This window comes from Pogona vitticeps, chromosome 6, assembly GCF_051106095.1.
Source record: "Pogona vitticeps strain Pit_001003342236 chromosome 6, PviZW2.1, whole genome shotgun sequence".
NCBI lineage: Eukaryota > Metazoa > Chordata > Lepidosauria > Squamata > Agamidae > Pogona > Pogona vitticeps.
Genome location: NC_135788.1, coordinates 106,977,184 through 107,545,724, shown reverse-complemented (window position 1 = coordinate 107,545,724; position 568,541 = coordinate 106,977,184). Strand labels below are relative to the sequence as shown.

Sequence of the window (568,541 nt, the reverse complement as noted above, 5' to 3'; positions counted from 1 at the left end):
CTAGGTAAATTGGCTCAGAACCAAACGTGTGCAGCCACTGTAGCATTTCCCTGTTTCCACTATGGATCACTTCGCATGCAACCTTTCCTAAAGCATGCAGGACATGTGGAGAGTTTTTCAAAGCCCTAAACTGCTGCTGGTGCCCTGACATTACTTAGAAATGGGTGGAAATTGATACGGAGCCTTCAAAGCCACATCTCTCTCACATACAGCATTGAAGAGTTATCCTCCAGTGCTGCTAGCTCTGAGATGCATCCCTCTGCCTTGAGATACAGAGAAACACAACATTTCCTTGAGAGTTTAACTGTTGGCCTGGCAACTGTAGGAGTAAGGTACAGTGGTGCCTCGCTAGACAGTTACCCCGCATGACAGTTTTTTCGCTAGACATTGACTTTTTGCGATCGCTATAGCGATTCGCAAAACAGTGATTCCTATGGGGGAATTTCGCTGGACAGTGTTTGGTCCCTGCTTCGCAAACTGATTTTCGCTAGACGACAATTTTGACAGCTCCCTCCGCGCTCGCAAACAGGTGTTTTCGGGACCTAAGCTTCGCAAGACAGCGATTTAAACAGCTGATCAGCGGTTCGCAAAGCAGCTTTCCTATGGCCAATCTTCGCTAGACAATGACGATTCTTCCCCATTGGAATGCATTAAACGGGTTTCAATGCATTCCAATGGAGAAATGCTTTTCTCTAGACAATGATTTCGCTAAACAGCGATTTCAGTGGAACGGATTATCATCGTCTAGTGAGGCATCACTTTAATTCGGTCTTGAGACCTATATGGAAGTGAATGGGCCGTGATGTGTTGGGTTGATGGGACATGTAGTCTAAAACATATGGACTACCAAAGATTCTTTACGCTAGACTTCATACATCATGCCCCTGACAGCTGTTCTTCCGGCATTCTGTGAGTCATTACAAATTATCCAATATCTCTAAATAGTAAACCACACTTCTGATCTTGAATCTACCATCCAGAGATTCTAAAGTCGATCTTATCAAGAGATGAGAAATGCTACTTTGTTGTTGTTGTTCTACAAGAAATAAATTCAGCATGACTGCTGGACACGTTGGGTGAGAGTTTCTGGAAGCTGCAGTCCAAAAAAGAAACTTTCACTATCTCTAATCTTATCAATATCTATATACATTGAAAGGTGATCCCTTCCACTTTACTTTGATAGTGTTAAGATAAACTACAATTTTATACGAGGGGTTGTATCTAGTTTCAGAACTGCTGCGAGCAGAACTCTTTATATTCATAGAACTTGATATAGTAATTTGTGTAGCTCAACGCCTAGTGGTTTCCATGAGTCTTCTATTTTAAGGATGGCAGAGGGTGCAATCAGATGGCGAGAAAGGCTTGCATCTATTTGCACCAGAAAAGGTTGTTTCCTTGGGAGTGGATCTCCCTTAAAGTAACTTTTCCGTCCATGCAGGAATTGCTCCAGCCTAGCCCAAAAAAGGGAGTTGCCCACCTGCTGGATCAAAAAAAATTCAGCTTGGGAACAGATCAGGGCTGCAATCCTCCATGCATTGTGTGATCAACTGAGAAATAGCTCACACTGGACTGTGCCACAAGCAGTCCAAAATGCAAACTATTCTCCATCTAATTGCAAACTAAATCTGGAGCCTAGGGCCATTCTTAGACTGGGATAACCTGGCTACAGTAGTTCATGCTCTGGTAACCTCCTGGTTAGACTGCTGTAATTCACTTCATTCAGTCCTGAGTGCTCACTGGAAAGACAGATCCTGAAGCTGAAGCTCCAATACTTTGGCCATCTCAGGAGAAGAGAAGACTCCCTGGAAGAGACCCTGATGTTGGGAAAGTGTGAAGGCAAGAGGAGAAGGGGACGACAGAGGACGAGATGGTTGGACAGTGTCATTGAAGTGACCAAAATTAATTTGACCCAACTCTGGGAGGCAGTGGGAGACAGGAGGGCCTGGCGTGCTCCGGTCCATGGGGTCACGAAGAGTCAGTCGGACATGACTTAACAACTAAAGAACAACAACAATGCACTTCATGTAGGGCTACCCTTGAAGATGATACATATGCTGCAGTAAGTGTAATATGCAGCAGTTACACACCTAGAACAGCTTTCAGAGCCCACCTAGAACAGCTTTTCATACACTGGTATGGAAAGAACTGCATTGGCTGCCAATATGCTTCTAATTTGAGTTCAAGGTGGAGGTGATAACCTATAAAACCCTAAATGGCTTGGCAGCAGGATACTTGAGGGAACAGTTCTCCCTATAGATACCTGCCAAATCATTAAGTATTGCTGGAGAATGATCCACTATTCAGAGATACAGAGGAGGTTTTTGTTTGTTTGTTTGTTTTGCTGTAGCACCACATTTGTGGAAAGTTCCCCTTTAGAATCTCAATGGCTACCAACACTAACCTCATTTTGGAAACAGGTTGAAACACAGATTGAGGGTCTTGGCTTTAATCCATTGTGGACACTTTACTGTTGTTGGTTTTAATGTGGTATGTGATTTTTAACTGTTTTCAAATATTGAATTGCTTTGTATAGTTTTTACTCACTGTACTCTGCCCTGAGATATAGGGATGGAGGGTGGAATATAAATGTCAACAACAACAACAACAACAACAACAATAATGATACAAATAATAATACAAAAAATAATAATAATACAAATAATACTAATACTAATACTAATACTAATACTAATACTAATACTAACACTAACAACAACAACAACAACAACAACAACAACAACAATAATAATAATAATAATAATGCAATTAAGCCATTAAGATGTGCACAGAAACTCAAGGGTTTCTCTGTCAGATTGGCCAAGATATGACAGGAAAATGTAGCAAGAATGAACAGCCAGGTCCTGCCAAAAGTCTTTCCAAGCTGGCCATCTACAAGTTTAGACAAGAGTTAGACGCAGCGGACTTTCAGTGCTCTGGCGGAACACCTCTCTATTAGGTTAGACTTGCCCGGCAGAAGCTGGGCTGCTGTGCTAGAAAAGCCCACCATTATTTCAACAGCTCATCTCCAAGTTAATTGCAACTAGCTTAGATCAGCTTGGCACATGGCCAGCCCCCCTCGTGTCACTTAAGAGGGAACCTAACAAACAGTAAGAGACAAATGAAGCCATCGGATTGACTGTTAGCCATCCACAGATGGCAATATGGCATGTTAATGGTTTTGCTTCTCTCCCCCCCCCCTTTCTTTCTTGAAATGGTGTCTTTAGGAATGTGGCCTGCTAATATTAAAATGCCCTCACTGGTTTTATTGGCTTGACTCTCAGGTTGAATGAAATGGGTTGGGAGAGATATAAGGACCTTAAATGGGGCACAGGAAAGAAATCACTCACACCACACATGCTTATAACAGACAGTGAAATAATCAGGATAGACTCCAGCAGGGTACAGCTAATAAATGCTGAGGCCATGGAGAGACAATAGTTTACAGATCAGTTATGGGAGTCAGGCCTGGCCCCAATAATTTCTCTGTCTGAGGCAAAAACATGTTCCTCCCAGTTTCATGTACAATAAAATAAACTTGTAGTTGAATTTTATTATAATACCATTATCAGGATGGTGTTCTCTACAGCAGTTAAGGCTGCTAGCTGGTTTTAGGCATGAAGGATGGCACACACAGCTCAGGAGGAGGAACTAAGCTTGCTGCCCTTCAGCTTCTGTTATCTGAGGCAAGTCCCACATGCTACCTGAAGACAGAGGTAGCCCTAATGGTATTGCTTCCTCCTTCTGATGGCACTGGCCTGCTCCATCAAAGCCTTACAACTAAGGCTGAGACTATACTGGCTATACTGTGATATGACTCGCAATCTGTATTATGGCTAAATTTGCGGTCAGTAATCACACAGGTGCCTGTGGACTGATTTGCGTGTTCAGTGTTCACACATGATGTGATGTGATTTGTATTTCAGTCCACAGCCCCCCCCCCCTTTCTCACCTTCCTTCCTTCCTTCCTCTGGTCCGACCTCTGCCGATCCTTTTATGGTTCACCGTCAAGCCACTTGGCTTTGAAAGGGTTATAAAGTGTTCCGGAAAAGGTGGCAGCTTTTCAAAGTTCATTATAAGCTGTACAGAAATACCACATACCACCAAAACATCTTTTATTTCAACTGGTTGGTTTCTGTTTTGTTCATAATTATATATTTTTTTCTCATCCAGAGGTGATCCAGCACTAAACTAGTATATCACTTCTAGTGATAAGATGAGCTAGCACTAATCTCATATATGTAAGAATTTATTTTAAAAAATGGAGGATCATCGGGGGGAGAGGAAAGAATGTGTGTGTCTGTGTGTGTGTGTGTGTGTGTGTGTGTGTGTGTGTCTCCAGTCTTGAACATCATGCCCCAACTGCCTACATCACTGAAACACCACACACAGACACGCACCCCATCTTTACAAGAACAAATCAACTGATCACATGGGGGAAATTCTGTTCAAAGCAAAGTGAAAAGCGTGCTGCTTGCTTATACCACTCTGATGGCAGAAAGTGAGGAGGAATTAAAGAACCTCTTAAGGAGGGTGAAAGAGCAGAGTGCAAGAAATGATCTGAAGCTCAACATCAAAAAAAAACGAAGATCATGGCCACTGGTCCCATCACCTCCTGGCAAACAGAAGGGGAAGATATGGAGACAGTGACAGATTTTACTTTCTTGGGCTCCATGATCACTGCAGATGGTGACAGAAGCCACGAAATTAAAAGACGCCTACTTCTTGGGAGGAAAGTGATGACAAACCTCTACAGCATCTTAAAAAGCAGAGACATCACCTTTCCGACAAAGGTCCGCATAGTCAAAGCTATGGTTTTTCCAGTAGCAATGCATGGAAGTGAGAGCTGGACCATAAAGAAGGCTGACCACCAAAGAATTGATGCTTTTAAATTGTGGTGCTGGAGGAGGCTCTTGAGAGTCCCCTGGACTGCAAAGAGAACAAACCTATCCATTTTGAAGGAAATCAACCCTGAATGCTCACTGGAAATACAGATCCTGAAGCTGAGGCTCCAAGACTTTGGCCATCTGATGAGAAGAGAAGACTCCCTGGAAAAGACCCTGATGCTGGGAAAGTGTGAAGGGAGAGGAGAAGGGGATGACAGAGGATGAGATGGATGGACAGTGTCATTGATGTGACCAACATGAATTTGACCCAACTCTGGGAGGCAGTGGAAGATAGGAGGGCCTGGCGTGCTCTGGTCCATGGGGTCACGAAGAGTCGGACATGATTTAACGACTAAACAACAACAAACAGAGATGTGAAGAAGTTTTCCTGCTGTTGAGATTCTAGTTGGGACTAGCCACCTCAGCACAGTAAAAGCCAAACTATAAATTATAGATAACCCATAATTAGCGCTGAAATGATGTCAGATTTATGAGAGGCTGATTCTGTATCTAGAAACAGTGTACCCTTAAGAGGAAAAAACAGTCTGTTCTAATGCAAGGTTGTTTCATACTGTTATGTAGCAAATTAGTTTGCTCCTTTTTTGTAATAGGTCAGTTGGAAGGTAGTACAGCTAACGATTTTTGTTACCTGGAGGGATAATATTCTGGAGCAAGGAGTTTTGCCTTAAAGTGTGGCCTGACCCTGAGTAATTAAATTTGCATACAAAGCCCTTGTAAACATCTCCAAGGCCCATCATAAAACAAAATGATCTGACTTGCAGGTGTCAAAAGCTTCTAGTGTGACGATCATAGATCTTTCAATGCATGAGGAATTCTCTCTTCCAATAGTGGTTATCTGTAAAGTGTAGTTCAGCCTTGAAACAGCACCTTGAGAATTCACCCAGCAGTAGTTTTTAGGGATTATGCTTTTCCAAATGTGCACAAAATGCAATTTATATAAACCCCCCGCTTTGCACAAAACTAGTATTATTTCTCTTTGTGAAGATAAGTGCGCGTGTGGATGCGCACAGAGAGAGGGGGAGAGTGCAAGCACGACAGCTCATGCTGATGACACACAAAGAGACAAACCGATCATCCTTCTACTTGCAGCTCAACGGTATCACTTTTAATGGTTCAACCAGGAGGCCTTGTGTGATTGCAAAGTCTGGTATTGTGCAACTGGTAGAAATGGGCATTAAAAACAAACCAGCACACACATAAACTCTTGAAAATGGATAAGTTGTCCCTGAGACCCCCATCTGAGGATGGGGGGGGGGGTGTCTCAGAGTAGCTTGGCTTGGGGAGACGGGTTTTTTTTCATGGTTTCTCATTTACTCTGAAAGGACAAATCAGGCCAGGATTTACATCCCTATCCATATGTGTGATTAAATACATATTTAATCCCAATTGCTGCATTCATCATGTTTATAAACCATCAGCAAGAGGTAGAAATCCAGTGCAACAACTGATTTTGAAGTGGGATCCAATTTCTGCAAAATTGTTTCTTCTCTGCTGCTCAAAGAGTGCCTGTAGGACTCTTCCTTAGAAGAGCTGCATAATGGTATAGGGGTAAAAATGGCTACATTATATGGGTGTCCTATGTGGTGTCGTGGAGAGACCAATGCCCAAGGACTTAGGAGACCTGGGTTCGATACCCCAGCTGCCATAGAAACTCACTGGAGGTGCGGGACTGATAAAACTGCTCCGTAAATACCTCACTTACCTTGAAAGCCCTATTAGGGTTGCTCTAAGTCAGTTCTGAACAACAATAGGCAACTGTACATGTATATCAAAATCGTAGAATTCTAGAATAACTGAGTTAGAAGGGGCCTATAAATTCATTGAATCCAACTTCCGGTTCAGTGGAGAAAATAATAGAGGCATTTAGGATTCTGAAGGGAGGAACCGGTCCCCCTCTTCCCTGCCTTCTTCCTCATGGATATTTATGATACTGCAACTTTACCTAAAACAGGTGCAGGGAAACTTTCGCCCTCCAGATATTTTAGAGGCTTTTCCCCAAGCCCCAGTCAGCATAGCCAGTGGTCAGGGATTATGGGGAATGTAGTCTAAAAACTAAATTTGGAAAGGTTACTTTCTGACTAAAACTAATACTCTCAGATATCTTTAATTCATTGCTATGTCCTCTTTTCTTTAAGGCTGCTTAATTGCTATATTATGTCTAGCTGTCTAAATAGCTCAGTGGCTCAGAGAGGCGCCAAAAGGTGGGAGTTCAATTCTTCCCTCATGCCTCCTGTGAACAGAGCCAGCCTGTGTAGCCTTGGGCAAGCTGCACAGTCTCAGGATGTCCACAGAAGAAGGGAATGGTAAACCACTTTTGAGTATTCTCTACCTGGAAAAATCCTGAAAAAGGGACACTATAAGTCAGAATTGACTTGACGACAGAATATTATTAGTAATTATCATTTCTCACTATAATTATATTATGTCTGACCTGCCCAGCTTTGTTGTTTCTAGTCATAACCTTGCTTATTTTCATAAGTCAAATCAGTTAAAAGCAAGTATTTACTTGATTTCAATAGTTTTACGGTTGGATTGGTTTACATGATTTTATGTGGGTTTTTTTGGATGAATGTGGTTTTCATCTGTTTTTATCCTTTAAAGACATTTCTAATAAAGCCCTGAGTTTTATTCCTGAGGGGAGGGGAGGGGAGGGGAGGGGAGGGGAGGGAAGGAAGGAAGGAAGGAAGGAAGGAAGGAAGGAAGGAAGGAAGGAAGGAAGGAAGGAAGGAAGGAAGGAAGGAAGGAAGGAAGGAAGGAAGGAAGGAAGGAAGGAAGGAAGGAAGGAAGGAAGGAAGGAAGGAAGGAAGGAAGGAAGGAGTTCAATCAAGGAATCTGTCACTTTGTTACAGCCCAGCCTAGCAACTGTCTCTTTCCAGAGCTTTAAAAAATCCCTTTTCTGGACTATATTTCCCAAAAGAGTGCATAGATTATGACTATGGGAATGCTGGAAATTATAGTCCAAAAACATTATTCTCTCCCCCCGTTCCCCAAGCTCTGCTTCTCCCTTTTCCCTTTGACAAATAACCAAGGAGCACAGAATAGATGAATCCAGATTGTGTGCAGAAAAACATATTTCGTACCACTGCCAAGATATCTCACATTTCATGCCAAGAAAAATCTGGACTATACAAGCTGTTAAAAGTTAAGCGAATTCAGCAAAGGGGCATAATGTGTTCTGTTTCTGCAGATCATGATAAGCCCCGGTCGGAAAGGTTGTGGTGCAACAACTTTGTTATAACTAAGCAAGCCAGGCCTGGTCAATATAAGATATGACCAGGAACACCCATATATTTATTTATTTATTGAATTTATATCCCACCCATCTAGTAAATAGACTACTCTACAGTACACCAACTGCTAAACACCATCATGACAATTCTGTATTTATTTATTTATATTTATTTATTCCATTTATACCCTGCCTATCTGGTCATTGCGACCACTCTAGGCGGCTGTAGCTACTAACAGTAGGTTTAATTGGCCAGTGCAGTAGTTTGCCGGGCTGGGTGAGTGTAGATTCAAGACAGGACAGAGATCTGCTGGCTATTGTACTTCTGTAGGAGAAGGAAGTCCATCAGCTGTAACCTAAAATGTTGCAACTCCGTCTTCTACACAATGATCAAAGGGGCAGGAGAGCCCTGCCTTGTCTTCCACCCACTCACCCTGATGTCTCCACAGAAGTAAGTCTCGCACATTTGGTCCTTACTCTCAAATACTGTATAGGCTTCCTTAAATCATTTGGACTACAGCTCCCATCTGCCTGAGCAAACGGGGGGGGGGGAACATTGCCCTTGTAAGCATATTTAAGATTGCACCCAACCCGGTTGGATATGGGGAAGGTTTCTCATTCCATCCTAAAGCAAGAAATTGTGTTCTTTTTCATATGCTCTTCTTCTCTAATAGACAGTCATCCTCCTTGGAATGCCCTGGTAGCAAGAGCTACTGTTTTCAATCCATCTAGTGAAGATGTACATTGTATGGGACTAGATTTCCAGGAAGGGCTGTTGCCTTCCCACAGGCTAAATTTCTCGTCGATAAGAACAGTGGTTCTTAACCTTTTTGAAAGAAACGCCCCCTTGAGCCATTGAGGAAGTTATCATCAACCCCCTCCCCGCGGTGATGATATCTTATTTATTTATTTATTTATTTATTTATTTATTTATTTATTTATTTATTTATTTATTTATTTATTTATTTATTACACTTAAATCCAATGACCCCTGAAAACAAAATTAAATTCCAAGAAAATGAAATGCCCCCCAAAAAGTAACATTTAATGATTTAGTTGCAAGTGAATTTTAAGACGCAAAAAGAAATATAAAAAGGGCATAAAAACAAATGCAGGAACTAAAAATTTCAAGACAAAAAGTCTGAAACTAAATTAAAATTGGAGGAAAATATATATATTCATGCACACTGTAAAAAGGCTGCAGCCATCTTCACAGGTTTGGCTTGCTCCAGCGCCCCCCTACCGCCCCCCTTCTGCTCCAGTGCCCCCACGCCGCCCCATTTCGTTCTACCGCCCCCCTGAAAAATGAAATCGCGCCCTGGGGGGCATTATCGCCCACGTTAAGAACCACTAGATAAGAACTTGATAGGATGAGTTTCCACACATTCCCTCCATTCCTGTCTCCACAATTTTTTTAAAAAAATCTAGGTTTTTGTCTCCAGGTGAAGCTGAACTTCTACTTGCTGTACACACAATCTGTCGGTCTCTCTCTCTGTCTCTCTCTCTCTCTCTCTCTCTCACTCTCTCTCTCTCTCTCTCTCTCTCTCTCTCTCTCTCTCTCTCTCACACACACACACACACACACACACACACACACACACACACACTCTTTGCCTCACACAGACACACACACATCCAGAGACAGTCTCATTATATAAGGGTTAGGATATTGGGGGCGGGCAAGCCAAACAACATCTATGAAAAGATTTTATGCCGGATGCTAGGCAGAGGATTAGCTCTGGGGCCAGCTGTCTTATTCTCAGCAACTGCGCACAAAATGTTATAAATGCCGGCCGGCAAGAGATGGAGAGAGAGAGAGAGATGGCAGATCCTAGTTACTGACAGATGAGGATATACAGTATATTCAAACCTTTTGTTACACCTACTATAGATGCTGAAACACACATTTGCTTGATGGTGGGAGATGGACTACTTTGAAGCACTGCTTAATCATAATTGAATTGTGGGTTGAATGAGTGGAGAGCAAGAAAGGAAAGCAATATGAATGGACAGATGAATCAATGGGTGGATGGACAATTGCAGAATTCTATCTCCTTACAAAACTACATTTCCCAGAGTTCCTTGTGGTCAGGTAATGAATGCTAGATGTAAAAGAGTTGTGGGAAGTCTTCCAGCATGGATGCAAGACATATTGCTGGCTGAGATAGGTCAAAACAGAGTCTAGGGAATTCAGCAGAGATGGACAAAGATCCTTTTCTGAATTACAAATCCCAGAATCTGACAGCCAGCCTGTTGGCTAGGGAATTGGGGAACTTGAGTTCAAAAAGGCAACTTTTCTTATTCCTGTTTCAGGACACAGGTTAAGGAACTGTCCTTGCTGATCCCCAGGATCTTCCACCCAAAGAAGCAGCTTCACTTTGCCTAATGGTAGGACTGGCCCTGTTGTGTTTCGAACAGAACTGGGAAAGATGATAACCAGTGGCAACTGAGTTGGGTGAAAAGGTTTGGGGAAAAGGGCTAGTCTGCAGCCGAGCATGCATTCTGTCTTGGTTGAAAGGCATATGGAGTAACATGGATACCAGTGAATGGGAAAGGGAGTGAGTCAATGGGTATTGGGACTGATACAAACAAACAAACAAAAAGCCCCAAAACTTTCGTGCAAATACAGAGAAAGTTAGTCAGACATCTAAGTGCTCTTGAAATCAGTGACAGGATCAGATTTTGATTTCACAACCTGCTTCCTTGGTTGCCATTAAACCATAGTTTAGTGTGTCAGATGTCACAGGAAACTGCAATGTCACAAATTCCAGTGTTGGTCCTAAAGCTGGCTACACTAAGGAAGGGGCAGGAAAGGAGCATAATGATACACAATTCATTCCTAGCCCAGTAAACCCTATTTGTCTTTGCATCAAAACCAGTACATCTGATGTGGCCCAATGCATTATTGGTTGATTGATCGATTACATTTGTCTCCCACTTTTACTCCATAAGCTCAAGGCAGCAGGTATGGCTGTCTTCCTTCTCAATTTATCCTCAACAAAACCCTGTGAGGTAGGTCAGGCCAGAGATGAACATGTTACATTCTGGATATGCCTCCCACAATTCCTCAGCTAACACAGCCCAAAAAATATCACCTTGAACTCTGGATCAAAGCAAGGGAGATTGACTAGTTCAAGGCCATCCAATGAGTTTCATGACTCAGCAACGAGGGCAGAGCACCTTCAGGGTTAGGCTGGTAGTGAATAACATGTTAAAATAGTTGCACAGTGTTTTCCATTGATGTGAATGTGAATTGCATTTGAACTGAAGATGAATTGAATCCAGTTCTCTCTTGCCTGCCTTCAGTCAGGTTTTCAAATGCTGCAGTTGAGTGAGACTGTCTAGGGACATCCATTTTACATGCAAGATTTATTTTGCTGCCTTGTTAGCTTTGGTTAATAGTCCCCTCGGTCAGGACATGGCTGGCACAGGATGACAGTATACAGACATGTTGTTTAGGTAATTTTATACTCATAACTTAATGCTCTTGCACAGCTTACCATTTTTAGACAGGAATGTATAGTATTCAAATACGAAAAGATAAAACAGGCACCCTCTGCTGCATTTTGGGACCCTGCCTGTTCATTTGGCTATGAAGAACCTGGAGCTTCTGCCCCAAAGTCCTTCTTTGACCGTACCCTTGCTGGGTCACACAGCTAAAGATCCATCTCTCAAACCCAGCAGATTCCAAATGTTTCAGAAGCACCCCTCTCCTTGGGATCTGAGAAGCTCTCGTGCCTCCTTTCCTCTCCTTGGCCATCATCCCAACCACTTTTTAACAAAAATTAAATAGAGTGCAAAACATTGATTTAAAAGTAAAAAATAAAATAAAATTCAGTAAAAATTATTTTAAAAATTAAATATAAGCCCAAATAGGGTTTTAAAAGAAATTCTAGCAACAATGTCTAACAGAGAAATTGGTTTAAGCTGTTAAATATCATAGAATCATAGAATAACGGAGTTGGAAGGGGCCTATAAAGCCATCAAATCCAACCCCATGCTCATTGCAGGAATCCAAAACAAACTACTGTATATCTGACAGATAATAATAATTATTTGCCATCAAGTCAATTCTGAGTTAGAGCAACCCTTTCCAGGGTTTTCCAGGTAGACAATACTCAGAAGTGATTTACCGTTCCCTTTTTCTGAGGGCATCCTAGGACTGTGCAGGTTACCCAAGGTGACACAAGGAGGCACAGTGGGGAATCGAACTCCCAGCTTCTAGCTCTGTAGGCAGATACCTACATCACTGACATATCCAGCCAGTCACAAATTAAATCACTTACAACTGATTTAATATTAATCCCATCTTCTCTCAGAGAATTATGGGAACTGTAGTCTTGCGAAGAGCAGGGAACAGGGAATTTTTTAAAGTCAATTCCCAGCACCAGACAACAATTCCTAGAATACTTGTTGTGAGGAAGAACTCTGACAGCTCAGTTGGTATAAAACCACTGTCTACACTTGTCAATAAATGTCTGTAATAAATTACAATGGTGGCAGAAAGGAAACAGGTGTCATTTACTGCCAATAGGAGAAAACCGATCTGAATCATCTTCTCTCTCAAACAATTGCAACACCTCTCTGTTGACAGTCCTTTGGGACGGACCAGTTTCTTTATTGTTAGGAGTTGTTCTGTCCATGAAACATGGGTTGAGTCAGTTTGGTTCTTTTGTACCTGGTGTGCTCAACAGTAAAGTTGTGATCACTTAGGAGTATTTTTTTAAAAAATTCTAGTTATTTCATGGAAACAGAATAACTGAGTATGACGGGGCCTATAATGCCATCGAGTCCAAACCCCTGCTCAGTACAGGAATCCAAATCAAAGCAGATCTGACAGGATGGGAGGATGGAGAACAGATCCTGCCTCTTCTCTGTATGATTAGTTTTCAAATATTTGAAAAGTTCTATTATATCAGTCTTCTTTGCTAGAGGCTAAAACATGCCCAGTTCTTTCAATCTTTCCTCATAGGGCTTGGTTTTTCTAAATATTTCTGTTTTCCTGGCTTTTCCGTTTCTACAGATGCTTTAGGCAGCTTAAAAATTAATTTTTATTGTTACTACTTATTGACATCCCATAACATCCCACTTTTTCTCCAGTAAGATCAAGGCAGCACACATGAATGTTTGTTTGTTTGTTTGTTTGTTTGTTTGTTTATTTATTTATTTATTTATTTGATTTATACCCCGCATATCTGGGCTACCAGTCCACTCTAGGCGGCTGTTGTTGTACTCTATCTACACAACGGCCCTGTGAAGTTGGCCAGACTGAGTAATTGACTCACAGTCCCTCAGAGAGTTTTATGGTTTGATTAGAACCTAGATCCTGTAGTTTCCATTCAGACATTATCACCTCTTCTTCACACTGCAATTTACAACATTTTCCTTTTTCATTTCTCAAGAGTACAGTAAATTAAATCGCCATTGCTTCTTTGGAGTGGGGGATTAGAATCCATAGTACAATGAACAATGCAACACTAAAACAATGTGATGTCCGTCTTCTGACATTGAATGAGACCACACTTACGTAACGTTAAAAATAATCCTTAAAGTAATTTTAAAAGTTACATTTACCATGTGAAAAGTGTGAGCTTGTCCCTTGTTAAATAACAGTTATAATATAATCCGTTTATTTTCATTATTAGAAAAAGGAGCTAGTTACAAGTAACTCCATAGTTGTTGCAAATTACCTCAGGGCTCTGAAGGTAACCCAGGAGAGAGAAAGCATTTGGACCCAACAGACGCACCATTGTTCGTCAAAACTCTCAGCTTTCTTTTCTTTTTTCCCTTTCTTTTCTATCTCAGCTAGTCATGACTCGTTGTAACCACTGATTTCAATAGGTCTCCTCAAAGTACAACTATATCCAGATCTAGTTCATTGTGCTTTTATTTTTTCATTTCAAGCCAAATGGATGTGCTAACTACCTCGTGACTATGATGTGTGAAGACCACCAAAGGTAGGAGGGAAATCAGGTGCTCTTCCAGTTCACCAATTGAAAGGGTTGGAAATGTTGCTGGCTGGGAGACTCTGGAACCTGTAGCACCTAGAAGTCATGAATCCCAGCTCAGGCCAGCTGAGCACCTCTGATCAAGCCACTGGTGGCTGATGACTCCAGTTTCAGCAGTGATATGAATCTGCTCCAGGTTTTAGTCTTCACTTTAAAGACATTATCAGAGGTTCTGAGCCTATCCCCAAAATAGGTTCAACATCTTGTAGAGTGCAGACTAAAATCTGGATTGGAGTTATCGCACCACAGAAATTGGAGTCAACAATTGTGATTGGATCCAGTCAGTCTTCCCACCTCATGAATCAAACCCACTCAAATTAATCCAGTCAAAACATTAGACTAGCACAGCCTTCTCTTGAAAAACTTCCAGATATAAGATGCTGCGTCTTCCTACTCTAACCATCTTTTCCAGCATGTCACCTCTTTTGTGGTATGATTGTTCATCTGACCCCCATCATCCCTTTTACAAAGGTGTCCATTCCATGATAGCCTTCCAATATCCACTGCCCTCCAGAGATGGTGGTCTACAGCACTCATAATCCCCCAGGCAAGTGAAAGAAGAATGATCTATGGCTATGAACCCCATTGCAAAAATTCCAGAGTGGGAAGAAAGTGCAGCCGTGTTAATCTGTTGCAGCCAAAAGCAATAACCTTGTGCCACTCTGAAAGTCTAACAAAGATTAGCTGGCATAAGCTTTTATGGATTCCAGCCCACTTTAAAGTGCCATAAGAGTCTTTCATTAATTATATGGAGATACATGGATAGAAGGTAAGATGATCAACGGATGTACATTAGTTTCAGTTATGGAAGGCAGGAACAGTGACTTAGGTCTCTGGCTGCATAGCCAGAGGTTGGGAGTTTGATTCCCCACTGTGCTTCCTTAAAAGGTGCTGGACTCAGCAATCCATAGGGTCTCTTCCTGCTCTGCAGTTCGAAGGTTAATATTATCCCCATTCCAGTTATGGGGACATGAACAGAGATGGATCTTCTGCTCATGTCCTGCAATTGGCTTCCCGAAGGCATCTGGTTGGTCATTGCGGAAAGGGAATCCTTGGCCAGACAGGCCTTTGGTCTGACTCTGTTTCAGCCAGACTCTTTTAATGTTTTTATACCTTAACTGTGCACCAAACAAATTCACACAGATACTTGGGAATGAACCCTAAGAGAGCCGGGAAAACTTGTTACAACAAGGAAACAGTTGTCACGCTGGAAGACTCTTAAGATCTTGGCCAAAGTTAGGGCTGCCTCCTCATTTGCAGGAGACGGATATTTAAGAAAAGGGGGGGCATGAAGCCAGAACCCTCTGCCACTGCTGAACTGTCTCATGACAGCTAGTGTCAGCTGCTGTTCCTCCAACATGAACCTCCAACCCCACCCCCTCCAAGGGATCCTCTGTTATGACCCAATCTCCTTCTTTAAAAGCTTTCTGGAAGCAGACTGTCATGATCATCACCAACAGAAAGAGTCACTATTCTCCATCTCCCAAAAACTCTCCTTTGGGCAGCCTTTGAGTTGGACTTCAGGTAGATGAGAGATCAAGAGCAGTGTCCATGCTGTCTAAGGACTCCGAACTTGATTCTTAACCCCACTGAACCATGACACTGACTGGGCCAAGCCATTACCTCAGAAGCTGGCCTACCTCACAGGGTTGTTGTGCAGATGATTTGGGGGCAGGGAGGAATGCCATAAACATTGCTGTGAGCTCATTAAGGCAGGAGACACATGGAACAGATAAATGAAGGAACCAGTTCTGGAGACTCTGTGAAAGGAAGTGCTACACTGAACTCGGTGGTTTAGGTCTCTGGCTCTGGAGCCAGAGGTTGGGAGTTCGATTCCTCACTGGGCCTCCTTGACAGGGGCTGGACTTGATGATCCATGGAGTCCCTTCCAGCTCCGTAATTCTAAGATGATGATGATGACATCAGGAAGAAGTCTGGTTAGAACTGAGACTTTATCTTACCCATGTATTGTAAGCCATCCTTCCAAACTCATTGCTCTTGAAAGCCGACTGGCCGTTCTGTGTCTCTCCTTCCCTCTATATCTCCCAGTTCTCTAAGAGAAACTATGGCTCAACCCTATGCAGTCAGTTTCATCAAGGTGCCCTGAGCTGTGCATTTTAGCTTTGGTAGCAATAAGGGCCATCACAAGTATGTGCCAACTCACACTAGTACACATCCTGTGGTAACTCAGGTCTTTATCCTATGCACTCGCTTATGTACATTGCGTTTCACAGATCAGCCCGTAAAGGACTAGGTGTAAATGGATTCTCTGCAGGGATATATGTAGCATCTAAGATTTAAAAGCATCTGACAGAGGCAAATTAAATTCCACTGGAGGAAAAATAAGGTTCTGGAGCTTTAATATATTAGCACACAAAACAAGCATGCTTCCATATCTTTTGCACAATTATGTCAGCTGCCGCCAGTATGAGACATGCCCCAGTCTTTGAAAATTCTGCTTAGCTAGTTTCTAACATCCAAGATTTTCATTCTGTGTTTTTCAGGCCTACTTTTCTCAGCCATGAGGTCTAGAAACTTGGCCTCCATGTTTTGTTTTGTTTTAATGAAACATTTAAACAGTGCTGCATTCCGCATATAAGATGAGAATCTGCCCTTGCACAGGGCGAGCGTGCAATTCGCCGCATAGACATGGCTGCATATCTCCATTTCACTCAGCTGGGACCTCTCTAATCCTTAGACATCCTTAGAGACATGCCTTCTGTTTTCTGCAGGCGTCCATGTTGCTGGGGCGGAAAGTCTGTTTCTCCTATCTGTGCAGCTAGCCATCTCAGCCAAATACATAAAGAATAACAGAATATATATAAACCCATGTGGTTTAGAGAGAGAGAGAGAGAGAAAGTGGAGGGGGGAAGAGAAGAATGCGAGTGAGAGAAAGATGTCAGCAGAGCCACTTATAACTCTGGTGAATATTTTATGAAGTTCTTCCATGACGGTGCACATTTCAAACCGAAATAAATGCCAGTTATGTAAAGCAATTTTGCATGGCCACCAACCCCAACCCCATTTGGCAGGTGGGCTGTGATTTGGTTTCTAGTTTTATTTTTGCTTGCTTTGCTTGTTGTCTTTTGTTTTGCTTTTCGTTTTTCAGGACAGCCACCATCTTCTGTCTGCAGCAACCAGAGTCTTGTGTGACCTGCTGGACCCTTGGAGAGCCTAAATTTGACAAGGTTTGGGGTGTGGAAAAGTGGCAAGCCCCATCCAAAGGGGAGGGGAAGATGCACCAGGCTTTATTGTCCCCCACAAGTGCCGTGTCTTCCTTGCTTGGATCTTGTCCCCTTTGATTGTGCCTATGGAGCCTATATAGACCTAAGTGACTACCCTTTAGGGTTTTGTCACAGCACTAAGAATCTGGTCACCAAATCCTTCAATGTTCACAGGCCCCCCCACCTACTCTCCTTCCCACCTGCTCTATCTCCCACTCAGGGGCTTGGCAACCACTCTGAATCCTGCCCCTTGGCCTACAGGCTTAAAGAGATAATATGGGTTTGATATAATCGCCTGCATTGCTCTACCCACACCCACCCTGATCTCATTGGTTGGTCTTTCTTTCTTTCTTTCTTTCTTTCTTTCTTTCTTTCTTTCTTTCTTTCTTTCTTTCTTTCTTTCTTTCTTTCTTTCTTTCTCTTTAAAAAAAACCTCATTCAGGGATCTGACTTCCCAGGAACACTTTTATTTTTGCTGTGCTTGTGGAGGAAATTTAATCAAGGGAAAGAACATTTAGTATTCAGGCTAGCAAAACATTTAAGGGGAGTTTTTTGTGTGTGTGTGTGTGTGTGTGTGTGTGTGTGTGTGTGTGTTGTGGAGAGGAAAGATTACTGTCTGGGCAGAGGGGAGGATGAATGGATGAAGGTTAAAAATAGAAATATTCTCTCCTCTTGTTTTGATAGCATTCACCTCTCCACCCCCCATCCGCCTGCCACCCCACTGATTTCCTGATGACCTAACATGCAATGGGTGGTAGCTGCTGACAAGGTAAATCCAAAAGCATAGGGGTGGTAGGTTGTAGAATACATGGAATATATTAAATACAATTTGTAAAGATAATAGAGAATAAACAAAAATGTTCCCCACGTGTATCTCAAGCAAGCAAATGGAACATAGTGATACGAAAATACACTGAAGTCCAGGTTCGTGGCTAAGAAACTATTCGAAGAACAAGAGAGAGAGAGAGAGAGAGAGAGAGAGATAAAAATAAACTGGATGGAAGGCAGAGAGTAGACAGGACAGTCCTGAAGATGATAGGTACACAAAATAAGAAATAAGGAAAGTGTTTCTCATAATTTTGAATTGCATGGTGGAAAATTGTTTAAGATGTCTAAAAAAACTCAGACTGTGACCATGTGTACAGCCCTTGGCATCTGAGTGCACAAGTTTTTGGAGGGTGGGGGAAGTTATACAACATTTTTATCCTACGCTTCCTCCAGAGAGCTCAAGATAGTATAAGCATGATTTCCCCATCTTCTATTCAAACCCTACACAACAAACCTGTGAAGTAGGTTAAAGGGAGAGAGAGTGGCTGCATCTGATAAACCTTGTGGCTGCCTATGGGTTTTGAACTGATATTTCTCCCTGTTCTTAAGGCAACCCTTCAACCCTCGTTATCACACTATTTCTCATGGCTGCATGAACAAGACAATTAGCAGGCTATTTTGAGACCAGACACCTTAGGCTGAGGTGGTGATTTGGGAGCAGGCGCACAAATCTGAGTGAGTGAAGACGTGAAGGTACACTTCTGAGTGTGCTGCTGTGCGTGTGTCAGGTCACAGCAGCCAAACAAGGATATGTGCCCTTGTGTGTTTTACAGAGTGAGAACATAACTGTGTATGGAATTCACAGAATAGACAAACCACACACTAAAATATGGATACCAATCCATCTCAAGGAAATTTGACCTCCCATCTAGGGGCAATTCACATGGTGGCCCAAATGAAGCAGGGTCCCGAAGTCTTCCTGACCCATTAGCTTTTCACATACACGGAGGGGGGGGGGAGAGGAAGAGTCCAGTTCTTACCTGTTTAGTTGCCCCAGGGTCCTGGCAGTCAACTTCTTGAACTCCTCTTTTCGAAACTCCATGGCGCGCCTGGCTTCTTTTGCTCAAAGAAAGAAGAGGCAGGGTCCTCCTGGGCTATGTCCCAGGATCACCTTTAGAGATACAGAGAGGTGGGAAATTAAAGGCTCCGCCAGTACATCCCGAAGGCTGCTTTGGGCCACGACTGTGTAGGGAGGGAGGTGCTCTGATCACGGCTGCTGGAGCTGATAGATGGTACAATATTCCGCTGGTCGTCTGTTGCCTTCTTTCACCTTTCCTTTTCCTCTCTCCTTTTGTTTTTCCTTCTTTCCTTCCTTCCTTCCTTCCTCTCTCGCTTTCTTTTCTTTTCGTTTCTTTACTTTACTTTTTTTCTTTTCGTTTCGTTTCGTTTCCTTTCTTTTCCTCTTCTGCCCCCCCCCCTCCTGTTCCCTCCTCTCGCGGCTCAGCCACCAGATCCTCGCGGCGCCCACCAGATCCTTCAACTTGAGGAAGAAGCGCGTGAGGATCCAACCCTCACCGGCTCAGCTCGCCTGGCCCCGTTCCCGTTCCCACCAACACGAGCGGAAGCGTCATCGGGCCAGCTTTGCCGACATGCACTGATGCCCGTGCCCTGCGTGGGACGCTGCGGAGACATCCGAGCCTCTTTCTTCTCCCCCCCTCTCCCGCCCGCCGCCCTCCGGCCCACACACGCTTCTCCCTGTCCCACCCCTCTTCTCCGCAGACACCTGGCCACCAGGGGCTCCCTCGGACGCCGGGGTCCCAGGAAGAAGAAGAAGAGGATGAGGTGGTGGTGGTGAGGAAAGACGCGAGTTCCCTCCCGGGCCACGGGGGCGAACTTTCCGCGTCCCAAAGAGATGGGCGCCGCCGCGGGCTGGAATTCAGCACCACGGAGAGCGACACGGAGGGCGCGCCGCTGGCAGGCGCCCGGCGTGAGATTAAGGGGAAGCCACGTGTGTGAGAGCGCAGGAGGAGAGCAGTTGAGAGCCATCGAGCGAGCGATGTGCGTGTGGAGGTTAGAGGAGAGATTACAGAGGCGTGGGGGGTGGATGGGTGGATGGATGGATGGATAGATGGATGGATGGAGAAGGTAAAGAGTTGCCGGCATAGGTGCAATCCGAAGGCAAGCACGAGTAATAGCTTTCTTTAGACGCCTAAAAGTGTCACCCCTCGTTTCACATTATGGACAAGGTTCGCGCAGCTCCCCCCTCGCACTTTTTCGGGGATGGACTGTCGATTAGCTATAGAGAGAGGTTTGTTGACAGGAAACTTGAGGGAAGGGGGGTAGGGGGAGAATTTGGTGAAGGGAATGGAGAGAGAGAGTGAAGAAAGGAAAGACACAGATCGGGATCAAGAAAAGACGAGGGAAGGAGAGTGAAAGAGCGATCTAGAGGGAAGAAAAGAAAGTCAGAGAGTGAAGGAAAGAGGATAAAAGGAAAGAGGGGGAAAGGATGGAAAGAGAGGGGAGAGAAAGAGATACATGGAACAAGGGAGAAAAACTGAAATTAGCTTGATCAGAAATGATCAGCCTTTATTTAGCGGAGAAAAAATAATAATAAAAGTGCACCAGAGTATGGCGAGGTAGATGGATCGGTGTCCTGGGATCAGGGAGAGGAGAAATACACGAAACGCGGCTTCTCTCTAGAGAAAGAGCCGCGACGTAAGTGTGGGAGGCCAGGGGCCGTGAGGAAGCAGCGAGTTCCCTGCAAGTCCCGGCTGCGTCCCAAGAGGAGAGCAGGCAAACCGCTCCGTCATTAATCTTTCAAAAGTACTTAACTAAGCAGAGACAGGAGGAGGAAGCAGCGAGGGGCTTAGGGAGCGAAGCCGCGGCTTGGCCCAGCAGGTCAGCGGACGCGCAGCGGGGAGCGCGCACACGTATGCGGGGAGCGAGCAGTTCTCCAGTCTTCTGGCGTTCCTCGGACCCCTCACTCCCCAGCCTCTTTCCCTCAGGGCTGTATCATTCAACAAAACTCAGGCAGCCGTCTGAGGCAGCAGGTCTGGGTGTCACGAAAGGACCGTAGCAAAATCTTTAGTGTCATTATTGTATTTTTACTGCCAGGTGTATGTGTGTTGGTTTTGAGTTTCAAGGTGAAGTGCCATTTGCTGCTCTGCTTTAGGCAACAAAATGCTTGGGGCTGGTTCTCCTTCTCTCTCTCTCTCTCTCTCTCTGCCGCCCCCCACAGCCCAACACCTCCTCACAAGACACCTCCAGAACCAGGAGTATCAGAACTACGTATAAAAGAATGGGCTCAGCTTCTCACAAAATACAGTACCAGATGCCAGATTTCAACAGGGAAGGGGTGTTGGTGGTTTGAGGTGATGGGACACTTGTCTCTATGAATCTTGTCCATAGAGAAGATCCCATGAATGTTGGAAGAATGCTAGAAATATCAAGGATCCCATTCACAAGATCTTCCCAAGAAAAATCCCTGGCTCGCCCATTCTGACACACCTTTCCGCATTCACTGGGTAGAAAGGGAGGGGGAAGCAGTAGATTGTCCTATACGTTGCTGGTACAAATGTATGCATTGAGCAATAGGGTCCCAGTGTAGGACATACCATGGACTAATGGCATAAACCTTGTTCTTACTCCCAACTAGAGTAGACCTATGAAATGAACAGGACTTGTAAATGCCAATTTATGATAAGACCCATTGGTTGAAATCCTGTTGCTTAGTATAGTAAATTACAACTATCGAATCAGTGGGATTATGGAGGAGCTGACTCACCAAATCCCCACTGATCCTCTGTAGCCCATTCAGCCTCTGGCCTCCCACACTTTCTTGGGCCTACTCTTGTGTGCCTTTTACTGCACTAAGCAACAGGATTTCAGCCACTGATTCAACAGCTGTACTCTAGGTGGAGTGAATAAGTGCCCAATATGTCCGACCTGACCAGCCTTCCCCAACCTGATGCTCACCAGATATGTTGGATCACACAAGCCATTATCCCTATGCAACATGGAACTAATGGGATTTGTAATGCAACAGCACTGCCAGGAGGTGAGTAAGGCTGGTGAGAACAGTGTTTGGTAGATACTTCTTGCCTTTAGAGAAGTCAACAAAGAATGGTGGGAGGGGAGTCTTTTTGTGTCTTTGTAGAGTGGGCAAGAACTGGAAACAAATGTGCATGTTAATGACTGGTCAACTCTATGACCTTTCTGCGCCCGCCAACATTCACTGGATTGACCCATTTCATTCTGCCAGCAGCTGAATGGAAACAGCAAATGGCCCAAGATCTATTTTGGCCGAGTGGAGATTTGAACCACCTCTGTTTGTTACACCACAAGGATTTCCTAGTCATGGCATTTCTGTCCCACCTTTCTTACAATGAGCTGAGAGCAGGGCATCACACAGGGCTCTCCTCACCATTTAATCTTCATAACACCCCTGAGGTGTAGATAAGACTGAGAGGAAATGGTTGGCACAAGGTCCCCCCTCAGATCTCATATGTGAACATCCCAAGTTTTCAAATGTTCAGGGGGGTTTTTCTTCTCTCTGTTACATTGCCTGGAAGGCTCATTTGGTGGGAGCCTTTCCCATGAACTGCTCAATTGTTTAGGTATCTGGCTGTGGAGCTAGAGGCTGGGAGTTTGACTCCCCATTGTGCCTCCTTAGTAGGGGTTGAACTTGATGATCTTCCAGCTCTGCAGCTCTATGAGGATGAGGATGACTGCCCTCTCCTTGTTGTCTTTCCAGTGGCAGCAAAGAACTTTTTCTTCAGGCAGTCTTTTGGCAGCTGAAGAAGCCACAGAGAACAAGGGGTTTAAAACAACAACAACACGGGGTGCTTAAGAACCCCATGGTGCAGTGATTAAACTGCAGTACTGCAGTTAAGCCTCTGCTCATGATTTGAATTCAATCTCAACAGGTTCAGGTAGCTGGCTGAAGGCTGATTCAGCCTTCCATCCTTCTGAGATCAGCAAAATGAGTAGCAGCTCACTGGAGGACAAAGTTTTGTTTGTATAATTATGGTGTAAACTATCAAGAGAGTGCTTTAGCACTATGGGACAGTATATAAGTTGAAACAACAATGTTCCCTTTTTTCCTTCTAAAAAACTTTTCTTAACACAGGGAGTATAATACATGTGTGTTTTTTTGTATTTTAATGTGTCAGTATTAAAAAAATTTCAAATAATAAAATCAATATGTGAAAGGAAAAATGATTTTTTTAAAACAGTGGCATGTTTCTCGGGGGGGGGAACCCCAACCGTCATTATCAGAGTTCATCAGAATTATATTTCTTGATATAGCCACACTTGCTGTAAATCACTGATACATTCTGTTGACAATGTTTGTCAATTACAAACTCCCTCTCTCTCACACTCACAATATGCAGAGACACACCCTTTCAAAACAAAGCAAAAACACAGAATAATATAGTATTCTAATCTCAAAACAATATTACCTAGAGTGAAAAAAGCATGGTAAAATAATGTGCTTGATATTTTTCAGTGTGTTCTGAGTACATAAAGGTTCTATCAGAATCCACACGTTTTTGGTGCTAAAATGTCTCCTGTTAACACATCCCACACATCATTCTACCCAAGAGAAACATTCTCTCTCCAACACTTGGGCACCTTGATTTTCCAGTGGCAAATGTCAAGGGGACTCACATCTCCTCTGAGGGTTTGTTCTTCCCTTATGTCCCTCTTAGCCAGAGGGAACTAGAGGTTTAGAGCAAAGGGGCTGAAACCCAGGAGCCATGCTATGAAATAAAAGTGAAAGAAAGCCTCTGAGAGGTGATAGTGTCTTTGAATTATTACTGGTGGGATTAATCGGGGGAGGAGCTGGACTACAGGAGACTTCTCATCGCTTCGACTGGAAATGCTTCTCTGCACACACAAAGCAGCTAAATACTCTGTGTTGTCTAGATCTCTATAATGAGATCAGCCCATAATTCCAACAGTGGTCATGGTGGATTTAGCCCACATCCAGGAAGCAGCAGGGGGAGAAGAAGGCCTGCCACGGCAAAATGCCAGGAATCCAACCCGTCTAAGCTGTTTTTGTCTCTCTAGTCAGCTCTCCAGCTCACTGGAATGTTTGTCCACCAAACCCACAAGAGATCTGGTGGCCAGAAACCAACTGTGCTTGACCATTCACAGGTTCAGGTCAACCGTGCTTTTGCTTGCTTGCTTTTGCTGACTGATTTATCTGCCTGGAGACAAATGGCTTGACTTGACCAGTTGGGCAGACTTCCTCCTGCTGTGTGATAAGGATCCATGTGAAATGGCAATGCACTGGCACTCATGGCCTGACACACAACGGTGTGGTGAACCACAGGAGCCCCTGGGAGTGGTAAACACAAGGAGGTGTTGAGCAACTCTCTTGTATTCCTGCTGCCTCCCATACTCCTGCTGCCTCCCCATCACCCACGAAACACACTGAGCCCCACTACCTAGACACTGACTCATTTCTTCCCTCTCAGATCACAAAGACATCCTTCCCATAATACCTTGGGCCTAAAGAATTGACACTTGTATGTTGTTGTTTAGTTGTTAAGTCGTCTTCAACTCTTCGTGACCCCATGGACCAGAGCACTCCAGGCCCTCCTATCTTCCACTGCCTCCCGGAGTTGGGTCAAATTCATGTTGATAGCTTAGATGACACTGTCCAACCATCTCATCCTCTGTCGTCCCCTTCCCCTCTTGCCTTCACACTTTCCCAACATCAGGGGCTTTTCCAGGGAGATTTCTCCTCTCATGAGATGGCCAAAGTATTGGAGCCTCAGCTTCAGGATCTGTCCTTCCAGTGAGCACTCAGGGTTGATTTTTTTCAAAATGGATAAGTTTGTTCTCCTTGCAGTCTAGGGGACTCTCAAGAGTCTCCTCCAGCTCCACAAATCAGAAGCATCAATTCTTCTGTTGTCAGCCTTCTTTAAGGTCCAGCTTTCACTTCCATACATCGCTACTAGAAAAACCATAGCTTTGACTATGCGGACCCTTGTTGACAAGGTGATGTCTCTGCTTTTTAAGATGCTGTCTAGGTTTGTCATTGCTTTCCTCCCAAGAAGCAGGCATCTTTTAATTTCATGGCTGTTGGCACCATCTGCAGTGATCATGGAGCCCAAGAAAGTAAAATCTGTCACTGCCTCCATATCCTCACCTTCTATTTGCCAGGAGGTGATGGGACCAGTGGCCTTGATCTTAAGTTTTTATTGATGTTGAGCTTCGGACCATTTTCACCCTCATTAAGAGCTTCTTTCATTCCTCCTCACTTTCTGCCATCAGAGTGGCATCATCTGCATATCTGAGGTTGTTGAGATTTTTTCTGGCAATCTTAATTCCGGTTTGCGATTCATCCAGTTCAGCCTTTTGCATGATGTATTCTGCATATAAGTTAAATAAGCAGGGAGACAATATACAGCCTTGTCATGCTCTTTTCCCCATTTTGAACCAATCAGTTGTTCCATATCCAGTTCTAACTGTTGCTTCCTGTCCCACGTATAGATTTCTCTGGAGGTAGATAAGGTGGTCAGGCACTCCCGTTTCTTTAAGGACTTGCCATTGTTTGCTGTGGTCCACACAATCAAAGGCTTTTGACACTTGTACACTTGGTTTAGTCATCAATCCAAATGGAGACTGGAGCCAAGAAATCAGAAGAAGTCTGAGACTAGGAAGGAAAGCAATGAAGGAGTGAGAAAAGCTCATCATTTGGAAGGATATGTCATTATAGACTAAGACCAAGATCACCCATGCAATTGTATTTCTGTTCACCATGAATGTGTGTGAAAGCTGGGCAGTTAAGAAAGCTGACAGGGGGGAAATTGATTCGTTTGAAATGTGGTGCTGAAGGAAAGTTTTGTGAATACCCTGGACTGCCAGAAAGACAAAGAAGTGGGTCCTAGAGCAAATCAAGCCGAACTATCTCTGCATGCAACAGTGCTGAAACTGAGGCTGTCCTACTTTGGGCATATCATGGGAAAGCAAGATTCTTTTTGAAAAGGACATTAAAGTTGGGAAAGGTGGAAGGCAGCAGGAAGAGAGGAAAACCACATAGGAGATGGACTGAATCCTTAAAGGAAATAACAGACTTGAGTTTGCAATTGCTGAACAGGGCAGTTGAGGACAGGGCATTTGGAGATCTTTCATTCATAGGGTTGCCATACGTCAGAGGCAACTTGACAGCGCATAACATTGCAAGTGATACCAAGGTGGTGAAGCCTGCATATGGTACATGCAGCCACCCAAGTCAAAATTTTCTGAATCATCTCAACAGAATCACCAGTGACCATCTTGGCTGGGAGCTTCTGGGTGTCTTGGTTCAAATACTAACATTCCCAAACTGTGACCGTGCTTTATAACTCCTTTTGTATTCCAGAATATAGACAGAACAACTCTTACTCTTTTGCCTATCCAAATAAAACAGTCTTACCATGTCCAGGCTTAGATTTTGAAGTCGCTTAAATCAAGGCACACTCCCAGGGTCCCCCCAGAAGAAGGGAAAGGTAAACCACTTTTGAGTATTCTCTACCTAAAAAAAATCCCTGCAAAAAATGTCACAATAAGTGAGAGTTGACCTGACAGCACACAATTATTTATTCTTCACACACAACCCAAAAGATATCTGTATAGTTCAGAATTCAAGAGATGCAGAATCAGTTTCGTAAATAAGTGGCTGATAGAAATGTAAACAGTATAAAAATAAAACAAAAAAATGATTCCATTCTAATGTACTTCTTTGTTCTTCTGTGTATTTGTCCACTTCTTAAATCATAAAAAATAACCATAATTAAAGGGAGGGAGGGAGAGAAAGAGGGAAGGAAAAATGAAGGATCTCTCCCGACACAGCAATCCCATGCTCCAAATAAACTTTTCTTGGAGTTTGTGATGCCTCTCGTGTTCTACTTGACAGCTGTCACATTCTGGTTCTTCCTCCTGGTGTTTGTAAGCTTTTAAATGTCACTGAATGTGATATTAATGCTCAAAGCCCATGTGTAGACCGAAAAGGGAAATGCACAGGTGTGTTGCAGTTGCTTGCATTGAGTCGCAAAGCAGTGAGAGAAAGTATGCTAAAGTAGATAAAGAGAGATACAAGGACTCAAGACACATGAGGTTCAAATCCTTGCTCAGCCATGGACCCTCATTGGGGAGTGACAGTGATAAAACCAGCTCTTCAATATTTCACATACCTTTAAAATGCTATTTGAGTGACTATAAGTGGGAATGTGACTCGATGACCCATAACAACAGTGCTACAAATCACTGCTATTTATTTTCCTTCCTTGAAAAAAAATATATTGTCAGTCCCTTTTATTACTGATACTTCTTTCAAGAGAAACAACTCAGCAAAGGCTGGCAGTTGTTCAGGTCCGAAAATGCACAGTTGAAGGGAAGAGAAAATGGATTAGGCAGGGCTATTGTTCAGAGTGCAGCCACAGAGATGCACTTGAGGCATCAGAGCAGCAAAACAAGAGTTATAAGCAACACAGTGCCAGGTAGGTGGGGCTCGTCAGCCATGGAAGGCAGCCCATCTAGGAGAAGGAGAACTCTGATTTCAAACCTCCACTGCCTTGTGGCTATATCCACTCATGGAAACGGCTTCAGGAGTTAACCTCGAGGCAAAATCCGGAGCTGGGGTCCCAAAGGCAGTTCCTGTCGTTCTGCCAACTCCTGCGATGTTGCTGGAACCAGTTGTATTGGCTCTTGCCTTTCCATTGGACCATTTCAGCAACGTGGAGAGGGGGGATCTGCTGCTTGGGTAACAGCCTATCCTCCATATTACTTTACCCAGGATTCATGCTCTGGAGAGGACACTCCTCGATTCAGAGCATGTTACCATAGTCTCTCAAGACTGAAGGATGCCTATCCAAGCAACACAATTATCTGTAACTAGGGTTTGGGTTTTTTTTTGTGGCAAGGCATGTGTAAAGAAATTACATTTCAAAAGTAACGCAACAAGCATTAATGACACTTTAAAAATGTATCAAGTAATGGTTTCTCTCTCTTTTTTAAAAAATGTGTTGTCAAGCCAATGCTGACTTATGGAGACACTTTTTCAGGGTTTTCTGTGTAGCGAATACTCAGAAGTGGTTTGTTGTTGTTGTTTAGTGGGTTACCATCCCCTTTTTTCTGGGGGCGCCCTGGGACTATGCAGCTTGCCCAAGGCCACACAGGTTGGCTTCTTGCAAGAGGTACAATTGAACTCCCAACCTCTGGCTTACCTAAACCACTGAGCTATCCAAAAGCAACTTTTAAGGACATTTGAGTGCATTTTCTAGAGGCATTTTGATAGAAAATTCTCAAGTTCCTTCTCATTTTCTTATCAGTCCTAAGGCTTTTTTTATATTAAAAAAACAGCTGCAGAAAGTAACACAAACACAATGCACTATAGATCAAGCAATGTAGCAGTTATTAATGGGAGACAGTGATGAGTTACTTTTGAGACATTGTAACAAATAATTGAGATTAGTTACTTTAAAAAAACAGGTTTTCAAGTTCTGAGAACCAGCCCCAGAAGGAGCATTTAAAAGAAGAAGAAGTACAAACAGACCATTTAAAACAAGAACAAGTCAGATTTCAAAAAGATCACTGAAAATGAGGCCAACAAAGTGATCAGAATTTACCAACATACATGAAATTGAATATGGGAAAAAGAAACCATTTAATGACAGCCCATATTTTTGATATGACGTCTGTGAGTGTATTTATCTATATGTACCGGTATACATATGTCCAACTGTGTGTGTGCATATGTATACATATACTGTACATATATAGAGTTGTATGCCCTACTCAAAAGCCAGATAAATCAAATACAGTACTTTTGGAAATGAAAATAAATAAAAACCAGCCAGCAACTTTACACTATAGTAATCTACCAAGTGTCTCCTTGTCTGTCTGCTGTCACATATCCATTCATCTAGAGTCTCAGTGGGAGTACTTGGAATTCTTTGGCACAGGGGGAAGCTGTGTAGTGTTATGTGATATAATATGTGCACATTGGCTGCTTCACTACTACCCTATTCATCTCTCCTGGTACATGGAAATAATTTTGTGTGAGGGATGCTCGTGGTAGTAACCCAATTGGCCCTCCAGACTATGTAACTATAACTTTGTGCTGCATCATAACAACCCTTTTCAAGGTTTTATAGGTATCATGCAGTCAAAAATGAACTACCATTCCCTTCTTCTGGGGTGAATTTTGCCCAAGGCTACACAGGCTGGCTCCTCCCCTAGAGCAGTGGTCCCCAACCTTGGGCCTCCAGATGTTCTTGGACTTCAACTCCCAGAAATCCTGGCCAGCAGAGGTGGTGGTGAAGGCTTTTGGGAGTTGTAGTCCAAGAACATCTAGAGGCCCAAGGTTGGGGACCACTGCCCTAGAGGGCACGGTGAGGAATTGAACTTCCGACGTAGTTCCCAGCCAGATGCTCAAAGACACCCGTGTACCTGAGACACTTGACAGGAACATGGCAGGACCTCTAGATATAGAATACTCCCCTGTACTGTACAGTCAAACTGGGTGGTGCTGGAGGAGACTCTTGAGAGTCCCCAGGATTGCAAGGGGAACAAACCTATCCATTCTGAAGGAAATCAACCCCGAGTGCTCACTGGAAGGACAGATCCTGAAGTTGAGGCTCCAATACTTTAGCCATCTCATGAGAAGACTCCCTGGAAAAGACCCTGATGTTGGGAAAGTGTGAAGGCAAGAGGAGAAGGGGATGACAGAGGAAGAGATGGTTGCACAGCGTCATCGAAGCAACCAACATGAATTTGACCCAACTCTGGGAGGCAGTGGAAGACAGCAGGGCCTGGCATGCTCTGGTCCATAGGGTCACAAAGAGTTGGACATGACTTTACAACTAAACAACAACAGCCAAACCAGCCAAACATTTATTTGAAAACCTTTCATCGGCTGACAAGAGTCATTCTGAGGTGAACCCACTGGTCTTCTGCCTAGTTTACTTATGCACAGGTTATATCCCACTGGATTTAAGAGGGTTTACTCCTGTGTTCCACCCACTACTTGTGTGAAACTGGGCTCAGTATGGGCCCTGTCAGCCTTGCTGGATTCCAGAGGCGGTTCTACACCAGACCTGTGAGCCAGTGATAACAAGACAGGCTGAGGTACCACAGAGTGAGAGAAAGAAAAAAAAAGAAGAAGCAGGAACAACGTGGTTGAGGCTTGTCCCTGGTTCTCTTTCTGCCTTCCGTACTTGACTCTGGGGAGAGGCCAGCTGCCAGCTGAGTCGCAGCCGGTCAGGGAGTTGGCTGTGCTGTGTGAGGAGTGTGACTTTGGAAGCGGAGGGAGAACCCAGTGGGACACAGATGGTGCTGCACAGTGACAAAGGAAGGAGTGATGTACGGGAAGGGGAGAGCAGCACTGAGTCCAGTGTGGAAGAGAGTTGAACACAGGGAGCTGTTGTGCGTGATTCATCCATCGAAGCCAGTATTCTATGCTCCGGATCTCATAGGCTGTTCACTTTTTCTAAAGGACCGCAGAATTCTTCATATAATGTCTGAAGGACTGCAGAATTCTGCATAGAAAATTTAAAAAAAGACTTTTACCATTAATATGTCCAGACTGGCAAAAAAAATTTTCAGTTTGACAAGCTCCAAAGTTTGGAAATGTTATTTTTTTAAAAAAGAAAACAGTTTCCACAATCCTCTAACAGCTTCACCATGGGGTGGAGCCTTCTGGGATTTGTAGTTTAGAAAAAAAATACACTTTCCCAGGGTCTATCTATAATGACCAGCCAAGGACTGATGACAAAACTGTGCTTAGAAACACTGGAAGCTGATTTACAGGAAATCAAGCTGTCAGAACTTAGATGCAAGCAGATTGGCAGGCAAAGATCCTTCCTGCCATCATCCAAATCATAAAGTGAGAAACTACAGACTACAGTCTCATGGCACTGTGGTTAAACTGCAGTACTGCAGTCAAAACTCTGCTCACTGCCTAGGTTCAATCCCAGGTAGCTGGCTCAAGGTTCACTCACCCGTCCATCTTTTTGAAGTCAATAAATTGAGTACCCAGCTCATTGAGGTGGGGGGGGCAATGTGTAGCCTGAATAATTAATTTGTAAACCTCCCAGAGAGTGCTTTAAGTACCATAGGGTGGTATAAGCAGTATGCTTTTACAGTTGGTGGAGAATGGACTCTTTCACCCTGAAGGAAGCCAAGACTCTTAGTTTCTCCATAAGAATAACAAGAGTTTGGGGAAATTTCTTCCTTGGATTACCATTCCCAGAACCCTCCACTAGCATGGTAGTCCAAAAATTGAACATTACCAAATTCTGGGAATAATGACACCCAAACCAAACTTCTGATTCCCAGGTGCTTAAAAAAGAGTGCACTTTGTAACCAGAGCTTCAAGAAGTGGGGTGTTTGTTTTTTTTACAACGATTCCCAGAATCCATCAGTCAGCGGCCATGCTAACTGGGGGATTTGGTGAGGCCTAGTTTGTTTTGTTTTGTTTTGAAGTCCTGCTCATGAGCTGCACATTAAAGAACTTGAAGCAGAACTCATTAGCCTCCTAACTTGCTAAACCTCATTCTTATTGTAAGGAGGAACCAAAGAATCCAGATTATGACGCAACAATGGAGCAAACACCCAGGAATATTGGACCAGTGAAGATTTAAGGGTCTGCTAAAGCCAAGGCCAGCCCAGCAGGGTCTTTATTCCACTCTCCCTCTTGCTCACCTCGTGTTTCAGAAACCAGCAGGAAGGGGAAGTGAAGGGCCGTGGAAGTGGCTGGAGCAACACACTCTCCTTGGGAGACATAAGACCAGGTATCAGCCCCTGACTGAATAAAGTGCAGACACTGATGCACTTGAGAAAATTGGTAAATACCCTGCTGCCTTTCGGGGTGGGAGCTTGATGGAGAGAGACGGAGGAGACTCTATGAGTTAAGAATATTTAACAGCCTGGTTTCGCAACACTAAAATTAGCCCAACAATCGCTCACCTTCCCAGATAGGCTTCATCTGTGGTGTAATGACACATTACACCATTTGTTTTAAAATGTGTGCATAATTCATACATGTTTCAGCTCAGGCTAGAAATATCTTTCACCAGTTGTTGCTGTTGTTGTTGTCCACCTCCTCCAGAGATAAATCATATTGCTCGTTTCCTCCTCTCTTTCAAATCCTCGCCACTTAGGAGACTTCCTGGGAAATCCATAGTTTAAAGAATGCTCTCACTTGTCCTCCTTCACCAGAACCTTCATTGGCCCGCAGTGATATCGTTTGGATTCCATGGACTTGCGTTACATTGGTGGGGAAGAACCTCTCTGACACAGCATTGAACTGCTAGTCCATTCATTAGGAGGAGGACAACGACGCAAGAACGATGCATGTAGCAAAATGATGACATGTTGAGATCAGGCCAAAGTAAAAATGGTGGGGGACATGCCTGATGAACAGAGCAATGGCTTTGCGTGTGGAGGAACGGCATTCATTATTAAAAGAATCAAGTCCCAGAAGATGGGAAAGATGTTGCTGAACAGTCACTGCCAGCTATTGTAGACCAGCTATAGGGAGCTTTTGGCCCTCTAGGGAAACTAATCATCATCATCATCATCATCATCAATCATCATCATCATCATCATCATCATCATCATCATCATCATCTGTTGTCAAGTCAATTCTGACTTATGGCAACTGTTTTTCAGCTTCTTCTAGGTAGAGAATGCTCAGAAGTGATTTACCATTCCCTTCTTCTGGGGGTTGTGCAGCTTACCCAAGGCCACACAGGCTGGTTCAACTGCCAGGACACACAGTAGGGGATTGAACTTCCAACCTCTGACTCCGCAGCCGAGTACCTAAGCCACGAAGCTAGCCAGCCAGCACAACTCTGTGCCACACTGTCTGAGAATTGAAACCTAAAAATATGGGAACCCAAAGGTTGCCCAACTCCAGAGGGGACAAGACCTTTCTAGATGAAAAATGCGACCTGGAACAAACAGTATCAGAGATTGGGAATGTTATTTTTTCATAGTACCCTTCAGATGACACTTCTCCACTCCAATATTCCAGAGACTATAAGAATGATCCTGGCTGGAAGACAAATTGTTAATGTGGATGAATTTCTGCTGTAGTGGTTGTTCCTCACACAGACAACATGATGATCCATGCAAAACACCAAATGGGATATGTGTGTGTGTGATGATCTAAGACTGGAATAAAATCACAGAACCTGCACGCTTCTCTCTTTGCTGTCCTCTGCTGACACTACATCCACTGTGAATATATTTGCATCTTATTCACACAAGTATACACGCACACATGCACAAGCACACACAGAGAGAGACATTCTGTGGGCAATGTTTCCTTTTCCCTGCTGTGTAAGATTTGTTAATTGTAACTTGGCAATGCATCCCAGGATCTTTAGAAAGACCAAAGTATCGCTGTGCAAGGTTGGGTAAAGGAAATTGGATTGGATGCTTTATTCCACTTCTCTCTCTCTCTCTCTCTCTCTCTCTCTCTCTCTAAGAAGAGATTTAGTCAAAATGTGCAAAGGAGGAGAAAGAGCATCTGGTGTGTTGGTTCCTAAGTAAAAGGTGGGACGGAGAGGGATGGAAATTCCGTTTCTTCCCCTGATATTCTGACTGGCCCCTCCTTTGATGGAGAGGAGAGGTAGAAGAGCAACTCTTAATGGCCCAATTCCAGTGCTTTTAGTTCCACACTGCAGCACTAGGTAGAAAGTTGATCTGGGTTTCCTGGTAGATCAGTGAGTGATCTGCTATCTGAAAGGAAGGGTGTCTGCCTTTCAGCTGTTTAATGGCAGTGTCAAGAGATCCAGAAAAGCTCACTAAGGGTTGTTTTTTGGGACTACAACTCCAAGAATCCTCTAGACAGCACGGTCAATTAGAAAAGAGATGGTTAGAAGCACGGATCAAAGCCACACCATCTCCATGTTTCCGGTCTGCATATAGTATGAGGACATCTTGTAGTCTTCTTCTGGAGCTTTGAGGGGAATACCAAGGAAAATGTTTACTCCTATTGGTGTGGATTAATATTGCTTAACGCAGTAGTTCCTAAACTGGCCCCCGGGGGGGGGATGATACTGTGAGACCATTATGCAGGAGATGGGGGAAGGAGAGTTCAAACAAATTGCAGTGATGGATACCATTATTAGAGTTTAAGATGCTCAAAGAGCAACTTTTTGCAGCTTTTAAAAATTAAAATAAAACTTCGTTAAGTTTTTGTGTTTATCTGTAATTTCAATTCAATATTATTATTTTGCTGTTAACAGGATTTTCTGGAAAATTGCACAGTGCACAAAAAGAAAATAAAGCAAACCCACACCCCTTAAAAAAAAAGAAAAGAATGAAACACGAAGAGGCTGAAAGACCAGCTTTGAAATATGGGTATTTCTTGGTGTTCAGTAGAGCATAGGGGCCACAGGATTACCACTTCCATTTGGCAGGGAGAAGAGCTGTTAAAAAAAAGGCATGGAGGGGCACACATAACCCCAGGAGCATATGTTCTCCATTCTCTTGCCCTAAGCTTAGGAAAGAGGTTCAGTCACACCCAGTGTGTGGCGCACCTTAGGGCCCCAAAGCCTTCAATCCACAAAGCATCTTGCAGTCATTTCTACATAGTCTTCAGGGATATGAGAGGGTGTGTGTCTGTATGAGAGAGAGAGAGACAGAGAACAGGTTGTATGAAGAAAAAAACCCGAGGGAGACAGAAGGAGCGAGAGGGGAGCTGACGGGGGTGGCAATGATGGACATGTGCTGGTGGAACAGGCTGTACAGTAGGGGGAAGGGAGCATTTGGTGAAGCCTGGGAACAGAGGAAGGAGAGCTAACGCCTCTGTGCACGCATGCTACATGCAGACAAGTGGGGGGTGGGGAGAAAGCAGCAAAGGCACATTTAAAAGAACTGAAGGGAAGATCGGCTGGAAGGTTCCATTGCTGCAACTGAGGACATGCTTTGCAGGCTGAAGGTCATCCGTTCAAGATGCCGCCTGTCCCGCAGACCATTAGAAGGATCTTCAGCAGCAGGACAGAAAACGTCAGGTCTGAGACTGTCACCCAGCAAAGATGATGGGACCGGATGAAGCAGACAAGTATTCGGACGTGATGGAGCTCAGAAAAGTTACTTTTTTGGTCTGGAACACTCAATAGTCCTGCCAGTGGCAATGTTGACAGGGAATTCGGGGAGTTGTAGGTGATAAAGATAACAGTGAGAGTACAGAGATAACAGTACAGAGAGAAAGAAAATCGGGTGGGTAAGCTCCAAAAGCTGGTGGTTTTGCTTTTTTTTAACCACCCTAGGAGTCACACTGTTGTTGTTTAGTCGTTAAATCATGTCCGACTCTTCATGACCCCATGGACCAGAGCACGCCAGGCCCTCCTGTCTCCCACTGCCTCCTGGAGCTGGGTCAAATTCATGTTGGTAGCTTCAGTGACACTGTCCAGCCATCTCATCCTCTGTCGTCCCCTTCTCCTCTTGCCTTCACACTTCCCCAACATCAGGGTCTTTTCCAGGGAGTCTTCTCTTCTCATCAGATGACCAAAGTATTGGAGCCTCAGCTTCAGGATCTGTCCTTCCAGTGAGTCACAATAGCCCCCCTCAAATTTGTGAAAATATAAAAAAAAGAAACAAAAAACAGAAGGGAACAGAAGTCCATTTTGGTTTAATTCTGTTTTAAATTGTTTGGGGGAATGAGAAATTACCATTCCTGGGGACATTCAGCACATGCATGCACGCACACACAAAATGGCTTTGATGGACACATTTTTCCCATCCTCATTGCAAGTGGAAATGAAGTCAACGACACAAATTGTTCCACATGCTTTACTGTGAGAATTTGGGTACAAAACCTTCATGGTGCCAAGGCTGCTAGTCTTGAACAAGTAAGTCCAGTACCATTCCTTCAGGGCTGGATTTTCCATCTCCCGCCCCTTGCTGGATTTCCATTCCTCATCCTGGGGTCTCCTTGAGGAGTGAGGGATCCCTAGGGCGATGTCACGGTTGGGTCCCCCTCAACCAAAGAGGCAAACATGCTTCCAAACTTTCTCCTTGGACCTCATGGCAACAGAGATGGCCGTTGAACAGGCATCATGATCGTGAGGATCTGGAAAGGGGGAAAGAAGGAAACAAGTAGGGCAGGTTAACTCTAGAGAGCTACTTTGCTGGACAGGAATTTTTTGATCAATGTTGCCAAAGCTGATCAAACCCTACCACACAATGCCAAGCAGATAAGACTAGCTTCATAATCTGTCTCTGGCTATAATTATGTTGCACACTGACAAGACAGATCAAAGAATTTGGAACGCTTGGGGACAGAATTCCACCCTTGCCAAGAGTTTTTAGTGCCCAAAGCAGATTTTCCTATTTATTTTTAGGGGAAATGTGAGAGAAGTGGCGTAGTTTAATGGTTAGATCAATAATGAGATTAGGACTGGGAGAATTTATTTGTTTATTTATTTGACCTTTGTACCACCCAATTAGTGCAAAGCACTATTCCTGGTGATTAACGATCAAATGAGATCAAAGCAAAAGTATAACAATAAATTAAACAGTAACAACAATAATAAACAATACAGGAATAAAATCAGATCCAAACCAGGTTCAAATCATTTTTCAATCATGAACCAAAATAAGTTCTTTGGCGCAAAATTAGGGCAAATTAATAATTATCCAGAAAAATCCAAATGCCACTCAAATGTATTCTATATAATGCAAGGTCCTTAAGACCAGTAGAAAGAGTATTCACCTCTCCCTCTCTTTCTTGCACGGACACATCCACACACTCATTTTCTTTCCCTTTTTCAGGGCTCTAAGAGCCGTCATTTTAAAAAATCCAAACAATTCTCAGAGTAGATTTTTTTTTTAGAGGAACAAGCTCACCTCTGGAGAATTGCTCAAATGCTACAGTGTCCTCGGAAGAGTTTAGCTACTGTTGAACTGATGGCACCACATTTGAAACAAGACCGATGGCAAATAAATCTTGTATTTTCTGATGCTACTGGATACCACATGAGATGGAGGAGGTACCCAAAGCAAGACCCCCCCTTTTTTGGGAGGGAATCTCTAGGGGTCGGGAGTCTATACATCAACTCTCCAAGACCTCAGAGAGCTGCAATCATCCTGAGCCCTCTATTTATAGAGCCCCAAACCCCACTTCTAGCCACCAAGTGGCCTAAGACTGACTAATCAAACTTTCAATAAGCTTGTAGGGGTACAATTGTCTATTTTGGACCACTTGAGGGGCAAGAGGGGCATGTTACAGCTCAACAATCTGTTTCACCTGAGGGAGCACTTTTCCCCCAAAAAAACTGAAAGTGACTTGAGGGACCACATGTGGACTGTGGGAAAAGATATGCCCACCGTTACAGTGTGATTACATGGTCTGCATTTATTACATTGCCTCTTCACCTTTCAAAGGTAATAGGGATGAGCCCCTGCTAGTCTGGGGGAACCAGGCATCACTGTGGCACGCAGGCAATTTAAACTGCACAAAGATACTGGAAAGAAGTTGAGCAGATCTGAATCCTTATCCTGGGTCAGCAATGCCAGCGGGTGTGGTTTGACTCTCCAGCCCTCCTCAACCTGGTGCCCTAAAATGCGCCGGAAGGAAAACTCCAATTTCAAACCTCCACTGCCTTGTGGCTATATCCACTGATGGAAAAGGGTTCAGGAGTTAACCTTGAGGCAAAATCCGGAGCTGGAGCCCCGGATGCAGTTCGTGTCGTTCTGGCAACTCCTGCGACGTTGCTGGAACCAGTTGTATTGGCTCTTGCCTTTCCATTGGACCATTTCAGCAACGTGGAGAGGGGGGATCTGCTGCTTGGGTAACAGCCTATCCTCCATATTACTTTACACAGGCTTCATGCTCTGGAGAGGATACTCCTCGATTCAGAGCATGTTACCATAGTCTCTCGAGACTGAAGGATGCCTATGGACAACTCACCTAGGCTGGAGGTGGTGGGAGACGTAGCCCCTACATTCCCACCCAGTTGAGGCAGACCTGTCTTCCTCACTCACCTTGGTCCTCCTGTGGAACTGAGCTCTGCTTTCCTCTGGGATGATGCTGTAGGGAATGAAAATGTCCAAATGGTAGACTCCGGGCTTCCCTCGTAACACAATCCGGTCCTCCCCCAGGTCCAGCTCGAGGGATTTCACCGAGTTCTATGGAAGGGGCGGGAAACAAACACTGAAGAAAAAAATTGCAATTTTCCACAACATCCGCTGATAGGAATGCAATGTATAGGATTTCTCCCAATTAACCCTGTTGTCAAGTTACCATTTTAGGGAGGGACATTTTCGCAACGAGTCGGTCAGGATGACTGACAGATGGCTCAGCCACTAAGGTGAATTCAGGAACTGTGGCAGTGCTGAGGAACAAGCAAAAGAGGTCAAACCAAAGTGGACAACAATGCAACGCTTCTTTTGGATTTATTTTAATTTTGTCATAATTTTTAAGCCCTCCATAGTGATAGTTTAAACTTAAAACATTTTACAGCTGAACGATCTAACTGTGGAAATGAGACTGTAAACTTTAATTCTGTATTATAGGACAATGTATTTGTATAACTTTTCAGCAAAACCAATGAAGTGCCTTATTGGCTATAAGCTTTTGTGGACTTCAGGATACTTTGAAGTGGGCTGGAGTCCATGGCTCAGTGGTTTAGGTCTTTGGATGTGTTTGGGAACTTGATTCCCTACTGTGCCAGAAATTCCACATGTCCAGAGAACCCACCTGCTGTCCATCTCCTGGATGATGGGTTTGGATTTAGTGCGGATGGTCTGCTCTGAAATGGAACCCATAAATTTCCTATTTTTCAGAATCCGCCTTTCTGAGAAAAGATACAAGCAGAATAATTAGTTTAGCTACAGAGATAATGAGTTGTGACAAGACCCAAAATGATAGAAGCAAGTGCTGCCAGAGCTATGTTGGGGGACATTTTTGTCAAAAAGTGATCATTTTGTACCCAGACAGGATTGATCCCTCAGACAGAAAAGGGGGGGACAGCACTTTCCAATAATGTTATTTTTCCATACCTTCATTGCTAAGCTGCATCTTATATTTCTCTGACAAGCCTTCCAAGGCAATTGTGATGAAGAATTCTTTGAGAAATGGGTTACCCTGGACGTGGGGAGAGAAAACAGGGAGACAGCAGGGTCAGTATTGACACCTGTCACAAAGCAAATGTTGTTAAACCTCAGTCTTCAAAACTTCGGGATTCTTCAGTCATTCGCCCTTTAAACTTCGATAGAAATCTTGACATAACAACACAGACTTCCAACTATGGGAGGGGGAGGAAGAGAATAGATGCCCAGAGTCAGCAGCTGAGGGGCAATGAGCACCGTCTTCTCTTCACTTGCCCAACTTTCACTGGCCTTAGAAGAAATCTTTCTGCTTCCAATAACTCCCTTCCCTTCTGGGCAGCAAAAACACAACAGGATAAACCTTGGAAGGCGAGCAGATCCTGCCAGCCCTGGGGCACAAGGGCTCCCTTCGAAAAAGCACTCACCTCCATCTTGTTGAAGAAGCTGGTGCTGATGGTGACATCATAGGCAGTGCACCCATTACCACCTGAAATTAAGGCAGATGGGTTAGGTTGATCCCAAAGAGGATTAATTTCCTAAAGGCTAGAAGGAAATTGATTTTGACTTTACAATTCTTCTTGGACTAGGAAATCCACAAACGATCATCAGTCACTAATATGACCAAAATCCCACTGCTTTGATATAACAGTATAGGTGCAAGGGTATAAATCTCAATGGCAAAAGGCTATTAGATACAGATGGGAGCTTCGTATTCATATCCCTGGGGCTACAAATACAAAGCGCGGCACCACAGGTGTCACAGAGATCCATTCCCTCCCCCAGAACCAGAACAGTCTACTCACCAGGCTCTGCACCAGGCACGTGTCCATCAGCAGCGACATCACGCCAATTGTGGACGTAGCCCGACCAGCTTTGCCCTGCCTCGCAGATGACCAGTCCGGTGAGGAGGTGGGATGACAAGCCTCCCTGCTCAGCTGTTCAGCAGTCAGCAGTGTGGGAAGGCAAGGCAGAGCTGGTCGGGCGGCTTCTGTGATTGGCACAATGTTATTGCCGAGGGATGGATGTACGGAGCCTGGTGAGTGGACCGGACTGGTCCCGGGGTGGGGAGGAAATTGTGGTGCCACACTTCACATTTGGATCTCCAGGGATACAAATATGAATCTCTCATCTATACACTACAAGTTAAGAAGCCACTACTTGTATTCCTCATTATGTAAGTCAAACGATCAGTGCATGACAAGAAATACAGACAAAGACTCCTTTATTAGAAGGTACTATTTATGCTACTGCACATATGCCTATGTACATAAGCAATATTCCAGCATCATATCTTTTAGCCTTTTGTTTCTCTCCATGGAGTTTTCTTGGCAAAGATACTGGAGTGGCTTGCCAGTTCCTGCTCCAGGTGGATCATGTTTGGTCAGAACTCTCCACTATGACCTGTCCATCTTGGATGTCCTTGCACAGCATAGCCCACAGCTTCTCTGAATTACTCAAGCCCCGTCTCCCTAACAAGACAGCAATCTGTGAAGGGCTTATATTACAATTCTACAGGAAATCAACCCTGAATGCTCACTGGAAGGACAGATCCTGAAGCTGAGGCTCCACACTTTGGCCATCTCATGAGAAGAGAAGACTCCCTGGAAAAGACCCTGATGTTGGGAAAGCATGAAGGCAAGAGGAGAAGGGGATGACAGAGGACGAGATGGATGGACAGTGTCACCAAAGTGACCAACATGAATTTGACCCAACTCCAGGAGGCAGTGGAAGACAGGAGGGCCTGGCATGCTCTGGTCCATGGGGTCATGAAGAGTCGGACACGACTTGACAACTAAACAACAACAACATAAGCAATGGGATTCTGGCTTACATGTTTTCATGAAAAATCACAGACCTCATCATAATATTTGTGTATTTTCCTTCTCCTTGAACTATGATGGCTAGAAACCATGTATGTTTATGGTTTTAATGAAGGTATTTCACAAGGCTGCATTCACCTGCAGATTTTTGTTTCCTTATAGCAGTGCTTCCCAAACTTGGCTCCTGAGATGTTCTTGGACTAAATCTGCAAGAAGCCTTCACCACTAGCTGTGCTGGCCACGATTTCTGGGAGTCTACAAACGTGTGGAATTCAGGGTTTGGAACCACTGCTTTACAGGCTAGAATATGCAAAAAAAATCTGCCTGTGTAAATTTACAAATCAGGCAAGTGGGCTGCTAGGGTCTGTAAAAGCCAGCCACATTCCACTTGAATCAAGGATACTAGCCACGGGACTAAAGTATGGGGCCACCGAAGCAGCTCTCAAATGGGGAATATCTTTGCTGTGCTGCAGCGCCATCCCTACAGTGCCAAACAGCAGTACTGCAGCTCTTAAGCCATAACCCAAACACCTGACTTTTGGAATCAATAGAGGCCAAGGTGGTTCTATATAACTTCTGCCTCTGTTTAGTTCCTCCCGCAACACCTCTCATCACAGACTCATCATGTTCTCCCCACTCGGAGCACAAACACTCACTTTTGTCCACTTCTGCATGAGGCTCTCCCAGACTCATGGGAATCCGGAAGTCAGAGGCATTCTCTGACTCAATAAGGCATGCCAGTTCTTCATTGGACAAGTCAGGAGGTGGAGGGATGTGCGGGGACCTGCAGACGTTGACAAAGACCTTCTCGCCAGAAATGGTATGAGTTTTAAGGCAGAATCCTAGAGAGAAAAAGAGAAATGGTATATATTGGTCAGAGCCTTATTGCCAATTCATAAAGGAAATCATGGAGGTTTTGGTGGCAAATTGCTACTCATTAATGAGGTGCTGAGTGGAGTCTGCCTGCCCACTAAGAATGATGTCATCAGATGGGCACTGATTAAAGGCTTCCTTTCGCACTTTCAGGGTGCACGTGACTTTGTACCCTGTTTCCCCAAAAATAAGTCAGGGTCTTATATTAATTTTTGCTCCTAAAATGCATTAGGGCTTATTTTCAAGGGATGCTTTATTTTTTCACGTACAACAATCTATATTTATTCAAACACAGTCCTGTCATCTTCTTCTGGTTGCTGCACAATGGTGGAGAGTGGGGTTTCACTTAACTAGGGCTTATTTTTGGGGTACGGCTTATATTACGAGCATCCTGGAAAATCCTACTAGGGCTTATTTTCAGGTTAGGTCCTATTTTCGGGGAAACAGGGTATGAGCTGTCAGCAAAGGAAGCCTTTAATCAGTGGCAATCTGCAGCTCTTGATGATGTCATTCCCATTCCACTGGCACAGCTGCGCAAGAGGATTTCAACCATTGTCTCTTTCCCATCCCATTGCTTTCTATATCATGCCATACCCTCCCCTCAGTATCATCGTTTCCTCATCCATCCCCAATACACATTAAAAAAAAGGAGTGAGGAAGAAAACTGGGAGACGGATCAATCTCAAGCAACATTGTAAAGTGTGGAAAAGATAAAGTGCTAGTTCCCAAACAAATTTCACATAGCTTTCTCCATCCTGGGTGCTTTACAGATATGTCCAGCTACAAGTCCCATAATTCGGTGGCTGACTATCATATGGGGATGGTGGGCAATATAGTTTGAGAAACACAAAGCACCCCAAGACAGAGAAGACTGGTTTGAGATATTGCCCCAGATGACTTGAAACATTTCCATGTTTCCTTGTATTCTAGTCACTACAGTTACGTATAAATTTTTACCTGGGAGCGGACGGATGGGTTTGGACTCCACCGGAGAAGGCATGGAACCCTGGATTTTTTCAGTTGCCTATGGACAGAGGTATTTGATACGTTTAGGACTCAAGGAATATATGTACACTATACAGTTTGTATCAGTATGGTATCACTTTAACTGTTCTGGCTGAATCCTATGAAATTCTGGAATATGTAGTCTGGTGAGGTACTTGGAATTCTGTATTTGAGTTCAGAGGATTTCAGAAACTTCTCAGTCCCTCACTAAACTACAAAATCTAGGAATCCACGGGATTTAACCAGGGCAATTAAAGCAATATTAAATTAATGCAATTGTATAACTGTCTGAGTTATCCAAAGTCAGTTCCATTTCTTTCAATGAGCCTCTTTCTCTATGGATCATAGCTTTATCATGGCTGGAACTAGACACTCTAGAAGCCCAAACATCCTTTCCTCCCCACACCCAACCATGGCTAGCAACATTTAAATTCTAAATACTAATTCCTGACGGCTATGAGTTTCAGAGCACCACATGGAACTCCCGTCACTTGTATAAAATATAGAGAAAAATCACAGTACGCTACTGTTGCTTCATGCGCAGAGCATCCCTCGGTGATCTATGCGGCGTGGCGCTTAATGGTACACTACGATTCAGGAGATCCTGGATCTAGTCGCCACCAAGTCATGAAACTTAATGGCTGGTCTCAGACTCATTGTTTTCCTTTAGAGTCTGATCTACCTCATAGGATTGTTGTAAAGATAAAAAGATCCATGTACCCCACTTTGAACTTACCGAAAGAAATGTGTGATATAAATGTGACAAATAAATGATCATTATAGGGAACAGGGAAGGACTAAGAAAATAATATTATTCTTATATGCCATCAAGTCTATTCTGACTTATGGTCACCTTCCAAAGTTTTTTAGTATATAATAATCAGAAGTGGTTTACCATCCCCCCCCCCTTTTTGAGTTGTTCTGTGACTATGCAACTTGCCCAGGATTACATAGGCTGGCACAATGAGGAATCGAACTCCCAACCAGATACCTAACTCGCTGAATTATCCAGCCAGGAGGAATAAGATAGAACCCTGAAATTTTTAGCAGCAGCCTTATTTCTCCTGCAATCCCTATTTCCAACATCATCATATAATCAACTTGGCTTTCTGGAGATCAACATAAACACCCACGGATGCACTTTCATTTTAAACAGGTAATACCAGGCATTTCAACTGTCAGAATGAATGAGATGGGTCTACAATACCACAACCACAAGAAGGTTTGCGTTTGACATACTTGAAGCAAAAGACGCCGGAACTCCTCCTCTTCCTCTTCCTCCTGCAGCTCAGCAGATAACAAGGACTTGTCCATTCCAGATGCCATGATAGCGCTGGCAGAATTCCACCGAGACTACAAGATGAATAGGATAGGTAAGAACTAGGCTCTAAAATAACATGCAGTCTCTGAAGCTTTACACCACAAAATAAGAGGTTGGAAGAAACCAACACCAGTTGTCTCACAGATGACAATTCCTACATAAGCAGCTCCCTTTCTTGCTAAAACGAAAAGTGCAAGCATTACAAGTTTCACAGAGATAAAGGAAGATAAGTAACACTACACTTTAAAAATATATGTGTATTATATATAATTTATTAAATTAGTGGCTTCTGAAATATCTTGTCATTAACAGCCTTGGGTATGTCTTGCAAACTAAAGTCAATAGCTTCCTACTGAATTAATCTAACATTTGATCCTCCTCTTTTCCTGTTGCCTTCCGTTCTTCCCAGTATTATTGACAATGAATTTTTGTCTTCACATTACATGCCCAAAATACAATAGTTTCAGTTTAATCAAATTTGGTTCTAGAGAGGATTCAGGCTTGATTTGATCTAGAATCCACTTATTTGTCTTTCTGGTGATCAAGTGTATGTTGCAATAAACATCTTTTTAAGATTGTTGTTACTGTTAACCCAGCAAGTTGTCTCGGTAGCCACAAGAAAAACAGCCACCTCCTTCAAACTGAAATCACCAAAAAAAATCACAATCCACAAGAGACTCTCTGAAACAGGTACGGGCCCTAACAGGTGAGCCAAGCACTAGCATCACCTTTATCAGACTGCTGCAAGGGCCCACAGCAGATTTTGGTTGTGATGAATAGGTAGTAAAGGATCCATTACTTGATTTGTTGTCTTGTTTTTGCCACCTGGTTTGGGGAGAAGACGGGACGTGGTGGTGCTGCGGGCTAAACCGCAGAAGCCTGTGCTGCAGGGTCAGAAGACCAACAGTCGTAAGATCGAATCCACGCGACAGAGTGAGCTCCCGTTGCTTGTCCCAGCTCCAACCTAGCGGTTCGAAAGCATGCAAATGCGAGTAGATAAATAGGGACCACCTCGGTGGGAAGGTAACAGCGTTCCGTGTCTAAGTCGCACTGGCCATGTGACCACGGAAGATTGTCTTCGGACAAAATGCTGGCTCTATGGCTTGGAAATGGGGATGAACACCACCCCCTAGAGTCAAACATGACTGGACAAAAATTGTCAAGGGGAACCTTTACCTTTGGGAGAAGAATTTGTAGGATTTTCTGCCTCATTGGCTGAAACAATTTGCTGCTGCCCCCTTTAGATATTATGCACCTTGACTTGGGTAGATGGGTGAGAGGTCACTCCCTAAACCATCACAGGTAGCAAAATGCCTTGGGCTAAGCCTGCACGACAACACTCTCCACCGCCATAAAACAACAATCCTCCAGATTCTCCTCCTCTCACCCCATTGGCCTCCTTCATTTCTTCTAACTCAGATATTTATTAATTTTATCCCACCACCCCTTCAAAGAGATTGGAACTACACACACACCTTTCTTTGCTCTCAGTTTTTAAACTCACAACCTGGTGCAGTAGACCAGGATCTTCAGAAAGAATCTGAACCCATAATAACCCAGCCATAACCCAATGGTTTCTTTACCCACAATATGTAAGAGCCCTTTAAAGATTTCTTCCTGTTCCTTCGGCCAGTCGCGAATACAGTAGACGAAGCTTTCACACGTACCCTGAATGATTCCTCTCTACGAGCCGGGACTTCCTTTCTCAGTGGAGTCAAACTGCCGTTGCTGCTATGGCAGCGAATCCTATCGAAAGCACGTGCAAAAAAAGAAAGAAAAAGCCTTGATGGTTTTATAATGTTTTTAGTTTTCCTATTGTTTTGACTTTTGTCGTCTCGAGCACCGATTTGGAGCCTGTCTTAAAAAAAAAAACAGCAAATAAATCCTGATCAATGCTGTCAGCAGCGCTGCAGGTCCCGGGCACAGAAACCAGAAAACCCACCAAAGCTTGTAAACGTTACTGTCTTAGACTACAGTTCCCAGAATTCCCCCAACCAGCGCGATTATGGCTGCTTTCCTTAACTGCCGTCCCTTCCCTTCTTATGTTTTTAATACTACCATCCCTCGACACTGAATACCATCGTGGTGATTCAGTATTGTTGCAGTTTGGCTTTCAATTGTTACCTTTTCCTTCTCGATCTTGGTGGTAGTTGGAGCAACAACAGATATTATTATTCCGTCCTATTAGATGGGGGAAAGGGGGGACGAGACCGGAAGTTTCAATCTCTTCCCCTCCGCTTTATAGACTTCCCCTCTATACCCTCCCTCCGTTTAGAACCCAGAGACCCTATAGAGTTAGGGCCAGCTGTCCGAATGGTACTTTACACTTCCGATTCTATTTGGAGCGGAGTGGGGCACGTGAGGGCCCTTCAGATTATGTTGATTGTAAACTCCCTGGCCAGTGATGAGGGATAAGAAAAGCAGTCGTTCGCCAACATCTGGAACACCCTGCGTCCCTCGCCTCCAAATTATGCGCGCCTTATTCAAACTGCCCCTCCAGATGTGTTTCACTACAGCCCCTGCAGTTTGCTCACTAGGGAGGGGGCGGGAAACCAATTGTCTAGATTTAACCTGGTTGCAACCCAAGATATAAAGAACACACTGGAGACACCTTTTCGGTTTGGATTAAGCTTTTCTGCCTTATCTCTGTGATAATGGTGTGTCCTCTCTTTCTAGTTCCCTAGTCTCTATGGTAGTCCGGAGGCCGGAAGTAACCCTCTAGCAAGGAACGGGGTAGTAGAGTTTTAAGGGACGAGCTGCTGCATTCGAGTTGTCAAAGGAAGACCAGCCCGTCCCGGGTTTATGGCTGGCTCCGCAGCAGTCACGGCAAGCAGCCTTGGGCCCCCACCAGTGTTCGCTATCTACAACTCCATGGACTATGGGCCTGTCCCAGAGGGGACTGGGACAGCCCAGGTAAGAGAAAACAGGCGGAAAGCCCCGGACCTTGGCTTCTTTCCTTGGCCCCGGACGCCTGGGTCCGCCAGGAGAAGAATTTGGGGGGTCCAGGGGGTTAAAATATTGGGAGATAAAGACCTGGTGAAATTGGGGCGTGGATGGAGTTATAAAGCAAAAGATCTAGACACCGAGGAGGGATGGGGTGCGAACAGGGGACAGAGGCAGGTCTTTATTTTATTTATTTCATTTATTTCATTTATACCCCACCTATCTGGTCGTTTCGACCACTCTAGGCGGCTTACAACATAAAAACATAAGAAAAATAAGAAAATTGTAACAAGTAAATAATTCTGCAAGATGGGAAAATACAAAAATAAATCAAATAGAGAAAGAAGGGAAGAGGGTCAGGGATTAACTGACCCTCTTCCCTCCTTTGGGCATAAAAGCCACAACTGTTTGTTTCTTATTTAGTTTTTTTTAGACACTCCCACTGCCACATCTGGCTGCCTCTCTTGGTCCCCGGCCTTTGCTCAGGCATCATGTTTTTCTGGATATTTTTTTTTTATAGCGTCGCCAGGAGGTGGCCCTGGCCTTACTCTGACCATCCCAATTCAGCAAAAAGCAAGCTACAGTATTTTATTTGTGAGCAAAGGGCTCTCTGGTGATGTTTTAACTCGGTTGCGTTAACCATGTTTAAAGAAAAAAAGCACTTTTGCATTTAGGAATGGGATAAAGAAAGGGGTGTTGAAGGAGCCTGCGTGGTGATTTACTAATGTTTAGACAGTTCAAGAGTCCTCCCAGCTGTTAATTCTCTTTTATGCTTTAATATAATATATCCCTTGGTAGAGAAACCTAGAGTCAAGACTCCCCAGCCTGTTTATGGGACAGAGGTAGAGATGTTTGAGGTCTCTGCTTGTGAGCCTTGTTGTTGCCCCTGGAAGGACCAGTGTATGTTTCTGAAACACTCAAGGTGATGCCTTCCAAGGGAAAACGCGGTTGCTTAACATAAATTTTCCTGGATGGTAGGCCACCTTTTTGGGACATTTGAAGACACAGGCTTGAAGCCCACAAAAGCCTATGCAGAATAATAAGGTTTGATACATTTTGGAATCGGGTGAGCAGTGTGTGACACTGAGAGCTTGGAAATGTTACTTTTTTCGACTACAACTCTGAGAATCCCCCAGCCAGCATGGCCATAATATTAATGGGGGGGGGGAGACATCTTTTTGAATTCTGGTTATATCAGGGCTCTTATCTCAATTTCCAAATCTTTTCGCCTGGTCTCAGGCCTCTTATCTCTATAGACTGAGTATTGGTTTCTGTCTGCACCCTGGCATCATCAGGGATGGGTGGGTATTGGATCTACTTCATTATCCCCCCCCCCAAAAAATGGAAAATGTTAGAGGACTACCACTTCCATCCTTGGATTGGTAGTTTTGTAAAAAAGGTTTCCTAGCTTTTCCCCACCCCCACTCTTCCAGATCTCCCACCCAATGCCAGATGCAACAAATATTCACCTCTGAACATATTTTGGTCTAGAAATTTCTTTGCAACCCTGGCACAGAACTGAGCTTGCTGCCTTTTTCACCCAAAAGTCCCTTCCTGATTCCTCCAAGCAGCCAGATTTAGGCGGGAGCTGCTTCCGTTGACATCACTACAAGGGGTTGCTGATAAGTATTGAGCCTTTCCCAGAAAAAAAAATCGAGCTAGGAAGCTGTAACTGCCACACTATTCTACATATTCCCCCAGGAAGTCAATGCAGTTGTGACATCTGTCCTGCAGCTTCTTAAGTCCCTGCAAATAAAATTCATCCGACTGCTGGTGTAACCACTCATTTGCAGCATTAGTTGCCTCCAGAACACTCCCACTTCACATGTACAGGCACAGAGACAGAAGCAGGCCTTCCACTGGGTTTCTCGCTTTCAACACCGAAATGGCCAGTTTAAAAATTGGCAACCCAACATTTAACTGTTGCATATGTTTGTGACATATCATGGATCTCCTTTGCACCTTTCCCTTGGAGAAACAGGAACTTGATTATGGTCCTATGCTCTTCCACATTGAACTTTTCTGGAGGTGCCGCCATGTTCACTTTGGACCTGAACATGAAAGATAAGTTAAAATCATCGGTAGTTGATCTTTGCACCATTGAATACAGACAAATTGGCCAATACACCCTGCAATTTATAGTTTCCTAGTTCTTTTTGTTTCTGGGAAAGACTCAATACTTATATGCACCCCCTTGTCTTACAAAAATTATCCTTCATTTTGTTACACCACCACCACCTGCTCAAATAGTTGCTTGGTGTAGTGCAAACTCCACAAAAGCTAAAATCCCATGGCTGGTTGTGTCTTGCTGGGATACGGTAACCGTGGTTTCTTTCTCTGAAAGAGCAAGGCTAGATGAGAGGGAGGAGAGCTACAGGAACAGGCAAAGACGGCCAGGAGTGTTGGGGAAGGGAGGACAGGGGAGGACAAGGAGCGCTCGGACTCCTGGGTCCTCTGAGAGGTAAGAGATTTGCAAGGACAGCGCGAGGGTAAAGAGCACTGTGCCCCACTAGGCAGGCGTGATCGGGAGAGAGAGAGATGAAATTCCGATTTAATTCAGGGTCACATGCATACCACGGAGCCGCTGGCCAATGGTTGCGCAGTAAGTCGTCCCACCTCGGGTTACGTGTTACCGCGGATGTACCCGCCCCTCTTACTCCGCCTCGCTCAGTCTTCTGGGTTAAGGAGGGGGGTGTATCCCAGTGTGCACCGGGGTGAGGCTTTTAATTAACAGAGGTGGGGACCCCCCTCTCCCTTTTATTATTCTTAGAGGTTTAGCCTCTTTCCTCCCCCCACGACCCTCCCCCATTTTCCCCCACCCCACGATGTCTTCTCCTTCCCCTTCTCCTTTCCTGGGCCCCAAGTCGGCAGATCGCCCCAAACTGCCCCGGACTCGGGCGGCCACTTGGAGTCACCGGGAGACCTTGGATTTCCTCGCCTTGTGGGGGGAAGAAGGCATCCAGGCGCAGCTCAACCGGTGCCACCGGAACGCCGACGTCTACCAATGGATCTCGGAGCGGATGGCGGAGAAAGGCTATTTCCGCGACGAGGACCAATGCCGGACCAAAGGCAAGGACCTCAAGAAGAGTTACAAGCAAGCCAAGCTCCAGGACGGGATCGCCCGCCAGCGCTGCCGGTTCTTCCACGAACTCGACGCCATCCTGGGCAACGGGCGCGCCGGCGGCCCCGATCCGGCGCGTGGCCGCGGGAGCGGCTGCAGTAAGAGCAGCCACGCCGCCACCGCCGCCGCCGCTGCTCCTCCTTGGTGCCAGGTGGTGATCAAAGAGGAGAGCGATCCGGAGTTGGATCCGGATCAAGACCTGCAGGAAGAGGAGTACGCCTGGACCCAGGTGTCCGTCACCGACGGCAGCGACCTGGATCCCCAAGGCGAGCCTTCCTCCTCCTCGGCCACCGCCAACGTGGCTGCCGCCGCCGCCGCCGCCGCCTCTTCCTCCTCGTCCTCTTCCTCCTCCTCTTCTCAAGCGGCCGGGGGCTTGCTCCTCCGCGAGGACCCCCTCCTGCCCCACCACCCACAGCATCCCCGCCCGGTGGCGGGGGGGATCGTCAAGGAGGAGAAGAGCCCCGCCCGAGAAGAGGCCGGCCTCCAAGGAGCCGGAGGTGGAGGATCGGGACCTTACCTCTACGCCCGGGAAGACGCCTGCGGGGAGAGCCCCGCTGGAGACCCCCTCGGGCCGGCGGGGGTGGAGGAGCCCCTCCTTCGCCGGGAGCCTCGGAGGCATCTGGAAACGTCCTGGAGGGCCGGGCTGAGCCGGAGAGGTGAGTGAAGGGGATTGGGGTCGTTTTCGGGGGGGGGAAAGAGTTATTGCACCCTCCAAATCCAGAAACCCATCCCTTTCCACCCACGCCTCTCTCCCCATCCCATTGCATGCAAGTGGCATTTAAGATCTAGCCCTAAATCTTCTCTCCTTGCTCTGGATCTCTGCTATCCTGGCTGTCAAAATTCACTCCACGTGTTTCATCTGTTTCCTCCTTTCTGGCGCCGAACCCAGGAGTCCTGATTTCCAACCGCCTTCCTGCCTTCTCTTTCTGGCGTCTCCCAGATCTCCTCCCCCCGATTCCCACTTTTCCACAAGAGACGTCAGGAGTCCTAACTCTCAGATCCTTATTTTTTTTTTCTAAATCCTCTTCTAGTCCAGCTTTGGCACCTCTGTTCCCATCTTCTCCCAGCCCTCCTCCCCAAAAAGAGAAGCCCAGAATCTCTGTTCTCACTTTCATATGCTGTTAGCAACTGCTGAACTAGACTTATCCTTAAGACTCCTGTTCTTATCTTTTCCATATTCCAATCAAGACCCATTGAAATAGAACTTAAGAATCCAGATAGTCTCTTCTTTTTTTTCTTTTGGTGATACAACTAAATTTTCCTCGGTGGGAAAGTTTGATATGTTCCTTAAGGATTCCCTTTGTTCCCTCAAGCACCAAGAGGTTTTAGTGACCAAGTCACCTGGCGGAAATTACTTGGCACCATGGCTTTTCTAGAGAGCTCTGAAGGCTGGATGGGTAGCTGAAGAGTCAGAGGTTGGAAGTTCGATTCCTCACTATGCCTCTTGCAAGTACGAGAGCCAGCCTATGTAGCCCTGGGCGAGTTGCGGAGTCCCAGGGCATGCCCAGAAGAAGGGAAGGGTAAACCACTCCTGAATATTCTCTAACTGGAAAACACTGAAAAAGCATCACCATAAGTCAGAATTGACTTGACAGCACATGATGATGATGGTGGTGATGATAATCTTCCTCCATACACATCTATATTACTTTCCTTAAGTTTCTGACTTCTAATCATTTCCTTCCTCACCTTCCTGTTGTAAACTTGGGGTTGTCACTATTTTTCAGAATATCCAGGAATCGTATCGAGATTTCGTACCAAGTGAGATGCATGGCAGTTAGCAGCAATTTAATGCCGTTGCAGTTACACTAGCATAAACAACCCATAGGACTGTGGCCAATTAAGTAAATGCTAACTTTAGAATACAGCTCAATTTAAAGAGCAGTTTAAAAATATTGATAAAAGAATGCACATGCATAGATTTGAACTGTGTTTCGTAGGCTTGCTGGAGAAATGTGTACGAGTTTTAAGCCCATAGGAATGCATTAAACGGGTTTTAATGCATTCCTATGGGCTTTTTCTTTTCGCATAGTGACGAATCTGGATAGCGACAATTTTTCCGGAACGGATTATCGTCGCTATGCGGGGCACCACTGTACTTTGCTTTAGCCTGTACCCTTGGCTTAGAGCGCTGTTGGAATATGGGACCAAAGACTCTTCCCATGTTGGAATCTTGTGCCAGGTCCATACTGAGAAGCCTATTCTTTGTCTTCCTCTCCAGCTTTTTCCAGGAGCCGGACTTTGTTGAGCACACGGGAGAAGTTGGCACAGCTCCGAAACAGAAGGAAGAGGCCCCGAGATGACAGATTTGACGAGCTGATCCGGGACATTCGCATGCATTTCCGGGAGAGAGAGAAGCTCTTCCAGGGACTGTGGGAGGAGGAGAAAGCCCAGCGAGAGAAGGACAGGAGGCTTTGGACGGCCGAAATGGAATGGATCCGGGAAATGTGGACTAAAAGCCAGAAGGAGAAGGAGGCAGCGGTGGGAGAAGACCCAGAGACAAATGGGCCTCTGCATGTAAAGGAAGAGAGCTGGAACAAGGACCTCAGCAAAGATGTTGAAGGGGAGCCTCTGAAAGATACCTGCGCTCAAGAGCCCCTTCTGCTAAAGGTTGCCTATGCGAAGGGCAACCCTTTAGGCCCTACCAGTTTTCCAGCAAGGGTTCTTCCCAATGTGTTGGCCTACAACTCCCATCAGCCCCAAACAGCATGGTGAATGTTTGGAGAAGATAGGAGGTGTAGGGCACGGGGGTGGGGGGAATCTTGTGGACCTCAGATTGCAGAAGGCTAGCTTCCTTGTCAAAGATCTTCTCTAAAGCCTGGGTTCTCAGCTGCCACCTCCAACCCATTTAAAGGTTGTTCCTCTTGGAAGTCCTTCACTCCCCGTTCTCAGGTCCCCTGTTACCATTAGCTTAAAATAAACTCTTCTTCAAAACACTGCAGCCTTGAAAGCCTTGAAGATTTAGATCGTCCTTTCCCAAACAGGCAACCTGCTAGATTGCAGTTCTAGCCCAAATCAATCTTACTTCTGGTGCCTGGGGATGATGGAATATGGTGCCCAACACATTCGTTTATAACAATAGATAGCTTAAGGTTGATGGAATGTTGTTATCATTTTATTAAAAAGGGGGAAGTGGAAATCAATTGTAGGTGGAAGCAGAGCTCAAGAAAGTTGCTTTTTTTGAACTGTAACTTCCAGAAACCCCAGCCGTCACGGACAATAATTTATTTCTGTCTGAAATGTTAACTTATCTAAAATCTTGGCAGTGGATTTTTGTTGATGTCTGTACATGTTTGCCTTGAAGTGGCCTGCAGATTCTTAGTATGGCTAGTCCATGGAATGAAGGATAGGGGATGCTGAAAAGTCCCAGCAAACACAATGCACAGTGACCTGAGAATGACGAAGATAGAAAAGGTGTTGCATGTATGTGTGTGTTTGCATAGAACTTAAAATTTCTTAGCTGGCTGAATAGCTCTGCGGTTTAGGTATCATAGAGCCAGAGGTTGGGTGTTTGATTCTTCGCTGTGCCTCTAGGGAGAAGAGCCAGCCTGTGTGGCCTTGGGCAAGATGCACCATTTGTGCAGAGCACTCCCCCAAAAAAGGGAACGGTAAACCACCTCTGAGTATTCTCTACTTGGAAAACCCACCATAAGTCAGAGTTGACGGCACATAATTATTATTTCTATTAGAATTCCTTGGCTGGATAAACAAAAGGTGTTGGTTCAGAACAACACCCTTATACAGTGGTGCCTCACTAGACGATCGCCTCGCAGGACAAGGAAATCGCTAGATGATGGTTTTTGCGAGCACTATAGCGCTTTGCAAACCAGCTTTCCTTATGGGTGATTTTTGCTGGGCGATCATTCAGTCCGCGCTTCGCAAGACAGTTTTTCCCCCGGGACCAATGCCTCGCTAGACGACTATTTTGACAGCTCAGTCCACACTCTTGCTAAATGGATGTTTTCGGGACCGTTTTTCACTAGATACTGATTTTGATAGCTGATTGGTGGTTCGCAAAACAGTTTCCCTATGGGCGATCTTTGCTGAATGACAACGATTCGCCCCATTGGAATGCATTAAATGGATTTTAATGCATTCCAATGGGGAACCGTGCTTCGCTAAACGTTTTCACAAGACAACGATTTTGACGGAACGGATTAACATTGTTTAGCAAGGCACCACTGTATTTGTGACCTCTCGGATCTCTAGGCAAGTCCTGCTGCATTGCAACCAGCTTTCACCTCCAGAAGTCCAGAGGGCAGTTTTTGGCAGGAATCGGCTGTAATATTTTGTGACAGTGAAATCATGAGAACCAAAAGTTGAAAGAGTTGTTGTTGCTATCATGACTACTATTATCATTACTATTATTATTTGGACTGTAACTTTACAGTCCCAGGAGTTGCAATTTTGGAGCTCTGACTGGAAAACAGGGAGCTGCTTTATATCTGGCCAGACTTTCTGTCCCTCCAGCCAGGGCTTAGTAAAAGCTTACCTCAGTCCTTCCAATTTCTGCCACCTTTCAACCAGAAGTGCAGGGGTTTGCACCTTAAGGCTCTGGTCGTGCAAAGTAGGTGCTGTAAAACTAAGTAGGTGCCTGCCACCAAGTTTGAGTTTAATAAAATTAGGATTTTCCTCTGTCTCAACAGAACAAACAAAAAGCACTGATTCTGCTAAAGTTCATACATAATCTCACGTTGGGAGTTGTGAGTTCTGATCTTGCCTTTTAGGATGGGGTCTGCTTCAGGGGCTCCCAAACTTGGGAGTGGGAAGTGGCTCAGATCTTCTTAAACAAAATCCTGATCATTGACTTTTGCTTAGGGCTTCTGGGAGTTGCAAGAGAAAAAACATTTGGGGGTCTGAAGCTTGGGAACAATTGGTCTGCCATTTAATATTTAGGTTGTATGGTTTCTAAATGCAAGGTAGTAGATTCAGCCGGTGGTAGATCTTGTTAAGAGATTTAATTCTTGTGGAAATACCTTCTCTGTAAGAGCCATCTGTTTCCTCAATTTTTAGACATATTTAGCAGTGATGGTCTGATTTGCCACTGACAGGGAAGCCTGCAGTATGGAAAGTAGAGAAATCTATTTAGATTCCCCCCCCCCAATTCCAGTTATTTTAATCCCAAATTCTCACCATCCTATTTATGAATAAATTTGCAAGTCTTGGTAAGGTTTTTTTTTAAAATGGACTGCATGAAATTTCAGCCATTTCCTAAATGCAGTGTTGCTGTTACGTGCTGTCACAAGAACATTGCATTTAGCAGATGGATGACATTTCATGCAATTCATTTTTAAAAAAAATCTTACCAAGATTTCAAAATTTATTCATAGATAGGGTAGAGAGAATTTAGGATTAAAATAACTGGAACGGGGGAAAAGCTAAATGCAATAGGTACAACTATTCTCAAACTAAAAGGATTTCTATATTTTTTTCTGTTAGATAGATGGTCAACAGGAGAATTCTGGGTGATGAAAGATGTGCCATCTTAATTTAGCACCGCAAACATGACTGAATGCCAAAGAACTAAAAAAACCTTCTGCTTTTGATGGGTGTCTGTTTCATCATCACCCACGTTTAAATTATTTTAAATTTCAAATTATTCTTGCCCTGTTTGTGAAGAAAGTTGGAAATTTTGGAAACCAAATGAAATTCTCAGCCTCATCACTCTTGATGTGTCATGTGTAGGCTGCTTAATGACTCAGACCAGCTGTTACTGAAAAAAAAAAGAGGCTGATACACAAAATAAATCTGATAAATATGCTCTGTAGTGATTCAAGCTACTAATTGGTCTGTGTAGAACTTAAGATTGGGAGGGGACTTGAGAGTGGCAAGTCCCATACCATGAAAGATTCCCATACCATGAATGTCAGTGTTATCTGGGAGCAGTTCCTCGATATTTCAGGGTATGAAATCTCTTTCCCTTGTCATCTAAGAACTTTCCAGCTGGTTATTCCAGAAATTTATTTATGCATTCATGGGTATTTATAAGTTGGTTAGATCAAAAGAATTGAAAGCTATGTTCAGTAATAGAGAAACTTTTAATGTACACAATACAGTGGTGCCTCACATAACAACGTTAATTTGTTCTGCAAAAATCGCTGCAGAACGAAAACGTCGCTATGCAATATTAAAAAGCCCAAAGAAACGCATTGAAACCCGTTCAATGCATTCCTATGGGCTTAAAAACCACCGTTCAGCGAAGATCCTCCATAGCGCAGCCATTTTCGCTGCCTGGTAAGCGAGGAATCCGTCCCTAAACACAGCGGGCGGCCATTTTGAAACCGCCGATCAGCTGGCCGAAAATGGAGGTTTTGTGATGATCGCTTCCCTGTGATCATCGCAAAGCGAAATTCCCCCATAGGGAACATCGCAAAGCGATCTCTTTTGGGTCGCAAAAAATGCGTCGCAAAGCGATTTTGTCATAAAACGAAGCGATTGCTATGCGAGGCAGCACTGTACTTTTTGTGTACAGTGGATTTTGAATTATGTTCATTTCAGTTTGGACTTCTCTCTAATCATTTACCATCTCCACCCAGTATATATCCTTCATTTTCCTCTTTATCTTTTCAGTCCTGGCTGGAATCTCATGGCCGGAGCTTTGGGCATTTTGTCGATGGCAAGTGGCTGAAGCCGGAGGGCAGGGAGACGTACGCCACCAAGAATCCCACCACAGGTAGAGAGATTGGGGATGAATTATGTGAATTTGCACATCACATAGATCTGTGATTTCACAGTGTAGACTCAGGCAGAATACAGAAAATCAATGTTCTTGCGTACCCTGGACTTACCTATTTTTAGGCAAGTTCATAGCCTTTGCGATTGTGAAAATAGCTTGAAAACATTTGAACAGCATATCATAGTCACCAAAATCAGGGCTGCATAGTTGGGAAGTTATATGTGTGTGGAGTCAGATAAGGCTGGCCCTAACATTAGACAAAGTGAGGCGGTCACCACAAGAGTAGCTTCAGCACAAAGCACTGGCAGAATGCTAGAGATAGGGCTCTGTTTGCTATGCTTTGTTAATTTCATGCTGTCTCATAATACAATGAAGAAGGATATCCTATGATCAGTCTGCAAGAAAGATTTCAGTCACCATTTAAACCATTAAATTCAGTTTGCAGTATTTGGGGGGGATGCTGGTTTTTTGTTGTTGTTGTTGTTGTTGTTTTGAGGGAGAAGCTCTTTTCTTTCTTTCCTCCCTTCATCCCACCCACTACTCTAGGCAGTTTACACATAAAAGCAGTAACCTAAAACATTAAGAAACACAAATAAAATAACCAAATAAAGCCCAAGTGATGACAGTCTATGGGAACATGTGTAAAAATAATTTGTTGGAGGATGCCCTTAGACGTTTCTTGGAACAATAGTCAAGCATCCTCTTAAAGGATGGGAGAGAAGAGGCCTGAGGAACTTCCACTGGGAACCAGTTCTATAAGGTGGGAGCCACAGCCGAGAAGGCATGTTTCCTGGTGACGTCTTTGCCTCTCTCGCCATAGCAACCCAGAGAAGCAAGGCCTGCAGGTGGCATGAGCGGATGTTCTGAGGGAGAGATGCTCTGACAGGTACTGAGGCCCCAAACAATTAAGGGCTGTATATACTAGTACAAGCACCTTGAATTTGGTGCTGATAACAACCGGCAGCCAGTGCAGACAAGCCAGCACTGATGAGATGTGATCAGACTTGCTAGCAACTGACACCTGTCTGGCCACTGCATTCTGGACCTCTAGCAGTTTCAGTGCCAGCTTCAAGGGCAACCCCATGTCTAGAGAGTACAGTGGTGCCTCGCTTAACGAGCGCACCGTTTAATGACGAATCCGCATAGCGATCTGTTTTTTCAGATCGCTAATGCAATCGCATTGCAATGTTTTCAATGGCAAAACATTGCATTGCGATGATCGGTAAACGTTTCGCTTACCGATCTCTGCATTGCGATGTTTTTTTAAACAGCTGATTGGCGGTTCCAAAATGGCCGCTGGACGCCAAAAATGGTCGCCGCAACAATTTTCGCGCCCTGCCCTCACTTACCGAGGGCACGAAAATGGCAGCGCTATGGAGGAACTTCACTGAACGGTGAGTTTGGGGCCCCATAGGAACACATTAAACGAAGTTTAATGCGTTCCTATGGGGTTTTTTGACCCGTTTAGCGATGTTTTTGCATAGCGACGATTAATCCGGAACGGATTAACGTCGCTATGTGGGGCACCACTGTATTACAGTAATTCATCTTAGGATCTCAGGCAGCATCACTGTCCTTGGTCAACCCTGATGTGTGTTTCCTCTGTGTTTTGGTTAATTCTTTCCTCTTTCCTGACTTACTGAAATATAATAGAATATAGATCGGCCTTGTGACATCCACATTGTCGTTTTGGCTCGCATTCCCTAAGCGTGGAGACAAATTCTGCTCATGTTTTCTCTCTCTTGAAAGAAGAAACCTCAGGTTATTAAGAATACTGGTGCAATTTTCATTTAGAAGCTTTTGTAGCATTTGCTCTTGATTGTTGTTGTGGTCATGGTTTCACAGGTCTTTCAATTTGTTCTGAAATGGCCCCTCTTTGCTTTCTCCCCCAAAACCCCTCAGGGGAGCTTCTGGCCACCACCCTTCAGGGCAGCAGAGAAGATGTTGACGTAGCGGTTGAAGTTGCCACCAAAGCCTTTGAAAGTTGGAGCCAGCTGCCTGGCCATGTCCGAGCCCGGCACCTATACAAGTACGTGGCAGTTGCAAGGGGTCAGTCCTCCGGGCAAACCCTTACCGTGAGGCAAAGGGAGGTAGCAGATGGTGGTGGTGGGAAACTGGTAGATTGTTGACATATCTAGCTTTACGCCTGCCCTGCTGTTCTCTGGTTTGGCGGCGGGTCCTTTCCTGTCAGCTAAATTGAAATGACTGGTCTAGGCCTCTTCAGGAACGTAGAGGAAGCAGGATACCAACTTGTCCTCTATCTCAGGCAGCAAAATGCTTTGAGGAGGTACCTGACCAATATCTGAAGAACAAACGTCCTTCAGGCCCGAGCCACACTGTCCCTAATCCTTGGATCAATTTAAAAGTCATACAGCTGAATTTTTATGGGAACAAGCTTAGGCAGAATCCACCCCTGTCTCTTTCAGGTTAACACCCATTCCTGACTGATACGTTTCAGCTGTCAGTGAGGCTGTACCAGGGCTGTATCGAGACATTTAATAACCTGAAGTTGCGCCTCTTTCCATTCCTGCTACAGAAACTGCCATTCCTGCTGATTCGTGAAATTATTTCCTGGTTCTTCGAGAATTATCATGGCACCTCTTTCATTGGGTTTATTCTTCTTCTTGACAGAATTTGGCTTGACAGAATTTCCTTCCTCCTAAGAGATCTGTAGAAACAGTAGTTCAAGGCTCAGGTGCCTGAGGGATCTCTGACAGAATTTTCAGCTGCCTTCTCAACCTGCATTTCCAAGAGTAGTTTGTGTGAAATTTGGGCATCCGGAGAAGCTGATCAATATTTATAACGCTGATGTATTCATCGGGGCTGTTTATTATTGAAGATATTACAGCTCACCTTGAAAATGGAATGGGCAGCCTCCAGATGCTATACACCTTCTTTCCTGGATCTTGGAGGAACATACCAACTCCCCCCAATATTTTTTATTACAAAATATTGTTTTATAAAACTGAAAAAAAATCTACTTGTGCTCTCAAAACATTTATTAAAACTGTTTTGAAGTGAAGAGGGACCCATGAGTGTGTGGGTCGCATAAAATATGACACAAATCATCTCCATGCCCTTTCGAAGGTATAAAGGAATATTTTAAGCCTTTTTAGTTAAAAAAACGTGAGGGTGTAGACAGCTCCCAGAGTGATAACATTTAGGTCTGTGGGGGCACATACAAACTGAGAAGCAGCATGTTGTCCTCTCCTACTTCAGACAAACACGGTGCTGAAATATGGAACCACACACTTGGTACTTTGATCTTTTCTCTGTGTAGCCATGTAGCCATCATGACATGGTACATCTCTTCCCTCAGTGTGGCCCGGACCATCCAGAAGCACCAACGGCTATTCACCCTTCTGGAGAGCTTAGACAGCGGGAAATTAATCCGGGAAGCTCGAGACACAGACCTGCCTTTGGTTATCCGACACTTCTACCATCATGCAGGCTGGGCCCAGCTGATGGAAGTAGAGATGAAGAACTGGAAGCCCCTTGGTGAGTTGGATTTTGGGCTGCAGCCCTAGTCTAGAGAGAACCTCTTCACCATCATTCTGAGCCACATTTTTTTTGCCAGTGTTGTGTGCTTTTATCCCCATAAGCGCTGAGTAAAATGTTACCACGGTGCTAGATGTGAGATGTTTATTGTCCTCATCGGAAGCAAACAACCTGGGATTCAAGTACATGGATGTGTCTCTTAAATTTGGGCTGCAAGGTATGATTGCAGTCTCCCCTGACATGTTCCTGTTATTTGAAAAACTAGTAACTCCAAGCCACCCCTTGTCTCCTGTTCCATAGTCAACTGGAAATTGGATCCATATATGTGCTCTCTTAAACCTTGGTTCTTCATGGCAGAAATGTGAAGACCTAGCAAAGAGCTCTAAAAATTACAGAAAAAAAAGAATTTTGTTTTTTTTAATGAGGTCATTCCCCCCACCCCAATGCCTTCACATCTCTACTTTGTAGGATATTAGCTCTCCAGAGTTGAGAGTTGATTCTTATTTCTCTTTGGGTTTTTGTCACTGTTGACTAAATTGGAACCATAAACTTACATTACTTTCAATAAAGTCTCCAGAAGTGACGATTTATTCAAATAATGCTTTTAGAAAGGAGGAACACCTTGTCCCCATACACTTTATTTAATGATATATTTCTGTATCATATTTCTAATCTGCTTTTTTTTTTTTGAAGAAAACATGGCCAGGGCAACTAAAATAATAAAATAAACATTGCATCCAAGATCCTCCAACTGTACCAAAGGTAAAGAAGGTGCAGCCTATAAAGCCCTTGAGTCGTGGTGGGTTTGTAGCTCATTTGACCCTGGTGGGTCCTACAGTCTGAAATCTTGTCTCTGGACTTCTGGTGCTACCTTATTTAAACAAATAAAGTTAAAGACATAACAGCAAACATCCTATCGCACTAGCCCTCCTTGTTTCTTTATATACTCAGGTGTCTTGGTTTGCCTTCTTTCTTTTTACTGCTTTAGGTCAGGTTCTCTCATCTTGTCTGGGAAATGCTGGGAGTTGTAGTTGAATGCATTTGTGAAGCATCAGGCTATAGAAGGCTACCTAGATTCTACCTTCACATGATGAAAAACCTGAGTCTTTTCCCAACAGGAGTTGTGGCTGCTCTTGTCCCTCAGAATTTTCCTTTGCTGACCCTGGCATGGAAGGTGTGTCCGGCGCTGGCCATGGGTACGTAAAAGCAAAGAAATCTCTCTGTTGATCCAAGCAGGTAGTGAAAAACTTTCTAGTATAGCGCTTAGGCTTTTGGTCTAAGACTGGTGAGACCCGGGTTCAGATCCCACTTGGCCCAAAAGTTCAGCAAGGGATCCTTGGACTGCCAGGACTAGCTGCACTGTTAGGCAGAAAGAATGGCAGGGTGTCATGAAAGGGCAATAAATTATTTTTCTTTTTGTTCTCTCTCTTACTGAAGTTTAGATATTAATCATGCCCCTATTGATTTTGGAATTAATTTGTTTTTATAATTAGTCTAAATCCAGTTTGAAAACAGGTCTCCATTTGTGCCTGAGATTTCTTTGCTTGTGGCGCAGTGGTTAAACCGCTGTACTGCAGCCAAAACTGTGCTCACGACCTGGGGTTCAATCCCAGGTAGCCGGCTCAAGGTTGACTCAGCCTTCTATCCTTCCGAGGTCGGTAAAATGAGTGCCCAGCTTGCTGGGGAGGCAATGTGTAGCCTGTATAATTAAAATTGTAAACTGCCCAGAGAGTGCTTGAAGTGCTATGGGGCGGTATATAAGCAGCACGCTTTGCTTTTTTTTAGCCGCCTAGAGTGGTCTTTTAGACCAGATGGGCGGGGTATAATTCAAATAAATAAATAAATATTTAGCTTTCACTGTTACTGCCTGCTTATAGACCTCTTCTCCCAAGGAATTCTTTAATCTCTTTCAGCAGCTGGCTCTTCCCTCCACACCCTGTGGGGATGAATTCCACATGTAAATCATGTGTTATGAGCAGAATAATGTTCTTTTGTTTATTCTGCCTTGCAGCGCCTTAGTTTCATTATATCCAGATGGAGGGTTTTTTTAGCCCCCTTCTCCATACAATTCACCTTTTTGTAAACGTTCTAGCAAGATCTTTCTCAAGTCATCTTTGCCCCCCAACCATCTAATGGCATTTTGTTACAGTTTCCTCTTTGGCTTCTATATTATTGAGTGATAGACGGGGAGCTATAAAAAGTTTGTGAAACTAGAAATTAGTCCCGCTGTACAAAGGAGCCTCCCCTCAAACTAGTGGCCGCCTTCTGTGCTAGGCAGTTATGCCCCCCCTTTTTTTCTGTCTTTGACTGAGGATGATGGTATTTTATTCCACCACACCTGGAGCGCTCTCTTTGGGAGATAGTTTCACCACATATGGGCGGGAAGAGTGTGGGAATGGATATGACTGGCATTTTTTTTCAACACGCATCCCACTCTGCCTGCCTTCCGCCTTGCCAAATAGGAAACACCGTGGTCGTAAAACCAGCCAGCTCTACCCGGCTTACAGCTCTGCTCCTGGCCGAGATCTGTGCCCAGGTGGGGCTACCTCCTGGGGTTCTCAATGTTGTCACGGGCGATGAAGGACTGGGAGAGGCCTTGGCTGCCCATCCAGACATTGACAAAGTGGCTTTTGCTGGTTGTGTTGAGGTAAGTGGTGTTCTTATTTCAAAGATGCTAGAGAGAGGCTTAAAGCGTAACTAGGTTGTTGTTGTTGTTTGGACCTCATAGGCCCTCAAACTGCTACATATGTATGGCTCTAGACCCCTTTCAGCACCTTGTATGGCAAAAAGATACTGTCCTAGGAGTGTCATCTTATTTTTCCTTATGGAGAGGTTGGGAATCTTTGGCTATCCAGGAATTTCAGGCCACAGCTCCTACAATCCCTTAGTATTGGTTGTTGTGATGCAGGTTTCTATACTAGCTGAAGCCTGAAACACCTGGAGGGCCAAAGCTTGCCGACCACCACTATTTGGCACATGTGGTTGTTCTGAGGCAGTGAAGGATTCCATATGATTACCTCAGTATCCATGGAGGTGTGGGAATAATGCAAGGAATTTGGTTGTGAGAGAGGTCAGAGAATGCCTGCTGTGGTCTGGCCTGAACATAAATCGGCTCTTTCAGCAAGAGCTTAGAATGCTACTTTTCAAAAGTAACTTCTCACATTTCTCATTTATTACCTTGACAAGCACCTCGTTACCGTTCCCTGGATTCTCGAAGCAAGTTCTTGCGTGGTTGTTTGTTTTGTTAAGTCTTACGTTATTGTTATTCCCTTCTCCTTGTTTATTTAAAACAGGCAAGGTGTGTGTTTTCTGTTCCATTTTTACGTGAAAATAAGAGTCTCGCCCCACTTGGAACAGTGTGAGACCTCGATTCCAACAACTGAACAGTCTAGGAAGAGTGTGAGGAGCCACACAAAACTTCCTGAAATGTTTAGAGCACCCCATTAACAGAACAAAAGTGTGCTCTAGACTTTTGTGGGGGAGATGGTCAACTGTGATGGATCCAGGTTCCAATTTTCTGGCCTCTTAGACACTCTGGAAGCCACAAATGAAAGTGGAAGGAGCTAGAAGTACACCTCAGAATGATATTTGGAGGTTTCAAATAATGCAAGAGAGAGAGCGGCCCTCTTGCCTAGTTTAAAGGTCAGTCTCCTCTTTTAGAGGCTGACAGAGAGTGTGGAAGGGAGGACTGGGGGCTGCCAAGGTAACCTTCGGGACCACTCTTTGCCTGTTCTTGCTCTGAGCATCCCAAAAGGTGTGGGCAGCTGCCTCCTGGACTGTGTATTTCTGAGAAAACAAAGGGTTATTCAGTCCTCTGTAAAGTTAAGCGTCCATTAATGCTTCCATTGCTGTTTTAAAATATGTTATTAGCCCTTGGTCTGCACCAAAGTGGCAAGAGATGAACAGCTAAAGAAGTTTTAATAGCGCTGGCCCCAAGCTCTGGTTTCAGCTGAGAATGGAGCTTCTTCTGTGGAAGGCAGTTTTTTTTCCCCCAGGTGAAGTAATCTGAACTGTGTTTAAGCCTCCATGGCTTTCCGTCTTTGCTTTCTTAGGGCCTAGTATTTGGAAACAAGGTGGCTGGAGAATTGGGACTTCAGCTTCTTTCAGCCGCTTTAACCGAAGGTTTGTTGGCATGCCATCATCTCTCTGTGTGGGACTGGAGTAGCCTCTGTAGCTGGCTGTTGTTGGTGAGGGTCTGGGGTGAACACATCAGAAAGGGTGCTCATTTTGAGGAAAGCTGGCAGAACCCAAGTTTGCCTTGTGGCCCAGCCAGAAGCAATGATTGTGGCTGAGAGGTTTTATGCCATTTTTGTAGGGGGTCTTATACATTTGGGAAAGCAGAATGAGAGAGGAACAGCTCTCTAAATGTGTCCCTTCCTGATGCCCACGGAACGATGTCATCACTACAGGTGGGCCGCAGCCTGCGCCGCGCCACCGCTGGGACCGGCAAGAAGCTTTCTCTCCAACTTGGAGGAAAGTCACCCTTCATTGTCTTTGACTCGGCAGACTTGGATAGTGCTGTGGATGGGTTGGCAGATGCCGTCTGGCTGAACCGGGGGCCGGTATGTTATTTTGAGGCATGGGTCTCGTGGAAGTCGCTGGGTTGAGGGTTTATTCTGACTACATCTCTACTGACAAGATACTCAGCACTGGCACTCCACAAGGCTGTGTCCTTAGTCCACTACTGTTCTCCATTTATTCATCAGATTGCACCAATAACCATCCCAGTAATAGGATTATCAAATTTGCAGATGATACTACACTAGTAGGACTTATCTCTGGGGATGATGAGTCTGCGTATCGGGACGAGGTATTACAGCTATCCCGCTGGTGCAAAAAAAATAATCTTTTATTTAACATCCAAAAAACCAAGGAATTCATAGTGGACTATAGGAAAAAAAGAGCAGACATTCAGCCACTGTATATAGATGGAGTTTGTGTGGAACAGGTGGTTGAATGTAAGTTTCTTGGGACTATCATAACAAATGACCTGACTTGGAGTGCAAACACCGCTGCGTTAATCAGGAAGGCACAACAACGGTTGTATTTTCTAAGGATTCTTAGAAAGCAACAATTGACTGAGAGTTTGTTAATCACCTTCTATCGGAGTTCAATTGAGAGTATATTATCCTACTGTCTCTGTGTATGGTTCACGAGCTGCACAGTGGCAGAGAAAAAGGCAATTCAAGGGGCGATCAAGACGGCCCAAAACATCATTGGCTGTTCACTCCCCTCTTTGGAAGAATTGTATAAGAACAGATGTAAGAGGAAGATATCTAACATACTGAAAGACTCCTCTCATCCGGGATATCAGCTCTTTAAACTATTACCATCAGGAAGGAGATTCAGGGTATTGAAAGCAAGGACAAGCAGATTCAAGAACAGTTTTTACCCAAGTGCAGTATTGAGTTTAAATGCGGGGCCATAAGTTTTTGGTGGACTTTTTAATTGCTGAGAGAAAACGGGGTATCTATATTTGGATGGTGAAAGTTGTGTATATTTTAACTTTTTTTTTGTAGTGTTGTCCAGTTTTACCTTGGGGAAGAGCACCTCATTTCGTTGCACCCACTTGTGAGCGCAATGACAAATAAATTTCTTATGTCTTATGTCTTATGTCTTATTCACCCAAAAGGGATATGTGGAGGGATACCTTCCCATTGCTTTCCTTTTTTCATGGTGAAGTTAGCAACTGGAAGCCTGTTAGTAAGATACAGCCCCTAAATTTTACCTAGCCCAGTCAGTTCCCAAACCACTTTTTTTCTGAATCACTTCTGGTTGCGTTGGAAGCCAAAAGTGCCGTTTTCAAGAGAGTCAGAAGGTGGGGACTGGAAAAACAGGTGGCCCTTTGTAGCTGTCTGTCCCAGGCATAGCAAAACGGCCATCTAGTTTTCTCAGTTCCAGAAAAGAAAGGAAACATATTAAAAACCTGTAAAGGCAGAGGGAGACTGCACATGATCAAGGCTATGTAAGTGTATAAAAATGTAGAAGCACTCGTACACATATATTCACTGTAATGAATGGGGCATATTTTTAAACCAAGCCAAATAATAGTTTTAGACAGCGCTTCCTAATTTATTTGATTTTTCTAAAGCATTTTACTCTACTATGTAGCTCTCACCAAAGGTTCACAGAGGAGGTCACAAAGATGAAAGGTGTGATATTCCTTGCCCTCAGGCTTGCATGATAGCAGAAGGAAAAAGGGATGGGAACAGACCAAGGATGCAGGCAAGCAAACAAGCAGGCAGGCAGTCACCAGCCAGGAGAGAAACAATTCTAGTAGCTTGGTGGAATTGCTGCCCTAGTTAACAGCTGTGGAAAGGCTGAAAACAAGTACAGTGGTGCCCTGCATAGCGATGATCATCCGTGCAGCAAAAATCACTGCAAAGTGATTTCATCGCTATGCAGGTTTAAAAAGCCCATAGGAATGCATTGAAACCCCTTCAATGCGTTCCTATGGGCTTCAAACTCACCTTTAAGCGAAAATCCTCCATACGGTGGCCATTTTCGCTGCCCGGTAAGCGAGGAATCCAGGCGAAAACACAGCGGGCGGCCATTTTTTTTACCCGGTGGCCATTTTGGAACCGCCGATCAGCTGTTGGGAAATCATCGCAGGGTACCGATCATCGCAAAGCGATTTTTCCCTACTTAAATCATCGCAATGCGATCGCAAAATGATTGCAAAAAAATCGTCGCTATGCGGATTTGTCGTTAAACGGGACGCCCGTTAAGCGAGGCACCACTGTAGTTTCTTAGCAGAAATGATAGAACAGCTTCTCTTCTCTTTTCCTCTGCTGTTCTACAGCCCCAATGAAATTGCTTCTGACAACTAGGTTACTTACTATCTTTAGGGTAGATTCCCACCACCCCAACAACTGAAGCACTACCTGCTCCTGGATTACAAGGCATTCATTAACACTTGTCCGTCTGTATGTTCAGATCCCCAATGCTGGGTCTCAGCTGCTCCTGCAGGAATCCATTGCCAAAGACTTCATTCAACGCCTGAAGTGCCGAATGGGACAGCTCCGCATAGGGGACTCTCTGGACAAAGCCGTGGACTTGGGTGCCTTGGCTAGCGAGAAGCAGCGAGATGCTATCGAGAGCCTGGTGGAAGATGCTCGGGTTGAAGGGGCTGAGGTAAAGAGAGGTGGTGCTGGCGCTCCTGACCTTTCTGTTGGCAGATTCTGGGAGTTGTAGCAGAAAAAAGGAACTGGATGAAGATGGGGATTCTAGTCTGATGAAGGGGCTCTTTGAGATTCTGTTTTTCCTTGCAGGACTTCAATCCCCTGGATGAAGATTGATGCCTATAGGGGCTGTATGGGGCTTCATGAGACCCAGTTTGGGGTTGGAATTTTGGGCAACAAGTAGAATCCTAGGTACTGGAGAAAGAGATGCTTGAGATTTTTTCTTTAATTATTTATTCATTTATTTATTAATACTAATCTAACTTTTAGGGAGGAGAAAGGTTTTAACTGCTCTAAAAAATATAGACCCAGGTGCCTTCTCTCCATATTGTGTTAACACAATCTTAAATTGGCATCTGATTTTCAAAGTGCCCCGTTAGCACCCCTTCCCTGCTGCCAGCTTATAAAATACATGTCCTTCCCTGTGTTCCTTCTTTCACTGTTGTTATATTATTACCATTAGCTGCCTTGCAGGGCTGGCCCTATCGTTAGGTAGAGTGGAGGAAGCTGCTTTGTGCAGAATCTGCAGGAGCAGCAAATTGTGCTGCTCCCCAACAAGGCTGGCCCTGAAGCTACTGCCACACTGTCCCTTCACTCACTGGGGGCACCACCTCCTCCTTTACTCTGTTGCTGTCGATTCACCCACCCCCACTGTTTCTCCCCCCCCCCCATGCTCTTATGCAAATAAGTTCCAAAGGCGAGGATGTCTGAGGAAGAAGAGGAGTCCATGTACAAGCTGGCAGGGGTGGCGCACACTTAGTAGCAACCATCTCACAGATGGAAGGGGCAGCTGTAGTAGTTCCTTTTTTTGAAAATAAATATTTGAAAATAAATAACTTCCTTTTCTCTTCTCTTCAGGTCTACCAGGCCTGGGCATCTCTTCCATCAAGTGGGCTGTTCTACCCTCCAACCTTAATCACTGGCGTGCACACTACTTCCCGTTGTGTGAAAGAAGAGGTAGGAGGATGCCAGGGCTGGTGTGGGCCACTGTTTAACTACTCAAGAGTAGGCAGATTGGCAATAAAGCAGTTCTGAGCATTGGCAGAGCACATTTTCCTTTGCACTGAGGAACTGCAGGCCCGTCTGCATTACGAAGGCTGTGAAGCAGGGGAATGGGAGACTTTGACAAATGGGAAAAAAAGCAGATAGAAATAATTAGAAACTCTTTTTTTAAAAAATGAATATTTGAGGTGTTAAACAGTATTGGAGAGACAGCTGTTATATATTTAAGAAGTGGATGATCACTCCTAGGGACTCCCAAGAGCTGCAATTCCAATTTTTTTGGTCATTTAAAAAAAGGGGGGGGACTAGGGGAGGACTGGTCTCTGCAAAAAGTGGGGGGGGCAGGAGAACAATGTCATCTAAAAGTTGGATGGCATGGTTTTCAAGATGAAATTAGTTCTTTTCTTTCTTTCTAGATATGCAGTGGGAGGACGGGGGGGGGCAATACGTGATTGTTGTCCATGTTCAGAGCTGAAAATTTTTACTTTAGAGTTACAAATCCCAGAATTTTTTTTTAAACTTTTCTAAGCTCGCTCCCTGTGTGTCAACCTGTGAGTTTTGTCTAGGAAATAAATGTGCTGCTAATGAGGAAAGGGCTCCCGCCTGTGGTAGAAAAAAGAACTGAGATATAAACATTTTAATAAGGGAGCGGTATTGGTTCTGAATAAAAGCTCAGTGAGGAGATCTTTTAGTTAACACAATAAACAGCAACACCGTTCCTATGAGCTTTTAAATGTTACTGATTTTCCCCCCTCTGGAGCAATAAACCAGGCAGGTTAAGCTTAAGCAAAAGCTGTTAGGTTTCTTTTAAAAAATATTTGACAGAAAAGCTTGTCCTGAACCACATCTCAAGGCCATGAGCACTTGGCCCAGAGAGGAAGCGTTTAGCTCACTCTCAAGAAAGAGCCATGAACAGGTTCAGGATTAGAACAGACTGAGAGGAGGAGACAGGAAGTGGTGGATCCTCAGCTCTATAAGAGAAGCACTAGGACTGAGAGCGATGACCAGTGCCATCTGGAATACAGTGGTGCCTCACTTGACGATGTTAATTCGTTCCAGCGAAATCACTGTAGAGTGAAAACGTCGTCAAACAAAACAAAAAAGCCCATTGAAAAGCACTGAAAACCCTTCAATGCATTCCAATGGGCTGAATACCTGCTTGTTTTGCGAAGATCCTCCATACAGCGGTGATTTTTGGTGCCTGTAAAGTGAGGAATCCGTCCCTAGAAAACAGCGCGGGGGGGCATTTTGAAAGCCGGCGGCCATTTTGAAGCCGCTGATCAACTGTTCAAAAAACATCATTTTGCGAAGAATCGGATCCTGAAACAGGGAACCGATCATCGCAAAGCGAAAAAACCCCATTTAAAACATTGTTTTGCAATCGCTTTTGCGATCGCAAAAACCTCATCGTAAAGCTATTTCCTCGTTAAGCGAGGCAATTGTTAAGTGGGGCACAACTGTAGTTGCACCCAACTCTTACTTCCAGAAGGCCTCTATGGGATATCCTTAGAGAGAGGTGCGAAACAGGTGATGTTCTGGAGGACTTTTCCAGCATTCTTCCATTTTAGAGTGGTGAGAGTGGGAGCAGAAGGACTAGAAACTTTGTCCATTCTTTAATGGAAAACCCTTTTTTGCACCCAGTTTTCGCACTAGATTCTACATTTGCAATATGGTTCTTGGGCAGTACTTGAACCCAGTAAATAGATTTCTTTGACTCTCTTGTGCATGCCTTTTTCATTATGCATAATGTGTTCAATGCATTCTGTTCCAGATCTTTGGACCTGTGCTGGTCTCGTTGACTTTCCGGACCGCAAAGGAAGCAATTGCTTTGGGAAATAACACCCCATCTGGGCTGGTGGCCAGTGTGTGGACAGAAACCCTTTCCTTGGCTCTCGAAGTTGCTCGCAGGTGGGTTCCCCCCTCCCCATTCCGGACTATACCTCTTTCCTACAGCATAAAGATCTGACCTACAGTGTCTTTCCTGCTGGGGTTCCCCGTTTCTGCCACTCCAGATCTCTCCTTCAGAAATTTAATCAAGGCATCCCCCTCCGATAGGCCAAGAGATTCAGGGTTCAGTGAAACTGAACAATTTCATTCCTAGGTAGTAGCCGCATAGACATTTGCAGGTCTCGCCCGGGAAACACACTCTCAGATCACAACTAAATATGCAGTACAGCAGGGATGGGAAAGTGAAATCTTCCTCATTTTCTGTTGGATACGCCAATCGTCCCAGCGACTGGGGGGGGGGGCTAAAGTTACCCACCTCTGCCGCTAAGCAAAGTGGCAGAACACACTGTATTGCTGCAGACTTACAGCTGAAGGGTGACAGTCTTTGAAAACTCCCCTGTTGTTTTTTAAATAACATCTTGTTGCAAGTTAAAACTGTGTAGTGTGGTGGTTAGAGAGATGGACTGAATCTCAGGAGATTTGGGCTCAAGTCTCCTCGGGTGTGAAACTCAGCAGCTGACCATGGTCCAATTGTAATCTTTTAGCCTGACACTACCTCACAGGGTTGTTGTGAGGACAGAGTGGAGAGGAAGAACGTCATAGACACTGCTTTGAGCTTGCTAGAGGAAATAAGGTGTGCAGGCAGCAAATAAATAATACATAATAAACAGAACAACAACAATCAATAGTAAATGGAAATAAACTAGCACGTTAGCTGTTGTGCTCCCTCTCAAAAGAAGTTATTTACGGGTGATAATTTCTGTGGGAGAGATTTATATAAATATGGCCATCTGGTGGGACTTTACAAACTTTCAAGTTTTATTTGGTTTAAGCTTTCACAGACTGCCACCCATCTCTATATGCATCAGAAGCAGGCTGTAGTTCATGAAACAACTAAGCCAGATAAAACACAGTAATCTTTAAGGTGCCACGGAACTCTTGGTTGGTGTTTCTGCAACAGACTTAACACAGGTACCTTCTGGAAATGACATAAATCTGCATTTATTCCCCTCACCCATATCCCCCCCCCGTCTCAAGTCATACAAGACACCTTACAATATCAGGAATCTCCACTCCATTTCTAGCTCTTTTTGCTGTAGAACCACAGTTGGAAATCAAAGAGATTGCACTGAACAGATGAAATATTTCCCCAGACATCCCAAGAATGTGAATCTGAGAGTCCTCCAAGATGCCCTAGACTAGAACCTCTACTAAATGTCCTCCAATGATTGAGCAGGGGGTTGGACTTCATGGCCTTGTAGGCCCCTTCCCACTTCACTTTTATATGATTCTATGAATGATCCTTTCCTCCATAATATTCCCAAAGCTCCATGCTGATGCTTGTTCCTATTGTGGTCAGTACATAGGATTATGTTATATTCTGCACCACACACAGGATTCTCAGCATCAAAACAGAGCCGGCCTCTCCATTAGGCGAAGTGAGTCTGCTGCCTCAGGGGGTTCATGCTGGGCCACAAAAGGGACAGTCTCCTAGCCATTTTCTTATGAGTAGCCTGGCTGTTCCTTTCTCTCAGAAGATGGAGCTCTGCTGCATAGCTTGGTCATCACCTCCTAAACTTGCTTGCTGCTTTCAGGTGTGGTGGAGGTCTGTATAGTTCGGCTTCAAGCGAAGACTCGGTTGGCCTGAATTGCCTTAGGCAATAATTGCATTTATTCCCCTCACCCATTCACAAAGAATGTTTTAAAAGTCTTTTCTGTTTCAGCAGCTCTACTGATGACATTTTGCACACTTACCTCCCCCGCCCTTTTTGTCTCCTCAGTTTGCAGGTTGGGACGGTGTGGATCAATGGCCACAACATGTTAGATGCGGCATCGGCTTTTGGGGGAGACAAGGAAAGCGGCTACGGTCGGGATGGTGGCAAAGAGGTTTGTGACAACCTGACTTGTGTAGGAGACTGAGGGAGAAGTCTTGGCCTTTTGAACTACATCTCCCAGCGTCCCGCAGCCAGTGGTCATAGTAGCAGTGGACTTCTATAAATTGCAGTCCAAAAAAACAGGTCTTTCTCATCTCATCCTCCTCGGCCCAGATGGACGAGGCATGGGCAGGTTCAGGATACAGTTAAGTGTGCCTCTTCAGCATCAAGTGCGAATCCTGATGATCCATTCACACATGTTACTGCATGGTTCACCACTTAATTGAAACCAGGGACTTACATTTTGTTTGCTTGGCCCTTAAATTTGTTAAGAATCAATGTGGTATGAAGTGGTCAGTGTGCATGATTAGTTCCTAGGAAATTCAGTCCCTAGTCTCTAGGGGATGGTGAAACTGATAAGGGCCAATCTCTGTCCTTTTAGATCTACCTCATCAGGCTGTTGTAAAGTTAAAGTGGGAGGAGGCAAGTTACGTCTGTCAACTTGCACTCATTGAAGGAACAGTTGGATTGATAGGTAATTAATAAATAAAAACAAATCTTGAACTTGTTTTTTGTTGTTGTTTCTGATCCAGGGCCTGTATGAATATGTGAGACCCAACTGGGAGATCCGCCCACGGCCCGGCATTGTGGACCTCAACTATAAAACCTTTGCTACCTCACAGGGGCCCGGCCTCCCTCTCATCTGTGCAGAAAATAAAACCTCACACTTGATTGGGTCTGAAGCGGAAAGAAAGATCTCAAGGTAAGAACAGGATTAAATATACTCGATGGCTCTCATGACCCTCCCCCAATAACAAAAGTAGTAGTAGACTTTATGTCAGGGGTTGGATACATTAATGGGACAAGGAACACATTTTCTTGTCCACAAATCAAAAATGCAGAAACGGTGAAACCAGGGGTTATCGTAAAATCTGCTTCTGGTTTTGAAAAACTTATAATTTGGGGCATTGAAATATGTTTGGGGCCCTGTGAAAGGATAAATTCCTGTTCGGGAAGGCTTCTGAAAGCATTAGTCCACCTGTGAGGGTTTTTAAACTGGGGGAAATGGGGGGTTGGGGAGCAGAGGAGAGCTGGGGACTACAAAATTATCCTGAGGAGGCTGCAACCAGCCCCTGGCCCACAGGTTTGCCTGATTTATACAGAGGAGGCTTTTACTTTTTAAGAAGAAGAATCTGCTTTGGTGAAGATACAAAACAGCAGGACAGAATACTATCTCACAGTTCGTTGTTTTAGATCCTGAACCACTTCCAAACAAGCTTGTTCTAATTTAATGGGGGGAGGTGCTAGAGATCTCATCACCATGATATCTCTCAGCCCCCTTGTTATTATGCATTATCAGGTTGCTTCTGTGAGATGTTCATGAGGTGATTTGCTATTGTCACCTTCTAGGGAGCTACCATGGTTAAATGGGAATTTGAATCTAGGTCTCCTCTGTCCTAGTGTAACACACTAACTGCTAGATCAGGTCCTCAACCTTTTTTCACCCTGCAGACCGGCTGGTGAAGGCGGGGCACCCCCTGCGCTCGTGCACATGTGCGAACGAGCATGCATGTGCACAAGTGGTGGTGAGGCTCTCACACAGGTGTGCTGGAGTGCACACATGCGCAAATTAGCTGTGCTGGAGTGAGTGCGTGCGGGAGAGGGCAGGGGGACTGTCTCCGCAGCCCAGTTCAGCTCAGGCCACGGACCAGCTACGGTCCGGGGGTTGGGGATCTCTGTGCTAGACCACACTGGCTGCTTTCATCACCCTTGCGGAAGTGCAATGCCCAGAGTTCTTTCCAGGAACTCTTTGAAGCATTTTGTGTTTCTTCTTGAAAATGGTTTAAAAAATTTATTGCACAATAAACTAAGGGTCAAGAATGCATCTACTCATCTTTTTTTATTTTCCTTGACTGCCAGCAGCGTGGACCAAACTTACAAGTTGTACTACGGCGGTGCTCAGAAGAGACCAGATTCCATGAGTTCCTGCCCTATCCTTAACCACACTGGCCAAATCGCATCTTATGTGGCAGACGGGAGCATCAAAGACATCCGGAATGCGGTGGAGGCCGCCCATAAGGCTGCTGCAGGGTGAGTCTGGGCAGGGAGAGCCAACATCTTGATGGGAGAGGAGGGCAGGATCTAGTAAATCTGCTTTTGGTTATGGAAATAAATAGTTAAGAACACAAGGCAGCCATGAGACCCTCAAGATATTGCTGGACTATAAGTAGTTCACAAGCCTCTGGAAGCCCAGGTGTTCTTCAGTCATGATCTAAGACAGTGGTTGCTAACTTTGAGTCCTCAGATGTTCTTGGACTAAAACTCCCAGAAGCCTTTACCACTAGCTGTGCTGGTCCGGATTGTTGGGAGTTGTAGTCCAGGAACAGCTAGGGACCCAAGGTTGGGAACCCTTAAACCTTCCTGGGGAATCATGAGGTGCAGGGAGAGCTGGGGAATGTTTTTTTCTTCCTCCTGCAATTTGCAGAACATCCCTTTCCCAGTCATCATGCATTGGCCAGGGAATTCTGGGAAGTTTTAGTCCAAAAAGTAATTTTTACTTAGCTCTGGAAGGTTTATACATAAAGCCTGGGCAGAAGTTTTATAAGTCTTCTAGTCTAGCCTTCTACTGTATGCTTCCAGAAGTGAGGGGATTTGAATCCAGGGTTCATTAAAAAAATCATAGCAATTCAGAGTGGATCATCACAAACTCCTGGATATCATCCTGGCACAGCTGTGCCCTCTGCTGCAATACAGTGATATATATTTACAGTAAGTTAGACTCATTTTCAAATGCATCCAACCTAAAATAAAAAAGTAATCATTAATCTGATTAAGGAACTGTTTTTCACAAGGCATTAGAATGCTGACGTCATTAAATGACAGAAGAATGATTTGATTGAGTAATGTTCATTTAAATACTGGGAGTATTTAAATACCTTGTTAATTTTAATAAGAAAACCCCCCAAAAAAACTCTTTCCCCAAACTTGGCAAGTAAGACATCTATTAAATTGCTGCTTCCAGTAAATGCAGGCCAGGACAGAGCTATGCAAACCCCTCTGGTGATTTAGTTGTGAGTGCGTCAGCAGAGATACTGCTTTTGATTCTTGTTTAACCAGATGTTTGTAACTGGTGCTGATTTTTTAAAATAAAGGTTCCCCTTGACAATTTTTGTCCAGTCATGTCTGACTCTAGGGGGCGGTGCTCCTCCCTGTTTCCAAGCCATAGAGCCAGCGTTTTGTCCGAAGACAATCTTCCGTGGTCACATGGCCAGTGCGACTTAGACACGGAATGCTGTTACCTTCCCACCGAGGTGGTCCCTATTTATCTACTTGCATTTGCATGCTTTCGAATCGCTAGGTTGGCAGGAGCAGGGGCAAGCGATGGGTGCTCACTCCGTCACGTGGATTCGATCTTACGACTGCTTGGTCTTCTGACCCTGCAGCACAGGCTTTTGCGGTTTAGCCCACAGCGCCACCACATCCCTATAACTGATTTTTTTAAAAAGTATTTTTAATTCCTCAATTTTTGACACATCGAAACAGCACCAGCTTCTGTCCTCAGTGTTTCCTAGTCTTACTTCCCCTCCCATCTCATGAACCCTGCTATAAGTGTTGTAGAGTCCACCAGGTGAAATCCTATCACCTGTGGGGACAAAGACAGATCAATATGCAATCCTTTTTTGGCACCTCCTCTGGCTAGAAGCCGAAATACACAGGAAGATGACAATCTCTTTATCAGAAAAGATTTAAATGTATCTCAACCTCTAGCCAGGATAACTGTTTTACACAAGCTGTTCCAGTTCCCCCTAAGCTCTGTATTGACCAGACAGTATCCTGCTTTTATTTTAAGTTATATTTTAGCAAAATCATTTTCCCCCCCCTCCCCATTTTCCTATGGAGAAGGTCAGGCCAGGAGAGAGACTGGCCTGTAATCATCCAGTGGATTTCATGACTCTGTGAGAATTTGAACCTGCAGCTTCTAAGCCTCATTCAGCATTCTGCTTAAATGCTGCATGCATTTGTCTTATTTGTTTTATTTATAGGCCACCTTTCTCTCAATAAGGGGATCCAGTATTTAAAAGAATAGATTTAAAAACACAATAAAATATACCTTAAAAACAATTAAACTATAAAACTGATTAAAATGCAATTGAATGATTAAAACTGGTAAAACATTAAAAACTCTTAACTGAAAGTTAAGTCTTTTACATTAGTCTTCACAGATGAAGCCCCCAAGTCAGATCATGGGTTTTAGGTACAAATGTATACCTTTGTTATTTATTCTGGACTTTGGATAGATATCGGCATATTATTTGTTGTTATCTTATTGTTGACATTTATGGCCCACTTCCTCCTACTGATCTCAAGTCAGTGAAGCTGCTCTCTTCTTTCCTCCCCACTTGATGCTCACAATCCTGTGAAGTAGTTCAATCTGCATGAAGGGGCTTGGCTTGATCAAGGCACCCCATGAGCTGCAGGGCTCTGTGCAGCTTGAACCTGGATCCACAATTGTCCGAACTCAATCTCTCTCTCCAACCACCATTTCACACATGAAGTGAATACATTTCAGAATTAGATCTGCAACGTCTTTCATTTTTTTCAGTTCACAACCATAGGCCTTGTGGTTTAATTCATCAGATTTGTGGCAGTTTCTCCTTTTTCGCTGTAAATTAAAATGTGTGTATAAAACACATCACAGCAGCCAGAAACCAACTCATGACTTACGCGTGCGTTAAGTGAAATGGTGTAGGTTATGGCAGCAAATTGCCACTAATTCATGAGGTGCCAGTTAAATTCCTGGGGTCACGCAAATTCTTAAAGCGCCGGTTCCTACTTGATGCATACAAAGCACGTGGACTGCTGCTAAAGGTCTGTCCCATCCCACAACATCGTTTTGCTCTTCTCCTCAAGTATAAATGGGAGACAGAAGTAGTAGTAAAACAGCCCTAAAGGGACAGGAGAGGAATCACATTACATGCAGAAGATTAGTCCCTGGTACTTACACTCCAGATTGGAAGGACACCAGTCTGAAACCTTGGGGTAAAAGGTAAAAGTAAAGGTTCCCCTTGACAATTTGTCCAGTTGTGTCTGACTCTAGGGAGCGGTGCTCATCTCCGTTTCCAACCCATAAAGCTGGCATTTTGTCCACAGACAATCCTCCGTGGTCACGTGGCCAGCGTGATTAGACACGGAATGCTGTTACCTTCCCACCGAGGTGGTACCTATTAATCTACTTGCATTTGCATGCTTTCGAACCGCTAGGTTGGCAGGAGTTGGGACAAGCAATAGGGGCTCACTCCGTCGCGTGGATTCGATCTTACGACTGCAGGTCTTCTGACCTTGCAGCACAGAGGCTTCAGTGGTTTAACCCGCAGCCAAGTTTGATCACCAAGTTTGAGGCCTTCTGATTCTTTGGGCATTTCCTTGATACCTGACCATCACCACCACCATGGTGTGCGGGGAACTGCTGATCTCGAAAGACGCCAGAAGAGGGTGTTCTCTCAGAAATAGCCTCATCTGTAAGGCATGCTGTCCTGACTTGGTGCAAAATAGTACAGCGTTTTCAAGTTTGTTGTTCTTAACTTTAGAAAAGGAAGTAAACTGACAAGGTGTTCCTGTGGGGAAGTGAGACTGGCCCTTGGAGCTGCCGAAGTTACGCAACTCTGATTCAGAAGGGATTCAGCTGTCTGATTCTGTATAATATGTCTTCCCCCATTCCAGATGTCTTGTTTGACAGAAGTAGTTTGTTGAGCCTTTGTTGACAGGGTTGGTGATCACACTGGGAATAAAGATGTGGGACTGCGATGGGAGTAGGGAGTGTTGGATCCGGAAGGAACAGCTCAAAAGTTCAGTGATAATCCTTACTGGCAAAGGGCCAAGAATTGTTATGGCTTTATATAAGTCAAGTGTCCAATCATCTGTTGAAACAACCGGAGTACCAGGAGGAAAATGAAACAGAAATGTCGGAGATGTTAGGGCTGATAAATACTCTTCCTTGATGGCCGGCAGTACATAGTTCTAATCCCCTGTGCCTCATTTTAGTTGGAAGCCTGGACTATGAACAGCAGTTTACAACAAGATGGGAAAGTTTTCAGACTTCTGAGATAGATTTTTGTCATCTTACTACATCCCAAGATCCAGCAGCCAGGTCATTTATCACACATGTCCATGCACACTTGAAAGGTGTGTCTAAAAGAAAGTCCACTTTTCCAACACGAGCAGACACGTGGCTCAAGCTTGCTTTATTCAGTGGGGAAGATGAGCACATGCAACACATAATGGCTTGGAATGCATGCATTTTTTAAAAACGGTGCAAAAACAGGACAGATTTTGGACCATCAAGAAAATTATATCAAAAGCAGCTCATTTGCTGCATTGTGAGAGTTTGAACGTTTTCTGTGGCTCCAAAAATAAAATAAACTTAGACTTGGTCCATCAATAGAAAATTTTAAAATATATTTTAAAAGAAGCTGCAAGCATTGTGACCCGCCTGGGAAACAAAAGATCCAAGTACATAGCTGAATGTTAAGTAATAGACTGATTGGCTGAAAACTGAAACTGAAAGCACAAAAAGTGATTTGCTTCCAGAATTAGCGGGTGGAAAATGGAGACTGTAGTCAAGAAAATTAGAAGGAGACTTCCAAGAGCAGTTATGAAAGGACTAGAAAAAAAATCCTTAAGTGTAAGGACGTGGCTATAGATCAAGGCCACGATCATTCGTATCATGGTATTATTATATTTGGATGTGAAAGCTAGAGAGTGAAGAAAGCTGACAGGGCAAAAAAAATCATTCAAAGTTTGGTGTTAGACGAAAGCTTACCTGCTATCATGCACTGCCAGACAGGTAAATAAGTGGGTTCTAGATCAAACCAAGGCTAAATTCTCACTAAAATGGCTAATCCAAGGCTATCATATTTGGGACAACATGAGAAGACAAAATTCACTGGAAAATACAATAATGCCGGGGAAAGTGGAAAGCGGTAAGGAAAAAGACCTAACACAAGATGGATTGACTCAATAAAGGAAGCCATAGTCTTCAGTCTGCAGATCTCGTTCCTCACAGGATTTTCTAGAGGTCATTAATTCATATTTTATTCATTCATTATGATCAACATAACTCAGAAGTGATTCAAGAGCACAGAGCAACAACAGTTCAATTCCCCCAAGTATATTCTCTGCAGCCAAAGATGGAGAAGCTCTATACAGTTAGCAAAAACAAGACCTGGAGCTGATTGTGGCTCTGATCATCAGCTTCTTATAGCAAAACTCAAGCTTAAACTGAAGAAAGTAGGAAAAACCACTGGGCTAGTCAGGTATAATCTAAACCAAATCCCTTATGAATACACAGTGGGAAGTGAAGAACAGATTTAAGGAACTGACAGAGTGCCTGAAGAACTATGGATGGAGGCTCCTAACATTGTACAGGAGGCAGCAACAAAAACCATCCCAAAGAAAAGGTAATGCAAGAAAGCAAAGTGGCTGTCCAACAAGGCCTTACAAATAGCAGAGAAGAGAAGGGAAACAAAAGGCAAGGGATATAGGGAAAGTTACAGAAAATTGAATGCAGACTTCCAAAGAATAGCAAGGAGAGGCAAGAGGGCCTTCTTAAATGAACAATGCAAAGAAATATAGAAAATAATAGAAAAGGAAAAAAACGGAGATCTGTTCAGGAAAATTGGAGATATTAGAGGAACATTTTGTGCAAAGATGGACATGATAAAAGACAAAAATGGGAGGGACCTCACAAAGCTGAAGACATCAAGAAGAGGTGGCAAGAATACACAGAGGAATTATACTAGAAAGATCTTGATGTCCCGGACAACCCAGATAGTGAGGCTGCTGACCTTGAGCCAGACATCCTGGAGACATCAAGTGGGCCTTAGAAAGCATGGGTAACAACAGGGACAGTGGAAGAGATGGCATTCCAGTGGAACTATTTAAAATCTTAAAAGATGAAGCTGTTAAGGTGCTACACTCAATATGGCAGCAAGTTTGGAAAACTCAGCACTGGGCAGAGGACTGGAAAAGATCAGTCTACGTCCCAATCCCAAAGAAGGGCAGCGCCAAAGAATGCTCCAACTACCATGCAATGGCACTCATTTCACATGCTAGCAAGGTTATGCTCAAAATCCTACAAGGTAGGCTTCAGCAGTATGTGGACCGAGAACTCCCAGAAGTACAAGCTGGATTTCAAAGGGGCAGAGGAATTAGAGACAAAATTGCTAACATGTGGTGGATTATGGAAAAAACTAGAGAGTTCCAGAAAAACATCTACTTCTGCTTCTTTGACTAGGCAAAAGCCTTTGACTGTGTGGACCACAACAAACTATGGCAAGTCCTTAAAGAAATGGGACTGCCTGACCACCTTATCTATCTCCTGAGAAATCTATATGTTGTAAGACGCCTAGAGTGGTCGTGGTGACCAGATAGGCGGGGTATAAACAAACAAACAAACAAACAGTTAGAACAGAATATGGAACAACTGATTAGTTCAAAATTGGGAAAGAAGAACGACAAGTATATTGTATATTGTTTCCCTGTATATTGTTTCCCTGTATATTGTTTCCCTGCTTATTTAACTTCTTTGCAGAATATATGATGCAAAAGGCTGGACTGGATGAATCCCAAGCCAGAATCAGGATTGCTGGGAGGAATATCAACTGCCTCAGATATGCAGATGATACCATTCTGATGGCAGAAAGTGAGGAGGACTTAAAGAACCTCTTAATGACTGTGAAAGAGGAGAACGCAAAAAATGGTCTGAAGCTCAACGTCAAAAAAAAACTTAAGAACATGGCCACTGGTCCAATCACCTCCTGGCAAATAGAAGGGGAAGGTATGGAAGCAGTGACAGATTTTGCTTTCTTGAGTTCCATGATCACTGCAGAAGGTTTCAGCAGCCACGAAATTAAAAGACGCTTGCTTCTTGGGAGAAAAGCGATGACAAACCTAGACAGCATCTTAAAAAGCAGAGACATCACCTTGCCGACAAAGGTCTGCATAGTCAAAGCTATGGTTTTCCCAATAGCGATGTATGGAAGTGAGAGCTGGACCATAAAGAAGGCTGACCGCTGAAGAATTGATGCTTTTGAATTACGGTGCTGGAGGAGACCCTTGAGAGTCCCCTGGACTGCAAGGAGAACAAATGTATCCATTCTAAAGGAAATCAACCTTGAGTGCTTGCAGGAAGGACCGATCCTGAAGCTGAGGCTCCAATACTTTGGTCATCTGATGAGAAGAGAAGACTCCCTGAAAAAGCCCCTGATGTTGGGAAAGTGTGAAGGCAAGAGGAGAAGGGGACGACAGAGGACGAGATGGTCGGACAGTGTCATTGAAGCTATCAACATGAATTTGACCCAAATCTGGGAGGCAGTGGAAGACAGGAAGGCCTGGTGTGCTCTGGTCCATGGGGTTACGAAGAGTCGGACACAACGACTAAACAACAACATTTTGTTAGCATTATATTGCATTTCTAATATGCAACATTTTGCTTTTTTTATTATTATTTGATAATAACTAAAATAGTTCATTGCTACAAGCCACTTTTAGAGCCTTTGTGGATTTTTATCATTCATTTGCTTTTCTTCTTCTTGTCCGAGGTGCCAAGTAAACATACAGTTGTGCTGTACTGATTGATGGCCAAATTAAGTGACAGTTTATTGATTTATCCCTTGCTTTCTTAAAAAGCAAACACAGTATCTCAGATTATTCGCCAGTCCCTGTGCGACCTTAGTACACACCAGTTAGAACAGCTGGCCTTTGTCCAAGCACTCTAGGGAAGGAAGTTGACATGTATCTTAGAAACACAGAGCTTACAATTCTCCTAAAAGCCTAAGCTTAAATGTCTGTCTTTTATTTTTATACCACCATCCCAGGTGGAGCCTCCCTAAAGCAGATCACAAAGCTTTAAAACTGTAAACATGTAAAATATAGGTAATTTGAACCTATGAAAGCACATTAAGCCTGTAATAAATGCATCCATATGAACAATGGCTGGATAGCTCAGGAAGTTAATTGTGCGGCTGCAGAGCCAGACTTTGAGAGTTCAATTCCCCCACTGGGCCTCAAAAGAGAAGAGCTGGCTAGTGTAGACTTGGGCATGTTGCTCAGATCCAGGATGGCCCCAGGAGAAGGAAATAAGTATTCTATACCTAGAAGACCCTAGGAAGGCTTGCCAAAAGTCAGAATTGACTTGACAACATGCAATTACGGTTATGAAAGATGGTCTCCATTCTGTTAAAAGCAGCCTGGAAAATAAATACAGCCAAAGAGAGAAATGTGAGCTTATGAAGTGAGTGAAGACACTTTGCCTGGGTGTCTTTCAAAATTCTTTGTGAGTTGTCACTGCATATACCATATTAAGAAATCATGCTGGTTTGAGAGATGCTGTTAGATATCTACTGACTTGGAGATAAAGAGAAACCCCAAAAGAATTGCTTGGGCTGGAAAATAGGCAGGTTCAACCCCTCCCGTTAGATGATGGTAGTGATGTCTCTGTCTCGGGCACCAGGCTGTCCAGGATGGGCAAATCATGTACTTACTGTCTCTGGCTACCTGGAAGGCTTCTCCCTCCCTAGAACAAGACACGTGCATTGTTCTCAGGAAGGACCCTTTAAAACCAGGTAGGCATCTGGATCTGTGCAAGCAGATGCCAGGTGGTTTATGGAGGCAGTACTGCTCTCTGCAGGAAGAAGGTGACCGGGCAAGGGGGTTGAAGGGAGCAACAGGTGAAGCAGGGCTGCTGCTGAAAACAGGTAAAGACTGAACCCAGCGTAAGTGAGACTTGTGGCTTTGTTTGCAGAATCAGATTTCATGTATTGTCTCTAACTCGGGCTTTCTTTATCGATGGACTCTCAGGGCAGTAAAAAGGCAGGGTAAATAAACTGAAGGGAGTTCCTGCAAAATCCAAGAACAAAATCTGACGTGCTGTTACACATGAGTCACATTGAATGGAAAATATTCCCCAGGTTGTTTGTTTTTGTTTTTAATTTTACATTTGACAGTCGGGTGATACGATGGAAGGAAAAATAAATAAACCTGAGAAGGCACCTACCGGCAGCTCAACCACCAAGTGGGCAGGAAACTGTTCTAATGTTGATGCAATTTCGATATAGGGGTCTTTTTCCCACATCTGCACCTGTGCCTGTTGGGATACATGCTTTGTAAGGGGGGCAGGTTGCCACTGTTCTTACTTCCTTTTTAATTTCCATATATTTATCTGTTAGAGGTTTGTAAATTTGAGAGTTTTTTGGACTATAACTCCCATAGCTGGCTGAGAAATTCTGCGAGTTGTAGTCCAAATTGCAAATCTACATACCCCCCATGTCTATGTTAGTTTGCAGCATTTAGTAGATTTGTTATAGCACGAAGTTTCAGGGGCGCACAGCTCATTTCTTTAGAAGGACCTTGTTCCTCAGCTGGCACTCGAGAGAAGTGGCCCATGCATCCATGCAATCTCTTCTTTTTTAAGTGTCAGAAAGCACATTTTTAGAACTTTGTGCCTTTGGGAAGAGAAAGACCAAGAGAACAGTTGTCTAATGGAACGGACTGGTTGGTGGGTGGCAGAGAGTAGGTGTTTTGCATTCGAAAGGTCTCTGGTGCAATCTCCGGCATCTTGAGAGAGTGCTAGGTGAGAACACTGTGTACACTGGAGAGCCACTGTCAGTCTTTGCAGACCATTGTGTGGGAAAACTATTTCCGCCTGAAGGCCAGACTGGTTCTTAGTAAAGAGTGTGGGTAGCAGATGCCATTGATGGACGTGCACACCAGTGTTGTTAATTGTTTGTTTGCTTGATAGGCTGCCTTTCTCCCAATAAGGGGACCCAAGGCGGCTCACAATATTGAAAAGAATAGACTTGCAAACATAACAAGTTAAACATGAAAAAATAATTAAACTATATGCTAATTAAAATGCAATTGGATAATTAAAAGCAAGTAAACGTTAAAAACTATCTTAACTTTAATAAGGCAGGCATTCAGGGACTCAGTCATGATTGTTAAAATCAGCTCTGATATGCCTGCCTTGAGCTTGCTCTCACTCCTGTATGTATACTTTCATGTGTACATATTCCCCCTTCCTCCACTGCAATTATGCTTCTTATAAGCTTCTGTTTAGGCTGATGGAGGCTTCTAAAAAAGCCAAAGCCACCCCATTGTTTCAGGAAGAGATTTCATCCCCCCCCCCCCATAAGTCTGAGTGTGGAGGCAGCGTAAACAAAGCATCACTCAAGATGGAGAAAAGAAGGGGAGAAACTCTTCTCTCCAGTCACTGAAGGCAGGAAGAAGCCAACGGGTTCAATGCAGGCCATGTGTTGGCTGAGGGTCCCTTCTGAGGTCACTGAACTAGATTGTGCTAGTGATCTGACTTGGTTTAAAAGCAGCTTCCTGCTGTGACCTGTGTTTCTCAAACACCAACCTATCTTTTAATGCAGCAAACTTCTCTCTCAATCGGGAGAAACTTCAAAAAGCAGTTTTTAATATTTCAGGGGTTCTCTTGCAAAAGAAAGTATCAAAAGTCCAAGCAGACTTGTTTTAAATAAGATTTTTTAAAAAGAAAAACCCAGCCCTTAATCACGTCATCTTCATTTGCTTAAACACCTGTTGGCTAATTTTGCATTATTTATGGCTTCAGGTTAACAAGGCTCAGGGAGTTAAAGTAAATGGTTATGGCTGATGAAAAAGGAAAAGTTAAGGGAACAGCTGCTAAAATGTCCGTTTCAAGAAAAAAATGTTCCAGATGCACAATGTGCTACTTGACCATCAGCTCGCTTTCTGGTGATTTTTTCTTTTTCTTTCATCTTTTAGTAGTGAGTTAGTTTGATATTATTTAAAGCCGGTTACTTGCAGTGATAATTCAGTTCCAAACTTCCTGTTGTTACACTTTCCTCCTGCTTTTTTCCCTTCTGTGTTTCCTAAATAAAATTGGCATTTGCTTCTCCAGTATGCTTGTATTTTTAAAAAACTAGAAAACATCTGGATTTCCCCTAAGGCTGAATATCTTTATTTTTCTTTGCGTTCTCCCCCCCCCCCTTTTAACTCTGGAGGCTGCAGGAAAGGTCATGCAGTTGTTTCTAAACTTCTCTTTGCCAGTTGTCGTCCTTATTGTCATCATTTTGATGGGGGGGGGATTAATGACATATTTAATGAAAAGCATTCTGTTCTCTGTGACGATGTTGCCAACGCCAGGGCAAATGCAGGACTGTTTGCTGTCTGAAGCCAAGACTAAGAATCCTTCCCTTTGCAAAAGTTATCCAAACTGATAATGGAATCTCTACATAGACCATAGGGCCACATCCTTCCACTCACCACCATGAAATTGACTTAGCTTAAAAGGCACAGAGCAGATACAGAGCACAGTTGCACACCATTCTCTGCCTACCAGCTAGAGATGGGCACTAGCCTGGGTTCACAGGTGCTGCACATCCTTTCCCCCACCTCCCAGGCCCATGACCACTCACCAGTTGGAGTGCATTCCTGTCCTCATCAGCTGTTCAACCAGTCCCCGGCAGGAGCATGGGGTTGCCTGTCCTGCCTCCTTGTCTGAATAGGCAGTCAGCCAAGGCGCTGGGGCAAAGAAGCCCGTGCTCCTGCCAGAGACTGGTTGAACTGTCAAAGAGGAGGAGCAGAGGAGTGTACGCTGGCAGGTGAGTGGGTGACGGGAGCTGAGAATGTGCAGCACCTGCGGTGCCAAGTGTACAAACTGGCATGAACCTCCAAACTGAGGTTCGTGCCCATCTCTGTTCCTAGCATATACAACTGAGGGCTCCGATGTCAATGGGATGGTGAATCCTTTCCAGGTTTTAATATGAAATATAAAGATTTCCAGGGTGCTGAACATATTTTGAGCGTAGCATCCAGCAACTGGGATAGCTTCTAAATAAAACCTGGAGCAGATTCACTACTTTACTGATATTGACCAATATCTGCTGAGCATTTGTTGGTGCCATAGTCTGCTAAACAAGAGGCCAGCCTGCAAAAGCAGAGATGTACCTTCCGAGTGCTGCTTCCCTTGTGCCTGGTTTCCAAGCTACACCATCAACGTTTTCATTCACATCCATTCCCTCCTAGAGAATTCTGGGAGTTATAGTCACAAAAACATAAGCCTGCACACTTCCCTTTTTTCCTTTCTTCTGACTCCCCCCCCCCACCCCTGAAAAAAAACAACACAGCGATAAGGCTAGGAGTTCAGCAGGAGGAGAACACAAGCAGGGTCCCAACTTCTGGTTGGGTGTTAGGAAGAAGTGGAATAGCCAGAGGTAGAACACCTGCCCTTCGGGACCAGCCGCAACTACCGTGTTTCCCCGAAAATAAGACAGGGTCTTATATTAAATTTTGCTCCAAAAATGCGTTCAGGGGACATTTTTTCCCCCATGTACAACAATCTACATTTATTCAAATACAGTCATGTCATTTTCTTCTGGTTGTTGCACAGTGGTGGAGGGTGGGCTTTCACTTAACTAGGGCTTAATTTGGGGCAGAGCTTATATTACGAGCATCCTGAAAAATCCTACTAGGGCTTATTTTTAGGTTAGGCAAACAAGGTACCTACATTCTTCTCCCCTGATTTCCTTTCTTTTATTGTAGTTGTTTTCAAAGAGGAAGTTGTATTCATCTGTTTCAGCATTTATAACAGAAGTAGAAATATCTGTAATAGTTGTATTTCAGTGTGACCTTTTGTGGATTCCAACCCACATCCTCAGACACATGGACCAAAATATTTAGGCCATAGTGAACATGATTGCAGGATGGGGACAGGGACTAAAAGGAGAGGAACACAGACATAAGACAATGAACTGCTGGATAGCTCAGTGGTTTAGGTCTCTGGCTGTGGAACCACAAGTTGAGAGTTCAGTTCCCCCACTATGCTTCCTTGACAGGGGCTGGACTCAATGAGTTCCTTCTAGCTGTGCAGTTCCCAGATGATGATGATGCTTTGTTATGTTCAAAGTGTTGATTATATAAACATTCTGATAATAGACAGATGTTACTAATGTAAATTGTCCTGTGGACTGCTGCTTGATGGTTTTCTTTGAAGTGAAACTATTCCATGTACTAAATACTAAATGGTGTAATACAGGAATAATAGATAAATAATAGCAGGATTCTGCTGAGATTTTTATTCTGGAATAAGTGAAATGTCATAAATCATGGTGGCAAACCACAACTAGTTAATGAAGTGCTGCTTGTGGTCATGTGTCAGCTGAACAACCACAAACACAACCAGCATCTTGTTAATTGATTGTAGTTTGCTGATACCACCTACACTGTTTCACTTATTCTGAAACAGTATAGAATCCGAATGGAATTTTAGCTTCTTTTTATAAACAAATAAATACTAGTGAAAAATTATAAATAAATAGTATTTATTAATAATAGTATACCTAAACTCACATTGAAAAAAATCTAGTAGTCTTAAATATGCCACATTGCTTTTGTTGTTCTACAGTGATGCCTTGCAAGACGAAAATAATTCGTTCCACAAGTCGTTTCGTATTGCAAAAATTTCATCTTGTGAAGCGCGGTTTCCCATAGGAATGCATTGAAATTTAATTCATGTGTTCCTATTCATCTTGTGAAGCACGGCCACAGAAAAATTTGTCTTGTGAGTCACCAAAAAAATCACAAAACACTTTCGTCTTGCGAGTTTTTCATTGCGCGAGGCATTCGTCTTGTAAGGCATCACTGTATTTTGGTTATACATCTCCACTGCTTCCACTATAATGCTTCTGGAGTCTTTTTCTTTGCTTGCTTGTCTGTTGTTTTTCAGTGCCCCTTTTACAGAGCTGTGTTTTTTCTCATACCCATTTTAAGGCAGACACTATAATTACATTTGTTGTCTTGCCCCTTTTCCTATTTTTTCTGAGTTGCATTCTAATTATTAATAGTACAGTACTAAGTTTGCACAGAAGCTGCACAAAGTAGGAGCCGGGCCCTCTGGGGCAAACTCTAAAACAGGAGTAAGAACTGCATGTTCTCTGTGACTCTCCAGAATTGGTTTTCCAGCCACAGAGGGTCTAATTGGAATGGGGGAGGGGAGGGAGACTTGTGAAGGCAGAAGCCTCCAGGGGGCACAATTCACCCCTTAAAAAGAGGGATTCTGCCTCTTTTTTAAAACAAAAAAATTAAGATGGTTCTGACTGGAAGTAACCTTCTGTTAATTTCCTGGTTTTCTGGGAGGGATGATATAAGTCAGTTGAAAATACCTTGTAGACTAAAATTACTCACCTCAGAAGACTGAATACTGTATAATGGTGCCCAGAGAGGTGGGCAGAGTGAAGAAATTCCACAAAGAGCGTGATACAGAAAGTCTTCAATTTAAAAAAAAGAACATTTAGGAATTTAAATAATTCTGTGATATAGTTTTTACCAGAATTTAGGTTTCTCAAGAAGCAACATTTGCACTTATTTTCAATTTAAAATAAGTTTTTGTTTTAGATGCTGTTCCTGTTTTTAATTTTTAAATTGGCAGATTTTATTTTCTGTTAAATGGGTGAAAGTAAGAGGAGGGAAGCAGGAGGGTTTCCCAAAAATGAAAAACGAGGTTCTGATGACGAGGGAACTGCAGTTGCAAGCGGATTACTAGTGCTTCTTGCTTGGCAAATATTTGGAAAAATCCCTCTGGGACACAAGTTTGTCTGGATTTGCAAAGAGCAGGCACACCCTTTATGGTTAAAATGTCTACAAAATGGGAAGCAGCCATTTTTGCCCTTCCAACTGTGGTTATGCTGCAGTTCTTCCTTGCTCCCAAAAAGAGGTACATGATGAGCATATTGGAAACGAGAAAGAGCTATTAATAGCAGCCCTGATGCTGTGGCTGTATTTGTCATTTGGCATCAGCTGCCAAGGATGAGTTGTTATCTTAGCAGCAGCTAAGTTTGTTTTGTTTTGCTTTTTTAAAAAATCCATGAACTGGAACCTGCCTTGGTTGTATAAACATCTTTGTTATCTCCCACTTTGTGGTCTCTTAACATCATGTGCGTTTCTAAAAAGCGATAATAACCATTCGCTTGTAGGCTGGAGGCTGGGCTTTGTGAAATCAGGCACACACAAATACCTTTCTTCCCCATGGAGGTAGAAATCGTGTAGTAGTATATTGAGTAACTCAACATTGCTGCACTTTTCGATATCTCCAGATCCGCTGCCTGAGGTGACCACCTTACTCTGCACAATGATATAGCTGGCCTTGAAAACTGTTATAGGGAGTTTATAAAGTCTGCAATCAAGAGATGGACCTTGAGAGATGCTGAATAGCCTTTTAAGATCTTCCTCTGGCCATGATGGATTCATTTTCAGATCTTGGCCAGGACAGTGCAACCTAGTGGGCAGAGAGGCAGAAAAAGAGTCACCCATACAACTGAAGCTCCTACTGTGTCTGATAGAAACATAAACAGCATTGTATTTACAAGAGTGGGATACAAATTAAGGATTCACACATCATCCTTAGGTAACAGGTGAGCTGATACTCTGTGGCACAGCCCAGCAGCACTAATAGCTGCCTTGGATTTCTGGCAGGTAACAGCGACAAAGTTCCATTTCAAATTTCCCACAGTGCCTTGGGTTGCCTATCTTAATGCCATTCCGGGGCATTATGGGAAATTGAAAATGGCAGTCACTGGACTGCAACTGAAGAAGCAAAAGCAAAGCAAAGTGTGCTGCTTATATACCGCCCCATAGCGCTTCAAGCACTCTCTGGGCGGTTTACAACTTAATTATGCAGGCTACACATCCCCCCGCCCAGCGAGCTGGGTACTCATTTTACTGACCTCGGAAGGATAGAAGGCTGAGTCAACCTTGAGCCGCTACCTGGGATTGAACCCCAGGTCGTGAGCACAGTTTTAATTGTAGTATAGTAGTTTAACCACTGTGCCACGAGGCTCTTCAAGAAATACTCTTGTGAGGCCTAGAGGGTCATTAGCCCTTTTTTTCAGGAAGCCAATCCTCTCTTGAAAGACTCTCAGAACTCAGTCCTCTATTTGATGACCTACATTATTGTTTGAAGGGGTGTCCTGTTGAAATCAGATTTCAAGATAACAAAATACAGTATATAAAGGACCAAGGGGGTGCCTGGGATCTACCCACAAGCCATGAGCATCTGGACAGCCCCTGAGCAGGGAAGTTCACAGGTCTCAGCACCACATTCTGTATTTCTCTTGAAATAAAAAAAAAATTTTTTTGGACTTATATACCACCCCATAGCGCTGCAAGCACTCTCCGGGCGGTTTACAATTTAATTATACAGGCTACACATTGCCCCCCCCCAGCAAGCTGGGTACTCATTTTACCGACCTCAGAAGGATAGAAGGCTGAGTCAACCTTGAGCCGGCTACCTGGGATTTGAACCCCAGGTCGTGAGCACAGTTTTATTATAATTTTGCATCTGTCCATATGAATTGGCACATGTTCTGAGTATTTGTTTCTCAAAACTGTATCCTCTTTGGTGATGTATAAACAGCCATTCTAGCATGGCTAGAGTCACCAGAAAGAGGGAGGGAGGGGTGAGCATTGAGAGGGGGCTTACGGACAGATTTAAGAAGTTACTTCTGGACTATGGTACCCAAACATCATGCTGGTAGAGGGATTATGGGAGGTTTTTTTTTTCCAGAAAGTAACTTGTCCAAGCGTTGAACAGATGTACCTTTGTTGTGATCCAGCAGGTGAGGTCTTATGTTCCAGAGAAGATGGAAGAAAAAACTCTGGATTATTGGAAAGCACCTTGCTTGGTGGAACAGTTGTGACCACAATCTTGGCTTCCTTTTCCTGATCTTATCTATTGTTGATCTTTTTAGATGGGCGAAGCAAACAGCTCATGCCCGGGCACAGATCCTGTACTACCTGGCTGAAAATCTGGAACTCCGTCGAGCTGGGTTTGCGTCACAGCTGCAGGAATTGACAGGCGCACAGAAAGAAGCGGCTCTACAGGAGGTGGACCTCAGTGTGCAGCGTCTTTTCTACTGGGCAGCGTACTCTGATAAATATGGTGGAGCAGTGCAGGTCAGAACTAACAGGGCTCTGCTACTTGGGTACACACGGTAGAGTTCTCCATCCTGTAATTTTTGTCAGGGACTGAATGCAAGCCTCGAAAGGTTTGGGGAGGGACTATAGGTTGGGGCAGAGCAGAGCCTTTGTATAGGCAAAAAAAGGAAGCTATCATATCCTCTCAGATTGTTGATCCATCTAGCCCAGTATTGGCTGCCAGGAGGACTCAAGCAGGATAGTTTCCCTGTCTTACCTGGATATCTCTAGTACCTTCTGGTGGTCTCCCATCCATGATCGTCCTAGGCCTGGCCCTGCTTAGGTTCATGAAAATCAGAAGAGAATGGGATCTTTTTGTGGTGGACTCTGGTTCCTCGGCATCTCCAGATAAAGAGAGGAGGAGATGGGCAAAACTTTAGCCAGAGATGCTGGAAAGGTATTTCATAGAATCATGGAAGAATGAAATTGGAAGAGTCCTATAAGGCCATTGAGTCCAACCCTCTGCTCAATGCAGGAATACCAATCAACGGATGTCTGCTAGGTAGTTGTCTACATTTCTCTTGAATGCCTCTGGTGTTGGGGTACGGAAGTAGGGGACAGAGCTGTAAAAAAGCAATTTTTCCAAATTCCAGCACATGGACACTCTGAAAATGTACAATAGCTGCCTATACAGTATATTACAGTTTGGAAAAGTTACATTTTGGACTGCGATTCCCCGAATCCTCCAGCCACTGGCTATGCTGGCTGGGAGTCTCTAGGACCAGCTTTCAACAATTGTGACTCTCCCAAGCTGTTATTTGTACCAGTGACACAACCCGCAGTGTAGGTATATCTTTGGAAAGTAAAACTAATTTGAAAGGACATTTTTTGCCCTCTTTTGACTTGACCTGTAATATAGTCTTGTGCCATGATTAGCACAGCAGAGGGTCTGCTTTTAGAGGAGGTTGGTTTGGGGTCCAGAGAAAGTAAGAAGGTTCAGCAAGTAGATACAGGGTTCAGCAGAGCTTGCTTTCGAGGGTGGGTCTGCACGGTTTCAGAGACTGCTCATTCATGCCTCCCGGTTGGCTGTTGTTCTTTGCTACAGGAAACATCTTTGTATGGTGCCTCCCTCCTCTTCAGAGAACCTCTTGGCGTAGTGGGAATTGCCTGCCCTGATGAACACCCTCTTCTTGCTTTTGTCAGCCTGCTGGCTCCAGCTGTTAGCCGGGGCAACTGTGTGGTGATGGTGCCCAGTGAGCGGTACCCAGTGCTTGCTCTGGATCTTTACCAGGTATCATTTATTTTGTTGATGGTGCAGTGTCTTTAGCTCTCCGGATGTTTTGACTGCCCGGCCTGCAAGGAAGAGCTTTTCCTGGAAACCAAAGTTATTATAGTTCCGACATTCACTTGGGATGAAACAGAATCTGACTGAGCTCATAGCTGGCCTTGAAACAAAGCCAGGTGGGCATGTGCTACTTTGCAGATGTGGTTGGACTGCAGTTCACAGCAGCTGGAGTCAGCATGGCGGATTAGGAGGAATCGTGGGAATTCTAGTTGCGCAACATCTGGAGGACCAAGTGTTACCCATTCTTGGTTGAAGAAAGCTAATGAAGAGGGTTCTCCAGCTATAATCCTATAAATCAGTGATTCCCAACCTTGGGTAGCCCAGGTGTTCTTAGACTACAATCCCAAAGCCTTCACCACCAGCTATTCTGGCTAGAGTTTCTGAGAGTTGCAATACAAGAGTACCTGGAAACACGGCTATAAATCATTTTGGATTTAATTCACTTTTATTTTTCTTAAAAGGGAAGTGCCAGAGACAGATTGTGGGAATAGGGCTGCAGCCTTTCCCAATTCAGATGGATTGCATGTGGACGCCACATGTTATGGGACTGCCCTTCTGGCCACCTCTAGCCAGCACAGTCAATGATGAGGAATTTGGGGGAGTTATAGTCCAACATCTTGGACCTTTCCTGTCCGTGTTATAAATCAAGATACTGAGAAAAATGTCCTGTTTATTGAGCCCAATGGGGCTAAATAGCTTCCTTTTCATTTCCTGCTTTCCTTTTCTCTCAGCTGTCGGTGGCAACTAAGCCAAAGGGGATTTTGCATGCTTTGTGGCTTCTGTGGTACACATGAAAAATGCAAATTTCCTCCCTCGTGGGAAAACCCAGACTCCGTGTTTAGTCAGTTGCATAACAGAATGTGGTTGTATGTACACACTTCACCCTGTGGCGAGGTTAATCGGGTTTTCTAATCTTAATTTTATGGATATGTTCCGTGCCTGTACAAGTGTAAGGAATGAGTTAAAGCATGGAAATAGACATTTCTAAGTAAGAAGTGTATGGACATCCACACGCCTCATTTAAGGGAAAGACAAACAAATTTTCAAATTTCTTCTTTGTATCTCATTAATTTTATAGATTTTTGTTGATACTTTAAGGATGAGCAACAGATATGGGGGAATTTTGGAAGGGGAAAACCTTCCTTTTCTCCCTACATTTCGTCACTAGAATAAGCATAACTGTTTAAGATAGAGAATGTCAGCTCCCAATTTTTCTTTCTTTCTGCCTGCCTGCTTGCCTGCTTGACTGACTGACTGACTTACTTACTTATTCCTCACCCATCTAGTGGCAATTACTCTTGGTGGCTGCAAAAAGTAACATAAATGTAGACAAAAATTAAAATAATGAACAAAAAAAGCAGGAATCCACCTTAAAATCCCCCTCATCACCATCATCTTCATGTTCCATTACTATTTAAGCTGTTTCTGTGTTCTGTCTTTCTCTTCCTTGGTTTTGCATGTGCCATAAAGGTACATGTGTGTGTTGGTTGGTTTGTAATTATAGGTCAGCGAGCAGGATTCTTTGTGCCTTAACCGTGCTTTTTATTATACTGCCCACTGACTGTACCTGTGTATTAAGGTTTGTCATTTGATCTGAAGAAAGGTCAATCAAATCATCATGGCAGTGTCTCTTGAAGGAACATAACAAAAGTTTATAATGGCAAAACTTGGGCTGAAACTGTTGGGCAGTATGTTGTTGCTCCATTGTGGAACTGATCTGGGAAGTGGACATGCTGTCAGCTACTGGCTTAAAAGAGGGTTAAACACATTCATGGCTGACAGAAAGTGAGGAGGAATTAAAGAACCTCTTAATGAAGGTGAAAGAGGAGAGCGCAAAAAATGGCCTGAAACTCATCATCAAAAAAACTAAGATATTGGCCACTGGTCCCATCACCTCCTGGCACATAGAAGGGGAAGATATGGAGGCAGTGACATATTTCACTTTCTTGGGCTCCATGATCACTGCAGATGGTGACACCAGCCACAAAATTAAAAGACGCCTGCTTCTTGGGAGGAAAGCGATGACAAACCTTGACAGCAATTTAAAAAGCAGAGACATCACCACCTTGCTGACAACAGTCTGCATAGTCAAAGCTATGGTTTTTCCAGTAGCTATGTATGGAAGTGAGAGCTGGACCATAAAGAGGGCTGACCACCAAAGAATTCATGCTTTTGAATTCTGGTGCTGGAGGAGATTCATGAGAGTCCCCTGGACTGCAAAGAGAACAAACTGATCCATTCTGAAGGAAATCAACCCTGAGTGCTCACTGGAAGGACAGATCCTGAAGCTGAGGCTCCAATACTTTGGCCATCTCATGAGAAGAGAAGACTCCCTGGAAAAGACCCTGATGTTGGGGAAGTGTGAAGGCAAGAGAAGGGGACGACAGAGGACGAGATGGTTGGAAAGTATCATTGAAGCTATCAACAAATTTAATCAAACTCCGGGAGGCAGTGGAAGACAAGAGGGCCTGGCATGCTCTGCTCCATGGGGTCATGAAGAGTCAGACATGACGTAACAACTAAACAACAACAACATGTCTGATAGATCTATGCAGAGCTTGGAAACATTATAGCTTTCAGCCTTCCTAGTAGGGGATTCTAGGAAATATAGTTACAAAAAGTAACTCTGTCAGGGTTCTGAGTATATCAGCAGCTGCTCCTAATGAAGGCTGTGCGGAACCCCAAAGTTTAGAGACAGTGGGCCACAGATATACCACTTCATGGAAAGCAACAGCAGGGATGGATCAGGCCCTTGTTGTCAAACTGTCTGCTGTGAGAAAGCAAGATGCTCGGCTAGGCAAAAATATGTACTTTGGCTTGGATTCCTGCACTGAGCAGGGGGTTGGACTAGATGCCCTTATAGGCCCCCTCTAACTCCCTTATTCTATCATTCTGTGACTTTTCACGTGATCCAGTAGGTCTGTTCAAGGGTTGGCCCAACAAGAAATAGAAAAGAGTTTTGTGTAAACAGCTCACAGGGCTTCCAGTGAAGGCAAGATATGAACTCAAATATAGCAAACCTTAAATTTTTCTGGGTACAATCAAAATGAGCTGGGTCCGTGTCCACAACAAACTCAGACAGATTAACATTAACTTTTTCAGTCTGCCATGTTGGCCAGCATTATAGAAGGGCAACCTGCCAAGTCTATCCAGTTTACAAAACAAAGGCTTCCAGCAAGCACTAAAAGTTACACCACTATCTCCGTTGATGAGTCTGAGTTGACTATTTTAACTATAAACATGAATTGACACAACTGGAAATCTGTGAGCTATTTACAGAAAGTGTGAAAGATTGAGATCTTTAGAAAAGTGTTTTTTTTGTCCATAACTCTCAGAATTTCATAGCCAGTACGTTGGCTGTGGTATCCTGCTACCTGTAGTCCAAAACACACGCATAGCCCTAACCCCACATGTTCCCCATCTTTATGCCCTACAGAAGGCCAGAAGGAGGGTAGCTCCCTCAAGTAGCTGATTTTGTGTGGCATGAAATGGCCCGTTTGTTAGTTGTTTAAAGTGTTGTCTTTGCTCTTCTGAGGGATGTGAAGTAATTGTTGGATTTTCTGCCTCATGTGCCAAAATAATTTGCCTGGCTTTGGATACTATGCCCCTTAACCCAAGTGGGCAAGGGATGCCATTAACTGCCGTGCTTCAAACAGCAAAATGTTATCTGTGGGCTTGTGGATTATCCTAAAATGACTTTTGATAGTCCTGGCAAGTTTATTATCTGAGATGACTCTGATTTTTTTTTTCATATTTTCCATCTATGACTTTATCTTCAAGTGCTTGTAAAATACTGATGTTATCACAAAGATATATCTGCTTGACAATTACTCAAATATTGCTGGTATCAAATACAAACTTACTGGAATCATACGACAAGTTGGAACAGACAAAAGAGGAGAAGAAAACCAGTGAAGCTAGTTCAGTATGTAACAATTGCCAGATACCAGCAGTTTCAGTTTACTTTCTGTGCCGTGGGTCCCTTCACTGGGATAAAGGTGGTATATAAATGATACAAAATACATAGGTAACGGCAAATCCAGATGGGGGAATTTGGAAGGACTGATTCCCAGTCCATCATCATCTTAGAACTTAGTGCAGTCTATTTTGAGCAATCCTTCCATTCACATGGGAGATTGTTATTCTCCTTGTGAGAAGGGTCCGCACATGTCTTTGGATCGCTGATTTACTCATGAGCAAGGTTTATGAAAATGGCACATCTCTCATTTTCTGACTTTATGGATCGCACAGGTGAACAATATGGTAGAGGCTTGATAGGGGACTCCCTTGACCCTGAAAGGAAAATGCGGGTGCTCGCTCCGTTGGTTAGGAAGGTGGAATGTTTGGGCCTCTAGCTGTTGCCAGATTGCAGCACTATTGACTGTGCGGCTGAGACTTGTACTACGGCTGGGGGCTGTTCAAAACATGGACTTTCTGAGTTGATGATGATGCTTTGGAGGAGTATAGGTGTGAACTGGAAGGGAGCGGAGGCAGCCAAAGGCCTGGGCAGACAAACCGTTTGGTACATTCTTGTGTCCTGTCACCTGAGACGATCACCTTGTGCAGCCTACGGGTAGTGCCAGCCTCATCAGTAAGGATCAATAATGTCCAGGAGGTTCATGTTTGCATTTGTGGTTCAAGGGGGCAGAGGCAAAAGGGATACAATTGGGATTATTCATTAACCTACAAACAATCTAGTCCAATGTATTTTTAATCTTCTAGCAGGTGTACTTTGGAATTCCTGCTTGTCAACCAAGCATATCCTGCTCTAAATATCCCGTGTTAAGGACTTTCTCCCTAGCCAACCCACCTGTTTTCTGTTTTCTTTTTCTTTTTCTTTTCCAGCTTATGCTCACTGTTTTGTGATTTCAAAACATGCTTTTTTCATGACTAGATGGGATTTGTTTGGAGGGTGCTGAGGCTCCTTTTAGGATTTTGTTTTTGTTTTGGGGGAACGTCGTTGGTATTTTCTGTCATCTTCAGGGTCTTCTCCTCCTAGCCTGCTGATATTCTCTGACCTGTTGTTCCTCAAACCCTCCATTTTGCCTTCATATCTTTTGGCACTTGTACATCTGCCTTTGTTTGTAGAGAGAGTGATAAGTGTGGGGTAAGGATGGAGAGAGAGACACAGTATTGACGTGGGAGTTTAAGAGCAGTGCACCAGTAAGTAGTCCTCATTGGCAGCTTCACCAACACCCTGTCCCGACAGCTCTGTCAATATCTGGAGATCATTATGACAACAAAGGGCAGTGTATGAAACAGAGTAATTATCAGCTGTGCAACTGTCCAAACATTTTATTTGACATAGTTCTCATTCCATGATTAACTTGCAAGGCAGATCCTGGAACATCTTATATTGGCAGTATGCAGGTAGAGGTAAAACACTGTTAGAGAGCAAGCCATACATCTTTTTTTTTCAGTTAGATGGAGGGGTCCTGTTGTGCCAACTGTTCTGGATAGATGACAGGGCAGTACAGTGGTGACTCGCTTAACGATGTTAGTTCATTCCAGCGAGATTGCTGTAGAGCGAAAATGTCGTAAAGCGAAAATAAAAAACCCAATGAAATGCATTAAAACCCAGTTAATGCATTCCAATGGGCTAAAAACTCACAGACCAGCGAAGATTCTCCATATGGCAGCCATTTTTAGTGCCTGTATAGTGAGGAATCCGTCCCTAAGCACAGCTGGGAGCCATTTTGAGCACCCGGCGGCCATTTTGAAAACATTTTGATCAGCTGTTTTGATCGTTGTAATGTGAAGAATCGGTTCTAGAAGCAGGGAACCGGTCTTCGCAAAGCAAAAAAAAAACCCATCTAAAATATTGTAAACATCATCGTGAAGCAGATTCTTCATAATGCAGGGCAATCGTTAAGCGGGGCACGACTGTACTGGCTGATGAGGCAATCTCAGTTATGGTTCTTGGCAGTAGCTATGCAGAGATCATTGGCTGAGATCCTGTTGAGTAACCCATGCCCATGGAAAGATGATGACATCATCAGCAAGTGGTTATTTTCAGGAATAAAAAAACTTCCTAATTCAGATCTATGGCTTATCTAAGTCCCATGTAAGCGCTTTCTTCATGTTGAACCTGTGAGAGCCCCAGGACAGGAGACAGAGGTAATTCATTATTGATTACAAGATTACATTATCAGTAGGGACTTTCTATGATTAAAGATTTTCATTTCATCTCCCATGTGATAAATTGGATTGCACAGAGATCAGAAAAGCCATGGGTCAGAAATAGGAAGTTTTTGATTACTAAGAATTCCCCCTGCTGATGACATCATCAGTGTTTCGCGGGGGTAGCTACACCAACAAGATTTCAGCCATTCTTTCTCTGCTGATAATAACTTGGATAAAATAAACAATCCAGACAGAACAAAAACAGCACAGCCTCCCTTCCAAATCATACAGGCAAACAGTTTGCACTGAAGTTTGGAAAAGTTGCTTCTGTTGATTTTAACTTCCATGGCCGTAGTGCAAGTTGAAGTCGGTTCTAGGGTCCAGAAGCAGTTGGCTTTTAACTCATGCCATTCTAACATACAACGTTGCCTTCCACACTGTTTTCCATTGGTAGAATAAAGATCTGTGAAAGAATATGAAAAGTTGTAGTCTTCAAGCCTGCTGGGTTGTTACAAAAATCTTCAATTCTCCTCCTTTCATACAAGATGAAAGGAAGAAATTCAGACCAAGGGAAGGCACCTCTGAGAAAGATTGCTTGGTTCACAAAAAATAGCTCCATCATCCCCAACATACATGCTGGCCACAGTATCCTCCACCTTGTGTTTCTGGTGGTTGTGTGATGCAGTGCTACAAGTGGAGCAAGGAATGTAAGTAGGTCTTCTCTGGCAAAGCCAAATTCACTTTGACGCTGATTTAAAAGCTCAATTTATGGCCACACATCTTCCCAAAATCGTTAGCAGACTGTCAAAGATTAGTAGCTGCTTCTGTAACATGTTTGCATACTTCTAGAACAAATAACTTGGACCAGCTTTTAATGTGGCATAAATGTTGAAAATCAAACTAAAAGTTCCATATTTTTCTGGCATCACATCCAGCCAGCTGTAGTGTCTCGCAGAGGCACTCTTCTGCTTCTGGTCTTTCTAGACTTCAGGTATACTGCTCCAGAATTTGCAATAGCCAATACTGGGTAAATTATATGTTATGAGGCTGATGACATTATCAGTCTTATGTGACTCAGCTGCACGAACAGGATTTCATTGTTTGTTCGAGAATCTTGCTTTTAAAAACAAATCCAAATGAAGCCTCCTTTAAGGATCCAAATTCCAGAATATCTATTATTCTCTTTCTCTCTTCCCCCTCCTCCTTTTTAAATAAAAAAATAGACTGCACTTGGCAGAGTTTATACATGTACTGCTGAAAATAATCATTTCTAGATTGCAAAATATCTTGGAGCCGGGGCATCTTAAACATTTGTCCTAGTTTCATTGGGGGCCCTTCTGTGGGAATCTGGGAAAATACTGCAAGAAGAGAAGGACATAAAATACTGATGTCATTACTGGACAGTTGTTGCCACTCGAGTTTCCATACTGTAGGTTTCTATAGATGTCATGAGCTACAACTCCCATCAGTCCTTCATGAGGTTCCCCCTCTCCTCTAGTTTACACCATTCAGTAAGCCCCCTGCAAACATTTGTGCTTCAGGGAGCTACTGGGGTTTCCATAGAAGGGAAAGCCCCTTTCAACCAACCCAGTTATCCTTACCTTAATCTGCATCCAAAGCTAAAAGTGTGCATAATTCTGTACGTGCTACAAGGAAATGGAGCCAAAATGCATGGTGCCTGAACGAATTTCAGATTCTTCTCTTTAACCCCCGGCTTCTACTTCTTCTATTAACACATATCCTTGACCACTCTGCTGTTTTTCTCCATGAAGGATTTTGGGTTGTAAGCTTCTTGCGGCAGGGCCTATCATCATGTATTCGATAATATTATGCACACTTTATCCACTCCGCAAAGAAAGATATTAAAATAATTAAACCTCTTCAGGTATAATGCAAAAGGGCTAAGGATCGTCTCCTGTTGTTTTGATTATCTTGCATGTATGTATTCTTTCTATTATTTCTTCCCCAATTCTAGACATGGTTGCATTTTTTTGTTTAAGTCAGTAATAGTATCCTCTCTTCACATCTCTCCCATCAGGTACTAGATACCTCAGATGTTCCTGGCGGAGTCGTGAACATCATCTCTGGCAGCCGAGATTATCTGAGCCGGGCTTTAGCGGAGCACCAAGCTGTACAAGCCGTGTGGTATTTTGGCTCTAAAGAGGTGAGGTTGCCTTGCTGGTCTAGCAAAGAATTGCAGTGGGCAAAGGAACAGTAGTTAGGAAGATACTAGTTTTTCAAGAATCTTTGTTATCATTTAGAAATGTTTCATCATTTCTAAATTGAAGCCAGTGATTCTTCAAATCCAGATGTAATTATTTTTTTTTTTTGTACCTGACCTTCCCCCAATTTGTGGTGGTAGTTTTGTGTTTTTTGGTTTGGTTTGGTTTGCAGATTTCCCTTCTGTAATTTCAGGAACCAAAATTTCTGGACAATAGATATCAACTGTTCACATTTATTTTATCTGGGAAATGTAAATAGGGCTTTCTGGATCCCTAGCTCTTGGAACTACTCCATGTCTAGATCCATAAATATAAAAATCAGTCAGGAATGCTTCAAATCTAGAAGTCTGGAGTGCTTGTTTTGCTTTTCTGTAGCTATATTTACATTAGAAGGATTATCGCTACAGCTGGAAAACTTTGAAAATCCCAGTCCTCTAGAGAAAAAGTTAACTAGTTGACAACCCTTATGCAAAAATATCTCAACATATTAGGGTTGCTCGTCCCATCCTCTCCCACCCCTAGAAATATTATTTTATTTAAAAGACATTGACTTCTTTAATTAATTGGTTAAACGTTGTCAAGTCAATACTGAGTTCTGAGAATCCTTCCCAGGGTTTTCTAGGTAGAGTACTCAAAAGTGGTTCACCATTCCGTTCTTCTGGGGGCATCCTGAGATTGTGCACCTTGCCTAAAGCCACACAAGCTGGCTCTACTTACAGGAAGCACAGTGGGGAATCAAACTCCCAATCTTTGGCTCCACAACCAGCTTGGGAACATTTTTCTTTTTGAAATTACAACTTTGAGGATCATTGCTGGTTTTAAATTCTAGAATGGTAGAATTCTTCCATGAGAAAAACAATTAAGTTCTCAGAAAGGCCCCTAATAGTCCGTTATGGATAGGCTCACCATCAGCTCCAGAGCACATGCCTTAGGATCTGTTACTGTGGGAAAAGCTTTACAGCAGGGTCAGCTATTTAGGTAAAAAGCCTTTCCAAACCTCTGCACTTGATCAGTAAAGGTGCCCATTAAATCTAAAGAGTATCCATTTCTGCTCTTGAAAAGTCATTGTTGGTACTATTGTTAATTATTATTTCTCTCCCTCTAGGGTTCTGCACTTGTAGAATGGGCCTCTGCTGGGAACCTGAAGAGAACATGGGTGAACTATGGATCAGAGCAGCGTCGCTGGGCCGATCCACAGCAGGGGGCTGGGGAGGAATTTCTCTACCAGGCCACCCAATGCAAAAGTGTCTGGATGCCCATGGGTGACATATTTGCCAACTGAGGCCTTAGGCTGAACTGCAACGTTTGAATTTTAAAAAAGACCATTTGGTGGATATTTTTCTAATAAAAATGAAACAAATCACTGCCATGCAATTGTTTTCTCACTGAGGATTTCCTTCTGACTGTGGAGAGCATCAGTGGATGCTATCTGTTATCTGTTTTCCAAAGCTCAATTCCTTTCCAGAAAAGATAGCTGACCCTGTGGCATGCAGCAATGCACGGGGGAGAAAATGTCTGATATACACAATAGAGAAAAGAACAAGTTTACTGTATTTCTAAAATCCAGAACTTGGAGAATGTTACCTTTTTTTTTACCTAAAACTCCAGTGTCCTGAAGCCAGCAGTGGCTTTGGCCCAACTGGCTAGAGGATCCTCAAAGTTGCAATTTCAAAAGGAAAAATGTTCCCAAGCTGGGAACCTGATAGGTTGCCCATGGGGATGACTAAGAGGTCAGATCATGTATATAATAATTGTGTGCCACTCAATTTTGATTTATTGCAGTCCTTTTCAGTGTTGTCTAGGTACACAGTACTCAAATGTGGTTTACCATTTCCTTCTGCTGGGGGCACTCTGGAACCTTGCAGATTATCCAAGGCTACACAGAACTCTGTGATACAGAGTGAAATATTCAATTCCCGATCTCTGGTTCTGCAGCCAGATATCTAATTTACTGAGCTATCCAGCCAGCCCACTGCATGTTTATGCCTTATTTGATAGCCTTTGTGTGCTGCAATGCCAATTTTAGCTGAGATGTTCACTTTCCAGTCAGTCAACCCACTGCCACTTAAAACTCAGTAGATTTCAACTTGCCAGAAGAGGAAAGAGGTGGTAGCTCAGTGTCAAAACATATACACAAGGCAGAGAGGCAGTTCCATTTGGCATCCTTACGTGGAAAAAAACATGTGTCAGGTGGTGAGAAATGCTTAGGCTTAAGATTCTGGAGAGCCACTATCAAAGTAGATGGTGCTTGGCCTAGATTGACCAATAGTCTGACCAAGTTATAGAGCAGTTTCTATATTCCTCAATGGCAGGGAAAGGTGGCGGCTCAACGATAAAGCAGGTGGTTTGTATGCGGAAGATTGTTGTTGAAATCTTGATATTGACAGGCAGAGTCAGGAAAGGCTTTAGTGTGAATTGTCAGGAACCACTGCTAGTCAGTGTAGACAAAAGATCTAGCTGTACCAATGATCTTTCTTGGTTTATGGCCATATTCTATTCCTAAATTACAACTGTTTATCTGCTAAAGGATCCTTGTGCATTGCAGAGCCTTTCCTGTGAACAAACAAACAACCTTGTGTTTTTACATACACAGACAACCAATTTTGTTTTGGCTTTGCATCTTTAAGGTTTGCACGCCCATTCTACTCATTTATATATCAAGATGATAAATTTTGGAACACACTCGGAAAGCCCCTGCATGTAACATTTGCTCAAGGTTTCCCACTCCTTCTTCCCTCGTGTGGCCACTGGGGAGGCTAATGTGATAAAGGCGTTAAAGATTGTGGTCTTGGCAAGGGCTTTGCTACAAGATGGAAAGGTCAGAATGTAGATGGGCTCGAGCCATGTAGGAAAAACAATTCTGAGATCGAGTCTGGAGTTCTTTCTGACTCAAATAGCAAATTGTCATATTTGCAGCAGTAACCACATGGGGGACCTCAAAAATTATATTCAGAGTAGCTTGTGCTGAGGTTTCACACATGTGAACGTGGCAGGGGGCAATAGTTGGAGCAAGTGGGAGGAACTAAAGGTCAGACTGCACCTACACCTGATCCATTACTGTGCAGGATGGAAACTTGAGTTAAATAAATATCCTGGGCTAGAGTGCTGGATTTAAATCTCACTCAACCATAAAGTTCATGGGAGCTTCCCCCGCCTCTCTCAGCCTAACCCACCTCACTGCATGTTTAAAGTTCATTGGCCTGTAAGCTAATTTTCAAAGATAGCTCAGATATCTTCCTATTGTACTTTAGAAGCAAATAATTCTCTGATCAATTACCGTATTTTTCGCACCATAAGACGCACTTTTCCCCCACAAAACAGGGGGGTGGAAAGTCTGTGCGTCTTATGGAGCGAAGAAAACAGATTATATTTTCCTGTTTTCTTCTCCTAAAAAATTGGTGCGTCTTATGGAAAGGTGCGTCTTATGGAGCGAAAAATACGGTACTTTGCTGCTGTTAACCTTTTCCAGGGATGGATTTTGTTCATATACAAGCCCTGGCTAATACATGGCAAGGGCAAGTGAGGAGAATATGTGAGTTTGTTCATGTAGTTTTAAACAGAATGTAGCTTCACTTTAAATCTTTGACGCATAGCAAAGCACAAAACATAGAGCTTTGAACTATAATTACCAAAAGCTATCAGATGCTGGTGGATCATTTAGTACAATGCTCCCACCTTTTCTGATATGGGTTGGGATTTATGCTCGGGAAGTCTTCCTTGCTGTGTTTTGGATCTGAAAGTTGCCTTTGGAGCCACGCATTTTAATACAGTAGTACCTCGGTCTATGAATGCCTCGGTTAATGTAATTTTCATTTTACAAATGGAAATCATTGAAAATAATGCCTTGGTTTACATTTTTCCCTGCAGTATGAAGGAAGTTTCCCCAGGATGCATTTTACCTGGAAGTTTATAGCACCGCCACCGTTCCTCTGGCAATCCGCATTTCGGTTTACGAATTTTTTATATTACGTAACATCCCGTAGAATGCATTAATTTTGTAAACCGAGGTACTACTTGTAGTAACAGCAACCTGTTGCGCCACTTGTCTTCCATCTCCAGCAGGGGAGTCAGTAGCAATGTCTGTTCAAGGATGCAGAGACATCTTTATTTAAACGAAACTTCAGGATGGAGCAGTGTGGTAGTTTGCTGGGTGCATGTCACAGTAGTGGTGGTGTTGGGGAGCCCTGCAGCAACGGGGGTGGAGTGGGTTTGTAGCTATTTGCCTCAGACTTCAAGCAGCAAAAAACCTTTGTAAACCACGTTCTTTTGGTCAGTCTTTTAAGAAAAACACTGCCCCACCGTAGATCTTGTTCTGTTTTCCTGTGTTTCTCTTTGTTTTTAATTTTCTGCGAGTTTGCTTTTCTGTCTTTTTTCTTTCTTTCTGGAAAATTTGAGTTATCTTTTTAATCCAAGAACTGCATACATGTCTAACTGGAAACTTTTCCACTGAGGAATAGTTTCCTTTGGGAATAATCTGGCACTGTGTCCAGGCTAGTGATGGAAGGGGCCAAAGATAAACTGGGTGTGGCCATCCTTTTCTCTCAGTCCATTCTTTTTTTCATCCTGTTTCTCTCAACCTCTTTGTCTTTCTCGCTGCCAACCGTCCATCCTTTTTCTCTCTCCTTCTCAGTCCATTTTACTATCTGATCGCTCCTGCCACATGCCTGAGTTGAATGCTTGTAGACATCTTTTAAATTTAGCCCAAGGTTTGCTTGTCTTTAGAGACTACACAGATATTGGCCAAGAGATACAGCTCTCTGCCTGCCAGTAAAATCCGTTAGGCCAGCACAGAGGTAAGGACGTTATGTTTGAAAATTAATTCATCCATGCTAAATATTAAAAAGTAAGAAATTAATTTCTTTTCCGTGGAACAGTAGAAGATGAAATGTTTAATTCATTGAGACATTGAGTATTAAGTAGTTCGTCAACTGAATATTTGGTTGTAACGTTTACAGACAATTCCAAGTAGGTTGGAATCACCAGCCAAAATCCTGCTGCTTAGGGTAGTAAATCCCATTAAAATAGGACCATTGGATCAGTGGGAGGTTGGTGAGCCAATTCCTCTGTAAGTTCCATTGATTCAAATGGGCTTGCTCTAAGTGCAACTTAGTCTAGTACAATTTATTACACACTAAGGACCAGGGTTTTGGTCACCGAGTGCTCTTTTTGTTGTTTTAAAGCTGCCTTCCTCAAACTACAGTACATGGATTCTAAATCCCTTAATACACTTGTTGGCCGGGGATGGTAGAACCCAATATGTTTGGAAACAATACGGTAGAGGAAGAAAGGGTTATGAAAAAGGACCTTTCTGTAGATGTCACTTGCAGTAAAAGTACAGGTGGTGTTCCTTCTATTAGTATTTATTATATTCACAAGGTCAGTAACAGGGGTTTTCCAGCTTTCTGATATTGCAGGGGATTTTCCAATCTTTTTCATCAAAATGTAAACTAACTTCAGATTTCACCCACTCTTTTCGACTCCCATCTCCCAGCTTAATTATTATTAAATGTTAAAAGAGGCAGTCAGGAAAACAAGATTCCTGCTATTGAAGATCCATTTATTTGCATGGGAGAGTAGGAAGAGGACCTTCTTAGGTTTCCTAGAGTGTCCTTTATTGGCTCTGGCCTCTGCTGACTTCCCTTCAACCTCAGATGGCCATTTTCAAGGTTACCAATGCCCCTTCCTCTCTTCCGACACTTGTCTCTTGTAGGTTCCAGGACAAGACATCTTCCCTTTGTTCTCTAGAGATAAAATGGGCCGCCATGGCTTTGTACATCTTCAAATTATGTAGTCAGAAGCAGGATTTCTATCATCTTTCCTATCTCCAACCTGTTTTTCTATCAAACACAAACTATCTTACAAGAAAGGAGTATGAGCATGATTCCTTTATAAAGGAGAAAGTATGTTTAGTTATTCATTTGGGATTTCAAAAGCTGAATCCACAGGTTCATGTTGCTGCTTTCCCGCTGTTTTCGGGGTATTCTCCAACAACTACAAATTAATTATGTCCCGTCAACTCTATTCCAACATATGGTGAATCTTGCCAGGGTTTCCTATCTATAAAGTGCTTTAAAGTAGTTTAATATCCCCTCTTTGGTGATACTCTAGGACTATGTAGCTTGCCCAAGGCAACACAGGCTGGCTCTTCTCTTGGGAGGCACCCACAGCAGAAAACTGAACTTCCAACCTAATTATTTCAAAACATTTCAAAACGTTCATATATTTCATGTGACAAAGAGGGTCCAGCCATTGGGAAGCTTGCTTGTGGGCCAATTTGTACCACAGTTCCTTTCACGAAGGGCAACTTTTCCCCTCACGGAGACACAAGACAATGAGTGCTAGCAACGTTGAAGCCATTTGCTAATTGCCACCAAATAAACATGCCCATGCCTCTTTCTATTCTGGACAACAAGAGCATCAAGATAACGAACAAGACTTTAGATAAAACAAAATAAAAAGCAAAACAAAATGAGGCAAAAATTTTGTCACAACTTAAAGACTGTTATATTTTAATTTGTGTTTTAATGGATCACGTCCACTTCCTCAGACCTAAGATTAAGACTATATGACTGTCATATTTATACATGGCCCCATGACTAGGTGGAGGTATAGATAACGGACAAAGTGATGATGCTTCAGGTTATGGTTTACCTGGTCATGCAGCCATGTATAAATATGACAGTCATATAGTCTCAGTTTTCTGTCTGAGGAAGTGGCCTTGATCCACAAAAACGAACATCAAAATATACGTAAAAGGTAATCTTTAAGATGCCACAATGTTGTCTCTTGATGGGTTTGGGGGATTTTTTTTTCTTTTTTTGTTTGTTTTTTGTCTAATATGCTTAACGCAGATTAACAGGGCTACTTAAAAAACAACAGCTGACAACGCCTTTATTCCTTTTCCCCCTAAAATGACATTTAAATCCCAGCTGTTATTTATTTTATTTATTTATTTATTTATTTAATTTATATGCCGCCCACACTACCCGAAGGTATCCCTGTATCCATCTGTTGAGTGATGATTCCCTGCATCCCTTCTTAAAGGAGGCATCTGACCACCACATTTCTTACTATGGGTATCTATCACACAGACATGGTAATAACTTGAAAACCAGAGCCACAATCACAAATTCACACCCAAGCCTTTCCATTATGTGAACTGTGTTTCTTTTGTGGACCTTTCTGTCCCGATATGTAGATGGTTTTGTGGTTTGGCTTGGCTTCCCTTTAGAGCTATGAATTTCCGGCACTATAGTGGAGGAATCTTTTACCTCAGCTTCATATATGTTAGTATTTAATTAGCTTGCTATGTGTTGCCTCTGGTTGCTGACATGGAGTTAGAGCAAGAGAAAAACTAGCTGTTAATTGTGGTTAATTTCCAAGAAGGGATGTGGGTCTAGGCAGTACTATACCAAGAAAAGAAAGCGTGTCCCACAGTGACCTATAATCTCTATTCTGTAACTTTATTTGTATAAGCAGAAGCTGGGTTCTCAGTTACAAGCTGACTTGGCTTTAAAAAAGAATTATTTTAAGACTGACAATAAATTCTATCGGCTGATTAAGGAAATGGTCATGAGATATGCCATGGCACAGAAATAACAAAACTCTATATGGATTCCTTTGAAAGAATGATGACCTTCATACACAAACAATCCTTTTGTAAATCGCCTCATAAATTGGTTGAGATTTACAAACGATGTGTTGCCAATATGGAGGGGTAGCGAAGTGGACCTAAGAGGTTTTCTCAGGTGTTGTCTTTGTACAACCTGAAGAAAGCCATAAATTATTCGGGCCGCATTGCATTGGGCAGCTTTAACTTGTAATGAAGTGATATATTTTTTTACACCTCCTGAGACTTCAGTCTCTCCTTCATGATCAGCATTGTTGCACAAACTGTGGAAGAAATCCTGAGGAAAAAAATCTCCCTCTACCTGTCCTTGCTTGCCCCCCACCCCAGTGATATGACAAGAGCTCATTTTCTACTCAGGTTTTGGCTCTAAAACTGCAAAGAATGGGATGCTGCTGGCCTGGCACCCCTAATCTGAAATGTTTTTACTTTCTGAGAGTCATACACTTATCACAAGAGGAGCCAGATTCAACAGTGAGACTCAGAAACTTACGAAGGAATCAATGAAGGTTCATTCTGACAATAAAAACAAGTTTCAATTTGTATAGGAAAAAGAACGGGTCTTCATACAGATCATTAGCTTGGCATCTAATGATTTGTGCTAAGACCTATTGTTTTTAACCATACTTTCGTATTATGCTGGTTTTTAAATGTTTGCTACAGCAAATGACTGAAACCATTCTGGTTAACCAAAAGACAACAATGAGGAAACATGTCTCAACAAAGCAAGGTAATTGCATAACAAAAGCATTGTCTAGAAATATGTGCAGAACATTTTGCATTTGCAGAGTGTTGGACTAAGTCTCAAATCCCCATACAGTCAGGAGGCTCACTGGGTAACCTTTGCCCGATTACTACCTCTTAGCTCAACCCAGTTCACAGAGTTGTGTGGACAAAAATGAGAATAAAGATGGTGGGTGCTGCTTGAGTTATTTGCAGTTAATAAAGCACATACATATAGCAAACAAGCAACCTCATGGCAACTCAGGACTGTTCTCCATGGGGTGAAGATAGGTAGAGAGGGAGGTGGTGTTCTGACTAGTATAGCAATAATATTTGAAAAACTGCATTTGGCAAGAGCTTGGGAATATAAAAAACGAATTTGTTAACAAATCTGAGGTTTTAAAAAGGACGTTACTAGAGATGGGCACAGATCAGAAAAATGGTGATTCGTTTTCATTTGTGAGTCATCAAGGTTGACAAATTATGAAGTACAAATTTATTTTTTCTGGCAAATTGATGAATCCATTCATCAATTCAATTTTTTTTAACTTTAAAATCCTATAAAATGCCCCCCTCAGCACCTAGAGACACCGAATTTGGATGAAAGCTTTCCCTGACTCTCCCCTATACGCCCTGTAGATTTGGTGAAGTTTTGGTTTGTGGTGTCCAGGTTATACACCCACAAGGGGGGCCTCCCCAGGAAAGTCCCCCCAGGCACCTAGAGACACCACAATGACAGGTAAGTTTCTACTGACTCTCCTCTAGAATCCCTCCAAGTTCAGTTAGGATTGGGTTTCAGACATCCAAGAAATACATCCACAAAGTGAGTTCCACCACCCCAGGAAAGTGTCCTTTAGCAGCTAACTTGAGGAAACCCAATCTTCACCAAACTTGGAGATATTGTAGAGAAGAGTCAGTAAAACGTCTCTGTAATTTTGATGTCTCTAGGTGCCCGGAAGGAACTTACCTGGGGGGGATCCTGTTTGTGGGTGTACAACTGGGACATCTGAAACCCAGTCTTCACCAAACATGGAGGGATTTGATTTGTATTCATTAGGGGTGTTGATTCATATAAGTAAGAATGGACAAACTGGCTATTTTTGAATGAATTTGGTGATTTGTTTTTTAATTTGTGCCCATCTCTAGAAGTTACTGTTGCAAATGCATTTTTTTAAAATAGCACTTTATCTTCAAAAGTAACTAAAAGTTATTTTTTTCTAAATTTGAAACCTTTTAATGGTATCTATAGCTGGTCTATGGTACAAAACACATTCCCCTCCTGTCCACATCATAAGCATAACCAAAATGTCACAAAAGTACAAAAAAAGAGTGAAGATGCCCCTTGCTGAATAAAAATAGTAATATAACTTAGTTATTGCCCAAAAGGAACTGACTTCAAGTAACTTGTTCCTCTGGACTTAGCAGCACAAGAAAAAAAATTAGACTTTGTTTTGAGCTGGCACTGAAAGTTACCTCTTGAGGTAGACTGCAAGCCTTTTTATTCTCATGATATAGATGAGAAATTAAGGCAAAGAGCTGGTATCTGGAAGAGACCACACCATGGCCAAAATCCTATTGCTTAGAGTACAATTCCCAACCTTAGGTAATCCATGTGTTCTTGGACTGCAAATTCCAGATGCCTGCACCACTAGCAGTGCAGGCCAGGGTTTCTGGGAGTTGCTGTCCAAGAATACCTGGGTTTCCCAAGGTTGTGAGCCACTGGCTTAATGTATAAAATCACACTGGAGTAGGCCCATTGAATCACTGAAGATCTGGAGAGTAAACTCATCTGAAAGTTTCATCAATTCAAATGGGCTGGCTCTAATTGTGTAGCACTGTAAATTGCATTTAGTGTGATTTTGTACACTAAACAGCAGGATTTTGGCAAGTGGAGTTTTTGTAGAGACACCTCCTGCTGAAATCAAGCGTCCTAGATCCATACAACTCTGTTGCATCCATGTAACACCAGCTAATAAGCCCCATGACTGAAAGCTGTATGCATTTCCATGCCAGTGGACAACTGCTGGGAGATATGGTATTCAAATTGCCCTGTCTTTTATATTAGTTCACTCTGTGTTCCTGGATGAAGCCATTTTCTCACAATGCTAATGCCAATCTGCTGCCTGAGGGAGGAGGAGAAACAACCATACGTACCTGGTCACTTTTGCACTATGGATGCTGTCAGTGGCACACATCCATTTTTTGGATCCTGAAGCTTGAACTGTTATGGGAGGCCCTTCACAATCAGCAATGAGGTCCAGGCAACCACTGTTATCTTATTCATTGGGGCTGTTCCATGACAGATCGCCACCATTTTTTAAAATGTGGGCTAAAAATGCTTTTGGGGCTCCTCTGGGATTAGGAGCCCCCGAAGGTTAAGCTTCATTGTTGGTTTTATAATACATCCACCCCGGTTTTTGTGCAGCTGTCTGTTTCCCTGAGGCTGTCCAAGGCCATCTCTTCTACACCTTAGGCCAGAAGAACTAGACCTTACAAAGACAGCTGGCCATGCATCAGAGGCAATCAGGCTGTCAGCAGTGATTGAAAAGGGTGCAATTTTGGGTGTAAAGGCCTTTAATAGTAATTATCATGTGCTGTCAAGTCAATTTTGACATAAGGTGACCCTTTTCAGGGTTTTCTAGATAGGGATTACTCAGAAGTGGTTTATTTTTCCTTTCTTCTCAGGGTGTCCTGGGATTATGAAGCTTGCCCAAGGCTATGCAGGCTAGTTTTTCTCTCTGGAGGCACAATGGCAAATTAAACTAGCCCTGCAGCCAGATATATATTTTTATATATAAAATATATCTGGCTGCAGTTTAATTTGCCATTGTGCCTCCAGAGAGAAAAACTAGCCTGCATAGCCTTGGGCAAGCTTTCTTTCTTTCTTTCTTTCTTTCTTTCTTTCTTTCTTTCTTTCTTTCTTTCTTTATTTATTTATTTATTTATTTATTTATTTATTTATTTATTTATTTATTTATTTATTTAATTTATACCCCGCCTATCTGGCCCACCGGACCACTCTAGGTGGCTTCCAAATATAAAATCAAATAATAAAACATAGACAAATACATAATAATCAAACAAGAACAGCAGTAAAAATTAAAAGGAAAAGTAAGAAAAAGTCAAGAGTTGGCTGGAGGGAAGGCCTGAATAAACAGCCATGTTTTTAATTGGGTTTTAAAGGTGCCCAGCGTGGGGGCCGCGTGAATCGCCAGAGGGAGATTGTTCCAGAGGCGAGGAGCCACCTCCGAGAAGGCCCGGTTTCGTGTCTTCTCCTTCTGGGCCTTTCTCGGCGTCAGGCTCCTCAGCCTCCCCTCCTGACTCACGCGGGTGATCCGGGTAGACCTTGTTGGGAGGAGGCGTTCCGCCAAATATCGCGGTCCTAAACCGTTTAGGGCCTTATAAGTAAGCATTAAAACTTTGAAGTTGACACGGAAACAGATGGGCAGCCAATGCAATGCAGCCAGCGTTGGAGAGATGTGTTGATATTTTCTCACTCCTGTAAGGAGCCTGGCCGCCGCATTCTGCATCACTTGAAGTTTCCGTGTCAGCCTCAAAGGCAGCCCCACGTGGAGCGCGTTACAGTGATCTAATCTTGAGATTACGAGCGCATGCACCAAGGTAGTGAGCGCCCCCATGTCGATATCTCTCTCACTGAGTTTGTTGTTGTTATTTAGTTATGTCCGACTCTTCGTGACCCCATGGACCAGAGCACGGCAGGCCCTCCTGTCTCCCACTGCCTCCCGGAGTTGGGTCAAATTCATGTTGGTCGCTTCGATGACACTGTCCAACCATCTCATCCTCTGTCGTCCCCTTCTCCTCTTGCCAAGTTAATAACTGATTAATTTGAGATAAACAGCCACTTCCAACTTTCAGGGATTGTGGAGTAAGGAACAATCAACCTAATTCTACATCATTAGTAATCAGTACTGTCAGTGTGGGAGGGAGTTTACAAACATGGATATTCTCTTACCTGTTAAGTACCACACTTACTCTGCTGTCTATAAATAGGGGGTGGCGGGGGGAGAAAGATTGGCGTATGGGCTATCAGAAAGCACAAGGACCATTTCCAAATTTTGTATCCCTACATATGAATACAAAGTGCCCATATCTAGTTAAAACCAGCACTTTGAACTAGGTCTGGAAATGTCATTTTGAACCAAGATTTTCTGAGCACTTTCCAAAGGCAGACCCACATAGAACATGTTATAGATGGGGTATAACAAAGGCATATGTTACCATGGCCAGGGTAAGACTCTCCAGGAATGGGCGGAGCTGGCTCACTAGTTTTAAATGTGCAAACTTTGGACCCACACAGGTAGTGAAATGTGAGTCATAGGAAAAGGAACCCCCCCACACACCTGAACTTTCCCCTCCACCTACGCAAAATAAATATTCCTCTTATATATTGCGACAACCTAATCTTTATTCCATATATCCTCCTAAACTGGGCTAATAAGAACCTTCTGTTTTCTTGGGAATTCACTGAACCTTTACCGATTTGGGATAAACTACTTTTCAAAGAGCCCCACACTGGTCACATTGAGCGGGAATTCTGGGTGTTGTACTCCCCAAAAGAAACATGGGGTTTTTGCCTTAATTCTGAATATTGGACCCAAAGATACCAAAAGCTGATGCCAAGGAGAAAGTTTCTTGGACATCCACCAAAGTCCATGCAGTGGAACAGAACTCACCACTGACACTTTGGGCCCTGTGATGTTCCTGCAGGAGGTTGGGGCTGAGACCATCTTGCCCAAGGGCCTTCTAGATCATGGAATCAGTCCTGCTGGCTTTATGTGGGTGGCTTGGTTTGTAAGAAGAAAGAAGCCCAAGGCTTGGATAAGCTACTTTTTAGAACCATTTGTTTCAAAAGGCTATAGTGTTTTGTCTGTTTCAGTATGTATTACAAAAGCAAGATGAAAGAAAAACAAAAATATTGTGGCAGGATAGATTTATTAGGAGAAAATGCCCTTTTCCTTAACCCATCATCTTGTAGGGCCAGCATAAAACATTGTGTTACCTGAGGGAAGCCAGCAGAGGGCACCCCCTTGAGCTTGAAATTATAGCCAGTATAGTACTGTATGGCCAATGGAGAGATGAACTAGGACTCAGAAGACCTGGATCTATATCCCCACTTAGTCATGGCAAATCATGGCAGGGGTGTGTCAAACTGGTAAAACCACTCCTTCAATCTCCCACTTACGGTCAAATCCCTATTAGTGTTCCCATAAGTAGGTTTCAACTTGACAGGGTGTAACAAAATACATACAACACACCAGAGGTTGAGAAAATTAATCACAAAGAGTTCATCGGGAAAAAGTAACTTTTCCAAGCTCTGCTACCTCCAGTCACAAAGTCAGGGTAGAAAGGGTTTAGTATTAAATTAAACACTATAGTTCCTGTGATTGTTTATAAAAAGACATTGGAAAAATTGCTTTTTGGATTTTACAACTTCCAAGGGCCAATTTCATTTCATTCAATATAGTACTTTAAACAACATGACTATGTCATAGACATTTGCTCAACTCCGTAAATCCAGTCCTGACAAATCGCGCACCCATTTCCTCTGGATTTTCAGTGGCTTTATTGCAACTGCAATCAACACATGTCTCTGTGCTGAACGCTGGCACCAAGCCCGTGCTGTATCCACTACTCTCCTCCTGCGCCAGTATCTTTCCACATGGACTGTTCGGCCCCATATTTCTCCCAGATTCCACGAACCTCTGGATGCCTTTCTCAACCCTAGACTCCTGGGAAGGGGCCTGTGGTGAGACCGGAAAGAGTGGGGCAGCAACAGCTTTGCAACAGAGCTTGGCACCTTGAAGCTGGTTGCTTTTCACAGCACTTGGGAAAGAAGTGGAACCACATGGCAAAAGTATGTACGGGAGGCAGGAGGGAGACAAGGTTTTGGGAAGGCAATGAAAGATCTCCCAGCTCTTATAGAATTACAAGTCGCTCATGTTGAGTTCGTTGTGTCTTGCTGATTTTCTTGCAGGGAAGGCTGGATGGCCTGGCACCATTAGCAAGGAAAATTAATTTTGCACATGCTTGATGAGAGAAAGGAACTGGAAAGAAGAGGATTCAAGAGAGAATCTTTAGAGTGAAAAGAGAAAAAAAAGTTATTTTGAGGGGTTAAAACTATTAGGGTTGGACAGTTTAGAGATGTAGTCGTAGAAGACGTTGTCATGTTAGTCTGTGCAAACATTACAGGTGAAAATAAAATAAAAGAGGAAAAAAGACAAAAACATGGTATGTTAAAGACTGTTATATATATATTTTTAATGTGAGCTTTTGTGGACAAATCTGCTGAAGTGGACTCGTAACTGGTCTTTAAGGTGCCACCACGTTTTTGCCTTTCTTAAGTTTTTATTTTGTTTTCACCTATAAAAATTAGTGACTTAGACATCTTACTGCAAAGCCAGAGGTTGGGAGTTTAATTCCACATTGTGCCTTCTGTGAGTAAAGATAGCCTGTGTGGCCTTGGGCAAGCTGCACAGTCCCAGGGCACCCCAGAAGAAGGGAACGGTGAACCACTTCTGAGTACGGTCTACCTGGAAAACCCTGAGAAGGGTCAGCATAAGTCAGAATTGACTTGGCGGCACACAATCATTTATTATTTGAATTGCTAGAACTTTTCCAGGAGAAATTGTTAAGGTCAGAGGGCATGACTTAGAACAGCCAACATCAGACATGGGAAGGAGCCATCACACCTGTCTTCTAAGGGGGAGGCATAGATTAGAGAAGGCAAAAGCAAGGGCAGTAATGGAAGCCACTGATTTCTGGGATTCCTTGTGATTTGCTTTGGGTTGCATCTGTCTCTGTGCGCGTACATAGAGTTAGAAGCCTTGACCCCTGGATTCCTGGCTGGAATTAAGGGAAGTGGATGGAACTCAGGATTCCTTGATATTTTGATTGACAGTTAATTGAATTTTAATTGTTGTAAACTGCCCAGAGACCTTTGGGTAGAGTGAGCGGCATATAGATTAAATAAATAAATAAATAAATAAATAAATAGATAGATAGATAGATAGATAGATAGATAGATAGATAGATAGATAGATAGATAGATAGATAGATAGATAGATAGATAGATAGATAGATAGATAGATAGATGATAGATAGATTCCGAGTCAGCAGTAAGGGACCACGGAGGTCTGAGAAGACTTGGTGCCAACTGATTTCTCTCCTGCTTCTACTTGACTTTCAGCCCTGCCTGCAAACCAAGACACGCTGGGACTGGATGAGAAGCAGAACAGAGCGCTTACTCTCTGTACATGCTCAGCAGTACTCCTGTCAGCTTTCCAGCATCGTGTCATGCCATCACCCAACTGGAACAGGCATTTCCAGGCATCACCTCTGCCAAGAGTTGACGGTTCCCCCCCATCTTTTTCACATGCCATTCTTTACCTTTAAAATTGTTTTAAAGTGTATTTTGACCCCACTTCACATACTCCAAACAAGGAGGACTATGAAGTGGGCCGGGCCTCCTCCGTGTTCCCGGGAGGCCGGGCAACAGGTGCCGCAGAAGGTGAGCCGCTGCTCCCGCCAAGACGCTCTCACCCAACCCGGACGCCTGGGTCCTTTCCCTTACCTCGGGTTCCCTCTCGGGGCACGACGCTCCTCGTGGAGATCCCGGAAGAGGGGCGCGCGCAAAGAGGGGGGATCCTAATGTCCATAAATGGTAACGGGCGGATGAGGGGGACAGCAAAAGAAAAGGGCGTCACTCCGAATCGAGCCCAGAGACCCATTCCCCTGGCCCCTCCCTTTGCCACTCGAGACCAGTTTCGCTTTCACTCACCCCAACAAAACAGGCACACACGCCGGGACGGTCTTTCTTTGTGGATTCAGCATCTCTAAAAAAGCAGCGGCTACCCTAGAAAGAAAAGATCGAGGGGAAGCAGATTTCTTTTTTCCCCCTTCATTCCTCCACAGAGGCAGACCAGGATCGTTACAGGTAAGGGAAGTTCGCTCCCACTCGTTACTGAGGTCCTGCCTCGAGTGAGCGTTGCAAGGAACGGAGTGGGGGGTGGTGGCGGCAGCAGCTCCTTGTTTGGCTTCTTTGGGAACAGGAAGGATTGTTACTCATGGGCGGGGGTGGGGGAAGGGAGGGAATAGGTGGCTGGAAGACGCCGGCCCGACCGAGCATTCGCTGTAGCCGGCCTTGGGGGAGAGGGGCTGTCATAGTCCAACAAGGCTGAGCCACGTGGGTCTCCCCCTTCTTCCCATTGAGCCATCCTGCGCGCCCAGGTTAAAGCGATTCGGGCAGCTGAGTCTGAATCCAACGGAGGGGAGGGGAAAAGGCTGTCCCTCTCCCGCCTCGGAGGTGCCTCTGTACTGGATCCTCCTAGAATTCTAGACGGCCTTCCTCGCCCGGTGCCCCCACTATCATTCCTAGCCAGCAGCAGTAGCTGAGCGTGTTGGGAGATGTCGTTCGTTCGTTCGTTTAGTCGTGTCCGACTCTTCGTGACCCCATGAACCAGAGCATGCCAGGCCCTCCTGTCTTCCACTGCCTCCCGGAGTTCTGTCAATTTCATGTTGGTTGCTTCGCAGACACTGTCCAGCCATCTCATCGTCTGTCGTCCCCTTCTCCTCTTGCCGTCGCACTTTCCTAACATCAAGGTCTTTTCCAAGGAGTCTTCTCTTCTCATGAGATGGTCAAAGTACTGGAGCCTCGGCTTCAGGATCTATCCTTCCAGTGAGCACTCAGGGTTGATTTCCTTTAGAATGGATAGGTTTGTTCTCCTTGCAGTCCAGGGGACTCTCAAGAGCCTCCTCCAGCACCACAATTCAAAGGCATCAATTCTTCGGCGGTCTGCTTTCTTTATGGTCCAGCTCTCACTTCCATACATCACGACAGGAAAAACCATAGCTTTGACTATTCAGACTTCTGTTGGCAAGGTGATGTCTCTGCTTTTTAAGATGCTGTCAAGGTTTGTCATCGCTTTCCTCCCAAGAAGCAGGCGTCTTTTAATTCCTTGGATGCTGTCTCCATCTGCAGTGATCATGGAACCCAAGAAAATAAAATCTGTCACTGCCTCCATATCTTCCCCTTCTATTTCCCAGGAGGTGATGGGACCAGTGGCCATGATCTTAGTTTTTTTGATGTTGAGTTTCAGGCCGTTTTTTGCACTCTCCTCTTTCACCCTCATTACAAGGTTCTTTAATTCCTCCTCACTTTCTGCCATCAAAGTGGTATCCTCTGCATATCAGAGGTTGTTGATATTTCTTCCGGCAATCTTAATTCCGCCTTGGGATTCCTCCAGTCCAGCCTTCCGCATGATGTATTCTGCATATAAGTTAAATAAGCCGGGGGACAATATACAGCCTTGGGAGATGTCGTTTGGCTCAACTGGAAGGCGCGCCCAGATAGCCAAGGCATCTTTGTAGTGCAGTTCTAAAATCAGCCTTGTTCTAGTTCTGTGCTCTTAGAGTTGGCTGCATTTTGCTAAGGCTACAAGCAGAAGGGAAATTTCCAAAGTCTTCTGCAAGTGTCAGTAATCATCATCCAGAAAAAAAAAATTTTAGGACTTGACTCATATTTTTTGTAGGCTTGAACTTTTGGTTCACACCCATGCACTGGCAATGTTGAGAAATAAGAACTGCTAGTAGTAGTATAGTAGTAGTAGAGATGAGATACATCAGACTCATCCCTTTTTTAATACTACAACTCCCAGAATCCCCTAGCCAACATGAGATTGTAACTCAAAAAGTTATTTTCCTTAACTTTAAAACCAAGAAAAAAGCCTGTGATGTAACAGCTATCCTGACACCCCCCATGCCTCTTTCTTATTCCCAGCCCCTGTAATGTTATGCTCATCACCACAGACCACAGCCCGCCCCCCGACTGTTTGCTTTTTCTTCTCATCTAGAAGTAACTAAAGGGGCTTCATAGAGCAGAATTCATCTGTTTACTGTAATTATTTCAGACCATCATAATGCTGTACCGCTTTCGAGTGCTGTTGTTTGGAATGTAGGGTTAGTTCTCTAAATAGTCTGCAATGTAGCATTAGTTCTCTAAATATGGATTCTTGGCTGTGTTGAATTCTAATATTTCTTAAGGAACAGGCTGTTCGTGTCCTGCCATAGCCTCCCTGCATGGGTCCTGTCTCAAAATAGTGTACTCTTTCAAGGGCGCCTTGAGAAAAGTTTTCAGTAAGGGCACAGCAGCCCTGATAGTAAGGTAAAGGTTCCCCTTGACATTTAGTCCAGTTGTGTCCACCTCTATGGCGCGGTGCTCATCCCCGTTCCGAAGCCATAGAGCCAGCGTTTTTGTCTGAAGACAGTTTCCTTGGTCACGTGGCCAGCGCAACTAGACACAGAATGCCGTTACCTTCCCACCGAGGTGGTACCTATTTATCTACTCACATTTTTACATGTTTTGAACTGCTAGGTTGGCAGGAGCTGGGACAAGCATGGTACAGTGGACCCTCGACTTACAGACGGTTCGACTTACAGACTTTTCGAGTTACAGACTTCTCTGGCTGCAAAATTTAGATTCGACTTGCAGCCAGAGAATCGACTTACAGACCAGAAAAAAACCAAAATGGAATAAAAATAGAATAAAAACCACTGGTTATGGGATTAATCGGTTTTCAGTGCATTGTAGGTCAATGGAGATTCGACTTACAGACTTTTCGACTTGCAGCCACCATTCCAATACGGATTAATTCCTTAAGTAGAGGGTCCACTGTAGTAGCTGAGTACAATTGGCATGAATAGTGAACATTATTTGCATGGATGCAACACCGTGTCTGTTTCTGTTCTTGTTTGGCTTCTTTGGGAACAGGAAGATTTGTTAATCATGGACAGGGTGGAGGAGGGAGGAAATAGGTGGCTGGAAAAGAAGAAATAAATTAAATATATTTAGGACCCAGCTGCTTTGCCTACTCCTTCATAAACATGCATGTACTTCCGGACTGTTCTTTAAAGCAGAAACAGAGTTTACTCTAGGATAAAAATAAATGAGTGCAAGCAAGAAATGTGAAGACTGTTCACTGTAACATGAATAAGCAGTGCATCTGAGAAACTCTTGGTAAAAATATGCAGATTTTTAACTGAAACTTCTACATCATTGTTGTAGAGCATTTCTAAAGTGTTTATGGGGCAGGGTCATATTGTGGATTTACAGTGGTGTAAGTGCTTCTAAAGGGACATGGTGGCGCTGCGCAGAAGCCTCTGTGCTGCAAGGTCAGAGAGGACCAGCTGTCGTAAGATCGAATCCACACAGTGGAGTGAGCTCCTGTCGCTTGTCCCAGCTGCTGCCAACCTAGCCGTTCGAAAGCATGTAAATGCAAGTAGATAAATGGGTACCATCACAGTGGGAATGTAACAGTGCTCTGTGTCTAGTCGTGCTGGCCACATTACCACGGAAACTGCCTACGGACAAACGCTAGCTCTACGGCTTAGAGACAGGGATGAGCATCACACCCTAGAGTCAGACACGACTGGACTAAATGTCAAGGGGAACATTTACCTTTAAGTGCTTCTGAATAATAAGGTGCTGCTTGTATGCCTGGTCACAACCCAGTTGTTCAACTGGCACATGGCTACAAAAAGGAAGTAGCAACTTCTTACAGCAATTTGTCTGTGGAGTTTATGGTGTTACACTTGTATTGGCACATTTACAGTAGTAAATAACATAATAATATTCAGATCCTTATCTTTTGAAATTGTTCCATGTTCTATTTTATGCTGTAAAATACTTAGAGAAGTTATTATAAGAAGTAGTATACAGATATTACTATTCAAACATCACACTCAGCTTTCCAAAATCACCTTTTATTCCCCCCTCCCAATTCTTGCAACTTCATCCTTTCATTGCTAGTCTCTCTCTGGCATTCCTGCCCATCTCCATTGTAACCACATTCACTCCTATTCCACCCATTTGCACCTGGATATGGTCACATAGGAATACCCAGGGTGGTGTAATGGATAGAGTGATGGACTAGGACTATGGAGAACAGAGTTTGAGTCCCTACTTGGCCATGAAAACTCACTCGGACAGTGGAATTGGTAAAACCAATCCTTGAATATCTCACTTACCTTGAAAGCCCTGTTAAGGTTGCTTTAGGCCAGTTCCAACTTGAAGACACGTTAACATCACATGGTCACTTAAGGTTCAAGTTGGAATCTTGAGGAAAAGCCCTCCGTGCCAGAATATTTTTGTGAATACATTGGTGCCTCGCTTAATGACGATAATCTGTTCCAGGAAAATCGCCGTTAAGTGAAAACATTGTAAAACCAAAAAAAAAACTCCATTGAAATGCATTGAAACCCGTTCAATGCATTCCGATGGGGTAAAAACTCACCATCCAGCGAAGATCCTCCATACAGCGGCCATTTTCACTGCCTGTATAGCGAGGAATCCATCCCTGAACACAGCAGGGAGCTATTTTAATCACCCGGCGTACATTTTGAAACCGCTGATCAGCCATTCGAAAAACGTCATTTTGCGAAGAATCGGTTCCCAAAGCAGGGAACCAATCATCGCAAAGCGAAATTCCCCCATTCAGACAATTGTTTTGCAATCGCAATTGCGATCACAAAAAGATCATCGTTAAGCGGTTTTGTCCTAATGCGGGGCAATCGTAAAGCGAGGCACCACTGTATTGTGTCATCGAGACATTGTGGTGTGAAAAAATGATAAAATATTAGACTGGATGTTATGGCAGAGTGATACCTCACATCCCACACCACCTTGTGTTGTAGAATCCTCCTCCACAACAGTCCACTCTTCTCTCCTATTTGGTTTTCGGTACCCGCTGCCTACTCTCATACCTCTGCATCTGAAATAGAGGGTGCTGTGTCACATCTTCCATAGAGACAGGTGGGGGAATGACATCTTTTACTTTTCTACATTCAAGATTTTAAAACCTCAAGTCCTTTCCATCTCTCATATGAAGATACTTGTAATTCTGGCAGATACTTTTACAAAAATTGCGACAGACCTCTGACATCAGTGCTGGCTATTCTCAACAGCTGCAGCTATTCAAAACATGGAGAAGTCCATCTGAAAACCCTCATTCATTACTTCCATAGCTGAATTCTTGAGAATTAAACCCCAGAATGTTAAGCATTCGGTAGCCAAGACCTTGCGTCTTTGTTTGTCTCAAATTCAGAATTTTAAGATCTTAAGTTCTCTCCATTTCAAATACAAAGAAATTTGTGATTTTTCCTAAATCTTTGACAGAAACGAACTGTAATGAACACATTTCATTTTTCTTAATCGTTCTACCAAAGAGCTCAGAGCAATGACTATCGGTGTTATCATTTATTTTATTGTCATTGGGGTTTCTTTGTATTTTTATACCACCCCACTTAGTGAGAGTCCGCTACTCTGTGTGTCCATCCAACAGACAGTGAGTAAACTCACCCAACCCACCCAATAACTAACACAAAAGGAAAAGAGAAAAATTCAACATACCCAAACAGCAACTAAGAGATTATTATTTGTTAAAACAAAGACTGATCCATGGGTCAAACTGTACCAAAGGGGGAAATATCTCCTTGGAGGCTTCTCTGCACAATTCAATTTTAACTAGCTTCTTAAAAGACTGTAGGGAGGGGTCCTGTCAAATATCAAATGGGAGAACATTCCAAAGTGATGGGGCCACCTTTGAGAAGGCCTGTTTTCCAACAGAAATCCTTCTCACAACTCTTGGCATGGCAACTCCTAACAGCGAATACTGGGTGGGATGAGGAGCAGTTTTTTTTAGGAGAACTGCTCATCATGATCTCATCTCACAACAACCCTTTGAGGTAGGTCAGACTGAGAGGCGGTGAAAGGAACTCTGCAAAAGCAGGAGGAATTTAAAACCAATTTCTCTCATAAGCCCCTCATTCTGTTCCTTACACTACACAGACTCTATAGACATCTGGCTAGTTAAAGAATGGTTGCAGAATGAATTAGTTCACCCCAGTTTTTTCAAAGCATAGGATGGGCAAAGTATTAACGATAAACGGTATTAGTGGCTGGCCATGCAGTCGTAGACCAGCAGCTCCTGCAGGGCATAGTTAAACTGTGGAATTCATTGCCAGAAGAGTTAGTGATGGCTACAAACTTAGCTTTAAAAGGGAGTTGGATAAATTCTTTGAGAGTACAGTGGGGTCTCTACTTAAGAACGTACCTACTTAAGAACAATCCAACTTAAGAACAGTTCCATTTGCTAAATTTTGCTTCTACTTGAGAACAGAAATCCAAGATAAGAACAGGAAAAAAAATCTTTCCTGCTCTTTTTTTAACCTTAGGTCATCTTAGGTTAAAAAAAAAATTCTCCCCCTAGTGGTAGAGTACGTATTAACCAGCTTTGCATTAGTTCCTATGGGAACTAATGCTTCAATGTACGAACGCACCTCTACATAACAAAAAAACAGCCAGAACGGATTAATTGGTTTTCAGTCCATTCCTATGGGAAATTTTGCTTCAACTTAAGAACGTTTCAACTTAAGAACACCATTCCAAAACGGATTAAGTTCTGAAGTAGAGGTTCCACTGTAGTTTCTATGGACGGAAAAGAGCAGATACGGATTAAATGGTTTTCAATGCATTCCTATGGGAAATGCAGATTCAACATAAGAACTATTCAACTTGAGAACCACCTTCCAATACGGATTAAGTTCTTAAGTAGAGACCCCACTGTAAGTCATCCATGACTTGTATATGGCGTGATATACCATTTGAGGCAGTCTGACTGTGTAAGACGAGAGTCAATGCACCACTGTCCTCATATTCTGCTTCTGGGCTTCCCAGGAATGTCTATTTGATGCAGTGCAGAATGTAGGATGACCTCAGCCTTTGGTCTGGACCAACAGGGCTTTTTTTTTTTAAACTTCTGCTCTTACAAAGGTTGGCTTTTCAGGTAAATCCAGCTATTGTGCAAGGTATCTGGATCAGCTGTGATTCAGAAAAAAAGAATGTTAGGGTGCAGTTACACGATCGAACTAAAGTGGGAGCTGGACCAGAGTTTTAAATATCAATTTAAAATCACATGGTAGGCGCATGGCTTGTCGATCAGTGTATGCATCCTCTTAAGAAAATTTTTAATCCGGGTGTAAGATGTGTGGTATATCTGTTGAGGGGGCTACATGGGCTTTTAAGAATCATTTAAAAATTGGCACCATAGAGGCATCAGCTTCCTATGTTTCATCCTCCTAAGGTTATACATTCCTGGAATGAAAAGGCTGCACCAAAAATTTAAATAAAAACCCCACACTGCCATAGCTACTGGGAAGTGCTCTGGTTGCTGGCACATTATCCTGGAACCACTGTTGATGTTTTGGCGTGTACAGTCGTGCCCCGCTTTATGATTACCCTATTTAACGATGAATCAAACGATGGTTTGAATGGGGTTTTCCCGCTTTGCAATGATCGGTTGGTTCCCTGCTTTGGGAACCGATTTTCGCTTTAGGACGATCAGCAAACAGCTGATTGTTGGGTTTCAAAATGGCCGCTGAGTGTACAAAATGGCTCCCTGCTGTGTTTAGGAGCCATTTTTCGCTTTACAGGCGCCCGAAAATGGCCGCCCCTATGGAGGATCTTCGCTGGACGGTGAATTTTCAGCCCATTGGAACACATTGAGGGGTTTTCAATGTGTTTCAGTGGGTTTTTTAATTTCGTTTGACGATGTTTTCGCTCTACAGCGATTTCGCTGGAATGAATTAACATCATCAAGCGAGGCACCACTGTATTCGTGCTTTCAGTATCTCAATGCCACTGCTGCCACCACCAACTCAACTGAGGGGATGTGAGTGGCAGTGACAAAAGCTGTGTTTTTCTGCTGTGGTGTGATTTTTTAATATTTGCCTTTTCCCTAGGCTAGGATAGTGTTATATCAGTGTCACAGATTTAAAAAATATAACAGATTGGGTTGCAAGGTTACCCTATTACCCCCACTTCTTATAACCCTTTCATTCACCGGAAGCAGCTGTTACTACTCTAGAGGAAGAGAGAAAGAGCAGGCAGGCCAGAAGGGGCAAAAGTGATTTTTCCAGGTCCCCCGTAATGTTTTAATATTTGTTTTATTTGATTTGTTGTTGTTTTAAATGGGGATAGCACTAGATCAGTGTTACAGATAGAAAATATATACAGTGGACCCTCTACTTACGGAATTAATCCGTATTGGAACGGTGGCTGCAGGTCGAAAAGTCTGTAGGTCGAGTCTCCGTTGACCTACAATGCATTGAAAACCGATTAATCCCGTAACCGGCCGTTTTTGTTCCATTTTTGTTCCATTTTTGTTTTTTTCTGGTCTGCATGTTGATTCTCTGGCTGCAAGTCGAACCTACATTTTGCAGTCAGAGAAGTCTGTAACTCAAAAAGTCTGTAAGTCGAGCCGTCTGTAAGTCGAGGGTCCACTGTATGTATAACAGATTGGACAGCAATGTTGCCTTGAAGTCTGGAAACCCGTGATCCTGTCATCCAATCCAATACTTAACAAACCCTACAGACAACTCTGACAGAGATGGACACACATGCAAAAAGGATCCCAAATAAATTGTGTTCACTACCAAGTTAAAATAAACAAACCCCCAGCAGGTTTTTAAAAACATTCACTATCCAAATTGGGGGGAAAAACCACAGTTCCTGGCCAAAAAAGTTGCATGTTCAGCTGTACGTCGTGTGAAATTATATTTTTAAATAAATTTCAGGCATGCTAAACCCAGTGCAAACTCAGAAGTATTCTGATTTGTAAGCTCACCCTCAGACAGAACTTCAATTAATCCACTAAACCACAGTGGAAAGAGCTGTAATCTTGTAAAACAAACATTTCAATGGCAAGCAGGTGAGAGAAGATTATTGTTTGTTTGTTTTTCTGTAGGCCAAGTGTGATCCATTTCTGCAAAGACCCACATTGCTGTGGGGGTAAATTTGTGCAGGGGTGCATGCTTGAGGGTTGTGGAGCCACAGCTAAAACTGGGAGAGGCCACCGCTTCTGTAGATGGAGTCAGAGCTTAAAGTATGTGATACATTGATTTCTTTCACCTCCTTTTCCTCCCTTCCTTCCCTATCATCCAGTGGCTTGTCACCTGTCACGGGAGAGACAAAGTTTCCCTTTGTAGAGAATGCTTGCAAAGGACTTTTCAAATCAGGCTAAAGGGCAGATGCTACCCCACACTCTTACTAGAGGCTGTTTCTGCCTGCTTCATTGTGCATTGGTTTTGGATAGTTTCTCTCTGGAAAGAACTGCATAATCCCCAAGCTCTGATATCACACATAGGGAAGAAAAATGTATAGTATCACCGTTTCTACACCATTCACAATGCACGCCCCTCCCCATCTCACCATCGTGAGCTTTCCCATAAATTAGAGATGGGCTACCCATATGTATTCAGTGATGGGCAATGTGGCATGAATATTCATATGCCATCTGCAATAGACCCACGGGAGTGCTGGAGGGGCGGAGTCCCGAGATATAAGAGCGGGAGGAGGGAGAGTTTGGATTGGGAAATTGAGAGTTGAGATAAGAGTTTTGGAGTTTGGGCGGGAGAGTGATGGTTGGGAGTGGATAAAGGAAGATGTTTGTTTAAGAGTTAACAACATTGCTTGTCCTGTTAACATCTATAACAATAAACAATTTCTATTTGGTTCTTTTAAAAATGACATATGACCTCGATCATTAATAATAGTTCATGTAATCAACTAGTGGTAGCTGAAACAAGCAGGGGCCACATGGGATCGCGATAAATTGGTGGCACAGCAGTGGGATACAAAATAATCCAGTGAAAAATTGAGTGGGCTTGAGTTGGAAGGTATTCCTAGCTATAAGGGCTTAGGATCTGTGGTAAGAAGTGGTTACTCGTTAAGAGTCTTGGTGAAGACTTAGTTTTAGGGCTTCTGAACCCATATCTGGAGAACCCTAAAATATTTATTTATTCTATTTCTTCTATTTATACCCCGCCTATCTGGTCTAGGCAGCTAAAAGGGAAAATGCCTACTCAAGAGAAACCATTTACCTCAAGATTTACAAGACCTAGTGACTAGCTCAAAATCCGGAGCTCTGGAGATAAAGAGCAGTGGCAGATAGAGTGGAAGCCTAGATCAGAATAGATCTGAGGTGATAATAAAAGCTAAGCAGAAGTTGTTCTTGTGTCTGGAGACAAGAATCACCCAGACAGACAAATACTGTGACAAGGGTTGTGAGCTTGGGAGTGGCTGAGGCGAGCTGCTGGGAAAAGACCAGCCTAATTACAAGGAAAGTTACTGAAAGAGAGAAAAAGGCTTGTACTTTTGGCTTTTGTGACGGAAAAGAACCAGTCCAGGTTGATAAGGAATTGTATTGTTTATGCTGCCCAAAAGAAGTAAAAAGTCAGTTATGGAGGCACAAGTTGAGTCCCAGAGTGCTGAGGAAAATGCATTCAAATTCAAAGGGATGAAGAAGCTGAGGGCCCTGTATTGATTGCCTGACAGGCGCCATCACTGAATGTGATGCTCAAGACACTGTATGCCCAGATACCCTGTTGGAGAGTTTCCATCGCGGTTCTAGAGGAGTTTGTGGTGTACCCTCTCGATCACCAAGAGCTGTTGCATTTGCTGCTAACTGTAGCAGCATATTCACCTGCTGCTACCAAATCTGGGTGGAGGCTAAGCTGGTGCTGGTCATGCTGGTAACAGCAGAAAAACAAGTGGTGGTTCAGTCCTGGGGGGGTGGCTTTTCAGTGTCTAGTGTGCTCTCTCAGCCTCACAATACTGCTGGCTTATATATACTTCTGCTTTTGCACAGAATATATTCCTCTGATGCCTTGAGCTCCTATGTTGTTCTTTTCTGCACATGCCCACGCCCACATCCTGTTTAGATGCAGTGATTATTATCACTGTATTCACACCATGATGGTTCCACAGACTCCGGTTGCAGCAGATTTTTCTGCTGTGCTCTATCAGTTGGGTTTTCTTTCTTTTGTAGTTCTACTAATTTAACAATAAACACTTCTTGCCTCTGCTGTGTAATTAGCTTCTGACTTTGACTTTGTTCCTGAATATTTTGTATATCGTGTGCCTGATATTCCTCTTCCTCTTTTTTTTAATGTGTTATATCATGCTCTCCATTAACTAATCCAGAAATCCATATCCTACCTAGAAGGCAAGAATTACTGTATTTTCTTTATAAAAGGTTTACATCTGGAAAGGGAAACCTCTACTGATACCAGTAATGCTATCTCCTTAATCCATTTGTGATCTTTTTGTAATTCTTGCTTCAGCCAGTGTTTTAGAATGCTCTTCCATGTCCTCGTATCCTCCAAGTATATTGGTTGAGTGGTGTATTTACAGTCCGAAACAACTGGAGGGTATTGCACAGGGTTGCGGAATACTGACTTAGTCTTAATAGCTACAAAGGTCCCAGTCTATTCCTCTGTGAACTTACTCGCTGTCTTATTTTAAGTCTTTTGACTCATTATTCTAAAATAAACAATGATTTTTCATCCCATTCTCCATCCCTACCTCCCGCGGTATGACACAGTAAGATATCCAGTGTGGTGTTGTTGATAGAGTGACAGACTATATCTCTGGAGAACAGGGCTCAAACATCCAGTTTGACATGGAAGCTCACTGAACATAGGGAGTGGAGCTGTTCAAACCACTCCTTAAATATCTCACTTCCGTTGAGAAGGAGAGACAGATGTTTTACTTCCAAGGCTACAATGCAAAAACGAGGGCTCAAGTAAAACCGCAGAAGCCTCTGTGCTGCAAGGTCAGAAGACCCGCAGTCGTAAGATCAAATCCATGCGACGGAGTGAGCTCCCCTTGCTTGTCCCAGTTCCTGCCAATTAAATCTCCTGGAACGCCTGAGGCACAACAGCCGCTGGAAAAGCTTTGCTAAATAGTAAAACATCAGTCTTGTGCTTATGCAGGGCTTCCTCAGATTTAATGCAAGGGAAGGGAATTCCCCTGTCTTCTATTGGTTACTTACACTGCTAGTAACAAGATAAAGTTTTGTTAGCTTTCTAGGTTGGAACAATGAGTCAGAGAGAGGGAAAATTTCTCTTCACCGCTTGCCAAAGACTATCTCACTGAAATGTTCCTTTGCTTATAAGGTGAGAGAGACACAACCCAGGTCAATGTCATGTAACATTCCTATATACCCTTGGAGGCTAAGAGACAACAAGGAAGGCTCTTAGTTGCCCATTCAGTGCAATGGACTGCTTGCTGCTTTAGTAGGCTGCTGTGAATGTCAAGGTCTGCTTCTGTGTAGTAGTGTAGGTAAGATAGCATCTCCTCATGACTCACTGCTTTGAACTGGTGATGTTGTCATGAACATATGGGCCCAACCCAATCCTTAGGCACAGTGAGACAGTCACCTTAGGCAGCAGAGGCTGGGATGAGCAGCAGCAGCCCCCCCCACCCCACCCAATGGTTTCTCCTGAGCCTCTGGCCAATCCCGTCTCCTAGAGGTGAAGAGCTTTACTACATATGTAGTGCACAGACTGTCTTACATCCCTAAACTAACCTGCTTCCTTCAGGTTTGGTAGACCTTATCTCATGACTGGTATTCAGCAGCTACTCCACTCATCTTCAGGACATAGAAAGAAGGAGGATACTATTTTTCGAATTTCTGGTAAAATTTCCTCTAGCTGCACAACAGAGGTGCCAGGGATTCATAGAGCAGAGTAGCTTCAAGTTGCGTGGAGTAGTCCACCTCTTTCTCATTAACTGGTACTTACAGTCTCAATCGCTCACTCTGAAACTTTAATAGTAGAAAGAGTTTTAAAATGTTTCATTTACTTACAGATCAACAGCAATCTCACAAACATGACTGCTTTTAGCAAAAGACTTCAACAGACTCAAGAGAGAGAAAGAGCTCTCCATAGAGAGACAGGGCTCTCTTTAAAATTCAGAGGCAAGAGGAAACAATTGGGTAGTCCTGAATAGATTGACAACTCAGAAAATTCCCACCCAGCTGCTTCCTTTCTCCAGGCAGCATGCAAGATTGTTATAAAAAAAAAACCCAACAAACCCCAATTCCTTAATAAGAGTGCTTCCTAACACATCAGTTTAGAGTTTTCTCTTTTGACTCCCCACCCCCTTGTTTTCCTGCCACCAGTCCAGGCCTGATTTGTGGTGATTTAAAGTAAAAAACATGGTCACTGTGTGCTATGAAATCTCTGTTAAAGCTTTTCACTGGAGGGGCCATAACTTAGTGGGGAAAACCATCCTTTTGAACACAGAGGTACTCGGGTTCAATCCTGGCATATCCAGGTTAAAATGAGCCAGGTCACTGGAAAGAATCTGTTTATCGCCTTTGGAAAATAATTTTCCAATCATACACAGTACTGACTTACATGGACTTGGTATATGGCAGTTTTGTTTCCTGCCAAGTACTGTACTAAACAAACAGTTGTGTTTGCTATGGAGTATTCCCTGATTAAAAAGCTTCCTTTTTGAAATCCCTCATTTCCTTTTGAGGGCTTCCTGTTAATTTTTCAATAAGATAAAGCTCATAGTATCAAAAGACTTCAGAGTTCATTACGAAGTTCTTGATCATAACGCTAGCCAGTGGGGAGGTGTGGGGAGAGGAAATGGTAATCACTCGTATACTGTGGACACTACAGCAGCCAAAGCAGTTCTTACTAGTTGGATCTTAAAAGTGTACACATGGATGAATTCCATTCTAACATTGCAGAGAGGAAGAAAGACATTAAGCATACAGCAGTTTCTGGTATTCATCCCAAGTTACTGTATTTTTCCATGTATAAGACGCCCCCATGTATAAGACACCCCCCACTTTTCTAACCCAAAATTAAGAAATCTAAGTGGGGTCTAGCAAGTGGAGGGGAAATCAGGGATCAAAGCCCTGCAGGATCACTTTGATCCCTGCATTCCCCTCCACTTGTTTTTGTTCTCTCCTCAGCTTATTCCTGTGTATAAGACAACCCTCAATTTGTAGTCTAAAGATTTTAGACAAAAGTATAGTCTTATACATGAAAAATACGGTATTGTCTTCAGTGGCTCATAATGTCATTCATCTCTATATTAAACGTTAACGTATCTATGTGGATGTGTAGGTAAAGTACTGTTAGCGACACATGTGGGAAGCTATTGTTAACTCGATTTAGGTCTGGTATGCCTCAGTTTTCTCCATCTCATGCAGAACTCATTTTGCAGGGCAGACCTGATGCTTTCACTGTATTAATGTATCATTTCTCTGTTGCTTTTGTGATGAGACATAAATCATGAACCTGGTATAGGGTGTTTATCTAATCTATGCACCTGGTACAGAAAAAATAACACCAGTCTTTGATGGACTGCCTTTTGCTTATTGTATACCGGTTGGCCTTGGATTGATCATTCTTGTCAAAGGTTTTCTTCTTCTTCTTCTTCTTCTTCTTCTTCTTCTTCTTCTTCTTCCTCTTCTTCCTCTTCTTCTTCTTCTTCTTCTTCTTCTTCTTCTTTAGTTGTTAAGTCATGTCCGACTCTCCGTGACCCCATGGACCAGAGCACGCCAGGCCCTCCTGTCTTCCACTGCCTCCCGGAGTTGGGTCAAATTCATGTTGGCAGCTTCAATGACACTGTCCAACCATCTCATCCTCTGTTGTCCCCTTCTCCTCTTCCCTTCACACTTTCCCAACATCAGGGTCTTTTCCAGGGACTCTTCTCTTCTCATGAGATGGCCAAAGTACTGGAGCCTCAGCTTCAGGATCTGTCCTTCCGGTGAGCACTCAGGATTCATTTCCTTCAGAATGGATAAGGTTTGTTCTCCTTGCAGTCCAGGGTACTCTCAAGAGTCTCCTCCAGCATCACAATTCAAAAGCATAAATTCTTCAGCGGTCAGCCTTCTTTACAGTCTAGCTTTCACTACCATACATCAGTACTGGAAAAGCCATAGCTTTGACTATGCAGACCATTGTCGGAAAGGTGATGTCTCTGCTTTTTAAGATGCTATCAAGGTTTGTCATCGCTTTCCTCCCAAGAAGCAGGTGTCTTTTAATTTTGTGGCTGCTGTCTCCATCTGCAGTGATCATGGAGCCCAAGAAGGTAAAATCTGTCACTGCCTCCATATCTTCCCCTCCGATTTACCAAGAGGTGATGGGACCAGCAGCCATGATCTTAAGTTTTTTTTATGTTGAGCTTCATAACATTTTTGGCACTCTCCTCTTTCACCCTCATTACAAGGTTCTTTAATTCCTCCTCACTTTCTGCCACCAGAGTGGTATCATCTGCATATCTGAGGTTGTTGATATTTCTTCCGGGAATCCTAATTCCTGCTTGGGATTCATCCAGTCCTGCCTTTCGCGAGATGTATTCTGCATATAAGTTAAATAAGCAGGGAGAAAGTAGACAGCCTTGTCATACTCCTTTTCCAATTTGGAACCAATCAGTTGTTCCATATCCAGTTCTAACTGTTGCTTCTTGTCCCACATATAGATTTCTCAGAAGATAGAAAAGGTGGTCAGGTGGCCATTTCTTTGAGGACTTGCCACAGTTTGCTGTGGTCCACACAGTCAAAGGCTTTTGCATAGTCAATGAAGCAGAAGTAGATATTTTTCTGGAACTCTCTGGCTTTCTCCATAATCCAGCGCATGTTAGCAATTTGGTCTCTAGTTCCTCTGCCCCTTCGAAATTCAGCTTGTACTTCCGGGAGTTCTTGGTCCATATACTGCTGAAGCCTACCTTGTAGGATTTGGAATATAACCTTGCTAGTGTGTGAAATGAGTGCCATTGTACGGTAGTTGGAGCACAATCAGCTCCAGGTCTTGTTTTTGCTGACTCTTTGGCTGCAGAGAACATAATCAATCTGATTTTGGTATTGCCCATCTAGTGATCTCCATGTGTAGAGTTGCCTCTTGTTTTTTTGGAAAAGAGTGTTTGTGATGACCAGCTTGTTTTCTTGACAAAACTCTTATTAGCTTTTGCCCTGCTTCATTTTGAATTCCAAGGCCAAACTTACCTGTTGTTCCTTTTATCTCTTGACTCCCTACTTTAGCATTCCAGTCCCCTATAATGACAAGAACATCTTTCTTTGGTGTCAGTTCTAGAAGATGTTGTAAGTCTTCCTAAAATTGGTCAGTTTCAGCCTTTTCAGCATGGGTGGTTAGTGCATAAACTTGGATTACTGTGATGTTGAAAGGTCTGCCTTGGATTTGTATTGAAATCATCCTATCATTTTTGAGATTGTATCCCAGTATAGCTTTTCCCACTCTTTTGTTGACTATGAGGGCTACTCCATTTCGTCTACAGGATTCTTGCCCACAATAGTAGATATGATAATCATCTGAATTGAATTCACTCATTCCCATCCATTTTAGTTCACTGACACCCAGGATGTCAATATTAATTATTGCCATCTCCTGTTTGACCACATCCAGCTTACCAAGGTTCATAGATCTTACGTTCCAGGTTCCTATGCAGTATTTTTCTTTGCAGTATCAGACTTTCCTTTCACTTCCAGGCATGTCAGCAACTGAGCGTCCTTTCGTCTTTGGCCCAACCACTTCATTTGCTCTGGAGCTACTTGTACTTGTCCTCTGCTCTTCCTCAGTAGCATGTTGGATGCCTTCCAACCTGAGGGGCTCATCTTCCAGCGTCATATCTTTTAGCCTTTTGTTTCTGTTCATGGGGTTTTCTTGGCAAAGATACTGGAGTGGCTTGCCAGTTCCTGCTCCAAGTGGATTGCGTTTAGTCAGAACTCTCCACTATGACCTGTCCGTCTTGGGTGTCCCTGCACGGCATAGCCCATAGCTTCTCCGAATAACTCAAGCCCCTTCACCACGACAAGGCAGCAATCCGTGAAGGGGCTTGTCAAAGGTAGAAGGAGCTAAAACAACAAATCCATTTATCCTTTAAAAGGCCTAAAAGATTCACCTTGGACTGAACCTCGGTGTAGGCTGAACCACAGAGCAGCACCCGGGCAACCAGCCGGGTCCAAGGGTTCTGCCTTTTGTCGTTTGTGGATGTCCTGAGAGCAGTATTGGGGTATAAAAGTGAAGGTAAATTTTTGTCCAGTCGTGTTCGACTCTAGGGCGCGGTGCTCATCCCCATTTCCAAGCCATAGAGCCAGCGTTTGTCTGAAGACAATCTTCCATGGTCACATGGCCAGTGCGACTTAGACACGGAACACTGTTACCTTCCCACCGAGGTGGTCCCTATTTAACTACTTGCATTTGCATGCTTTCGAACCGCTGGGTTGGCGGGAGCTGGGACAAGCGACGGGCGCTCATTCCGTCACGTGGATTCGATCTTACGACTGCTTGGTCTTCTGACCCTGCAGCACAGGCTTCTGCGGTTTAGCCCGCAGCGCCACCACATCCCTAGTATAGGGGTATAAGCATTCCTTATTCTATGTTATTCCTTTCCCATCCCATTGGAGGGATTTAATAATTGTCCTTCATTTCCACATGTGTGTGTATGTGTTAATTGCCTCCAGATATAAAAGAACCTTTGCCCCTATAGTAAGTAAGACACTGTGTATGGTAGAATTCTGTGTATATAGATGAATCGTATTGTATGTCAAGGGTCGCCAGGCCACGGACCGGGACTGGTACATGGCCTTGGAAGAACTGGGCTGCTGGGACAGATGAGCGGCGAGCAGTAGGGGAATGGCGAGCAAAGCTCCGCCTTCTGTCAGCATGCTCCTATTAGGTTCTAATGCTGCTGCTGATTTGACAGGAGGCGGAGCTTTGCTCCCTGCTCCCCGCCTGCTGCTGCTAGATCAACTGTGCCTGTGGCATTAGAATCTAATGTAGGAGGCCTGCACTCCTATTAAGTTCTTTTTAAAAAAACCCATTTTATTGGTTTTTCATTCTATCTACATTCAGTTCGTGCTTATTAAACATCGTGTTACATGGGCTCCTTATAATTATTGGGGGGGGGTTTGCATCTTATTGTCTTGTTAGTTGTCCCTTCGAAATCTTTACATTTTTTAAGCATTTGAACCAATCATATATTTATTTTAGTGTATAATATTGGCCCTATCATAATATTGCTCTCTTCTTATACAATGTTTCTCAAAATCCTCTAATAAGATACCTCATAAAAGCAATTCTGTTTTCAAATCTATATAATTTCGAAGCAATTTAACTAACCAACTTTGTACACTATTTTTTATCAATTATAACTAAATAGATTCCTAATCTATACTAAATGATTTTAATCATTTCTATGATATTGATATAAACATGAAATTTTCTGTCATGTCTAGATCAATATTATATCTAATATATGTTAATTAAGTACTATTTATTTTACTTCTTATATCTAGCTTCAATTTACCTTAAAAACCACCATGTTATGTCTTGATCCTGATTAGTGATCCCTTATTTCAGTTTGTTTCCCTTTTCTAATATATAAGATATGTCTCCTTACAATTTCAGAAGTTAGGTGTATCTATATTTCAGCGTTGAAGACCACCTTAATTTTTTTCCCCTTTGCATCTTTCTAATTGGCTCCTTCGCTTATTTGTCTTTTCCCAATTCTTATTCCATTCTCTCTAAATATTTTGCCATCCCTAGTACCATCTGTGATCATTTTTTGCACTTGATCTATCTCCAATAGATCTTTCAGGTTATTTTTAATTAAATGTGCTGGTTCTCTCCCCTTATCTTCCCTTAGCACATTGAAAATTCTCCTCGGCTCCATGGTTGAAATTAGATCTCCTAAATGTTCTCTTCTACTTCCCTCCAGCCCCTCCTTTGATTGGCATACATCAGTGGTCGGGAAACAGGGGTAAATTACCCCAAATGGGGTAAAAATGAAAATCCTGGGGTTAATGAGCAGAGCCCTACTCCCCACCCCCACTCCCACCCCCTGCAGCCAAACCTCAAACTGGAAGCCACCTCTCCCTCCTTCCTGGGTTGCAGCACTTGTAAATCCTCCGTTCTTTTAGAGACTCGAGATATGGCTGCTTGATTGGTTACAGCTGTAGAACAGCCCTGGGCAGTCAATCCGGCTTGTGAATGACTACTTCCGCTGGAGGTGACTGCAAGCAGGAGGAGGGAAAACTCCAATTAGGAGGGAAAGCTCCAATTACGGCAGGAAGAAAGGTGCGAGAGAGGGACAGATGGTTTCATCAGCTTGTTTAAATGTAATGAGAGGAAATGGAAATACTGAACTGAAGCAACTAATTGTTGAAAATTGAGGGAGGAAGGATTTGTGTGTGCGTGAGAGAGAAACAGAGACAGTGAGACTTTCATAAAACCATGAAAAAATGAACCTTCTAAAATTTAATCTCCACTGCATTTAGCTCTGCAGTTTCTGCTGAGAACAGCAGAAGTCTGAAGTGTGTAGCAATCATGTTTCTCTATTTCTCATCCCCAAAGCAGACAAGAGTATCATAGTTTATTCCCAAGATCTGAATCCCAGTCTTTCTGCTCCTGGTCCTACTTTGACTGCAGCACCAAACAAAAGACTGTGGTTTCTTTATTGAGTCAATCCATCTCATTTGCAGTCTTCTTCTTTTCCTGCTGCCTTGCACCTTTTCCTGCATTGCTGCCTTTTCCAGTGAGCTTGTTTTCTTATGCTGCCACTGTAGTTCATTGTTCCCTGTCTCTTGTTGACTATAGTCCTTCTTTAGTTGCTGTTTGAATAATTTCACCTCTTCATCATGGGCTCAATGTTTCTAAGATTGCTTGAAGGGTGGATTTTGTTTCGTCCCAAAAATTCTCTTGTTGTAGCATTATATCCCAGATATCAAACAGTTATATTCCAAGTGAACATTATCCAGTTGCTTAGTAGCAATCAGTTCAGTTCCATTATACTTACTTCCATAGGTCCATTTCAGTAGTCATCTTTAGGGTTAAACTTAAAATCCAGTCTCAGACGTGAAGGCTAAAGGTCACTTGCTCACCACTTCTGGGCTTTTTGCCAAAGCTGTACATAGTGGTAGTCAAAACTTATCCGGTATAACTCCAGGGTTGTTAGCTAATAAGAGAAACATTTCTTAAGTTTCTAACACCAAAAAATGCCTATCTTCCTTCCTTGAAGTATAATTAAATGTCTAATTAGTGTCCAATTTATTTTCTTTGCATCTCTTTGCATCTCTTCCACTTTCCAGATCCACTGCTGCTCCTTGAGTGTTGAGGCTGAGCTACGCTATTTCTGTTATAGGGAATTGTTTCGTCCAGGGATAGTCGTAAAGCCATATAGTTATAAAATATTTCTCACCCAATTATAACAGACGATGTTAATTAAGCTGGCTTATCGCTTCTCCATTGCCAGCTGCCAACGACTTGCAAGCAAGCTTTCCAGCTGCTTGTTTCTGTCCGCTGGTTAATTGAGGACTTTCCCAGATCAAACGGAGGAGTTCCCCGGATCAAATCCACCCCCCAGTGATCAGCAGGCTTCTCCCCCATTTCACCATCTCTTCGGGGTGGTTTTAACCCCCTGGGGGATCCCAAACAGTTCAGAATTCAGCCCGGGGGACAGAGCTCTGTCCTCCTATTGCTGTCTCGTGGTAGCATCAAGCCGGAGGTCCACTCCTATTAGTTTCTAAGGCGCTGCTAGTTGTAACAGTCTAGTTGCTGGAAAACAAGCATAGAGTTCCCATTGATTCTGCATTATGGTGAGTTGTATTATTATTTCTGCATTATGGTGAGTTGTATTATTATTATTATTAGTTTTATTATTATGGGGTCACGAAGAGTCAGACACGACTTAACGACTAAACAACATTATTATTTCATTATATATTACAATGTAATGATAATGGAAATAAAGGGCATAATACATGTAATGAGCTTGATTCAAAGCTATCCTCCAACAACCTACAGTACTGCATAACAAGTACACCCTCCCCCGTCCTTGGGAGAATGGTCTTCAACTAAACCGGTCCTCTGTGTCAAAAAGGTTGAGGAGCACTGTTGTATGGGGAATGTTAAAGTATTCCAGAAAAAAAAGCAACTTAAAGACTGACATCTGTGATTTGTTTACTCCACCCCAGGAAATTTCCAGAGGTCTCAGGCCTCATACCCTCTTCCCCTCTACCCACATGCCCCTTGATTCCCCCCCCCCAATATTTGGCTTAGAAGTCCTGTTATATCCATAGTTTTCACTATATCTCCACAGACCTCTTGTTCCCTCAAAAACAAGAACTGACTAGAAGGTTTTCAAATACCCAGGCCTAAAACTGGTCAGGGGAGGGCATGGTAAAATCACAACCTGTGCCCCAGAGGAGGCAAAAGGTCTTTTAAAGTTAAAGTATTTAGGGAGCATTTTGAGGGAACAGCAATGCTGGCGGCCATTGACAGCTTGCAGTTCTCATTTTGGTCCTTCACTTTGCTGAAGTGGAACATTCAGAATGTGAGATGTCATATGATGGCACCTCCTTGGTAAACCATGATTTCTCTCTCCCTGGCTTCCTGTGATGGCCATAAGCACCTCCAGCCATAGCAGAGGAATAGATGGGACTCGATGGCTAATCTAAAGTGAATTATGTCCAACTGGATAGTGAGATGACCAGAGACTTAGGGACGAACAGCATGTCCTCTTAACATCTTGTATGCAATGGCAAATTTTTCCACCTTGAACTAATTGCAAGCCAGAGAGAAATTATTTGCAGTGTGTTGGGGAAAGCTTTTCTGCTCCTACCCCAGTGCAATGGAAGTAACACTCTTCCCTTGGTCCCCTAGCTAGGAAGTTTAGAAAAGAACATTCCCTATGAATGTCATGGACCTTGTGCTTCTTAATCTCTTAACTCTGCTTCATTTGACTCCCTTAGGCCTTGACCCTCTTGCCAATCTTCAGTATGCTGGCCATCCATCAAGCCATGTGGAAATGAGTTGGCACTATGGAATCCCAAATTTGTCTGTGGTAAGTTAAGAACCCATTAATGCAATCAAGCAAGGCACCAATTGCCCACTTCACCTCCATCCCAATTCAGCTGTCATAGGATGCAACTACACTGCGGAAAAATGCAAGAAATGTTACAGGTTTGAGGAAGGCTGATTCATGTATATTCATATATACAGTATATCACCAGCACCCTGATCTGTAGTTTTCCCCTCTGCCACTGGGGCTTCTGCTTTTTTAAATAATAGATCAGTTTGCATCAGTTCAGGTATTTAGTCTCTTGAACTGATATAGAAAAGCCACAGAAAAACCACCATGCAGAACAACTACTAAATAAATAATAATAACTCAAGACTAGTAAGCAAAGCAAAGGTGGTCCTTCTGTTGTTGCCGTTGTTCTTCCTCGTCTTCTTCATTCCTTCTTTTCTCCTTCTTCTTCTTACAGCTAAGGCAAAGCAGAGCCTTTCTCAGAAAGTTTCAACAAGACCTTCCTCTCTTTTTTCTTTTCTTTTTCTTTTTGTTAACTGCTAAGGAATAGCAGAACCTCTCTCAGCAAGATTTTGCTTACACCTTAGAAATGGCTTACAAAGCCAGAAAGAAAAGGGGGAAAAAAAGCTTGGTGCCAGCACTGTTACACTAGGACACCAAAAAAAATGTACAAAACAGCTAACAAGAGGAGGAAATGACAGTAAGAAGCCCTTGTTACAGCTTGTTTAGGTAGTTTCTTTAACTGTACCTCCTATGGAATTTCAATAGAATTGAAAACAAGGTGCGAACAAGACTTTTCTGTCTCCTTGTATAACCAATGAAATTGAGCAGACCCAAATTCCCCAGTGCAACTTCACAGTGAGTGTATGTGAGTGTTTTCTCATTTTCCTGAGTAGTTGCACCTTTTAGAAGGCAGAGATTGTTTAGATATTTCTATTTATAATACCATCACCACATCTCAGAGCTTCCCTTATGCATCTCACTTCACACTGCTTACATTCAACAAGGTTTGCCACTTTAATCCCCATTGCATTGTTTGAGAGAGATCCTTGTGGTGTCTGTGCAATCTTTCCTGTTTTCCAGCCCAAACAAATGCCATCTGGAAGATGAGGTGAGCATTACAAAGGCAAATTCTATTTCAGCTTGAATTAAAAATGTAAGCCAGAGAGTTCCTGACTTGCTTACCTAACGCCGAACCCTCTCAGCATTTTCTCTGTCCCTTTAAATCAGGGGCGCAGAATATGTGACACTCATTTGGCTGGGATGGCAGCGATACTGTGGGTGTAGAATTGAAAGAAGTTTGGTTATATGCCAGGGAGGAAAGCCCCAGTGGCCCAGTGTTGATTTCCCAAGGGCTACAGTAACCATAGAAGGGGAACTTCTAAAATCTGCTTTGCTTCACAAATAAAGCAAACGAACTGCCTCTGATGTTGGTTTATTTTCAAAATTATCTAACAGTAGAGAAAATATATATATTCTCTACTGTCAGATAATTTTGAAAATAAACCAACATCAGAGGCAGTTTGTTTGCTTTATTTTTGATAAAAAATATATTTATTTATATATATTTATATAATATATTTATATATATAAAGTATCTGCAGAGGAAAGGGACACAGGTGGTGCTGGAGATTAAACTGTTGAGCCAATAGGCTTGTCGAACGGAAGGTTGGCAGTTCAAATCAGTGCAACAGAGTGAGTTCTCGTTGCTTGTCCCAGCTCCTGCCAACGTAGCAATTCAGAGGCATGCAAATGCGAGCAGATGAGTAGGTGCCACCTTGGTGGGAAGGTAACAGCGTTCTATGTCTAGTCATGCCGGCCACATGACCATGGAAAGTGTCTGTGGACAAACGCTGACTCTTCGGCTTACAAATGGGAATGAGCACTGGCCCCTAGAGTCGGACACAACTGGACTTACCGTAATTGTCAAGGGGAACCTTTACCTTTACCTATCTGTAGATAGGAAGAAGCGGGGAACTTCTGCTTTCACCTGATGTGGCTGAACTACAGTTCCCATCATCCTTGCTCATTGGCCATGCTTATTAAGGCTGATGGGAATTTGAATCAACAACATTGGAGCATAACAGGTTCCCCCTCTTTGTTTAGTCCAAGGGTTGGAAGCCATGGCTGAAGGGCCACCTCCGTCCCACAAAGACAAAGTACCCCACCCACTTTCCCCACTGCCCACTTTCCCCACTTGCTATAGGTAGCAAGAATGAGAACTGCTGTTCTAGCAAGCTGCACCAGGGTAGCAACCTTAGTCAAGTGGGCTGGGGCAGAGGAGAAGTACTGTTACCTCCACCAAGTACAGACAACCTGGCTGTAGAGTATACTGTTTTTTAGGGTGACTAGTGATCCTTAGATCTTAGTGGGCGGATGGGTGTTTTGAACCTTTCGTGATCTGAAGTACAAGAGGCGGAGGAGTGAGTTATCTTAATGGAAGTTCTGCAAAATGCACAGCCCTCCCAGCAATTCTGTGTGAGACCCTCAAGGCTGAGGAGGTTGCCTTAAATCCCAAGTCTAATTCACATCTTGGAAGAAGTTAGCTTTTGGAGTAGAGCTCGCAGGTCTCTACAACCAGCATGGCTGTTCCTGGGAATTATAGTTCCAAAAATGTAAATTTCCCAAGTTTTTCTTAAAGATCAGTCAAATCAGACAGATTAATAAGAGTAAGTTTTGTCTGCAACTGCAAACTACTTGCGAACTTATGGAAATCAGGTCTTAGGGAGTTTTTGAGTCTTAGTTTGTAATTAATTTAATCATCTCCTCCTAGGTCTTCCTTCTGCTGGTGTCATTTTCCACCCCATCTGAGTCAAGTCAGGTCTGCAGCTTTGAGCATAATCCTCTCCACAGTGGAAACTTTTCACGTGAAGTCGGAAATCTGGTGAGTGTGCTGAACACCTACAAGCAGATTGTTGTGTGTGCTTTATGTTGGGAGCAAAGAAGATGGTGGACAGTAAACGCTGGTAGATCTTTGGATGGCTTGCAGCAGATTGGCAAAGGTTTCATAGGATCAAACTTTTGTTTTGAAAATCTGCCCCGCTTCATTTTGGGTGAATCATTAGAAGCAGGGCTCCTTCAAGAAGTAAAAGATGCCTGCTTCTCTAGCACAAGCTTGCTTTGCTTTGTAAATGAATCACCTTGTTTTTGTTTTGTGATTGGTCACTGAGACGTAAATATGGGCTTCATTTGCAAGTCTGATTAAGCACAAAACTCTGAAGAAACTGTGAAACTCTTTATGCATAACAGTAAGCAGTACACATTTCACTTTAATGTGTGCTTTGACTTTCCCTGTGTTTCACCTTGTGCAAAATAAATATTAACTAGTTACCCTTTGATCATGTCTTTAAGTAGCTGTGCTGGACAGTTCAGCAACTCTGTATTAAAGTCTTTAAACTGTAAGGTGTTAGGTGTCAATTTGTTTGTATACATGCAGTTCATCTCAGTGTATGGTTTGTGGGATATACAAGATCCCATAACTGCCTTTCTTCCACCAAAATAAACACTAGGGTGTTGTATATGTGTGGGTGTATTTTAATTCTACAGTTCTTCCTGTTACCGGTTGCTGGTTGTAAGTGACAAATTAATGTTTGAATGCGTGCATGCATGCGTGCATGCATTGAACCTAGGAACTAAGGCTGGCTATAGTAGTCAACAAAGTCAGGCGGCCACATCAGGCTTGGTGTTTTGAGTTTCGTTGAAAGATCAGCAACTTACTAGTTCTTTATCTTATTGTATTTTTCTTGCCAGAAAGGGAAGAAACTTTTTAGGGATTTTCCTACTCATTTTGCTAGAATAATTTGGTTTGGTTTATATATGAAATATTGTGGACAGGGTGAATAAAAATCAATGACTTTTTTAAAAAAAATCAAATTCATTTAAATCTTGATTTAAATTTTAAAAATTGATTTTTAAAAAATTGAAATAATAAAAAAAATTGGTTTTAAAATTTTTTATCATGATGTAAATCAGTTTGATTTAAATCCAGTCCACCCTGAATCCACTGAGCCATCATTTGGCACATGGATTTTATTGGTGAACCTCTGGGGTATATATATTTTTTAAAAAATCAAAAACCACAAAAGCAGACTCTACAAACTGAAAATCTGTTCTTTTGGACATTCTTATTCCCATCCACCCAGCAGTAAAGTACGATGTATTAGTAGTTCCCAACCTTGAGTTCCCCGATGTTCTTGGACTGCAAATCCCAGAAGCCTTCACCACTAGCTGTGCTGATAAGGGACTTCTGGGAGTTGTAGTTGAAGAACAGCTGGGGACCAAGATTGGGAACCCCTGACTTAGGTAAAATTCCAAAGGTAGCATTGACGTGTGTGAGCCAGTCTGGTTTAGGATCCAGCGTCAGACTAGAATTCAGGAAATCTGTGCAATTGTTAAATTGCAATATTGTAGTCAAGCTTTTGCTCATAAACTGAGTTTGATCCTTACAGATTCAGGTAGATGGCTGAGGTTGCCTTCCATTCTTCTGAGGTTGGTAAATTAAGTACCCAGCTCAAATGTGGGGGGGCAGTGTTTAGCCTGCATAATTAAATTATAAACTGCCCAGAGAGTGGTTTAAGCACTATGGGGCAGTGTATAAGCAGCATAGAAACTCACTAGATAGCAGAAACCTTGACACATTTCATATATCTTGAAAATTGTGTTAGGGTTCTTCTAAACTGGAAGAATTTGATGGAATGCAACAACAGAAGTTGGATAGCCTTTGGGACTTGGTAAATCAACACTAATGTAAATCCTATTGATTCAGTGGGTCTGTACCAAGTGGGATTAGCATTGGCAGTATGCCTATGATATGGATCAAGATTTTCACACCTTTAAAGCAGACTTACTGAGATCTGTAGCTATACTATAATTATACCTGAATCTAGCATATTCTGTAGTTACATTTTCTTGCTTGTTATAATCCTTAATGCCCTGTGTTCAACCTCTCACTCTGTCTTTTCAGAAACAGTACCTACTCTTCGATTACCCAGTATCAGTACCATCCAACCTGAAACTGGTAAAAATTTAATCTATTTATGAGATAACAGGGCATGTGTTACTCTTGGACTGTGGGGCGGGGGAACAAACGAACAAACAGTGTTACAGTGTTTGAAAAGGATGATAAGTAGCACTTGATCTTATTTAGAAATGAATTTTCCTGTGGCAACAAAAAGCCTCTATTGATTTATAAAAACCCAAGGGTCCACCAACAGATGGATTTTGCTGTCTTCTTCAGAGTGTTTCTTTGTCCAACACAAACTATTATTGTGGGGCTCTTCAAACTGCATTTCCTATTTCGGAAGGGTAAACCCTAGCAACTTCATAACTCTGTTATTACTATTGCTCAGAAATAACTAGTAATAAGTAACATAGATTCATTCCAATCATCCGTTGTTTTCCTTATAAGATACAGATTTTCTATTAATAATGACTCTCAACTCCTTTCCCCGACAACTCCAGTGTTGTGACCCCACATACAGGCATATTTACTCATTTCCAGCATCTGTGGAATGTTGCAAATGCTTTTATAATGGCATTCTTAAACACCAGACTATGCGGGGCTGAATTTGATACTCTGCTTTCTATGATTTTTGAGAGGCTTGCACTATTTTGTAACGGGCTTTGTTGCAGGAGGTGGAGTGCACAACTTTGTGCTGCAGTTGCTTCCTGTGCAGACTTCCTTTCTGTGCCAGAAGCTGTCCAGAGGCAAAGGTGCAACAATGAAAGAATTTATACAAATTTCTTTCCTGGAAAGAAATTTTTCTAGACTAGCAACTTTCAAGGCTTTTCAAGGACTTGGCTTTTTGCAGTGCAATGTAGACATCAATAACCGTGCCTAGCTATGCTCACTTCTTGCAGCATTTTTGCCCATCTGGACAAGCCCCCTAAGAAACAGGAAGGTGGAGAAGACAACCTCAACTCAGTAGGTGATCACATGCTTTGCATGGAGAAAATTCCTTACTGAACCTTGAGCTCTCCAAATATGTTGGGCTACAATTCCTATGGACCCCATCCAGGTTGAATTCCTTCACAGTTGAAGGATCTAAATTTTAGGAGTGCTGGTGCAGACAGTACAGATCTAGAAAGACTTCGTAGATGGAATCTTGTTCATGCAGAGCTCCACCTGAATAAGGCTGATTACATCAACAACCTTATGCAGACAGGTCTGCGTGAACAGGATTCTGGCCAAGATAAGGAAATGGTCTATGGTCTAAGTGATTTACAAGAACAACACAAACTACTTTCTTTGCTCCTCCATTTAATATTGTTTCCCTCCGCTCCCAGGATGCATTCTGCCTGGAATTATGGGAAGTTCATTTCATTAACAAGAATTTCAATAACATGCTCAGCGTATCTGGGAATGAACTGAAGAAATTGATTCAGAATGTAACACGTCACACAAATTTTGCTAAGGAATGTAACTTTACGGTAGGTCCCAGATAGATTTTCTTTATTCTTTAAAGGGGGGGGAGTGTCTTAAGATGTGGCCATATTTTAGTGTGCCTTTAAATGATTGAATTGTTTTCTTTAAGCATCCATCATTTATTGATGCATTTTGATGTGGTTTTATTAATGTTTTTTTCAAATTACTCTTTGTAAACTAGCTTTGCCTTCTGCCATTAAAATAGCATTCCCCAATACAATGCCTTGAGTACAACTCCTGTCATGCCCATCCCTGGTGAGGATGGGAATTGTAATCCAACAGACTAGGAATCCATCAAATTCTGGAAAGCTGCACTAAAAGGATTACAAAGGAAATAGACTGTGAGATGGAGCACAACAGAGCATCTGTACCCTCAAAGCCCAATTCTGTACACTATGGGTAAGCAGTCCAGTGTACATTTTGTATTACAACTTCTGTCATCTGTAGCTGCCATAGCCAATGGCTGTTCAGGGTTGATGAGAGTTGTAGTCCAAAATCTGCACTATATTCAAATCCTGCATGATATTCTTATAGGGTAGAGATCTTGTGCAAACACTTTCAACTCCTTCCCTTCCATCTCCCCAGCCTGCCATTCCCCACTGCAGTCCCTTTTTTAAAAGCATGCATACACCTCCCTGTTAGTTAATTTCCAGCATGTACTGTATCTATAGACCAAATTTCACACAATGTTATTCATGCGTTTACAATGAGATTATTGCTTCTTTTATTTGGAAGGAAAAAGTTGTGAATAAGGACAGAGATAAAAAGACCTTGGCTCACATCTTAATTTCAACCCAACCTAACACATACTACCTAAACTAATATGTGATCTGTTTTTCATTTTTAGTATGTGCCATTGGAAATTGATAAACCTTGATGCTTCACTATTAGAGCCATTCCTATTTCTCCTGAGTTGATCTTTGTGAGTTTCCAATGGCACAATTTTTTCTTATTGTGTGTATTTGTTCTAATGCCTCCTAAAGAAAAAAACACCCTTACGGAGTTTAGCCATTGACTTTCTGATCTCCAGTCAAAAGCTGCTGCCATTAGGAAAGGTTCCCTACAAGAAGACTTACATGGATGTAACATCTGTTAATGAAAATGTCTTGCCTCCAACCCTAATGATGTATTGGGGAAAATGTGAGCAAAAATGCAGACGAATATTCATGCATACAGAAATTGCAGCATACAGTTATGGCAGAGATAAACAGCAACTGGGGAGAAGAAATAGTTTTCAGCTGGAAGTGACTATACAGCTGCACTTAAGGTCCTGCAGATGCTTGAAAATGCACAATTTGAGCAGCCTATTGTAAAGGCATGAATAACACCGTAAGTGTGGGGTGGGTGGGTTACAGCAGGAATTGAGAGAATGTGGATCAAGACCCACTGATAAATCTCTGGATGATTTGCAATAGACTGGCAAGGATTTTCAGGGCTGAAGCCTGACATGCACCATCTTCTGGGCCTGGGTTACACAATCTGTGGTCAAAACTAATGGACCTTGTGGCACATTTCTCTCCTTGCCCCTTATCAGGACAGCTGTGTCACTTTTGAGAAGACAAACATCTCTCACTTCCTGGAGCCTATTCCGTCTTTGCTTGCAACATTGAGAGACAAGATGAATGAACAGATCGATGAAGAGCCTGTTGACTTCCATAACTGCACCATTATTCAGTGCCAACCAGGTAGCACTCAGTCTCATGGGACAGAACTCTGTGTGGATGTATAGGGCGTGGGAATATAGAGGATCTTCCTTTTGAATGGGAATTTGCCATAGTATGCATGAAATCATGTGGTTAGTTGATCCTATGATTTTAAAGCCAAATCAGAAATCCGGTACACAGAAATCTGGTGGGCTTATTGGTATTAGTAATAATATAGTGATTTGAAGGATCTAGATTTTGACAAAGGGTTAGGTATAGATTTTTTTTTCATAGTTAAAGCAGAAGCATTGAAACTGATGGAACTTAAGTGATCTTAAATCTGATCAGTTTCAATGGGGCCTTTCTAAATATGACTAAATAAAAATCCAGCCCAACCTATTTCACTGGCATTATCTCCGTAACTCTTACAAACAGATTCGGCATCAATACCCTTCTCTCAGCTCTAGGGCTTCTGACCAGTCTCAGCATCCCAGAAGGGCAATGAAAACTAGGTGATTCAGTCTGTGAGCTGCCCTTTTAAATGTTGCATAGTGCCTCTGATCAGCTGTCATAATTTTTCACAGTGTGCTGGAGCAACACTGCATTGGGGACATGGAGGAATAATTGTGACATATGGTGCCATCAGGTATACTCAAGGACAGGACTCTGCTGGAGGCCACTTTACAAAGGGCTTCCTCAGACCTAGAGCTGGTCTTTCTTGAAACAACAGTATTCTCATTTCCTTGTTGCTCACAGAATTTTCAGCAAATACACCAAACTACATATCCCATTTTTTCTGTTTTTATTTCATTCTACAGTGGTGCCCCGCAAGACTAATGTAATTTGTTATGCGAGAATCGCTGTCTTGCGAAAAAATCATCTTGTGAGGTTCCCTATGAGAACCTCGCAAGACGAATGAAATTTATTTGTCTTGCGAAGCACCGGTCTCAGAGAAAAAACCATCTTGCGAAGCATGGCCATAGAAGAAACCATCTTGCAAAGCAGCATAGCGATCGCAAAAACCAATCGTCTTGCAGGTTTTTGATCCCACGAGGCAATCATCTTGCGAGGCACCACTGTACTTTATTTTATATTAAAGTATTTTATATCATCTTCATATCCTTATTTTTACCCCTCACCAGGTCTTCAAAAGCAGTTTACATAAAATAAAATAAATCCTCTAAGAGCAAAAAATAAAATAAAACAGAAACCTTAAAAAAACCAAGAGGGAACAGAGTTTAAGCTGAAAACCATTGGAAGTCAGGGTGGAATATTAATTTTTTTTCCTGTGTCCTGAAATGCCAATATGAAATAGAACTTTCAAGGAGAAATTCACACCTGGAGTGCTGATAACCAACCAAACCTTTCAGTGGTATTGGGACTTACAACAGGACTTCCCTTGCATAGGAGAATCTATGTTAATATAAACTAGTAAAGAACTGCTGGATAGCTCAGTGGTTTAGGTAGACAGCTGTAGAGCCAGTGGTTGGGAATTTGATTTCCAAGTGTCCCTCCTCGACAAGGGCTAAACTCAGTGATCTATTGGGTCCCTTCCAGCTTTGCAGTTCTAAGATTCTAAGATAATTATTGTAAATCTGTAGTGGGGACATGCTTTCACTCTGCCTCCTCCTATTTCCCTCTGACTTCTCTCCTGGTCTTGTTTATGTTCGTCTTAAAAAGAAAATATTCTAGTGCTACTCATATTAGATGAAGTCACAATTAGAAATGGGGGTATTCGTATACGAATATCCCCGCACAGGTGGCGTTAACGAGGGTCCAGCCCCATGGAGCCGGATGGTCCACTCATCGCAGACGGTGCGATTCTACCAGTGGCTCAGCAGCGCGCTATCCATTCGCTACTCTTCAACCTTCCAGCGAGGCTTGTCCCCCCTCCTCCTGGCAGGAGCGGCGAGCGGATCGCGCACTGCAGAGCCATTGGTAGAATCGCACTGTCCGCGTCCAATTGGTGAGTGGACCATCCAACCCCATGGGGGTCTGACCCTCATTAACGCCATCTGTGCGGCGGTATTCATATACGAATATCCCCATCTCTAATCACAATCCACTATTTGGATCTTAAAGCATGATATCAGCGGTCATTTCAAAAATGGTATGTGTCCTACCTCTTCATAGGGTGTACTCTCTCTCTCTCTTCCTGCTCTTTGCTACCAGAAAGCATTCAATCTGTCCCTATAGGTCAATCTTTTTCTCTGTACTGCAGACCTTTTTACCACTCCAGCTGGCGAAAAACAAAGAAGGACCCAGCCCTCCGAGCAAAACTTCCTGGGAAGATCCTACTGGGGACTCCTTGTCATTCCAGTTTTTCCCTTTCTCATCATTTTGAGCCTTTTGTGCAGGAAAAGATCCCAGGTAAGCCACGGCAAGACGACTTTCCAAAGGACCTTACTCTCTATGGTGGATGACAGCTGAATGGTAAAGGATATGTTTTGTATCCAGAAGGTCCCAGATTCGAATCCCTACCATCTCCAGTCGAGGAATCTCATGTCAAAGGTCTGAGTAAGATACAGCCTTTGTCAATTACATAGCAGTAAAGGGCTAGCTCAGGGATGGGTAACCATGTATTTCTGTATATATATTTTTTTGCTTGCACACACTCTTTATTCACAGTCTGGATATTAAAGTAGGAATGGATGAGAAGGAATAGAAGAAATTAGTTTCAATTGATTTTTTTTACCAATTTGCAAATTTTGTACTTGGGATGGAAAGAACTTGAGATTTAGTTTTTGCTTAGCTCTTTTTTTTCTTTTTCTTTTAAAAATTCAAATAAGGCAGTGTGGCTGAGGAATTCCAGGCCTTGTGATCCACCACCACCTCTCGGGGCTTACCAGTGCTGAAACAGGAAAACACAGTTTCGGTTTATGCCCAAACGGAGAGAATTATTAGTACATTCTAGCTCAGCAGTTTCATGTCCCTTTTAAAGTTGTCTTTTTCTCTGGAAGAATATGGCAATGATCACATCAGCCAGCTTTTGCTATTCAGCATTTCAGCGATTGGTGTTACATTTTAAGTCCACTGCAAGATTTAGGCACCCTTGATTTCGTGTCATACCTGACTTAAAGTGACTCTACTAGGTTTTCTAGGTATATGAGAGTCGTTTGACCAGTGCCACACACGCCTCATGAATTTCCATGGCCAAGCAGGGATTTGTTTCTGAATCTTCTGAGTCCTAGTCTGTCACTCTATCCCCTACCTACACCATCGTGGATCTCGGTTTTAGCTGTAGAATATATAAAAATAAATACCAGCCAGTTACAGGCCTTATGTTAGTCATTGTTAGGCAATTAACAGCATGGTCTGACAGATCTCCTGTGACTTCCTCTCCCACGCCAGCTTCTAACACTTGAAAGCATTCTGAGAAACAGCACTGATTGTAGAATTGTCCCTTCGTCAGCACTGCAGCCGATTGTTATTGACCCTTCCCTCTTTTCCTGCTGTCTCCTTCAACCTTGCTAATAAATCAGAAAGAGTAATCCTGGCTCCATATTTCATCCCTCAGAGACTCCCAAGATTTGAGGAACCAAACTTTTGAGCCCACAGAGAACTGTTCAGAAAAGAAAGGATACTTGAAGGTAAGATGTTCATTTCTCTGAGAGGAGAAGCTTCATCAATGGACATCATCAGGTCACAAAGCTTATCTGCATGATTTCCAAAATGATTCATAACTCAGAGATAGAAAGACAAAGGAGAAGGCAATGCTACAGGTGGGACTGATGTGGGCTGAATGGTCCTTTGTTCAACCCCACCCTACTCCCACACATAACAAATAAGCATATCAGGGATTTGGTGAGAGTATCTATAAGGCCAACCAATGGGGAAAAAAATTTCCTAAAGACAGAAAACTAACATGTCAGTCAGAAGGCTGGAGTGCCTTCTGACTGAATGCTTCTCTGTACAAATTAATCATAATCTTCCTCCTCTCTGCACATTGAAACACAGTGCATTGGGCAGAAGGATAGACTGAAATTGAGGGAGAAGGCTACAACTTTCCCTGTTTTTGTAACCACCTGTGTAAGAATGAGACCTTAGCACAAATTCTAGGGTGTTGTTTGCCTAACGAGAAATATCGTAGAAATCCAAACTAACTTATTTGGTGAAACATTGTCATTTCCGCCCTCTCTGTGTCTCTCTCCACAACTAACACTTCCTGTCTCTCTTTCTCTCTCTCTCTCTCTCTTTCTCTAGCACTTCCTTTTCAGACATGAGTGATTTGAGATTGCCATCTTCGTTCAAATAAATGAGAAAATATCCTTTTGTACCACCACCGCAGCTGCAGCAATGGCAGCAGCAGCAACACATTCCTTGCTCCCAGTTCTCTCCCTCATAGACTGAAATACTGCAGAGCACAAAGGCCTCCTTTTGCAGAAGAGGGGAATGAGAGGGAGAAACTGCAGGATATATACAAAAGACTTGGTGGTGGGGACTTCAGTTCTGGATTTTGCCACTGGGTGTTGCTCTGCCATAATTTTTATACTGTATATATTTGTGTGTTTGTGTGTGTGTGTGTGTGTAAGAGAGAGAGAGAGAGAGAGGGAGAGAGAGAGAGAATAAAAGAGAGAGAGAGAGAGGAAGAGATGAGAGAGATGTTTTTAATATATATATATTATTTTGTATAAATAAAAAATCCAGTTGTTTAGTACCCATGCAAATGTGTCATTTAAGTGGCATTACACGAAAAGGGACTACCTAGCAGGTCTGTTGTGAGGACTTGGCTTCCTTTGTTAGTTCTCAGAGCCCAAACACCGTAGAGGGTTTGAGAGCCACCTGCCATCTTGAATTTCTTATTTTTGCGACAAGGTACCTGAGATACTGTTACTCTGAGGCACTGCGGAAAATTAAAGTGGTGGTCCTCTTCATTAGAAATACTAAATGACAGTCAGAGCCCTACTCATTTAAGGGTAGGTGCCTCCTTACATAAACCCCTCAAATCTATAGCCAGTCCAGATAATTTTAAGACTGCTGTGTTTATACAGCCTTGCCTCACATAGACAAAATGTCGTATTGCCCTTTCAAACAATCTGAGAAAAAAGAAATGGTTGCCCCTCCAGAATATCTCACTTGACTAGAACATTTGTTAGAACGAGCTCTTCACTCATATTCTAAAGCCCGTAATGGACAACATATTATCATGTATCTGCATCACATTGTGGTAAACCTTTTCTTTTACTTGCAGTCCAAGCGGGGGGGGGGGGTTGTGCCTCAGCTTGCCACTTTGGGGTGAGGTCCACTTGCTCAGGCCATCGCTTCCATTCACTTTTGGAGAGGATGGCACGGAGGTTGACCTTAACTTATGCGAGAGGGATCCAAAATTATTACTATATGTTGTTTAAAATAACAAGGGCCAGATCATGCATGTATGGGTCAACACCACAGGCAAGATCCTGACATGGGTTATCTGTGACATGAATCCATATTGGGTAATCTAGAAGCATCAGATGACACCATTGATACAATTCATATTCTTACTCGGCCATAAAGTTTGCTGGGCTGGTCACTCTTTTTGCCTACGTTGCTTATAGGATGAAGATAACAGATTGGAGAAAACCACATGAAGCTTTCTGAACCCTTGGAGAAGATGTTGGGTAAAAATGTCAGGTGCACTGCTTCCCAGAGCATCTTTACTTAAAATATCATGATCAGACTAGTATTTCATATATTCTTTCAGCTGGAAATTATTTACCTTTCCATTTAGCCTACAACTCTGTCACTCTATAAAGTCTATCTCTTTTTATGTCAATCACACTATCTTCTTTTCTTGTGGGTGGAACCCCCGCATGCTTATCATCGGCAGCTGTTTATTATTGGGGGGCAACCGCTCCACCTCCTTTGCTTGTTTTTTGTTTTCATTCTTTTTACACACGTGGCATTTAGAGGTGAGCAAGACGCCAAAGGTCAGTGATCTGGATGGTAATATGTCTCTCTGAACAGATGGCCTTCGCTAAAAGATTTCCCCCAAGAAACCTGCAGACAGGCCAGGCGAGTCTTTCTGCATGTCATAAAGAAATCCTTCATCATTGTGGATGCTGTCTCCAAACTGTCACTTTTGATGACTCCCTGAACTTTATTCCTCTCATTTCGTTCTCTCATCCTGTGCCCCCCTTTTTAAAAAAAAAAAAAAAAAAAGCCTGCTGATTAAACAGCTGTCTGCTCTGTCCCCAGTTAGGGCATTAGCTCCGTGTTCATTTGCCTATTGCATCTCTCTGCTCCTTTTTTCTGGTCTGTAATCTTTCTTTACCTCCTGCGTGCCCCCCCCCAACAACTGCACTTGTTCTTTGACGTCGTCGAGTGACGGGGATGCTAAGCTGCCGGAGTCTCCCCCGTGTCCACCCGGCATCTTCAGATCCCCCTTTGCCTCCTGTCGAGACGCACTGTCCCCCCCCTCCCTACTTGGGGTAAGGAGTGATGGATGGGATGGGGAACCATGGGGCAGGGGATAGGGAGTGTTGTGTGCATCAGGTGTGGAGGGTTGTGTTGGGCAGCACGCAGTTGCCCAGGCTTTATGAGGGCAGAGCTCTTTCAGAGATGGGGGAACGAGGTGGTGGTGGTGGTGGTGGGATTATGGGGAAAGTTCCCCTCTAGAGGGTGCTGCCTCCCTTATAGGACGAGAATGTTCCGGGGAGCACTGGAAAGCGGGTGGTTTGTGCAGGGCCGAGCGCCAGTAATTCTAGGAAGCTGGGGTGGAGTATAGAGGTATGGAGCTGTCATGTCATTCACCGTTTTGTACATTGTGCGTGTCCGTCTATCTCTTGTCTGTCTGCATCCATTAACCAGTTTCTAAAGAGCAATGACTCTCAGCAGCAAAGTTACTACTTTCTTGATTTGATTTTGTTTCAATGTGTCTGACGAAGCGGACTTGTCCAGGAAAGCTCACAGTAAAATATAATATTTAATCTTTAAGGTGCCCCATGTTTTTGTGGTTTGGTTTCTTTGGATTTTGCCTGATATACGTTCTTAAAGTATTTCTGCATCTGCATTTAAACACCGAAATTTAGTAATTTACCTCACACAGAGAGAACAGTTTTTCCTGCTTTGTTTCTTCATGTTAATGTCTGCAGTTACAGGTGAATGATTATGGAAAGGCTTCTGGTTTTCTTTTAGTTGGAAGACATAGTCCAGCTTAGAAACAGAGGAATTCTTGAGAAATTTCAGTTCCATAAAATGGAAGGGGTGTCTCTGTCTACTTCTCTCATTCACTACCTCTCTCCCTTCTTCCTTCAGGGGTATTGGCTATCATTTAGGACTGGAGGCTAAGAGAGAAATTAAATATGATATGTATTTCTGTGTATTCTGGATGAGAGTGGAGAACCATGACTCCTGTGTTTAGAGATTGCTGTGTTTATAAACTGCTGTGGTCCCAAAATCAGATTAAATGATGTCTTTTTTTAATTGGGCTAATATCACATGCTGTAAGGTTCCACAATCTTTAGTACTGTATTCTGTGAGATAATTCTGTCAAACAGCCTGATGATAATTCCTGTAACACAGAAAAACATGCACTAAACAAAGACAAGCCAAAGGCAAGATAATATTTCATACTTTTGTTTCCAAAGCCAAGTTTTCTAGAAAGGCAGGGGAATGGGATGGGGTTTCAGTTCTGGAAAGTACTGCCTCTCAACCTGAATTGGTTTGCTGGATGGGAACATTTAATATCTGGATTTTCCCTGATTTGATCCAAATCTGTTTTGATCCAAATCTGACTCATTCTTTAAAAAGAAACTGCTTTTAAAGGAATTCTCAGCTGTACCCTTGTCAAGAAAGAATCTGTGATTTAACTAAGAACCTAAGAGGTGGGGACAGGGTCTCTTTCCTATCTTTATTTTTATTTACAACCATCAAGAAATTCCACCTCCTGCCAGTCAATCTGGATTAGGAGATTCTATGGATGGAACCAGGTGCTGGTTGATAAAGAAAAAAATAAATGAGCAAAGTTATTTAAAAAAATAAAAAAGTTACTCAGAAAGTAACTTTTCTGAGCTCTCAAACAAATCAGGAGACTATTAAGCTCACTGAAAGAGGATAAATGTGTGTGGACCAACAATGTTCCTGTTCACTTAATCTCTGTGACAGGATCATTCTCGGCCATGTACATCTGCATTTCAGGGTTTTTTCAAGCCCCATTGAACAAGCTGGATTCATATTTTTTTACATTGGCATTATTTTGTACTGATATCTATCCCCAGCCCAGTCTTTTTGTTTCTGTGTGTAAGTAAAGCTGGATTAAGACATGTACATATTTTTTACACACACACACACACACACACACACACACACACACACACACACACACACACACACACACACACACACACACACACACACACACACACACACACACACACACACACACACACACACACACACACAGAGAGAGAGAGAGAGAGAGAGAGAGAGAGAGAGATGGCTCAGCTTGTTATTCAGGGTAGGGGAAATTAAGATTGCTTGAATTCTCCTTGCTACAAAAATGAATATATCTCCTTTTTGTATGTATGCAATTTTGTGTTTTATGGGTAAAATCCTATTGATATAACTTTGCATTGGCATAGCCCAGAAATATTTGATTTAAACTAATTAAAAGCTACCTAACTCTCTCCTTTTAGGTTCTGGCGCTCCATAGGGTTGCTTTTTGCCCTGGTGATCTGGCAGTGCTTTTATATTATTAAAGGCTCCCAATCCCAAGGCTCCCAAAGGCTTCCCCAGAGCAAAATGGAGCCCTAAGGAGCCCCAGAACCTAAAAAGATGGAGATAGAAAATGTAAATTACTTCAAATTAAATGCTTCCAGTGTCTCATCCAGGTTACATATGTTGTTATATGCTTTCAAGTTGGAACCAAGTTATAGCAACCTTAATAGGGTGTTCAAGGTAACTGAGATATTTAAGGAGCATACCACATACCAGTTCTACACTCCTAGTGAGCTTCCATGGCCGAGCAAGGATTTGACCTCATCTCTAGTCCACGTCCCGTATAGGGACGTGGTGGCGCTGCGGGCTAACCGCAGAAGCCTGTGCTGCAGGGTCAGAAGACCAAGCAGTCATAAGATCGAATCCACGCAACGGAGTGAGCTCCCGTCGCTTGTCTCAGCTCCCGCCAACCTAGCAGTTTGAAAGCATGCAAATGCAAGTAGATAAATAGGGACCACCTCGGTGGGAAGGTAACAGTGTTCCGTGTCTAAGTCGCAGTGGCCACGTGACCACGGAAGATTGTCTTCGGACAAAACGCTGGCTCTATGGCTTGGAAACGGGGATGAGCACCGCCCCCTAGAGTCGAACACGACTGGACAAAAATTGTTAAGGGGAACCTTTACCTTTACCTAGTCTATTATGCTATCCACTACATCACACTTGGTATCCAATGTGTGGATATACACACACATTTTGTATACATTTTCATTAGTTTATATGTTCTAAATGTGTGTATTCAACATACACATTTTGTGCATTTGTATACATAAATATACATTCACAAAGAGTCTCTTAGCACCTGAAAGTTTTATTTGGGGTAAGGTTGTGTGGGGTGCGGCTCACTTCATCAGTTGAAACAGGCCCACATCTGGTCCAGTCCATGAAAATTTATGCCAAATAAAACTTGGCAGCATTTTCAGGTGCCACAAAATTCAGATTTGTTTTTGTAGCCCCATACTCACATGTCTACCAACTTCTCTCAAAAATTAACACTTGTTTCATATGTGGTTAACTGACATTTTTCCCTTGGAAAAATTTGCACATTTTCACCGAAAGAGGCAGAGAGGGGGAAAAAAACCACAGGCCTTTCTCAGAACTATTTACAGACTGAGAAGAAATTCATTCAGCTGGTTTGGTATCATGAAAGGAAAAGGAAAAGGGAATTGGTTTTAAAGAATTTTACCCTGTTTCAGCATAGCTATAATAGCCTATATTTCGAAAGACAATTTTTGTTTTTTTGTTGTTGTTTTTATCATAACTAAAATACAAATACAATAATAACTACATACAATACACACTGGATTATTTCCACCCATGCCACCTTCACCATTGGGACTAGGAGACCAGTAATATCAATTTATATCCCTTTTCATCCCATACCTCTCCAAAAATACATTGATTCTTCTGCTGGCCTGTAACCTTTTCCTTTAGAAAAGACATGCTCCAAATATAAATTCTATACATTTTTGAAATCATTAAACTTTATCACTCCCCTTCTTATTTTCATTATCTTTGATTGCTAAGTTCCACATTTCTTTATACCAGTCTTCAAGATTAATTTGTTTGTCACTTTTCCCATTCTTTGCAAATATTACAAAAGACAATTTTTGGAGTGACATTTCTCTTCTTACCTTAGATTCTGTGTGAAGGAAGGTAATGGATGGCTGCGCACTTACATTAAATGCACCATGTGACACACACAAATGCAGCATTTCACACCCAGATAATTTAGAACAGTGGTTCTTAACCTTTGTTACTCAGGTGTTTTTGAACTGCAACTCCCAGAAACCTCAGCCAGCAGAGCTGATGGCGAAGGCTTCTGGGAGTTGCAGTCCAAAAACATCTGAGTTACAAAGGTTAAGAACCAGTGATTTAGAACAAAGTTTGCAAATATTAATTTTGGGATTAAAGTTCCCATAATCCCCTATCCCAGGACTACAGAGCAAAATATTTCCAAGCTCTGATACAAGCGGTAAGGTATACTTTGAACTGTGGCAAAACATCAGATGATCAAGGTTTCCAGGTACCTAAGTCAGAGGTGACTTGATGGCACATAGCAACAACAACAACAAAGTAAAAGTTGGGATACCCAGTGTGCTGTCCTGAATAGGGTGACACTCAAGAGCCCTGGGTTTGAATCTCCACTCAGTCCTGGAAACTGATTGCGGGTGTAGAACTGGTAAAATAACTCCTTAAATATCTCACTTACCATGAAAGCCCTCTTGATGTCACTATAAATAGGTTCTGACTTGATAGCACACATCAACAACAGAGAACAAATACGTACCTGAGGAGGGCAAGTTTTTCTCATGTATTGACCAAAAGCATATAATAGAGTACAACAGTGTCTCCTAACTGGGCATCTTCGGATACGTTATACAGTATTAAAAACCCTCTAGTCAGCAGCCATGAATACAGTAATTGTAGTCAAACCTCTCTGAAGGGCTGCCTTCAGATTAGGCAAAGTTGGGGTAGAGCTTGGTAGAAGATAGCTGGGGTGGAGCATGCTGTGATTGGTAAAAACGTATGGAAAGTGAATAGGGGACACAGGCATGTCTCTGTTTCAACCTGTGAAATATATTGCAGTGTATTCCTTCTCCAAAACACTGTCACTTTTGTTTTGTATAAAGGACACAAGAAGGAGAATGTTCTGTTTGCATTCTCCAGATCTTTGTTAAAGGTCCCCTGCCACCCACACCTCCAGGTTGTCTTGCTCTTGGGCAGCCATTCTCAATCATTTTTGGCTGTGATCAAAAACACAATATGAAAGAGATATAGGCTGAATCAGGATTGCATAAGTCACATAACAAACCTTATTCGTTGGTGTGTGAACTGTTTCCAATAGTTTCCAGTCTTGAGAATGGCTGCTATGGGTCTCCCAAGGTCTGAAGCTTGCACTGGGATTCCACGGAGTCGTGGCTCTTTCCTCTGACAGTAGTTTTTCAAGGGTCTCATGGCAGCTTGAAGACTAACAGGTTCGCTTTGGCATGGGTTTTCTCATAACCCACTCATAACATTCGAAATTCACTTTATGTGCATAATGTTTGTGTTGTGGATACAGGGCGGGGATCAGAGTGAAATGAGATGCAGAAATAATGTTATTAACAATATTGTAAATTACTTTGTGCATCGCATTTCATTTGGATCCCATCCTATAAACCTGACTACTATGTCTTATTACAATAAAAGAAAGTTCATGTCAGTCCTGAACATGCTGATAGAAACTCCCTCCTCCTGCTTTTCATTAGTCTATTGATTGTGACTTAAGTTCCATGCTAGGCACATCATGTTTATGCAGGTAATTTTGCTTTCGAGTCTGGAGGAAGACAGCATTCCAGATGTGGAATCCAGTAGGATGTTTTACAGAGAGAAAGTGGGGGAGTTGAGATTAAGAATACAGCTTGGGCAGAAGGTATGACTCCTGTGAGCATATCAATAACTTAATAACAACTGGAGGGGGGACGGTTAAATCAGTTTAAATCTGTAACAGTGGGCAAATAACACCCACTGGCTTAAAAGGACAAGGTTTTTTTTGTGAGCCGGTCAGATGTAGAGTTACCAAAATCCAATGCATTCATTTGATTATCCTTTAGCTGATTAACATGCTCCTCAGGAGAGTTCATCCAAGTTTCATCAGCCAGGGACTAGTTTGGAAACAACATCCCGTATTCTTGCTAGTTTTTTGCTTTAGTTCCTGGCCAGACAGGAACAACTATGCTTCCGCTGTGAACCTTTTGAACAGAAGAGCTCCATTATGAAAATCTCCATTATATTCCCAAAGATGGGTTTTCTCCCCATTCCGCCCATCTAGTATCTTGTAGTCTGTTCTGTGCATTTTGGAAATATACTAGGTGCATCAAGGGAAGGGGGTGGATCTTCAGAAAGCAGTGGAGAACAGATGATGGATGGAGCATTCTGGTTATAGTCTCCTTATACCAGATGTTTAGTGTACAGTATATTTAAAATTAAATTACAACAATTGTCTCTAAATGCATATACAGCAAATTTGCAAATGTTACACTAGTCTAGATCCTCTTTTGTCCTTTTTCATGACACATTTCTTCCTTTTTTGACAATGAGCAGCGCTGGTAATTGTTTTGTAAACTCAATAACAAGGTTTTCAACACATATATGAAGCAGGGCTTATTTTAGTCCTAAGAAAGAAATGCAGGGGAGAGAATCTGGAGGTTGGATGAATTATGTGGCATTGCAGTGCATAATTAATTCCCTATGATAAATCAGAGCTTTCTTTTGGACTGCAGCTCCATGTGTCCTTCAAATAGCATGACATCTGGGAATCAGTAGGTAACATTTTCAAGTGCTATACCCTAACTATCATGTCTCAGGCATCTGGCGGTGGCCCAGACACTAGCTCAAAGGCATTTAGAAATGCTGATCTAAGGAGTCAATATGGCAGGAGTTCCTGGTGACATAATGAAGTGTCATGCTGTGGACCAAGGAATTGCCCCTTCAAGGCTTCCCACCTGGAAGAAAGAAGGGTGGAACTAGGAAGCAGTCATCCAGCAGTATAAAATGCCTCAATGCAGTTCCAGCTATATCAGAGCAAGGTGTTCAGTGGCAGCTGCCGTGGTTGCTGCTGGACCATGTTGCTCTCCAAACCCACCTGATGATGTACTATGAATATCCTCAGTATCAAAGACCCCCAGCATTCGTCTGATCCGGTCCTGCTATGCATCTTTACTTTGTGTAAAATATCCAAAGTCCCTTTCTGGCAAAAGGTAGAACAAAAGTGGACCAGACAGAAGCCAGTATTTGGTTTACAGGCAGCAGCCAGAAGCCAGCCCCATTCATTTTCTGAAATAATGTATGCCTCAATTAAAAAAAAAAAAACTTGAAATACATAATATCAAAGCTCAGAATGTCATCATTAACTTTGCCCAATTAAATAAATTGTTAGTTAATCACATAAATACTTGATGATTTCTCGACAGTTAGATTTATATATGTTTTAGTTTTATATGGCAGACTTAATTGTAAGAGTCAATTTAGAAGAGTCATTCCTTCCTTCGTGAGGAAAACAAGATGTATCTTCACCTATGCTAATGTCTGAAGTTTGTATAAATAGTTGAAGTAAAAAATAGTTTGAAAAAATAACACTGTCAATTAAAGGTTTCTTACTGAGTTAACTGGTGAATCTCTCAAATTTTGTTTACAATTGTTATTGATTATCAGCATCACAATAGTTATTTTAAGAATAAAAAAGATCTAGATCAAAGAGACAGCTTGGGGGTACACTTTACCAGCTGTTCTACACATTGCCATCTCTCTGTTTTGAAATGGGGGGGGAATGACTTTGTTTCTACCTTAATAAACTCCTTTCCTCCCTTTTTTCTCCTCTCTCTCTCTTTGAGACAAAACAAGGGGCATTGGGTGTGGCCCTGGAGATGACTAACCATGTGGAGGTCCCCATGGCAGATGGCCCCCACATCAGCTTGGAAGACCTGCCGAAACCTTGCCTGGAGAAATACTGTGGTTGGCTTATGAGAAATGCGCTGCTTGCTCTCACAATAATTGGTAAGATGAAGTGCATTGGGCTTGGGCAAAGACACTTCCCTTGGTCTTCATTTGTTTCCTTCTGCCTCTCCACTTTTTCTGCTGTTCCCCTTGCCTAAAGTAGCCTTCTCTCTTCTTTAGCCTTCTCTCTTCTTAAAATCCATCAGCAAAAGTTTGATATCAGCCAGGACCACTGCCCAACACTGCTATAGGGGGTCTTGTGTCACAGAAATCTGTGTTATGTTTCCCACTCCCACTCTGGAGGGCCAAAATAAACTATATCTTTCACACATATATGGGAGAAGTGCTCTCTCAAATGATGGAAGGTATCTATTTGTGATAGCTCATGATTTTCCTCACCTTCAAGTTTTGCTTTTAGCATGCTTTGCTTCATGGCTGGTCATTGTTGTTGCCTTCTTTTCGGATTCACTTCTAGCATAGTCTGCTTGCTAACTGATCTGGTTTTGTTGTTGTTGTTGTTCTTAACTCCAGATTCAATTAGTGCCTTTGATGAGGCTGAGGAGAGGCCTTCCATTCATAGAACTAGAGACGGCAGGGCTAAACACAACCAGCCACTTTGATTCATTCTTGCAGTCTTTTCACAACTGCAGAGATTGGGGGTGGGGGTGGTATCCATGCCAAGTCACTCAGATGAACCTCCTGACCAGTGTCCTGTTGCATTCTGGATTGGTGCTGTTGCAGTATGGATTATTGCTGCTCAAGATCCCAGCTACTTCACTATATTCCAGTCTCCCTTCCTCACGCCTAGTTTTCTTTTCCTACTCCCAGTGCGCATTCTGCAGTATAACTGTCTTAAGAGTTTTTCGCACCCACACTTCCACATTGGAAACAGAGAGAGTGCTTCTGTACTTCTTTCATCTCATTCTCAGCTCATTGATGAGGATATTAAGACAGTGTTTCTCAGCGTTGTGACTCTAAATATTGCTCTACATTTCCCAGAATTCCTGAATGTTAGCCATGTTAGTTTAGGACTTCTCAGAGATGAAATCCACCAACATCTGAAGATCCATGTTTGAGGACTGTTCTATTAAACTATCTAAAACCTAGAATATCCTCGGAACTTTCTCTCCCAAAATGTTTTAGATAAAAAGGAGGGGGAATACTAAATCTGTAGTGAGAAAGAAGAAAGACAAGCACGTGCATTACAAATTAAACATAAAATTGGATCCCATTGTAGGGCAGGGTTAGAAATGGAGTCTCACATCTGAAAAGGATTGAAATCTGCTGTGTTCCCTTGGTCATTATTGCAGAAGAGAATGGGCTGATAAATCTTTTGTCAATGAGGCTAAGTTGCTGTTGTTGTTGTTTTAAAAAGGCAGGATTCCTGCCTTCTATAAACAGCAATAACTTCCCATGGCCCCTTATCTAATCTCCCATTTCTGGGCATCCAGCCATATCTTGAAACCTTGTATGCCCACCCGCACACTCACAGTTTTAGTGCCCTGAAATATAGCTGGATTCTTAGCATCTGACCTCTGGTGACCTCTTCAGGGTGAGGCTGACATTAAGTACCTAAAGAAGAAACTACATTTCTTATAAGCAGAGAAGGAGGCCAATGGGATTTAGGGCAAAACCAGCATGGCTTTGCGTATACATTATCTGAGGGGGAAAACAAGCACAGTTTTTGTATTACACGTATTGGCTGACAGAGATAGAGACAGTTACTCATAGGCACATTTTCACCTCATAAATCAATGGCTGAAACATCTTAACAAAGATCGGCTCTCTTTTCCTTTGCAATGTGAAGATATGTGGGAAATGACAGGGGGGTGTGAAACCAGCTTTGAATTGTTTGTATGCCCCAAAGTGACCTGAAAATACCTGGTTGATATCATATTACAGCACAAGGTGTACGACCTGTCTGGTTTCCCTCTAAGATATCCTTTCGTGTCCTAGCCATGCTTTTTCAATACAGCTGAAATGCTCTTGAACCCCTCTATTTTGACAGAAGCTGGGCTGGCTTTTTTAAAGTACAGAATTACATTCACTTCACTGTGCAGTCTCTCTCTCTCTCTCTGTTTCTTTCTCGATTTCATACGTAAATAATGCATTCTATTTATATTTTTATTGACAAACATAAGTGCATCCTTTTCCTAATGAGCTATGTAGATATAAGCCCATTCCTACCATAACAAGCTAGCCATTCAGTCTTGCAGGATCTGCCAGAACCACGGTTTGATAGGGGAAAGGGCCAGGATTTCATTAGTCTCTCATCGTTTCTCTTACGTCATTGCTTAGGAGAAAGAAAATTAAATATGGTCTAATCCCTGTAGCTCGCTTCTGTAGCACTGCCCCCCTTGCTGCTACCAGCTCCTAATCAGCTTCAACAAGACGACCAAAGGAAGGACATCAGCATTTCACATCACCCTCCCAAACCTTCAATGTATAAGTTGGTCAGAATAAACCATTAAAAGTTACCTGCTTTGTACGAATGCACAGAAGGAAGGAAGGAAGGAAGGAAGGAAGGAAGGAAGGAAGGAAGGAAGGAAGGAAGGAAGGAAGGAAGGAAGGAAGGAAGGAAGGAAGGAAGGAAGGAAGGAAGGAAAACTTTTCAGTAGGTTTATAAAAGGGTCTTTATGACACTAAGTAGAATAGGATTATTGCTTCTTGCCCTTCTATGTGCCACACTTTCCATTGACTATATACCCTGGCTTTGCAATTTGCCCTGAGCCCTGGCAATATTTATGCCTGGACATTTTCCCAGAAAGGATTCGGGGGCATGAACCCCAGTAGCCTGGCTTTTCTCCAAATAGGGCACTGTTTCCCAAACCGATCCCATGAAAAGATCCTTTTTCAACAAAATGGCTTAAGAAATCATTAATATCATGATCCTACCCTGAAAGATTGAATGTAGTCCTCCCACACAGTGTCTGGAGCAGCAGAGGGATTTTGCACAGGGCAAAAGATCTGTGCTTGAGTTAGCGAGCAGAGTGAAATAAGGAACCTCCTATATGGCTTCTGCACTTTGACTCACAGTGTTGACGGCTAAAACTCTTGAGGGATGGATGTAAATGTTTATTCCCTTCGGAGGAAAAAAGATCCTGCATTTTTCTCAGTATATAATAGGAATAAGCTCCAAAACTAAACACAGAAATTTGATTCCAGTGTTCCTCTAAATATCTGAGAGCAGAAGTTGGAGACAGGAACAAGACTATGCATATTCTTCCTGCCTCTGGCGTATCAGTGCATGCTGCTCCTATCCCTGCTCAGGTCCCAGACTCTCTCATATTGAATAGTTAACTAGTTGCTGTCAAATTGAAACCAATAGGGCTTTCAAAGTAAGCGAGATATTTAAAGAGTGATTTTACCAAGTGAGTGGCCAAGTGGGGATTCAAACCCTGCTCTCCAGAGTCCTAGTCCATCACTTTATCCACTATACCACACTGGGTACCTGCCATATACCCAACTACAATGTTCAACACAATTAGGCATTCTGAAAAGCAAACCAGCCCATTTATTTGCCTGCGAGGAATTCCACGAATTTCCCCTGCATGGGCATCCTAGTCAGCTATAGCTACCAGGTCCTCACCTGTTAGGTACATTGCATTACTAAGTTCTTAGTAAGACATTCATGTATCATCTAGGCCTGAGAGATAGAAGGTGGGATGCATCTGAGCCCAGGAGATTGTTGTGATATGATATCAACTTCTTTTGAAATAAACAAGGACCTTATGGTTTTCCCCCTCCCTTTTTCATTCCAGGTGTGATATTGGGATCTGTGTTTGGGGGGCTGCTGAGGCTGCTTCCACCCCTTGACAGTGACCTGATCATGCTGATTTCATTTCCTGGGGACATCCTGATGCGCATGTTGAAAATGTTGATCCTGCCTCTCGTGATATCTAGTCTCATTTCAGGTGAGAGGGCAGCAGTGGCAGTAGAAATGGCTTCTCTTCATTAGCTGAGGCCAAAATACATGAAGGAAAAGGGGAAAAAGCAGCGGGAGGTAATACCAGGCATGCACACACACAAAAAAGAAAGATGTTGTCTTCAAGAAATGCTTGGGAGGACCCATGGCAAATGGCCCCTCTGATAGCCCTTTGTTTACATATATGGCTTTCCCTGGCAATGGGCCTGACAAGTAGCAAACCGCCACCTGAATTCTTGATCCATAGACATCATTCCCCTACAGATTTGTACTTGGGTGCAGCTATGCAAGAGATAAAAGGCTCTGCACCCACCTGTCCCCCCTCAAATATGGTTTTCTACAGGACTCTAGTCATTGGTGGGCTCAGGATTACACCAAAAAACAAAGCTGCCTTATTGATACGAACAGCAGAAAGAAAGGATTTTGTCTACGTAGATTTGGGTGCTGTCGTCCAAAAACACCGATCTCCACACTTCTGCTTTCAACTCTGTGTTCCTGTAACATCTGTGATATGTTTTGTGGGCAGGTTTAGCTGGCCTAGATGCCAAATCCAGTGGGCGCATGGGCACTCGTGCCATGGTGTATTATTTGTCAACCACAGTGGCGGCGGCCATCTTGGGTGTCATACTGGTTCTATCCATCCATCCTGGCAACCCAAAACTGAAGAAAACTTCGTCAATGGCAACCAGAAATGAGGATGTCTCCAGCCTGGATGCTTTTTTGGACTTGGTCAGGAACCTGTTCCCTGAAAACCTGGTGCAAGCCTGTTTCCAGCAGGTAATGAAACCGGCAGACGCCACATTCACCAGGGAGAAGAAAGTCAGGGAGGGCTTAATATCAGGGGGTGCTCTTTTCCAAACTGGCCTGTCTTCCACCTAGCCTCCTGCCTCTTTCGCACACAGATCCAGACTGTTTCAACGAAGGTGCCTGTACCACCTGTGGTGGTTCGTAAAGAAAATGTCAGTCAGATAGTCCGCGTCAATGGGACGGTGCTCAATGCTACCATCACAGAAGTTAACGTGGGCCCCAGCACGATTACCCAGAAACGGCTGGAGTTCAAGGCCGGAATGAACGTTTTGGGTGAGCCTGAAACATTTTGATGGAAAACAAAGGGGAAGGGCTTGGCAGCAGTGGGGGAACATGGCCAGGTTTCATGGACACACAACTTGACATGCCGTGACAACCACCTCATGGGAAATCATTTTTAAGTTTAAAAAAAGTTTTCAAAAACAGTTTGTGTTATAATGCAATTTGGCCTGGTTGACTCCCTTCTTTATGCAGCAGAATGAATATGGTAGAATCCTGAGGTGGTAGAATTTACTTTATTGTTGTTAGGGAGTGTATATTTTAAAGTTTATGTTCGTCATCTGTATTTGTATTCTACTTTCTTTAGTGTTGTCTTCATTCAAACAAACGTTCCAAAGGATGGAATTCCCATCACAGTCTGAAATGGTGTATCTACCACCTCAAAACTCTTCTCCCTTATTCATATGTCATTCTCCTCAGAGCTTGGAATAAATCTGATAGGCCAGTATCCTGTTTCTTCTCACTGTGCATGGGAGGGAAGCCACAGCAGATATAGACACAGCTAATTGACGAGATGCTGATTAGGTGCCAGGCATGTGCTGGGCATGTAACTGGTTGCGCAAACAGGCGTGCAACCAACATGCAACTGGGACCTCGTGAATTAGCTGGAGCCATACCTGCAACTGTTTCTTCTGTGCAAAATGTAACAGGATATTGGCCTTAAAAATCATTTCATTACTTTTTAATTCATTACATAGTGAATGTAATTGTTGAAACAGTGGTCTTAAAAATTAATTATATTTCAGCATTAGAGAACCAAATAGAAATTAGCTGTTTAATAATTAACAGATGTCCAGCAGTCCAAGACTGTAAATCAGACACGGGCAAAGTGCGGCCTGAGGGCCACATACGGCCCGCAATCTGCTCCTGTCCGGCCCGCCGGTCGTCACTCCAATCCGGTGTTCAAGCACTTGTTCAAACCCAAGACAGACTGGATTTCTCTTACTGAACAAGTTGAACATCAAAACCATTTATAGTTTTCTTTTGTCTAAAGTTGATCAGTTGCTTATCTTTTATTTTTAAGTAAAGTTGGTTCGGCCCCCGAACACAGTTCAGATTTTTCATGTGGCCCCCTATAGAAATTAATTGCCCACCCTGCTGTAAATTAATGTTAGACTACTCTGTTTCATTGTGAATAGGCAAACGCCAAGAACAATGAGCATTACGTTTGGCCCAGTTTTTGGAGTGTTTGCCTATATTCAGTTTTACCATCTTTGTCAGATTATGAATTCTGGAAAACTAGAAAGTTCACTTTTTTGAATGCAGCTTTTTAGTTAATCCAATGAAGGCATTATCCAACCTAAAACTTGTGTTTATATGGCTAGATCACTCAGCTATTTTTAATGTGGAGAGTAATTTAAAGTTAGCAATTTTTTGTTACGTTTGCTGATTTTAATTGATTTTTCTAACACATTTTTAAAATTCTGGGCACATTATTAACTGTTAGCTAAAATAATGTCTATGACTTAATTTCTGAATTAATGCTAACACTTTAACACCAATGCTAATGTTTCCAAGCTCTGATTCTGCTGTGTGTGGACACCAAGTGTGAGATGAGGAAAAGGGAAGGCAGTAGAGAAGCAAAGAATCTAGTTTTGAATTTGACACATGTTCAGTATATTTAACATTCTTCTCATAGAAGCAATCAATATGGCTCAGGATGGGGTGTGGAAATTGGTGAGTGTATTTTCAAATACACAGCAAAATTGCATCAACATTTCAAATAAAAACTCTGGAAATTCCCCCATACATTACACTGCATATAAAAATAAATTTCCCCTCTATTCCTGTTTTCTTTCATGGGCAGAATAAAATACAGTATACTGGCAAATGCAATCCCCTCCACGTTTCCCCCCGCCCGATCCTGTAACGAGCAGGTAGGAGTTCCGCAAGGCTGAAGGTAGTGGATTTTTCTTTCTTTCTCTGAATTCTTTTTCCTGTTTCACCCCCAATGACAGGTTTGATTGGTTTCTTCATCGCCTTCGGCATTTCCATGGGGAAGATGGGGGAGCAAGCCAAGCCCATGGCTGATTTTTTCAACATTCTCAATGAGATCATCATGAAGCTGGTCTCTATGATCATGTGGTGAGAGGGACATGCAACCCAGAGATTCATTTCTAAAGCTACTTGGTAGACCAATTCATTTTTATGCAAAAATATGACTTATTGATTTGCATTTCTTTGGCATTTGCCATTATTGTAGTATTAGCAGAAAGAACCAGAAAATAATGGATTGAAAGATTTTCTCTTTGATTACCCTGTTGCCGCAATATGGGTGGGATGGCCTAATGTTTAAATGTTATCTGTTTGAAATGTTTCTCTTTATTTTGTCTTTTTTATTTTATAAAAAAGCATTTATTTTGCGTGTTTTTAGATACACACCCACACCCACATATGAACGGAAGTTAAAGGTGGGTAATACCTTTGTTAGGCCACAAAAATATCCCATGATATCGGCCAGTCTTGTCTCTAGCTTGTATCATAAGGGCCAAGTTTTTTTTTTCTGTACACACAAACGCAATATTTTAAAATAAAAAACAGCATGTTACTCATCACTCCTTGCCAGCCAACTACCATTATAATTATTGTTCTGATCACACAAGTAACTTGTTATATTGCAATTACCAACAGGCCAGAAAAATACATGGATATGCTCCCTGTTTCCTTTTAGTGATTAGATTTGATAATGCAGCTTGGAAATATTTATAAAAATAAAAAACTAAACCAAATAATACCACCTTTGCCACTTAGGGTTGGTAAGAAAATGACATAAAACCTTCAAAATTCCTCCCAAAATGCATATTACAATCTACTTTAAAAATAGTTTTTAACAATACCTAGGTATTAACTCATTATACCAAAGTAACATAGATGCAATTCATTAACGTGACTGGTTTATTGGTACCTGTGATAATTAGATGTTTGAAATTACTGACTCCAACCTTCCTTCTGCGATCAGGAACAGATTTGTCTATAACACTATTTCTGTGTATATATGGGTGGGTCCTGTTTGCTTCTGTCTGTCTCCTGTTATTTCAAGAAATATATTCTCTGTGGCTATTATACTATGTACTGTACATACTTCTAGTCTGTAAACCAAAATAGAAATGAGGAGGAGGAACCTTGGAATTCTGCGTGCAATCCTATGTTACAGGACGGGTGTCTGAGGGAGCCATAAGAAATTGCAGACATTATTTTTCTTGAGCAGAGCAAGAGATCTGCCTACATCTGCTCACTGCAATGGTGGGAGTTATAGTCCAGCACACCCAGAGGGCAATAGTTTAAGGAATACTGCCCTAAATAGTGAAAGATTCTCAGATATTTGAAGGGACTCCACCCATCCAAGGCAGCCACTTGCTCTTTTTCAACAGAAGGAGCTGCTAATACTTCCAAGGTGTGCAGGGACTTTGCTGGGTCTATAATAAAGTTCTGGCCCACTGATTCTTGGAACCTACTCAAACCTTTCAAACCAAAGGCTGCATGAGCATCTCCCCTCACCTTCACCACCTAAAGAAGGCAGCTAGCTTGCACCATCAGCAATGTTTTGGACTTGCGTCCTTTACCAGTGACATTTCAGCTTTAATTTCTTCCAGGGTTTCATGTAGCCATCAGCTATCAAAACTGCTGAGTGAGCATCTTCTGGCAATTCCTAGGACCCCTAGGAATGTCTTTCACTATCAACTCTGCAACTGGACTAGTGAAAACGTTATTTCCTCATTTCCTCTCATAAAAGTCTCAATGGCTTCATCTTGCTTTTCTGTAGGTACTCCCCATTTGGCATTGCTTCCCTCATCTGTGGCAAGATTGCAGCTATCAAAGACCTGGAGATGGTAGCCCGGCAGCTGGGCATGTACATGGTGACTGTCATTGTGGGCTTGGTTATCCATGGTGCCATGGTGCTGCCCCTTATCTTCTTTGTCATCACCCGCCAGAACCCCTTCATCTTCTACGCTGGTATATTCCAAGCATGGCTTACTGCCCTTGGTACTGCCTCCAGGTATAGGTTATTTTGTTTTATTTTATTTCTCTGTCATTATCCACAGGACGGTAACTTTTTTGAACATGGGAAGAATTGTTGCTGCCAGAAAAACATTGTTCCCTCATAAAGTGTCTTAAGTGTCATTACTCTTCTGTAAGAACTAGCGCCACCTCCTTATTAATTTAAAATAATTTTACCTCACCTTTATCCTTAAAAAGGACAAAAAGCAGCTAACATCACTGAAAGGCAATATTTAAAGCTGGAAAAAAAGAGTATACAATGATGGTTTACATCATTAAAAGACATTATTTAAAACTGAGAACAATAGGTATAAAGAGGCAGTTTACATCACTAAAACAATAAGTACAGTATACAAATATTTAAATATGTAAAAGGAACAAACAAATACCCTTTGAGAAATAAAAAACACCAGTAGTACTCAAAACCCAGTCAAAATAGTAACACAGAATAGCCCATCTAAGAATCTCATACAGGTAGCTGGTTACTGAGGGAAGGTTTGCCTGAAGAGAAAGGTCTTTGCCTGCTTGTGAAAGGACAGCAAAGTTGGGGGGCAGTCTAGCCTCCAGTGGGAGGGAGTCCCAAAGTCTGGACGCAGCAACCGAGAAAGCTCTCTCCTTTATCCGCATCAGATGCACCTGTGAAGGGGATGGGACCGAAAGGCAGGCCTCTCCTGATGACTTTAACATCCAAGCCGGCTCATAATGGGAGATACAGTCTTTGAGATAACTTGGACCCAGGCCATTTAAGGCTTTATAGGTTAAAAGCAGCACTCATGCAGGTTTAAATCAGCACAGTACAGAAAGGAAGGGAAAAATATCTTGTATAACAGTTAATTGTACCACATACTTGTATCTTTTTTTTTTTTTTGATACTATATGAATTGTCATGGCTGTCCCTTCCTCTAAGATTTTGGTTTGACCAAGGTGTTCAGAGAAAAATTCCTGTTCCCCTTCTCAGATTTTCTAGGATTTTTTTCTGAAAAGAGAGAATAAATCCAGTGTAGAACAGAATCCTTTACATACATGTTCAGAAGTAAGTTCATTGAGCTAAGTGGGACTTCTTTCAGATATGCATGTACAGGATTGAAACCTCGGTCTGTGAGGAAATTAGGAAACCCAGCTTAGACAAAACATAAGGAGTATCATAATATTTAATAAGTTGTTTGGCTTAAAAAGTGTGTTATTATCATTTAAATAACAACCATGGGGGGCAGGGAAGAGGTCTGATCAGGACTGAGGCAGGTCACAAAAGGACAGGAGTTTAACCCTTCATCCACCATGATCCCAACAAGACTCAGCTTTCTCCCCAAAACTGGTGGCTATTCTCCATGGGGAACAAGAATTTCCAGGAAGGATCATGTCAAGGACCAAACTGGCTGAAGCCAACACCCAGTCCCACACACAACAGTCCTCATCACTCAATTGTTCTATGCACTAAAGGCAGATAGTGTATTCTGCCTTTTTAACCCTGCAATCAGATGCAGTTACCTAAAGCAGTGGTTCTTAACCTTGGGTAACCCAGGTGTTCTTGGACTGCAGATCCCAGAAGCCCCAACCAGCATAGCTGGTGGTGAAGGCTTCTGGGAATTGCAGTCCAAGAACACCTGGATTACCCAAGGTTAAGAACCACTGACCTAAAGCAGCAAGTTGGTTGTTATTTAATTTGTTATTACAACAAGGAGCACGCTAGACCTCTCTGGCAGAGAATACTGAACTCCCTCTCCAAATCCCAGTACAGTATTTTCTTGGTTGGAACCATGACAGTTAAAGTGGAATCAAACTGGTGTAACTGGATAGTGTGATTACCCCCCCCCTTCTGCCTTCAGATTCACAGGATAAACCTGTGTGATTCACCATATCTCTGTCTGAATAACCTCACAAGCTTGCTGGGAGGATTCAATAGGGCGAGGAGACCACTCTGAACAATTTGGTGCACAAGAGAAGAAAATGCAGTAAATAAATGAATAGTTGTACAGCAGACATTTCACTCAGGCATGGTGTGACTTGAGCCTGTAGGCCTGTCAGAAGATTCTCAGCCATCCAAGTGAGGTTATCTGGAAGCTGAGTCATGGCAACTGGACTTCTTTCTTATTAGGCTGGAACATTTCGCTACTCACCCAGGTAACTTCTTCAGTCTGAGGAGAGTTGGTAGGAGACCTCTGAGATATCCTCCATGCTGGTTTCACTTCCCCTGGTCTGAATAGGCTCCTTAAGGACAAAGAACTGCGGGTGAGGGATAATCCCACTTCTGATTTTCTTCTCCACCCACTGTCATGAGTTGTTAACAGTGGTCTTTCTGGTGGGACCAGGGAGGGGTCAGGGAGGTCATACATTTGCATATAGAAAATCCTACACTCAGCAGGGGTGGAGGCCTTAGAATAGATACAATCTGTCTCCTATTTATCCTGCTGCCCTTTCATCCTTCCCCAGAAAGATTAGGATCACACACACCAGAAAGACCACTGTTAATGACCATTAACGGCCCATGACAATCAGTGGAGGACTGCAGAAGTGAGATTATCCCTCACCCCCCCACCCCGTTCTTTGTCCATCCAAGGAGCATATTCAGGCCAGGGGGAAGTGAAACCAATGTGGAAGATATCTCATGGGTCTCCTACCAACTCTCCTCAGACTGAAGAATCTACTTGGATGAGTAGCAAAACATTTCAACCTGATAAGAAAGAGGTCCAGCTGCCATAACTCATATGTGGTTCAACTTGTGTGCAGATATGAGTCAATGAAGGGGAAGGAGGACATGCCTTATTGGATGCTTTGCAGAAATTGAAAATGGCTGCCCAATTATTAAAATCTATTTTTCTCTTTTGTCCGACCACTGCCCCCACCCACGTCCATTTCATACCAGTGCTGGGACACTGCCTGTCACTTTCCGCTGCCTTGAAGAGAACCTTAAAATTGATAGACGGGTGACACGCTTCGTACTACCCATTGGGGCCACCATCAACATGGATGGCACCGCTCTTTACGAGGCCGTGGCAGCCATCTTCATTGCGCAGATGAACAGCATAAACTTGGATGGGGGACAGATTGCCACCGTCAGGTGAGAATGTGCGCTTCTGGGTCCGTCCATTTCTTCGGAAGCAGCTAGAATTGTGTCTGGATGCGGGTGTTTGGCAAGAGTGGGATTGGACAGATTCCATTTCATTTATGAGGCTGCTTTTTAAAGCAGAACCTTGGCTTTGTATTGTGCTGGCAGCAAAATTCCAGCTGGCACCAAGATATTTTATTGCACTGGGCCTTTAGCCTTGTTTGAAATATGTTGCCCTGATTCTCTGTCCTATTTTGGAAAAAAATTAATAAACAGAAAGAAAGAAAGAAAGAAAGAAAGAAAGAAAGAAAGAAAGAAAGAAAGAAAGAAAGAAAGAAAGAAAGAAAGAAAGAAAGAAAGAAAGAAAGAAAGAAAGAAAGAAAGAAAGAAAGAAAGAAAGAAAGAAAAACCAGACAAATGTCATGGAGTGGTCTTGTTTCAGTGCTTGTTCTTATCCATTCATATATTTTTGTACATTAATCTCATTTTTCCTTCTTTGTTTTGAACTTTTTGGATTGCTGTGACAGCCCACAGGCCTTTCTAGGATGCCGATATAAATATCAACAAACCAATAAGCAACACACTTCTTTCTCTTTCCATCTGTTCCCACAGCCTGACAGCCACATTGGCCAGTGTAGGGGCAGCCAGTATACCCAGTGCAGGGTTAGTCACCATGCTTCTAATTCTAACCGCTGTGGGGCTCCCCACCCAGGACATCAGCCTCCTCATTGCTGTGGATTGGCTACTGTGAGTATTGCCAAGAACAAGAATCAAGGGGTCTGGCTTGGGGATGGTGGGATGGAGGTGGGATGCAGGAGTAGGGTAGGCCGAAAGCCAGCACCGGGGTTTTTCTGTATTTTAATGTGTGTTTCCTTTTACCTCCATTCTTATAAATCTCAGTTTGTAATACCCTTCAAAGCCTGGACAAGGCATAAGGAGTGTTCTTTTAATGTGCTGGTTAATATGTTTACTATTTTAATGAAGTCTTTTTAAAGTGATGGGTTTCCCCCCCCCCCCCCAAGTTTTTCATTTTTTCCATATGCTGTTCATTAATGGCCTTTGGTTGATTTCCCAAGAAATGAAGTTGATTTCCAAAGCAACCTGCAGGAAGTACCTCTATCAAATAATAGTTTCACACACCCCCATAGATTTCTGTCAGCAGGCAAGATAGCAAAAAAGAAATAACAAGCACTAGTATAAGCAGATAAGTTGGAGAAGGTGAGCAGTGATGCAGTTACCACTCTAACTCCTGCCCCCTTTTTCACTCCCCTCCCTCTTGCAGAGATCGCATGAGAACTTCCATCAACGTGGTGGGTGACTCCTTTGGTGCTGGCATAGTCCATTACCTGTCGTTGAAAGAGCTGGAAGTCATTGATGCCAGGGCTGAGGGGCGTGAGCCAGACCCAGACCCAGATGCCCTGAAAATGCAGGCTCTGAGCAATCACCAGGGCCCACTTGAGGGCTCCATCGGCTCCGGGTACACAGTTTTGCCCACTCAGGAAGAGGATGAGGTGAGGAGAATCACATTTCTCAGAAAGGTCCAGAAAGCAAAAGAGAGCTCAGTGATGTCATCAGTTAAAGGAGTGTATGAATATACTGCCTTAAGAACAGCTGTGCTTTTTCCATTTCTTCCCTGTGAGGAGGGAAGTGAGGGTCTTAAATAACAACAAATGAAGCACATCCAGAAAGTTGAGCTTCTCTTTCTAGGATGAACAGGAAAAAAAAGAAAGGGGCTGCAGGAGGGAAAAGGAGTGATGGAAATCAGAGAGAGGGAGAGACATAGGACGTTGGGGAAGCAGAAGTGAAGTCGGTGGAGAAGATTGAGAGAGAGAAAGATAGCACAGAACACAGAGACCATACATCCCTACAAACACAGAGAAAGAGAAAAACTCCCAATATTTTTGTGACTGGTCACAGACCCATGCACCCTTCACAGCAGACAGTCTGCCATAAACCTATTAACTTGATCACAATATGTAATCCTAAAATTTTTCAATTTCCTGAGGATGAGGAAGTCATTTTTCTCTGATGTTGAAAATCTTTCTCATTTTTCTCTGTTCACTTGTGCAACACTGTACCAAACTTTCTAAATCTTCATTGTGTTACTCATTGTGTCACGTTTTCTTCTTTTGTCTCTAAACGAAGAGGCTGACAACATGGGCACTTAGTCTGCTATTTGCTCTGCTGCAGGGTGGGCTGTCACACTCCAAAAGATGGCGATCATACAATGTCTTTGCGATCACACAATGTCTACCCACACCTTTCTGGTTCCTATCAGGGGCATGAACTTTTTGGTTTCAATCCATTCCCAGCATGTCTGATCACTGGAAACAGACCAAAAGCAAGCCTCTTTAACTTGCCAATATTGTGAAGTAGCTTAATAAGATAGCCACTTCAAGATATTGGCAAATTAATCATTGCTTTGGCTCCATGTAGGTGCTGAGGAAGGGGGTGGGAATTTAAGTGTGTATTAGGCTGTGGGCAGGTTTTAAGAGAAAAGCAAACAAAAGCTTCAAAGAAGAAGCCTTCCATTTGTCTTTTATTGAGTTTGAATTTGGTACAGTTGAGTTCACTGTAGGATTGCTCTTGTTCTCTTCTTGCTAGAGAGTCCTGTCCCCCTTAACAAGCACTGGCATGGAGAGGGGAACACTCTTTTCTTGTTGCCAGACTTGTATTTATTAATTTCCTCCCTCTTGCACAGATGTCAAGAAGACATAGGAGCCTCTGCCAGGGAAAGCCTTCGGAATCCTTGTGTCCTGATCATAGGATTTAGAGAGATTTCGGCTCAGAAGTCTAGACACAAAACACATACGTGCTTAGGTAACGACAAATAATCCACACTGTGTTTGCATTCCAGCCTCCTCCAGAGAAAATAGATGCAGCGTCGCAATACAGTGAGAAGGATGAAGAGGAGCCTGACAGTGATGCTGAGGAAGGAGAAGAGAAGAAAGAGGAAGGAGAATAGATGCCCTTTCCCCCTCGCTCTCTCTCCCCACGCGCGCCCACACACACACACACACACACACAAACACGCACACACAAATGGTTGCTGCCAGCCTCAGCAATGCAGGTGGAGGAGAGATGGGAGGGGAAGTCGTGATTATATTGATGTAATTGTTGACTCTAGTACTGCATGAGAGATCCCTGCATAAAGTCCAATAGGCCTCCTCTCATGGCAGCTGCATCTACATGCTGTCTCTCTGTACATGTACAAAAAATATATGATTATGTGTGTATGTGTCTGTATATGTGTATACACACACACATACACACATAAATATATATATATATTAATACACTTTTACAGATTGCTGGGGTAAAGATGGGGGAAAGATGTCTTTGTGTTGGTTTTCAATTACACCTTGAAATTCTCAAAGGATCAAGTCAAACCATTTGCCTGTCTTACCCACTCAGCCATCTACTGTCACTGGCAGCCTCTGTCTAGGGTTTTAGGAAGGGATCTTTCCCATCAATGGCTACCCAAGATCCTAGTGGTCACAAGGACTGAACCGAGGACCATCTCCATGTAAAACAGGTGCTGTGCCACAACCGGCCGTATCATGAGGCAGAGCATTCTGATTGCCTTCCGCCTCAGATTCTCAGAAGGTGTGGAACTGCAACATGGCCTTTTTTTTATCCCCAGTGTGCTTGCTTCCTTCAGATGTGGTACAAGATACTTCTCCAGAGTTTGAAAAAGTTGCTTTTTTAGACTACAGATCCAAATATACTGGATTCTGGCCTCTGCAAAGCAGTAATTTTCTCCAAGCGTTCTACTTTCCCCATCAGCAGTGTTGGAATATAATTCATCTACAAACACAGACAACATCTGAACATGGAATGGGAGAGGGTCACCAGCTTGTATTTTGCCTCAGGCCACAAAATGCCTTGGGATGAACCTCTGCTCTGCAACATAATTATGGTCCATCTCCTGGTAAGGTCAACAGTCTATCTCCTGAAAGACCAATTCACCCTCGTTCTTGTTTGGGGGAAGAAAATGAGGAATTGTTATGTTATTATGCTAACTTCTTTCTTCTTACAGAACATAATAGCCCATTTGACAGGTTCATAACCCTGAGTCTCTACACCTGCCTATCAGTATTACTGTGTTCCCTTTGAGGAAATGTAAACAACATTGACAAGGAACTAATAGTTCACTAAGTACAAAAAATCTCATGATAAGCTGGCACACCGATTTTGCACCACGTCAGAAACCTGAACAAACAAGTGAGGTGGAAACAGTCTCCTTGCCTTTTGGCAAAGCCGACACAATGACTGCATATCAGGACCCGATAAAAGACAAAAATGTTGTGACACCTTAAAAACTAACAGCTCTATTTTAATGTGAGCTTTTGTGCAAAAGTCCACTTCCTCAGATATAATCATTGGACTACAAGGCAAATATTTATATATTTATACATGACCTCAAAACAAAGAGACTATTTCCTGGGCACAAATTACTGCATGCACCAGTCAGGAAGCAACTCCTTTGTATATTATTGTCTGTATTTACCTTCCCTCTTACTTTCTCTTTGTCTAGCTAGTCTGACTACTTACAGTTCTTCCTGCTCTGGGACTTAGGAAAAATGAATGCCACTGGAACAAATCTTGGAATGCACTGAGTGGGACCTTTGATGTAACCGAGTAGCTATTTGGAAAAAATAAGTTGGTGCCACTTTTTTCATGCATTTTCTTCTTGCCTCCATCTTTGGAATCAACAAACAGAATCATCTTCTTTTCCCTTCTTTTCCACATTCCACTCCCTTGAATTCTATCAAATCTAATCCATTCTGTTTAACTAAGTATCTCTTCGTCTCTCCAGCCACTCGGATTTCTCTTACACACTATGCCACTTTCAGAATTAGCGCAGATTATTTGAGCCTTTGGGCTCTGCCAAGAGGGGAACAAAGTCTCACTATTTTCCCTCTCCCATCTGTAATCTGGAAACAAGCATTCTGACTGATTTTCCAGGATCACACTGTAACAGAGCATGATAGTGAGAATGTCTTTGAGCCCTATGAAGGGGGAAATGTATAAACCTTATATAAGAATTATTCCTATTATTATTCTTTTTGCATTTCCATTTCTTCACTGACACAACTGTAGGTTTCATTTTTATTTTATTTTTAAATTCACTTACTTTTTTTAGCCTCCTAGAATGCAGCACTCCTACGGAATCACTTCATGTCCAGGTCTGGCCTGCCCCACAAAAAGAAATACGCCTTTTTCAACCCTCTTTTGAAAAATGCTGGGGAAAGATGCAGCATTCCTTCCATGGGTGGCATATATCATTAACAAAACTCCCCTTATAATGAAGAAATTGACTGTTGTTTTTTTTTCAAGGTTGGTTTTACAGTAAGAGTGAAGCAACTTTTTTCAGGCAGCTGATGATGAGGATTCGGGGGGGGGGGAACAGCACTGGCAGCTGGCAGCTGTTTACTCCTGGGCCCCTTTGGCCATTTCCTTCTTGTATACAGCTTGTCTTCTCTCTCTAAACCAGCCTGACACCCACTATTTGGGGTGCCAGTAATGAAAGACAAGTCCCATGACAACCCAGTTCCATTTCATTTTCGGTATCCAGAATGGACAGTGGATGTCATTTGGTCCTTTGCCACAGGCAGCAAAACATGTTGGGCTGCTCTGCCCTTTCTAATTCCTTCGAGTATTCAGAGCAAGTACAGTATTCGCGAAGGCTTTCACAGCCGGGATCTAATGGTTGTTGTGGGTTTTTTTGGGCTCTTTGGCCGTGTTCTGAAGGTTGTTCTTCCTAACATTTTGCCAGTCTCTGTGGCCGGCATCTTCAGAGGACTGCACTCTGTGCTCTGTGCTGTCCTCTGAAGATGCCAGTCACAGAGATCGGCAGAACGTTAGGAAGAACAACCTTCAGAACACGGCCAAAGAACCCGAAAAAACCACAACAAGCATTCAGAGCAAGGCTATGCTGGTTGGCTGAGAGCAGCCTCCAGAGAGCACAAAATTTCCTTTGGTCAAAAACCTGTTGCGTCATTCTACAGGTAAATTCTACCCAAGGTATCTTCTGCCTTATCTGTGCTATTTGGAAGCAAATTGAAAATTGAGGAATTTCCCGAATCCCAAGAACAGTTGGATTGTTCAGAACTAAATTATATTTAATTGACTGATCAGGGCAGAAATAGATAGGACGGCAGCTTCACAATTAGAAGCTACTTTATAATAAGCAAAAGTTCTTTTTTTAATCCTCCAAGCAAGCAGCTGCACAAGTTGTGAATTACCTTTCTCCTGTTTGGTAATTAAGCGTCAAGAGCTGAAACAACAGACTTTGCCCATTGATTGTGTAAATATGGCAGCTTTGAAGCAGGGGTGCAATTTATCATTTTCTAATTGCCAAAGCTGCCTTCTCCCGGCAGATTTCATCAAAAGTTAAAATTTAACTTTGTTTTCCCATGTTTTTGCTTTGAACTCAGCCCTCAAGGCATACAGTTGAATCGAACCATTTAGAAAATGATCAAAACAAAGGCAAAGCCAGCTTTTTGAATGAAAAAACTTTCTGCCTGTCATCTCAGCTCCATTCTCTGCCATTCCTATGATGACTCCTTAAGTATTTCTCTACAACTAAGCATCTAATCCTCCTTTTTTTTTTTACTGGTTTCTCCCTTTAAATTTCACTCTGAATAACCTTGCATATTTGTCTCATGACAGCAATATACAACGTTCCGAGATATATTCGCTACGGTCATTTCTGCTGACTATTTTAATATCCCCTGAAGAAGACCTGGGAATATATAATTGGATGAAACATGTTGGGCTTTTTATAAATAAACATTGTATATAGTTTTGAGCATCCTGAGATAAGGTCTCTCCTTTTGTTCTTTTCCAGTAGATGTGTCTTTGTCTAATTGGGAGTGGTGCCTCTCTGTTCCCACCACTATTCCGTAGCTTCTAGCTCTGCGTTTGGAGAGAACCCGGCCTAGCATTTACACATCTAACTATGGCAAGGTAGCCCACCGACAGGACGGTTGATCAGGAACAGCTTCAAGCACATAGGTTCCAATCCAGGGTATGGAGAGGAGGGCGCATCCGTTTCTGGAGAGGTGGAAGAGACAGACAGAACAGATTGACGGGAGATGGGGGGGGGAGAGGAGGGAAGCAAAGATGCTGTCTGTTGGGCTTAAGAAGCAGAAAGCCAGGAATTTAATCAATGTCTGGGGACAAGCAGGAGGCAATGACGCAAAGGAGAGCTTCACCAGTATGGATTCAACTAGTCAGTGTAATCCAACACAGTGGCTGGGGCTGAGCTGTCTCCCTGCTCACAGACTGATGCGGGGACTGTTCGTACTGTATGCATGCAAGCAGGCAGGGAGCCAGAAGCATGTTTCGTTGGCGGATTCTTTATAGATAACTGAAGTTATGCGAAGGAACGCTTTCCACTTTTGCCAAAAACAAAAGAGCCAAGGGACTTTTAAGCTGCTAAATTGTATTAGTGGGTAGAGGTGAGGAGTTTCCGCATTCCACATTCTTTCAATTGAACTCATGCACCCCTTTTTAAGGCTTTTCCGGGAAGCAGCCCTCAGATTAACCTAACAAGTTTATTTTGGATGGTATCTTTGACCATGTGTTGCCATCTGGTGTTCCTGCTGAGAATTACACACATTCCTACTATAGATGTAGTTTTTTTGCCTATTAAAATACAAATGCAAGAGTAGACAATAGTGATATCTTTATAGACCAACAAAAAAATAATTGTACAATACATCAGCTTTCGTGGATCAAGGCTGCCTTGTCAGGCATGTACGTACCAATGTGTAGAACTTAGAAGTTCATGGCAAGATGGATTTTGCCAGGAAAGTTGCTCTTAGATGTTACTATATTTTGTATTGTTGTATCCTGCAGACAGTTGCTATATAGAATATGTTTGGTCAGCTGACCCAAAAAAACCCTATGCCTGCTCTTCTGACTTTGTTCTGGAACTTATTTTATCTCATGTAGGAAAGCATTTGTCACCTAGACTATGGTCTACAAATCATGATACAGTAATTTGAAAAAGATAACTTTATCTACCAGTTGTGGTAAAGGCAACTTTAAAAAGTACAGTTAAGTGTTGATTGAAACAATGGCAGCCCCATTGTTTAAGATTGGGGTGCTCTTTCCCCTAAGTAATGCTTGAGAGCCAGAGGCAACCTTCTCTCTAAGCATTACACCCAAAAGCATAAAATCTTAAGAACCTGACTTTTAAATTTTTGGAAGTATTCTGCATTAGAAAGAGCAACTTCTCATTAGGTTTCTCATAACTTTTAATTCTGGCCTTTCAAATCAGGCATCTCCAGCTAGCTTAAAACATGACATTTACATCACTTATTATTTCACCTGTATAGTAGAGAAAGCACTGCTGCCTCATCTAGTAAGTGAAAAGAAAAGAACATTGTAATTTACAAGGAATTAGGAGTCTACTATATGGTTTTCGTCTGTATTTAAAATAATAAACATTGCTCAGGGGGGAAAATCACAATAGACATACATACACAAAAACTGCAACAACACGGCAATGAAGCATAGCCAGTAGTGTTAGAATTAGTTGTGGGGGGAAGAAATTAAAAATGTAAACAAAATTTGAAAATCTTAGGAAAGCATAAGAATTTTGACCTAGTGCATGACAACCATTACATGTAACAATAAAGGACTAGATAAAGCAAGAATGAGGAGTTGTCAGCCTCCGGATGGGTTCCAGCTACCATCATCCCCAATCATCACAGCCACTGTTCAAAGATGGTAAGAGGTATAGCATGCAAATATCTGGAAGATGACAAGTTGCCTTCCCAGAGGATGCATCAGGATCAAGAAGGCTCACCTTGAGATGGCATCTCACCTCCGCAGATGAAGATACCTGGAAGCAGGTGAGTGGTTAATATGCTCTAAACGGACACACTTCAGGACAGCAGAATCTACTTTACGCAGGTTACCAAGTTCAGGCAGGTGCAAAAGGGAAGGTCCAAAAGGCAGAGCCAATTACCTGTAGCATGCTATGAGCTGCGGTGGATCCGACCTGTATATACAAAGGCAAACTGACCTCTGTTTAATGGATTTTTTAATTGTGGTTTTAGTCAGTTTGCTTTGTAATAACCTGTGAGCTGTCTTGGGTCTCCCTTAATTGGGAGAAAGGCAGCGTACAAATGAAAATCAATATATCAATCAATCTGAGGGTGAAACAGACTTGAGAGAGAGGCTGTGACTGGAACTGCCTGTGGGCTTGTCTAAATCAGCGGCTGATACCCTGTGTGATGCAGTGGATACAGTGGTGGGCCAGGACTCGGGAGACCAGGGTTCAAATCCCCTCTTGGCCATGGAAACTCACTGGGGGAATGGAGCTGATGAAGCCATTCCTTAAATAGCTCGCTTACCTTGCAAGCCCTATTAGGATTGCTATAAATTGACTTGATGACACATAAAAAGTTTAGCTAGATAGCTCTATGAGTTAGGTATCTGGCTGAAGAGCCGGAGATTGCAAATTTGATTCCTCACTGTGCCTCCTGTGAGTAGAGCCAGCCTGTGTGGCTTTGGGCAAGCTGTACAGTCCTATGGTGTCCTCAAAAGAAGGGAATAGGAAACCTGGGAAACCCTGAAAAGGTTTGCCATAGGTCTGAATTGACGGCACACACTAATTATTTAAATTAGCTTTCTTTCTTTGTTGACCATGTTGTTGTTTAGTCGTGTCCGACTCTTCATGACCCCATGGACCAAAGCATGCCAGGCCCTCCTGTCTTCCACTGCCTCCCGGAGTTGGGTCAAACATAGGATCCCTCTAAAGTCCGATTTCACAAACACAGGCAGAATCCCTCAATCACCTCTCTCCAACACTACCTCAAATTCTGAACTGGGACTTCTGTAGGTCTGATTTTTGTGGTGGATGACATTCTCTGTAGTCGTTGGAAGGTAGCCACCCCAGCCATTCTACTGATGTTCGCACAGCTATCTATTGGTTGATTGAATTGATCTAATATCTTCCGGCTTCTGGCATGAAGATTCCAGACAGAGAGGAGGAGAGGGAATTACCTGTAGCCCAACATTTCTGGATTCTGTTGGAAAGCAACGGGGGATCAGATGAAATTATTCTCATTGTGCAGATTGTCTGGGGACAGGCACTCCAGCTTCATGGCATTCGGCTTAGTCTCCTGCGCTGCTTCAGGAGTCACAGTTTTCCCCAGTGAGGTTTCAAGAGCAGGAGGAGGTTGCTTGAGACTTGGGACTGACAGGGTCTGGATAGGCTTCGGTTGTGTTTGGGAGGGTGTCGGGTAGACATAAGCATCAGTCTCATAGAAGAACCAGTCGTAATCTTTTGGGTTGTCCAGGAAGAGGGCTGGCAAGAAAATCAACCCAAATGTTAACCAGCGATTCGTTACCGCTAAAAATTATTTTTTTTAAAAAAAATCAACCACTCTCGCACATTGCCAGACTTCTGGTCTACAGCAGGTGAAGTTGCTTTGCATTTAGTCAAGCCATCAAGCTACGTATTATCTGACTTGCAGTGCCCCTTCATGTAGTAGCAACTGTTGTTGGCCATGTGCCACCCAAAACTTTTTTCATAAATGGGCATGTTGTTATGTCCCATCAGTGTCATCTCTGACTTATGGCCACCCTGTGAACGCAGGATGTCCAAAATATCCTGTCCTCAGCAGTCCTGCTCGGCTCTTGTAGACTCAATCCTATGGCTTCCTTTAGGAAGTCAGTCTATCTCCTATTTGGTCTTCCTCTTTTCCTGCTGTCTTCCACCTTTCCAGCATAATTGTCTTTTCCAGAGAATCCTGTCTTCTTTGGACGTGTCCAAAGGAGGGAAATGGAGATGCGACCTTCTCATGGAAAGCATAGCTCTAGCACTCAGCCACCACCTCTTTGAGAGCCTAGAGGCCCTCAAATGCACAGTCTTAACATTATGAGCTCCAACCTGTGACCAACTGAGCACTCCCAGTTAAGAACCACTATGGACAGGTTGCGAAAAACATCTTGCCTGTGCTGAAATAACTCAACAAGACCCTGGTCCTGGTCAGAGCCCAAATCAAAGTCAGTGTTCAGTGTTTCTTTTCAAGCTCTGTTCTCCCTACCCAGGGAAGGCTCATACCACATCCCCAGGTCTTGTTTGGCAGATGGAGAAGTGTTTTTTTTTTTAATTTCCTCACCTTTAATTATTTAGACATTATTAAAAGCATTTCTAGAGCTCTTTCCTGCCTCCTGGACCGCCCAAAGCCATATGCAGTAACATCACCGTATATAAAAGCAAAACAGAAATGAAAGTTTTTAAAAAAGGAGTAAAGATAGTTTTAGAAGCTATGTAATCCTGAAGTGTTGCCCTGCCTGGAGGGCAAGGATAGAGGGTAAATTTGCTGTCCTCCGTGTCCAGCCACCTGAGGCAATTGCCTTACCACCCTTCTTGATAGAGCCAGCCCTTGGCTGGCCAAAACTCAACAAGAAGTAAAAAACACTCCTTTCTTTTCAGAGGAAGTTCTATAATCAAAATGCTGCTATAGAGAAAGCCGTGTCAGCCTTTTTTTTTTACTAAAGGAATTGGTTTCACCTCCAGTTTTGCTGCTGCTTTTATTTTTATGATTTCATTTTCATTTCTATGTACCCTTGCTTTCTTTTAATGACCGCACATTTTTATTACCAACTGCCTCAATAACCTTGCATTGAGAAGCAGTATATAAATCTGATCAGTAAGCAAACAGTTACTATAAGCTTGATTTCGCATTGGTTCAGATGAGCAGTTGGTAGAAAAGGACTGTTAAGTGAACTTTGTGTCCCTTCCCATGAGGTAGTAGCCCATTAAGTCACTCTCCTCTCCCCAAATGGTCACGGGGCCCAGACTTACCAGGGTCATCAAATCCATCTTCATATAGGCGATGATGGGAAAATGGCTCCTTCTTAGATCCCCGACTGTAGACACAATAGACCCCAATAAAGAGGCACAGAAGTAAACTACAGCCCCCTAGAAACAGTGCCATGGCATGGCTGGCTGCCTCATGAGGTTCTCCTGGTTGCCCTGTGTATGAGGGAGGAAATGGTGTCACACAATGAGTGCTGTGGTTTCTGGTTCCTGATTTCCACTTGCTAGAACCTTTAAGTCAAACCCATGTTCTGCTTCTTTTGAGAAACCAAGGAACTGATGAGTCAAGGCTGGCCTACTATATTTTGCTGACTGAAGTGAAAAGCAAGGTGGTTCCCCATCTCACACAAAGACCAACTGAATTGGCGGTTGAAATTTTACCTCAGCAGTAAAACAGATGACAAGAAAGCATTCTTCATTTATACCTAACGATATAAGGCTAGGCTTTAAGGCAAAGGATAAGCCACCACGTCCCAGCATTTGCCACCTAAGACAAACGCCTCACTCACTCCGTCTCATGGTGGGGTCAGCTCTGACCCAGGCATTTTGCCTAACAGACCAAAAAAGCAACCCTTTTCTATTCAGAGTATCCAATTCATCCTAGTCAATGCCTCCAGCCAATCCAAGTCCAATAGCTTATTTATTCAAGGATGCTTTCCGATTAGACTTTGTTTGTAATCAGCTAGGAGCTCACAACTAGCCAGCACCACTTTTCAGCCTACTAGATTAAGATGAAATAGATTTCCAACCTATTTTTTAAAATAGCCTTATTTACATTTAGATTTGCAAACGTTTAATACTTCTTTGATCTTTCAAATCTTTTTAAACTACTAAAAATTACTTTTGAAGCCTTGGGATTAATTATACCAATTAGTTAGTTCTAGCCTGTATTTCTAGTTATGACCTTGATCTTGCTCAGTACAATACAAACCCCAGCTTTCCCTCCAAGAGAACCGAAATGTCTTCACCTTTTGGTTTCATCATGACAAAGGCCACTCCTCCAGCTGCAGCCCCCGACTCTTGATGTCCACCAGCATCTTCCATGTCCACGACTGGAAATTTGAAATCAGCAGCATCCACCTTTTCCTGGGGTTGTTTGAGCCTTTGGGTCTGCCCGGCAGAAGCTGAAGGTTCTGTTTGGTTCTGCTGAGGTGAGGAAATGCTGGGCCTAGAGGTACCCTCAGACCCAGGATCCAGAAGAGGCAATGGCTCTTGTGTGGATTCAGGGAGCTCTTGAGGAGTGGAAGACCAGGTGGTGGCGGGAGATAAAGGAGAAGCAAGAAGCGATGTGCTAGGCTCTGGATCAGGCAAAGCGTAGCTTGCACCCAGGAGCAAGAGCGGACAAACCACATAGTGACGCAGCAGCATTGTCAGTCACCCCAGAAAATCTCTGCAGCAGAAGACAAAATATCTGCATATATAATGCAAAGTAAGTATCTGTATATGATGGCGATGATGACGATCTCCAGACTAAGCCCTGGATCATGTTAGGCTCTGCTGTCTACAAACCCCCCACCTGACCCATTGCTCCCCCTACAAAAGACTTCCACCCACTGAAATATCTGCCAAAAAAGGCACACCATAACCCTAACAACAAAACAGTGAGCAAAGTCTCCTGGGTGCCAACTGAGGCCGCAGAGGATTCCTGTTTACAGCCTCCATCAGCTGTCTCCTCCCTGCTTTCATCACAAGAAAGCATCTGTGTTTCTAAGGGCAATGTACTCAACAACAAAGCAAAGCAGCGTTCGAGGCCCAGTTTTAAGGGGCATAGATGTGAACAAGGAGAAGTGACACAACCTGGAGGGATCCATAAATGCCACTAGGTCATTTCTCTAGTTAAAATTCTCTTCACCTTTCCCTAACTTGGCACCTTCCAAAAGAGCTGGGCTGCATCTTCCATCATCTGCAGCAAACATATTTGGAAGGCACACAATTGGGGAAGGCTGTTGATTCCTCAATCGTGTGCTTTCCAGGTATGCTGGATCTGCTGTAATCAGCATCTGACTCCTTTCCCTATTCCCAAAGAAGTGAGGTTGGCAATCCTATATACCAGGGCAGCAAAGGGCAGCTCCCCAGACGCTGCTGGAATTTATTTATTTATTTATTTAATTTATATCCCGCCTATCTGGTCGGTTAAGACCGCTCTAGGCTGCTAATAACATAAAATAAGACAATAAATATATATAAAAACAATTTTTACATGATAGAAACATTAAACAAGAAGGGAGCTAATGGTAGGAAAGAGAGAGAAGAGGAATACAACTCCCAACATGTCTCACTCTTGGCTGTGCTGACTAGGACTGATGGGAATTGGGATCCAACATCTGGCAGGCTCCTCTCTACCCACCCCTGTTCTGTATACAGTCATTGAATTCTCTCACACTCACTGTGGGGTAGATAGTCACAAGACTGCGCTGTGACGCTGAATGGATGTTTCTTGTCTCTTACACGCGTGCAGATAAATGTAGACCCATGCACAGTAAGGTTCAGCCTGCTTCTCCATACTCTAGTGAAGCTCCTCTTAAACCCTTGTAAATTATTATTATCTGTTATCCACAGTCTGTTATTTATGTTGGCACATTTTAAATCTGGAAAATGAACACACTCTTCGGAAGGTTTAAAGTAGCAAGAGCTTCTGAAGCAGGTGGTCGGCAACTTGAGGCCTGTTCAGTGCTGTTGGGCTGCAGCCCCAGTCAGGCCCAGCCAGCACAGCTAATGGCAAGAGATGAAAGGCCATGAAATTCAACAATATCTGGAATACCCACCGCTTGCCCAGCACTGTACCGGAGAGTGGAATAAAATCAGCAGACAGGCAGGACGTTTCTACAGTGTAAAATTGCAAGACCAGATAGGGGGGAAATGAATGAATGAATGAATGAATGAATGAATGAATGAATGAATGAATGAATGAATGAATGAATGAATATAGTATGGAGGAAAGATCTTCCTTCTGATAAGCAGGGCATCCCCATCTGTTAAATGTTGGGAGGTTTTGGTGATAGTGGTGGTGACGGCAGTGTTTGCCAAGAGCAGACAGGAAAAGTCATAGCGAAGAGCACGTACACCAACAGACAGTGGCCATTTTGGCTAAATGGAACTACCCTATTTACAAGTGATCTTCATCTCTATACTCCATGGTTTTGGAAAGCACTGCCTTCACACTCTAGTTTCATAGCCTCAAAGATTTCTGGATGGACACTTTTAAAAATCATGCCACACAAAAATCAGCTTTTCCCAACTTGGCATCCACCAGATGTAACTTTGGGATTTCGACTCCTGTATCTCCTGTCGGTCTGGACAATGGTCAAGGATGCTGGGGACTGTGGTCCAAAAAACCCCGAAAGGCACTCTATTTAGAAAGACGGCACTAGATGAATGTCAGCCTCACACAGTTCTTGAACAAGGATCATGGTCATCCCACCATGAACAAGGACTGGGTTCCTCTCACATCTCTCGGTAAGACATTCATCTTCCCAATGCACAAGAAAGGCAAGCAGGCAGCTTAGGGGGCCCCACAACCCACCAAGCATCTTCTTGAGGTGGAATTTGAACTCTCCACCTTTTGCTCCAAGGCAAACAGAACCCAGCCACTCTCTTTCAAGAGCCAGCTGCATATTTTACCTTCAGTGAAGACTGGACTATATTTGGGTAGGAATTATTGCCATCAGAGGAGTTAGAAGAGTTAGGATTTATCCACAGGATTCACTGGCACCAGTGTGTGTGATATAGGCATGGGGACACGTTTAAGTGTGGAATAGAAAATGGTACTATGATCCAAAACTTGTCGGCTAGCATGGGCTGCTTAATAGCCTGGAAAGTCTCGCTTTGTAAGAACACTCCATAGAACTCCAGAATCTCCAGAAATGCCACACATGTTCAGTCTAGCTACTTTGCAAAGTGGGATGCTCAAGAATTGTTTAAGCATACATGGTTTGAGGGTTGGGGGTCACATGGGATGCTTGTTAATTTCATGTCCATTCTTTTTCAAGAATTTAGCTAGGATGCATATGGTCTTTATCAAATGGGTGGTATACGTACATGCATGCACATATGTACATATATAAGTAACTTTAATTAAAACATGAAAGGTTTACTCACTAAAAACTTAGGAAGCATGAACAGCAGCCCTGAAACTTACAGGGATTCTAACCACTACTAGAGAACTTCTAGATATTCTTTGCAAAAATGCTCCAGTATTGTGAAAGATATCAACAAGAAAGTCTAACAATTAGAAAATGTACATACCTTCCAGTACAGGGGGGATCAAGAACAGAATGATGCCAAAGGGCTATTGCAGCTCAGTGCAATAGCCTAGCAGAGCCCCACCTCAAGCATCCTGCCCAAGGGAGAAGCAGTAGCTATGAAAACATAGGCCCTGGGAGGAAACAGCTTAGTAACAGGCACAGTCATGCAGGAGCAGGGAGATACCACTTTAAAAACCACACAAATTACAAGCTTTCATGAGTAAAATCTCACTTCTTCAGGCAGTGCATCACCCCTTCATTGTTAGTGCATAAACTGACCTGCAATAAAAATTGCAGGTCAGAGTCTCAGAAATTTGTGGCAGATGTCCATGCTGAGTCTGCTTGTATGGGATGAGTTAAAGTTAGCTGGGAGGTGTAATTCCAAGCATCCTTCCTTGTAATATGGTTGGAAAATGAATTTTTGAGACTCTGACTTGCAGTTTTCATGCACTAGCTATTAAGAGGTGGTGCACAGTCTGAAGAAATGAGATTTTATCCACAAAAGCTTGGAATCTGTGTGGTTTTTTTTTAGTGGTTCAATTAAGATATCTATTATTGTTTTCTCAACCACAGAACCTTTCCCTATTTTTTTCTGGATATACAGTCATGTTTCTACACTACAGTATCCTGTATTCACCAAACTGTTAAGTATCAATTGCAAAGTTCAGTTTAGTTTTCAAATATGAGCAGCAGGTTTCCCTTATTCAGGAAGGAAAATGTAAATCTTTAAAAGTAGGTAGGCATGGCTTCATGGGGGAAAACAGAAGTTGTGCCAAAATGTGTAGGGTGTGGTTGTGTGAGCGAGCGAGCAGAAGATGCAGAATTCTTGGAAGTCAGTTCATGAATGTTCATCCCATCTCACCACAGATGTTTTTAATCTTACAAGGAAGGATTGTTTGAGGAAGTGGATTTGTCCACGAAAGGTCACATTAAACAGAACAATGGTTTTGTCTTTTATTATTATTTTATATATTTAGAGAAATATATGCTCTACTCCCCCACTTCCTAGCTATGGATACTGGTGGGGAGAGAAAGAGAGGCAGAAGAGGCACTTGTCCTAAGGTTACCCCTTTTCCAGGTGAATGAATGCACTATTCCCGAATAGAAGCCAAACAAATGAAGGGAAAATAGATAACTATAGAAATAATGCAATCAAGGGAATATGGGTGGAGGAATAAATACTGGCAAAGGTAGGAACTGTAGAAAGAATGACAGGATAGAGTTGGGGGGGGGGGCAGGCGGTGTCAACTTTCAAAATCCCTAGAGCCATCTCTGGTCATTTTGGTGCCTGAAGCTTTGTTGCAAATGCTACCTTGCCTGCATCCAAGCTGAAATACAGTGTATCCCAAATCAGCCAGGTTATTTTGGCACAAGAAGCAGAAATATACTTCCAGTACCTCTCTGTTACTATTGCATTATTTACTGTCAAAGGTGCAAATTAAATAACTAACCATTCACTGCCCCTCACATGATGTCCAAAGCCTGCTCCTGGAGGGCAGCAATGTTAATTTGTATAACGGTAGGGCCGGTCCTGAAAGTCTCTCTCAAATATTCAATCCAGTCCAGGTGCAAGACAAGTTTAACCGGTTACAGCCACGCCAAAATTTTCAGCATTAGAATTGCGGGAGGATCCTGGCTATTCAGGAAATCTGGAGCAGGAGTGAATCACAAGTGATGGTTGCGACTCCCCATGGCTGACCAAGCAGCCCCCAAAAGTACGAACACTGTAATGCTGAGTAGGACTATGATGATCACCAGTCCTCCAGAGGCACCTTTGAACTCAACATCTATGGACCGGAAGCTAAGGGGCGGATCTAAAAGGAAAGGAATGAAAAAAGAACAAAAATTAAAGTGCATGAAAGCTCTGTGTTTTGAGGACATGTCCTCCATTAGGAGGCCTGGAAAGTCAAAGGGAAGACTCACGCATCGAACTTCCGCCACCACCTCCAACCTCACCTCGGGTTTGGAAAGGTTGCGACCAATTTGTGGCAGCAAGGAGACTCTGGGCTTGATTGTAAAGAACGTAGCGGACACTGCCCAAATGGAGAGAGAAGAGGATCAGATTTTGCTTTGCAAAAAGTGACAATTTTAACTTTTCATAGTTGACACACAGACACATCCTGGATCTCACTCTTCTCCTGGAGATCTACCTACTCGATGGGCTGGAAACTCCTTTTTGAGTTTTATGGCCAGTGCCAATGACAGATATGCGAAGCAAAACAAGCTAATGTGCCAGCTGTGGAAAATCCCTGCTGTGACAACAAGATGTTTTCAGCACATAAAGAATGACCTCTTCTAACAACATGCTACTCATAATGTCAACTTTGACCCTATCTTGCTGTCTTTAGGAATGGGGAAGGACGTTGTCTCATTGCCAGCATGGAAGTCATATTCATTTTGCAAATCCACTTTGCATTATACCCCTTGCCTATGGTTGCAAAACATCTTGGAAATGTCTCAGAGTGAGTTATCAAAATGTCTTCTCCACTAATGCTAACCAGGTGTGTAGATGGCGAGCCAATTCCTCTTGAAACTCATTGGATGGCAAAGAGCAGAAGAAGAAAGCAGAAACATCTACAAATGGATAGAGGAAGGTAGGTAACAGCTATGCACAAGAGGAAAAGCTAGTTTCAGCCACATGAAGCGTACTGTGGTGGATTGGTCCCTGAATTAGTTTGAGACCTGAGACCATGAAACTGATTGATTGATTGATTGATTGATTGATTGATTGATTGATTGATTGATTGATTGATTGATTGATTGATTGATTGATTGATTGATTTTGATTTGGAGCCAGTCACTCCATCTGCATCCGCAGGACTCATCCTTGTGCAATGATCAATAAAACAAATCCCAGGCAACAAGGTGGGTAACTTTCAAATGAGGAGGGACCCATCCAGAATCACGTCAGGACTGAAGAGGCGTATCCCTCATGCCATTCCACCCCACCCCCCTTTAGAAACATTTACCCCGAAAGTCCCCCTCGCATCCTTGAGAGGACTCTGGGGCCAAATTTGCTGGTGTACTTACATTCCTTTAAGCTGTTTTAGGTCCAGGAGAGATGCCAACTAATTTCCTGTGAACCTTTATGTAATCAAAACCACTTAATAAGCAGAGGAAGTATCAGTGGTGTTAGGGGAATTCCAAAACTTTCAGAAGCACAAACACCATAAAACCCCCACAATATTCCAGGTAGAAACCCCTAAGAGGGGACTAAGGGACCCAGAAACACCACAATGGGGTGTGAGCATGCTCACAGGGCAGAGAACCATGACCGATGCTTTGGAGTAGGGATGAAGTGAAAGGGAAGTCCATTGAACGTAGGCATGGCCAGCACCTTAGAGTTGAACAGGAACACTCTACACTTTAATATCTCATTGCAGTCCCTACTTGCATTAAAAAATATAAAGCCATCCCAAGACTCCGATATAGTACCATCCATATGAAAGCAAATTCAGGCAGATGCTCCTCCAGGAATGCCTTCCCACTCAGAGTAAGGGGAAAAAATGTAAGGACAGTGGAACAGCTTCCTAATAAATTAGAAGAGTGTCTTTGGAGGCATAAGAGATCACCTGTATCCATGGCCAGGAAGGACAGCTTTTGTGCAGCTCTCGTTGAAGCAAATCAAAGTGGGTCCCATCTCATAAGCAAGGCCTTCCTCTAAGACAAAGGGATCCTCCATCATTGGACTGCAATGGGGTACAGGGAACCTCCGTCCAATTTTGTAAGTGCTGTTGCTTCCTAGAAGAGAAGAAGAATGACCTTCAAAATGGCCCGCTCTCCTCTACAGCAATGGTTCCCCACCATGGGTCCCCGGATGTTCTTGGACTAAAATTCCCAGAAGCCTTCATTAGTAGCTGGCCAGGATTTCTAGCAACTGCAATCCAAGAACATCTGGGGAGCCATCTGGGAACTCATGTTCTAGAGGATCAAGTGGTAGAAGATTCCTTTACACATGTCTTCCTCAACCTGACTCCTTCTTTTTTAGGTCTAAATGCTAGCTGTGATGGTCAGAGGCTTCTGATTTTTCCCTAGAGGTCTATAAAGTACTGTAGAACTCTTAAAGAGACTTCACATTATCGGCAGGATGGAAAAATACAGAGCAGTGCTCTCTGGTTCTCTCTATCGACCAATTTTGATATTGCAACTTGCAAATAGTTACTAAAATACAAAAGGGGGAAAAAATCAAGGAACATTTCCCTTGTGATTTAGGACTTGTAGTAGAATAGCATAAAACCTGAAAAATTCCTGCGTAAATGCTGCTGAGAAGGCCTTAAAATCCGCTTAAAAGCTATTTTTGAAAGTACCTGGAAAAATTCCTTATTGCACTTAAAAATATTACCATTACACCTAAAACGTAACTTTGCCACTACTTGTTACACTGATACGACTGTTACATTTATTAGCTACATTACTTTCAACTAGCTACTCTGCTTCCACCCACTGACCCATCCTTTCTCATACCCGCTGGTTTCACTTCCACTTCTATGGTTGCTGTCCAGCGGGTAGCCTGGCTAGGATCTATGGCTTTTCTGGTCCATTCCTCGTACAGGCAGTAGGCAGGTCGGAGCCAAAGGAGAGTCGAGAGCCTGGAGTCTTCATGATATAAGGACACTGGACAATCTGCTGGGCAGAGGAGAAAGATGGAAAGAGAGCTTTTGTTTCAGCTTGTTTCTTTTCAGTATTTATCAAAATGCACACAAATTTGAACATGAGAGAACGCAAACTTGGTAGATTTGTCATGCCTTACTTAAGGATGGGTGTAGATTTTTCAGTTTGTTTTGAACCAGATTTTACTAAAATATGAAAAATTTACAAGTGGGAGAAAGTGGAACAATTAAATTTGAAAGTTCATGATGTCTCTAGCTATGAGGGGAGATCACGAAGGAGGGGAAGGGAAGCTTAGGCCTTATAGTTCCCTTCCTGTTATTACTTTATCATTGCATTTGTTGCATTTATGTCTTATCTTTCTGTTGGAATTTTATTTGCAACCTCGTAGGTTGTCTGCAGTTAGTGTGGCTTGAGGTTATTGTCTCTCTGCCCAGCACTAACCAATTGTTCCCTCCAGCCTTTGGATTTGAAAAGAGCCCTGCCTCTCTGCTGAGTGTTCTCTTTCCCTCTCTTTAGTCTGTTGGAAGCAGTTGTTTGTTTGCTGTTGATCTGTTCAGTTGGTTGCTCAATATGTGTGCTGTAAAGAAAGCAGCCTACCCCAGTCTGTAATTTCAAGCAAATGTCTCAGAGTGAGTTATCAAAACATTATGTGCCAGTTCATGAGAAGGGGGGGGGACTGTCTGGGTTGCTTGTAGCTATTCTTCTCTGGATCTCTGCACCTACTGCATAGCAAACAGAAATTTTACCAGAAGTTCAAAACTCCAATACTTTCCTCCAGTGAACTCAAAGTGATGTGCACAGCTGTTATTCCCTTCTCTTTATGGCTACAATTACCCTGGGAGTTAATCAGGCAAAGTGACCATTACTGGCCCAAGATTATCCAGTGCGTTTTATGACTGCCTTGGAATTTGAACTCAGATCTTTTGCATTATAGTCCAAACTGTAACCACCATACCACACTATGTTATATGATTTTGTTCTCCACAGCTGGTATTCCCTCTCTACTTGGTTAACCACAGATGTGGTTATTATTCTACGCAGAGCCTGGCTCCACACACACGTTCTGCTAATGGGCCTACCACCTTCTGATAATCCAAGAATTTCTATGTGCATCATATAGGCTCATTCATCAGAAAGCCATGACTAGGTGAATTTTCTCACTTTGTACCCATACGAAGACAAACCAAAGCTTAGACATTAAAAAAGTTTTTAAAAAGTAACTTTCCAAGCTCTCTAACCAACTCTGGTTACTTTCCTTTAAAACCTTTCAAAAATACTCAGATATAATTGGTGCCTTCCCCACAGATTGAACATGAACCTAGCTATATAGGACTCTATGCAATAGTTACCTCTGATACATCTACATCCTTTTTTATTATTTTGAGGTGTGCACAGCTTGTGTGCAATGAGACAAAGTTGTGTGCACCCTGAAAATTGAAAAAGGGAGTCTTTAATCAGTAGCAGTCGGCCACTGATGATGATGTCATTCCCACTACACAGGCCAGATTCATCCAAGAGGGTTTGGGCCAGAGTCTCTTCTCAGTGTTATCCTCAAGACAGCTCTGTAGTCAGGCTGAGAGAGAGTGGCTGGTTCATAGTCATCAGCATGGGCTGGGTGATTCTGAACTTGGATCTTTCCAGTTGTAGCCCAGTTCTAATTAAAATACTAGGGTGGGAAACATTTGGTCCCCCTTGTAGTTGGACTACAACTCAGGTCTGCCTAACCAGTCGGCATAACGAGTAATGAGGTATGATTAGAGTTGTAGCTTAACAACCTCTGGAGGGCTATAAGTTCCCCCATCCCTGTTCACACCAGCTTGCACTGTGGGCAAGAATAGCTGCTCGGGGGGGGGGGGTCTCTTCCTCGTTGTCCCTTGGCAGAACTTTTCATGATACAAACACACCTGGTTCAAAAGCCAAGGACTAAGGAAGCCATGAGCACCTCTCACCACTTGGCAGGCCCTTCCCTGGCAGGTTACCAAGTGACTGCAACACGGGCTAGTCCGTTGTTAGGATACTTACCATTTGATCCATTCAACTTTGCACATTTCTCAGAACCCACTGTTTATATTACTTAAAACTTTTGTTGTGTTCCAACAGCCTCCCAGCAGGAAACATGCTCAAGCCTTTCACTGTAACCTGAGCGCTGCTCTTTGCCATACTAACCTCTTCACCCCAGGTTTTCCAGCCTCCTCTGCTAACCTTTCAGAGTTTATTTGAACACCCTCTACCCACTTTCCATTACCTTCCATCCAAATCCTGTGTTGCTTGTGATTTCAGATTCTCCTGGGCCGTGGCCAGAAAAGTCAATACGCACCCTCTGCGCCAGTCAGGAGGCGGCCAGTTTTAGCATCTGTTCCAACCCGTTTCCACGCACACCTCCATAAATGTCACACTCCACTTTCATGGCCATGCCCCTGCCCTTATTAAGAAGCTCAAATTGCATCCCACGATTAGACAGAAATCCATTTATCAATCCATCCCCACTCCAGCGTCCACCTTCATTTTCATTGACTTCTCTTGAAATCCGAAAAGGCTAACGGTGCAGAAGTGGCTGTGGAAAATATCCGTACATAGGCACGCAAACACAAGCCCTGGTCACATGAGAGAAATGTTCTCTAGTTGTGCCCCAGTTAGATGCTTAATTTTTTTTTCCAGTCACACAACGCAGTCAAGAGTGAAACATTTTCCCAGCCAGTGGTGTAACAGCAGTTTATTTTCTACTCCCTGAGAGGGTTGTTGTGTTGTTTTGTACCTCTGTTGTATCAATACCTTCCTTATCCGGATTGCCTATGTACATGATCTACCCCACTTCTTTTCAGAATCAAAGTCACGAAGGTGGCTACCATTATTGTGGCGTGCATATTATTATTATTATTATTATTATTATTATTATTATTATTATTATTATTATTATTATTATTATTATTATTATTATTATTATTATTATTATTTATTAGGTGAAATGCCTAATTCTAACCTTAGCCCTAATCCACCAAACGGAAATAAAAGAGCACTTTGCTAACATCTGCCTACTACTATAGTAACATTTACATCTTAAAGAATCCTACATATGCACCATAATTCACTTACCTAGTACCAACAAGGAAGCAGATCCTAAATAGATCAAGCAGGCTACACCAAACAAAAGGGTTACCCACTGCATCTTGGGCAAGTGGGAGAAGTAATAAGCAAATCCCTCACAGAAGGTGAGAATCTCCTTGCGATCCAAACCAAGGTCATAAAGGTTACAGACCAGCTGTAACCCGAAGAACTGCTTGGTTTGTTTGGACCACTTGGCGGGGAGCATTAAAGGAAAGGCCTGTGAGGGTTGCTTTCGGTTTAGATGAAGAGAAAGTTAGGAAAGATAAGGCTTGAAGTGTCACAGATGCCAAGAATTTAGCTCCTGATTATCTTGATTTAGGTAATGGAATTCAATTGATCTGTGCAAGGTTAAAAGTGAAGAACAAACTCTTTGCAGTAGGCATTATGTAATTATTTAAAATTTTATTTTCACTCGTTTCTGGTAGTGGGCTCCCTGTATGCTGAACATCACAAGAGAAAGTTTTGCAAAACTATAACAATCTGAATTCTGGACTTTGAGAATAAGGAGAGTTAGCATGACACATTCATTTCCAACTATCTCCCGCAGTGATGCCTTGCTGAGTGATGAAAGGATTACATTTGGGGAATGCTTAATTGTTGCTGTTGATTGATCTAGTAACAGGATGTTACCTGTTTTAAAGATGCAAATCCTCAAAAAGAGAGGTTACTTACCTGTAACTTTGGTTCTTCGAGTGGTCCTCTGTGAATTCACAGGGGTTTTTAAGGGGAAAGGAATTTACTGTGATCTCACATCAAAACCAACTACACTCGGTGTTTTCTAGAATTTCAAGGGGTCCTGTACATGTTACAGATAGTTGGAGGTGAGAAGACAGTGCAGTTAAGAGGAAATTTCAGAAAGCATGTAGTCCCATTGACAATATTGGAACTGGAAAATATTAGAACTGTAGTGAATAATCAAAACATCCTGTTACTAGATCAATCAACAGACATTGTCTGATATGAAACTCAATTCAAACCTCTCATGGTGTAATAAAGTAGTTATGTCTTTAAAGTAATACAAGGTTCTTCATTGTTTTTGTGTAAGGCTGGGGGAATCCAGTTTCAAACCTTCATAATTCTTCCTAGGTCACCTTGAAGCTGTCATCAACAATCGGCCTCACCTACCTTAAAAGGTCGCTGTGCAGATAAAATGGAGGGAACATTTGAATCATCCTCAGTTCCTTGGTGGAAAGGTGGGGTCTGAGGTGATGAAATAAACAAAACACTTGGAAGTTAGACAAAAGAGCATTAATGGATTCGTGGTGACTATTGCTAAAGACTGCCATAGCAGGCCTGGCCAAATTGCCAAGCAATTTTCTTTCACTCAGGGGATTGTCTGATGGTTTTCAATAGCTTATTTTCTGAATGGTTAGGGAATCTGTCTCTGTTCAGCCTCCCATCTAGGCTGGGAGTGCTGTAAAAACTAAGTGACTGTGGAGGAAACAAAAGACAAGTGAGGCTGAGTAAAAGTTAGGAAGACTAGGATGATTTAGGTATCCGGCTATGGAGCCAAAAGATGGGAGTTCGATTCCCCACAGTATCTTCAGGGAGAAGAGCCAGCCTGTGTTGCCTTGGGCAAGCTGCACAGTCCTGGGATGCCCTGATGACTTATGGGGACCCTTTTTCAGAGTTTTCCAGGTAGAGAATACTCAGAAGTGGTTTACGCTTCCCTTCTTCTGAAGGCATCCTGGGACTGTGCAGCTTGCCCAAGGCCACACAGGCTGGCTCTACTTGCAGAAAGCACAGTGGGGGACTGAGGTCTACAGGCAGATACCTAGTCCACTTAACTATGTAGCCATGCATTTCTTTACAAGATAATTCGCTGTTTTCTACTGTTATGTCAAATCATTTTCAAATTATGGCAACCTTTTCTGGAGTTTTCTAGGTATAGCATTATGGGTACAGTATAACAGTTCTTAAGGAGCTGTAAGTTTTTGCCTTTTTGCCTTTTTTTATTTTGAATTTTCTTCCCTTTCGGGTTTTGCCTGAGATCTACGAGAATATCTCAAGCCCTCCATGAGTGACATATTGTTATCTGATTTGCAAGGAAAATGGGGAGGGAAGTGATATAAACAGCAGGAATTGCAGGGAAAACCCAAGGCTTAAATAAAGACTACTGGATCCTATTGCTAGTCTAAACTAAGGCTAGACCCATTGCTAAATAGTTAAGTCAATACATGTATAAATCAGCACACAACAAATCATATCTAAAGTGATTTCTCAACCTGAAACAATTTGCCTCCAAAAATTATACCATCTGCATAAGTAGTCAACAAAGATTTTGGCCACTGTGTAGGAACCTGTGGCTAAATATTGCACTCCATGTGTCTGAGAAAACTGGTTATGATGATCCATGAAAGCTCAGTTTGGCATAAATCTGCTGTTCTTTAAGGTCCTGCAACAATTTTGCCTTTATTATATATATGGAAACATACTAATATGACTAACTTTCTGAAAAGCCTTCTCACTGTATATAGCAAACATGAGTAGACTAAATATAGTAGTCTCTATCCTCCCTACCAGGTGAAATGCATGCTAATTCTCTTTAAATGTTGTAAAACCATCTTTTGCCTCTCTACATAGGTAAAGGTAAAGGTTCCCCTTGACATTTAGTCCAATCGTGTCCAACTCTAGGGTGCAGTGCTCATCCCTGTTTCCAAGCCGTAGAGCCAGCGTTTGTCCGAATACAGTTTCCGTAGTCACGTGGCCAGCGCGACTAGACACGGAACGCCGTTACCTTCCCACCATGGTGGTACCTATTTATCTATTCACATTTTTACATGCTTTCGAACTGCTAGGTTGGCAGGAGCTGGGACAAGCGACAGGAGCTCATTCCGTCGTGTGGATTTGATCTTACGGCAGCTGGTCTTCTGACCTTGCAGCACAGAGGCTTCTGCGGTTTAACCCGCAGCGCCACCGCGTCCCTCTTGCCTCTCTGCATACCAGTGGGTATATTCAACAGCACCCTCCTTTATCTTCTTTTTGGGACAAGCGGTGCCCACATTTTGGTGCTATTGCCAGACCATGAACACAGAAGGCTGTTTCCTCCTCTGAGCCTCTTCCCGAACTTTGAGTTAAAGTCACATATCTTCTCTAAAGTTGGTGCAACCCAGGGTGTTCTTTTCCCCCACATACCCAGCTCCATACCCCAGCCTTGACGCCATCAGCTGAGCTTGTTAGTGTGTGGCTAACTAACAAACCTAATGCTAATGAGGCCCAGAGAGAACTGAGACCACCCAGCCGCCCACCCTCCATCGACAACCGAGCTGTGAGTCACACCAGGATGCGCCGGAGGTTTTCATTAGTGGCAGTGTCAGCCAAGACCTTTCAAGTGGGGTCAAGGGAAATCCAGTAAAGAGTGTTTAATAATGAGAAGGAAGACAAAAGGGAGCAATCTAATTTCCCTGCCTTGTTAAGATTCACGCCGTCTCCTTCCACGCATATACACAAACTTGTAAAGTCTTCTAACGTTCATGCCTGATTCTCATTGACTCTCATGTCATAGCCATATTCTTGTTTGTCTCTCAGCCCCTCCATTGGCCTTTTAACCTCCTAAGAATTTTCTCGGCCTGCTTCTTCTGTGCACACTCACAATTCCTTTCTATTTTAACCATTCCTGTCTGCTCTGCTCTTTATTTGCCTCTCCTTGTGGACACTAGCCAAGAAGGCCACACTGCATGATGCATTTGCCATGCTACTTAAAGGCAACATGACAGATCCTTTAAAGGTAGTCATACAGTGGAGGGACAAGATCGGTTCTTGATCATCGCAGAGTGCAGGGCACCAGATTTAGGCTGAGTATCAAGCAAAACCTCTTAACTGTTAGAGCAGTATGACAATGGGACCAATTATTTCAGGAAGTGCTGAGCACTCCAACACTGGAGATCTTCAAGAGAAAATTGGACAGTGTCAGATCTATGTACTTTGATTTGGATTCCTGCCTTGAGCAGGGGGGGGTCAACTTGATGGCCTTATAGGCCCCGTCCAACTCATTTATTCTATGATCATGGACATTTACTCCTCTTCCGAGTGGATGTCCCTCCCATATTTGGGAGTGAGAACGCTGATGAAGATTTTTGTTCTACCCCTAAGAAAATATATGGGCCCCACGAAGATAAGTAGTTTGACTGCACATTCTGTCACACACCTACATCTGATATGAAGTAAAACTACTTCTTTTACAAGATAACAGGATGAAAGCCTTTCCTGAGAAGTTGTTTCTCCATCTCGATGGGCTCTGTCATTCCCATGTTAATCTGCTGCAGTAAAAAGACCAAAGGTCTAACAGCATGTTAAAAGCTAAAAAGAAGAAGATGATATACAAAGGGGTATGATTCTCTGGGACATTATTATTTGATTGGTTTTTTAAGGAACACCTAAATCTATGACATCTATCTACTCATAAGCAAATTTCTAATATTCTAATACAGTATTTTTATATGTATATTTGTATTAGGGCAGTGGCTCCCAACCTTGGGTCCCACGATGTTCTTAGACTACAAGTCCCAGAAATCCTGGCCAGAACAGCTAGGGCATTTGCATCTACCTAATTTAAATGCTGCAGGTTAAACTGCAAAAGCCTCTGTGCTGCAAGGTCAGAAGACCTGCAGTCGCAAGATCAAATCCACGTGACGGAGTGAGCTCCCATCGCTTGTCCCAGCTCCTGCCAGTCTAGCAGTTCTAAAGTATGCAAATGCAAGTAGATAAATAGGTACCACCACAGTGGCACTGGCCAAATGACCATGGAAGATTGTCTTCGGACAAAACGCTAGCTCTATGGGTTGGAAACGGAGATGAGCACCGCCCCCTAGAGTTGGACACAACTGGACGAATTGTCAAGGGGAACCTTTACCTTTACCTAACTTAAAGCTTAGACAGCTTTATCTTGTTTTACAGAAATATCCCTTCCTCTCTACCTGCCTCTACTCCCTCTCTCCCTTTAATTTTACTTTAAATGGCTCTATCAATTTTTCTTTCTTTGGCTGTCTATCCATCAAACCATACTTACCCAGACATCTTTCCATTTGCTTCCATGCCTAATAATCTAAAATTTATTTATCTTATAGTTATACTTACATTTTAATGCTGTTTTTAACAATGACTGTAATACCACGCAGAGAGAGAAAGAGAGAGAGCTTGATCTGCCTCATTATTTTCTATATCCGTATGACCCGGGCCAATCCATTCTAATCTGATCTATTCCATTGTTTCCCTTTTCAAGATGTTGACTTCTATTTCAATTGATCTGAACCCCTACACCTCCGCTGCTGGTCCTGCTGCTTACATCACAAGCAGAAAAGGGGGATATAAATGCTCCTGAAGGAGGTAACTAAAAGAGGACACAGAGGATTTTGCAACAAGAAATTTGGCGTGTACCACCAACACATAGGTAAGAAGACAAACACATAGGTAAGAAGACAATGGCCAGAGCCAGAGGAAGGAATTTTAAGTACAGTACCCTTAAGACAAAGGAATGGTATAAGTAGGCATTTCCTGGAGGGGGCGACACTGTGTCTTTTTCAAGGACCAATGCCTTCTCTTGCTTTTCTTTTCAGTGCCAACAATGAAATCTGCAGCTGCAATGAAATCTGCAACTGGAACTCACAAAGGTCTCTTGACCATCATAGTAATTCTCAGCTCATGTCCATTGCTGACTTCAGGAGCCTTGTTGCCAAAGCTGCATCACTCTGACAGGTAAGTGAAAGTTTGTCTGTTTCTTGTCTGAAAGAAAGAGAGGGCAAGGGAGAGACGCAGGATAAATAACATGACCAAGGTATTGCAAAAAAGCATGTGGCAGAGGAGGAGATTTTTAAAAGCCGGGGGAAAGTTCGTAACTTGAGCAGCCTTTAATATAATTTAGGCAGCAAGACCTGCGGCAGACCGTATTAGCATCACTGTTTCACCATCCTATCTTCCACTTCCACTCTGTGTTGGTTTTTCTTTCCTCTTCCAAAAGATGTCATGCTTGAAAAATAAGACCACTCTTCTCTCAACAATTTTCCTGTTCTCCAGGAACGATAGTGTTCGTGCATGTCAAGGAAATTCACAGGCTGTGTTACAGCTTTTGCCAAATTCCACTCCCATTTATAAACTGAAACTCTTGGTGATGCCAACATAGATGGTTCTAAAAGGGGATGAAAGGAGAGCACAGAGGATAAGCCAGAGGCTGCTGGTTCTGATGATGGTTGTGCATTGCCTCAGGCCCCACAGGCGGTGTGCCTTTGAATACCAGCTGTTGAGGTATATGAACAAGAGGGTGCTGTTGCATTCCTCTCTTCCTTGTGTGTTTCCTCTCCTTATGTGTTTCCAGGGAGTCAACTGCATGGCCACTTTGGGGAAATCCCATTTTCCAGTTTGAATCACCCCTTGAAATGAAACACTGGCTATTTTTAGCTTTAGGGCTTTCTTATTCCTGCCACTGAGGTACTTTGTATTTTTTTTTCCTTCAGAGCTCAATTTGCATTTGACTGGCTTCCCTTCCACATGGGCAAAGACAAAAGCTACAGTTGCACCTGTAAAAGTTGTGCTTTTTCTGTTGTTAAGCCTTGACTGGAAGTCTTGTTTTAATTTCTGGGTCCCTGTGATGGAGGGAAAAATCCATAGTTTTTGGAAATGTGCCAAGGAAAGCTGCTACTTTTTGATTTTCATCCAAAACTTCTTTTTTTAATTTTAATTTTATTTTAGCTCTGCTCAAGTTAGAAATCAAGTTAAACAGAACGGGAACATTTCTCTTTCAGCTTCTTATTAAAGAAATAGCTGTGCAGCATTAGGATATAACTCAATCCTCCTCTCCTATAGGCTAACTTTTAACATTTCCTTAGCTTTTCGTTAAATGGAGCCCCTTTTTAATTGTTGCTCTGCTGGAGTTTTCCTTGCTTCAGCTGTGATTCTGAATGTCTTCCTTTTCTAACTGCCTTACCATCTTTCCCTTTGGAAAAGTGCTCAAAACTCCTGTCTGATTTCAGGCGCCCCTTTTAAGTCAATAACACTTGATAGCCAACCATCCATTAGCAGAGCAAGAAGAAGCAAAGTGAATTGGTGGTGTCAGTCACTAAATATTGTAATATTTAGCTGGGCTCAGTTCCCTTTTGGAAATAAATCACGCCCAGGCTTTTTATTCTAGGAAAATAAGGAAGCTATCATTTATTATAAAATTGTGCTGAAATAAGAAATATGATTGGAGGTGTATGCCTGTGTGTTGTTCTGTGCTTTCATGTTGGAACCTATTTATAGTGACCCTAATAGGGCTTTCAAGATATGTGATATATTTAAGGTGTGGTTTTACTAGCTCTATTTCTCCAGGCAGTTGCCCTGGCCAGGTAGGGATTTGAACCCTGTTCTCCAGAGTCCTAGCCCATTATTCTAACCACTACACTACACTGGGAATCCTCAATAAAAATCATGTGCCATTAAGCCAATTCTGACTTATAGTGACTCTTACCAGGTTTTTCCAGGTAGAAAATACTTACAAGTGGTTTACCCTTCCCTTCTTCTGGGGCTATTCCGGGGACTGTGCAGCTGGCCCAGGGCCACACAGGCTGGGTCTCTACTTGCAGGAGGTGTGGTGGGGAATAACCCTTGGCTCCACAGCCAGATACTCAACCCACTGAGCTATCCAGCCAGCATTAGGAGTTGTAGGTTTAGATGGGGGACAAGTTTCTGTCCCTCTCTTTCTCAGCTTGTCCCTGTTCTTCTCAAGGGGACTAGCCATGATTACTGTCCAGACTGTTCCATAAACATCTCAAAGGAAGCAAAGAAAAATGACCCCCCCCCCAAAAAAAGGAGGGAGATGGAGATGGGTCAGCAGCAGAAAACAAAGGACCAAGGCAAAAGGCCTGGGCAATGCCGGTAGGTGGTAGAAGGAGGACAACAGCAACTTTTTCAGCCAAGCCTCTCTTGCCAGCCAGCACGCCCGGCATGCCCTCCATCTGCACCATTCTCTTTTATGCTTTCACCCTTAAGAATAGATGTTTTTTAAAAGTCCCCTGCCATGCCATTCAACTCTGTCCCTTTAGAAAAGAGAAAGAAAAGGAGTTCTGAGCCCCCTGGCACAGTGTTTAACTGCAGTACTGCAGTCAAGCCTCTGCTCCTGACTTGCATTCCGTCCTGATGGTTTCAAGGTGCCTGCTTAAAGCTGATTCAGCCTCCCAAGTAAAATGAATACCCAGCTTGCTGGGGGTGGAGCATAATTATTGTTAGCATAATTATGTTGCAAACCACCACAGAGAACTTTAGCACTATGGGATGGTACAGTAGGACCCCCATATTCACGGGGATATAGAGAACATTATGCATAACATGGTAAAAGAAAACAAAATCCAGATTTTTTTTAAATCATATATTACTAGAACTGACTAATAGAGGGAGCCAAAGACCATGCTATTTATTCATCAACAACAAGAATACATAGCATGGCCTTTGGCTCCCTCTAGTGGCCAGTTCTGGTAAATAGATAATGAAAATATATATTTCTGTTTTTTCTTTGGATATTGTTAATATTTTCAGACTGTGGATACATGAAACCGTGGGTACCCATTCCACAGACATGGGGGCCCTACTGTGTATTAGTCAAAACGACCAACCAACAAGCAAGCAGTTTTAGGGAAGCTGAGGAAGTTATGGTCCAACTCAATCAGCTTCTGTAACTTCCATTCTTCACATGGAAAACCCAACAGGATATTGGCCGTTGTAACCATGCATTGGGTGGCCCAAACCCCCAGGGATTCTTTCTTGAGCAAAGTCTGAAAAACCTTGTGCTGCCTTCCCCTCCAAAAGGAACACTGCTCTTCACTTCCCTTCTAGAACATTGAAGCTTCATCTCTGTACTTCCTCTTTTTGCAGACTTTGGAAGCGTGAAGCACCCCAGTATCCTCCACCCGGGAGCAGTGATCACCTCAAAAAACCCCTCCTTCTCTGGAATATCGGCATCCCTTCCATTACTCTGCATGACTGGAGCCTCAAGTGGATGTCTTCAGATGTCACAGCACCCCAGGAGGAGGACAAAGAAGAGGAAGTGCAAAACAGAAAAGCCAGCCTGTGGAGCTCAATGGGAGAGGAATCCCCATCTTCTGGGGGCAAAAAGATGGCCCTGTACCCAACCAACTGGGTTCCTGGGTGGGATGGGAAGCGAAGCATAGTGGTAGCAGATGATGCAGCCTTCCGGGAGAAAAGCAAGATGTTGACAGCCATGGAAAGGCAGAAATGGCTCAACTCCTATATGCAGAAATTCTTGGTGGTTGACTCTGAGTAAGGTACAGCCATGAACTGGCAAAGGAGGAAGTTGATGGGGAGTGGTAAGGGAGGTCAAGCTAGCTGTATTATATGGTCCACAGAATCTCTCCAAGAATTACAGTAGGACCCCCATATCTGCTGGGAATTGGTTCCAAGCCTCCTGTGGATACTAAAAAACATGGACAAAAGCAAATACTATATACCCGTATTTTTCGCTCCATAAGACGCACCTTTCCATAAGACGCACCAATTTTTAGAAGAAAACAGGAAAATATAATCTGTTTTCTTCGCTCCATAAGACGCACAGACTTTCCACCCCCCCTGTTTTGTGGGAAAAAAGTGTGTCTTATGGTGCGAAAAATACGGTATATACCATGGTAAAAGGAAAAAGCAACAGGGAAAAAAATATATTTTCACATGCATTACCAGAACTGACCACTAGAGGGTACCAAAAATGTGCTATGTATTCTTCACTAACAAATATTCCTAGCATGGTCTCTCGCCCCTTCTAGTGACCAGTTCTGGTGATACATGTGAAAATAGTTTATTTCTGGATTTTTTCTTTTAATATTTTCATATAGTGATAAAGTGAAACCACAGATACTGATCCTGTGGATACGGGGGTCCTACTGTATATTAATTGCATCCGTCAAGAGCACAGAGGCAACAGAAGACCCATAAGCTGAATCTGTTCCTGGCCTTGCAAATATTTTCCCATCTATTCTTCATCTCATTCCTACATAGCCCCACCTGGATCCTACGGATCTCTGAGAAGGAATGGGCTAGTTTGCTCCATTGTCAAATGATCACATGCTGCACAGCCAATCACAAAACAGTCAAACCCTTATTCATGCCTTACCCACACCTTTGGGGTCCCTGGTAAGGGCGTATGTTTTTTTTAATCGCAGGTAGGGTTACTTTGATTTTGTTTGGTTCTGGCATGTGTATCAAATCAAAGGGGATCACTTAGCTGTCATTCTGCTTAAGCCACTGCAGGGTCTAACCTTCCCTGGGGTAGAAAGAGGGCCACCTATTAAAAAATTAACAGCAACATCAAGCCTTCTCCTCCCTTCTCCCTCAAGGAGGGAGAAACAGAAGATGATGCAGAACCTTTTTTAAAAAAACCCTATAATCCAGACTAAATCACTTGAGTGGCAAGCCAATTCAGTGAAATGCCAGATATGTATTATTATTTTTTTGAATTGCAGCTTTCCCCTATTCCTACATGGAGGGCGAGACAGGAGGGACAAATAATAAAATTTTGGCCAATGTCTCCCATCATGTTCTATCCCCCAGGGTTGATGGGGAGAAAAAATTAAGGTGGACTGGAAAGAACAATGTACTGTATGGGTTTTTTTGGAAGAAAAGGTTAGATCCAAAGCTCTTTAACCATTCCCTGAATCTTTTTCTTGAGGAGTGCTTTGATTTGCAGTTGTGTTTCACTGCATGCCCTGAAAACATTCATTTTCTAATTCCTGTACATCCAAGTTGAATTAAAGGGACATGAACATGCCAGGCTGTTGCTGCTTTCCAAAGCCAATCAATATCCTTTTCTGTGATAAACCCATCTTTGGTCCAAAGAAATTCTTGGTGCTGCTTCTAGTCTTACCCTATCCTGCTTTGAACTCAGATCTTCTTTCTAATAATGTTAAAACACATCAATGCCAGACACAACCAATTTAGAAGGAAAAGAGTTTATTCAATAAATGTCTTAGGTGTCTCCCACTTCTGCATCTCCGATGCACAAAATGCAAGCCAACATTTGTGTGTGTGTGTGTGTGAGAGAGAGGGGGGGGAGAGATTAATCAAATGGCTGTAAACTTCAGGATTATCAAGAAGCTGCCTTAAGTCAGGTTGGAATTTCTATCTGTCCAAGCCAGCCTAGCCTAACTCTTCTTTCTGTCCAGGCCATCTTAGCCTAGCCTAGCTCTTACTAGCAACAACTCTCCAAGATCTCAGGTAAAGGTCATTCCTGCCACCAGCTGCCCGACCCTTTTAATGGAGATGCTGGAGGGATTAAAATTGATGCTTTCTGCATGTAAAGCATGTGAATTACTGCTGAGGTATCACCGCTCCAGAAAGGTTCAGAGGCATGTTTAGTAAAGTGGCAAGTCTGTCAGGATTGGTGGCTTGTCTGCTATTCCCTTGTGGTACCCACAACATCCCTTTGTAGGCTGAGCTGCATTTTCCTAGTCCTATAGTAGGGCATGAGAGTGCTCATAGCTGAACACACCCATCCCCTCTTGTTCATGCTCACGTCCTCCTTTCCAGAAATCAGAACATGCAGCTATCTGTCCACAGGTCCATGGTGACATGAAAGTATGTAATAAGAACGGGGGATGATGAATAACATCATCAACTGCAGTGTAAATCCTCAAGCTGAAAGCAAGGGAAAAGATTGTTTCTAAGGATGCAGGTGAGAACGTGGAGCAGAGTTTGGAATTGTACTTTTTTGGACTATGCCTCCCAAAAATAATTTTTGCAGGCTGAGCCAGGGGTAGGAATGAAAGACTTTGTTCCAGCGAGAGACACATCTAGGGTTTCTTAGGGTGAGATGTTCTGCTAAGTGGAGAGGTGGACATTATCCACAGCATGTTCTTAAATGGTTGAATATAGTGCATGGCAGGAGAATATACTGTCTTGGTACAACAGGAATATCACTAAATTGAATGTGTGAGAAAGATAGGGAGGGTAACTATAATCCTAGCAAGCCGCTCGGAAGGGCCCAGGGTTGAAGACCCAACCCACTACTGTTGCAGAGACTCTTCCGGCTGGTGCAAAACAGCCCTTTGATCTGCAAAAGAAGGTGGAAAAGAGAGATGAGTTTTGGGGTTCCTGCCACTGCCAACCCCTCCTTCTTCTCCATGTAGCTCAAAGGTAAAGGTAAAGGTTCCCCTTGACATTTTTAGTCCAGTCGTGTCCGACTCTAGGGGGCGGTGCTCATCCCCGTTTTCAAGCCAGAGAGCCAGCGCTTGTCCGAAGACAGTTCCCGTTGTCACGTGGCCAGCGTGACTAAGGAACACAGTTTTACCTTCCCACTGAGGTGGTCCCTATTTATCTACTCGCATTTGCATGCTTTCGAACTGCTAGGTTGGCAAGGAGCTGGGACAAAGTGACGGGAGCTCACTCCGTCGCGTGGATTCGATCTTATGACTGCTGGTCTTCTGACTCTGCAGCACAGGCTTCTGTGGTTTAGCCCACAGCTCCACCACGTCCCCATGTAGCTCAGCTGCAGTCAAAAGCACTGGACTGAACAGGGATGTGGCGCCATGTCAAAGAGAACACCATCCTCAATGACTGATTGTGTGTCAACTTTATCATCAGTCTCCTGTTCAGTGTTTGTTTCTTTACAAGATTTTTTTTAGCCGTGCCATTAACAATGGTCTCTATGCCCATGGAGCTGTAGCTAGGAGAGCTTCCACACCAATCTGATGAGACTGCAGATTCTAATGAAAGATTATTGGTAATGTATAATTTGATCCCCCGCCCAGAGAACTGGCTCTTTGCCCTCACCTTGGAGGTTCAGATAAGAGAGAAAATCCATCAAAGTTTGGAAGTTGGCTTCATCTGAGGGGTGCATAGGTTGTGCTTGAAAGAACAGAAGAAATTGTGTTAGGGGGCAGTTAAGAGTGATGTACAGTACTGGAAAATGAAAAATGCAGAGAGAGAAAAAAGGGAAGCCATTGGGTGTATGGACTCACCAAAAGAATCCTGTCCTTGAGAATAGAAATTCTCCAAAGCATCCCGTTTACCCCCCAGGATTCCTTTGTCAGACAGTGTCTGGTGGGCATCTGCTTTGGGAAGAGGAGAGTAGAAGGGAAGAAGGGCTGCAGGTTACATAAAAAAGAAGAAGATGAATTACACCAAATTTATAAACTACTAGTTACTTGCCAGAGGCCCGATGGCACATTAAAATCACCCCCCTAAGGTAGCTGGCAGGAAGTGTTCCAAAAACTGGAAGATAATTATTTCTTTTCCCTTTGGCCATCAGCATACGTACCTCAAACAGATTTAAAAAATAAGTAGTAGTTATTCTTGTGGACTAGCACCTTGTGCAAATTTAACTCTCAGGTCTGGTTGGATTACACCAGAGAAGAGAACTGGATAAGGGGAGCCCTCCAGAGGTTGCTGAAGGCAAGTCTCAGCATCTCACTGTCATTGCTGTGTTGTCAAGAATTGATAGGTGTTGTTGTCCAAAGATATTTAGAAGACCACAATGTTGCTTGCTATAGAAAGATCTAATACATATCACTATCATTCAGCACAGTCCTCTGTAGTGTGCACCCAATTTTTAACATTCAGAGGGAGAATACTTTTAGCCAACACATTTGAGTAAACATGGTTTTGAAGCACCAGCAAAGACCTGTAAAGTATTATTTGAATACAGTGGATAACAGCACAAACAAAACGAGTGTGTATTTCACAAGCAATAAGGGCTGTTATACACCTTTTGCCTTTTGGGTGAGATTTTGCCCTTTTTTTGCCAGAGGGTTCTAAGCTGCCCACTCTCTCTTTGTGCTCAATGGAAGATACCTTACATCACAACACTATATATCCCACAATCCCATTCAGAATTCCCACTGAGTTCTTTGGGGCTCATTTCCAGTTAAGTGTCACCTTAATTTTCCCCCCTTCCCTTATAGGAGGTATGGAGAACATGTGGCCATCCAGAAGCTGTTAAACTGCAACATGCTTCTTTTCCTCCGCCTCATTCTCCTTCTATCATTTCTAGGCTGCCTTCTTCCACCGATCCCTCACCATTTGGCTCTGATACCTACCTAGATTTGATGGGAGTTGCAGTCTGACAACATCTGGAGGGATAAAAGTTGCCCACCCCTACCTTACACATTGACCACATTTTTCTACTATCAATCAAATCCTGAATCAACTTACGGTGTCCCAGCAGGTAGCCAGCGCTGTTCAGAGTCCAGCCACGCTTGTCCTTGGGCTACAGAAATAACAGTAAGAAAGCCACATTAAACTAGTTTCTCGCTATTGTCACATAGCACATCCTGTGCATATATGTACTCAAGAAAGAGAAACATGGCTGAGTGGAGTAGAACAGCTGTTTTAATCCCCTGAATTCCTGTGGCATTCTGTCACTCTGTGGCTTTCTGGAATACTAAAATGGCAGACCCCAGTTGGAGGTCTACAGAATTACCCGTTTAAGTTCCCACAATGCCACAAATTGCTGCTCCCAATCTTTGTGGCCATGGAGGTTTCTGTACATTCTATACAGATGTATCTTTCTATAGAAATGTATATCCAGCCTCTCCACTTCCCAAATACAGTACTGATAGGTCAACACTAGTAGACTGATTGTTGAAGCCAATTAAAGCAGGCTTTCTGCAGTTGCAGAGGACAAATTATGAGGGTGGTGGAAATTTATATACTATTCTATTCTATTCTATTCTATTGACTGAATGTTCTAACTAGAGTACTGTAGTTCTTAAGTGTTAGAGCAGTACAACAATGGAACCAACTCCCTCAGGAGGTGACGAGTGCTCCAATGCTCAAGGCCTTCAAGAGAAAATTGGACAATCATCTGTCAGATCTGCTTTGATTTGGATTCCTGCCTTGATCAGAGGGTTAGACTTGATGGCCTTATAGATCCCTTCCAATTCCATGGTTCTATGAATCAATCAAATTTAATGGATGAATTTATTAATCAAATTCCCATTGATTTAATGGGCCTACTCTAGTTGCAGCTTACTACTGGATTTCAATTTTATTCTCTTCTATTCACCCAAATCTTCTTGCTTAGTTATGCTGATTGAAGAGAAACTGCATAATTTACAGCAGCTAATTGCCACTGATTAACAAGGGACGTGGCGGCGCTGTAGGTTAAACTGCAGAAGCCTCTGTGCTGCAAGGTTGGAAGACCAGCAGTCGTAAGATCGAATCCACGCAACTGAGTGAGCTCCCGTCGCTTGTCCTGGCTCCCGCCAACCTAGCAGTTCAAAATCATGTAAAAATGCAAGTAAATAAATAGGTACTACCTCAGTGGGAAGGTAATGGCATTCCGTGTCTAGTCGCGCTGGCCACATGACCACAGAAATTGTCTATGGACAAACACTGGCTCTATGGCTTGGAAATGGGGATGAGTACTGCCCCTTAGAATTGGACATGGCTGGACTAAATGTCAAGGGGAACCTTTACCTTTACCTAACAAGTTCCAACTTGATTTCCTTAACTAAAAATAATAATAACAAAACACCTCCCTGAAAACTGGGAAGTGGACTGGTCCACAAAAACTCACATTTAAGGTGCCACAGTTTTTTAAATCTTGATTTTTTATTTTTGTTTTGTTTTTGCCTGATATCCGTGAACACAGAAAACCAGGCCATTTGGTAAAAGGGTGTGAGAGAATCTTTTCTCCTTGTGTATTTGTTTTCTGAATGCAGGAGATTTCCTTTTTTTAAACAAAAGAAACAGGGAAGGCTAATCAAAACTGGAATCCCCCCACCCATGGCCTGAAGTGGTACAATCCACACTACTCACTTTGCTTCTACAATACTGCATGGGTAGGTAGACCAGATAAGACCATTTGTGATGGGGATGGAGGTACCAAGGGATGGCTCACTTCCAAATATGTTTGACAAGATTAGTTGGGCAGAGTGTCTTGATAAAACTTACCAAAAGTGCCATTCCAAAGCATTCTCCAAAGAGCCCACAGAGGAGCAAAGAAAAACAGAAGATGTACCGAGAGCTGTTCCACATCTACACACAAGAAAGAATAGGAAAAAAGGAAACATTCTCTGTTCTGGTATCTAAACTCACTTTGTTCCTTTAGAAGAACACATTTCCTATCCAGGAAAACAGGATGAGAATAGAAAATTAGGGTGTGACCACACTGGCCCTTTTGGTGTGGGCTTGTGTGGTTGAAATAGGGTGGTCTGAGGTAGGGGAGAGGAGCGATATGCATTTGGTGCAATCCTCATGTCCAAACAGCATATCAACCGCAAGCAATCCTCTGGCTCCTCCTGCTGTCAGTTAAATTTCACTTCCCCTGCCCCCCCCCATTTGGAGGATCAGGGGAAGTGAATTCTTTTTTCCTGTAGTAGACTATTGCTGATGTACTGAATCACTTCAATTAAACTGGGATTTTTTTCTTTGCCTCGTTTGTAGTGCCAGATGAGAAACTGTGCACAGCTGTGATTTCAATTGGCATGCCACACAAAGGCAAAGAATTTTTTTATTAATAATCTAAATTATTCAGTGCAACCGCACAACCATTTTCAGTGGGGGGCCCTGGAACATTTGAAGGAGGCTTACAGTCTAGAAACAGTTCTTCACATGCCACTTTATAAGGTTTGTTATACAACTTATACAATCCTGATTCGGCCTGTACTGTATTTCTCTCATATTGTATTTATGACCTTAGCCAAAATATGGTTCAGAGTAGCTGGGATTCTAGTAGCGTTAAAAAACAAAAAACAAATTCACTTCCCCCTCCTCTCTGTAGAAGAGCATGGAGATTGTTCTATTTGTCGATATCCTGAGACGCTTGTTTATTAAACTACTTCATGAAAACAACAATTGAAACCAGAAAAAGCCTTATTTATTTATTTATTTATTTATTTATTTATTTATTTATTTATTTATTTATTTATTTATTTATTTATTTATTTATTTATGCATGCTCCCCCACAACACACCGAACAGCAGGCCAAATGCCTGTCTGAATGAGCCCTTATTTTCTGAGAAAGTCCTAAGTAATGTGCTAGAGCCATTGATGCCAATATATATATATATTTTCTCTCTCTTTTGTTTTCTTTCATTCATTTTTTTCTTTTTCTTCTTTTTTCTTCTCTTCTTTCTTTCTTTTCTTTTTTCTTTTTCTTTTTTTTCTGAGGTGGGGTTTTGGTATCATATATCATTAAACATTTTCTGGAGCACTAAAGAGGCTTGCAAAACCTGCTTAAACCACAGACAAGCACAGGATAAGTGCTTCTCCTGAGGGCAATCATGCTTGTTATCATACATCTTTTAACACTTTTTAAAAAATATGTGTCTGGCTTTCCACCAGAGACCAGTTGTCAGTGGCTTGAAAGGAAAACTTGGATAAATTCCCTTATTTAAATTTAAAAAAAAAGATATCCAGAATTTCCCAGCAGGAATGGCCGTTGGTTTGGCCCCTGGAAATTTTATGACATGTAATCCAAAAATGTAAATGGTCCAGAGTAGGCAATTTTGGGTTAGATCAGTGGTTCTTAACCTTTGTTACTCGGATGCTTTTGAACTGCAACTCCCAGAAACCCCAGTCAGGACAGCTGGTGGTGAAGGCTTCTGGGAGTTGCAGTCCAAAACTCCTGAGTAACCCAAGGTTAAGAACCAGTGGGTTAGATCAATGGTTAGGGACCTTGGGTCCCCTGACTTTCTTGGACTGCAGCTCCCAGAAGCCTTCACCACTAGTTGTGCTGGGAAGGGCTTCTGGGAGTTGCAGTCCAAGAACATCTGGGGATTCAAGTTTGGGAACCACTGGTAGATGAACAAATAAGGTGGGAGGTAAAAAGTCCAAATTTTGGAACATTTTAAAGATTAACAGTTTTGTTTCAGTGTGAGCTTCCGTGGACCACGGTTAGTCTTTAAAGTGCAGTGTTTTGACCCCCGCCCTTCTTTTGCCAACAGATTGAGATAAACTAATGTGGTTCCATCTTTGGAAACATGTCAGAGTTTGTTATAAGACAGCTTTCCACATTCTGCATAGACAGCACATACTCTACCACTATGGCAGTGCCATGAAAATTAAATTACCTGATGACTCAACAACTCATGGATCTTCATCATCACCCTCTTAGAACCCACGATCCACCTTGCAGGCTACTCGAACACTATTTATTTATTTATTAGACAGACTTCTGTTATCACCTTTGTTCCAAAGAACCTGAGGCTGTCCACCCGATTCTCCTCTCCACCCCCACTTTACCTTCCTAATAACTCTTGTGAATTGGGGCAGGCTTTGACTGGCTCAAAGTCACTCCATGATTGACACAGCTCTGTTGATACCTGAATGAGGAGTCCCTCATTCCAGCCCTGCACTCTAACAGCTATGCCACAATGATTCTCATCATCCTTCTGAAATATGTGGACACCTGAAATGTTTCAAGGTGTACCACATTCTGGCTAATAGGACTTGGGTGTCTTTTACCTACTACGCACGGGGCGGAAATCCAAGACTTGAAGCCTTTCCTATCACTGCTTTATGTCACAAAAGCTGTGTTCTTTGAATTTTTGCCTCCCTCACTTGGAAAACAAGGGGCAACTTTACCGTATTTTAGTTTATGAGCTAGTGTCACCATCAACAATCCCCAGACAAAGTCCTTCAAATCCCCAAACCCTCCATCATAGATGTGAGAGACACATACCTTGAAATCTGCCTCCAGCTGCTGGGTCTTTTGATCCCCAAAACAGCCAGGGATGCTAGATTTATAGATGGAAGAAGCTCGGATTTGGGTGCGTCATTACTCCACAAACAAAGCATGTGGGGATGTCAGCATAATTGACTATAATGGTCCCCTGAGGTCCAGCTAGATAAAGGGGGATAGAGATGTTCCAATCTCTTTTAATGTGTAATTTATTCTCATCCTTTGTCAGAAAATGATTGGAAATTGGAGGTAATTAGCCCTAATTGACTCCTCAAAGTGAACTGGAGGAAATGATATATAGATTCCATGTTACACTGCTGTTAATGAAGATGGGGAAATTTAAAGTCTTGAGGACTGCCTCTCCCTTTTCTAAATCCATTGCTCTTTCCAAGCACTTTAGCCCGCTTCACATGTTACACGATTAAATTTGCACTTCTGAATGCATGCATGCTCACGCTTTGCTGTATGTGCATGCACCCAGAAACCAAGAATGGCCATAACTTCCCAACACAATTCAAGTTATTGTGCCACTTTTATTTCTTCACGAACAACTGCAACTTCAGGTTCATATTCCCTAAATATGCTTTCTAATGTTAACTGGCTCTACTCATCTGTGTGTCCCATTGGTTTAGTGCTTTAGATATCTGGCTACAGAGCCAGAGGTCGGTACTTCCTGCAGCTTCCAACTGCACCTTCTACAAAAAGAGCCAGCCTGTGTAGCCTTGGGCAAGCTGCACAGTCCAAGGGTATTCCCAGAAGAAGGGAAGTGTAAACCACTTCTGACTGTACGTAGAAAATCCTGAAGAGAGTCACCATAAATGAGAATTAAGATGATGGCACATGATTATTATTTATTACTCATCTGTGTAGTTCTGTGTAGGACAGGAGACATCCTTCCCCACCAGAATACTTGTTGACTAGATTCTCACCCTACCAGTCCAAGAGCCACCCGTACTATGTACTATCAGGTTAACTGTACAGTGGTTCTTAACCTTGGGCAATCCAGGTGTTCTTGGACTGTAATCCGCAGAAACCTTCCCCACCAGCTGTGCTGGCTGGGATTTGTGGGAGTCACAGTCAAAAAAATACTTGGGTTATCCAAAGTTGGGAATCACTGATATAGAGGCGTCTGGACCCCTCCAGAAATGTTGCACCAATTTACAAAAACACATCGACAAGCTAGAAGCTGTTCAAAAAAGGGCAACCAACATGTTGAAAGCTTTAAGATGGTGAAAACTAAGTCCTAGGAGAAATGGCTAAGGGACATGAGAGAAGAAACAATCCAGAAATGAGATGCTATCCATCGTCACATCTTTAAAGGCCTGTTGCACAGAAAATGGAGCCAGCTTGGTTTATGCTGTTCCAGAGAGGAACTGAATCAATGGGTTAGTATTTCAAGAAAAGAGGTTTCAACTATGATTCAGCAGCCCTTCTTGATAGTAGCTACCATGTGGCAGTAGAACAGACTGCCATGGACGATGGTAGACTCTTCTTGTTGTGGGTGATTTAGGTGTGGATTTCCTGCATCAACAACCACAGAAACCAAAAATACTAGAGGGAGTCTTCTCTCTGTGGTACAGGATCTGGTCAAGGGAGATCTGGCTACCTCTATTAGTAATATCCTTTTGCAAGCATTTTCATTGCAATACATTTTTATACAGAAGAGCTTTGGGTTTTTAGTCTGATTTTGATGGATGTGATGCTTTCTTCTTCTTCTTTAGTTTATTTACTTTTATTACAAAATGTTTTTACGCTTTACTTTTCATTTCTGCAGTTATTCGCTGCCATGAGTGTTAGATGTACATAAAATAAAATAAGTCACTGTTGCTGTGTGCTGCAGGGTCAATGAAAGGATGCCTCTGAGTACAAGTTGCTTTGGAAGAAGCAAGAGGAGACTTTCGCCTTCCTCCTCTTCTGTTGTGGGCTTCCTGTGGGCATTGGATTGGCCCCTTGCATTACAGTATCTTGGCAAAGACAGGCCTCAGGCCTGATTGAGCACAGTTGAATCTCATATTCCTATTTTAGCACCCCGCCCATATAGTCTCCGCTCAGAGGAAAGAAAGATCATGGTACGTGTTTACTTTCTTGGTGCTGTTAAAGGCAGAGGAACATAGTCAGGACTCACCCTGTCACAAAGTGGAGTGAGATGGTGTTTACAGGCAACAGATGCTGGGCGAAGCCTGGTGATGGCAAACTGGCAGGGCAGGAAGAGGCATGGGCTTCAGTTTTGAGTCCAAACTTTAGAGGCGCTGTCCAAGGTACTAAACCGGCTTGGGGAGGGTAGTGTTCATCACTTTAGATATCTCCTGCAGAGGGAATTTACTGCCCCTAAGAAACTGGATTCACCAGCTTCTATCAGGCAAGAGAGCATTGGAGGGGAGAGCGATATACGCTAAGCCGTTTACCTGTCACCTCCTAAGCTAATCTGATGTTTTTGAAGCTCCAGTCCTATCAATCTAGAGTTTAAGATTCACCTGCCAATCCTGTTGACTTTTGTTCCATGTCTTTGCCTCAGGCGCACACACGCACACACACACGCACACACACACGCACACACACACGCACACACACGCACGCACACACACCTAGCGCCATCTTCATAGGGATCAGACCTCTTGGATCCAGAACACAACCCTGTGTCCAAGCCCTGGAATTATCTGTACTATTTCTCTTGTTATACACAATAATCATACAAGAGTGTCATCGATATATGCAACAGAGCCGACAGATAAAAATAGGTTCTTGCTTCCTGCTCTCTGTCCGCTTACGAAATGAAAAACGCAGAATTTGGAAGCATTATTTTTCTGAACCATTTCAGAGGATTCTGGGAACTGTAGACCAAAAAAGTAAATTTTTCAAGCTTTGGCAAAGGAAGGATGAGAGATAAGGAGAGTGGGGGTTTAATGAGAGTAAATGACAATCCTCTTATTTAAAGCTTTATTTTTTTTTTTATTCATTTGTTTAAAATATGTTTATTCCACCTTATGGATTCTTCCCCATAAAAGGATTCAAGGCAGCTTACCTCATTTTTTTAAAAAAAGCTAAAAACAATAAATTATTCAAATATTTTTTAAAAGAATTAAATAAACATTGTATTAAAAATGTTAAATAAAAGCATTATTAAAGCGGATTGAAAGCAGGAAAATACTAACCATCCCGATTTTAAAACCCCTCTTAGACAAGCCTGCCTGAAGAGAAAGGTGTTTGCCTGCTTGTGGAAAGATAGCAAAGATGGAGACAGCCATAATATTTTCCCGTATTATTGAATTCACACAACACTACATTCCTGCCAGGGGATGCTCTTGACAGTGCTTCGTTATGTCTCCCCAGAGCCTACACTGTGTGTCTAATTGGCATTCTGCTTGCTAGAGCACAAGGATTTTCGTCTTTCCCCACATCTGCTTTAACCTTAACAATGCCATTAGAGCTGTTGTGTGACCCCCAGCCCTAATCTCATGAAAGGTCCTCTCAAGAGCTTTGTGAAGAGCTTTCGGGATGAAGAGGTGGCTGGTAGTCAGGATTCCAGGCTGTTTGCAAGGGAGGGCAATGTCTAATATAGCAGAACTTTTCCGTCACAAGCTAATAGGCACTCAAGGAGATAAAGAGGCACTTGAGGCCTCTTCTCATAACATGTGAAAAGCATACTTGTGCTTCTACTTGTGTCACAGTCAGTTGTCCTGGGAAGGGACTAACAGTCGGTGGAAGCAGCGAGTCTACTGAGGCTTGTTGTTGAAAGCAGTTAGCCATGTTCTGTCAGTTTGCTGTTAGATCTGTTCAACTGTAAGTAAATAGCTTTTATTCTTTCTACTTCAAATGTCTCAGAGTGAGTTACCGAGACTGTACATGCCATATGATGAGAAAAAGGGGTAGACTATTCTGGGGAACTCAAAGCTAGTTTTGCTGTGTGGATCCCTGTACTTTTGCTACACAGCTAGAGGAATTTATTATGGTTGTTTTTGGTTTTTCAGGCTGTTTGGTTGTGTTCTGGAGGTTTTTCTTCTTAACGTTTCACCAGCCTCTGTAGCCAGCATCTTCAGAGGACAGATGCATTTATTACTTTTTATTTATTTCTTAGATTTGTATACCGCTCCATGAGTGCAAAGCACTATTCTACGCATTTTACAGTATAATAATAAAACACAACAAACAATGGGATTAAAAGTAAAACCGGTAAGAGAAAAACCAGAAACTACAAGAAGCGTGATCTCCAAATAAAAGGCAGCTCACGAGACATACAAATCAGGCAAGGTTGCATTGGAAGGCTTCTTTGTAAAGCAGTGTATTCAGAAGCTTTATATTTATTTATTTATTTATTTATTGGATTTATATACCGCCCCATAGCGCTACAAGCACTCTCCGGGCGGTTTACAATTTTAATTATAAAGGCTACACATTGCCCCCCCAGCAAGCTGGGTACTCATTTTACCGACCTCGGAAGGATGGAAGGCTGAGTCAACCTTGAGCCGGCTACCTGGGATTTGAACCCCAGGTCGTGAGCACAGTTTTAGCTGCAGTACAGCGTTTTAACCACTGCGCCACGAGGCTCTTTCTAAACATTAGGAAGGCACAGCTTCACAGGGAGCTTATTCCAAAGTGTGGGTGCCACAGTGAAGAAGGTCCAGCTTCTTGTGGTTGATTTCCTGGCCTCCTTTAGAGTGGCCACCAGGAGTAGCACAGCCTGGGAGGAACAGGTGACGTGGGTAGAAGACCTTGGGAAAAGCCACTCTGACAAGTCCTGTGATCCAGACTATGAAGGGGGTTTTATGCGAGCATCAAAACTTTGAACCTGACTGGGACACAATAGGTAACTAGTGCAGGCAAACCAGACCTGGGGATATGTGATCAAACTTGCTCCTACCAGCCCCCAGTAGGGCCATCTCATTCTGGACATGCTGTAGTCTCCTGGTCAGCCTCAAGGGAAGCCCCATGTAGAGTGCATTGCAGTAGCCAATTTGGGAGATGACCTTCCCTCCATCTGGCTGGCCAACTCACAAGACATAGTGGGCTGCCAGGGTCCTCCTTCTCTGGCAGTGCTCCAGTCCAGGCAGGAGTTCGGCCTGCTCTTCCTTGCCTCCTCCAGCAACTAGGAAAGTGCCAAAGCACCACTGCAGTTAAATGTTAAGACAAAAATCCTGACTTCTGTAGAATTACAGGATGTATACAATGAAGAAATTGAAATAGAGATTTTGCATACCTTGGTTCAGTCACCAGTCCGAAAGGAGACTGCAGCCAAGATATCAGAAAAAGACTGAAACTCAGAGGAACAGCAATGAAGGATCATCAAGTGTAAGTATGTCACACTGGAGACATTATGAAGATTATCAGAATAATCCACATTATCTTGGAGACATTAGCAAGATAATCCACACTATTGTATTCCCTATCACTATGAAAGCTGGACAGTAAAGAGAGCTGACAGTAAAAGACTTAATTTGCTAGAAATTTGGTGCTGTAGGAGACCTCTGGAGATACCTTGACTATCAGAAAGATGAACAAGTGGGTCCTACAACAAATCAAGCCTGAACTACCTCTGGAAGCAAAAATGACAAAACTGTGATTGTCATACTGTGAGCACATAATGGGAAAGAAAAATTTGCTGGAAAGACAATAATGCTGGCAAAAGTGGAAGGCAGCAGGAAAAGAGGAAGACCAAATACAAGAAGGTCTGACTCCTTAAAGGAAATCACAGGCTTGAGTTTACAAGAGCTGAGCAGGGCTGTTGAGGACAGGACGTTCATCCACAGTTACGCAGTAAATCCGGAGGCGGCTCCCTGGGACATAACAACAACGAAAGGCACAGCTAGCGAAAGAGACCCCTCCCAAAGAAAAGAGGCGCTGCCCCTTTAAACTCTGTCCCCTCCCCTTTCATAGGCCGTGCCACCTCCGGCTGACTCTCTTTCTCTCCGCTCGCAGGCTCCCCGCCCTGGTTTCTCCTACAATCCAGCAGCTTCTCTAGCCTCACCCATTCCCCTCGTCTCTATGACTCCAGCGACGCCGATTGGCCCATCCGGATTTGTGCCGAGTTCCGATTGGTTGGACCGCGGCGCCTGGCGGGGGTGCAAAGGGGAGCTGTCACGCTCTCGAGAGGGAGGGGGGTTTTCCGTTGCCGGCCCGGGGCCCTTGGCCTGGGAAGAAGGGGAGAGCGCTCGTGCGCGCGCGCGCTGCGGCTGCCAGCTTCTTTTCCTCCTCCCCCCCACCTCATGGGGGGTGTATGATAACCTGAGTCTTTCGGGGCCCCCCTCCCTTCCTCCTTTCCCCCCCTCCCTGGCGAGTGAGTACATCTCGGGGGTAGGGGGGTAGGGGCTGGTATGGGCCTGATTGACAGTCGCCTGTAAATTGAGGGGTGGGGCACTTGGAAGGTCTGCGCTTGGAGAGGGGCAGAGAGGGGTGGAAATAGCTATTCATGGGGGGGGGGAGAGAGAGAGAGGCTGGTGCACGGATTTGCCTTCGGTTGCAATCCTTCTGGAGGATGCACAGCCCTTCGGAAGATCGGTGCCGGGGTGGGGCACCTCTTGGGTGGGGGGAGACCGGGGCATAAACATTACAAAGGTGTGTGTTGGAGTGTATGCGCGCGCAACTGGAGTAGGGCTCCCAGAGAACTAGTGCGCGGATGATGAACATCGAAAGAAGGCTGGGATTTCCAGCATAGGTGTTGCAACCTAAAAACGAGGTGGTCCCGGAACTCCACCCAGCAGTTCATTTTTTTTAAAAATTACTTTTGGTTCTCAAGTATTTTCTTCCCCCATCCTGGTAAGGCCTTAAGTTTTGTCTATGAGCAGGTTTCCTTCCGGGCCAGTATTAATTCTGCCCCGATTCCAATTCCTTGCAAGCTTCTAGGCCCATTTATACCACTCTCCCTGTCACGCCATCCGCATTCCCTCAAAGGAGACTGGGGGAAACAAGTAAGATGCCTTCTGCTTGCACGGAGTGATGATCGTGTTTGCTGGTTCGGTTTGTTCTGCAGAAAAAACAGCAAAAGTTTCTAGATAATGAGTTTGGAAAATGTTGCTGCTTATGGGCGAGGGTTCTATTAAGGGCTGACTCTTAATATCTAAGCTTAGGATAGAATATTAGCTTCCTTTATGGGCAGCACTCACTAAAACAGGGAAGGAGAGGCTGCAGCGCAGGGTTTGAATGGCATGGTAGGAATGTGCTACCTTGTAGCCCCTGGAAGTAGTTTTATCTTGTGACAAGTATGGAACAGAGCTTTTGTACTTTGCCTTTGGTCTAAATGTGTAGCTTGTGCTCATCAGGTATTGATTTGCAGGCCTAAGCCTACTAGCAAATCTATTAAGTGGCCAAATCTAAACTCTGGATACCACTGGGATGTGAAAGCAGGAAATGAAGAAATCTGTTGGGGGGGGGGGAATGGATTTATAGTGTTGGAACAGAGCTTTACAGATACACAAGTGCATTTTGGGTTCTAAAATAAATCAAGGCCCAACTCTGAATAGGAGTCAGGATTCACTGGAAAAGACAATAATGCCAGGAAAAGTTGATGGTAATAGAAAAAGATGAAAATCTAATTAAATGGAGTCACTTAGCAAAACCTGATGCTATGTGCTGCAAAACTGCATCTTGATTCACGTTTTCTTTGGGAGGGTATCAAGATATGTGAGCTATTTAAGGAGTAGTTTTACCATGGTCACAGGCATCCCAGTGACTTCTTGTGGCTGAGTGGGGATTTGAACCCAGATCTCTTGAGCTCTAGTCTGCCACTCTAGGCACTGCACTGCAGGAGCTGAGCAGGACTGTTGATGGTAGAACCTTCTGAAAGTAATTAGGCCATACAGTGCCGTAAGTTGGAAGTAACTTGACAACACGTAACAGCACATGCCACCAGACATCACCTATATTCTGCTTTCCCCTAGAGGCAGAGCCTCCTTGTTCCAATACAAGCAAGTCTGAACGAATGTCACATAAAGAATTGCATCTTATTTCTCAGCCTCATTTTCTCTTCTGTTCCTGTTCCATGTGACATACATTGCTTTGTGACCTCCTTGAAGCAGACACCTATCTTGTTGTATTTTGCAAACTGTTAGTGGCATTTTGAATAATACTAGTTCCAGGTTATACCTTGGATTTCTCTAAGCTGGACTCCCAAGTCCTGTATAAGTAGGAGCTAATAAATATCAGTATTTATTTTGTGAAAAAGTCTTAGCAGTCTCACATGAGTCTTACATTTGGGTGTGTGGGGGACAATACTCTTAGTTAGATTTGTCTGTTACAATATGTAAACAGTTTGTACTTTGAAAGATGAGCATATTAATGTGTTAAGTTTGGTAGCAAGAAATATTTGGCAAAATTTGACAGAAAACACCAGATTTTATATAAATTCTTGGTAAGATGAAAAATATATTGCAATGCGTTGTGCTAGGTTGAACATACTTCCTTTTCCTTTGTTCAGCTTGCCTTGGAAACTAGCAGAGATGACAGAATACAAACTGGTGGTGGTGGGCGCTGGTGGTGTTGGGAAGAGTGCACTTACCATACAGTTGATCCAGAATCACTTTGTGGACGAGTATGACCCCACAATTGAGGTATGCAATCTTAACAATGGTGATGGGCTCATATGTTCACCAGCACTGAAGACTGAAGCATCTTCTGTGTTCCCATTAGCTTTATCTTACCTGCTATATTCAGGGCTTTAGATTGTATAGCTTTCTCAGATCTCTTCCTTGGGCTTCTAAAATATTGACGTTCTGTGCCTTTTGCCCATTGCTCCATCTCCACAGTGTGCTGTTTTTTGAGAGCTGCTGTTCATTGTTACAGCACTACCATCTTCTCGGTATATCTGAGTAGTTTCTGCTTCCCTCTAGCCATTGACAAAGCTCTCGTCTTCAGTCATGTTACTGAAACTTCCTGTTGTAATTTTCCTCCCCATGTAATTTTTGAGGTCACTGTTTCCATTTCCTTTACTTTCTGTCTCTTTCTCTCTCAATCTCTCTTAACGGTTCACCTGTTGTTGCTTCTGCACCTAGGATTCATATCGGAAGCAGGTCGTAATCGATGGAGAGACCTGTCTCTTAGATATTTTGGATACAGCTGGGCAAGAAGAATACAGTGCTATGCGTGATCAATATATGAGAACAGGAGAAGGCTTTCTGTGTGTCTTTGCAATCAACAACACAAAGTCTTTTGAAGATGTTCACCACTACAGGTTAGATGACAGCTAGGTATCTGTAGAATATCAGTTTAGCATCTGTTAATATCACTGTTCATTGGAGAGATAGTCTTAGGTTAGAAGAATTGCTACGATATTGTTGGTAGAGAGAGTTCTGTTCTATGCAAAAACTGAGATAAAGAAGCATTTGTTTCACAGTCTAGTAGTGTTCTAAAAGCTCACAAGAATTAAATATACAATCCAGCTGTAAACCAATTCCATTTCGAGTGGTACAATTATACAGTAACATAGCAGTTCTTGGACTGCAACGCCCAGGAGCACAGCTAGTGGTGAAGGCTTTGGGGAGTTGCAGTCTGCAACCTTACCCAAGGTTGGAAACCAGTGCAATAACATTGAAACCTGTGAGCTAATGTGGATATGCATCCTTTATTTTATTTATTCCATTTGTAGAATGGTATTTCCTTTATTTTAGAACTCAGTTAGATTGTTCTTCAAACATTTTAGTTTATTTCTGACACTTAACAGGGGAGCAGGCAAGCCAAAGGCAAATTTGGGACATTGAAAGGGAGAAGTAACTGGAGGGACAGGGGCTCTTCCATTACTTTAGTCCTTATCGTCTTCCCCTTAAAATTACCCAGCCCAACTGAATTTCTCCACTATTTTTATAGCAGAAAGTGGTTGGTGTCCTGAGATTTACAGCAGCAACAGAAGGACCAGAAGGAGGTGGTTAACCAGTTCCTTCATCCAAAATTACAGATTTCTTGAGGTTTGGGGGTGAAAATGCAAAAAAAGGGGGGGGAGAAGGGCAATTCATATATCTGTATGTCCCACCTAAGTTGGACATCAGTGGGAAGAAAATAGCCAGGGAAAGCTGGACAGCTGTTTCATATTCTATTAACAGCAGTGAACTGCAAATATCTTTTATTTGCACCTTGTTCTCCTTTTGTGTAATTCCAGGGAACAGATCAATCGTGTGAAGGACTCTGATGATGTTCCTATGGTGCTTGTTGGCAATAAGTGTGATTTACCCTCTCGGACGGTGGATACTAAACAGGCTCAGGAGCTTGCCAGAAGCTATGGAATCCCCTTTGTAGAGACCTCTGCCAAAACTAGACAGGTGTGTAACTGTACAAGTGGACAGGCGAATGTCCCCCAATTTGCTGGGATTCTAGTGTCAGACACTGGACTAAATTCTGGGTTTTGCTGATACAACCATTCTTCAAGCCCTGCCCAATTTCAAGCATAATACCTGAATAGGGCATATATCTCACTGTTCTGCCAGTAGAGCATCATCCCTGCGTCCTACTCAGTGCCTTTAATGGTGTTAGGAGCAAACTGAATCATATATATTTTACCAGATATATATATATCTTACCAGATATATATATATATCTTACCAGATATTTTCTGCCCCCAAAAGTAGGTGTTGGTGAATGGCTTATTAGCTATGATCCGGTTGTATCAATGGAAAGGGTCTGCAGTGGGAAATATTCTTGTAGGCAAGCATGCCATGATTCTCATCCCCACAAACAAGGATAGCAATGCTGTGGTTTCCCCCACCCCATAATGGCTCAGTACCCAAAAGTTTGTTCCTTAATTTGTAACATTCTGGCTGGCCCTAAGAATCGGATTGCTCCACTATAGATGTTGGAATCTGGTATACAAAAAACATCACCTGTATTTAGTATTTAAATAGGAGAACTAGCAACGGCTTCTGTTGATGTTTTTTTTCCTTCATTTTTATATGCTCTCCTTATTCATCTTAAAGGGAGTGGAAGATGCTTTCTATACCCTGGTGCGAGAAATCAGGAAACACAAGGAAAAGATCAGCAATGGGCGCAAGAAGAAATCTTCCAAAAGGAAGTGTATTATTCTCTGAAGGAGAGACGCTGCTGCACTGTTGGGAGTGTGAAAAACCCTTTGAGTTTGGGTATTACCCAAGCTGCTGAACAAATTCTAATGGCCATGCCCCTCAACCTTTTTGGCTGGAAGGCGAAGGTGGTGGAGTACTCAAAATGTCACTTATTTTCCTATTTTTAAAACTGGGACATTACATCTGATACAATGATGCTTTGTAACGATTACTTGATCCTATTGCATCTTACCCCTTAAAAAAAAACATCATGTTTCCTATCCTTAGAATTGTAGAGGTCACTTCTAAAGAGTGAGTCAACATAGGTTGATCCTGCAGGTGAGATGGAAGTCATAGCACGAAGGCAATGTCTGTCAGAACCTTAGGAGCCGTTCTCATTTTTGTAGCATTTTCCCTTTGGTTCTCTGCGGGACTGAACAGCAAACCACACAGACTTGGTGCTGTCTTTTGTGCTAGCAGGCACAGAGAAGATGATCTCTTTGAAGGTGGCAATGAGAAATGCCGCAAGAGAAAACAATGGAAAGCCAATTCGTCTCTGTAGCTGACTTTTCTCCCGCTGTATTAAAATAGATGGTGCTCGGTTGTTCTTCTGGGTTGCCGAATTTCTATATTTAGTCAGTTCTTCCCACCCCCGTTTTTCATAACTTATGAGCAAAGGCTCACTGCTTTCAAATGATAGGGGAAGTGGTCCTTCTGCTCATCATGTTTTATCATACATGTATGAAGATGGGACAGTATTGAAACCTGAGGGAGAGGTAGATTGGGTTAACTAATAGAAAGCAGTATCTGATGGATGTTAAAAATGTTACTGTTATCTGAACATTGTTTAATATTGACACCAAGTAAAGCATCCTAGTATAATCGGTCACTGCTGAAGAAACTATTAAATGGTTGCTCTTTGGGGAAGTATAGCTCACTGGAAGGACAGATCCTGAAGCTGAGGCTCCAGTACTTTGGCCATCTCATGAGAAGAGAAGACTCCCTGGAAAACACCCTTGGGTGTTGGGAAAGCGTGAGGACAAGAGAAGGAGACGACAGAGGACGAGATGGTTGGACAGTGTCATCGAAGCTACCAGAATGAATCTGACCCAACTCCGGGAGGCAGTGGAAGACATGGGGTCACAAAGAGTCAGACATGACTTAACGACTAAACAACAAAAGTAATGTTAAGTAGTTTAGCAACAGAAAGCTGAAATGTGGCTTTTCCTCTTTGGTTTCCCCTGATGTTGCCTGGTCCTTGAGGGAGCAGAATTATCAGGAAAAGAACAGAGGAAGTATGAACTGTAATAACTCCAGTATGCTTAACAGCATCATCTGTCCTATTGTGTATCTGACCATTCTCTCCTCTCCCTCTCCTAAAAAACCCTTAGAATTCTTTCTTACCTGATATTTTTCCATAGTCCTGAGGAACTGTACAATAAATGCCACCACTTGGAATAAACCTGTGAATAAGCTACCTGATTTATCAGATGCGGCCTCTTTTTCTAAATGGGAATGTGTATCCATTTCAGAAAACTAGAGGAATGCTTTCTTTCAAATGTGCAACCGCTAGTAGTCTTGGCTACTGTTCTTCCTGGAGCAGGCTGTTTGGAAATAGGGAATCTGTAAATGTTTTAGAGGAAATGACTTTTTAGAACGGTCCTTGGATCAGCAAACACTTCATACCGTGGCCTGTTTCAGCCTGGATGTTTTTCATATCAGATTTGGGTTTCTTCAGCTGAATTTTCAGCTGCTGTTGCTCCCACACAGTATTGTTTACTTCAGTACCCATACAATAACCTAAAATACTTTATTCCTGTTATAGCTAAATCGGTTGCATTGCCACATAATCCGCTTTGCTCCCACACTGCCAGCTTTCTTGAGCAAGCTGTCTTGCCTTAAATTGTTAATACACAAGAACTGGGCATCTTTCTAATTTTCCCAAGAATCACAATAGCCATGCATGTTTGAGTTGGACACATCCTGCTCCTTGAATTATTTGCATATCTCATTCTCTGCTTTTCTTCTAGTCATTTGATCTTTTTGATTCAACATGGGTCTCACTAGAGGTGGCTGACAAGGGAAAAGCAGACTGTTCCTTCTGTAAAAAAGGTGTTTTCTTTGGTGGAGGGTTTCAAGTGTATTTTTATGTAAATAGGTGGACATTTCTTGCTTAACTTTGGCAAATGGATTCTACTGCTTTTGAAGAAACATATCTAGTACTGGAGTCACTTCCTTTCTAATATTTGATTGTTCTGAAATCAGTAGTAGAAAAATCCAGAAATACACTGGAAGGTTAATTTCAGTCAGCCAAAGACACCAAATACAGAAATTTGATGATCTAGATCAGCCACTGCCAATCTTTTTTGCCGCAGTCTTAACTCCGTATGAAGGAAATACAGGCAAAATCAGGATTGTGTAAGTCCCACAGTGAACTTTATAATATGGTGTGTGAAGAATTATTTCCAGTCTGTGGCCCCCTTCAAATGTGCCGTGGCTTCCGGGGGGGCACCATTCTCTATGGCCCATCTTGAGAATGGTTGATCTAGATTTGTTCTGGCTTGGTTTGGTGAAAGGAACAGATAACTCAGCATTATTTTTGGGGGGTGAACATGGGCACACAGGTTCCTGTAATCCAGTGTTGCAGTCCTAATATTATGAGAAGGATCAGATAGTAGACGAGTCTCCTTTTTGAATGTATATAAAAGAAGTTTGAAGCATTGGCATCACAAATCTCCAGAGTAAAACAATTTTGTAGAAGAGGCGATGTGACTCAGGAAGTCTCTAAATGCTTTTATGTATGTTAACTCTTTGTCCTGTTGCAGATTTTTTAAAAATTCAACCAATTTAAGAAAAGTAAATATCCAGTCTTCTTATAAACACAACTAAAACAATATCCTGAGTGTGAGACTGTACTTTAGCTCTGCAAACACAGGATTCTGCTAATGTGACTGGAGAAGTTTTGTAGAAAGGGAGGGCAGTGCAGCCTTTTACTGAACTAACTCTGACCACTGCTGACTACAGAAAATAAATTTTGAGAAAAAGCTGTTGAAGGAGAAGATGGAGGAAGAATGAGACATCACCTCATCTTTAACAATACCTGGTAAATAACAATTTGGGAAATTTACATTTAATGTGTAATTATTAGTTCCAAGTCTAATAGTGACTGTAAATTCCTGTCAGGGTCAGAATAAAGGAGGTCTGGGTACTTGGCTGATTCTTGAGGGAACAAAGAACCAGAAAAAGGATAACAGTGCATAGTGGAGAATGGCTGGTGGCTTTGGGGGGGGGGAAGTTAAAAGGAATCAGAACAGTTATAATGAATATATGATGAGCTTTAAATGAGCATGTTCATTGTTGTTGACAGAACCTAGTCAGATGTATACCTAGAAAAACAATTATTAGGTAACACTAGGAGCCACCTGTATGGATATAGCCAAGGGTCCATGTGTAGACAAGACTTCTATAAACAATGCATAGTTATGAATCTTATTTCTGTAACTAGGAAAGTACACATACCCTTTCTCAGAAAGGTTTCAGTGACTCTACATAATACAGGACTTCTAAAATTGCAGTCTAAAAGGTATGAGTAGCATCCCATTAGCTACTGGTGATATGATAGCAGAAAATGTCTTTATTTTTGTGCCAACTTCAACATTTCAAAGATGTACTGTACTCTTCTTTAAGGGGGTCATATAAAACAAAATATTTTTAAAGTGTTGTCCCCACCTACAGACTGAACTTGGAAGTAATTCACTCAGTTTGTTTTCACAGATTTTTAATTTGCCTCCTAGATCTTCTCAGTCAACTTATTTTCCTTTACAAAAACTGAGAAGAGGAAGGGTTAGATAGGTGGTGGTCGTAGATACTGCAAATGCAGCTGAGGCCAAGGATTTCCTTTGGGTTCAATCCAGACAGGATGTTGGTTGAAAGGTAGAACCAAGTAGCCCATTATTAGCAGTGAAATACATGCAAGTAGGAGCCCAGGAAACACCCATTTCTGCATGATGTGCAGTAGCAAGAAGCCTAAGGGGACATCCAGCAACCTGTGTGGAGAGAAGACATTGTTCTTTATTATTTTGGGGAAAGATTTCATGCCACTAATTAAATAAAGCCACAGCAGTTACAGCTTTTGGATAGGCAGTTGAAGAGGGGGGAAAAACCTAGGAAAGATGGAAAAAATTAAGAGTCTCTAGAGCCAGTGGCAGTAGCTGTAGATTTCAGATAAGGCAGCAAATGAGATATTTCGGGTATCATGGGTTTTCACAAGATAGAGTTTGTGGTTACTCTTAGGTATAATGAGGCAACAAGGTATGACAATAAAAATTGCCTCATGATTTGTAGCATGGCACAGTTCAGATTCAATGTACTTATCATCTGCTTCAGGAAAAGAAAGCATGTGAGAATGTATAAGAGTAGAGAGAATCAGACTCCATTTGTATCCCTTTTTATGGGAAAGATGATTGCTTCTATACATAATACAGCCTTCAAAATGTATGTTCCTTGCTTTTTCTGTACTTTAGTGTCAAAGCTTGAAAACAAAAGTTACAATCCTGTTTCACTGGAATATTTTAGAGAAGGTTCTACCTTTTGAAGTCCAAAAAGCAATGCTTTACTGTACTAGAAAATTAGCAAATCTCACATAAATGGGGGCAGAAACAGCTAGTTACCCCTCACTCTTGATTATCTTTCCCATTAAGTTATGGTTCTTCAACATTAAAGACAAAAACACTCATTTGCTGGGTATATGCATTATTACTGGTCCAATTTTACTCAGCTGAAGGGAAAGGAGCTGAGACCATTTTGTGGCATCTATGTCAATGCTGCTCAATAGGGAATTACAGAGCTGACAGGACATCTTTTGTCCAGAAAGTCTGGTTACTAACCAGAAAGACAACTAATTTGTTTCCCCGTACTAAAATTAAATGAAAGTAGTACTTGCCTAGAAGCCACACTATCTGCCTTGGAGATGCTTAGTTCTAATTCCAAACATTTGAAGCTAGATATGGTTGCTGAGTAGTGAAGGAATGGCTCAGAAATTATTTTTAGAGTTCATGTGATCTAGGTCTTTGGCATATACTGTTGTCTCCTAGGCCTATTTCTATCTAGACAGTGGCTGCAAGTAACTTGCTGAACAAAAGGTAACAATACAGTGACACAAGAAGCAAGGGAAACTACATTAATTTCACATTATAGAAAGCTACAACCTGATAAACAGAAAATATATGTGTCTCATGTTATACAAAGAGTAACAACAATGCATGCCTAAATGTTCCTGTCAAAACTGTGTACGTAGCAAGTACAATGGTTCCTCACCTTCGAAGCAGGATTTCAAAAAAGCTGTCATTCAGTGTCTTCCCAGTAGCTGGAGTTAACTCACCATGAACTGGGACTAAAGCTTGTTCCAGCAAGGCAACTTCAGAGCTCCTGAAACAAAAGAGCCAAATACATCACAGCCAGTCAAGTGCTGAAAGATGTCATTTGGGACAATGAATATATTGCTACTTGACATGTGTAGGACCGAACTTTGGCACTATAAGCCACAGAGTAAATCATCTTATCCAGGACATACTGTTCTGTTTCCCTTCTGTTACTATGCATCCGGCATTGGATTGCAGGGAAGAACTGCTCACTGAGATTTGGAGTGATAAACCGTATTTTCCCATACAGTGAGGACTAATCCAGGAAAAAAAAACTTGTGAGCATATTCCTACTACAGGCAGTGCTCAAAGATTTGTAGAAAAACCATGGTTAACGCGCATATACTTTAATAGTTGTATCTGGTTTCACATTACTTGCCAAATAGATCTATTTGAAATGGGTACTTCAAGTTGTTTGTCTGTGAACATGTACTCATTCCACCAACTGAAGGCACTGCTAAGATACCAAGAGCCAGTCCATCCTCGGTTTTGAGAGTGCTTAGATGCTTTGGGGGCAGATGCAAGTTCTCCCCATGGTTTATCTGCAACTGGCTGCAGTGCTGGGGACCTCAACAGGGGTAGAACACTGATGGCAAGCCATAAAAACCGATGGCATCAAAACCAATGGGACTCCACTGTCTTCCTTGCCAGTGACTTAGTTGAGCAGGTAGATGTGTACTGCTGCTTCGTGGTTGATAACCAGAGATCTAGCGACTGACCAGGATGGAGAACACTCAGTATGGTGGGCTACCTGGAGAGGTTATTCTAGTTCCTGGGACCTCGCCATTGAAACCATGCTGGAGGGGTCAGTACAGGAGGAACAAAGGTGATGTCTCCTTCTCAGAGACAACTTTGATGCTGAGTGTGTCAGCATGGTGAGATCTGTTCAATTTAGGTGACTTTGGCAACCAAATTCTGAGCCTTGGTTCTGGCGATTTGGAAACTGAAGCTCTGCACAGATGTCCTGAAAATAAGTGCTAGTATGATTTTTCAGGATGCTCCTAATATCAGCCCTACCCAAAAATAAGCCCCAGTTAAGTGAAGCCCCACCCTCTTCCATTGTGCAGCAACCAGAAGAAGATGACAGGACTGTATTTGAATAAATGTAGATTGTTGTACATGAAAAAAAATAAAACATCCCCTGAAAATAAGCCTGTGAAGGTGGCCCAGAAGAGAGTGTGCCATCTCAAGAGGAAGAAGGAAAGGGGGGTAAAGAAAAACCTGAGAATGAAACAGAACAGGCGGACCAAAGGGAGAACGTAGCTTCAGAAGAGGGGAAAACGGAACGCGGCAGGAAATTTAAAGTGAGTCTGGTAGAAGAGCGCGGGAGCAAGAAAGGGGAGGAGAAGGAGCTGTCAGTCTGGGAGGAGGGCGTAAGTAATCAAGGAGAACGGCGGTTTGAGGTAGAATTGGAGTTGTGGAAACGGAAGAGAGAACTAGAGAGGTTAAGGGAAATATGAAAGGCCGAAGACACAGGAGTTGTTGAGAGACTTCCCCAACCTAAAGTTAGACGGGCTGTTACCAGATCCTATTTCGAAATAAGGAAGAGAGGTGAAATATGAAACGCTAGAATGGTCTGTTATCGTTTTTCCCTAGAATTATGGGGAGAGGTCGGCAGGTAATTAGATTGGACTCTCGATATAATACTCCTCCTCCCGAAGGAGACTAGGCTCAATACCCAAGCTGCGGCACCATATGTGCAGTGTGGAGCGCGCCTCTTCGGAAGCCAACCAATGCGGAGAAGTTTGGCCCAGCATCCCTGTGAGTTCAATGGATGATGTTCGGGACTTTGTGTTAGAGTTATGGCACATTGCCTGAGTTAAGCCTTTTCGACCCTATCATGAATAATGTTGATGTGCCTGTAACTAATAAAGAAGTTATAAAAGTTAAGACGACGTCTCTTGTGATTTTTCCCGCGCAAAATGAGGACTTGTCAAAACTTGAAGATGAACCCATTCACAAAGCCCTAATGTGTTTTTTTGGAGCAAAAATTAATATAAGACCTTGCCTTATTTTTGAGGAAACATGTTAGAAGAAATTAGGAAGATACATTGCCTCCTCCATTAGCAGGTGACAACATTTGGCATCTCTTCCCATGAGGGAACGTTTTCTCTTTACAGGTCGAACGTGAGGCAGAAGTGGATCACTCCTGAAAGGCAAGCAACTCCTCTGTTTGAACGGTCCTTGGACTCTCGCAAGGTGTTTGCTGGGTGACATCGCTCCATTCTGCCAAATGGCTAAGTGCAGAAGAGGGTGCCAATCGCAGGACATCTCTCCTTCAGATGCTGAGCCCAGGCAGACTATGTCATGACACTCTTTCTCACGCTCCTCCAAGACCTTGAGGCAAGTGGTGGCAAGATGACAGCTACATGTTGGCAGATCTTTAGAAGCAGGTGTCCAACTTTTTGCTTTCTTTGTTACAATTTTTGGTTGGAAATCTGAATCAGTATTCCTCTCTTTTTAAGTTGAGGGTGGTGGTTTTGACACTTGAGATTGAGGGCAATCCTTGGTATCGGGGCTGATGTTTGCTGTGCACATGGTACTTGAGTAGCTAGGTCTTCAAAGGTTTAAGCTGAGGTATCAGTTTGGAGTGGCTCCATGAGAAGTTGTTTTGAGGGCATTTTACAAACAGTAACCACTGGAGCCAAGGTGGCCTCCTTGGTGATGATGTGAACTCCCTGTAAGGACTTTTCTCAAAGGCAGAATTTCAAGCTGGACTAATGGTCTCTGGCTACTTTGGTGAATTTTCAACAGAACTCACAGGTTTGAATTTTATGCCCCTCACTGAGGCACTAAAGAGTGTCCTCGGTGAGGAGGATCTTATTGCTGCAGCTGACACACCTGCTGAATGGGCCCACTGGAGCCATAAAAAGGTGGCAATGGCCATTAATTAATGAACAACAACTATAACAATCTCTCTGTGTGTGTATTCTTGAAGGCTTTCACAGCCAGGATCTGATGGTTCTTTTTCAGGCTGTTTGGCCATGTTCTGAAGGTTTTTCTTCCTAATGTTTCGCCAGTCTCTGTGGCCGGCACCTTCAGAGGACAGGAGTCAGAACTCTTTCTGTATTCTGGTGTAATGTGTGGGATAGTTGAGTATTTGTAGCTGTGGGATCAGCTTTTTTGTTCTTTTCAGGAGATTGGGTGATTATGGTGATGAAGGTGTTTTTTGTTATGGTTGTATTGTGATGGGGGGAAGATGGTCTCTCACTGTGATTGATGGGTGTCATTAGCAGTGATCACCGGTCCGTGTGTGCAGTGCTTGAAATCCACAAACACCAGCAGAGCTTAAACAAAAAAAGCAGAAAGTCTAAAACTCAACAAAGCCTGGCTTCCAGCACTGAAAACTACAGCCTGCAAAAGATCAATGAAGTCTACCCAGCCACAAGGACCGGTGATCACTTCACACAAAAAAAATCAAACAACGCCCATTAATCAAAGTGATAGACCATCTCCCCCCTTATCACAACAATACACCCATAACAAAAAAACACCCTGGTCACCTTAATCACTTGATCTCCTGAAAAAGACAAAAAGCTGATCCCACAACTACAAATACTCAACTATCCCACACACTACACCAGAACACAGACAGGGTTCAAACTCCTATCCTCTGAAGGTGCCAGCCACAGAGACAGGCGAAATGTTACTAAGAAAAACCTTTGGAACACGGCCAAACAGCTTGAAAAACCTACAACTCTCTCTCTCTCTCTCTCTCTCTCTTCCACACACACAAACACAGAATGAAGAGATCAAAGGAGGAGAAGGCAGTCAAGCTAAATAATAACTACATACAACTTTTAAATAAGAATAGAAAGGCTGTAAGAAGCTCTTAAGGTGTTCTCTCAGCCTCTGCAAAAAGGGAACCGAGGACTATGGTGTGATTCACAGAGAGCATGAAGAATTGTTTGTAAATAGTTAAATTTTTCCCATTTCTCACAAAAAGCAGGATCCATTTAGACCAAAAAATCAATTCATCTTGGAACAAAATTCCTACTAAAACAGCACAGAGACAAAACCTGTAATGGGTCACATATTTCACAATAGTTTTCAACCACTACTGAATTCCACGCATCATTAAAAAAAAAAGAACTTTTAATGTGTTCATCACTATATATATAAAATAATGTACAGTATTTGCATCCCTTGCACATCCAGGGCTGTTTTGAGTATCACAATCTTTTGCACACTATCTTACAGTGAAGAGGCACCCATGGGGAACTACACAACGCTTTACAGCTACATGGGCACTAATCGAAATTCAACTGCCTAATCCCAAGAGCAGAACAACTCAATGCTGAAGGTTGCTCTCCAGACACGTACCTATTTCATTTCATATCCTGCTTCCAAAAAAAGATTCTAGAGGCAGCTAACACTAGTAACCCATTTATATGAAATTTTGATTAAAACTTAAGTTAAACACTACAATGGGAGATATAACCAACCCTAACCAATTAAACACTCTCCTATCATAGATCAGCTGAACATTTTAATTATCTCTCTGAATAAAAATGCTTTGCCTCCACTTATAAGCACTACTGTACATTTTTTAAAAAATCCCAGCTTTATGAAGTTTGGTTTGTCTTGTTCTGCATTTTACAGAAATGCATTTATAAGACCCACGAAATGTAAACTGGGTGACAGAAGTGCATGTATCTTCTCTTAGAACAAAGATTATATTATTTGCCTGAAATTTTGGAGTTCTTCCACACCATTCAGAAAAGGGAAATCTGCATGTGGTGTTTTTTTTTTAAATAAAAAAACCCAGGAGGAGACTCAAGCAAATGGTGAAATTATTGTCAGGTGGTGACTGTTACGGAAAGTAACCACCATTTGCAGTAAATAACCCTGTATGGTTAGTAATTGTGATTGCTACATAAATGGCACTAGGTATAGATAAGGATGATTCTTCTTCTTTGTTAGTCTATTTTTCCACTTCCTGTAAAACAAATTACCCTTCCAAAAGGTACAGAACTCTTTACCTACACTTATGCAAATGGAAAAACAACCCTTTTACCTAGAAAAGCAAGTAATTAGCAAATATAATAGTAGAGACAAGGTATTATCTCACTGTAAAAAAAAAGTTTTTCCATTAGTCTACAAAGAGTACGGAGGGGGAGGTTTAAAAAGTTGGTAGAACTAAATTAAATGTAAGGTCAGGATGTTCTTTTGTTTTCTTCTCACACATCTACTGTACCTGCTTTCCCTTGGGTTCAATTGTTCATATTCTTTCTACATCAAAGAACCCAAACTAGAAACTAAACCAGAAGTATCTAATGCAGATTTGTGTACTTGTGCATACATTTATTCACTGTACATGTTTATTTAGAATTTGGAATCTGCCAGAATTTGGTCCGCTCATCTGTGAAGAATCATGTGATGCACTTGTAAAAAAATACAATAAAAATTATAAGGAAACTGCAGAGTATCCTTGTGTACTCAAATATTTTACTAGCTGGATCACAGCAATTTCAGACAGATTTCCAAAAATATCATGGGTAGAACCTTTATATTTCAAATTAAAAAAGAGTGTCAGACTCACAGCAAGATGAATTACAAAGTATACTATCTGGCATTAAACAGGGAAGTCAGAAGAAGCAAGAAAATTTTGTACAGTAGCTAGGATTTGAAATAACTTTTTAAAAAATTAGAATGGGGAGATAACAATTGCCTAAAAGCTGTCTTTCTTGTTCTATCTTGAATTAAAACAATTATATACCACCAAGCATTGATGCCAGACTAATCTTGACTCAGCAATAGAAAGCCACTTGGTCTCTTGATAACCAGGATCAGACACAGAGCTTGGAAAAATTCTTCTCTGGATTACAACTCCCAAAATTCCAAATCCAGGATGGCCACAAAATTTCCCTTAATAAAAACTAAATGTCAGTTACAAGAAAACTGAAATGAGCATCTATTTCCTAAGTTTTAGAAATTCTCAGTACTATTGTTCTGCCCTACTCTGCCTTCTCCTATACAGACACAATCCTTATGAATCTTCCCAAACGAAAGCTGCACTCTTCCTCATTTTGCTATGTTAAGGGACTAAGCAGAAGACTTTATTCATACATGCTCCTCAACATGGGTATAATGTACTGTACAGAGTTGCCAATGTCATTTTTAATACTGAGGGTCCAAGTGTCCATAAACCTAGCAATCAACAGAACATTGACATCATACATTCTGTGGCCTCCTCTTTTGGCAGCACCTCCTATTTTTAGCATTTGCCTCTTAGTGGGAAATGATTCCTTTCCCACTCAGTCCCACCATGACTGGAATAGTCATCGTATGAACCAGTACCACTGAGTTCAGATCACCATACATTCCTAGCAGGTTCCATGATCTGCAGGCTTGCCATGGCCCTCATCCACCTGTCTATTTCAAGAAGTTCCCAAAAGGAAGGAAATCCAGCGTCAATACTATATAAGGAAGGCACTGGCTCAAAATGCAGAGTGGACCCTGAGGAGGGATGGAGTTACAAGGCTGCCAGAGAGGGTGGCACGATGCGAAAGGGGTAGCTAGGTAAAAACAGTGCTAAAATCAGAAAGAGAGACAGAGAATGAAAGGACATAAAGCTGCCACCCCCTTTTTACAGGATAAGAACAAATGTAAGGAATGTTCTTGGAACAATTTTTCTTTTCCACACGCTACAAGTGTGGGGTACATAGCATCCAATACAGATCGAAGAACTGCTCTTACTAGCTTCTGCACATGTGACTTCTGAAAGCATCTTATACTTTTAAAACACAAAGAAGCAACCTTAATTCCAGAATGCATCAGTCTATGTAAACAGTTATTAATTTTTATCTCACCTAGCAGGAGACTTTTTGTTCCTTTTCCCCTTTGCTGCTACAAAAGAGGAGAGAGCTCTTGCACTGTAGTGGTTTCAGCAGGTGAAGCTGGCTTACGAATTACTTTGGCCCAGTAATTTTATGAATTTTTAACTTCTGTGAAATCTCATTCCTAGGGGGAAACTACAACATGCTGCAAATACACAAAGTTTCAGGGCCCAGGACAAAACACTAATGCAAACAACGAAGCTCCCTATGCTAACTGAAGCTGGGAAGACTCAGATTGGTGTTAGTTAAGAGTTTGAGATCTAGTGCAATGCAGCTCAAAAGGCCACACATTGAGTTCAGTGACCATAACGGTCAGTACCTGTTGCCTCACAACTGTTTCTTCATCCGTTTCCCAATCAGTTCCAAAAACTGGCCAGCCTTGCCACTGAACCAAAAGGGTCCAGACTGTGTACGGAGCAAGGTTGGGCTGATTCATGATCTCCTGAACTTTGTCTGGTCACTGGAAAATAGACTGAACAAGACCATGCTCTAGGCACTCCAAAAAGTGACATAAATCATTATCTGATTGTACCCTTAATTTTACATGCTCTTCATATATCATCCTGTATTTACAACTCTTCCTTGTTTTTCCACTGCTTTTTCCATCTTTTTCTTAATGGGGAAAATCCATCAAAGAGGAAAAGACAGAATAACCACATGCTGCCTTCTTGTTCCTAGTGTGAAAAGTTATCCACCTGTACTGTAAACACTCCTAGAAATTATGCTCTGGGGTTTTAAAAAGCGATATTTTCCATGTCATTGAATGCAAACTCATTTATGAATATTTACCATCATCTTCCACCTCATTGCCTACTACAGTTGCTTTCTAACATATTTTTTAAAAAACAAAATCTTAGTTATTATTACATGTTTCAGCATGCATATATCTTGCTATAATAGTGGATTGAAATTCTTGAATATCAGCCCTTGGGTTGATTTTTTTTATTTTAAAAAATCTGATAATTCAAAGTGTTTCTAAATCATGATAACTTCTACTTTGACATATCCACTCATTCATTCATGCATGCCAATCTTACAAAAGCAATCAACACAACATATTAGACTCATCCCCAGACATGTATTCACTATGAATACCTGCAGAGAGAGATGTGAACAGCCATCCATAATTAGTGAACCAACCAATATGCAGAGTTGTAACAATATTATGAGACACCAACACAGAAGTGATTCAGAGACAGAATTGTATATAGAGGTGTGGCATACACTGTACTTATTGTACCTACAAAGCAATAAACATAAAATGACTTTTAAAAAAATGATTAATTCTACATCTGAGGATGATAATTTTAACATGAGACTCGTGTGTTATTCTAACATGAACCAACTCTTGTCTGTGGAATACTCAGCCAACTGGCAATCTGTTTCAATGGCAATGTTTTATGATCTAAATGTTTCACACTGTTTGTCAAAACTCGAGAAAAAAAATCCTGAAGGACAGCTAACTGCATTAGTCTGTTAAAGCAAACACAGAGAAAAATCTTGCAGCACCTGAAAGTCTAGCAAATTATGCATAGTTATTTTGTAGTTCTAGTCCCTGAAAGCTTATGAGACTATTTAAGGTACTATAAGACTAGTCTTTTCTATAAACTGAAGAGGGCAAAACAAAAGATATACAGCATCTGCAGGTATCTCAGCAAGGGCTCGGCTATGCATACCTTCCTCCCACCTCTGATGGAAGGTGCTGTTGCTGCTGGTTGCATTCCTGGCCCCTCAGTATTTGTTTAGCATCTGTTCTAAAAAGCAGGTGAGGTAGGCTATGTGTCCTTTGCAGTAATGCTCTGGGATACTCTGTCCCTGATCTGCCCATTTCCTAGAGAGAAAGAAAAAGGAATTGCTAGGACAATCTGCTTCATATTAGGTTTTGTACTGAAGTATATATTGAGAAGACTGAACAGGGGAACGAAATGTTAATTACATTAATGTTGTACCAGAGATCAGCAGGAGATAGTCTTTAGATAACAACTGTACTGCAAACATTTTAATATAGATTCAAAAAGAGAAACCTGCAAAATTTGTATATGTTGTTTAAAAGGATGGTTAGATTAAAGTTTGGGATCACTTCCCACCATGTTAAACAGAACTCAAAAGTTTGAAGTATTGCCTGGTATGAATTATGTCTACTAATTTGTTGCTATTTAGTCGTTAAGTTCTGTCCAACTCTTCGTGACCCCATGGACCAGACAATTGTAGAGACAAATGTCTACTAATAAACACTACTAAATTGTGTTTATATCCCTTCTCAATTTTTTGCACCCACCTGTTCTTCTGCCAAAGATCTGAGTTCCTTTGCAGTTACTGGGCGTGTCATCAAAGATGGCAACATCCCACACAATGGGCTAGGCAGATCAGCCCCTTCACTGAACTCCTGTCAAAGACAACAAGGACCTATCTATTTACAGCTGAGTAAGTGTTATTCAGATTCTAGATATCTTTACTTACAGCAGCAGTTCTCTTGCACAACATTTACTTTTCTCCAGCATTCAAACAATACTCATGCATTTTTCTGAATTGTTTTATAATTAAAATTAAAACTGATAGTGTCCTGACTGGCTGTTTACTAGCATGTTTACACAGCAAAAGAATGGCCACAAAGCTTCAGTTAAAAGACTTTCAAAAATATACTGTACTGTTGCAATCCCTTTGCCTGTACTGCTTTGCAATTTCAGAAAACTCTACTTGGCTTTATAAAACTGTTATTAGGTAGGGCACACTAAGCCCTATTTATAGAGAAATGAGAGTAAACAGCAAAAAACCCTTCATTTTACAGAAATGGGATATTATTCTGTACCAATGCTGGGCTTCCTTATAACCACAGGAACCCAAGGTTCAGGCTCTGGGTTAGTTACTTGGGAGCTTGACTAAGCAGCTAGGACTGCAGTTAGTATCACGTTCCTTATCATTTAATACCAACACTGGTTTATAAAATATATTACATTTATTAAAAATAAAGCTTTAGTTACATGTGATTAAAAGAAGGCAATAGGTATAAATGAAAAGAAACTCCAACAATTTAGAAGCAAATATAAAAACATAAAAGACAACAACAGCTGCATTCAGGATGTGCTATGGGTTTTTTAAATCACTTGATAGGGCTCCAATTTATGTACAAACCATAAACACAAATAATCATGTACAGGCAATACCTACTTGATAGTCACAGATATCTGCCTCCCCTTTATGGCAGACACAATGGTGTAAAACTCCAAGAGAATATAATAATATGCTATTACTTCTTACCTTCTGTGATTCTTCTATCTCTGTGCACAGTGACTGTACAGGAACTTGTAAACAAGCCTTCACACTTTGTAGGGAATCTCTTGATAGCCTACATAAAAATAGCTATCACAATGTTCATAACAGGGATATATACAGAGGATGAGAAAACTCGGTAACATCTGTTTAAGAATTGCTCAAAGTCTAGCTAGTATCAGAAAATTCTCAAAATATCACAAATAATTATTTGGCCTGATTCAAAGCTAGATGTGCTTCTTTAAAAGTTTAGACTCAAAGAAGGCAGTTTCTGCATAGCAGCCCTATGTCATCCTGTGCTTTTTATTTGCTTCTTCGTCTTTTTTTTTTTTTTTTTTTTTTTTTTTTGGGCTGGCTCAGAGGTGGCAGAATGCTTAGTTGCAGATTTATTTTGTTGTTTTTTAGAAACATGTATCCTCCATAAGACGACCAATATTCCACTGGAAGTTATTTAGGGGAAGAGTATCACATCATTGGTGTAGCATCAGGACTACCATAAATACAGTATGAAAAACATGTGATGTTCATTATAGAAGTTTGTATTTGTAACTCTAGTAGAAGCTAATGGATTGCATCCAAAGGTTACAGAAACTTTTGGATGCACTCTTGGATTAGGATGAAACAATTATTGGAAAAGAGTTACATATGGAATTTTTCAAATATTGTTTTCTAGACATTTTGAAAAAGATTCAGCGTTATGTCTGTCAGAGATGATTAGGTCCAGGGGAACCCTTTTTAGAAAGAAGGCTAGATTAGACAACTCTCATGGATTCTTTGCCAGCTCTGATTTTAAAAATCTAAAAAAACCTCCTCTCTGGGTTTGCCCCTTCTCACGAAAGCGCAAGGCATAATTATCTATCCTTCCTACACACCAAAATGTAGCCCCAGTCAGAAAGAATTATTTCAGATTTTAGTGAGTCTCACACGGAACTGGGTCACAGGGCAGGATGTGCGTGCGTAAGACAGATACAGACAGGTCTTGAAAAGGACAAAACTAATTTCTCTGGACACAGCAAATTAAGCTGCATCTGTTCTACTGCTTGAGCACTCCCAAGTATAGCTACCTAGAACAGAAGGAATGTTTTCCTAAATATTTCAGATGAGGACAAGCTTATGTGTCAATTCTGATTTCTCTTGGTTGCTCTCATTTTCTCACTCTCCTCCATTTCCATACTAGTTTATAATTTTGTAAAATCTACAGGAAAAACTTATATATATTTAGATGTACATTTATCCTAATAAACACATGCTTGTATAAGAGTTGCCATACCTCAGAGTAGACTTTTTGGCCCATGATGGTGATGATGATGATGATTATATGCCTTTTTGCAAGCTTTACTTAATAATGATATATTCTTCTGCTAATTTTTGCAGTTTTGTGGTTGCATTTTTATTTTTAAAATGGCACAACAAACTTTAGGGAAGCACGTAACTATGTTTCAGTTTTCATACTAGTTCAGAACAATGAAAGCTAGAGAGATTTGTATCAAAATAAATACTGAACAATCTGGATAGTGTATCCATTAACACTTTAGGAAGAACCACATGCTATTTTAGCTATTGCTGATCATGTGGTTCCTGAAGCACTTGCTTTTAAAAGGTCTACTATAGTTAAACAAATGTAAGAGTAGGTAATATCTTTTATAGAACCACTAAAAATCAAACAAATTGCAAGCTTTTGTGGAGAGAATTCCCCTCTTACAGGCTCAGCACAACCCTTTTAAGAAGAAAGGCCATCACATTTATTATACATGAACTTTACTATCAAGAATTAAATTATTTTAAAATTTATCTTCTAAACTTGGAAAACAAAAGAATGAAACTAATTCAAGAAAATTTCTTTTCTTTTAAAAACAAGGATAGGAATTATATAAGCCTGATGGTTTGTTTTTTGTGAGGCCCCTCTGCAATCCCACCTGGGAGCAGCAATACTCCTCTAAAGCAAAGTGTTGTCCCCACTGAACATCTCATTCTAGCAGAAAATCCAGAATAGTTTTTTTTTTTCAATATGGCTTCACATGAAATGGTGGATGGGGCTCCTAAAGACTCCTGGAATCAGTAAATAGGACACTGGCTTAAATTCATGGGGATGCGTTCAGGTCTGTGGAGGAGATATCCAGGAATGGATTAATTCCTTTCTCAGCCCACTCTAAACAGGAGGAGTGAACTTAGAAGAACAACAACAACCACATGCTCCTCCCAATTTTCCTACCCTAGTCTGAGAAGGGAGCAGACTGATAAAATAACAAAAGGTAGTAAAAGCCAGGGAATTAAGGCAGAGATGACGTTAGCCAGCGGTTGGGTGGATCTGGATGCTTCCTCCTTCTCCAACCATAATGGACCTTCACAGAGGTAAGCCAATGTTCTAATCTCGGTATGCAGGAAGCAGATATATCCAGGAATGGGACCTACCCAAACAAGTTCTAGGTCTATAGGGAGGGAGGTGGCTCACTCTTTAGTCAGAAATTACTTGTTAAAGGACACATCTCAAAGGCAGCAGCTGCTGAAATATGCTTGTCAATCTTATGAATGTGGAAGGGTCAATCTAAGTAACCACTCTGCAAATCTCTTCCAGAGCAAAATATACTTTGAAGGCTAGAGGAGTAGCTGCTGCTCTTGTAGAATGGGTGATGATATGACCACGCTTCAGGAGGTGAGAGACCTCATAAAGCTAGAAATATGCAAGCCTCAATCCATTTGGAGAAAACAGAAGGGACATCTTTTTACCCAGAGAGGTGGGAAGGAAGGAGAGAGAGCTACATTTCCTAAAGGATGCTTTCTTTTGAGATAAATTTTGATTTCCCTTTTAATGTCAAGCCTCTGCCACTCCTTTTCCAAGGGGTGACTGAGGCTGCGATAAAAGGAAGAATGTACAATCTCCTGAGACCTATGCAAGGCTGTATTAACTTTAGGGATGACGGAAGAGAAGTATAAATTCAGAAATGTTATGAGCTGAAGCAATAGCAAACTAGGAAAGCCACCTTGAGGGAAACAAGTTGAAGAAAGACAGAGTGTAAAGAATAAAGCTGTTCACACTTTCCCAACATCAGGGGCTTTTCCAGGGAGTCTTCTCTTCTCATGAGATGGCCAAAGTATTGAAGCCTTAGCTTCAGGATCTGTCCTTCCAGTGAGCACTCAGGGTTGATTTCCTTCAAAATGGATAGGTTTGTTCTCTGTGCAGTCCAGGGGACTCTCAAGAGTCTCCTCCAGCACCCCAGTTATAAAGCATCAATTCTTCAGTGGTCAGCCCTCTTTATGGTCCAGCTCTCACTTCCATACGCAACTACTGGAAAAACCATAGCTTTGACTATGCAGACCTTTGTCGGCAAGGTGATGTTTCTGCTTTTTAAGATGCTGTCTGGGTTTGTCATCACTTTCCTCCCAAGAAGCAGGTGTCTTTTAATTTCGTGGCTGCTGTCACCATCTGCAGTGATCATGGAGCCCAAGAAAGTAAAATCTGTCACTGCCTCCATATCTTCCCCCTTCTATTTGCCAGGAGGTGATGGGACCAGAGGCCATGATCTTAGTTTGTTGTTTTTTTAGAGTTAGTAGTCAAGAACAATTGGACAGCACCAAGTTGCCTACCCATGGGTTTATAAGTAGGCATTTAAAGAGTTAAACTGCTGTGTATTTCATGAATTCTAAATCATTTCCCTGTCCTGGAAAGATATTTCTTAATTCAAGATATGAGGATGATTTTAAGGACAATAGCAACACCAAGTTTCACTGGCTGACAGGGCATCACATTTTGTAATAAACTTACTCCCCCTGCTTATACTAGGTACCACAGAAGAAGAATCTTCTATATACTGCCAACACTTACATGTCTAGGTCTTGATAGTACTGGTCCTGGTGGTCTTGGTGCCTGCTGACTTCCAGTTTTAATTCCTGCATGGAGATCACAAGGAGAAGTTGGCATATATAAATCTCAGGTGCTAGATCAGTATCTGAGGTGAGCCCTAAAAGTCTTTATACTTCTAGCTTTCTAATGACACTATATTCAGTTCCATGAAAATTCCCCTGTTCTGTTTCTTAAAACACCAAAGGATTGCTTTAAATGTTTTCTCCCCCGGGGTGGGTCATCACTGGTGCTCCTGGTCAGCAATTGGACACCACCCCAGACACCCGAGCAGGATCTTCAGACCAAGCTAGTGCTGTGTCCAAGGTTGGTATGGAGTAGGGTTGATCAGCATGGGAGAGGGAGGAAGCCCCAGTGGTTGTAAAGCACAAAGTAAAGGGGGATGAGCTGTCTATCAGACAGGGGCCAAAAAGGAGATGCTAGGAGAGACCAGGAGGGGTCCTGGGGAAGATGAGAAACAGGTGGCACAATTGAGGAAAGCAACGGACACTTTAGAGAGGGAGAAGGAAGGGGCCTAGGGATGTTCTGAGAGGATCCCTGGCCAGGGAATCCTCACACAGCTCCAGGTACCTCGGAAACAAAGCACCAGGCAAAGGACGTCCAGCCTGTTCCCAAACCCCAAGTCCCAGCACTATAACCACCACTGACAACAACAACTTGTGAAGGTCCAGCTGGGTCCTACACCCCAATGAACATTACCAATTCAAATTTAGGGTTCTGTGCACATAGAATCCAAAGCAGAAATCTTTGAGAAATATATAATATATCTGTCTTTCTCAAGATACCTGAAGTCAAAATTATACAGTACATTTGCCAGTCCAGGTAGATTCCTCCAAGTTGCAAAAAAAGATTCCTTTTACCTCTATCACCATTCGGTATTCATCCAGGGTCATCCTCAGATCTTCAATTTCTTTCGTTTTCTATAAATAAACAAACAAACAAACAAACAAAATCAAAATCAGGCAAATAAAAAAGGAATCACGTTCAGATTAACTGTGGTCTTGTAGAACATTCTGTCACCAAACAAATTTTAAAATATAAATGTTTCTTTTTGCATCAAAATTCCACCCAGCCATGAGATGATAGTGACACCTAGTGATCCCTGAACACAAGCACAGGAGATTGAACATTCCCTGCACGTTTTGCAATTTCAGAATAATATATAAAATTATCAATAGATATAAATAGGGTTATAAGGTATAATTAGTGAATTGTTTGGATAAATAGATTTCAAAAATATTTTCACAGACTAAAACGTGCTCCTGATTTTAATCATTATTTTAATACAAGCAATTTTAGTTAATATTCTTAATTCAAGTACTTATAAAAAGTACTTTACAGATATGTACCATTTGAACATGTATTCCATTCCACAGTGACAGAATCATACTGTTTTCACCTGTATGTAAATGCATTACTTTAAAAAGATGAGAACTTAATATATAAGCTAGCAACAACAGTGACATACAAGTTATTCAGATAGTTGTATTTCTATATAGAAATAAGAGATCTTCTAAGACAGATCTGCATGATATTTTCACTTTTAGCACTTAAACACCTGGCTAACATTCTGATATTTTAACATTTGACAACATTTGTTTTTATTATTATTTTTTGTTTGTTTTTGCTTGTAGTTTTATATTTGGAAGTCACTCGGAAAGCATGGCCAGTGGGATGGTACATAAAGAATTTAAATAAACCAATAAATAAAATAACATGTGGAGAACGATAAATTGTCCTGCCTACAGAGATGGATGTTGCATGTAACTTACATCCTATGCGCACAACTGAATGTTATTATTCATTAAATCACCAACAAAAGTCATCAAAATAGAAAACGGTCCATACAGTGAATTATTATCAAACCTAATGTTCTAAAAGGCAGCAAGAATTTTTCATTTCTTTATTTTAAAAAATCTGTAAAACTTGAAACTTCATTACTTTATGAACAACAGTTGGCGCTGTTAACACTCAGATTCCACTGACTCACTCCCAAAATACATTCAGTTTTTTATTTTTACTTCCCTCCACCTAAAAGTTTTCAGTTTGTTGTTCAACTGAGTTGTACAGTTCATAGGTCTCATTAAAGGTGGAAAAAGTTCTGCAATGATTTATCTCATTTTTTTGCATCACAGACACTTGACATTTTAACAGGGGTGTGTAAACTTTTTATATCCACTATATCCTTAGACCTCTTCCTTTAATAATTTGCTAGCATGTGCTTGAAATAGGACCTTCTCAGCTGTTGCCCCCCCAACTTTGGAACACCCTCCCTATAGAGATCCGCCTGGCTCCAACACTTTGGGCTGTTCAGCACCAGGCAAAGACGTTTCTGTTTAGCCAGCAATTTAATTAAATAGTATCCTTTAGCTGGCCGGATGAGCAGCAGGTTCTATTAATGATATGTTCACTGTTTTAATATAGGGTATTATTACAATATTGGGTATTTTTAATATTTTTAATGTTTTTCTAAAACATTAAATTAATATTGTTGTATGCTGCTTAGAGACCATTGGTAATGGTGCAGCTAAAAATTCCTATAAACAAACAAACAGGTGTTTGGTGCCCTACCCACTCTGGCAGGCACTCACTTTGGAGCGGGCATCCCAGCTTCTGTGCCTCACCTCTTCCGGGCACTGGTGGTTTGTTCTCATTTCTACCTCTGAATCCTAGTCCTCATCTTTTACTCTATCCATCCAGCCATTCTCAAGCTTTTTTGTTTTTTTGGGCCATGGCCATAAAAACAATATGAAAGAAATATAGGCTGAATCAGATTGTGTAAGATGCATAATGAAGCTTATAAAGTGGTGTGTGAAGAATTGTTTCCAGTCTGTGGCCCCCTTCAAATGTGCCAGGGCCCCAAAGGGGCCATATGGCTGGCTTGCATCGAGAATGGTCACACAGCTTTTCATTTCTGCTACCTTTTAAATTACAAAAAATTCAGTGTTCATACTCCATATATGTGACTCACCTTATTAAGGGCAGCATCTTTGCAGGAGAGAAGGTTTTCATACTCAGAGAGCTGGAACTGCAAGAAAGCAATACAGTAAATGCCTTTACATTATACTGTAATAAAAAATGAAACTACAAGAACAACAGTTAAAGGCAAAATTACTGTATTTTTCCATTTATAAGATGCCCCTCATTTATAAGACAACCCCCACTTTTCTAACCCCCAAAATTAAAAACTTAGCTTTGAATATTCAGCCTCTGGGTTCAGAACGTTGGACATTACGAGTCCCTGTTGCATCTGAGCACTGCCTATAGGCTCCACCTCCAAGGAGGTGTGTTCCAATTGGTTTGTTCAGCGTCAGCTGACATCAGTTTCATAAGGCTCGTGATTGGAGGAAGCCAAGTTCCTGACACTAGGATGCTTGTTTACAGAGGCAAGGTAAGGGCTGTTTTGTTCTCTCCTCAGCTATCTCAGTTTACTTCCATGTAAAAGACACCCCTCAAATTTTAGTGTAATGATTTTAGGAAAAAGAAGTGTCTTATACATGTAAAAATACAGTAGTCCTATTTTAAGTACTATAAGGTTAAATAATCCTCAGTTTGTTAGTACCTTAATTTTGGCCTTCTTGGTAAACAGCTCTTTGATTTTATACTTAGTGCTTTCTTTTTCCTGAAGCAATTTCTTGTTCTGTAAGACAAATACAAAAACACCTTTATCCTTATTGCAGAAATAGGCAATTCTTTTGCACTAGCAATCCTCTAGGAGCACACAGATTGCCCAAAATGCTAAAAAATGCAAAAAGGAGGAAAAGAAACAACAAAGAAATACAATAAATGGAAGCAGGTAGAAGTCCACTTCTGGTTTTGAAGAGCTGGTATATTTAGTGGGTTACAGGGGAGTTGTTAACTTTTGAAAAGGTGAGTTATCACTCTATGAGCCATTTTTGAAAAAAAAAAGGCAAAATGGTTCACCTTTTTTGCCAGAAAAAGATGGCAGTGTGGAAGGACTAGAGAAGAAACTGCATGTTGTCCACTCTGCCTTACTGTCTTGCCTTGCCGAGACAGTTAGTTAACTATATCAGTGAGATTTTAGTTGTTTTCCAAAAGAACATAGAATGACATGCTATTTCTCATATTGATTTTCTTCCAGCTCCATCTTATATTCACAGTGGACATTTCTTCTGTACCTTAATGCCATAGATGCAAATGCTGCAGCCTCTACTAAGCCACAAAACTCAGCATCTTGCATTTGATTGTATTTTCCCATTGCTAACATGTCTGAGTGCAACTACACCGCAAAAAAATGCAAAGTGTCTGCTGTGAAGTTGCACCTGGGATGTCTGATTTCCCCCAGTAAATTCACTTCAGCAGATCACATGACAGTCAGAGAGAGAGAGCAGAGGAAATTACCTATCTTCATTTATGAGCATCTTGTTAAAGCAGCTCTACCACAGCTGTCCATATTTGCAGGAGACACAATTACAGCAGAGCAACCATAACAAGTTGCAAACAAGGGCAATTTCCTCCTCTCTGCTGATTTCCTCAGGAGTCATCTCTTTTACCCTGCCTTTTATGTGCTCCAGCACACCAGCCCTGGCATCAAGCCTTTAAAAAAATAAAAAGATGAAGAAGCTCAATTGAGGGGAGATGATACTCCTCTCTCCCCAACTTAGGGACACAAGCCTCTGGTTGCCAACTGTGACAGCTCAAACAATCACACTGCTTGAACTGATATGAAAACACTTCATCAGAAAAAGAGAGAGAGAAGCTGCGGCAGTAAAGGGGAACATTATGGACTGCAGGGGAAAATTCTAGGATTACAGTGGTGCCTCGCATAGTGATTGCTCCATATAGGGATGAAATCGCTCTGTGATGGACTTTTTGCCATCGCAAGAGCGATTGCTTTGCGATGGCCCCTATGGGGAAATTTTGCTTTGCGATGATCGCAGGGAAGCGATCATCGCAAAGCCCCCATTTTCACCCAGCTGATCAGTGGTTCCAAAATGGCCGCCGGGTAAACAAAATGGCCACCTGCTGTTTTGCCTCGATTTAGAGGCACCGAAAATGGCCGCCGCAATGGAGGATTTTCGCATAAGGTTAATTTTTAAGCCCATAGGAACGCATTAAACGCGTTTTAATGTGTTTCTACGGGGTTTTTAAAATCACTTAGCAATGAAATCTCTTAGCAGCGATTTTTGCTGCACCGATTAACATCGCTAAGCGAGGCACCACTGTATTCACGTTGTCTTGTATGTCATGCAGTGAAGCTGACTATCCAAACCCCTGAACATTTCCTCCATTGTGTGTCCAAGCAGTCACGTCCTAATTTTACTTTCTGAAAATCCCAGTTGTTCCTGCTCACCTCCTCCTGCAGATTATCCACTTGAACAGAAAGCAACTGCTGTTCTTTTTCCTAAAATATGGGGAGAAAGTACAGTTTGATTTACCTTTATAAAGAGGTTGAAAACACAGGATGCATCGATGATTCATAAATGTGTTACATTTACATTAATGTGTGAAGCTGCTGAACTGCCAAACTATACATGACAGATAACTTGTCACTACAACAGAAATCTCTTTAGTATTCAAGAGATTGGTAAACTGCACGGAAAAATCATTTACAAAAGAAGAAAGTGGTTATGACCTTACTGCAGGTGAGAAGAGCTACTGCTATGATAATTATGCACAATCAGAACCTGAGAAATTCCCTCTTGTGATAACATGTTATCTGTAACACAACTGGGCCCTTAAAGTCTTCCTACAAACTGACCATGACAATAAGTTATAACCTGAACTTACCAATCAAGCAATACAAATGTTATCATTTCATCAACTGAATGCAAGCTAAGACAAATCACAAATGTATATAAACTTATAAAAAGAGAATCCATTGTACTTATATCAAGTACTCAGAAGGCCGTACCATCTGTCGCACTTGCGTGTGCAGTTTATTAGTTTCTTCTTCCAGATTTTTTGAAAAAATCTTCAGATCTTCTAATTCATTTGCCATGACCTTAGCTTGCTCCAGGGCTTGCTGGGTGCTGTAATAAACACTGCAGATATTGAGTTAGGCTTTGGATTCTACATCCAAAGTTTAGCATTATCAAGCAATGTCAGAACAAACTGAATGGACAAGAAGAGGAGTTGGAAGACAGTCAAGATCCAATGTGGTAATCAAAATAAGGAGCAATTAACCATGGACAATTCTGGCAGGTCTAAACAACAATCTTCTGTCCCAGAATATACCAAAGATTTTAGACTACAAAAAATTCAAAAAAGGGGGAACTGGCTGGAAGTCCACTTCTAGTTTTGAAAAATTGAGCAGTAAATTCAAATAGGTCCCTGTGACCTAGTTAAAAACCTAATGGCTACTCCTGGAAAACTGAAGGAGTAGCCGTTTACCACTGTTCCCCCCCCCCCCAAAAGCGTGGGTTGGGATGGAGGGCTTTGGAGCATGAAAACAGCCTGGGAGGACCACATGCAGCCCAAACACTTATTTTTTACATTGAGGTTTCAGGAGTGAGTACTCCACGGTCCAGAGGTGAGCAAGCACAAACAACTGCAAGTTGCCCACCTTTGAGTTACACGGGGTCAGGCCTAAATGCTTCTTATTGTGTTATGTCTGTGTTGAATTTTCTTAACAATGCTGCAATACTGCAAACATAACTGAAGGTTTTCTACTGTTTCTTATAGCCTGCTTTTCACTACTAAACCAGCCTCCCTGAACCTGGTATGGTTTCTTCCAGATGTGTGAGACCATTGCTGCTTTTACACCTGGCCACACCGGCTGTAAGATAAGAGTTGTAGTCCAACATGTTTGGAGGGTGTCTGTTTGGGGAAGGATTGACTAAGCCTTCTACTGTTCACTTCCCTGTACTAATCCTAATCAATTGCCCTATATGTGTCAAACCCAATGCCTGTACTTACCTTCTCAGCTTCCCATTCAGCTCAGTCATCTCCTCAGAGAGTCTTGAATTGAGCTCCTCTGCAGCCTCAATAGTCTTTTGCAGCTTGATATTCTGCCTTGCCAGTTTCTTGTTTCCCTGCTGAAGGTCATGTATGCTATTTGTTAGCTCTGTAGCCTCTTCTCTTTGGCTTAAAAGAGTTAGAAAAAGCCAGTGAGCCAGAAATTAATCTTTGCCATATTGTTCCATGATAATACTAATTCTACCATGTGTATATGTTACTATATGCCCTCCCTACTGTGTGCAATGATGGTAAATTCAGTTTTGAATGCCAGTCTGTGCAGACACTATTAACTGGTACGTCTTGCTATTACAAATAAGCAGGCATTCAGTATATATTATGCCATTGCAATCACTTATTATTTTTATTTACATCTTTTCACAACACTAAAACATAGCCATTTATTTATTTACTTATCTATATCTCACCTTTCTACTTAAAAAGAACCCAAAGTGGATTACATCATTTAAAAGACAATGTTTAAAAGGTAAAAACAGTAAGTATACAAATATTTTAAAAATAATTAAACAAATATTATATTCATAGTGGTAAATAAAATAATACTAAAACACATTTAAAAACAGCGGAGCACAACAACCCATTTTAAAACCCCTCTCAGATCACCAGTTATTAAGGGAAAGCCCCCCTAAAGAAAAGTCTTTGTCTGTTTGAGAAAGGACAACAAAGATAGGGCCAGCCTAGTTTCCCATGGAAAGGAGTTCCTGGAAGCAGCAACAGACAAGACCCTCTCCTGTATCTCCAAGTATAGCTGTGAGGATGGTGGAACCGAGAGAACGGTCTCCCCTGAAGATCTTAAAGCTGGTGCAAGCTCATAGAGAGAGGAGATGCAGTCTTTTAGATGCCTTGGACATTTATAGTGCTGTGCTACTATAATAATAATATATGTGAAGGACTAGAGTTTCCATTAACTGGCTTTTACAATACAGTATTGTGACCAGAAATTTTTTTTAATGATTTGTATAAAAATAGCAGTTTGTGACTGTGGATTGCCCATAAAATGTGAGTGAAAGAGAGCCAAAGTGATTCTACAATACTTGTCTGGAAGGAGCCCCTCTCTTCAGTACAGCTGTATGCTGTTGGCTGAAAGATTCTAACTGATCGATCTGAGTATGGGATCTATGCCTGGATTATAACATGAAATTCCCCACTCCTTTCCCCTAATTATTTCAGCCAGACCTGCAAGTGAAGAGATAACATTCTCTTTAATTTGATTTAGAAGAGGTAGCCATGTTAGTCTGTGTTAGCATATCAAAACAAAATAAAAATAAAAACGACAAAAACATAGTGGCACTTTAAAGACTAACTCCTCAGATGTCTGAGGAAATGGACTTGTCCATGAAAGCTCAGATTAAAATATAGCAGTTAGCCTTTAATCACAGAATCACAGAATAAGCTAAGTTGGAAGGGCCATAGAGTCCAACCCTCAAGTCCAACCCCCTGCTCAAGGCAGGAATCTAGATCAAACCAAGTCTGACTAATGATTGTCCAGTTTTCTTTTGAATACCTCCGGCACTGGAGAATTCATCACATTCCAAGGTAAATGATTCCATTATCGTACTGCTCTAATAGTTGAGAAGTTTTTTTCCTGATATTCAGCCTGTTACCATGAACCCGTGAAAATGCAGCAGAGTTAAGGTTTTTTCAGGTCCACAAGGCAAAATAAATCACTCACCTTCAAAAGGTAACAAAATGAGTACCTTAAATAATTGTCCACTATCACCAGTACATATTTTGCTCCACCCAAAAGGTCCAATCAAGTCTGCATGCACCAGCTAAAAAGGCCTTGTTGTCTGACTAGTTCGTTCTTTACTTTTAGGAGACATCTTAGATTTCGCCAGTTTACAAATGTTGCAATCTAAATAGTTTTTAACACTCCTTCAATTGAACACCTTTTGCCATTGTTTGTATTTTCTGAAGTGTCCTGAAGTTCACATGACCTAATCTCCTGTGTAATAAATGTTTAAAAATATATTAATGAAAACACATAAGCAGCAGTAAAAGGGCCCAGAGTTTCCATGTGATTTATGAATCGTACATTTCTATTGTCTAGTTAGTAGTTAGAAGAAGGGGCTCCTTATGCAGCTAAGGAGATTCATCAGTCTCTGCAGACAGACATAGCAAACAAAATCTAACTTCATGAAATTCTGTGTATGTGAAAATAGAAAGCACCACATTTAGGCCTAATAATAAACTTCTGTAATATTAAGACCATATCTAACTAATATATTACTAACCCTTCATGTCGACAGTCTGCAATCCAATCTTTCATGACTGCATAGAAGGTAGAAAAATCAACAGTAACCCCTCTTTCTTCAGGGTCCAATCTCTTATACAAAGACCGAAACCTCCAGTCTTCGCAGCTCTCCCCCGTCATCTCCTGTAAGTATTCAATTATTCGGAAAACAGACACCTCTCCTACAACCAGAAAAGAAGTGGAGGTACAACATTTTAATATAAATATTTAATGGACATAGAAGAGAGAGAAAAACAGGGTTTACCTCCTTGTTCATATACTAGTATAGTCTACTGTAGCATGTTTTACAGTATATATCATTTCCCCTCTTATCTAAAACAAGAGTGAATTCTGTCTGTGGTGGGCAGGTTGTCTATGAAATCTGAGAATGCCCTGTGGTTCCTCCAGGAAGAATAGCCTTCAAGCCATGTATTTCCCTATCTTCCTCTGTATTGGATAATTACAAGTATTTGAACTTGTGACAAAAAGTTCATCACGGCATCTGTTTGCCACAAACTTTTACTTTCCAAGCCTGTATTTTCCAATAAAAAAACCTGCAAACTCCTTTCCATAAGTTAGTAGTAAAATATTGTATTATGAAAATGCAGTTGCTATTTCTTCATATGTTTTATAATAATTTTGGGTTAGTCGCACAATTTTTCTATGCTTTCTTCGCCTTTATCAACAGTTAGGAAACATGATTATACAATATTGAGGTTTGTGGGATTTGCTGTTAGCTGAAAAAGCATTACCTAATCTGGAATGCTCTATCTAGCTGGCTGGATAACTTAATAGCATGGAGCAGCAATGGAAAATTTGATTCCCCACTGTGCCTTATAGAAGAGCCAGCCTGATCTTGAGCAAGCTACACCAACCCAGAAGGAAACTGCAAACCACTTCTGAGTACAGTACTCTATACCTAGAACATCATGGAAAGGGCTGCCAATGAATAAAAAAGTGTGGTCAATGGGCTGCATGTGCCCCTTTGGCACCTCCCCAAACTTTTTTTAAACTTTTTTTTTGCTGAAAATGTCTTGTGTTATCTGCATTTTTTGCCCTCACTGTCCCCAACAACCCCTTCCAAACTGATTTTTTTTAAAAAAATAGAGTCCTAAAATACATGAAGGAGCTACAGTATTTCAATTTTTTAAAAGGCTTTTTAAAATAAAATTATTTTCCGGGTTGGAGCATAGGAGTGGGTGTTGCCCTCCATGCTCCAGGGGTAGGCATGGGTGACCCTTAGACGTCTGGAAGTTTCTTGCCCATGTTCTCTGAGAGCATAACTTGTTCTACACTTTACAGCATAATCTTACAGAGGTGTTAGCAGATTGAATAACAGGAACATCAAAAGCAGAAATAAAAATGTAAAGGACAGGGGAAAATAGAATAAATCAAGAGAATGAAAAAATAAAGATGACTTCAAATACAGAGAATTGTACTGTATAAGATCATCAGGAACAAATTTAGGGAAACCAAAGAATATTGGTTGCCTGAATTTCAAGAACAGAAATAAAAAACCTAGAGAAGGTATTTTAATGTTCATGAAAAAACAAAGTAGCAAATATATTAGCAAAAAAATGTTGACTACTAATGGACATCAACAATTCTCTGAAACTTGATGTCAAGGATAAAATCATTGTGCGGACTAACCACATTAAAATCTCTTATGAAATAAAAAACATGAAGTAGAGTTTGGGCATGACTACACTGCAATTTACTCTGTGGTTTCTGCCAGAGTTGGCACAGTTAAAATCAATGTATTTTCTGCCAACTACATAACATTCAGCTAGCATGGATAAAAATCAAGTCCTGGATAACTGACATCATGAAGGAGACGGCTGTACAACTTTTATATATCCTAATAAATTCAAACTAAAATGAGAGAAGTGGTCCTTCTATCTTTTTTGACTTATTACTGATAAAATTGCCGAGGACAGCTGCAGCTGATGGAAATCTGTTTTGGTGAAGGTTGGGGAGACAGAGGCGAGGTAAAAGCCAAGCATCGGCTTTTTCCTCAGCCGACGCTCGGCTGGGGTTACACTGCCTTGTGTGTGGTGGGGAGAGCCCACAGAGTCAACATAGCCATCTTCCCCGCCTTTTCTCACAGCCATCATTCAGCTAGTCACAGTGATGTTTCTTTTTTGTTGTTGTCGTTAATAAGTAGCATGGTATTAGAATTTTGCTGTGTCCATTAGGGGAATATTTAAAAAAGGAAGATGGAAATAGAGGAGGGGGTTTCTTTGCACCTCCTTTTAATGTCACAACCCACCTAATACGTCACAAGATTGTCTCCTCAGCTATCTCTGCCCATAGTTCCACTTGGATATGGGCTAACTGTCCACACAGGCTACACAATCAGTTAATTAGGATCAGGTTGAATAGTACCAAAAAGAATACATGTCCTACTCTTGTGCCAGAAAGATGCACAACAGCTCTTAAAGGGGGAGGGTGAACAAACATGGATGCCGTCATTTGGTTCGAACTAACTGTACCAACAGTGATCCATATACCCATCTATATGCCAGTCTGGACAGGCTCCATGACAGACATCTGCTGCTAAACTTTTGTAAAAGGTACCTGCACATTTTAACAAACAAATATCAGATCTCATAGTAGTTCTGAAAACTGGTGGTTTTCACTTAAATTAAAAAGAAAACTTTCTACCTGTTTGTTCAGGATCACAGGCCTTAAATGTGCATTTCAGAACGTGTTCTTCAGAACACTGGCTTGTATTTAGGATGATGTTCTTGCTACTGATGACACTGTTGTCCCAGGGTACTGCTAAGGAATGAGGAAGTAACATTTAAAATCAATTAGATTTTTCTTAAACCTGGATTATCTGTAGATCAAGTCATCCTTCTGGAACTGTTATGAAATACATTTACAATCTCATTACTGAAGTGAGGAAGTCTGAAATAAATCTGCTCGGAAAAAAACTTGGTATGAATTTATAGATACTTGTTATGTCCATATCTTGAAAGAGGGAAATCTGGTTATTGTAAAACTCTGCAGAACCTTTAACATCACAACGTTTTTATGACATGGAATCCATTCTAATTTTACAGAAAATCATACTGACCAGTTTCTGTATACAGTATATAATACATCAAGAAGGGTCCACAATAAATTCAGCTGAAAAGAAATTACGGAAAAAGATCTGCTACAGTATTTGTCTTAATGGAATCCTCTCTACCTTTCAGAGCCTAATAATATGCCTTTTCTCTCCATATATTCCATTCATAAATCTCCATCTATCTATTAATTTCAATCAAAGAGTACCTCTCATTTCTATCCAAAGCCCACTCATTTCATAGAACCTCATATCCTCAAACATATTCTCCTCACCAGAACAAAACTAGGTTAGTAGTTTTTGCAAAAGACTGAAAAGAGTCCATATAAAACTTCCTGTGGTTCTATTTGTTCATTCAACGTATTCTTCATTTGTTATAAAACCAATTGTGCTAGCATTCAAATGAAAAATAACAGGGTAGATTTACCTAATCTGTGTTACTCACACACTCCATGGTGCTGGATAAGTACTACATAAAGAGAACATTATGATTGCTAGTAATGGAAGTTAAAAGCCTAAATGGGATTCATGATAATCAGTGCTACCACCATTACAACTGTCACCCATATGCCAGATATAGCACAGCAATATTTGGTTGTTTGATGATACAAATGGGAAAGGAGAATGATGCAAATAGGATGGAAGAGATTCCACCTTTGCATACCAAATACATTTCATAAACCACAAAACCTTGTCAATGCGGCAAACTTGACCATGCGCTCACAGTCTCGAGATTAGACTACTGTAATGCACTCTACATGGGGCTTCCCTTGAGATTGATGCAGAAACGTCAAATGGTCCATAACATGTTGGCCAGATTACTAACTGGGGTGAACAAATATCATATTTCTCCCACTCTGGCCACCTTACACTGGTTACCCATTAGATTCCACATCAATTTCAATATGCTAATGATTGCATATAAAGCCCTAAACAGTTTAGGACCTTGATACCTGCCAGAGCGCCTTCTTCCACCTACTTGTGTCACTTGTTCCAGCCAGGCTGGGTGGCTGAGAGGCTTAACTCAGAGAGAGGTCTGGAAAGAAAAAACTAGAAACCGGGCCTTCTCCTTCCTCCTGAGATCTACCTAGGTCCCTCGCTGGGAATTTTTAAGAATAAACTTAAGACCTGGCTCTTCAGGCAGGCCTTCCCTCCTGACATTACTTAAGTTCTTTCTCTGGTTTTTCCATCTTGGATTATGTTTGCTTGTTTTAGATGATGATGATGATGATGATGATGATGATTGATGTTTTTAATTCTATTGCTTTTTGGACTGTAAACCACCCAGAATAGATTTATCTAGATGGCCGATATAAAAGCCAAATGAATGAATAAATAAATAAAATAAACCTGGTTTATTATAAACCAGAATCTCATGGATTAGAACCAGTAAACGTCCAATCCAAATCTCCTTCTTCCATGAAATTAACTTGGAGACGTTCATACATTTCAGCTTAACATATCTTGTAGGATTGTTTGGAGGATAACGTGGAAAGTAAATAACATCCATGTTGTCCCAAGTTCAATAAAATAATACTTGGATCGTATGTGAGACCACAGATCATTTCAGATTGCAAGATGATGCTATGATAGTTCTTTCACAACCAGTATTTCTGTACTGGAGCATTTCTCTCTCAAGTTAGGAGTCAGGTAAATTCATAATGTAAGAAAAAGAGCAAATTTTACATAAACTAAGTTTAATTTGATAAATATGTTATTTTTATAATAATTCAGCTTTACATCTATTTTTACAGGCACTTTGGATGAATCTTGTGCACAGTTTAGTAAACTGGTTTAAGGTTGCTAACAGTCTCTCAATTTTAGAGATTAGACTAGTCTCCGGGAGTAATTTTCAAGTAAATAGGTACTGGATCACAATCATTACCATGTGGTCTATTTTCTTAAATTAAAAGAGGAAGGGCGAAATGGTTTAAGGAACCAATATTTTTAATTAAATATAAAATACTGAACCACTGGAATTATCAGGAATGGCCAATACTTACTTTCTGTTGACAAAACTGCAGTTAGTTGTGCAAATACTGCATTTTCGGGAGACTTTTGATAAATATCCTCCATCATTACAAACAGATAAATTTGTCTACAATCAGAGCTGTGTTCCGCAGAAACATTTTTTTCAGGAAGAAATCACAAGATAACTTGTCTATTTACCTGCAGCAAATAAAGCAGGAACACAATTCTAGTATCTACAAAGTAAGATGCCTCTGCAGGGAATTAATTATTTGCCAGGTTTGTCAAAGTAATAAAACACCAGGTTGAATTAGTACTAATTAAGCTAATTTCTTAACTAGCCTGTACCAAAGGCATGACAATTGATCTATTCAAAGGGCATAGGGCAGATAAACCTTTGAAAGTTGGAAAAGTCGTTTAAATATTATATTCAACATCCAATGATGAAACAGAAGAGATTTGCTTTCATGCTTTTTTGTGTGGTTGTAGTAATAATACACTCCTGACCAGTTCTGAAGCTTTTCTTTGCTTCTATCAGAATTAGGAGTGAAAGCTGCAATATATTCTCATTACACTGTGGGCTTACAAATGGGAAATGTTTAACATAGATAAAATTTTACAGCAGAACCATTAATTTCTCTTCTGCATGTATGTAACGAATGTGCACACAATAGATATGCAGATATTCAACCATTACATAGAGCCAGAAATAGACTGTATTGTTTCCTGTCATACAATCTCTCAATAGCAAACACATCTAAACACATGTAATGAAGTAGCTCATAATTTCACATGTATTTATGTAAAAGGTATTAAGATAAGAACCATCCACACAAACGTCTACCTTTCATTTGACAAAATTGTTTGGATACACTACAAAAAGTATGTTCTGTAGGGGAGATTTTGAGGGTGGCTTCTCTGACCATTTAAATGGAATAATAATGTATTTAATAAGGGGTGGTATATTAAAGATAGTGGGAGACTGACTATACAGTTCTTTTGAACACCACTAATTATTTGTATTTTATTCATTTTGGACGATGAGAGGAATTTTATAGCAATCACAGAGTGGAAAGTCTAGGAGTATTGTCATGGAGGGCTGAAGAAAAGGAAATATCTGAGGTAAAAATTAACTGTGGCGATTCTGGAATAGGAATATCACATTTCTTAAGATACTGACAGACACAGGTAGCTGTGCTATTATCTGCAGCAACATGAACTGTTTGTAGGTTCCTCCATATTACATATTACTAGTGTTTTCCCTAGAACTCAGCTTATTATTAGTATATTATAGTTACTGTATTATAATTATAATTATCATTATCGTAGTGTGGGTTTTAACATTTAAAACAATTTTTTCTCCTCCACCGAATTGCATGAACAGTCAGTGCCTGGACCCCAAACATACTGGGAACGAGGGTGCCGAATGGTTTCTACTTCCATCTCTAGCTCCCCAGCTTCCAACGCCACAAAAAAAATTGTTCAAGAAGCTGCCATTACTTATGCGTAGCGGAAGAGGAACCGTCTCGAAGTATTTCAGGAATACCCTGGGAAAGGCGACCTCGAAACTGCGGCAGAGGAAGGAGATAAAACGCCAGAGAACCACCTCCGCAACAAAACTAGGGAAAAACCAAAACAAATCAGAGAAAACCCCTCGGTCGAGATGAGGGGCCCAGCAGCCCAGCTCCCTCCGTGAACAGGAGACCCAAGCTGAGGAGGGAGGAGGAGGAGGAAGGCGTCTATGAGCGTCGTCTAGGCAGGGCGTCTCTGGAGAAAGGCGGGAAAACTCAAAGGGGGAGTTAGGGCAAGGGCTGGGGATACACGATGTTGCTAAACAAAAAGGTTTTGCTAGGACGGCTAGACGGACTGTTCTGATACTGTACTCCTTAAAATGCGGTCTCTGCAGTCCCGTTTGCCAGCTGTTCCCTCCTCCTCGCCTCCCTACTGTTCTCTCCTAACGGAAGCCACCGGGTAGAGTTTGCAAGAGCTTGAGAAGGGCCGCTGAAGACATTTTGGAGATCGGTCATTCAGAGGGTACTCGACGAAACAGTGCTCCGTTTCTTTCTTCGGTCGTCTCATATCTTAACCCTTTCTCTCATCGGTCCTCACTCTGCATTTCTTTTGTGGTTTATTTATATCCTCACTTCCTTTTCTCGCCTCATAATCCTCCCCCTTTTCTCGCTAACGTGCAGGGATTTATACTCCCAACTCAGCCATTAACCCAGTAAGGAGGGCGGAGATGAGGTGGCAAGAAAATGTAAATAGAAGCCAACTCCCCTAATGCTTTTAGAAGCAAGTCTCCCCTGTTTCTCTCCCCTCCGCCCCCCATGGCTCACTTAAACGTCCCAGTGAAACAGCAACGGTAGGAGGTAATAACTGATGATGTGATGAAAGGCATTTTAGGAGTATCACTTGCTGTTTCCTGCATTTAAGGATGGCCTTTTAGAGCCTCTTGCAATATTCTGCATGGAAGAGTTTTGTTTCAGGAATGCATTGCCATCAGCTGTGGTGTTGTGGGGATAGGCTGTGGTATTGGGTGGCTGTGTGGGGTGGTGGCTGCCTTCCTGCCACCAATCTGCTGACTGGTGGCCAGTAGGCAGAATGGTGGGGGAGGATTTGTTTGTTTTATATGAAGGACGAATAAAAATGGGTAAATATTCATCCCTTTGTATCCATGGGGGTGTCTGGAACCCACAAATACAGATTGATGAATATTTAACGAATCAGCTATATTTTTATCGGAAAAACCAGTCCATTTTTATATTCGTCCCCATCTCTAGTTCAGACGCTCCCCGCTTATTTTCACACCCGACTGGGAAGAGATTCCTTCAAGCTTTGAATAACATTAGTCCACCTGTATGGCCTCCAATCTCTCAATGGTCTCCTCAGACTGTTTTGATGGCTCTTCCACGCTCAAAATTCTAACCTGTGGCTTCTACTCCTCTAAAACTTCTTTCTCTAAAGACTTCATTTCTGGTGGCTACTACATCTGCACAGACGGCAAGTGAGTTGGCTGCACTGCCAGCTGATGCACCTTATATACAATTTCACTTTGATAAGGTCATCTTATATCCTGATGTCTCATTCCTCCCTAAGGTGATTTCATTCCTCCCTAAGGTGATTTTGAGTTTTCATGTTAATCAGCCTTTGATCCTCCCAATGTTTTTCCTAACCCTTCTTCTGATGTTGAGCACATGCTCCATTCCCTTGATGTTCATTGGGCTTTGGCCTTTCATATTTCTAGAACTGAGGACTTCTGCAAATCTCCCAGACTGTTTGTTTGCTTCCACAGTCCTCAGAAAGGTCATCTGGTCTCTTCTCAGTTTCCAGATGTATAGTTTCTGCCATCACTTTAGCCTATGAGCTGGTTGTCAAGGACCCAACAAAAATACTGAAGGCATATTGCACTAGAGCTGTGGCTACCTCTACTGCCTGGCTACGTGGCAATGAAGTCTCTGACATTGTCAGTCAGCTACTTGGTCTACTACACCATCGGCCTTTGTTACACATTACAGACTGGATGTCAGAGCCAAAAAAAAGCAAGGGCTGTGCTGACTTCAGTTTTACTGTGACTGCCCTCCTTTCGATAAGTGAGCTTGCTAGTCACCCATTAGTAGTGCATTCACACAGATCACAAAGAAAAAAGAGAGGTTACTTACCACGGTTCTTTGAGTGGTACTTTGTGAATCCATGTGTCCCGCCCAACCTCCCCGCTGTCCATCACAGGTTATCTACAGTTTTCTAATTATCAGAGCTATGACAGCGGCGGATGTTCAGAACTGAAGTATCATAGGCGGGTGGGGCAGGTGCACCATTGGGAAAAGTTCTATTGGTCAGTTATTTAAGCTCTAGAATATTCCAAAGAGTCCTGCGCAGGCACAGTTTAACCCATTCGTGTGGATTCACAGAGTACCACTTGAAGAACCATTGTTATAGGTAAGTAACCTCTCTTTTTTACTTGTGTATTTATCCAACTGCAGGAAAATTTGTGTCCTGAAATAACCAAGAACATGCTCAGTTACTATAATTTTCTCTCTAAAGCTATTATTTCATCCTCTCAGCACTGAACCAACTTATTCAGAAATAGACACAAAAAGAAGGAAGTATATCTTAGCCAAGATTGTATAATTCACATAAATAATATCTTGTCATTTGTAATGTGTACTATAATATCGGGGGTGGGGGAATCAAATTTCTGATTTTCTACTACTTCGGTCTTAAATGGTAGTTTAGCTATTTCAGCTGAATTAATCTGTTAGCACTGGGCCATAAGTATACAATTTTCAAAACCAGTACAGAGATGTATTGGAATATACTTTGGGAAACATGATCCATACAATCCACATCTGTACAGAATAAGAGAGATGTTTCCAGTATAAACAGAATGTTTGTACAGCTGATTAATTAACAGGCTTAAGTTTTGTTGGCTGTGTAGCATCCAGAAATGGGTGGATTATAAGGAAGGAAAAGAGAAGACATGGTGATGGGCTTGCAGGTGAGGAAAACAAGGACAAAAAGCAAATGTAATTAGTAAAAGTCAGTTCCAAAGTACTGCCCCATCTCGGTGGCTAATTGTTTGAGTTCCTGGAAATCTGGTTGGATGGAATGTGCCATCTCTTTCTCCCCCGGGAACTGGCTGTTTTTGTCATATTTTTCACTCAGATCCTTAGATTTTTATTTTATTTTATTTATTGTATTTATACCACGCCTATCTAGTCATTTCGACCACTCTAGGCGGTCAATCTTGTCCATGGAATAAGGGTCTCTGGGCAGGTTCACTATTGCAAATTGATCATCTTGCGCAGAATCATCATAGTAAGCATCTTCTTTTTCCTGACGCATCAGGATTGGCTGGAACAAAGACCGCTGTTGACCTAGACTGCTAATATCAGCACTGTTGTCTGGCTTCTCACATGTTGATACCACTACATATCTAGGAGAGAAAAGAACATAATAACAACATTGAATGGGCATTATATACATAAATATAGGTAATCCCATCTCAATATAGACTGTCACATCCTGCTTGCGGACTATCCAAAGGCATCTAGTTGATCACTGTGGAAAGTAGGTTGCTAGACTAGACTTTTTATATGATCCAGTAGTATTTGTATTTTGGTTTACATTGAAATTATATTCCAAACATATCGTCTTTTTACTGGTTCGCCCATACACATGCACAGTTGCCACTAGAGATGGGATTTTTTTAAAACTACAACACCCAGAGGTCTAGTGGAATTGTCCCCTCCCCCAAAAGCCTTCCCAATTATTTGATATAACTTATATAAATGAGAAAATATCACTCTGTTTCTAAATTCTGAGCCAGAGGAACTGGTTGCGTGAGGCTTAACTCTTTGCCACTGTGAAACATTAGGGGTTTATTTCTATAGAGGAAATGTCACAGCATACATTAAAATTTTCCTTACCTTTCAGTTCTGCACATCAGCCCTTGGGCACATGGACAGTAATGTTTAGACTTGGCAAATGCTTCCAGGTTGTTCCAGCCCATCAAGCCAAGGAGGGTTTTTCGGGGAATCTGACATAGTTCCCCTTCTTTGGGATATGGAGTACAGAGTGGGAACAGGAGAGCTGTTTTGAAGACAGGGCAAAGTTTGAGAAATTCTATGTGTAAAACAAAGTAAAATTTAGGGTTTAGAAAATTAATTTGGGGGAAGGGGCAACAGATCCCAAAAGCTTCTCATTCATTCACATATTTCACTGAACAGGAAACAAAAGTAGGTGCAAATATAGGCTTAAGAATGTAGCTTTTAACTGGAGGTACAATAGTTCTGCAAAGCCTCAGTAGTGTTTTGTCATTCTACCCTGGGCAAGCTGATTTGGCAATTGCATTTTAACTTAAAAAAAGAGATTGTTTTAAAAGTCTAGAAAAAGACATAAGGGCAATCTAAAGCACACTGAATGCAACAATTTAGCAATCCCAATGCATGAAAGAAAGAAAATTCCATACTAAAAAGCAAGTGTGGAACCAATCCTAGCTGTCTGCTTCTACAGTGTTGGGCATCAGTCTCATGCATCAAGGTTATGATTTGATTTATTGAGTATTTATTAAAAAAAAATAAGCTCCTCCTGACCCATTCCCTTTATTGTACCTTTCTGTTTTTATGCTTTAGTTTGCACAAAGGTATTACAAAGAAACCAATGCCAGCAGAGGACTGAGCAAAAGACAATCAAATGGGTCTGTTTTAACTCGGAGGATTTAAAACAATTGCTTCTTGTACAGACATAGCCTTAGAATGCAGTGTGCATTTAGTGCCAGCTACTGGTGGATTTCTGAACAATAATAATGCTCACCTTCTTTTCCATTTTGCCACACCTAGGGTCAGAATATTCCATGTTAAATCCATTTTTTGATTTGCATGGCTCTTTTAGAAACTCAAAGCCACTAAACCTTAGTCAAGACTGGGTGTATCAGGAGTTAACTGTTCCTAGTCCCAATGATAGCCCAGTGGTTTAGGTGGTGGGAGTTCAATGCCCCACTGTGCCTTCTTTGACAAGGGCAGGACTCGATGATCCATAGAGTCCCTTCCAGTACTGCAATTTGGTGGTGGTGGTAATAAAACTGCTTTCCTTCCCTGAAGGTGCTATTTTGAGAAATTGTGAAGTTTCCTTGGGCAACCCCAGGAGGTTTTCTTTTTAACCAGACAGTAACTGTGTGTATATGTGTGTGTGATCTTTTTCAGGAGTAAGACACAAGAAGAAAATATTGAGTCCCCTTCTTGTGGCCCACATTATCAGTCTTGAGTTGCCTCCCCAACCAGTTTCTAAAAATTTTCACACAATTCCAAGTGACACATTTAACATAATGTGTCATTTGGGCCTGACTCTGCAAAGCAGAGAGAAAGGTCAATGTGCAAGAGGCACAAGTAGAGAGGAATCATCTCACAGTCACTGGTGGCACAACACAGCCCCTGAGCACATTCTTCTCGGTGTGGGTCACATCTTGTTCCACTTTCACCACGGCTCACCCCTTCTCTACACTGGCCCCACACACAAAGGTAACCCAGACAGCATTCCTTGTCATCTTGGCATGTCTAGGAAAGAAAAGCATATGAGACAATGCTGCATGAAGAAGCCCAGAACTAACCAATTCCTTCCCGGCACAGGCCGTGAAAAGACTGCATTCTTAGGGTGTTCCTTTGAAGGCCTGTTCCTATGTTACAGTTTGTGTTTCTGCTTTTCAAGACCTAATGACAGAATCAGGTTGTGTGGAGAAGGAGAGAGACCTGACTAGGGTGATAAATAGCTATTGATTCAGAAAACATGCAACAAAACTACTTTAGGTATACCATGAGACAGACTCAATAACTGAAGAAAATGGCTCCCCGCTGTGTTAGAGACGGATTCCTCGCATTACAGGCACCAAAAAATGGCCGCCGTATGGAGGATCTTCGCTGGACAAGCAGGTATTCAGCCCATTGGAATGCACTTAATGGTTTTCAGTACATTTCAGTGGGTTTTTTAATTTTGTTTGACGACAATTTCGCTCTACAGCGATTGCATTCCTTTAATCTAGGGGTACCCTGGAACTGTACAGCTTGCTCAAGGCTACATAGGCTGGCTCTACTCACAGAATAGTAAGGGATGTGGTGGCGCTGTGGGCTAAACCACAGAAGCCTGTGCTGCAGGGTCAGAAGACCAGCAGTCGTAAGATCGAATCCACGCAACGGAGTGAGCTCCCGTCGCTTTGTCCCAGCTCCTCGCCAACCTAGCAGTTCGAAAGCATGTAAATGCAAGTAGATAAATAGGTACCATCTCGGTGGGAAGGTAAAACGGCGTTCCCTAGTCACGCTGGCCACGTGACAACAGAAAACTGTCTTTGGACAGGCGCTGGCTCTATGGCTTAAAAAGCGGGACACGACTGGACTGAAAATGTCAAAGGGAACCTTTATTCATAGGAAGCAACATGGGAAATCAAACTCCCAACTTCTGGCTCCACAGGCAGAAACCTAAACCACTGAGTTATCCAGTCAGCTATGTGCTATACAGTGGTGCCTCGCATATCAATCACTTCGTTTAGCGACAAAGTCGCTTTGTGATGCATTTTTTGCGGTCGCTTTGCGATGTTCTCTGTGGGGTATTTTCGCTTTGCGATGACCGATCATCGCAAAGCGACCATTTTCGGCCACCTGATTGGTGGTTTCAAAATGGCCGCCAGGGAAAAAAACATGGCCACCCTGATTCCTCACTTAAGAGGCACCAGAAATGGCCGCGCTATGGAGGATCTTTGCTGAACTGTGAGTTTTAAGCCCATAGGAACGCATTAATCGTGTTTTAATGCATTTCTATGGGTTTTTTATTTCGCATTGCGACTTTTTCGTTCTGCAGCGATTTTTGAGGAACGAATTAACGTCGCAATGCGAGGCACCACTGTATTAGATTTTTGTTTTTCTAACTTAACTAAAAGAAAAGAAAATTATATACCACTCATTTTCAGAGTTTTGTTTGAAAGGGAATAACTTTTATTTCAAGATTTTGAGGAAAACAATATTTCTGCTTTCCTTAGGGTTGCACCCATCGCCCTGTGGACGTGATAAAGAAAATTGGGACACCCAAAAAAGTTGGGTTTCCTCCTGCCTTAGATCTTCCTCCAGAAAAAGAAGAAGTGACGCTTTCGTGGGATGATGGACCGTTTCGGGGTGACAAACAGAACCTTCTTCTTGATAGGACGAGGGGCTGCCAAAAGCCCATTCCGAATGGCCAACAGTCTGTGCCTCCTGTCACTGACTGGCTCTTCCTTTAACCAGTTGGGTTCTGGGTTCTGCTCCTCGCTCCCAGTGTGATGAGGGAGACGAATGATCAGAAAAGATAGCCTAGGTCTAGGCTGTGGAAGACCCAGCTTGAAGAACCTAAGCCCGGGGGTTGGTCTGTCTGCTTCAAGACTTTTTGCTTCCTGACTAGCCTCTTGCTTTTTCTCCTGAAAAGATACAGATAAAATGGAATGGAGGAGGGAATATTACCTCAGTATGATTTTTTAAATCTAAATACTTAGCATCAGAACTTATAAAATATTATTTTTTCTTTTTCTGGATTGCAACTCACAGAATACCCCAGCCATCATGGCCACTTCTGCCTTCCTCCTTACCTGAGATGGAAGATCAAAGTCCCACCTGTGTTCATAGAATAATGAAGTTGGAAGGGGGCCTATAAGGCCATCAAGTCCCACACCCTCCTCAATGTAGGAGTACAAGTCAAAGGATACCTGCCAGGTGGTTGTCTAAATTTCTTTTGAATGCCCCCAGTGTTGGAGCACTCACCATCTCTTGAGATAATTGATTCCATTGCCAGAATCCATTATTGTACTGCTCTAATAGTCAATAAGTTTTTCCTGATATTCTACTGAAATCTGGCTTACTCTAACCTGAGCCCACTGTTGCATGTCCTGCACTCTGGGATGATTAAGAAAAGATCCTGCCCCTCCTCTGTATGACAGCCTTTCAAATATTGGAAAAGTACTATCACATCTCCCCTCAGTCTTCTTTTCTCAAGGCTAAACATACCCAGTTCTTCCAGTCTTTCCTCACAGGGCTTGGTTTCCAGCCTCTGATCAGCCTTTCTTCCAAACTCTGTAACTCATCATACGCCAAGTGAGAATATGTGAAGCAAGAGGGGGAGGAGAAAACTGGGCAGAGAAGCAAGCAGCAGGGGGTAGCAGCAATATTTCTTCTTTGGAGGTAAGGTGTATTTTCCTGTTCCTCAGTTGAGTTGTGGAATGAGTGAATGGAATGGAGTCATGCCAGGATTTGAATGAATGCTGACTCTGTAAATGCCTGCCTCTGTGTGTGTGTGTGTGTGTGTGTGTGTGTGTGTTGTTTGTATCCCCCAAACTATACATTGCAGATAGCCCATCCTACAAATAGCTAAAATCAGGTACTGTTCTAGAGGTGTGGCTCAGAAGACTTTTATTTGCTGAATAATCATACCTGCAAATAAAGCCTGTGGTTTACCTCTGGAAGATCAATCACAAAACAATCTGCACATTACAATAAGATATTTTTAAGAAGACATGAAGTTCCCTCTTCTAATGACCAGCTACATGCAACATATAGTTTGGCCCTAAATATGTCCCTGAAACAAGAGGCGGAGTCTGTTGTTAATGTTGAATTGAGCAGGTTGTCAAAAAATAAAGGATTTTTGTTAGAAACTTCTGGTGTCCCTGAGTCATCCCTCCAGCACGATACGTATAAGGGAGAAAAGGGAATTACTCCAGATCACACCCTGACTGTGCCTGTAACCAGTAGCTCTCCCTTTCTTACCTGCTGTGCCTTCTGATCCACCCTTGCAACAGACACCACCTAGTGTTGTCTAGGGTTCAGATCTCTTAGTGCTATGGATGCGGAAAATGAATCAGAAGAGGTAAATAAAGAAACCATGGGGTAGAAGAAACTAGTGAAGCAGGAAGAGAACAGGTGGGACTTGCCGTCTTGTTGAAAAGAAAAAGTTATGTCTTTGCAGCAAGATGGGATGAACTACTAAACAATAAGAGAAATATATTATTTCTTATTGCTGGATGAAACATCCATATTCAGTGGCAGTATACCGCAGTATCAAATGCTGGGGATTTATAGGCAGCAAGTAGGGGATTGATGCCTTTGCTTATAAACTTTCTGTAGGCCTCTGGCTGCCACTCTTAGCAACACAATGCTCTGAGTGTGAAGTGGTTATGGCAACCTTCCCTGACTGGGCACCTTCCAGATGTTCTGGGTTTCAATTCCAACCAACCTAGCCACCAACAGAGAGCACTTGATTGGGGAAAACTTGGTTAGGGGAATAATGCTGTCATGGGGCAGGAAAAATCTGTGATCCATCCTTTAGGGAAGGAAATGTTGTCCAGTAAAAGTTGTCTGTGCTAGCTGTTTCCTCTTTGTAGCTCCCTGCCTGCCCCAGGCAAGACAGATCAGGAACAGCCAGACCAGTTGACTTCCCCTCACCATCCCAGCTCTTTTCAACTCTGTCTCCTATCATCTGAACAAAGGAACAAAGACTTTTTATCTCACTACAAAAGTAATCAGATCACCTATGAAACCATAATCACTGTTGATTTAGCAAGCACTGTTTAGGCATTTTCAAAATCTATAAGTTTTACATTTCCATTCCCCCTGGGCCTGTTGACTACTTCCCCCCTCCAACAAGAGTTCACCTAGAGGTTAAATTTTGTCCCCTTATACTTGGATTGGACAAAGACTTTTCACCACCATTCATGTGTGAATCTGTTTATTTGTGCTGATATGTCCTTGACATCTCCCAAAAAGTGTTAAATGACCGGCTGTTAAGATAAATCTTTGTCCTTTTTACATTTCTATCCCCACTTCTACCCAAGCTGGAGCATCTTTCAGCTCAGGTAACACTCTATAATTCCCCCACTAACAACCCCCATCCATCCTTGGCTACAAACAAGAGTAAATAGCAGTACAGCAGGGGAGCAAAGAGAACTTCAGAGCAATTTTTGGTAGATGGGATGCAAAGTTTAAGCCCTCTAATTCTAGATCAGGTCTTCCACTTTTCAAGCTAAACTAGAATCCTTATCATGGGATTCAAATAGAGACGGAAAAATCTGTCTTTTGAAGACAATTTTTCCCTACAGCTCCCAGGATTCTTCAGCCAGCATAGTCACTGGTTGATTAAGGAGACATTTAATATCATTTGATTTTAACTTCCCTGCACTATCTCTCCTTTAATATTTCTAGACAAGCATCACGGGGAATAATGTCCTCACAATTTTGTTGCCTGAGAGCAGATATTAGGAAGGTTTATTCATGAGCAGATTTGCTTACAAAGTCTTCAGGTCAGAATACAGAACAAATGCTAGAGTCTGATAAGCAGTATCTCTCTCCTGGCAGGGTTAGGGTTAACCCTAACCCCCAAACTCATGCTTTCTCTTTTCCCCTTGTATGTATCACCCACACATACTGACATAAATAAGAGCACATGCATAAGATGCCTAAACCTGGCTGTAAGAGACAAGCAGGTACATCAGCCTCTTGCATTCACGCTGACCTTCTCAGCTGGATGAGCATCTTCCTGTTCAATAGAGGTCACTGTCTTCTCTGAAAACATCATATCACCAGTATGATTATCAGTTACCTGAAAATATCAAGAGAACAGCAAGGTGGTTGAGTGATGGAACAAGAGATTGTGTATTTTGATTTTTATGCCTAGTTAAGTATTTTGGAGGGAGCAGCACTGTGGTTGGTAAAAGAAATTCTTCCTCATAGCCCAGACCTCATTAGGAATTGTTGACTTTGCTTCTCAGAGAGATTTTCCAAGTTGTGTAGGAAATACTCATACCACTACTTCAATTTTGTAGAATATGGTGTTGCCTAGGATACTTTCCAAACAACCCAACAGACCAATATAGAAAGTAGGTTTAAACTTGAAACATGCATATTCATATTTTTGAGTTACACCTCCCAGCATTCCGAAGACGGTGGGGGGGGGGGATAGGTAGTGTCTAGCACAAGCTACTAGTGGCCCAGTAGTTGCCCTAGGCGATAATATGTGGCCAGGGTTACACGTGCAGCCAGATGCAGGAGCAAACTTCCTGAGAGGACAGAATGGCCTACACTATTTCAGACTGCAGAGAATGAGCAATCATATGGTTGACTGTTCCAGAAGAACACACGCTGATAGGAACACCTATCCTCTTGGTTGTTATGATCGTCGTGGTTTTTGCATTGTGTCTGAAGAAGGAACAGTCTTGTTTGCATTGTACGCTTTACACAAAAGCAAGAATACAGGACAATATGGATTTGTGTCTGGATAAAAAGCCCCCTTAAGAGCGTGACTATCCCCTTCTTCAGACCTGCCACTGAAACCATGAATGAGGAAGAGCCAGCTTAACAACAGAGATTGTGGGGCTTGATGCTCTCTCCTAAGCATGTTCTCCTTGACAGCTTGTATAATGTCTAAATAGAGCTTCTCTACAACTAGAAAGCCAGCACAGAAGTGGAGTGACTCAAGTTTCCCAGTCACATCCACACTCCCGTGGCACACACCACCCTGAAAAGTGGAAGGGTTAGGCAACAGCTGCAGTGCCTGCATCTCCTCCAAATCTTTTTTTTTAAAAAAATAACACTTGATATAACATTAGGAATGTGGATTCTCTTCAATTGCAGCATTTTTTTTTGGGGGGGGTGATCATAAAAGTATTAGTTGTGCAGTTTGCAACTTAGGTCACACCATGTGAAGGGGAGTAAGTCCAGGGAAATAAATGCACTCTTGGATGGTAGGAAATAGAAAGACGGCTGAAGAGGAGGAAAAAATAGATAGCCTTGTAGCTCTATCAGTTCAGATTTATTAATGATCCTAAAAAAGTAATACTTCTAACCTCAGGTTTCGATCATATAAACTTAGGATGGACAAATTCCAGAGTTTCAAAGTCTACACCTCCCCACAACTGAAGCATTTCACCTGCTCCCCAGCATCCCCTAATTTTTTTTCTTATAAAAAGGCTATTTTTAGTATGCCTTCTAGTGCTCCCCGAAAGCTTTTGTTTCAAACTTTCCAAAAGGTTAGAGAATGGGAAGCCCAAAACATGCCCAGATCGCCTCCCATTCCCCAGAAAGGGCAGAAGGGAATTTTTTTTCAACAATTCTGCGCCTTTTTATTTCACATTTTACATTCTGAGGGAAGTGAGGAGAGCAGGACCTGGGAGAGGGGCTGCATTTGGGACTTGGGGGCTAAGAGCAGCAAACACTTTGCCCAACATAAATATCCACAATGTCTTAAGAATTATATCACAAATAACAAAATAACATTTTTCCAAATTAATTTAAAGAACTGCCCCAAAAGGTCTATACATGAAAATACCAACCCTTCAGTCTCCAGCTAACCCCCTAAATGAGAGGTCCGCAACCTCCGGTCTGCAGCCTGGTGCCGGTCCGTGGCTTGAGCTGGACCAGGCCGCTGAGATAGACCTCCCCCCCGCATGCACTCACCCCCGCGCAGCCGATTCGCGGCTACGCACATGCTCCAGCATGCCCGTGCGAGCAGCACGCTACCGTTTGCACATGCACAGAGGGTGCCCTGCCCTTCCCCAGCTGGTCCGCGGACCGGAAAACATTGGGGACAACTGCCCTAAATCACTCCAAGCCAGCTCTCCCCCTATTATTTTACACACCCACTCACTTTATGGATTTCACGATGGCTGTACACAGTGGCATTCCCAACTTTCCGGTGCTGCTTCTCCTCATTGTGGTAGTTTGCAGGCAGCTTGCTGATATCCATGGAGGTTTCGAATCTGTCTGTCCCTAGTGTTTCCTATAACAGACAAAGATGGATCCCGTTTTACTTGTTTATTTTTTTTTCAATATTTGTATACTTGCTGTTTTTAGGTTGTAAATATTATCCCTTTAATGATGTAAATTGACTTGGGTCCTTTTCAGAAGCGGAGTAAAAATATTTTTAATAAATAAATAGGGTGCAAAATAGAAAACAGATAGAGATCATTCCTTTCCCCTCCTTCTGGCCCAATCCCATAACCTCAGAACTCAGGGGCATCCAGTTAAAATGTGGCTGGCAGCCTCAGGGCAAACAAACACACCTTCACACAAAGGCTAGTCACATTATGTTTATCGTTTGTACTTGCTAAATCATGTGGGGAAGGTTTTCACATGTATGTGAAGAAAATTTATTATTTCTTTTTATTAATTACATTTTTATCCTACTTTTTGTCCCATGAGTTTAAGGTGGCATACAGAGCCATCACATATTCCATTCCAACAATTTATACTGCAGCATCATTTCTAGACAGCACTAGAAATAAATGGTGCATTTTAATACAAATAAACTCATTTGAGGAGTGGCCACCAAAATTTCATCAGAAGACAGTCCTACAACTTAATTTTGGAAAAGGCTGGTAGGGACTGAAAATCTGTCAAACTGATACTGCAAGACCAAGTGCCGCTCCTCAAAATTCCTCATAAGAACAAATTGGCCAGAATGAGGTGTAGTGTGTACATTTTACAGCTCTAGTTTAATTCCATGCACATTGTAGAGAGTGAAGCTGTGCCTCTGAAAATCTAGAGTTTGCACAGCAAATCAAAACAAGAAATTCATTTGTCATTAAGAAATCAACATTTCATATTGAGAAATGTTGGAATTTGGTGCTATTTTCATTGCCTAACAATCAGTGCTCAAATGATGGGTGGATGTATTTGTTACGAGCAGGAGGAAATAGAGAGAATATATAGATGTCAAAAAAGAGAGTAGAAATCAATGATGGGTAGATTCACCAAATCTAGAATCACTTTTTTACCTTTTCCTTGTCTCCCTCCACCCCCCAAAATGCTGTCTTGGGAATTCTGGGAGTTGTAATTCAAAAATACGAATATGCAAACCTTGATTATAAAGGTATATTGCCCCTGGTAAAAACTCCCTACTTCTACGGCTGATAAGGATGCTGCCTTCTCATAGAACGCTACAGCATCTTAGCACATATTTGTGGTCTGCACACTATCCAAAGCATCTCTTCTATATGGGGGGGGGAGGAATGTGCACAATTGACAACATCTCTGTCCTATTACTTACACGGCTTTCCTCAATGATATTTCTAAAGTCCTGGAAGAGTCTCTCCACACTGAGAGGGAGGAAGGCAGCAGATGCAGTGCCCCCCTGCTTCAGAGCTGTCAGGCACCATAAACCCCACCAGATCAGTGTCGGCAACAGCATCTTTGCTGCTCCCTTTTTCTGGGGCTGCCAGAGCCAGACCTGCAGAAAAGACAGCGTGCAAAAGGAAACACCATCAGATAAAGAGAGAAAGAGAAAGGCCTTTAAGCACTGCCTCTAGCGGCTATGTGCGCTTTTCCAGCTCAGACATCCCCAAACACTTTTCCCAATCCATGGTGCACTTGTGCAGGGAAATCATTTTAGACTCTGGATTTAATGTTTTTTCAGCAATGGGTTGGGCTTCAGTTGCAAAGCATATTTAATCACTTTGCTCCACCCCCATTCCCTTCTTTTACATCTGCTTCTGAAGTCCTAGTATTTTAGAGCAAACAATAACAAACAGGTCTGCCCAACCTGGCTGAAAATAAAATAAAATCTGAGGTTGTGCATTTTGTATTGATTTGTAAACTCATTTAAATCATAGCTCCACCCTAAAATTCAGATACACTACTTTTTCTAGACTACAGCTCCCATAACACCTCTGCGGGGGAATTCTAGCCCCAAAAATGATATTTCCCAGTTCTGATCATGACTACAGGAATAAAATGCAGTTTACTTCTGCTAGGCTCCGCTGAACACATTTAATAAATATACAGAATGCTGTCCAAATTGTATTCTTTTCAGTGGCAGTTCAAAACTTCCCATTTGAACAGACATTTTGAGGAGGATTTTGACATTTCAAAATTGAATTATATTGTCCATCGACATAGATTCTAAACTAGATGGTTTTTATTTGCCAGTTTTATAGCTGTTACATCTCTATTTAGTTTTTGTAGTTAACATTGTTATGATACTGAAATATTTGCTAGCGAACATATTTGGCAATAACACCGTACTAGAAAAGGCAGGGCATCAACATTTAAAAGTAACAAAAGATGAAAAGGGCATCTGTTGGTTATCCACTGAGCTTAAAACGTTTTCCCCAAACAAACAATCAAAAAGGGCCAGCATTGTTTATGCCCTCCAGTTTTAAGACCATCACTGCTGGTTAAGAAACCAGAATAGGCAGTCGGTACCACACACCAGTAGCACGACTGGGAACGCATCAGCAATTACCGGCAACTTCTTAATTAGAATCCATTTGCCACTGAAATTTATGCCAACAATCTTAATTGTGGTATACTCTTTCAACTTGGATTCAGTCGAAAAGAAGGAAATCTACCGTGGCAAATTGTGTGAGCTCCAGTGTTCCTTGCCAGTCTCACAGCAAACTAGGTTTATTTACCACTGCATCATCATCTGCAGGGTCCTATGTAGTCATGGGGGAGTGGGTTGGCTGCAGGGCCCTGGATCCAACCCCATTCTCAGTCCACATCTTAATCCTGCCCTACAGCAAACTGATACAGGCCTTTGCACCCAAGCCAAGCCAAACAATGTCGAATTAGAACCCTTGCTACAAAATAATCCTGTTCACAGTGCTCTGTGATCTGTCACCGCCTCTTCTCCATAAGCAGCTCCAGCTTGCTCTTTCTTACTTCCCCCTTCAATCCACTAACCTGCCTCAACAGCCTGTAACCTCACACAAGAATCCCAGTCTGTCCGTTTCTGCCCAGGTATTGATTCAAAAAGGTGTTCCGATTCCAGAATCTGCTGGCATCACTTGGTGTCCATCTCTACACAGATCTCCACAACTTAGACTGGCAGCAGAGTTTTTATTTTTTAACCAAGGTCTACAACTGCCCAGCTGGCCCAGCTCTGATGAGCTGGCTAGTGGAATTTTTTTTAAAAAAATTTCCAGGTTCTCATTTACACCTATAAATCTATAAAGAGCCAGTCTCCTTAAAGGGAAGGGAAGGGAAGGAGCCATTTTGGCATCTTTAAATCTAACAGGTTCATTTCGGTGTGAGCTTTTGTAGATTGCATGTATCCAGGGAAGTGGATTCTACTATAAAACCTCACACTGGAATACATCAGTAACTCTGAATAGTGACACAACACTCTTTGAACTCTCATAGGGATGTCCTAGATTGGTTGACTCATATCTGTATGATTATGTGTATTTATCCAACTTCCCACTTTCTACAGAGTTTTAACATGTAGTTTCTATGTATGACCTATTGGGAAGCTAATCCAAGCCAATTCCTTGAAGCTAATTTTGAAGTAAGCCAAAAATTAAGCATTCATAGAAGATGTGTTCTCACTACATTTAAGATTTTGCCTTTTTATTGTATTTTAAATGTTGTAAACCGCCCAGAGACCTTCAGGTAGTGTGGGTGGCATACAAGTTAAATAAATAAATAAATAAACATGTAAATTCCCACACAACACTGCAGTGCCATGTGCATAGTACAACACCCTACTTATTAGGATCACCTGACAATGACAGTACAGCAAGCTGGCAAAGGGCAGGGTCGGGGTTAAACTTTTAGAGTTTGGCTGAAGAGACCTGAGAGACCATCAGGAATAAGTCTTTTGTAAGGGTAATGGGTCTTTATTACCCATTCTAGAGCAGTACTCACAAAAATTACTTTGCATTGCAGCAGGGATCACTTGGAATAATAGAGTAATACTGTATCGGTAAATACCTATCCACCCACTTCTGCCTGCCTGCTGTGAGGATGGCAGCTAAGCTCCAAGGGAAAAGGGAAGCCTAACGGGCATGATATAATATTTCCTGTTAAGCAAGAAGTCCTTTGGCACAGTGCAAGCTTACCCCTGCTCAAGGGCCTCTTGAATCCTGCCAGCTATTAAAAACTATTAATCAAAATAACTGAAATAAGAAACAGGATTGGATTTTTAAAGCGTCTTTGAATGAAACCATTTTCAGTCTCCATGTAAAAGAAACCAGAGAGCTCCTCAGGGTTGCGGTGCCACTACCAAGAAGGCTGTGTTTCCCTCGGTTACTTGACTGACCCCCTTGTGATCAGGTAACACAGAACAGCCCTTTGAGGCAGATCGTAACGCAGAGATGACAGGAGAACGAACTGCTCACCAGAAAGGTTGATGGACTGCAACTTCCAGTAATGGTGAGGAGAGTTGGAAGTTGCATTACCAGAACATCTGGAAGGCCACAGTTTACCTACCACCACCATAAAGCCTTAGCCTGTTGTTATTAGGACAGATGGATCCCTGACATTTAGGGACAAGATCAGAGCTTTTCCCTGACTCCTATGGGTGATCTTCGCTGGATGAGGAGGTATTTCCCCATTGGAACGCATTAACCAGTTTTCAATGCATTCCAATGTGTGTGTTTTTCGCTTGACGACGATTTCGTTTAACAGCGATTTTCCTAGAATGGATTATCGTCATCAAGCGGGGCACCACTGCATAGTACTTAAGTTAAACATAGGATTGTGGCAAAATTATTCAAAATCATAACTATTTGATTTACTTTCTCCTCCAGCAACACCTTTCAAACAAATCTATTTTTTCCTGTCAGCTTTCTTTATTGTCTGGCTTTCACACCCATACATAGTGATTGCAAATACAAGAGCATGGATGAGCTGTGGATTCATTAGAAGTTAAATACCTGTGGCTTCATTAGAACTTGTTAAAATATCTAGAGATCAAGCTGAGCTGTTTTTAAAAGCACAGGAGTAGGGGCCAACAACCAAGTTGGCAACCCTTAACCTGAAAGGCAGCTAATCCACCATTAGCAATCTTTTGTAGCAACTAAACACAGCAGACAGTTGAACAGATTATAGAAAGCACTCTTTGTTGAAACAGGGCAACAGCTGCGCCCAAAAGGATCAGGCAGTGACCTGCGCAACTGGTAAGTGTGCCTAATACTCTGCTACAGAAAGACACAGCATGACAGCTGGAATGCAGGAGCTACTATCAGAAAAAGGAGCAGGAAAACAGTTTCCTCCAGTGAGAAAGTCTAAAATTCGTTGCAAGCACTCCTCTGATATGTTGTTTTACTGATTTTGCTGCTCTTATTTCTTGATTATTACTTCCCTTACTGTTTATGAGTGCATTTTATTGTTATCAGCTGCCCAGAATAATGCCATGCACTAATTGGGCAGTATAAATGTGGAATGAATGAATGAATAAGCAAACAAAAATTAAGATGTTTCTATGATCTCTCTCACTTTTAGCAAGCAAAAGGATGTAATTCTGCCATGTCCCCATTAGGTGGTGACCTCAGAGTTTAGAGAAACTGATCTCCACAGAGTGAACATTTCCTTATGTCCAAAATGCCAGGAAATGTTTGTTCCTGGGAAACATGTGTGTCTGCATGTACACACTAGAGGGCTTTGGAGAGAGCTTACATCATTTAAAACTCTTGCTGAATTCATATAGTAAATTGCAGGTCAAATACTCACACAGCCCTGGAAGCTGAATTTCTAATTGTTGTTTCAGTGACCACACTTCGTGTTGTCAGAATTTTGACAACATTCAACTCAGCAACTCTGAAGGTCTATAATCTCACATCCTACTAACCTACTGCATAAAAATGTAACAAGACTGCCCCTGAGTTTATGCAGTGTTAAATCTCTCATAAAGATATGCTTCTTTTTATTTTATGTGACGTTTATCTTAGGGAAATAGCAATGAAAACACAGTGACTTGTAACATTTGTAATGAGTTTATATCACCATGTTCAGGTAACTGTTCAGGTCCAGAGGATGATATTCTAAAATTTGACGTGAATGCATGGCCCTTGCTATTCCCCTCGTCTTTTTTCCCAGTTTAACAATATCCCCACACAGTGCAGTTAGTAGAAAACCAGCTCAACAAACCTTTTGCTTTACTTTATTTTTCTCTAAGGTTTAATTCCTAAGTGGCACACCCACTGTACTACAAAAAATCAATTCATCAGTTAGCTACTAAAAAGCAGCTGGTACTATGTAAACCGAATGCAACAAGATACAGCCCAAACAACAGGTTAAGCAGCTGAAACAAGATGAATAAAAACGGGGGGGGGGGGATTATAAGGCAGGAGGGGCTATAGAGGAACCCATTCAATGATGGTATGGGAGAAGGGGCCAAATGTCATATTGACACAGGAAGAACATTTTCTTGAGATCAAAAGGCTGTGGCTGACACTGTGGCATGCGCAGGGGCGCGCATGTGCGAAGGGGGCGTGGCAAACTCAGCACATGTGTGTGGGGCACTTGTGGGGATGGGGCACCTGGGGGGAGGGCCGTGAGTGCAGAGGGTGTGCGGGGGTGGGTGGGAGATCTGTCTCTGTGGCCCGGACCTGTCAAGGCCACGGACCGGCAGGGGCCGCGGACTGGAGGTTGGGGACCCCTCAGAACTGTCCCCTGCCCCACCAACGATAGCTCCTCATATAACAGGAAGAGATGGAAAACATAAGGAAAGGTTTTTTGCAGATACAACAGAGAGAGACGATACTCTTGTTTTTACCTTCTTCCCTACCGCTACTATCAATGGCAGGAAAATTTTATCTGCCAACCTATGTCCTGACATACGTAAATGCCCACTGCATTCTTGTGTGTGCAACAAGGGAGAGTTAGGAACATCACATAAGAACGTAAGAAGAGGCATGCAGATCAAAGCAAAGACCTATCTCATCCAGCTTTCTGTCCTCACAACAGCCAGCCAGATGGCCATAAGCAGCCCCCAAACTAAAGGTGAGTACATCAGCAGCCTTGTGCTCATGTTCTCCAGCAAACTGAAGAGACATACTTCCTTTGATAGTGGATATAATTTGCAGCCATCAGGACTAGTAGCCACTTATAATATTGGATTGGCTCTGGTGCACATCTTTTCTGTGTCACCTAAACTTTTCACCTGTTTCACAGGTAGGATAGGTTTGCAATTAAACCTAATAACAGCTATGATTTCTTAATTGGGGTTTCCAAACGATCAAGATGTTACAAATGTCAAATTTCAAATAATTTAACAAACCAAGACTCTAACAAGTGCTTTTAGTGCTTTAGTTCAGATAAAAAGAATGTGTTACAAATAAATCCTGAAGAATGCGTATTTTTAAAAAACCACAGGTCACATCTCACTACCTTCCTGGCACAGAAAATATAGACCATCCAGTTTTGGAAAGACTGCCTGATTTATATCAGTGTATAATGCACTCTTGTGAAAAGATTTAGCTGCCAGTTTAAATAAAATATAGATGAATCTCCAGTGTGGCATAGTGGATCAGATTGATGGACTAGGATTCAGGATACCTGGGTTTGAATGTCTGCTCTACCACAGAAACTCACTGAGGGTGTGAGACTACAGTAGTAAAAGCACAGTTTTAATGCATCAGTAAAACTGAAAGCCCTATAAGGGTCTCAATAAATCAGTTCCAAGTTGATGGGACATAACATTATTAAATATTCGTTACAGGGGTTGGGGACCTCAAAACATAAACACAGGCACAGAAACTGAAATTTCAAAATGCCAATAGCACTATTAACACAATCAATGAACTCCGAGAGTATGCACCACCCAACAGAGTACCCAACGAGAGTCAAATTGTTCAAGCAGATGAGTTAGAAATCTCCAATACCACCTTTCGCCATTCTCGCTAGGAAAAATACAAACACAAACAAGTAAAAATCACACGGGTTTTTCACAGCACACCCGAAATCTCTTGTCCAAAGAGTCCACTTCCCGCTATCCTACAGTAAGGCCCACAGCCAGTGATCAACACGTCTGTGCATTTGCCTCTTCCCCCTTCAATAAAGAGGGTCATCAGCGCAGCTTACAAACGTTACTTTTTGAAGTACAAATCCCAGATTTATGCGTGTTGCAGCAAAATAAAGGTTTCTAAGCCCTCGTCGCCGTCATATCTTTTGGAAACTAACCACACAAGGCGCACCCTTTGCTCCCGTGTAATCTTTTCAGCTCACGGGGGTCGGGAACCTGTGAATCTCCAGAAGTTGTTGAACAACTTCCACAAATTCCTGCCGTTCGGCCATCTCGGACCGGGGCTGCCCAAGAAGTTGGGAGACTAAAAACATCGAGAGCCACGCAGGTGCCCCGCCGCGCCTTCTTCCGATCAAGGTAGCTTTTAAATAAATAAATAAATCTCTTCCTCCTTCTCTTTTCCTGGTCAACATTTTCCTGCGGATGATGGTTAGGGCCTGTTTCTAAGGCCCTCCTCCTCAAACACCGGGGCCCTCCTCTTCCCCCACCCCCCACCCCCCATGAAACTGAGTCACTGCTGCTAATTTAATTCCTCTGCCTCATTCCAAGAATTCCAGAGGAAAACTGTCACTCTTCCAAAATACCACGCAGGCCTGTGTTGCGCTTTTGCGCACACCCGCCGCTTCCCAGCGCTTCCCATTTCCAATCCCGACGAGTGGGCAGGAACCTCCTGGATGAGCCAAAATTAACCCTGGCAGTGGAGAGCCTGGAGTTCTCTCTCTCCACGTTTTTTTCCCCCCTAAACAAAGTTCAGGGAAAGTTTCTCTTTTCCTCTCTCTCTCTCTCTCCCCCTTCACACAAAACCAGCCGGTTGAGTGTCTGCTGAAAGTAAGTATGATATTATTATTTTTTTTTTCTCCTCCTCTTCCCAAGCCATTTGTTCTTTCTCGGTTGAATCAGTGATTAATCACAACTTCCTTTCGGGAACTAGGCTTATCAAAGAAATCTCGGCTGAAACGTACGTCTCTTCTGGGGGAAAGAGCACAGAGCTGTGGTTAGTTTTGGTTTCCATTTTTGTAAACTATTTTGCTTTATAATTGCAGAAGAGAAAGATTCGTAAGCAGCATTTATTTTATTTTCAGGGAAAACGTCTGCTTGCCCTTTAATTTTTGATTTACTGTACAGGATTGTTCGGCACACGCACACGTGTGTTCTCTCTCGCGCGCGCACACACGTGTGTACTCGCAAGCACAACATACAGGTTCTGCTCGGGAGTGCGGAGAGAACACCTACAAAATGTTATGGATTTTTAAGACATCAGGCTTACTTGTGAGCATGTGTTTTTAAAAGTTCTTTAAACTATCGGGTGTATATATATATATCTTGTGTGCTTTAAAAAGTATTTTGCGGACGTGAATAGTAAGTGAAAGTTCGCTCCCCAACACCTCAGTGCCTTTCTTCCAAAAACATTTCTGTACGTGAAACATTGAAGCATAGAGGCAACGGGGTACGAGCTTTTACTGTATTTATTTTTTAATGGCTGGTTTGCGTGTGCTGGCGAGTTTTTCTTTGTCTGGGGAAAAGGATCGTTCGGGGCTGACCATTTCTTATTCTCTTTTGAGTTCATTAGGTTGTTCGAACACACAACAGTTTACAGGGAACATTGTATGCCTGGGCGTCGTTTTGATAGTGAGCTTCAATGGAGGGTGTGAACGGATTTGTTGCGGATTACATTTTGTTAAGGAAGCTTGGCTGGACTTCTGGAAGGGGTGGGTATGCTTCATTTACCCTACAGCCCGGCCTTCACAATATATCTGGATCATCAAGGGGGACGCTTTATTTTTTTTTCTCTTCCTCAAAAGAGTCAACAGACTCTTTCTGGGTTCACTTATGTGGGAGTAAACCCCAGAAAACACAATGGGACTTCTGTGTAAACACAAAGGGCTTGCCTCCTACGGATTTTATGATTCAGAGGCTTAGGAACAAGGAGAAGAGTCTCAAGGCTGACAAGCACAAACTTCTTATGAGGGAGGAACTTTTGGGACCCAGCAAGGTGAAACAAGTCTTGTGGCCTGTGAAAAGTCACACATTTTCTCTACATGTGAATGCTAGGTCCTGCTAGAGTAAATGTATTGAATTGGTGGTGTTTACAGAAGTGTTGCCTTGCCATTCAGGATTGGTTTAGTGAGTTTAGGAGAGACTTTGGATTTGAGCCCTGTTGTATGTATATTGTGTGTGGACAAGATCTGAACCATAAGACCCCTGTCTGGCAACTGTGGTTCTATATCAGGCATGTGTAACAGAAATGCACAACATTGTTGATTGATAGTTATAAATTATGATTACAAAATGGTATGGATACAAAAAGCATCTACTGTCAAAACATCGCATATTGTCCTTTTAGGCCAGGAATGAGCAAACCCCCAGTCTTTGAGTTGATCTTTTTTTTCCCTTCTGGAACCTTTAGATCTGTCAATTTGAACCAGGTACAAAATAGTGACCTAAAGGGTGGTGCCAGTTTTTCCCTGTAAGTCTTGCATAGACATAACTTAAGAAGCGCCCTGCTGGATCAGGTCAAGGGCCCATCTAGTCCAGCTTCCTGTATCTCACAGTGGCCCCACTACCTGTCTCCTGATACCACTCCCCTGCATCTGGCATTTAGAGGCACCTTCCTTTTAAGCCTGGAGGTTATACATCCCCATCATGGCTTATAACCTGCGATGGATTTTGCCTCCAGAAATCTGTTCAAGCCCCTTTTAAAATCATCTGGGCTAGATGCCATCACCACATCCTATGGCAAGGGGTTCCACAGACTAACACCACTCTGGGTAAAGAAATTTTTTCTTTTGTCTGTTCCCAACACTCAATTTGAGTGGATATCCCCTGGTTCTAATATTGCTTGAGAGGGAAAAGAGCTTCCCTCTATCCACCCCCTGCATAATTTTATACATCTCAATCATGTCTAAATCATGTCATCCCCCCCCCATTAGACACCTTTTCTCTAGACCAAAGAGCCCCAAATGCCTTTCCCCCTAAGGGAGGTGCCCCAGCCCAGACATCATTTTAGTCACTCTCTTCTGCCAAATCTAGCTTTCTTGAATACTACAGATCAGAGGTTTAAACAGAAAACGTTTGAGAACTCATTAACAGAACTGCATTGAGACGTGGTCAAAAGAGCAACCAGTTAATTTTTATGCTATTGTTGAGGAATATGCAAGATGAAAAAGAACTGATTAAAATAAGCCAAGATATAGCGGTAATGATTGTGTTTTCCTTTCACTTGCTGTTTTAAGGCACAGCAGTCTGAAGTCTATAAAGTTCTGTTTTTACGACTGGGGATACTGAGGCAAATTCTGTTGCCTGAAGTGATAGACGAGATGCCTTGCTCTTGCCATTCCATACTTCAACTAGACTGGTACCAGTGCAATATTTCAACATGAATAATTGGATCGTGTGTCCCCCCCCTTGCTCTTGAAGCACTAGACAAGACAGACTAGGTGATAACTCCATCCTCCCCAAAAGAGGGGAATGGGTTAAGAGAGAAGCAGTGGTCAGCCCTTCCCATGCATCTGCAGCCGAAAGGGCTCACCCCACCTTGCCTTTGTGGAGGGCCAGGCCCATCTGGCCCTGAAAAGGGAACTGACCAGTCTGTCAAACAAACAAGTGTATGTAGGACTTCTGCTTTTTTGTGGTTGAACACCTGCATGTTGGAAACGTCTACTGCAAATCGCTCTATCCAGAGATCTGTGGTGCTGCCTGCCTCTTTGGTTCAACATCCCTTCACACCCCTTTCCTTTGTCTAACGTTGTTTGGGAGAGCTCTGCTTACACGGAGGGAGGGACGGGAGTCCACAAGGTCACTTCTGCTGAGATGGGGGGCAGGGGGATGCCAAGCCGGTTTATGTCTTGGCTGGCAGTCCTTTGGAGGCAAGGAGAACATCTGGAGAGCAGGCTGTGCCATCCTGATAACCCCAGAAGTTGCAGAGGTGTTATGTGGCCTTGTAACTGAATGTTCTGTATGCCAGGTATAGTTGCCTGGGTGTTAAAACTTTGGGTGGACAGGTTTCGTGAGGTGAATGTGGTGTGGGTTTTGTGCTGTCCATATTTGCATACAGGAGAGGAGAAGTAATGTTAGGTGGTGTGTGTGTGTGTGTGTGTGTGTGTGTGTGTGTGTGTGTGTGTGTGTGTGTGAGAGAGAGAGAGAGAGAGAGAGAGAGAGAGAGAGAGAGAGAGAGAGAGAGAGAGAGAGAGAGAGACTGACTGGTATAGAGCAACATCCATTTGCACAAGACCTTGATGTGACTTGTTCCAAAAACAAACATGACCTTTCACATGGATGCATGTGTGACTCAAATTACAGGATAACGCTGGGGCCCATTCCTGTTTTGTGGAGGACAGCAGGAACTCTCTTAATCTCCTTTACAACTACCTGTTTTTAAATATGTAGGAAAATTAACAGGAGGCAAATCAGAGCTCTGTTATCTGTGACCGATTCTTTATCTCTGTCTGCAAGATATCGTATCCCCAAAAAGTTCGGTGTTTTGAACTGAAAGGATAGATCTATCTAGGCCTCTGAAAAATGTGTTTAATATTTCAGTTTCTTCATGAGCAAACCTATTGTTGGCATTTCCTGGGATTATTAACTTGCTTTTTCAACTGAATCTTTAAAAGAGATAGGTTTGGGTTTTGGGTGGCTTTTTGTTTGTTTTGCTTCCATATTCCTACTGTTAAAGTCTATGGGAATATTATATTTATTATTATTTGTTATATGTATGTCCTCTCTTTCCTCCAGTATTTATTTATTTATTTATTTATTTATTTATTTATTTGATTTGATTTGATTTGATTTGATTTGATTTGATTTATATCCCGCCCATCTGGTCTGGTCGACCACTCTGGGCGGCTTCCAATAAGGTGTATACGAAAACATAAAAATTTTACAAACAGTCCATAACACATACAATAATAAAACAAATAATAAATGAAAGAAAAAATAAAGAAAGAATTAAATATTGACAGGAGGGAAGGCCTGAACATACAACCATGTTTTTAGTTGACTCTTAAAAGTGCCCAGTGTAGGGTAACGTCAAGGTGACATACACAGTTCTTATTCCCACTTTTATCCTCACGATAACCTTGTGTTGTAGGTCATGCCCAGAAAACATGACTGCCCAAACTCATTCAGTGAGTTCCATGGCCAAATGAGGATTTGGAAGCTGGGCTGTGGGATCCTAGTCTAATACTCCTACCACTATAACCACCCCGGGTCTCATAAAATTCCATTTTTTTCAACTGTAGATAGTAAAACTGCACACTTACTGGGAAGTAAAACTCCTTATGATTACTTTCAAGTAAGTATAGGGCTTTAGTGATGCTGTCTCCTACCAAGCATTCAGGTGTAGTGCTTAGAACAGACCTGGGCAAAGTGCGGCCCGAGGGCCACATACGGCCCGCGAGCCGCTCCTTTCCGGCCCACGGACAGTTTTGAACATGAAAACCATTTCTAGCTTTTTGTCTAAAGTTGATCAGTTGCTTATCTTTAACATACCGCAAAAAAAACCTCTTTAGTATTTGTGAAGACTAACAAGTTTAAATAAAAAGAATCATAACATCATTGTTTCATTTCATTTTTAAGTAAAGTTGGTTCGGCCCCCGAACACAGTTCAGATTTTTCATATGGTCCCCCTATAGAAATTAATTGCCCACCCCGGCTTAGAATATGATGTATTAACTAGAAGTTGTAGCAGTGGGACTGAAGAGATTTGGATTCAAATTCCAACATGGGCAAGAGGCTCCTCTCAGGCTAAAAGCTCTTAGAGTATATCTACATAATGCATCTATAAAAGTTTGAAACCTCTTCAGTTGTTAGGACTCTGTCCTACAGAATCCTGGGATATGTAGTTTGGGGAGATACTTAAACATCTTTACTAGAATACTCTAGAGCAGTGGTTCTTAACCTTGGGTAACCCAGGTGTTCTTGGACTGCAAGTCCCAGAAGCCCCAACCAGCATAGCTGTTAGTGAAGGCTTCTGGGAACTGCAGTCCAAGAACACCTGGATTACCCAAGGTTAAGAACCACTGCTCTAGAGTAGACTACCTTCTGCAAACTACTTCAGGGGATTCTGGATACGCTATGGAACTACAAATCCCAAGATTCCATAGGAGGGAACCAGGCAATTACAGTGGTATCAGACAGTGTAGTGTAGCATTATTGCAAGATTACTACAGAACTACTTGTACTGCTGTGATCTTCTGAAAGAAGTAGTGGCATTCAAATGGGAAAATAATAGTTTCCTTAAAAGTAAATCCAATGTACCGTGTTTCCCCGAAAATAAGACAGGGTCTTACATTAATTTTTGCTCCAAAAATGCATTAGAGCTTATTTTCAAGGGATGTTTTATTTTACAGTCATGTCATCCTCTGGTTGCTGAACAATGCTGGACAATGGTGGAGGGTGGATTTCATTTAACTAGGGCTTATTTTGGGGGTAGGGCATATATTATGAACATCCTACAAAACCATACTAGGGGTTATTTTGAGGTTTCGTCTTATTTTTGGGGAAACAGGGTAAATTAATGGGATTTACTCCCTCCTTAACATATTGTGCATTTCAGCTTTAGTTTATGAACTGCTTCATTGACTATGCAAAAGCCTTTGACTGTGTGGACCACAACAAACTATGGCAAGTTCTTAAAGAAATGAGAGTGGAAGTGAAGAACAGATTTAAGGAACTAGATTTGATGGACAGAGTGCCTGAAGAACTATGGCTGGAGGCTCCTAACATGGTACAGGAGGCAGCAACAAAAACGATTCCAAAGAAAAGGAAATACAAGAAACCAAAGTGGCTGTCCAACGAGGCCTTACAAATAGCAGAGAAGAGAAGGGAAACAAAATGCAAGGGAGATAGAGAAAGGTACAAAAAATTGAACAGACTTCCAAAGAATAGCAAGGAGAGACAAGAAGGCCTTCTTTAAAAAAGGGTGCAAAGAAATAGAAGAAAATAATAGAAAGGGAAAAACCAGAGATCTCTTCAAGAAAACTGGAGATATTAAAGGAACATTTTGTGCAAACATGGACATGAGAAAGGACAAAAATAGTAGGGACCTCACAGAAGCAGAAGACATCAAGAAAAGGTGGCAAGAATACACAGAGGAATTATATCAGAAAGATCTGGATGTCCTGGACAACCCAAATAGTGTGGTTGCTGACCTTGAACCAGACATCCTGGAAAGTAAAGTCAAGTGGGTCTTAGAAAGGATGGCTAACAACAAGGCCAGTGGAGGTGATGGCGTTCCAGCTGAACTATTTAAAATCTTAAAAGATGAGCCATGATCACTGCAGATGGTGACGGCAGCCACAAAATTAAAAGACGCCTGCTTCTTGGAAGGAAAGCGATGACAAACCTCGACAGCATCTTAAAAAGCAGAGACATCACCTTGCCAACAAAGGACCACATAGTCAAAGCTATGGTTTTTCCAGTAGCAATGTATGGAAATGAGAGCTGGACTGTAAAGAAGGCTGGCCGCCTAAGAATTGATGCTTTTGAATTGTGGTGCTGGATGAGACTCTTGAGAGTTCCCTGGACTGCAAAGAGAACAAACCTATCCATTTAGAATGAAATCAACCCTGAGTGCTCAACTGGAAGGACAGATCCTGAAGCTGAGGCTCCAATACTTTGGCCATCTCATGAGAAGAGAAGACACCCTGGAAAAGACCCTGATGTTGGGAAAGTGTGAGGGCAAGAGGAGAAGGGGACAACAGTCAAAGGATCAGATGGATGGGCAGTGTCATCGAAGCTACCAACATGAATTTGACCCAACTCCGGGAGGCAGTGGAAGACAGGAGAGTCTGGTGTACTCTGGTCCATGAGGTCACGAAGAGTCGGACACGACTTAACAACTAAACAGCAACAACAAAACACTCAGATTAAGTCTATTGAGCATTTTTATAGTCCAGAATAAAAGATACCATCAATTTTACAAATTTATCCAGTTTAACAACTCACCCCACTTTCCCCTTGTCTGCTTGCAATGCATGGAAACTATTTAACTCTTTACACCACAGATAAATGACTATTGCAGCAGCCTCTGAGAGCTCTTTATGAGTGTATTTCACAAGATCTGAGTTCTTAACTCTGTTAAGTAGCCAGAGGAACCTTCATTTCTACTGAATCCTAGATTATGGGTAATTGCTTCTCTTCCCCTCTCTGTTTCTCCTCCTGCTTTCTGTTACTTGTGTCTAGATACGCGCAGGCTTGTCCAACCTTGGCCCTCCAGATGTTCTTAGACTACAGCTCCCAGAAGCCTTCACCACCACCTCTGCTGGCCAGGATTTCTGGGAGTTGAAGTCCAAGAACATCTGGAGGGCCAAGGTTGGACACCACTGCGAGCAACAGTGTAGAATTGGGATGACAATCAAACGTGACATTAAATGTTTGCTTTATTCGTTTTGTAAAACGTTGATATTGTTTTTGCAGTGAAATTCTTTATTGCACTCTAATCTCTGTGTATATGAGTAGTGATGTTGTGTATGAGAGGTGAAGTCCACGTCTATGTATTCTCCCTGATATGAATACATCTAATAATATTTGCCTTAAAAAGCTGTCCTTAAGATTGCAAGTATTCAGACTTTTGGAGTACGTCTGTGTGTCTGTGTTAAAGGTTTGCCAGGCACCCTGCTTTCGAATCCTTCCCACCACCCCAAATTTTGCCAAGGAACACAGCATTGGTTTTGTTCCAGATTATTTTATGACTCGCGCTTTCTGAAAGTCACTTGTGCATAAGTGGTTTCAAAATTGCCTTGGTGGTGAAACAGGAAATCCCTTTGGGTGGGAAACACTCCCAGGAAGAAAAAAGTTAAAGGAAACTGTTCCCTGTGGGCTTTTTTCCAAAGGAAGTTTATCAAAATAATCTGGTTCCCTTGCATCTCTCTCTCTGCGCTCTCCTTCCCTCCCTCCCTCAGCTGTGTAAAAATCAGTATCAAAAGCAGAGGAAAACCTCAAAGCGCAAGCAAAACAAAATCAGTTGTTTTAACTGCTGCAAATGCATGTCCTTGGCTCGGCTCTGAGGAAGCTGGCAGTTGCGATTAATCTTACGCCAGGGAAGTGTCTCTCTGCGTACACAGTTTTTATCCGTCTGGGAAGGCTACAGCTGTTGAGAGAGTCTTTTGGCGAGGGGGCGGGGTGGGGGGAGGAAAGGAAATGAGGGCCTACAATTGTTGGTGTGTGTGTGTGTGTATGTGTGGATCTGAGCACAGATTAGAAGAGCCAACCCCCTTCCTGTTCTTTAAGGCAAGATGTAATCCATGCTGGAAGGTTTCTTTGTCTCACTGCTGAACTGTGCTCCCAGGGGTCACTTGAACTGGAATAACCAGCAGGCAAAGAACTGGGTTTTGATTTGATGGGGAGAAGCAGAGAAGGGAGGGGGAGGGAGGCCCAAGCTTTTTCATGCCTGCCTTTGAACAATCTGGTTTCTGGAGAGATTTAATTCGTGTACACTGGACTTTCCACTGAGGGAGAGCCTAGTTTTCTTCTTTATGCAATTACATGTCACCCTTGCTCACTTCCGGATCTGTCTGGCTGTACATATACTGCCTGTAACACCAAGCATAACTGACAAGGCAGCCTGTGGGCCCCCTTCAGTTGACTTCTTTCCTTCCCCCCCCCCACTCCCAAAGAACGTGGTACCTGGATAAGATGATTCTCATCTTCCATCTGCTAATAAAGATCAGCTCTGATCATTTGTAATGATCAATTACAACTATCTAGAATTGTTGGGTCGCTCACCACTCTGGTCCATGCGCTCGTAATCTCGAGATTAGACCACTGTAATGCTCTCTATGTGGGGCTGGCTTTGAGATCTATGTGGAAACTCCAGATGGTGCAGAATGCGGCGGCCAGACTTCTCAGTGGGGTAAGGAAACATCAACATATTACTCCCACTCTGGCTACCTTGCATTGCCTGCCCGTTCGTTCGGTTCTGTGTAGATTTCAAAGTCTTAATACTTATGTATAAAGCCTTAAATGGTTTAGGGCCTCATTACCTGATGGAATGCCTTCTCCCACCTAGATCTACCTGTATCACCCAATCTAGCCAGGAGGTGAGGCTGAGGAGCCTAATGCCGAGGGAGGCCAAGAAGAAGAAAAAAACAAGAAACCGGGCTTTCTTGGCAGTGGCTCCTCATCTTTGGAATAGCCTCCCTCCTGAGATTCGCATGGCCCCTTCACTGGGCATCTTTAAATGCCAATTGAAAACCTGGCTGTTTAAGCAAGCCTTCACTCCAACTTCTGTCTGAATTTTTGTTATCTTGTGTTTCTCCCATCATGGATCATTGTTTATTTAGTAATATATTGTTATGATTTTAAATTGTTAAATTGTTATAAGATATGTTGTTACCTGCCTAGAGTAGTCTATACGACTAGATGGGCTGGCAATAAATAAATAAATAAATAAATAAATAAATAAATAAATAAATAAATAAATAAATAAATAAATAAATAAGTACGTACCTACCTACCTACCTACCTACCTACCTACCTACCTACATACCTACCTACATACATACATACATACATACATACATACATAAAATTCGTCCTTATTTCAATCACCACCACCACCACCACTTCTGCTTTCTTTCAGGTATTCATCCTGACACCATAGAGCCTGGCAGCTGGAGAGAGGGGGCCAGCCCCTCCGGGGAGATGGGGGATGCTGGGGAGAAGAGTCTCGACAACGATGCCGAAGGGGTCTGGAGCCCTGACATCGAGCAGAGTTTCCAGGAGGCACTGGCAATCTACCCGCCCTGCGGGAGGCGCAAGATCATTCTCTCAGATGAAGGGAAGATGTATGGTGTGTGGCATTCCATCTGCAGCAAACTGGCTGCTTCCCCCCCTTTTCCTCCCTTTGATTTCCTTTAGGGATTACCCTGAGAACTACAGGATGTGGTGAAAAGCAATAGGCTTAAAATACATGGAGAATGGCATTAAGTATAAAAATTAGGGAGATGCTTTGGAGCTCCCAAAGACTAAGAGAGAGCTATTAAAAGCAAGGTGGCACTACATTTCTCTGGCATAATGCTGATCGAACCTGCTCTCCCTGAACTTGGGATGGGGTAGTCCTGCATGCAACCTCTGGCATATTTGTGAATTAAACTGGGCTGTACCACAGATGGTCTGCATGAGGTGCTCTTTAATGTTACTAAAACAAGTGAAAACAAAGATCAACAAGCTCTTCGGAGCTAGGAGAAATATTCTTGTAAACAGAGGGCAGTACTATGGCAGCTGCATGGGAAGTGTTATTGTAACAGCAGGGCCTTGCCACAGGCTGTATTCGAACATGCCACAGGAGAGCAGCGAATGACAAGCTCATTTTCAAGGATAGCTTTTGCAGAAAAAAAGTAGGCATGTTTTTTCTTTCAGAAAGCTGCTGGCTTCAGCCTCCCACTTGGGCAGAGCTATTATTCTAACCCAACTCACAGAATAATCTTAAGAGTAAATTCGGGTAACACACATCCTATGTAACCACCCTCTTTAGAACAGAGATGGGGAGCGTATGACTCTCCAGATGTTCTTGGATGACAGCTCCCATGATTTCTCACCATTAGCTAGACGTATTCTGAAAAGGACTGGTGGAAGTCCCCTCCAACAACACTGTTACAAGAAAGCTGTTATAATAAATATATTGTTGGGAATGTGGAACAAAAAAAATGTGCACAGGCCATTTTGGGAGAAGCAGCCAACCTCCCATCCTATTTTTCAAAGATCTGGTGGGATCGGAGGATGAACATCATGTTAATATTAAAATTATTATTTTTGTGCTAAGGAGGACAAACAAACGGATGCATCTTGTAAAAATAACATTTTTGAGCTTAACATTTGTACTCGTGTTTAGTGCAAAAGTATTGATTTAAAGTTAACAAATTAAATTGAATGCATTCTTTCTAAAATATGTTGAAACTGAGGCTACCCTACTTTGGGCACATCATGAGAAGACAAGATTCTCTGGGAAAGCTTAAAGGCAGCAGGAAAAGAGGAAGATGAAATACAAGGACTGACTCCCTAATCCACAGGATTGATTCTATAGGAGCTGAGCATTTGAGGGCAGGAGAACATTTTGAAGATGGCTCATTCATAGGGTCAGCGTAAGTCCAAGAGGACTTGATGGTACATAACCGCAACAGTATTTTTTCTAAGCCCTGGGTGACCCAGAATTTCTAGTGCTGTGTCTCCAGCTGTATGTGGCTTCAGAGAGTCTGCAGCCTTGGTATGATTTTCAGCTAGACCAGTATAGCAGCAGAGGGGTATGTTTGGGAGCACAGCCTCCGCAAGTAGTGGCTAGTTTGGACAGATGGTATATCTGATTTCCTTGCCCTCTCTCTCAGGCCGCAATGAACTCATTGCTCGTTATATCAAGCTGAGGACAGGGAAAACACGGACAAGGAAGCAGGTGAGCGTAAAAGGTTTGACTGGAGAGTCTTGGTTCATAGAAAATAAATCTGAGGAGTGGGCTTGAGGGAAGGAAACACGCTCTGTTCTCCCCAAACACTGTCCTTTTGGTCTCTCACCAAATCCTTCTGCAGGTCTCCAGCCACATCCAAGTGCTGGCACGGCGGAAAACCCGCGAGATTCAGGCCAAGCTCAAGGTAAGATCGTTTATTGCTACTGCCATCTTGTTCATGCAAAGGCTCTGCATCTACTCTCCTTAAAGGGAAGGGTTTGTTGTAAAAGACATATTACCAGTTTTTGAAAAGGTGGAGGTGGAGTGGTTGAATTTCTTGTTTTGCATGAAAATTCCTTTAATGCCTGGTTAGCACTCTGAGCTGAGTGTTGAAGGTGGGCAAAGTATCATAAGATCATCCTGTTCTGCCAGGGCTCTGCTCCTGTCCATTCCTGCCTGTTTCAAGTAAGAAGTGGGTAAGAAGAGGCTTTAGGGACTGAATGCCTTGCCATATACATTAGTGGAGCATCTGCATGATCTGGAGGGGGCAGGGATGATATGTCAGAGGTTTGAATTACAGCTTGTGGATTCTTTGGGATTTGATCTGAACGAGCCATACTACAGTGGAACCAATTACCTCAGGAGGCGGTGAGTGCCCTAATGCTGAAGGCATTCAAGAGAAAACTGGACAACCATCTGTTGGATCTGCTTTGATTGGGATTCCTGCCTTGAGCTGGGTGTTGGACTTGATGGCCTTATAGGCCCCTTCCAACTCCATTATTCTATGATTCTAAGATGTTAAGTTCAAGAGAAAAGGGCTCTTGAAAAACAGGGATTTTTTTTTGGTCTCTTTCTTGTTTTCCCTCAGGACCAGGTAGCAAAGGACAAAGCACTTCAGACGATGGCCGCTATGTCTTCTGCGCAGCTCGTGTCTGCCACAGTCCTCCAGGAAAAGCTGGGTCTTTCAGAGCCCCACTACTCACCCAGCACCACCGTAAGCATGTGTGGAGGAGGGGTGTTGTGATATGGGTTTTCTGTGGGGTTGTACCTCTCAGGCAGTTATTCTCAATCTTAGGCTCTTCTGTCGGAATCACTGACCTTTCTGGCCGGGGGCCTCTGGAAGTTGAAGTTAAAAACATCTGGAGGATCAAAGGTTGTAAAGCACTGCTCTAGGGCATCTCCTTACAGCAAATTTAGATTGGGCTACAGTATATGTGTAGGTTTGGCCTCTTAACTTGCCAGTACAGTCTTCCACCAAACAGCCCCCTTCCAGTTGTGCTGAACGATTTGGCTCAGTGGTTTAGGCATCTGGCTGTGGAGCCAGAAATCGGGAGTTCAATTCCCCACTGGGCCTCCTTGAGAGGGGATGGACTCAATGATCCCTTCCAGATCTGCAGTTCTAAGATCTTCTTCTTCTTCTGCATCATCTTCATCTTGATCTTCTTCAACAACACCAGGCACAGTTAATCAAAATTATAAAAAACATTGACTGGTATTATATAACAGATACTTAGGGTTTTGGTTAAACTTGTATCTGTTAAATATCAGCCCAGCATGTATGCTGTTCCTAATATTGCCACTTTTTTTGTAGCTCTGAAATGATGTTATTTCTGAGATCTGCAACTGCTTAAAGTATTGTGAGAAATTTCTTAATATTGTTCCCAAAGCCCCAGTCACTACAGGGACCAATGAAGTGTGTTTCATCGACAAGCGAGATGTTTTGCCAGGTCTCTGTACTTTGTTAGTTTTTCCAAGTCTTTATTTTCAACTCTGGCTTCCCCTGGAATTGCAGTGTCAATGATCCAGTCATCATCATTAGTATTAGTATTCCTAAGCATATGGAAGGAGGCAGCTTGATAGACGCATATACCTATCTAGCTCCTATTTTTAAAGAAGTATTAAGTACTCAGCTAAAGAAGTTCCTTAATAAAAGAAATTTCGACAACCCTTACCAAGATTTTCCAGGTAGAGAATACTCGGAAGTAATTTACCTTTTTCTTCTTCTTGGGGTGTCCTGGGACTGTGCAGCTTGCCCAAGACCATACAGGCTGGCTCTCCTCACAGGAGGCACAGTGAGAAATTTAACTCCCAGACCTCTGGTTTCACAGCCAGACACCTAAACCACTGAACTATGTTATATAAGGATAAACATTATTTCTGACGCAAAAAGCATGCATTCTTTGGGGCAGAATCCCCTTGGAGAAATGTAGTCATGCTCTCCTCTGACAGCTGTCCCTCAAGCAACTAAGTGGTGGGGTACTAGTGGCAAAATGGGGTGCGTGAAATTGGGTGTGTGTAAGTAGTCAGCTAAAGGGCTGTCTGACGGAAGTGGGGAATCCTTGTGATACCTCTTGGCATGTGCCCGTTTCTGCAGCAATATCCTTGGCCATAACGTTTAGATGAATTCATGTATGCCTGAGTAACACATGAAGAGGCATTTCCCTCCTGCTGCTGCTGAGGAGGAGGAGGAAGCATTTTTCCTAAGATAATTTTTGTAGTCTCCAGATTTTGTAAACAGTGGTATTGTTTAATTCAATCTATTGAAATTTTTAAAAATTAATTTACTTTACAGGACTAAATTGATTGCTGCAGTGTTGTAGTCCTAATTTAAATAAGCAATGAAAATAAATTTTACCTAGTAATACCTAATTTATCCTTCTTGCTCTTATAGTCTGCAGAGTTCTTCCAGTTCTGGGCAGGGGATGCAAACCAGCCCCGAGCCAGTCCAGAGTAAGTGTCTGCTGCCTATGGCTGTCCCATCCGCCTGCAATCCTGCCCTAGGAAACAGCATCCTCTTTATTGCCCTTGCTATTCCTTCTCCCTTGGGAACATCATTTGCCTGGTTCTTCTTGAACTATCATACAACCATTTACATCTTTCCACCACCCTCTGTTGAAGAGGAGTACCTTGATTCCACTGTTCATCCTTTTCCCTTTAGTGTCAAGCCCATCATCCAGCAGCCACCTTATCCTATCCTGCCAATCCCAGCGCCCCCTGCTGCCCCAGGTAAGCCATTGTACTAACTTTCATTTAAACTTGTGGTTCTACTGGACAAAGTGTTCGGGTCGGCCTCAATATGTCCTGTTTTGGCTTGACAGGTTACCACCCGCCCCTGGGTAGACTATCCCGTCTCCCCACTACTACCTCCTGGCAGGGAAGCTACATTGGTACGGAAACACTTCGACTGGTGGAGTTCACTGCTTTTGTGGAGCAGCAGGGTGAACAAGATGCGGTGAGATGAGTATGCAAGGTGCAGCGAGATGAGTGTGTGAAGAAACACTCTGGCCTGTGTGTAGGCTCCCTATCTCTTGCCATCTGTATAAATCAGTGTTTTTCAACCTTGGGCAACCCAAAGTGTTCTTGGACTACATCTCCCAGAAACCTCAGCCAGCACAGTTAGTGGTGAAGGCTTCTGATAATTGCAACCCAAGAACACCTGGGTTGCTCAACGTTGAGAACCACTATTATAAATGAAAGCAGTGAGGTTTGTAAAAGTTAAGAAAAGATGGGAGTCAGCACCGTGGAGGAAAAGTGGTGCACTCTAGATATTGTGGGTGACAAGTCCCATTAGCCCAGCCAACACAGCTAGTAGTAGAGGATGCTGGGAGCTTTCAGAGACTATGAGAAGCTTTGACTGCCTTTAAAGACTTGGTTTAAAGTCTCTGTTGGTGATGAAGGTCGGTAGCCAGATTTTGGCCGGTCTTAACAATCATGCTGTGTAATTTCTCCTACAAAATTCTTAAGAGGATAAAATGGAGTTATCCTGTTTTTGCCATCTGGAGATCTTTAGAGAAAGGACAGCAGGGCTTGGGGAATCTCTGGCTGTCCAATTGTTTTGAACTATAATTCTTATAATCCTTTATCATTGGCCACATTGGCTTGGCCATATGGGGCAAGTGATGTTCAGAAATATTTCAAGGGTCTTAAAGTTTCTCCATCCCTAGGATCCAATGTGATCAAACCAAAAAAGGTATTGAGTGATTGATGTAACAAAACTGAATGCAGTAAAGGTAAAATCCAAGGTTAAAATGCTGACTGGTCACCATCTCTAGGTCATACTTGGGAAAATGTGGTATTGTGGTCAACAGGGGCCTTTGAGAACTGAAAGATCACTTTAAGCCTGACCCAGAGCTAGGAAGAGTTGATTTTTTGGCCCGCATCTGTCAGAATTCCTCAATCTGTATGAGCTGCCACTAAAATAATCTGCACTCTTACCTTAATTTACTAAGGGACCTTAAGTGCCTATTTGTCAGCCCTCTTCTGTTACTTGGGGATCATGCTTGGTTATGCTACAGGGTACTGGAAGGATTACTGCTGCAAAGAGCTTCTTAGGCTATATAAATAATCTGAGTGTTCTAGTCGGCCCATTCACTGAACATTCAAACCATCAGTCTGCATAATCTTGGAGTTGTTAGGGGTGAGTATGTGGGTTTTGCGATGTACAGTGGTGCCTCGCATAGCGAGGTTAATCCGTTCCGGATTAACCATCGCTATGAGAAACATCGCTCAACGGAACCAAAAAAACCATTAAAACGCATTAAACTTGGTTTAATGCGTTCCAATGGGCCCTAAACTTACCGTTGAGCGAAGCTTCTCCATAGGGGCGGCCATTTTCGGGCCCTCACAAAGCAAGGGCGCGGCGGGAAAAGTTGCGGTGGCCATTTTGGAACCGCCGATCAGCTGTTTTCCCCTGCTTCGTTGTGCGAAAATCGCTAAGCAAATCGCTTAGCGATCGTCGCACAGCGAAAAAACGCCATAGGGGCCGCTCCAGCGATGGCCCGGACCCCCTCGCTATGTGAATTCATCGCTCAACGGAGCGATCGCTAAGCGAGGCACCACTGTATTGACTTTTCCCATCTCTCCTCCCCACAGTGTAAGCAGCAACACCGTTTTGTGCACATCGACCCGACACCCACCTCCGACTTGCCCTTGGAGGTGGTAGACGTTCGCCAAATCTACGACAAGTTTCCAGAGCGGGGAGGTGGACTGCGAGATCTGTATGACCAAGGACCTTCCCATGCCTTCTTCTTGGTCAAGTTCTGGGTGAGAATTCCTCCCCTCTTCTAGGCTATGATCCCTCTGCTTTCCTGATTCCCAGGTATAATTCATTACAAAGAGAAACTTTTAAGGAAGAGAAGGTTGGGATTGCAGCAGGTATGTATCTACCTGCTCAGCCTGCTGAGATGGAGTGATTGATTTGGACATTCAGAACAGATAAATGTGATTCTGTTCTGAAAGCTCTCATGCCAGATTTCCCAGACATGTGTTTACTCACTGGTTTTATTTTGAAAACTGAACTCCTGGACCCCCAGGTTCAGCTATCTTACCTCCTGTGGATAGTGGCTTTCTGCTTTGCAGCTTCACTTCCACACAATTGTAAAATAAGAGTTAAGGGAAACCTATCCCCCCAAACAATTGCCAAGAAAATGTGCGGTTTTACTCCTAAGATTGCTCGAAAGCTGTTCCCGGACCACTTTGCAGAAGGGGGGTCAGGGAGAGTGCCGCGTGAATAAAAATGCTGCAGTTTGGAGTTTTCCTGTGTAAGATGTTATTTGTTTGTTTGTTTTATGCATGCTGCCCATCTGGCTAAAGACTGCTCTGGGCAGTTTACAGCAAACACAATATAATTAAAATATAATTTAACACAACAGGAAATTAAAAAAATAAAAACAAACACACAGTGCAATCAAAAGCATAAAAATACATTTGCATAATGTGTTAGCTAATCATGCCCATGTCCATGATACTGCATCCCAGTATACTATATCTAATAATACTGTATATAAACTGTATGTAATAAATAATATATATAAACTCAAATGTCTATAACCTCAAATGTAAAGTAACACTGTTAGAAACCTAAGAATCAGTATCAGCTGGGTTCAGGATTTTTAGAAAGAGCTTATTTGAAAATGCACCCTAAGACACTTCCAAATAAAGCATAAAGTAAGTTAACTCTCGTAACAGAGGAAGCACCTTGATGAATTAAAAGGTTTCCAGTATTCTGGGAAAATCAGAAATGATCAGAGCTTGGGAAAAGTTACCTTTTGGGGTTACAACTTCCAACATCCTCCACCAAATGGCTAAACTTGCCTGTGGGATTCTGGGAGTTACCCCCCCCCCCAAAAAAGCTCTGGAAATACTGGTAATGGCCACCCCTTGCTTTGCTCTTTGTCTCCAGAAGCTGGCATTTACAAACATATTGTTTCTGCTCATTGTCCAGACTGTGACAAAGTTCTGTTGATAGCTTTATCCTCATCTTGGAAAGTAGAGGAGATATTTTTCAGAGGTTTTTTTTAGAAATGTATCATTTCTCTCTCCTTTTTCTCCTCTTCCTGTGCCCTAGGCTGATCTGAGCTTTCCCCTCCCTGAAGAAGAACCAGGGGGCACAGGAGGGGCCTTCTATGGGGTGAGCAGCCGATATGAGGGCCCACGGGCTTTGACTCTCAGTTGCACCTCCAAGGTCTGCTCGTTTGGCAAACAGGTGGTGGAAAAACTGGAGGTGGGTGCGGCAGAGGGAGGAGGGAACCATGGGACTGAAGGGCTCGTAGGCGGCCGTGCTGGGTTGGAAAGGTAGAGCGGGGTGGGTTGAGAGGGCTCAAAACAAGAGTGGGCAACCTTACGCCTTGCAGAATTTTTGCACTACAATTCTCTTACATTTCTTACTGTTATGCAGGCTGGGCCTTTTGAGAGTTGAAGTTCAGATCTGGGAGGTTCAAGGTTTCCCCACTTTTGGGCTAGAGAAACATGGATGAGTGACCATATATAGGAAAACAGGCAGCTGTCTTATAATCTGAAGATGTTACTAGTCTATCTAGTCTAGAACCTGTTGCACTGACTTTGTCGTGGCAATAACTGAAGGTTCTCCTGATAGAAAACAAGAGAGAAGACAGAAGAGGATGGTAGGGAAACATACCGAGACACAGGAGCCTCTGGCCATCTTTCTCCTTCTACTCTTTGGCTAACATTCCCACCTTCTTCCCACCTCTTAGGGTAAATTAGCTGTTAGGAAATGGAAATCAGGAGGAGAAAGCTGGTCAGTGACTTCTGCTTCTCTGTGCATGTACCTGTGATGAGAGCTTGGTAACATTTTGTTTTGGACTGCAAGTTCCAGAAATACTCCATGGTAAGGTTGTCAAGGTCTATCAATTTTCCCCTCCACCATCCTCTCTATCTCAAGTTGTTGTTGTTCTGAATGTTCAACAGGTACAGCCTGACTTTGCATGGCTACCTTTCTCACAGCACATAGAATAGTGTAGCCAGGCTCTTGGTTCAGAATGTGTAGCCACCGTTTTATAAGAAATAGATTATGGGACTTACTGAAACTCAAGATTTTGTTGCTGAAACTCAGCCTTGGGGTGCAGGAACGGTATAACAATATTCATCCCCTTCCACCAAGTAACAACACCTTAGTTGTTGAGCTCTTTGGGGTTTAGTTGAGGAAGGGTTGTTTGGGTCAAAGATCACTCACTGATTTTTAGATGTTTAGGCTTAATCTATATCTCTAGGAGGTTGAGATTGGTAGAATGGCAGTGTGTGTGTGGGGGTGGCCCACCAGGTATTGTTGGTCTGCAATTTCCAACATTTTTGGTTGTTGTTTCTGCTGGTTATGATGGGTGGGAGTTGTAGTTCAGCAACATCTTAGGGGCCACACATTCCTCTCCCTTACAGTAGACTCTACAGCTGTAGCACTGAGTATTAGAAGAGGTCAAAAGCCTGTGCCTTTTTTGTGTTGAAAAAAACACAATGTAGAACGTATGCATGTAGAAATCTAGTACAGTGAGGTGAGACTAACCTTCCTCCTTCATGGGTTAAGTTTGTCTTCTGCCTGCAGCCAGAAAGAGGGTTTCCGCTACTTGTGTAGAGTATTAAGAAGAAGCGTTATCTTCCCTGCAGCCCAAAACCTCATTTTGTTGTATGTGTAGACCCCTTGAGGTGTTAAGTGTTTTTTTAAAAAGTTAATTGGGTTTTAGGATAATGTAGGAAATGGCCTTTCAGTGTGTTAAGCCGCCAGCAACAAAGGCTTTGGCATTATAGACTGCAACTCAAAGTTGTAAAGCCATGCTGTATTCTACATCCCGATCAAAAAAGAAATATAGTTGGAAGGGGGAGAAAAATGTTATTTTACTTTCTGTGAGATGTGCTCTTGAAACAGGGTGTGGTTTTTTTGGCTTTGAATTGTGCGGCTTGTACTCTTAGGAGAGGTCCTTGAGTTTGATGAGAAGGTGATATTTTCTTCCATGGGCTAAGGAGATGGGCGTCCTTGAAGTGTAAGATCAGGCTTCTGTCTCCAGGGCTTGCTTTGTCGTTAACTATTCCATTTCACCCACCCAACTCCAGACAGCTGAGCCTCCCCATTGGGAAGATGGGCACTTTGTCTTCCAATTGCAACGCTCACCCCTCTGCGAGTACCTCATCAATTTTATCCGCAAACTGCGAACGCTGCCAGAGAAACCCATGATGGACAGCGTGCTTGAAAACTTCACCATCCTGCAGGTATTTGCGAGGAAGAAAACACTGTAGACCCCAAGAGTAGGTTCTCTAGGGGAGCAGGGAGAGAAGCAAAGCAAGTTGCTGCTGGGATGTTGGGTCTGTCCTTGGGTCTGTCCTTGAGATCCGAGTCCAAGTCTTTGACACTGAGTCCCAATTCCGAGTCTTTGGTACCAAGTCCTGAGTCCCTATTAAAAAGTTTTGTCCCCTAGAAAAAATGGAGGGGTGGGTAGGTTCCAAGTCACAAGTCCATGCCATTGAAGAAAAGAAAGCCAAGTCAAGTTGCTGGTGCAACTTTTAAGTCTGAGTCCCACGACTCGAGTCCCCTTCCTTGGGTTCCTGTGCTATAATCTCTTTTCTGTATAAACGGTATCTGCACTCCTTAACAGGATTGGGGGCACTGTAAGTTATCTTTGTTTAAGTCTTCGGAGTGCAACAAGGCTCCCCAGCCCTGTTCAGCCGGGACGTCCCACTTCAGCTCCCCACATTTTAGGATAAATGAATAAACCTTCATCATCACACTAATTAAATAATGATGCTATAAAGTACTGCATCATTTCAGAAGAGGAAACTTGCTCTGGCCACACCGGCTATGGAATTCTGGGAGCTGTAGTCCAAAAAGATAGTATTTCCAATTTGCAGATAGGCCTATGAAAAGGGAAGGTTTCTTTAACAAATCCTGGAAAACAATGAAGTCTCCAGTGAATGCCGATAGACCAGTTACTCTCCTAATGAGTGAGTGTGATACTGAAGGCCTTTAAAGGATGGCAGTAGGGCTTTATTTATTTACCTACCTAACTTCTTTTCTCCTTGAAAAGAACCCAAGGCAGTTTACAACAATTAAAATACAATATTTAACATTAGTAACAGTCCCTTCTACCCAAAACCACTCCAGGCAATACAGGGCTGAAATGCATTGATCAGATGCTTGTGAGGCTCCATGCATCTGAAGAAGCCATAGCCTAATGTTCTGCTTGGCTTGTAGGCTTTCTGCATACGAGGAAGTTTTGACAAGAAATATATTTTTGCCTGTCTTAATTTTTTAAGGTAGATTACAACTGCTGCTTGCAGGAGTGGGGTAATAGCATTTGAAACAAGCGGTGGCCACTGCTGCTCCTTCTCTGGGAGCACAGTGAACAATGAGTCAATCCTAGTTCTTCCCCTGTCTGCCTTTAGTGTAGCATTCCTCAACTGGGTGCCCTTCAGATGTTTTAGAAGACAGCTTCCAGAATTGCTAAGCATTTGGACATATTTGCTGGCACTGATGACCATTCAAGTTCAGAACATCTGGAGAGCATCCCAGATCGACAGCTGTTTCAATGGCTAATGTCAGGGTTCTATACTCCTTTCTTCCCCCCAGAACAAATTGGAGCGGTTGTCTTAATCACTATTGTCAATGTAATTATTATTACATAAATGTCTGTCCTGCCCTTCCTTATAGACATTCAAGACAACTATGAAAATTAACTCTGCAACATTTCAATTAGTTAACAAGCTAGTTTAATCAGTTAAGCAGTTGGCTTAAATTAAAAAGTATCTGTGGCTTAACTGGGATGATCTAAAGCCATGTGGAAGATAGGAGGGCCTGGCGTGCTCTGGTCCATGGGGTCACGAAGAGTTGGACACGACTAAACGACTAAACGAACGAAAAGCCATTAATATTAGTTTCAGTACAAGTAGTTGTAAAAGGTGCCAGTGGCAACCTGCATTGCAGGCAAGGCAAAGCGAGGACACCTCTTGTAAGACAGTGCTTTCTGTGATCCAGATGTGCGCTATCTAAGAATATAGTATTTGAAACTATATTTTCTTATATTTTAGCATGTTAAATATGCCTATGACAACTGCTTGTTAAATACTAGAATGCAGTAATGAATGATCCAGCTATGAGACGGGTAAGAAGCCTGATGAGGAAGCAAAAGTAGAAATGCTGCCATGTCATGCTTTAGTTAGTAACTGGTGGCTACATGAACAGACACATGGGGGTTAGTGCAGAGACCTGGGAGTTTTGAAATTACTAGCTCGATTGCAATAGATTCATCATGGAAATGTTTGTATAAAGGTATACACTTGAGGAAATGGGTTGGTTTACTTCACAACCAAATGTTGACATAAAATGTACCCACTCCACAGGTTTTGCGGGATCAGGAAACTGAGGAGTTACTACTATGTGTGGCGTTTGTATTTGAAGTGTCTGCCAGTGAGCGGGGGGCACAACACCACATCTACCGGCTGGGCCGGGACTAATGAACATTTTTTAACTTGCCACCACCCTCAAAACCAAGCCGGACATCCTCATCTTTTCTGCTCCATGGACTACAACCTCTCTCAAGTAGTGGATCAACTGCCATGACAACTGCTGAGCCTGGTATGGCGATTATTTGTTCCATCTCCTGGAAACCGGGGTCACACCCAGAGAGGCTCTAAGGCTCCAGCTTGCAACAACTGCCATGATTCAGTGGATGACCTTGCTACCATGGCAACACAGTAGTCACCATGGACTCCATGAGCCCTCATACTTATGAGAATGCTCCTCTTTCAGTCAGTCGTCTCCTGTCAACTGCGGTGAAAGAGCAGTTAACCTCTACCCTGTTTCAGAGACTTGTCTTAAGAAGTTACCCCTCAGGGTTGAGTGTCTGGGATTTTAACACTCCACTGTAACAAAATTAATGACATTTCCTCACACTCTTGGCTCTTAAAACGGCCAAAACTTGAAGTACTTGACACTTAAACTCTGACAGATCAGGTAGCAGTACAGTTTGGGATGGATTGTGTCCTGTCAGCTTGCAGATGAGGATTCATATATTTGATGGCTCCTCCATTTTAAAAAAGAAAAGAGACTGACCTTTTTGTGTGTCTTATTTTTATGGTTTGGGTATGAAGGTATATCCAGTCATGCATGGCCCCCTGCAACCTAAGGTGGTGCTACTCAGAAAACAGTTCAGTGCAGGGGTGGGCAGTGAGAATTGCAGTCCAGCAATACTGAGAAGGCCACATATTCCCCCACCCCACATTTTGCATACTAAGCCCACCATTGGTAGCAATGTTCATGTTGCCGGAGCACATTGCCTCACCTCATAAATGCCTCATGTCAATAATGCCTGAAACTCAGGCCTTTATCGACACGAGGCATAATGAGGTGACAAAGAGCAGAGCATACCATACCTCTAATGAGTGCTAATGCATGATTCATTATGCTCAGCCATAAAAAACTACGTACACATCAGCAAACCCAGAGAAAGGAGTCTATATTCTGCTTACAGAAAGTTTAAAATGTAGCAATAAAAATAAAATTTTCACATGTTATTCCCTATATCTGCCAGGATATATATGTCAGGAAATAAAAATCCCTTCTGCTATCTTCTACTGCTCAAGGGTATAGACCTAATTTCACATGAAACAAAGTGGAAGATGCGTTTTGTTGCAAACTGCGGTGTGAATAATATTCATTCGTACTCTTGTGTACTTTCTTAGTATATCATCCTCTACCCTGTGACATTCACAACGTGTCTCCACCTTGATGGGAAAGAGCAAAGGTGAAGGTGATGTGATCTTACATAGTTTATTTTGACATATGGATGTTGTATCTGGCTTCACACCAAATTAATGAAAAGGTTTTGAGACACCCCCACTTCTCTCTTTAGTTAATAACCAGAATAGGGCTGGTTCCAGGGCTGAAGCGCCCTTGGGCTGCTCCAAAGGCGGTGGGGATGGGGAACCAAGAGAAATGTGGGATATAAAAACTGGAAATTCTTACATTGTACCTGTACTTTTTGGATATTTTGTGCAAAGTGGGATGGTAGCAATAATGGGCCGCCTTGGCCACCTCAAGATGGCCTTGCACTGGAATACATTAAATGAAGATGCTCTGAACCTGCTCTAGGCACATGATTATTCATACAGATCTATTCAGGATGGAGAAATCGGTAGAAAAATAAGCTGCATAATTGGTTTTGAACTTGAAAAGAACATCGCCTGGTCACAACAGTCAATGAATCTAAGAAGGAAGAGTCAAAAGATGCTCTAGTGCTTACCAATTGTGAAATAGCCCCACTCTGCACAATGAAGAAGGAATTGTTATACTGTACAGTATAAGGGTGCTGTTCTCGGCGCAATTGCTACCACCAGCCAGCTTTTGCCAAAGTACCACTTCCTTGGAGTCTGCTGTGATGTGGCCTCCTGGAAGCCTTTCTGTTATTTCTCAGAGTATCCGTTTATGACTCAAAAGACAGCCAATCAGGAGACAGCAGCTCTAGATAGGAGTGTGGCTAAGAATTACACCCTGTATTCTGATTGGCTGGATTCTTAGTGAGCTTTATCCTGTCATAATCAGTCCTACAGTTTCCACGTTAAAGTAAAGCAGTATGGCTACTGAATTCTGGCATGCTGGGGGCAAGCCAATGTATTTGTGGTCTCCAGATGCCATCACCTGTTCTTTGGTCTATGGTTTATATAACATCAGCTGGCAGTCCGGCTTGTCTTCCCCCTCCCTCAAGAAAGCCAGAGAATCTTGCCCCAAACAATCCTGCATTCACTCTTCTATCTTCAGAGGAGAGAAACAAGCCTCACCTTATGCCAAGATTAGAGGTCAAATTTTGACATATGTTTGGCTTCTGCTGCAGGTAGAAGGAGACGGCAGTGGAAGTCAGCAGGCCAGCTAGCTCTGGGAAAATCAGGATTCCCGATTTCCAAATGTATTCAAGCGTTTTTCTAGTATTCATCCTGTCAAGTTTTGTCACATCCCAAAGAAAGAAAGAGGGCTGCTTATGGATCTATATCTTTATTTACAAAATGGGAGGATACAAAAATTCCCTTAATACTTACGAAGAAAAGACAGCAAGTTGAGGAGAGGTGAAGCTGATTTCCACCTCATTCCACCCACATCCTCATCTTGACATTATTTCCTACAGAATTGTACTGTGTCAAACATTCAGTTGGAATATATACATAAATACAAACATACAGCAAAAGTTAGAAGTAAGTTTCTCAGTATGGGAGTAAACATGCAAGACAGAACACAAAGTAAAGACGAACAGTTGGTCACCCTGTCTATGAAATACAACTTTTATACGGCAGCACTGGCTAGATTCTGGGAACTCCCATTGGGGAAAGAGTAGCTTTTTGAAATGCTGGGTAGGTGAGATTGTGTAGCATTATCCAGCTCCTGGAGGAGCAGCATCAATATGTATGCTATGCAAACACAGATCAGTTAATGCTCCCATACACAGGTACCAGAGAATTTTATGCATCATATCTAGTCTTGCATCTGAAGAGGATGGAAAGACACCAGCATAGGAATTCTTGTGTACATAAAGCTGCTGTCACCATGAGATGAGCATGTTCAAACTGATGGCATAAAAGCTAGCAGTTCAAAGCATTAGGTTAGTGATGGAGCAAAATTTGTGGGCTGTAACACGGGGGGGGGGGGGAGAACCCAGTCCTCTTATATAAAGCACCTGCCAGTCACATCTTGATTGCAGTATAAGTCAAACACTTAAGTGGTTTACAAGTATGTCACAGAATATACAAGCCCCAGATCCAGACGATAACTTGTAAAAATACTTGAGACCGCAACTCCCAAAATTCTCAGCCCGTATTAATTCTAGCAAAATTCTGGAAGCTGTAATCCACAAAGAGTACCTTTCTGTATCTATGATCTAGACACATTGACAACTGTCACATAAACTTCCTTGGCACCCCTAATGCCATACTGAACCAAGGCACATCTCCAAAAGCAGTCTAAAGACCATGGCTCAGAAAATGTGCTTCTGATAGCCAGGTTGTCGCTATTCTTTTATTCCACCTCCAGAATTAGCTTTGTATACAACCAATTTTCAAGTTTACATAATCATGTCATGTTTTGGTGCCAATAGGAGCAAGATTTCTAGCCTTAACTCCAAGAAAGAAAGAAAGATGTTTATGGGATCTTTAATAAACAGGTAACTTACGTTTGAAAAGTTGGAAAACAGATTTGGTTTCCAGGTTAACTTTGGAAATCAATCAGAATCTTGAATCATGAGTGGGTGGATTACTGCCTGTCACATAGTTTTCTTTATGCAGTCTCCAGTTTTGGTCATTAGGATCTAAGCATTCAGGAGGTATGAAAATGCAGCTGTGACAATTTACTTCGGGTATTTGCTGCACAATAGCAAAAGACAGTGCATTTGTATGGCTCTGAAAAGTGATTTAAGGGCAAAATAATCCCTTTAGCTGTATGACGCTAAACACTGTTCTGGACTAGATAGAGCACTTTTCTGTTTCTAGCAGTGACAGCAACTCCTGAAGGTTTAGATTTGCTTGCCAATTAGGGTAGAAAATAGCATAAAGACCAGGCAAAGAATCCCCACCCGCCCCACCCACCAAGGCACCAGGCAAACCCTGGTTTAACCCCATGAAGTGGTATGGTTGAATTGGAAGGAATGATTTCCAACTCTGTGTTGATTCACCTCCTAGGAATAGCGACTGAGCTTGTAATAGTCGGGATCAATTGTCCTACACAGAAACATCGACAGCATCATGAGGCAGAGCTGTGGGAAGAGAGAAAGTGTGTTAAAATGAGAGATTGTGTTGCTGCCTGACATGTGGGGATCATTTAGGAAAGGAATGAAAAATGAAACAAACTTCATAATTTGCTCCAGACAACAGCCCTGATATCTGGACAAGTTGCAGGGGTCTGCGCCTTGATTTCTGTCTTTTAAGACAACCTTCCCTAACTTGGTACCAGGGTGGATTTTGAAAATCAAGTTGATTTAAATCAGTAAAATTCGAATTAAATCATGATTTTTAAATGTAAAGACTCATTCTTGCTGGTAGTTATCTTTAATATTTGCAACCAGATGAAGATTTCACATTTAAACAGCTGTTTCAGAAAAGATTTTTTGTTTAATAGGTTAATGACTCATATTTGGAGAACTATTGAAATTGTTTTATTTACCTAAAACAGTAACATTATAAAGTGTACATATTCTTGTACTTACTTAAACATCAATGTGTTCATTGTTTGTATATAGATTTGCAGAACAAACAAACAATGGGATTAAGGTCTTCTTTTCCTGAACTTTGTTCATTTTATACTATTTTTACTGTGAAAAAGTGCATGTTATCTCAGATAATTTGGATTGATGAATTACCGTATTTTTCGCACCATAAGACGCACTTTCCCCCCACAAAACAGGGGGTTGGAAAGTCTGTGCATCTTATGGAGCGAAGAAAACAGATTATATTTTCCTGTTTTCTTCTCCTAAAAATTGATGCGTCTTATGGAAAAGTGCATCTTATGGAGCGAAAAATACAGTAGTTTACCAAAAATGTAAGCATTGCATGAATGTACAGCTTTATGTTACATAACTAATTACTAATTCATGCTGAATAAGCTTTGAACTACAATGTGACTTACACAGAAAACTATCTTTAGATAGATTTTTCTTCCAAAAGCATTTGATTAAAATAAATTTGATTTAAATTTTAAAAAATCCTAATTAAATTGAAAAAGATCAGATTTTTAAAAATATTTTTTTAAATCATTGATTTTAATCCACCCTGCTTGGTACTCACCAAATGGTTCCAAACTCCAAATCTGTTCCATCACATAGAAATATGCCTGATGTTGAATCAGACCCTTTATTGATTTAACCCCCCATTGTCCATGACTGGCAGCTTGGGTTTTGGGGTAGCATGATTTTCTCCACCCCACCTGCCAGTCCCTAACATTCCTAGGTGGTCTCCTATCCAAGTACTGACCAATCTTGACCATCCTTAGCTTCCACAATCAGATATGCTGACATCAACTGCCTTTATCTCTGACCATTGTGACTGATGGGAGTTGTAGTCTGTCTGGACACAACCGAGATCAGAATGGCATAGTGTATCTCACAGAAGGAGGAGTGTTGTCAGTACATATTTCAAGGGTTATGATCACCCCATTTCTCACGAAATACCCATTTAATTGAACTTTCTTGTTGCATGTTAAGTATTTTAAGTTCCTTATTGCTCTTTGTTGTACTCTTTCTCTCCTCTCTCTCTCGTCTCCCTGTCTGCTGCTCAGATTACTGCGACACATTTAGATCCTGAATTCAGGTGCTCTTTACACTTCCTTGTCTCACTCCTTCGGCACGCCAAAACTTTTTCCCCCCACGAAGTATCACACAGGACAGAAACAAGCCATTTACCTCCAAGGAGGAAAGGGGGATAGTGAGAGGAAAGAGAAGGTGCGAATAATGACAGACAGATTTGCAGCTGCTGGAAAGCTGAGCTCTTCCACTTTGTCTGGAGTCATTACCTTGCCAATACTCCAGGTAGAAGTCTCTGTGCCGCACATAGTGAAAGGATAAAACAAACAAAAAACAGCATTTTAAGGCTGGGTGTACGAGAGAGATTTAGTGGGCAGAGATGTGGGAGTATTAAGAGTGAGAAGAACAAGAAAGACATGCATGTGCCAGCTCTGGTGGGTAACTAGTTTGCATTGCTTTAGGTAGCCAATCAAACAACAAAAAAGAGCCCAAAGTAATTGGAAAAATTAAGATTTTTTTGGACTATCCTGGCCCAACCAGGGTAGCTAAGGAATTCTAGGGAGTTACCCAAAGAGTAACGTTTCTGAGCTCTGTCACGTACATGCCTAAACACACATCTGGTGCACACTGAGAACCACAACACAACCACCATTACACACAGCACTAGCAGGCAAACACACAAAAGCATGCAAACACTCCATAGCTGCTCTCAGAACAGGAATCATTCACAACAAGGTATCGACCAGGTGCTTGAGAAGCCCAGAAGGGACAATTAAATCCAGGAAAGGAATTGTAGCAAAAAGGCCTCCCGCACACCCACCGCTGGCACAACGGTCTGTTCTGTGCCCTTACTAGATGTGTGTCGGCTACATAGCTCCAGAGAAACTATTTATTTACTGTCTATTTATTATATTTCTATTCTCCAGTGAGCTCAAGTTCAGTCATATATGGTCATTTATTTTATTATTATTTATTTAGTCAGGCTAATAGACTGTGACTGCTCCAAAGCCACCCTACAAGTTTTATGGCCAAGTGGTGGTTTGAACCCAGATCCCCCAAGTCCTAGTCTAATGACTGCAGTTACGACGCCACATCAGCTCACTGTGCATGAAGGGATAGGGTATCCATTGTTTCTAGCTGGAAGCGCTAGTAAAGATAACGAGAACAGCAGGGGCATAGCCCCTGCACCCAACTTGGATGCGCAGCAGTCATCATCCAGGAAATAAAAGAGGACAACGTAAGCCTGTTTAAACCATGTTGAGAAGCCATGCTGCTACACAGACCTTCCATATGCCAGGATGATTCAGATTTCCAGGCTTGTTTCTCTATTATGCCCACATCCCAATCAATGCAATGCAGGCAACCCTGGGCTTCCTCACATAATAATCCCAAACCTTGGTCATCTGCCAGGCATTCAGGGTTAGCAACTGACAGCTATCTTAGCAGCACAGCTTGGAATGTTATTATTCTTAGAGTAATGCACTGGATGATAAAAGTGGCCCTTTGTTTATTGTGCGAATAATGCTGACATTAGTAACAGAATTTTAGTTTACTTCGATAATGTTAGCCTGGAATTTATTTTATGCTAACATGGCTGCTGGTATTTCTGTCTATGACTTTCTGAACACCTAATTTAGCTGTGTAACTAACAAAGACTGCATTGTCAAACCAAACAGGTAAAGCAACACAATTTGACTATAGGGACTTCCTTAGCCTAAACCATCATTTGTAATTAACTCCGTTATGGACAATGAAAACACTAATGGTTGTTGTGGGTTTTTCGGGCACTTTGGCTGTGTTCTGAAGGTTGTTCTTCCTAACGTTTCGCCAGTCTCTGTGGCTGGCATCTTCAGAGGACAGCACTCTGTGCTCTGGATCATGCTGTCCTCTGAAGATGCCGGCCACAGAGACTGGCGAAACATTAGGAAGAACCTTCAGAACACAGCCAAAGAGCCCGAAAAATCCACAACAACCATCAGATCCCGGCCATGAATAAACAGGTAGCCTGTAAACCACCCAAAGAGTGCTTTAAGTGTTAGGAGGCGGTATATAAGCAGCACACTTTTTTCCATCAGCAAAAACTTCAGACTTTATAGATGCAGTTTTGAGTTGCATCCATGTGTAACTTGTTTAAGATGGAAGACTCAAAGTTTCTAACTTTCGAGTGCTCACTGAGGCTATGACAAGCCAGGTTAAAACCTAACAACACTGCAACATGTGATGAGACCTATTTTTTGTCTGCTCTTCCATCACATGTTGGAACAACTATCAGACAAGAAGAACTTAACCTCAGTCTTCCCCCTATTTCCAGCCCCCTCCCTTGTGCTGGTAGAGCTGAGCAACTTGAAGGACCTGCTGACAGAGCCAGGGGCTGGAGAGCATGAATCTTCACAGTGGCTCCTGGCAGAAAGGCCAGTTAAGATCTCCTGGCATGTGTGGGTGACTCATAGGACTATGGGCTCTACTCATTGTGTGGTCTGGGGCAAAATGCCCAACCCAAATGAGAGGGAGTGGTGAACTAGTTCTGAGTACTTTATACCTTAAAAACACCCCTCATATTATTATTATTATCATCCTCAACATCAAGTCCACTTAACAGTATATCATCACCACCACCAAGATATCACCCCAGTATGGAGTTCGAAATATTAGTAATGTATTATTAACTTATTATACTTGCATTATTTTATTACTATGTTTAGAAAGCTATTAAAAAGTAAAGGTTCTCCTTGACAATTTCCAGTGGTATTCAGCAATAGAAGAAGGGCCAGAAATTAGACAAATGGCCCTCAAAGCCCCATATTTTATAACAGTAAAATTGCTTGCTATACTAAAAACTGAAACTACCAGCCACTCTTGTTACTTTTTGTCGTTTATCCCAAAAGAAACCTTTTCTAGTCAAGTTTCTTTGTTATCCCAAAACTCCACTCAGCAGCTGTGCTCGTGGTGGTAGGCTTTCTTTTCCTAAAAATTCAACCAAAGCAACAGAGCCAAGGGCAGTCTTTCAAAATAAGCTCCAGAAAAGCAAGCAAGGCCAAATCTGCTGCTCCTCTCAAGTTAAAATTGCCTCTGCTGGTAGGATGACGAGAGTTATAATGCAACTTATCCAAAGGACATGGGTTAGGGAAGACTGTCCCAACATGGAAGCAGAATTTACTTGGAAGAAGCAAAGTGAGCTAAGAAAACACCTAGTGAATACACAAGCATGATGTAATGACTTTTCAGGAGCGGGATTCCCCTCCAGGCCACAGTCACAGTAAAAAAATGGGTGACCTGCTAATGCATGCATGAGCCAGACACAGGCCACACTCAGTGGACATATAGGCCATGGGGAATAACACATGCGTCCCAGGGCACAGGCAGATACAAATCCACATGGCTACCATAGCAAAGCATGCCAAAAAGCAAGGAACATCTATGCATGTACACAAAGGCACTCCCGTGAGCCACCTGTTGGGAAAGTAGAGGATTTCCTGGGAGCTACCACTGTGCAAGTCTCTGTGTTCTAGCGCACTGATCACTATCATGCAGAGCAGCTGCAGAAACTGCAAGAAAGGTTTAAGGTGAAGAGAGAAGAATGTGAACCCAGTTACTCTTACACACACAGACACATAGACTGGGGTGGTTCATGGACTGAGACAGGGAGGTGGCTCACTCCAAAACTGAGAGGTGCCCTCCTGCCCTGGTCACAAACCACCCTCAACATGGAGATACATATAGTATAAATTTCTGGTGTCAAACATCAGCCTCTGATAGTCAAGACTAGGTCTATACTACAGGTGCCATCCAGGGTCTCACTCAGCAGCATCCTCTGGCTACAGCGTGTGATACAAGATTGGCACAACTTCCCCACTAGCTGCTTAGTACTAAAAAAGGCCTTTGATTTGCAGTTAGATTCGCCTTGCCAAAGTTTGCAAAAGCAACGTTTTGGGATTATAACTCCCAAAATCACCTTCCTTGTTAGGGAATTCTGGGAATGGCACCCCAAGAAAGCAGGGCTTCCAAACTCCAAGCACAACCGCAGCACTATCTGTGGGACCACACCTGCTCCACCTTGCAAGCTGGTCCCCAAAAGTCTTACCTCCAGGAGTGCAATCCCAAGGCAGATCCCCACAATGGTGATGATGTTATTGGTAAGCCACATCTCGACACTGTTCATGCAGCCCTAAGATTGTACAAGTCAAGTTAGTTTAAAAGGTGGCGCTGATGGGTTTCCAGCGTGTAAGAAAAAGCCTGCTGGGTAAAAAAAAGGAGGGGGCATTAAATCTGGCATTTTGCTTCCCAACGTAGGCAAGTGAATCCATCCATAAGAAGGGTATGATGGAAGCAGTCCTCTCCACCAGGACTAACCCTGTTATTAGATTTACAAAGGAAATTTCTAGGAGAGATGGGGGGTGGTGGTGTTTGATATGCTACTCCTTCCACCCTGGCTGCTCCTTAAGGACCCATCACACTACGGACAGCTGCTCCTGTGGGTAGCTTTCCAGGCCTGCTATGCTGAACTGCACAGCTTTCAAGAGGAAGGCACCTCATTCCCTCCTGGAGATGGTGGCACCTTTGCTTCTTTCTCTGCAAACCCAGGAAGGAAGAAGATGCAAAAAGCCCAAGAACCAGCTCCAGTTACATCCTGTTATGTTCTGAAAGTCTGCCTCCCGGGACCCCTCAGAGCCCTGGCATTGCGGGACAGATCCCTCAGCAACTTCCTATATCAGGGAGAGATTTGATGTCTCCCTGCCCACAACAGCACTTGTGGTGTCTCCCTGCCCACTCCCATACAGGATATGGGAGCTGCTGGTTGCTGGTTTTCACATGCTGCCTCCTCTCTTCAAGCAGTGGGACAGCTTGCACCACTTGTGCTTCTCACTCATGCTTCTGATACTCTGGGATTCAGAGATAGACTGCTCCCGAGCATGGAGGTTCCATTCAGTTATACATCCTCCTGAACTTATATAACTCCCCTTTTTTCCCTGGCAGACACCCACTCCTGTAATCACCCTTAGATCATGTGGCAGTGGATTCAATAAATCAGTTGTGTACTGTACAGGTGTTTCTTTTGGTCAGCCTTGACATAACTGTTAATCAGTTTCACTTCCAACTTATGCAGCATTTTTTCCAATGAAGTATTTATAAAGAAAATTATTTTGAAGAATTAAGGGTGCAAAAGTAGCCCTTGAAGGTTTATGGCTTGGCATATGCAGCTCCTGGACCTCGGAAAGTTGCTCGCCCATCCCAAAGTTGCAAAGAAAAACTATTGATGCTTTTAAATACCCATGGAATACAGAATGGTGGCAGTGCTAAACAAATCCAGATACTTATTGGTTCCCTTTCTCCCCTCCAATTACAAAACATAGGAGGAGAGAACAACATCCCCACCTCTTTATTCAACCCACACAGTATTTTATGAACTGCTCTCACCAACTGCTCGTCACTCATTTTTTCTGTGATGCCTTTTTTACAAGGATAAACTTCTGAATAGAGATGGGCATGAACCGGTTCATCTCAGTTCGCCCAGGTTCATAAAGGTGGCAGCACAAGCACACCCGCTCCCCTCTCCCACCTCTTCTGGCCCGACCAGACACTCACCAAGCCAAGCACGCTAGCTTCCTGCACTTCCTCAGCTGATCTTCCCATCCCGGCAACAACTCAGGCTTCACTGCTCCATCCTCTTGGCTGATCTCCCACACAGACAAAAGGGCTGGACAGAGAAGTCTGCGTTCTTGCTCATGACTGGGAGATTAACCAAGGAGGTGGAAAAAGCAATCAAGCTGGGCCTGGTGAGTGGCTGATCAGCTGAGGAGGGAGGGGGAGGGGAGGAGCAGCACCTGTGCTGCCACATTTATGAACTCAGAAGTGGGACAAACCGGTTCGTGCCCATCTCTATTTCTGAGCACAAAATAGCCTTGGCTTTTCCCCCTGCCCCCAAAATTACTCACCTCTGTGTAGACCGGCCACTTTCCCTCAGCACTGCAGAAACCAGATAGCTCCCCACTGACGGTGTTGTTGGCCTCTAACTGGTCAGACTGAGACATATTGCGACAGGAGCAGGGGTAGCTCTGATCCGAAGCATTTCGAACCACACTGTTGTTCTCCCAGTCCTTGTAGGATTTCCATCCACAGCACTGGAGCTAGAACAGAATTGAAAAGACAGTGAAGGTAGTGAGGAAGAGGTTAGGAACAAGAGAGGAGATGGAGGACTTCTCTGTTTTCTGAGAGTCTTTGCCTCTCATCTTCCTGTAGCAGCTGAGCCTTGAAGAAAGGCACCTGAACTGTAACTATGAGGTCTGTGATGCAACCTGTGTTGAAGCTAAGCAGGTTTAGGTCTGGCTGGTCCCCGGATGGCAGGCCACTGTGATAACTCTTGCGAGGATTCTCAGTCATCCAGGTGAGGTTCTCTGGAAGTTGAGTCATGGCAACTGGGACTCTTTCTTATTAAGTTGAAATGTCTCCCACCAACTCTCCTCAGACTGAAGAAGCTACAGTGGACCCTTGACTTACAGACGGCTTGACTTACAGACTTTTTGATTTACAGACTTCTCTGGCCGCAAAAATTTAGGTTTGACTTGCAGACTGAGATTTGACTTACAGACCAGAAAAAAACCAAAATGGAACAAAAACAGCCTGTTACGGGATTAATCGTTTTTCAATGCACTGTAGGTCAATGGAGACTTGACTTACAGACTTTTTGACTTGAGAACCGTCTTCCAATATGGATTAAGTTCTCAAGTCAAGACCCCACTGTACTTGGATGAGCAGCAAAATGTTTCAATCTAATAAGAAAGAAGTCCAGTTGCCCTGACTTAACTTCCGGATATGATGACTCATGTCTCTGGACTTCTGTTCTACCATGAATAAAAAATAATAAGGGGCTAGATTTAGTCTTAGTAGTGCTTATAGTAGATCACTTAAAACACTGGATCCCCAGATGTTGTTGAACTAGAACTCCCAGAAGCCTTCGCCACTGGCCAAGAGTTTTGGGAGTTGTAATCCAAAGACATCTGGGGACTCAAGGCTGGGAACCATTGATTTAAAACAATAGTTCTTAGATTACTCAGGACCAACTAAAGCCCCATTAATTTCATCAAATGAGTTTGGATCCAACCAATAAAAACTGTGTTGGTGAAACTATATTTTAGTTATGAAAGGCTATGAAAATTCCAGCCATCCACGAACAAGGCCACAGCTACTGTGTTTCCCCGAAAGTAAGACAGGGTCTTTTATTAATTTTTGCTCCAGAAAACGTATTAGGGCTTATTTTCAGGGGATGCTTTATTTTTTTCATGACCAACAATCTACATTTATTCAAATGCAGTCATGTCGTCTTCTGGTTGTTGCACAATGGTGGAGGGTGGGGTTTCACTTAACTGGGGCTTATTTTAGGGGTAGGGCTTATATTACGAGCATCCTGAAAAATCATACTAGGGCTTATTTTCAGGGAAGCAGGGTAGTAAGAGCACTGATGCAATCCTGTAAGGGTGATCGTCCAGATGTTGCTGGACCGCAGCTCCTTCTATCCCTCAACATTGGCTACACAGACTAAGGCTGATAGGAGTTGTAATCCAAGAACACCTGGAAGCCTAGATGTCTGCCACCTCTGGGCTAGAGAAAACTGGAGTGAATGTTTCTTCTTGGGTTCAGCAACTTACCTGCTTTTGGACAAAATCCCAGCTCTCGTCGTGATCTGACAATGGGTCGCTGGTTCCGTAGGTATTGATTATGCCAGATACATAGTCACCGACGGTCTCTCTGAGCTGTTGGGGGTGGAAGAGAATGATTAAAGGAGGCCCTCCAACCCACAGTGAACATAATGATGTTCCTGTTATCACTGTGCCAATTTCCAGTTTCCCATGTGATCCTCCTAGCCTGGCATGACCAAAAAGACAGGCTGGCTAGCTGGCCTGTATCTTCCCTGCCAAGTGCCCTGATGGAGTCAAGGAAAAGCACAAGCCCGCTAAGCAAGTCTGTAAAAACATGTGGCAATTCTCTACCAAAGGAGAGGGGATTTGGTAGGGCTAGCGGCCATAATGCTCAACAGCCACCTCCCTCTATAGACTGCACAAGGCCCAGTTCTGACTGTTTTTTCCTCTGAATTTTAGGGAGTGGGTTGAACTTTGGGTTGCCAGATCACACAAAACTACGAGCAGGGCATGGGCCTCCATGCTATCAAAAGTGAGTGGGGGGGGGGGATTTTGGTCCTCTTGTGTATCAGTTGTAAAACAGAGAGAGAGAGAGAATTGGTTTTCTTCACTGCCTGCTAAATAAACTTTATTTGTGCACAACACACATACCAATACTTTCACTTTAAGTCAGCGAACCCCGGGACTAGCGGGAAGTGGGAGGGAGACAGACAACCAGGCGTTAAGGCCACCACATAATAAAATCTTTCTTTTTTTTTTTTTTTTTTGGCTTTCTCCAGGACAGAGATGTGTCTCGCTATCCAGAGACTTTAAAAAAACAGCAATGTACCAAGATCTGGCAACTTTAGAGCTGTGACACCAGTGAAATGCCAAAACCACTGGTCCCAGAGGGCTCCAAGACTGGAGGAGGGGGAGAGGGTTTGCAAACACAAATATATACATATATTTTGGGGGGAGGGAGAAATCCTGGCGTGAGAGAGGTCCCACAGGGCTTTGGAGGGGGGGAGCTCAAAGGCACTAAAAATGACCCAAAATATATGCATCCGGCATATCAGCATCACATGACCCACTTCAGTTTTATGGGCTCCTTAAAAAATGAAACAAGATGGGAGAATACAACATACAGTACCTGCCTTCACCAATAAGTCTGTCCCTTAGAGCCACACCCGCTCCACCAACTTCCAAACAAAACGGAACTTGAAAACAACTGGCTTCTCTTTTTATCCAGAAGGAACCAACTCTGCAGGGTGCTGACAAGGATAAGCACAAAATCCCCTCCCTCTCATTTGGCCAACAGGCTGTGAAGAGGATTAGCAGTCATCACACAACCACTCCTCTTGTCCTGGAGTAATGCAAGAGTTTAAAGCAGCGGAAGTGGACAAGTGCCCTTCCAGATGTTGTTTGGCTTTCAGCAATTTCCCACAGGAATCCTAGCCAGGGCTGGTGGAAGGTGCAGTCCTACAACATCTGGCAGGTCATAAGTTTCCCATCCCTGCTTTTTAAGACAGATCTCAGAAAAATTAATTATTTGGCTGCAACTAATTCTCAGCATGGTCTCATGGAGATTCCGGGAACTGTATTCTCATTATTCTGAGCCTCGTGGTGCAGTGGTCAAACTGCAGTACTACAGTCAAAACTCTGCTCATGACTCAGGTTCAATCCCAGGTAGCCGACTCAAGGTTCACTCAGTATTCCATCCTTCTGAAGTCAGTAAATTGAATACCCAGCTTACTGGGAGTGGGGGCAATGTGTAAGCCTGCATAATTAAACTGTAAACCTCCAGAGGGTGCTTCAAGTGCTATGGGACAGTAAATATATAAGCAGTATGCTTTATTCTTTAAAAGTAACTTTTCCATGCTGTGTTATTTAGGTACTTCCAGACCAAGACTGCTAGCGCCAGCAATCAAAAGACATTGTGCAGCTGTTTCATCTTTTTTATTATTTAACCTTTTTTTCATTAAAAAGAAATAGAAGCAATGACGGGAAATCAAAGGAGGTTTAAGAACAGAAGCCAACATCATCTAGACTCGCTTATAAGCTTCCAGAAATAAGGTAAGATAATAAACCTCTCAGCTGAAAGCACTCTCAATTGCTGTTGATTTTTTTTTACAGGTGCCAAATAAATGACTAGCTGCATGAATATGCTGAGTGTCCGGAAAAGTTTTATTATTTTAGCCTGCCTGAAGCATGGGAGGCCGACAGAGAATCTGCGCTGCAGTCGAGAGCCAAAGGAATCACGGCAGAACAAGCACTGCTTGCTCCCAGCAGAGAAACGTCACACCTACCCCCTGGAGGAAAATACACCAATCTTAATGGGCCCTCCCTGCCCCACCCGTATGTGTGACTCACAGGCACCCGGAGAAGAAGGCAGGGATCACTCAGCTTCCACCATCTCTCAACAATCCATACCCGGTTCACACGTCCTGGGCAACCAAAGCTTAGAAAAGTTACTTTTAAGAAAAACGACAGCTCCAAGGATTATTCAGGCTGGAGGATTTTGAGAGCGAAAGCCCCAAAAGTAAATTGGGCTACAAACTCCGATTCCCCCACCTGCGGCTCGGCTCCCTAAAGTGGGTTAGATAGGAAAGCCAGGGCTCCATCGACCCGCACAGCTGAATGACGTGGTGATGTGGTTGAATGGAATGTTTTACTTCAGTGGCAGGCAATGTATTTTCTGAACGCTTCCTCTGCATCAGAGGAGACCTCCTCCCAGTGAGAAACCATCACCCAGGAAGTCAGATGAGCTACAGCTTTTCTCCCTAGCCTGTGGTTTCCTACTGTCAGCAAACCTGTTCCGTACGAAATCTTTCTAAAAATGGTACAGACACATATGCACGCCACTTGTCATTTGAAGTGGTTCAGTCTATCCTACCATTCTGCTACACAGGCAGAAAGCCAGTTAGCTCCCCCCCAATACATTGTTGGACTCTCCCTCCCACGGGTATCAGCTAGCATCAGGAGTGATGTGAGATTGTTCTGACAAAGCTATGGATGGCCATATCTTTCCTGTCCCCTACTAGTGCATGTTTAGACCATGATTAAAGGGACTTAAAGATCCAGAGACTGGAAAAGTTGCTTTCTTGGATTAAAACTCCCAGAATCCTCAAAGTGAGTTCAAACAACAAAAAAAGTAAGTTTTCCAAGCTTCTGCTCTTACCATGCAAATCAAACGGCCTCACTCATCAAAATTGTCCAAGATGGCCGTATCTTCAATTTGTTGTCCTTCCATGTTTTTCTACTGCATGTCTCATTTTTTAAAATAAAAAATTTACCCATTTAAGGTGGAGCAGGGGGGAAAGAAGAACTGCACAGTGCCCTTTCAGTGCTAGTACTGTAGTAGGAACTGCTTGATTGAAAGATACAGTATCAAGGATAAGGGTAACTGACCAGTAAGAAAGACATCAAGGTAATGGGGGCTGGATCAGCAGAAAAGACTATTACAGTGGTGCCTCGCTTAATGACGTTAATTCGTTCCAGCTAAATCGCTATAGAGCAAAAATGTCGTAAAGCGAAATTTAAAAGCCCATTGAAACACATTGAAAATCGTTCAATGCATTCCAATGGGCTGAAAAACTCACCGTCCAGCGAAGATCCTCCATAGGGACGGCCATTTTCAGTGTCTGTAGAGCGAGGAATCCGTCCAAAAACACAGCGGGGAGCCATTTTGAGCACCCGGTGGCCATTTTGAAAACCCCACGATCAGCTGTTTTGCGAAGAATCGGTTCCCGAAGCAGGGAACCGATTTTTGCAAAGCGAAAAAACCCCATTTAAAACATCGTTTTGCGATCGCAATTGAAAACATCGTCATGAAGCGGATTCGTCGTTATACGGGGTAATCGTTAAGCGGGGCACGACTGTAGATGTTTCAGTTTGATCAGAATGAGAAAAAAAATTAGTTTGGGAAGCTCCATAGCAACCAGCCTTTGAGAAAAGCCTTGAGGAAAGAAGACTAAGCAGAGATATGATGGCACTTTTAAAATACTTGAGACATAGTCATACAGAGGGGCAGGATCTGTACTCAATCATCCCAGAGCACAGCAGGAATGTAATAATGGGCTCAAGCTACAAGAAGCCAGATTTAGGCTGCATATTAGGAAAAAACTTCTTAACTGTTAGAGCAGTATGATAATTGAATCAACTACCTTGGTAGGCTGGAGACATTTAAGAGAAAATTAGACAACCATCTGTCAGATTAGCTTTGACTTGAATTCCTCTGTTGACCAGGGGTTTGGACCCAATAGCCTTATAAGCCCCTTCCAACTCAATTATTCTATGAACACAGATATCGCATTCTCCATCCCCAGCTTGTGATATGACTCACCTTATTGCGCTGTGTGTATATCAAGATTCCAATGGTGATTTGAGCAATAAAAAGCAGCAGCAGGAAGGTGAAATACTGTTGAAAGAAAAGGAAATCATCAAAATTCAATCACATCATCAAGTTTCTATAACTTCTACCCCATAATTAATTTTGACTGTTCTCTGAGGCACAATGGCCACAAAGGTTTCCGAAGAGAACAGAGCACTGGCATTAAGAAATGCAGAAATCATAATCCATGCTTTAAAAACATATATTCAAGTGATGCAAGGAATTAAGAGCCCTTTGGTTTAATCCAGCACCACTCTTAGTTTCTTATGTGTTAACCTCCTGGTAAGGTAAATATTAGCATATTACACACAAATGCAAAAGAAGAAAGATTAGAGGCAACATTTTTAAAATAAACTCCAATTTACACATGCAGGTAAATCACGAGGCACAGAACTCCTTCTTTCTGTTGTGTGGGCTCTTCTTCCTCTGTTTGCTAGGCCCCAAAATGGTGCCTGTGAGAACAATAAAAGTGATCTGGACATCACCCGAGAAAAGTGGTTCCCAAACTGAGTAAACCGGTGTTCTTGGACTGCATCTGCTGGACAGCTCAGTGGGTTTTACCACTTGGCTGTGGAGCCAGAGGTTGGGAGCTTGATTCCCCCACTGTGAAAAAGGCTGGACCAGATGATCCATAGGGTCCCTGCCAGCTCTGCAGCTCTAAGATTATTATAATTACTAACTCCCAGAAACTCCAGCCAGCACAGCGGGTGGTGAAGACTTCTAGGAGTTGCAGTCTAAGAAAACGCAGGTTCCCTAAGGTCGGGAACCACTACCCTAGAGGAAGGAGTAGAGAGTGGCTGGCAGTATCAGAGTCACAGTTGCCTGTGCTGCTAGATCTCAGTAGAGCGAGGCCAATAAAGTCATTTTGTGTCTGTCACACATGTGGGGAGTGATGCAGGCGCATACAAGCTAGGACAAGAGAGATCACTGGCAGCCTGAAAACATCAACATTGGCACAATTCCCCTTGTGAATTACAGTGGGGTCTTGACTTGAGAACATAATCCATATTGGAAGGCAGTTCTCAAGTCAAAAAGTCTGTAAGCCAAGTCTCCATTGACCTACAGTGCATTGAAAACCGATTAATCCCGTAACAGGCCGTTTTTGTTCCATTTTGGTTTTTTCTGGTCTGTAAGTCAATTCTCAGGCTGCAAGTCAAACCTAAATTTTGTGGCCAGAGAAGTCTGTAACTCAAAAAGTCTGTAAGTCAATCCGTCTGTAAGTCAAGGGTCCACTGTATGGAATGCGGGAGAGAAATCTCTGGATTTTGCTCCAGGTTTTATTAAAATTACTGTTTTCTCCTCCTGGGTTGAGCACATATAGGATTCAAGAGCTGTTCCACTTAACACGGTGGCAATATTTCTCCCCACTCTTGACATAACTAGTACACAGAACTGTTCATTCACTCTGTGAAAACTTAACAAGTCCCACATATGATAGCCTTTCATGATCAGGAAATGTGCTTTCTCAACACGTAATTCTAGCTGTGGCTTTCTGCACCCTTGTAAATTCTACAGTAAGCATTTTAGCTGGTGTGACCAGAGCCATACACAAATATTCCAGTTGGAGCCATGAACCACAGGTTCCTATGCAGGCACTATGATATTGGCAGTTCTATTTCAATATAATTATTAATGTGGGATTTTGCATCTTCTCTGTCACCATGATAGGCCTCATTTCCAAAGAAGTCCTGGCTCCCAGCATTCCCTGCTCAATTGGGATCTATTCCAAAATCCCAGCTTCCTTTCCCTCATGTCTCATGCTACTTACAAATCCGAGCATACACTTGATTTCCTTGAGAGAACCAAGACATCCAAGGAAGCCTATCAACATTGTGAGGATGCCAACACCACAGAAAATATAGGACCAGACCTTCAGGGCATAATATGATGACCCTGGGGGAAAAAAAGAAACAAAATCAGTCAAACCCCAACATGACAGAACCGTCAGCCGAACGTCACAAAAAGATGGTGAAGATTTCAAAGACATACCTGTCAAACAACCCATTCCCCAGAGCACAAAAAAAGTTACATTTTGGGAGTTTCACCTCCCAGAATCCTTCAGCCTGCATGGAAAAGTTGCGGTGTGGAATTTTGGGAATTGTACTCCCAACCTTTTGAACTGTGCCAAAATGAGCTGAAATCCTATGCTGAAGATTCTTTTTAATGCAGAACTCAAAAGATACAAGCCATTGGATGGGGAGTGGAAAAACTAGAAGTGGCATGTATTTTGAAGGCCCTTTCTTCTTCTTATTTCCCAGGACTCTCCCAGTGACTGGGATGGTGAAACGCAGTGCCAGTGGAGACAAAAGTGTAATGGTAAACTCTTACTATAGAATGGAAAATTGTACTCACCAAGAACTGAAGCAAAATTATTTCGGTCAAAAAGGATCCACAAGCCAAAGCTGAAGAGAAGACTTCCAAGGATCTAGGAGAGGGCATGGGGAAAGGAGGAGAATGGAAAAACAGAGAGAGAGAGAGGAATCATAAAGTTATGTTTCCACACACTGTGTTAACCTTTCTTTCATCCTTCCTCATTCTCCATAAGTGAGGTAGTCAAGGGATCATACTGACGGCCCCATCTAGCTACGTAGGAGGCTAGTTCCTGCCAAATTACTCACAAAGAAGAAGAGGTTGAAGATGAAGAGGAAGTACTTTGTGACGCTGAGGCATCCTTTGCGGGACATTGTGCCTTCCTGTGGGAAAGGGAAGGAGAAGGGGGGTGTCAAACAGAGACACAAAATATAGGTTCAGTGTCCTCAGGGCCCAGTTTCCCTCCCAGCCATGTTCTAAATCCTTATATGTTATTTCAAGCTCATCACTTGGGGAAAGGGAACCAAGCATTTCTAAAAGCTCCTTACAAAAACAGGGCCTAGGCCTCTATTGTAACATAAAACCCTGCAAAGAGTGATCACAACCATGACCCACTCAGTTATTATAGGGAAACGGTTTCTCTTCTTCAGATTGTCAGTTGTCACAGCATGCAATAAACAGAAGGTGAAAGATTTCGCTCCCCAGCCGCAAATTTTTTCCATTACAAAGAGCAAAAACTTGTTGATAATAACCATAGGCATTGTCAACTGGTCCCAAGAGATAACGTATTTCCACCCATTTCCCCAGCCCTTGTGTTGGGTTGCCAACTTTCTAAACCGACATTGAAGCAATGCCTTTACTTCCACACTGTGGGAAGTGTCCTCTGCTGTCCAAGGTCTGATCCAAGTTATATTTCCTGCCTGGACCAAAGCTGTAATGGCTACTACCTAGTCAAAGTACACACTATAGAAAGCCTAGTAAATTATATTGGCAAACTAAACAGTGTACCCAGGTTTGTTTTGGTTAAAATCCCATGAGTCTCATTTTTACATTGCTATCATCTGTCTTCTCTCAGCGCCACTTTTTTGTTGTTGTTTGCACTAGTCTCTCTTTATCTCTCTATACACATTTAGCTTATCCTTGGAATACAACTCCTAGAATACCCCAGCCGGCATGGCCCCTGATTAATGAATATTTGGAAACACTTCCTAAACATGCAAACTTCTGCCCTAATTTCACAGAAACTTTTAAAAATATGTGTAGGTAATAAAAAATAATTGGAGTGCCCCAGAGGGCCCCCAACAGGATTTTTAAGTACATCACATGGCCTATATTTGAAATCACAACCCACCAAGGCACCCTCAAAATTTGGTACAAATCCATCCAGCCATGTAAGACAAAATAATAGTGGTGCCTGCAAATGTTCCAAAAGTCAGTTTTGAGTAGCCTAATGATCTGTGGTCCTATTTATTTGTTTGTTTGTTTGTTTGTTTATATAAGATAGAAAATGCCACAAGGGTCTTTCCCCGACCACAGCAGGAAAACAGAAACATAAAAAAACTAAATAAGTGATAATTTGCTGCCATTTCATGACATCCCTAAAATCCTGCTATTCATTAAGGCAGTGGCCTCATTCTGCCTAATGGCAAAGCCAGCCCTGTGAAGGCCCCATGTTCTTACTCTCTCTTTTTTTTCTGGTCAGTATTGTAAGCTAGCTTATCATATTCACACACACATACCTCCTCTCCCAAACCACAGCTTCTTATCCATTTGCATGATTCTATGAGAAGAATCTACCACAGCCTCCTGTCCTTTCCAAAAACCTGTAATTCCAACCCAAACCACTAAATAAGAAAGTACAGCAGGAGGAACCATACTGGTCTCTACCTAAAAAGCACAATGGTGGTGGTGGTGGTGGGGGAGCCATGTTTGTCTGCTGCAGCAAAACAAAGTTGTTGAAATATTTTTGCTTAGCATAGTAAGTCACACTAGAATAAGCCCATTTGAATCAGTGGGGGTAGGGTGAATCAACTCCTCCATATGTTCCATTGATAAAAATGGGCTGTGAAGGAGAGAAAGGGAGTGAGCCGTCCTCCTCTGTCAAAGGAGCAGAAGGAGGCACAGAATGTGTGGAGGGGATATTAGTAGAGGTGGAACCAGGTAACCGGGAAGTACAGGATTATAGGGAAGTGTGTTTGGCTGATGAGAGAGGGGAGGAGCTTGATTTGATTGTATGGGAAGATATAAATGAGGGAGAAAAGGCGGGAAGTTTTAGAGTGGTAAAGAGCGAACCAGCAGACAAGAAAGATAGGTCTGCAAAGACAGAATGGAGTATGGGCCATGAGAGTTTTCTGAAGCTACTTAAAGAATTTCCGAATCTACAGGTTGATGGAGGATTGCTGCCGGGACCTCCTGAGTTCGCCGTGCGTGGTCAAGAGGTAGATCCCCTGGAATGGACTGTGGTGGTTTACCCACGCAATCAGTGTGGGGGGGCGGCAGGTGATCCGTCCCAGTTCCTCTTTACTCCAGAGTCAGCAGGAGGGGGACTGGGCGAGACACCCATGTTGTGGGACAGTTTGCGCGGTACGGACCACACCGATCCGTCCTATGACTGACTGGGAACGATTTGGGCCAGCCCCCCTGTAAGAAGATAAAGAAATAGCCACAAGAGTTCGAAGTTATAAGTTGTTACCAGAGTTGAGTTTAATTGACCCGTTTGAGCCAGCCGAGTTGAGTTTGTTTACAAATAAAACTGATTCTGTTTAGAAAAGAACAGCCTCCTTTCCTTTTTCCTGCGCTGTTATCGGAACCGCCCTTGGCAGAACCAACCCGTATTCACATGGGCCTATTCTAGTCATGACTCAATTACGCTCAGCCCTATTTGAATCAATGGGACTCACAGAGGGCTTGGCTTCCCAAATCCCCACTAATTCAAGGGGACTGTTCTAGTGAGAGTTACTATACTAAGCAACAGGATTTCAGCCAGAGATTTTGGCATCTTTAAGACTGCCACGTTGTACTTGGTGTCAGCTTTCATGGACTGTAGATGGGCTTCATCTAAAAAGCTGGTAGACCACTGGGTAGAAACAAGAGAAATACAGTCCTAACTTAGGGCTGCTGTGAAAAGCAACTGTTATCAAACAATTGCATGCTCTCAAGACTTTTAACAGCCGATGGTGGTTTCCAGATGTCATCCCCACCTCTGGTAATTGTAATTCACCCACGGTTCCTCCCCACTTCTTTTATCTTCCTTCCACAAACACTTGAATAAGGAGGAATAACACAGAATAGCCACACAATGTCTTTCAAGTGGTAATACCAAGAGCCAGAGATGGCTCATTGACCAGGATAGAGGACGCCTCATCTCAACATTTGGAGGGGTTCCCCCCACCTCTAGTCTTGAGCCATCCTCTCTAGGAGCCATTTGCCCGGAAGAACACCAGGGTGTGTCGATACTGCTTCATTTCCATCATAAAACATTTCATAGGCTTTCATCTATTATTTTAATCAGGTATAGATCTTAATTAGCCATAGGTCATGGTAGCTGTTCAGATGTGACTTTGGTGGACCACAACTCCCATCAACGCCAGCCAGCATAGGCAGTGGTGAGAAATATGGGAGAGGCAGGCCCACAATGACCAATGCCTACAATATAAATCCGTCACATTCTCTCCACCGTTACAGTTCTGCAGCCACGCTGCTGAACATTCTCACAAAGCCACTCACTTTTTGTAGTCAGTGCTATTTAACATCTATCTGAGGCTGCTGGGGGAGGTCATCAGGAGTTCTGGAGCTTCGTGTCACCAGTATGCGGACACGACTATCTCTCCTTCCACCTCCCTGCAGAGGATGCCGTCGCACCCCTTGAACACTGCCTGGACGCCATGCTGGGATGGATGAGGGATAATAGATTGAGGCTGATCCTGGGCAAGATGGAAATCCTGCAGGTGCATGCATGCCCCTGGTGTTTGCAGTCAGGGTGCTTCCCTCTCCTTTGGGGGGGGAAACACTCTTTTCATGAAGAATGAGGTGCGCAGCTTGGGTGTACTCATGGACCCAGCACTGTCAATAGAATCCCAGATAGCATCTGTGGTCCGTTCCACCTATTTCCATCTAAGGCGGATTGCCCAGTTGAGTCTCTATTTTGACACCGGGTTCCTCACCACATTCTTTCCTGCACCAGTAGTCTCAAGACTAGACTACTGCAATGCTCTCTACATGGGGCTACCCTTGGGGTTGTTACAGAGACTTCAACAGGTCCAGAACTCGGCATCCAGATTGTTGAGTGGGCTAAGGAGACACCAACGCTTTTCCTCCACCTTGGCCGCCTTGTACTGGTTACCTGTTTGCATCCGTGACGGCTTCAAAGTGATGGCACTGAGTCACTTATAAGGCCCTAAACAGTTTAGGACTTCAACATCTGGAAGAACACCTCCTTCTGATCAGATCTGTCCGCCTTGTAAGATATTCCCAGGCCAGGAGGCTGAGAGTTCTGATCCTGAGAGAGGCCCGAAAAACGATGACCAGAAATCAGGCCTTCTCGACAGTCGCCTCACAACTATGGAACAGTCTCCTGCCTAAAATTCGCCTGACCCCTTCATTGGGAACCTTTAAAAACTATAAAAGCGTGGTTATTCAGACAGGCCTTCCCAGATACTAAAACACCATGATATAATAGTGCTTTTAATAACTAACATCTAACCCACTCACATGCTTTTATTTTAGTTATTATGCTTTTATTGTGTGTTTTTAAAGTGTAACTTGTTCAGTACCTCTTATATTTTGTTGATTATCCTTGTTTGTTATGTTATTGTTTTATCCTGTTTTGTAAATTGCCCAGAGTGGCCTTGGCAGCCAGATGGGCAGTATAAAAATCAAATAAAATCAAATCAATCAGTCAATAAATTCACATATAAATATGCACAATTTATTCATAAGAGGAAGGCAAACTTGGAGGAAGTCCAGAGTTGCCAAAAGAGACATTGATGTTTAGGGAAACTTATAAAAGAACAATCCTAAGCACCAGGACAGGAAGCCAAATAAGACACTGTATGGTCAGCCACAGTACACACGGGTGGCTGGTTCCATGAAGGGAAACACTGCAACTATTTGTTGCAGGGTTCATTGTGTCACTGAATAGCAGTTGCTGGGGAAGAACAGCAGGGGGCAGGCTACCTACCTTTCTCTCCTGCATATGGACTTTCCAAGACAACTTGCTAGTCATTATACTGGGGGCAAGCTGCAGTTCTTCAAATAAAACATTGCACTCTATCCATGCCCAGGAGCACTCTTTCATCTATCACAGATTCCTGCCACCATGAAGTTTTAGAACTGAACCCTGACTGGAAGACAGCTTGTATCGTATATTAAGACACCAGAAGAGGAAGTGGTTGCTGTGCATTACAGTTTCTCAGAAAGACAAGCTCATTTCCCTCAGTCCTCACGTAAAGGATATTAATCATCCTTTACTATCTAAAGAGCTGCCATCTTCTCCAAATGGATCCCTCCCTGCTACTATTAATCTGCCTTTCTGCTGCTTGAACTTACATTTTGCTTGCATATATATAATACTGCCAATTCTACAGAAAATGATTTATGCAATTGGGTGGTTATTCTTCTCTTGTATGTATATCTCCGTATAGGCAACTATATAAATGCACTTTGGTATACATCTACAAAGATCACTTCTTTATCCAAGCTCTTTCTTGCAACAGAAATTTTACATACTTTTAAGCATAAACTCCCTAATGGAGGGGGGGGGAATCAACAGTACCCATTTCCAGACTTGTGCACCGAACTCGTTCATATTCATGATTAGGTTTTTTTCCCCCTCTTCATTTTATTCATGCCCTAATTCACACAAGTCATTTTGAGCTAGGCTCAGCACGATGCATATGAAAATGTGTGCAATCTGTACTACTTATGTAACCCCTCCATGACACATTTAACTCATGAGAACATCTCTGGTTGCACAAGAACTTTCTCAGACTCTACATAAAGGACGGTCTCACACAGGCACATTCACAAGCGATGTTTGGACTCTTGCATTTTCAATACACACAAACTTTAATCCAAGGTTTTCCCACAGGGCATTTTCCCCACTTGCTTACTTAAATAAATAAATAATTACTAGATCATCTTTGGAGGAAAAGCTTCCCCAGTCTTTGGACTTTGTACACCCTAATGACACATGCATTTTTATAAGGAGGACATATCGTTGTGCTGGGTCTCCCAAACATGGCCACACACAAAATGTCATAGTGTTAGACACACACAATTCTATAGCCTTAAAAAAGCAACTTCTTTACCCTACTATTCCAGGACTCACCCAGGCAGGCAGGCACACACTGGATTGTGAGAACCAAGACTGTCTCAATTAAACAATTATCATGTAACTTAATTAGCATCTAATGTGCCAATTAAAGAGAGCTTGGGAATTTTTTCCTTTTTGGACTGTGACCCCCGCAATCCCCAGCCAGCATGGCCACTGACTGGGGATTCTAGGAAAGAAAGAAGAAAAGGAAAGAAAGAAAGAAAAATAAATACTTTAAAACAGATTAGCACTGGATTCTCACAGAACCTTGTGTCCACCACGTATTGTTAACCACGGGTACATGCAGGCGCCACTTCTCCCACACTCGCACGTACACAATCAGCCTCAAATCAGTTTACAGCCAGCCCCACACCACCCTATGCTCCATACATTTTCTCCTTCATCTCCCTCAACCTACATAATACTCTCTTCCTTTTCTGAGTCCCAAACGCCTCTTCCCCCCCCAGATCCTCCCTCTCGGGGTCCCCTCACTCCAGCCCCCCCACACACACTAAGACCCACACCACACATCTACGCCCCATTACCTCGAGCCTGGCACGATCTCTTGTGTGAAACCACCCAGATTCTGCCCCTTTCCAGACACAACACCCACCTCTGAGCTCCTGCCCCACAAATACCCTCCCCTCCCTTTCCTACACACATATCTAAGCCAAGACGACCCCGACTCGCAGGCGCTCCCTCTCGTACACGATCGCTCAAGTCCCGTCGGGGTTCATTCATACCTCTTGGCGATCAACCGTGGGATATTGGAACAGCAAGGATTTGTAATCTGGGACAGAAGCCAACAATCCCCACCGCCTCTACCCAAGCCCCCCCCCCACACCTTCCCGAATATCCCACCCAAATACTGCATAATAACCCCATTCTACCCCGTCTTAGCCTCTCTGCCTAAAAAACCTCTCCCCGTTCACGAGCATCCGATCCGAGCGGCTCTTCCTTACCTTCACGATTGCTCCCAGTCAAGTCCTTCCCCGGTTCGTTCTCCCTGTCTTGCGATCGCCCTACAACTCGCCCCACTCCTTCCCTCCCTCCCTCTTTTCTCTCTTTCTCTCTCTCCTTCCCTCCCTCCTTTTGACGGCGCAAAGTTTCCAAACTTCACCCCGAGGGGGCCCACCTCCTTCATAGGCTCCTCATTGGCTGCCTCGAGAAGAAAAGGGGGCGGGGCGGAGACATTAGAACATTAATACAGTAGATGCCAGAGTTCCACCCACCGCTTGGAGGTTCCAGCCAACCTCCCGCCGAGTTCTTTTGTCGAGGTTTTTTTCTAGTATTGTTCCAGTTGAACTGTCCCCTATGAGGTTTCGGGTTTCGTGACGTTCATTTCCTGCGCCTTCTGCACCTCTTAATTAATCGGATCTAATTACGTCTAAACGGGCCCTAAAACAATTCGCGTTTCTTTGCGTTTTCTCGTGGTGGGTGTTTTTTGCAAGCACACTAGAAACCGTATAAAGCACGCCACTAAAAATCGTGTAGATCCCCAAAAGCGTCTCAGTTCAAGGCACTAGTCCTCGTGGATCCTCGGGGTTCTTCCATACAGGAAAACGCAAGATCCATTATATCACACCTCAGAGCCACTCTCCCGTAAAATAAAGCAATAAATCAGGGATCCAGTAGCTGTGGAATAGTAGTAAAACCTGGATCCACTATAGGAATCTTTGCATGTACATCATCAGGCCCCAAAACCTGAGTATGGGGGCGGGGGGAGAGTTGTTCAGTTGTGGTATTGTGATAAATTCTGCAGGCAGTTATCATGACAGTCCCTATTGCATATACGCAATAAGAGTCTAAAAAATACTGTACAGGGAGATACAGTACTGTATTACTAAACCCATTGTAAACCCTCAGTTCCACCAAGAACTGGGCTTTTGTAAACTTAATGGGTCTTACGTGTCAATTTCAGACTAACCCATGGCAAAATACTTTTCAGGAAGAGCACAGCAGTATATTGAAAAACGAGAAAAAAAAATTCCCAGGCCCCCTCCTTTCCGTGAAAATGACAGCCACGCTTTGAGGGAACAGGGAAACCTCAGAGGTATGGCAGATGATATAATTATTGGTGGTGTTCTCCACACTTTACCCTCAGGAACCCTGCCATTACTATGTTACTGCCTGAGGTCTCCCGACATCCAGAATGAACAGAAGCTCACATCCAAAGGAATAGATCTCTCCTTTTGTGGTAGTGGGCAGTTGACAGAACACATAGGAAGAAAGAGCTTCACCCGCCCTTTCTTCAAGCACAGATAAGTAGATCAATGTTCTAGTGTAAATCACCACTAAATTATCCTTATCCAGGGCACAGTACCAAAGAAAGAATGCATATTTAGTGCCAGGAAAAAGGGTCTATTTTCAATGCCAGATGAAATATCCAAATTATGGTCTGTGGTTTGGAGTTCATGGAGCATTCTCTGTGTAATTTATGTACTGTACATCTTTCTTCCCCACTTTTTTATAAAATAGGAACATTCTTCTATTTTCTATAGGAAATGGAAAGAGTCTGTGTGGACAAAAAAAGCAATAAGGACTGTATAAATGATACATACAACAAACTGTACTCATATATGTTAAAGTGCAGCTAAGTGCAGTCTTCCCCTTCATGGATTGCTGTCTTGTCGTGGCGAAGGGGCTTGAGAAATTCAGAGAAGCTATGGGCTATGCCGTGTAGGGACACCAAAGAGACAGGTCATAGTGGAGAGTTCAGACTAAACATGATCCACCTGGAGCAGGAATTGGCAAGCCACTCCAGTATCTTTGTCAAGAAAACCCCATGAACAGAAACAAAAGGCTAAAAGATATGATGCTGGAAGATGAGCCCTTCAGGTTGGAAGGCGTCCAACATGCTACTGAGGAAGAGCAGAGGACAAGTACAAGTAGCACCAGAGCGAATGAAGTGGTTGGGCCAAAGCCGAAAGGACGCTCAGCTGCGGACGCGCCTGGAAATAAAAGGAAAGTCAGATGCTGCAGAGAAAAATACTGCAAAGGAACCTGGAATGTAAGATATATGAACCTTGGTAAGTTGGATGTGGTCAAACAGGAGATGGCAAGAATAAACATTGACATCCTGGGCGTCAGTGAACTAAAATGGACGGGAATGGGCGAAATCCGTTCAGACAATTATCATATCTACTATTATGGGCAAGAATCCCGTAGAAGAAATGGAGTAGCCCTCATAGTCAACAAAAGAGTGGGAAAAGCTGTACTGGGATATAAGGCTCATAACATTGCACAGGAAGCAGCAACAAAAACCATCCCAAAGAAGATGAAATGCAAGAAAGCAAAGTGGCTGTCCAACAAGGCCTTACCAATAGCAGAGAAGGGAAACAAATGCAAGGGAGATAGGAAAAGTTACAGAAAATTGAATGCAGACTTCCAAAGAATAGCAAGGAGAGACAAGAGGGCCTTCTTAAATGAACAGTGCAAAGAAATAGAGGAAAATAATAGAAAGGGGAAAACCAGAGATCTGTTCAAAAAATGGTAGGGACCTCACAGAAGCAGAAGACATCAAGAAGAGGTGGCAAGAATACACAGAAGAATTATACCAGAAAGATTTGGATGTCCTGGACAACCCAGATAGTGCGGTTGCTGAGCTTGAGCCAGACATCCTGGAGAATGAAGAGAAGTGAGCCTTAGAAACCATGGCTAACAACAAGGCCAGTGGAGGTGATGGCATTCCAGTGGAACTATTTAAAATCTTAAAAGATGACGCTGTTAAGGTGCTACACTCAATATGCCAGCAAGTTTGGAAAACTCAACAGTGGCCAGAGGATTGGAAAAGATCAGTCTACATCCCAATCCCAAAGAAGGGCAGCGCCAAAGAATGCTCTAACTACTGTACAATTGCACTCATTTCACACTCTAGCAAGGTTATGCTCAAAATCCTATAAGGTAGCCTTCAGCAATATGTGGACCGAGAACTCCCAGAAGTACAAGCTGGATTTCACGAAGAGTCGGATATGGCTTAACGACTAAACAACAACAACAAAAATGCAGTCTTGTGATACCTTAAAGACTAATACTTTTATTGTGGCAGAATCTTTTATGAATAAGAAGACTGAGAGAAAAAGTTACTCTGATGGACTTCTGACTCACAGTTGATTAACAACATTGTCATTTGCTTAGTTGTTACTATCACCAGTTTGACAAAGAATGTGATTGTTAACCACTGTTAATTTTCCAGCAAACAACCAGTTTCGATGAATCATTTGTGGCTTAGAACATATTAGATCATGACAAGATTTTTTGTATTTCCCCATATAACAGAAAGCAATTGAATAGATTAACAGACACACACAATGCGACCACAAACCAGCCATTCACAACATAGAACCCTACAGAACTGCTGTACTACAATATCCACCATCCCCAGCATGCTGGCTGAGGGCGATGAAAATTCTAGTGCAACATTTATTTGTCTTTGTATTATTAGGACCTTAAAGACTGTATAGCCAGAGCTGTTTTCTTTCTGTTGTGGATCTTCTGCCTGGGGCAACAAAAATATTTGGGATGTTATTCTTGACCCATTTAAAGAGACATTTGCACTACTGTAGAAACGCCATATCCACAGAATCGGTATCCAAAGTTTCAGTTATTCAGTACTTCCTGCAGTCCTATGTACAACATATAAAGGGAGAAACCTTGTGGCCTTTGTCTTGCTTCCTTGTATGTTGTATATAGGGTTTGCTACTATCCACGGTTTTGGGCAAATAATGGAAAAGATCGCCTGCAGATACAGGGCTCTTCCTGATCTTCATCCCCCCCTCTACAAACAGCCCCTGGCACCGTAATGGAAGATGGAACTTGAGAGTGTATATTTTGCATTCTCCTCCTCCTGGAAGAACCAGTCTGTGTAGTCTTGGGCCAGCTGCACCATCCCAGGGCACCCACAGAAGAAGGGAATGGCAAAACCACTTCTGAGTACTCTCTGCCTGGAAAACCCTGAAAAAAGTTGCCAATAAATCAGAATTGATTTGACACCACACTGTTAATTATATATGTATTCACACCTTTCTAAGCATTACTTATGTAGAGAAAATAGCCTCACAGAACCCAAAAAATGATAAATGGCTGCACTTGAATAATATGATCTTGACACTGTCTACCAGTTAGTAAATACCTACTGTACTGCATTTTGTACCAACCAAAACAAAAAGAGTGTGGTGTAGTAGCTGAGATGCAATGTAACAAAAACTGGGACTCAGGATCTTATGCTATTATTATATAGATCTGTTTGTATGTTGCTTGTATCTTCTGTACCATCACATTGTTTCTAACCAATGAAAACCCTAAAAACATTTTCAAGGTATGTAAGATTTAAGGGCACAGGGAAATTTTACCTATTTTATTTATTTATTTATTTATTTTAACTTATATGCCACCCACACTACCCGAAGGTCTCTGGGCCTGCCTTTTGTAACCCAATCTGCATTGTAAATACTGTACTTTTATACTGTAAAGTTGCTTTTACTACATGTTTTTCCATAGTTGTACACTTGTTTTAAATTTTCAGACCTAAGCAATGTCTAAATATTAGTAAATAAATAAAATAATTCAATTAAGTGGAGTTCCAGGTCACTCAAGTGTGCGTGCTTTTGCACCTATTTTGTTGATCTTTGTATCAGAAATACCACAGTACAATTAATGAAATTTTCAAATAAGTTTCACTCAATAAGGAGCAACATCAAGAGCATTTGGTCCTTATTGCCCAACAATAGATTTCTATATGTTTATTTATTTAACTTTTAGTCACAAGTTGTTGTTAGTGGATCAGGATTAGGTTGAGGCTATGAATGAGCAGGATGGATGGACAGCAACATAACAAGGAAGAGGTTTCCTGTCCAGTTATCTTTATCCGGCAAATGCTTCAAAGGCTAGGAATCAAAAAGCCTTGCTATTATATGCATCCCCACTGAATAGTTTTGATATAATACCCAGGACTTCCCTTGCTTATAAATATTAAGTTCCTTTGCACAGCTGGGGGAAGATGAGAGAAACTACAGTACTACAAAGACTCTTGTTGGATTCCTTCCACTTGTTGTCTTCAAAGGCCTGGGATTCATGGAAACAGGCCTCTAGCTTCAGCCAGACTCTGGTTAATAGACCCTTAATAGACCTATTGTTTAATTGTATGGTTTCTTCCTTGCACAGTCAAAGGCAGCCTCTCTCCCAGAGTCCCACCACGCCAATCTAATGTAAACCCTGGAGTGGATTTTCAGTGTGAGCTTTCTGAAAGCCTGGCCTGGCTCAAAGCCCGAACCAACCCAAAGGATAACATGGCTGAGGGTAAAATCTTATGGGGGAGAAGTTAGGCCAGGCCCAAATGGTTTTCATTTGCTGATTTCATGAAGCTAATTCCAGACTCCTCTGACCCCAACTGTGCATCTCTTGGTTATGATTTCTTGTTGCCATTAATGTTGTTCTGACTGTGCAAGTAGTTCTTTGCATTACACAATATTACCATGTTAACTTCATCACAAACAGGCCAGCAAACTATCAGGAGACACTCTCTGCTTTCCTCTAGTTGTCACTTGGCATCTTGAAAATTTGTAGAAGGTTTTCCGCTGAGGATTGATAGGATAATGATACAAAATCTGAAAAATTCCCATCAAAAACACTTTAAATGCGTTTAAAAAGTAACTTTTGGAAGAAACTTACGTGTTACTTGTTACACCTTATGACAGCAGTCACGCAAGGTGAAAATCTGAATTTACAACTACCAATGAAACAGACCTCTCTATTAGATGGTCAATATTCTTTGTGTAATCCAAATACATCCTAAGGTTGTGATCCTAACAAATTATAAACTAACTCAGGGGAACCAAAAAATGTATAGATCAGCATGCACTAATGCAGTACTAGAGTCCACACAAGCAGATTTTGTCCTGGAGCAAATTGTAGCTTAAAGGCAAACAAAAAATGAACCCTAGCAAGCAAGTTTTTGTCCCACTTTCTCTGTTGGAATCAGTTTCAGCTTTGTGTTGTTTATTTATTTATTTATTATTTTATATTATTTGTTTAACTTATATGCCGCCCACTCTACCCAAAGGTAGATAAAATGTTTGGACATGGCGTTATAGTACCATTTTCACAGATGCGAGGAAAGTTGAATTAATTATCAGTTACATTTATATTCCCACCTCTCTTCCAGTGAGGTCAAGGCAATATATGCAACTCTTCTCCCCATTTTATCCATGTCACAATACCAACCCTGTTTTTACCACGACCACCAATTTACAACACAGTCTGGCCCTCTCAACACAAAGTGCCTTTCAGAAGATAACATTGCAGGTATGGCTAAGAGAAAATGTGGATTGCAGTTCAAGGCATACATAGAGTACCAAATCAGGAGAGGCTGCCTCTCTACTTGTTGCAGCTATTTGAGGTTTTAGCTCTAACTGTCACAGCTTATTATTTTGAGGTTTGGGTTCTCAATAATTCAGATGATTTTAGTTTCTCCGAAGCACAAACACAATTCAAGTTTCATTTCATTCTTTGTGGCTTTGCTTTTTGTTGTTGCTTCTTTCGCATATCCTACCAATACCACCGCAAAATGCATGCATTTTAGGTATATCAAAACGTTTTTGCTTTGGAGGATAAAAATACCAGCTCGTTTCAAGACATTTGTCCTATGAACAAAGATGATTCCACAAGCCCAAATATATTCCTCTTAGGGTCTGCTCTGTTGTAAGGCACAGCAAGGCAGACGCCTCAGGCAGCAGATGCTAGAAGCTGTGAGCGAGGAAATGAAAGAGAGAGTGTGCTTCTTTTGTCCAGCCTTTTGTCTCTGGAGCTAGCCCGTGGCCTTCAGTTATGATGATCCTGTGCCATCCTCATACAGATAAGATTTACAGGCCAATCTAGTCCTTTGTACATGAAATAGAGGGGAGGTGTTGTTATTCCCTCGAACATTAAAAAAAGTAGATTAAGCTGAGAAACTGTACAGTCCTAAGCTGACTCAGCTATAGAGACAAGTGGGGGTTTGGACCTGTACCTCCACACATGCAGTTCACAAAAGTCTACCTGATTTGTAAGTGTACTATACTTACAATCTGAAACTTTTAAATCACAGCATTAAGATGGACAAACAGGCTTCTCACAGGTCTGGCAGGTCAGCAGTAACCTGCTCCTAACTATTCAGGGCCAAATTCCGAGACTAGAAGGTGGACCCGTATGACATCTGAAAGGTGGGTCAATCAGAATTGGAGGGGAGAGGTTTTTTCCCCCTAGACTTCTGCACTACTGCTGGCACGGCTTGTGGAACAGTAAGATTCTTAAGTCATGATGCTTGGGAACTGGGAAGAAAGTTGGTGGGTGCCTGCACTTGAACTGATTGGGTGTTTGGAGCAACACATAACTTCTTAGAATCTTAGAACTGCAGAGCTGGAAAGGAGGCACTGTGGGGAATCAAACTCCCAACCTTTGTCTCCACAACCAGAGTTCTAAACCACTAAGCCAGGGGTCTCAAACATGCGGCCCGGGGGCCATTTGCAGCCCCCCAGATGATAGTTTGTGGCCCTCACCTTGCCTGCCCCCCCAAGCGCCCACACATCCTCTGCTGTCAAGAGTAAAAAAAAAGCCTTGCCTCGCTCGCTGGTTCCCTCCCAAGATAGCACCTCTTGCACCCTCCATCCAGAACTGCAGCCTGCCAGCCAGCCCACCTGTCTGTTGGCTAAGGAAACTCCTGGGCGGCTTCCTCGGGCTCTTGCTCCGCTTGGCAGAAAATCTGATGCGGCCCAGCCTCACCCAGACTCTGCCTCTAGCGGCCCCCAGGTAAATTGAGTTTAAAACCCCTGCACTAAGCTATTCAGATGGGTGGGCCTGGAAGATCACTCCTTAAATACCCCCATCCCCTTAAAACCCTACTAGGGTCACCAATCCCCTGGATGCAAACAGACCCTCCACACCAGAGATGACGTCCTATCTCAGACCACCCCATCTGCCCCTCCTCTGCCCCTCTCCTGGCCCAAGCCATGCCCCTCAACCCTCTCTCCTGCTCCCCCATGTAGCCATGCCCTTGGCCATCCACACACACCCAGGCCTGTCCACAACTCCTCCCTCTGGCCTCCCCTCCTGCCAACTTCACATTGGACCACTGAGTTCTTATACTGGTTGGGAATGGGTGGAGTAGGGTAGTAGTAGGCATCCTTCAGTCTCGAAAGACTATGGTATCGTGCTCTGTATGGAGGACTTGGAACAGCGTCTAGTGTGGCTGAGGAGGCCAATTCGAGAGTGACAATCCCTTCCACACTGGAGACAAATCCAATCTGTCCCCTGTCCAGCTCCCTGGTTTTGCTTCCTTTGTGACTTCCTCTTTGCCTCAGCCTGCTGGACAAGGGTCTCTTCAAATTGGGAGAGGCCGTGATGTACTGCCTGCCTCCAGGCTGAACGATCAGATGTCAGAGTTTCCCATCTGTTGAGGTCTATTCCTAAGGCCTTCAGATCCCGCTTGCAGATGTCCTTGTATCGCAGCTGTGGTCTCCCTCTGGGGCGATTTCCCTGCACTAATTCTCCATATAGGAGATCCTTTGGAATCCGACCATCAGCCATTCTCACAACGTGCCCAAGCCAGCGTAGACGTCGCTGTTTCAGTAATGTATGCATGCTGAAAATTCCAGCTCGTTCTAGGACTACTCTATTTGGAACTCTGTCCTGCCAGGTGATACCAAAAATCCGTCGTAGGCAACGCATATGGAAGGTGTTCAGCTTCCTCTCCTGCCGGGCACAAAGTGTCCAGGACTCGCTGCAGTACAGGAGTGTGCTCAGGACACAGGCTCTATAGACCTGGATCTTGGTATGTGTTGTCAGTTTCTTATTGAGCCATACTCTCTTTGTGAGTCTAGAGAACATGGTGGCTGCTTTCCCAATGCGTTTATCCAGCTCGACATCTAGAGAGAGGGTGTCAGAGATGGTTGAGCCAAGGTACACAAAGTCATGAACAACCTCCAATTCTTGTGTGGAGATGGTAATAGAGGGAGGTGAGTCCACACCCTGGCCCATGACTTGTGTTTTCTTCAGGCTGATTGTTAGTCCAAAGTCTTGGCAGGCCTTGCTGAAACGGTTCATGAGTTGTTGGAGGTCTTCAGCAGAGTGGGCAACAATGGCTGCATCGTCTGCAAAGAGGAAGTCCCTCATGCATTTCAGTTGGACTTTGGTCTTCGCTCTCAATCTAGAGAGATTAAAGAGCTTTCCAGGGTATCCAAGCCTTTAAACCTACCTCACATAATAAAACCGAACTATATTTTTTTCTCTAGTGCTGCTCACCCTGAGATTTGTTGCTCAGCCTGAAGACTTGGAGAAGCATAGCAATTCCTGAGACTTCAGCTGGTGGCCTGGGACATGGCAACTCTACACTTCAGCACCATGGATCCATGTTAATTTTTACTCGCAGGTCGCTGAAATATACCATCCTGCTATAAATAAAAACATGGATGTTGTAAATTGGACCTTAATGGATCCTGTCCTTGATAGTGCCACCCTGAGCTAAAATTTTTGTTCTGAAATAAGACAGCCTCATAATTTCACAGACAGAGCACATGCATTCATTTCTATTTGTACTCCAATAGCTTCTCACCTCACCTCGGTCATACTACTTCTCTTCTTGTCTTCAAATCCTCCTTCCAGCCCCACCTTTGTCTAAGCTCTCAAGCTCAGGACTAGCCCAAATGTTAGACAATAGGGAGTGGCCACCTCAAGCAGCAGATCTGAGGTGTCATAATTGAACAGCATATTATTTTGTTCTGTTTTCTTTTTAAAATAAACATCAAAGTTGTTTTAGTGCAAAGGATGAGCCAGAGGTGCCTGATGGATTTTCTTTCTCCTGTGCCAACAACTTATAGCTGGATTAGGTACCTTGTCTTGGATGCAGAGGGAGTTGCTGTTGTGCCTCAGGCATAATGGTGGCTTGAGATAGCTCTGCCTGGTCATCTGTATTCAGATCTAAAAGTATACCTAAGCAAATGTAACTGAAAATGTAAGCTCTGTCTATCTCCCATTTCCATAACATTCTCCTTTCTCTACTGCCTTCTCCCATGGCTCTCCTTTCTTTGTTGTTTCTGCCAGGATGTCATCCTGTGGAACACAGTTGTGATCTCTGACGAAATAGTGGGTTGGGGGCCGGGTGTGTGTGTGTGTGTGTGTGTGTTTGGGCTGAGCTGAGCTACAGGCTACTGTCAGAGGTGAATCGAGACTTCAGTCAGCGCCTCAAAAACAAATCCAAGCCAGGAAAATCTTGCTACACAGACAGAGCCCCAGCTCAGACAGAAAGCCCTTGTATAAGCACTGAGTGACCAGCATGGGTGATGGGAGAGGCGGGAAGGAGAGAGCACACCAGAGCCGGAGAAGGAAGAAACTGACAGAAAGAGCTTCCTTTTAGCTGCAGGCCTGACAACTTACCACAAGAGGCAATGGTAAACAGAATTTTAAAAAGCTGCCCTCTTCTGGCCTTGCCAGCTTCAGAATACTGTACCATAGAACTGTACAGTTGGAAAGAATCCTAAAGATTATTTAGTACACACACACACACCACACACCTAACTCTATCATGTTCCTTATTTGGTTTATATATCCAAATATATGACCTGCACTTTTCATGTTTTACTTGTTATGCTGCACGAGATCTTTTGAGTATCATCTGTGTTTCTTACTGTTAAGTCTTGGATGTCTTTAAATTATGAGCTAATTTACAAAGCAATGTATGATGGCTAGAAGCATGGGGAAAAATAATTGCTTTTTAGAAACTCAGCTGCCCTATGTCTCTTGTACAAACTACTTGTGGGAGGAAACTACATCATTTATTTCCTCTTCCTTTAAAAAATGGGATTGCTGTCTAGATGAGCATAACTAAATTTACTTCTTTTATACATACAGTATTGCTTTAAAAATATATGATCTCTTTCTACAATAAAATGGTGCTTATTTCCAAGGAGACCCACACTGCACTACGGTGGCAGAACCAAATTTCATGTTATTCCTCTGACATCTATTTTGGACTACTATAATAGCCAAACAAGTTTGTATTCTCCATTCTGTTCATGGTAGTCTTACATGCTACCAGTTGGATTTTTTTTTTCTGAGTTCGCAGAGGACGGTATCCACAACCTTCCTGTGTAAGTACTGTATGTAGCTGTCTAAGGGGTCACTGTGTTTGTTTGTCCAAGCATTATAGGTGGAAAAATAATAATAAAGACAGACAAAAATGTTTTGGCACCTTGGAGACTAACTTTTATATTTTTTTAAGGTGAGTTTTCATGGACTTCATTAGACATAAGAGAAGGAGATGCAACATAGCAAATATTTATATGTGGCATCAAGGTTATGGTTGGTAGGTAAGGAAGTCAGAAAACATTGTGATGATAGTGTGTTTGATAAGCAGGTATAAGTATAGCAGGTATAAGTATACTTAGACATATTGATATGTATAAAGCTCTGTTCATTTCAACAGGTTGATGTCTGGTGTGGTGTAAGCAAAAAAATTGTGAAGTGTTTGTGTGGAAGAACACTATCCTCTGCAGCCTCAAATACTGGCCATCATATCTAGTTTGGCCATAGCAAACAGATCTAGTTGGCTCATTTGTTTAAATTTTAATTTCAAGATAAGAATTCACATTATCCAGAGTTCTACAGTGTTGTAACCAAAGAAACACAAACAGCAAGAATAACTTATTAACTATTGCAGAATATATAGCAGATAAAAGACAATGAATCCCGAAAGTGAAAATACTAGTCATAGCCTTTATCCTCCCAAACTAAATAGGGATAACAATGATTTTTAGGACAGATAATTAAATAAATGGGTTTATCTCAGCATGACTTTACCTCAGCACAGTCTGTTCGAGAAACAAAGGGAAAGCAAATCATATCAAACATGTTATCTTGAGAGGTGTCTTATTCTTTTAACTTTCTGTGTTAATTTCTCAGGTAATGCTAAATTACACACCCATTTGTAATGGTATTTTTAAAAAAGTTCCCCCTCTCCAAGGTTCTTCCATACTCTCAATAAGGCTTGTTTGGCTTCCTATAACAAAAATGTAACCCGTTTTTATGTAGAAGTACAGTATTGCTGATACCCAGTGTGATGCAGTGGATAAGAGTGATGAATTAGGGCTTGGGAGGCCTGGGTTCAAATCACCTCTCAGTCATGGAATCTCACTGCGGGAGTGGAACTAATAAAAACACTCTTTAAATATCTCGCTTACATTGAAAGCCCTATATTAGGGTCGCTATAACTCAGTTCCAACTTGATCACAATAGTCTACAATTTTAGTCCTGTTTCACTTCAAAATTCAGGCTTGATTTGCCCTGGCACTTAACTGTCAATCTGGATCATCAATGGCATCTATAAAATTGTATGCCAGCCCGAACTGTAAGTAGCCATTTTGCCATTCTGGGATAAGCAGCACCTTCTCCCCCAACTCTGCTCTGTGGTATGGGTACAAGCTCCCATGAAAAAAGAAGTGATTGCGATGTCAACCCCCACAAAAAGAAAGCTGATGCTTTCATTTTTTTAAAAAGTGGATAGGATTAGCTAGGAGGTGCTGCTATTTACGTTACTAATAGCCACCAGTAGTTTTACCTCTAAATTTCGGTGCCCATAAATTTTATGTTCTGGAGCAAAGTCCTAGTTTATCCATGTTAACTTCAGCCCTGTCTACAATACCACAAAGAATGTAAAAAGAAACAGATGACCAAAAAAGAAAGAAAGAAAAACCCTTTCTTTTTAATCTTAGTACTCAATGCCTTTGAATCTGGGAGGCATCAGAGTTCTCTTTGTATGACTCTTTTCCATTTCCTCTTCCTTTTTCTTTTCCTATTCTTCCCTTCCTTCTTTGTGCCATTTTACCTTCTTTGTGCCATTTTATTTTTCTACTTTCTCTTTCCTTTGGTTAGAAAACCCCACAGAAAAGTGGGGTGTGTTTGTGGAATGTATGATCTAGGTGGGGTTGCTGCTTGTGTGGGTTGGGGGACAAGGACGGCAGGAAGCTTGGAAATAATAAACCTTGAAATACCTAAGGAATCCTTTTATTTGTTCATTAATTCATTTAATAATTTGTAGGCTACCTTTCTCCCAATGAGGGTACTAAAGACAGCTCACAACGTTAAAACAAGTAAAATTAAAGAGACGGTAAATTAAACTACAATAATAATTTTTAAAAATACATCAAGTAACATTTCAAACTTTCAAAACAATCTTACTTAGCTAACAACCAGCACATAGGACCCAGTTCTTAAAGACCTGACTGGAAATCTCCAGAAGGAAGGCATTCCACAATCTGGGAGCTGCCACAGAGAAGATGATGTGGCCCTCCAGATGCTGTTGGGCCACCACTGCCCTCATCCTTCATCACTGCCTGTGCCGACTAACAGCCTATGGAAAGTACGATTCAGCGACATCTGCCCCCCCCCCAACATCTGCAGTCAAGTTTGTGGGTCCAAAGCCTTGTGACACAATGGTTAAACTGCAGTACTGCAGTCAAGACTCTCCTACACAGCTGAAGTGAAATCTCACCTGGGTGACTGAGAATCTTCACAGATATATAGCCAGCTCAACAACCATTAGCTCAAGATTTACTCAGCATTCCATACTTCCGAGTTAGTAAACTGAGTACTCAGCTCGCTGGGGGTATGGGGGTGGCAATGTGTAGCCTACATACGGTAAGTAAAATTGTAAACTGCCCAGAGAGGGCTTCAAGTGCTTATGGGGCGTTGCACACTTTGCATTTACCCCAGGGTGAGTGTGGGGCGGAGGAAGGCCGTGGTGTTGGCAGGTCTTGCCTGGAGCAAAGAAGGTGCTCCGGGACTTTTGAGGCTAGGGTAGGGCGCCTTCCCTCACCAACCGCCCCAAAAATTGCGCCATCTTTCCCGTTTCTACCCACGTCACAAGAAAGCGGAGCAGTCAAGAGCCAAGCGAAGGCCGTGTGCCAAACCCTCTAGGCGGGGACAGGGGCTGGTCTCTAGCTCGCCTCGGTTCGCCTCGCCTCTCCCGCCTCGAGAGAGGGCTGGCTGATGCAACGTGGCCACGCTTGCAAAGCGCCAGGACTCCCGCGTCCGCTGCCCAGGTGTCTCCACCGCGGCGCGCATAGGTGCGGCCAGGTAGGTGGTGGTCTGGTTTGCGCCGGTGGGGTCGGCTTCCTATCAGGGGGTGGGCGCGAAGGGGGGCTGCTTGCGGGTGAAAATGGGTTGAAAGATAGGTCATGGGGAACAGCCCGGTAAGGAAGGGGGGAAAGTCTCTGATGGGAACTATCTAGGGCAGAAAAGTGTGGGTGGTGGAAATTTACTACCGCCCCCATAGCGACGAGAAAACCCCCGTACCGTCGTGTGGAGAAAGGGAATTCCCTGATGGGGGCTGAGGGTTAGGGAAGAAAAGCACATTACAATCCAGCTGGCCACGACTTTTGTGACGGTCTGAACAGCTGTCTAGTATTACAGGGGAAAAGTGTATTGTTCAAGCTTCCATCCCGGCAGCCCATCAAGGTGTCTTTAGCCTAAGGCACGCTTAGCCAGTTGGATTTCCACCTGTCACAAGGTACGCAGAGCACTAACTGGTGGTGTAAATGCAATAAAATAAATAAGGAATTCTGATAGGGAGGATAAGGCAGATCGGAGTGGATATGGTCAGAAGGAGATAGTAGAAAAAAGAGAGACTCCCAATGTTCAAAAGGTGAGCCAGGTTAAGGTAGCAATAATAATATTTTATTTTTATTTATTTATTAGATTTCTATCCCGCCCATCTAGACCAGAGGTCTAGATACAGACCTGGAATATGTTGTACTGTATTTGTGTTTATGTCCATTTTGTGTGATTTAAGGCTTCTGAAATATGTTCCTGATGTTTCAGTTCAGAACTGTGTGGACTAATGAAAGACAAGGGCTAAACATCTGAATTTAATGGCACTTAAAATACAGTAATTTAAATGTTTTACAAGCTGTTTCATTAGTTAAAATATTACCGTATAAGCATACACCCCTAAGTATGTGTGAATGTGGGCACCAGTTTCTTAGGACTTGACTATTCCTAATTAAAGCGCTTAAGAAATTGCAGATAACAAGCATCATAATAATTAGCATCTTCTCCCTTCAGTCTGCCACATACAGGATGGAGGATGCTTCTTTTAAGGTGGTGTTTGCTATGGTATGTTCTTGGGTCATCTGAAAAAGGGTAAAATAGGTTTTTGGTTGGTTTGTTTTTTAAACTATTCCTTATTGTCCGGGGTACAGTTTTAATTAATTGAGTAAAATTCGTATGGCAAACCATCAATTGATACACTGTGTGGTAGAATTAATAATGATATGAACGTATGAGATCAGCATAGCAGAGTTGGGCAAAGTGATTGGTTAGGTTTGTTTCTAAAACAAACCAAAAGCAGGCCTGCTTTTGCAACCCTGTGTACATTTGTACTGGAAGGGGAATCTAAGGGGGGATCAATTTCCATTCTAGGAGTCATAGTTTTGCAGTAAGATGGAGCTGGGCCTTAAACCCACTAGAAATGGGCTTCCAGTAGTACCTGAGATGGATTTTCTGCCCATTTGGGAGGCTTAGCCAGGTAAGTCCTTTAAGTGAAAAGTTGGCCCCCAGCTACTCTGAAGTTACTGCACCGTGCCTTAGCATAGTACTGTATTCTTTTTCATAACTAGTGTTCATGCCAGTTAGCTGCCCACAGAAGACTATAATGAGCAACTGAGCCACAGCTATGTGCCACAGGACTGGTGTCATGGGCAGACCATGTGTTCCCAGACAGCTGGCACAGGGATTTAGTGAATGTCTGAGAACAGGACTTGTGGGCAGCAGGGTAGTTAATGCCTTTTATTGATAGAATTCCTCTGGCATAAAGTTGCTGTCCAATATGGCATAGGTGGGCAGAAAGATAGGTTAGGGATTACCAGCATATCTCTGGGTAGCTTTCCAGGGTTCTACAATATATTTAAAGATAGCAATAACCAAAAAACTTTTCCCCATACCTAAATGAGGTGGCTGAAATGAAGAAAACTTCAGGTAACTAGGAGCAGACTTCATAGTGCCTTCAGGGAAGGGGAGAATTTACTGTATTTTCTGTGTATAAGATACCCCCATGTATAAGACGCCCCCCACTTTTCTAACCCCAAATTAAGAAATCTAATTGGGGCTTAGCAAGTGGAGGCAAAAGCAGCGATTAAAGCCCTGCAGGATCACTTTGATCCCTGCTTTCCCCTCCACTTGTTTTTGTTCTCTCCTCAGCTTACTTCCGTGTATAAGATGACCCTCAATTTTTAGTCTAAATATTTTAGACAAATGTGTAGTCTTATACATGGAAAAATACGGTAAATTGTGTCTTTGGGTGGGATTTTGTGTGTTTATATGTCCATTTGAGGGGGGGATTGTGGTCTGAGCAGGAGATTACCCCATCTCACCATATCAAAATGAGGCATGCTCAGACCATGGAGTGTCTGTGTATGTGTGTATATATGTGAGTGAGAGGAACTTAGGTAATAACGGTTGGTTGATGAGATTAAGGTTCCCACAAGCTAGCACTATTTAAACAACCGGAGCATTATGGTGTGTGGTTTGGAGTCAAGGTGGTGCAGCTCTAATTCCCAAGGAGTGGCATGGTGGGAACAGGGAGATAGGAAAGTTGTTTCTGTGGCATGCAGCAGAATTTGGCCTTGGGGCACCTCGGTCTGAAAGGAAAATACATTCTGTTTTCTCACAGAGATGTGCATTGCAACTGATCAGAAGTCCACATTTGGTGTCTGTTTCAATATGGCTACATTTTTCCAGAATATGGGGAAAAAACCCTTTTTATTATTACAGCTGATTGTGGAAGTCTGAGTGTTGTAGTCCAAAAATTAAGTATCCCAGGCTCTGCAATTATTTATTTAAAATATATTTATCCAGCCTTTCTCCTCAATAAGGACTCAACATTGAAACAACATTGAAAGACAATATTTAAAGCTGAAAACAGTGAGTATACAATGATGGTTTACATCATTAAAAGGCAATATTCAAAGCTAAGAACAATGAGTATAAAGAGGCAGTTTACATCATTAAAAGACAATGTTAAAGCTAAAACAATTAGTGGGCAAATATTAAAAAAGAACAAACAAACAAATTATGTAATGCCCCTTTAACATTCAATGGGTGGACTTGGGTGCAGTTGATTGTCATTTAGGGCTGCAACATTTAGTCAGTTAATTGCTTAAATGAACCACTGTAAAATACTGTATTTTGGCAGGTGAAAACAGTCCTGCAATCTGATCTCTTAGTACAATGTATCTGCATATTTATTACAAGACCTACAGAAGTCAACGGAATAAAAGAATCCTTTTTCTGATGTGAAAGTCTAACTCTTCCAAGTTCCAAAACTGATGTCATGGTTAATATGTGTTCTGGCATTTCGTGTATTTTTAAAACTTTATAAATGGAAGCCTCTGGGCAGCAGAGGGAAGGTTTACCAGGATCAGGATTGTAAGAAGGAGAGATTAACTCTTTCCTTTGCATTCTCCCCAAGGTGCTGGTGTCAGTGGCCACTTCCTTTCTTACTGGCTGATATGGGGCCAATCACTGCTTTTCAACCTGGCCCTCCCTCACAGAGTTATTGTGAGAATAAAGGAGTAGAGGGATGAAAGCCATGTACACCACCATTTATTTATTGTAGCAAAGGTGGAATATGATACTGTATAATGAATAAAGAAATGTTCTTCATTTTTAATGTGAACATAAAATTAGGTAGCTACACACAACGGTCTTCAAGAGTAGGTTTGCAATGATAAGTAGTTTGCAAGTTCCAAGATTGTTTTTATGGCCCCCCATCCCCCCAAAATATTTTTCTGACCCTTGTTTTAAATGGGGGAAACATGTATCAAAAGAGGTATGGATCCTAACTTTTTTAAACGTAGTTTTTTTTTTAAAAAAATTGTTTCGAAGTAGAAGCATGTAGTCACTTCTTGTTTCTTTCGGAGGTACTAATCAGGATTTTTCCTGGGGGGTTCTAGGGCCATTAAAATGACCCTGGAGCTTGCTGACCTCTCATTCATACAGTGGTAAGCTGCATATATTTCATTGGGGCTCATGTACAGGCTGGCAGAGTCCAGAACCTGGACTTAAAAGTGGGAGAGAGATCAGTCCTAATGCCACATGATGTTTTTGTTTCAGAGGAAGTTGAGGAGTAATGGCAGGTCTGTAGTTGTACGTTTCTGCCCTTTCCTTTTTAAGAAAGGCTGCTTTTAAAGTGACAGCAAGCATCTATGTTATGGCTTGTAGGTCACTTTGTAACTTGATGCTAAACTGGGAGAGTGAGTGTTTGGAAGCTGTCCCTGTGTCCTAAAAGAAGGCCAGCAGCTTCCCAATGACCCTCTTACCAGTGGGGTATGAGTTGTGGTAGAAATGTGTCAGAGAAAGACACCTGACTCGGTGATTAGGTCAAGTCCTTTGCAGTGTGCATTCTTCTCACTCATTCACCTTCATGAGGGAGCTGTACCTGTGCCATTAATGGCATAAAGCAAAGCAAAGTGTGCTGCTTGCTTATATACCACCCCATAGTGCTTAAAGCCCTCTCTGGGCAGTTTATAATTTTAGTTATGTAGGCCAGGGGTCCCCAGTCCCCGGTCCGTGGCCATGGCAGGACCAGGCTGTGGAGACAGATCTCCTCCCTCCCTTGCACGCACTCCCGCACACACAGCCCACCACCACAGACATGGGTGCCCCTCCACGAGCATACCCTGCCTCTTCACGCGTGCGCACAAGCACGCTATGCCCCTTTGCACATGCACGTGAGTGCATCCTGCCGCCCCACGCATGGATCCCCCCCCAACTGGTCTGCAACTCAGAAAAGGTTGGGGACCACTAATGTAGGCTACACATGGCCCCTGTCCCCCAGAGAGGTGGGTACTCAATTCACCAACTTTGGAAAGCTGAGTCGACCTTGAGCCAGCTACCTGAGCCTGGGATTGAACTCAGAGTCTTCACTGCAGTATTGCAGTTTAACCACTGGACCACGAGGTTCAGAGAAGATTTATTTTATCAGAAAGTTGAAGATGTATGTTCTAAACAGCCCTTTATGAAGGCAAGCAATTGTGAATGCCACACCTGAGGGCAGACGCAGACCAGAACTACCCACCACTGGAGAAATATCACTTCCTCTCAGAGATGGGAAGCTTTCCTGTTTTGGACTACAGCTCCCAGTTTCCCATAATCAGCATGGGTACAAAAAAGAGAGTGTTTACCAGCTCTGCCCTCTACAGAAATCACTACTCTAGGCATATATTTTACTAGTCCTTGTAGATGTGACGTGTACAGAGCTGTGTTTTCAATATTTATTTATTTATTTATTGTTCTTTTACTCTCTGCTTCCTCAAGATGTTCAGTAAGGTGCCATGATCTCCACCATTCTTGCCCTCACAACAGCCCTTTGAGATGGGATAAGCCAAAAGGGAAACAGTGACTTCCCCAAATATAGTGAGTGGAAATTTGAACCCAGGCTTCCCTAGTCCCCATCTGATCCCGTAAGCACCACACATCCTGCCTGTGGCAAATAAGGGTCTTGTATATTATAACACAAAGTTGACATATCGTCAACATGGCCTTAGTAGGACATAATATGTAGCTTGTTTTAGCTTAGTGAAAACATTCCAATGGTCACCTAGGAATCCTGATTTTTTGGATCCTGGAGCAGGAATAACTGGATGTTGCCTCAAGAGTGCCCCAGAGCACGAGGTAGTATTGTCCTTTTTATGGTCTATGATCAAAAGATAACAGTCATATTCTTTTGATGACCCATGAACTAACCAGAAGTGAATCTTGTATAACTTGAAAAATGTACTTGTGTGATTTTGTGAAATTGCATCAACATCATCACCATAATCATCATCATGTGCTGTCGTCAATTCTGATTTATGGTGACCCTTTTCAGGGTTTTCTGGGTAGAGAATACACAGAAGTAATTTATCATTCCCTTCGTCTGGGGTGCCCTGGAACTGTGCAGTTTGCCCGTGGTCACACAGGTTGGCTGCACTTGCAGGAGACACAATGGGGAATTGAACTCCCAGCATTTGGCTGTGCAGCCAGATACCTATACCAATGAGCTATCAAGCCAACTGTGATGTTGCACACTGATATGTGTTCTGGGACTGGCATGTCATTGCTTTTTGTAGGGTGTCATCAGCAGGTACAATCCTACTTTCCCCTTGCATCTCTGCTGAATACTATATTAGAAATTCCTACTAATACCCTTTATGTCCATCTGTGTTTTTGCTGTTGTGTAAGGAGGGAATCCAGCACTCTGTTTGTTGCAGTGTCTAATACCCTAGGCCATAAATGGATCATATGCTTTCTCCAAACAATTTGAAATTTCCTGTGACTGGGAATTATGTATGTTACGTGCCATCAAGTCACATTCAACTTATAGCAAACTTGTTAAGATTTTCAAGTCAAGTGAGGTACAGTATTTAAGGAGTGGCTTTACCAGTTCGTGTTGGCACTGCAGGTTAAACCACAGAAACCTCTGTGCTGCAAGGTCAGAAGACCTGCAGTCGTAAGATCGAATCCATGCAACGGAGTGAGCCCCCGTCGCTTGTCCCAGCTCCTGCCAAGCTAGCAGTTCAAAAGCATGTAAAAATGCGAGTAGACAAATTGGTACCACCACGGTGGGAAGGTAACGGCGGTCCATGTCTAGTTACGCTGGCCACGTGACCACAGAAGATGGTCTTCGGACAAACGCTAGCTCTGTGGGTTGGAAATGGAGATGAGCACCGCCCTATAGAGTCGGACATGACTGGACAAAATTGTCAAGGGGAACCTTTACCTTTACCAGTTCGACTTCCCTCAGTAAGTTTCCATCCATGGCCAAATAGGGATTTCAAGCAGGTCTCCTCTGAGTCCTAGTCTAACATCCACTATGCCACACTGAGTACAATAACTTATTATAGCAAAGTGTTAAAGCCAAAATATGCTCCCAAATTTAACAACTCTGCCTGCAATTTGCACCCTTTCCAATCAAAATATGCTCGCTGATTGATGGTCAATAACCTTCAGTGAAACCCGAAAGAGTTAGTGGAGCTTTAAACAGGCTGTTAATAGCAAGCTTTTGGTCAGGTAGCTGGAACTTCTGTTTGCATAAGAACATGTTGGTCAATTGAATATTTTTGGTGTTTGGTTGAGACTTCTGCAGTTCCCTTTCTTGAATGAGATGGTGGTTTTGCCACGTATAGGCTCACAAAGAGGCCAAAGTCATGCCCAGTTATATAAATGTGGATCACCTCGAGGAGCAAGATCTTTGTGTACCTTGAGGCCCAGGCTCTATGTGCTGATGATCAATCACTGCATAGTTTGTCCCTGAAGGTTTTATTATTATTATTGCAATGTTTGTCAAAATGCAGTGGTGGAGTCAGCAAGCAAAAGTGGACAACATACACTTTGTATGCATGTATGTCATTTTCTCTGTGGGGCAGAAAACAGATTGGTATGTATTTTTGTGTACAGGGTTTAAAATAGCTTAAAAATTTAGAACACATACTCTTTCCACTCATTTCCCACGTGTTAATTTTCTGCTTTCATTTACAGCCTTTGCCATAATCTGCTTTTGAAATAGGGGAAGCTGGGGAAGAACGGTGCACAAGTACATGTTACATGGAGTTAGGCAGTAGCTAATGTTGTACAACAAGGGACCTGCAGTGGCAGCTTGGTAACAACAATTCTCTTGTACAAGTTGCCTTGGAATAGGGATAACAAAAATATTACATTCCTGAACACCGTCTCCCATCCTTCCTCATCCTTGGCTCTGTTGATAGGAATTGCACTCAGGCAACATCTGGAAAGCCACATTACACACATCCCAACCTGAAATTTCATTCACAGATGGGAAAAGTTACTTTTTTTGGACTACAGCTTTGGACTTCCCCAGGCAACATAAGCATATTTATAGCCATCATAGTCATGCATCTGTCTTTTCGGTACTCTTCTCTGGGCTTAAGGAAAAACTGAAAATGTGAACAAATTATTGTTGATGGTTGTTGTGGGTTTTTCGGGCTCTTTGGCCGTATTCTGAAGGTTGTTCTTCCTGATGTTTCGCCAGTCTCTGTGACCGGCATCTTCAGAGGACAGCACTCTGTGCTCCAGCCACAGAGACTGGCGAAACGTTAGGAAGAACAACCTTCAGAACATGGCCAAAAAGCCCGAAAAACCCACAACAACCATTAGATACCTAGCCGTGAAAGCCTTCGCAAATACAATTATTGTTGAGATTGTGTGCTTCAGAAATAAAGCTTCCATAATGTGAAAGTCCTGTAAAGAAAATTTGACTTAAATACTTTGGCTCTGTTTAGACACCCAGCCAAATGATAGTTTAAGGAAATTTGTGTTTGAGTTAACAGATGAGTGAGGCAAACCCAAATTGCACAACGTGGCTTGAAATATGTTTGTGAAATATGTTTATGCTATCATTTGGAATCATGTTGGCACATATAACAGACAGGGCCTTTTTTGTAGTGATCTCACATTTGTGGAACTCCCTCCCAAATAATATGCATATAACCACATCAAGCTATTAAGTTGTTATATTTCTGGCCTGTATATTGGCTTATACTGATATACTGATTTTCTTTTAATGGTTATCGTGTTGATATTTGACATTCTATTTTATAGTTGTTTTCTATGAGCTGATCTTAGAGGGCCTTATCTTTAAAAGGGCATACCAGAAATACCTAAATATGCAAAATAAAATAAATAATTGGACAAGCCAAACTTATGGTTGTTGTTCTACCTTTAGAGGCTACTTAACTGAGAAACCAAGGGCTGTGAGAACAGAAAATGAAAATGGACATGCTGCTTGAAATCATGTTTTGCCGTGCTTAGACAACCCCATGAGAAACCTCTGTCACATGTGAGTATACCAAATCTTTCTCCATATATATGAATGTGATTTTATTAGACATGGGAGTTAAGTCTTTTGCCTTTTTTATCAGGAATTTACTTTGTACAGAGTCAGGCCCAAGCACATAAAACTACTTGGGGGGGGGGGCTACAGCTACCAGCATTTCAACCTCTCAACCAGTATGGCCAGCAGGCATGCTAGATGGGAGACTGTGGGAGCTTCAGTTTTTAAAAAGCTACTTTTCCGCAATCTGATTGGCCATTACCCAGCGCAGCCCATGGTTGTTTACTCTGGTGGCAATGACTGAACAAGGTCTCAGGCTGAGAAAAGCTGTTCCTCTAATCCTATTCACAAAGATTCTTTCAGCAGGAGATGCCAGGCATTGAACACAGGCCTTTGTGGGCATAAAGGGAAAGGTGCAGAAAGTGTCCTGTATTCAATTCCTGACAACTTCAGGTAAGTCTAGGAAGGAATCCTACCTGAATCCTGCCAGAGAGCTGCTGCCAATCAGAGTCAGCAGTACTGAACTAGATGAATCAGTGGTCTGACACAGTATAAAGCACCTTTCAGTGTTCCTGTTTTCCATGTGCTCTGCCACTGGGCTGTAATCCCTTACCCATTTTCTGAGCCATAGAACATGTGAAGTACATTTAAAAGAAGACTGTCTCTGATTATCTTCAAGTTGGCTGTTTCATCACTGAATAATCATAAACCTATGCGATCGCAGTTGCACATAAAGTATGAAGGTCTGCATTTTGCATCAAAATCCAGATGCACAGGAATGGACGTCTCCTTACCTTACTTCCCACTGGTTTGTTGCCTCTGCTGTTTTCCCCCACTTAAGTCATTTTCTGGGTTTGAGTTGGACTGGAAAAAAAGAAGCAGGGGCAGCAGAGAACCAAACCAAACAGGGCAGGTGGAGAGTTGAGTTCCAATCCGCCTCTCACCTGACTCTAGACGTGAATGGAACAGAAATGCAGTCAGCAAAATGACTGTCATTGTAAGTTTGATCCCTTATTGATAAGTGATGCCAATTTAATTATGGATCTGGACCCCTAAAGAAGAAATCATTTTGTTCATCCAAACATAATTTATGACCTCTGAAGGCTATCTGGAGATTAATGGAATGTGTAAACTGATACACTCGCCCAGATCTTATTACATAGTTACAGCGACATAGTACAAATGTGTAACTTTGGGAAACTAATTGCCCCAAGCTAAGAAATCACAGACATTATCAATTGCGTACTGAGTTGTATGATTCAGTGTACAAGTGATAATATCTACAGTGATTTCTTCTTGTTGTTATTTAGTCGTTAAGTTGTGTCTGGCTCTTCATTACCCCATGGACCAGACCACACCAGGCCCTCCTGTCTTCCATCAGGGTCCTTTTCCAGGGAGTCTTCTCTTCTCATGAAATGGTCAAAGTATTGGAGCCTCAGCTTCAGGATCTGTCCTTCCAGTGAGCACTCGGGGTAGATTTCCTTCAAAACGGATAGGTTTGTTCTCCTTGCAGTCCAGGGGACTCTCAAGAGTCTCCTCCAACACCACAATTCAAAAGCATCACTTCTTCGGCGGTCAGCTTTCTTTATGGTCCAGCTCTTACTTCCATACATCACGACTGGAAAAACCATAGCTTTGACTATGCGGACCTTTGTCGGCAAAGTGATGTCTCTGCTTTTTAAGATGCTATCTAGGTTTGTCATCGCTTTCCTCCCAAACAGTGGTTTCTTAACTTGAGGCAATTCACCTCCAAAAGTTATGCCATATAGATTGCTACACAAAAGTATTTTGATCACTGACAAGCTTCAGGGGACAACATGCTGCCATATACCAGATCCAATACTTTGTCCCTCTAGTGCTAGAACTGTCTATTCAGATCAGCAGAGATCCATTCCAGTGTCAGCTAGAAGCCCTTCCCCTTGCTTCCTAATTGCAACTAACGGGAATTGAACATGAGATAATTTGTAGGCACTTACATCTGGTCCACTAAACTATGGCTGCTATCTCCAGCTTTAGCCATCAGAGAGGTAGGAAAATGTCAGCAGAGAGGCAAACGGAAAAGTTCCCTGAGAACTCTGTAGAGTCACTTGGGATAATTTTTCATAATGGAGGGCCAGATCTGCACAGTCTTCTTTCATACTTGGCAGGAAGATAGCTGTCTCAGAGAACCATCCTTCGAGTTGTCTGCAGATGTCAAATACTCCCTTTCTTCATTAGGGCTTAAAAACACAGCTGTGCTGCCTTTGCAAGGAGCCGGTTGCCATGGCCTTATGGGTTGTCACAAACTGCCAGGGCTGCTCCTTTCCATAACTTCCCTTCTCTCTTGAGTTGGCACTCGTTTCTTCTTTTCGTATTTGACAGCCACCCTTCTGTGAAGGTCAGGCCAGCCTGGAGCCATCATTGTAGGAAAATAATGAGTGTTTGGCATTGACATTGGCATTGGAAGAAAGGGGTTAGAAGAGAACAAAAGATTAGCCTGAACACAAAGCTAGGCATGATGGTTGGTGTCGCCTCCTGCTCTGCTGCTGAAGTTGGCATGGCCTACTCATCTTTTATGCAGACATGGTATGGATAGTCAGATGGTAATCTGAATGGGCACCAAGGAGGGGGAGAGATGGGGGGGCATGTTCTCTCAGTCTGCCAGTTCCGCAGTTGGTGTAACTGGATACTGTCGAGGATGATGAACAGACACAGTTGGCAGCCAGGCACTGATTGGGAGGGGGGAAAGTGGTGATAATGAGGCAATTCAGCAGAAAAATTGGGGATTGCGCTAAACGAGAGCTTAACTGGTTCTCTAGTGTTGGCAGAGAAGAACTGTGGAGAAGATGAGCCCAGGCCTCATCCCAAGATATTTTGCGTCCTGAACCAGAGCAGTAAATTACACCTTTCATTTAACTAAGTAAATGGATGAAATCCTGTTGTGTAGCTTGTTCAGTCACACTAGAGCAGGCCCACTGAATCAGAGGGGATTTGGTGAGTCAGCGCCTCCGTATATTCCATTGATTCAAATAGGCCGACTCTGGTTGCCCCTTATTGTTTGAAAGTAAGTTGCAGCTAGAGCAGACTCATTGAATCAATGGAACTAGTCTAAAATCCAGATACAGTATTTAAACTTAGGGGTTTTTGAGTGTCTTGTCTTCATGGCTATAGAAAGCCAACCAATACATATATACTTACATATACAGTGGTGCCTCGCATTACGATGTTAATTGGTTCCAGCGAAATCGCTGTAGAACGAAAACATCGTAAAGCGATTTTTAAAAGCCCATAGAAACGCATTAAAACCCGATTAATGTGTTCCTATGGGCTTGAAACTCACCATCCAGCGAAGATCCTCCATAGCACGGCCATTTTCGCTGCCCGTGCAGCGAGGAATCCGTCCCAGAAAACAGCGGGTGGCCATTTTTTTTTACCCGGCGACCATTTTGAAACCGCCAATCAGCTGTGCAAAAATCGTCGTTTTGTGATAATCGGTTAGCGAAGCAGGGAACCGATCATCGCAAAGCGAAAAAACCCCATAGGAAACATCGTTTTGCGATCGCTTTTGCGATCGCAAAAACATCATCGTTATGCGATTTCGTCGTAAAACGAAGCGCTCGTCTTGCGAGGCACCACTGTATATACAAAATATATGTATTTACATTGCTCGTTGTTCCTAAAATCTGCAGGGAATAGTGGGAGGGTCTGGGTGAAGATGCCTTCCAGTGATTTAGAGGACTAGGATATAAAATATTCCACCTCCTTGAATCCAGTCTTTTTCCCCAAACTGTCTGAGAACGCTTTATACTGGTTCCCTTCCATCTGCACTGTTTTCATGAGAGCCAGCTCTTCTTTCTCAGCTGCAAACAACCATCCTGTTTGTTCAAAGGAAGAAAAAGCAAACAGTTCCAAATGTTGCCAATAAAAATTTGCAGAGCAGCTACATGAAGCGTATTTGTGTCAATCTGAATATTTCCAGGAGCTGAAATTAGTTCTAGACAGCTATATGATTTGAGTCCCCTGACAGTGATGGCAAGAAAATGCCCAAACAACGGTTTGAAAGGCATTTTGTACTGGTGTATTTTTGGCTTAGAAAAGCTACCGTGCCCACTTTGCGGTCACAAATACTTCTTACTAATCTTCTGGAGCACAGAACAGAGACAGCCAGCAGCTCAAGAGCAGGCGAGGGGGTCCATTCATCTTCCCATCTGTTTATTATACTGTCTCTTTGAATGCTGCTTTTCTGAAAAGGTCTCCCAATTAAAATTTAAGGACATCAGGCTTCCCCAGCCTGGCGCCTTCCAGATTTGTTAAACCACAGCTCTCTGGTGTGTGGACAAGGAAAGGCAATCTTCTTCTTTGAATGATCCCTGGAGAGATGTTGTTTTTCCACCTCACCATGCCATCCTGAAAACACCTGATCTCATCTGATTTTGGGAACTAAACAGCCTAGCATGTCGGTGGGAGTCAGGCAAGGAATACCAGAGATCTCTGGCGAGGGCAATGAAACAACGCTACTGCAGACCTTGGAAAGCCATTGCTGCCAGTCAGAGCAGACAGAACTGGACTAGATGGGTCAGTGGTCTGACTTAGGATAAGGTCGCTACTTGTGCTCCCTTTAACATGGTGCTGTTTTTTTCTCTTCCACTGGGAAGGAAAGGTTCCCAGTAACGCTAGTTTTCCTTACTAGTGGAAGAAGCCGGAGTGTCTCCTTGCTGTAGAACACATTGCAAACAAACAGTCACACAGACTCTATTGTGGGTCTGTTTCCAATCCCCCAAGTGCGCTCAGTTACTTTTGAAACAGAGCAAACTGTCCTAGGGTTCAACCTCATAGCCGCACTTAGAACCACAATTTAAATTTGGCTTCAGTTTCTGGTTTGGGGCAGATTTATGCATTAATAGTTCAGATGTTTGAGTAAAGTTTGTGGTTGCAAGGAATGAAGGTGGGAGGCAGAAGTGTGCAGGGGAAAGAGGGAGCATGCAAATACACAAAGTTGTGGCATGTTTCCTGAACTATCAAACTACAGTTTGGAAAATGTGTCATGCCACGTCCAGACTTCTACATTTTAGCATATCATCTTTTAAAAAAATAAATCTGCTCATTTGCTCTTTCTCTGATGGTTCTTCCCTTTGCAGGCTTGAATTCCTTTGCTTTGGAGAAATGTGTGTGTGTGTGCGTGTATCTTACCATCCATTTAGTTCATAAAGACACTGTGTTCTTCTGCTTCTGTCTGTGTGATTATTTTGTGTGTGAGTTTGTATATTAGAATACACCCAAATGCAGTGTACTAGCTGCAACTAAAGAGAGGCAAAACCCGACTCATACTGGAGAAAGACTGTTTTGGCCAGTGACTTATCATATGTCTATTTATACAAATAGACATATTTGTATACGGTAATATAATTGTTTTGACACTTTTTATACAAATACACATTTGTATTAAAAGTATTTGTATAAAAAGTGTCAAAGCCATGTGCACATTAATGCACATGTAAAAGTAGTTGACACTTACTCTTAGCAAAGTAAGGCACTGATTTCTTATAAACAACTTAACGGATTAAAAGTAATATTACCGGTAATTTTGGAGTAACTTTACAAGGAATGGTTTACCTATAACTCTTTTATTTTCCTGGATAATAATTTGTTTTAATTTTAAGGGTTATGAGTAATGTTTATGAGTAAGGTTGAATCCTTACTTCTATAAAATTATTTTTTTAAAGAAACATTCAAAGGACATTTGGTTTTTTAAAATGATATTCTGCTGTTAACATTTTTACATTAGTAATAATTGAACACTAACGAAAAACAGTAATGATGGTTAAGTCACAAAATGATCAATGATAGTTACATTTAAACTTAAAATTTAACACGTAATGGAGAATGCATTACAGTGTTTTTGAGTGATATTCCAAGCTCTGTTTATTGAGCAAAGACGACATGTGCTTTCAGTGCCCTTTCCATTTTTCCAGCACTGTGATTAACAGGTATATGTGCTAAACACAGGTATTTGTATCAGAAGCGTATTGTTTTCTGAGTAAACATCCAAGAAGTGCATACAAATGTGCACAGTGAATTGGGTCGAGTCTGTGAATATACGAGGAGTAATAGAACTCAGCTGTGTCTGTGTGCGTGTGTCTGTCTCTGTGTGTGTGTTCCCCTTCCATCCATGGAGAAATCCAAAGCTGACCTCGAATCTACAGTAACCCCTGAAGGCGAATCCAATCAAGATCTGCTGCCTGATGATTCTGCTGCTCGACCAGCCTGGGGCTCCAAAGCCCAGTATATCCTGGCTCAGGTTGGCTTCTCTGTAGGACTTGGCAACGTCTGGCGGTTCCCCTATCTCTGCCATCAAAATGGAGGAGGTGAGTCGTAGCTACAGAAAGTTCAGATGGAGGACTGGGGTACAGCAAGAATGCCGGGATTTTTCTAAGTTAGGGGTCTGTACTTTTAGCTTCCGTTTATGGTTAAATAAATAATTTGGGCTTCCAGAGCGCTTGGCATCCCATGTTAGGAACCATACTGAAGCATGATAGTAAGCAAATTCAGAACAGTAAGTCCTTGGAACCTTCCAGGTACATAAAGCATCAGCGATAAGTGGTAGAGTCAATATGGAAAATGTATGAGAAGATAAGTTCCCAGCTGGGATATCATCACAGAGAAAGACCTTGTCTTAAGCAACCTTTTGCCTAGCTTCCAAAGGGCGCCTTTGATAGACCTGGCTCTAGATATTTTGTTGCTGGAAGCAGAGCCTGTATGATGCTAAGACTAGCCATTCATACACAAATTTCTGCCTTCCTCTTTCCTTCTCTCATGGTTCTTCCCAGAATCAGTTTGATTCACTTTATTGTCTGGGAGAGTCACCCATGTCCTGATGTGAGGATTTCATCAGATGGCCAGATTTACACTAGAAAAGGATATCCCTGTTTACGAGTTACATGGTGTGTGTATGAGAGAGAGAGAGAGAGAATTCTTCTTTGCCATAGATAACTCAGAAGTACAGTTTCAAAAAGCTAAGGTTTCATCTAACATCTCCCAGAACCATTCAGATCAACTAGCCAGTTACTTAGCCAGCATCTGTCAGGAAGCAAATATGGTTCATAATAAGGCTCACATATTTCCTTACAGCAGAGCTGGTGTAGCTCTGTGTGATGGATATCCTGGCTGCAGAGCCAGGGCCAAGAGTTTAAATCTCAATTGTACTTCTCAAGGTGCAAGGGCAGCTAAGATCATTGGAACTTGCGTGGCTGATAGGTTATATGCCCTCTTGCTTTTGAGACCTTGGTCGAGCTGCATGGCCTCAAACTGCCACCAGAGAGACTGATTGGCAAAATCATTTCTCAGGACTTCATATCTAGAAAAGATATGAGAGGGTCACCACAAGTCAGAATTGATTTGACAACCAGCAATTACTGATTTGATGGTTGTTGTAGGTTTTTCGGGCTGTTTGGCCATGTTCTGAAATAAATTACTGATTTATTTCCTGGTTGTATGGTCCCCACACATAGGATCTGAGCTTTAGATAGTTGACCACCAGTATAAACAAAACAAAACAAAAACACCACACAATAATCTGCATTGTCAATCAGGAAGGCAGCTTTTCATGTTTAGGTAAAGACAACCATCTGTAGTTTTAGTGGCGAGTCCGATGCATTAACTATGAAATATATGTTCTTCTCACCCATCTTTGGGTTGAAGAAAATCTGTTCTCTGGGTTTTTGGCAGGTGCTGGAGGATTGGATTTGTATAGTGCAGATTGGCTGGCCCTTATGACAGACCTGCAAAGCTACTGCCTTCATTTTCAATGCAGATCTGTGTACATTTCTGATTAGTTGACTCTTAAGGCAAACTTGCAAACCCACCGTCTCATTTTCAAAGCAGGGCTGGGCATGGTGATGATTCGCTGACCCCTGTGCCAATTGGAAAAATGCCTCCCTCTTTTCTGCAATGGATTTTCCAGAAACAGCATTTTAAAATCCTATTGTTATGTTTTAAAGAGTCAAACATCTGATAGTATTATTCTCTTGCATATTTGAGATTAGGGGAGATGGTGGTTATAGGTAAGTGGTGAACTAGAAGAGGCAACTGGGGTTTGACCCACAGGCTTGCGCATCAGCAGGAGCAGAGGGATATTTCAGAGAGGAGACTAATATACTTGTTAGCTCTCTTATGGGTGCACCCATAAGCCACCTCTCTTGCTTCTGGGTGCATCTGTCACATCTCTTAATTATCCCAACATTTTCAAGCTTTAGGAGAAGAGTTTGATGAGTTTGGAATCTTCAGAATGAATTGTAGGATGAGTATTATAATTTCTATCCGTATTTGTCCCTGGATAGGAGCTTTCCTACTGCTGTACCTGCTGCTCCTTTTCATCATTGGGATCCCCCTCTTCTTCCTGGAGTTGGCAGCTGGGCAAATTATTCGACAGGGCAGCATTGGAGTCTGGAAGTACATCAGTCCTCGGCTGGCAGGCATTGGTTTTGCAAGCTGTGTGGTGAGTGTCCTCCAGCAGCACTTCCAGAATAGGTGCTGTGTTTCTGTTTTTTTAATTTATTTATTTATTTTATTTTAATATCATGCGAAGCAGCGGGTCAACAGCTGGCGGCCTGTGGAAGTCTTCCTGCCCATGGAGGAGAAGCTAGCCAGTTAAACGTTTCCAGTAGATTAAAACAACTCCCTATTAATTATAGAACAAACTCTGGGTTAGTTTTCTAGTTTGTTGGGAGAGAAAGAAGGCAGAGAACTTGTCATTAATTAGCCAGGTTCCATACAGAACTCTGGTTTATCATGACATCCTAACAAGCTAGCATCTAGTTTGATTGTTGATATCCTGCATTAATATCCATCAACGATATTGAGATGCTAATTTCTTCTTCCTTTCTTTTAGGTGTGTTCCTTTGTTGCCTTGTATTACAATGTTATCATTGCATGGAGTATTTTCTACTTGGCAAATTCCTTCCAGTTTCCCTTGCCCTGGAATAATTGTCCAGAAATAAACAACCAAACTGTCCCAGGTAAGTGAACATGGTAAGAGCAGATGGCCTCTTCTGCCTGTGATTAACTCTCTAAGGATGTGCTTGCAACACAAGTTTATTTTTTTCCTTTAGAAACAGAATGCACAGACAGTTCTGCCACTGTTTACTTCTGGTACCGAAAGGCCCTGCATGTGACAAACTCCATTGAAGACAGTGGGGGCCTCAATCCAGCTCTTGTAGGCTGCCTCTTTGCTGCTTGGACTCTTGTGGGTCTTGCTATGATCAAAGGCATCAAATCCTCTGGCAAGGTCAGTTATGAGTATTGTCTTTGTGATCTGTCTCCATCTTTATTGTATGAATTATAGCCACGTAAGCCCCTTCTAAGCCTATTCCAGGTATTTTTGGCATTTGATTATAAAAGTTGCTAGTCCTTTCTGATTTGTATAAATAGCATTGGAATATCAACTGACTATCCATGGATTTTAATTAAAATTTCTAGAAAATGCTTGGCAGTGCAATCCTGTGTATTTTCAGTGTTAATTGACGGTGTGAGTAGACAGGGGGGAAATGTGAATGGATCTGCTTTAAAGCTGCACATGGAAAATTGAGTTTGCCTGGGTTAATTCACTTCAGCCAAACACACGGCAGTCAGCAGAGAGAAAGGAGGAAATCAGCCTTAATTGCATCTTGTTAACTGAGTTGTCACCTTCCCAAACTTGATGCCTAAGTCTAGTTGTTTCCTGCTTCTCTTCTTGTTCAGCTGCTTTCTAGGTTTTTTTTCTTTTCTTTTAAAGGCTTACTGTCCTAGCACTAGGAAAGTTAGGTGACCGGGGGGGGGGGGGGAGCAAGGAATTGACAGAAAGACAGGAGGAAGTTTTCACTTCAGCCTTACTTCCAGCTTGTTCAGAAAAAAAAACAATGAGGACACAGCTGAGACGGGGGAGGAAATTTTAAGGTAGCTCTGCTCTGACCAGCTTTTCAAGAGGCGCAGTTAGAAAAGAGTTACTTTAAAATGTCCTCCTCTTCCTCTGTGCATTTCTCTCCTCCCACCCTCGATTGCCTAGCGGCCGTAGCAAGCCAGAGAAAGAAATGAATGGGAAAGGGGAGTTGAAAGCAGACGAGACACCGAGTGTGGGAGAGGAGAGGATTCAAGTGACAGCCAATTTCCATGTTGCCCTGTTTCTATTGCACTGTTGCTGTAGCAGGCAGGAATGGCTTCAGATAGAAGGGCTACAAACCTTTCTACACTGGCTCAAGTGATCATACTACCTGAATCTCTGCAACAGATCACACTCCCAATGTATGTTTACAGTTTAAAGGCCTCCAGATGTATTAAGTTTTCTATATTCCTATCTTGGTGATTGAACTATGAGCCTGGTCCTTCTACTGTCTGTCATGAAGGATGTGTATGCACTTGTTTGTAACATGGGTGAATGGCCAGATACATCTCTGTCCCATCCTTGAAACAGGAGACCTTCTCCTGTGGCCGCTATTGTCAGATACAGTGCTGCACTTGTTTCATAGATTAGTGTGGAAGCAGATATTGTGGCTTGCTTAAGGGATTTGGAAAAGTTACTTTTTTGGGATTCAGTTCCCAGAACACCGAGCCATCATGCCCCATGACCATTCTAGCAGGTAGATTCTGTGAGTCACCATCTAAAAGAAGTGCCTTTTCCCTACTCTGGACAAGGATTGGCCTATGAGAACAGAAACTAGCAGCGTCAGAGAAAGGATTTGCAGGGATAAAGGTAGAATAGCAAGAGGCAGATGACCTGGACCTTTTGGTACAGACTGTGTGCTATGACTCTGATCTTCCTGCAGTTTAGTACCAGTGATTCTTCTATAAGTCACTGTCTTTTTCCTGATTGTATTTTAATTTTTCTCTTCATCCTCCACCCTATCCCAGGTTTTGTATTTCAGCTCTCTCTTCCCTTATATAGTTCTCTTGTGCTTCCTGGTACGGGCATTGCTGCTAGAAGGGGCCATCGATGGGATCCTGATCATGTTTACACCCAAGGTAAGAGACCACAGCATGCCAGCTTTTCTTCTTCTGCATCCAAACGTTCTGGCACGACGTCACATTAGTTCATGACTCTTCAGAGCTGATATCAAAGGAATTTACAGCAAAAATTATCTAGTAAAGAGAGAAGAAAGACAGTAGGCTGGTTCCAGATGGAGTTATGACTAGCCATGACTACCTTGATCTCCACTGATTTCAGTGGGTCTACTCTGGCCACGACTAAGTCTTGATTCAACCCAAATCAGCAACGAAGTTGCATGTCCTTTGCTTACTTCAATGTGGGAACCAACAGGACATCAGAACAAGAGCATTTAAACCTGTTTGCAATATATGGGATGGGAGAACAGAAGAGCATTCCAGGAACAATATTCAGTGCTTCTTTTAATGGAGGCCACAGTGGCTTCTTAAACATGATGAAATCTCAGTTCCAAGAACAAGTGACCCCCATGAGGACATCCAGGTGTTTCAGGCTGTTCTGTCTGTACACAGATTAATGAAAATCATGGCAAGCTCAAAATAAAATTTGCTCTTCCAGTGGTACAGAGTTATAGCAAGGAGCTTTGTACCAAGCTGAAGACTAAGGCTGCAGTTCTATGCATGCTTTCTTAGCAGTTTAGTCCCACTGAAATCACTGGCATTCAAATCGATATCAGTGGGACTTAGTTTTGAGTAAACATACATAGACTTCTGCTGTGATAGATCTGTTCTGGCATAAGCTTATGGATACTAGAACCTGTATATTCAGAAATATGAGAAGTTCGCAGAATCCTGTTCCTTAGTTTTTTTGTTTGAGCGCAGTGGTGTAAATGGTAGTGGCGAATGGCTGTGACTGAAGAAGCTGTGACTGAAGAAGTTGTCGCTTGTATTCTTCATGACACACTTGTTTTGAGAGTTGGTGAATGATAAGGATTCAAGCGGCAACCTGCTGACTAGCAACAGTTCACCACTGTGATTTACGGCACCAGTGTGTGTACCCAATAGGATCCTGGTTGCTAACTTTACTAGCTAGATACATGTATGGTTACCATAGTCTCTCGAGACTGAAGGATGCGTACACTACATGTATAGGAGGGTAGAGGGGGAAAAGCAATGTACTAGCTATTCAAAGTTTGGAAAAATACTCTTTTCTTATTCGGATTCCTAGAATCTTGTGACCAGTGGCCAGGCTGGTGGGAGAATTCTGGGCACTGTAGTTTACAAGTTTTAAGTGCAAGAAATAACAGCCTACTGCATTTCTATGTGAAGCTTAAAATGATACAAGAATTTTTTTTTAAAAAAAGCAGTGTGCTGCTTATATACCACCTCATAGCACTGAAAGCACTCTCTGTGCGGTTTACAAGTTAATTATGCAGGCTGCACATTTGTCTCCGTGTCCCGTGAGCTGGGTACTTATTTTTCCAACTTTGGAAGGATAGAAGGCTGAGCCAATCTTGAGCTGGCTACCTGGGATTGAACCCCAGGTCATGAACTCAGTTCTGGCTGCAGTACAGCAATTTAACCATTGTGCCACAAGGCTCTTCATAAGGATGGTGGTTCCCAGTCTTAGCAGTAACTGTGGTCGGTAACATAACAAAGAGGTACCCAGTGTGGTGTAGAGTGATGGACTAGGAGTCTGAAGCCTGAAGTGGAACTGGTGAAGCCACTCCTTAAATACCCCCCCCCTTTACCTTGAAAATCTTATTAGGGTCGCTATAAGTCTGTTCTGACTTGGATGACACATAACAACAGGAAGAGGGCAAAGGATGTTGTAGACGTTTGTCATGTAGCAGGGAGAGATCTTGATAAACTACCAGTCCCATCATGCTTCACTGGCACCAGGTTGACTAGGACTGTTCCCCCATCTGTACTGCAGTGGGGGGGAGCGAAACAGTTACAAACTCCATATTGAGGTGATATTTTTGTAGACCAACCAAAAAGATACAGAAAGTGTGCAGAGGCACACAACAGTGGAAGACCTTTCCATTCAAGGTGTTCCAGAAAGTGCATGCATTTCTGCACATTTTTTGCATCTTGTCTGGTGGCCTATAAAGGTTGGCATCGGAATATAAGAGCTTGGAATTTATTTTGTGCCAACATGGCTTATCCCTGTTTTTGTTCATGACTAACGGTTGCATGGGTTCCGGCCTAAACAGACAAATCTAGCTGAATACAGACCTAAGCAAATACTAGTTGACGTGAACGATAAACAGTAAAGTTGAACCATATATAATACTGTCAATGTGAAAACTGGAGGAAACATTACAGAGTTGGAGTTGCAGTAAATGTGAAGCAGTGGCCCGAGGAAGTCATCGCTTGGCCCCTGACAAGGAATCCCTGTCTAAACATTTGTTTTCCATGCTTGCCTTCCTCCACTCCCAAGCTGTCCATCTGGGGAGATATGCAGGTCTGGCGCCAGGCAGCCACCCAGGTGTTCTTTGCCCTGGGCCTGGGTTTTGGCACCATCATTGCCTATTCCAGCTACAACCCACGTCACAACAACTGCCACGTCGATGGGCTGCTCGTGGCCATGGTCAATTTCTTTACCTCCGTGCTTGCCACGCTGGTGGTGTTTGCTGTACTGGGCTTCCGTGCCAACATCATCGCACAGAACTGTGTCCAGAGGTGAGTACCTCCCTTGCCGTCTTCCTCCCATGATTTGTGGAAATTACTCCTTTTTTTGTACTACAAAAAAATCTAGGAGAGATTTTGGGATATGTAGTACAAAAATGTAACTTTTTCAGACTTTGTACCCCTTTCTCTTCTGTCAGTCACTTCTGTTGGCTTTTGCTACTATGCTGCATGCAGGGATTTTGTGTTTTAAGATAAGAATGGGAAGATATAACACATTATTTTTGTGATAGTTACATCCCCTTTTTAAATAATAATAATGTGCTGTCAAGTCAATTCTGACTTACGGCAACCCTTTTCAGAGTTTTCCGGGTAGAGAATATTCAGAAGTGGTTTGCCATTCCCTTCTTCTCGGGGGAGCCCTAGGACTGTGCAGCTTGCCCAAGGCCACACAGGCTGGCTCTTCTCCCTGGAGGCCCAGTGGGGAATTGAACTCGCAACCTATGGCTCTGCAGCCACATATCTAAATCACTGAGCTACTCAGCCACCCATTTAAGGCATGTGCAAATTTAAGAGAGTCAACAGTTTAATATGAAAAAAATATTAGAAGAGGAGGGAAGTCAAATTAATTTATTCTATTTATTTATTAAATTTCTGACCAGCCTCTCCCTCAAAGGGAGGCTTAAGGTATCCAGTGGTAATACCGTCTTCAGGTTGTGGTGGCTGCCATGCCCAAATTCTTCTTGCTGAAGTTTAAAAAAAACCTGATCACATATAAGGAAGCAACAATAAAGTAGCCTGTCAAAATAATAATCATTTTTAGTGCCCATTTCAGCCTAGGCTAGAGGCTAAATTGCTTTTTTGGACTAAAATTCCCAGAATCCCCTGGGCAGTATAACCACTACAATTAGTTGGAATTGGAGTTCAGAAAAGTAATGTTTCCGGGTTCTGATGTGGGCAGGGAGGATGGATGGATGTGCTTCTCAGGAGAATTCATTTCACCGATATGGCCAAAAGGCCTGTTTTCTTTTCTGCTTTCCAATTAACCTGAGAGGGATTAAAGTTCAAGGTGGCTATTTGTTTCTTTATTTCTTTCACTTAATTTTTTTAAAACCTGATTTTACATTTTAACTGCCTTTGTTTTTTTAATTTCATTTTTAACTGCTATGAGTGACATTTTGGGCAGAAAAAATCCAGAATATAAATTTAATAAATAAATAAGAAAATGCCCAGGATTGAAACATTTATTGCATTCATATTGATTTCCATCATAAAGCTGTTCTCAGGTGGCCTTCTGTCCAGGAACTGAACAGACCCTGCCTGAGCTGTTTTGCTTCAATTAAGAGTCAGTATCTGGTTTCCTCAGAACTGCATCCTCCTGAGGTGGCAATGTGTAATCTAGCCTGCCCAACCTGGCTCCTGCTTGGACTACAACTCCCATTCACTAGTTGGGAATGGTGGGAATTGTGGTTCATTATCCCCAGCATCCGTTTCTCTTTGGTTGGGAAAGGCTGATCCAGTCACTCAGGTTATTGGCTTGGGATTCGTATTTTCTTTTTTATGGCATCCAGGATCTCAGGGATGTGGTGGCGCTGTGGGCTAAACCGCAGAAGCCTGTGCTGCAGGGTCAGAAGACCAAGCAGTCGTAAGATCGAATCCACATGATGGAGTGAGCACCTGTCACTTGTCCCAGTTCCCGCCAACCTAGCGGTTCGAAAGCATGCAAATGCGAGTAGATAAATAGGGACCACCTCGGTGGGAAGGTAACAGCGTTCCGTGTCTAAGTCGCACTGGCCATGTGACCACGGAAGATTGTCTTCGGACAAAACGCTGGCTCTATGGCTTCAAAACGGGGATGAGCACCGCCCCCTAGAGTCGAACACGACTGGATAAAAATTGTCAGGGGGAACCTTTAACTTTACCTTTAGGATCTCTAACATTTTTGCACTTGGTGTTTGTTTGTTTCTTTGTTTTCTTCAGGAATATTGACATTCTCTCGCAACTAGTATTAAATGGCTCCTTCCCTGGTGGGCTTCCTGAGAACTTCTCCAACTCCTCTGTTTCTCAGTACAGCACCTGGTACCAGGGGCTCCAGAATGACACCACGAAGCAACTGCAGAAGTGGAATATCGGCGATTGCCGTGTCGAGGATGAGATGAACGAGGTAGCTTGAGTGGGACAATGACTTGGGCTACCAGGAGCAAAGCCTTTCCCACACACTCCCCACTCCTGCATTTGGGGTGTGTGTGTGGGGGGTGTATTTGGGGGAGGGGAGGCTTGAATTGTGCCTGACCTGCAGAGTTTGGAAGTGCTACTTTTGGGCCAGCAACCGTGCTGACTCAGAGAATCTAGGAGCTGTAGTCTCAAAAAGTGACTTTCCAAAACTCTGATGACTTGTAATTTCCCACTTGGAATTAGAGAGGAGCATAGATTTCCGCCCTGCAGTGTTGGCACGGTTCGGCCGCACAGCTTCTTCCGTGGGTGCCCCGGCTCCCCAGCCCTGCCTCCTCCAGGTGCTGGCTCTGAGTAGGTGCCCACAGGAGAAGCTGTGTAGCTGAACCACTAAACTGCACAGAATGGCGGCTCATGCCCATTTCTACTTGAAATGCAACTCTGCTGTTTGCTTGAAGCTTGCCACCCTTGAGTTTCAATGGCTGATCATCTGATTCATGTTTTCCCTCTGATTTTTCCTGCCTGCAGCGCGTAGAAGGTACAGGGCTGGCCTTCATCACTTTCACAGAGGCCATGACCCTCTTTCCAACTGCTCCGTTCTGGTCTGTGTTGTTCTTTTTCATGTTATTGAATTTGGGGCTGAGCACCATGCTGGGAAACATGCAAGGAATCATTACTCCCTTGCTGGACAACTTCCAGAGCCTTCGGCGTCGGCGGACCCTCTTCACAGGTACAGTAGAGCAACCACATTGAGTGGTACCAAGCTTTTATCGTAAAGTGGCAGGATTCCAGACCAAGTGGCATCAAATGGCAGGATGTGTGATTTGGGGATGAAGGGAGCTGCAGCTCAATTGGAGGGTGCTGAGTGAAGGAAACCTGAGTACTTGAGAATAAGAAAGATTGAGCACTGCCCTCTCCAGAAGATGGTAGAGTAGCAGCTGCTTGTTTGCTTGCCACACCTCCTGGTTTCCAGTTCTTAGAGCCTCTACTCTGGTCTCTAGGGAGAAGTAGCAAGATGCAGGAGATTGGTGCAGGCAGGTTGGCTTGCCCTCTGCTCACTTCTCTCCCTAGCAGTATTGAGACATACTGAGCTGCACAAAAGGACTGCCCCTGCTGTTAGACAGAGCAAAACATCTGGCTCATGCAGCACTTTTTGGATGTACAGTGGTGCCCCACTTGACGATCACCCCACTTGACGACAAATCCGCTTTACGATGAGTTTTTTTGCGATCGCAAAACGATGATTCAAATGGTTTTTTTGCTTAACGATGGTTTTAAAACAACTGATCGGCGGGTTGCAAAATGGCTCCCCGCTGTGTTTAGGAAGGATTCCTCGCTTTACAGGCACCAGAAAATGGCTGCCTTATGGAGGATCTTTGCTGGACGATGAGGTATTTCCCCCATTAGAACACATTAACCGGTTTTTAATGCATTCTAATGGGTTTTTTACTTTCGCTTGACGACGATTTTGCTCTACAGCAATTTCGCTGGAATGGATTATCATCGTCAAGCGGGGCACCACGATAATGAAAAGGCAGCAAATTGATTCTTGTTTTTATTACTAGGAAAGGGGAAAGATTCTTGTGACGTTTTCCTGCATGGAGTGCAAAATAATATGGTTGACCTTGAACGTTATGCACCTCAATTTCTATGCATGTCTTGGGGGCACTTGGCTTTTGTTGATCTCCCATAGGGAACAAAATGGGTTCGCATCCCCTTGTTGTTGACTTTCTGAAGCCTTTGCTCCTCCCAGCCTAAGGCCCACCTCTGACTACTCAAACAAAGGCAAACAAATCAAGCGGCACAGTTTCCCCACTGTCTGTGGGGATGCTGGGGGCATGCTGGGGGTCTGGTCATGCCAACTCCTTCCTTTCTCTCCCTACAGTGTTGTGTTGTGTTGTTGGATTCCTGCTGGGCCTGGGTTTCGTTCAGCGCTCAGGCAACTATTTTGTGGCCATGTTTGATGACTATTCGGCCACACTGCCCCTCCTTATTGTTGTGGCTTTTGAAGCTTTCGCCGTGGCTTGGATCTATGGAGCTGACAGGTAATTCGCCTTTTCCCTCCCAACTGTATCTGAGGTCCTGCACCTTGCCTAGTTAGAAGTAGGGATGCCTTCCCTGAGGTCTCAGAGAGTCCCTCAGCCTGCAAAGCATCCTAAATCTGATGTGCCATCCAGTATCTTGGTCTGTTTTCTCTTTTCTCAGGTTCTTAAGTGACATAGAAACCATGCTGGGCTGGCGCCCTTGGAAGATCTACAGCTACATGTGGCGCTTCGTTAGTCTGGCATCAATGTTGTGTCTGCTTTTAGCAAGTTTGATACACATGGTTTTGAAGCATCCCACCTACCAAGCTTGGAACAGAGAAAAGGTAGGACGTTCATCCCATTCAGTCTTACCCCCTTCATCTTTCTAAGCAATAGCAATAGGCCCTGTTACCTTTTTGGCAGGGAACTACATTGCCTTCTAAAGAACAAAGCATCCTGTGTGACTCTGAAGTGTGCTTCATTAAAGTGTGAATATCTGTAGACAAAAATCTGAAGAACACAGGTAGAACTACTGCTTGAGAAACAGAAGGCACTTCAGTGATGGGACCCAACTCTGATCAAGACCTGCACCCTATCCAACTGTAGCAATTATTATTCTTGTACACAATCCAACTGTTCACTCACAGTGCTTGCAGTATGAAAATTTGAGACCTCAGTACAATTTTTTTTCTACCAAGAGGAACTGCCCGTCTTACCCATGCATCTCAGGGTGAGCAGTTGAGGATGCTCACCCTAAGAGAGGTCCAGAAGGAGAAAACAAGGAACCAGGCCTTCTCAGTGGTAGCTCCCCAGCTGTGGAATGAATTGTGGCCAGAGATGCTCCTGGCCCCTTCTCTGTAACTCATTCTTCCTGCTTGGCAGTACTGCAGCATTTCACTGGGTAGCTTATTTCAACCCTGCCTGCTGGTGTTGGACTGGGGTGGTGGGTGGTAGCAGTGAACTGGTTGGGGACGGACCCATAGGTTTGAATGACCAACAAATGGGTGTCCCCAAGTTAAATCAAAACAAAATAAAATACAGTGGTGCCTCACTTAGCGATGTTAATCCGTTCCAGAAAAAACATCGCTAAGTGATTTAATCGCTAAGCGATATTAAAAAGGCCGTAGGAACGTATTAAAACACGTTTAATACGTTCCTATGGGCTAAAAACTTACCTTAAAGCGAAATTCCTCCATAGCAGCGGCCATTTTGGGTGCCTCTAAAGCAAGGCAAAACAGCGGCAGCCATTTTATTTTTGCAGTGACCATTTTGGAACCGCCGATCAGCTGTTTAAAAAAGTTCACTTTGCCATGATTGCTTCCCCGCGATCATCGCAAAGCGAATTTTAGCCATAGGGGACATCGCTAAGCGATTGTTCCAGCGATGGCCAAAAGTCCATCGCAAAGCGATTTCATTGCTCAGCGGAGCAATCGCTAAGCGAGGCACCACTGTACTGCAATAATGGGTGCAGTTTAAGAAATTTAATTACAAACAGGGGGAAAACATATCTAAAAAACAGACCGTTTCTTTTTGTGAGTCATAAGCCTTGTTGCACAAACTCCTTCTCTTTACTCAGACTTCCTTTTGGAGCAAGGCCAGGGAGATGGAAGTTGGAAAAAGAAAATTTAATATATCTATGCCCTTGCTATGGAGGTAACTTCCATTGTGGAGGTAGTAAACAGAAGAGTCATTTCCTGCAATGGGGAAAGTGTTCTGTGCTGAATATTTTCCATTGGAATTGGCCTGATACAAAATCAAATGAGCCTATGACTGTTGATTTCCTACTTTCCTTCTCTTTCTGTGCTTCTCCTTGCAGGCAGAAGAGCAGAAGCTGCAATATCCACCATGGGCCTTGGGTCTTCTCATAAGCCTTATCGTTGTGGCTGCTCTTCCCATCCCGGTCATGTTCTTTCGGCAGTTGTTGATAGAGTGGTCTGCCAAGGGCAGTGGCAGTCGCCCTGGCCTAGCGATGACCCCTGTATCCACAGAAGAGGAGGAAGAGGAGGGAGACAAGGAAGGGAACCCAGCAGATCCTGATCACCACAACAATGGATATTTGCTGGTCCAGGCAGAAGACAAACTGGATGAATGACAACTTCCAGCTGGAATGTGCTGTGTGGCTAAAATGGCTTCCAACTCCTGGATCATCCTGATTGGCTGGTGTATTTTTCTCCACTATAGTGGGTGTTTCTATAGTGGGTGGAAGGCTTTCCTAGAACCATAGGAAGTGTTGACATACAGCATCCAACCATTCATCCTTTTCAGCCAGTATTATCAACTCTGATTGGCAGCAGTCTCTCTGGTTTTGGGGCAGGATTCTTTCTTGGCCCTGCCTGGAGATCCTTGGTATTACCTGCTAGCCTCCCATCCAAGTTCTAACCAGGCTCAACTCTGTTCTGTAGATGGAATCAGACATGATTGGGTGTGTTTTGAGGCAATACGGTGACTACCTTTCAGCTGATGTGACTTGTGCCAGGGCACCCGTTGTTCTTCAGCCTCATTTGCTTCCAGATGAGTTGCTCTTGCTGCCAGTGAATAATTTCTCCATATGAACTCAAAACAGGTTTGCCATTGATTTCCCCCAAAATATGAGATACTATTTGTGGGCTTTGTTTTGTTTTTGTATGTTTTTCCCATTTGTTCTGTCCACACTAGTTTGACTATGGATGGATATGATCCAATTCACCTGAGTGGCCATTAGAACATGGACTAAGCACTTATTTGTTTAAACATAACTGAGTAACTAAAATGAAATATAAAATATGAAGTTTTTTTTACATTTAGTGGTTTTTTTAATCAGAAGTTTAGATTGAAAATATTTTAACCAGAAAGAAGTTACCTAAATTCATAAAATCAGAGCAACTGGAAGATTTTTTTCTCCTTTGTTTTTAAATAATAGCTGTTACAGTGTCATAATAACACTCCTACACTGAAGCAGTATTTGACTGATATATTTAAAAATATAGCTGGAAAATCCTGTCAATACTGTCAGAATTTTTGATTTTAAAAATTAATGGAGTGGTAAAATGGTGCTCACCGTAAAGATTATAGAAGATGCTTGCTGAACTCTGATAGGTTTACTCTAGCCAATACCTCACTGCCTGTGTCAAAACTGTGTTTCTCTAAAAGATAGAAAAGTTTCACTAAGCACATCTTTAGCTATGCATTTCTTTCCCATCCTTTTCAAAAAGCAGGACTTCGTGTGATTAAAAAAAGAAGCTAGAAGCAGTACTTGGACAAAACAGTAGGATTACAGATGGATAGGACCCTCACAAAATGTGAGTGAATGAGGGCATTGTGGTCAATATTAAATCTGTAGCACATAATCAACTCTACTGAAGACTCTGGACAAGGATTTGAATTGGGTTTTTTTAAGGAACTTGATATTTTTTAAAGCACTGATTGAAACAATCCAGATGTCTTGGATATTGGGACACCTTCCTAAATAAACAAGGAGTTTATACTATCACTATGGAATCCTCATTTTTATTTATAAAATTATGCCTTTGTACTTCTTCCATCAAAATAATGGAACAAGAGCCGTGTGATTTGGAACCGGAACTTACGTGATCATGGAGGATTATCCTTGGAAAATTGTTGAGATTGGAGAAGGCTAGGATCATGTGAGATCTTGTGAACCTCGACTTCTGACAGAAAGGGTTGTTGACCTCTGCTTAACATTAATCACTCCTTGCATTAATATTCCTCCTCCTGTTGTTTCTCCACTGTCTGTTTTTTAATTGTAAGCTTCTTGAGATTAAGGACCGATCTATTTTGCTGATGAATCTGTAAAGGCACCACATAGCTGATGGCACCGTCTTTTAGCTGGTGGTGATGTCATGACCTGGAGATTGTCCAGAATGTCCCTCCATTTCTCCTGCTGCACCCTTGTGCCAGAAGAGGCACATCCAGCCACACAGTTGCTTGTTACTTGCTGGAAACTAAAACCAGTATCTTCAAGAACATGACAGTCGTGTTAAGCAAGCCTTTTGACTGAATTCACAGACTGGTCTGGGAGACAGCATGTCGGAAAACCTGCACTTCTTGACTTGTTTGCTTAGAAGTATAACTCTCTGCCTTTATGTGGAATAAAGCGGGCAACTCTGCCTTGGAATTCTTGTGAGAGAAGCCTGTGCCAAATACTTATTTTCCAATGTTCAGCTGGACTGTCTAGTTTAGAAAAAGCTAAACCATACAAGTAGCACTTAGCAGACTGTTTGTATAATATTCTCCATGAGGAATTACGAAACAGTATGTGAATATTAATAGTTCAGTAAATGAACTGGATAAGGGAATTCTATTTTGTTTCTGGGTCCTCTGTTAATATGAGTCAAAATGAAAAGCGGAACTTGCTTTCTTCTCCGTGGATCACACACATGGGTTTTGTAGCATGCCTACACGGAACTTTGGAACATTCTGGAGCTTAAAAGAATAGACCATTAATCTCCGCTCCCTCCCAGTGCGCATGTATTGGCGCGCAAATACCCAGCCCTCTCAGTTCCTTTTAGCTACCGCAGTGGAAGCTTCTAGAAATGCTAGAGCTACCGTTTGTTCGAACTTAAGCCTTTTGGCTTCTTTTCTTATTTTCCTTTAGTGTTCTTTCTTATTTTCTTTGCTTGTTTTTTTAAAAAAGCTTCTGAATTCCCAGTCCTCTGTCCCCACCCACACCTTGCATGGCCCCCGTGGGACCATTTAAGAAGTGTGTTGTTTGTGGCAGGAAAGCCCTCTTGTCCGGCGGGCACTCTTAAGTGCTTCTACTTTTTGGGCGAATCCAATCAGCTCCGTTCCTGTCCACATTGCCACACATTTGGGCCTTTGGCTGTTGAAAACTGTCAATTTTGTCTCAGCACATAGTTGTGGGAGAATTCCCTACAGCCTTCCTCTTCTAAAATAGAAGATTGAGTCCAGTCTGCCTCCCTGACACAGCACGTTGAGCTGGAGAAAGCAGGGCCCAGGTTTTGAGTTGCTTCAGTGCCATCCCTTCCTACTTTGCCCATGCTGGATATTGCCATAAAGAAGCTACAAAACCTGTGTGTGTGACTTCATGGAGGACCACTTGAAGAACCACCTTTACAGGTAAGTCACCTGTTCTTCCACTGTTAGGGTGGTGGGGTTGACTTTTCTAAGAGACAAAGGAAATGCAACTTGTGGTCCCATATTTAGCAGAATAACAGTCTGGTCAGAAATAATGTGTTTTCTTTCTGTACAATAAAAACTATTTGATACAAACAGCCACTTTTAACTGAATTGTCTTAAATCTGCAGGTGTTGGGAATCAAACCTGGTATAAAAATCTAGTTCTGTCTTGGTCAGATTTAGAATTTTAAAGATTTCCTAAATAACATCAGTCTACGTTAAGGTAAGCATGGGCAAGCACTGGCTCTACTTAATGGGACTTACAATTCAAAATAAATATACTTAAAAGGTGTGATCCACAGGTGGTTTGTAGGCCAAGCAGGGAGGTCATGCCTCCCCCACCATTTTGGGGTAGGACTCGAGTGACCCCAGCAGGCCATCTGGCCGTGGCCGAAAAGCCTAAGAGAAAGCAAGTTTTTAGGTCCCTAGCCAGCAAGGATGCGCCTCCGCAGATGGAGGAAGGGCCACTGCTTGATGCAGAACAGCTGCAGGAATTGCAGGGTTCAGGGTTGTCAACCATGGCAGGTGAAGGGGACATGTTGGGAGCACTGAGACTCTTCTGTGCCTCCGCAGATGTGCATATAGGGATAGAGAACATCTCCCCTCCCCAGCCCATTGGGCTATGGAACAGGTTTGGGAGCTGAGGCTCTGGCAACTCAGCCCCCCCAGCTGATCGAGCCCCTCCCCTGCCCAGTCTTGGTGCCCTCAGCACCTGCTGGGAACCCCAGAGCCTTCCCCAACCTAGCATTGGCGCTGGAGACCTAAGTGGCAACAGGCGTGCGAAAGGAGATTCCAGCAAGAGCAGTGCCATGGAGCCTGGTCTTCATCACCTTCCTATACTGTACAGCACCAGTATTCCCTGAAAGGGCTGTCTCCTGGATCAGGACTCGCCTGCTTCTCTAGACCTGGACTTTTACGGACCCCAGTGAAGGCACTTTGGGCCTCAGTTGGACTGACTGAACCCAGGGGGAAGTGGGATTATCCCTCAGCCCCAGCCCATTGTCCTTCTAATGAGCCTGTTCAGAGCAGGGGGAAGTGGAACCAAGGTGGAGGATATATCATGAATCGCCCACCAACTCTCCTCAGAGTGAAGAAGCTACTACAGTGGGGTCTTGACTTGAGAACTTAATCCATATTGGAAGGCGGTTCTCAAGTCAAAAAGTCTGTAAGTCAAGTCTCCATTGACCTACAGTGCATTGAAAACTGATTAATCCCGTAACAGGCTGTTTTTGTTCCATTTTGGTTTTTTCTGGTCTGTAAGTCAATTCTCAGGCTGCAAGTCAAACCTAAATTTTGCGGCCAGAGAAGTCTGTAACTCAAAAAGTCTGTAAGTCAAGCCGTCTGTACTTGAATGAGTCGTTAGTTTCAGTCTAACAAGAAAGAAGTCCAATTGCCATAACTCAACTTCTAGATAACCTCACCTGGATGACTGAGAATCTTCACAGATACACCAGAAGCGGTTTTGTGAGGATCAGCAGAAGATCCAGGAGACACAAACAATGGTGGAGAGGAGGTAGAGATGGGGAGGGAAGGTTTTTGAGAGGGTGGTGGAGAGGTGAGAAGAGGGGTGAGGCAGGCAGGGCAGGTGGGACCAAAAGCGGGTCACAAGCCTCAGACCTCCTCACACAGAACCCACCCACTCTTCCCTTTTTTTCTGAGGAGAAAAAAAACTTGTTTTTAATAAGGACTTGAGACTTGGTACCAAAGATTCAGACTTGGGACTTGGACCCAAAGACTTTCCAACATCTTTGGTTCAAGGTGCTGTACTGGCAGTCCCACTGCATGCAATAAGGCACTGTTCTAGATTAGGCAACACATTTTCTTTGCTTTCATCATTCCCAGGGAAAGTACCTATACTACTGCCACACATAATACCTGTTTGATATTAACTCTCCTGGCAGGATTTATCGCTTGGTGAGGTACTTAGAAAGCGGTGCTGGAGAGCTCCACCAAAGGAATTTTAAAAACAAAACTACAAATCCCAAAATCCATTAGGATCAAAAGCGGAATCAAGAGGCTGGTAACTATAAGTGCTGGATGCAATCCCAGTTTGTTGAAACAAAAACGAACTTTGGTATATTTATTTGGCGCAAATAAAAACTGCAAACATGTATGATAAAAATACAGAGATATGTAAGAATATACTGTATTTAAGCGGCTTGCTCTGCGGGGCTGAAGGCACAAAACCAGGCACGACCTCTACCGCCCTCTACAGGCAGGCAACCCCATTTCACCCTCCCCTCTTGTCTGTTGGCGTCCAACAAAGTGGAAGCCTCGCCCTCTTACGTAAGGCGGAGTTTCCCCTTCGCCTCGTAGAAACCATAGACTTGACGCCTTTCGAACGGAGGACCGAAAGGACAGCACGTGCGCCCGTCTTGCGTGGCTCCTCGTTGGTGATCCCTTTTCGTCATGTGACCGAGGAGGCGCTCCTTCCCCTTTTCTCCCGGTCTTTCTATCGCTCCTCCACGCCTCCCCTCCTCTCGCATCTCCGCCGGCGGGCGCGGAGGGTCACGTGGCTTGGAGTCCTTGGACTCGCCGGGCCGGCTTCGGGTTGGGGCTGGTCCAAGGCCAAGGCTGGGCGGAGAGGCGAAGGAGGGCGCTTGGCTTTGCGTTGCGGGGCAGTGGCGGCGAGATGGCGGCGGCGGGGGGTCCTGGGAGCTCTCGGGAGTCGGAGCCCCCACCGCGGAGAACGGGTGAGCTTCCTCGCCAAGGGAGGGGGGGAATAGACGGCAGCAGGAGGTCGGGATGGGGAAAGGGGAGAGGCAGCACCCCAGGGTGGGGGGAGAGGACCAGGGCAGGAGAAGGGAAAAGGGACCTCTTTCCATTGATGGAGAGGAGGGGAGGAAAAACCCGGAGGGAATCGGAATAAAAGGCCACCTGCGGCACAGCCCTCCCGCGTGTTTACTCAAGAGTAAGCCCAGGGAAGTAAAAAGGGTCTTTCTGCCTGGTGAATAACGTATGTGCCCCGATAGCCGCCTTGACTTCCCAGAGTGGTCGAGAGACGGGTACCTCCGGAACGGGCGGGCATGCCTGAACATGACACGATATATTGGGTATCCTTGTTTGTTTGTTTTTTTAAATCACATGTCACTGCTGCCCTTTTGCCCCAAGGATTGTAAAGCGAGTGACAGTATTTCCTTCTCTGTAGCATCATCCCACCAGCCAACCATCCTGTCAGGTGGATGATGAGGATGAGAGGGATTGGCTCAAAAACTGAGCTCCAGATATCTCACCCGCTGTTTGCCTGGCACCCACCCACCCTCAAGCTCTTGGGTAGTTGTCGGTGTGCTGACCTTTGAGTGTACAAGTTGGTTTGCCTTGTTTATTTGTTTTAAAACACTACCCTTTGATAAAATGGCATCAAAGCTGTTAATGCAGTTAAAATACCAAAACAATAAAACCATACATTTTTTTTAAAGGTGGAACATTAAAACAGACAGTTATTACCAAGATTTTATAATGCCTGAAACATATAATTCATGCATTTAAAGGAGTGCTTGAAAGGTAGCACTTCTAGCATACCAAGCAAGCCTTCAGAAGATGCTGTTCTAGAAATGAAGTATCATGGGTGTAAATGCTCTTTTTAAAAACTGCATGAAACTGTAACTTCTAGTGCAAAACTCGGGAGACCTCTGCAGGAAGGAGAGCAAAAGACTGATAACATTAAAAACATTAGAAGAGGAGATACAGACAAGTGGCTTTCAAAAAAAAACGTGTACAGGAAGTGAATATACTTATGTACGAGACAGCATGGGCACATCATAAGAAGACAGGATTCTACGGACAATAATGTTAGGAAAGGTGGAAGGCAGCAGGAAAAGAGGAAGACCAAATATGAGAGGGATTCACATCCTAAAGGAAATCACAGGCTTGAGTTTGCAAGAGCTGAACGGAGCTGTTGAGGACAGGACATTTTGCAGATCGTTCATTCATGGGGTTGCATAGATTGGAGGCAACGTGATGGCACATAACAACAACAGGAAATAGGGACGGGTTTTCAGACCACAGCCATCAACTGAGATGACATGACAAGGGAACTAGACAGATTAGCAGGATAGCCCTAATCACCACTACCAAAGATGGCACAAATGAACGCCCATGTCAACAAACCTCATGGTTAAGCATTAGGATCAAGTGCTGCTGCTTAGATATTTACAATCTAAAGTTAGATCAAAGCTTGGGGTAGGGCTTATATTGCATGCATCCTGAAAAATGATACTAGGGTTTATTTTCAGGTTAGGCCTTATTTTCGGGGAAACAGGGTATTTTGTCTTTTCCCCAAATGTGAAAAAATGTTGGAATTGACTGGATGGCATGTTATTATGATGATGAAGATGACAAACTGTTGGATAGCTCAGTGGCTTAGGTATCTGGTTGCTGAGTTTGATTCCCCACATGTGCCTCTCTGACAGGCCTCAGTGGTTCATAGGGTCCCTTCCAGCTCTGCAGTTCTAAGATTATTACTAGTATTTGTATTTTAGAATGGTTAATCTTTTTTTAAAAGAATTATGGCTTTTTCATTGCTTTTCAAATTGGATGTTTTTTTCCGTGTGTGTGTTTTAATTTATGGTTTTGTATTGCTTGGGGGACCCGCATGAGCTGAGAGATGGTAAGGAAACAACTTTAATTGCTTCCCTCTTTTCTCTCCAGGCAGGCATTTTTCAATAAATCGTTGCCCGTGGGAGGGATTTAAAAACAGGGCTGTTATGCCTTTTTATTTTTTTTATGTGATTTTAAATTTGTTTTAAACTGTTTTTATGTACTAGTATTAATAGGATATTGGTTTGATTTTTTTAGAATATTGTAACATGTCATTGTATCTTTTAGCTTTTAATGTTGTCTGTTGTAATATTGTAAGCTTGCATGGGTCCTCTTGCAGAAAAAGACAGGGTATAAATGATAATAATGAATTATAATAATAGCCCAGAAGGTATTTCTTTAATTTTAAGTTCTCCACTGTGTCTCCTTGGCAGAGGCTGGGCTTGGTGATGATTCAGAGGGTCCCTTCCAGCCCTGTACTTCTAAGATGATGATGATGAAGTTCTCTTGACCCGTGGGGTGATTTACAGTGTTGACAGACAGCTGCATTGCTCCGTCTGTGCAAAAAGGATCTGTTTAGATCACTTCAGGTTCTTTGTAGCTCTGATTATATTTATTTATTTAATTACTTTGCTTGTTTTCATTTCTCATCTCTTCTGTACTGTATCCTACAACAGCTATATGAGCTAAGTCAGAAATCGTGACTCACCGCTTGGAAATGGTTTCCTCTTTGGACTACTGCCAAACAGAGAGTTGAGGTCATAAAAAGTAACTTATCCAACTCTAGAGTGACTGGTCTAAAGTAACCCAGTGAGTTTTATGGCTTGGAGGAATTAGAATCTGGATATTTTACATCCTTGTTGTAACTGCTACACCATAGGGAAAGTTGCATGTGAAGCCTGTTGAGAAATGTTACAGGAGGAAAGTGGGAGGCTCTGGTTTTTTCAGTGTGGCCAGTCTGGTCAAAAATGTGCGATGCTAAGAAGTGGCTCCAGCCCCTAGTTTGATCACTGACTCAGGGTTCGTCTGTACATTACCCTTGCCATGTGGCCATTAGGAAAACAGCCCCAGGTCTATGGAAAGCTGGGGCTGGACACAGGGAAAGCATAACCCCCCTCCTTATTACAGCAGCTGCACTGGCTGCCAGCCCATTTCTGCGCACAATTCAGAATGCTAGTTCTAATCTATAAAGCCCTAAATGGCTTGGGGCCAAGCTATCTCAAGGACCACATCTCCCTTTATGAGGCTGCTTAGGAGTTATGATCATCAGGAGAGGCCTTTCTCTCAGTTCCACCACAACTGTGTTTGGTGGGGACACGGGAGAGGGCCTTCTCTGTGGCTGCTCCGAGACGTTGGAACTCCCTCCCACTGGAGGCGGGATTGGCCCCATCTTTGCTGTCCTTCACTAAGCAGGCAAAGACTTTTCTCTTCAGGCAAGCCTTCCCTGAGTGACGGGCCACCTGAATGGGTTTTTTAATGGATGGTTGTACTACCTTGAATGTGTCTTGGTGTTGCTTTTTCTTACTGTTTTTAGTACAGTATTTGTTTGATCCTTCTTGGTATTTGTATACGGTAGTTACTATCTTTAGATTGTCTTTTAATAATGTTTTTTTAAATGATGTTAACCCCATTGGATCCGTTTTTAAGGAGAAAAGTGGGATAAAAATATTTTAAATAAACTGATACATAAATAAGTCTGCACTGAGCTGCTTTCATTCTCTGGGTGTAATATGTAGACTATGTAGACCTTGGGCATGATGCTTTTACTTTTCAGCATGTTTATGATTTTTAAAAAAGAAAGGAGGAAAGAAACTGCTCAGGTTGCCAGTACAAAGATGAGTAAGAGCTGCAGAAACAGCAAGGTAAATGATCAGTCACAATCGTAGTCTCACATTGCCAGGAAAAGGGGAGGGGAGAAATGAAACAGAAGTCAGTTTATGTTTGTGGGGTGATGGAGGACAAGTGGATGAGTCTCTCTGCCTTCCCTCTACAAAGGCAGAAGCTTTCTGATCCAAGGGTAGAAAAAAGTGTGGCTTCCCCAGATGTTGTTGAGGTGCAGCTCTCATCATCCCTAGCCAGCAAACTGAATGAGAATGAATAGGAGTTGCATTCAAACAACATCTGGATGGCTCCATTTTGTCAACTTCTACTATAAAAGAAGTGAGGTGCGGTTGCATTGTCAGAAAAACAGATGAAAACCTAAATCTCTTATTTGGTTTTTGGTTTTTTTCCTGGCAGAATGGCAGAATCTTATGTATAAATAAGTATATGTTTATTTTTAAAGTGTGAGGAAAGAAAACTTTCTACATCCGCCATAATGTGCTGGGTAGTAGATTTGTGCGTCCAGAATTCAAGAGAAACTCATACAACTACCTGGCAGATCTGCTTTGTTATGTGTTCTGCATTGGGCAGAGGGGTTGGATTATGTGTCCTTATAGGCTCCTTCCAAACTCAATTATTCTGGGATTCTATACACTGGGATTCTATACACCGGGACAAATAATCTGCCAGAATTTGCTGGACTGCAGTTCCTCGCGAGAAAGTGGAGGGGGAAAGCAGGAATCAAAGTGCTTTGATCCCTGCCTCCCCCCTACACTTTCTTGCAATGAAAAATATTTTGGGCTAGAAAAGTGGGGGGTGGGGTTTACTTATACATGGGAATGTCTTATACACGGAAAAATTCGGTAGTTTGTAATAAATTCGTACAGTTCACTGCTCCAAAATGTGGTGGCAGCTTTAAGAGCAATTGGATCATTTCTTGGAGGGTAAATGGTTGTGAAACACAATGGGACACTGATCACTAGAAGATCCATGCCAGTTACCAAGGAATCACAATGGGATAGGGCTAAGATCTTTGTGTCTTATTTGTGAACTTCTAGTCAGCCACTGTGGCAAGCAAGACAGAAGGCTACCAGAATCTTTGAGCTGGTCCAGTGCAGCTGCCTTCTAGCCCTAATGATTTTCTCTCACGTCGTCCTCTTGTACTGTTTTCATTTGATCCATCTTTTCCTTTCCAGGCACTAGTTCGGATCAGATCCTTCAGACAGGAACAGTGCTCCTCAAGGGGTGAGTGTGTCCACAAAGACTGGAGGCTAGCATTGCCAAGCTTGGAGGAAACTAGAGTTTTTGATAGTAGCTGTCTGAATACTCCAACCAGCATGCCTAAAGGCCACTATGGCTGGAAGAGTTAGGAAGTTGTAGTCTTAAAAAGTAAAGTTTTCCATCTCTGCCAGCATGTCCTTGGCTTTGTGTTGGGTTAAGGAAATTCCTCCAGAATGAGGAACACTAGGACTAGGTTAGAGCTCTGCCTGAAGAGTTTCACTTCTTTCTCTCTCTTTCTCTCTCTGTTCTTGTTTTCCCTGTGAAAGCTTTATCAGGGACCGGATACAAAGCAGTGGAGACTCGGAACGTATTGAGGCAGCAATGGCAGAGCTCGGAGGCTCCGAGGCTCAGAACTGTGACCCCGACACCAAGCGTCTCAGTGAGTGCCTGCGCCGGATTGGAGATGAGCTTGACGGAAACATGGAACTGCAAAGGTAAGTTTGATCACCAGTCGGGAATAAGAAGCAACAACAGGATTTGTTTAGAACAGTGGTTCCCAACCTTGGGTCCCCGGGTGTTCTTGGACTACAATTTCAAGAAATTCTGGTTATTGCAGCTGGTGCTGAAGGCTTCTGGGAGTTGCAGTCCAAGAACATCTGCAAACCCAAGGTTGGGAACCACTGATTTAGAAGATAGGGTAAATATTACCCTATCTTTCCATCAAATATAGAGTTTAGAAAAGTTCCTTTTGTGGGCTAAAGCTTCCAGAATCTGTCAGGTCAGACTACATAACCACTTTGTGGTATAGTCCAAAATTTAAAACAAGCAAACAAACGGTCCCAAACATATGCAGTTGTACCATCACTGGCTGGTCTTCTGGCTGTTGGAAGCAAGCTTGGCATTTCTGTGAATAAATAGAACTGGTTTCATTAGTTAATTGCCAAGTATAACTCATCTGCATTGTTCGACTTGGCTTCTTTGCTTAGATTTTCTGGGAGATTTGTTTATTTATTAGTATTAAATTTCATTCTACATTGGGAACAGCTCTCAGAAAGGATTACGGATGAGTAAGAAAAACACCTTAAACCGTCCCTGCTCTCAATCTTGAAGTCTAATAAAGTACCGTTCCCCAATAGTTTTTGGCCCATGGACCGACTGGGAAAGGTGGGACTCGTGCACATGCGCAAACAAGCGCTTTCTCACACACACAGGTGCACTCATGCGCAAACAGCAATGCAATGCTTATCTGGGTGCGCTTGTGCACATGCGCAAATGGTGGCGCAGCGCTCACACGGGTGTGCTGGAGTGCGCACACAGCCGCAAACAGGCTGTGCAGGGGTGAGTGCGTGCGGGGGGGGGGGGGCGGAGGTCTGTCTCGGCACCCTGGACCGGCTCAGGCCACAGACCGGTACCTGGCCGTGGACCAGGGGTTGGGGACCTCTGTAATAAAGAACATGGCATAAAAAGAAGTAGTAGTGAGGAGGAAAAAGTAAAATAAGAAAACTCCAATACCTCCTAATGTCGTGAGGTTCCTCTGTCTGATGGAATAGTTGCTGGTTGATTGCTAAAAGAGGTAGAACCCGAAGAAGCTGCATTCTTAGTAGTCTGGTAGAACTCCTATTCTTTTTTTTCTCCCCTTTTCCCTCAGTCCATGTAATGTTTTGGCTATTATTTGCTTTCTTTTAAGCTGATGGTAGTCCATATTGTTAGATCTGTAAGGTAAATTTCTGCTGTTGTGGGCACCATGCTCTGTGTGGGTGAAGTGGGACCTCTTGCCACCGCACATACTAGCTGAGGGATGGGTGGAATTATAGGCTGAAAAGAAAACATTCCCATGCTCATGGCTTATCCTCGGTTATTTTTTTATTGCTATCTTCTGCAGCATGATAGAGCAAGTGCAGATGTATCCCCCTAAGGAGGTTTTTTTCCGAGTGGCTGCTGAGATGTTCTCTGACGGGACCTGGAACTGGGGTCGGGTGGTGGCTTTGTTCTACTTCGCATGCAAGTTAGTCTTGAAGGTGAGCATGTTTTTCCTCCTTTTGGTCTGACATTTTCTTTGACCACCTCTGATAACCAACGTATCTTGCCTCTCATTTATCACCCTCTCTCCTGCCCACCGACAGGCAATTTGCACTAAATTACCAGAGCTCATAAGGACTATCATCAGCTGGACCATGGAGTACATCCAGAATTACGTCCTGACCTGGATTCAAGCGCAGGGCGGATGGGTGAGTTGATTACTGATGCTCTCAGACTTAGAAATGCTCTAGATCAGTGGTTCCCAACTTTGAGTCCCCAGATGTTCTAAGACTACAACTCCCATAAGACTGCTGGCAAGGGCCTCTGGGAGTTGCAGTCTAAGAATGTCTGAAGACCGAAGGTTGGAACCCACTGCTCTAGACCAATCATTCCCAGTCTTGGGCCATCCATTGGCACTTGCCTGCAAACTGTAGGATCACTAAGCAATGGCCTTGGACTTTTCTGGACACTGAAGTCCTGCAGTATCTTTGGACTGACATTTGGAAACTCTTGCTATTGGTGGAAAAATACACTTGTTTGGAAGTCCATGTTATTTTTATTTCAAAAGTCCATCAACTTGATTCAGGTACAAATTAGGGACAACCCATACAGTTAGGAGAATGACTGAAGAAACAGTGGGAAAGTACAAGAGGGTTACAAATAGAAGACAATAGCCACATTTACATGTCATCTTATAGAATCATTAAGTCTATAAGGCCATTGTTTGCTGCCTAAATCCATGAATTGCCTGGCAGATCATCAAAGTAAGAGTGTTTGTCCTCTGACTTTCTGGGTTTTTTTCTTCTTCTCATTCTCATGTTTAGCTGCTGCTTTATAGTCAGCAGCTAGGGAAATAAGCCATGGTTCCAGATACAGACAATCATGGTTTAAACAAATCAGAGTTTAAAAGCCAAGAGTGAACTGTATATGGAGAGTGTGGTTTGTTAACAAATCATGGGTTTCTGGCAAAGATTGCACATCACAAAGAAGTCAGATCTCAGCAAACCACACTGAGGCTCGTAACGACAGGTGGCCATGATCAGTTGCAGACCCTGGAAATTTCATAGGTTCAAGTATCCAGGGTGAGCTAAGTTCTATCTAGTAGGAAAATGCACTCTTGTTTTTTTTTCCCCTGTCAGACATTCTTAATTTTTGCAACTGAATTGGGACGAGGATGGGAGTATGAAGCCATGCTGGGGCCCTAGACAGGCATTTCAGCAGCATGGTGTAGCGTGATCTTCTACCATCTCGTCTTTCTGTGTCCTCTGACCTTCCTTTTTCTTTCCCTTCCAGGAAGGGCTCCTGTCCTACTTCGGCACCCCCACTTGGCAAACCATTGCTGTCTTTGCTGCCGGTGTTTTGACTGCCTCGTTGACCTTCTGGAAAATGTCTTAATCCTCAGCCCCCTCCAGAGAGGGGGGGACGCTTTCATTTTATTGGGAACAAAATCGGGGGGCAGGCTCCCCCAGTATTCCTGAACAAGGATAAAAATGTGCTAGAATACTTTTTTCAGCCCTGGGCTGGGGAGTTTTTTTCTGATACTCTTTGTCATGGTGCCTTTTTTTAGTAAAAAGAAAAGTGCACACTCTTTTTTTCAGCGAGTGCATGCTCCTCAGCATTGATTTTCCCCATCTGTGCCTCGGGGATTAGAGGTTAGAGGACACAAAATTTTTCAAGGCCTTTTCTAAGAAGGGTAGAGGAAAACAAGATGAAGGATATGAGGATCTTGTTCCTGTTTGCTGGAAGGTATTTTAATACTGCGGAATTTATATATGGTTTGCTGGATGAAGACTCCTTCCCCACCAATAGCTGGGCATTTGATCCAGTGTTCTCCATTTAGATGGATTCAAACGTATTCATCTCCCTCTTTGTTCCTTTCTGTTTGTCTCTCTCCCTCCCCCTGTCTTGGAATGACATATTGCCAAACGCAAATTCTGAAGATCTCCAAAAATACAGAGCCAGAATTCCTCAGGAGAAAACCAAGCATGCTTCCCTGCCCAGCTTCATGTCTTCTTTTGTCTGAGCAGGAGATATGAATTTGGGTGTTGGGTGGCAAATCCTTTGGTTTGATTTCTTTTTTGCTCGAAGCAGAGGACAAGTCTGGGCGCTGCTGAAGGGATGAATTCAGGCAGAACTTCTGCAATGAAGGGGTGGTGGTCTTGTGTGTTGTGTTTTGCTTTTGTTTTTAAAGAAACTGCAGAACTGTAAATTGGGAAATTCAGGGCCATTATTTACTTCCAGATAAATTGTCCAGAGAGCAAAAGGTGCTCTTACCCAGACTGATCACCTGTTCGAGGTGGGAAAATGTAGATAATGTCTTTATGAAGGCAGCAGCGCTTCAGACAAAATAGGAGAAATGGCAAGAGGGTGCGAAGAGTTGAAAAGTTCCTCAGCCATGTGAAGAATTCATCTGCTTTTTGTTTTGTGCCCCGATGGAACAGAATCTTCCAGCTGCCTTGACAGTTTTGGTGGTTTAAGAACTGGGGAAGAACAGTGTGTTTGGTTTCTTCAGCTGTGGAGGCTCTTCAGCTCACTGGATTTTGACTTTTTCCTGGATGAATGATTCTCCAAGGGGATCTTTAGACTCTTTGGCTCAGCCAAGATAATAATAATAAATTCTGTCAAATCCAGTGCCCCAAACCATGTGATGGAAGATAGTCGGGTCACTTGGTTCTCTCAAAAAAAGGGCTCCCATCTGTTTTTATCTTTCTTTTGCCCTTCACCTCAGTCATAAAGTATTCTGACTGCCAAATGCAGAACTCAGACACCTGAAGCATGCATGTTTCTGCATGCTGGATACAGAATCTGCAGTCTGAAATAGGCATGTATCTACACAGGCCCTACACCTTAGAAGTGTATGGCTTTGCTTTTCTACCAACCAATGCTTGAAAACCTTTCCTTATTTGAAGGAACTCTCATTCCTGGCTTGTAACTTCTCACGTGCTATCAGCTTCCTTGTTTCTGTCTCCTCCAGTACTTCCATCTGATGCTGACGATCTGAATGCATTAATTTTTTAAAAATTGTTTTTGCTGCTCCTGTGCCTTCCTTGGTGTTTCAGAGCAGGGATCTGCTGTCTGTTGCGATTGTGGGGAGACTGAGGTGGCAGATTTGTTTTAAGGAACAGTGGCAGAAGCTGAGGCCCAGTTGGCAGGCTGGAATAGTTTAGCCTCTCCTACAACTGAAATCGACACTGTACTAAATCATCATTTTATAAGGCTAGGACCATGGGCTGTCCAACCTGACAACAAAATGTTATCCCAAATTCTGCAAAGAGATGAAATCTGTTGGGGCGGGGAGGGGGTAAAGAAACAGTGATGAGCTTCGGAAGAATAGGGGAAGAAACATAGCTAGGAAAAATTAATTTGTGGACTATGGTGGGGGTTCTGGAAGCTGTAGTCCAAAATTAACTTCAGTTGTAGTCCAAAAAGTAACTTTTCTAAAGTCTAGAAAGAAGTTGTTGAGAACAGGGCTCTACTAGTTGTCAAGGCATAGCACCTGGAATGTGTGGCCTTTAGATGTTAACAGATTTCAGGCTCCATCAGACCGACCTAGCATAACCAAGCAGAGGGCTGATGGGAGTTGTAGTCCAGCAACATCTGGAGGATCACATGTTCCCAGTTCTTGTCTCCTGCCAAATTTACTGATAACAGCTGAAAACCTTTCACTTGGCAGCAGCCATGCCAGGGCAGGCTTTAACACTTGAACCACCCAAAGTTTCCTTTACAACTGTGAATGCCCCTTCATCCAGACAAACTGGTTCAGTCATGTATGGTATGAATCTGTAAGTACAAAACCGTGAGACTGAAAATAGAGATTTAGGGCAGAAGATCCAGGAGGAATGATTTCAGTCAATATATTGGGGAGTATTTTTTACCTCAGGGTTTGGGTTAGAATGGGAGTATGGTGTCATCAAGGCTTAGGAAAAGCAGGAAAATGACAGTTGTTTAAAACAGGCATAAAAAAAACAGCAGATGTGTTGACAAGCTGGGAATGTTTGGCTTTTCCTTCATCAAAGTCTTTTTTTCTTAATACAATAAATATTGATAATGTCTTGAGATTGTGAAGTTTTAAAAAAAATCTGGGAGTGACAGTTTACTGAGCCAGACGCAGGGGGCTCTCCCAGTAGCATTAAGGTATCTCGGGTTTTTCAGTACTTTTTATACTTCAAACTGTGATTTTATTTTATCTCCCACGCACCCCATTTGAAGGTTCCTGGCTTTGGGGTGTGTGGTGTGATTGCTTAAAATAGCCATGATCTGAGGGGAAATTTCCTTAGGTCATTCACAGAAAACGGGGGGTCATCTCTTTCAATCAGATTCCATGAATGCCATGGATTTTGTGGCAGGGCGGCTGGGTGGCCCTGGAACAGCTAACCACTAGGCTCTTAACTGTGGGGTTACTTCCACATTTGTGTTTGCATCCATGTGGCTCTGGATTTGCCCCTTTTATATGGTCATCTAGGTGGACGTCCTTGTTTCTGCTTCCTTTAGCGTCCACCCGGCAACACCCAGCAGTCTCTCCCACAGACCACTTTTTCTGGGTGGTGCGTATGTGTGTGTGTGTGAGAGAGAGAGAGAGAGAGAGAGAGACCAAACTTTTCTCCACCAGCATCTTCAGTTGCTCTCTTCTCACTGTGCCTGTTTGGGCAAGGGCCGAAAGGGCGGTGGTGGTGGTGAGCAGTTCTTGAAATGTGGTCTTGGGGTGCCCATGTATGCCAGCCTTCCCATAGAAGTGGAAGGGGTGCCGAACATATCAATGGCTTTGTTAGAATGACACATCCTCCAAAATGCAGGTGCCCAAAGAATGCTAATCTAATAATCATCACCCACCACCCTATTTTTGCCTTATCTCCTTCCTCTCTCAGCCATCATGCAGGAAAGCTGCAGCTGACTAGTGATCTGATCCCTGGAAGGGGAACAGCCTTTCAGCAAAGGCTCTTTACAGGTTTAGGAGTGGTCATTAGGAGCAGTATATTGACAGCACTGCTTAGCAACCCTGACTATATACATCAAGAGGGTTGCTTAGCAGCCACTTTGTCCATTTTTTCCCCTTCAGACTGACTTGGGCATTTAGCCACGGTCAATAATGCTTAGGAGGGGGTGTAAGAAATAATTGGATATTTTAAAGCTGGAGGGGGCAAAATGTGGCCCTCCAGATCTTTTGGACTGCACCTCCCAGCCGACCTAGCCAGCATAGCCGGTGATGAGGAATGCTGGGAATTGAAGTCCATCAACCTCAGAAGGGCTGCACATGGCCTGCTCCTGGTTTAAAAAGAATCTGTATGGACAATCTGAATAAGTTAATAACGGGCTCAAAATTGTATCACCAGACTTGCCTAGTAGAGTACTACTGTATATTTTAACAAGATACTGTTTTACGAGCAAATAAACTAGTAGCAAGCCACAGTCCTGATACACACAATCAGCGGTGTTGAGCACCAGCCGTAAAAGGGTATAACAAGCACCAATCACTCTGGCTGTATTTGAGGACAGCTGTCCTAGTGGGGACATTCATTCATATCTGGCTGTTCTATGCAAATGTCACCCCACTCCTTTTGTGGTAGTTCCTATGGGTTTTTTTTTTTTGAAAAATGAAACCTACCTTTCCATTTTATAATTTTTTTAAACAGAAAAAAAAAGGTTTGATACATCTTTATGATCGGTTTTAATTGTTTAACTATGCTGTTAAACTTTTGTCTGGTTGTTTTTGTTGATGTGTGGAAATAAATGAGTTCACAAGATCTGGAGTTGTTTGTGAGGAAAAGGTGGGGGTGTGTGGGAAATTGCACAGCTTTCCATACAGTAGCTCAATCCAATTGATTTCAGAAGCACATAAACCGTTCTTCATCTCTAAAGTGCAGAATTTATCCAATTGCATTGGCTTTTCAGAATTTGTATATTTCTAGGCTTTTTGTAGCAAACACCTTGGGAGAAAAACATGATAGACCAGGAACAAAGATATCTTTAAACACTGTAGTTGAAAATCTGTACTACTGTTGAATCTTTTAGTCCAAAGGCTCTTGCCTTCAATGGAGTCAATCCTTGATGTCACTGGCTGAGACATTTCTAATCAAGTCAAACCTGTATTCCAATTTTCCCCTTTATTGTCATTCTTAGGCTTGGCAAGATATACTGGTCGCAGAAAATACTTTGATTAGAAATCTATCCCAGCATGTGACATATGTTGTGAGCCCTGTGCTATTCAACATCTTTATCAATGACTTGGATGAAGGAATAGAGAGAGTGCTGATTAAATTTGCAGATGATACCAAATTGAGAGGGGTTGCTAATTCCCCAGAAAACAGGATTAAAATTCAAAATGACCTTGACAGATTAGAGTCCTGGGCCAAAACTAACAAAATGAATTTCAACTGGGAAAAATATAAGGTCCTACACCCAGGCAGAAAAAAATAACCCCACAGAAATAGGATGGAAGACACCTGGCTAGACAACAGTACCTGTGAAAGGTATCTAGGAGTCTTGGTTGACCACAAACTGAACATGAGTCAGCAGTGTGATGTGGCTGCCAAGAAAACCAATGCAATTCTTGGTTGCATCAATAGGGGTATAGTGTCTAGATCAAGGGAAATGATAGTACCACTCTGTTCTGCTTGGTTAGACCTCACCTGGAGTATTGTCTCCAGTTCTGGGCACCTCAGTTCAAGAAGGATATTGACAACCTGGAACGTGTCCAGAGGAGGGCGACCAAAATGGTCAAACGTCTGGAAGCCATGTCCTATGAGGAGAGGCTTAGGGAGCTGGAAATGATTAGCCTTACAAAAAGACGGTTAAGAGGGGACATGATAGCCATGTTTAAATATTTGAAGGGATGTCATGTCAAGGAAGGGACAGGTTTGTTTTCCATGGCTCCAGACACCAGGACAAGGAGCGGTGGCTTCAAACTACAGGAAAAGAGATTCCACCTGAATCTCAGGAAGAACTTCCTGACAGTCAGAGCTGGTTGGCAGTGGAATAGGCTGCCTCAGAGTGTGGTGGAGTCTCCTTCTTTGGAGGTTTTTAAGCAGAGGCTGGATGGCCATCTGTCAGGAGTGCTTTGATGGAGTTTCTGCATGGCAGGTGTTTGAACTCAATGGCCCCTGTGGTCTCTTCCAACTCTGTGATTCTATGATTCTAAACAGGACAGGGCACAACAATGCCGGAATGGCCTCTTCTGAAAATGAGAGCAAAATAAGGTGAAAATGGAGCCTGAAGACAGAAGAGGATGTTGGCCATATATTGTGTAATATAGGGTATCATTTTTCAAAAGGCATGCAAATTGAAAGCTAGCAATGCAGGGAGAGATTAACAGCTTCATTCATCCTGAAATACTGTTTCCCAGTTGTGCTCTGAAAAGGTACAGCTAGAAGATGATAATCCGTTCCACTGAAATCGCTGTTTAGCGAAATCATTGTCTAGCGAAAAGCAAATTGTTGTCTAGTGAAAATCGGTTTGCGAAGCAGGGACCATTGTTCAGTGAAATTCCCCCATAGGAATCACTGTTTTGCGAATCGCTATAGCGATCGCAAAAAGTCAATGTCTAGCGAAACAACTGTCATGCGGGGTAACTGTCTAGCGAGGCACCACTGTAGTCATTTTTGCTCCTCCATCTGCAGAACATCAAATTGGGTATCACAATGATAGCTTTATCATTAAAAAAAAACAATGGTGACTGAGGAGAGACCATGCAAAACTGGCACTTCCTACCACAAGATGGAGGGAATAGGTGCTCATCTGAATGGTTTTAAAATGAGATCTCTGAAGCTCATGCAAAATGGGGCTGTTGGGGGGCCAGTTATCAGGATGACTGATCCTGCTTCTCATTACCAGAGGTAGTATGTCCTGAATACCAGGTTCTGGGAAACAACAAAATGGAGCTATAGCCCCTATGAATTGCTTAGGGTTTCTCCAAACCTAATATATACGTCAGTATAGTGAATGCTGTGGTGCTGGAGGAGGCTCTTGAGAGTCCCCTGGACTGCAAGGAGAACAAACTTATCCATTCTAAAGGAAATCAACCCCGAGTGCTCAATGGAAGGACAGATCCTGAAGTTGAGGCTCCAATACTTTGGCCATCTCATGGGAAGAGAAGACTCCCTGGAAAAGACCCTGATGTTGGGGAAGAGTGAAGGCAAGAGGAGAAAGGAAAGACAGAGGACGAGATGGATGAACAGTGTCATCGAAGTGACCAGCATGAATTTGACCCAACTCCAGGAGGCAGTGGAAGACAGGAGGGCCTGGCATGCTCTGGTCCATGGGGTCACGAAGAGCTGGACATGACTGAACGACTAAACAACAATAGTAAATGCTTGATCAGATAAATTTTTCGTCTGATCATTTTATTTACATATACTTTTGAGTTTTGTGTCCCATGATTATCAGTCTTCTGTTTAAAAGACAGAAGACATATAATGAGGCAGATGTACAACACAGCCTTAACTAATGTTCAAAGATTCGTGTTCGTCTGTTTCAGGCACAAGTGGTGGGAATACCCAAAAAGAGGAGTCTTGGTGGCTTTCTAAAAAAAGCTAACAGATTTTAAAAATGAGCTTTCATTGCTTATAGTCCACAGGGCCTTGTAGCTGAAGAACTGGATTTAGTTCACAAAAGCTGAAGTAAGATTTAAAGGTGGCAAAAGACTTCTTGATGTTTGAGGATAAACTGTTGGAACATACATGTCGGTGGCCCGAGCATGAAGTTGCCAGAATTGTCCCCTTTACTCTCATCTCCTGTTATGCCTGTATCCCAGTTCATACATCCTTGCTTCACCCTATCTTTCAACTATGCCAAAGGCATGCAGATTCCTCACTAATTATCAGGCATAATTATCTTGAAATGGGCAGGACTACTGACCGTGTGACAGCTTTCTTCCAAGTATCTTTGACTTCACCTTCCATGATCCCTCACCAAGAGCTTGTACATTAGCTGAAGGTGGTAGAAAATTGCAATGTGGACAGTGTGTGAGACTAGGCTGACCAGCACCTTATGCTGCCAGTTTTATGTATCTGTATTCTTTTATGTATATTAGATCACCTTTCATTTTGCAGAGCATCCTCTAGGCAGGATGCAACGAAGGCATGTGTCACAGACCTATCCAAAATAGGTGTAGTCGGAGCACTAGCCTTAATTGCACAAACACACCCCTGGTAGCCACTGCTGAAACCTGGATGTCCAGACTGGGGCTTAAATCTAGAAGTGCACCCAAGCTGCACAACTGAATATTCCAGCACTGTGTAACCCCATCCCACACAAGCTGAATCCCTGATGTGTCTTCCTATCGTAGTTTTCTAGACTCCTGCAATTGTTTTTGCTCTATTTGAGGTTTTCCTCAAAGGGAGGAAACATAGAAACATTTCAAAAACTACAATGGAAATAATGGGTTCACTGGTTCTCGTACTAGAACCCAGAACTTTTTAAAAAATTGATGATGATGATGATGATGATGATGATGATGATGATGATGATGATGATGATGATGATGATGATGATGATGATGATGATGATGATGATAACTCCTAGAATATCCTAACCAATACGTCCAGGGGCAGCGTTTGTTGTAGGATTGTGGGAAACCAGAATCCTGCAAGGTCACCTTTCCATGAACTGCAAGAAAGTGGCCAAAGCTGTTACTTCGTGCAATATATCGGGTTACAGTATACACATAGCATCCACTTGGGATACAGAGCTGGAAGGAGGTAGCTCCGTTAACTCTAATGAGCCTACTCTATCTCCAACATCCTATGTTAAAAGAAAGATCCAGTTAGAGGAGGCCCATTCGAGTCAATGGAGTTGACTTACCAAATACTCAGTGGGTCTGCTCTAGTACTGTCCGATAAGATGTTGGCCAGGGTATTTTATCTTTAGGGAATGACCTCATGGCCGGCTGGGGCATGCTGGGGGTTGTAGTCCGCAAAGGCAAAAAGTTTTCCACGCTCGCTCACTTCCTGCCCAGAAAGAAACTCCGACGTTCCTTCGGCCTGTTGAGCGTTCCCACTCCCGCGGTGAAAGGGCCGCCTCCTCCTCCTCCTCCTCTTGTGGTCCAGCGATGGCTTCAGAAGAGGCGAGGGGCGGACAAATTGCCCCCGCATCCCTCTGGGGACCCGGTAAGAGCGTCGCTTACAGGGTTGCCCGGTGGAAGGGGCGATATCCTGACCCGAGAAAAGAAAGCAGGGCGATTAAGGGCCGGGTGGTTTGCTTTCATTTCTCCCCAGCTGGGTGCGTCCTTCGCTTAAGAACCGGAGCTTCACGCAAACAAAGTGAGAAAGGCTTTGAGGATGATATTGGTGTTCGTTTACTTGGGCTGGCAAACTTTGCTAAACCCAGTGGACTTTGCCTCTGAGTAAATGCGCAGAGATGTGCTGGGGATTGGGTGTGAGGAAATCATCCCGAAAAAGCAGCTACTAGTTTCTTGAAACCTGGTCTGAAAGTTCCCTGTCCCTGGGAGTAGAACCTGCCTCAGATGTTGATCATGCCATTGCTAAGAGCAAAGACAATATGGTATTGCATCTTTAGTGGACTGCAGCTTTCTTCCTCATAGACTATCTTTAGGTCTCCAGGACATGCTGGGGCAAGTTGTCATTTTAAATAGAATTACATCTTAGATAGAACCACAGGGGAAGTACAGTACTGGGAAGAATGACCCCCTGAAATCTAATGTTTTCTTTCAAAGGGTTCATAAAATTTTACCAGGTTTCAGTAATTCTCCACTCCACCCCACAGCATTTCTGAGAATGGGATTAGTTGTTTATGAGCCAGAGAAGGAAAGAGGGAGAATTGATGTAATAAATTCTGTGGTTGCCAATTGGGAAGCAGGTAGAACTCACACTTTGGATTCTCAGAAAAGCAGAAAGAAAAGGAACAAGTTAGTATGTCAGCATTTGAAACCTTGTGTGATTAAGATGTTAGAAATTATTATGGAGTGCAGGGGGAAAAAAGGGGGCCCTGGGCATGGAACAATAGTTTATATTACATTTCTAAGCAATCTGCTGCTTTGCAAAACAAAATGTATTCCAGCCAAGTCTGGGAACAGGGTTACTGATAAGATAACACTGCTATGAGTATTTAATTCATGTATGCCAGTTTCAGTGTAGAAGACAAACAAAGTCATTCTGTATAGTAAATAACCCTGTTCTGAAAGAAATATACTTGACAGGTGGCTGGATGAAAAAGGAGTCTTATACCACCATCTTTTGGAAAAAGTAAATATATGAGATCTAGATTTCATTTGCTTAGAAAACCCTGGGTTAGAAATTCCTATTTTAGTATTTTCTACATTAGCATGAAATAGTCACAAGAGATTGACTGACTGATTGATTGATTGATTTAATATACTATCCCATTAAGATGCAGCACTATTCTGGGCAGTTAACAATATGCTAAAACCAGTGGAACGTAGCAAGACAAAATTAAACAAGACAATCATAAATTCATAGACTAAACAGACAAGTCAGAATTAAGCCACAATAGGGCGATGTTTCCATATAAAGCAGCCGGGTACAAGGAAAAAAACTCAGTTGGAGGCCTCTTGGAAGAGCAGTGTCTTCAGCAACCTCTTAAAAGTGGAGAGGGAGGGAGGGAGGCAGAGCTTAACCAGGAGCAAATTCCAGAAAGATGGTGCTACTGCCAAGAAAGCCTGATGTTGTTGACAATTTTCTGGCCTCCTTTGGGGTGACCACCTGAAAGAGTGTTGCCTGGGAGGGTCTGGTGATGCTGGAAAAAGATGCTCCAACAAGTAACAGGGTCCCAAACAATAAACAGCTTTATAGGTGAGTTTCAACACCTAGATATATGATAACATGTTAGTTTCTAAGTCAGGGATACGAGCATGTGCAAAGTCTGTGAAATTGTATATTGGTCTTGCACACATCCTGGGTGAGAAAAAACTGGGTAAGAGAATGGAAATTATTTACAGTTGTGGAAGGGAAGATAAGAGTATAAATATAAATGAGAACAGATGGCCAGTTAAGAAGCTGAAACAGTGCCTGGCACATGTTGCTAGAGGGGAAGAAAAGGTAACGAAGCGATGCAGAGAAAATGCACAGATGACATGGGTTTTCCTCCATAGATTTTAACTGGCTTGGTTGGGTGAGAATATTATTTAGTATTTTCTCTGTTTGTGTCTAGATGTGATAAAAACGAATATATTTTACTTTCATTGACTATGCGGACCTTTGTCAGCAAGGTGATGTCTCTTTTTAAGATGCTGTCTAGGTTTGCCATCGCTTTCCTCCCAAGAAGCAGGCGTCTTTTAATTTCATGGCTACATAAGTTAAGTTTTAATACTTGCAGTCTTTGTATAAGTTACAAAGAAGGATTTTTAAGTCTACAGGTTTTCTCGCAATTGTAAGATGTTTGACTTGCTACTTTTTGAAGTAATGTTGTGCATATGGAACATAGAAGCAATGCAGATTAATAAGATCTTGTAGAAATACAGTAGACATGTCTGCAATTATTGCAACAGTGAAAAGACTTGTACAGTACTCTGATACTCAGGTGAATTTTAACATAATTGTTTGAGATTCTTCTGGTACCATTCTGGAGCTAAACCTTTGCTGGGATGAATGCCAGCTGTGATGAAACACAGGCTTTTGATTTCCCCCCCCCCCCCAGATCTCTCTGTAAGTCTCTTAGGGAGTGTCAAGCACCTGATTTCTGGATCTGATAGGTATGCAGAAAAAGAATCAAGGCACTGTTTCCTCTGTGAACAGAATTTTGAGACATTAAAGAATCAAACTTGCTGCTTTTTCTTTCTTGTCAAGGAACCTCAGAAAACATTACGTACATCTTGCGCATTGGAAAAGCCCTCCTCATTGGGTAGGCAATATTTTTTGTTCTCAAGCAATATTCAAGCTATCCGCATTTCGTAATTATACCATCAATTGTACCTTGAGCCCACTGTCTGAACAAGGCAGATCCTGAATTCTAACTAGAGTGGACAGTATACAGCCCTAACGCCTAGTTTTTCAAAACTCTTTTGGAAGTGATCATCAGTCCAGGCCTCTGTGAAAAGAATCTGTCCCTTCTCCTTCAGCTTGCTGGGTGGAGGGAAGGTGGAACGGACAGGGAGAATGGTTGTGGGCTTTGGACTCATTCATTGCTAAAGGTAAAGGTAAAGATTCCCCTTGACATTTTTTAGTCCAGTCATGTCCGACTCTAGGGGGCGGCGCTCATCCCGCTTTTCAAGCCATAGAGCCAGCGCTTGTCCGAAGATAGTTTCTGTTGTCACGTTGCCAGCATGACTAGGGAACGCCGTTTTACCTTCCCACTGAGATGGTACCTATTTATCTACTTGCATTTGCATGCTTTCTAACTGCTAGGTTGGCGAGGAGCTGGGACAAAGCGATGGGAGCTCACTCTGTTCGTGGATTCGATCTTATGACTGCTGGTCTTCTGACCCTGCAGCACAGGCTTCTGCGGTTTAGCCCACAGCGCCACCACATCCCTGCATTTAGCAATTTACCCCCAAGGAAAGGCAGCCCCAGATATAAAAAGCTTGCTCATCCCAGACTATGTATCCCTTGTATGAAACTCAGGCATCTCTTCACTCTAGTGATCCTCATTCACACCTGCCCACACTTCATGCTGACCGTTGTCTAGCATCTTTGCCTAAACAAAACTTGTCCCATTGAACCCTCTGCTACAAGCTCACCCATGTACCTCCTACGTTGTCAGATTCCCCATAAATACATCCACCCCAAATATGATTCTGTTTTATTCATGCAGGTTTATCAGGACTCTGTGGCAGAAATATAGAACATGCCATCCTCAGGCAGACTTACTGGAGCAACCAGATGGGGAGGACTTGCCAGATTCTGCCCAGGTCACTTCGCTGCAAGACAAGATGCTCCGCATATGGCAAGAACTCAGCAATAATCAAGAACTCACCAGGTATGGGCTTTCTGAACTAATCTGATGAGACAGGAGAAAGCCAGGCTTGTTCCCCTATGATCTGTGTTTCTTGGACCATCAAAGAACTGCTGATTGCAAAGAATGATGAATTAGGTCAGTCTCTCGGAACCTAGCACCTTCTAGAGGTACAGGATTACAACTCCCATCATGCCCAGACAGGACTGATGGGAGCTGTAATCAAGCTTTTTTGAAAGGTATGGGAAAGTTAGAGTTTATGGACTCTGACCTGGTCCAGTTAGAATCTACTCATATTCTTACATAAGAGGCATACTCAAAATCCGGCAACACAATTTAGTTTTGCTTTTGCTGATTCTGAGGATGCAACTCCTGGTTGGGTAAACTTAAAATGCAACTGGATAAGTGAGATTCTGTTTGTTTGTTTGTTTGAAATAAAACTATGCAAAAAAAAAAAAAAACTACTATCAGCCCACTAGCAGTCATAACTGCAGACACCAGGTAATAGTTCTAAAATACATGGGATTTTTTTAATGCCAGCCCCTAAATGCTTAATCTCTCTCTCTCTCTCTCTCTCTCTCTCTCAGTCTCTGACCCAGGCAAAATCTCCCCATGTTCTGTCCCCTTTAAAGAGGGGTTGCTCCTTTTCATCTGCAGTTTTTGTCTGCAGGCTTTGATGCTTTTGTCACATGCCACACTGTGGCTTCAGGGTTTGTTGTTCATTGTATCTTACTGTTATTATAGTAGGATCCTCTTATCCACAGGATCAGTATCTGCTGATTTACTTATCCATGGTCTGAAAATATTAAAAAATATTAAAAGAAAAAAGTGTGTGTGTGTCCATGTCCCTCTCCCTCTCTACGGAGCAGGAAGCTTGGAACCAACCACCTTAGAATGCAGGGATCCTGCAGTACTTCAAGACACACGGAGGCCATTCACTGGGGTGGAATATAGCATTTGTTAAATAAAACATATATCCTAAGCACCATGGATTTCCCCTGACCTTGTCTGTCTTCTTTCTGTTTCTTGATACCATCTCTCCTCACAGTATGGCAGAAAGTGTCAAGGGTAGCCATCCACTAGAAGTCCTGGCTTCTGTGGCTGAAGAAACCTTTGCTACTGGGATTAACTGGGGACGGATCGTTGTCTTCTTCTACTTTGCTTACAAAGTCATTGCTCAGGTAAATAGCTGGATATTTGTGCTGGTACCACAGGCAGTGTTGGGGGGTGATCGAGGATGGGGAGGATGCTTAAGAGCAGCCAGGAGTTTTAGAAGACATGGCAGTGTCCCTCAGTCCAACAAGCAACACTCTACAGGCCAGTTAAGTGTTTAAATGCTCTCCCTGTTAAGGCTGGGAACCTGTAGCCCTCCAGATGTTGAACCACAATTCCCAGCAGGGCTAGGTAGCTTGCTTATTGGCAAAGGATGATGGGAGTTGTAGTCCATCAAAATATAGAAGGCCACATGTTCCCCACCCTTACTTTACATTCTGTATTACCTGTGATATGGACATGTGTGTTTTCATCTGTGCTGAAGGCAAAATTACTTTATTTTTCAAGTAGGAAAAGCAACTAATAAATCTTTATCATTGTTTGCCATCCTACAGTTCAAAAACTTTGTTCAGTAAATACACCAGCAACAAACCTCCAGGGGAGGTTTGGAACCGATCTGCCTCAAATACCTTGGGCCTACTATACATGTAGTTTTAAACACTCTGTTTTAAAAATCAGTACTAGCATCAAATTCTTTCTTTTTTCCACCCCAGTCCAGTTCTAACTGGTTCCATAATGTGGTAAATTGGGCAATGGCCTTCATGCGAGACCGCTTGGCTGCCTGGATCCAGCAGCAGGGGGGCTGGGTGAGTTGAATTCATATTGCTTGTTTGGGAGGGAGGGGTAAAGGGATTCGGGTTATTGCTGCTTTCTAGCAAAGGTCTGGGCCAAAGGATTCCTCCATTCTCAGAAAAAGTTCGATAGTAGAACGCTTTTAGAAAATTTGGGAGGTGGTGGCATATAACTTCCCAACAGTTTGAGCACTGAGTGGGAGAAGAACTGAAATCCTCCATATTTATTCGAAGTAATTCCCATCATTACTAACTGTTGACTTCTGCTGATGGGAACTGGAGTATTAGAAAGTGGAGGGTGGAGACAGGCAACATGCTACTTGTAGATTTCATGCAGTTTTCCAACCCCTGAAAGCTCAATCCAGGAAAAAAAAGAAGCAACAAAGAGGTGCCCTAAATCCCTCGACAAAAACTTTTTTAAAATATCAAAAATTAGAAATGCCCAGCCACATAGTTTCCCTCCCCCCCCCCACTTTTTTGGTACAGCAGGGAAATGTTATTTTCAGGCTCATAGAGTACAAACTTCTACACTCCCTGGGCTTCCTGCCCCATTTAAGAGGTGTGACTACATAGTGAGGGAAATGCACGTTCTCTATCTGTAAATTCACACCAGGAAATTCAGGATGGTTGGACTGAAGTGGCTAGGCCTCAATCAGCCCTGCAGGGGGCACTGTTCACTGCATGTGTAGGCCCTGAGAGGGGCTTTCTCCTGTTTAGATTACCAGCTTCCAACAAGCCAACAGGGTTTTGCCTGGCTAAACAGTTTTTTAAAATGGGGGGGGGGGGAGAAACAACACAGTAGTGTCGCCCAGCTCTGCACTTCTAACATGAAGATGAAGGGACGCTTAAAATAAAAATAAAGAAAGAAGAGTCTTAGAAGAGAGGCTTTGCTGGGCAGTGTGTGTGCTGGCAGTTCCCCTCTGAACTGCAGAGTTGGAAGGGACCTTATAGATCATCAAGTCCAGACCCTGTCAAGGAGGAACAGTGGGGATTCAAACTCCCAACCTGTGCCTCCACAACCACATACCTAATCCACTGAATTACCCAATAGTTAATGAGGTAAGAGGTGAAGGGAGAAGGTGAGAAGATGCTGTGTGTGCAAACACATCTTATTCTCCCTTTCTGCATCAATTCAAAGAATCACATACAGTACTTGAATTGATCTGAAAGGATCTGCATTTTTTAAAAATAGAAGATTCCCCGGTGGACAAGAAAAGCTACTGATTGGGAAGCAGGGACTCTGGACTAATATGCATTTCCTGTAGTGACATCTGATCAGTGCCCCAGACCCATAGTATTTTCCACAGTTGTTAGCAATGTAGTCTCCTCCTTAGAGGAACCAGGCCTCCACCAATCAGAGTAGTTGATACTGAACCAGAGGGACCAATGGTTTGCCTCAGTATATGAGGTTGCTCCCACCCCTTTTTATAAAATAAATTACTGTAGTTCATTTAGAGTGTTACCCTGTGTTTTGTTGAAGAGTTCCCGAGACCTTTGTCATGTCGATTTTTTCCCACTAGACTTAAAAACTTGTTCTTACCTGGTTGCTTTTGCAACAGATCCAGCAGGGGACAGGCAAGCTGTGTCTGAGATATGCAGGCCAGTCTTTTAGAGACTGGACATTGCCAACTCTTTAGCAAATATTTATCATTTAGGACACTGTTTCTTAACCTTTGTTACTCAGATGTTTTTGGACTCCAGCTCCCAGAAGCCTTCACCATAAGCTCTGCTGGCTGAGGTTTCTGGGAGTTGCAGTTCAAAAACACCTGAGTAACAAAGGTTAAGAACCACTGATTTAGGACATTACAATTCCCTAGCCAACGTGCAGAATCATGTATATTTCAGCCGTCTTTCAAAAAGCACATTTCCCAGTCCATATGACAGCTAAAGCAGGCTTGGCAAATTGTGAGAAAAATGCTTGATATACACGTCTCCCTTCAAAAAACGCTAGGGTTAGGGTCGCTGGACCCTCATGTAGTCCAAAATCCATGTATAACTCCTATGATCCCCAAAACAAAGCATAAACAGTTGATTCACACACCCACACATAACAGTTCGGCCTGTGAGGATTCTCTCCCATAGGGTTGACAATCCTTTCCATACAGTTCCATGTATAATGAGCCTTAAAGATCTTTACGATCCTCTGATCTAGAGGCTGAATTAGACATGTTGTGTTTACAAAACTCATACAGTACAGTACTTGTAAACTGATCAGATACCTTTTAAAGATAATCTTGCAACAGCTACAAGTTAACACTTTGGCAACATTTGTATACTTTTCTCCTGCGAGTATATGTATCTTTTTGAATGAATTGATACCAAAATGTGACTATTCTTGCTGTTTTTCCCTCCCAGCGGGCTATGCTAATTTACTTACCATCTTCTGAATAGAAGTGGGACGGACATTTGATGACAGCACATCAGTGATCATCGGCACCACAATCAAATTGACTTGCGCTCCTGTGGAGTAGAATATGGAAAAGACTGACTCCTCTTTGGGAAGATTTTGCCTTGCCTCAAAATAATAAGTGAAATGGAGTCAAAACAAACATAAACACACACTCCCCCCCCCTCCTTTTGAGAACCTGTGTGGCATGTAACAGCCTCCCATCTTGCAAAAACAAAATAATGATAATAATAATAATACATTAAACCACGAAATATTTAAGCAAACAAGCTTTTGCATTGTGAGGGAGAAAGAGAAAAATCTAATATTCATCCTGGCCATCCCTTGAGGCTTCATGATCTGTAGCTAAATTCCAAGATGGAGACTGCAGCCTTATAAAACCAGCTGGAAGTGTGCTGGTGTCACATTTCACCAAGAGAGGGGGATGTATAATCAATCATCTTTCTCTAGTTTTATAAACAAAGGATGATAGTAATTTACTAATCCTTCATTGTCTTCTGTCAAAGCACTCAGCCTCTGCTTTATGTGGGAGTCAAAGGACTGGGGAGTATGGCCATCACATTATGAGAAAAGCAGGAGATTAAATTTAAGGCCTGTCTACACTATGAAATTTGGTGTGATCCAGCCAGAGCTTAAAAGGTCCTTATTTTCACTGCAATCTATTTTAACTCTTGATACCCATCTGTGAAGACAGAACAAATAGCTATTTTGCATCTCAATAATGAATCATCTCAAAAAGATTGCATGTCCTAGCCCTGTGCCAGAAAGATGTGGGTCAGCTCTTAAAGGGAAAGGATGGATAATTTTAAGTAGAAACACAAGTGAGCAAGGTCTTTTTCTCCATGCCAAACAAGAAACAGTATACCATAACTATATGCCAGTGTGGACAGGCACTCTAAACAAAAAGCAGTCATTTAGAGGTAGATTGGCAGAGAGTGGAGAGAAATGGGATTTTCACTGCCATCCTTCTTGCATGTTGATAATATTTTCTGGTTCTAGCTGTGAAAATTTAATCCTTTTTAAAAAAAAATTATACAAGCAACTCAGTAGTGCTCAGTATTAAAAACAAATGCTATAAATCTGTCTAGCCTACAGATCACATCTTTACTGGTAAAAGCTCTTCTTATGCCAACTGTGAAGCAGCCATTACTAAAGGACAAGGAAAAAGCACACATAGGCTATCCTTTAGCAGTATCTCCTTTGCATGTTTCCAGACAACAGATTATGTTTTAGTCACTGAATTGAACAACATGTTCTGTGTTTTCTGTGAAAGAACACACAGCTGGCTCAAGGCATTTTATTGCCTCAGGTGAAGGACAAAATGGCACATCCAGAGGCCAGACCAAATGTAATCTTTCTTCCACAGTGATGAGGGGAGAGTATTTTCTTTCATGCTTGAGGAGAGTAAACTAGAATCAGGAACACAGGGCAGATTCTATAATACACATCGCCTTTCAGCAGCTAGCTAACCACCCGTCAGTTTCCTCTGCCTGAGGCCTTCTGCTCCATCTACCATTTTGTGAATTAGGTTGAATTTTCTGTGGCTCCACTGCAGTGCTTCCAATCTGGCTGTCTGAATAGAGCCCATTGGCCCTCTCAAAGAGGAAAGTTATTTGAGGGACTGGCAGATTTGACAAGAAGTGGATGGTCCACAAAGGATGTAGGAAAGGGAGCTGGTTATGCTTTTTCCCCAGCCAGAGTTCCTTAAAAAGCTAGCATTTCAGGAGAGCTCCATGTGCTATCATGAATCATGAGGTGCTTCCTCTTTCTCCTCACACCAGGGCTGGTTTTATGCAGAAACTGAGGGTCTGAGGCAGTGGCCTTTGATCCACAAAAACTCACAAAGAAATAAAATTGTTTGTCTTTAAAATGCTGCAATATTCTTTTCTTTCTCCCCTTGTTGTCAACATGCTGAGACATAGTAATGTGGCTACTTCTTTGGAAAATGCAGGAAGCTACAATTTAGGGCTTCAGATTATGAGGGGTTTCTAAACACAACAAAAATCCCTCAGACTTTTTTTAAATAACACATTTCTTTAGTAATATAATAGAGTTTCTTTAACGTGAAGGGGGCTACAGCATGTCTTAATCTGGTCTTGTCTCACACACATTGTCTCATTTCCCCCCCCAAATGTTCTGAGAGGTTTATAGCAGTTGGTACATCCTTCTAAATGCTTTTGCACCAGTCAAACAACCGTTTAACAACATTTAAAGCCAGTTACGATGACATAATACACAGAATTTATAGAACAATAAAGATTCCTGTGTGAACTGTATTCTAAAACTGAGGCCACATGATTGAAAATCAAGTTAAGAAAATTTAAAAGGCAGCTCCTGATTTTACAGTGTTTCTAAGAGGTAGAGTGGCAGTGCATGAGATATACAGGTGGCAGGCTCAGGAGCTTAGAACAGTTACTTTTTGAATGACAGTGCCCAAAATCCATGTCATGCTAACCAGCAGATTCTGAAGGGTTTCGTTCAAAAATAATAACTTGTTAAAAAATAATCACTGCAAGGTTTCAGGGAATTTTGCAAGTCCCTTTCTCTCTCCTGAAACCACATGCCGATTTATGATGATGAGGGGTGAGACCTAAAAGTTTTGATAAGCTGTTGATGGTGAACAATAGTAACACCATGCCATCATTCTAACTTATGGTAGCCCTTTCTGGGGTTTTTGAACTGTGGCCCTCCAGATGTTCTTGGCCTTCAACTCCCAGAAATCCTGGCCAGCAGAGGTGGTGGTGAAGGCTTCTGGGAATTGAAGTCCAAGAACATCTGGAGGGCCACAGTTCGACACCACTGAGGTAGAGGGAACTCCGAAGTGGTTTTCCCTTCCCTTCTTCTGGAGGCATGCTAGGACACTGGAGTTTACCTAAGGCCACACAGGCTGGGTCTTCTCCTGGGATACAGAGTAGGGAATCAAACTCCCCACCTCCAGCAATACATCCAGATGTCTAATTCCCTGAGCTATAGTCAATGAGCCAAATCCACCCCAATGGCTGCTTAGCTAGCTCACTCACCTTGTCTCTTGTCTAAAAAGGTTTGCTAGTACCTGGCCTCAAGAGGGAGCAATAAAGTGTAACACCTTGTTTCTTGCATTGAAAAGAAGAATTGGCACACCACCCTGGAACTTTTAGTGCCAGTCAAATGTTAGTACATGCAGAATGTCACGTAAAGCAGAGAGAAAGCCTTGTTCTTTCACCTCTGAGTTACAAATTAACCCTTCTAACACGTCCAGTTGTTGATGCACTGATTAAAGCCTTTGTCAGCTTCCTAAATAGCAACAAGACATCATCTAATTTGAGTTCCCACTGGAGGGGGTGGTTTTTTTTCTTCTTCCCCGCCACACTCGTCAGGGAAGGAAAAATCCATCCGAGAGCCAGAGGTGGGGAGATTAAGGGTTGCAACCCCAACGAGGTCATCTGTTAATAACTCTAATTAAGATAATGTAGCCACAGAAGCAACAAAAGGCCAGCTCAGCAAGTTGTGAGCACTAGTCGTGGCTTTTAATTATCAATTAATAAGTTCAGGGCTTGAGGAGATATGTTCGAGGCTTTGCTGACTGAGTAATTTAGAATAGCAAGATTGCGCTGAGAGAGAGAAGCACAAACATCACCTCATCCAAGGCTCAACCTTCGTAAGACCTCAGCTCCTTTGGTTTCCCACATCAGGGCTAGCCCAACAAATTTAGCTGCCTCAGGTAAGGTAGTGAATACTTTTTCCCGCCCATTAATGTTAAGTTGCATAATAACTACAGCCTGTGGCACACAAAGAAGCCGTTTTCTCCCCATTTCTAGCAGTAGAAACAATAAATTCGGTAACTAGTCATTTTCTTCTTTCTATTATGTTGCCAAATCTGCTTTCGGAGGTGGATGGTTCACTCTGTCAAATGGTAGGGCCTCACAAATGCTGGAAATGAAGTGGATAAGGACAGAGGTCAGAACGTTGCCTCTCTTTGGAAACTGCCAGTCACCTGATTCCAACAGGCAAAGTGGCCTAGTGCTTTGCTGGTTCAGAGATCCAAGTGATTCTAACTCAAAAGAAGAAAAATGGCATTTCCAAATACTGAATAAGGAACAAGCTGAGCGTCATGAGGGATGCTGATTAAGCATGGTGTGTCTTGGACATGCTGATGTTGCATCATCCAGTTTGAGAACAAGTTTCTCAGCTGATAAGTTCTCCCCTTCTCTTCCCTCACACTGAATTTTGCTGACTCACAGTGACAATGAAAACACCAGGGAAAGACTGTGACTATGGCCATCCACAAAATGCCACTGTAAGAAGAACTGGATTCTGTGGGTCTATGAAAGGGCAGAGAGTTCTAGTTTGGATCCGGAGGTCAGTGGCTGGGTCAACAAACCTGAGAGCAGCGAAAAAGAGGGACAAGATTTACAGCATCATTCAAGATAAATTTACTCGGGATTCCATTTAAGTTCAGCAGGATTTAATTTCCTATAAATATGTTTAGGATTGCATTTTAAACTAACTTCATACTTGAGGAAGTTCCTTTCTTATAACTTACAAAATTGCCAGGCTTATTGGGGGATTTTGAGAGTTGAGTCCCTCAAAAAAGTAACTCTACCAAGCTTGCTTTAGTAGCTTGCTATAATTTAGCAGAATATGTGAGATGTTGGCTATATGTGGCAGGCATCCAAAGCATGAAACAATTCAAAGAGACTCTGTTATTTAGACTATCCCTGAACAAACCAAACATAACACCAGATCCACCCTCAACTTGTCCATCAGAGGATTGTGAAAGTGGGGGAGTGGGAACCATATGTCAAGATTAGCTCCGGAATCCAAAGAGATTTGATGTATATTCTCATGTGCTCAATCAGATGTGAAGAGTTTTCTTCAGGCAGACACTTCTGAGACGTCCTTTGAGGCCTGAGGAACAGTGGGGGGTGGAGATGGCCATGAAATATGCCAGAAGATAGAGCATGATTTGCTTTAGCCCCCAGGAAGGCTTCTGGGCTGTGAGGAAGTGGGGTGGCTCGTATAAGTTAGCCAACAGACTATATTTTGATCAAATGCCTGTGCGTCAGGAGCTGAAACTTTCTCCCACCTGAGACTTTCTCCCTAAAGCATACATGGCTACATGACAGGCCTTGCCAGTGTTACTCTCTAGAGCCTCTAGTCTATGGTTTCCCAATGTGGAGTCCACCATACTTGACTTCAGCTCCCAGAATGCCTGATCACTGACCATGTTGGGTGGAGATTATGGGAACTATTGTCCAATAGCATCTGGGAATCTAAGTTTAAGATGCACTTCTGTGGACCAGGATAATTAATAAAACACACACATGGTGATGGTGCAAAACTACATTTTACAGCTTTGCAAGGCTTTTGGTCATACCCAAGTGGGAGACCTAGTCTCTTTCTCAACATTCCACTCTTGGTAGAATTAATAGATTTCCTTCATTCCACCATAGGCCTTTTTTTAACTGCAAAAACGATCTAACACAGTGATAAATGGTCATGCCACAGCTAACCTAATCATAAACAGATTTCCAGACAAGTGCCACACTGGGGTTCCAGCCTCTGCTTCTCATGCAACTGCTGTTTAAAATATGGTGCTTTAATTAGGTGTGCATAATCATACATTCAGCTGGCTGGATAGCTCAGTGAGTTAGGTATCTGACTGCAGAGCCAGAGGTTTGGAGTTCGATTGCCCACTGTGCCTCCAGGAAGAAGAACGGGTCTGTGTAGCCTTGGGCAAGCTGCACAGTCCTAGGATGCATCCAGAAGAGGGAATGGTAAACCCCTTCTGAGTACTCCTTATCTAGAAAACCCTGGAAACCCTTGCCACAGAGGTCAGAATTGACTTAATGGCAGATGGTTGTTATGATTATTGCCTGTTTACAAGTCTGCTTTGTGATGCTCTGCATAAACACACATCTCAAATAAAATGCAAACATGTACATATCATAGCTAAAACATAGCATAGAGTATTGTTTTTTAGGCACATCATGAGAAGACGAGACTCACAGGAAGAGTCAAGCTGGGAATAGTTGAAGACAATAAGAAAAGACAAAGACCAAACAAGATAGATTGACTCAATAAAGCAAGTCACACCCTTCAGTTTGCAAGTCTGGCTGTTGACGAGAGTGCTTTTTGGAGGTCACAAATGTATAGGCTAATTGTAAGTCAGAAGCAACTTGATGGCATGTGACAACAAAGAGGTATTACCAATTTTAGGGTGTTATGAATGTTCTTGGGGAAGAATATACGTGCACACAAACACACATGCATGTGAGTTACATCTCTCACCTTGCAGATACTTAACAGAAATGTGCACAGCGAGGAGATTGCTAGTGGGCCGGTTTTAAAAAGTGCAACACCCAATTAACTGCAGCCATGACATAACTACTCTACATTTGATCCTGGGGCAAGCACCAGCACTTATGGCTGCTTCACATCTTACTTACTTTAATCTCTCATCTGCATTTTGTTCTTGCTTTGAACCATAATTAGACTTGTAATCCTATAAAATTACAAAGAAGCCATTTCATGTATGAATGTAGTAAGCCAAACTCTGCTTCGTTTTAACAAAATCATGCACTATTAGTGAGCTGAGTGGACCCCCAAAAAAGACACAAATAATAAGATGAAAATAAGTCATAATAACATGGATCCTTGCTGAGGATTGTTATGTTCTCAGGTGGATCCACAGAAATGTTCATTTAAATCTGCATAAGGCTAGGCCTTTTTATTTTATTTTATTTTTTCCTGGCTTCAGGCTCAATCTGAAAGCTCCTGTTACTTTTATGAATTAGTTTTTTCTCTTATTTTGGTGCCCTGGGGGGAGAAACTGCATCAGATAAAACTCTCCCTTCTCTCCTGCCTCTTCAGGACCTGCGGATGGCAGCAAAACAACCAAAGAGTAAATCCATGTCATATATTCCACACAAGAAAAGCAGTTAAGTAATTTGAGAGTCTGGACTTAAAACAGCTTTTTTTGTGGGTGGTAAGGTAACTTTAGACAGTAACCTGTACTCTGCCACTTACTTTTAAGATGGGATAAACTAACCTGGCTGCATTTGGGGGTCCTTTCTGCTTATTCTGAGTGGAACCTTCAAAATTCCACACACACCCAAGTCCTGCCCTGATGGACTCTACTGTGTCTTACTGTGCACCTTAAGGGAAGGAGCAGAGCACCATTTACTTCCTGCTCCATCTCTTGACTGTGTGAGCCAGACTTTTGTTAGCCTGGTGCAGCACCGTGTGCAAATAAAACAAGCACATTCAGCTTCTTCAAACCACTGCCTGAGAAAAATAGGACAATACCCTCTTCGCTGTAAACAACAATTTAAAAAACACAGTTCACCATTTGGGAAATATTGTGTCCAGTTCTGGGCGCCACACTTTTAAGCTGGAACATGTTTGAAGGAGTTGGGTAACCGGTCAACCGTCTGGAAATTAAACCGTTGTTTTAGGGGAATTTAGCGTGGGCAAGAGAAGGTGGGAAAGGTGATATAACAGCCAGCTTCAGATCTTTGAAGGGATCTGGGGGAGGTAGAGCCAGTTTTATTACTTCTCCGGAGAATAGGATTCAGAGCAGTGGTTTCACTCCATAAGGAAGGCGATTGAGACTAAACTTTAGGAATAACAGAGTAAAAAAAAAACCCTCTTCCCCAGTGGAGGAAAGAACTAACTTTTCTTCATTCGAGGTCCGACGTATTGACTTTGGATGGTTATCTAGCAGGGATAACTTTAGTTGTAGACTTCGTGCTTGGTCGGATGGTTGGATGGAGACTCTTGGGTGTCCCTCCCAGCTCTAGGATTCCACGATCAGTGGCAGCAGGCTGCAGAACCAAGAAAGACGCTAGTCCTTAAGATGCTGCAAAGCTATTGTTTTTAAGTTTGCTCGACGCAAAAAAGAAGTTTGTGCTTCTGTGTGTGTGAGATGGCGAGAGACTGAGAGTGAAAAAGAGAGCGAGCTACGTTTGTATGTTAACTCACACGTTTCCCTCCAACGTGCTCAGACTAGCCCCCCGATGCGACTGTTCCGGGAGGGAAAGTGGCCACTAAGCCTGCCGTCACATGATTCAGACGAGGCGAGGCCCGGCCGGGCGGCGCTAGGACTCCTGGGTCCCCTTTTGCCCGGACTCCGCCTTTAGTACACATTCAGACGGAGCGTGTGGCAACGGGCGGTCATTGGTGGCTGCGCACGTCCCTCTCGCTCGCCTGGCCGCCTTATAAAAGGGACGCGAATCCCTTTGTCCTGCAGAGCTGGGTTCTTGCTTCAACAGTGTTTGGACGGAACCGGTTCCACGCCGTTTTTTCTTTGATTTTTTTTCTCTCCCCCCGCATCCCCTTCTGCTTCTTCCTCCTGTCTTCTTAACTTGAGTTCCCAGGGAGCAACAGACCGACCGACCGACCGGGTTGCCCGCCGTTCATCCGAACTACCGCCAAGATCCGCCAGACCTTCGTCGGCTCGCCTTGATCCGAATCGTCTTCTGCTCCGGAGCCATGGAGTCTCAGATCCGCCAGAACTACCACCGCGACTGCGAAGCGGCCGTCAACCGCATGGTCAACATGGAGCTGTATGCCAGCTACGTGTATCTGTCCATGGTGGGTAGCAATGCAGGAGGGGGTGCGTGTGCCTTGAGGTAGATTCCCCCCCCCCAAAACGGGATGGATCCCAAGTTCTGTCTGGGGATGATGGGAATTCCAAGTCAATTCCTTTCAAAGGCGCTGGATCGAGTGGGGTTAGAGCCTTCCCCTAATCCGCCTGTCCCTGTTCTTTGCCAAGGGGAATGTGGCTAGAAAGCAACCCGAGAGATCTGGCGTAGGATCTCAGTTGAGGAGCTCTTTACCCCGTGATAAGATCGAAGTCTTCCTTTCCAGGAGTCCTTCCTTGCATAGCTCACCTTTCCTCTCGAGGAAGAAAAACGGCAGCAAACCAACAGCTGTTTTGACTCCCTACAGCTCTAGCTACCTCTGTATTTCTTTCGCTTCTCCTTTTCCAAAGCTAGCCCCTTTTTTGGTCTTCCTTTAGGCAGTAACTCAGCAAAAAGACAATCCCCAGCCCTTTTCCAGGCAGAAAATTGCTTTTAAGGGGTGAGAGCTATTTCATAACCTCCTCCTCCTCCGTTTACCCTTTCTGCCTTTAACGAATACCTTTGTTCTGTTATTCTCCATTCTCTCTCCTCCTCCACCACCCCACCAGCTTTTCCCACTTGCTTGTGGTTTCAAACATATGGGTGGAACCACAAGTGTGGACAGCAGAGATAAACCTAGAGAGGGTGGTTCAACAAGCGAGCCCTTGGCAGGTCTTCTGCTCCACCTCATTTCCCTCCTCTGTCTAGAATCCCATATTTTCTCCACCCTTACATGCCCAACTTCAAGTACGAAAGGTGTGCAAGTGATTTCCTTGATTTCTTTTATTTAAAAGTAATTACAAATTTAATGTTTCCGTATATCTGCTTCTTCCATTTCTCTGTGTCTTTGTGGCAGACATGCAGTGTGCATGTTACACAACCACATTCTTCCGTTCCCCCCCAAACCTGGGGCACTTTATTTTATTATCTTCTGCCTGCGTACCACTCTTCACTTTTGGTTCTGTTTCCTTCTTTCTCAGTCTAGTGTCCTCCAGACAGTCTACATACTGTAATGTCCAACATTTCCGAGCTGGCTGATAGGAGTGGTGGTTCAAAAATGGCCAGAAAGTAGAAGTTCAGAGAAAGGTGTTGTAGAAATACTGAGTGCTAAAACATCCCATAATCTGACCGTCCTCCATCTTGTGCAATTCAATTGCTCAGGAGCTCTACATTAGTCTAGTCTGGGACTCAAGACTCTCTTCCACTGACCCTCAAATGTTCTTGACTTCCTCTGTCCCCTGCCATTGTAATGCATATCTGCTGTGTACCTTCCAGACAATGACGGACAAAGAGATTCTCTACTAGAAACCTGTCTTTTTTCTGTTCCGGGACTTATTTTTAGGCAAAAACGCATAGAGTCGCAGCATACTAATGTGTTTTGTTTGGTGCAAGGCTTTGTGGGCTGTAAACCACATCATCAGTTGTATCTAAAGAAATGGCCTGTAGTTTAAAAAACAAATCAAAAAACGTATGCCAAATAAAACATACTAGTCTTTAAAGAGACACGAGACACCTTGTTAGCTTATTGCCACAAAAACAGCACAGCAGCTCTCCTGAATATTTGTCTGTGTTCACATAACAGCTCTAGGCATAATGGAACAATAGACTGTGGATCATTTCTTTTGAAAACACAAAACGGGGGAAAAGCTGTTTCCATTCCACCCACCCCATGAGAACTTGTAAACTTCTGAGACATTGCTCAATAGCTGTTTTTCATGCATCACCACCTCTTCTTTCTTAATCTAGATAAAACAGATATGTTCCTGGTCAGTAAAAAGACAGACCAGCAGACAGGAATTCAGTTTGTAATAGCTGAAGTTACACATCTGGAAGCTCAGGTTTGTAGCTTGGGTGTCCTGGATTTAATTCATTACTAAGAGGTGTGTTTGCACAGTTACTAAGAGGTGTGTTTGCACAGTTAAGTCTAGTGTACCAGCTGTGCTCATTCACAAAGAAGTCTAATCTGGTTATGGTGATGCATGCCCCAGTTTTATTCTGCTTGGATGATTGCAACATGCTCTAACTAGGACTGCCTTGAAGAGTGGAAACTTCAGCTGGTCCCAAATGCTGCAGCTAGACTGCTGACCACACTGGTTACAGGAAACATTAATTCCTCTATTATAACAGTTTGACTTACTGTTGTCCATTTCCAGGCCCAGTTCCAAGTGCTGGTTTTGGCCTATAAAGCTCAGGTCACGCTATCTGAATAACCTTATTTCCCCATCAACTTTGTTATATTGTTATAAGTTTAATTATTTGTTATAATTTACTGGCCAAAATCTTATTCCAGTGATGATGTCACCAGCAGAGGAGGATGTTCAATAATTAAAGAGTTCCAGTTTCTGTCCTGTGGCTCATCTGTATGCAGTCAGTCTCATTGCATGCAAGTTGTGTGAGCTCTGGGACAGAGGTAGGAACTCTTTAATTTCTAAAAATCTCCTGCTTGTACTAGCCACCCAGAGTGGCCTGGTTGCCAGATGGTGCAGGGTATAAATTCAATAAATAATAATAATAATACTTCATACCTTTACACAGACATGATTTATGGAACAGGCTGTTCACTCCCCTCTTTGGAAGAATTGTATAAGAACAGATGTAAGAGGAAGATATCTAACATACTGAAAGACTCCTCTCATCCGGGATATCAGCTCTTTAAACTATTACCATCAGGAAGGAGATTCAGGGTATTGAAAGCAAGGACAAGCAGATTCAAGAACAGTTTTTACCCAAGTGCAGTATTGAGTTTAAATGCGGGGCCATAAGTTTTTGGTGGACTTTTTAATTGCTGAGAGAAAACGGGGTATCTATATTTGGATGGTGAAAGTTGTGTATATTTTAACTTTTTTTTTGTAGTGTTGTCCAGTTTTACCTTGGGGAAGAGCACCTCATTTCGTTGCACCCACTTGTGAGCGCAATGACAAATAAATTTCTTATGTCTTATGTCTTATGTCTTATGTCTTATTTTGTCCGTTGTGCTTTTTGGTTGTGCTTGTTTTGAATAATTTGTCAATTGGATCCCTACACTGGGAGAATGGAGGCTTGGAAATAAAATAAACTAGCTAATATTAGTTTAATTTTAAAAGGTTATAGGATTTTTGTTGTGCTTTATTAGAAATTTGAGGTCTATCAAACAGGTTCCAGATGCAAAGCAGTAGCTTAGGTTTATTGGATATACATGAGGATTGAAGAAACATGTGCTCAGGTCAGAAATTTGTGATTATTAACAGAACCTAGCTCAGAAAGCTATATAATTTAAAAAACACACACACCATATTCCTGATTTTACTCCTCAAGTGTTCTTAGAAGTAGGGATACTTTTTAATCGTTGAGACTGATAAATAGTTAAAAGTCAGAATTCCTTTCTGATCTAATGCAAATCACCCAAGGATCTATTCTTAGAACTTGATGTACCATCTGGCCATGTTTCCTGTAACTTATCCTGTAGCCATCAAAGCCATAGAAGTGTATTTCTGTTCTCTTTTGCAGTCTTCCTACTTTGACAGGGATGACGTTGCCCTTCACCACGTTGCCAAGTTCTTCCGGTCACAGTCACACGAAGAGCGGGAACATGCTGAGAAACTGCTGAAGTTCCAGAGTCAACGTGGTGGCCGTGTGTTGCTGCAGGACATCAAGGTATGCATTTGAGGGCAGTTTGTTGGTAGAGTTTAGTAAAATAGCCTTCTTCAACCTTTCTGGGTATGTTGGACTACAATTCACAGTCTCCCCAGCTAGCATGGATCCTATAGTTCTACCCTTTGTTCAAGCCTCCAGCTTGGCAAAGGCTTCTGAGGAGTTTAATTTTGTAGTAGGAACGGATTGGTGAGTCTTGGTTGAGTCCTCCATGTTGAGGTCTACAGGAACTCCTACCAAATCTGCAGGGTTCACCGTTCTCTGTTGGGGAGTGAGGCTAATAGGAAAGGATAGATTCTTATTATTTTTCTCGCCTTAGTGAAGTAGGCTGCTCATCTTAATCCTTATCTCTGCAGAAGCCAGAGAAGGATGCTTGGGGTACAACTCTGGATGCTATGGAGGCAGCCCTTCAGCTGGAAAAGAGCGTGAATAAGGCACACCTGGATCTCCACCGGCTTGCAAGTGATCAAGGAGACCCACATGTGAGTATCATAGGTGCTGGTAGGGCGTCTTTGTGAGGGTTCTTTCTAGAGAGCTTGCTGGCTGCAGAGATAACACAGAACTCCCAGTTTGCAAAAGAACCAGTGATGTAGTGCTGTTGTACAATGAATGGCCCCAGCCTTTCTGCAGTCAGTGTTTGTCAGCTGTGAGTTTTGAGATGCTCTTTTCTAAAATCGGCAGCCTTCCACATGTTGCTGAACTTCGAATTCCATTGGGCACAGCTGGCTGAGCTAGGAGGTCTAGTCTAAGAATATTGGGGAGCACTGGCTCCCTCCCCACCCCATTTCTTCAGACTAGTTTGGGGGCACTGTATCCTCCCACCCATCCATCCAGGGCTGTCCTCACCTTGGTGGTGGAGTCCCTGCTAGCAGAGAAAACGCTTGTCTCCAGCAGCCCATTTTGCTGGTCTTCCTTCCACAGTTTGTTCACAGAAGAGGAACAGATCGCTTCTTCCAAAGGTTCTCGCTTGCAGAGGGCTTTAGAAAATAGGCGGGGACTGCTGTGGGCTGTTAAGTTCCCCATTGGTGCTCTCTCTCTCATAGTTAAGGAAGTTTGATATCTACCTCTTATGAATCCTGGAGTTTCTAGTTTCGCACAAAGAGTTCTCTGCTTGAAAACCATAATGCTGTCCTTTGGGACAACACTAGCAGATTACTATTAAGTACCTCATTCAGCTACAACTTCCAGGATTCCAGAGGACAGTGCCATGAGGTCGCAGACTGCCCCAACTGTGTAGCATAGATACCTTCTTAAGACCTGAACGGTCTCACACTTGTCTTCTTGCGGCCCAGAAAATGAGCTGTGCTGTGTCCTCTCCAAACAAGACAGTAGCATCCACATTCTTGGGGAGGAGATTATGGAGAAATTGTGCTTCTCACCCTGGGATTGTGTTAGAGGAAGCAAGGCAGGATGCAAAGGAAAGAGCATCCCTGTCTAGTGATCCTGGTGCGAAACAACCTACAAAGGCTTTCATAGCAGTCATGTTAGAAGATTACTGCTGGCCCGGACTGAGCACAGTAAATACTCTCGAGGACGGGTGGATTTGCTTCTGGTTCGGGAAACATCAAACTAGGCATGGAGCTTTGTAACCGACACCTATCCTGTCTTGTGTTTTCTGGACAGCTCTGTGATTTCTTGGAGTCTCACTATCTTGACGAGCAAGTGAAATCCATCAAACTCCTGGGCGATTACGTCACCAACCTCCGGCGTCTCGGGGCAGCCCAGGGAGGCCTCGGGGAGTATCTCTTTGACAAGCACACCCTGGGAGAGAGCAGCAGCTGATTGTGTTCCCCAGTTCCCGAGAGCTCTCCCCCTGTGAACCTGCAGAAACAGACCCACGTCCATCACTGTTTGCCGTGCCCCCCCAATCAAGGGGAGGGTTTGTACCTGCCATCTCTGTTGGCATGTTTCCAATAAACAAGGGTTCACCCATTTGAACTGGTCTTTATTTTCTCTTTGGTTTGGTGCACAGGGCTGTTTCATATATAGGGCCATGGTGAAGATTTGCAATGAGAAGACTTGACTGTTCGAAACTGGGAGGGGCAACTTGTGGTTGGTTCCCTCCCTCCGTCCCTCTGTTGCGTTAAGATGCTCATCAACCCTTGTCAATGTCTATGTACGTAGGCTAGTGCTGGATGAGACTTGTAATATAATTGCCAAAACTTAATTTAAAGGCTAATTCTTTGCCAGATTTCTCTTGCTCGTTCTTTCCAGATCAGCTAAATGTGTCCTCCCATAACCCTCCACTCTATCCAGTACAGCACATCTGGAGTGTATCGAATTTTGGAGGCTGCTTTATATAGCCTTCCAGCACAGGTGTGTGTGTTTGGGGAGGGAGATGTGACCTGCCAGGTGGTGTTGAGCTACAATTCCCTGGCAGCTGGTTGTTCTCTTAATTCCGATGGCTAAGGTTGAGGAAGGGGTCACACTGCTGCCCTGGGCTTCAGAATCAGTCAGTTCTCGGTACTTATCAACTGGGCTCTAGCCAACTTGCCTCTAGAGAAAAGCAAACTGTACTTTTAAAATACACATTCCACCCACAGGTGCACTTGGGAGATAATAGCCCTTTTAAGACTTCCAGTGCCTCTTATCCGTCCTGGTTGCTACTCCAATACACGAAAGCAACATTTGCTTTCCATTGATACGTGTCAAAACCACTGCAGAATTAAGACAAAGACCTTTAATGTTTGGTAGTAGAGATGGAAGTATTTGTATATTCATATATGAATACCTCCATGTCTACATGTGTAGTCTTACTTGTATCAGAAAGAAAACACCATCAGCTTTACAGAAGTAAGGAGGCACAAGTATTGTCATAGCATTATTGGCCCTGGAAGGGGTGCTTGGAAACCTTATTTTTGGAGACGATATCTCCCAGAATCCCTCGGCCATTATGGTTACTGGCTTTGGTGGCTAGGGAAAAATGGGAGCTGTGGTTTGAATCCCCCCCCCGCAAGGTCTGCCCAGATGTCCAAAACCCAAGTATATATAATGATAACTGGTCTAGATGTGTGTTAAAGTTCTCCTTACTCACTGTCTGTAATCCCAGTGAAAACTGGACAGTTAAGAAAGCTAACAGGAACAAAAAAAAATTGAAATGTGCCGCAGGAGAGCTTAACCCTTGACAATCAGAAAGACGAACAAGTGGCTCTTAGGTCAAATCAAGCCTGAACTATCTCTGGAGGCAAAAATTTTGAAACTGGGGCTGGTCCTACTTTGGGCACACCATGAGAAGGCAGATTTCTCTGAAAATAAGAAAATAATGCTGGGAAAGTTTGAAGGCAGCAGGAGAAGAGGAAGACCAAATATGAGATGGGGTGACTCTCTAAAGGAAGCCACAGTCTTGAGTTTACAGGAGCTGAGTGAGCAGGTGTCAGTGAGGGCGATAAAAGGTATGCTAACTAAACCTGGCTATCATGGGAACAGACGAGTCATTCCAGTGTCTGTGTAGGGAGACAAGTATTTTATATACATAAAATGTAACAGAAATGCAACCTGTAGAATCCCTGCTCAAGCCAGACAAAAATCTCATTTCAACAATGGCAATGGCATACTTGAGGGGCAACAACCCATTTTAAGGGGTTCATGACAGGGCAGGTAAGATGCACCCACACAGTTCTGCAAGGCCGACGAATGGCTGGGAAGCTGCTACCACCATCTTCTATCACCTGCCATTTGTGACAACAGCCTCACTCTGCCTAATGATTAAGGACAGGCTTTGCCCTTCCAGCAGTGCGTTGGGAGTCCATAGTTCGCTAGCACAACACATGCTTTGTATGCAGAAGGTCCCATGTTCAAGCCCTGGGATTGCTAGTTAACAAGAGTCAGGTAGCAACTGACTTGAAAATAAAACCCTTCCGTGCCCTCGAAAACTGCAGTCCCCCAGAATAAGAAACACTGGGGCCAAAGAAAGAAAAGATCTGGCAGGTTCCCATAAGAGACATTTGCAGCGATTCATAGACTTTTAAGGTGCACTTACAGTGAACCTTTCATCCAATTAATCCAAGAGGGGTACACGGCGCCCTTCTTCCCCACTTCATTCTGAGAGTGAAGACCACACTCCCTCGCAAGTTAATTGTTGCTTGTTGGTCTACTATTTGGTACCATTATGATCTGTACTGAAGCCCCCCCCCCCCACGTGTGGTTCTAGCTTTTCGAGAGCCAAGCTGGCCCCTCTTTACATAGAATTCTCTGAACTGCGAGTTCTTGTGTTCTGCCTGTTGGTCACACAACTCGCATGTGAGTCTGCAGAGTTCTGGCTTTTACACCTGATACATAGATTATCCCTACAACTAGTTGTGTTGAGTTTATTATTTGTAGACTTCTGACCTTGGGAACTATATAGATATCATATAACTTCGGGAGAGCTTGGGAAAGTTATACATCCAGACTCTAAGGCTCCAGATTCTTGAGATTTATTTTCTTGGTCCTAGCAAGCTTTCAAGCCGCCCAACCCTTCTCGGTAGGCTAATAATCATTCCAGGTTTTATTGTAAAAGAGTATAAGGATTGCAAAGTCTTTGGTTTTATTTGTTTTCTCAACAGTGATAAGAAGAGAGAGAAAGATCCCACAGCCCACATTTCCCAGGCCTCCTCCTGGACTTACTGAACTCTGTAAAAAAGCCTTAACAGTCACTTTTGAGATCCTGCAAATGTCGTTGTGCACATTTCAACAAGCAAATCATGTGGATATCACATGTCCTTGTGTTGACTCAGGAACCACTATGCATAAGCAGCATTTCAGTATTCCATTACACACCTAACAAAATACTGCTGGAAGTGGTTTAATAATAGGTATCCTTCAGTCTCGAAAGACTATGGTAATGTGCTGTGTATGGAGGACTTGGAACAGCATCTAGTGTGGCTGAGAAGGCCAATTCGAGAGTGACAATCCCTTCCACACTGAAGACAAATGGAATCTGTCCCCTGTCCAGCTCCCTGATTTTGCTGCTTTCAGGACTGCCTCCTTGCCTCGGCCTGCTGGACAAGGGTCTCTTCAAATTGGGAGAGGTCGTGATGCACCGCCTGCCTCCAGGCTGAATACTCAAATGTCAGGGTTTCCCATCTGTTGAGGTCCATTCCTAAGTCCTTCAGATCCCGCTTGCAGATGTCCTTGTATCACAGTTGTGGCTTCCCCATCAAATCAATTCTGACTTTTGGTGACTCTTTTCAGGGTTTTCCAGGTAGAGAATACTCAAAAGTGATTTACCATTCCCATCTTGGGGGGCACCCTGGGACCGTGCAACTTGCCCAAAACCACAAAGTCAGAACAGAGATGGCTCAAAGAAGCTTCCTTGAGATGAAGAATGCAATAAGTCACAGCAATTTAAAATTGACATTGAGAATGCACATGTCATTGTGTTACATGCCCTTAGTTCCATTGCAAAGCATAGAATCATGGACTTTAACACAGGCGACGGTAAAAATGGTAGAACCTTTAAAAATGTAGATTTATCTCAGGAAGCTAAGAATTTATTGGATCGAGAGGGTGACCAATGCAGAAGTATTAAAGTGCATGACTAAAGATAAAGAAATCATAAAATATAAAGTACAGGAAACTAGAACACTTGGGCCATGTAATGAGAAATGACAAGTACACTCAAGGGAAAATAAATTGGAAAAGAATTAGAGGAAGGAGAACTTTTGGATGAAGAAACCCGGAGATTGGTTTGGATGCATTAGAGCTCCTTCATCCAAATCTGTATAGCCACAGTTATGCCCAGCTAGCAATGGAGTAAGGAGGAGCCTTTGTGAGTGCAGAGAAGAGCAGGCAACTTCACACCTGTTTTAGTGTACTTAACATTCTTCAACATGTACTATGGAGGATACTATGCTACCTGCTTCAAGTGTTCTTCATGTTGCCTGTTATTAGGCAAAAATAGTTTGATACTTTTACTAATTGCAGAACAGTACTTCCAAGATGAACAAAGAAAGAATAAGAAGCAAGGTTGAGAAATGGGAAAGTTAGTTTTAAAAGCAATTGTAGTTCTAGTTCTAAGCCTCAAAATAGTTACCATAATATTTACAAGTTTAAGAAATAACTATTTGCTTTCTTATTTTTTTAAAATAACTGAAGCAGTTACTTTTTTGAAAAGCCTGTGTGCTATATGCCACAGGCCAAGGGTTTAAAACATACTCTCCTCTCAACCACCTCATTGTTACCTCACCATCCACAACAGAGCCACCTTCGAAACAGGTGATATTCTTCTTCCACCATTAAATAAAGACATGTCTACTCATGACTACAAATGTAACTAACAAATTCCAGTTACATTGCAAAAGGAGTGATGTTGTCCCCGGATGTATGTTATGAGAGTAATGTGGCTTACCTTTGTTATTGAAGTAAGGAATTTGTTAACAACTAAGTATTTGTAAGTACTTGCTTCCAAAGTCTGCTTTTGCCAGTGTGTTCACTGCACACAAAGCAAACAGGTGATAGCAATGAGTCTGACAGAGGAAGGGAGGAGAAAGAAACAACACAACCCCAGCAGAAGGCGACCATGGTTATAAGAAAACATACTCCCTGAAGCAGGGGAATGCTTGAGGGTGACAGCTAGCCCAAGGGTTACCATGCAAAAGGGCCAGCAGTCCTTGAAAAATTCAGAGAGAGTGGACTTTTATCTTCTACACCTTTCCAGAGAGATCAGTCTGTTTTGGCAAAGACAAAAGAAGCAAAATAAAAACCTTGTGGCACCATTAAAAACTAACAGATTTGTTTCAGTGTGAACTTTCACGGGTTACAGTCCGTTCCCTCAGATATTTAGGCCATAGAAGCCTAAATTGGGGTGGGTGGGTGGTATAGTTCAATCTTGCATAACTCCTAAACTCTTTCCAAGAAGCGCAACAAATTATTTTAAAACAAACTGGTAGCTACAAGGGGAACGATTTTAAGAAGAACAGGACGTGCCTGGGGGAGTGAAAGATTCAGTTCAAAGCCACATACTGTATATATATTTCCTCGGAGAAACAAAAATGACAGCTTTTGAGGCTGAAGGTCACCAAGAAAGGGGAGAAGGGAACCATTCAGGAAATCATACAATGAGTCTTACATGCAAGGTTGAATTTAGATTTGAGAACAAGGCTCCCACAGATAGACAGAGATTCAACATATGCCGTAAGCAGTAATACCATATTTATATGTATACAGTACTTTATTAAAGCAATGAAGAGTGGCACCTCACAGGCTATCAGAACCTTCTAAATCTAGAAGGACTTGATCAGACCATTATGCTTATGTTTTCTTCTACATTTTCTACCCAACAAGTGCTTTACCAATTATAGTGCCCCACTGCCCATTGAAGATAACATCAAATTTCAGCAAAAGAGGAGACAACAGGGGTAGGAGAGATAAACAGCAGCTAAGTGAGAGAAAAAGGAGGGAAAAACAATTCTGCTCCTCTCAGCAGCAAAGACTTCCAGGGGTTCAACACTTGTGTCTGGTTTCCTTTGAAATGATATAACTGGAAGCTTACTAGTAATACGTTAATTTTTTTAGAAAGCTTGTTAAAATAGAGCTCTTTAAAGAAACTTAGGAATATCTTCCTCCTGTGGTAGATTTTATTTGACTCATAATATTTGAACCTGAATTCCACTTATCTGTCATCATTGGGGCTTTTCTTTTGCTGTCTTTTGATGTATCTGCTCCCCTTTCTCTTTGGTTGGGGGTGGGGAGATTTTTTCTTGACTGTGAGCCACCCAGAGTAGTGGTTTTCCACTAGGTGAGTGGTATATAAATGAAATGGACAAACAAACACACATTTACAAATGCATAAGTTGAACAGACCTGGAGGCACACAGTTTAAATAGTTCCTCAGACGGGCAAGACTGGTTTCCCCATTAGGGATAAGAAAGGCAGCCTTCAGGCAGCAGCCTGGAGTATCATTAAATAGCAGCAAATTTCCCTTCCTGTATGATTGGGTTTGGGCCACACTAAGGCAGAGTTCCTTCAATTTTTCCACTTATGAGGTGAAAGGGAGTAAGAATGCTTCAGTAACCTAATTCTAAATGTAGTAAGCTGAACTCCAGGCTGCATATGATTAGAATAATTAATTATAATATTGATAAAATCATTTTTCTATCCCAATAATAATCAGAAATCCTAAAACAATGTATGCTCAACAACAACAACAAATGCGCTGTCAAGTCAATTCTGACTTATGGTGACTCTTTCTATAATTTTCCAGGTATAGAGTACTCAGAAGTAGTTTACTATTCCCTTCTTCTGGGAGTGCCCTGTGATTGTACAGCTCGCCCAAGATCACACAGGTTGGCTTTTCTCCCAGAAGGAATAGTGAACTTCCACAATAGGAAATACTTTTTAAAAAAAAAAACAGACAAAAAAGTATGTAAAAGCCAATGTCTCAAGAAAATAATATTGCTTGTTGGAAAACCAGTTAAAGATGGAGTCAGCCTCACTCCCCTTTGGAAGGAGTTCCACAATCCAGTGGCTGCCTAATATAAAGGTTGTCTTATATACTTATCAACTGACATACCTATAATTGGGCTCCCATTAAAGATCTCAAATTTTGGGCAGGTTGAAAGGGAAGGAGGAAGAGTTTCAGATATCCTATCCTCAAGCCATTGAATTATATACAGTCACATATTAAGCCTGTAGGAATAATGGAAATAAATCTTTATATTTGAGTGTGCTGCACCAGTAGGACATGTCTAGCCTTCTCCACTGCAGTATGTGTGTGTATTTATGTTTTTGGGTATGTGTCAGGGTGAAGCTGAATCTACCCTGTTTCCCTGAAAATAATACCTAACCTGAAAATAAGCCCCAGTATGATTTTTCAGAATGCTCATAATATAAGCCCTACCCCACAAAATAAGCCCTAGTTAAGTGAAAGCCTGCCCTCCACCACTGTACAGCAACTAGAATATGACATGACTGTAACTGAATAAACATAGTTTGCTGTACATGAAAAAAAAATTCCCTAAAAATAAGCCCTACTGCGTTTTCTGGAGCAAAAATTAATATAAGACCCTGTCTTATTTTCAGGGAAACACGGTAGATATTACCATCTGACCTCATAATTAATTTTGTCACAAAAAATCTCCTAGAAGATTTTAGGTAAAGGTAAAAGTCTCCCTTGACATTTAGTCCACTGGTATCTGACTCTAGGGGGCGGTGCTCATTCCTGTCTCCAAGCCGTAGAGCCAGCATTTGTCCATTTCCATGGTCACGTGGCCAGCGCGACTAGACACGGAACACCATTACCTTCCCACTGTGGTGGTACCTATTTATCTACTCGAATTTACATGCTTTTGAACTGCTAGTTTGGCAGGAGCTGGGACAAGCGATGGGAGATCGCTCCGTAGCGTGGATTCAGTCTTATGAGGGCTGGTCTTCTGACCTTGCAGAAGATTTTAACCTTCCCTTTTTTGCAGTCACTGGGTCTCTATGCTGTCTCATCCCTTCCTGTGTCATGTTCAACTCACATGATGATGACTGCAACAACTCATCCTCCTCAAGGCAGGCAAATAGGGAAAGGAGGAAGAAAAACAGCCCAGCAAGTGGGTGGCTCCCTCTCTACAGAGCTAGTTCAAGGTATTCTGCCGCACGAGACAGAACAGCAAATGGGGCCATTCCCTTTTAGTAAGAGGCAAGGAGAATTGTACCTTAGCAAGTCATATTCTTTTGGTTTATGAACAGATAATCCTACAAGCACTTAGGACCAAGACGTAGAACACAATATAAAAAAGTAAACAACTAATAATTGATCTGTGAAGACTCCCAGTCATCCAGGTGAGGTTCTCTGGAAGTTGAGTCATGGCAACTGGACTTCATGTCTCCTACTAATTCTCCTTAGACTGAAGAAGCTACTGTACTTGGATGAGTAGCGACACGTTTCAACTTAATAAGAAAGAAGTCCAGTTGCCATGACTCAACTTCCAGATTACTAATAATTTGTTTTATAAAGAAGGCAGATGTAGCATGTTGACATATGAAAAATGTCCAGGTCTAATTTAGATTAGACTTGTCTAGTCTTATGCCCAGCACACTCTTGTCCCGACCTCATGAGACAAAACTGGTCACGCAGGATCGGTACCGTACTCCTACACTTCTTATTACTCTGTGTCCTCACCCCAGCTTGTTTTCACAGTGATGATAAAACTGAACCAGTGAGGAGACCCTGTGGGAAGCAGAAAGAACCGGATGTAGAACGAAGATAATGAAAATGGGAAGTGAAAGTCCTACATGCCCCATGAGAAATGGAGAAGCAGGAAAGAATGAAACTAGATAACCATCTCTTGAAAATGTAGATGGGAAAATACTAGGTTATCCAGATTTATATATGGAGTGCAATGTATAAATACAGGTAGAGTCCTGTAGTGGTAGAACCATCTGTACTGCTTTAAATTCCCAGAGAGGTATCATACGTTTGAATGCTCCCAAAAAGTAGAAAATTGAAAGAAAAACAGTAAACGTAATAAGTGAGCATGTTTGAAGATACTTGCTTTGGGGTCATAGTTTTTATATAGGAACATTTAAAATGGGACATTCTGCCTGCAGCCTGAAGTGGTACAGTCTTTTTATGTCCTCAACTTACTGCATGTAGTGTGGCCCACATGGGGGGAAAAAGGTGAGGATGGAATATAGCAATCCTGTGCTTTAATAGCTGTGTGGAAGAAGGAATTTCAGTGAAGCCTAACTACACTCAGGTTACATTTTTGGATGAAAATGACAAGAATCTGGGAGTTGTAGTCTTAAAAATAAAGCCTTTGTGAAATTTGTGAAAGCCTTCGCGAATATACTAAAAAATAAACATTGCCCAGCTCTGAGTACACCTTATGACACTTCCAAATCAATGCAGGTGTTAAAGGCACAGCAGCCATGTCTTCTTTTTAATGTTGCCACCTTATTAGTGCTTGACTTGAGTCCCACTGAAAGACGTAGAATTTTAAACTAAGTAATCAGTTGTTTTTAGGATTGGGTTGCCTGGTTGGCTTTTTAAAGCCTGTGTCTCAAAAACAACAAAGTGATGGAAAAACTCTGCCTCACTATTTAATACACCTTGACGAATAGATTTCTGTGCGTATGGTTCCTTTTTCTAAGATGTATTCACAGAATCACATTACTAACCATGCAATCTCAACAAGAATGCTTTAGGAGCTACATGTCAACAACACTAATACTAACGCTAACACTAATAGAACAGCAGAGTTGGAAAAGGCCCTATGGATCATTGAGTCCAGCCCTTGTCAAGCAGGAACAGAGGTATCTTTAGTCATTAATCTGACTCTGTGCTTGGAATTGGATTGGATGAACCTAAACTGGTTTACCCTCCCCTCAAATGCTGGCCAATTCAAAGATAAAAAAGGGAGAAGGAAAAAAAGGGAGAGAGAAACAGATCATCATGCTGGTCTGTGTGAAAGAAAAAAAAAAATCAACAGTTGGGTTATCACTTTTAGCCTGTACTGTACTTTTTTCAGGATTAAACTGATTGTGTCAAAAGGGTGCAAATGTTCGAGTTACTGAGCAAGAAAGAGAAGAAAAACCCTTATTTTTAATCTCTGTACTTCCACCATTGCATCAGCCATTTCTTTTTAAGTGGGGGTGGTGGTCAGTTGGCAGAACAGCTTCAAGCTTGAAAACAATGACCAGGAGTGGGGGGAGGAGGAGGAAGAGGTACTGATAAGTCCTTTTTTGCTGAATCATTCTGAGTTTTCTTATTTGTTGTCAGCCTGCGTAGCACAAGTGGCTTTCTTTTGCTGAGTCACGTTAATGAGGGAGGAAAGGTTGCTTACAGAAGAGAAAAGGGAGTAATTTATTTTCACCCCATGAAACTCTCCTTCAAAGGAGAATTCCGTGTATTCAAAGCCATCAACAGTCTTGGTGTCTCAACAATTCAGAGGCTGATAGACTTTTTTTAAAGCAGGCAGAAATTCTGGCTGCCTTATTTCTCCATTAGCTTGCTGGATAGCTCACTGGTTTAGGTATCTGGCTGTGGAGTCAGAGGTTGGGTGTTTGATTCCCCACTGTGCCTTCTGGGAGATAAGCCAGTGTGGCTGTGGGCAAGCTGCAAAATCCCAAAGCACCCCAAGAAGGAGGGAATAGCAAACCATATCTGAGTATTCTGTACCTATAAAATCCTCAAAAAGGGTCACCATAATTCTAAGTTGACTTGACGGCACATTATCATTTATCATTGTTGTTATTTTTCTGATACTGTCTCCCCTGGTATTTCTATCACCTCAGAAACCAACACTTTTGGTTCCTCACAGGTATTCCTTTAAAGTAGCATTGGGTGTCAGGGTTTCCTGCCAGCATGAAGACTCTTAAGGTAATAATGTTAAGCACTGGGTTTAGCTAGGCCTTACCACAGAGCAGAAGAAAGTGGCTGTCTTAGAAAGGAGACATTGAAGGGCAGGAAACAGCTCTCAGATATTGGACATCAGAACTGTGCATTGCTCTATACTCCTGACACAACATTTTGAAAAGTTACATTTTTGGACTGCAGCTCCCTGAATGCACTAGCTAACATGGCTGAGAGACGCATAGTTTAAAAAAGTGACTTTTCCAAGCTCTGCCTCAGTCTAGCCTAGGTATAGTGGAGTATATATTCCAAATAGTGACATCAAGATTCAATAGAAATCTGGCTAGCTTCTTTATAGAGAACTATCCTTAACCAGCAATCTTGACGTCCCCAGATATTCAACAGGTATAGTTTCTTATTTTCATCCCCAGTGTGGGGATGGAGTGAAAGGAAAGCTGCCTCTGTTGGAATGGCTGGTGGTTGTATTTCTGCTAGATTTTATAGTTAAAGGCACCACATGAATTTGTGAGGGGAGGAAAAAAAACAGTTGTTATTCTAGCTCTAATATGAATAAATCCATTTGGCAAAAGATTATGGCAAGAGATTATCCCAGTTTATCAGAAGAACCAGTAAGCTGGTTAAAATAAAACTAATGGAGACTCAGTATGATGTAACAGATAGTATGTCAAACTAGGGTACAAAAGACCTGAGTTCAAATCCCTACTCAGTCATGGTAACTCACTGAGAGATGGCAATGACATATTACTTCCTGAATATTTCACATACCGGTACCTCAAAAATCCCATTAGGGTAACTATAAATCAGAAGCCAGTGGAGCGCGTGAGGAAAAAAAATGAACGATACTATGATATACAACTGTACCATTACTGAGAAAAGATGAATTTATTTGTTGTTGGGGATGCAATGCTCATGGAACATGTTTCCACCTGTGGTAAAAAATGGTCAGTTGTGACTAAAATTCAGCAGGTGAGTTTTGTGTGCAAAAGGGATGGCTAGTTACTGTGCTTCAGTACTTCTCTGCCGGTTGTTGTGAGTTTAGAGATTGTGTTATGCAGTAGAAGAAGCCAGCTTAGCTGAACAACGATATGATCTGGAGAGTGACCAAAAAACTCTGCAGAGTCAACTCGAGATAAACATCCTGTCTGACGTAGAACAGTAAGTACTGCAACCACACTCACAAGCCAAACATATTCAAAGCCAGCCAAGTTATTTTGACACCTGAGGCAGCAATTTCCACAAGTGTCTCCCTGGTTGTGAACGTACAATAGTTCCAAACAAAATAACATTTTGCTGCCTTTTTGTAGACCTCTAAAAGCGTGAGATGGATTGAGTCCCAAAAAGGAAGTCACAGGCTTGGATCTCCAAGTGTTGAGCTGTTGAAGACAGGACGTTTTAGAGATCACTCATACATAGGGTCACTACAAGTTGGAACTTGACAGCACACAACAACAAAATTGCCTGCAACAGGTTGTTTTTGCCTAATGGTAGAGCTGGTCCCGAAGCTGGCACATGAATCAAAGTTATTACAGAAATGGGCAAACCACAAAGATGCTTACCATATGTCAGCCACTCATTTTTCATGCCAGTAAGGGTCATGATGTTCCTACCACAGAGAAGGGACTTCCCCTAATAGTCACCCAGGTCATGTTATTCTGCAGGAGCACAAGGAGCAGAATCTCTGAAGAGGATCCAGGTAGGGAAGAAAGTGATTTTTTCAGGTGAACTGGAATCCAAGGTGTTAATGATTTTAAATGTTACAACCATAACTTTAAACTGGGTCCCCAAATGAATTGGGAACCACTGCAGATGATAACAGCAGAGGTTGGGCTTTTGTTGTTTAGTCATTAAGTCATGTCCGAGTCTTTGTGACCCCATGGACCAGAGCACCCCAGGCCCTCCTGTCTCCCACTGCCTCCCAGAGTTTGGTCAAATTAATTTTGGTCACTTCAATGACACTGTCCAACCATCTCGTCCTCTGTCGTCCCCTTCTCCTCTTGCCTTCACACTTTCCCAACATCAGGGTCTCTTCCAGGGAGTCTTCTCTTCTCATGAGATGGCCAAAGTATTAGAGCCTCAGCTTCAGGACCTGTCCTTCCAGTGAGCGCTCAGAGTTGATTTCCTTCAGAATTCATTGTTGGCACTCTTGGTCTATTTGATATTTTTACTGTAGTCTTTTTACTGTCTCAGTGTAAACCATGCTGGGTGGGACCGATGGAAATTGTATAGCAAACATCTGGATGGTCCAAGAGTGCCTATCACAATGAAAAGCATTCGTGCCATGCATTCACTACACTCTGATCCATGTGATAATTTTATAGCCCTATATTGGATTTCCTGCAGTTTCTAAACCCTTTAAAAAAGCAGTTCCACAGATAACACATTGAAATAACAGAAGGTTGGGTTGGGTTGGGTAGCAGACTGTAGTTTCTTATAGCCAAGTTATCTTTGTTTGGGTAGGGTTTCAACTGGTATATTAACTGGAGATATTGGGTTAGAATTTGTAACATATTGTCCAACCATTACTTTTAATGAACCCAAAGTGGCAAAAATTGCTTTCTTTCCCCCCCTATTTTAGCCTTACAACACCCACGTACAGTAGGTAAACCTATGTGTATGTGACAGACTCATGTGATATTAGTCAGCGAGTTTCACCACAGTGGGGATCTTGATCCTAAATCCCTTAAGTCTCAATCCAACACTGTATCACCTCTGTCTTTATATAAATACTTCTCTTGCTACTCATGTTCTGTAGGACCACCACCCATTCTGGGGAGCCAGATCTGTACAACTCCAGATGTTAATCCCATTAAAATTTGGCTGTGCTTCACTATTGTGTCAAGACCTAAAATATTAGGGCCTCTTCGCTAGGGCTTCTGCCCTTTTTAACAGCTGGATTTTCAAAAAGATCTTGTATGACAACAGCTGCACCTTGTCCCACAACCCACACATGCGCAAGGGCGGGCAGGCCGGCTGTTCTCCTGCATACCTGCCTATTGACTGCAGGGCCCCAGAAGAGCGAAACTACTGCCCCCCCCCGCTCCTTCAGGAGAGCCAATTGAGGGCGGGGCTTCTTCTTCTTTTTTTTTGCACTCAGCACGGAGGGAGGGTCTTGGAAGAGCCTCGCAGCTGGCTATAAAAACCCTCCATCGCGGCACGCCCGATTCAGATCCGCTCCTGGTCCGTCGTTCCTTGCTTCTTGCTTCAACAGTGCTTGAACGGAGCAAGGCAGCGGCCGCCCCCATCTTCCTCCATTCCTTAAACTTGCCAGCTCATCCGCACGACCTCCATTTCCACCATGAGCTCCCAGATCCGCCAGAACTACCACGCTTATAGCGAAGGTGGGGTAAACAGCCTGGTGAACCATTTCCTCCGTGCCAGCTACACCTACCTGTCCTTGGTGAGTATGTCTAAAGGATGAAGTGGTAACCTCGACAGTCTTCCCTCTCCCGCATGCGTTTTCCCCACCCCTTGCATGTGTGCTTTAAAATCAAAAGAAAAAGGTCTCCCTGTGTAATTAGCCCAAAGAGAGACCCCCCCAGCCTTTCACTGTTTTCTGCTTTTATACACCGCCTTTCTTCGAAGGACCTCCAGGTGGCGTACGTAATTCGCTGCTGGATGGATCCTCATCACAAGCTCCACTGCTGGATAGATCAATGGTTTCTAAGATGGGTGGGGGGAGAGTCTTGTATTCTGGTCCTTCTCTCCCCCCCCCCATCTAGTGCTTATAATAAGTGCTCCATCTGCCATTTTGTCTCTTCAATGGGCGGTGATTGATTCCCTTGCAAACAGTACAAAGGCAGGAATAGGTGATGCCTTTATTAGACTACTGTATTTTAAAAAATAATAAAGCAGGCTTTTGACAATTCATCTTCCTCGGGCTGTGCATCAATTTCTGGTGGGTAGCTCCAAAATTCTATGGGTTTCATTAAAGTCCGAAAGAAGAGCCTGATGCTGTTTTCCAGTAGCTCAGCCGTCCTGCTTTGTTTGCTTGGGGTAAACATCCTTTGAGGGCATGATGGGAAAACACTGTCTTCGCAGTGCTTGTTTGTTCAGTTCACCAGTTATTGCTCCTGCAGCACAGCGCCCTTTGGCTGATGTGCTGGATTGTGAAGCCCAGCTTTGAAAGCTGAGAGTGGTGGGAAAGCACAGCTAGAGGGTGTTGCGTTGCTGGGGGGGGGAAAGAACTGTTTTGAAAGCAGATTCTTGCAGCCTCCGTGTGAAATCCTGCCTTTTATTTATCAGCCAGCAATCTTTACTGTGGGCATTGCTTGCTTCTTATGTGTTCTCCTGGCACATCTGACTTACAGTTTCCCAGTAAGAAACTGTAGGTCAGTTTCTTATCATTAAGGCATGATTTTACCAGTGGTATCCTCTTCCCAAGAGTTTCCATGGCTGAAGAGGGATTCGGACCCAGATTCCTAAATTTTAGTACACTGCTCTGTCTGTTGGACCACACTGGCTTTCTACAAATTATACACCAGTCTTATTCCCACTCCCTCTACACCTGAAGAGACCCAGGGTTTTTAAGCTGGCATAACTTTGTCCAACCCTGCCCTATGCTCTCCCGGTGCCACACTGTTGAACACCTAGATCTCTTCCTGGGTGAAATCTCCTTTTCCTTGAAATTCCTGCTTCTTTCACCACCATTTCCATCCCTTGATTTCTTAAAGAAATCTCCCTCTTTGTTTCATTCCCTAAAGCAGCAGTTCTCATCCTTAGGTCTACAGATGTTCTTGAATTATGACTCCCAGAAATCTTGGCCAGCACAGCTAGTGCTGTTTCTGGGAGTTCTAGTCCAATAATAACTGGGGACCGAAGGTTGGGAACCCCTGCCCTCAAATGTGTGGCATGCAGTTTGGTGTTTTGGTTACAAAGTCTACTCTCCTGCTTGTTTACCTTCTCCTATTTCTTTTTTTTTTTTTAGTGCTTTATCAAGATAGTAAAGTTAATCTTTAAGAACTCCTGATCTTTGGCCTAATGGGCTCCATCTCCTGGGATGAAATCCAGTTTTATTGAACTGCTCTGTAAATAAGTTAGAAATAGATTGGAAGGCTAGTTTGAAAGGGTGGGGTGGAGTAGAGAGGAACAGATGCAATATGTCCCCCTGGTAGAAGGAAGAACGATTGGGTGCAAAATAAACGTTCTTCTGTTCTGGATACCAACTAAACATGAGTACAATGTGACCGATCTGTAGTAGTCTACAGCAGGGGTCCCCGGTCCACGGCCCAGTGTCAATCTGTGGGCTTCCTGGAACTGGGCCACAGACATGGAGCTCTGCCTCCCCTGCATGCACGGTGGGTGTGTTGTGCTTGCAGAGGGGCATGTCACGCTCACATGGCTCTCCGCAAGTGTGACATGCCCCTCCACAAGCGCAACACCACCCAGCAAGCGTGGGGGTGCCCTGCCCCCCCCAAGCACAGAGCCCGCACCCCCAACCGGTCTGTGGCCCCAAAAAAGTTGGGGCCCGCTGGTCAACTGAACTAGCTTGAATTGGGTTAATTGCCATGACTTTTTGAGGAGTGCTGTTGAATAAAGTTCTTTAGATGCAGGACTACTGCAAAACTAAAATCCCCCAACTTTCTGGGGGAATTAAAAAAAAGTTTGAAATGTGATTGGTATGTAGTTTTCAATTGGAAGCTAGCTTGAGTCCATCAATAAGTTACCAGGAAATAAAAGAAGAACTTAGAATTTCCTCATCAAGCCCTAATTTTATTCATTAGGCAGATTTCCCCAGTACACTTGCAGAAAATATTAGGTCAGCTTTTCTCTAGTAGGTGCATTCCAGATGTATAACACCACAATTCTCATCATCCCCAGCTATTTGGCAAATGCCAGCAGGGGTGGTGCGAGTTGTACTACAAGTACTGTTGGAAGATACTTGGCTAGCAAAGTCAGCCTTATTCATCTGCAGGAAAGAGATTTTGATGAGTGTCGGCTTAACAAACTTAACAAATAACAATGCGACTGTATTTTAAACCTGGGAAGCTTAAGCTTTTTGAAGACAATGGCCTGTAATTATTCAAAAGTGTATCTTGTAGGTTAAAAGTTGTAGATGCTTTTTCTTTTCAGCTCATATTTCTAGTACTAGAAGATAGATGTTGGCATGTAGCTCCTGTGAATACAAGGGAGAAAGACTCCATTCACTAATAACCATTGTCATAGAGAAGTCCTTGCTCTGTCTGTTTGGCCCTATGGTGCTACCTTACAAAGGTGTTAGGAAAATTAATAAGCAGATGCAAAGTGCTTTAAATTCTCTTTTATGACTTGCAGCCTTGTATCTGTTCCTGGTTGTTATCTGCTGTCAGTTTGCTTCTGATAATAGGGTGACCCTATGAATTAAAGACTTGCAAAAGATCCTATCGATGTTGCACCTGTCTTTTTGGGTGTAAGTCACACTGAACAAGTACAGCTTCCAAGCAGATAAAAATATAGAATAATAGTTCCAAAAGCACCAGTAAATGCAGTCAGTTTAAAAATTAATTGAAGTCAACAAGGAATATTGTAGCTTGATGCCTAAAATACTGTAGTGGGAGCGAAGGCAGGTCTTGAATCTGCCAGGGGTGGGGGAGCATGCTCTGCGTGCATGTGTATATGTGCAACTACAAGAAATGCTTGCTCCCCTGTAATTACCTGTCCTGTTTCAGAAAATAGAAGCTATTTCAAGTGCTCCTTAGGGGCCAAAAATGTTTTGGATGCCACACAAGTTCATATGTGCCTAATTCCGATTTGGCCTGTTTCACCCATTTTTCTGCTACTGGAGGTTAAAGTTTTATCTGAAAACTATTTTGGGATTTTCCTAATGTAGTGACTTTAAAGAGTGGCACGGACAAACATGTTCAGTGCAGACATAACCACCAAACTGCTAATTTGTTCTGATTACAATCTAGAGCTCTAGCCTTGATGTAGGACTGCTTGCTCTGTTTTTTTTTTTTAATCCATCTCCTCCATATTGCTAACTGCATAGTGAGGTACAGTAACAGCTTCTGGAGAGAAGAGAGAAACACAATAAAATGGGGTTGTTAGGTGTCATGCAAAACTCTTGCTTGTGAATCTATTTTAAACTATTTTTTTGGGAGAGGGTTCTGATTTTCTGGAAGGTCAAACCCATAATTTCTCCCTTTGGAAAATCATGCCAGAAGAGAAAGCATGGTGTACAGGACAGAATGTCAGCCCTAGCACTTACAACCCTAGAGACCTGGGTTCAAATCTATTCCTTGAATGTCTCACATGCCTCCCAAGTCCTATTAGGGTTAATATGGATGTTTTTAGTCTACAGCTCCAATCTATCAGCATAGCTAATACTAAAATGTTACGGGGATTGCTGTCCATGAACATCTGGAGATTCCTAATGTTGCTGTTGTCTACGTTGCCTCTCCAGTTATATGTGTGCACACACCACACACACCCTCTGAAAGGCTAGAATACAGCCACCTTTATTACTTTCCTTTTGTTGTTCTAGGGCTTTTATTTCGACCGGGATGATGTGGCTCTGTCCAAGTTCTCCAGCTTCTTCCGGCACCTGTCTGAGGAGAAGCACGAACAAGCTGAGAAGCTTTTGACCTTCCAAAACCGTCGTGGTGGCAGAGTTGTCCTGCAGGATGTCAGGGTGAGACAGAGTCTGTCCTTGTCTCTCTCTTCTCTGTCTCCTAGGAGGTGGGGCATGGTTCTGGCTGAAGCAGGGATAAGGAGACAGTGATCATTAAAAGCAAAAGAGGGGAGAGCAGAGGATTATGGGGAGAGGACCCCGTTTGGTGTCCTTAAAAAGTAACTACAGTGGTGCACCCTGTTTCCCTGAAAAATGAGACATAACCTGAAAATGAGCCCTAGTATGATTTTTCAGGATGCTTGTAATATAAGCCCTACCCCCAAAATAAGCCCCAGTTAAGTGAAACCCCGCCTTCCTCCATTGTGCAGCCAGCAGAAGATGACATGACTGTATTTGAATAAATGTAGATTGTTGTACATGAAAAAAAGACATCCCCTGAAAATAAGCCCTAATGCATTTTTGGAGCAAAAATTAATATAAGACCCTGTCTTATTTTTGGTGAAGCACAGGTAGGTGTTGTATCTACAAATAGGAGTGCAACGAGTTACACTGCCCATTGCCTCAAAATTAGCTTGTTGTAGGATAATATAGGGAGATTTGGAAGATATGCATCACAGAATGGATAGCTGAGAGGCAGAAGAGGAGAAGATGCTATGGCAGATGCAGTGTCTAACACTTTGCGCTATTCACTTCAGAAACCAGAGCAGGATGAATGGAAGGATGGAGCTGCCGCCATGCAGGTTGCCCTTCAACTGGAGAAGAGCGTGAACCAGGCTCTACTGGATTTGCACCAAGTGGCTTCCCGCCAATCTGATCCCCATGTAAGTATTGCTGGAGAGAACAGGCAGAGCGAGGCGCAGTTGCTACTTTCTATAACTGCTACTTCATATAACTGCAGAGTGCCTGTCCGGGAACACGTGGCTGGTTCTTTCTCAAATGCTCTTTGGGCCTTGAATTCTGGAGACTTGCCGTCTCCTCATGGTGGAGGATCACAGTACCTAAGCCATACAGTACCGTCTTCTCCACACACCATATATTCATAGATGTTTGTACAGAGCTTTTGAAGGCAAGAAACTTATTTTGAGAATAATTTTATTGGGCAGCTGAGTATCTTTCTATCTATTTCTACATTTGTGGTCTTATCAAAGGCTACATGGTTTTGAACAAGAGTCCAGCTGAATGGACTGCTGTCATTACACCAAGAGTATTAGATTTCTTATTTTGGGTGGGACAGATGAAGTCACTTTCTAAGGTCCTCTCTAACAATGACTTTATAATAAGAAGATGAATGTGCATTAAGTGGTTTTGTAAGGCAGCCCCGACCAGTCTCAACATTAAGGGGAATAATGTACAAAAGTTAGTCCTAAGATTATTTCCTTTCCACCTGTAAGATGTGTGACTTCCTGGAGACTCACTACCTTGATGAAGAGGTGAAGCTGATCAAGAAACTGGGAGACCATGTGACCAACCTGACGCGTGTGCGTGCCCAGGATGAAGGCCTCGGCGAGTACCTCTTTGACCGTCTGACTCTGGGCGAGTCCAGCGACTGAGCGAAGAGCAGCTCCCGGCTTCCTCCCAACATCTGCAGCCTTATCCAGATGTGTTTCGTTTAGCCTGTAACCAAAGCTGGCTGCTCCAGAAAGAAAGAAAACAGCTCTTGTGCCTCTGCCCATTCTCTGTGTTGGGAGAGTCTGTAACTGGCATTAAATAAACCTGGCATTAAGCACTATCTAATGTGTATGTGTGTGGTAACTATGAGGAAGGTAACCTAGCACTTAAATTCGCCTGCATAGCTGAAAACCTGCCCTGGATGCTTCTATTAAGGGATGAAACACTGTGTGAATATGCTAAGTATATGTGCAAAGAAAACTAAAGATTGCCTGGTGAAAACACAGATGTATCTTAAGTCATCAGTAGTGCTTAACCGGGGCAAAGATCGAACTCCTGGTATGTTAGCAATATCCGGTATAAAGATAAGAGACTTGTGTTTCCACCTCTCCTGTTAAGGAGTTTTTCTTTTTCTAAAATCCAGTTAGCTAATAACCGCTGTATCTTAGTAATGAACATGTTAACTTCTTTTAGAAATCTATGTGGTTTTCTCATGTAATCCTGGCAGCAACCTTGTAAGAAAGTTTGGGTAGATGAGCAGCTACGGTACAATGTGGTTAAGATTTAAAGTTTTCCTGCTAAATCTTGGGTGCTTGATTACACTAGATCTCAAACATACATTATTTCTTTCTGGCCAATTCTGCTGTAATTTGCACTCTCCCTGCTAGTATTAGAGGAAAGGAAGAAATTGTTCTGTTCACCCTTAGGGATGCTGCCAACTTGTAAAGACGGGGAGCTGCAAAGGGCCTTTTAGAATTTATTTTTCAGTCTTGCATAAAAGCAAGGATTGAGGAGAGGAGTGAGTGGCTGGGGTTTGGCTGAATGCAGACATGTTGTTCCTCTCTGTGAAGGTTTTACCAAAGGATATTGCGTTTCAGTGAAGACAACAGACTTTGCAAGTTTAGTTCATGGTGAATCTGGCATTGAATTCAAAGTATTCTAGCTGCAGTTAGGAGATCTTCAGTTAAAAGGCATCTGCAACAGAAAAGCTGTTGTAGCAAAGCGAGGAGGAAAGCTTTGAGGGTGGAATTGGGGCTTGTAGCTCTCCCCTTTCTTCTGAGTAAAGTACGCTTTCCAGGTTCTGATAGGAAGGCACCTTCCATGCCAATGGCCAAGATTTAGTGGTCTCTGAGGGGTGGGAAGCTGGATGGCAATTGCTTGCCTGCTGGTATGTGGGAGGAATCTACTGCAGTTGCCACTCATGGTGGTAAATGAATTGTTTTATCTTCCAGCACTTAAAATCACTAGGTGTTGAAAACATCAGCTTCAAGTGATAGAGTGCAATGGGAGAGAATCACTGTTGAAATCATCAGTATGTGCTTGTCAAGAGAAAAAACTGTGCTTCCAAGAATAAATTGATCTCTTAAATTTTAAGCCTAGGGACCTAGATCTCTAACAAAAATATAGTTAGTGCCGTAGCCCAAGGACAGAATCTGTGCCTCTTCAGGTGCTCGATGTCACCAATTCTACTCTCCTTGGCCCAACATGCTGGGCACTTTACTGCCATTGTGGTAGCCTGGGTTACCATTTACTGGCATGCAAAAAGTCACTTTCCTTTCTGCATCTAGACCGGGGGTAATATGCTGTTTTGCTTTCTCAATATGATTGCAGAGAAAAGCGTACTTATGTTCAATCAAGTTGCATCTGAGGAGAGTTTCTGTGGCTGAGGGAAGATTTGAACCCAAGTCTTTTGGAGTCCTAATCCATTACAGACCAGTGGTCCCAAACCTTGGGGCTCCAGATGTTCTTGGACTACAACTCCCAGAAGCCTTCACCACCACCTCTGCTGACCAGGATTTCTGGGAGTTGAAGCCCAAGAACATCTGGATGCTCCAGGTTGGGAACCACTGCATTACACCACACTGGCTCAGGCAGTTAAGAGTAACACATGTTTCTTATCCTGCTTCTCAGTCCACATCTAGCTTGAGGGAAGAAAAAAAAATAATTTTGTCACCAGTGTTGCAGAATGCAACAGGAGTGCCAACACACTTAAGAAGACCGAGATGTTTTATTTGGCATAAACCTCCAGACCAGCCAAACTGAAGAAGCGGGCTGCAATCTGGAAAAGTTAATGCCAAAGAAAATCTAAATCTTTAAAGTCTTGCAATGTTATGTTTTTTTGTGCAATGTACTGAAAACGGTAGATTAAGAACATAAAAACTGGTACAGAAAAAACATAAAATTAATTTTGTCAAATATACCAGACTGGACAGAAGCAGGCACTGGCTGGATATTAAGGTGGGAAAGGTCCTTGGAGGCAGAGACGTCACCAGTGTGCATATCCATGTGATGGCCCTATTGCAAATGCCTCACCCTTTATGAAGAGAGGCAGCTGTCTTCTGCAAAGTCAGCTCATCTCACCCAGCTCTGCTAAGATAGTGGCTATTGCCTGCGACCATTCTTTTAAGCCGAGAGCCAGGTTCCTCTCTAGAGTCCTGGAAATGACACGTCAGCACTTCAGTACTCCTGGCTGCAAATTAAAGGCATATCACTTTTCTTGATATTTTATGTCATCAAGCTGCTTTTGAATTAATGGATAGTGGGTTAAACCTCTGTGCTGCAAGGTTGGAAGACCAGCAGTCGCAAGATCAAATCCACGCGACTGAGTGAACTTCCGTCGCTTATCCCAGCTCCTGCCAACCTAGCAGTTTGAAAACAAAAATGCAAGTAGATAAATAGGTACCACCACGGTGGGAAGGTAACAGCGTTCTGTGTCTAGTTATGCTGGCCATGTGACCACAGAAACTGTCTTTAAGGACAAATGCTGGCTCTATGGCTTGGAAACGGGATGAGCACCGCACCCTAGAGTTGGACACAACTGGACTAAATGTTAAGGGGAACCTTTACCTTTACCCTAGTGTGGTGTAGTGCAGTGGTTCTTAACCTTGGGTTACTCAGGTGTTTTTGGACTGCAACTCCCAGAAGCCTTCACCACCAGCTGTGCTGGCTGGGGTTTCTGGGAATTGCAGTTCCAAAACACCTGAGTAACCCAAGGTTAAGAACCACTGGTGTAGTGGATAAAGAGATGAATGTGGACTAAGGAGGCTTAAGTTCCTCTCAGCCATGGAAACTCACTGGAACTGGCAAAAAAACCACTCTTTAAATATCTCACTTACCTTGAAAAGGTGACTATAAGTCGATTCCAACTTGATGGCACATAACAGCAATAGAGTTTTCAAGATGTGTGAGATACTGAAAGAGTGGTCATGCCGTTGGCATTCATACCCCCCCTCCCCCAGATTGTGCATGGCTAAGCAGGGAATTCGACCCAGGTCTTCTTTGTCGTAGTTTGACATTCAACCCCCTGCACCACACTGGCTCTCACTTCTTTTGCCCTCTTAAAAAAGATGTTGCTGCTGGTTTACAATTCTTCCCATCCTTGACCATTTCTTACGAAATGGGGTTGATGAGAAGCTCAGTACAAAAGACCCCCTAGTGTTTTCGATGACACAGCCACTGTCACGAACTATTTTTAAAGCAAACTTTATTCTTAAATAATCAACAAGTTTTGTCTCACACAGCTTTTTGTTCTTCGTAGGTTGTGTGTGTGTGTTTTGTTCTTCCACACAAAAGGGTCGGGGAAAGAGACACACCAGAAACCTCAAGCATCTGTGAACAGCCATAAATTAAAATCTAGAGATGGGCAAGAGGGTGGATTCAACTGAAACCAAGAGGATTGATTCACTCACAGCTTATGGGGGGGGGGGGGAAGAGGGATAGGGGAGGATGACATGGAAATGTGGGTCATGTTTCAAACAGCAGGGAGAAGCGGAAGGGAATCACACTAAATTTAGGCCACAGCAAAACAGTCCTGTTTTTTTTTTTTAAAAAAATGGGTTTCCTTGATTGTTCATAATAACCACAGTTGGCAGCAGATGGAAAGACAAAAGGGGGGGGGGGGTTTCCTGTGCATGTCCTTTGCTCCGCTCTCGAGGTGTCTCCCTCTCTTGTCCCAGAAGGAATATCCACATACCAACTACTATTCGGTCTTAAAACTGTCAACAGCACGCTCTCTGGTTTGTTGCACAGGAGAATCGGCTTTGGCTGTACTCTTCTCCGCGTCACCATCATCACAGGCGCCCTGAGCTGGCAAGAAAGAAGTTCTGAAATATTATGGCCTTGGTTGATCTCAGCCACTCTGGTTGGTGTTCTGAGATGCACAAGACGACAGCCGTACGGGACCCTTCCCCTCGGGGACTTCAACAGCGTACATAATCCTTCTAACAAAAACAGCTAGAGCAACAGGCACCTTGGCTGATGTTTTTCGTAGGCCCAAGTGCTTCATCTGCCACTACACCGATAAGTTTCAGCACCATGATGGTAAAAATGGGGGGGAAAAAACCCCACCAAACCAACAAACCCAGCAATTCATCTTTAAAACAAGGTGCAGCAAGAGCACGCACCTTTTAAAAAAGGCAAACTGTGCTCCCACAGGCGTAATTTACTTAAGAACAAAGCACACACTTTCCATGTGCCTTGTTTTAAGGATAAATTGCTGGGAGGCGGGGTTGGAACCACACAACTTCTCTAGCTGTGAAAGAAGCTCACCATTTTAGAGGCTTTTCCTGATATGTTTGTCTTCAGAGACTCACAAGTTTGAGAGGCCAGCGTTGTTACAGAAACTGCATTACAGGTACTTATACCTTCTAGTGTGTGGTTTTCCTGAATGTTCTCTTGAAGCACTCATAATCCAGACTAGCTTGCCTTCTTCCAAGAGGAGTCACAGAGATATCCCAGGTATCCTATACATTCTAAAATGTCAAGAATGGGTTTCCTGAAGATAAACATTTAAGACAATGATTGTTTAACTGGTTTAAGCAGGCAAAGTGAGCTCAACTGCCTTGTGCTTTTCCCTCATTAAACTCAACACAGCACTTTAAAAATGGGTAACATTGCACTTAGGATTGCTCCAAAATACTCTTGATTGTCCACTACTATAAACATAGTTGCTGGGGTATAAAAAAAGCTCCAGGAAAAAGCCACAGTTTTAACATATAAAAAAAGAGAAACCTCTGATCGCTTCTCTTTTTTCTGGAGCCACTTAAGTGGTCTACACTGCAGGACATTTCTAGATTTTCTTGCATTCTTAAATGCCCCTGCAACACACTCTGGGGCCCTTGGCTGCTTTTAGAGGCAAACACTTTTGTCCAAATCCTAAATTACTATACCAAACCTAGACCATTCATGCTGTTAAGAGCTTCATGCTAACCCTTGTTTAAACTACATCCCCTTGGAAGGTCAACCATGGCTACCAAGAACCACCTTTAAAACTCCCAGCTGGATGCATTCAGGAATAAACAGACTGCATCTTAAGATTGTTCTTCAACTGCAAATTTCAAAATAACATATAAGGAAAACCCCTGCAGGAAAACCCCTGCTTTTTCAATTCTTAATTCATTTTTTTAAAAAGTTCACCAGCCTTAGAATGCAACTTTCTTCTAGATCCGCTCCAAAGGGCTACGTTCATTCATTTTCTCATGAACCATCCAGAACAGAGCAGACTCGAGGCTTTTTAAAAATGCCACTGTGCTTCCTCATGCACAGGGTCTTTCTTGAACTCCCAAGCATTCTACAACTGTGCTGTTTATGTGACCTCACATGGCCCTCATGGTAACAATGCATATTATTATTATTATTTTTAAAAAGGATCAAGAACCTCTGCTTGTGTTACAAAAACCTGTCAAATTCTTTTAAAAAGTGGTGGCATTTCCAAGACAGAGACACCGAGCAGGACAGCACTGTGAAATCTGTAGAGCACAGACCTAGCCAGCTGTAGGTTTAAGTCACGAGTGTTGAGAATCCTTAGGATCAATCTCTGGGTCACCCCTAGCAAAGCCTATGGATTTCCTTGCCTCACACTGATTTCTCACATATATCTAGACACCTCCTTCCAAAGATGTTGCCAGTCCATGGCACTCAAGGCGAACTCTGACTGGGGTTGGGTAGAGCTGGAAAGGCCCCTTCCCTTCCCAGGTCAAGTTGAACACAAACATGCGACTCGTGTTCGAGAACAAGCAAAGAGGGGGCACCCTTCAGAGCCATGGGAGGGCACCTCCTTTCAAGTCCATTTTCCACAACCTGAACTGGAACAAACCGTTTTAACAGCTCAGCATCAGAAAGACCACCACCCAGAGCCCCTTCTCAATACTGGAATATTCTAGAACCTCAGTTCTGGAGCATGTTAGAACCTACAACTCTGGGACTGCTTCAGAAATCCAGCACCAGAGACCGGCTGACCTACGGAGGGCGTGGAGTGAGAGGCGCAGGGAAAAGAGCAGGTGAGTGAGTCGGGCCCCACTGCTGGATAGGGGGGCTAATTTCTCTCCTCAATGATCGAGTTGGTGGGGCTGCTGGCGTCACTGGGGCTGCTGGGAATGGAAGAGGTGCTTGCGTTGGAGGAGACGCTGGCCTCGCTCGAGCCCTTCTTGGAGCGCTTGCGCCACTCGGGCACCGGGCCCATCATGTTGGGAGGCTTGATGTTCTGCCTGTCCTTCTCAGCTTCCTCATCCTCATCGTATCGCTCGTCGTCCTCTTCCGTTTCGCTGTGGTGGGGGCTGGAGTGGCGGGAAATGGAGGGAGATGGCGGCACGGAGGCCGGGCGAGGATAGCGGAAGCCCTGAGCCTGCCAGAGAAACGACGGCGACAGTAAAAGGAACAGTCCGGGGGGGGGGGGGAGGAAAAAAACAGACCAATAATAGTAAGAGGGAGAATAAAACAGCTGTAGGCTCTGTTTCTTGCTGATCTCTACATGCCTGGAGCTGCTCCACAGAAGCAGAGGTTAAGAAAAGTTCTGGGAGTGTATTTCACCAAGGTAACTTTCTCAAGATATGCCTAGAATCCTTGCATGAGGCTACCACATTCCCTCCAAACTCTTATCTTTCCTGTAAAGCCGTTGGCACGGCCACTTTGTTTCCACATTTTACAGCAGTGGTAGACAAGATTTTAGACTTGGGGCTTGGTTCTTTCTTTCGCTTATATCCTATTTCTCCTCCCATGAGCCCAAAGTGATTGACATACCTGGCTCCCTCCTGCCGATTTTTACCTTCACATCACCTCTGTGAGAGGGAGTTCACCCAGTGACGTTCATGGTTCTGTGGGGACTTGAACCTGAATTTTCCAAGTCTAATTCTCTAACCCAGTAGCTCCAAGCCTTGGATCCCCAGATGTTCTTGGACTACAACTCTCGAGAAATCCTGGCCAACATAACTAGTGGCGAAGGCTTCTGGGAGTTTTATGCCAAGAACCACCGGGGAACCCAAGGTTGGGAACCATTGTTCTAAACTGGTTCTGCTTTGCTCATTTATTAGAAGCTAGAGGCCTAGTTAACTGGAGTCAGGTCTTAGGCCGGTTGACGTGTAGCAGAAATTAAGGAACAGGGTACTCTCAGTATAGCCTCAAGCTCAGGAATTTGCAAAACAGCACCAGAATCAAATTCCCTAATTCTTCCACAGAAGAGGTGAGTCTTGAGTTGTACCTGTCCAGACAAAGCTCTAGTAAGCCAGGGTTTCTGCTTTTTAGTTGTTAATATTTTTCTCCAAATGACAATACGAAACACTCGACAGTGTATGGCAAATTACCCAGTAAATTTTAGTCTCCGGCCTTCCCCTGCCTTATAAATGTTTTGAGTTTAGGACTAGTACTTAAGATAGACATCTTTCCCCCATTTCCTTTGGCCTGCTTTCCTTTCCTTTCCTCTCTGCTAAGTCCACAGTGCAAACGCCTGGGGTGGATGAGGGACAATTGACGGAGGCTAAACTTGGACAAGATGGAAATCCTGCGGGTGTGTGCCCCCAGTGTCTGTGGTCTGGGAGCTTCCCTCTCTCTTTTTTTTTGGGGGGGGGGAGGGGAACACTCTTTCCACAAAGGATGATGTGCGTAGCTTGGGTTTACTTTTGGACCTGGTGCTGTCAATGGCATCACAGGTAATGTCTGTGGTCCATTCCGCCTATTTCCATCTAAGGCGGATTGCCCAGTTGCGTCCCTACTTTGACACGGGGCCCCTCACTGCACTGGTTCATGCACTGGAAATCTCGAGATTAGACTACTGTAATGCTCTCTACATGGGGCTGCCTTTGGGACTGCTATGGAGACTTCAGCAGGTTCAGAACTTGGCTGCTAGATTACTGAGTGGAGTAAGGAGACATCAACGTATTTCCCCCACTCTGGCTGCCCTGCACTGGTTACCTGTCTCTTTCCGTGCCAGCTTTGAGGTGATGGTGTTAACCTATAAGGCCCTAAACAGTTTAGGACTTCAATATCTGGAAGAAAGCCTTCTTCTGACTAGATCTGCCCGTCCTGTAAGATCTTCTCAGGCCGGGTGGTTGAGAGTTTTGACCCCAAGAGAGGCCTGGAAAATGACGACCAGAAATTGGGCCTTCTCGGAGGTCGCCCCACAACTCTGGAATAGTCTCCCACCTAAAATTTGCCTGGCCCCTGTTACATACAGCACTGATGTTACCTGTCTGTCATGGGTTTGGAGGGAAAGTTCCATCCTATGGGGAGTGGAAGGCGGGACATCAGGAGGAGGGGCTGTACTGTATATATATGTGGAGCGTGTGTGGAGGGGAGAAGAAGCTGGAGAAGAGCTGAGAGAAGAAGCTTGAGTGGGAGTCTGTGTGTCAGACAGGGTACTACTGTGTGTCAGTCAGTACCAACCTGATAGGTTCAGGTGTCTGTAGGGTTAGCCAGAACTGATAGGTTCAGGGTCTGTGCTTTAGTTAAATGCGTTCTGTGTGAACCAAACTAGTGTATGTATGATTGAGACTAAGCCACGTTACTGTATCTTATTCATTTGATCATTTTATTTTCCCTGTGTGTTATATAAATAAACCTTGTTCTTTTATTTGTTAAAAATCCATCCCTGGTCTGTGTGACTTCTTATAGGGAATGGTTGGTGGCAGCTTAGTGAGACTGTGGCATCCTCCAGTAGGTCTGGGGTTGTCACATTGATTGGTGTCCAGCGTGTGGGATACGACTGGTCCAGTAGTCCAGTGGTCCAGCAAAGCCTTGGCAAGTGTGCCCAGAGCAAGGGGGGTCTAGTCAGGGACAATCTGAGGGCGCGTAGGTAATCTTCTAGGCTTACCTCACGGGGAGGTACGCTAGTGGAAGAACGTGCCAACTCAGATTGGGGAGACTAGATTAGGGAGCTCTGAGGCAACCTGTTTTGGCGGGAAAATGGCTGAGGCAAAGCTGAGGGAAGCAGTAGTGATCTAGCTTGTCTGCTGAGAGGCCTAGCAGAGGGGGGTGGACTCTGGCTGGCAACAGTTGCAAGTTAGTGCTGAAAGAACAGCAGCAATCTATAGAAGGCTGGTTCTGAGGCAAAAGAAAAAAAAAGTGGTCGCTTTATTTTGAGGCTTGACTTTTGAAGGCAGCCTGTTCGGGGGGGGGGATTATGCCCTTGACTCGAAGCCAAATGGCAGAAATGGGTGAAGTGAAAGACCCACAGGTGGACCATGGTTCTGAGGATGAATTTGGCTCAGTGCAGGATGAGAGCACGGGAGAACAGAACCCAGAACTCAGGAAAATGCTCATAGTCCAACAGCATGAACTGAGGATGAGGCAATTGGAAAGAGAAGAAAGATTAGAGAGAGAGAGAATGGAAATGGCGAGAGAGAGAGAGAAAATTGCTCTGGAAAAAGAAAGGATGGCGTATGAGTTAAGAAAATTGGAACTGATGAATCAGAACAATAATAACAATAGGGATTCTGAGGTGGGCCAATTGTCTAAAACTGACCTGAAGAAATTCCCTGTATACCACAAGGGAGATTGCCCTGAGGTGTTCTTTTCCCTCGTGGAAAGAGCGTTTGTGGACTTCTCAGTAAGGGAAACTGAGAAGATGACCATTATGCGATCTTTAATCAGTGGCAGCCTGGCAGAAGTCTATGCAGAGATGCCAGAGGAACGGCTGAAAGATTTTGCAGAGTTTAAAAAACTGGTGTTTGCCAGACATGGGATAAATGCGGAACAGCTGAGGCAAAGATTCAGGTCACTCACCAAGAAACCAGAGCAGACTTTTACCCAAGTGGGGGCCCAACTGGTGAGGTTGCTAGAGAAATGGCTGTCGCAGGAGGGGACAGAGACCTACCAGCAGCTCAAAGACCTGATAGCGCTGGAACAGTTTTATTCAGTCCTGCATGGGGAACTGAAGTTCCAGGTGAGGGAAAGGAAACCGAAATCTGTGGCCGAAGCGGCAGAGATCGCAGATTTTATTTCCCAAATAAGAAAGCCCTTAGGTGAGGGGAAATCTGTAGGTAAACCCAAAGAAACCTACAGCAAGTACTCTCAGGGACCAGGAAGAAACCAGCAAGGGGGAGGGGCCCATGGTGAAGGGAAGCCCTCAGACATGAAACCAAGACCTCAGATTTTGGAGGGAAAACCAAAACAAGATGAGAAAGACTCAAAATACACCAGAAAATGTTATTTCTGTCAAGGAAAGGGCCATCTAATCTCAGAGTGTGAGAAATTAAAGCAGCTAAAAGGAATTGTGCCTCATGATTTGAGTGGAACCAAGCCAAAAGCTGTGTTCTGTGTCCAGAAAGAGCAAAGCTCCTTGCCACAGAGGGAGCCTGTTGCCATGGCGACTCAATCTGGAACAGTTACATCTGCTGATCAGGCTGAGGAAAATGGTCCTCTTGTGGAGGTCAGGCGCTGCTTACTTGTGAGAACAGATTCACAGTTGTTTGAAACAGCAGGGGTGGACGTAGGAATACTTGACCATCAGTATCGGGGGTTAAGGGATACTTGTTCCCAGGTGACCCTGGGCCATCCAGATATTATTCCTAGGGAGTATATAATCCCGAATGAGAGCATAAAGGTGGCAGGGATTGAGGGACAGGTGATCTCGCTGCCAGTAGCTGAGGTACCTATGAACTTTCAAGGCTGGAGGGGGGTTTGGCGGCTAGCGATTTCATCCACTCTGCCAGCAGCTGTGCTCGTGGGAAATGACCTGGCGGAACATGTGAAACGGGTGCTAGTGATTACACGTTCACAAGCCACCACGGGGACAGTTCAGGGGGGTACTGATGAGCCCGAGACGGAAGCAGAGGGGAGTGCCGAAGCTGTGGTGGAAACCTTGACCACAGACAGCAGATTTGGCCAAGAGCAAAAGGCAGACGCCACTCTCCAAAAGTGTTTTGAACAGTTGACAGACGCCCAGCTAACACCTGAAACCCCAGTGAGATTTCGAGAGAAAAAGGGAATTTTATATAGAGAGACCCTGAGGAATATCTCAAAAGGGGGAGATGGGATCAGAAGTCAGCTAGTGGTACCTGAAAAGTATCGCCCCATGATCTTACAAAGGGGGCACTCTGACATGTTTGCTGCGCACTTAGGGGTGAACAAGACACAGCAGAGAATCACACAGAATTTTTACTGGCCTGACATAGGGAAGCAGATCAGGGAGTTCTGTAAAAAATGTGATGTGTGTCAGAGGCAGGGGAATAACCGTGACAGGACCAAAGCAAAGTTGTGCCCTTTGCCTGTGATTGACACTCCGTTCAAATGCATAGGGGTGGATATTGTGGGACCTTTGCCCAAGGCCACAAAGAGGGGGAACAGGTTCATTCTCACCATTGTGGACCATGCCACAAGGTACCCTGAAGCCATTCCCTTGACTAACATTGAAACTAACACAGTGGCAGATGCCTTGGTGGGGTATATGTCCAGGATGGGATTCGCCTCAGAAATAATCACAGATTTGGGCACATCGTTTACATCGAAGCTCATGAAACGGTTATGGCAAATCTGTGGAATTAAACACAAGGAAACCACTGCCTATCACCCTGAAAGTAATGGGTTAACGGAGAAGTTCAATGGGACTCTGATGCGCATGATTAGGGCTTACTTGGCAGAGAATCCAAACAATTGGGACCAGAAGCTGCAATCCCTTTTGTTTGCTTATCGATCAGTGCCACAAGCCAGTACCGGGTTCAGTCCATTTGAACTTTTGTTTGGGAGAAGGGTGAAAGGGCCCCTTGATTTGATCAAACAAAATTGGGAGCAGATCACCCAGGATGACCCACAAGATGTTGTGACATATATAGACACCTTAATGATTGACCTAAAGAGAAACCTAGAGCTAGCAGCAGAAAACCTGCAAGCTCAAAAGGTCAGAAAGAAAGCTTGGGATGACCAGAAAGCCAGGGAGAGGCACTTTGACCCAGGGGAGGAAGTGCTTTGGCCTAGGCTCTGCAAAGAGAGCAAGTGTCAGCTGGGTAGCCCAGAAATAAAATACTTGGGTCACATAGTAGGGGGAGGAGTGATCAAACCCCTAGAGGCCAAGATAGAAGCAGTTCGTGATTGGCCCAGACCCAACACCAAGAAAAAGGTCAAATCATTTCTTGGGTTGGTGGGCTACTACAGAAAGTTCATCCCGAGGTTTAGCGAGATTGCGGCTCCGCTGACCGATTTGACGAGGAAGAAGACTGATGACCGCATCCCGTGGACCAGCGACTGTGAGGAGGCGTTCCAGAGGTTGAAGGAGGCCCTCATCAACTATCCAGTGCTGCGTGCTCCAGACTTCGACCGGGAGTTCATCATCTACACCGATGCGTCTAACAGCGGGGTAGGAGCAGTTCTTTGCCAGGAGGATGAGAATGGTGACCAGCATCCAGTGTCCTACCTGAGTAGGAAACTCCAGAAAGGTGAGAGACATTTGGCAACCGTGGAAAAGGAGTGCCTGGCCATAGTCTACGCGATCCAGAAGGCCAAGCCTTACATCTGGGGAAGACATTTTATTCTGTGCACTGACCATTCACCACTGCAATGGTTAAAGACAATGAAAACCCACAATAGTAAACTTATGAGGTGGGCTTTAAACCTGCAGGACTATGACTTTGAAGTGAAGGTGGTCAGAGGGTCAGTGAACTGTGTTGCTGACGCCTTGTCAAGAAGACCTGAAGAATGAAGACGGCGAAAGAAACATGGACTATGTATATATTTTGGTGACCAAAGGTTAAATGTATCTGTTTATTAAACAGGTTGGGTTGTATGAATAAAGGTAACTTAATGTATTGTAAATGGTAAATGTTTAAATGCCTAATTGATATGTTTATCCTAGAGTAAGTATGGTAGTGTATGTTAATGTATAAATGTTTTTGTATGTTTTGGATCCAGGTTGGTTTTTTGGAGAAAAGCACCTTAGCTTTCCCCCTACAAAACAACTTATAAAGAGGGGAGGTGTTACATACAGCACTGATGTTACCTGTCTGTCATGGGTTTGGAGGGAAAGTTCCATCCTATGGGGAGTGGAAGGCGGGACATCAGGAGGAGGGGCTGTACTGTATATATATGTGGAGCGTGTGTGGAGGGGAGAAGAAGCTGGAGAAGAGCTGAGAGAAGAAGCTTGAGTGGGAGTCTGTGTGTCAGACAGGGTACTACTGTGTGTCAGTCAGTACCAACCTGATAGGTTCAGGTGTCTGTAGGGTTAGCCAGAACTGATAGGTTCAGGGTCTGTGCTTTAGTTAAATGCATTCTGTGTGAACCAAACTAGTGTATGTATGATTGAGACTAAGCCACGTTACTGTATCTTATTCATTTGATCATTTTATTTTCCCTGTGTGTTATGTAAATAAACCTTGTTCTTTTATTTGTTAAAAATCCATCCCTGGTCTGTGTGACTTCTTATAGGGAATGGTTGGTGGCAGCTTAGTGAGACTGTGGCATCCTCCAGTAGGTCTGGGGTTGTCACAGCCCCTTCCCTGGGAACTTTCAAAAGATGACTAAGAACATGGCTGTTTAGACAGGCCTTCACAGACTCTAGAACATCTTAATACAGTGGTGCTTTTAATAACAATACGTTCAACCCTTCTTTATTATTTTAATTATTTTATTTTGGCTACTGTTGCACTTTAAGTTGTTAATCGTTAATTCTTGTATTGTTGTTTTATAATTTGTATTTGTAAACTGCTCAGAGTGGCCTTGGTAGCCAGATGGGTGGTGTAAAAATAATAATAATAAACCCCACAAGGCAGGGGCACTGCCTTCTAGCATTCATTAAAAGCCCATTTAAGGAAATAAATAAAAATCCCAGCCTGTGATCTTTCTAGTTCTAGATGGTGGCCTTGCACACACAAATCCCATGCTCTATTGCAGACCTTGACTTTAGGGCCAAGAATCCCTCCATATATCAAAGCTTACATTCTCCCTCCTCTCTCATACAGCGATACTCACAGCTGTGGTTTCATGTGGCTCATAGGTGAAATTGTCAGGGAATGCCTTAGCGAGTGCCATATGACGAGCATACATGTAATACTGCAAAAGGAATGAAAAACAAAATAAAAGAGGGCATTAGAGAAGATATCTCTTTTTACATCCACTTGTAATTTGTCTTTCCATTGAAACCAAACAGCAAGCAGAATCTTACTGGTGTCTGTGGAAGGTTAGTGGAACTTGCTGTGGCTAATAGTACCTAATTGATGAGGTGCTGTGATATATCTGCGTTATGGGCCTGATCACATGCTTGACTGAGATGCACCTTGGCAACTAGCCTTGGCAACTTTATGTGAACTGCAACAGGGTGCTGGCCAGCCTTTCTATAAACCAGACAGTACATGTATCTACACCCATGTACATTCATGCACACGTCCACACTAATTTCACAGATCCAGCTCCACCATGAAGCTGCTCTGGCAGCTCCAGATCAGCCTGTCGAGGACCCAAGATATGTTGGAGAGTCCCATCTTTGTGTCCTGTATGGGGTGCAGATTCAGCTGAAAAGAATGAGAAACAGGATGTTCTGTGGAGTAATACCCCAAATGGGGAACTCTTTGCCCTGGAACTGCCCTGGCAGTTTTAAGGGAGAAAACATGAAGTTGACCTTTGGGCTGGGCTCCCCCTAGGGGCAAGTAGGTAAATGGCAATCCATGGAGGACGAGAGGCTGATGCAACGCCCAGAGCAGGTGATATGGGATATGGAGGCTCACCCGCCCCAGGTATTTCCAATCCAAGAGGTCAGAGAGCCGCTCCGTGCGGTTCCGCTGGATGATGCGCTGCCGTCGCGTCTGCTGGCAGAAGCTGTACAGGAAAGAGGTCAGCTGGGTGCACGATTCATCTAAGCCCCGGAAACGTCGGTCAAGGATGTAGATCCCTGGTGGAAGCAGAAAGATTCTTAAAGCATCCATGTGGCTTTAATCCACGAGTGGGCACATGTTGTGGAACTGCATCTCCCATGTTGTTTAACTGCAACTCCCATCCGCCTTTCCCGTCATAGCCAATGGTGAGGAATGCTGGGAAACAGAGTTTCAACAACATCAGAGGTGGCCCATTTTGCCCACCTCGGCTGTGATCCACAATCAACAGTTAAACACTGGCCAAAGTGAAGCAGGGATCTGGATGTTGTTTCTCACTAACTTTCTGTTTCCAAGTGAATGCAAAAGCATGCTGCTTATATACCGCCCCATAGTGCTTCAAGCACTCTCTGGGCAGTTTACAAGTTAATTATGCAGGCTACACATTGCTCTCTCCCCCCCATCGAGTTGGGTACTCATTTTACTGACCTCGGAAGGATAGACGGCTGAGTCAACCTTGAGCCGGCTACCTGGTATTGAACCCCAGGTCGTGAGCACAGTTTTGGCTGCAGTACAGTGGTTTAACCACTGTGCCACGAGGCTCTTCTCTTTGGCATGGATGTAGAGAAAGGATGAGCACAAGGTGGGTGAGGGAAGCTGCATTCTCCACCTGCCTCTATGGCGCTCTGCCTTATTGGTCCAGCAGTCGTTTCTGCACAGTATAGCAGCATCTAGGGGGTCACCATCCTTAGACTGTTGGGCATCCCAATGATGTGTGAATCATGGGCCTCAAGATACACATTATCCTGACAGGCCAAAAATCCCAAATCCTAGCATCCTTTGTTATACTACGATATACTAGGCAATTTGCAAGAAATAGCGGGTAACCACTCAGACAGTACGAAGAACCTCTATTGGCAGACTTCTTGATGTTTGTCTTTGTTATGGGTTCGGGCCATGGTTTCGCCTCTATCATAGATTTGGCCCAACAGGAATTGGTATCGTCCTCCCTCTTCAGAGGTACCAGAAAACTCCAGCTCCTAAGACCAACCGTAAGCAGATGGGTCGGCGATGTGTTCTTCCATGAAGCATCCAAAGCCCGAGAGGTTGGTGGAGACGCTGGGGATGCCCATGACGGTGCATTCAGCTGGAGAAGGAAACCAAGACCTGATCAGAGAATGTAGATGTCTAAACCTTGAGGTCTGCACTTACGAATCTAGATCATCCACCCAGTGCTTCAGTGCAGGTGGGCTTCCCCCACTGAAGACACAAACAACAAATCTTAATGGGATCATCTTTTCAGAATGATCTGCAGGATCTGGTTTCAGACGTGCAGAAGAAAGGCGGACCTTCCCTATTTTCACATACTTCTCCGTCCTATTTTCTCAGCTCAGTATATGTTAGCAAAGTAAAAAAAGAAGGCTTAAAATGGATAAAATCATGACTTCTGATTTACTTTCTGTCATCCCTTCCATTATGTAGTCAAAACAGGAGCATCGATGCACAAGGAGGAGGCCTCCTTATGCTTGTGGGAATCTCCTAAGTATGGCTGAAATCTCTCTCTCCATCTGTCAGTTAAAACAGTGGTTCTTAACCTTGGTTACTCGGATGTTTTTGAACTGCAACTCCCAGAAACCCCAGCCAGCACAGTTGGTGGTGAAGGCTTCTGGGAGTTGCAGTCCAAAACTCCTGAGTAACCCAAGGTTAAGAACCAGTGAGTTAAAAGAACCTGGAGCCTCCAGCGAGAGAAAAGTGGTCTCGGGTGCTCAGTAAGTATTATATGTTGATAGTTGGCAGGGGGTAGAATGGAGTGTCATGGATGGAGGCATGGCTGAAGGGTATTTCACCGTGACAGAAGGGTAGGAGCAAATGCCAAAATTGTGTATTCCCTTGCTTTAAGAAAAGCCATTTTCACTCCCTACTGTCCTTTTTAATTATCCACATTCCTCTTGTCCTCCTGGTTCTTGCTATTACATCTCCAAATTATGCCAAAGATCAGCATCTTGTTCAGAGCAAGGCACACAAACTAGCGTAGCTGTGAAATTGGTGACAAGGGAAAGTATTTGATATTAATTTGCCTTAGCAGTTTTTGAACACAAAACACAAGTCATACCAGTTACACCATTGTGATTTCTTTCTGGTAGGGAGGGTGCAGCCTTCCCTTCCCACCTACACCCCTCACTCCAAGGAACCCCTACCTGGTGTGTAGCCCCAGGGCTCATAATACGAAGGGAACACGCCCAAATGGCAGCCTCTCACAAATTCCTCATAATCCACCGGAAGTAGGGGGCTCGTGGAAGACAGGAATTCTGGATGGAAGATAACCTTGGGAAGAGAGAAAGAAAAACAGTGGCGACTGAATTCACTGCTTGCAGCATGTCTTGAGACACAGAACCCCTCTTTGGGAAAACCTTTGCTCTCCCCATGTGGATCAAATACTCCCACAATCACTTGTTAGTGGCCAGACTGACTAGGATGGATGGGAACTGGAGTCGCACAATATCTGGCAGGGGGGGGCTACGAGTTCCATTTCAGAGAGAGAGATACATTAGGAAACACACACACACACCCCTGTATCCACAGGGGATTGGTCCCAAGTCCTCCCACGGATGCTGAAAACCACAGTTAATAGCAAACGCCATACATAGCATGGTAAAGGGGGGGGGGATCCAGAAATACGTATTTTCACGCTAGTTGTAACAATTTTCTGAAATTATAACCACGTGCTTCCTGTAGGGTTACTTAAAATAGAAAAAAGAAATAGCTACGACAAAAGAAAACAAAGTCTCATGAAACCTATTTGGATTTTTGCCACTGGGGCATGGTTTGTTTTGGTTGCAGCCAATATATTAGCAGATTGGGACAAAGAAATAATTTGCTGAATGCTAATTTTCAACACTTCACGAAACAGTAAAGCAAGAGTGATGCATTCCGTTTGTGATTAGGTCACTTCCATTGAGGGGAAACAGATACTATTACTTCTGCGGAGGGGGGGACTGGGGAGGGGAGGCGCGATGGAATTTCCCCCGGAAACTTATCCAGCACAAGTTTTTCTATAGCAGAACGTGTGGTTAAAAAACAGCACATAATGTTTCTAGTGTCACATGGTTAGAACAGTCAATAGATAAAATATTAAATGTCATGGCTCCATCCCACAGAATCTTGGGATTCATAGTCTGGCAAAGTATTCAGAATTTTCTGCTAGAGTTTTCTAGTGCTGCTCCTTTATAGAACTGCAGACAATTCAACATGCCTCAGCAAACTACAAGTCCCAGAATTCCTCAGGATGGCACCAAAGTGGTATTCAGTTGCTATCATTCTGTAGTGTACGTACTGTATGTTCCCATTAAAATGCTGCAGGAGATCTCATATAGCAATCCTCTGGCAGGAAGACAAATTCCAGGGGACTGGATCAGCTGACATCCCCTACAAGTGCACTCCACCACCACCCACCCCGAATCGTTACTACATCCCTTGCCAGGATGTCGTTTAGCTTTAATGGGATTTTTAAAAAACAAAGTTACAAAGTACAAGCATCCTAATTTCTAGCAGGTCTTTAAGACCTGTTTGGAACCTTCCCTGGCATTTTCACTGCTATCCTGTTGCAGCAGCAGCCAGCCTCCTGCCACTCACCTTGACACGGTCTGCGCTGCTGTTAAAGAGGCCAATGCGACGGATGCTGTTGAGAATAGGGTCAGTAGAGTCATCCAGCATGTTGTGAGTGCAGACGGGGGGAAATGACTGGCGCTGGTTGGAGAAGGAACACAGACAGAGGTGAATAGCCATTATTGAGGAAAGCCTAAGACACGGAAGGCTTTGCCTGCTTTCTCTCTACTCCCTCTTTATTTGAAAATCAGGCTGAACAATAAGCTAACAGAATTTGAGTAAACGGATGATACTGTCGAGCCCAGAATTTGGCCTGTACAAAACAAACCCCTTGGAATCTTAACTTTTCGCCCTCATTTTCTTTCACCTAGGAGGCCCAGGTAGAAGGAAATATCTCCGCCTTTCCTCCCCACAGGCATCTAGGACCTTAATCCTAATTTGGAGCATTCAGGTTTATTCCTCTCTCAGGTCTACCTAAAGTTGAAGAGAGTGTAAATCTGAGCCGAGGCTGTAGAATGAACAAGACTGCCGGTGAAAGTTCACAGGATTAAATGGTCCTCCATACAAAACAAGACAAAAAAGAAACAAACGAACAAAAAACCCAGAATAAAACCCTACTACCTTGTACATAGAAAACTAGAATTAAATCCTTCTTTCCAATTCCTGGATTTCTCATGGAGGATGAGCAATCAATTCTGTGAGCTTCCCAACCTACTTTCTGTAGAGATCAAACCGGAAAATTATCACTTCGGTAAGAACTAAGTTGTAGAGAAGCCAGGCATCCCGCTTTCTTTTTTAAAGAACTGAAGGGCATTGTTCCAAAAACCTCGTCTGCTCTTAGTTCCAACACAACTGATTTAACTTGAAAATATCTGGACTTCTAAAAACCTTCATGACTCCCAGAATCCTCTGCTCTGGGTCTTTTCACCTTCGTCTGTCCAAGAGTTCTCCACCCTAAATCGACTCCATAAGGACCTAAACTTCCTCCCCCATAGGTCTCATTCCTTTCAAATTATGCGCTGATACCTGGGTGGCAAAGATGGCTCTCTTCATCATAGTGAAATCTTCCTTGTCGAGCATTTTGTTCATATCAGGAAGATTCCCCCTGAGGTAAAAAAAAAGATAGGCAGAGCTTAATGGAGTATATAGACAGTTCATGAGACCTTCTTCTTCCCAAAAGGTCACAATTTAAGTATCCATGTCAGAATCAAGGTTCCTCAAATGCAGACACCAAAGGACATGGTGGATTGAATCCCAAAAGGCTTTTCCTTTGTTGCCATGGTGAACTAGCAGCCCCACTCCCAGCTACCCAGCACTTGCATCACCCTTTCGCCTTCTCAAAGGAGACCACTTACACAAGGAGTGATTCATAAAGTTTCTTGCCAAACTTCTCTTTCACAGCATTAGCTGTATCCCTACATTGGGAAAGTGGGAGAGAATGACAAGAGGTTAGAACAGTAGGCAGGGGTCTTGGAGGCTATCAAATCAAGAATTAAGATGACTTGGCAAATCTAAGACACAGCGCCAGGATTTTGGGATTTGTCTCCTTAGAGGGCTTAGTAAAGCACAGGGGACCAGACTGACAGAAAAAGGGGAGTGCTTAAGTTTCAAGTCTTCAAGGAAATGGTGAAACTTTGGCTTTCCAGGTGTTTCAGCTATACAGTCGTGCCTCGCTTAACGATTACCCCGCATTACAATGAATCTGCTTTACAATGATGTAACTGCAATCGCAAAATGATGTTTTTAATGGGTTTTTTTTCACTTTGCGAAGATCAGTTCCCTGCTTCGGGAACCAATTCTTCACATGACGACAATCAAAACAGCTGATTGTCGGGTTTTCAAAATGGCTGCTGGGTGCTCAAAATGGCTCCCCGCTTTGCTTAGGGACGGATTCCTCACTGCACAGACCGAAAATGGCCGCCGTATGGAGGATCTTCACTGGACGGTGAGTTTTTAGCCCATCAGAACCAGGTTTTAATGCGTTTCAATGGGTTTTTTATTTTCGCTTTACAACGTTTTTGCTCTACAGCGATTTTGCTGGAACGAATTAACGTCATTAAGCGAGGCACTACTGTAATTCTTGTGAATAACACTCTACATGGCTGACGGTATGGGACTGAGAGCTGTATTCAAAATAGTTGCAGGGCTAAAGGTTCTCTGTCCCAACTATAAAGTGGGCAAGGTCAAGTGAATTTTTGAGTAGAGGATGTTGTACATGTTGCAACTCCTGATTACCTCAGGCAACCTTCTGTAGAGGATTTATCTGGGGCACTCAGAGTCTGTGTGTGGGCAACTCACCACAGCTGCTTGCGGACAGCCTGGCCTTTCAGAGTTTCCACATTGAAGTTGTTGGTTCGGGCAGGCATGATGAAGAATGCCACCACTGTTGTCTGGCTGCCGTTCACCTGCACAGAGAAAAGCCAGAGAAGGCTGAGGAATCAGCCACAGCTTGCTGCTCCTCCTTTCAGCCAAGGAATTCTAGCTGCATGATTGCCATTACTGCCTGTCTCCACAGTATTGACATTTCCAAAGAGATAGCTGTTGTGTTAGCCTTGGCGCAGTAAAAACTAAAACTCACTTTAAAGCATGAAGATACAACTAGCTTCAAACTTACACTTTAATATACTTGCTAACTTTCAGAAGTGCCACTGGATTCTCTTCTTGCTGCAACAAGGCTAATACAACAACAGCTATCTCTCTGGATATTTCCACAGAGACAATATGGGAGAGGGACTATGTAAATCATCCCAGCTTAATTGTCTATAGGAGATCAGAGCCTAGTTATGTTCCAAATGCAAACTTCTACAAGCACCTCTCAAATTAAATTCAGATTGTGTAAATGTCCCCTGGAGCTGGTGGTTATGGCAGGATGTTTGCTGCTCAGAGCCATGCAGGGAAGTATGATAGGACAAAGGAGATTTTCCTTTATATGTACAATACTTTCACAAACAGTTTCTACAGTGTACTGCTAAAACAATGCACTTTGGCTTAAACATTAGAGGCTCTTTGTAAGGCAATCTTTTATCAGAGGTATACGGATGAGTCCTCCTCTGGAGGAGAGGAAGTATGTACACTCACAGAGTAAGCACAACAATCCAAAAACTTTGAAAATAACAGCACTTGCTGTGTTCTCTACAAACCATGTTGTTATTTTCAAAGTGTTTTGGATTGTTGCTGGCTTTTTGGTCGTGTTCGCTAAAAAATTTAAAAATTCAACATTAATGTATTAAAACCAAGACATTATTTTTAACCATTGCACACAGGTACCTTCCATTTCTATGCCTCTCATTTGTACATGCACATTCTACCTCTGCAGACGCTAACTTCCAGTGTGGTGTACTGGTTAGAACACAGAACCAGAAATTGAAAGGCTCAGGTTCTAATCCCCATTCATTCTGGGTGACCTTGCCCTAGTTATTTTATCCCAACCTGCCCTGCCTCACAGGGTTGTTGTGAGAATGAAGTGGAGAAATGGAAAGCCATGTATGCTTCCTTGACCTCACTGAATGAAAGCCACAATATACCTTTGAACTAATAAATAAATGAATAATTTTATCCAAAAAAGGTTTGTTGGAGGTCATAACTGTTTGGGGTGCTCTCATTTCTGCTACTATGGAAGGCCAAAGGCTAGAAATTGACATCAGGATTTGGAGCTAACAATTCCACAAGCCACGCTCTCCAAGACACAACCACAACAAAATGTTCACCTCCCTTTTCTTCCTCTTCTTCTGTCTCTTTACATCCCTTCTAGTACTTACCCTGAGCAAGTAGTTGAGACGGGCCAGGGCTTCCAAAAAAATATCAGCCCCTTTGTTGTTATATTCATAGCGTCCGGCAATGAAGAAGAAAATGGTCTTATCAAGGTTGAAGTCCAGGTGCCTAGGAGAATAAGAGGACGAGACTTCGAGTGAATACACAGAAGGACACAAAATGAAACTTTATCCAACTCCACGTTATGCATATTTTTCCTTGCAAGTGACTGATAAGATTAAAACTTCAAGGATAATAGAAACTAAATTATTAACTACTCCTTTTAAAACACATCATTGTAATGTTTTGCTTTTCCTTTTTGTGGTTTTAATTTGATGTTATGTAGAGAGGGCAAGGTGCTCAGTGATGGGCTAGGTGGAAAACTATCCCACAGGGCTATTTGTGAGGGTCAAATGGGAGGGGTTGGAAAGAAGAACCATATAAGATATCTTGAGGAAAGGCAGGATAAAAAACAGCAAACATATCAAGCTTGTAGTATATACATTTGCAATAATTTAGTGAAAGACAGGATACATTTTTTTTTAAAAAAAAACATCCTTTTAAAGAACTGTTGGTGCATAATAAATGCAGGTGCTGCTCAGAATACTATCCGAAGGACAATGAAAGGCAAGAGATGCAACACAATCATACGTGTATTTACTCTGTGGTCTCAATAGGTGCACTGTGACTTCTTGTTACATGTGCTCAAGTCACTTCCAACTTACAAAGACCCTTAAACACTTTTCAAGATGTTCAAAGGTTGGTCTGTCATTGTCAATCCAACGTACATTTTCATGGCCGTGCAGGGATTTGAATCCAGGTCTCCTGATTCCTAGTCCACCACACCATATTTGCCCTACTTCTTAGGGAAAAAAAATCATGTGCCCCTCCCCATGCAGCACGATCTGCTTTGAAAATGAGGAGTGTCTGAAATTTTGCATGAGTTTTGCATTCAGTAAAAGGCAAACAATTCCATGAACATGGAACAAAACCCTTATCCTAAGTCTTCACAGAGCTCTGAATCCCAGCCAAGATGCATGATTTATGAGGTGCCCTACAAATCATTAAAACATAAAAAAGCAAAAGACAAGAGAGAAGAGTTCTGCCTGCAGGCTGACAATGCAATGAAAAATAAGACAGAAGAGAAATGGGACAAAATGAGGAGGAGGAGGAGAATAGAGAGAAAAAAATATAAGACATTGTCAGAAATGTAATAACTGGGAAGACAAGTCCGAACCAAAACAAAATACCAACATAATGAAGTTTAAAAGTTGATTGTTCCCCCAGGAAGCATATTCGTGCTTGAACAAGGAGACTTCCAACTAGCTATTCAAAGAGCTATCTTTTGTGACTTGTTGCTCTTTCTTGTTTCCTGGGTCTTAAAATGTCTTCCCATAGCCCATCCTCTCGTGTTCAGTCTCTACTGGAAACCTCACCTCTCTCACTAGCCCCTACCCTCTGCCTTTCCTTCAAGACCCAACTTTCTGAGATAGGCAGCCATTTTAACCAAGACAACACCCACTCAGAGAGAACCCACAATGACTCACCCATAGAAGTGGCCCCGGACGAATTCCTGGATACGTGCTTTACTCTGGGCATGAAGGTTCTGGAATTCATGCATGGCAGAGAATTTCTTGACATTCAGACCATTGGGAGTCACAATGTCTGGATAAGTTGCAGGGGAATAAGGAGGAGAGAAGAAAAGAAGCACAGAGTTTTATTTATTTTAAGAATGTGAATCTGTGCATCCTTCAGAAGGGACAGACAGATAACCAAAAAAATCCAGGGATCAAAATTGGGCCCAACTACTTTCACACATCTTGAATAACTCCTGACTAAGCAAACTAAATACTGAGCCAGTCATCTGAATGGGAGATGCAATATTACCCTGATGGAGGAAGGGAACTCACAATATCACAGGGAACCAGTCCACTGATGCAATACATCAGGAACAAATGTTGTCTGAGCTGTTCTTTAATACACAGAAGAAAACACACTGAGTGTGCTTCTACAATGAGTTGGCAGCTTCATTTAAATCCCCTTCCATGAACCCAAAGACTAAAGGTGCACAGCAACATTAAAAATAACAGACAGCAGAATAGATCTTTTTCTACTGTGGCTTTTTTTTAGTACCTAGCTGGGAAACGACACAACACACACTTGTGAAGCAGTTGTCCAGAGCCTCACTGAGAGGTTTTTCTCTATCTCTGGAATCTGATGTCCTTTTAACAGGAGATGCCAGTGACTAAGACTGGTACCTTTCACATGAAAAACATGCTCTTCCAATCCACCAGCCCATGACCCCTTCCCCCATAAAGACTAGAGACTTGAGAAAAAAAATCAAAATGAAAAAAAGAAGTGTACATCAACAGAAGCTGAACAGTGTTCCTCCTAGCGGCTTCTTGAAGCTAATTAAGAAGTCCTCACGTGCATTCTCAGTCCTGCAGGTCGGCATGCACAGAAAAATCCAAGCAAAGACTCGGTAACTATTACTGCGAAGCCATTGAGAGTTACATTATTTGCCTTCATCAGGTAGAACTATACAGTACGATTTTGGTCATTAACAAATTCAGGAGTCTTAATTTTACAAAATTATTATTATTATTATTATACATATGTTACAGAATAAAGATATTAATGAACTTGAAGAAATAAAACTTAAAACAGAGAGAGGAATCTTTAATTCTACATTAGATTTCAGATTCTATACGATCTGAATGGAACGATTCCATCTCTCCCAAACAACTGCATGCAAGTCACCTGGTTTCCGTTTTAGTAGGTGTTCCGCTTCCACAGCTGTAATTTGGGAGACGGTGGTGAAAACATGTGTGCAATGAACAGCCGCACGCTCCATACAGTAACGGTGGTATATCTGTCTATCACCAGCCTCCTTATCTAGATTAAACTGGAAGGAAATTGGACCATTGAAGTCAAACAAAACCTGGCTGTAAAGTCAAAGGAACAGAATGTGGCAGGAATGGAATAAGAAATGGAAACGATGCAGTTTTAAGAGCAAACTTGCATATCATGGTTTGCAAATAGGAAACCAGAATGAAGGACTGTCAGGGCATAGCTGCACTGTCCTAGGAAATCCCCTTCCAAATATTTTTTGTTCTTCATCAGATTGTTCATCAACATCTCCCAGTGCTATATCCAACCGCCATAAAATAGGCTATAGACTGGCGCTTAAGGAGAATTACCTTGCACTTCAAAAAGCAACCTTGCTTTATGACAATTTTATTTATACTTTCCTCATTAATAATGGAGTCATTCATTACTGCTCTTCCTGTCCAGACCCCTACCTTCAGCAAACTTCTACTGTTTGAAATTCTGTTCTGTAACTCATGTCTGCAAAAGGTTGATTATGTCACACGCAGAATGTGATTTTCAGGAATTAAAAACATCTTACTTCTGTCAAGTGGCTTTTCTGCTTTCCAAGTAATCCTTTTCACTGCATGGAGGCTGTGGAAGCCATGGGACAGAAGGAAGAAGTCTTCAGTTATAGAAAATAACTGCCACCAGATAACATTACCAGTAGGAGATTTCCAGGCATCATTGTCACTCACACTGTTCACGGACAAATTCCAATGGGTGTCTGCGACACAGAAGCAAACTAATTGCCCAAAATATTCATAATCACAGTGATCATGCCTAGGTAGGATGGGGGTGCAGAATCACACTTTCACCCTGCACCAAAACTATTTTAGTTTCCAGCATAGAATATGTGCCCTTTCCTCAAGTTTTGCCTCCTTGAAGATGATGTGAGGATCTTATTCCATAATGTTAATTCTTGCACCAAAATGTTGCTCAGAAATGCTGTGGAGACAATTGGATCTCTAGGGGTGAGAGTGGGATTTTGTGACCAAAAAGCAAGAACTAGAGCTTTCCAAGACAGAGTAAGACACATCGTAGTGTTATGGTTAGAGTGTTTGGATTGGGATTCAGTCAATCCACATTCAAGTCCCCTGATCATACATAAATCTCACTGGGTCATCTTGGGCTGCCAGTCACTCTCCCTCAGCCTCAAAGGCTTGTTTCTGAGAATAAGGTGGGGAAGCCACCATGCCTATTATCTTGAGCTCCCTAATGTCAATGCAGAATGTCAATGTAACTAAAACCAGGTTTTGCTTCCCAGGCAACTCAAAAACCAGGTTTTGCTTCCCAGGCAACTCAAGAGCTGCACCAGATTCTCCACAAGACCAAGAAGAAGACAGCTTTCAACTTCTCTCTCTGCCCCTTCACTTCCCTGACCTCTCCACTCCATCCATATCAACTCCTGCACTAATAAAAGTCTCACCTTCTGAAGATTGTTATAGAAGTCCACACTGCCTGCACACAGATAGCGCCCAAGCAAGGTCGCATGGGTGGTGAAGATGGTAGCCACCGGAAGCTTCCGGATCCGGCAAAGGAAAAGACCAACTCCAGCTAACCATTCGTGGAAATGACCAATGATGAACGGCTTCTCTTCGCACTGTGCAGCAAACTGTGGAGAAAGAACAAGTCGAGCATAGGCAGAACTTGTGGAAAGGAGCAGGGGGAATGGACAGACGTTATTTGAGATGGCCAGAGTTCTCAAGGCCATCTTCAAAGGCTTTTCTTACTGGTCCACCAGTAATGTGGTCAGGCAAATGAGAAAAAGCCTCATGAATGTCAGCCTCTTTACTCTGCAGTTCTTTCCTAAGAGCTATTTAGCTAGGATCCATTTGTAGGTGCTTTTTAGCCGGCTGGATAGCTCAGCAGCTTAGGAATCTGGCTGCAGAGCCAGAAGTTCAATTCCCCACAATGCCGACTGTGAGTACAGCTAGCCTCTGTGGGCTTGGGCAAGTTATAGAGCCCCAGGATACCCCCAGAAGAAGGAAATGGTAAACCACTTCTGAGTATTCTCTACTGGGAAAAGCGAAAAAGGGTTGCTGGAAGTCAGACTTGACTTGACCGCACATGATTATTATTTAGCACGTTTTAAAACAAATGTCCATTCTGGCTCTCATCTGAAAAGGTTATGGTACATCCTGCCATGGGATAGTTAATTTAAAAAAAGATTTATTTTCAAATTATAATAAATGTACGGTGTCGTTATAATCTGATACTCAATTTTTTGGGTCGCAAGCTACATGGGGAAGACTCACTCAAACTGTGGTTCTGAAAGACAGTTAATTAATATATTTAAATAAATAAATTTAAAGAAAACACTTCCTTACCTCTCCCAGAAACCAGGCTGTTAGGAAGCCAAAGAGAACTGCATCGTTGGCTTCTCGGTCATACCAGGGAATCCCTATGGAGCAGCTTTCCCAAAGCTCGGTTTTCCATCGATCCAAACTCCAAGCTGTTGCCCCAATATCAATGAGAATCACATAGGGTCCCCCCTCAATCAACCAGCGGCCAAAATAAACCTAGATGGGGCAGCGGGGAGGAATATATGCAGCAGATTATTCAACAGCTAGGTAGAAAGTCTTTGTTTATATAGTCCAGAGTTTCTCTGTCAAAAGGAAAATACAACCACATGAATATGGATTTTACATTCTAATATTCAAATTAGGAATACATAAACATTATTCTCAATACAAAAGTATCCCAGATTGAAGATCTTGTGCTTTAGATGAATAAATACATGATCAGAGCTGGAACTGTATTTTATTTTCTTCCACCATTCCAATACACACACACTGCCCATTACTTTCATATCTTTGAAATGTCCTCTGTATGTAGATTTGAGGGATCATTAACTTAAAACAATTAACAGCTGGGATCAACAACTCCCCTTTATGTGTGGTTTTGTTTCTCCTAGCTGGCACAAACTGTCTGCCAGCCACCTGTTATTCTTTTAATTTTATTATTATTACTTGAAGTTACTGCATTTTTAGGGATCATGCTATGTATGATGCCTTATCAATATTTCTACTGGTGTTTCTATTATTATATTACGTTATTTTGATCTTGTTCTGGTAGTTGCCCACTAGTTGGCCAGGATAAAAGTGTAATTATGAATAAGTCAGTCAGTCAGTCAGTCAGTCAATAAATAAATAAATAAATAAATATCCCATAGGATCACCAAGCTCATTTAAAACCAGCTATGGAAAGACAAAATTCACTGCCTGTTTCACAATATTTATAAGCTAATCTTACTTATTGTTAGTACAGTGGTGCCTCGCTTAACGAGCGCACCGTATAACGATTAAATCGCATAGCGATCCGTTTTTTCGGATCGCTAATGCGATCGCACAACGTTCCCATAGGGAAAAATTCGCTTTGCGAAGACCGGTAAGCGTTTCGCTTACCGATCTTCGCAAAACGACCCCCGCCGATCAGCTGTTCGGCGGCCGGAAGCCGGGAAATGGCCTAAAATGGCCGCCCGCAGCGTTTTCGCGCCCTCGTTAAGCGAGGCGAGGGCGCGAAAATGGCTGCCGGCCATTACGAAGCTTCGTTAAACGGTGAGTATTTGGCCCATTTGGAACGCATTAAACCATGTTTAATGCGTTCTAATGGGCTTTTCTGTACCGTTTAACGATGCTTCAGCATAGCAAAGGTTAATCCGGAACGGATTAACCTCGCTATGCGAGGCACCACTGTACTTGTTTGAGAAAGATTATTTTATTATTTTATGCCTCTCGGATTGCTTACACAGATTGATATGTTAGATGCTGTCATCTTTTAAGAGCAGTTTTAATTCCTATTGATGCATATGGCCTGACTGGCTGTGCAGCAATAATAATTCTCCCTCTGCCTTCTAGGCATCTCTCCCTCTTCTTCCATTCACTAGGCCTCACTCCATCCACGTGTCACCATCTCCTCTCAACCAGTTTCAGAAGGCAGGGTGTATGGTGTCATGGGTGACACTGTGAGGGGGCGTGTGTCTAATTTTAGCCTCCAGTTCATGTTACCCCCCTCATCTCCATCTTGTGAAAGGTCGCCTGCCTGGTGTTGTTCATTGCACATTGGCTGAAAATAACTGCCTCATGAGAAATACTCAGCAGACTTCACACCAAGGAGTGGAGGGTGGGTCGATTAGCTAAAGAAGAGCAGGGCAGGAGAAACTATGAAGGGCACATGTGTTATCTCTTTCACTCTGCACACATTAAGTAGGCATTGTAATTATATTGGTTAAATCTGGCGTCCATGTATGCTTGCTAACACTACTTATTCTCAGTATGGCACAGTACCATCTTTCTTGTTGGGGAATTAAACTGAACACACTGATGAGGATGCATTGAATTCTGGAACATTATTCTGGCTTACTGTGAACCAACAGCATCCAGTTTGTTGTTGGCCAATGTTCTTGGCTCATCAGGTGACAACAACCCAGCATCCTAAATTCATGATGAGCTATCTCTTTCTGGTCAGTTTAGCTGCCTGCATGAAAGGTAAAGGTTCCCCTTGACAATTTTGTCCAGTCATGTTTGACTCTACGGGGCAGTGCTCATCCCTTTTTCCCAGCCATAGAGCCAGCGTTTTGTCCGAAGACAATCTTCCGTGGTCACATGGCTAGTGCGACTTAGACACAGAACGCTGTTAACCTTCCCACCGAGGTGGTCCCTATTTATCCACTTGCATTTGCATGCTTTCAAACCGCTAGGTTGGCAGCAGCTGGAACAAGCGACAGGCGCTCACTCCGTTGCGTGGATTCGATCTTACGACTGCTGGTCTTCTGACCCTGAAGCACAGGCTTCTGTGGTTTAGCCCACAGCGCCACCACATCCCTGCCTGCATGAAAGGCATCAGCAAAACAGGAGGAGATCGGTCGTGAACCCCAACATGTTATTTGTTCTCATTAAACCAGAAACCATTGCACTTGTCCTTATAGGGTCTTGTCTCTCCCTTTTGGTTAGGGGAAGTATACATCTTCTTCCAGGTCTGGTGAAACCCTTTGCTGGAACACTGTAAGAGCAACCCTGGCCCAAAAGCTTGCACTCTAGGACTCCTGCGTTTCTGCTCCAATTCCAAGCATTCCTTGCTCGCTCCTTTCCTTTATCTAGAGCACATTTTACATTCAACCCATGGAGTTGCCTAACCGCTGTGAGGGGTTGTGTATAATTGGAAGGGGGACTCTTTTTTTGAGACCAGAGGCCACATCACAATGGGAGAAAAGTGCTCAAAGCCGTCTTCTAGCAGTCTGAGACCAAGGGATTTGGGAGTCAGGAAGGGGACAGAGAGACAATTCGTATGAATTAGAACATTTTCCTACTGAGCATACAAAGCACAGCTCAGTTGAACGTAAAAGTCGGTGCCGGTGCCACAGCTTTTCTCTCCACAACACTCAGTGCAGTTCTCTGCAATAGCTCTCGTGCCTGAAAATATGAGCTGAGTTCCATGCAGGGTATTTAAAGTGTAAATATTCTTTTATTACTGACTGCAGGGAAAAACAGAAAACACTTGTAGAACCAAAAAGTAGCGCCCCCCTCACAGTAGACCACACCTGGCCTGTGGACCAGGGTTTCTCTGTCTCCAATATGCAAGATGGTGTTGCTACCCCTGCTCAGATACACTCAAGAACTCCACCATTTAAGGAAAGAGTAAACAGACAGATTACTTTATATGTGTGTTAAGATTATAGCTCCTGTCACCCCAGAGATTATAGGCGTTCTAGTCCAGTACATATGGAGGGAAAGAGGAAAGGGAAGGAAGGCTGTCACAGAACCAAGAACAAAATTAAATAGTATCTAATGAGATCCAGGGTGGTCCAATGGTTAAGGTGCTGGACCCAGACATTCCCGTTTCAAGACCCCACTGAGCCAAAAAACTTCCCAGATGACCCTGGGCCATTGCTTATCATGCCTTAAGCTCTTTGGAGGAAAGGCAGGTTTAAGTAGGTTTACAAGAAATAAATAGGAACAATGGAGATACAGATGCTACTGAAAACACAGATTGAGCCAAGAGTTCAGGAATTACTACTCCTGAAGCAAATCAATTTTTGTCAAGGCCTAGGGGTGGAAATACAACTCAGCATGCAAAAATCCCATAGCTGCAAGCTAAACAAATAATCCCATAAATTAACTATTCAGCCTAACTATTCCCTCCCACTTCTAGATTCCTGTTTTACAAAACGTTTGTAAAATGAATGCCACAAAGGTACCAACAGACCACCTAAGTTAGGATCTGTTAATTATATCTTGTGGAAGTGAGTGCCAAAGATTAAAGCATAGACTGAGTAGCAATAATTCCCAGTGGCAAACTATTGTACTAGCCACTGCAAGGCAGTAATGACCAGGAAGTCTTCAGCACCTCCTGTATGTTTTTTGTAATTAGCCATCTTGCCCACTGGCTTGCACAGAGGGATGAGGAGGAAGGGGGAAAAAACTCTTAGGCAACACCGAATCACAGGATGGAAGCAAAGAGACACTTCTGGAACCGTTCTTTGCTACGATGGTCTACTGTGACTTTACAACATCTTTTCCAATGTGATGCCCTCCAGATGTTGCTGCACTACAACAGCCATCAGCCCCATCCAGCAGCATCAATTGTTGGAGTTGATGTAAAGGGTAGCACAAAACATCTTGAAGACACCATGGTATGGAAGGCTGCTCCGGAATCTAAGGTTATTATCAACCACCTAGATTTAGTAGAAAAATCTGGGATCAAGCCTTAGAGCATCTATGTGCAAAACACATAATCCGTAGCTTAGGTACAACCCATGTCTTCACCAGATGTGAGGTCAGGTACTGTTCAGCTCTTGGGAAAGCTACTTTTTGGTATGATGACTCCCAGAAACCTCAGCCAGCATGCGAGATTCTGGAAGCTGTCATATGAGAAAGTAAGTTTCCCAAGTTCTGGTGCTGTTTGTAAGAATCAGAATCTCCCAGCCACAAAATCCCAGGGGCTTCTTGCCAATTGTTTTTTCCTTCTGCAACTTCTTACTTTGCATCCTTTTGCATTCATGGAATCAATAGTGCGGCGGATGGCAGGATTGGGCGGTTCTATGAGCTCCACCTGTGTGCGGACATTCAGTTCCAAGTAAGGACCGATCAGGAAGTAATTCTCGCCCCATTCGTCCAGTGTAATCTTGGCTTTGGTCTGGATAACCGTGTAGATCCCACCAACTGGAAAAAAAAGAGGTGACATTAGCTTCTCATCTAGACGCTTGCAAATGATCGCCACCCAACAAGCTGTGCATACAAATGGGCATTTCAAGAACCCAGGGCAGGATATAACCACATGATGCTCTATGTAAGATAAGAAAAATCATGCCAGGATCCAACATTTTGTTCCTGCAGTATCCAAGCAGATGATTTTAGGAGCATCCACAAGTGGGGAATCTAATCAGGATCAGTTGTGATCTCCAGCTAAACACCAAAAGGATACTGGGTGCTGAATGCCAGCGCCATACCTCTTTTACTTGGGGACTGATCAGTGGTGAAGGCAGAAAAATATGGCATACTTAAGTTATGGAAAACACTGTGATTTCTTATTTGCTAGTACAGCTGTAGTTATTTAGGAGATTAGACAAATACTTCTAAACCTTTTGTATCCTACGTCCCATAAATCAATCTGTTTGTCAAATAATCTAGGTCCTACCATGATAGAAGCAAAAGGTCTACTTTTTCTGAGAACAACAATTGTATCAGTATTGGCATTCTGAAATTACCTTTATCCCATTAAGTTTTAAGGCCATAAAAAATGGAAGTAATGTTGTTGGAAGTATAAATGTAAACAAATGAAAATAATGTTTGCATTTGTAGTTGAAATCTGGAACACTGCTGTTGACTGTTAATTTTATTGCTATAATAGGATAGCTCAAATCCTGGGTCAATTCCCCTAAGATAGCTTCTGTATCCCGCTAGTGTGGTACATGTACTGTTAATTATTTCAATTCATTTGTATATGAGGGTGCCCTTTAAAAACTAAGAATGGAAGCTGATCCTAAAGGGCCTATAGATAATTAAATGGAATGGAGTGTTTTGGTCTTATTATGCCTGCCCTTCACTGATTTCCAGACTATATGTGAATCCAGTACAGTGCTGGCTTGAATCTTATAAAGTCTTGATTGGCTTAGGGATAGGTTACCTAAAACCATCATCTTCCATTATGTTCACAAACTTTAAAGTCTCCTTTCTCAGATGCTTGCCCAAACAGATCAATGGGTAGGCAGTTGACTGCCAGAGGGTCTTTTTTTGGGTAGTGGCAGCTTACTTATGAACTAATCTTCTGAAAAGAGGTTCACTGGAGATCATCTTTAAACACTTTTCACAACCAGAGGAAGAAATCTTATTCACAAAGGCTTTTTAAGGAAGTTTCTTGGCTTAAAAAACCTATGTTTTAGTTTTCCTTGCTACATTGCCCATTTGGTACAACCACATATGTTACATTTGTGAATTCTATTGCAGATAAATACAATTACTGAAATAAACTGAGTACATAGTTTGCAATACAGTGGTGCCTCACAAGACGATTGCCTCGTGGGACGATTAATCCACAAGACGACTGGTTTTTGCGATCGCTGTGGCGCTTCACAAGACGATGTTTTCTATGGACGATTTTCGCAAGATGGCGATTTTTCCCCACTGGAACGCATTAAATAGATTTCAATGTATTCCAATGGGGAACTGTGTTTTGCAAGACAACGTCTTCTATGGACGATTTTCACAAGATGATTTTTTCCCCACTGGAACGCATTAATTCGATTTCAATGCATTCCAATGGGGAACCACATTTCGCAAGACGATGTTTTCACAAGACGACATTTTTTGCAGAACGAATTAACATCGTCTTGCGAGGCACCACTCTATATACACTGTTATATTCCTCATAAAGTGTAAGACAGTTAAAAATAATAATAAAATACAAATATGGCAAAGAATAAACCAAGCAAATAGCAACAAAAACATAACAAAACAAATCTTGACCCATTGAATATAATAAAAGTGAAATGCATCTCTGATCATAGCTCCCATAATCTACATTCCATATACACAGGATGTGTGACATAATCCAAGCTAACAGAAAGGGTCTGACTGGGAAGACTAGAGTACAATTAAGGAACTTAAAAATCTAGCCAAGCTGTCTGGAGATGATGGGAGTTGTTGCCCAACATGCCTGGGGGAACCTTCAGATTGAGGAGAGTGGCAGCAAAATATTGTTCAGATGCTGCTTCAATGTCTTCCAGAGAATTCATGTGTGTGAGACGATTGAAGGCCACATGTATCGGAACAACTAGACCTCTTTTCCAGAGAGGTTCCCATTTGAACATGACAGTAGAAGTAGGGCTACTCTTCCATGCAGTTGTTGGCACTTTAGAAATGGAACAAAACAACTTCACAGTGCTCTGCTTGCCAAAGGAACAGAGAAAAGGTGTAGGCATCATCCCAGCCTAGGAAATGCACACATTGCAAAATCTGGTTTTTAAGCCAGGTGCTGCTACTGTCTGTATAGTAGGTGTGGATGACCTGGGACCCTGCAGATGATGTTCAGCTATAGCTCCCACTAGCCTGCCTAACAAAGTCAACTGATGGCAGAGGTTGCAGTCCAGCGGCTTCTGGAGAATCACAAGCTGCCCATCCCAGCACTAGACACACGCACACGCACACACCATGTTCCTTTTCTTGTGCTCTTCCATCCTGCCATTCCTCACTTCTTTTCTGGGCAATCACATTATTTCCAGTTCTCTCTGGCTCTCTTCCATGTAAGGGAGCAAGACTCCCTCTACTACTATATTTTTCTCTTCAGAATCTTAAGAGGCTTGGCTCTTCATTCCTATTTTCAAGCCAGGTAATTTAAAAGAAAGAAAATAAAAGAACAGGCTCTATGAGAATCTTGGCTACGAACTAACATTGCAAAACGCAAGAGCATGGGGGCATCTGTGTGCGCACTGAAGGCTAAGGATTCAGGGACGAAAGAAAAGACAAAGTTCAGAAAGCTGAGAAACAGCCTGTTTAGAAAGGGATTATTCATAAACCTCTAAGGACCATTTTTCTTTATCTTGGGGTGAGGAATCTTTGGCATTGTCACATGTTCTGCATCCAATGAGAGTCATATGTCAAAACACATGGAGGTCCAGAACTATGGAGAGTCCAGTAGGACCCAGTATAGATTGAAGTGAGCAACTGTGGCCCTCCGCATGTTTGGGGCCTACAATCTGCATTAGCCTTATCAAGCAAATCCAGTAATAATGGTAATTGAAACTTGCAGTCTACAAACATTTGAAGTGTCACAGATAGATAACATATTTGTGATTGCACTTCATAAATGTATTAGTATACACACACAAACATCAGTACTACTTCCAGTTCTCAACCAATCATTACTATTTTATTTATTTATTTATTTGTTTGTTTGATTTTTACCCTGCCCCTCTAGACCATGTCTACTACGTTTAATTGCCCTCTGGAATCACAGTCCTTAGTTTCATCCCCAAATATGTGAGCTTTGGAGCATAGCTGAAAATGCTGGATAACATTTCAGAACGAACTTCAGATTAACTGAGCTTAAGTCCACAAAACCTGATCCTCTAATAAACAAATCTGTCTATGCAAGAGGGATTTTGGACCCTTGCCTTACCTAAAAGACTCCTAGATGGACCTACGAACCATGGAATCATAGGAGCTGGGAGAGACCTATAAGGCCATCAAGACCAGCCTCCTGCTCAAGGCAAGAATCCCAATCAAAGCAGATCCAACAGATGGTTGTCCAGTTTTCTCTTGAATGCCTCCAGCCTTGGCCTCATGAAGAAATGAGGTAGTTCCTGCCCCCAAGCTTACAGCCCCAAAGAAATGGAATAAAATGAAAAAGGATCAGGAAACAGAGGGCAAGAAAGAAAAAAAAAACCTCAAGCACAAGATTAGGAGTCATCAATAGGTCATAGAGCTGGATTTAAGCTCAATGGAGAGGATGCTACTACTTCTCTCTCCGTGGTAGCCATAGCAGTGCCAGGTAGAAGCCAGAAGGAAAGGGGATGGACGGTGTGCACTAGACTTGAATCCAGCTGAGGTGGAGGGTTGCCTGCCTGGTGGTTCTTCTTCCTCCCAATGGTCTCAGCTGTGAATTTTACGCTACATCGAAAAAGGGTTTCCATCTCATGCCCTGAATACGAGTCACGAACAACATACTTTTCTATAAGGGGTAGGTTCCATTTTGGAGCAGGATAAGTACAGGCATCACGTATGGAAATCACGGGGCACTGCTGCTCTATTTGGCTTCAAGCAAAACTTGAGCTGGGAGGCTGCACCAAAGGACAGCATCTGATGCGGTCCAGTTCCTCAGCAACCCCTGAGTCCAGCTGTCCATAGGCCCTCCATAACTGCTGTGTCATTCTCTCCAAGATCCCTTTGCAACACAAGATCTTAGGTTTGGATTTTAATCAATCCAAAGAATGACAGACTCTTAACTCTGAGCGAATGGAAGAGGCACTTACTCATACTGATGTATCTGCCAGATTTTTCAGACACTGTTCGTTTATATCCTAAACAGCATTCCTAGCTATTTCAGCTTTCCGGGTCGCCTGTCCCTAAGTAGCCAAAACAGCACCGTCTATACAAAGTGAAGAGGTATCTGCAGCCTTGGGAAAAACTCCCAGACTTGTAGAAATATTCACACATATAGAGAAATATACACACTTAAAGAAAAAAAAAAGTAGAGCTATCCCAAAACAGACCAGTGAGGACCCATCTGCTCCCTATCTACAAATGCCAAATGGATGTTAAGGGGGGGAGGTTACTGGAAAAGTGGAAGGTGGGGAATGATATAGAACGGATAGAATCAGAATACTGTACAGCAACATTCCATTCTGCAACAGGTTTCATATATTCACTTATTCTCCTGACGCATATATGGTCTTAAGCTAATATCTTTCTGATATTATCAGTATATTTTAGAGCAGTGGTCCCCAACCTTGGGCCTCCAGATGTTCTTGGACTTCAACTCCCAGAAATCCTGGCTAGCAGAGGTGGTGATGAAGGCTTCTGGGAGTTCTAGTCCAAGAACATATGGAGGCCCAAGGTGGGGACCACTGTTTTAGAGTATACAGTGGTGCCTCGCATAGCGATCGCTTTGTTTTACGACAAAATCGCTCTGTGACGTATTTTTTGCGATCGCAAAAGCAATCACTTTGTGATGTTCCCTATGGGGGAATTTCGCTTTGAGATGATCGGTTCTCTGCTTCGGGCACCAATCATCGCAAAGTGATGATTTTTTAACAGCTGATCGGCGGTTTCAAAATGGCCACCGGGTAAACAAAATGGCCACCCGCGGTTTTCTGGGACGGATTCCTCACTTACCAGGCAGTGAAAATGGCCGCGCTATGGAGGATCTTTGCTGAATGGTGAGTTTTAAGCCAATAGGAACGCATTATTCAGGTTTTAATGCGTTTCTATGGGCTTTTTAATATTGCACAGCGACGTTTTAGTTCTGCAGCGATTTTTGCGGAACGAATTAACGTCGCAATGCGAGGCACCACTGTACTAGGATACAATCTTGGGTCAGAACCTTATTGATCCCTTATGGTCCTGCAAGGCTTTGTTACATAAGTGGTGGATCCTCTCTGGATGTCTCTAATATCTTTTTATGCAAACAATGTCCACTGAAACCTACAGGGTGACCTCTGATGCTTGCAACAGCAAGCAGGAGGTGCAGAAGACCCCAAGCAGCTTGGGCTGGGAGAGGCTTCTCCCCTTCAATGGTTTTTCTCTATATGTAAACACAAGCTAACATATAACTACTACAAAGGATCAAACTCCAAATCCTGACTACAGTTGAAAACCACAGGGCAATCTTATGTACATTTGCTTGGAAAAAAGGTCCCACTGTATCTAGTAGTTTTTCTCAGTTAAGAATGTATAAGAGTTCAGACTTTGACACATTTTGCTCCATCTCCTGGGCTCTAGATGGGCATCAACAGTTGTTGAAAAACAACAAGAACACCAAAGTAAAATGCCCTAATATGAAATAAAATAGAAAATGTCTAAAATCAATCCATACTTGCTTAGCCTGGTGTGTTTAAAAGCTGGTCCAAATAAACAAAAATAATCACAATTGCTCAGCGTCCAACTTTAGCCATCAATGATATGCCATTCTTAGCAAGCTCTGTTGTAAGGATAATACAGCTTCTGGGTGATCACGAGAGCTTCTGGTCTTTAGAGGACATTTGGGCAAAGGTGGTCTCTAAGGTAAACAGCAAACACTAAGTTCTATAATGGCTCTCAGCTTAAAGCCAGCATTTTGAATTGTGTCCAAACGACAATGTGGAGCCACAATAGATGCTGGAGTACTATTTGACATGATTTTTGGGAACCCCAGTGTTCAATCAAAAAATAGGTTACTGTATTTGATATGCAATGCATGTTTCTTGAAATCCATCCAAAGTAACCCCTTTGCCAGTGGCGGCTCAGGGTCTGGGCGGTGGGGATGGGGTGGGGGACATCTCATTTCTCTGGGAGCCAATGCCTTTTATAGAGCATACTGTTTTCAGATGCAAGATCTGAAGCATTTTTTGCTGAATTGGGGAAGCAAACAGAAGGGCAGAAAGGAATAAATGAATGGCGTGCATTGAGAAGCAATGCATACACTAGAACAAGCACAATTGCTGTTTAATGATGTGTAGCCATTCAACACAGCAGGGATGCAGAGAGAAAGAATAGGCTAGCTTAATGAGGTTAAGAGACCAGAAAGGAAGTATAGGACGTAGAAGTCTGGTTCTCTAACAGATGGAAATCACGGCATGTAGTTAAACATTTCCATGCACTGAGTGGACACGGCATGGACTGCTAGATGTGCACTTATCTCATGAGAGCTAGAAACGTGACGTAGTTTCAGCAAAAGCTAAAGCCTAAATCCAGTTACTAGGCTCCCCATGATATAGCACAGTGGTTCCCAATCCTGGCTAACCTGTGTGTTTTTGGACAGCAACTCCCAGAAACCCCAGCCAGCACAGCTTCTGGGAGTTGCAGTCCAAAAATACCTGGGTTACCCGAGGTTGGAAACGACCGATATAGCAGAATCATGACAATAGGCAGTGCACAGTCAGTAAGGGAAGTCCTGCCAACCCCATCTGCTGCTCAGAAAAAGTGCATCATCTTCTGAAGCTGAGCATACAGCTACTCCAAGGACTGGGTGACATTTCAGAAAGTTCCTTATGCAACAGAACAGTGTGCATGTTCTTAACATGCATGGGGCAGGCTTAAGGGCAACCTTCTTGTGTTCTGTATCCAGAGAGAACATGCAAAGCACGCGCTCAGAACCTGGGGAACAAGCCAGGAGAACTTTGGCCTCAAATGGGGTCACGTCCTTCAGAGCGCATATAGGGGCTGATCCTGTAGCACTCTTGACACTCTCAACAAATAATTTGAATGGAAAGCGAGGCCTCTTACCCTTACTTGAAGTAGCTCACTGGCCATTTCAACATTCTGCCCCTCTCCCCCAACACACAACTTTCCTGCCCTTGACCGGATTATAATAGCGGAAACCAGCCTGAAATAACTCCCACCAGGATCTTGGTACCTTCAGCAAGATCATTCTGCAGACACAAGGCGGTTCAATTTGATATGATGGAGAATTCAGCAGGACCTGCTGTGGCAGCCCAACCTATTGACTAGAAGCACTCAGCATAATAGGAGATTACTGCCTCTCATCATCCCAAATACCACTAACACAAGTGAGGAGGTCACATAGCAGGGAGATCCAAGAAAAGGAAAGGAAAAAATGAAGATTAAGACACTGAGCACCCTGTTGCTTCAAAGAGGCAACACAGATATGCTATAAAAATCCCTTTATGAACAAGCTCAGAAGGGGCAGCCTATGAGGAGCAGGGTAGTATGGGAGGGCAGCTTTCTGAAGGGGAAAACCTCTTCTCCATACTATTAAACCCAAATGTCAAGCATCTCAAACTCTGCAAAAAAGACTCCATAAACAGGAGAAGGATGTGTCCTTCAGACAGCCCTCCCACCCTGCACAGAATATCGTGGAGACTACAACACAGCTACTGTATTCCCAGTCTTTGCATGTGAAATATATCAGTTTGGGAAAAGTTCCTCCCCAAACTCTGTGGTAGCCTCACATTCTGAACACCCAGAAAGGGCTTTTGTCTCCCAGCATCCTTTGCTCCAACTTCTGACAGCCTGGAATCCATTTTGAGAGAGACCCTTGGGCATCTTGGCTCCCACAAGCTCCATTGCTTTTTTTCCCCACTAATGCAACAAGTTAAGACTCTGCACTTCTCCCTGCAGGAAACAAGCTCTCACTTGGTAGGAAAATCCATGAGCTACTGCTCTGAACATTCATCTTTCTAGAGCATTGAATGACAGGCCTGATTATATGCAAGCCCCGGACACCATTTGGCTCACAAACAGCCTACTGAGCCCGGTCCTCAGTTTCTCCTAACTCTCATTCATACCAGTCCCTATCCTTCTGTATCTAAGAACAGAACCTCAGGTATTCTGGTTTCCAGTCATCAATTCACCCTAAACCACTCCACTCTCAGCACTTTCCTAATAAATCCTCCTTTTCTAAAAACAGACCCACCATAACTTACCTTTATTGGCCACTTCCCAAGCCACCTCAAAAAGGACGGCATTCTCCAGATCAAGTTCATCCTCCCAATCCTCCAATCCCGTCAAGGAGGTCACTGAGAGGCTGCGGGCCAGTGGCATAGCACCCAGCGGATGAAAGCAAGGGATGGCAAAGGGGTGAGAGGCTCAGGATTCAGCCTGGGAAGGGAAACAAGAAAAGTGGATTATTTCCAATGGTGCAGCATTTCTCAGGGTCACCTTACAGGTTGGACTTTCAGAAGCCCCTTGGAATCCCACTTCTCTTCCTGTGTCTGAATAAACTTCCATTGGCTTCAGGATATGTTCAGCTAATTTTCTCCCTCTTCTTTTTCCAGAGTACTTGAGAGTCTCGATTTGCTATTATGACAAGCTCTGGCTCCCAGCCCACTTCTTTTAAACCATTAAGAACCAACTAGGCACGCCTTCCAAAAATGTGGTTAGATGCCTTTCCTCTCCTTCACCTTTTATTCAAAAAGAACCCAGGAGTCCATCCTCTCCCTATGATTTTCTTGGCAGGTCCCATACAATCTTGAGTAGCAGTAACAGCTGAGGCAGGGAAATGGTGAGAGAGAGAAGCCAGAGGAGGTACCTCGCAAGAAGCTGTGCCCCTAAACTTTGCAAATACAAGCTTTCAGGAATGGTGGATCACTGCCTTCCCCCCCCCCCCCGAGGGTTGATACCAAAACTCCCTGGGGCTCAAATAAATAGCAAGGGAAAAGTGGATTTATCCTCTCCTTTAAAACAAGGAGAGTGAGCAAACCTTGAGGAAGATAGGGCGGGGTGCTTAGTTTGCACCAGGCTACGGGCCAGTCAAGTGTCAAAGAAGAGAAACAGACACATGGGCTCTTTGAAGAACCCTGCCAGGAACTGGAGGGAGGAATGCAGGCAATATTAGATTGGAGGTGGCCGGCCTGGAAGTGGCGGGTGACACAGAATCTTGGTGGCGATGGGACTGCAAAGAGGCAAGCCGAGGGAGCGCAGGGGAGGAGGGAGGTAAACGCTGCAGGATTTGGAGGGAGAGCAAAGAAGCATAAGAAGTGGATCCCATTGAGAATTGGGGGAACAAGAATTAATATAGGGTTAAAACGGGGGAGGGGGGAGCTGAGTGTCCTTTAAAAATCGCCATGGTTCCTTAGAGGTTAGTTAAAAGGGGGATAAAAGCCGGATCCCTTTGGAGGGCGCCGGGGATCCCGAGTGCACTTACCTCTTTGCCGAGGAGAACAAAACTACTCACTCACTCCACACACCCCCAACCAAGAACTCCAGACCCTGCCGGCCAGAAGCTCCACCTACTCGGAGGGCGTGGCACAGGATGACTCCGCCCCTCTCTCGAATTCTTCCCGTTGTGCGCGCAGGGTTTCTTTCTGTGATTCCCCCCCCCCACGCCGCCACCTGATCGTTTCTTGGCCTCCTCGGCTTTCCGATTGGCTGGAACCCGCCTCCCATCAGGCTTCGCTTACCGAAAGGAAGAAGGAAAAAACGAGAAGGAGGAGGAGGTTGTTGGAAGGTCTTAAAGGGGAAGTGCGAGCAGCAAGCAGTTCTCGGGAATTAAGGTGGGGTTGGTGGAGAGAGCCCGGGAGGGAGGTGGCGGGATTGTGTCAGAGGGAGGCGGGAGATGTATGGGGTGATGAGATCGAAGGGAAGGAAAGGTGAGACCCACTGTCCTAAACCAAATAATCCATAGGGGCTGCTGCTAGTATAGGGCGAATCAGAGAATAAGAGATTTCAGGCTAGGAATAGGAACTGATGATTGGGGAGAGTTAAAAGGAAAAAAAATGTGGAGTTTGAAAAAATTCTAGTAAAAAAAGTTTTTGCATGTGTGAATGATGTGCCATACATTTAAACCATTTTATAGGGATCCTAATAAGGCTTCCAAGGTAATTGAGCTATTTAGAGTGTTTTCACCTGTGCCACCCCCAGAGAGTTTCTATGGCCGAGTGGGGAGGTCTTATACACCCCTATATCGAGCAGGTCTTATACACCCCTATATCCACAATACACTGGGTATCATAAAAGGGAGCACATGAAGGTGCATAATGGTCCATGATGAAAGAATATAAATATATATATTAGGTAAGTGAACTGGGATCAAAAGATTGTGGGACAGATATGGAGGGAGTGATAAAAGGTCAGGGTGGAAGACGGTGGAAAACGATATGTGGGGTAAAATAATGGCAGGACGGTGAATAGCGCGTACTTTGATTTGGTAGTGAAGGACATATTTCATGAAGCAGGAGACAGGTTCAATTTCTGCACCTGGCAGCAGAGACAGAGGTGGAGAGTTTGATTTTCACTGTGCCTTCTAGGGGAAGAGCCAGATTGTGGCCCTGGGCCGCCCACACAGTCTCCGGATATCCACAGAAGAAGGGAATGACAAACCACTTCTGAGTATTCTCTACCTGGGAAACCCTGAAAAGGGTCACTGTGGGTCAGAATTGACTTGACTGCCTGCAATTATTAAGTAAGGTGAGAGAGTTGATCCTGAAACTGTGCTGTCAGGATGGTGCTGCTCGACAGTCTTAATCTAAACAAATCAATGGTCAGAATATATATTCAGAGCCATAGGAGAAAGGCTGGCTGGATAGCTCTGTGTGAGGTACCTGGCTGTGAAGCCAGAGATTGAGAGTTCAGTTCCCCATTGTGGAGGGCAATGACAGAAGAAAGGATGAAAGCATATTGTGATTTAGTTCAGAGACAGGAAATATGTGGCTGTCCATATATTACTAAAATGCGGCTCTCACTATCTCTCATCATAGGCCATGCTGGCCGATGGGATTTGCAATGTTCCCCAACCGTGTTGCCACAGAATTGGGAGAGAAGTCATTGCACATTATAAAATGGGAACCGAACCAGACTTAATAGCCAATGAAGCACATTCTGCTTGGGTTGCTTTATAGGACAGCAAGAACATGGGGTGACGTCAAGCAGCTGGAATGGAGAAAGAATCTAGATCACAACTTCTGCTGGTGTGAAACACAATAGAAGTCCACTCGTATATTACAAGGGGACAAAATTCACAATTTCCTCAGACTGATGCCACAATTTCTCCGAAATGATCTGTAAACTAAAAGTGATTTTAAAAATTTAATGTTAAAATGAATAAAATTAAATTATCATTTTTCATTTAAAAACTTGTGCTAAACTATAACAAAGAAAGAAAAAAGGCATTATAATGCTTCCAAAACCTGTTCAGCCTTTTCTTACATTAGGGGCTGGGGAACACATAGCCCTCCCAAAGGACTCCAGATTCCAACAGCACTAGATAACATAGCCAAAGCTGATAGATTACTGGAATTGCAATCTGAAAATGTTTGAACTGCCACATATTCCCCACTTGTGACATGAGGCTTTATTATGTTTTGTTTATATTCAGCTGTATCCTTCGCAAATGCACCATCTAGTTTAGGATTGGAAAGAATCTGCTACAGATGATAATACCTTCCGATTATTAGATAACATGCTAAAGACTCATAATACCTCAGTTTTCCAATACAAAGGAGCCTGTTCGTGTCATGCAGTATGGAGAGAGATCTGAGTTTACATTTCGGTTTTACATTTTCAGAAACAGGGGATCAATGCTTAGGCGGGGTAAAAATATTTTAAATATATAAATGCTTATTGCCTCCCCAGGGAGAAATCTGGTAGATAATTTCACTTGATTATGTCGTATTTACAAGCCAGCAAACCTGTTCTTCTCTATTATATCTCAAAACAAGGAGAAAGGTGGGATTAAAATATTTTGAATGAATGAAATAATCCCGTAAACCTCAGGAGTTCAAGTCAGATTTTTCTCCTCTCCCCCCTCCCCCTTTGGATGGCCTCTCTTGATGAAGAGATCTGGCCATCTCGTAAGCCTGCAGCCATCTTTCAGCCCTTTTGATGGGTCTAATAAAAATTTGACCCAATACGGATTTTGGTATTTCTTTTCCTAGCAGTACGTCAGAACCCGGCGACCTACTGAGCGGAACTCCTTTTCTTCACTTCCACCTCAGGGACTGTGAGAAAGACAGACGCACGTGCGTACGTGCAAATTTCGTGTAGCCTAGAAATTATCAATGGCACCCTCGATAAATCAATAGGAGTGCGACTCAGCTCCACCAATGTGCTTTCAAGGAGGTATCCCCAGGTTACAGATGGCACCACCTCCAATCCCGTCAATGTATCGATTGGTATAAAGAATTGTCGGCCTCCTGAAAAACAGCAGAATTATCCAATTGCACGGGAGAATTTATTTTAGCCCACCCAATGGGCGTTCCTCTTAGCAAATAGGGGTGTCGCCAAGTTCTGAGTGATGTCTTACCTTTCCCAATAGAATTTGACCTTGGCCATAGACGGCAAATAAATTATTCGCTATGATAAGACGAACGGCTAATTGACATTCTTTTCACCAATACGTGTCTGAAATAATCTTAGACCATCAGCATCTATAACTGACAGGAGATTCAGCCAATGAGAAAATCAAGGCGCTCTAAAGGCGTGTTCTTGTAAGTGATGACCAGCTCAGCCAGTGACGAATCACGTTATGGGCAGGATCTTGCTTGAGTGGCATCTTGTTTCAGCCAATCGAGTTTGGCTTTAGTGTGAAGCGTGGGTCTCTATATCTTCGAGGTTGCTTTGCCTCTGTACATCAGTAAGCCATTTTCTTGGTGGTGGATATTCAAGTGTGCACTACCGGCCATTTCCCCTTCACAATCAATAGCACCTCGTTCTCGCCTCCTATGTCATATTTCCCTCATGGCGAATCGGTTTGGATCATATGGTTTGAATGCCAACGCTTTTGTTTTCTCAGTTTAGTCAGAGAATAGTTTTTATTTCTCCTCACCGCCAAAAATTAAAAAAATCAATTATCTATGGAGAAGACCCGAGTCCTTGTTTTGACTGACATACAGCTACACCAATGAATATTCATATACAAATGAGGGATCCGTTTCACTGCTCTTGATTGGCAAACTTCACTAACGAACCAATAACATTTCAGATCCCTGCAGAAAAGGCACGCCTTCAACACTGACTGACAGCTTTTCATAGTTCCCTGCCCAGAGTCATCGATGCGGGCGGGCGCCCAGCTCTCCTTCCTGAGCCCGCCTAATAGAGATTCTCCTCACCTGCCCATCAGGCGCCCCGTCAGCCAATGAACATTCCGGAGGCGGGGGGGTTTGCCCGCTTTTTTTTCTTGACCCTTGAGTGACAGCAATGCTGCCCAATGGGGTCGTCTAATACCCGCCCTCTGCTCAACGAGGCTGGGGGAGTCGGGCCAGGGTTTCTCTCTTTCTGTGTCTCATTCGCAAGATGGCGGAGGCTGCAAACTGCATCATGGAGGTGAGGGAATGCGGGAGGGGGTGGAAAAGAGGAGAAGGGAGGGCTTGAAGCTGTCCAGGGCCCCCTTGGTGCCCAAGAGTCCTTTACAGTCCCCTCATTAAACCCTGGGGGAGGGAATGACTCTCCTGAGACCCCTAAGACCTCTTTCCAATTGAGGACCCCCTCATTTCTTGAAAAGGCCGTTGCTATTTGATTCCCCCCCGCACCAGATGATTGGACCCCGTAGCTTCTCATCCTTCCTAGTCAATCCCCCCTTGGTGGTTTTTTATTTCCCCCTCCATTGAGTTTTCTTCTGCCCCACAGAAAGGTATCGCCGTCCTCATTCCCCCCCATAGGTCTCATTTTCTTTATCCAGCCCCCCCTCGCCTTTTCAGCCTTTCTCTTGCCCCCCCATTACTCCTATAAGAGGCGCTTCAAAGGGAACGAAATCCACCCCTGAGGGTGAGATTTAAGTATGCTTTGCCGGGGGTGGGTTCCTTTCGCGGTAATTAATATTAAATCAGGCTCCGCCTTTGGATCGCTCCTTGCCTTGTAGCTCCGGGTGGGCTTTTTTTTTTTTAAAACCTCGTCGCAATTCAGGCGTGCGCCTTTATGCCCTTCTTTCTGTAAAGTTCGGCGCCCCCCTCGCCCCAATAGACGTGATTTCTCCTGGCCGCCGCATGGCTCGCCTTCCCCCCCCCCACCCAGGACCCCGCCTCCTTTGGCCCCCTGGAGCCCCGCCCCCGCCGGCCTTGGAAGAAGCACGCCGGCCCCAGAGAGAGGCAGTTCCTGGGCCCCGGGAGGGATCGCCTTCCCCACGATCTCCTAGCTAGCCCCGCTTGGATGCCCGCCCCGCGGATGTTACTGAGCCTCTCGAGTGCTGCTTCCCACGTCTGCCACCCCCGCAACCAACCACCCACATTATGCGGCCTCCGGGACGCGTTCCTCCTTCCCTCCCCCCCATAAAAACCGCCGCCTCCGCTTTTGAGCTCTTTGTCCGTCGGGAACCCTCCTCTCTTTCTTATTAGACTATTGCTTTTCTCTGCCCTCTTTGGCTTCCTTATGGGTTATTTAATGATGCTTATAACGTAAGTCATCATGCGTGGCTGAAGCTCCTGAGCTCATAGAAATACAGCTTGTGTTAAATCTCCCCCAAAATGACCTCACTCACTCAACTCCTCTTTTGGAGACCAGGCCATGAATAGTTTTATCTGTCTTAAAAAAGGCTCTGTCTGGATCACCTCTGAAATCCTCAACCCTGACGAGGGGGGGGGAGAAGGGGGATGGCGGCAGGATTTTCGGTTGGCCTACCATTATAGCTTGTCTGATAAATAGCATTTGGTATGACCTCTGCAGAGATAGTTACAGTTTACTTTGGTAGGTTCCTTATGTCCTGGTGATAAGAGGTCTTTAAGATTTTGTTGTAGGGGGTTTGACTGTTCTTAGGAGGATTCCCCCCCTTGTGATGTGGGTAAACTGCGCTTTTGCAAAGATACAGTTGAGTTACGTGGAAGTTGATTTTGGGGGCGGGGAGGGGGGGAGACAATGTGTCCTTTGGCTTGTCTAAGAGGACAGATGAAGAGGAATAGCTGGTGGCCGGGGGAGAACACAAAGTGGATTGTTGGGGTTTTCTGAAGGTTGGAAGAATAGCCAGCAAATCTTTTCAAAACTTGAGTGCTTCTGTGGTCAGTTTGGTGGGATTTGTGGGAGGAAAAAAAGGGGGGGGGGAAATCTGGGCATGTTTGCTTGTCCAAAGTTTTTGAGAATAGGCTTGTAAGATTTGGATGGGAAGGGGGGGTTGAGTTGAAGTAGATTTGAAGAGGAAGTTGCATGAGGCTGGGTGGAGGAAAGGATGTGTGACTGAGCAAAGAGAAGTTTCTTATTACCGGAAATTGGTACCTCTCCCGCCTATTTCACCATGCGGTGTTAATTTAAACAAAGAAACATATTGTACTGAGTCAAGCCCTTGGTAACCTGGACACTGCCTGGCCTTGGAATGGGAGCAGGGCCTACTTTCTAGAGGGAGAGTGTGCTTTTGGTTATCCTCTAATCCTTAACATTTTAGCAGATATTAGGTTACCCTTAAGGGCTAGGACTTGTAGAGTTCCCCCAGCCAGCATGCCTACTGGCTGTAAGGATAACTTTTCCAAATTTTACATTTTAAAAATTCTAATGGATAATTTCAGTTCAGTTCCAAATCTGATATTCTTAAATGCTGTCCCTTAACTACGTCCAGAAGCAGTTATACAGTATTCCCTAAGCATCTGATGTCTGGTTCTTGTCTCTTAGGAAGTGGAGGCAGGTGTAGCAGTAGCCAAAGAGGCCATCATTTGCCGGAGGGTAACTTGCACTGGATTGCTTTGATAGATCATTTAGTTATCTCCTCTTTTATCTGATCTGGAAAAAGTAGGGGGTTGCTGGCAGCTTATGTTAATAGGTCCTGTATATTTAGAGGCTAAGAATATAACAGTAAAATTAAAAGACTTTTGAAACTGATGGACATATTTAAAATAACTGTGGTAAATAGTGAATAGCAAAAGTACAAAGAGCTAGAGCAAAGGTCCTATAGATGTTGCTGAATTACAGGTCCTGTCATTTTTCACCGTTAGCCATTCTGTCTGGGTCTGATAGAAATCCCAGCATTATCTCCAGGGCCAAAGGTTCCCCATGCCTGATTTGGTCAAGAAAGTATTTCATACGGAAATATAGAATGGCAGTACCCTGTCACGTTCTTGGAATTTTTCCTGCATGTCTTAAACTGTGTATTTAAGACATCCTTGGTCATTCTCTTTGATAATGACTACCCTTGCTCATTCTCTTTTTCCTACTGTTTCTTTAAACCAGGAATGGGGGAAATGTGACTCTCCAGATGTTTTTAGACTACAGCTCTCAATTCCTAACCAGCAAAGCCAACAGTGATGAACGCTGGGGGTTGTAGTCCATTTGGATGGCCACAACTGCCAGCCTTGCTTTTAAATTGTCACTATTAGCATGCGACGAGTCTTTGCTTACAGTCCATCATGGAAAGATAGTTCAGGACATCTTGATCTTACACCAAACTTCACTAAAAAGAGTAGGGGATTTGGGAAAGCTTGTTAGCACCACTTTGTTATATTAGTATGTAGCAGAATCCTTTATAATCTAGGATAGCTAGTATTTTTGGCTCCCTTTTTTCTATTTTTGTTATGGGATTGAGATAATCCTATAAAAGTCCTTTTCTGATTGGAGGCATCCTTGTTCCGGGTGCTGTAGTTGCTGTATCAGTGATGTCCTTGGAGCAGAAAGGCATGTATTATTGTCATGTAGTGGGGGTGAGGTGCTCTGTTGTCTCTAACCATTGGGTGGGGAACTGCTCTGCTTCTTGCATCTGCCTATGTTGCCATGGCAATCCTTAGACCTGGTACCAAGCTCTGGAAGGAGATGTATGATAAAGATAACAGGTGCTGCCTTTGACACCTTTACCTGAACTCAGTCCTGTCCCTGTACCCTCAGCGACCCTTTTTGCACTGCCCCATTAACAAGACCCAGTCTCCGGCTCAGTTCCCGTTGAGCTCTGAATTGACTTTGATTTCCCTTGTTGCTCTCTCTCTCCTAGAATTTTGTAACCACGCTGGCTAATGGGATGAGCCTGCAGACTCCGCTAGAAGATGTAAATATCCTTTGAGTTCATGAGGGCTAGACTAGTGCTCAGCCCTGGGTGTGGGTGAGGCACACTAGCCCCATCCGAATCTCTTTTCTTTCCTACCTTGCCAGCTTGGCATTACACCAACCTGTAGCCCCCTTTCTCCCTTGCATTTGTCATGTGCTTTAAAAACAGATGCCTCTATAGTTGCTCCCTAGCTTTTATAGACAGCTTGCTTAGAGATATTGCCCTTTTTCAAAGCCATTAGGAGCAACCTGCTGCTATTCCCCATGAATATAGCCATATTCTGTTCACTTTTTCTGCCCTTATCCTCCACTCAACTGTCACAAAATTGTTTAACATTCCTACTCTTTCTGGCTTGTTTCTGCATACTTTTGAACTACATATTCCACTAATTCTTATTAGTGATTTTAATTTATCATATAATGCCTATTCAGGCCTGATGACTCAACAGCACAACACTAGGGGATGGGAAAGAGGGGATCCTTTACCACAATTGTGGAGTACATTTTCTTATTCACACTAATTGATAGCATGGAGTCAATTCACAATAGTTTGTTCAATCTGACAGTAGAATCTTGTGCTCATGCGATTTGTGGAATTTACCTGGAACCACTGATCAAGATAATTTATATGTGGGTATAAAATGGGTACAGAGTAATGGGGTACTTTGGTATAAATCCTCAGCTTTTGTTTGAAGATACATAGAGATGGGAAGGCAACAATAACAACAAGTTACCCATGGAAAGTTCACATGGGGGAGACTTCCCTTATTTTCTTTTTCTTTTTGGAAAGGGGAGGGGGTTCTTTTCCCTCCTGGACCTTCACATTCCCAGATAGGAAATTCATGTTTTTAGTTACTGTAGTTGCACAAGTTAAAAACAGTGGCAGTTCTAACTCCAAGCTTTAAACAATGTTTGCGGAAATAACAGAGAATAGAGAGGCCCACTTTTGGCCTTTAAGTGCTGGCCAGAAGAACCCAATTGCTGTGTTGAGTCCAGTTGCTTATCTTTGTGCTTCTCATGTTCTGCAAGCCTGTCGGTCCTGCAGCATCTTACAGTACATGCCTCTTTTTCTGACACACTTACCCACCACCTCCACCACTACAAGCTGTGCAGTTGGAATCCAAAGTGGAAAGTGAATGCATCTGTACTATACTGAATTTTGTGGTTGAATGTCAACAAAACTTTATAGTACTAGTCTAATTTTTTTCTCCATTTCTATCAATTTTTTAAAAAATGTATCTCAGAGTTGTGGTTGGAAATGTTTCAGTTGCAGGGAGGGAAATGGGGCTTGGATCTATGGGGCAGGAATGGGTAAGGAACTGTGTGGTTCTGTGGAATGGGCTAAAAAGTTGCTTACTTTTTTAATTAGACTTAAATTGGGATTTCCTGTCTCATTGTTTCCTTAACTTCTGTTTCAGCTCCCCACTCCTGGGGGCAGTCAGGGGGTAGAGCAATTCAGGAGGTAGGCCTTTGCTACAGCCTGCTGATCTTCCCCTAGGGGTGGGAGTTTAAGGATTGCCCCCAGAGTGCTGGATGCGTAAAAAAAGACATGAGCCCCTTGCCATTGTGGAGCTAAGAAGACTGAAGTAACAAACTTTTAGGACTTTCTGGCAGTGGGATTATTCCCCTGCCCATTAAACAGGGTTAGTGTGTTATGAATTGAACACAAGTCCATATAGGGCAGGAAGAAAAATCTAGTGCATCGTCTTCTGGGCATAAAGAGTTGACCTTAAAAGCCTCCATTGCCTTCGTCCCCTAAAAATAACAACTTGTGGCACCTTTTAAGAAAATCAGTTTTGTTGTAGTGTAAGCATTTGTGAAACTTTGGGGCTTTACCCCAGACAATCTTATGCCATTGTATAATCCATATAGTGACATATTACTAAATCTGATTTATGCCCCCAAGTGGTAAATAAATTTAAAACAAAACATTCTGATTGAAGAAAAGAGCAAACCACTCTAAAAAAGTCTGGAGAGAGGAATAAGACCTTGAAAGCCATTAAGAGCTTTAAACAAAACTTTCTATGGCCTTCCCAAGCTAGGTGAAGTTCTGATTGATTTAGGATTTAGCCTTAAGGCAGGCTTCCCCAACTTGGTCTCTGTAGGATGTGTTTGACCCTAGCTGTCAGTGGCCGTGAAGGTTGTAGAGGATAGTAATGGTAATGTTGCATACCTAGAGGGTGATATGTTGGGGAAGGGTGCACTGAGGCATTCATGTTCAGTTAGGTGGGATGAGACGTGGAAGTGAGTAGCAGCAGATCCTAAAACAGGTTTGTACCAGTAATACAATGACCACCAAAGTTTTTTTTTAAAGAAGATGGAATGCAGAACAGACTGAGAAGAAAGTCTGATCATAGGTGAGCCTGTGGGCAGTCACAGACAGGTGGATAAGTAGATTTAAAAATCAGATGTTGCCCCCCAAAAAATCTTGCCAGATATTGATCTGTTTAAATCAGCGACGGACAATTGATGGGAGTTGAAATCCAGGAACATCTGAAAGTTTTTTTAATGATTTATATGTTTTTTCCCCTTGTCCCACGTTTCAAGCTGATGCTATCCAAAATGGCTTGCAGCAAATCATTTTGGGTCATTGCAGTCATCCAAGCATACAAAATGGGAAACAAATTACAGTGGTGCCTCCGAGCGCACCGTTTAACGATGAATCCGCATAATGATGTGGATTTTGCGATCGCTAATGCGATCGCATACCGATGCTTCCAATGGACAAAAATCGCTTTGCGACGATTGGTAAGCGTTTCGCTTACCGATTTTCGCATAGCGATTTTTTAAAGCAGCTGATCCGCGGTTCTAAAATGGCCACCGGCCGCCCAAAATGGCCACGCGCAGCGTTTTCGCACCCTGCCCTCGCTTACCGAGGGCGCGAAAATGGCAGCGCTATGGAGAAACTTCGCTGAACGGTGAGTTTGGGCCCCATTGGAACGCATTAAACGAAGTTTAATGTGTTTCAGTGGGTTTTTACTTTCCGTATAGCGATGTTTCCCCATAGCGACGGTTAATCCGGAATGGATTAACCTCGCTATGCAGGGCACCACTGTATCTAGAACTGCTCTTTCTGGCAGTGGGATTATTGCCCCCCCCCCAATGGGGTTAGTGTGTGTCTCTGATGGTTGGTGCCAGGCTGATCTTTCCCTAGGGAGGAGAATATTTGTTGTTTAGGTTACAGGTCCTAGAATCCTATAGCCTACAAAGCTGCTGGCCATGGAATTCTGGGAGTTGTAGTCTAAAAAGATCAGTTCTTGGTGAACTGGGAACAAAAGCTCTCACTGACAGATCAGGCCAGTGTGTGCTTGCCTTCCACAGCCCCAGAGTAACTACTTGCTGAGGTCCATTGTTTTTTTGAGGGTGGGTGGAATAGGGAAGAGAAGCACTTTAAACTGATTATTTTCTAGTTGAGGTATATGGCCATTGTAGCATTTCCCTTGCTACATTCACCACCGCGGAAATAAGGGATACGATTTCCTAGCTGCTGTTCATTTTTATATAAATATATAAATATGTGTGTGTGTATTAAAACTGGGTGCCCAGTTGGAAAAGGTTGAAAATGATGACTATAAACTGTCATGAAAAGTGTGTGTTGCTTCATACAACCATGATTAGTGACTGTAAAAATTAGCAGGTTTTTTGGTTCCAATTTCCATGGCATCACAGTGAAGTCCATTTTTTTACCAGTCTCTCTTCACTCATATAGATTGGGTATCCCAGCTTCTAGACTCCTCAGAAGTGCCTCCCCCCACCCCAGTTTCTGAGGAATCTTTGAGTGTATGATGACCAGACCTACAAGCCTTTAAAAGTTCTTGTGTGTAGCCAGCCATTAGAATTTTTGCAAGATGAGTCGTCCTAGCCTCTCTCCATTTTTAATGCCAATTTTGTCTTATATATGGTAGCATCTAAGTTCTAAATATCATCGCAATGAAGCACTGAGAACATTTTACCCCCACAGCAGACTATGCTTCTGCCTAACCCTTTGTTTTGTTTAGGCAGATTGTTCTCTAGATGGGAATGAATGATGCTTCCCTATGGAGACACACTGAGTTTTATAAGGAAGCCAAAAGTATTCCCCATGCTTCCTGTAGCTGTAGCTTTATGCTGCTTTTTTGTGAACCTGGAAGAATAAACTGTGAGCCTTTGTGGCTCAAGAGAACATGTAGCATCTTGCCATCCTGGATCATGTTTTTGTCAGCCACGAGGCACTATAAAGCTACAGTTCTCCATCTTTTGTCCTCAGTGAGCGTAGCTAACGCTCTGGGATTCAGGGAGTTGAAGAACAGAACATTGGATGGTCAAAGATTGAGAATGACAGCTGTGAAGCACCCCTTGTGTTTAAAAATTAGTCTGATAGCCAGTGACAGTCATAAATTACCTATAGGAGAATGAGGTGATGAGAGATGGGCAGGGCTGTTGTTCTCCTTCTGTGTGTTTATCACAGAAATCCCTCTTGCTCTCCCCCAACTATGCCTGCCAGGCTAGTTTTATTTGTCGTTGTTGTCATTTTGCAAGCTAGTAATTTATGAGTTGATTTATAGGGCTGTTTTAAAGCAGGCAGAAAGTTGTGAATTGCTCTCTCCAGGCCAGCAGGGACTTGTGGGCCAGAACAGTTGCTTCCAGGCACAAAGAAGAGAGAAAATAGAGCCACCTAAACGGACATATATTCTAATTTCTGTTTTGAATTTCATTTCTGACAACTCACCTTATAAAAGATACAAGCTTAGAGGTAATGTCTACACTCTAGAGCAATGACGGCAAACCTTTCTGGGCCCAAGTGCCCAAACTGGGGATGGGTGGAAAAAACCTGGCAGCGGTGGAAGTGGAAGTGGCAGAACTGGAAGTCGCAGCGGAAGGGGGAATCCTGGGCACGGAGGTGCCTCAAGACCCTACCCCAGATCTGCTGCCAGCTCCACCTGCTCTGGATCCTGGCCCACCACCTGTCAGAGCAGCTGCAGCCGCCTTCTCAGGTTTGGCTGGCGAGGGAGGTTAGTGATCCGGTGACTTACGGCTTGGGTGCCCGCAGAAAGGGCTCTGTGTGCCAGCTGTGACATGCGTGCCATAGGTTCACCATCGCTGGTCTAGAGCATCAGAAATATTCAGCCAAGAAGGAAAGACCCCTAGCCTGAAATCTTGGAGAGCCACTGCCAGCCAGAGTAGACAGTAATTGCACTAAGTGGATAAATAGTATGAAGCAGTGTCCTCGGTTCCACATCTCTGCACACACGGCCGGTGTAGTGAAGTGACTAGACATTGACTTGTTAACCAGAAATCAAAATGTTGTGATATGATAGGTGGTTTTGGTGGCTTGCCTATCTTTCTCTGCCTCATTTTCATCTGCAGTATGGGGATCATATCCATTTACTATGCAGGACACTTGTAAGAATTACTGATAAAAGTGTACCCCAAAATGTTTCAATACTCTTTAAGTGTTCCATCAGTTATTCTGTTACTTCAGCTGAGAACCTAAAATTGTTCTACAGTGGGGTCTTGACTTAAGAACGGCTCGAGTTAAGAACATTTTGACTTAAGAATCGCTCTCATAGGAAAATATTGACTTGACTTAAGTACTTAGATTTGAGTTAAGAACTGAAAAAAAACCACGTGGGAGGCAGGGAAAGTGCAAAATTTGAACTTTCAGTTAACTGTTGGCTAGTGAAAAGGGTGCCTGTCTGCTTCCTCACTCCTCCCAGCGTTTAGAGAGTGAATTGGGAGACAGTCTTCGGACTGCCTGGTACTGTACTGCCTGGACTGTATTTTCCCTGCCTTCCCTGAACCTTTCTTGACCTAAGAAAAAAAGAAACAAAATATCCCCCTCTAGTGGTCGAACGCAGAATAGCAGCTTCCCATTAGTTTCTATGGACGGAAAAGAGCAGATACGGATCAAATGGTTTTCAATGCATTCCTATGGGAAATGCAGATTTGACTTGAGAACTTTTTGACTTGAGAACCGCCTTCCAATACGGATTAAGTTCTCAAGTCAAGACCCCACTGTACACTTAGGAATGAGACGGGTACAGACATCTACTTTTTAAAAAGGAAGAAAGAGCTAGAATAAAATGACAATGTCTGGGAAATATTTTCCCCCCTTTTTAGCACATATTATGCTCAATCTAGTATTCTGGGGAAAACCCAGAAGGGTGTTCTGACAGTTAATAAGTTAATAGCCAGAATGCTGTTGCATATGTTTTCAGACTGAGTGTGATATGTGGATAATACAACTCAAAATATGCCATCCCTGCTCACATGATTCCCTCACCCCACCCCCAAAACACGCATTCTTGAAAAGTGTAGTTTGTGTGAAGATGTCCCACTTACTGATACAGTGGGGTCTTGACTTGAGAACTTAATCCGTATTGGAAGGCGGTTCTCAAGTCGAAAAGTCTGTAAGTCAAGTCTCCATTGACCTACAGTGCATTGAAAACCGATTAATCCCGTCAGGCCGTTTTTGTTCCATTTTGTTTTTTTTTCTGGTCTGTAAGTCAAATCTCAGTCTGCAAGTCAAACCTAAATTTTGCGGCCAGAGAAGTCTGTAACTCAAAAAGTCTGTAAGTCAAGCTGTCTGTAAGTCAAGGGTCCACTGTACATGGTTGAACCAAGTGCTGTTGCATTCTGTAGTCACTTCTCTTGCCTTTCTTTATTTTGATAGGTGGTCTTGGTGGCTTGCCCGTCTTTCTTGACCTTAGGAAAATCCTAATGAAACAGTGCAGGTTTCTTTCCAAGATAGTGAGTTAAAAACAAAAACCATCAAGAGTGTATCATGATATAAAGTGAATGTATTGAAAGTTCACCATCTCTAGAACAGTCTGAATGAGAACAGCCCTTTGTCCAAGAGTAGATTTGGGTAATTTCTCACGTCTGGCTATTATTTGACTTGCTACAGAACTATTGTGTGATTTTTGAGATTTTTAGAGGAGAAAGATGTTTAGACAACTAGATGTCAACAACGCTAGTCTCCCTAGGGATTTATATTTGGTCGGCAGATAAAGATTGGCAGCAGCATCAGGAATGGTAAATGTAGGATGTGGGAGGCTGCTGAGGGTGGCAGACAGGAGATACCAGTTGTTAATCACATTCTGTTGAGTACAGGGGGAAGGAGAACAAGGCAGTTATTATTCAACAAATAGAGGCTCACTTTGGCTACTAAAATCCACATGTAGGTTAGCTAGATATAGATATAAAAATATATATTTCACGGAATATGCACATTTTCTAGAATTCTTCATCAGCATTTGCATTTCCTTTTGAAATGGGTCACTACTAATATTGGAGTCCCAGTGTGGTGTAGAGCAGTGGTTCTTAACCTTGGTTTATTCAGGTGTTTTTGGACTGCAACTCCCAGAAGCCTTCACCGCCAGCTGTGCTGGCTGGGGTTCCTGGGAGTTGCAGTTCAAAAACACCTGAGTAACCAAGGTTAAGAACCACTGGTGTAGCGGGTAGAGTGATGAATTAGGACGCTGGGTTTGAATCTTCACTTGGCCATGGAAACTCAGTAGGGGTATGGAACTGGTAAAAAGAGTCCTTAAATATCACTGTTAAGGTCACTATAAGTGAATTCTGACTTCACAGCACAAAATACACACATATTAATATTGGGTTAAATATTGCAGAATTAGCCTAACCTAACATTTCACCAAATTTCTTATGATGGAACAATATCTAAACAAAGACAAATAAAAAACCTTGATCCCTTATTCAAGGAGCACATTACCTTAATTTTATTGGAAGGATCAATAATATCAATAACATTGGGAGGAGCGATAAGATTTCACGGTGGGGGACTTACAGTGCAGCTGTAGAAGACGTGTTGCATATAGAAGCTTCAGCATTCAGTCTCTTAACATCTCTGGTTAAACATTTTGGGCAAAAGCTTCTGTTATGTCTACTTGCACAGCAGTTGGGAGTTTGAATGTGCAGAAGGAGGTATTCACTTTAAACAGAGCAGTTTGCAGGTCATGTAATTGCAAGCTGGTAATCACAGAGTGCTACCTGCAGGATGTTATGCTCCCTGATTTCAAAGAGGATTCTGGCCCGACAACCTAACGGCTGAAATCCTTTTGCATTTGGTGTAGCATAAAATTATTCTGCTTGTAGAAGTTCAGTTACTCCCAGGCAGGCTGATTGCACAACTAGCTGTGCAACTGTACCTACAGATCTGTTTGTTGAATATGATTTCCAGCTTGATGCAGATTTGGCAGTGGCTTGTATAACTTCCAGGTTACGCAAATGCAGGTACACAATAAGATTTTGACCAATGTTTCAGCATACGGCTGTCGATCACATTTCCATAACCCTTGGCCATTAGGGTAACTGTGGATAATGGGAGTTGGGGTCCAGCACATCCAAAGGATGCTGGTTTAGGGAAAGGTGGGTTTATCTAACTATAATAATTTGATTAAACACAGCAGTTCTTGTCACTGACCACAGAATGCAGGGAACTTCAAAGTTTTATTGTAAGGCCATAGGGTGGTCCAGATTTTCTCCATCTTAACAATATCTTGTCTTTCACCAGGTCTCATGCACCCAGCCAGAAAGCAGCGTCAAGCCAACGGCGGAGGAGATGACCTCCAAGGATTACTATTTTGATTCTTATGCCCACTTCGGGATCCATGAGGTGACAAAAATTGGCTGGGTCATGGGTCATAAAGCACCTCTTCAGCAGTGATCTGTTCTTGCCTGCTAAATGGGGTGTAAATGGATTTTGAGAAGGTTCATTGAGTATCTCTCCCTCTTGTCCTCTTTCCACCATAGGAAATGCTGAAAGACGAGGTGCGCACGCTGACCTACAGAAATTCCATGTTTCATAATCGACATCTCTTCAAAGACAAAGTGGTCTTGGACGTTGGCAGCGGAACTGGAATCCTCTGCATGTTTGCAGCCAAGGCTGGTGCCAAGCGTGTCATTGGGGTGAGCAAGAGAACCTCTTTTGCGAGAGGCCATCATGTAATGCAGTGGTTCCAAAGCTGGAGTCCCCAGATACTGTTTGATTTCCGATTCCCAGGAGCCGTATCCAGCATGACCTAAGGTGAAAGATTGAGGGATTGTATGCCAGCAATATCAGGGGACTCACTTATGTTGACAACTACTGGTGTAATGGATTCTAGGAATGCCATTGGGTGCTAGGCTAAGTATGCAGAATGTTTGGCATTCTGTATTTGAAATAATCCAGTTTTTCCTTCCTACAGAATTTGAGGCTGTAGGTCAAGTTAGATAGGCCTCATGATAGAACTGGATCTGGAAGAGAAAATCTTTAAGTACCCTGAAGCCTTTGGAAAAAATTCAAATGTGGCAGACCTGACCCTAGCCTTTCTGTTTTTAAATTCTCCAGCAGAAGTCTCAATTTTCTTTCTACATATCCATGAAGATTAAAAATTTCCACATATGTTTATGTATATGCACACATATGTCCCTTGATTTTTTTTAGTAGACTGTGTGCTTGATACTTTTTTGGGTCATTGTTGCTACCTTAATCCCATGCCAATCTTTCTGGATAGTAAAGGGTTTGTTACGTGAATGTCTCTACTGAAATATGTTTGGTGCCAGGACAGTGCATGAACCCTCTTTATTTCTCTCAATAGATTGAATGTTCCAGTATTTCTGATTATGCTGTGAAAATTGTCAAAGCGAACAAACTTGATCATGGTGAGTCATTGCTTTGTTAAGATATTTTTATCTTTGAAGTTGTACATTACTTTATCTGTATACTGAAACAGGAGCCAGTGTCCTAAAAGGGATACTGTCTGCACAGGTGAAATGTAGCTGTCATTCTCTGCTAATACCTCTTGGATTCTTTCTGGGTTTTCTATCAGGGTATTTTTAGTACAAGGTGTGTTCTTACTGTATGCAAGCATTCCCCATTCCTTTATGGCTCAAATCAGCATCAGGACCCTGGTGACTTATTTTTCTCTAGGTACTCCCCTGAAGCTCTAGCTTGGTCATTTCCCCTTTGATTGTGCACTCTTTCAGATTAAGTGTGAAAGTTTCTAGAGGAAGTTATACCTTTAAAAAACCTTCAGGAGGCTTGAAACACAGCCCTTCTCCACCCCCTCTGTGAAAGCTCTGACATATACTTACAGTGGTGCCTCGCATTACGTCGTTAATTTGTTCCAGCGAAATTGCTGTAGAACGAAAACGTCGTAATGTGAAAATAAAAAACCCATTGAAACGCATTGAAATCCCTTCAATGCGTTCCAGTGGGCTGGAAACTCACAGTCCAGCGAAGATCCTTCATAGGGTGGCCATTTTCGGTGCCTGTGCAGTGAGGAATGTGTCCCAGAAAACAGTGGGGAGCCATTTTATTTACCCGGTGGCCATTTTGAAACCGCCAATCAGCTGGAGGAATATCATTGTTTTGCAAAGAATCGGTTCCCAAAACAGGGAACTGATCATCTCAAAGCGAAAAAAAAGCATTCAGACCATCGTTTTGCGATTGCAAAAAGATCATCATAATGCGGGTTCGTTGTAATGCGGGGCAATCGTAAAGCGAGGCACGTAGGTCTTTTCTCATTGTATCACTGTGCAAACGTCTCTCTTTTAATTTTGAACCTTAGACCCCTCATTTCTCTTCAGAATTCTACTGTCGAAAGCCTTACCCCTTCAGTACACTGATGAGTGATTCCTTTCACTTTACACACACTGTTTGCTTCCAGTTTTGTGCCCTTTTGTTCGAAATATTCCTGGCCTTGCACCCCTTTACCTCTCATATTTTTTGAATCTCTTCTGCCTCAAACACTGACCATCTAAAAATCTACTCCCCACCATTTCTCCCTTGTTGATCTATGGGCCTTGAACTGTCTCCCAAGATATCATTATGTTGTTGTTGGTTTTCTTTCTCACATCCACACTCAGTACTTCATAAAATACATAGCTGACTTTAACACACTCATTTCCTGTATATTCGAATGCCTGTGTTGAACCCCAGAGCGTAGTTGTGGTGGTGGTCTGTAAAGCACAGTACATATTTGTGGTACTGTTGTTAATTCTTGCATTAGTTAGAATACTTTGCCATAGATGAAAATCTTGTGGGTGGTTGTGTATTTCCTTATTTTTGAATTGCTTTTAAAATGAAGTTGTGTTTGTTAAGCTGGTTCTTTTCCATGAGATTGTTGTTTTCGTCCTTGAAGTGGTGTCTATCATCAAGGGCAAAGTGGAGGAAGTGGAACTGCCTGTGGAGAAGGTTGACATAATAATCAGTGAGTGGATGGGATACTGCCTCTTCTATGAGTCCATGCTGAATACTGTAATCTACGCAAGGGACAAGTGGCTGGTAAGTTCCCTCCTTACTGGTGCTGTTTTACCAGCCACTCTCAGGTTTAGACTGTACCCATACCTTTTCATAGTCTTACATACTGATAGCAATACTATTATGTCTCTCCTTTTAGCCTGTGGATGATATGTGGTCACAGAACAGAATTATTTTTCTCCCGGCCTAAAAAAATCTCAAGACCACAGTTGGATCAATTGGACAAAACCAGATCTTGTTATTCCAGTTTATCAACTGCTTTGCAAAATGGGTCCCGAGCTCTAGAATTCCCTTTCAAAAGTTGTCTGCTGTTAACCAGTTCAGATAGTTTTAGTAACAGTGATTGTCTCTCACCTGGCCCCCAAGTGTGTGGGGAAAGAGGGAAGAGGCAGAGAGACAGAGAAGATATTTGCCCCCCCCCCCGTCTCACCCTCCTCTTCCTGTTCTGTCCCAGGCTTTTCATAGATCTTGTGTGAAAGGGAGTGCATATGTCCATGAAAAGCCCTGTCCTGTATGTAATTTCTCAAGTACTTTTGCTCTTTAAAGAGCTGCCTCTTGCAGTGTTCTACATACATAGTTCTCCATGGAGAATGGGTTTTATCATGGACTGATAATTGCAGTTTTTACAAATGGTGGATTAGATCCAGTTTGTAATTATCAGGAAGAAGGCCTGCTCTTGACTCCTAAAAAGGCAGAGATACAGAACCTTACTCATGATAGACCAGTACATTCCCACAAGATACAGTGGTGCCTCACATAGCGAAGATAATCTGTGCAGCAAAAATAGTTGCAAAGCGATTTTGTCGCTATGTGATATTAAAAAGCCCATAGGAATGCATTGAAACCCCTTCAATGTGTTCCTATGGGCTTCAGACTCACCTTTAAGCGAAAATCCTCCATACGGCAGCCATTTTCGCTGCCCGGTAAGTGAGGAATCCGTCCCAGAAAACAGTGGGCGGCCATTTTTCTTAACCCGGCGGCCATTTTGGAACCACCGATCAGCTGTTAAAAATCATCGCTTTGCGATGATGGGTAAGCCATTTCCCCCCATTTAAAACATCGCAAAGCGATCGCAAAAAGTTAATCGTTATGCAATTTCAGCATTAAATGGGGCACCCGTTAAGCGAGGCACCACTGTATTTAAAGTCACTTCCTGTTAGGGTGCTCTGAGCTACAGAAGTAGTTTGCAATGAACTCTGAAGCAGAGAAGACCATTCAGTGGCAGCTCAGCTTGCCTCTGCGCAAATGATAAGGGGATTCTTTAGGAACTGTCAGGATCCGGCTTCACACAGTGAGAATTAGGTATTGTACATTGTACTCTAATATCTGTTGGTGGGAATGGAGATTGAAACTAGTCATCAGGCTCCAGTGTGCGTGCCTCTATTTATAGGCTAGGTAAAGGTTCCCCTTGACATTTAGTCCAGTCGTGTCTGACTTTAGGGGGCGGTGCTTATCCCTGTTTCCAAGCCATAGAGCCAGCGTTTGTCCGTAGACAGTTTCCGTGATCACGTGACCAGCGCAACTAGGCACGGAACGCCATTACCTTCCCACCATGGTGGTACCTATTTATCTACTTGCATTTGCATGCTTTCGAACCGCTAGGTTGGCAGGAGCTGGGACAAGCGATGGGAGCTCACTCCGTCACGTGGATTCGATCTTACTACGGCTGGTCTTCGGACCTTGCAGCAGAGAGGCTTCTGCAGTTTAACCTGCAGTGCCACCATATCCCTTTTAGTTATAGGCTAATTACTGTTGTATTGGCTCTTCTATAATTCAGATTATGGTTATGCTTGAATGGTAGTATTCCTTAGCCCCTTGTTATTCAGCACATGGAATTAGAATATCTCAGAAGGGATAATCTGGGGTATTAATGGGTGTTCCGGTATGTAAGATGGTGTTAACAACTTCCTTCCAACTCTTTTTCTTTCAGACTCCTGATGGACTCATATTCCCAGACCGTGCTACACTGTACATCACAGCGATTGAAGATCGGCAGTACAAAGATTACAAGATCCACTGTAAGTAGGAGCAATGTGTTATTTGGCCCAAAAGCCTCTGAAAGGAGAGAGGATGGGATAGTGATGTGGATAAGAGCATTAAAGGGTCAGTTGATGACACTTTGGGCCTCCAGTTGGTCAGCTTTATTTGAAGTAAGCATGTTGTCTTTTAATATCCCACCTCTGTGGCCATTAAATGGTGTGCTGGTAGAACCTGAGATTATTTTGAAGCTTTTTGGAAGGTGCTTTCCTAAAAGCTTTTAGTCTTCGCTAGAAAGTGGCTTTCCTGTGATTACACTTTACAGCACCTTGAGCTGCAACACACATGCAGAAGGGGAGGGGGTAGTGGAATGTATTCTGGGCAAAATCACGCATCACCTGAGGTGTACCCTGAGACCTGCTGGATCTTCCTCAGCACTCTCAATAATTCCAGTTTGTACGTTTGGGAAATGGCACACCCATTAATTGGCCTGATCTGGCCTGCTGGGGTTCCCAGTCAGCACATGGACCAGGAAGGCAGGGAGGGTGTCCAGCTTAGGGGCGGGGAAGTGGCCTTCAGTTCACAACGGTTTGCCCATCCCTTCTTGGGTTGAATTCCAAACATGTCCCAGAGGCGGCCAATGATGGACAAACTGGAGGATGCCTTTTATAAACAAATGATGGTGCAAAAGGGCTCCCTGAAGCCAGAACGCTTTGAAAACTGCTATTCTGGTCTAATCCTTTTGCAGGAACCGAGTTTGGTCTGTTCTCTTTGTCCTGCACATCTTTAGTGGCTGAGAACAGATGATGGGTTGCTTTCTTGGCAAGGCTTTCCAGGATCTGAACGTGTCCCCTTCTTTTTCAGGGTGGGAGAACGTGTATGGCTTTGACATGTCATGTATTAAAGACGTGGCCATCAAAGAACCTTTGGTGGATGTCGTGGACCCAAAGCAGTTGGTCACCAATGCTTGCCTTATCAAAGTACGTATGACTGGCTGGGACAGCTTTCCCTGTGAACTTCTCAATCACTACTGTGGCTGCTAAGCACTATCTTTGGATTATCGTTGGTTCCTGTGTAGTGACCATTCTGGCTTGACCATTTTAGGAACTGTAGGCCAAGAAAGGAGTTTTTCCAAACTTTACACTCTATAGTGTGAAATTGAGTTTGTCTATTGTAGAGTCTCAGTTTCCAGTCAGTGTCCCTTTTTTTGTTCTCTGGATGGTGTAACATGCACGAGAAGGCCCAGAGACCCTAGATCTGTGGACCCTGGAGACTGGGGAAATTGTTGCCTTCAGTCCCTCACTGACTGGCTGCAACATCTATCATTAGAGTAGTTGAAGGCATGCCAGGTGGGGAAGGGAGCTTTTAGCTTTCATGACCTTAGTTTGACCTGCATCTAGATAGTTGAGCAGTGTGAAATGTGGTGCCAGACTGTAAGGATTATAATCTGCATTTAGATTAAGTGGTAAAGCAAGAGGAGCTGGGATTTTCCCTAATCTTATTGAAGGTTTAGTTCTGATGAAGTTGCCGGCCAGATTTTGTCTGTGCCTGAACTGAGTTGGCTTTCTTGCTTGAGCTGCTTGCTCAGCAGAGGTATTTTTGGCAGTGCACCTGCAGTTGCTCCCTTTGTGATGCGTAGCTGTGTGGGTGGTGTCCGTTCTTTGAGAAGATAGAGCAAATCAGCCACTGATAGCTTCTCCAGTCAAGAGAACCGCTTTGGCACATTGTCAGTAGATGGATGGAAACAGGAGAAGTAGGGAACAACAGTGAAAGGTTGCAGTGCTCTGGCTTGCAAGTGTTTTGGGAGGCCCATGTGGGAGGTTTTCTGCCTTTCTTTAGAACTCATGTGGGAGAGGATCTATCAAATCTGGTGTAACCACCTCTATGTCATGACTGGTCAAACAATGTTGACATCTACACACATATAGTCTTTCAATAGCTTTTTTTTTTAAATGTGGTTGCTTTGGGTTGGGTGTCATTTTAAATGCTGTGTGTTGTTGTTTAACACAGTATTTGTCCCAGCATGAGAGAGTTTCCCTTATGCTTAGATGTGGCCTGTTTTGCCTCTAATGTGATTGGTGAAGGGCCATAGGAGGTGTGTGTGTGTGTGTCTGAATCTCATTTCTTGTTCTTCTTCCCTCTTTTTCTCCTGGATCATGGCTGGTAGGAGGTGGACATTTACACAGTGAAGGTGGAGGACCTCACTTTCACGTCGCCCTTCTGTCTTCAGGTGAAGCGCAATGACTACATTCACGCCTTGGTCGCCTATTTCAACATAGAGTTCACTCGTTGCCATAAGCGCACCGGATTCTCCACCAGTAAGGAGCATGGTTTTGATTTGGGAAACGAGCAGGCGAAGGCTGATGGTTTAATGAGTTCTGTGTGGGTGCTTTGGCTTTAGAGTAAGGATTTGGTAGTGGGGAGGACTGGACCTTGTGATTCTGAAATCATCTACCATAAGAACCTAACTAGTAATAGGTTAGAATTAGCCAGAACCTTTGGGAAGAATGTGATGTTGCCGGCAAACAGTGGCTTGGTTGTAAGCAGGAACTAGTTTGTTTGGTAACTATGAGACTGGGCTTCCTTCCAGCCTACAAAATTGTAGGCTTTCAAAACTTTGAAGCATGAAGGCAGGGAAGAAATAACCACTCTTTGTGAGTCTGGCAACAGTGTGAAGGAACTTGGAAAAAGCTAAGCTGTGTAAACAGAGGGAAACTTGGTAGTGGGTATATGTGCCTTCACCTCTTAAGTTTGTGCTTTCCCATTGACTTCACCTCCCTGTTGCTTCACAGGCCCCGAATCGCCCTACACTCACTGGAAGCAGACAGTCTTTTACATGGAGGACTACTTAACAGTGAAGACAGGAGAAGAGATATTTGGCACCATTGGTATGAAGCCCAACGCAAAGAACAACGTGAGTCAGGAATCGAAATCTTATTCTTATGCCTGCCCCGTACTAGAAACGCTTCCTCTCATAGCAGACTCAAGCAATGAGTGCTAGCAGAAGCCGGGCAACCAAGAAACAAGAGCAAAGTGTCAGAACACTTGAGAGTGGAGGAGTCACGAGGTTGACTGAATTACCTGGGGCCCAGAAGCAGACCTTTGTGGTACCTTATATTGAATATCAGTGGGAAGTTGTAAGCTGGGTGTTAATAGCAGGGGAGACGTGGAACAGCTTACGCAAGGAGGGCATGGCTGGTAACCCGAATAGGAGCACTCTTCTTTAAGAATCTGTTGCAGGTCCCCATTTGTTCACTTTTGAATGTCAGAAGCCAGCCCCAGCTTTTTGCACACATTTTGATGAGAGTCACTTTGGCCTGATCATGTGGAAACAGCATCAAGGCCACGGAGTTGATGCTTTTCTTAGTATTCAGATTTTCAGAACAGGAGTAGATTTCCTGGTCCCTTTTGGGAGTGGGGGTAGTTCCTAGTGTATTTGTCAGTACTGAAGTGGTAAGCGGTGCTTCGGACTGGAGAGAAGGCCACTGTGAGAAAAGGCAGAAAGTCAAGTCCTTAGATGTCCTCAGTCCCCCTTATCATTCCACTCCCTACATCCCTGACTTTTGGCATAACCAATCATCCAGTAACAGCAACAGATGGATTTAAGAGAACAGGTTTGACAAACAGAGGGGTGGGGGCAGAAAAGTGGTGCATAAGATTATTAGATCTTCTAAAGTTTAGGTGTGAACCTTCACATATTTACTAGCAGCCTGTTTGTGTGAATTGGAGATGTATTGGCTACAAAAACAAATATTGAGATGCTCAAAAGGGAATTGAATTGCTCTTGCTGCACAATTAAGAAGAGGACTGTTCTGCCCCTTTTGGGATGGAGGAGAAAGTGGGACTTGTTGGAGGGAAGAGCATCTTGAGGAAACTGTATTTTCTAATAACTTTCCTTTTCTCTTTTCGCTTGCAGCGAGATCTGGACTTCACCATTGATCTGGACTTCAAGGGCCAGTTGTGTGAGCTGTCCTGTTCAACGGATTACCGGATGCGTTAGCCCCTCTGCCTCCCGCCAGTGTTTCTCTTCCTCCTCCAGCCGACCTTGCACCCAGAGCTAACCCTCCTTGTCTTATTCTGTTGGCGTATCACTAATTCATTTCATTGTGTAGTTTCCTGTTGCTACAACTCTGGGCCAGCAAGGAGAGGGTCAGTATTAGAGGCTAGGGGGAAAATAGCCAAGATGCCCCCCCTCAACTCCATTGCCCCTCATTTTCGAAATCCTCCCCTTCTCCCCCAGCCAGGAACTGAGGCTGTTAGCACAATTTAAGACGCGCACGTGGTATGTCCATCCGTCCGTTTGTCCTGAGGGCCAACAGCAGACTTCCATCATGAATTTTTATTTTTGTTAGTTGAAATCATTGTTGACCTCTATCGCACTGTGTTGCCTAGAATTTGCTCTCTCCCACCCCAATTTCCAGAATAATTCTGCTCTTCGGCATCTCCTCCCCTCTAATCAAATGCTGCTCGGTTTTTTCCAATCTAAACCTCTCTATCCAGCGTCCAGTCGGGGGGGGGGGGGCGTTCCAACAAAATTTTTTTAAAAAAAACCAAGAGGGCATACAGAGATGTTTGAGGGCGGAAAAGGCATCTCCATTTTGTGAGTGTTTTTTTCACTGACAGTTTTGTACTTCTCCCTCTTACATTTGGTTTCGATCTACAGTATAGGGTGGGTGGGAGTGGTGTTTTTTTTTTTAATCCTGTGCCCTTGGAAAGCTGACAATTTGTGTGACTTTCATAACTTATGGTTTTTATATGGTTACATTCATGAGGAAATAAAAAATAAAGAGGTTGAAACCAATTGTTCACCCCTTCTTGGGGAAAAAAAGCTAACCATCTAACCAAATAGCCCTTTGATTTATATTCAAAGATAAACCCATTCTTTCTAGTCCTGTGTCTTTCAGCTCAAGCAGGAGGAGCATAAGAGTAGTCCCAGTTGTTGAATTAGAACCAACATTTTATAGTTCCCCACGAGGGTCAAAACTTGGGTAGTGCAATTTATTTGCTCAGTAGCATGGTATAAAAGGAAAAGAACTGGCAGAGGAACAGAAAGAACCATCTAACCACGTACGTATGTGTATGCATGCACAGTGGCTTTATGCCACTTAATTGAAATGCAGATTTCTCACGTACTTGGCAGCTTCTGCTGAGAAGCTATTTTACAGCAATGCCCAGTGTAAAGTTGTGAGACTGCGACAATAAAGCAGTCCCTGTGGAATTGCAGATGGTCATGAGGATTTCCACAATGTATTTAGGAAATGCAGCTTTAAGTCATCCAATTTGTATACAACTCTAGAAATACAACTGAAGGGCAGTATAATAGCAAGCAATTAGAATCATGTAAAGCGGTGCTATCCGGAAACGTCGCTAAACGGAACAAAAAACCCTGTTTAATGCATTCCTATGGGGCAAAAACTCACCGTTCAGCGAAGATCCTCCATAGGGGCGGCCATTTTCGGTGCCTCTTGAGCGAGGAATCCGTCCAGAAAACAGTGGGCGGCCATTTTGAAACCACCGATCAGCTGTTAAAAAAGCATTGCTTTGCCATGATCGGCAGGGAACCAATCATGACAAAGCACCGCCAGCCAGCCAGCCTGGGAGACACCGGGTGTCCTTGGGCAGCGGGCAAGCGAGGGCTCGGGAGGAGGGCCGCCGGAACACCCGGGCCTTGCCCTGATTCCCGGCTCTCCCCGAGCCACCAATCACCCCCATCTCTGCCGCCACCGCTGGGAGGAGGGCTGCCGGAACACCCGGGCCTTGCCTTGCTTCCTGGCTCTCCCCCAGCCACCCCTTCACCCCAGTCTCCGAAGCCCCCACTGGTCAGCTGGGGGAAGGAATGGCTTCCCTCCCCATCCTCCCGAAGCCCGCATTTTCGCCCAGCTCGGGAGGATGGGGGGAATCCCTTCTCCCCCCCATCTTCCCGAAGCCTGCATTTTCGTGCAGCTGATCGGCGGGGCTTCGGGATGATGGGGGGGGGAGAGCGCTTCCCCGCGATCATCCGGAAGCCCTGTCGATCAGCTACGCGAAAATGGGGCATACGCAAAACATTGTTTTGCGATCGCAAAATCTTCATCGGTATGTGGATTAGTCGTTAAACGGGGCACTCGTTAAGCGAGGCACCATAGATTGCTGCAGTTACTTAACAACAGTTTGACAATGGAAAATCTACACTTCAGCCTTCTGTCTAATATGGCTGCTTTTCATGGGTATGTCTACACTTATTCTGCCAACCTAGCTTAGTTTCTAGTTTAGAAAGGGCAAGTAAACCTGTTACAATGTAATCATGATTTGCTTCTTTTCCCCCTTTCCAAACCCGCTAAAATGCCTTTGGGAACAGAAATATGAAAATTGCCAGTTTAAAAATAAAGGCAGTATCCCAGTTACCTGTTCTAGATAGATGACAACAAAATGGACTATATCAGTTTTCAGAGCACAATATCATGCAAAACTTGGAAAGGTAGCTTTTTGTATACAGAAAGCATCTTCTCAAGAACCTCCTCAAGCCTGAAAATACTACTGAAATCGATCTTCACCTACCTGCCACTGAATCAAACCTTCAGGAGCAAAAGAGACCAATTTCACGTCCATGCAATTCATACTCTTTATTGCACATCACTGAATGAAAGGGAACCCTTCCTGCACTAAATACACCTTCAGAAAAACCTATGAAACAGCAATGATGTGTGTGCGCGCGCACGAGAGAGATAGAGATGTCCCAGCCTCCTTGTGTTCAGGGTGTTAACGCTACTTCTCCAAGGGTGCATAGTTCAGCAGCTTCTCAATCAAATCCACATGAGACAGAAGCATCCGCCGACAGCAGTAGCGCTTCAGGCCGAGGGCATCCAACGCATCCCTGAGAGAGGGCAGTGAAAAAAATAGTAGGCGTGATGATGTACACCCCAGAGGTTTGTATACGGCAAACATCTTAGTTTCTCACTTCCATTTGCCCCTCACCATGAATTTAAAATGTTAGTCAAACCCCAAATGGGTTAAGGCCCAACTCTTCTCATACTAACCTGCCTATTGGTATCTCAAGTAGAGGCCATTCTCTAGTAACCCTGACTTTCTCCATAAACCTCAATAGTCCAGTCATCTTAGGTGAGATTTTATAAAGAGCAGAGAATCACACTTTTCTGTGAAGGCTCCTAAATTATGAAATTTCTTCGCTAGATATGTATGTTTACCATTTTCATTACCAGCTTTAACGTTTATGCCTCAGCCTGGACCTAATGGGCTTTCCGTGTTGTACAGGGTCCTTCCCTCCCATCCATTTTAGCTGCACAACTAACTGTAACAAGGTAGGTTGGGCTAAATAGGAGGTGACTAGCCATGGCAGGTGTGGCTTTGCTTCCCAGATCAAGCTTTCGGAAGCGATGGGTCTGGGCCCTTATTACCGGTCTATACACATGCTCTTAGGACAGTCTTCTTCCAACATAAATGCTTTAGACAGGGCCTTTTGTTTGGTTTGCTCCCTTTAATTTTACTATTTTCTACCCGCTTACTATTTTAAAGGTGGATATTAATTTTGGGCACTGCACTAGGCAAAACAGAACCACCCAAATCTCCAGCACTGATGATGTGAGGATTGGTATGCTACTGATACTTTTGTACCAAGTTCGCAGAAAAGTCTTGTGATTCAACTACAAAGGGATGAACAGCTGTGCCTGCATGCCTATAGAAAGAGAAATCTATGTATGGAATCTACCTCTGAAAGTATAACCTCAGGGCACCACACCTCAAACTGATTCTTCAAACCCATGGTCCTCCATTTTGAGATGTGACTATTGCAATAAAAGGCCAGGCAAATTTCTGAAATTTTCTGTTCCTCCTCTATCTCAAATTTTGGTTCAAAAGCTTGCCTTCTAAATTATTTTTTGTGACCTAATAAATAAAACAGCTGGGTGGACAGCTCAGCAAGTTGAGTATCTGGCCATGGAGCCACAAGTTAGAGTTTGATTCCCCCCCCCCCCCAAATGCCGCCTGGGGGCCAGCCTGTATAGCCTTGGGCAAGCTGCATAGCCCCAGATAGCCTTCAGAAGAAGGCGATGGTAAGCCATTTATGAAAAATCCTGCAATGAGTCCTCATTAAGTTGGAATTGACTTGACCACACTTAATTTGTTTGACGATGTGGTGGCACTGCGGGTTAAACTGCAGAAGCCTCTGCTGCAAGGTCGGAAGACCAGCAGTCATAAGATCAAATCCACGCGACGGAGTGAGCTCCCGTCGCTTCTCCCAGCTCCTGCCAACCTAGCAGTATGAAATGCAAATGCAAATAGATAAATAAGTACCACCACGGTGGGAAGGTAACGGCGTTCTGCGTCCAGTCGTGCTGGCCGCATGACGGAAGCTGTCTACGGACAAATGCTGGCTCTACGGCTTGGAAACGGGGATGAGCACCGCCCCCTAGACTGAACACGAATGGACTAAATGTCAAGGGGAACCTTTACCTAATTTGTTTAATAAAGACAACACCCAACTATGCCTTTTTCTCAAGGACCACACAGCTAAGTTTTTTTTAAACAACAAAGAAGCCTTGTGTAAACTCACCCTTCAGTGTATTCAGCCTGCAAGAGGCCCAGGTACGCCTCCCACTTGTTGCCCACAACTTTCCCACAGGTGAAGCATCGGACAGGAATAATCATTGTGAGGTGTCCTAGAAACAAAGAAAATTTCGGGTTGTGGTGAGATGAGAGTTACTTAGGCTATTGCTTTGGGCCTTCCTTCCCTCTTTGCTCCTGTCCTCCTTAGCTACCCAGCCTGCCTCTCCCAGCCGTGCTGTCTGGGAGCTGGTATACCATAGCATCCAGCTGTCTCCAGATACCAGCTGGGAAGTTCTTGATTTGCAATTTCCTCAGCCAATTAGACAGATTCTGGTGAAGTGCGAGTCGCTCAGCCTCATTTCCCCATCTACCTGAACCACCACATGCAAAACACGTGCAATTTAGGGATAACTGGTGTCCACAAACACAGTTTTCAAGCCGAGTCTGGAAACCATACATTCCGTTATTATGGGACTTGGGGAATGGTCTGTCTGGACCTGATATTAAATGCTGGAGTTAGGTAGCAGCTTGGCAAGTGATTTTAGATGTTATAAAAGGACCGCAAATTCTTGTTAAAATTCTTCAGGAAGGAAAGTCACCATTTGCTATACTGCTTCAGACTGCAAAATATCTTCTAGTACATGGTGCCAGCCTAAAACAATGGTTAGAGACCAGGGAGGACTGGCCTGAAATCTTAACTCACCCAGAAAGCTAGATTTCTAGAAGGTCTTCAATCTAGTCACCATCTCCCAGTCTAGCATACATCACAAGAAAGGAGTAAGGGGGGGACAATGATACTGTGAGTGATTACTATGTACCTCTGGGGATAATAAGACTGACCCATCTGACAAAGAATTTGCAAAAGTTATAACATACTTGCAAGGAAGATATACATTAAAAGCCACCAGCAACACAGAAGGGTACTTCTTTCTAAATGGCATCAGGCTGCATCTTGTGTAAGCATATACAGTAGCAGGGTCCTAGCTTGGCAGGGAGGGAGGGAGGGATGCGACTAACATATGCATTAGTGCACACAGATCCTCGTGCTGGTAGGTGATAGCATCTTACCAAGTAGCAAGTGCCCTGTTTTCCCGAAAATAAGCCCTAGTATGATGTTTCAAGATGCTTGCAATATGGGCCCTACCACAAAAATAAACCCCAGTTAAATGAAACCCCGTCTTCCACCATTGTGTAGCAACCAGAAGATATATGACTGTATTTGAATAAATGTAGATTGTTGTAGAGGAAAAAATAAAATAAAACATCCCCTGAAAATAAGCCCTAATGCATTTTTGAACAAAAATTAATGCAAGACCTGTTGTATTTTTGGGGAAACACAGTACAAGAGAGATGCTCTTATGGTACTTTCTCCCAGTAGAATTTGCAGAGGCCATGCTTCGCCTAGAAGTGACTGATTACAAAACCCAACCAGGATTTCGAGGATCCCTGGGGATAATAAAACTAGCCCAGTTTATAGGAATATTGTTCAGATCACTTTACAAGTTTGGGGACTTCAAACAAGATTCCTGAGCCAAATTTATGCTCAGTCCGGTGGTTCCCAACCTTGAGTCACCCAGTTGTTGGACTACAGCTCCCAGAAGCCTTCGTTGCCAGCTGTGCTGCCTGAGGTTTCTGGGAGTTGCAGTCCAAGGACACCTGGGCGACCCAAGGTTGGGAACCACTGGACCAATTGATCTCAAGATTTGGGATGGGAGCGAGATGGGACAATACATATATCCAAAAGGCTGAAGACAGTCCACACTCTGGTTGTACAGCTCCATCTTACATCAATCCTTGCTATTTTGCATTTCTTATATTTCTATTTTGCAATTCTTAACCCCCATTAAAAACAAACTCATTTTTTCTTTGCCCAACAAACGTCTATGTCTGTTGCCTTTCCTTGCTGCTCTGTTCCCTTCCTCGCCGGTCTTTCATGTTACTCAAAATACATAAGCCAAGATGGCCCTGTAATTTGATGACAAAGTGGGAAAAGCAATGAGAATTTTAGGATCTCTGTAATATCCCTGAGGCAGCAATGTCTTCCTGCTTCTGCCCTCACAACTGCTCAATCCCACTGGAATCTCGCCATATAAACAGGCAAGTAAAAGACAAAGATATCATCCTGACGACATATTAGTGAGAGAGAGAAAACGTAGGGTCAGGCTCTGCCACTGAAATCTTGACTTTTCTGTCTATTGATACCTGCATGGCTGCTTCCCCCTTTATGCCTCCAAACTGTTTTATTAAAAAGCAGAAATGCCCGCCTCTTTATCTTTTTCGGACTACAACTCCCAGAGGGCTCCGAGGAGCACAAGATTCTGGGAGCTGGAGTCCAAAATAACACACACAAACAGGCACGCCTCTCCCCAAAAAGCTTCACCAGCCGAACTTCTGCCTCTCGCGTAAAAACAGCGCACTCAAAAGGCGCAAACTCTCTGTGTGCGTGCGTGCGTGCGGAAAGGGAAAGAGGCCATCGCATAGCTCTCATTTATTCATTTATTTATTATTTATTTATTCCATTTATACCCCGCCTATCTGGTCATTGCGACCACTCTAGGCGGCTTACAACACAAATATAAAAACAGATACAGTATTTAAAAAAAATAGTTTTCCCCAACCATCGGCCCCAAAATGGGTCCAAACGGGTCGACAGTATCTTTCGCTTGCTTCTGGGCGAGTTTCCCTCCAGAAGCTCCTTGAATCTCTTAATAAGTCTGTACCCCCCCCACACGCACACACACCCCACCTCCTTTCCTTGCTCGCTCGGCGACCTTCTTGCCTGCCTCTCCATTGGCTAAACTGAGCTTCCGAAGCCAACATTTCCTCGGTTCGCCGCCCTCCCTTGACGACCCCCCACCCCTTTTTCTCCTCTCCCGCCCACCCCTCACCTTCTTTCGGCCTCGTCCCCGGACCGCTCCCGAGCCGTGGCGCAGCAGCAGCAGCGTGGCCGGACCCCGGTCACCGTCTTCCGCTCGAGGGAAAGGGAATGGTGGGAAGAGGCGGCTCCGAAGCAGGCGAGGCCCGGCGTGGGCTCCTCCTCTTTCTTGGCCGAGTCCAAGTTCCCTCCTTTCACAATAAATAACGCTGATCTAGCGTGTGCTCTCTGGCGGCAGCCTCGGGATTTTCACGTTTTTTCAAAGCCCCCCCCCTTTCCACTCCCTGCTTGCTTGCTTCTGTTTCAAGCTTTGTATTGTCAGGAGGAAAGTGGTGCCAGTTCTTAAAGCTAAAAGGCACCGCGTCTAGCTTCTGTCTCCAAGTCTCACACCATAAAATCAGGCAGTTGGCCTCCTTTGCAGGGATGTTGTGAGGAGCACGGCTGATTATATTGCGTGGGGGAGGGAATGGCCCCCGTTACCCTTTCATACATAGAGGCATAAAATAACTGATCTGGAAAGGGCCTATAATTGATTGATTGTATTTATATCCCGCCCATCTGATCAAATTGACCACTCTGGGCGGCTAAGAACACATTAAAATAAAACAATTTAAGTACAACATCAATATAGAACAGGTGTTCAAGATGGCGAAAGAAAAAACACGTAAATAGTGGCTGGAGGGAAGGCCTGCTTAAACAGCCAGGTTTTCAATCGGCTTTTAAAAACCAAAACTTTTATAAGGCCATGGAGTCCAACCCCCTGATCGATGCTGGGATGCAAATCAAAGCAGATCTGACCGACGGTTGTGTAAAAATCACTACCACATGGACTGCTTGCTTTTTCTTCTCTAAAGTAGTTTCGTAGAGCATCATACATAGATGTATAGAATAATGAAGTTGGAAAGGGCCTATAAGGCCATAGAATCCCACCCCCTCTTCAAGGCAGGAATACAAATCAAAGGATATCTGCCAGCTGGTTGTCTAAATTTCTCTTGAATGGCTACAGCCCTGCTGTGATTTATGCAGACTTGAAAGTGCCCCTTTTTAATAATCGATAACACTGCTAAAGCGTTTTTCCCTTTGCCTCTCAGTATTTTAAAATAGGCTGGCTTGATGTGGAGGGCACAGAAGCAATGTACCGTATTTTTCAAATAAGTAAGCACTACACTGTCTCAGTATGCTGGCAACAGAAAAGAATTGTAGAGCTTTAAAGACCAAACAAAGTTCACACTGGGACAAAACTGTTAAAGCCCTGCAATATTTTGGTTTTTCTTTTTATTTGTCAACAAGCCAAGTATATTTATTATTTAAAATATTTTTCTCCGCCTTTTTCCTCAAAAAGGATCCAAGGCAGCTTACACCATTAAAAACACACTATTAAAAGTTAGAAACAGTGAATTATTCAAATATTAAAGAAAAAATAATAACATTATATTAAAATGTTAGGTAGTAGCATTAAAAAAAACAGATTTGGAAGCAACAAAATATAAATCACCCTGTTTATCATCACCTAGCCAGTAATTCACTAAAGGAAAGCCTGCCTAAAGAGAATTCACTTGGGGGTTAAACCACTGGAGTGCACGTGGGAAAGGGCTGACACTGAAGCTAATTTAAGTCTGCCTGACAAAGGCTACACAATGTTAAGCGTGTGCGTTCCTGCTAAAAGAAAAGTAACTCGCCAACATTCCTTGGGACAATTAAATAGTTATATCACCGAGGAAGATTAGCGTAACGACCCTCTTTTAATAATCGACGGCGCATCAGAGTTTTTATTTAATAAGGAAATACATGTGCTCTGTTCTAAAAGCCGCGCGTCAGCTTTCGGGAGAGACAGAACTCTTCGCCCAAGGCAGGCGAGAACCCTGCCCTAGGGCGCGAGCACAAAAATTCCCCCTGATTTAAAAATAATAATAATGACGCCACATGTCTGGTCGAAAGTTAACCCACTGAAAACGGATAAGTTCGTCGTTCCTGTCCTTTTTTTGAGAATGTCTAAATAGGGATAACAAAGTGCGGAGATTTTTCCAAACCAGTTTGGACGCGAGCCCCCCACCACCACTACCACTTTGTCCTGGTAAGAAATCCCTTCCCCACCCAGAGCCCCCCGGACTCCTCCCCAGATTCTCAAACACGCCCCCCCATAGCTGCCCCCCTTTCTCCCCTCCCATTTCCTTCCCCCTGTCCCGTGCTTGGAATGTGCTTCCCCCCCACCCCGCCCCGCGTCCTTTCTATCCCGCATCCCAGCAACGAAAAAGGGCCACTTTCGCTTTTCAAGCTCTCTGTGGGGAGGGGGCTCCTCTCGCCCCAAATCCGGATTGCCTTCCCCTCCTCTTCCCAAGGGCTCCTGATCCGAAGAGGCTTAAGGTGAGGAGGGGGGGGCGAATGGTATTTACGATGGGAGAGAGATGGGAGGGAAGGATGTGTGAGATAAAAGGTTATGATGAGGATGGGGTTTAAAAAAACAACAATTGAAGATAATCCCTTACCCAGGTTGGGGGGGGGGCGCCTGATTTCTGCCCCCACGGAATTTTCTGGGCCCCATGTAACGGATCTTGCTTCTTTCCTCCAGATTTTTTACTACCGGATTGGAATGTGTGTGTGTCTCTGGAGAAAAGGGTTTTATATACTGTATTGGCAAACTTCCCTTCAGAGAGGTATATGGTCTTTGTGGAAACAAAGCCAAAAAATTAAATAAAAACGGTTTGAGCCAGAGGCTTGTGTTTAATCTTCATCTTGATTTCTTTGGGGTTCCCCCCCCTCTTCTTAAGGAGACTTACTTCAAGAACGGGGGGGGGGGTGGAGGAAACTGCCATCACATTTCTACAAATTATTTAGCATAAGAAAGATATTTGACTGATTCAGGTATGGAAATCAGACTCCCTCCCCCCCCCTTAATTTGAATTTAGAATTGAGCGGTGGGGTTTACAGGATCCAGAACTGGGGGGATGTGTTTCAATCTGGATTACGTATTATTTCTACGGGATGGGTTTTACTGCAGCAACAACGAAGTCTGGAATGAGTGGCAAGAAGGCAGAGATGGGCATGGAAAGGATATGGAAGGAAAGACCTAAAAATCATGGGGGTGGTGGTGGTGGTTTGAGGCAAAGTAAAACTTGGCGATCTCTTTTAATAGGGTCTTGACTAAAAATGGGAGGTGGATATAGCCATATTTTCTTCTACCCTTCTGCCACCACTAGCCTCTTCAGCGATGACAGGATGTGAGCAGCCCTTGGCAGTCTGGGAGCCAGGCTGGGCAGTGTTAAAAGGAACCAGATAACGGGTCTGCAGTTAAAAACGGGGAGAGGTTCCCAGTGGTGCCATCATGGTAGGATGATTGGGGGAGGTAGAAGTCCAGGGTCCCCCTCAGCAGGATGAGCAAGAGGGGCATCAAATTCTGAAGAGCTTGTTTACCATGTTTTAAAGTAATAATACATATTAGAACTTGGAGGTATGTGTGTGTGTGATCAGTGAACTCTCAGAAGTCTTATTTACAACCGTGTTAGCAATTTTAGGTGCTTTAATTCCAAAACTAACATTTCCTATTTTTGAAATTGTCACTTAAAACAGGAGTGAGGCTGCATTAAATCCAGAGTCTACAATTATCTAAAAACACTACTGAATATTCTTGCCCCTCTGTTATCCCCGATGTTTGTTTTATTGTGCACTTTCTTTAGCAATGTTATACCTCAGCTAACCACTTTTATTAGTTCCCTCATCTGAACGAGAGAAATATTATATATCATTCTACCTTTCCCAGAAATGAGTGACATACTTTTAGTTGTGAACGGCTAATTTTACCTGACCCATTCCCCTATTTAAATGGGGAAACATAACTTTAAAAAAAAAAAGTTCCCAATTCTGATTGCATTTGTAATCTTTCTTAGGGTAAATCTGAAGAGAGAAAATGCAGTGGATAACATCTGGAAGGTAGAAATACCTAAATATAAAGCTGTTAAAGCCACAGCAACAAAAACAGGAGTGGGAACCAAGTATAATTTAGTGTATCCAAACCTGAAAGTTTGGATGGGGGGAGTTGATTTGTATTTGTGGCATCCTTTTGGGTGTTTTCTTGTTCCCTTTATCAGCTGGGGGGGCCCCCTCCACCCAGACTGCTCCGGCCCCTGAGCTTGAATCCTTCCCCTTCTGTCCTAATACACGGGGCTGATCCTACCTTTAGGCAGAGGCAACCACAACGGATTCAGGGTGTAATTAAAAGGCAATAAATTGGCAGATTGCTAGTTGCTAAGTTATTATTACTAACATTTTTCGTGCCAGGCTAAAAATGACTTGGGATTTTTCTCCCGCAAAATGACTTGGCTGGACTTCAGTACTATGTACCATGATAGTCACAATTCTGCTGGGCTGGTGGTGGTCATCGTGGTCATGGCCAAGGAAATAACTGGAGAGAAACAAAGCCAGCCCTGCTATTAGGTAGAGCGAGGCAGCTGCTTCTGGCGTCACATGCTGAAACAGTGAAGAATGGCAGCAAAGTGGTGGTGGCCGAAGCGGAAATCCCGGGCACAGAGGTGCCCCCACAACCACCTCCAGTTGTGCCCAACCCGCCATTGCCTATAGCTCGATGCTTACAGCGCCAGCTGCTCCGGATCCAGGCCCGCCGCCTGTTAGGGCGCTAGCACTGCGGCTGTAGCCGCCTCCTGGTGTTTGGCTGCTGGGGGTAGCAATCCATTGACTTATGGCTCGCGTGCCCACAGAGAGGGCTCTGCGTGCCAGCTGTGGCACACGTGCCGTAGATTTGCCATTGCTGGTCTAGGGGGATTTTTCAGTATGTTTATTATGAAGCAAGACTTGTTACATGCAGCAGGGCTTAATTCCATGAGGTGGTTGAGGCTGCAGATAATTGGGAATATTTTCAGCTTCTGGATAAATCATCTCTTTTATTGTGGGATCCTTTTAGTCATTATGACACTTTCTCTGGGCTGAAGGGTTTGTGGAAGCTCTCTGCTGCCCCTTAGAACTTGGTCAAAAATTATTAATGGATGGATGTTGCAGGGTAAGCTTTCTGGGAATACATCTAAAATATTTCTTGAGACTTTTTAAAAGGAGCAATGAATGATCAACACATGGAATCAAATTCACCTTGTCACCTGTGCGTATGATATGGTGTAGCGAAATGATTCATGTATTGGACTTAGATAGTAATAATGATCACGTGCCATCAAATAAATCGTGACTTTTTAGGGTTTTCCAGGAAGAGACTATTCAGAAGTGGGTTACCCATTCTCTTCTTCTGGGGACGTCTTGGGACTATGTAAGCTTGCCCAAGGCTTCACAGGCTAGCTCTTCTTCCATGAGGCCTAGTGGGGAATTGAACTCCCAGCTCTGCCGTCAAGTACCTAAACTACTGGGCTATCCAGACAGTGAGGACTTGGACAGAGAAGACGAAGTTCAAATTTCTGCTCAGCTGGAACGCTAACTAGGTGATCCTGGGCCAGTCACCATTTATCTGATAACCCCATTCCTACCAAAGTCTACTCAAAAATTAGTGTTATTGCTTTCAGTGGAGCTTTCTCTTAGGTGAGTGGATATAGACAGGTAACCTGACTTTTCCTGGTTGGTGAGAGAAAAAGGGAGGTAGAAAAGAGTTGTGTTGCACTGTGCACTTTGGAGGGTGAATTTTAAAACTAACAATGCTTTGACTTGGTAATATAATTCCTTGAACAAATAGTTTCCTCTCCATCTCTTGTTTTCCATTTAAATTGTCCATTATCCCTTGTGCATATTGTAAGATGCTGTTGTAAAGAAAAAATTCCTAAAATCCATATTACGATTTTGTTTTAATCCAGGCCAAGATGACATGTGCATCTTAGTGGGTTGTGCTTTTCATAGCACACCCAAGTTTGTGTATTGCATTTAAAAAAGTCCAGAATTACTGTTTTGTTTTTTCTTTTGCCCTCATGTCTCTCTAGAGATCCACCCACCATGGGGATCAGCCGTGGTTGTTTGCTCTGTGTTAAAGTGAAGATGTTTGTCTTCAACCTTATCTTTTGGGTGAGTTGCAATGAGTCTGTCTGGGTCACCATGGTGAAGAGTGCATGACTGTTATGTTAATGTCAAGATTCTGCATCTAGGACCACTGGAAAGGGCTACTCACTGAGTCTTGTTCTGGGGCAGAACATTTCACCTTTAATAAATATAACAAAATACCCTCTGTTGCAAGATTGTTATGAGAATTAATGAAGTCGGGAGTGAATTTGCCTAATTAAATGTTGTCATAATATAGGACCCTAAAGCTAGCTCCCCTTCTTCTCTTCTATTGGCTGAATTTCTGTTATGTAATTGGATGTTTGTTAATCTTGTCACCACGTTAGGGATGTATGTGACAGTGAGAGCATGCAATAGATTGTTGATAGCAACTACCCTAATGGAAGTGAAAGGTCAGTTTTTAGTTTAGTTAAGAGGTTTACATAGGTGTTAAAGACAGAAGAAGCTATATTGTCGATGCAGAAGGGGTGAACACAAAATGCTTAAGGGTTCTGAAATAAGGAGAGATGACTGAGGACATTAAGCTGATTATCTTTCCTATAAAATTGATATCCCGGGGCTTTGGAAGGAAGGACTGTTGAGCTTCCACGTTCCCTGGTTGTCTAAACCTCTCTTCTCCTCTGCTTATTCCTGTAGCTGGGTGGCTGTGGGGTGCTCGGCGTGGGCGTGTGGCTGGCTGTTTCCCAGGGCCGCTTTGCGACTTTGTCCTTCTCCTTCCCGTCGCTGTCAGCAGCAGGGCTCTTTATGGCAACAGGAGCTATCATCATGGTGGTGGGCTTCCTTGGATGCTTGGGTGCAGCCACAGAGCATCGCTGTCTCTTACTCACGGTAAGGAGGGAGCATCTCTTCAATGAGCATGTTTGCAAGCTCATAGGTTTCTGTTGGGTAGGTGCAGAAACTACGGTGGCAGCTATCAGATACTGAATCTGGTGTCTAGAAGAATTAATCTGAAATAAGACTTATCTGTAGAATCCATTTTTAATGCCGGGAAATGTTCCCACCAAGATAATGCAAAATAACAGCTAAAATCTTGTTGCTCAGTTACGCAAAAGATGTAACTTTCAGCGGTGAATTGCTGTTAGTAAATCTTGGTAGGCATTATTTGTTGCATGACTCAATAAATGATCTAAATAACTAATTAAAATAAAGAGGAATATGGGGGGTAAGCTTTTAAGGGCAGCTTATTGGAACATTCACATCTGGATGTATTTATTTGTTTTTAACTTTCCACCTTTGGTTGTACAGTGGTGCCTCGCTTGACGATGTTAATTCGTTCCGGCGAAATCACTGTAGAGTGAAAACATCGTCAAACGAAATAAAAAAGCCCATTGAAACGCATTAAAACCCAGTTAATGTGTTCCAATGGGCTGAAAACTCACCATCCAGCGAAGATCCTCCATGGGGCGGCCATTTTCCATGCTTGTGCAGTGAGGAATCCGTCCCTAAGCACAGTGGGGGGGCATTTTCTTCAGCTGGCCGCCATTTTGAAACACAACGATCAGCTGTTTTTGATTGTCGTAAAGCGAAAATCAGTTCCCGAAGCATGGAACCGATCATCACTAAGCGAAATTCCCCCATTTAGACCAGCATTTTGCAATCGCAATTGTGATCGCAAAAACCTCATCGTAAAGCGATTTCCTCGTTAAGCGAGGCAATCGTTAAGCAGGACACGACTGTACTTGGTTTGCTAACTTGAGTCATGTAGAATAATTTGCTCTGTGAGTATCCTGTCTCGTTGGATTTTGATTGAGGCATGTTGTGCTATGACTTAATCAATGGCAGAAGTGACTGTGGCTTGATCTACAGATGTTGGGGTGTCTGTGGGCAGTTGACAGAACTTGCCTTGTTGGGGGAAAAGACTGCGGTGAAAGAATGACCTAACCATGAGATTTGTGCTGGGATCAGTGGTTCCCAACTTTGGGTCCCCAGATGTTCTTTGGACTACAACTCCCAGAAATCCTGGCCAGAACAGCTAGTGGTGAAGAATTCTGGGAATTTTAGTCAGAGATCATCTGAAGACCCAAGGTTAGGAACCACTGCTCCTGATGACTTTGATGTTCCTTCTCACACTCTGGGTGTATGAATTTGATCTTGTAAGTTTAACCAAGTGAGTGTAGAGCAGAGCACTGGGTGTGAAAAGGATGGAAACACTCTTTGTTTCACTGTTCCAGAGCTTAGAAGACACTCCCCCCCCCCAATTCCTAAGATCTGTCCCCCACAGCAATGAATTCCTTGAGTTACCTTGAGCCAGGCATGCTCTTTCAATGTGACCGACCTCACAGGCTTCTCATGAGAATAAAAGGAGGAGGAAGGCCTTAGTAAGCCACCTCAACCTCGTTGAAGGACAAGTGGTGGATAAATGTACCAAACAAGGTTCTGGGAGTGGTAGTCTAGAAAGTAACTTTTCCATGCTCTGAGATTTCTGTTGTGTGCTAATGCAAAACCTCATTTGTGAATCTCTGTGCCTTACAAAATCTGGGATTGCTGTTCTGTCCATTTCTCTGTAGTTCTTCCTGGTTCTCTCCACTCTCTTTCTCCTGGAACTGGTTGGGTTGCTGGTATTTGTCACCTGCCGTGACAAGGTAAGAAGAATCCTTGTGCCTGTATATGTGGAAGGAACTAGCAGGGTGATGGGAACGATGAGATACAGTGGGGTAGTTAACTTAAGAACCCGTGATGCCCATTGTGAAAGTAAGCATACTCCAAAATCTAAGGAAACCATGAGTAAAGAGGAAAGTGATTAAGACTATGAGCTGGTCTTGATTTCAGGGAATGAGGAACTTATCCACTGCAAGAATCCAATGAATCATTTCCATACCTTAAAGGGGAAATAATTGTTTCCTTTAGAACAATAGTTCCTGCCTTCACTCTCCTATTGTTTCGGACTTCACATCCCAGATTTCTTGGCTGTTGGCCGTGCTGCCTAGATCTTCTGGGATCTGAAGTCCCAAATTCCTGGAGGGCCAAATGTCGAGAGCCAACGCTTTGGAGCATTGCAGCCTATACTGTTGTTCCACAGGGCCAACCGAGAGTACTAGAGCAGAAGCAGCAAACGCACCAGCCAATGCACAGAGGAACCAAAGCCAGCCAAGTTATTTTGGCAGAAATGGGGCAGGAAATCCCATAAGTGCCTCTCCCCTGTATGTGACAGTAAAAATACAAGAAGAACGAAGTACCTTTAGAATCAGTGGGCCAAAATCTTTTGCCTATGGCAGTCTCTCCTCCCTAAATGAAAGGCCCTTTTTGTTTTAAAAGATAATGCCTGTAAACATGGCTTATTGTGTGTTTTTTTTACCCACCTCAGGATAAGCTGGTCTCATGTGCAAAATAAGGTGGTCACTACTTAGTTGTTGTTTTTTACATTACTCTCATTTTATGCATTGGTCCATTAATATTATTATCTCTTTTATCTAGTTTGACAGATATGCTCAGTCTAACCTAAAGGAAGGGCTTAAGCTGTACAACACAGAGGACAATTTGGGACTAACCAGAGCGTGGGACCTTGTGCAGAATGAGGTATGTGTTTAACCCATGTACTTAAGAGTGGTAAAGAACAGTAGAGGGGGAATCCTGAAAGTGGATGGATTTCCATCCTGTGAACCCCTTCTCCATGCCTCAGAGATGGATTCCGACCTTTCCTTTCCAGTTTCGGTGTTGCGGCGTGCGGAATTACACGGACTGGTTCGAGGTGCGTGGTAACACCACATGGGTGCCAGAGTCCTGCTGCTTAGAGCGAAGTGACACATGTCAGGAGAACAGCGCCAGCTGGTGGAAAGAGGTGAGTTTGACTTCAGCCATTCAGCCATTGCAGTGCAAGATTTCTTACTGCACTATTTATTTATTTATTTATTTAATTTATATGCCGCCCACTCTACCCAAAGGTCTCTGGGCGGCTTACAACAAGAATGGTTCTGGAACTTGGATGTTTCCTGAGATAGCCAGTGATATTTGCTGCCTCTTCAAAGAGCAGTAGTATAGACGTTGAGTCTGTTGAGTGGGGTGGCATGGAGTCCAGAGGGTCCCGAAAGAACCTCACAAGGAACTGGGAGTGATGGGGCAGCCGCCGCAGCTAGATCTATATGGGAGCGCTATAGATCCAGCAGGTTCTGCGTCTGACACACACACCAAGAAGTGTTCAACAACTCCTTTCTCATCTCTGCCTCACCAAAATCAACTACCATAACCGTGAGGTCAGGGTTATCCAAGACTAGTGCCATTTTTAAACCTTTTGCATTTTTAGTCACCAATCAGCAATGGAAAAAGCTTCCTTGTCTTTGTTTTAATTAATAAGCTTCACCTCCCCAAATCCTTCTAAAGGCACAGAGGGAGAAGGAAAGAGCTGAATACAACTTTTTGGAGCTGTAATCCATAAAGCAACTTTATTCAAATCATCTACTTTTTTTCCAGCCAAGCTAACCTAGAAAGTTATTATGCTTTTCTTTGCTGTTCTTAGAACTTGCTGGAGCTTTCCCCGATAACTGTGCCTGCAGACTTTGAAAACACGGAAGTTCTCTTAACCTCAAATTCTTTTCCAAATTACTGAAACATAGTACACTTTCTTTACTATGTGTTGGCCACTAACATGTGATTAAGGAGAGAGAGAGAATCACTACTTTGAATCTTTTTTCTTAGTCCTTACTCATGTTTGTCCCCTCGCAACTTGTCTCTTCTTCACAATAAGGTCACAAAAAAATAAAAATAAACATGCACTGTATGAGTTCTGCATTCTTCAGGTTTTGATGTACATGTGCCCTACCTTTTACTGTAGAATGTTTCAATTTAAGAGGTTCTATAGTTCAACACTTTCTAATGTCTTGTTTCCCATATTTGGATGGACAGAGGACATGGAGACAAGACATATCAAGTCACTTTTTAATTTCTCTCTATAGGAGGTGAGCAACACGTGGCCCTCTAGTATTGTTTCCCCCAACCATGTTCAATAACCCAAGTGTTCTTGGGGTGCAGCTCCCAGAAGCCTTCATCACTAGCTGTGCTGACCAAGACTTTTGGGAAGTGTAGTCCAAGGATACCTGGGTTATCCAAGGCTGGGAACCATTGCTTTAGGAGATGTCGGACTCCAGATCTCATTAGCCCTAACCATTGTAGCCATCAGTGAGGAATTATGGGACTTGCAGATCAGGAACAACACACAAATTTCCTCACCTCTAGTTTAAAGCTGGGATGGGAAATATGTGGGTCTCTAGAGGTTGCTAAACTTCAGCTCTCATCAGTCTTAGGCAGCACAGCAAAATTGGGCATGATGGGGGTTGTAGTTGAACAATATCTGAAGAACCAGATGTTCCCCATCTGGCCTACATTGAGTGCTGTACCCTGCCAGTCACTTTTCGTGTCTATGAAAATATTGCTAACATCTGTTTGGTAGTCTTCATAGGAGTCTTATAAATCCTGGCTTTTATTTCTGCATTCTTACCTTTTCATACATTTTCAATTTCCAACAAATGGGTTATGCCTTTGAAGTCTTGCACTCTGTTCTAATCCTCAGCCGCCTAGAATTTCCAAATGGTGCAGAGAGCCTTAAAGTGAACAGATACCTAGATGTGATTATATGTAGGTAAGCAGGGACTTGGTTGATCTCTTGGCTGTGTCAGAACCTGTTTGAGAACCAAGGTTCCTTCAGCTCTAACATAGAAAGTAAGGGACCTATTTGATTTTTTTTGACATCAGACACCTCTGTTCTGCACACCCCATTTATATTGTCATTATTTAAGTACAGTAGTGGCGCTGCGGGTTAAACCGCTGAAGCCTCTGTGCTGTAAGGTCAGAAGACCTGCAGTCGTAAGATCGAATCCATGCAACGGAGTGAGCCCCCGTTGCTTGTCCCAGCTCCCACCAACCTAGCAGTTTGAAAGCATGCAAAAATGCAAGTAGATAAATAGGTACCACCTTGGTGGGAAGGTAAACGGCTTTCCGTGTCTAGTCGCACTGGCCATATGATCACGGTGGATTGTCTGCAGACAAACACTAGCTCTAGGGGTTGGAAATGTAGATAAGCACTGCCTCCTAGAGTCGGACATGACTGGACAAAATTGTCAAGGGGAACCTTTACCTTTAAGTTCCACTGCATGATTTCTCCCAGCGAGTCCAGATTATTATTCCTTAAGAAATTGTTGTGAAACCTCTGGTTGAAAGCACTTGTTGGCTTGCCACCCTACCCTGACCCAAATTAGTTCTTAAAGAAGGGAGAGAATAACAAGAGACTAAGAGGGAAGCCTTACCTCTCAGTTGCCAAGGGCAAAATGGGGCAACAGTGGTTGTCCAGATGTTCTTAGGGTGCAATTCTCAGCCCTAGACAGCATAGCTCAGTGGTTCCCAACCTAGGGTCCCCAAATGTTCTTGGACTGCAACGTCCAGAAATCCTGTCCAGCACAGCTAGTGGCCAAGGCTTCTCCAAGAACATCTGGGGAACTAAGGTTGGGAACCACTGGTTTAGCCCAATGGTGAGGCAATGAGTGCCAGATGTTGTGCAGGCACATCTGGATTGAGACAATATTTCTGAGACTACTTTTTCCTTTGGAACAACCTTGCTCTACATTCTTCTGCCATTAGAGATACAGCAGAGCTACAGATGTCTTTTGGCCTGGTGCCTAAGCTATAGCACACAGCGGAGAGAATCAGCCTTACCCCTTCTTTTCTGGCGTATGTAGGTGACCATTTAAGACCCATCTGTTTCAGCAGGCTTAGCTTTGATAATTAATGGTTGTGGTGAGGTTTTTTTGAGGGCTTTGTTGACGCAGCCTTTTCATGTCAGAACATAAAATTTTCACCTCAGTTTTTAACAATAAAATGAGTTTACTGTTTTGCAACAGCTTGAAAACATCACTTTTTTGAACTACCTCTAAAGAGGTAGTTCACAAAAGCTTGCACTGAAATAAAATGGTTAGTCTTTAAAAGGCTACTGCATTTTCTCTTTTTCTTTTCCTTTTCTTTGGCCAACATCTTTGAAACTATAACTCTCAAAATGGCTCAGCTAGAATGTCTACACTCCAGTTTTCTGATGGAATGTGAAACAGTTTATATTCCAAATAGATAACAATGAGATCATTCTTTTTCAAATCAAGACAGCAGTACTGATGTGCCTTCCCTTTTTTAAAAAAAAAAATCAAAACACTTCAATAAACAAATACTGTAAAGAAAATAGTGCCATCAGTGGGTCAATGATAAATCCTATTAGTGAAAGAACACTGCTCCAGTTAATAGTACCAGCATGATGTTCTGCTTGAGCAAAAGCGGACATGATTTTGATTCAGAATGGAGAGCGATGGGATGGAGTATAGGTGCTTTCTGACCAGTGCTTTCAAGTGATCCATTTTCTGTTCCTTTCCCTGCAGCCCTGTTATGAGAAGGTGAAACAATGGCTGGGAGACAACATCTCTGCGATGGGTATCTTTGCCGCCTGCATCATTGTTGTCCAGGTGAGATCGCAAGAGCAGGCATGGTCTGTTGTAGGACCTGGGCAGCTTTTGAAGACTCTTTATCAGGTTTCTAGTCTTCATCACTGTGGTAGGCATAAGCGCCAAGTTGGGAGGGGAAAGGCTGTGCATTTTGGGTAAAGGTCAACTCTACCGCTTGTTAAAATTGTGGACATTTAGCAGTGGCAGCCTGAGCTATCCCTTACACCCAGGAAGGGGGGGAGGGTATGTGTGTGTGTGTGTGCGTGCAAAAAGCCACTGTTTGTGCCCCAGCCCCGTGATCACTGCCAATGGCAAGGAGAAAAAAGTTGCCAGCACAGATCTATTGAAAAGCCCGCTGCTCACCAATTGAATTAAAAGAATACAGAGCAATTAAGCCCATTTCCTACCACTAGCCACTTTGCTCAGTTCGGTTTCCTTCTGCACCCAAATCCCATGTAGATCATTGAGCGGCAGACCTTCTAAGACATTGGACAGGTGCAGTGAATAGGCAGTATCGGACAAGATCCATAATGCCTGACCAGAGATATGGGGGATTTCAGGAGAGATCCTTGGATTATGACACAACTGAGCAGGGTCCACATCCCCTACTTACCTGCATTTTAGTAGCAATGGGCCATAAGGGGGGGGAGGCATTTTTAGAAGGTGGTCTTATATTAGAAGACATGGCCCTTACCTGGAGCTTCCACATATTTTCTGACCAATTTATCTCCTCCTTCTCAGGTTTTGGGCATCGTCTTTTCCATGCTGATGTACTGCCAGGTCCGGAGAGCTGAGAAATATTATGACTGAACCTACCCCCTTGTCCTTATAAGCTCAGTAACGTGTGGCTCAGAAGCAACATTAAGGGCCTTTTGAGCTTCTTCGCTTTTTCCATCCTACCTCTCCCTTCCCTTCTTCTATCTGCCAAAGCCAATTCCTGCCGTCTGCTAAGGAAACATGACTTCCACCCATTCCCCTTATAAGACCTACCTGGTGCCTTTATTTTATTTTTTTTAATCACCCAGCCTACTTTCCAGTTCCTAAGCAGAAGTGGCCCTCCTATCCGTTTAGCCTGCATAGGTCCTCCAACATTTTATATGATTTCCCTTCCTTCTTCTCTTCCAACTTGTTTCTTTTGTATATAACAGAACTATATCAAGCACCGATAAAACAGTGCCTTCTAGTTCCTAGTCATTTCCTGCAGTATATTTGCTTTGTTTGAAGGTCTTCCCCGATAACATTTTCTATGCGAAATTGGATGGTTGGCGAGAGTATGTGTTTGAGAAAAGAGACCCATGATTTTGCGTATTGGCTCCTTGGAATCCTACTTATGAACTATGCGTTCTGTCTCTCCTTGAAATTAATTGCAAGTATAACTTCAGGGACAAGGTAATCTCTCCTTTAAGAGGAAAAGTCAAAAGACATTTTCCCTTTCAACATTGTTTCTATTGGCAGCAGGAAAAGAGGAAGACCAAACACAAGATGGACTGACTGCCTAAAGGAAGCCACAGGCTTGAGTTTATAAGAGCTGAGCAGGGCAGGTGAAGGCAGGAGATTTTGGAGATGGCTCATTCGTAGGGTTGCCATAAGTCAGAGGCGACTTGATGGAATATAACAGCCAGAACAATTATCTGATACGGCTCATGTCCTCCTGTAGGCATCCTTCAGTCTTGAGAGACTATGGTAACGTGCTCTGAGTAGAGGTCTTGGAACAGCGTCTAGTGTGGCTGAGAAGGCCAATTCAAGACTGGCAATCCCTTCCACACTGAGGACAAATACAATCTGCCCCTGTCCAGTTCCCTGATTTTGCTGCTTCCGGGACTCCCTCTTTGCCTCGGCCTGGTGGACAAGGGTCTCTTCAAATTGGGAGAGGCCATGATGCACCACCTGCCTCCAGGCTTAACACTCAAATGTCAACATTTCCCATCTGTTGACATCCATTTCTAAGGCCTTCAGATCCCGCTTGTAGATATCCTTGTATCGCAGCTGTGGTCTCCCTCTGGAGTGCTTTCCCTGCACTAATTCTCCATACAGGAGATCTTTCAGAATCCGACCGTTAGCCATTCTCACGGCATGCCCAAGCCAAAGTAGATATCACTGTTTCAGTAATGTACACATGCTAAAAATTCCAGCTCATTCTAGGACTACTCTATTTGGAACTTTGTCCTGCCAGGCGATGCCAAAAATGCATCTGAACGTGTTCATCTTCCTCTCCTGCCATGCACAAAGGGTCCAGGACTCACTGCAGTACAGGAGTGTACTCAGGACACAGGCTCTATAGACCTGGATCTTGGTATATGCTGTTAGCTTATTAAGCCATACTCTCTTTGTGAGTCTAGAGAACATGGTAGATGCTTTGCCAATGTGTTTATCCAGCTTGACATCTAGGGAGAGAGTGTCAGAGATTGTTGAGCCAAGGTACACAAAATCATGAACACCCTTCAATTCTTATGTAGAGATGGTAATAGAGGGAGGTGAGTCCACACCCTGGCCCATGACTTGTGTCTTCTTCAGGATGATTGTTAATCCAAAATCTTGACAGGCCTTACTGAAACGATTCATAAGTTCTTGGAGCTCTTCAGCAGAATGGGCAACAACAGCTGCATCATCAGCAAAGAGGAAGTCCTGCATGCATTTCAACTAGACTTTGGTATTCGCTTTCAATCTAGAGAGATTAAAGAGCTTTCCATCTGATCTAGTCCGGAGAGAGACACCTTCTATTGCAGTTACAAAGGTGTGCTTCAGCATGACAGCAAAAAAGATCCCAAACAGGGGTGGCGCAAGGACACCGCCCATCATGTGGTGATGTAGTAAATGACCATAGGAAGCAAGCCTCTAACTAACCTCTGCCCTTCCACCACTCAGGTTAAAAGCTTTCCCCATTAGGTATCTTCACCTGCATTTAAAACCCCTTCCTGTCAGACAGACAACAAAGCAAAAAAGATTGGTAAAAGACAACATTGCTTTTATTATTGGCTTGTAGGTTGGCAGGAAGGAGAAAAAAAATACATCCTCTCCCTTCCAGTTCACCAATTAATCTTTGGACAAAAATAGAGGGCCAGGGCGAGAAAAGGCCCTTGAAAATCTGATACAAAAGTATGCTGGGGCAGTGGAGTCTGGGGGTGGGGGGGGTGGGAGTGGGGTGTAAGTAGAAGGTGGTATGTGACTCCCAGAGGCCCTGTTGAGGTTGTGTGTGCCTAAGAGCAGCCCCGTGTTGGAACCACCCTCCTCAGTAGGAAAGAAAGGACCCTGAAATGCCACCACTGGGCACTGGGAGAGACGTGTGCCTGGGGTGGGGCATGGAATGGGAGCGAAAAATGAGAAGGACAAGATGACAACGTGTCCCATTATCCCCCAACTCTCCACAAAGGGGCACTTCGCTTAAACTGAAGTGTAGACAAACCCAGCTTATGTGCAAAAGGATCTTTTAAGACACTTATTTGGGGGCAGGGGTTAGGGTTTAGATGAAAGAACATTTCCGACTAAAGAGAACTTTCAGCAGCCCAAGGCTAAGGTATGGGGGGTGGGTGGAACAAAAGGGGTTCATTTGTCAGTACGCCTTTGTAGTGTCTTTCTCTCTTGGGTGGGACAGATACCCCTGGCAAAAGGGCTGCGGTACCTCCTGCTCACCCAAGACAAAGAAGAAAGTGGAACAGGGCTGTTTGGGCTGGAGAAAACGGGAGAGAGGTGGCCCCTCCAACCCAAATGTAGTGTGAGACTGAGGTGATCATTTCAATTTAAAGCTTATGGGAGCTTGAAGCTGGAGGAAAGCGAACAGGTCTGAATGGTATGGCTTAAGGGGAGCTTCCAACCCTGTCCACCGATTTTGGGGGGTGGGGGGGCAGTGAGGGAGAAGGGCACCCACTGGAGGAGGGGAGGCACCGGGGCTGCCACATCCTTTAGTATTTCCGTTGCAGCTTCTGAAAGTCACTCGTGTTGAGGCGAGGCCGAGGCAGGTCCCCAAACATCTCTGTGCCATCGGACACTCGCAGCACCAGGGCCCGCATGCTGGCGGCAATCTTCTCAAGGTCAGGGGATGAATGCTGTTAAAAAGCAGCAAATATGAGAATGTGAAAAACTTCGTCCCTCTTTCCATGATGGCCCCCTCCCTTAGTGATGGGCACGAGCTGGTTCGTCCCAGTTTGTAAAGGTGGCAGCACAGGTACGGCTACTCCCCTCCCCTGCCCCCCTCTGGCTCAATTGGCCACTCACCAGGCCCAGCATGTTAGCTTCCAGTAGTACCTCCTCCACTGATCTTCCCGTCCTGGCAACAGCTCGGGCTTCTCTGCCCTGCCCTCTTGGCTGATCTCCCACTCAGACAAAAGGGCAGGGCAGAGAAGTCTGTGCTCTTGCTCGTGACTGGGAGATTAACTGAGGAGGTGGAAAAAGCAAGCCCGCTGGGCCTGGTGAGTGGTTGGTTGAGCCAGAGAAGTGGGGGGAGGAGGAAAGCTGCAGCACCCTTTGCTGCCTCCTTTACTAACTGGGGCAAACTACTTCATGCCCATCTCTAACCCCCCTCAAACTCTCTAGAGTTTGCTGGTTGTGAACATTTCCTAACCTAAGAGCCATCCGGGCCTACAAAATTTCTCTCATCACCTTCTGCTGATCTTGGGAATCATTCTTTACAGAGCAGTTTACGCTCACCAATTAAAACAAACAAACACACACATGAAGAAAGCTGAATTTTGTATGATATATACATCAAGTCATTCTCCAGAGTTTCATTAAATCTTACCCATTTCTGGTTTGGTACCAGGCACTGAAAACTCAAGGCTATACTTCACAGACATAAAGATGAGGTTTTCCCCCCACCTCAGAGCAGAGTTTACATTTCATTTCATAAGTACAATGAATTAAATAATAAATAAATAATACAATGAATTAAATAATTCATTGAATACAAAATGCTGAACATGGCAAGAGAAATAAATAAGAATGAGAGCCTGGAAAAAACTAAGCCCAAAAAAATTAATAAAAGGACAAAAATAAAGGCAATAAACAGAAAGAAGCAATATAGCTCAATTTAGGAAATTAAGGAATGGAAGAGAAACCCAATGGCATACTGTGGACACACAAGCCCCTCCCCTGAAGCCAAAATGCCTGAAGTCCATTTCCTTTTTATAAAACCTCTTTGAGGGCTTTGTTGCTTGCTTTTATGCAAAAAATCACTTTCCGTAGAGCAGTGGTTCCCAACCTTGGATCCCCAGATACTCTTGGGACTAAAACTCCCAGAAGCCATTACCATTTAGCTGTGCTGGCCAGGGTTTCTGGGAGTTGTAGTCCGAGGACACCTGGGATCCCAAGGTGGGCAACCAGTGCCCTAGCAGCTTCAAGGGGTAGAAGTGCAGGAGAAGGCCTGAGGGAGGTTAAGCTTTGAGAACCACAGCAGCAATCCTGGGGCCACAAGATGGCTTGCAGGATTCCCACTTCTGCTTTGAACCATTCTGAGCTTCATAGCATTCTGATTATCATAAGCAGAGCTTCAGTGGCAGGGATTATACAAAAAAAAAAAAGGGTCTCCCTTCACTTGCCTACACAACTCTCCTTCCAACAGGATCCCCAGTGCTTGTCTGGACTATTCAGAGTTTCCTAGCCTTCTGCTACGAAGACAGGCACGCACACAGAGCTCCTCCTTACCTTACTGTTCTCTTCATCAGAGGATCGCATATCTTGCCGTTGCTCCTTAAAGCCCCAGATGGGCACCGAAACGGGCAGAGATTTGGCATACTGATGGCTAAGTGGTGGCGGGGCAGTCTGCCCAGGAGCTTCCTCGCTCAGACTCCCATCTGAGGAAAAAGGAATGGGTGGATTAGGGGAACCACAGAAAGTAATACCCACCAACAGGAAGAATGACAGTCCCAGTCGACAGTAGGGATGGGGGGTGGATTCCGCAAACTGTGCTTCCTTTGATTAGAATCCCTGTCGTCTACCTCAGTGGTTCTTAACCTTTGTTACTCGGATGCTTTTGAACTGCAACTCCCAGAAACCCCAGTCAGGACAGCTGGTGGTGAAGGCTTCTGGGAGTTGCAGTCCAAAACTCCTGAGTAACCCAAGGTTAAGAACCAGTGGTCTACCTGCAGTTAATCCACCAAGTGTGGGTGGTCAAGATTAGAGATGGGGGTATTCATAGACGAATACAAATATCGCTGTGCAGCTGGACTTAACGAGAGTCCAGCCCCTGGGGACCAGACCGTCCACTCACGTGTCCTGCTGTGGCGCCGGTCCCGCTCCTCCTTGCAATCGTGCCTGGAGCACTGCTCTCTTCTTGCTCGGCTGGCCACTCGGCAGCCATGCAGGGAGACTCAGTCTTCCCTCCCCCTGCTTGGAGTGGCCATCTGAGGAAGAGGAGCCGGACCGGCACCACAGCAGGACGAATGGGTGGATGGTCACGGGGGGGGGACCCTTGTCAAATCCAGCTGCGTAGGGATATTAGCATACAAATACCCCCCATCTCTAGTCAAGATCTTTAAAAACTAAAGCACAGGTGGGTAGCTTGTGTGCAACGATACTGTTGGACTACAACTGCCACAATCTCTCACCACCGGCTATGCTCGCAAAGGGTAGTAGAGTTACAGTCCACCAAGACCCAGAGTGCTACAACATGTCCTACAATTCATACTATAACTTGTCTTAAGGTTCCCGAGTATATCCTCTTGCTTAAGAACATGGGAAGCCCCTTACTAGATTCTACTACTGTAACCCAGTCGTTTCCAACCTTGGGTAACCCAGGTGGTTTTTGGACTGCATCTCCCAGAAGCCTTCCCTACTAGCTGTGCTGGCCAGAGTTTCCGGGAGCTGCAGTCCAAGAACCCTTGGATTACACAAGGTTGGGAACCACTGATTTAACCTATTGCCACTGTCACCACCCAGTGAGACCCCAAGTACCCAGAAAATATAATTTCCTCCCAAAGATCAATAATGGTTTACAATTTAACTTCTACTCACCCTAATCTATAGCACGTCAATACTAGAAAAAGCATGCATTCAATTTTTGTAGCCACAATGGCAAAAAAGAAGATAGGTTAGGACAAAAGGTGATGTTTTAATGCCGTTTTTGAGCTATCGTCATACTGCTTGTTGGGTTTTAATTTGGTTTAATAGCCTGTGATGTTTTCATGTATTGCTGTTGGTTTTATCTTATTATTTTATCTTATTATATTTTATTATATTTTACTGATTCATTATTTTGCTCTTGTAATCTACATTTTTGCTACATTATACCTCAGAGTACTCTGGTGAATGAGTAGTTTAATAATGCAACATATGGAAAGAAATTAAACTTGCAAAGGCTGTAAGGCCACCATACTGTTAAGCAGACTTTTGTTAAGCAATGTTTTTCCCACACAGTATTCAAGCTTCTGTACTGGACGTTTCTGCAAACTACGCATTTCCTTATTATGCAGGTAATAATTCAGAAGCTTTGGATGAAATCAAAACCTTTTATTTGATAATGAGAGATTCTCACAATGCATCCGGAACTACAAAATATTGGTGCAGCTGTTCTCTTGTTATAGTTGGACGTTTCCAGCTGTTTTTTGGTTCCTCCTTGTTATTCCATTTGATCCCCCCTGCTGCCACTCACCATCGGTGCTCTCTAGATCCGAATCAAAGAAGGGCTCGTAGTCCTGGGTCGGTGAATCCTCATCCATCACAAACAGACCTGGAAGTGGAGGGTGTTCGTTTGTTTAAAATACACATAGAAGGACCAAAAATTGACCTGCATGAAATCCCACAGGCCACAGCCTTGCTTTTTTTGGCACCCGGCTGCAGCTGCCCCTTAACTGTTGAAGAGAAAGAGAGGTTGGCATTGAAGAGCCTCGTGGCGCAGTGGTTAAAACGCTGTACTGCAGCTAAAACTGTGCTCACGACCTGGGGTTCAAATCCCAGGTAGCCGGCTCAAGGTTGACTCAGCCTTCCATCCTTCCGAGGTCGGTAAAATGAGTACCCAGCATGCTGGGGGGGCAATGTGTAGCCTTTATAATTAAAATTGTAAACCGCCCGGAGAGTGCTTGTAGCACTATGGGGCGGTATATAAGTCCAATAAATAAATAAATAATAAATAAATAAGAGAGGGTGGGAGTTGAAGGGCTCGGTCATCATCAACCACATCGGAGGAAGGGGAAACATGGGAGGAGGCAGCCGAGCACTGGGAAAACCCCCCCCCCCCCATCTTCTGCATCTCCACAGAAGTGCAAACAGGGACAGGAGACAAGGGGGGGGTCACCTCCTCCCAACCAGCCTGTTTGGCTGTGAAAGAGGTCAGGGGGCTTGAAGCTCCGGCCCTGCAGCCCCCAGCTGGCCCCGCATCACCCCAGCCTTGGCATCCTTGCCGCAGAGCCTGGCCCTCGTTTACCTGCTCTCCCTTTAAAAGGGGTGTGCCCTGGACTGTGACCCACACTTCCCACCTGCTTCTCTGGACCTGGACTTTTGTACAGTGGACCCTCGACTTACAGACCGCTCCACCTGCGGAATTTTTGACTTACAGACTTCTCCGGCCGCAAAATTTCACTTCAACTTGCGGTCAGAGAATCGACCAGAGAATCAATTCAAATTTGGCGCTTTCCCCGCCTCCCCTTTCTGGTCCGATCATGCTTCCAGATGCCATCCAGGGCTTCTCTGCTGCCATGGGAGGCATCTTGGAGCCCCACCCCACCCCCGATCATGCTTCAGAGGAACGATCGGTGGCAGGGGGAACCTCCGAGATGCCTCCCGTGGCGACGGAGAAGCCCTCGGAGGGCTTCGGCAGTGGTGATGGCGGCAGCCCCAGACCCCTGTGAGGCCTCTGGCAGCGGCAGGGAAGCCCTCAGAGAACTTTGGCAGTGGTGAGGGACCCCTTTGGACCAGTAAGGTGCTGCTTTTTGCATTTATTTCCTTTTTTCGTGTGTGGGGGTATTTTTTCTTTGGGCCGGTTACGGATTAATGGGTTTTCAGTGCATTCCTATGGGAAATGGACACTCGACCAACAGACTTTTCGAGCTGTGGCCACCATTACAGTACAAATTAAATCCCTAAGTTGAGGGCCCACTGTATGTCAGTGAAGACAACTAGGGCCCTAGCCAGACTCGCTACGCCCAGGGCCAGAAATGGGAACATGAGGGAAGGGGCAGTTGGGACTGACTCTGTGCCTTTCATTAAAAGCTGCCATGAGTGACCAAACCAGGCTGGAACCTATGGATTTTTTTTGCTGGGGGGACTCCTCAGCCCCTGGGCCCCCAGGAGAGGAGGCCATCGGGACTCGCACCCTAATGGGAGGCTGAAGTCTGTGGGGAAAGCCAAAGGTTTTCCACCCGATTTTAATGCAGCTGTATTTTGACTAAAGAACAATTTTTATAAGATGCTGTATAAAATTAACCCCCTTCCTCACCTTCTGTGGAAAGGTGTCCTTACCTGTTAGCCTCACAAGTGGATTTGAAATCTCCACCCAAGTAATTAAAATTAAGTGTTTCTACAGATTTTGGATTCAGCAGTTACCAAGAGGAATGAGTAGAAATTTGTTCTTAAAGCACTGGGGAGCTACAAATCATCATTCAAGGCAGTCAAGTTGTTTGTGTTCATTTTCTGAATACCCTTCTCTTACAACTTCCACATCAAGATTCAAATTAAATATGGGTGTTCCAACACAGCTCAAAGCCTCTTTTGCTTATGGTGCACAGAAGGAAATTTACACAGAAACTGTATTTTTTCCATTTAAAAAATTGATCTGAAGTGGCCTTTGCCACTGGTCAGCAACTATTCTCGGAACTGCGAGAAGAACGATAGCCCCTTTACAATAGCCGGGCAACAACATCTTCATGGTGCTTACGGTACTTCTTGATCCTTTCATTTCTATGATGATGAAAGCTACAGGGCAGGTTATAACTCTTGGGGCATCAAGATGCAGTTGCTGATCTTTAATTTACAAGATCAGCATGCTAATTTTTGAATATGGGATTAACTGGGATGTTGTGAGCAATTTTACCCTAAACTGGATACAGATATCCATCTGTAGAGGGGCTAAGTTTCTCATAAAAGGTATTTTCCATTGCCCTGGAAGGAAGAGTCAAGGCCACTTCACAAAACGGCCCAATACAAACTGAGCAGGCTTAGTGGCTGTGAAATGTTGGCTGACTGTTGGGGGAAGTTCGAAGGGAGAACAAAACAGAAGGTCCTCGTAGAGGATGTGGCTGGCCATGGGGTAGAATGTCACTCGACTCAAAGAATGTTTAGCAAAAGGCTACTGGGCTTTTTTTTGACAGTTAGGATTTGGTTTTTGTTTCTGTGCTAATACTGTAATTGAGCTTAAGGATCAAAAGGGTCACTTAGTGAATGAAAACTTCATTTGCTTAAATGGATTGACTAAGAGGACTGAAAAGCTTGGATAACCCCAAGGCAGATTGGCTAGTACCCTGAACCCATTCCATTTATTTAAGGTGCTAAGGGACACTTTCAGTGCATTGCAGAAGGGTGGCATGTAAATATAAAGGAAGAAATGATGGTTCAATGACTTCAGACATGATCTATAAATGAAGATTGGATTATCAGGATCAGGGAGAATTAAAAAGCAACGTGTTAAAAGTAATGATGTTGCTGCAATGTGCTACTTTGGGAGAATAATAACATAATGATGTAATTTTTCAAAAGTAACATAATGTGTATGGCTAACGTTTACTTACTACTTTTAAAACTTGTTCTAGGAGGATTTGGGACCAATTAAAAAAAAGGTAAACGCTGGGAGACCAAAGTAGAAGAGGAAAGCCAAACAGAAGATAGATTGATTCCAGAGCTACAGCTTTGAGTTTGCAACAAACACATTAATTATAGGACTTTTTGGAGACCCTTAATTCTTAAGACTGCCATAAGTCAGAAGCAACCCTAGCTGGCCATAGGTGAAGGCATGGTGGTCTCATGCATCCGGAAGATGTATGGTTAGGGAAAGGTGGCCTAGGAGCGCCCAGGGCAACTGAGAAAGATAAAAACTTGCAGTGATGCCTAGGAGATAGCAGCTTATGGACACCAGGACGAACTTTTAAGGCTCAAAACTGATGCCAACAGACTTGGCCCATTTGCTTTGTCAGTCACCATATAGGAGGTCCCCACACGGGCCAACAGTCTCACATAGCATGAGGTTGGATTCCTTAACCCTGGTAGCTAAAAATACCTCTGCTGCCCCCAGCTGTGCTTAGGTCTCACTCAGGGGTATCATGTTCATTCAACAAATGGACAACACAGGGAGAGTTCAGTAGGAAGGGCCTCAGACTGAGAAGATAAGATGTGCTGGAGATAGCTCAGGGGTTTAGGTCTCTGGCTGTGGAGCCAGAGGTTGGGAGTTTGATTCTCCACTGTGCCTCCTTGACAGGGAATGGACTTAATGAGCCATAGGGTCCCTTCCAGCTCTGCAGTTCTAAAATTATATTATCAAACACCGAACTGACATAAGTAGCAAAAGGCATCTGTCTCTAAGGCACCAGTTTGTGTCTCCTCACTCAGTCACACACTCAATGGGTAACCTCTGCCTCACTCTCCATCTGCAAAATGAGGGGGATACTGCACTTTTTAAATAGGGTTGTAAGTATTCCTGAGAAAACCTACATGAAATACTGGGAAGCACTTGAGAATGCACCCCCTATCAATATACAGATTTAGTCAACACAGTAAGGGTGGGCTTTTTTTTTTTTTTTTTTTAGGATTTCAAGTGTTACTCCTATATGAATTTATTTAGTGATCTAGAGAAAGGATGAGATGATAATCTGTCTCTCTTCTGCTATGTGAGGTTCGATGGGGTAGTGGTAGTTGTAATAGATCTTTTTGGTGATGGAACCTGAACTCTGCAGACATCTTCACCAGAAGACCACATCTACACAAGCTTTTTATATGAGTGTGTTAAAACAGTACCAAAAAGTAAAATACAACATACAAACATACAAACTGAAATAATGTAATGTTCAATATACGCTTTAAAAAAACCTTCTCCAGCAGCTACAGGTTTTGCTAAAATCTTGGCTACAGAAGGGCGTTGACCAACACAATAGTTGCAAAATATTTCCGAAGGCATCTCTTCACTCTTAAACATAAAGTCTGGTTTCTTCTTAACCCTCTGTACTAGTAATAAATCTCATTACACCCAAGTCCTACAATTAAATAACTTTTCAATAAAAACATATGTACTTTCAAAGGTCTCTCTCACTGCCGGACTTTCAGTGTGCTTTTCAAGAAATATGGCTTTTCAAGAAAGCCTTCAAGATGCCTAAGGAATTTATTTTTGGCTACGTGATTTGTTTTCCTTAAATATTGTGTTTGTTTTCACATTCCCCCGAGTGTACCATTCTAAGAATTGGGTGGCAAGCCACTTCCAGCTATTTGATGGAAAGGTAGGATTTAAACATATGAACATGCCAAAAAACAACTAAGATGACATTGAGTGCACAAAGGCTTACCCATGGTATCGCTGGGATGCTCTCTCCCACTCGGTTGCTCCAGTTCAGTTAATGTATTTCGGTCTCCTTCATCATCTTCATCATCAGGTTCTTGGGTTTCCGAAGGCTGTGGCAAGGGCCCCTGGGGGGTAGGTGTCCTGTGTGGGGCCGGCTCATCTGCAGCATAAGTAGGGGGCAAGCTCCGGGAATAGGATCCATGGGTGGGAGGTGGGCGAGCAGCAGAAAGAGGAAGGGCCGTATAGGTGAAGGCAGTGGTCTTGTGAACCACTGCAATATCTTCGAGGTAGCGTTGAACGGCATCAGCCAAAGCCCCACTTCCATGCTGTGCATAGCTGAAGTTGCTTGGCGGTGGGGCTCTGAAGGCAGTGAGCAGCACGATCTCGTTGCCCGTTTGACGCCGGTAAAGTTCTGCTGCAGCAACCAGGGTTGCCCAACTCTCTTTATGGTTGTCAGCCATGTCTGTCATCCTGCAAGCAAACAAGAACAGAAGGGCATTAACGCTTGGCCCTATTACAGAATTAAAGACTCTCTAGTCATTTGTTACAAGTCTTAGCCAATTTAACATATTGGCTTTACAGAGGCATTGAATCATACTTAAAATAAATGTGTTGCTGGTTTATAGTGACTTGGAAAAATTTGCAGATTTATGGATTAGAACTTCATGGGCACTGGCCATTCTGTCTAGGGGATTCTGGGAGTTGTAATCCAAAAAGTAATGGCTGAAATCCAGTAGCAAGTTGTAACTAGAATAGGCCCATATACAGTAATCAGTGGGGATTTGGTGAGTCAACAGGTTTGCTCTACTTGTAACTTACTACTGGATTTCAGCCAAAGTTTCAATGCTCCAGTGAAATGCCTTTCAGAAAATATCCATTACCCACATTTTCTGTTACAAAACAATTAACTATTTCAAGTTGCAACCAGACCAACTGGAGGCTAAACAATTTTAGTTGACTAAGCTAACCAATGCATCAACTTAGTATTGCAACTCTATTCAACGTTAGGCCCAGTGGCTCTTTCGAAACCCAGAAAGGAATAACAAAACCAAAATGTCTGCACTTTTAGATAGGAAAATGCAGTATAGAAGGTGATAGCAAGAGAATGGAATGGAAAGAGCGAGGTAGGGGAAAAAGAGAAACGAGGATTCTTTGAATCAGCCAGAGGGGAGAAACCAGCCAATACACCTGGAAGGGTCAAGAGACAGGCCTTCTGGATCTTTTCAGGTGGGGGCAGTGAGAGAAAAGGCACCAAGATTAGAAGTCTACTTACAAAGAGAAAGAAGACAGATCCAAAAAGTTTTGGAAAGGCAGGAGGGTCAAGAAGCTCAGACTTTAGGCTCTTGTAGAAGGGGCCATCAGCCTAGTGGGAAAGAAAGGAGAAAGCACCCTACCTGAACCCCTTGGGTCCTTTTGGGAGGGAACATGGGGCCCTTTGTAATGGGGCAAAATCAGAAATAGGGTTAGGGAGAAAGTGCCCTAGGGCTTCAAGCAAAAAAACAAACAAACAAACAAAACCCCACATACATTTATGCAAAAGCTACATTTAAGCCAGGAAAGGGAAAACAGAGGTTATTATACTACTGGACAGAGGAAGGTTATAGAGGGGGGGGAAAGCCGAAAATGGGCAAAACAATTACTAACCCCTCCACCACCACCCAATCCACGAGACTTCGAAGGAAGATGTTAGAGGAAAATAGATCACCTTCGATTACCTCTTAAATCCTTCTCCACGGTTAACCACCAGAGCCTCCCCACCCCCTCTCGGGGCCACTAGTCGAAGTCCTGACCTCTCACCTTTAACCCTTCCCAGGACACTTAACCCCCTCTCTCCACCTCCTTTAAACAACAACCTCCCCTCCCCCTCCCCACCCCACGACTCCGCCTCCTCCGGTTGCCCTCACCAAACATGGAGGCGGAACCCACCACCCTTCCCTTTACAAAGATGGCGAAGAGAGCGCGGGCGGGGGACTCACACGTCATTATGCCCAATACAAAGATGGAGTCGGAAAGTGACGCGTTCTGGATATGAGCCCGTCTCTATTTGTCCATGTGCCTACAAAATGGAGACCATGTAGCAGTGGAAAGGTCTCCCTTTTTAAAGATGGTGGCAGGAGACTCAAGGTGGTGGGACTCTTTTGCTGTGGGAGTTCAAAAATAGCAAGAGTAAACACAGTTTCTGCTCAAAAGTAAAAGCCGTACACCATTTTCTAAGCGCAGGACGACATTGGTCAGCTTATCCGCATAGTCCAGTCTTTCAATCATACGAGGAAAATCGCTTCCACTTTAAACCTAAAGTTAAAGTTAATGCGATGGTGTCAGCCGCTCTATTGTTTTGCGATTTCTAAGTTTAAGACATTTCTTCGTCTCCTTATATCGAAGTGATTTGTGGGGGGGGGAGCTATGCACTTGGGTGCAGTAAGCATCCCTTTCCCACCCGTTTTTATTTTCTCACGTTATTTCGTCCACTAATTTATTCCCTAACAACACTTAAGTTCCAATGCCAAAATTCATGCCCACCTATTTCACACGAAGGACTGGATTGATATAATGTATGCAATAATCTAGACCTCTTTGGTGAGTTTGTTTTAAAAGGCACCCATTTTGCCCTATACCAAGATGGCGCCTTCCGCCGCCGTGAAAACATGGCGCCCTCTTGAAGTCCTTCTAGCCAGAAACCATGATGGCGGCAAAAGAGCGACTCGCTTGAAGAGCGGAATGGACCCGGAAATGACGATTTGTTTTTCCGGAAGTAGCTGCTAGGGAGAATGGAGGTGGGAGGCTGCAAGGTAAGGGAGATTTTTGACCTGAATTGGTAGGTTTTGTTCGCTTTCTTGGAACGGAGGTCGGCTGTAAAGAGAGAGGGAAGGGGGGGGGTGTTTGCCTCTCGAGGCCCCTTGCCTTTTACTCTCTTTGCGCAGGGGGGGGGGGCGGTATGTTACCACCACCCGCAAAAATGCAGCGGGTGGATAGTAATCGTAATAATCTTGGAACTGCAGCTTTGGAGGGGACCCTGTGGATCATTGAGTCCAGCCCCTGCCAAGGAGGCACAGAGTCGGAGGTTGGGAGTTCGATTCCCCACTGTGTCTCTTTATTGTTTCCCCCTAGTTAAGAAATTGTATTTTGGCGCCTTTTAAGCTGATATTTCCCCCCCGAAACGTTGAAAAGCCTTCTTAATGTGTGTCACAGCCATGAATCTTCCTTTCCACATATGTACTTGGGAATTACAATGGGATATTGCGGGGGCTGGTCATAAAGTATATCTTCAGCTGGGTCAAGGCTGAATGTCCTTCTGTCAACTACATGGCAAAGAAAAATGGAAGGAAGATGGTTAGGGTGAGGCTTCTTCCTGTCCTGATTATCCATTTTAACTTCTTTTGCTGCAGGTTGCATTTGAGAAAGATGGTGTCTATTTACACACCAGTGCAAAGCGACATCCTGATCAGGATTCCCTCATACCAGGCATTATCCGTATCATTGAGAAGGTGAGTTGTGGAGAAGTAATGATTGGAATTGAGAAGACATGTGGTGAGGGCTAGGAATTCATTATGAGGAACCTGACTGGGTGTTATTAGGAACCATGGGCTTGCGTGCTGTTGCTCTTCTTTGACACAGAAGTTTAGACGCTTTTAGTTCTGCTTTTGCTAAATTGTAGGTTGCCATGTCATAACCAACAAACTGATTAGCATTATCTATGGCTAGCTTGAAATTGTAAAAACAGGGAGAGGAGATGTACTTAACTCCTACAGCAACATGATCTCCTGAACTACAAATATTATGATGACAGAAAAGGACTGTTCTTAGGGTCACCTCTCAGTGTTATACAAAGCCATAAAGAGCTGTGTTGCCAGCATAAAGATCTAGCTTGGAAAAAAGGCAGTGCCTCATGGTATCTTGAAACAGAGTAGACCTAAATAACATTTTGTGATGAGCGGGGGGGGGGGGGTTCCCTTTCTTACAGAGAAGAACTAGTAAACAGGATGTGATTCTTCAGGGTTCTACGTGGCTTCTTTCCTTTGGCTTGGGGAATAAAGAGATTAATTTGCCACTAATTTATATTATAGTTCACATTTATATGTACAGTTTGTTTTAACATGCTATGCATTTTTCATTTTCATTATACTAGTAGTCAGTTATTGCACACTAAATTGCTTTTATGCCCTGTTTGCATATAGTTACAGGTATTTTAGAGTTTTGGGGTCTCACTGAGATATTTTCCTCCATTATTTAGGATTCGGATATTCTGCTACAATGGACACCTCTGGAGGAGTCTTCCGATGCAACTCAGATCATGTACAGCAAGAAAGTAAGACCTGTTTCCTTGCTATTATTATTCTCTATCCATATCTAGTAAGTTAAGTCCTAAGGACTTGATGTAGGCAATAAAACGTTTCTTTAAACTAATAATCTTCTGAATCAAAAGTTTTTTTCTGATTTACTTGTTCTTTAAAGAACACCATGTTGTCATGGGCCCTCAGTGTCAGCAAAGCTAATGAAATTCTATTGTTTTTAAATCCATTCCCAAAGGAAAATTGCTGCAAGACTGTGGAAGAGCTAGTGGGACTTTGTCTCTAAACATCTTTTTAATATATCATTTTCTTGACTTTTACTTGACATTCTTCCCCACTTCCCCCACTCTAATTCATAGATTTCCACATACTGTACATCCTTTATAAGCAATAGTTCCCTTTCTCCCTTCCTGGTCTCTCTATTCATCAGGATAATACATGCGTTTCAATCAGTACATTCCACGGCCTCATTCTACCATGCTTCCATAACACCTTTTATATAAGCCTCTTCTGTATCAGGAGTTCAAGCTCATTTTGAGAGAGAGAGAGAGATTTTGAGAACGTATCTAGTTCTCTTTAGCTGTATTTTCTAGGTGGACAGTAGACCTTTTCTCATCTGGGAAACTGATACATTTTTGGAAATAAAAGAAAAGAAAAAAACACCTGATGCACCATCACTGAAATAGCAAAGATATTGAATGCAGGAATCTATTTTATTTTTATTTCATTTGTATATCACAGTTTCCCAAAGAGCAGTTGGCAACCTAAAACTACGTTTAGCACAGAAACACTGTCAAAAGCATCATTCTAAAAACAGTTAAAAATCTAAAGGTAAAGAATGGCATCATTTGCTTGTTCTTCCGCAAAGGCTTGCACAACTAAATATGTTTTCAGGGCCTTTCTAAATGAATGTTTAGGCATCAGCTGGTCAACAGGTGAAAGAGGCCTTAATCTCTGCCTTGGGGAGATTCTGCAGACGGGGTGCCACCAGCCAGGAGACTGTGCCGTGTGTGATTGCCCTTGGCCATTCTTAGCTCCTAAGTGCAACCTCTACAACCTGTAGATTGATCTTAGATTGATTAGTACTGCTGGAGAAAGCATGCCTTCGAGTGACAAATATGATCTGTCATGCCACCCCTGCAGCATGGTCACTGGCCATGTTGGCTGGAGGATTCTGGGAGATGTAGTCCAAAAAGAATTTCTACAGGCACTGTAGCAAAGCAGCTCCTTGTTCACACAAGGAAGCTCATGCTTAGTGAAATCCTGTGAGGACTTTGCATTCCAGCATCCTAAGAATTGGGCACTCCTGGAGGTGGGTCAGATGCTAATGTAGGAGCCCCCTCATCAGTGTTAACGCAGGAGAAGTTGAGAGGCATGTGCTTCTTTTGCAAGAGGATGCCCTGTGCGTCCATTCAGATTCCTGCCTGAAGTTCTTCTTAGTGAACTCAGGAGTTAAAAGAACACTGTTTTGAAGTCATTCTTTGCATAAATATTTCCTCGGAGAGCGTGGCAACGTCTGCAAGGGTTTGGCCATTGTCTCTGTTCCTAACCTAGCTTTCCGCCCACCAGGACTCCGGGGGCAGCCAGCCTGAAGAAGAGCTATTCGATCCAGGGTATGAGCCAGACTGGGCTGTGATCAGTACAGTGGGGACGCGGTCTCGGGTCCAGGAAGAACCAAATGGTAAGCAAAGCGAACTATGGAGATGACTGCCCCTTGGCTTGTACATTGATTTTTTGGTCCCACTGGTGGACATTCTGTGGGTTACAATCACCACATTAACTTTTCCAAGCTGTGACATTGACAAAGAGATATAAGACAAGCAATTAGGAATAATTAGCTAGATCTTCTATGGAAAATTGGACAGGTGTCTATCAGATTGGCTTTGGTTTGGATTCCTGCATTGACCAGAGGTTGGACTCGATGGCTTTATAGGTTCCTTCTTACTCAATTATTCTATGAGTCTTTCAGAGAAGATTAGTTCTCTTATATTAAACCTTTCCTTTTTGTGCTTGTTCCTTCTTCACCAGCTTCCGGTCCAAAATCTCCTATCCCACGTGGCCAGTGGGCCTTCTCTCTCAGCTTGTCTGAGCTGAAATCTATTCGCAAGAGTAAACCAGGTCTGGGCTGGTCGTACTTGATCTTCATCACCAAAGACGGCGTCTCTATTCAGGCCCTGCACTTTCACCGCGGAGGCACCAAGGCTCTTCTTAAAGCTCTTTGCAAATACGTTATCTTAGCGACGTGAGTGAGCCTTTGTTTATTCCAAAGAGAAAATGGTGGGGGAAGTTCAGCTCCACCGTGGAAAACCCTGCCCCACCTAATCCTATGCTCCTGCATGGCTGGCATGTTTCTCAAGCTCATACTATCCCTCCCATGTGCCCGAAGAAGAGAGTTTTGTATCTTCAAAACTACTTTTTCTGTTTCTTTATTTTTAATGCGTAGGAACAGTTCAGTTATTATACCTCACGTGGGAAAGTAGCTTCGTAAAGTAAATCTTCAGGAACCACCCTAGATTCTCATAGGAAAGGATGACATGAGTTCAGTACAACATGAGAAAAAGAATAAATTTAATGTTTTATATTAATATATTGAACATAGCTCATAGTGTGTGAGGCAGAGACTGTGGCAAAAGTCCTTGTTTCTAATGTACATGTTTCCAGCATCTTAAAAATGGAATTCAGAAAATAGGATTCGCCACCTGAAATCTGCAGCGGTATCGTTTTGGAAGGACTTTACCATCTTGCTCTGCAGTAATAAGGTGTACACTCCCATGCAGGGAATGTGGGCTGGGGAGAAAGCTGAGTTTTCTCAGACAGTGCTTGAGGAACCATCTGTATTTGAAGTTGGGACTTGGATGGCTCATGACACTTGGGGTGTGTGTTTCTCTTTCTCCATCTCTCTCTCCCCCCCACCCCAATTGACCAGGAAGGTGAGGGAGCAGTAAATGGGCACCTTGCTAGCCTTCACTTCCTATGGGTTTTCTCAATCTACAAAAGGCTCACCTGACCACATGCTGGCTGGTAGACCATTCCTCCAGTCAGCACCTTGGTAGGGTAGCCAATTTTGCTATGCCTGGGGTTTCTGCAGGTGGATAGTGGCTGTGGGAGGGAGCTGGGCAGTGCCTCTGGAGAGAATGCCCATGGTGCCTTCATCCCCCCCGGCCCCCCCTGCTGCTTCAATGGACTCATTTATTTATTCATTTCTATCTCTATCCTTATGACACGGAGTCATAAGGTAGCTTGCAAGATGGTTTTTAAAAAACGAATGCAAACAACTATAATTGTAAAAAGTTATAATAATTTAAATTTATGAATATAATAAAAGATTGTTCATTCGGAAACAGTTTACACAACTTTGTAAACCCATCAAAATACATGAAAACTTGGGAGTATCTCCCATTTGAACTCTTTTCTTAGCATTTCCTCCAGTTGCTCAAAGTTTGCCTGAAAAGAAAGGAAGGTTTGTTCTTTCCAACAGAAGGACAAGAAGAAGAGAGCCAGTCTAACCTGCTGTGGAAGGACATAGAAATTAAATAATTCCACAACAGAGCAGCCACTGAAAGGGCCTTCTGAGGTATTCTTTCCAGACATGCCTTTGAAGCGGCAGAACCCCTGAAGATCTTGGAAGACAGGGAGGCTTACATGCGAAGATACAGTCCTTCAGAGAGTTCTGATCCAAGCCGTAAAGGGCTTTTCAAGTCATAGTCAGCATTTTGAATTGCATCTGGAAAGAGCCCAGCAGCCAGTGAAGTCATAGCAGAGGACTTGTTTTCTTTCTGTAACCAGTTTTGGTTGTCTCAGTATGGTATTTTGGACTAGGTGGAGTTTCTCAACACCATTTAAAGGCGGTCCTGCATAATCCAAGCAGAATGTAACTAAGATGCGTATTATTGTAGCCAAACGGGGATCTCCTGACTGGGTAGCTTAAACTGTCCAAATATGCTCCTGACCATTCCTTTGCTTTGCATGGGCTCCCCAGCTCTCTGATATCATCTGTTCTGTTGGGGTAGTGGGAAGATCTGCCCCCGCCCCTAGTTTCCCCTGTCACTGAATGTGCATCCCAGGGCTAAGAGTGCCTGGGACAATAAGAGATTCACTCTAGTTTCCCCTCTCTCCTTCCAGCTCTCCCAAAGATTCCCGCCTCTATTTGGTTTACACGCATGACTCTTATGCCCTCTCTCATTCCTGTAATGAGCTTCAGCTCTTTGACGACAGCTCACCCAATCTGGTGTCGGTAAGCTGCTTCTTCAAATTTCCCTAATGTCACAATTACGTTATACAGCATTTGGTGTCTGGAAGGGGATTTATTAGATAGTTCTTCTTGAACAGCCAGGAACCCTGGGTTGTATGGAAGTGGGGGAGAAGAGATCTAAGCCAGTGGTTCTTAACCTTTGTTACTCAGGTGTTTTTGAACTGCAACTCCCAGAAACCTCAGCCAGCAGAGCTGATGGTGAAGGCTCCTGGAAGTTGCAATCCAAAAACATCTGAGTAACAAAGGTTAAGAACCAGTGATCTAAATGATATGGGGAGCATTTAGGATGGAAGGACGCTGGGTCTCTGAGGGCTGGTACGAGTCAAGCCAGGAGGTTCTGGGACTTTAAAGCAAAGCATGCTGTTTATATGCTGCTTCATATTGCTTACAGCACTCTTTGGAGGGTTGACAATTTAATTATGCAGGCCACACATTTCCCGCGGCCCCTACAAGCTGGGTACTCAATTGACCCATCTCAGAAGGATGGAAGGCTGACTCAGCCACCAGAGCCTCTTGGGATTGAACTCAGGGAGAGCCTTGTGGTGCTGTGGTCTTGAAGACAGCCTTTCAGTTTAACCACTGCACCACAAGGCCCTCCCTGAGGGAAGCTGGGATGTCCTGTTGTTAAAATGCTGGATTGCATATGTGATTTTTGAGGAATGCGGTGTTAGGTGTGATAGGAGTCTTGCTAGAGTCACACTCCTCCATTCCCTGGCAGGGGAATCCTGTTTCCAGGGAATACTTTACAGAGTGACGAGGCTGGAAACAGAGGCCTTGGTTGCACAGCTGGGCGTCTGACCCTTGGACGTCCAGGCATTGTGCGTATCGTTGTTGTATGTGATTTATACCACGTTTTCCAGCCATTGTTGTCCCCAAAATGATTTACAGCAGTTCCCTACATAAAGGAGGAAGCAGAAGAAGCTGCCGGCGGGCTTTTGCTAAAAGATTAGGCCACAAAACCAACCTTTACAATGTATGGACAGGATGTGAATGAGTATCCTCTCAGATTGGTTGATACTCAGGCTGGAATCTTATTAGTTGAGCCTGCTGGTGTCACAAGAGCAGTGAGTTGTCAAAGGTTAAGTCAGCATAGACATTTTCTGAGACATACTAGTAACATGACTTGACTGGTGATAGAAAAGTCAGCACCCTGTGTTGACTTTCTCTCCTTGGGGCAATTCACTGCTGAAAAGTATATTGTTGACATTATACTGGCCATGGAATAGCAAAACGAATTCTGGCCACAGTGTTACAAAAGTCTGTACAAACTTAGATTGCATGTGAGATGGTTTGTTGGGTGCCCTTAAAACCAGACCAGTACCCTCTGCCTGACAGTTTTACCTGCCAAAAACGATGCCTAACACACGTTGCATACAATGAAAAGCATAATCCTGAAACATGCTCTGTCTGTCCTTTTCTTCCCTAGCGGTTTCTGCAGGATCCTTACGCTGCCACCTTTGGTGGCTTCTCCAAAGTCACCAATTTCTTCCGCGGAGCTCTGCATCAGGAGGATGGAGTTGCCCAGCACGCCCATGGGGACCCAGCTGCTGGCAATGTTGAGGATGAGACAGGCTTTGAAGTGATCACCTGTGTAAGCCATGTAGCAGGCATGCCCCATAAGAGAGGGTGTAACTGGTTGGTGTTTGTGTGTAGGTGTGGATGCCTTGGCAATCCTTGTTTCCCCATCACCCACTCTTTCCCATTGGCTTGAGTTGCATCCGCCTTGACTGTGTTGAGGGGAGGATATTGATTAATAGGACAGCTTGTACCTTCTGGCCCTTGTTGGACTACCGTTTTCATCATCCCTTTCTTCTGGCTCTGCAGGTTAGGGTTGATGGAAGTTACAGTCCAAGAACAGTAGAGAGCAGGAAGTAGACCATTCCTACTGTAGAAACAAAAACAGAAATGGGAAAGATGCTCTTGGGCCCGTAGTAGGAGTTCCCTTTTCATCAAGTGAGGAGCTAGAGGTCAAAGTGGACTTGTGCTCATTTAATTCCAAACTAGCTTGATCCTCAGATGTTGCACAACTGCCAATTGTCATGGTCGGTCTTGCCTGGACAGTTAGTGGCGAACATATGAATAAGTCAAAGTCATCCCGTCTCCCAGTCCCATTCCTCCTTGGGTCAGAATGCAAGGCTCTGTCTTCATCAATGCAGGCAACTGGAGAAGCTGTTCTTGAGGACTAGAAAACCAGGATGTAGTTTGCAACCTACTGTGATGTTGGCTGGTATTCCAGGAACCCTGGTGTTTTGCAGAAGCTTATTCACGATCCAAAACAAGACCAGCTGTTGTAGATAAGGCAAGCCTAGTGTAAGCTTGTCAATTGTTTCTTATCTTCCTCTGAAAAATGTATTTGTTGCAAACAAAGCAGGACTTCTTATGTTATCTCAGGAAAAAAGGCACAAACCAATTGGAAAACCCTGATGAAGCCCAATGTGAAGTAGACAAATTAAGTCCAATTCATTTCAGCCAATTAATTACCTTGTTTTCTTCAGGAGCAATAAACTAATAGTGTCTACAGAGATCCCTGATAATCTATTACTGAACATCATTAATTCGCAACTGGTCACTTAGTGAAATCTGGAAATAATTAATTAATCGGCTGAGACATGTCTAGCTCTTTCAGTGAGTAACAGCCCCTTCTTCCTTTCTTTCTTCCTTTTTTTTTTAATATTTTGAGACCTTGTCTTTATTTTATGCTGGGGCTCTTTGTCATCTAGGCTTGCCACCCAGTCCATGTGGAGAAGGTGCGCAGACAGATCCTCCCGTTGTGCAAGAATGGCATAGCAATGTGCAAGCTTGTTTCAAAGAGGAAAGAATTTTCCAAATGTTTTCTTAATCTTAGAACTGCAGAGCTGGAAGGGACCTTATGGATCGTCAAGTCCAGCCCTCCTCCTCCTTCTTAAATCTCCATCAGTCCCATTGCTGTTTGTCTCTCTCCCCCTTGGGAAGTGTCTCTCCTTTACATGCAAGCACGTCATGCTTCCTTCACAGTTCTTTGTTTTCATAATGTTTTCTCTCTGCACCCACGGCAGCAGACACGGCTAGGGGAGCGGCCACCTGTCCAACGGGAGACCCCCGTTACAGAGCAGGAATGGGAGCAGCACCTGGGTCCCGACGGGTGTGTGAGGGACCCTGCTGGGTTGCGCAGGAGGATCTTTGCAGGGGTAAGTTTAAGCACAGAGGGTAAGCTCAGATGGGAAGGCATTTGTTGCTGGCCAATTACCATATTTTTCTGTGTATAAGACTATACTTTTGTCTAAAATCTTTAGACTAAAAATTGAGGGTCGTCTTATACACGGAAGTAAGCTGAGGAGAGAACAAAAACAAGTGGAGGGGAAAGCAGGGATCAAAGTGATCCTGCAGGGCTTTGATCCCTTTCCCCCTACTCTTGCTAAACCCCACTTATTTTTCTTAATTTCGGATTAGAAAAGTGGGGGCATCTTACACATGGGGGTGTCATATACACAGAAAAATACAGTAAGTGGTAATGGGAGAAGTTTGAGGAAGGATGTCTGTGCTCGTTTCCTTTCTTCAAATGTCAGCTTTAGAGAAGATGTATGTTGATTGCTTTGTTCCGTAATAAGTTAGCCTAACAGCTACTGGCCTGGCTTTTCTTTTTTGTTTATCTCTACCAGGGTCTCAGCATGCTATTACGCAAGGAAGCCTGGAAATACCTTTTGGGCTATTACTCTTGGGACAACACCACAGAGGAGAACAAAGCCCAAGTGAGGCGGAAAACGTAAGGATACATGTGGAAGATCATGTGGATCATGTGGAGATCGGTGGTTCTAAGGAAAACTGGGCCTGGAACTTCCTAGATCAGGATCCAGAAGGGTTGGTCAGTCTGTGGATCAAAGTTCAAGGTGCATCTTTTAAAAACCCCGTCCATATCTTTCCTTAATGTCTTTCCCAGGGATGAGTACTTCCGCATGAAACTACAGTGGAAATCAGTCAGCGAGGAGCAGGAACAAAGGAACTCCTTGCTGCGGGGATACCGCAGTCTGATTGGTCAGTACATATTCTGTTTCTGGATTTTGATAGGCCAGTGCTTTTATACCCCTCATTGCAACAAGCGTTGTTGATGCACTTTCTCTTTTTCCTTCCTGATGGCAAAAAACTGTCTGTATGCAACTTGATGTTACAGATACTAAAGAAGGGGAAAAATACATGCAGAAACATTCAGGGATAACAAATGTTTACTGAGTTTATCATTCATACTAACTAGCAATCTCAGCTAACATTGTGTTTGCTGCAGTCAACAACTAGAGGTTTCTGGAAGCCTGCAAGAAGGGCATTGATTGATCAGTTGATAGTGTTTGAAAATATTTTTATCTTGTCTTTCTCCTTAAGAAGGACCATATGCATGAAGCTTGTAGCATATTCCTGCTGCTGCTGTCTTGTATTTGGTGACCAAAATCATAAAAATGGTTCATAAAAGGGTTGTTATGTGTCTCTTCCCCCCACAATATCCAGTTATTGTGTTAAAATTCCTAAACACATTAGCATTCACTTGCAGGCTGCTTTCTCTCTCTTTTAACATGTGTTTCCTGTCTGTGATCTCCTTTTTTGAAAGAACGGGGCTACCAAAGCAGTACATACTTTTCCAAATGTGACGACGTCATATATTATATAAAAGTATTCAAATAGCAGCTGTCTTATTTTCAGTTCCTTCCTTTCAAAATGGTGTAGGATTTCCTTTTTAAATTGTTGCTTCTGTTTACTGAGAATTGACATTTTGATTGCACCGACTGTGAAGACTCAACATATCTTTTGGCAGTTCAGATGCATCATTTTACATTTCCTTACAGCAGAGAGAGGCCAAAACATCATGCAGGCTCCATGCTTCCAACCCTCATCAGAGGTATATTCACATGGTATTGTTTAGCTCCCCCATGTCACAACAGTAGCACACTGATACAATGGGCAACCCCCCCCCCCCATCCTAGGAGCTTTTGTGACATAGGCAATAGCATTTACGTTGCTGTCAATCCCTGGTCATCTCTCCTGTTAAGGATTAGAACTTCTTTCTCCCACATGCTCTTCATAACACTCACAGAGGTGACAGAAGGGAAACCATCAGCACCTCCCTTGTAGCTTCCTTGGCAAGAGGCCTCTTTGCTAAGCAGGATAACAGAGCCACTGGGAGATGCAACAGAAGGAGCCAGAACCACCCATTGAGAGCAGCACATAGAACTGTCTGTCTTGGCCTGGAATGGGGCACCAGATGTGAATTCAACCTGTATTGAGGGAATGGCCCCACTTTTCTTCTCGCATACCTGAGCATCATCTGCCAGACAGTGTGCCAAGGACTGAAAGCTGGTTGCAGAGAAGTGCCATGGCAGCTTGCCAAAAGTAGAGGCATTATAGGGCAATTTTTTTTCTCTTGACTCCCAGTCTCTAGTTATTGATGCCAAAGCTGTCTGAATTTCTGGGGGGAGCCTTATCCTGGGCATGTTCCACACTAGACAAGGACTAGCCTTTCCCTTCTTATTTGAGAGGTGTAGGACCTCAGTTTGGAGAGATTCTTCTAGAACACTTCAGTCAGCTTGGGTTTCCACAGTCTTCAATAAATTTGTACCATATTGCTACAGTCTAATTTCAAGATAATTTGTGAATGAGTACACATCCCAGAGGATCTTCCTTCAGTAGAAGTATTCCTTTATTTTTTTTACATTCAGCTTCCTTTTGATTTAAAAAATCCAGTCTGCAGTGGATCTTGAAGGATCTGACGGCAGGGTGGGGATCATTTCGTACTCCCCTGGACCTATCAAATCAGCCCTTTCCAGCAAAACCACATGTGATGAGAATGTCACTTCTCTGTTCTTGTTTTAAAGAAACTAAAACAAAAGTAGGGAGGTAGAGATGCCTTGTTTTAGAGGAGACTCACACCTCCTGTTTGACTTACAATGCCCAGGGGTGTGATTTTGCCTGTTCTTCTGATCTTTTTCTTTCTGTATGAAAGGACTCTGTGATTTTCTGTTCTGTTTTAGACCATGATTGCTAAATTGAACCATCCAAAGTGTACTTGTGTCTCTCTCTGCATTGTTGTTAACACTTGCCAAGAATTCTGAAATGTTGGCAAAGCTGGATTTCCCTTTGATGAAGCCACAGTCCGGTGATGTCCCAGCTTTTAATTTGACAATAAGCTCTAGCACTTCACCTCTTTTCACCTCCATTTGATTTAGTGGTTCAGCATTTGCTCCAGCTGTCTTCCAAAACTAGTTCAGGCACAACTGTATGTCTAACATCTTCTGCAGTAAAGACTGATGCAGATAAATTATTTGGCTTGTCTGCAATCTCCTGATCCTCCTTCAGTAATCGCTTCACACTTTTCTCCTCTTAAGAAAGAGAAACAGAAAACTCGGCTGCAAGTATTTGCAGGAATCTCCTTTATGGAACAGGAAAAGAGGATTAATTAGGTCTCAGTGTTCCTTGAGGCTATTGTGCTTCTTGGGTTGTTTTAGGGTTGGTAATAAACAGGCTTCTGTGACTACATGAAAAGGTAATCAAATGGGCAGATCATTTAGGTGCTGGATAACTTTTTGTCCCTATCAACTTGTTCACTTTTATTTATTTATGTATTTAAAATATTTATATGTTACCTCACTGGTAATGCCCTCCAGGCAGTTTATAAAGGTGTAAAATAAAAATACCCCCATGTCCATATTTTCAGTATATTACAAGATGTTAAGATATTACAATTCTATTAAATATTGCTGATGGCCACCCATCACACCTTTGTGGGTGACAGCACCCAGAGAAGACATGTCAGTTCATCAAGCCCTCAAACAGTCTTCCCAAACCCACCAGTCTCTGGAAGTGTTAGTTAGACTACCGTCCCCATCATCCCTAAGTGTTCATTGGGGATGATGGGGTTGTAGCTCAACACATCCAGAAAGCACCATAATGGGGAAGCAAATCCTAAACCTTCATTTCCTTGTAATTGTTTGTTTCAGTTCTTCGGATGCCCCACTTGATTGGGAATGCCAGGACTGAACCCATAACTACTCAGAGCCACGTGCCTTTTCCTGAGAGAGTGCTCCCATTTTTCTGGCGCACTTTTGTGCTAGATGGCTCTGGGTTGATTTTAATGTATTCTTCTGTGTCTTGTATTGTTGGTTATCACCCAGAGGGCCTGTGGAAGAAAAGCAACCAAAATGATCCATAAATAACAGTGGCATCTCTGTGCCTTGCAGAAAGGGATGTGAGCCGCACAGATAGGAACAACAAATTCTACGAAGGCAGTGAGAACCCTGGCCTGGTGCTCCTGAACGACGTGCTGATGACCTATTGCATGTACAACTTTGATTTGGGTGAGTTTGCAGGAGGGAATGGAATCAGCAAGACAGAGGGAGCATAATGTGGAGGTAGGGCCTGTTCATCTTGCAGGGGCACCTGGCTAATGTGGCCGAGGAGGGCCCTCTAATTATCCAGGCAGGCAGGAAGATGCAGCATTATCACAGTCAAGAGAAGAAGGGAATACAGCAACTGTCTTGATAAGCAGTCCCATAATAACAGAGATAGCACATACTTTTTCCAGTTGGACAAAACTGTATTATGAGAGACGGAACCTTATATTTTGGTGGATGTTTCCCTTGAGTGGTCTAGCCAGCCTCTAGAATCAAATAAGGACGTGGGTGGTGCCAGAATAAGCAGATCATTGCCCACTTGTTTTCATTTATCTTTCAGTAGCCCTGTGGACTAGTACTTGGGATTTTAGGTTTCTCCATTTACTGAAAATGAATGCTGAGAAAATACTTTGGATATTGAATTCTGTGTCGAGAAGCATGCATGCATGCCAGAGTCCTGCAAAATTCTTGTTAGGTTTTTTCATGGCCATTTTCTGGAATTCTCCCCATCTGCTCCAAATGCTTATCAGTCCTTTGATTTTGTAACCTATCCTGACAGTTTGCAAGGCCCCAGAGGAAAGAAGAAGGATCTTGGTGGCCCTGTAGTGTGAGACACGCAGCTGTTTTGAAAATACATAACACAGTTCTCTGTGTTTGCTTCCGCTGCCCAGGTTATGTCCAAGGCATGAGTGATCTCCTGTCCCCCATTCTTTACATCACCCAGAATGAAGTGGATGCCTTCTGGTGTTTCTGTGGCTTCATGGATCTGGTGGTGAGTATATGGTTTGGGAGCACTGTTGAAAGAGAGCCCATCCCTATATAGCTATGACACAGGAAGAAAGTGATAAAGATGATGAGGGGACTGGAGACCAAGTCCTGTGAGAAGAGCTTGATGGAGCTGAGTATGTTGAGCCTGGAGAGGAAAGCATTAAGAGGTAAATAATTGAAGCACTGTCATATAGATGATGGAGTGAACTTCCTTTGGATGCAGATCGTAAGGAAAAGCATTTTGATTGACCATTAGGAAGAACTTCCTTGTCGTCTATTTTGTTTGACAGCGGAACAGACTGTCTCAGAAGTTGGACTGTCTTGATCAGAGGTTTCTAATCACAGGCTGAATAGACACCTATTGGAGATGCTGCAGTAGGAGACTGTTGGAATTAGCTTCATGAGTTGGGCTATGTCAGGAAAGAGCAAAGTATGATTCTCTAGAATTTGTTGGACTACAACTCCTAGCATCCACACCATAGTCTGTGCTGTTAGGAACTGATGGAAGCTGCAGAAAGGCTTCCACCGCATCTGAAAGGCTGCAGTTTTCACTCCATTGGGTTAGATCACTGGTTCTGAACCTTGGGTTACTCAGTTGTTCTTGGACTGCAACTCCCAGAAGCCTTCACCACCAGCTGTGCTGGCTGGGGTTTCTGGGAGTTGCAGTTCAAAAACACCTGAGTAACCCAAGGTTAAGAACCACTGGGTTAGATGACCTTTCATAACTCTTTCATAACTCTTAATGCCGTGGTTGAACTTTGCAGCAGCTGATGTGTCATCCTAGAAGTACAAACCCAGTGGTAAAGATTTCTGGGGAAGCCTGGATGGTGAAGTCAAGACTTTTCTCTCTGTCATCTTGTTCAAGCTCTCTCCTTTTTTGTCTCTGCAGCACCGCAACTTTGAAGAAAGCCAGGAGTCGATGAAACGACAGCTGTCCCAGCTCACCTTGCTTCTCAGAGTCCTGGACCCTGCGCTCTGTGATTTCCTAGGTACTTTTGTTACTGGTTGTTGGGATGCTGAAAGTTAAAATAAAAAGGGCCCTTGGGAAGACATGCCGTCTCCTATTAAAGAGGAAGAGAGTGTTTGTAACAAAATTGTTTACTGTTGAAAGGAAAATTGGATTTCTGCATTGATCAGAGGGTTGGAATCGATGGCTTTATAGGCCCCTTCCAACTCAATTATTCTATGATTCTATGAAAATAGAAGAATTTTGAGCTCAAGATAAAGGGCACTTTGTCTTTACCTCCTCAGTTAGACTGCCTTTGAAAGTTTAAAGAAAGCAGCATACACTAAAGCGAGTGAGGTGCCTGTCTTCATCCCAGGGATTACAGACTCTGGCCTTGGAAACATTGTTGGACTTGAGTTCCTATTATTTATATTGTTAGCCGTTCATGCTGGGGTTGATGGTAGCCAGAGTAAAACAACACTGGGATGGCCACAAGTGGTCCCCTGCTTCTGGTCTAAAACAATCTGTTGCTAACTTCTACGTTGGTTTGCCACTTCTCCAGACTCGAAGGAGTCCGGCACTTTGTGCTTCTGTTTCCGGTGGATCTTGATCTGGTTCAAAAGAGAATTTGCCTTCTCTGAAATTCTTCAGCTATGGGAGGTGAGATTGGGTTAAATCTCTTGGGGTGTTTTTCACAGGGCCAGGAGGTGTTCTGGATGTGAGTAGTCAGGGATGGGGAGGGAACAAAAAACATAGGGTACATCTGGAAGTTATCTAGATGACTGAGAATCTTCACAGGTATAGGGTATGTCATGCTAGATTTTAGTGTTGAAGAAAGGTGGGAGAAGAAGAAGAAAATCTGAATATCAGTATCAGCTTGGATGTGAAGAAGACAGCGGTGAGTTGCTTTGTGCTGAAACAAGATTTCTGGGAGTGAAAAGCAGAATCTTCTGCAATTGGTGGATTGAAGCAACACTAACGGTTTATCTGGTCTAGACCTACGAAGCCCCTTGGGACATGTGGAGCTAAGTTACACCAACTCTTTGGTCAATTTAATTTAATCAGGGCTTGGAGACATGTCTGTCTTCTTTGAACTCTAGCTCCTAGAATCTCCCAGCCAGCAGAGTTGCTGGCTGTGCTGATACAAGGGATTTTTGGAATTGGAGTGGGGGGGGGAAGGAACTTTCCCAGGCTCTGGGGTTTTTTATAGGGAAATGTGGCTCTGATCTAGTCCTTGGTGTTATTTGATAAGGTCAAGTGATAAGACAGGCTGTAAACTCAGACTTGCCATAGAAACCAGTGTACATCAGAGATGCTTTAACTTGGTGGAAGGTGGGTGCCAGTCATTAGTACCGGCCTACAGCTTGGCTCCTTAAAGTGGGAAACCTCTCACTTACACAGGAACAGGCATATCTGAGGATTTTGTTTTACAGTGGTGCCTCGCATTACGACGTTAATTCGTTCCAGCGAAATCACTGTAGAATGAAAACGTCATAATGCGAAAATAAAAAGCCCAATTGAAACGCATTGAAACCCCTTCAGTGTGTTCCAGTGGGCTGGAAACTCACCATCCAGTGAAGATCCTCCATAGGGCAGCCATTTTCAGTGGCTGTCTTGCGAGGAATCCGTCCCAGAAAACAGCGGGGAGCCATTTTATTTACCTGGCGGCCATTTTGAAACCGCCAATCAGCTGGAGGAAAATTGTCATTTTTCGAAGAATCGGTTCCCGAAGCAATGAACCGATCATCGCAGAGCGAAAAAAACCCATTCAGACAATCGTTTTGCGATCGCAATTTCAATCGCAAAAAGATCGTCGTAATGCAGTTTCGTCGTAATGCGGGGCAATCGTAAAGTGAGGCACCACTGTACTTGGGCATTCTCACACTGCAGAGTTTGCTGTACTCTGAGAGTCATCAGCCTTCCACAGCCGGAAGTTCTTATGTCTTCCCTGCCATTCCAGGTACTCTGGACAGGATTGCCGTGCCCAAATTTCCATCTGCTGGTGGCCTGTGGGATTTTAGATGCAGAGAGAGAAACTCTTATGAATTCTGGCTTTGGCTTCAATGAGATCCTGAAGGTGAGCACTTGGAAGTTGTAATCTTGCTCTCGTCTCACGCATATGTGTGTGTATGCGTGGTTGTGTGTGCACGTGCACACATGCCTGTGCGCCTCCATTTCCACTCTGCTTAGGGCAGAGAGGAAGTGGAGACACTTACCACTTAAACTTTCAAATTAAAAAAACAAACCCAACCAACCAAACAAGGGAATTAAGTCTTATGTACTTCTCTTACCCTTTCTTTATTCATATCAGAGCATTGCAATTTAAAATTATGGACGCATATGGAATACAAATAAAATCAAGAACAAATTAAAATGTCATTAGACTGTTGTTGACCAGAAGCAACCTGCTTCAATAAGGCTATCTTGGCTATTTGCTAGATCTTCTTTTCTCCCTTGGTGGGTCATAAATTGCATGCACATAAGTGCTGCATTGATTGAAGTGAATTTACGGTGCAATGCTTCTGGAAGTGAAGGATTGGCTGGCTGCACACCATTGCCCAGGGGACACCTGAGTGTACTCGCAAAGCTTTTCCAGTCTTCAGGGAGGCTCCTTCTATGCCCCCCGTTCCTCATACTGAAGATAAGTGTGTGCTGTTATCTGCTGTGAAGCCACACCAAAGAAAGGGCCTGTTCTTCCTCTATCACTTCCTATTCACACTTCCCCAACATTCTGTGTTCTCTTGTATTGGTTTCCCTTCCCTGCCTCCAACGTGCATTTAAACAACACTGTTCTGTGATGGTTTCTTAAATTTGTGTTGAGAGCTTAAAAAGACAGGTGAAACCAGAAGTTTGGTGAAGGTGCACCATTTATTGTTTCACAGCACAGATCCCCCTTTTTCCACAGACGATTTTGGCCCTCTGTCTCTATAGTGCCTATTTTTTTCTGTGCTAGAGTTTCGTAACTCATTTTGCACAAAATATTCCAATGTGTAGTACTTGCGTTTTTTGTGTTGCAGCATTGCAATAAGAAGGTACCTTACAGAAATACATAATCTGCCCTTTGTCATATATTGCTTCTTTCTCCAAAATGTACATTTCTGTTTCCCCAACATCTCTGCCCTTCCCTTTTCTGAACTGTATCCCTCCCTCCCTTCCTTTTTTTTTACATTCCTGGTTAACCACTTATGTTTCTTTCTTTCTGTGTCTGCCTTTTCACAGCACATCAATGAGCTCACCATGAAGATGAGTGTCGAAGACATCTTATGCCGGGCTGAGGCAATCTACAGGCAACTGACTGCTACTCCAGTGAGTTTCCCCTAGCACAGAATGAAGCTATTCCATTTCTTGCTATCCTTCGAGGAGGAGCTAGCCGCCTCCCCCCATCCCTGTGACAGGCAGGTTAGGTGACCATATGGCTCTTTCTCCATCTCTTAGATCCACATAAGGTTATATCCACTAATGTTAATGGATGGAACAAGATCCTTTAGTGTATAAGAGATGACAGCCTCTCCCTTGCTTATGACTTCATACTGGACAGAATGGAAAAAACAAATGTTTCTTCCAGAAGCTTCAAAAGGATATTGAGAAGAGATTTAAATGTGAGAGCTGCCACATGGAGAGCCCCTGTAGAAGTACAGTAGTGCCCACTTTCATTCTCAACAGCGATGCTGTCATAAATCAGCCTTGCAACAGCATTCTGCAGCATTCTTTTTAGAATTCAGGGCAGATCTTGGTCTCTTGCAGGTTGCTGCCTTCAATTTCTCCAGCTCGGTATTTGGCCTCCTTCAGCAGACACTCAGCATTCCATGGCCACTGAGCATGCCCACTACTCACTGTGAGCAATTTTGAGGGTTTCTCCCATGTAAAACATCTCCCCTACTGCTCTTTTTGGAACAGGGAGCATTTGTGTAGATCCCGGTGTTTTCCCAAGCCTGCTGAAACCTCCAACTTTATTCATGGATGGTGCCGTCTTGGCTACATAATGATCCTCAGAGATAATAAGCCCAGTAATAACATATGGAATATTGTATTTGTTAATTTTATTTTTTTAAGGGCTCTTAAGTATCTTGCACTTGGAACATGCATTTCTGTATTTATTCTGTCCTAACAAACACTTAATAGGTTTATGAAAGAAGGAGTTCATGGCTCAATCACTTTGCCTCCAATCTATTCTACTTTTAAAAATTCCTAAATCTAGGAATGGCATGTAGGAAGTAATCTGTTGACTTAGAACAAAGGTGAATCGGATCTGTGCTCCTCCATCCGGATGCCCTCTTAGTTGTGCCGAACTACAGTTCCTATAATTCCCAGGCATGTAAGAATTGTAATCTATCATATCTGAAGATCACTAGATTTGTGGGAGGCTGATCTGAGTCTGCATTCTGTATCCCACAGGGGTCAGCCAAATATTTCTGCGGAAGTCCCTCGGCAGGGCTTGAAGGCAATAGCCATCGTTCACTGTAGTCTTCCAGCCACTGCCTCTAAAAATAAGGGTTGCAATTATATTCTACTAACAGACAAGTCCCCTGTGAGTTTGTAAGTCTCTTTTAAAGCTGCCCCCATCTCTTGTGACATTAAGTTCCTTGGGTATGCACTGGATAAGCTGCTCCTCTTGAGAGGTAAAGAGAAAGGAACTCAGAAATGATAAAGAATAAAGTGTGGAAGGCTGCTTTTGCGTTCGTTGCTAAGCTGGCCTAATCCTAAATGCTCTGCCATGGCTATGTGTGGATTATGACTCTCAGAATCCCTCAGTCAGCATGGCCCATAGTCATGGAGGATTGTGGGAATTGTAGTCCAAAAAGGCAACCTCTCAAAGCTCTGAAAATCTCCCTCTCAACTCCGATGTGATCCAGTAATATAGCAAAGCAAGTACTACTCGGATGGGCCATAAAACAAGTTCTCATGCTGGTATCTTGTCTTCTTCTATGAAGGTCATTATAAGAAGGAATAGCATCAGGTCTGTTATCAGGAGGTGCCTCGCGTGAAGTCCCTTTTTGGCCCTCTAAGAGAGTCTTTGCAGTAGCTCCTCACGTTCTCAAGCACAGGCCACTCCCATCACCTCCTAGCAGAGATGACAGGAATTGAACCCAGCACCCTTCTTTAATGAAGAATGCAAGCCGTACCTCTCCGTTTTTGTTCCCCTGTGGGTCTGAGCATTCGTGTGCTCTGGAAGCAGGGGTGCAACTCAACCAGCCATGAACAGAGGGAATACGTTGTTGTTCTTAACTTTCACAATTGCACTCTTTTTTCCTCCCTCTCCTTCAGGACCTACCCCGCAATGTCCAGGAGCTGCTGGGCCTGTCTGAGGGGAAATCTCCCACCCCGAGTACTGACACCGCTAGCTCCCCACAGCCACTGTCGCCCAGTCAGGCCCAGGACATGGAGCTGACGGACAGTGTTTCCCAGAGCCAGCCAGACAGCAGCATCGAAATCTTGCCTACCGAGGAGGCCTCCACCTCCCAGAGCATCTCTCCTTGAAAACGGATCATTGATGCCACCATCTTATTAACACGAGCACTTTAACTAGAGCAGGGTGAGGGCTGGGAAGGGGGCGTTGCTGGGCACTTTGGGATCTTATGTTCCTTCTGAAATTTTAGTTGGTTGCAGGAACCCTGAGTCCTTGTGCAAAGGCAAATGGGGCTTGGGAGCAGCGATGATTTTCTGGAGTTTCCCCCTTGCCCCAGATTGCCCTAAATGGCCCCAGTGCTTGTTCTCCATGGTGTGCCTTTTCCACAATGCATTAGGGTATGGCCACCTCTTTTAGAAACTCTGGGGGGCTTGGTGTAGACAACACCTTCTTTTCTACAGTCTGCAGAAGATGGAAGGAAGGAAGGAAGTTTATGGCTGCCATGCATTTCCTTCTGCGCTGTTGCTACTGGATGATTCTCTTAGATTCTCCCTTCTGCTCCCACGGCCTGCCACATGGGGCTCTTGGTTCATGCCTGCCTCTTCCACACCTCCTTCCCTTCCTTCTCCACAACCTTAGTGCTCCTCTGCTGAGCTTCGGTGGGACAGTCAAGTCGTCTTCTTTTTTTCTTCGGGCTGCTGCTGAAGACCCCTCTCAGACCAAGTTAGGAAACACAACTTGTCTGGCAAATGAGAAGCGAAGCATAGCAGACGAGAGCACTGAATTGTGGGAAGCTAGCTCAGGGAAAGAAGGATGCCCCCCCCCTCAGAGAAACAGAGGACCTAGAAGGCCAAGCTCCTCCATGCCTTGGCTTTTTGCCAGGGGACTCTTGTTGGCATCTCGCTTCTCGTGCTTCCTTCCCTTGGCTGGAGGATCCTTTGGGTCCCCGCTTGCTGCAGGCCATTTAGGGGGTGGCTATGAACGGACGGCGGTATCTATAATGAGGAAGGAGGTCCAGCGGTGTTCTTGTGTGCCTCTCCAGCTTTGGATTTGATGACTTGTGTAACTTACGCTTATTCCTGGCCCACTTCTCACCATTGTACAATGACCTTGCCAGCCCTTACCTTGGCTTCTTTGTTTCTCCTCATAATGTCCATTAAAAATGTGTCATTAGTTTGGGTGTGGGATTTTTTGGATGGAAAACTGTTCACCCTGAGCCAATTCTTGTTGGCTGGGCTGAGATTGCAGAAGTGGGGAATAAAAGTGGTGAGGGAGGCAAGGGTTGCTTGAAGGATAGTTTTCCTTTTTTTTTTTTTACCAGCACGCTGGTAAAAACCTTTGGGTAGTAAGAGTATTACTCCTCCTCGCAGAACCCGGATTCCCCAAAAGAGAGGAACCATAGTATGTAGCTCAAACTACTTTTGTTTCACGTTTATCTGCAACTTAAGAGCAAAGGTTGGAAACATGATCCTGGATGGGGGGGGGTTACTTTGGTAATGGTAGCCCCCAAAAGCCATGTTTCCAAGCTCTGCCTAGGGTTGCCTTGTGTGATATCCTGACACACACGTTCACTGCTGAATACAATAAATGCCACAAATTCTGGCTGATCTCCCTGTCCTGCAATGTCTTCTCCACACCCTCACAAGTCAGTGAGAATCTTATGTGCAAAGCAATGTGTTAGATCAGTGGTTCTTAACCTTTGTTGCTCGGATGTTTTTGAACTGCAACTCCCAGAAACCCCAGCCAGCACAGTTGGTGGTGAAGACTTATGGGAGTTGCAGTCCAAAACTCCTGAGTAACCCAAGGTTAAGAACCAGTGTGTTAGATGATACTTATCCTTGTATTATAATTGGGGTTCTGGGTTTAGTGAGCAGATGCACTCAGCTTCAACTGTTGGCCATCTGAAAGAGAAGCAGAAACTTTCCAATGCTGGATTAGACCTCCAACCCGTTTAGTACAGTATTTCCTATGTTGGGGTAAGTGGGTGGGTGAATTTCAGGATCTAGAGATAGGTCTCCAGGTAATCTTCAGGATATGAACAAAGATTTCCAATTCCCAGTGGCTTATCAGCAAAAAATGAAAAGGGTTTCTTCTAAATTAGGGTGAAATCAATAAATGTGGGGATGGGACTAAATTGTGTGTGAGTTTGGGCACCCCATTGCCCCCAAAAAACATTTCTAGGCTAGGCAGGCATGCAGGGCTAGCTTGTCCTGCAGTTCTATAGCTACCTTCCTTCCCCACTGCTCAGATCTGGCTTCAGTTGGTAGATTTCAGGGTTCTAGTGAAAAAAGCAACCCAACAGGTCTAGCGTCTGTGCACCCTTTAGTATTCGTGGCTTGGCAGCAGTTCAGGTGTCAGACAGTTTTTCTAGCCCTGTGTGTGTGTGTGTGCGTGTGCGTGCATGTGTGCGTGCACGTGCCTATCTGTCCTGTCCAAAGGTTTGGTTAATTTTATTTTGGCTTTGGTTTGACAAGCATGTGGCTCATGCTGCACCAAATGTTTATGACTGTTTAATATATGTCCTCTTTGCTTTTGATCCTCTCCTTTGGGGCAGCCAGGCTGAAAGCCAGGATTCCTAGGATCTGGAGGAAGAGGAAGGCTCTTTTGCCCCTGTGGGCAGCTCTGTACTGCAAAAGGGCAGTATATGGCTTGGCAAGATGGCATTCCAGAAAGCCAGGAAAGGGGGAAGAAACAAGGTGATTTCTGGGGTAAAGCTTGAGTTACAGGGCTAGAAGGCGGGGTGCCACTCACTGCAGGGCTGGCATAGTAGGTTTCCATCTTGGGAGAAGGTGGTGCACAAGTCTCGGCCTTGGAAAAAGAGTGTACATTAGTGCTTTTATTACCATTAATTGGTTTCTAATTGGAAGGAAACTTAATAGCAATAGTTTCCTTCTCATTACCTCCCTTTTCTCAAAAGGATTTATATGGAAAAGAGTCTGTGTTTTTAGGATCCAGGAGAACAACATATGGATCCAGTGTGTTGTGGTGGATAAACTAAGCCTTGGACTCGGGCTCAGCTGTGAAAACTCGTGGGGGGGGGGGACAGGAGAGCAATGGTAAAACCACTCCTTAAATGACTCACATACCTTGAAAACCCTGCTGGGGTCACCTTAAGGCAGACCAGATGTGACTTGACACCGCATAACAATGACAGAAGAACAAGGCCAAGAAGCTTAGAACATGAAACAACACGAAGTCTCAGAGGTTGTGAAATGGTCTGGAAGGAGAACTGACATACACTGTATACTTTCCATCAACTTCTGGATTGGATGGTAACTAGGGGATGAAAAAGTATGTTCCCAGAAGCTCATTTGGCCCAGGGGCAAGTGGTTGCCAACCTTTTTGTTCGGATGCAGCCTCAGAGCAGCATAACAGTGTGTGACTGTGTTGCAGACAAGAGTGCAGCCCTTGATCTCTGCAGATCTATCCACCCATCCATCTATACGCTGCTTTTAAACACACACTGTGAATGGAGCCGTCGCAATAACTTGCCTTTTAAAGTGTCTCTGCAGCTGAGAGAGAGAGACCTCTGCAGTGAATGCAGCACCGCTGTCTTCCTCACCCCTTTTCTCCCTCCATCCTTCTCTCCCTCCCTCTTCTCTTTCTCTCCCCCCCCCCCCAACCCTGCAGGAGAGTAATGCAGGGAAGTGGTGATGCAGTACTAACTGGCAGTTCACGCCGTATCGGAAAGCTTGGCAATCTGCCTGCCTTTTCCTTGTTCCTTCTGTGCCCTCCTTTCCTGTCACGCTTTCTTCAGCCTCTAGCAAGTGGAGTTTAGGAATTGTGCAGTTGGGGGGAAGAAGAGATAAGGAGAGGACTGAGAAACGGTGCAGGATTGGGGAATAAGGAGTTTCTTCTGGCTGATCTTCCTCTTTCCTGTCTCCAGGGCCCGGCAGCTGCATTCATAAAACTGCCACTAGCAGCAACCTGGTTTCATTCAGTGAAGGGAGAAGGGGGCGAGACAGCTGCAGAGAAGGAGGGCAGAAGAGTTGATGAGAAAAGAGTCCGTTTCCTTCAAAAGCAGTGCTACATATTCGGATCATCCAAACCCACCCACCCCTCTCTGCAGGTTCTCGAGAGCCAACCTCCATTTCAAGCACCCACTTCTCCATCCTGTTGGGAACGGCTCCATAATAAGGTTCTCCCTACTCTCCCATTGCAGTCTCCAGTTAAGACTTTTTTTTATAGTGATGGATATTCTGGATTACACTTTCTCCTCCCTGTAGGAAAGGGAGCTGGAAACAGTGTGGCCCCCTCTTCAGTTCAAGTGCACGGCTTTCTCTGCTTTCCTTAATGATAGCAACAATCAAGAAGCAGAGACATCACCTTGCCAACAGAAGTCTGAATAGTCAAAGCTATGGTTTTCCCTGTAGTGATGTACGGAAGTGAGAGCTGGACCATAAAGAAAGCAGATCGCCGAAGAATTGATGCCTTTGAATTGTGGTGCTGGAGGAGGCTCTTGACAGTCCCCTGGACTGCAAGGAGAACAAACCTATCCATTCTGAAGGAACTCAACCCCGAGTGCTCACTGGAAGGACAGATCCTTAAGCTGAGGCTCCAATACTTTGGCCATCTCATGAGAAGAGAAGACTCTCTGGAAAAGACACAGATGTTGGAAAAGTGTGAAGGCAAGAGGAGAAGGGGACAACAGAGAAGGAGATGGTTGGACACAGTGTCATCAAAACGACCAACATGAATTTAACCCAACTCCGGGAGGCAGTGGAGGACAGGAGGGCCTGGCATGCTCTGGTCCATGGGGTCACAAAGAGTTGGATACAACTAAACGACTAAAGAACAACAACAGCAACAATCTAGTGTTTTATCTAGTACTGTACTTTACAGAGGTGGTTATTGTTTTCACTTATATACCTCCCCATAGTGTTGGAGCTCTCTCTGGGCAGTTTGCAATATACTTATGCAAACACCTTGTCTTCCTAGCGAGCTAGGTACTCATTGGACCAACCTCAAAAGGATGGAAGGCTGAGTCAGCTTTGAGCTGGCTACATGAACCCATCAGGACGGAACTCATGTCATGAACAGAGGCTTGACTGCAGTCCTGCAATTTAACCACTGCAGTTGTAGTGTGTCAGATACATTCATCTTAGGCAGAGTTT

General features: G+C 43.2%; 24 protein-coding genes and 2 long non-coding RNA genes across 68 annotated transcripts in view; 15 read left to right on the top strand and 11 right to left on the bottom strand.

Moving 5' to 3' along the window:
- The window catches only part of SLC17A7 (solute carrier family 17 member 7), a 58,300-nt gene extending 38,146 nt beyond the window's left edge, over positions 1-20,154 (bottom strand). The window contains exon 1 of the mRNA XM_020792899.3: positions 19,174-20,154. Coding sequence (XP_020648558.3) covers positions 19,174-19,235 — 62 coding nt within the window. The 5' untranslated portion in view covers positions 19,236-20,154. The remainder of the gene's footprint in view (positions 1-19,173) is intronic.
- A 15,607-nt stretch (positions 20,155-35,761) lies between these two features.
- On the bottom strand, positions 35,762-46,898 carry PIH1D1 (PIH1 domain containing 1). 5 transcript variants are annotated; one of them, XM_020792799.3, is made up of 11 exons: positions 46,331-46,898; positions 45,874-45,952; positions 44,125-44,238; positions 42,838-42,904; positions 41,664-41,849; positions 39,613-39,674; positions 39,140-39,224; positions 38,838-38,934; positions 38,382-38,472; positions 38,123-38,266; positions 35,762-36,209 (listed from the first exon to the last, which is right to left on the bottom strand). In XM_020792799.3, the coding sequence occupies exons 3-11, from the start codon at positions 44,209-44,211 to the stop codon at positions 36,162-36,164; spliced, it is 867 nt and encodes a 288-aa protein (XP_020648458.3). In that variant the 5' UTR covers positions 44,212-44,238; positions 45,874-45,952; positions 46,331-46,898; the 3' UTR covers positions 35,762-36,161. The 5 variants fall into 5 exon arrangements, with proteins under 5 accessions (XP_020648458.3, XP_072832785.2, XP_078233131.1 ...); XM_072976684.2 differs by having other exon boundaries at positions 45,790-45,952; positions 46,331-46,467; XM_078377005.1 differs by lacking the exon at positions 45,874-45,952 and having other exon boundaries at positions 46,331-46,639.
- A 25-nt stretch (positions 46,899-46,923) lies between these two features.
- On the top strand, positions 46,924-102,463 carry ALDH16A1 (aldehyde dehydrogenase 16 family member A1). 2 transcript variants are annotated; one of them, XM_072976683.2, is made up of 19 exons: positions 46,924-47,119; positions 50,014-50,926; positions 52,492-52,880; positions 56,841-56,943; positions 58,849-58,975; positions 60,266-60,444; positions 61,563-61,640; positions 62,907-63,091; positions 64,854-65,006; positions 67,381-67,578; positions 68,484-68,582; positions 70,399-70,535; positions 72,356-72,461; positions 73,042-73,211; positions 74,372-74,539; positions 91,234-91,438; positions 92,505-92,690; positions 100,906-101,031; positions 102,195-102,463. In XM_072976683.2, exons 1-19 carry the CDS (start codon positions 47,009-47,011, stop codon positions 102,369-102,371), a joined length of 3,810 nt encoding a protein of 1,269 aa, XP_072832784.2. In that variant the 5' UTR covers positions 46,924-47,008; the 3' UTR covers positions 102,372-102,463. The 2 variants fall into 2 exon arrangements, with proteins under 2 accessions (XP_072832784.2, XP_072832783.2); XM_072976682.2 differs by having other exon boundaries at positions 74,369-74,539.
- A 14,206-nt stretch (positions 102,464-116,669) lies between these two features.
- FLT3LG (fms related receptor tyrosine kinase 3 ligand) lies at positions 116,670-155,624 on the top strand. Of its 4 annotated transcripts, XM_072976679.2 has the most exons (10): positions 116,673-117,393; positions 126,257-126,394; positions 139,082-139,173; positions 141,914-142,024; positions 144,104-144,157; positions 145,426-145,569; positions 147,099-147,249; positions 149,429-149,577; positions 150,725-150,797; positions 151,411-155,624. In XM_072976679.2, exons 3-9 carry the CDS (start codon positions 139,138-139,140, stop codon positions 150,755-150,757), a joined length of 678 nt encoding a protein of 225 aa, XP_072832780.2. In that variant the 5' UTR covers positions 116,673-117,393; positions 126,257-126,394; positions 139,082-139,137; the 3' UTR covers positions 150,758-150,797; positions 151,411-155,624. The 4 variants fall into 4 exon arrangements, with proteins under 4 accessions (XP_072832782.2, XP_072832780.2, XP_020648337.3 ...); XM_072976681.2 differs by lacking the exon at positions 126,257-126,394 and having other exon boundaries at positions 116,670-117,393; positions 151,425-155,624; XM_020792678.3 differs by lacking the exon at positions 126,257-126,394 and having other exon boundaries at positions 116,675-117,393.
- A 50-nt stretch (positions 155,625-155,674) lies between these two features.
- Positions 155,675-180,250, top strand: LOC110078587 (excitatory amino acid transporter 2). 2 transcript variants are annotated; one of them, XM_072976678.2, is made up of 10 exons: positions 155,675-161,439; positions 165,141-165,293; positions 165,906-166,081; positions 166,207-166,384; positions 168,349-168,475; positions 170,154-170,387; positions 173,253-173,447; positions 174,048-174,182; positions 174,718-174,946; positions 176,293-180,250. In XM_072976678.2, the coding sequence occupies exons 1-10, from the start codon at positions 161,310-161,312 to the stop codon at positions 176,398-176,400; spliced, it is 1,665 nt and encodes a 554-aa protein (XP_072832779.2). In that variant the 5' UTR covers positions 155,675-161,309; the 3' UTR covers positions 176,401-180,250. The 2 variants fall into 2 exon arrangements, with proteins under 2 accessions (XP_072832779.2, XP_072832777.2); XM_072976676.2 differs by having other exon boundaries at positions 165,831-166,081.
- Positions 180,251-181,108: 858 nt separating this feature from the next.
- Positions 181,109-186,740, bottom strand: LOC144583385 (uncharacterized). Its single transcript, XR_013537135.1, has 2 exons — positions 185,269-186,740; positions 181,109-183,762 (listed from the first exon to the last, which is right to left on the bottom strand). It is a non-coding gene; the product is annotated as an uncharacterized LOC144583385 (long non-coding RNA).
- A 4,348-nt stretch (positions 186,741-191,088) lies between these two features.
- On the bottom strand, positions 191,089-198,425 carry LOC110078538 (uncharacterized). Of its 4 annotated transcripts, none has more exons than XR_012080240.2 (5): positions 198,369-198,425; positions 193,992-194,150; positions 193,100-193,268; positions 191,484-191,560; positions 191,089-191,341 (listed from the first exon to the last, which is right to left on the bottom strand). XR_012080240.2 is itself a non-coding variant. In XM_072976673.2 (5 exons), the coding sequence occupies exons 1-5, from the start codon at positions 197,446-197,448 to the stop codon at positions 191,193-191,195; spliced, it is 807 nt and encodes a 268-aa protein (XP_072832774.2). In that variant the 5' UTR covers positions 197,449-198,277; the 3' UTR covers positions 191,089-191,192. The 4 variants fall into 4 exon arrangements, 3 of the variants coding, with proteins under 3 accessions (XP_072832774.2, XP_020648484.3, XP_072832775.2); XM_072976673.2 differs by lacking the exon at positions 198,369-198,425 and adding an exon at positions 197,232-198,277 and having other exon boundaries at positions 191,451-191,560; positions 193,992-194,153; XM_020792825.3 differs by lacking the exon at positions 198,369-198,425 and adding an exon at positions 197,232-198,277 and having other exon boundaries at positions 193,992-194,153.
- A 2,238-nt stretch (positions 198,426-200,663) lies between these two features.
- On the top strand, positions 200,664-207,987 carry PTH2 (parathyroid hormone 2). Its single transcript, XM_078377003.1, has 2 exons — positions 200,664-202,937; positions 206,085-207,987. Exons 1-2 carry the CDS (start codon positions 202,807-202,809, stop codon positions 206,491-206,493), a joined length of 540 nt encoding a protein of 179 aa, XP_078233129.1. The 5' UTR covers positions 200,664-202,806; the 3' UTR covers positions 206,494-207,987.
- A 165-nt stretch (positions 207,988-208,152) lies between these two features.
- On the bottom strand, positions 208,153-220,116 carry LOC110078560 (galanin peptides). The gene is made up of 5 exons (XM_078377004.1): positions 213,111-220,116; positions 211,368-211,422; positions 210,176-210,265; positions 209,988-210,062; positions 208,153-209,268 (listed from the first exon to the last, which is right to left on the bottom strand). The coding sequence occupies exons 1-5, from the start codon at positions 213,192-213,194 to the stop codon at positions 209,222-209,224; spliced, it is 351 nt and encodes a 116-aa protein (XP_078233130.1). The 5' UTR covers positions 213,195-220,116; the 3' UTR covers positions 208,153-209,221.
- Positions 220,117-221,923: 1,807 nt separating this feature from the next.
- On the top strand, positions 221,924-228,300 carry LOC110078528 (GTPase KRas). 3 transcript variants are annotated; one of them, XM_020792814.3, is made up of 5 exons: positions 221,924-222,592; positions 224,250-224,382; positions 224,824-225,002; positions 225,924-226,083; positions 226,735-228,300. In XM_020792814.3, the coding sequence occupies exons 2-5, from the start codon at positions 224,272-224,274 to the stop codon at positions 226,843-226,845; spliced, it is 561 nt and encodes a 186-aa protein (XP_020648473.1). In that variant the 5' UTR covers positions 221,924-222,592; positions 224,250-224,271; the 3' UTR covers positions 226,846-228,300. The 3 variants fall into 3 exon arrangements, with proteins under 3 accessions (XP_020648473.1, XP_020648472.1, XP_078233128.1); XM_020792813.3 differs by having other exon boundaries at positions 221,925-222,113; XM_078377002.1 differs by having other exon boundaries at positions 222,188-222,744.
- Positions 227,951-264,302, bottom strand: KASH5 (KASH domain containing 5). Of its 8 annotated transcripts, none has more exons than XM_020792733.3 (16): positions 261,963-264,302; positions 260,452-260,617; positions 258,043-258,159; positions 255,380-255,560; positions 253,086-253,253; positions 252,082-252,211; positions 251,521-251,571; positions 249,769-249,846; positions 249,178-249,234; positions 247,067-247,126; positions 246,171-246,235; positions 242,336-242,423; positions 241,356-241,463; positions 240,754-240,908; positions 232,135-232,245; positions 227,951-230,864 (listed from the first exon to the last, which is right to left on the bottom strand). In XM_020792733.3, the coding sequence occupies exons 2-16, from the start codon at positions 260,525-260,527 to the stop codon at positions 230,663-230,665; spliced, it is 1,647 nt and encodes a 548-aa protein (XP_020648392.3). In that variant the 5' UTR covers positions 260,528-260,617; positions 261,963-264,302; the 3' UTR covers positions 227,951-230,662. The 8 variants fall into 8 exon arrangements, with proteins under 8 accessions (XP_020648392.3, XP_020648398.3, XP_020648396.3 ...); XM_020792739.3 differs by having other exon boundaries at positions 252,082-252,199; XM_020792737.3 differs by having other exon boundaries at positions 258,043-258,156.
- Positions 264,303-264,523: 221 nt separating this feature from the next.
- Positions 264,524-283,369, bottom strand: DKKL1 (dickkopf like acrosomal protein 1). 3 transcript variants are annotated; one of them, XM_072976672.2, is made up of 8 exons: positions 283,243-283,369; positions 275,963-276,142; positions 274,562-274,693; positions 272,432-272,518; positions 267,321-267,468; positions 265,843-266,005; positions 265,153-265,349; positions 264,524-265,089 (listed from the first exon to the last, which is right to left on the bottom strand). In XM_072976672.2, the coding sequence occupies exons 2-8, from the start codon at positions 276,101-276,103 to the stop codon at positions 264,944-264,946; spliced, it is 1,014 nt and encodes a 337-aa protein (XP_072832773.2). In that variant the 5' UTR covers positions 276,104-276,142; positions 283,243-283,369; the 3' UTR covers positions 264,524-264,943. The 3 variants fall into 3 exon arrangements, with proteins under 3 accessions (XP_072832773.2, XP_072832772.2, XP_072832771.2); XM_072976671.2 differs by lacking the exon at positions 283,243-283,369 and adding an exon at positions 282,831-282,970; XM_072976670.2 differs by lacking the exon at positions 283,243-283,369 and adding an exon at positions 282,817-282,954.
- TEAD2 (TEA domain transcription factor 2) lies at positions 282,877-307,394 on the top strand. 9 transcript variants are annotated; one of them, XM_020792746.3, is made up of 13 exons: positions 282,877-283,015; positions 293,238-293,447; positions 294,979-295,043; positions 295,177-295,239; positions 295,903-296,028; positions 296,110-296,187; positions 297,706-297,764; positions 297,973-298,040; positions 298,133-298,266; positions 299,907-300,077; positions 301,381-301,536; positions 303,375-303,530; positions 305,655-307,394. In XM_020792746.3, the coding sequence occupies exons 2-13, from the start codon at positions 293,300-293,302 to the stop codon at positions 305,766-305,768; spliced, it is 1,338 nt and encodes a 445-aa protein (XP_020648405.3). In that variant the 5' UTR covers positions 282,877-283,015; positions 293,238-293,299; the 3' UTR covers positions 305,769-307,394. The 9 variants fall into 9 exon arrangements, with proteins under 9 accessions (XP_020648405.3, XP_020648403.3, XP_078233125.1 ...); XM_020792744.3 differs by lacking the exon at positions 282,877-283,015 and adding an exon at positions 283,345-283,486; XM_020792747.3 differs by lacking the exon at positions 282,877-283,015 and adding an exon at positions 283,542-283,652.
- Positions 307,395-308,285: 891 nt separating this feature from the next.
- On the bottom strand, positions 308,286-333,293 carry CD37 (CD37 molecule). 3 transcript variants are annotated; one of them, XM_020792750.3, is made up of 9 exons: positions 333,119-333,293; positions 326,152-326,226; positions 325,886-325,958; positions 325,302-325,426; positions 323,486-323,560; positions 319,174-319,278; positions 317,464-317,655; positions 315,612-315,695; positions 308,286-310,048 (listed from the first exon to the last, which is right to left on the bottom strand). In XM_020792750.3, exons 2-9 carry the CDS (start codon positions 326,215-326,217, stop codon positions 309,971-309,973), a joined length of 798 nt encoding a protein of 265 aa, XP_020648409.3. In that variant the 5' UTR covers positions 326,218-326,226; positions 333,119-333,293; the 3' UTR covers positions 308,286-309,970. The 3 variants fall into 3 exon arrangements, with proteins under 3 accessions (XP_020648409.3, XP_078233126.1, XP_078233127.1); XM_078377000.1 differs by having other exon boundaries at positions 332,900-333,230; XM_078377001.1 differs by lacking the exon at positions 333,119-333,293 and adding an exon at positions 332,702-332,761.
- Positions 333,294-347,120: 13,827 nt separating this feature from the next.
- SLC6A16 (solute carrier family 6 member 16) lies at positions 347,121-378,958 on the top strand. The gene is made up of 13 exons (XM_020792759.3): positions 347,121-347,258; positions 355,903-356,016; positions 361,128-362,354; positions 364,326-364,483; positions 364,877-365,003; positions 365,097-365,272; positions 366,871-366,981; positions 369,344-369,585; positions 371,512-371,695; positions 372,232-372,433; positions 373,589-373,748; positions 373,909-374,071; positions 375,544-378,958. Exons 3-13 carry the CDS (start codon positions 362,159-362,161, stop codon positions 375,817-375,819), a joined length of 1,995 nt encoding a protein of 664 aa, XP_020648418.3. The 5' UTR covers positions 347,121-347,258; positions 355,903-356,016; positions 361,128-362,158; the 3' UTR covers positions 375,820-378,958.
- A 2,245-nt stretch (positions 378,959-381,203) lies between these two features.
- LOC110078506 (apoptosis regulator BAX) lies at positions 381,204-394,203 on the top strand. Of its 2 annotated transcripts, XM_078376997.1 has the most exons (7): positions 381,206-381,555; positions 385,176-385,263; positions 386,419-386,467; positions 386,770-386,937; positions 388,326-388,461; positions 388,567-388,671; positions 389,756-394,203. In XM_078376997.1, exons 4-7 carry the CDS (start codon positions 386,825-386,827, stop codon positions 389,855-389,857), a joined length of 456 nt encoding a protein of 151 aa, XP_078233123.1. In that variant the 5' UTR covers positions 381,206-381,555; positions 385,176-385,263; positions 386,419-386,467; positions 386,770-386,824; the 3' UTR covers positions 389,858-394,203. The 2 variants fall into 2 exon arrangements, with proteins under 2 accessions (XP_020648432.2, XP_078233123.1); XM_020792773.3 differs by lacking the exon at positions 385,176-385,263 and having other exon boundaries at positions 381,204-381,555.
- A 2,623-nt stretch (positions 394,204-396,826) lies between these two features.
- LOC110078547 (apoptosis regulator BAX) lies at positions 396,827-408,443 on the top strand. 2 transcript variants are annotated; one of them, XM_020792838.3, is made up of 6 exons: positions 396,827-398,562; positions 401,218-401,272; positions 402,182-402,346; positions 403,371-403,503; positions 404,089-404,181; positions 406,522-408,443. In XM_020792838.3, the coding sequence occupies exons 1-6, from the start codon at positions 398,505-398,507 to the stop codon at positions 406,555-406,557; spliced, it is 540 nt and encodes a 179-aa protein (XP_020648497.3). In that variant the 5' UTR covers positions 396,827-398,504; the 3' UTR covers positions 406,558-408,443. The 2 variants fall into 2 exon arrangements, with proteins under 2 accessions (XP_020648497.3, XP_072860658.2); XM_073004557.2 differs by lacking the exon at positions 396,827-398,562 and adding an exon at positions 398,652-400,224.
- Positions 408,444-414,675: 6,232 nt separating this feature from the next.
- On the top strand, positions 414,676-420,738 carry LOC110078509 (ferritin heavy chain A). The gene is made up of 4 exons (XM_073004556.2): positions 414,676-415,147; positions 418,663-418,809; positions 419,163-419,288; positions 420,430-420,738. Exons 1-4 carry the CDS (start codon positions 415,046-415,048, stop codon positions 420,586-420,588), a joined length of 534 nt encoding a protein of 177 aa, XP_072860657.1. The 5' UTR covers positions 414,676-415,045; the 3' UTR covers positions 420,589-420,738.
- Positions 420,739-434,029: 13,291 nt separating this feature from the next.
- LOC110078529 (ferritin light chain, oocyte isoform) lies at positions 434,030-440,361 on the top strand. Its single transcript, XM_020792815.3, has 4 exons — positions 434,030-434,483; positions 438,546-438,692; positions 439,328-439,453; positions 440,024-440,361. The coding sequence occupies exons 1-4, from the start codon at positions 434,382-434,384 to the stop codon at positions 440,180-440,182; spliced, it is 534 nt and encodes a 177-aa protein (XP_020648474.2). The 5' UTR covers positions 434,030-434,381; the 3' UTR covers positions 440,183-440,361.
- A 3,348-nt stretch (positions 440,362-443,709) lies between these two features.
- GYS1 (glycogen synthase 1) lies at positions 443,710-482,531 on the bottom strand. The gene is made up of 17 exons (XM_020792779.3): positions 482,270-482,531; positions 481,050-481,224; positions 472,451-472,632; positions 467,800-467,991; positions 466,899-467,084; positions 465,362-465,506; positions 464,149-464,266; positions 462,610-462,730; positions 461,150-461,256; positions 460,207-460,266; positions 459,878-459,956; positions 458,879-458,992; positions 457,444-457,570; positions 456,297-456,392; positions 455,162-455,325; positions 454,410-454,490; positions 443,710-446,862 (listed from the first exon to the last, which is right to left on the bottom strand). The coding sequence occupies exons 2-17, from the start codon at positions 481,165-481,167 to the stop codon at positions 446,554-446,556; spliced, it is 2,199 nt and encodes a 732-aa protein (XP_020648438.2). The 5' UTR covers positions 481,168-481,224; positions 482,270-482,531; the 3' UTR covers positions 443,710-446,553.
- Positions 482,467-484,196, top strand: LOC140708495 (uncharacterized). The gene is made up of 3 exons (XR_012088711.2): positions 482,467-482,618; positions 483,372-483,531; positions 483,963-484,196. It is a non-coding gene; the product is annotated as an uncharacterized LOC140708495 (long non-coding RNA).
- Positions 484,197-486,103: 1,907 nt separating this feature from the next.
- Positions 486,104-508,034, top strand: PRMT1 (protein arginine methyltransferase 1). Of its 4 annotated transcripts, none has more exons than XM_020792755.3 (12): positions 486,143-486,384; positions 489,959-490,016; positions 491,430-491,473; positions 498,527-498,628; positions 498,766-498,921; positions 499,593-499,656; positions 501,138-501,280; positions 503,187-503,274; positions 504,098-504,213; positions 505,401-505,551; positions 506,026-506,147; positions 507,150-508,034. In XM_020792755.3, exons 1-12 carry the CDS (start codon positions 486,355-486,357, stop codon positions 507,231-507,233), a joined length of 1,158 nt encoding a protein of 385 aa, XP_020648414.1. In that variant the 5' UTR covers positions 486,143-486,354; the 3' UTR covers positions 507,234-508,034. The 4 variants fall into 4 exon arrangements, with proteins under 4 accessions (XP_020648415.1, XP_020648416.1, XP_020648414.1 ...); XM_073004554.2 differs by having other exon boundaries at positions 486,313-486,384; positions 489,959-490,012; XM_020792756.3 differs by lacking the exon at positions 491,430-491,473 and having other exon boundaries at positions 486,104-486,384; positions 489,959-490,012.
- Positions 508,035-509,816: 1,782 nt separating this feature from the next.
- LOC110078469 (DNA-directed RNA polymerases I, II, and III subunit RPABC5) lies at positions 509,817-514,800 on the bottom strand. Its single transcript, XM_020792662.3, has 3 exons — positions 514,663-514,800; positions 511,782-511,887; positions 509,817-510,086 (listed from the first exon to the last, which is right to left on the bottom strand). Exons 2-3 carry the CDS (start codon positions 511,874-511,876, stop codon positions 509,978-509,980), a joined length of 204 nt encoding a protein of 67 aa, XP_020648321.1. The 5' UTR covers positions 511,877-511,887; positions 514,663-514,800; the 3' UTR covers positions 509,817-509,977.
- Positions 514,801-516,806: 2,006 nt separating this feature from the next.
- On the top strand, positions 516,807-529,256 carry LOC110078467 (tetraspanin-4). The gene is made up of 8 exons (XM_020792658.3): positions 516,807-517,013; positions 520,577-520,658; positions 521,289-521,480; positions 523,160-523,234; positions 524,067-524,168; positions 524,299-524,430; positions 528,002-528,085; positions 528,806-529,256. The coding sequence occupies exons 1-8, from the start codon at positions 516,844-516,846 to the stop codon at positions 528,872-528,874; spliced, it is 906 nt and encodes a 301-aa protein (XP_020648317.3). The 5' UTR covers positions 516,807-516,843; the 3' UTR covers positions 528,875-529,256.
- A 1,756-nt stretch (positions 529,257-531,012) lies between these two features.
- On the bottom strand, positions 531,013-542,360 carry AKT1S1 (AKT1 substrate 1). Of its 3 annotated transcripts, none has more exons than XM_020792875.3 (5): positions 542,189-542,360; positions 540,478-540,944; positions 535,647-535,724; positions 533,702-533,850; positions 531,013-532,107 (listed from the first exon to the last, which is right to left on the bottom strand). In XM_020792875.3, the coding sequence occupies exons 2-5, from the start codon at positions 540,941-540,943 to the stop codon at positions 531,964-531,966; spliced, it is 837 nt and encodes a 278-aa protein (XP_020648534.1). In that variant the 5' UTR covers position 540,944; positions 542,189-542,360; the 3' UTR covers positions 531,013-531,963. The 3 variants fall into 3 exon arrangements, with proteins under 3 accessions (XP_020648534.1, XP_020648535.1, XP_020648537.1); XM_020792876.3 differs by having other exon boundaries at positions 542,179-542,353; XM_020792878.3 differs by having other exon boundaries at positions 541,747-542,248.
- Positions 542,361-543,174: 814 nt separating this feature from the next.
- TBC1D17 (TBC1 domain family member 17) lies at positions 543,175-564,600 on the top strand. 3 transcript variants are annotated; one of them, XM_020792766.3, is made up of 17 exons: positions 543,175-543,262; positions 543,860-543,958; positions 544,705-544,779; positions 546,332-546,443; positions 546,791-547,004; positions 548,885-548,996; positions 550,441-550,605; positions 552,053-552,181; positions 552,653-552,756; positions 552,931-553,025; positions 556,214-556,330; positions 557,038-557,138; positions 558,024-558,123; positions 558,643-558,740; positions 560,041-560,157; positions 561,300-561,386; positions 563,346-564,600. In XM_020792766.3, exons 1-17 carry the CDS (start codon positions 543,242-543,244, stop codon positions 563,556-563,558), a joined length of 1,959 nt encoding a protein of 652 aa, XP_020648425.2. In that variant the 5' UTR covers positions 543,175-543,241; the 3' UTR covers positions 563,559-564,600. The 3 variants fall into 3 exon arrangements, with proteins under 3 accessions (XP_020648425.2, XP_020648423.2, XP_072860653.2); XM_020792764.3 differs by having other exon boundaries at positions 552,050-552,181; XM_073004552.2 differs by having other exon boundaries at positions 543,209-543,288; positions 552,050-552,181.
- Positions 564,601-568,541: the final 3,941 nt, after the last annotated feature.

Excerpts from the sequence above, each read along its gene's own strand:
- PIH1D1 (XM_020792799.3), bottom strand. The coding sequence starts at position 44,211 with ATGGCATCTGGAATGGACAAGTCCTTGTTATCTGCTGAGCTGCAGGAG. Across the intron at positions 42,905-44,124 it reads TCCGGCGTCTTTTGCTTCAA|GCAACTGAAAAAATCCAGGG; the intron begins GTATGTCAAACG and ends CTCTGTCCATAG. Across the intron at positions 38,267-38,381 it reads AAATGTCCCTCCCTAAAATG|AACTCGGTGAAATCCCTCGA; the intron begins GTAACTTGACAA and ends CCCCTTCCATAG.
- ALDH16A1 (XM_072976682.2), top strand. The coding sequence starts at position 47,009 with ATGGCTGGCTCCGCAGCAGTCACGGCAAGCAGCCTTGGGCCCCCACCA. Across the intron at positions 58,976-60,265 it reads CGAGCCCGGCACCTATACAA|TGTGGCCCGGACCATCCAGA; the intron begins GTACGTGGCAGT and ends CTCTTCCCTCAG. Across the intron at positions 63,092-64,853 it reads CTTTTGCTGGTTGTGTTGAG|GTGGGCCGCAGCCTGCGCCG; the intron begins GTAAGTGGTGTT and ends TCATCACTACAG.
- FLT3LG (XM_072976681.2), top strand. The coding sequence starts at position 139,138 with ATGAGTTGGCACTATGGAATCCCAAATTTGTCTGTG. Across the intron at positions 139,174-141,913 it reads GAATCCCAAATTTGTCTGTG|GTCTTCCTTCTGCTGGTGTC; the intron begins GTAAGTTAAGAA and ends ATCTCCTCCTAG. Across the intron at positions 149,578-150,724 it reads TGTGCAGGAAAAGATCCCAG|AGACTCCCAAGATTTGAGGA; the intron begins GTAAGCCACGGC and ends TTCATCCCTCAG.
- LOC110078587 (XM_072976676.2), top strand. The coding sequence starts at position 161,310 with ATGACTAACCATGTGGAGGTCCCCATGGCAGATGGCCCCCACATCAGC. Across the intron at positions 168,476-170,153 it reads CTGGTCTCTATGATCATGTG|GTACTCCCCATTTGGCATTG; the intron begins GTGAGAGGGACA and ends GCTTTTCTGTAG. Across the intron at positions 174,183-174,717 it reads ATTGCTGTGGATTGGCTACT|AGATCGCATGAGAACTTCCA; the intron begins GTGAGTATTGCC and ends TCCCTCTTGCAG.
- LOC110078538 (XM_072976673.2), bottom strand. The coding sequence starts at position 197,448 with ATGCTCCCCGCCAAGTGGTCCAAACAAACCAAGCAGTTCTTCGGGTTA. Across the intron at positions 194,154-197,231 it reads TGCTTCCTTGTTGGTACTAG|CAGATTGTCCAGTGTCCTTA; the intron begins GTAAGTGAATTA and ends TCCTCTGCCCAG. Across the intron at positions 191,342-191,450 it reads TGGTGGCGGAAGTTCGATGC|ATCCGCCCCTTAGCTTCCGG; the intron begins GTGAGTCTTCCC and ends CTTTCCTTTTAG.
- PTH2 (XM_078377003.1), top strand. The coding sequence starts at position 202,807 with ATGAAATCTGCAGCTGCAATGAAATCTGCAACTGGAACTCACAAAGGT. Across the intron at positions 202,938-206,084 it reads AAGCTGCATCACTCTGACAG|ACTTTGGAAGCGTGAAGCAC; the intron begins GTAAGTGAAAGT and ends CTCTTTTTGCAG.
- LOC110078560 (XM_078377004.1), bottom strand. The coding sequence starts at position 213,194 with ATGTGGAACAGCTCTCGGTACATCTTCTGTTTTTCTTTGCTCCTCTGT. Across the intron at positions 210,266-211,367 it reads TGGCTACCTGCTGGGACACC|ATGCCCACCAGACACTGTCT; the intron begins GTAAGTTGATTC and ends TTCCCAAAGCAG. Across the intron at positions 210,063-210,175 it reads TCAAGGACAGGATTCTTTTG|CACAACCTATGCACCCCTCA; the intron begins GTGAGTCCATAC and ends TGTTCTTTCAAG.
- LOC110078528 (XM_020792814.3), top strand. The coding sequence starts at position 224,272 with ATGACAGAATACAAACTGGTGGTGGTGGGCGCTGGTGGTGTTGGGAAG. Across the intron at positions 224,383-224,823 it reads AGTATGACCCCACAATTGAG|GATTCATATCGGAAGCAGGT; the intron begins GTATGCAATCTT and ends TTCTGCACCTAG. Across the intron at positions 225,003-225,923 it reads GAAGATGTTCACCACTACAG|GGAACAGATCAATCGTGTGA; the intron begins GTTAGATGACAG and ends GTGTAATTCCAG.
- KASH5 (XM_020792733.3), bottom strand. The coding sequence starts at position 260,527 with ATGATGGAGGATATTTATCAAAAGTCTCCCGAAAATGCAGTATTTGCA. Across the intron at positions 249,847-251,520 it reads TGGATAATCTGCAGGAGGAG|AACAAGAAATTGCTTCAGGA; the intron begins GTGAGCAGGAAC and ends TTTGTCTTACAG. Across the intron at positions 230,865-232,134 it reads TTTGAAATCCTGCTTCGAAG|GTTGCTGGATGTCCCCTTAG; the intron begins GTGAGGAACCAT and ends CTCTCCACACAG.
- DKKL1 (XM_072976672.2), bottom strand. The coding sequence starts at position 276,103 with ATGCTGTTGCCGACACTGATCTGGTGGGGTTTATGGTGCCTGACAGCT. Across the intron at positions 265,350-265,842 it reads CTGATGTGCAGAACTGAAAG|ATATGTAGTGGTATCAACAT; the intron begins GTAAGGAAAATT and ends TTTCTCTCCTAG. Across the intron at positions 265,090-265,152 it reads TTCCATGGACAAGATTGACC|AATCTAAGGATCTGAGTGAA; the intron begins GCCTAGAGTGGT and ends AAATAAAATAAA.
- TEAD2 (XM_072976668.2), top strand. The coding sequence starts at position 284,298 with ATGGAGGGTGTGAACGGATTTGTTGCGGATTACATTTTGTTAAGGAAG. Across the intron at positions 296,188-297,705 it reads AAACATCTGGAGGATCAAAG|TCTGCAGAGTTCTTCCAGTT; the intron begins GTTGTAAAGCAC and ends TTGCTCTTATAG. Across the intron at positions 298,267-299,906 it reads AGCAGGGTGAACAAGATGCG|TGTAAGCAGCAACACCGTTT; the intron begins GTGAGATGAGTA and ends TCCTCCCCACAG.
- CD37 (XM_020792750.3), bottom strand. The coding sequence starts at position 326,217 with ATGTCCCGCAAAGGATGCCTCAGCGTCACAAAGTACTTCCTCTTCATC. Across the intron at positions 325,959-326,151 it reads TCTTCAACCTCTTCTTCTTT|ATCCTTGGAAGTCTTCTCTT; the intron begins GTGAGTAATTTG and ends GCCCTCTCCTAG. Across the intron at positions 323,561-325,301 it reads TCAAGTGTATGCTCGGATTT|TATTTCACCTTCCTGCTGCT; the intron begins GTAAGTAGCATG and ends TTCTTTCAACAG.
- SLC6A16 (XM_020792759.3), top strand. The coding sequence starts at position 362,159 with ATGGAGAAATCCAAAGCTGACCTCGAATCTACAGTAACCCCTGAAGGC. Across the intron at positions 364,484-364,876 it reads TTGGTTTTGCAAGCTGTGTG|GTGTGTTCCTTTGTTGCCTT; the intron begins GTGAGTGTCCTC and ends CCTTTCTTTTAG. Across the intron at positions 374,072-375,543 it reads AAGCTTGGAACAGAGAAAAG|GCAGAAGAGCAGAAGCTGCA; the intron begins GTAGGACGTTCA and ends TTCTCCTTGCAG.
- LOC110078506 (XM_020792773.3), top strand. The coding sequence starts at position 381,495 with ATGGCGGCGGCGGGGGGTCCTGGGAGCTCTCGGGAGTCGGAGCCCCCA. Across the intron at positions 381,556-386,418 it reads GCCCCCACCGCGGAGAACGG|GCACTAGTTCGGATCAGATC; the intron begins GTGAGCTTCCTC and ends TTTCCTTTCCAG. Across the intron at positions 386,938-388,325 it reads GGAAACATGGAACTGCAAAG|CATGATAGAGCAAGTGCAGA; the intron begins GTAAGTTTGATC and ends TATCTTCTGCAG.
- LOC110078547 (XM_020792838.3), top strand. The coding sequence starts at position 398,505 with ATGGCTTCAGAAGAGGCGAGGGGCGGACAAATTGCCCCCGCATCCCTC. Across the intron at positions 401,273-402,181 it reads GGAAAAGCCCTCCTCATTGG|GTTTATCAGGACTCTGTGGC; the intron begins GTAGGCAATATT and ends TTATTCATGCAG. Across the intron at positions 402,347-403,370 it reads AATAATCAAGAACTCACCAG|TATGGCAGAAAGTGTCAAGG; the intron begins GTATGGGCTTTC and ends CTCTCCTCACAG.
- LOC110078509 (XM_073004556.2), top strand. The coding sequence starts at position 415,046 with ATGGAGTCTCAGATCCGCCAGAACTACCACCGCGACTGCGAAGCGGCC. Across the intron at positions 415,148-418,662 it reads GCTACGTGTATCTGTCCATG|TCTTCCTACTTTGACAGGGA; the intron begins GTGGGTAGCAAT and ends TCTCTTTTGCAG. Across the intron at positions 419,289-420,429 it reads GTGATCAAGGAGACCCACAT|CTCTGTGATTTCTTGGAGTC; the intron begins GTGAGTATCATA and ends TTTTCTGGACAG.
- LOC110078529 (XM_020792815.3), top strand. The coding sequence starts at position 434,382 with ATGAGCTCCCAGATCCGCCAGAACTACCACGCTTATAGCGAAGGTGGG. Across the intron at positions 434,484-438,545 it reads GCTACACCTACCTGTCCTTG|GGCTTTTATTTCGACCGGGA; the intron begins GTGAGTATGTCT and ends TTGTTGTTCTAG. Across the intron at positions 439,454-440,023 it reads CCCGCCAATCTGATCCCCAT|ATGTGTGACTTCCTGGAGAC; the intron begins GTAAGTATTGCT and ends TCCACCTGTAAG.
- GYS1 (XM_020792779.3), bottom strand. The coding sequence starts at position 481,167 with ATGCCACTGGCCCGCAGCCTCTCAGTGACCTCCTTGACGGGATTGGAG. Across the intron at positions 465,507-466,898 it reads TCTATAACAATCTTCAGAAG|TTTAATCTAGATAAGGAGGC; the intron begins GTGAGACTTTTA and ends ATTTCCTTCCAG. Across the intron at positions 456,393-457,443 it reads GCCCTGGGGCTACACACCAG|CTGAATGCACCGTCATGGGC; the intron begins GTAGGGGTTCCT and ends TTCCTTCTCCAG.
- PRMT1 (XM_020792755.3), top strand. The coding sequence starts at position 486,355 with ATGGCGGAGGCTGCAAACTGCATCATGGAG. Across the intron at positions 486,385-489,958 it reads CTGCAAACTGCATCATGGAG|AATTTTGTAACCACGCTGGC; the intron begins GTGAGGGAATGC and ends TCTCTCTCCTAG. Across the intron at positions 498,922-499,592 it reads GTGCCAAGCGTGTCATTGGG|ATTGAATGTTCCAGTATTTC; the intron begins GTGAGCAAGAGA and ends TTCTCTCAATAG.
- LOC110078469 (XM_020792662.3), bottom strand. The coding sequence starts at position 511,876 with ATGATTATTCCTGTCCGATGCTTCACCTGTGGGAAAGTTGTGGGCAAC. Across the intron at positions 510,087-511,781 it reads CAGGCTGAATACACTGAAGG|GGATGCGTTGGATGCCCTCG; the intron begins GTGAGTTTACAC and ends GCCCTCTCTCAG.
- LOC110078467 (XM_020792658.3), top strand. The coding sequence starts at position 516,844 with ATGTGCTTCCCCCCCACCCCGCCCCGCGTCCTTTCTATCCCGCATCCC. Across the intron at positions 520,659-521,288 it reads TCTTCAACCTTATCTTTTGG|CTGGGTGGCTGTGGGGTGCT; the intron begins GTGAGTTGCAAT and ends TTATTCCTGTAG. Across the intron at positions 523,235-524,066 it reads TTGTCACCTGCCGTGACAAG|TTTGACAGATATGCTCAGTC; the intron begins GTAAGAAGAATC and ends TCTTTTATCTAG.
- AKT1S1 (XM_020792875.3), bottom strand. The coding sequence starts at position 540,943 with ATGACAGACATGGCTGACAACCATAAAGAGAGTTGGGCAACCCTGGTT. Across the intron at positions 535,725-540,477 it reads GCATCCCAGCGATACCATGG|GTCTGTTTGTGATGGATGAG; the intron begins GTAAGCCTTTGT and ends CTCCACTTCCAG. Across the intron at positions 532,108-533,701 it reads CTGATGAAGAGAACAGTAAG|CATTCATCCCCTGACCTTGA; the intron begins GTAAGGAGGAGC and ends GCTTTTTAACAG.
- TBC1D17 (XM_020792764.3), top strand. The coding sequence starts at position 543,242 with ATGGAGGTGGGAGGCTGCAAG. Across the intron at positions 544,780-546,331 it reads AGATCATGTACAGCAAGAAA|GACTCCGGGGGCAGCCAGCC; the intron begins GTAAGACCTGTT and ends TCCGCCCACCAG. Across the intron at positions 552,757-552,930 it reads GCCCAAGTGAGGCGGAAAAC|GGATGAGTACTTCCGCATGA; the intron begins GTAAGGATACAT and ends TGTCTTTCCCAG.